This window comes from Sorex araneus, chromosome X, assembly GCF_027595985.1.
Source record: "Sorex araneus isolate mSorAra2 chromosome X, mSorAra2.pri, whole genome shotgun sequence".
Classification (NCBI taxonomy): Eukaryota; Metazoa; Chordata; class Mammalia; order Eulipotyphla; family Soricidae; genus Sorex; species Sorex araneus.
The window spans coordinates 132,782,977-133,359,692 of NC_073313.1; the positions used below are offsets into that span (position 1 = coordinate 132,782,977).

Genomic DNA, 576,716 nt, shown 5'->3' on the forward strand with positions numbered 1-576,716 from the left:
AACAATAGCATAATTAAATGTTAAATTCACAAGTAAATTATCATGGCATAAATAAGTATAAACAAAAAATTCTATTTTATTTGTTTATTTAAGTCACTGTGCTTTAAAGTGATTGTAAATACTGTCAAAAACAGACTGAAATGCAAACATGAAAGTTCATAAGCTTGTAACTGTACCTCACAGTGATTCACTAATAAAAAAATTTAAATAAAATAAATAAAATAAAATAAAATAAAACACTTTAATAATACTGTCCAAGGTAGGGTTATTTGCACACAAAATTCAGACATTGCACCCCCAATAGGATCTTTTCATCAAGCATTGTCTCTGGGTCCCCCCCAGTCAGATTACCCTTCCATCTTAACAACCCTCTTCTCTACCCTTCAGGTCCCAATCACATGGAAATCTCCATTTCATAGACCACTTCTTAGGTTCTGTTGTTTTGGGTGATTTGTTATTCCCTTATTGAACTTTCTATCCCTCATATGAGATAGATCATTCCATTCCTGTCTCTGTCCAGTTTTTTGGATTACAATACTATAAATAAAAGTTTTCATAGACATTATTCCAACACCACATCCATTACCATAGTACCTCTCCTTTCCTTCCCTCTCACCAGTCCCCCAACTCAATTGTGTATGTCAGTCCCCCCGTTACGTTGCCCTTGAATATTTTTCGCTGTCTCATTGTGTATCTTTAAATACCACATATTTGTATCTCTCATTGCTGACTTCACTCAGTATTAAACCCTCCAGTTTCACCCATATAATAGCAAATTGCATGATGTTGGCTTTCGTTATAGCCAAGTAGCAGTCCTGTGTGTATAGATACCAGTTTCTTTATCCAGTCATTTGTTCTTCGACAGTTGGGTTGTTTGCAGTTTGCATAATGTTGCAATGAACAAAGGAGTGAAAATGTCTTTTCTAAATAGAGTTCCTGGGCCCTTGGGACAGATGCCCCAAAATGAATAACCTGGTCATATGGAAGTATAATTCTCAGGTTCTTCAGAAGTGTCTAAATTATTTTACAAAATGTTTGAAACAGTAACATTACCACGAGCAGCGTAGAAGTGTTTCTTTTATCCCCAATCCATGACAGTACTGGTTGTTTCATTCTTTTTTTATTATTAGCAAACCACCGTGAGGTACAGTTACAGATTTATCAACTTTTGTGCTTGGTTCCAGTCATACAATGCTCGAGTACCCATACCTCCACCAATGGCCCATTCTCCACACCTGATGATCCCAGTATCCCTTTTACTCCCCCACCTCTGTGGCAGGGCAATCCCTTTTGTTCTCTCTCTTCTTTAGGTGTTGTGGCTTGCAAGAGAGGTATTTAATGGCCCTAGTGTTTGATCTACAGTCCATTTTCAGTTTGCATCTCCCATCCCAAACGGGTCCTCCAACCACACTTTACCTGGTGTTCACTTCTCTATCTGAACCATCTTTTCCTCCAGCATGTGAGGCCAGTTTCCAAGCCGTGGAGCAAACCTCCTGGTACCTACCTCTACTATTCTTGGGTGCTGAGGGCTGGAGTGATAGCACAGAGGGTAGAGTGTTTGCCTTGTACACAGCCACACCGGGTTTGATTCCTCCGCCCCTCTCAGAGAGCCTTGCAAGCTACTGAGAGTATCTCACCTGCACAGCAGAGCCTGGCAAGCTACCCATGGCATATTCGATATGCCAAAATCAATAACAAGTCTCACAATGGAGATGCTACTGCTGCCCGCTCCAGCAAATCGTTGAGCAACAGGATGACAGTGACAGTGATTCTTGGGTGCTAGTCTCCCATTTTGTTCCTTTATATTCCACAGATGAGTGCAATCTTTCTATGTCTGTCTCTCTCTTTGACTCATTTCACTTAATATTATACTTTCCATGTTGATCCACTTATCTTCAAAGTTTATGACTTTATCTTTTCTAACAGCTGCATGATATTCCACTGCATAGATGTACCAAAGTTTCTTTAACCAGTCTTCTGTTCTTGAGCGCAACGAGGATAAACGAAGGGCATTCCCTCTAAGATCAGGGACATGACAAGGGTTCCCACTCTCACCACTTCTGTTCAATATAGTACTGGAAATACTTGCAATAGCAGTTAAGCAAGAAAAAGACAGAAAGGAAAGGAAGAACTCAAGCTCTCACTATTCGTAGATGATATGATACTATATCTAGAGAATTCTAAAGCCTCTACCAAGAAACTCTTAGAAACAATAAAGTTGTACAGTAAAGTTGCAGGCTATAAAATCAATAGTAAAAAATCCATAGCCTTCCTATACGTGAATAACGATACAGAGGAAAGTGACATGAAAAAAGCAATTCCGTTCACAATCGTGCCCCAGAAAATAAAGTACCTTGGAATCAGCCTAACTAAAGAGGTAAAAGACCTGTACAAAGAAAGCTACAAAACGCTACTCCACGAAATGAGAGGACACGAGGAAATGGAAACATATCCCCTGCTCATAGATAGGAAGAATTAACATTGTCAAAATGCAATACTCTCCAAAGCACTAAACATATTCAATGTGTTCCCTATAAGGATACCCTTGAAATTCTTCAAATAAATGGATCAAGCAATACTGAAATTCATATGTTTTTATTCTATTTAAATCATTCCAGTGTCAGTGATGTGAGGTGGTATCTCATAGTTTTGTTTTGTTTTGTATTTGTCTTTTTGGCTTTGGACCACAGCCAGTGGTGCTAAGGGATTGCTCCTGACTGTGGAGGGATCGTTTCTGGCAGGTCTTGAAGACCATAAGGGTTGCTGGGAATTGAACTTGAGTGGGTCACATTCAAGACATGCTCCTGTACATTATACTATCTTTCTTATTCACCCTTTTCTCATAGTTATTTAACTTATATTTTAAGATGATTACTGAAAGTGTTTTCCTCACCATATCTGTGACTTATTTGAGGAAGTTTCTGTTCATCTCTTCTCTCCACTTTTTGATAGGTTTGGTTTTGTTAAGTTTTAACAGTGTTTTATATATCTTAACTATTACCCCTTTGTCAAATGGCCAATGGAAAATTATTTTTTACCAGTTTTATCTGTATGTTGTCATTTTACTCTTGAAGAATGGTATTTTACAACAGCTTTTTTAAATGACCTTTTTAAAAATTTTACTGAATCACTGTGAGATAGTTAAAAGCATTCATGTTTTGGGTTACAATCACAATGATCAAACACCCATCCCTCCACTGGTGCACATTCCCCACCACCAATATCCCAGGAATACCCCACCTTTCCCACCGTTCCCTGACTACATGGCAGACAATATTCCCCATACTCTCTCTCTACTTTTGGGCATTATGGCTTGCAACACAAACCCTGAGAGATCATCATGTTTGGTTCATTATCTACTTTTGGCACACATCTCCCATCCCGACTGATTTCTCCAGCCATCATTTTCTTAGTAATCCCTTCTCTATTCCATCTGCCTTCTCCCCTCTGTTCATGAGGCAAGCTTCCAGCTTAGATATAAGGGCCAGTAGGATTGCCCCATAAGTGACCATTCTTTTCATCTAGCTTCTATTTTTGAGTCACACTGGTAGTGCTCAGTGGCTGCTCCATGCTTTGTGCTCAGGAGTTACTCCCAATGGTTCTCAAGTGATCATACAGTGCAGAAAATTAAATCCTGCCTTTTTGCATGAAAAATTATGCACTCAACTTACTGAGCTAGCTCTCAATAAGAAACACTAAGCTCTTTCTTTTTTTCTTCCTTTCTTCCTTTCTTTCTTTCTTTCTTTCTTTCTCTTCTTCTCCTTTCTTCTTCTTCTTCTTCTTCTTCTTCTTCTTCTTCTTCTTCTTCTTCTTCTTCTTCTTCTTCTTCCTTCTTCTTCTTCTTCTTCCTTCTTCTTCTCTCTCCTCTCTTCTTCTCCTTCCTCTGAGCATCAGCACTATTCTTACTGGATAATATGTCAAACCATTCCAGCTGATATTAGGTAAAAGAGTGTCCAACTATCTCCACTTTTACTAAGTAATATATCACAAGTCCTATAAATAGCAATCAGAAAAGAAACAGACACTAGTGGAATACAAATTGGAAAGGAAGTAAAATTATCGCTATTTGCAGACATAGAAGACCCTGAAGGGTTCACAATATAGTTCCTGGAAACAATAAATCAACATATATCAAAATGGTCAGCTACAAAGTTAATACACAAAAATAAGTGGCTAAGGAGAGCAATATTACAGGGTGGTTTCCTTGAGCATGTCCAACCTAGGATGGATCCCCAGCACCGCATATGGCCCTCTGAGCACTGCCCGAAGTGATAACTGAGTGCAGGTCCATGTTAGGCCCTAAGCATCACCTGGTGTGATCCAAAAACAAAACCAAAAGTTAAATTGCTTGCGCTCTTATGTAAAAATAATGAGTCAGAGGAAAAACAAGTCAAAGATTCTATCCTATTCAAAATAATGACCAAAGTAATCAAGTATCTAGAATCAATTTAACAAAAGAGGTGGGAACTCTATACTATACGATACTAGATTCTATGAAGACTTTAAATATCTTAAGAGATGAAGACCATAGGAAATGAAAAAATTTTCCATGCTCATCATTGGAATAATAAATAAGAGCATTTTCTTATGCAACAAATAGTCTCTAAACTATTTTACATTTGGGCTTAATGGGGATTTTTAATTAATATTAGATATAAATCTCTACTGATAAAAATTAACTTATCATAGAGAATTAACAAGTAACTACTTCAAAAATTAGCAAAATCTCTTACTCAAGAATTTAAAACAAATATTTATTTACCTTTACAATATTTAAGTCTCTGCTCAGGCTGCAAGTTATAAACCACACTTAACTCTTAAACCCATACTAGTAAATTTATAAAACCTAAAATTATTTGGGCGTTGAAAAGTCTCATATTGGGTATACCATGTGCACTGATAGTAATAATTTCCTGGAGAACATTCATAGGAATAGAGATATATGTTTTCCTAAGTGAATAAGGGAGTTTCTTTAGAAACCAATACTTATACATCCACTTTATGATGCTGTACTCATATATTTCAAGCCATTATAATCAAGTATATTCTATCTAATCTAGGCCATATTAAACAACAATTATTCCTAGTACTATTTTTTTGTTTTGGGTCAAACTCTGTGGTGCTCAGCACTACCTTCTGCCTCTGGATTCAAGGATCAACTCCTAGTTGTGTTCAGGGAACTTTACAGGGTGGCAGGAACGTAGGTCACCCACATTCAAGAAAAATGCTTGACCTGCTCTTGTATCTCTCACAGCCTGATTCCCAGTATTGTTTTCCAAGTTTGAGAGGACCTGTGTAGTCACCATTGGCTCAAGCTCATGAGTGCTCAGCAGCCACCAGCTTGAAATAGTTACACAGACTTAGGTGATGCTAGAGATCCTGTACTACAATTGGTTTACTTTTTTATTTGTCATAGAATTTATGTTTGTTGTTATTTACTTAATTTGAAAAAGCAGTGCTTAGGCTTCTGCTTCCTAACATTATTCAGAGGACCGACCATATGTGGTGCCAGGAATTAAAGTCAGGTTGGGCACTTTCGAGGCAAGTACCTTACCATCTTTATGATCTCTCTAGCTGCAAGTTTCTTTTGTTTTTAATTATTTATTTACTTATTTAATTTTGGACTGGAGCGATAACACAGTGGGCACAGTGTTTGCCTTGCACACAGTCGATCTTGGTTCGATTCCTCTGTCCCTCTTGGAGAGCCTGGCAAGCTTCCGAGAGTATATCTTGCCCGCACAGCAGAGCCTGGCAAGCTACTCGTGGTGTATTCAATATGCCAAAAATAATAACGTCTCACAATGGAGACGTTACGGGTGCCCGCTCAAGCAAATCGATGAACAACGAGAAGACAGTGCTACAGTGCTATTTATTTTTACTTTTTGAGTCACCATAAAGTTACAGAGTTACAAAACTTATCAAGGTCTAGTTTCAGCCATACAGTGTTCCAACACTCATCCCTCTATCTGCGTGCTGAAAACAGATAAAGGAACAAACACGATAACTTATTAGTATCTGTATTGCAAACCATAATGCCCCAAAGGGGAGAGACAGAGACAGAAAAAGAGAAATGGAGACAGAGACAGAGAAAGAAGTAAAGTTTCTGCCCTAGAGACATGCTGGGATGAGGGTGGCAGGAGGGGAACTGGAGACTACAGTGGGTTTACAAGTAGAGTGGGAAGCAGGAGTAATAGTACAGCAGGTAGAGCATTTGTCTTGCGTATAGCCAAACAGGGTTCAATCCCTGGCATCCCATATGGTCCCCCAAACCCTAGCAGTAGTGATTCCTGAACTCAAAGCCTGAACACCATTGAGTGTGCCAATCCAAAAAGAGAATAGGTTTTCAGTCCCAGTTCTTAATAGATGACACTCCTGGACTTAGAGCTACTATATTTGCTAGAATGTCTCTAGAATGACAAGGAAATATATCATGCACTAGTAACCCATGGCTATCTATTGGATGCACAGATTTTTCATTCTGTGTGATGTGTTGCAGCATTCTACAAGAAAGATTTGAACTTACAGAGGCTACTCTTTCTGTCTGCTGATAAATCACTCTTGATAATTGTTTCCCAGACTATTTACTATCAGTTATTTGTTGTAGGTGAAGGGATATTTCTCCATGTATTTACTGTTAGCATCTAATAACTATAGTAGTGAGATACAATGTGGAATTCTCCAGCATGCCTTCCACATTTTTTAGAGGTCCTCAAAGGCCAGGTAGATAACTCAAGATCAGGGACACATGACTTTATGTATAACGATTTGACTTTGATTATTCCTCCCACCCATAACTGCTGGAGTGGTCCTGGTGTTCCCCAGAAACTGAACAGCTCTGTATCATCAAGTCTTTGCATTTTATATAGCCCCATCCAGTTGACTGATTATCAGAGTTAGTGGGCCCAGTTTCCCTCACTACTTCTTGATGCCTAAAATAATTAAGACACTTTAATAAGAGAAAGGCTGACCCCTGTTTATACCAAATAAACGCTTGCTTCCCATCACCATGTTCTAAATTCTGGATTATAGGGTTGGGATGTCAAGCTTTCAGCAAAATGTCTCAACTGATTTTTAAGATAAAGTTCTGTGCCTTAGAAAATGTTTCCCAATTCCGACTTGTTGAATGTGCTTCTCTCATTCCTTTGAATCTCCCTGTCTCAAATATGTTTGGATGCTATTATTTTGTGATTCAGTATATAATATCTATTGGTCAAGAGTTTATATTATGTTTTCATATAATAATTCATATTTTGGTATGTATTTTCTTTGATAACAGGAGGAAATTATTTCATTGATTAACCACCTTCAAAACCCTAAAACATTCACATTCTCCCTTGAAATTTTAGTTCTTTCATGATAACTAGAATAGACAACCCTTGCCCTTACTACTGCTTCAGGTGATTTATGTTTAGTGCATAGAAAGGTTTGGCAGCCTCAGAAGGTTTTTTTGCTTCCTACTCTACAAACCTTTGTCATCTAAGTAATCAATTGATTAGAATCTTCTTTGACAAATCCATGGTACTGACCTTATGCCAGCCCTATGTGGCTGTCTTCAGATTGTACGTGAGTCATACTTGTGTTCTACCTTGCAAGAAGAGTAATCCCTTCCACTAGATTTGTTGGATAGCTGTGGAACTCAGGCTGAAATGAGGAATTGTTTTCTAAAAGGTACTGAATATAAATCCCAATGTTTTTTTCTAGGAAGATCGCCTTCCCTAACAGAAAACAATTTCAGGATGATATTTCTAATAAAGTATAGCTGTTTAATTTAGAGTTTATAAAGAAGCAAAAAATAATTTGTATCAAATGAAATGTGGGCCTCTCCAAGTGGAGAGAGTCCTGAATGGCTTTTGAGATTGCATTATATGTGGATATTCTCCAAATTGTCTACATCTGGAGTTTTCTTAGACATAATAGCTAACCAATGTAGGGATCAAGAGATTAAAAAAACAGTGAGTGGTGTAGTTCCCTTGCACACAACTGACCTGGGTTAAAATCCTGGTACAAATCTCTGATACTCTATTTTGTCCCATAAGCCATCCCAGGAGTTATTTATGAGCACAGAGCCAAGAGTAATCTCTGAAAATCACCAGGCACAGCCTCAAACAGGGTATTTTCATAGAATAAGAGCTATGCAATTTTGAAAGTCTTCTTTCATGTTCTCATCAAAACCTTTTTTCAGTGCTGAAATCTCCATTCTCCATGGGGTCCAAAATTATCCAGGGCAAATGCTGGTGCCAATTGAAGTATTATGGGTCTAAGAGTTTGTGTACATAAAGTGGGTCTGAACATATACATTTGGGATCCTTTAGGTTTGTAAAAATGTAATTTCTTTAAATCACATCTTTTTTTCATTACTTCCTGAGAACCCATTGCCACCTACTCCCAAAGCTATCTACCTATTATTCACTACAACTGAATTTGCCTCAGACTAAGTTGACTTTTTATGAATCAGTAATTGGTTTTTCAGAAAATCATTTTAAAATGCTATAGTAGGGGCTGGAGTGTTAGCATAGCAATTAGGCCGTTTGCCTTGCACGTGGCAGACCCGGGTTCAATTCCCAGCATCCCATATAATCCCCCGAGCATCGCCAGGAGAAATTCCTGAGCTCAGAGCCAGAAGTAACCCCTGTGCATTGCCAGGTGTGACCCAAAAAGCAAATAATATATAAAAGCTATGGTAAATACAAATACCTAGTGTCTAGTATAGATAATAGAAGCAAATTTTAACTACTTCAGACTTTAAGAAGGACTGACTCATTGCATTTCTATGTAAAGGAATACACAGTCTCTCCCCGTCCTTTTTAACACAGACAGTATATAAACAATTATCTGTAACTAGTAATGACACCAACCAATTTATAGGTTTTCACTATAGGACAATATCTGACTGGCTTTCTTATGCTGTGTATAGAAATATTCTCTCATATTTTAGCATCTTCATTCCATTACCTTAGTAGTGACACAATTTGTGGTACACTATTACCTATTCACCTTTTCCCAAGGATATATCTTCAGTCTGTTGTAGCAGTGAAAGACGGATGACTGTTTTTAATTGGAAAAAGAGATCCATTCATTTTAAAGCTTAATTGTGTTATCCAAAAGTTTTTCATAATAGGGGCTGGAGCAATAGCACAGCGGGTAGGGCATTTGCATTACACACAGCCGACCTGAATTCGATTCCCAGCATCCTATACGGTCCCCTGAGCACCGCCAGAAGTGATTCCTGAGTTCAGAGCCAGAAATAACCCCTGTGCATCGCCAGGTGTGACCCAAAAAGCAAAAAAAAATAGTTTTTCATAATAGCATAGCTATTGTTTTACAGAAATTAGTAAAAGCTACTTTGATTTCTTGCTAACCATTCTGCTTGATATGATTTATCATTCAGTGTGACTTCTCAAAATGGTAAATGGTATTTTCCAACATTCTATTGGTATTATTGAGTTTGAGAATTCGTAACATAATAAGAGTAACTGAGAAATATTTAAAACTAAATATTGTTTAATTACCTTTTATCATGGAAAAATTATTTGGCCCAGGTCTAAAATTTAGAAAATAATTAGGATATTCTAGAAAGACAATGAATCTTGTATTCACTATTCTATAATTATTGCAATAAATATTTAAATGTTACACAGTTATTTTGGATTATCACATCCCCTAGTTAGTACCAGATTATTTTCATTTCCCAAATAAAATGTATTTGCAAAGTACATTAGTAGAAAGAAAATGTACAGTATAAATGTGGCCAGAAGATGTATTGATTATAAAAAACACTTTCACATAATCTAAAGGGATGAAGACCTTTATTTTTTATTTATTTTTTAATTGAATCACCATGTGGAAAATTACAAAGCTTTCAGGCTTAAATCTCAGTTACACAATGCTCGAACCTTTAGACTATCACAATATCTAAGCAAATATTGTGGTGAGTACATTCAGCATTCTATATAAACAACTTGAATTGTTGTGGTGGAAATCCTGCAGTGGAGAGGGATAGGCTGTAGATTAATCATATCAGTCTAGTTAATTTAGTTAATCATTTTAAATATTGCTAAATCTAGGTGTAAAGCCATTTAGATATTCAATAGTGGCTTCTTTTTAAAAGAACTATTGAATCACTGTGAGATAGTTACAAGCTTTCATATTTGGGTTACAATCACACAATGATCAAACACCCATCCCTTCACCAGAGCACATATCCATCTGTGTTCCAATCTTGCTCTTCAGATTAGGGAAGTTCTCCCCAACTATCTCTTCTTCTAGTCTTTCTTCTCCTTGCTCAATTAAAGGCCAGCTCAGAGAGAGGCTTTGGTGGAAAGACTCTCTCTGAGCTGGCCGTGAAATAGAGCAAGGTGAACTGAGAGGGTGGCATATATGTTGTTTACTACCTGGGAGTACCTGGAAAATAGGTCCATACGTTTTTTTCCATCCTACTGCCTGCTGAAACAACAAACTATCTTTCTGAGCTAGGCACAGAAAAACTGATCAGCTCTCTGAAAGTTTTTTTTATTATTTTATTTTACTAAAGTATCAGAATTCACAAAGTTATTCACAGTTCAGTTTTAGACATTCAATGTCCCAGCACCAATCGCACCACTAATGTTAACTTTCCTCCATCAGTCCTCCCAAATTCCCTAGCCTACCCATATTCCAGCTTGCCGTACATGTCAAGCCACCATTTAAAATTCAGTTGTTAAAATTTGAGTCTCGTGATTTCAGTGTTGTTGACTCTGAGCTTTGGAAATTTAGTGCTATCATTCCTTAACACCACAGATGTACCTGAATGCTCTTAACCCTTATGCATAAATGTTTCTCATCTGTTTCTTCTCCTCCTCCATTCCACTCCATTTATTTCCTTGTGCTCATATACTCTGCATCCAAGGAAAATCTAGGCATTATCCCACAAAATCATTTTATTCACTCATTAAGTAATTCCAAATGCCATATACAAATAATTTTCTGCGTTTATTTATCCTTCTTCTGGTTTACTTAGATTAACATGGAATCTTTCAATTCCATCTATGTTGCAGCAAATCGCATGATTTCATCATTTTTAGAGCTATGTAATCCATTCTGTACATATACCACATCTTCGTGATATACTTACCTGTCCTTAGATATCTAGGTTGATTCCCAATTTTGACTATTATACTGTGTTGTGGTGAATAGTAAGTGTGCATTGATTTTGAATGAATTTTTTATGTTCTGGGGATACATACCCAAAGGTAGAATTGCTGGGTCATATGGGAGATCAATTCTGAGTTTACTGAGAAACCTCCATATGTTTTCCATTGTGATTGTATCAACGCTATTCCCACCAGCAGTCGTTGATACTTTTTCACCATAAATCCATCAACAAAAATTATTAGCAGCATTTCTGATAAGTGGCATTCTAAGCAATGTGAAATTATAACTCAGTGTCATCTTGATTTGGATTTCTCGAATAATAAAGTATAATGAGCATATTTTCAAGTATGTATTGGCCATGCATTAGGCTTCTTCAGAGAAATGTCTGTGCATTTGTTATCCTCATTTTCACATGAAGTTTTTAGGTCTTTTGGTTGATGTTTTTGAGTACTTTACATATCCTGGACATAAACCCTGTATCTGTTGTGTTGAATGCAAATACTGTTTCCCATTCAGCTAGCTGTATTTTTATTTAGTCCATGCTTATTTTGACATGCAAATCCTTTTTATTTTGTTGTATTACCATTGGTTTTGACTCTGTAAACTTTACCAACAGCATAATATCATTGAAGACTCCTTTGAGGTCTAGGTCTCAGTATAAGCATTTTGCCTATATTTTCCTCAATATACTTTATATATTCTTGTCTTATCTCAAGGTCTTTGATCCACTTTGAGTTGTCTTTTCTGTAAGGTGCAAAATATAGACCCAGATTTAATTACTTCCATGTGTTTATCTAATATTCCTAACAAAAATTGTTAAATGGGTGACTTTTATTCCATTTAATCATATCAAAGTCTTTATAAAAATTACCTGGCCATATATATGGGGGGTTGTCCTTGGATATTCTATTCTGACCCACTGGTCAGTGAGTCTGTTATTCCAATACCATGCTCTTTAGATAACTAGGACTTGATAGTATAAGTATAGTTTAAAGTTAGGTAATGAGATATCTCCCTGTTTTTTATGTATCAGTATGGTTTGGCTAATCAGGGTCTTTTATGATTTCACACATAACTCATTATTGACTGTATGGAGTCCTTTAAGAATGTCTGAATTTGTATAGGGATTGCATTAAATCTATATAGTAATTTAGGTAGGGTGATCACTTCAACAAAATTGATTTTTCCTGTCCATGAACATGAATTTTTTTTCCAATTCCTAAAGTTTGCTTCAGTTTTTTTCTTAAGTGTTTTAAGGTGTTCATGATATAGATCTCTCACCTCTTTATAGAAGTTGATTCCTGGGAACTTGATTTTTTAAAAAATATATTAAATAGGATTGACTCTTTACCTCTTTCTCCTTTGATTCATTTTCATTATTTCTACATAGAAACGGAACCTATTTTTGTGACTGACTGTAGCAGGCCACTTTGCTACATGGTTTTGTTGTTTTTAGAAGTTTTTTTGTGGACACTTGAATGTCTTTAGTTTATATTCTCATGACATCTGTAAATAGAGAAAATTTGGCTTCATCTTTGCAATTTAGATCTATTTGATTTCCTTTACTTGCCTGGTTACTGTTCCTAGGACTCCTAATGTAATATTAAATAATAGTGGAGACAATGAACATTTTTGTCTTGTGTCTGATATCAGCAAGGATGCTTTCATATATTTCACTATTAAGAATAATATTGGTGCCCATTTCAAGGAAATTGGAAAAACAGCAGAGATGGATGCCCTGCTTTTAACTCACTTTTGTTGTGCTGCCCCCCAGTCCAGGATTCCCTTAACCCTCCAGGCTTCATTAGTGAAGATGCCAATATGGAAGACTCAACCAGAAATAATGGGCTATATTAATTCTCTGATATGGAATTTAGAGAGCCATTGTCTAATATAGATTAGGAGAGCAAAGAACTGATGGAACAGACTGCAAATAAAAGTTGAGAGCAGAAATAAGGAAACTATAAATATAAATGACAGGTCTGATAAACTTGGTAGGTGAAATGAAAAACGTAATGGAACTCATCAACAACAGAATAATAGCTGCTGAATACAAAAGTCAGTGAAATCCAAGATGAAGTGCAGAAAATCTCCACAGCAGCAAGAAGATGGAAAAAAACATTAAATAAATGAACATTGACAAGTGAACTATGGGATGAATTCAAGAGAAACAACATAATAATCGTTGGATTTCCATAGAAATAATTAGGAAACCCAGATGACAAAGCAGCAGTCAAAGATATCATTCTAAAATGTTTCCTGAGCTGAAGAGTTCGTGAACCCAGATCCTGGAGGCCTGAAGGGTACCAGTTAAAATATTTCCAAGTAAAAATACTCCAAGACATATTCTAGTCAGAATGACAAAAACATAGGTATATAATACAAAAAAGCAGCAAGAGCAAGGAAGGAAATTAAATACAAACGAGCCTCCTTAAGATTTACAGCACATTTATAAAATGAAAACCATATAGTCCTGAAGATGATGGTGGGATTTAGTGAAAAAAACTAATGAAAATAATACCCCATCAAGATTACTTTACCCAGTCAGATTATCATTTATATTTGAAGGGAAAATGCACAACTTCAAACAAACCCCTAAAAATAGATGCAGGTGGCCATAATATTTTCATAGAACATGGACTTCAGGGTGCAAAGGTTTATAAGAGATATGACCAACACCAGGATGATTCATCTCAGACATGCAAAAATGATTTCACACGTGCAAATCAAACAACTTAATATACCATATTCATAAAAGAATGAAATTATACGATCATATCAATAGATGCAGAGAAAGTATTTGACAAGATCCTACATCTATTCATGATAAAAAAAAACTCAACAAAATTTAAACTGAAGTGAAATTCCTCACCATACTCAAACCCATTAACCACAAGCCCACAGCAACCATCATATTAAATGGGGAAAATTAAAAGCCTTTCCTATAAGATTAGGCACAATACAAGTTTGTCCACTCTTGACACTTGTATTAAAAATATTACTGGAAGTACTTGCCAAGGCAATTTGTGAAGAAAAAATATATCAAAGGCAGCTAGGTCAAAAAGGAAGAATTCAAGCCCTCACTATTTGCAGATTACAGGATACTATATTCAAAAAATCACAAAGCCTCTACATAAAAAGTTCCTAGAAACAATAAATTTCTGGCATAAAGTGGCCGGCTACAAAATTGATATGCAAAAGTCCCTGGTCTTAATATATACAAATAATGTAATATAACAAAGAGATATTCACTGTGTCAGTGTATCATTGTCATCCCGTTGCTCATCAATTTGCTCAAGTGAGCACCAATAACATCTTCATTCGTCCTTGTCATGTTCAGGGTCAGGGGAATGAGGCCCATTATTGTTAATGTTCATGTCATATTGAATACGTTATGGGTAGCTTGCTATGCTATGCCGTGCGAGATTCTGTATCTCTCTCTTCTGTGAGCTTTGTTTTATAGTCTCTAGATCTTGGTCGTTGATGAGATTACATGGTGCCAGGGTCAGTTTGTGGGTGTAACTGCCATGCTACTGGAAAATGGCGGATCTGGGTGGAGGAGGCCCAGTCCCATCCAAGCAGGCCTGGAGATCTCAGCACAGGTCCCGCATACCTGGGTTCCTCTGTCGGTTCCTTCATGTGTGAGGCTCATCTGAGTGTGTGGAGAATGTCCTTGAGCATGGCTGTGGCTGGGTTCTGGAGTTTTTCGGCTGCTGGGGCTCTTGCTTAGGGCGGGGAGGTTAACTCAATGTGCCCCCCTCCAAGGGGGCCCTGGTGAAGACAGCCTGGCATAGGGGCAGGAGGTTCTGCAAGAAAGAGATATTAAAAAGAACAATTGTACCTCGATAAATAAAGTACCTTGGAATCTGCTTAACTAAAGATATGAAAGACCTGTACAAAGAAAACTACAAAACATTACTTCAAGAAATAAGAGAGGATATGAGGAAATGGAAACAAGAGAGAGAGAGAGAGAAAGAGATAGAGATATAGGGAGAAAGAGAGAGAAAGAATAAAAATGTCTGCCACAGAGGCAAGCTGCTGGGGCAGGGGGTTGGGCAGGTGGGAATCTGGGGACATTGGTGGTGAGAAATGTACACTAGTGAAGGGACGGGTGTTAAAAAATTGTACAACAGAAACTTAATCATTAGCAACTCTCTATCTTTGTATTTCATGATGATTCAATTTTAAAAAGTTTTAAAATAATAATATTTGCAAGGAACTTTTATTATTTTTAAAATTTATTATTTTTTATCGGATCACCATTTCACTGTAAGATACAGTTACAAAGCTTTCATGATTTTTTCAGTCATACAATAACCCAACACCCATTTGTCCACCAGTGTCCATTTCCAACAATGTCCCCAATATTCCTCCTTCTCCCCATCCTGCTTCTATGGCAGGTGCTTTTCTTCTCTCTCTCTCTCTCTCTCTCTCTTTCTCTCTCTTTCTCTATTTTCATTGATTGTTTGCATTTTTTTGGTTTCTCTATTGTTGCTTTCTTCTTGATTTTTATTATTTTTCTTCTACTATCTTTGCATTCATTTGTTGTTGGTTCTCCAGATATTTAAGATAATCCTACCCAATTTCCATCATTGCAACACCATATTTGATGGGGTTCAAATATGGTGTAAACCATCTGAACACTTATATGGCGCTTAGAGACCGCCATAAAAGCCTCCATCCCTCTCAGAGAGCCGGGCAAACGACCGAGAGTATCCCGCCCGCACGGCATAGTCTGGCAAGCTAACCATGGTGTATTCAGTATGTCAAAAACAGTAACAACAAAAGGCCTCGTTCCCCTGACCCTGGAAGAGCTCCCAATACAGCAGTATTAAGAAGGTCGAACAGGAGAGGCTGATAAAATTTCAGGGCTGAACTATGCTGCCAAAACAAAGATGGACTAAAATGACTGTTTGCACGTTTAATGCATGTACACTGGCATCGGAAGCATCCATCGAAGACCTGATGGTGCAAGCGTGGAAGATAAAGTACAACGTCATTGGATTGACCAAGACGAGAAGGTATCGAACACACCACACCGTTTTTGGCACTAGAAAAGTACTGTTCCTCAGAACATGCGACAGTAGAGGCGTTGGTGGTGTCGGTGTCCTTGTCAACATAAACTTGGCCATGAACATTGATTTGTTCAAATGCCAAACACCTCGAATTGGATGCTTACATTTGAATACATGTGGGTTGTTGTGGCAATTTCTATCTTCGTCGTCTACGCACCAACATTCAACTATGACAACGAAGAAATTGAGAAGCTCTACATGGATCTCGAGAAGTTCTATAAGGAAGACCACACCTTCTACAAGGTCATTGTCGGTGATTTTAATACGAAGATAGGACCTAGAAGGTCACCCAAACAACTCCACATTGGGACCCACGGCCTAGAATGGACCAAATAGGGAGAGAGACTGTCTAAGTTCATCATACAGATCAAGATCATCCATGATAACTCGCAGTTCCAGAAGGCCGAATTGGACATGCGGGGCTGGAGAGATAGCACAGCGGGTAGGGCATTTGCCTTGCACGCGGCCGACCCGGGTTCAAATCCCAGCATCCCATATGGTCCCCTGAGCACGGCCAGGAGTAATTCCTGAGTGCAGAGCAAGGAGTAACCCCTGTGCATCGCCAGGAGTGAACCAAAAAGCAAAAATAAATAAATAAATAAATAAACGTTGGACATGGGAGTCTCCCGGTGGACAGGTCCACAACAAAATTGACCACATCATATTCAATCAATGATTTTGCCTGATAAATGTCTCTGTTGTCCCAAAATTCCAAATGGGATCAGAACACCGTCTCCTTTGTGCGAAATTCTACTTCATGGAGCAGAGAGAAAGGGCTGCAAAGTTTAAGAAGAGAACTCCCTGAACGACCACCAACTAGGAGCTCTTTGGTACTATTGCAGCAATATGGGAAGATGCGTCATTGACAACATCAACAAGGAATGCAATCAGCTGGTTCAGCACCTCTATGATTGCGTGAAAAATACCAAGAGGGAGAATGCCACAAACAGATGTTTGTCTTCAGAAACTCTCAAGCTCATTCACCAACATGGTTTGGTGCGAGCCTCAATCACAATCTAACATCCGAGCTCACAAAGCTGTGCAGAGAAGCAATGAAGAAAGACCTCAAATAGAGAAGAGCAGCAGTGTCGGCTGATGTGGCATTAGCCAGAAAAAGTATTCACAACACTCACCTGTCTTTTACCAACTACAAAACCAAGGTGACTGAACTCCGACATCCTGATGGATCTATTACATCTTCCAGAAGGACAATGGAGAAGGTTATCCACAATTTCTACTCAGATCTCTTCGATAGCCACGTCCACCTGCCCACATACCAAATTCCACAGGATGTATATGTCGTTCCCAGTGTTCTCCTTTCCAATAACTGACACCCCATTTTGTCGGTAAAGAAGTATATAGCACCCAAACACCTGCAGAATCTGCCGCCAGTACTCATTAATACACTGGCTTGGCTCTTCACATGCTACCTGTCTGAATGCAAGGTTTCATCCCAATGGAAAACCAGCAGGACCATTTTGTTGTACAAGAAAGGAGACATCCACAACATCAGCAAGTATCGCCAATCTACCTGTTGTCCATCATCTACAAGTTATTCACTCGAGTCATCCTGAATAGGATTGGCAGAACACTTGATGAAGGACAACCATGTGAGCAAGCCTGGTTCCGGAAAAATTTCAGCATGATCGACCATATCCACACTGTGACCAAGCAAATTGAGGTTTTACAAGAGTTCAAGATGCCATTCTGTCTAACACTCATCAATTTAAGGAAGGCCTTTGATACTGTTGAGACTGAAGTGGTCATTGAAGCCTTAGCCAAACAAGGCATTCAAACTCAGTATATCAGGATCCTCCTGGAGCTGTATTATGGATTCAATACCAGGATCCCACCATTCTACAAGGAAGTGATCATCGCTGTTAAGAGAGGGGTTTGGCAGGGTGATACCATTTCACCAAAACTCTTCAGTGTCACCCTTGAGAATATTATGAGATGACTGTAATGGGAAGGAATGGGAGTGAAGATAGACGGTCAGCAACTACACCACCTCCGCTTCACTGATGGCATCGTTCTAATAACATCAAACATTAGCCAAGCAGCATGAATGCTGGCTAACTTTGACCCTGAGTGTGGAGAGGCCGGCCTGCAGCTGAATCTTACGAAGACAATCTACATGACAAACGAACTTGTTCTTGATGTTCCATTTGCTCTCAATGGAACAAACATCTCTGAATGCAGCAATTATATGTGCCTGGGTTGAGAACGCAACATGACTAAAGACTTGGCACCAGAACTGCCCAGGAGGAAGAGAGGGGCATGGGACCCTTTTAAGAATGTCAGAGAAGTTAAGAGGATGAAGAATCTCCATCACCAGGCACATCCTTTTGACTCTACAGGTCTTCCTGCACTAACATATGCCTCAGAGACTGGGCCCTACGAAAAGAGGATGAGAATGCTATTCAGGTCTCCCAAAGAGGAATTCAAAGAGCTATGCTTGGAGTATCACATTTCACTCAAGTGAGAGAAGGAATCTAGAATTCGAACCTCTATCAACTATCGAGAATCAGGGATGCTGCCTCGCTTGCCAAGGCGTCGAAAATCAGATGGGCCGGACACTTAATGCAATTTAGAGACGACCGCTGTTACCAACTGGATTCCACGGGATGTCAAAAGAACGCCTGGCCACCCACCTACAGACAGTCAAACTTCTTCAAGACCCTGAATGAACGTTTTTATGCTCTTTCTGTTCCTGGAGCGAGCAGAAGCCATTGGGCTACACTAGCACGTGACAGGTACAAATTGAGACGTTGCTGGTACTCGCTCAAGAAAATCGATGAGCAATGGGATGACAAGTGATACAAGTGATTGTCTGTTATGAAGGACTGCTGAGCATGCTTACAGAAATTGTTCATATAGGAAACAATGTGAAGATTTTTCTATTTTGGCAGGAGCCATTAAGATATTCTATAGGATATCACTAACATGTTGTTAAAGTTTGGGTGATGTGAGCTTTGGTATATATATATATATATATATATATTATATAACTTTATATATAATATATATAATTGTATATATGCATATGTATTTCTCTATGATTTGTTGTCTACTATCTGAACCCCATCAAATGTGGTGGGGTAATTATAAAGAATGGGGAGGGATTGTCTTATGATGTGTCACAGGGCCGCGAGGTCCAGAAATATGTTTACTCATGTGTGAGGCTCAGCCTGATTGTGTGGGAAATTGACCTGGAGCATAGTGGCAGATGGATTCTGGAGTTTTTTGGCTGCCGGAGCTGGGTCCCTTGGGGTGGGGAGAGCTCTCACCCAGCCCCCTCTGGTGCCCCACGTGAAACAGCCTGGTGCAGTCAGTCTGGTTGCATGGTTATGGGGGCCTCATGTTATGCTCGCTTCTGGGAGAAGCAGCTATGGGATCTGGTGGTGGCTGATGATTAGATTATCTGGCGCCGGCAGGAGGTGGTTTTGAGTGTGACTCCTGGGTTGTCAGAGATTGGGGAAGCAGGCAGCTCCTGGTCCTGCTGAGCCCAAGTAAATTGCTTTAAATTTATTAAGGAAAGTTTCTTCACTCCTCATCTTATTGAGACATTTTAAATCTGGAATTGACATTAAATCTTGTCAGAATATTTCTCTACATTCGTTCATATTATCATAGTGTTTTTATTTTTATTTTTATTGATATGGTGCATTACACTGACTTATTATGCCCCCAACCTTCCAATAGAATCTTTTTGATTATGAAGTATGCTCCTTTTAGTGTATTGCTGGATTCACCTTGCAAGTATTTTGTTTCAGATCTTTGCATGTATGTTTATCAGTAAAAATTGTATATAATTTTCATTTTATGTTTTTAGAGTCACGGAAATGTTTCCCTCACAGTAAATATTTTGGATTATTGCCATTTCTTCTACTTTCTAAAAGAATTTGAGGATTGGAGTTAGGTCTACTTTATTTATTTGAAAGAATTTGGTAGTAAAACTATCTAGGATTAGACTTTTCTTTTGGAGATATTTTTAGTAAAATTTTTGTTTTCTATGTTCTGAGCTTCATCATGAGTGATCTCAGAGCACAGAGCCAGGTGCAGCCCTTTGCACAGGTGATTGTGGCCAAAAACCCATAAAAAGATCTTATATTTACTTGCTAGTAATTGGTCTTTGTGGGTGCTGTATTTCCTTCTGATTTAGTTTTGGAAGCTCATAAGAGCCTAAGAATTTGCTTGAGATTCTCTAGTTTTGTGGCATAAAGCTTTCCGTAGTAAAAATCTGAAGTGCTTTGAATTTCTCTGTTGTAAGTTCTCTGTTATATTTCTGATGGTTTATTAGAGTCTTTTCCTTTTCTTCCTTCATGAGTCTAATTAATGCTTTGTTGGTCTTGCTTGAGCTTTAGGAAATTTTTGTTTCTGTTTTGTTAATTTTAGGTCTAAGTTTTATTATTTCCCTCTTTCTTTTGGGTTCCATTTTTAGGTCCTTTTTCTAGGACCTTAATATGTTCCTTTATGTAATTGTGCTAAGCCATTTCCATTTTCCTGCTGTTAGCATGAAAGCTAATTTTCCTGCACTGGTGGGTTCTTGAAAACTGTATGAAATATTGGCATACAAAATTCAGAAGATTAAAAGTTAGAACTTCATTCACAGTATCTTCAGTGATATTTTAAAATTCATTATAAATAAGATCATTCTGCATTGAAGTTGCCTACATTATAAAACATTATGCAAGCAGCCTTAACTTAATTATTTTACCAGTTGAATTTAATATTTATTCTTTGATGTTTTGTAATTTTCAGTATATAGTCCAAGTCACTGATGTCTTTTGAACTACATTTTAAATGCCTTTGCTTGTGAAAATGTTGCATAATTTAATTAATATATTTTAGTTTTATTCATTGAGCAGATAGTTGACTCATACAACTCTTTGATGAAAAATGTTAGAATTTATTATACAGATAAAGTAGATGGGTCCCAATCCCTCCCCAGATATACAGGGTTCACTTTATCCTGCCAATTATGTCATAGTTCCTGTCCCTGGTGCTGCCATATCCCATGCATGACCGCCCTATCACATCACATGCAGTCTACCCTTCTTCTGTGAATTATGACCAGATCCTATCCCTCCATCGCTTTCTATCTTATGAATGCTTTTCTTAGTGCTCTATACCTGTCATTGGGCCTCCCAGCAATTCATGATGTCCTGTCCTGGCTTTCCTAGTCTCCAGCCAGAACCACATGCATGTGGGTGAGAATCCTATGTTCAGCATCACCCAGGTGTCTGAGACCTGCCTGTATCTAAGCTTTTCTGAGTGTCCAAGATGTGCCTGAATCTAAACTTCCCTGGGCATCTGAGCCTTGTGTTTATTCTGTCCCTGTCTGGGCCTAAGTAGCCTGCCTGTTCTAGGTCATCTTTCTGGGCATGCAGCCCTACCTGATCTTGGAAATTCAGCAAAAGAGAGAGATCCCTAAGAGATCCAGCAAGAATGGACTGGAGGCTTACTTTTATTTGCTTCCATATCCCACCGCAAGCTATTCCATTATCTCTTTTGATTGGCTACCTATTCCACGGGTGAGTTTTAAAATGACTGACTAAATTTCCTGGCACTCCACCTTTCTGGTCCTGCTATACACTTGTACTGCTATGAATCTTCCACTGAACACATATTGTTGCTATGATCATCATATTTTAGAAGTTCTGTCTTCATTCTCATTTATTTTTAGAAAAAATATGTATTTTGCTTATCTTTTATATCTTGATCTATAGAACCCTTGATCATTCTTGATTTTTCTGTTTGACCCAGTTTATTCAATAAGTTGCTTAGTTTCCAAGTATCTTAATTTTCCCCAGTTTCTGTTTGTGGTTAAATTCTACTTCCAAAGCATCAGAGTCTGAAAGACAATAGATATGATTTCTGTGCAATTTGTGCTTTCTGAATTTTACAGAGATAAATATTCTCTCCCAGCAGTGATCTCTTTTGGAGAACATTCAATGTGAAGCTTGTATACTGAGCTTTTGAGGGAAAAACATTTCTATACATTGTGCAAGAGAAAAAGTGCAGTGTATAGAGTTCTTGTATTCCACTCAGCCAATCCAGATTCGATTTCTGTCATCCCATATTGTCCCCTGAACACCACTAAGACCACCTGAGCATAGATCCAGGAGTAAGTCTTGAGCACCTCAAGTTGCAACACCAAAAAAGATAAAAAAAAAAATGGAAAGCACTAATTCTAGGACTAAAGCGGTAGTATGCAAGTAAGGCACTTATTTTGCACTCGTTTAACAGAGGTTTAATCCACGGCACCCCATATGGTCCCATGAGCCTTTCCAGGAGTGACCACTAAGTATGGCCTGAGAACCACTGGGTGTGGTTCAAAAACAAAACAAAAAGATATTCACATATGTCTGTTATTACTATCTCTTCCATTTCTTCCTCTAAAACCAGTATTTTTAATTGAGTTTTTGCCTAATTGGTTTATCTAGCAATTGGAAGAATATTAAGTCTCTTATTATTGTTGTTTTGTTGACAATATCTTTCTTCAGCTCTGTTAACATCAGCTTTAAATATCTTGATTGTCCATAATTGGTGCAGACTTGTTTAGAAGTTTAAGTTTTTCTTGATGTATAGAACCTTTGATCCTTAAGTAATGAATATTCATGTTATTTATGTTCTAAATTTGAAATCTCTGTTGTCGGATACATAGTTTATACCATTAACCAAAAAGGAACATAATAAAGGAGCAAAAAATGGTCAAAGGCAAAAGAACTGGAGAGTTAATCTACAAAACTGAACTTACCTGGGAAAGGGCAGGGGGTCTATAGGGAACTTGGTGGATAAATGTAGGCACTCGGATGGTGGGTTTCTGATATAAATATGACCAAAGTATCCTTTTTGCATAATTGTTTGCATGTAATGCTGTTTTCCAGACTTTGACTTTGGACCTGTGTTTACCATAACTATTCCTTTTTCTTCAGAATTTTTCCCATCTTCTGTTGTTCTGTGAAGATTTTCTCACTATATTATGGAGGTCACTGATGAATTCCTTAGTTGCTTCTTCAGTCCCCTGTTTCAAAATCTTTCTACTGGGTCTTTTTTTTTCACCAATCATGTTCTTCAGTTCTTTCTTTTTTATTGAAATCTTCTCATATCCCCTTATGCATTTCCTTGTGATTTATTGAATCCCTATATCATTGTCTCTGGGAAACTTTACCGCCAGTTAATGCTGGTAGAGCATTCTGGATTGTTCTGTGCAATCACTGAGTTTGGAGGTTTCTGTGCTGCCACCCTATTATAAATACTGTGCTCAGAGGACAATGACTGAGACTCAGTTTTTATATTTTCCAATGCCTCACTTTTTTGGGTTTGGCTTACTAGAGTACAGAGACCTCCTCCCGTCCCAAGGGAGATTGGACCTGTATCAGCAGCATGCAAAGCAAGCACCATACTTGCTGTACTATCTCTCTGGCACGCTTTTAATCTTTTTATGGATGGAAGTGATTGGTGAATTTGCCAATTGGGGCTATTTCTCTCTTTCTTGGTCTATAATTTGTCAGTTTGATGTACGTCAACTACACGATACAATTGAATTTTAAAACCATTTTTATTTTTAATTAATCATCTGTTTTTGTCATTGTTTTCATGTAGAATTTGGTCATGGTTGGTAGTCAGGGACATTTTTCCCAAATTTAACACCATGAAATTCATGACTGGGTTTCAGGCATACAATGTTTCAACTCTGATCCCATCACCAGTGTCCACTTCCTTTCAGCAATGCCTCCTCAGGCCCCAACCAGTCTGCTACTAAGAGAGATTCTAGACACATTTAGATATTTTCTTGAGTTTAAGGCTTGGGGAATGTGCTGTTTTTTTGTAGTTGTCTTCTGCCACCTAGTGTCAGAAATCTCAACTTCTGGTGCTTTCCGGATTGTTTCCAGTAGCAGGAACCTATGGCTAATGCTGTTGTTGAGCTGAAAGCCATTGGGAGTAGATGTGAACACCCTTGGGAGTGACTGATACATGTACTTACACCATGTCTTTTGTTTTTGTTTTGTTTTGTTTTTGTTTTTTGAGCCACACAGGAGTGTTCATCACTTACTCCTGACTGCATTCAGGGATCACTCCTGGTGAGGAGCAGGACACAGATCTGCTGCTTGCAAGGCAAGCATTCAACTCGCTGTACTATCTCTTCCACCGGATACACCACTCTTTTTTAAACATCATTGTGGATTTCAGCCACCAGACAGAGAGGCATGTTCAAAGACTCTTTTCAACTCCTTCACCCCTCCAGAAGCACAGTAAAATGAGATTGTTAACTCAACAGCTATTGCTCTAAAGCAGAAATTCTATGGGGCCCTTTCAGTCTTGTACTTACAAAACTGACAGCTGTTTACATCCTGTTCCTTTCTTTTGAGGCCCTTTAGTCCCCTATCTCCATTGCACCTCCAAGGACAAATTCTTGAAATATATCTGGAATAAAAAATAAGCTGTACTGATTAGAGCAGCCGCACACAAAACAGCTCCTCTGATCCTTAAAGATTATGATCCTGGAGGACTACTAATCAATTTGGGCATCCAGCAGCTTCTTATAGAAATGCATCTAGACTGTGAACTGAGCTACAACACCATGCTGCCCTGGGAGGGGAAAGGTTTTCTCTCTTGATCGTTTCCTTCGGCAGGGGTGGCGGCAGCAGTGGTGGCAGCACCTACGTGGTGACCACCATATTCTAGAACCCACTACCCAGAGGTACGAGTTTGCAGTGACGTGGTGCACAGGAGGTCTTGGGATGGGGGTGTTACCGGCACGCTCTCCGCCCAGGCGAGATACAGAGCAGCCACACGCAAAACGGCTCCTCTGCCCCTTAAAGACCATGATCTTGGAGGGCTACTAATCACTTTGAACACCCAGAGTCTTCTTATAGAAATGCATCTAGACTGTGAACTAAGCTACAACCCCATGCCACCCTGGTAGGGGAAAGGTGTAGGGAGCCATTTTACCTTACTGATTTTATCCTGTCACTATTTGTTTATCACTAGCTAACCCCATGCCACACCTAACAAAGGTTGCCACTCCTAATCTTACTGATCTTATCCTATCAGCATTTGTTTATTACTAGCTAAAGCCCATGCCACACCCTGCATTTCTATTGGGGGTCCCAGAGTGCATACTATATCACCTCCTCCCAGCAGGGAGGTATAAATACTGTAACTGCCATAGAATAAAGGCCTTTTCTCCCTCCTCCGGGCTCTGCGTCTGTTCTTTCGGCTGCGCCCCACGAAGGGTTCTCCCTGCTGAACAGAACGAGACCTCCACATCGACTTCCACAGAAAGGTTTTTCTCTTTTGACCATTTCCTTTGGCGGGGGTGACAGCAGCAGCGACGGTAGCACACACGTGGCGACTGCCATCTTCTAGAACTCACTACCCAGAGGTACGAGCTTGCAGTGATGTGGCACGCAGGAGATGTGGGGATGGGGTGTTACCAGCACACTCTCTACTCAGACAAGATCCGGAACAGCTGCACACGAAACTGTGAACTGAGCTATAATATCAGAAATCCAAAACCGTATAATATATGAAGAGCTCATATATTCTTCATTCGCAGCAATGGAAAACAAATTATCAAATGATACCTTTTCAGCAGGTTTGATTGTTGGGAGAAAATTCTAAATAATGAAAGTATTCTGTTGTTACATTGAATGTATTCAAAGTATAGAGAGAATAAACTGAACCTCATTAGCCACAGAGGTGGGGGGATGAGAGGGGATATACTGGGGTTCTTGATGGTGGAACATGTGCACCGGTGAAGGGATGGGGATCTGATCATTGAATGACTGAGACTTGAACCTGAAAGCTTTGTAAATTTTTTCACGGAGATTCAATATTTTTTTAAATGACTCAGTACTTGATCAGCTTTATTCATCTCTTCAATATTTACTTGAGAACACTGAATATAAGAGATTTTGATGAGTCTTGATGATCATAAATTACATAAAATATATGCTATAGATTTATTCTCCTCACAGATATGTCATAATGTCTGTGTTCCTATAAGTATCTTTGGTTTAATCTCTTTGAAATGTTTCCATATTTTTTTAAATTAATTTATTTATTTTTAATTAGTGAATCACCGTGAGGGCACATTTACAGATTTATACACTTTTGTGCTTATGCTTCCCTCATACAAAGTTCGGGAACCCATCCCTTCACTAGTGCCCATTCTCCACCACCAGTAAACCCAGCATCCCTCCCACCCTCCCCGATCCCATCTCCCCCCACCCGCCCTGCCACTGTGGCAGGGCATTCCCTTCTGTTCTCTCTCTCTAATTAGCTGTTGTGGTTTGCAATAAAGGTGTTGAGTGGCCACTGTGCTCAGTCTCTAGCCCTCATTCAGCCCGCAACTCCCTTCCCCCACATGGCCTTCGACTACATTATAGTTGGTGAAGATTCAATATTTTTTTTAAAATAAGCTGTACCGATTAATTCCATTCTTCTGACTAGTGACCTCCACTACACAGCCATGCTCCAGGCCATTTTCCAGACCACGCAGCTGCAAAGTGGCCGCATCACACACCATAGGACACTTAATACTCATTTTCCATAATTTTCGCAACATATTTGATTGGGTTAAAATATTATGTGAACCATGGGAACTCCTGTAAGGGCTATTGGAGGCCACCTTAAAAGCCACCATCCCTCTCAGAGAGCCTGGCAAGCTACCTGTGGCATATCCAATATGCCAAAGACAGTAACAACAATGAGCCTCATTCACCTGATACCGAAAGAACCAACAATACAGCAGTGTTAAGAAGGATGAGCAAGGAGAGGCTGATAAAATCTCAGGGATGAACTAGACTGCCAAAACAGAGAAGGAATAAAATGACTGTCCGTACTTTCAAGGCACATATGCTGGCATCGGAAGCATCCATCGAGAACCCGATGATGCAAGCACAGAAGATCAAGTACGACATCATTGGTCTGACCAAGATGAGAAGGCATTGATCACATCAGGCCATTTTCAACACTGGAGAAAGACGGTTCCTCGGAACATGCAACAACAGAGGCGTTGGTGGCGTTGGTGTCCTTGGCCATGAGCATTAATTCACTGATGGCCTAACAACCCGAATTGGACGATTACACTTGAATAGATGTGGCTCACTGCCACCAGTTTCTATCTTCCTCGTCTATGCACCAACAACCAAATACGATGAAGAAGAAATTGAGAGCTTCTATATGGAGCTGAAGAAGTTCTATAAAGAAGACCACACCTTCTACAAGATCATTGTTGGTGATTTTAATGCCAAGATAGGACCGAGAAGGTTGCCCAAAGATCTCCACATTGGGATCCATGGCTTAGAATGGAACGGACAGGGTGAGAGACTGTCTGAGTTCATCATGTCGACCAAGACCATACATGGTAACTCACAGTTCTGGAAGGCTGAATCAAAACATTGGACATGGGAGTCTCCCGGTGGACAGTTACACAATGAAATTGACCACATCATATTCAATCAAAGGTTTTGCCTGACCGATGTCACTGTTGTCCCAAAATTCCAAACGGGATCAGATCACGGTCTCCTTCATGCAAAATTCTATTTCACAGAACAGGGAGAAAGGACTAGAAAGTTTAAGAAGAGAACTCCCAGAATTACCACCAATTGGGAGATCTTTGGCACTATTGTGGCAACGTAGGAAGATGCCATCATTGAGAAAATCAATGAGGAATACGATCAACTGGTTCAGCTCTTCCATGACTGCGCAAAAAAATATCTGGGAGGGGCTGGAGAGATAGCACAGCGGGTAGGGCATTTGCCTTGCACGCGGCCGACCCGGGTTCGAATCCCAGCATCCCATATGGTCCCCTGAGCACGGTCAGGGGTGATTCCTGAGTGCAGAGCCAGGAGTAACCCCTGTGCATCGCCAGGTGTGACCCAAAAAGCAAAAAAAAAAAATCTGGGAAAGCCACAAACAGTTGCCTGTCTTCAGAAACTCGAGCTCATTCGCCAATGTGGTTTGGCGCAAGCCTCAGGAAATCACAAGATAACATCCGAGCTCGCCAAGATGTGTAGAGAAGCTATAAAAAGTAAGACCTCAAAGAGAGAAGAGCAGCAGTGTTGGCTGATGCGGCAGAAGCCAGGAAAAGTATTCACAATGCTCGCCTGTCCTTTGCCAACTATAGGACCAAGATGACTGCCCTCCAAAATCCTGATGGCTCTATCACATCTTCTAGAAGGGCAATGGAGAGGATTATCCATGACTTCTACTTGGATCTCTTTGATAGCCATGTCCATCTGCCTACGTACCAAATTCCACAGGATGGATATGTCGTTCCCAGCATTCTCCCTTCCGATATCCGACATGCATTTTGTCGGTAAAGACACTTAAAGCACCCGGTCCAGACAAGGTCAGATGCGAACACCTGAAGAATCTGCTGCCAGTACTCGACAATACACTCGCTTGGCTCTTCACACGCTACCTGTACGTATGCAAAGCTCCGTCCCAATGGAAAACCAGCAAGACCGTTATGTTGTACGAGAAGGGAGACACCCATGATATTGGCAACTATCGCACAATCTGCATGTTGTCCATCGTCTACAAGTTGTTCATTCGAGTAATCCTGAATAGAATAGGACAGCCTATTCTAAATGAGGGACAGAATAGTCTAAAATTCTAGACGAAAGACAGCCATGCAAGCAAGCCAAGTTCCAAAAAGGATTCAGCATGATCAAGCATATCCACATAGTGACCAAGCACATTGAAGTTTCGCAAGAGTTCAAGATGCCACTCTGTCTAGTGTTCATTGATTTAAAGAAGGCCTTTGATTCTGTTGAGACTGACTGAAGCGGTCATCGAAGCCCAGCAAAACAGGGAGTTCAAACTCAGTACATCAAGATCCTCTGGAGCAGTATTACAGATTCACCACCAGGATCTCTACATTCTACAAGGAAGTGATTGTTGATGTAAATAGAAGTATTCAGCAGGGTGATACCATTTCACCGAAACTCTTCAGTGCCACCCTTGAGAACATCATGCCAAAACTGGAATGGGGAGGAATGGCAGTGAAGATGGACATTGGCAACTACTTCTCCGCTTCACTGATGACATCTTTCTAATAACACCAAACATTAGCCAAGCAGCACAGATGCTGGCTGACTTCGACAGGAGTGTGGAAAGGTCAGACTGCAGCTGAATCTCACGAAAACAATTCTCATAAAAAATGTACTGGTCCATGACGTTTCATTTGCTATCAATGGAATGAACATCTCCAAATGCAGCAGCTATGTGTACCTGGGTAAGGAATTCAGTATGAGGAATGACTTGGCGCCAGAACTTTGCAGTTGGAAGAGAGTATCGTGGATAGCCTTCAAAAGCGTTGAAGAAATGACTGGAGGAACCAGTCGGGATGGGAGATGCATGCCGAAAGTAGATAATGGACCAAACATGATGACCTCTCAGAGTCTGTGTTGCAAGCTATAATATCCAAAAGTAGAGAGAGAGTATGCGGAATATTGTCTGCCATAGAGGCAGGGGGAGGGTGAGAAGGGGGCGGGTATACCAGGGATATTGGTGGTGGGGAATGTGCACTGGTGGAGTGATGGGTGTTTGATCATTGTGAAATTGTAACCCAAACATGAAAGCTTGTAACTATGTCACGGTGATTCAGTAAAATTTTTTAAAAATTTTACAAAAAGGAAGTGGTTTAGAGAACAAAGAACCTCTGGCTCCAGGCTCATCTTTTTGACTCCACCATTCTTCCTGCAGTAACATACGCCTCAGAGACCTGGGCCCTATGCAAACAGGATGAGAACGCTATTCAGGTATCCCAAAGAGGAATCGAAAGAGCTATGCTTGGAGTATCACATTTCACTCAAGTGAGAGAAGAAATCCAGAGTTCCGACCTCCATCAACCATCAAGAATCAGGGACGCTGTCTTGTTTGCCAAGGTCTCCAAAATCAGATGGGCCAGACATGTAATGTGATTTAGAGATGACCAGTGGGCTAGAGCTCTTACCGACTGGATTCCACGGGTCGTCAAAAGACCGTGTGGCCTCCCACATACGAAATGGTCAGACTTCTTTGTCAAAACCCTGAATGAATGGTTTCAGGCTGCTCATGTTCCTGGAGCGAGCAGATACCATCGGGCTACACTAGCACATGACAGGAATGAATGGAGACATGACTGGTGCCCACTCAAACAAATCAAAGATAAATGGGATGACAAGTGATACATGTGATACTTCTGATTGGTAGAATAATGGAGAAAGTAATGAGTAATCACTACTACATTTGTGACTCATTTTTATTATGTTCTCTCTTTATTCTTATAGTAATAATAGAAAAGGCACCACCTTCAGCCTTAGATTGAAATTTTACTAACTGGTATGTCAATAATTTGTTTTGGGCACTTGATCTCTTGCAGTTAATTAGTTGTGGGATCTTAACTGCTCACAGTTTAGACTTTAGTTTTCTTATCCACAAATGGAGTCATTACTGCTTCATAGAATTCTAAGGATTTTTTTGAATTCTTTTTTTGAATCCTAATGATTTAACGAAGCAAAGTATAAGGCATCTTTTTCATTGGCTAACATGGATATTTTCCCTTCATTTTGCGTTCTATTATTTAAAATTAGGTACTCTTGTCTATAAAATCAAATATTTCATCGTTTTTAGTTATATCAACTGTAGATATTATTGTAAGCTATAAGCTTAATCCAAAATCACAGCTTCTTAAATTTCTTGGTCATATGTAGGATAACGTTGGATTTGTCCTTTCAGCCTTGCCACAGGGAACTTAGTTTACCTTAAAGCGTTGTCCTTGGGGCTGGAGCGAGAGCATACCGGGTAGGTCGTTTGCCTTACACGCTGCCAACCCAGGTTCAATTCCCAGCATCCCATATGGTCTCCTGAGCACTGCCAGGGGTAGTTCCTGAGTTGAGAGCCAGGTGTAATCCCCGTTCATCGCCAGGTGTGACCCAAAAAGCAAAAAAAAAAGAGCAATATCCTTTCTGTATGGACACAGGAATACAGTTAATAGTATGCTTTGTATCTTGGGAGCTGATTCATGCCAATAATATTTACTCCTGGGCATCTTCTTTCTCCACTCAGTTGCCCTCAGTTACTAGAACCCCAAAAGCATTGTCCTGACTAGAGATAAAATGGAACCAGGGAGTGCTGTGAGCTACCCTGGCATCGAAATTGGCCAGGCCAAAGTGCCACAATACTCAACTATAAGTTGAGAGCATGGTCATAGACGAATGCTGTCATGATCCAAAATTAACAACGAGACTAGGACACTCCTGGGATTAGGAAGACTAACCTGGCCTGAGGACTGTGGTCTGGAATATTATAGTGAATGTCCTCAGGAAGAACTAAACTTTAAGTCTGATACATCTCCTACTGTGCTCATACAGAATGACATTGCTAGAAATATTAGAAGTAGATTTACTACAACTGTTTAAGTGGATTACTAGCTGAGGAAGGAATAAAGTGACACACCCTTGTTTGAATCCCACCCTTGAGCAATCTCCTAGTAATCTGGAGTAATCTTCTTAGATGAGATTTTGTTAATCTCCTGGAGAAATGGTCTTACCCTTCTTTTTTGATTTGTTAATGTTCAACCCACCTTTGTGTTACCACCCTATGTGATTGCTCTATAAACTAAGACTGTAACAGAAGCAGAGGTAAGACAGAAGCAAGGCAGAAGGCATAGGAGAAGGGACAGGAGAAGATACAGCAGAGAAGACACAGAAGTGAGAGAGAAGACACAGAAGCAAGAGAGAAGACACAGAAGCAGAGACAGAGAGTGGTTGGAAGAGAACAGAGGAGAGACCACAGAGACAGAGACAGAGATAGAGAGACAGACAGAAGAGAGCACAGCGGCACACACAGAAGCAGAGCACAAGGAGGAGCTATCCCGATCCAGTCCATACACAATGACTCGAGAGCACTGAACACGAGTGGCGAGAGAGAGAGAGAGCCGCCCCAAGAGCCCGCTAACAACACACACATCATCCCTCCTCCCGCACGTGTGCTTTTCTATTTTTTACAGTCACAAATTTAAAATATATTTAAGAGTCATAAAATTGAGCCTAACATATAATGTGAAGAAATATTGTTGTTGTATAATCATATGTTAATCTGAAAATATGATGAATATATTTTCAATTTTTTAATATTTTTATTGATTTACACTGAGATTACATTACAAAGCATTACAAAGCTGTGCATGATTGGGTTTTAGTCATACAATGTTCTAACACCCATCCCTAGACTAGTGTAATTTCCCAGCACCAATAATCTCCAGTTTCTTTCTCACCCCCTCAAACCACCCCACCACACACCCCAGCCTGCCTCTATGTCAGTCTCTCTTGAAGAAACATTTTCAAAGGTTAACTTAAATAATGAGAAGAATGGAGTATATCAGTAATAATATTTTAAGAATCTATTTTTCTATTATATTACAACTATTTCTTAGAGCTCTATTTTTTCAGAATTCATTGATCTATTACATTACATTTATAGAAAAATATTTGGAGAGTGGACACACTAGTTTGATGAAGGATTATTCTGTCAACTATATACTAATTAAAATAAAAAGCTATATTTTCACATAAAAATGCTCCTTGTCACTGATTATAAGGGAAAGAAATATTTAAAAAAAAAACAGGCATAACCTCATAACTTTGAGAAGCCATAAAAATGAGTGCTTTGTGAGTGCAGATAAAAAGATTAATATAAAAGTTCTGGAAATAACTTAACGGCTAAGTAAAAGATGAGTAGCTAAAAATGCGGTATACATAATGCAGCATTAATTGGTTATCAATATGATATCTAGTATTTTGCTACAGTTTTGGAGCTGATGGGTGTTATGCTAAAAGAAATAATTCAAAAAGAATAAGTCAAGAAGAAATAGAAAACAGAGGGCTAATAGATCTATACAGGACTTTACTTCCCCCCAATGAAAGAATGCACATTCTTTTCCAGTACACGTGGAACATTTTCCAGAATAGATCAGGTGCAGTGTCAGGAAACATACCTCAACCTGTCTTCATATAGGAAGATAGATATAGTACCAACTATCTTTTCAGACCACGATGCACTGAAGTTAATCATGTACAAACACCAAAATCAAATCAAACACCTGGAAATTAAACAACTCAATGTTCAACAATGAGTGAGTCTGGAAGGAAATCAGGGAAGAAATCAAAAGATACCTGGAAAGAAATGAGAATGAAGACAGGAGCTACCAGATCATACGGGACACAGCTAAAGCCATGTTTAGGGGAAAATTTATAGCTCTGTAAGCATTTCTCAGGAAAGAAGAAAGATCCCACATAAATAACTTGACTGCACAGCTCAAGATCTTAGAAAAGGTTGAACAAAAGGAGACAAAACAAGTCAGAATGAAAGAGATAATAAAATTTAGAACAGAAATCAACGATGCGGAAACAAAAAAAAAATCAGAAAGATCAATGAAACCAAAAGCTTGTTCTTCAAGAAAATAAGAAAGATTGGTAAACCACTAGCAAGATTCACAAAGAAAGAGACAGAGAGACCCCTAATAAACCAAATCAGAAATGAAAAGGGGGACATCACAACAGAAAACAAAGAAATTAAAAACATCATTAGAGACTACTTTGAAAGTCTATATGCCACGAAACAAGAAAGCCTAGAAGAAATGGATAAATTCCTGGATTCCTATAATCTCCCAAGGCTGAATCAAGAAGATCTGGAGTACCAGAATAGTAATATTCATATCAAGGAAATTGAACTGTAACCAAAAGGCTTCCCAAAAACAAAAGCCCGGGTCTGGATGGATTCACTAGCAAATTCATTCAAACAATTAAAGAGGAACTATTGCCAGTTCTTCTCAAGTTTTTCCAGGAAATTGAAACAAAAGAAATTCTCCCAAACAGTTTATATGAGTCTTATATCTCCCTAATGTCAAAAGCAAACAAAGAAACCAAAAACAAACAAACAAAAAAAAACTACAGGCCGATATCCCTGATGAACAAAGATGCAAAGATTCTCAACAAAATATTGTATAACTTGTATCACTTGTCATCCCATGATCTGCAATTTGCTCGATTGGTAACCAGTAACATCTCCATTCGTCCCTGTCTCGTGCTAGTGTAGCCCAATGGCTTCTGCTCACTCTAGGAACACGAAGAGCCTCAAACCATTTGTTAAGGTTTCTGACGAAGAATTCTTACCATCTCGTAGGTGGGAGGCCACAAGGTCTTCTGAGGTCCCAGGGAATCCACTCGGTAACAGCTCTAGTCCAGCAGTCATCTCTAAATCACATTACGTGTCCGGCCCATCTGATTTTCGATGCCTTGGCAAACAAGATACCATCCCTGATTCTTGATGGTTGATGGAGATCGGAACTCTAGATTCTTTCTCTCACTTGATTGAAACGTGATACTCCAAGCATAGCTCTTCCAATTCCTCTTTGGGATACACAAGTAGTGTTCTCATCCTGTTTGCGTAAGGCCCAGGTCTCTGAGGCGTATGTTACTGCAGGAAGAACGGTGGGGTCAAAAAGATGTGCCCACAGCAGGAGGTTCTTCATCCTCTTAACCACTTCTTTGACACTCTTGAAAGCATTCCACACCACTCTCTTCCTCCTGCACAGTTCAGGTGCCAGGTCATTTGTCATGTTGTGTTCTAGACCTAGGTAAACACAACTGCTGCATTTGGAAGATGTTTGTTCCGGTGAGGGCAAATGAAACATCAGAAACTAGTCTGTTTCTCATGAAGATTATCTTTGTGAGATTTAGCTGCAGTCTGATCTTTCCACACTCACGGTCGAAGTCAGCTAACATTTGTGCCACTTGCCTGACATTTGGTGTGATGAGAACGATGTCATCAGTGAAGCGGAGGTGGTATAGTTGCCGACCTTCTTCACTCCCATTCCTTCCCATTCCGGTCATCAAATGATGTTCTCGAAGGTGGCACTGTAGTTTCGGTGAAATGGTGTCACCCTGCCGAATCCCTCTCTTTACATCAATGAACACTTCTTTGTAGAATGGTGAGATCCTGGTGGTGAATCCGTAATACAGCTAGTGGAGGACCTTGATGTACTGAGTTTGAATTCCCTGTTTGACTAGGGCTTTGATGACTGCTTCAAGTCTCAACAGAATCAAAGGTCTTCTTTAAATCAATGAATGTTAGACAGAGTGACATCTTCAACTCTTGCAAGACCTCAGTGAGCTTGGTCACTGTGTGTATGTGGTCAATTGTGCTGAATCTTTTACGAAACCCAGCTTGCTCACATGGTTGTCCTTCATCTCATGTTCTGCCAATCCTTTTCAGGATGACTATTCAGAGTGAATAACTTGTAAACGATGGACAACAGGCAGATCTGGCAATAGTTGCCAATGTTGTGAATGTCTCCTTTCTTGTACAACAGGAGGGTCCTGCTGGTTTTCCATTGGGATGAACCTTGCATTCAGACAGGTAGCATGTGAAGAGCCAAGCCAGTGTATTGACAAGCACTGGCGGCAGATTCTTCAGGTGTTCGGGTCTGACCTTGCCTGGTCCGGGTGATGTATGCTTCTTTACCAATGAAATGGCTTGTCAGATTTTGGAAGGGAGAATGCTGGGAACAACATATCCATCCTGCGGAATTTGCTATGTGGGCAGGTGGACATGGCTATCAACCCAAAATCCAAGTAGAAGTTGTGGATAATATTTTCCATTGCCCTTCTGGAAGATGTAATGGGTCGACCTTGGAGGGCAGTTGGAGGGCAGTAATCTTGGTCTTATAGTTGCTGAAGGACAGGCGAGCATTGCGAATACTTTTCCCGGCTTCTGCCATTTCAGACAACACTGTTGCTCTTCTCTTTGAGGTTTTTCTTTATCGCTTCTCTACACAGCGTTTCAAACTCAGACATTAGCTTTTGATTGGCTGAGGCTCTCGCGAGACCAAGTTGGCGAATGAGCTCAGAGTTTCCGAAGACAGGCGACTTTTTGTGGCTTTCTCTCTCTCTACATTCCTCACAAAATCATGGAGATGCTGAAACAGTCGATCATATTCCTCCTTGATACTGTCAATGATGGCATCTTTCCATATTGCTGCAATAGTGCAAAAGAGCTCCCAGCTGGTGGTCGTTCTTTGAGTTCTCTTCTTAAACTTTGCAGCTCTTTCTTCTCGCTCTGTGAAGTAGAATTTCAAAGAAGGAGACAGTGTTCCAATCCCATTTGGAATTTTAGAACAACAGCGACATCAGTCAGGCAAAAACTAAGATTGAATATGATGTGGTCAATTTCATTGTGGAACTGTCCACCAGGAGACTCCCATGTGCAACATTTAGATTCAGTCTTCTGGAACTGTGAGTTACCATGAATTGTATTGGTCAACATGATGAACTCAGACAGTCTTTCACCCTGTTCATTCCATTCTATGTCATGGATCCCAATGTGGAGTTATTCGGGTGACCTTCTAGGTCTTATATTGTCGTTGAAATTCACCAACAATGACCTTGTAGAAGGTGTGGTCTTCTTTATAGAACTTCTTCAGCTCCATGTAGAACTTCTCAATTTCTTCTTCGTCGTAGTTGAATATTGGTGCATAGATGACAAAGATAGAAACTGCCAGCAATGAGCGACATCTATTCAACCATAAGCGTCTGATTTGTGTAGTTAGGCATTTGGACGAATCAATGCTCATGGCTAAGTTCATGTTGACAAAGACACCAACACCACCAATGCTTCTACTGTTGCACTTTCTGAGGAACAGTTCTTTTCCAGTGTTGAAAACGGTGTACTGTTTTTGATGTCTTCTCGTCTCGATCAATCCAATGACGTTACTTGATCTTCTGTGCTTGCACCATCAGGTCCTTGATGAATGCTTCCGATGCCAGTATACATGCATTAAAAGTGCAATAATTCATTTTAGTCCTTTTTCGTTTTGGCAGCCTAGTTGGGCCCTGAGGTTTTATGAGCCTCTCCTTGTTTGTCATTCTTAACGCTGCCATATTGAGGGTTCTTCCAGGGTCAGGGGAATGAGTTCCATTGTTTTTACTGGTTTTGACATATCTAATATGCCACAGGTAGCTTGCCAGTCTCTGCCGTGCATCTGGGATACTATCTGTAGCTTGCCAGGCTCTCCAAGAGGGATGGAGGCTTTTAGGGTGGCCTCCATTTGCCATTATATGTTTTCTGATGGTTGAAACCACATTTGATCACAATAAATATGGTGCGGTGATGATGGAAAATGAGCAGGAAGTGTTTATGATGTGTCTGGGAAGTCGCCTGGAGCATGACAGCAGTTGTGTAGTGGATGCCATCCCCTGAGGAATTTATCTGGAGCCGGCAGGGTGAGTCTTATGTCTCTGTCCCATGGGTCACCAGAGATTGGTGGAAGCAGGCAGAGGATCTCTGTTTTTGGATCCTGTTGAACCTATAGTTCAAGGGCACAAAGTTCAGTATTACCTGGTTCTGTGGAACTTTATTCATGCATGGGGCTTGACCTGAGCATCCAGAAAAGTGGCCTGGAGCATGGCGGCACAAAATATTAGAAAATAGAATTCAACAACTCATCAAAAATATCACACACCACGACCAAGTAGGATTCATCCCAAGCACGCAAGGATGGTTTAACATTCAGAAATCAACCAACATAATCCATCATATCAACAAAAGAAAAGATAAAATCCACATAATCATATCAATAGATGTAGATAAAGCCTTTGGCAAGATCCAGCACCCGTTTATGATGAAAACTTTTGCCATCATGGATATAGAAGGAACTTTCCTCAATAAGTCAAAGCCATCTACCACAAGCCTATGGCAAGCATCATCCGCAGTGGGGAAAAATTAAGAGCCTTCCCTTTAAGATCAGGAATGAGACAAGGATGCCCTCTCTCAACACTTCTGTTTAATATAATAATGGAAGTACTTGCAATAGCAGTTAGGCAAGAAAAAGATATTAAGGCCATTCAGATAGGAAAGGAAGAAATCAAGCTCTCACTATTCGCAGATGATGTGATACTATACATAGAGAACCCTAAAACCTCTACCAAAAAAACTTCTAGAAACAATAGACTTGGGTAGTAAAGTTGAAGGCTATAAAATCAACACCCAAAAGTCCATGGCTTTCCTATGTGCAAGTAATGAGAGAGATAAATGTGACATGAAAAAAGCAATCCCGCCACAATCATGGCCCAGAAAAATCAAGTAATTTGGAATAACCTTAACTAAGGAGATAAAGGACCTGCACAAAGAAAGCTACAAAATGCTCCTCCTCAAAATAAGAGGACACGAGGAAATGGAAAGATATCCCCTGCTAATGGATTGGGAGAATTGACATTGTCAAAACGTCAATACTACCGAAAGCATTGTAAAGATTCAATGTAATATCTATAAGGATACCTATGGATTTCTTTAAAGAAATGGAGCAAATACTCCTGAAATTCATATAGAACAATAAGCCCTCATGAATAGCTAAAGCAATTCTTGAGAAAAAGAAGATGTGAGGCATCACCTTCCCCAACCTCAAACTATACTGCAAAGCAGTAATAATTAAAGAAACATGGTACTGTAACAAAGGCAGAGCCACAGACCAATGGAGCAGGGTTGAATATCATGACACATACCATCAAATATATGATCATCTAATCTTTGATAAGGGAGCAAGAAATGTGAAGTGGACCAAGGAAAACCTCTTTAGCAAATAGTGCTGGCAAAACTGGACAGCTACATGCAAAAACATGGATCTCAGATCACTACCTAACACCATGTACAAAAGTTAGATCAAAATGGATTAAAGACCTCAACATCAGACCAGAATCCATCAGGTACATTTAAGACAAGGTTGACAAAACCCTCCAATAAATTGATGCTATCGGTTTCTTCAACGATGACATGCCACTGACCAAGCAAGTGGAAATAGATATAAAGAAATGGGAATATCTTAAACTGAGAAGATTTTGTACCTCAAAAGAAACAGTGACCAAAATACAGAGACAGTCTACAGAATGGGAAAGGATAGTCACCCAATACCCATCTGATAAGGAAACTCATCAAGAATATACAAGGCACTCGTTAAATTCTACAAGAAGAAAACATCCAACCCCATTAGAAAATGGGGCAAGAAAATGAACAGAAACTTTCTTGAAGATATTCGAATGGCTAACAGGCACATGAGAAAATGTTCTACATCACATCTACATACTACATTTAAGTATCAAGTAATCATCAGAGAGATGTAGATCAAAACAACAATGAGATATCATCTCATACCACAGAGACTGGCTAATATCCAAAAGAACAAAAGCAACCAGTGTCCACTCAGATGTGGAGAGAAAGGGACTCTCCACTGCTGGTGGGAATGCCGACTGGTTCAGCCCTTTTGGAAAACAGTATGGACGATTCTCGAAAAATTAGAAATTGAGCTCCATTTGACCCAGTAATACCACTTCCGGAAATATATCCCAAAGAGGCAAAAAAGTATAGTAGAAATGACATCTACACTTGTATGTTCATTGCAGCACTATTTACAATAGCCAAAATCTAGAAAAAAAGCCCGAGTGTCCAAGAACAGATGACTGGTTAAAGAAACTTTGGTACATCAACCCAATGGAATGCTATGCAGCAGTTAGAAAATATGAAGTAATGAAGTAATGAATGGGAGAATTAGTCCCCCAAGAGTAGTAGAGATAAGGACCAGGAGGTCTGCTCCATGGCTTGGAAACTGGCCTCAATTGCTGGGGAAAATGGCAACTCAGATAGAGAAGGAAACACCAGTACAGGATATTGGGAGGACCCATTCAGGTTGAAAATGCTTGCCGAAAGTAGACTATAGACTGAAAATGATGGCCACTGAATACCTGTATTGCAAACTACAACACCCAAAAGGAGAGAACAAAAGGGAATGTCCTGCCACAGAGTCAGGGTGGGGTGGTGGGGGATGGGGTGAGGGTGGTTAGAGGGATACTGGGAACATTGGTGGAGAATGGGTACTGTTGGATGGATGGGTAGACAATCATTTTATGAGTGAAATGCAAACACGAAAGTTCGTAAGTTTGTAACTGTACCTCACGGTGATTCACTAATAAAATAAGGAAAAGTCAAGCAGGCAATCATCTCTCTCCTTTATGGCATATGACAAAGCAAGATAATAGACATTATCCAAAAGCTCAATAACAAAGTGCTTAAAATGTAATATATTTATTTACATTTGTACCAGGGGACTTGAAACATTTATTATCTTTTCCCCAGAAATTTTATTAAAGTGCCATGAATTACAAAGTTATTCGCAGTTGATATACAATGTTCCATCACCAATCCAGCCACCAGCGTCAGCTTCCCTTCACCATTGTTCCCAGGTTTCCTCTCCTAGCCCACCCTTCGCCTAAACCCAGCCTGCCATGTTGACAGGGACATTTTAAATTTGTTTAGAAAAGTTTCGATCTCATGATTTCAGTGTTGTTTGAATCTGTGGTTTGGATATTTAGCTCTATCATACTTTTTATTAGAAAGGAATTTTTGTTATACTATTAAAAACCTTGGTAACATGAAAGAATAAATAGACAAATCTAATGAGAGTAGGGAGGTAACTGGTTAATAAATTCATAGAAATTAATGTAGGTCAGTACCAATATACAATGGGAAAAGACCTCATTTGCAATAGCAGTACTACCACTGCTAATTTATTTAATTTTTTGCATTCCTTTTGTTTTGTTTTGTTAATTCTTTATTTTAATGAATCACCATGAGATACAGTTACAGACCTGCAAACTTGCATGATTACGTTTCAGTCATACAATGTCCGGGTACCCATCCCTCCACCTGTGCCCATTCTCCACCATCAATATTCCCAGTATCCCTCCTGCCACACCCAGTGCCCCCCCACCGCCTCTGTGGCAGGCACATTCCCACTTGCTCTCTCTTTTTCTGGGTGTTATGGTTTGCAATATAGGTACTAAGCAGCCATCATGTTCGGTCCATAGTCTACTTTCTGTACACATCTAACATCCCAAGCAAGCCCTCCAACCATCATTTACTTAGTGGACCCTTCTCTATACCAGCTATCTTTTCCCCCAGCACATGAGATTGGCTTCCAAGCCGTGGAGCAATCCTCCTGGTCCTTATCTGTACAATCCTTAAGTGTTAGTCTCCTATTATGTTACTTTATATTCCACAAATGAGTGCAGTCATTCTATGTCTATTAATCTTTAACACCACCTATGTACATGAATCTTCTTGATCCCTTGCCCCTGTTGCTTCTCATTTCTCTCTTCCCATAAACCTATTTCTTTACTTCTCCCTATATTCTGGGGCTAAGCTTGATCTAGGTAACCACTTCTCTTTTTTTATTTTTTTAATTTTTTTTATTAGAAAATCACTGTGATGTACAGTTACAAACTCATGAATTTTTGTGTTTGAATTTCACTCATACAGTGATTGTTTACCCGTCCCTCCACCAGTGCCCATTCACGGTTTTGATAAAGAAGTCTGACCATCTCCTGGGCAGCCACTCGGTCTTTTGATGTCCTATGGAATCCAGTTGGTAACAGCTTTATCCAGCAGTCGTCTCTGAATCACACTACGTGTCCAGCCCATCTGATTTTTTTTAAATTAATTTATTTATTTTTAATTCGTGAATCACCCTGAGGGCACATTTACAGATTTATACACTTTTGTGCTTATGCTTCCCTCATACAAAGTTCGGGAACCCATCCCTTCACCAGTGCCCATTCTCCACCACCAGAAAACCCAGCATCCCTCCCAACCTCCCCGATCCCATCTCCCCCCACCCCACCCTGCCACTGTGGCAGGGCATTCCCTTCTGTTCTCTCTCTCTAATTAGCTGTTGTGGTTTGCAATAAAGGTGTTGAGTGGCCACTGTGCTCAGTCTCTAGCCCTCATTCAGCCCGCAACTCCCTTCCCCCATAAGGCCTTCGACTACATTATAGTTGGTGATCCCTTCTCTGAGTTGCCCTTTCCCCAGAATGTGAGGCCAGCCTCCAAGCCATGGAGTCAACCTCCTAGTACTTATTTCTACAGTTCTTGGGTGTTAGTCTCCCACTCTGTTATTCTATATACCCTAGATGAGTGCAATCTTTCTATGTCTGTCTCTCTCTTTCTGACTCATTTCACTCAGCATGAAACTTTTCATGCCCATCCACTTAAATACAAAATTCGTGACCTCCTTTTTTCTGACAGCTGCATAGTATTCCATTGTATAGATGTACCAAAGTTTCCTCAGCCAGTCATCCGTTCTAGGGCATTCGGGTTTTTTCCAGATTCTGGCTATTGTAAACAGTGCTGCGATGAACATACATGTGCAGATGTTGTTTCGATTATACTTTTTTGCCTCTCTGGGATATATTCCCAGCAGTGGTATTGCTGGGTCAAATGGGAGCTCAACCTCTAATTTTTTGAGAGTCGTCCATATTGTTTTCCAGAAGGGCTGAACCAGTCGGCATTCCCACCAGCAGTGTAGAAGGGTCCCTTTCTCCCCACATCCTCTCCGACAGCGGTTGCTTTTGTTCTTTTGGGACACGAAAAAAGCAATCCCATTCACAATCGTGCCCCAGAAAATCAAGTACCTCGGAATCAGCTTAACCAAGGATGTAAAAGACCTCTACAAAGAAAACTATAAAACGCTACTCCATGAAATAAAAGAATACATGAGAAAATGGAAACATATACCTTGCTCATGGATAGGGAGAATCAATATTGTCAAAATGACAATACTCCCCAAAGCATTATACAGATTCAACGCGATCCCTATAAGTATACCCATGCCATTCTTCAAAGAAATGGATCAAGCAATCCTAAAATTCATATGGAACATCAAATGCCCACGGATAGCTAAAACAATTCTTGGGAAAAAGATGATGGGAGGCATCACCCTCCCCAACCTCAAACTCTACTACAAAGCAGTAACAATTAAAACAGCATGGTACTGGAACAAAGGCAGAGCCGTAGACCAATGGAACAGGGTGGAATATCCCTACACACAACCCCAAATGTATGATCATCTAATCTTTGATAAGGGAGCAAGAGATGTGAAGTGGAACAAGGAAAGTCTCTTCAACAAATGGTGCTGGAACAACTGGACAACTACATGCAAAAAAATGGGCTTAGACCTTGACCTGACACCATGCACAAAAGTCAGATCAAAATGGATTAAAGACCTCAACATTCGACCACAAACCATAAGGTACATTGAAGACAAGGTCGGCAAAACCCTCCACGATATTGAAGATAAAGGTATCTTCAAAGGTGACACAGAACTAAGCAATCTAGTAAAAACAGAGATCAACAAATGGGACTACATTAAACTAAAAAGCTTCTGCACCGCAAAAGATACAGTGACCAGAATCCAAAGACTATCCACAGAATGGGAAAGGATATTTACACAATACCCATCAGATAAGGGGTTGATATCAATGGTATATAAAGCATTGGTTGAACTCTACAAGAAGAAAACATCCAACCCCATCAAAAAATGGGGCAAAGAAATGAACAGAAACTTTACCAAGGAAGAAATACGAATGGCCAAAAGGCACATGAAAAAGTGCTCTACATCACTAATCATCAGAGAGATGCAGATCAAAACAACCACGAGATACCACCTCACACCACCACTTCTCTTTAAACCATTGTATTTCCTCCGCCAGTGACTCTAATTACCACATAAAAGTTACATCCTGCGTTTGTTCCTCCTTTTTCTGTCTTAGTTCATTTAGCATACCCAATACCCAATATGCACGGGTAGCTTGCCAGGCTCTGCCGCGAGGGCTCGATACTCTCGGTACCTTGCCGGGCTATCCGAGAAAGGCGGAGGAATCGAACTTGGGTCAGCTGCATGAAAGGCGAACGCCCAACCGCTGTGTATGCCAAAAACAGTAACAATGTCTCTCAATGAGAGACGTTACTGGTGCCCGCTCGAACAAATCGATGAGCAACGGAATGACAGTGACAGACAGTGACAGTGACAGTTCATTTAACATGATACCTTACATTTCTATCCATTTTATAACAAATTGCATGACTTAATAATTCCTTAAAGATGTATAGCATTCCTTTTTGTATGTATACCACATCTTCATGATCCACTGATGGGTTATTGAGCATATAGATCAATTCCAAATATTAGCTATTGTACTAAGTCCTGCAATGAACAATGGTATGCATGCATCCTTTTGAATGAATGTTTTTCTGTCCTGGGTGTAGATATGCAAAAGTGGAATTTCCAGGTCATAGTTTCGCTCAATTTTAAGTTTACTGAGAACTCTCCATACTGTTTTCATAGGGGTGAAGCCAGACACCATTTTTACCACCAGTGGATGAGAGGAGAGCTCCTTTTAAACCACATCTGTGCAAACACAGATTGTTCCCATTGTTTTTTATATGTCATTCTACCTGGCAGGAGAACGCATCTCATTGTGCTCTTGATTTGGATTTCCCTAATATTAAGTGATGGTGAGCACTTTTTCATGTGCCTGTTTGTCATCTGTTAGTTTTCCTCAAAAGAAAAACTCTTCATTCCATTTCCCCATCCTTTAATGGGAATTTTGGATTATTTTTTATTGCTGATCTCTGTGAGTATTTTAGTATCCTGGAAATCAATCCGATGTGTTGACTACAAATATTTTCTCTCATTTGATTAGCTATTTTTAAGTTTCTTTTGCCATGAAGAAAGTCTTCAGTTTAATGTAGTCCCATTTTTTAAACTTTTTATTCCATTGCCTTTGCCAGTGTCATTGTATCACTGAAGACCCCTTTGGAGTACAGATATTGGAGCATTCTGCTTATATTCTCCTCAATATATTTTATAGATTCTAGTCCAATCTCAAGGTCTTTGATAGCATTTGAATTGACTTTTGTCTAAGGTTTGAGACACTTATTCAGGTTTATTTTTGTACATGGTTGTCCATTTTTGGCAATGTCTTTACTCAATTTAATGTTTTTACAGCTTTGCCAAAAATTACCTGACTATATATATATGTATATATACATATATATATATATATATATATATATATATATATATATATCTGGGGGTTGTTCTTGGGAATTCTCTTCTGACCTAATATTCAGAGAGTCTTTCCTTATTCCAGCATAATACTATTTTGATCCCTATTGCTTTATAGAATAGTTTCCATCTAAGTAATAAAATACCTCCCAGGTTTCTTAATTTTCAAGTATGGTTTTGGATACTCTGGGACATTTATGACTCCATACAAACTTTATTATGGATTGTTCTATATTTAGTAGGAAAATAGCTTAATATCCAAGACGCTTATAACTTTGAAAAATAAATTATAAATTCACCAAAAAGGTGCTTCAATATATATTGAAGTTTAATGGCATAGTACTTTCAGTGGAATTTACTGTCAATGTTAATTATTCATGTTGTTATTTGTAGCATCTAAATTATGTATAATTAGAGACAAGTACTGGTAGGAAGGACATGGTCAATGGCCTGGAATGTAAGGAAGAGTGTCTATACATGAGGAACAACCAGAAATAGAAATATTAGTAGTATTGAATATCATTAATTTATTTAAAAATAGTACATTAAAATATAAAAAAGAGGAGAAAGGGGAAAGACTATTTTCTCTTTCCCTGACTATAGGATATGTAAGATTTAGACTTTTTAGGAAAGATGATATCTTTCAGCATTTTCGGTATTCTCTTTTCTAATAAAAAATCATGGCCTAAAATTTTACATTATCTTTAAAAACTATTATTTAAATCAATATAAAACTTCATCTGTACCTCTAAAGAAGAAGAATTAAGGAACTATTTCCTATCTCCTACTTCATCCCTAACCCTCCCAATATTATATTGCCTTTTTTCCCAGCTCTGCTACTATTTCATTCTGAATCAGATGTTTGTTTTGTTTGTTTCCCAGCTATACATTTGCAAATAGGAGCCACAGTAGGTGAAAATGAGTCAGAATAGGATACAATATACTTCATTTAATTAGGACTAACTACAAATTCAACATGTACTGTTGCTTCCATTCATTGATCAAAGGTGGCCAGTCAGGTAATTATATCAACAAACAAGACTTTTAATTTATTTCACAGTACTAAGGAGCAGTGGAGTGAAATATATTGAATAGCTTTGTGTTATCACTGGTGATATATAAAACATATGCATTATATTACAGATTTTAACTAAAGAGCTATTTTTCTTTTTAAATATTAAATTTTATGTAGTTTTCTTTAATTTTAAAGGCATTAGTTTAGTTACAGACATTTAACATTCCAACAACAATTCCACTACTGTTGCACCTTCCTACCACCATTATTTTCAACTTTCCCTACCACCCCTTGAGGCTGCCCCAATAGCAGGCCCTATAATAATTTGTTGAAAGGATGATTAAAATTTGTTTCCTTAGAAGAAAATAAGGACTGTTTTATTTCACCATGGAGCCCTTAAGCCCTTGTATAAGAGATCACTAAGATTTTGTTACAGGCTAAGCCTTCTGTATTTATATTTTATTAATCAAGATTGGTTGCTTTCTACATTGCATCCATTCAATCTGGTGTACCACTCCTGGTTTATCATTGTTATAGAGTTTGAGATGTTGAGCAGTCAAAATTGTGGACTCACACTCAGGGTATCCAAAATTTCTAATAGGGTGATACAGCTAGAGTTAAATTCTTAACTGACTGGTGTCTCTGGGGCAACTACATGACTGCTGGGCTTCTGGAAGTACAGGGAGATTGATGTTAGGTGGCCCATTGCTGGAGATTTCAGTCACAAAACTCACATATCTGAATTTCTCAACAAATTAATTTCTGGATGAGGCTCATCCAAGCAATGGGGTCTGTTTAGGATCATGATGGTGATTGTAGAGTGTGAAGGTTTTCTGTGCTGGGGCTCTGATTTGGCTAGTGGGGGATTCACTCGTCCTCCCCCAGGTTGCCCTCGGAAGACTCAGTCGTGTGCAAGATCCAGGAGAAATTCTACTATTTGTGTATCTCTTTCAAGATTTATTTCTGAGTCTCTGGATCATGGCCAGTGAAAGCGCTTACATGGCATCAAAGGTGGTTCACAGGTGTAACTGCCAGTCTTCCAAAGTACAGGGAGATAGGACAAGGTAGTCTATCTGTAACCCCTTGAAAGCTGAAAATTTCAGTCACAAAACCTGCATACCTGAGTGTTTCAGCAAATTAATTTCTGGATATGGCTTGACTGAACAGTGGGGTCAGGCCAGAGACATTTGAGGATTGCCTATCTAATGAACTCTTATAGGTACAGATAATTCTGCCTTAGTAGATATGGAAAATTGAGATAGTGGGATAAGTTTGGAATTCAATTAACACTTATAAACTAAAATTGGAAAAAACGTAAGACAAAAATCTCTCAAATCCTGAGATTAGTGCAAGGTTCCATATTTCTTATTTATAACTATAAACTAAGTATCCTGAGACTGTCAGAGTCAGAAACTTCTGTCATAAAATGTTACATTGATTAAAATCTAAGAATTGTCTCAAATATAAAATTATTGATATATCAATAACATGCATTTGATGACATAATTTTCTTATTATATTCTGAGAAAGCTAGGATTTTTTTTATCATGTCCTTAATGTGTAATAATATATTGTTTCAGTAACTATAGCTTGAGATATGAATAATTAAAGAATAGAGATGAACTAGCCATAATGATTGCTTTGGAAAAAATTATAGTATTGCCCCTGTAAAAGAAATCAAGGTGAATTATGTACTTAAACAAATGTCTTGAAATATGTGAAAGTTATTTGAGGAGTTAAATGGATGGATTAGTACTTTCAACAATGTACTTATGAGTCCAAAGCAAATAAACTTTAATAATAATGGGGCAATTCATAATTGTTTGTGTGTAAACATGTGTTTGTGAGTTAAAATGTGTAAACATTTTTCTCACTCACTAATACTAAAATAGTGGAATTGTTTAAGTTTGAAAAAGATTACTTTTTGATGGAAAGGGCACTGTTGTGTAAGGTTTTTGTTTTGGGGCAGTGTGGTATAAGCTCCCAGAGGTGCTCAGAGCTTCCTTCTGGTACTGTTCTTAGGGATCACTCCTGATAGAAGGCAGAGAGGCCGCATGTGATAATGAAGATTGAACATGGGATGGTCATATGCAAGGCTATCACCCAAATCACTGTATACAATATGTACACAAAAATATTGAACTTTAACAATGATACATATATGAATAGGAGAAGTAGCTAAGTTTATGAAATGTATTGCAGAATGACATTATGACAAAATTGATCTATTCGTAGATTTTGTCATAGACTCTGTTAAATAAGGTTTGTGAAATAAGTTGCCAAAATTATTTTATATAGTTTTTAAGTTTTGGAGCCACATCTGGCTGTGCTCAGGGCTTACTCATGGCTCAGTGCTCAGAGATTAATCCTGGCGGCCTCAGGGGACCATATGTGTTGCCAAGAATAGTCAAGGTCAACCCGCATGCAAAATGTCAACCTGCTCTACCCCACTGCGGTTCAAATATTCAAAGACTAAGTAATGTAATTAAATATCTTCTTTGATTCTCATTTTTATTTTGATAGCATTTCCCCCCCACAGGGGTATTTGTTGATATCAATTTTCAGAAACTGTAATATTACTTGGAGCTCTTTTACTTTTGCAAACATTTAACATCAATTGAATCTTCAGGTGTTAAAGTTCTTATTCATTTGTCATTTATCTTGTCTACCTTAGCTGTGCTCTAGGAATGCAAAATATTTAAAAATATTTAATCAATATATTTTGCTGTGTTCAATTATTATTTATTTAATTTTTATTAAAGAGACATGATTTGCAAAGTTACTGATGGTTGTGTTTTATGCATACAATAATTCAACATCATTCCCTTCACAATTGTCAACTTCCCTCCATCAGTGTTTCCAAATTCCCTCCCAATCTCAAGCCCCACTCAATCTTTGCATGTCAAAATGACAGGCATATTAAATAGTTTCAGTGGTTTCCACTTAGATTTCTTGTTTTTAGTTCTGTTGCTTCTGTGCTTTGGGTATATGGCTATACCCTTCACTCATATCACCGGTGTAGTTGAAGCCTTGATCTTGTCAACCAATTAATTCTTGTTCTCTTCTCCCCTTGACATTTTCCTTCTCTATATGTCTCTTCTTTAAACATTGGCGTTAAGGATTATCTAAGCACTTCCCTTTTACTGCAATACTTTTCCTCATACAGAATTCTATATTCCACAGATAAATGGAATGTGTTTCTATTTCTTTTGGTTTACTTCACTCAACATGATATCTTCTAGTTCTAACCATGTTGCATGAAATTGGACGATTTCTTCATTCCTTGCAGCAGCATATTATTCCATTATGGATATGTACGACATCTTCATAATTCATTCATCCATCATTGGACACCTAGGTGGATTCCATATGTTAACTATTGTACTGAGTGCAGCAGTGTATAATGGTGTGCTTTGTAGAGAGTGCTTTTATGTCCTGGGACTAGATCCCCAAATGTGGAATTGATTTGTCATATTACAGTTGAATTCTAAGTTTGATGAGATCTCTCTGTATGATTTCCACAGAGGTTGTGCAAGATAGCATTCCAGCCAGCAGTCATTGAGACTACATTTTTACATCCACACGAACACAGATTGCGCCTATAATTTTTGATATGTGCCATTCTCACTAGAGTGAGATGGTATCTCATTGTTGTTTTAATTTGGATTTCTCTGATGATAAGTGATGATGAGCATATTTTCATGTGCTTAATATCTTCCTCTGAGAAATGCCACCTGTTTTCCTCTGCGAAATGTTTATTCATTTACTCTCCACATTTAACAGGATTTTTACATTTTTTGTTAATCATTATATGTTATATATCCTGGATGTCAGACCTGAACCTAATGTGATGAATGCACATATTTTCTCCATTCATTCAGTTAACTGTCTTAATTTTAGCCAGTTTTTTGATCTGCCATAACTATATGTTAGCACTGTTAGCACTGTCATCCCGTCGTTCATTGATTTGGTTTAGTGGGCACCAGTAACATCTCCATTGTGAGAATTGTTGATACTGATTTTGGCATATTCAATACGCCACAGGTTGTTTGCCAGGCTCTGCCTTTCTGGTGGAATACTCTCAGTAGATTGCCGGGCTCTCCAAGAGGGACAGAGGAATTGAACCCGAGTCACTCACGTGCAAGTCGGACCACCTACCTGCTGTGCTATCGCTCCAGTCTGTAGTCCCATTTATTTATTTTTAATTTTGTTGTTTTTGACAGTGATATAATATCACTGAAGTCACCTTTGAGGTCTAAAACGTGAAGTGTTCTATCTATATGTCCCCCAATGTACTTTATATATTTTTTATCAGATCGCAAGATTTTTGATTCATTTTGAATTAACTTTTGTGTGAGGTGTAAGATATGGATCCAACTTTACTTTCTACGTGTTATTCAATTTTGCCAGCACCATTATTTGTTGACGAGGGTATCTTTACTCTATTTCATGTTCTCAGCTCCTTTATTGAAAATAAATTGCCCATATATATGGGTTTTGACACATGGTATTCGATTGTGACCCATTGATCAGAGGGTCTATTTTTATTGCAGTACAATGCAGTTTTGATCATTATAGATTTATAATACGATTCAAAAATTAGGTAATGCGGGGCTGGAGTGATAGCACAGGGGGTAGGGCGTTTGTCTTGCACGCGGCCGACCCGGGTTCAATTCCCAGCATCCCATATGGTCTCCTGAGCATGGCAAGGGGTAATTCCTGAGTGCAGAGCCAGGAGTGACCCCTGAACATCGCTGGGTGTGACCCAAAAAGCAAAAAAATATTAGGTAATGAAATTCCTCTCAGTTTCTTATTTATCATATATATCCTGCATGGGCAGAGCCTGGCAAGCTACCCATGGCATATTCGATATGCTAAAAACAGTAACAACAAGTCTCACAATGGAGACATTACTGGTGCCCGCTTGAGCAAATCGATGAGCAATGGGATGATAGTGATACGGTGATACATATATATGGTTCTTATGTATGGTCTTGGGCTGGAGCAATAGCACAGCAGGTAGGGCGTTTGCTTTGCATGCAGCTGACACAGGTTCAATTCCTCCACCCCTCTCAGAGAGCCCGGCAAGCTACCGAGAGTATCCAGACTGCATGGCAGAGCTTGATAAGCTACCTGTGGCATATTCGATATGCCAAAAACAGTAACAACAAATCTCACAATGGAGACGTTACTGGTGCCCGCTTGAGCAAATCGATGAACAACGGGACAACAGAGCAGTGCTATATGTGGTCTTATTTTTCTCATGTATGGTTCTGGCTCTTCGTGGTCTTTTCTGGTTTCATATAAACTATTACTGAGTTTTCTAGATCCTGGAATATTTTGTTTGAATTTGAATAAGGATTGCACTGAATATATAATAGCTCAGGTAGGATAGTCATTTTAATAGTCTGATTCTTGTAACCCATGAGCCTAAGGTGTTTTTCTACTTTATGAGCTCTTCCTGTATTTCTTAAGTGATTTAAAGTTATCATGGTATATGTCTTCCATGTATTTGGCTGGCTCCAAGGTACTTGATGTTTGGGATACTATTTTAAATGGGATAGACAGGAGTCACAAATGAATGTCATAACTGAGCAGCTCACCCAGAGATGTTTTAGACCTTGCATGAGGCCGATTTTACCTGAGTGCCTCAGTCAAAAGCAGGCACTATCCCTCCACTTGCCCCATATGAATCCGGCAGCCATAAACCTCCAGAACCCAATGAAAAACCCAGGTATGTGGGACCAGTGACTAAAAACTCCAGGTCTCAAGATACGGGGTATGGGTCACTCCTTCCTATCACCCTGCCCCTTCTAGGTCCTGTCTGTTATGTCCACAAACTGCCTCGGGGTGCCATTTAAGCGCATTAATGGCCATGATGCAGAATGCAAATAAATGAATCTCATAACTGAGCAGGTTGCTGGAGAAATGTCTCCGGACCCCAATGATTTAAAGTTTTAGAACTCCAGGACCATGCGGCCACTTTAGCAGCCATGTGCATCTCATGCTATTCATAACAAGCAATACATAATTTGCAATAAACAAATTATCTAGCATCTGCCTGTGGGGCAGACTTGAGTGGTGGTAATAAAATTTGAAATAGTGGTGGTGGAAAGGTGTAATGGTAGTGGGATTGATGTTGAAATATTGAATGTAATCAATAATTCTGAACAATTTTATGAAAGATAAAATTTAAAAATATATTTGAACTTAAAAACATTTAAAAATAAAATCAATGAGTATAAAACCTAATTTTAATGTGAAAATTGTTTTATCTGATCACAGGGTTGTTATGTCTTTCTCTAAGAATTTATTAAGCTCTTTGTTGCTAGTTGAAAAAAATTAATGGACCAGACAACTTGATTTCTTTCTTTTCTGCTTCATTCCTTAAACTTTAAGAATGTGCCTGACTTTTGTTTGTTGAATTTGTACCTTCCAGTTTGCTGTATAGGTTTGTTTCTAGGAGCTATTTTTGTAGAAGTTTTAGGATCTTCTATGTTTATTATCATGCCATCTGCAAATAGATAGTCTGAGTTGTTTTTTTCCAATTTGGATCCTTTAATTTGTTCTTATTGCCTGATTTTTGTAGTCAGGAATTCTAATACTATGTTGAATAGAATTGGAGAGTATTGACATTGTTTCCCTGTTCTTGACATCAGATGGAATTCATTCAGTCTTTCACCACTAAGTATAATACTGTCTGTGGACTTAATATAGATGACAATTATTATCTTGATTAAGGTTTCTTCCACCTTTATTTTGTTGAAGGGTTTTTTTGTCATGAATTGATATTAGAGGATTTCTCTGCATCAAATGATATGATCATATGATTTTTATCTTTCCTTTTATTAATGCGGTATATTATGTGAATTGATTTGTGTATGTTGAGCCATTCTTCCATCCCTGGGATGTACTTAACTTAATCAGGGTGCATGTTGTAAGATTCAGTTAGATATGATTTTGTTATGGATTTTTGCATTGTTATTCTTCAGGGAGATTGGTCTGAAATTTACTTTTCTGGAAGTGTCTCTGTTTGCTTTGTGTATTAATGTAATGTTAGCTTGATAGAAAGTGTTAGGAAGAATTCCTTTGTCTTTGATACTTTGAAAGAGCTTAAGAAATATTGTGTGTTCACAAAAGTGGGCAGCGGGGCTCTCTCTCCCACTGCCCAGAATTGGTAGTATCACACTGCTTCCGCCACCCAGGGAGGCTGATGGAGATTGGCAGGCGAAGGAGGAAGGAGTGTCTGGCTGGTGGGTGTCAATTGCAGTTTATTCCAATCTCCTTTCCCCTCCTGCTTCTGTCTTTCAGCCCTTCTACTTTTCTCTCTCCCAAGTCCCTCTCGCTCTCATTTCTTTCGTTTTGTGCTCTGCTTCTGTGTCTTCCCCCTGCTTCTGTGTCTTCTCCCTGTTTCTGTGTCTTCTTCCCCTACCTCTCCTACAGTCTTAGTTTATATAGCAATCACATAGGGTGGTAACAATAAGGTGGGTCAGAACATTAACACATCAACAAAGAGAGATAAGACCACTCCTCAAGGACAAAATCTCATTTAAGGAGATTATTCCAGATTATTAGGAGATCCACTCAAGGGTGGAATCCAAACAAGGATGTGTCGCTTTCTTTCTTCTTTCCTCAGCTAGTAATCCACTTAAAGAATTGTAGCAAATCTACTTATAATATTTCATTAGACTTCTAATATGTCATTCTGTATGAGCACAGTAAGAGATATAAACTTAAAGTTTAGTTCTTCCTGGGGACATCTCACTATACATTGCAGACCACAGTCCTTAGGCCAGGTTAGACTTTCTAATCCCAGAAAGGTCTCAATCTCGTCGTTACTTTTGGATCATGACATCATTTGTCTATGGTCATGCCATCAACTTATACTTGAGTATTGTGGAGCTTTGGCCTGGCCCATTTCGATGACAGGGTAGCTCATTGCTTGCCCTGGGTCCATTCCGTCCTTCGTCGGGACCCTGATTTTGGGGTGCTAGGAACTAAGGGCAACTAAATCGAGAAAGTAGATGTCCAGGAGTGAATATTATTCGGAGTCAATCAACTCCCAAGTTACAAGAGCATAATATTAACTGTCTTCCTGTGTCCATACAGAAAAGACATTGCTTGAAGTTAAACTATGTAAAAGACACTAACTTACAATACAAGTTCAGAGTCCTTAGAAGAATCTGATCTTACAAGTTACCAGAATCTGATTAGGGAACAGGTGATTAACTGGTTGGGAAGGAGGGTGCAGAGAAGAGTTTACAGATAAACAGAGGAACAGGAGTGTCTCCAGAGCGCTTAAACCTAAGCTCCCTGTGGCAAGGGAGGAAGGACAAACCATTGTTATTCTAAAATGTTTAGAGCTATACTACAACAGAGTATGTCACTACCAGTGTCACTGTCATCCCATTGCTCATTGATTTGCTCGAGTAGGCATCAGTAACGTCTCTATTTTGAGACTTGTTGTTACTATTCTTGGCATATCAAATAAGCCACGAGTAGCTTGCCAGGCTCTGCCTTGCGAGTGGGATACTCTAGGTAGCTTGCCGGGCTCTCTGAGAGGGACAAAGAAATTGAACCTGGGTTGGCCACATGCGAGGCAAATGTCCTACCCGCTGTGCTATTGCTCCAGGAGTATAGGTAGTAATTTTTTTTATGGTTTGATAGAACTCACTAGTGAACCAATCTGGACAGGGATTTTTGGTCTTAGAGAGATTCTTAATTACTGTTTCAATTTCATTATTTATAATCATCCTGTTTAGACTTTTTACTTCCTTCTTTTTTAGCTTGGGGAGATTACATGTCTCTAAGAATCTATCCATTTCTTCTAAATTCTGCAGCTTAATAACATAAAGTTGTTCATACTAACCTCTCATAATATTTTTTATTTCTGAAGGATCTTTTGTAATTTCTCCCCCTTCATCACTGATATATTTACTTGAATATTTTCTCTTTTTTTTTCTCATGAATCTAGCTAAAGTTTTGTTTGTTGGTTAGATTTGTTTTGTTTTTTTTGGGGGGTCACACCCAGCGATGTTCAGGGGTTATTCCTGGATCTGCATTCACGAATTACACCTGGCGGTGCTTTGTGGGACCATATGGGATTCCAGGGATTGAACCAAGGTTGGCTGTGTGCGAGGCAAACAGCCTACCTACTGTACTTTAGCTCCAGCTCCTGTCTAGCTAAAGTTTTATCCGTCTTTCTTATTACTTTTGAAGAACCAGTTCCTGGTTTTGTTTATTCTTCAAACTGCTTTATTGGTTTCTATGTTGCTAATTACTGCTCTAGTTTTATTATCCCTTCTTCTACTGTTTGGATCTCTTTTTTGTTCCTTCTGCATATTTTTCAGATGTGTGTTCCAGTTTTTTATTTTAACTTTTCTTTTTCTTAACATATGCCTGCATTGCTATGAAATTCCCCCTTAGTACAGTTTTTGCTGTATCACTTCGATTATGGAATCTTGTATCTTAATTCATTCTCATTTGTCTCAAGGAACGTTCTTATTTCTTCCTTGATTTCCTCTTCAGTCTGGTTATTGTTTAGCAGTTCAGTGTTTTGTTCAGCTTCCAAGTGTTTAAAGCTTTCCCCATCTTCTTTCTGTGATTAATTTCTACTTTCAAGGCATTTTGCTCTGAGAAAGTAGTTTGTAAAATTTCTATGGTTGTAAATATATGTAGGTTCGAGATGTGCCATAATATGCGATCTATCCTGGAAAACGTTCTGTGTGAATTAGAGGAGAATGTGTATTCTTGCGTTGGGAGATGTAGAGCCCTGTATATATCCAACAATCCCAGTTATTTCAGCTCCTTATTTAGGACTCTTGTCTCTTTACTGATGTTTTCTATAGTTGATCTGTCTAGTGGGTAAAGTGTGTGTTGCCACTGCCACTTTGTTTCTGTCAATGTGTTCCTTTAGATTTGTGATCAGAAGCTTTATGAACTTTGCTGAGCCTTCATTTGATGTGTTGATGCTGACGATAGTATTTATTGATCTATTGTTTCCTTTACCAACATGTAGTGTCCATCATTGTCTCTAGTTATTTTCTTTATGTTAAATTGAAATTGATCTGATATAAATAAGACTGTCCACATTTTTGTCTTCATTTCCTTATATATTGGATTTCCATTCTTTCACTCAAAGTATGTATTTACCTTGAGATTTTAGGTATACTTCCTTTAGGTAGCAAAATGAATTTCCTTTCCTTATCCATCCAGCTACTCAATTCCTTTTTATAGGAGAATATAATCCATTGACATCCAAAGAGATCATTGACATAAAGGTTTGTACTGCTATATGTGTGCACACCAGTTGTTTGGGGGCATGATTTAGGTTTAGTTGTTGCAAACGTTGTCAGATCTTGTCTGTCTGAAAAAGTTCTCATCCCTCCCTCAAGTCCAAGTGACAGTTTTTCAGGGTAATAAACTCTAGGCTGGAAGCTTTTTCAGCCCATAATTTGGATATGTCATTCCACTCTTTTCTGGCTTGTAAGATGTTATATGGATGGATCATTTTGATTCTTTATGTTGTTTTCCTTATATTTGAGGGTTTGATTCTCTCTTGCTCCTTTAAGTGGTCTTTGTCTTCTGATTTACCATTATACACATCTTGGTGGTATTTTGTTTGTTTGTTTGAGACTGTTTTCTTTGGAATTCCTTGGACCTCTTGGTTCTGTGTAGGAGTCTCTTTCAAGATGTACCAAAAGTTTTCAATTATTATTTCAAGATGTCAGGAAAATTCTCAGTTATTATTTTTTGTACAGCAGTGTTAGAATAGACATATTTGAGAAGATATATGAAACTCAAGAACACTCGAAGTTGAAGGGATGAAGGGGTGCTGTTGACTTGCACTGAAGTGCTAGCATCCATGCAGTTTGGGGATCCAGAGGGTTCTGGGAGGGGCTTTGTGGGTCCAGGGGACCCAGAACAAGGTGGCAGACAGAGCAGAGTCCATGGGGCAGTATTCAGGTTGGTTCTGTTGACATTTATGGTTTGTATCAAATGACTTTAGTTCTTAGTTTCCCACCTCAACAATTCTCTCCTTGTCTAGAGCTGCTTGTGAATATTGGCTAAAGTGAGTAGTTAAGCTGTCTCTTAAATAATCTTTTATTATGCAGCGGCATAAAATGTCATAGTGCAAGTTTATTCGAAGATACAAAAAAAAGAACCTTTATAAAAGTAAAAATTTTTACTGCAGTACAAAGTCACTGATGTGTTTGATTTAACATTGTGGGAGGCATGCTAAGGATATCCTTTTCTTTATCCCAATTTCACTGTAGCCATATATAAATGCACCGAGTCTAATAACCAAACTTTTTGCAATTTTGGGAAATTAAGTACTTTCTAATTAGGTTTTTTAAATTTTTCTTCAAAGTATATGTTATCGGGGGCTGGAGCAATAGCACAGCAGGTAAGCCATTTGCCTTGCACGCGGCTGACACAGGTTCAATTCCCAGCACCCTACATGGTCCCCTGAGCACCATCAGGAGTGATTCCTGAGTGCAAAGCCAGGAGTAACCCCTGAACATCGCCAGGTGTGACCCAAAAAAGAAAAAAAAAACCAAAATAAAACCAAAAAAACAAAAAAGAGTATATGTTATCATGACACTGCTACAATGTATTAATACTTTGAGAAACTCTTAGTCTGGACAGATTCTTCTAATTTATAAAAAAAATCATGTAAAGCTATGAAAAAGTTTTTAGCGATTCCTGAGTGCAAAGCCAGAAGTAACCCCAGTGAATCACTGAGTGTGACCCAAAAATATAAAAACAAAACTAACAAAAGATCTTTATTCTTTCAAGATAGAAGAGCTATGAAGTGAAAGCTCTATTCATCACATCTCACACTGCACACAATTTTAACTCCTGTACTCAGACTCCACATGTTTTCCTCCTGTCTCTAGTGAGAACTGACAGGGAAGGACAAGATCAGTATTCACCATAATCCCTCATGAAGCTCCCAAAGGAGTGAACAATAAAAGTTGACCACAAGAGGGGCTGGACCGATAGCACAGCGGGTAGGGCATTTGCCTTGCACGCGGCCGACCCAGGTTCGAATCCCAGCATCCCATATGGTCCCCTGAGCACCGCCAGGAGTAATTCCTGAGTGTAGAGCCAGGAATAGCCCCTGTGCATCGCCGGGTGTGACCCAAAAAGCAAAAAAAAAATATTGACCACAAGAGCATAGCATACACAATGGAGAAGCTGCAAAGACACAACAAAAGCTTAATACATTACTATAAGATATAAATATATTAATAAATATAATATAATTTATTGATAGTAATATTACTAACAAGTTTTATACTTCTCATTAATGATTATTGAGAAACCATGACAAGGAGGCTTAAAGAACTCAAACATACAATGGTACATATTGTCAACAACTCACAACAAAGTATAAGAACAAAAATGAGAAGACCATAACCAAAGGTAATAGACCTGAAAATATTTTAGGTGAAATTTAAAAAACAAGACCTCAAGGGAAGGTCTCAACAGCCAGCAACTGAGAAAAAAACTGAGCTCTAAGATCAGGTATACAACAAACAATTAAAAGGAGCCTAAAATGACTTAACAGCACAATAAAAAACCGTTAAATGGGTTGAACAGGAACAGCATAAGAATTACTTGAGTCACTGAAAAACAGGAAGGCAAATTTGACAAAGAAACACTAATTAAAGAAATAATAGTTAAGAATGTCCCAGAACTGAGGAGTACAAGCATTCAGATTCAAGCAACACAAAAAGACCCTGTGATAATAGATCCAAAATGAAGTACTTCGGGGCTGGAGTGATAGCACAGCGGGTAAGGTGTTTGCCTTGCATGCGGAAGACCCAGTTTCGATTCCCAGCACCCCATATGGTCTCCTGAGCACCGCCAGGGGTAATTCCTGAGTGCAGAGCCAGGAGTGATCCTTGTGTATCGCCAGGTGTGGATCCCCCCCCCCCAAAAAAAAAACAAAAAAAATGAAATACTTCAAGGCACATAGCAATTAGAATGATGAATGAAAAAGACAGAGTTACAAATAATGAAAAAGCAAGATCAAAGAAAGGACTCAATACAAAAAAATTCCATAAGATTTATAGCAGATCTCTACAATGAGGTTCTATAGGCCAGAACACAATGGTGGGATATCGTGAAAGAAAAAAGAACTCAGTGGATTGAGTTCCCCACTAAGAATAATCTAGGAATAATACAATGCTTCATAAAAAAGGAACAACTCAGAAAGTTCATGGCATTGAGCCCAGTACAGTACATATCCATAGGCAAAAAACTATGTAGTTTATCTGCAAAATTAAACTTACATTAGGAGAAGAGGAAGAGAGTTCTTGTACATTGGTGGTGAAAGGTGGGCACTCTATGAGTGTGGAGTTGGAACAATGTATGTGTGAAAGTATCATTAACAGTGTTGTAAGTGGGAGTACCTCAATAGAAAAGGGAAAAACAATGAAAGTAAAATATTATCTAAGCGTCATAGAATTTAAAAAGGCATTTGAGTTAATCTACTGGTTAAGAAAGCTTCAAAGGATAAATATTACTCGAATAGAAATAGCTATGACAGAAACTTTAGCATTGTTAGACAATATAAGGAGAAGAAAAAGAGGATGGCACACAAAAGGAGACATTAGGTTAAGTAATGTTATGTACCTATGGAAATATAGTACATAAACAAGGAAAGAAGGAGTTATCAGAATATAAGGCTCAATACTGCTCAAATTGGCTGGAACGATAGCACAGTACAGCAGTGCAATAAAACACGTACAGGTAAATGCAATAGAATTAAGAACACAGATGTAAAATCGTGTACATATGGACATGGACAATTAATTACAATAAAGAAGCCATAAGCATAAATTGAAAAGGAAAGTTCTCGTCAACAAATGGTGTTTGGAGATCTGATTAATCACTTCTAAAAACAAAATATAAAATGAAATCAAACAATTTGAACAACATATTTCAAAGTTAAGTCAAATGGATTTAAGATCTTGATGTTTGGCCTAAGCGCTTACATGCATACAGAAACCAAGTTATTTATTGTAGGTACAGCATTTTGCAAAAGAATAGAGTTTCTGTATCAATTAAGTGATATGAGTCAGAGGTCACTGTCACTGTCATCCCGTTGCTCATCTATTTGTTCGAGCGGGCACCAGTAACGTCTCACATTGTGAGACTTATTGTTACTGTTTTTGGCATATCAAATACGCCACAGGTAGCTTGCCAGGCTCTGCCATGGGGGCGCGATACTCTCGGTAGCTTGCCAGGCTCTCCGAGAGGGGCAGAGGAATCGAACACGGGTTGGCTGTGTGAAAGGTGAACGCACTGCCGCTGTGCTATCGCTCCAGTCCCATGAGTCAGAGGTAAAAGGAGAAATATTTAATGATTTCACTCATATGTGCTTTATAAAGCATGGTAAGGGAATACATAATACCCCATTATACCCCAATATAGCAGACCATTGGACCCTGACTATATAACTAGATCTGTTAAGGTGGGAGGTGGATGATGACAAGAGGCCTAGAGGTAGAGATAGAGGGATGCTAGTGGGTATGATGCAGTGACATTGGATTCTTAACTCATTAATACTAACACTACTATAAATAATGATGTCTAACTTTCTTTTACGTATTAAAATCACAATTATTTACTATTTTGTTTAAGAAAGGAAACAAATGTGATGGTGTTTTAGAAGCCATAAAGTTTTGAAAATGAAATATATGTTTACAGACTGTATTTTAAAATACAGAAATTCGGGGGCTGGAGTGATACCACAACAGGTAGGGTGTTTGCCTTGCAGGCAGCCGACCCGGATTCGATTCCCAGCATCCCATATGGTCCCCTGAGCACCGCCAGGGATAATTCCTGAGTGCAGAGCTAGGAGTGAACCCTGTGCATCGCCAGGTCTGACCTAAAAAAAAAACAAATAAATAAATAAATAAATAAAATACAGAAATTCTACTGTGCCTCTATTGCCATGTTTTCATTGAATCCTTGCACTAACTTTCCATAAGAAAAACAGGAAAAATTTTGGCTAAGATTCACAAGTCTGTGAAAATGTACAAAGTCATTTCACATAGCTCGTAAGTGGATCTCTGCTGTAATAACAAGAACAGAAAGAGATGCAATAAAGTACCTATTAACTGTTTCAAAAATTTGCATACAATGATCTCAATCTTGAAATGGAATCAATATCAGCATCTGACTTACACATAGCCAGGTTTTGTGTAGGTAAGACATAGTAATTAAAGACTTATGATCTCAAGTTACAGAAAGTACCTCCATCTTTATTATACTTTTCAAATATTGTTTTTTTTTATGTTTTAAAATAATTGTCTATAATTATTCAGAGAGTCTCTTGCCCGCATGCCTGGCTGTCTTCCCCGGGGCCCCTCGGAGGGGATGGGCTCCAGCTTCCCTCCCTGCCCCAAGCAGAGCTCCCAGCAGCTGAAGACCACTGGAACCTAGCCACAGCCATGCTCACGGACCCTCTTCACACTTTCCGACAAGCCTCACGCATGAAGGTACCGGCAGAGGAACCCAGGTGTGTGCAATCCCATCAATGGCCAACATCCAGAGACTTAAAAGCAAGCTCCCAGAAGCGATATCTTTTTTTATTTAAATTTTATCGAATCACCATGTGGAGGGTTACATAGTTCTCAGGATTATGTCAGTTATACAATACTCAAACACCCTTCCCTTCACCCGTGCCCATATTCCATCACCAACCACCCAATTATAACTCCCACCCCCTCCCACCCCCCCGTCCCCGCCCTTGTAAGTGATAAGTTTCACTTCGTTTACACTTTATCTTGGTTACATTCCATGTTTCAACACATAACTCACTATTGTTGCTAGGGTTTCCCCCCAAAAAAGAAAAGACAGTCCTACTGTCAAGGAAGCATTTGATAGCTCTCCATTGCTGAGAATGTAGAGATATTAAGTCCCGCTGTTTGTTACATAACTTTTCTATTTTTTCCCCCTCGTCCCGCGCCACCGAGTTCACGCCTGTTTAGTAATCACCACGCTGCCTGACAAAGGGAAAAAAAACGAAAAAGATGGTTATTTCCCGTCATCAGCCGGCGTGGGACTCTGGCTTAGTTGATAGTCTGGTAGAATGTCTGCAAGCAGTTTCTGGAACCAAAAGTAATACGCTGGTATCGGCCCCAGCTCGAGATTCCACCAGCGTCCCGCTGTTCCAAGTACATAATAATTTATTCCCTTGTATCCCATTCCCACGCCACCAGGTGGACATCATACTATGGTTAACGCCACGCCGCGTTTCTTCCCGAGAAAGAAGGATATTTCTTCTCAGCTGGCGTGGGGATATGGCTTAGTTCAGTCTATAGAGATGGCTACCACTTTGGTAGCCTTCAATATTTCAGCAAAAGACTTACTATTCTTGTTAGGATTTCATGAGATCGACCCCGGAGGCAACTGAACTACTTTGGACATGTGCAGCGCCCCCAAAATGCCTCCAAACTGTGTGCTCGGAGCTACTGGCCCAGGCGCTGCCAGCGAGTGATGCAATTACCAAAAGAATTTTCCCTGGACTTCATATAGAAATCCAGAAGCGATATCTTATAACCTACTTCTCCCTCTGGGAGAAACTAGCAAGCTACTGAGAGTTTCCTGCCCACATGGGACAGTCTTGCAAGCCTCCCATGGTGTATTCATATGCTAAAGCCAGTAACAAGCTGGATCTCATTCTCCTGACCCTGAAAGAGCCTCCAATGCGGCATCTTTGGGAAGGCTGAGTGAATAGAGGCTTCTAAAATCTCAGGGATAGGATGAATGGAGAGGTTACTGAGCCTGCTGGAGAAATCGATGATCAATGGGATTTTGCGATTTGTGTGATTCGTGTCTATAACTTAAAGTTGCTGAGAGAAGAGGACTCATCACAGGAAACCCAGGATGGGTCAGAGAAGTATGAGGAAAACTAAAGGACACACTGAGAGTGAATCTAATATTAAATGTATTGAAGTCCAAGCATATTTTATATTTTAGTCTTTAATATAAGATATTAAAATATTAATTGTAGTATCTGTTGTAACTATTGCAGCATAATATTTATAGTACATTTCCCTGGCGAAATATGGATATATCTAGTACAGTATCATCTTTTAAAATAAGTTCAAAAATAAATAAATAAATAAATAAATAAAATAAGTTCAACACACTTTACAATAGCCGCCATGGTCCTGGCTGGATCCCACTGCTCAGACCAGTCTCATTCAGAAATTAATTTGTTGTAAAAATCAGGTATGCAGGTTTTGTGGCTGAAATCTACACCTTTCACGGGGTCAGTGATAGTCTACTTTCCCCACTCTCCCTATAATTCCAGAAGCCCAACAGTCACACATATGCCCCCCAGCTCTAGTCAGTTAAGAATTTAACTCCAGCTGTATCACCTCATTAGAAAATTTGGATACTCTGGGGTGCGTGGCCGCAATTTCAGCTGCTCAACAACTCAAACTTGATAGCACTGATAAACCAAGAGTAGCACACCGGATTGGATGGATGCAATGTAGAAGGAAACCAATCTCAATTAACAAAATATAAACACAAAAGGCTAAACCTGTAACAACATCTTAATAATCTCTTTCACAAGGGCTTAAGGGCTCCGTGGTGAGACACAACAATCTTCACTAAGTTTCTTCTAAAAAACTTTTTTTTAATCATCCTTTTAGCAAATTATTTATAATAAGCAATATAAAATAAACTATTGAGGGACTGCTATTGGGGCACACTCAAGGGTGTTTGGGAAAATTGGAAATAATGGTGGTGGGAAGGTACAATGGTGGTGGAATTTTTGTTGGAATATTAAATGTTTGCAACTAAACTAATGATTTAATAAATTATTAATGTTTTTAATGTTCATTCCAAAGTTAAGTTTTATTAATTGTCTTATGGAAAATCGTCACTAATTCTTGACCAAATAATTCATCTTAATTGAGTACAAAATATTTCTAAGTTCCAAAACTTAACCGTCTGGAATATTGCATGTGAATGGAAAAATGGTGTTAAAGGTGATACACCGAAATAAAATGGTTGCATTGCCAAAATAATTACAATGAAAAGTAGTGATGACATTGTAAAGCTATACTTTTTAGGAACATAAATTATGTACCATACATACAAAAACACAGAGCACACACAATTCATTCTTCAAATAACTGCATTCAGTTCCTACAAAGCAATAGTTTTTTTCATATCTCAGGACTTTTGCACATGTTGTTTATGGTCCTAGAATATCCTATTTCAACTAGTCATTTTCATCTCTTGCTCTCTTATTAACTATTTTCTAAACACAAGCTACATCAAGAAAATTCGCATTTACCCTCAGAGTTATGCCTTAAAAAACTTTCCAGTCTTTCCTTTTTATTTTTTCCTAAATTTAAATAGCTTTAATTTCATTGGTTTTTTATAATTTTGCAACAGATACCCCATGTCCAGAGTTTAATTGTTGCTGAATTGTGCAGACTGAGAAACAGATCAGGTCACCCTGGTCCTGGGTGACCATTCCTAACTACAGAAAATAAGATCTGGTTATGACAGCTCATATAAGCTGGCTCTACAACTTAGCCATCCAGGTCATCATAATTGTCTTCCATGTACATGCTGCCCAACCACTTTCCTGATTTAGGCCAGCTTGACCCTGGTTTCCTGATGGTATTCTGAAGCCATCAATTCCCTGACTCTGCTGAAGAGTCTGAGCAAATTTCTTGCGATTCCTATAGTCATTCTTACTAATAGAATGGCAGGAAAAATACATGGACTCATCAAAGTGATCGTGGTGAATCTCAGAGATTATATCACCTGCTTCTACCTACCCCCAAGGCTAGATGGATTCACGAATGGCACTTGCAAGTATGTTGGCAAATGTCTGTCAAGTCAGCTTCATTGAAGCCATTAGTCATTTTAGCCAAAAACTCCAGATTGACATTCTTGGTTACTGGCTATTTGTGTAGGTTGGCCTTGAGAATGTTTTTTATTATAATTTTTTGATGAATCACCATGAGATGCAGTTATAGATTTGCAAACTTTTGTGAATATGTTTCAGTTATATAATGATCGATCGAGTACCCATCCCTCAACCAGTGCCCATTCTCCACCACCAATGTTCCCAGTATCACTCCCACCACCCCTATCCCCCCACCTCTGTAGCAGACACATTCCCTTTTACTCTCTCTCTCCTTTTGGGTGTTATGGTTCTCAATATGGGTACTAAGTGGTCATCTACTTTGGTCTATATTCGAATTTCAGCATGCATCTCCCATCCTGAGCAAGCCCTCCAAGCATCATTTACTTGGTGCTCTGTTCTCTATCTGAGCTTCCTTTTCCCCCAGCATGTAAGGCTGGATTCCAAGCTATGTAGCGATGTTCCTGGCCCTTATCTCTAATATCCTGGGGTGTTAGTCTCCCATTATGTTACTTTATATTCCAAAAATAAGTGCAGTCATTCTATGTCTGTCCCTCTCTTTCTGACTCATTTAATTTACCGGGATACTCCCCATTGTCATTGGCCTCCCTGGGGTGGGGGAAGCAGCTCGAGATCACCGAACACAGGTGGGAGAGATAGCTGCCACGGCTTTTCGTAATTTATCTTTTGAATACACACCCTTGATCATTACAAAACACTTCACTGTCTCTTATAATCTTCTGAAGCCTGAAGTCTATGCTGTCTCTCTTGGGGGAAGTTGGTCAGAGTCTGTTTGCTTCTTTTTATTCTTACTGAGATCTGAAATTCTTAGTAGTGTGACCACCCCGACTTTTTTGAGGAGGGTTGTTTGCTTGGAGAATTTTATCCCAACCATCGACTTTGAGGCTGTGTTTGCTTTGATTGTTCAGATGTGTTTCTTGTAGGCAGCGGAATGTTGGGTTTAATGTTCTAATCCATCCTGCATCTCTGTGCCTCTTGACGGGTGCATTTTGACTACTGATATTGAGAGATATTATTGTGTTGCGAGTTTGTGTCATATTTATGTAGGAATTTGGTGTACTTGTGGGACTTGACTTATCTTACAGTAGCTCATTTAGTTCCTTTTGTAACAATGTTTTGTGTCTATGAAGTTCCTTTGACTTTTTTTTTAATTTAAATTTTATTGAATCACCATGTGGAGGGTTACATAGTTCTCAGGATTATGTCAGTTATACAATACTCAAACAACCTTCCCTTCACCCGTGCCCATATTCCATCACCAACCACCCCATTATACCTCCCACCCCCTCCCGCCTCCCAGTTCCCGCCCTTTTAAGTGATAAGTTTCACTTCGTTTACGCTTTATCTTGGTTACAGTCCATGTTTCAACACATAACTCACTATTGTTGCTAGGGTTTCCCCCCAAAAAAGAAAAGACAGTCCCACTGTCAAGGAAGCATTTGATGGCTCTCCATTGCTGAGAATGTAGAGATATTAAGTCCCGCTGTTTGTTACATAACTTTCCTTTTTTTTTTCCCCCTCGTCCCGCGCCACCGAGATCACGCCTGTTTAGTAATCACCATGCTGCCTGACAAAGGGAAAACAAACCAAAAAAAGATGGTTATTTCTCGTCATCAGCTGGCGTGGGACTCTGGCTTAGTTGATAGTCTGGTAGAATGTCTGCAAGCAGTTTCTGGAACCAAAAGTAATACGCTGGTATTGGCCCCGGCTCGAGATTCCACCAGCGTCCCGCTGTTCCAAGTACATAATAATTTATTTTCTTGTATCCCATTCCCACGCCACCAGGTCCGTGTCAGCTTAATGGACATCATACTATGGTTAACGCCATGCCGCGTTTCTTCCCGAGAAAGAAGGATATTTCTTCTCAGCCGGCGTGGGGATATGGCTTAGTTCAGTCTATAGAGATGGCTACCACTTTGATTGCCTTCAATATTTCAGCAAAAGACTTACTATTCTTGTTAGGATTTCCCACCAAATACCGACCCGTTAAAAGGGAACCATTTCATATTGGTGATTAAATGACAATAGGTTGTGCGGCCATGGCAGTGGCCTCGCGGCTTTGAATTTCTGTATAAAGTCCAGGGAAAGTACAGCCAGAAATTACACGTCGCTACAAACTTTAACCCTATTATGGTGCCCCCCAAAGTCCAACGCATTACAAAGGAACCATTTCATATTGCTGATGATTAGATGACATTAGGCTGCCGCGGCCGCGCGGTTTTGGGTTTCTATATAAAGTCCAGGGAAAATTCTGCCTAAAATTCTATCGCTACAATCTTTTACCCTTCATCAAAAAACTTATTACTATTGTTTGGAGTTTCCCCCCACGTTAAGCCCTGCCAAAAAGGAACATTTACACGTTGCTGACAATCAAGAGATATTAGGTCTATCGCAGCTATCGCAGCCGCGCGGTTTTGGATTTCTATATGAAATCCAGGGAAAATTCTTTTGGTAATTGCATCACTCGCTGGCAGCACCTGGGCCAGAAGCTCCGAGCACACAGTTTGGAGGCATTTTGGGGGCGCCGCTCGTGTCCAAAGTGGTTCAGTTGCCTCCGGGGTCGATCTCGCACGGGGCTGGAAAGCTCCTTTGACTTTTGATCGTGTTTTCCCTCCTTCTCTTGTTCCTTCAGGTGTTAAGTTAGATAGTTTGAGACAATTCTTTACTGAGCTGTGTTTCATTTTGTATGAATTTCCCTTTCAATAAAGCTCTTGCTACACTCTAATGTGACTGATAGTTTGTGTTTAATTTTTTGTTGGAATCCAGGTAATTTTCTATTTGTCCTTTAGTTTTTCTCATTGGCCCAAGATTAATTTTAAGCATATTTCATAACATCCGCGTTTTTAGGCTTTTCTTATTCTCTTTTTATTGTTAATTTTTAGTCTCAGGTAATTATATAATAAGAACATTAATAAGATTTTGATAATCGCATATTTATAGATTCCTTTGTGTCTTAACATGTAATCTGAGCTATCTTCCACACACACTTGAGAAAATGTGCATGAATTTCATTTTATAATGTAGATATCTGTATGTATCTATAGATCCATCTAACTGATTACTTAATTTAACGACGCTATTTCTATGTATTTTGGGGCCCAACATGGCTGTGCTCAGGGTTTAGTGTTCATTCTGTGCTGAGGGCCAATATGCAGTGTCATTGATTAAACCCAGTCCACTGAAAACAAGGCAAGAACCCTACAAGCTGTCCTATCTCTCCATTGCCTCATAATTTCTATATTTGGATGTTCTGTCCATCTTTATATGTTTTGTTTTGAGATAGCTTACTACTTATGTCCATTAATAAAAAGTAGTGACTTCCTATTGTGTCATAAATATCAATGATTATTGAACTTTCTGATTATTCTGTAATATCCATTTTTTATGTCTTAGTCATAAGTTTAGTTTATCAGAGTAGAAATTCATGTTTTGTTGGATACATTATGGTATTGGAACACCTTGCTCCTAATTTACATCTTGAGCCTATGTTTGACTTTACATTTTATCTTTAAATACGTTATGTGTAATATTTATGGATATTAACATTTTACTCACAGTTATACTTTGTTTTTAGTAGTGAGTTTAAAAATAATATTTATTAGTAATTATTGATGTATATTATTTCATTTTATAGATTTTACTGTTTAATATTTATTTTTTCATTTTATTGACTTAATTATTTATATGTGATTTTTCTGTAGTAGTATTTATATTTGTGTTTTGTTATTCAATTTTTTCTGTACCACAATGACAATAGTACCAATATTCTTCTACCACTATGTTTAGGTGTTTTTATAGTCCTTCTCTCCATTTTTAGCCAGATTAAGATCTATGGAAGAAAATCATGATTTTTTTGGCAAATGTCTTTTTGTTTCTTTTCATTCTTACTCAATTCCAAATCACATAATGCAATGCTTTCCTTTATCTATTTTGACTAATTTCCTTGGCATCATACCTTCCAGTTCCATTCATGTTGCAGAGAACTTGTAATCTTTTCTCATAACTATATAATATTCCATTGTGCGTATATGCCACAGTCTCTTTATCCACCCAGCTTTGATTGGGCATTAAGGTTATTTCCGTATGTTTGCTATTGTAAATAATGCTGCAAGGTTGTGGGGGTACATATATATTTTCAAATGAAGATTTTTGGAATGAGTGTCCATATTGTTTTCCCAAAAAGTTATATCAGTTGACATGCCCACCAGCAGTGAATAAAGGTCACTCTTCCCCCACATTCATGTCAAAACTGGTTGTTTTTATTCTTTCCAATGTGTCCCAGATCCACTAAAATTTTTATTGATAACAAAAACAGAACCAAGTTAAGAAATTGTAATAACAAGATGCTCAATATGATTTCTATATTCTTGATTTTATGTAGACTTGTTTTGTGGCTTTCATGTGATCTATGCTAGATAATGACCCTTGTGCATTAGAAAATAATGAGCAGACAGTTTTTTGTGGATAAAAAACTCTATTAAGCTCAGCCATTCAGTTTCTTCATTTAGTAACTGTTTCCATACTGATTATTGGTCTACTTAACCTATCTAGTTGATAAAATAGTTGATCTATCTAGAATATCCATTGTAATACGGTGATATTTAAATATACTGTCATTGAAGTCAACATTTTTATTCAGTGATGATAGTAGTTGCTTTATATAGTTTGATACTATTGTGTCTATTTTGATGAGTGTTAAATTTTGAGGTATATTTCCTTTGGTTATTATAAAATGACCACCATTATTTTTTATTAGTTTCAGGTGTATTTTTCAGATATAAGTATAGTTGTCCCATCGTTTTTTTTGTTTGTTTGTTTTCCATCCTTTTAATATCAACTGTTTGCATGTAGGATGGTTTTCAAGCTTTTTGTTTGGGACCTATTTTATCATTCTTGTTTAAGTAACACTTGTAAGCAGAAAAATGTTGGATTCATTTGTTTTGGGGGTGGAGGTGGGTCACAACTAGCAGTGTTCAGGGCTTGATCCTGGCTTTACACTCAGGAATAGCACCTGGAGTGCTCTGGAGACCACCAGGAAAGTCAAGAATGGAGCCCAGGTTGTCTTTGTGTAAGGCAAACGCCCTACCCACTCCACCCCCAGGCTTCACTTTCTGTTCCATCTAGATACTCTCTTTTGGTGAACTAATATTATTGACATTAAATAAAATTATTGAAATAAATTAATATGCGATCATATTTTTGCATGGATTAAATATGCTATTGTATGATTTCTTTGGGGGGGAGGGGCTTTTCTTTACCTCCTATAAGTCCTGTCAGTGTCCCTTGTAGTTCTGATTTAGTGTTCAGGAATTTTTTTAGTTGATATTTGTTAGACAATTCTTATGTTGTTCCTTTGAACTTAAATGACAACCTAGCTGGATAAAACATTTTTGTTTGTTCTGTTTGTTTGTTTGTTTGTTTGTTTTATTTGATTTTGTTTGTTCTATTTTTGTTTGATTTTGTTTGTTCTATTTGATTTGTTCTGTTGGATATATCATATAACTACCACCTAATCTTTAATTAGGACTTTGAGAAATAGGCTGTGAGTTAAAGAGGCTCCTTTGTAGGTAATCTTTTTCTTTTTTCTTGATCATAAATTTATCTCTCTATCTCTGGCATTTACCATTTGAAATCCAATCTATCTTGGTACTTTTATGCTTGTATTTTTTTCTCTTGGAACACTTTGGGATTCCTTTAAGTGTATTCCTTTAAGTCAATTCTCAGACTGAGGACATTTTATCTATAATTTCTTCTAACAAAATTTACAACTTATTTTCTCTTTCTGCTCCTTTAGTGACAAATATAATTCAGATATCATTTCTTTTATGGATGCCCCATAGGTATCTGATATTTTCTTTGTTGATTCATATTCTTTTTAAAATCTTCTTTTCTTGAGCACACTACTACATTCCTCTGCTTCTGTAAGTCAGTTGCTTTCTTTGTATTATGTTTTTCTGTTCTCCTGCTATGCTTGTCAGTTCAGTGACTTCTGATTAAAAATTTTATACTTCATATTTCAGTTTTTGAAGCTCTCTTCTACTGTTTATTTCAGTTCAGTGAACAGCCTTAGGCATTGTCAATTTGAATTTTTCATCTGGCAGAGTTCAAAGCTCTTACATGCCTGAGGCCCACTGTGTCTGATGTGTATCAGTAATAATTTTTCTTCTGGTGGCCCATGAGCCATTTTTATCTGCTCTTTTATGCTGGGACTTTTAAAGATGGTGTTGGCACACAAGTGTGGATATGCAGGATTGTAGGTGGGCTTACTGGACTGCTTCTCTCTCATTTTCACCTGCAGAACAAGATCAAGTTGGTGGACTAAACCTCTCCTAGGTCCCAACAAGCTAAAGTCTACCTGGATGACTGTTGTTTAATGATAGTTTCTTTCATGATATACAAGCTTTATGCAATCCCATTTGCTTATATTTTTGTTTTCTATGTTTTTTATGGTTTGAAATACCTAAAGACACCACTAAAGCAAGTATTGTGAAATATTTTTCATGTCTTCTATATATTTTGGTATTTTTCGTTTTACATCCAAGCCTTTTATTAATTGGAGTTTATTGTATTATTTTTATTATTGTATTGTACTGTATTATTTTTGTATGATATGAGATGGTAAGCCCATCTCTTTGTTTTACTCATGGCTATTCAATTTTCTAAATACCTTTTATTGAAGAGACTTCTCTCCCTTTATGCTCTTGGCTCAGTGCTCATATATTAACTGTCCATATGTGTGACAATTTACACTGGACTCTCAATTCTCCGTCATTGGTACTTATGTCTACTTTAGTTTTAATACAACACTTTTAGATTATTATTGAATTTCAGTATAGTTAAAATCAGAAAATGTAGTGCCTCCTATATTCCTATCTCAGGATTGAATCAGACCCCCATTATATGTGGGGGGGAAAGGATGAATAGTAATAGCAAAGATTATTTTTATTTTTATTATTTATTTATTTATTTATTTATTTATTTATTTATTTATTTATTTTTGCTTTTTGGGTCACACCCGGTGATGATCAGGGGTTACTCCTGGCTTTGCACTCAGGAATTACTCCTGGCAGTGCTCGGGGGACCATATGGGATGTTGGGAATCGAACCCGGTTTGGCTACGTGCAAGGCAAATGCCCTACCCGCTGTGCTATCACTCCAGCCCTGCAAAGATTATTTCCAATGCTCTTATTTTGCTTTCTTATATACATTTAAGGTTTTTCCACATATTTTAAAGTTCTGGTAGCTCTTTTATTTTACCACCAAAGTATATTACTGTAGATAACATAGCCTCAGGTAGTTTAGCTTTATTTGGGTTATTCCCATCACAGTGCTCCCTTTCCTCTGTGTTTATTTGTAACTTCTTTCTTTGTGCTCTGTTGACTTGTAAATATTGTTTTTCTCTTCTCCTTGAGTTCTTTTCATAGTTTATTCAGGGCCATGTCCTTTTGTATGGGCACAGGAAGACAGTAGCAAATGCTATGCTTTTGTAACCTGGGAGTCATTAGACTCTACATGATATTTTCCTCCTGGGCATCTGTTCTCTGGACCTAAGCCTCAGCTGCCCTTACTTCCTAGTACCCCCAAAGGCAGGGTCCCAAAGAGAGACGGGATGGCCCCAGGGCAAGTGGTGAGTTATGTGCTACCCTGGCATCCAGATGGGCCTGGCCAAAGTGCCTAATGCTTAACTATAAGTTAAGAGCTTGGTCATGGACAAATGCTGTCATGATCCAAAAAGTAATAACTAGATTCGGACCCTGCTAGGGTTAGGAATGATTAATCTGGCCTGAGTGCTGTAGTCTGAGTCTGTGGCAAGAAGTTCCCTGGAGAGCTGCCCTGCAAGCTTCAATGTATCTTTTATTGTGCCCATAAAAAAATAACTAATATTGAGATGTTAATTAAGATGCTAGGAGGAGGGGAATGCCTCTAGGTGGTGTTTTCCTTTGAACCTGGTGGGCCCTCAGGAAGGGCATTCTTATGTTGATTTTGCTGGGTATAGGACTAGGGCCCAGAGAGACAAGTAAGGGGAGAGAGACTAGTGAAGAAAGAAGAGAAGAATCTAGAGAGCTGGGATGGAGGAATGAGGGGCAGTGTGAGACTAGAATGGGGAGCTCAGAGAGACCGGAACATGCCCATAGAGAGAATGGAATAAAAGGCAACTGATCAATCAACTGGCTTGACCCTCATTTCCTCTTCTGTCTGCCCCAAGGCCTGGGCAGCCCTGACTGGGCAAAAGGCCCAGGACCGCCCCCGCTGCCCTGCCCCCGCAGATATTTTTTACATATTACATTACCGTATATAACACAATTTTTATATTCACTCTCTGAAGAACATCTTGGTTACCTTCAAGTTGTATCAATTATGAATAAAGCAGTCATAAGGTTTCAAGTGCAGATTTTTATGTGGATAGAAATTTTCAATTTCTTTTGGGTAAATAGTGTAATTTCTTTGTCATATGTTAAGTGGATATTTATTTATATAAAAAGTTCCAACCCATCTTCCAAAATCAGTGAGCTGTCTTAATTCATGAAAACAATAAAGGAGATAATCTATTTGCTAGGCATTTTTATACTTTAAAGTAGAATTTTTGTTTAGGGGGTCACACAAACAGTGCCTAGGGAGCCCAGCTGATACTTAGCATGATGATACTTGGGTAATCTCTACTAGATTCAGAGTCAGAGAATGGGAAACTTAGAACCTGAGTTAATGGGGGCCACCAGGGACACCCTGTTTGTGCTTGGGGCATCCCTGGCCACACCAAGTAATGTTTAGGGTTTATGTGCTGCTGGTAATATAATTGGGGTCCTGCATATACAAAGCATACACCCGAGACCCCTGTGCTATTTCATTGGCCATCTTAGTGGAACTCATTTTCCTAGTATAGGAGTACCATGAATATTAATTGGAGAGGTTTAGTTGCGATAAATTCCCTTATTTGTTGTTTTTGTGAAAAGTTCTTTAAACTTCTTACAAAGAGGAAAATCCTAGGTGAAGTATTCTTGGGAACGTCTTTTCCATTCAGCACTTTGCACAAAATGATGCTTCTTTTGGGCAGTATCATGTTTGTGGAGAAAACTGCTGGCAATCTTGAGGGGAGGTCATTATATGAAACTTAGTAATTCTCTCTTGCCACTTTATGATTTTCTGCTTATATTTCATTTTTTTCAGATTTAAATGCAGTCTGCCCTGGTTTGCATATGCTTGGGTTTATTTTGTTTGGAATCCTTTACAATTTCTCAATCTGGGTGGCTAACACTTTTCTTAGTGTAGGGGAGTTGTCAGCTATAACTTCTTCAAATAAAAGAACTGCGTGCTGAAAGTAGGTAAAGGAACAAACATGATAACCTCCCATTAACTCTATTGCAAAGAACAATGCCCAAAGGGTGTGTGTGTGTGTGGGTATGTGAGAGAGAGACAGACAGATAGTATCAGAGACAGAGATAGAGACAGAGAGAGACTGAGAGAAGAAAAGTGCCTGCCATAGAGGTAGTGGGTAGTGGGTGGCAGGAGGGAAACTGGAGACACTGGTGGTGGGAAATGTACACTAGTGAAGGGACAGTTGTTGGAACATTGTATGATGGAAACCCAATCAAGAACAACTTTGTAACTATATCTCATGGAGATTCAATTAAAAAATTAAAAAGATTTCTCTTCCATTCTTCTCTCATTTTCTAGATTTCCTATGATATGTCTATTCTTTGCTGTAGAACTTTTTATTTTTTGCCATAAGGCAGTTTCTCCATAGATTAATTCACATTTTGGTGTAGATATGTTGTAGTCACAATTGTAGATATGTTGTTTTTCTTTTTCTTTTTTTTTTTGTTTCTTACAATTGTAGATATGTTGTAGTCACAATTGGAGTTAACAAAATTTCTTCCTATTTGGCCATTTTTGGCTATATCTTGTGAAGTTTAAACGTATTTTGAAACAAAATCACACTTCCATTGTGAAGATATTTCTTAGTATTGATGATTCGGTGCATTTAATTCATATAACAATTGCATATGTCTGATTTATTTATAATGATTACCTATCCCTTTTATGTTTCAAGCATTATGCTTTATGCTTCAGGGAGTAAATAGATAAATATATAACATGTATTGATGGTGTTATGAAAAATATATCAGGGTGAGTCCATATATTTATGGCAATGGTTTTAGAAAGTAAGATCATTAAAGATATTTTGGGTATAATTGAGAAGCCAACAAGGAGGACTGTGTTGATCACTAATGTGCTGGAGAAGACTAAATACGGAGCAAGCTAATTAAGATCAAAGCATGAATTTGAGTTTTGTATAGTTATCTTTGCGATACCTATTATACCTAGTACAATGTTGATTATGTAAAATTTTTATTTTAAGAAAGAATTTGTGAGTGGAGATAAAATATGAAAATCTGAATACTCACCATATAGCTGGGATCTAAAGTTATGGATCTGGAATTAACATGGGAATATTTAGGCATATTCAGAAATTGGAAGGATGATAAACTATCGATAGAGATGAGATCACAATATTTAAGTAATATATTCTAGTTGGTTATATTAATCAATTTAATCTCAAAAAACATTCTTAAATATTTTCAGTTTATAGTCCCACAAATCTAATTAAAAAGATTTCATTTCTTAGAGTCCTATGAAGTTACAGTTTGTGGGATTGAATCCTGAGCCTTGTTAGGAATGCAATCTGCCACTGAGCTACATTCCTGTTATCTTAAAATCACAATGTTTCAATTTTTACAGATAACCCTGGTGTTGCTCTGGTGCCAGGATCACTCTTGATGCTGGAATATGTGGGTGTGGGGGGGACCAGGGCTATCGTGACAATGTTCTACCAGTGCTCATGGCATGACCCCAAGTTACTGGGGATCTAACTCAAGGCCTGCCAATGTTAGGCATGTGCTCTACCACTTGAGCTATCTTCTCCACCATATATCCTTAAAACTCACTTTTCCTCCTAAGATTGTACTCAGAGATGGTGGGAATGCACTATTCATGGTCCATGTTTTAGGTCACACCCAGCGATGCACAGGGGTCACTCCTGGCATTGCACCCAGGAATTACTCCGGGGACCATATGGGATGCTGGGCTGCAAATGCCCTACTATCTGTGCTATTGCTTCAGCCTCAGGATCAAGACTTTGTCAACCTCTGTGGTTCTCTCCTTTAGTTCACTCTCACTGAACTCCACATGATGAAATAAATGAAGGGCATACACATTTTACTGCTTTTCAGAAGCACAACACAAAAGCCCTAAATGTAGCACTGGTTGTTCTGAGCACTTTTCTGTAGTCTCCTAGAAACCAATTTAAGGTCCTGAGTAAGTTTAGCTGTTTGGGTTAAAGTAGACTCCTACATCTCTTTGAAGTGCCGAGGGTGTTTTAATTATTTTGCCTTGAAAAGTATTCGGTTGAGAAGATTTCTCATGGCTCTTCCATGAGAATGTACTCTATATTTTTCATATCTTGAGGATCCATAGGTGTGGCTTTAAGTACAAAGCAGTAAAGGTTTTTTTTTATTTTTAAAGCTAAGAAAATCAAATGACTGTCATTTTTGGGCCATAATCCTGAAAGTTGGGTGGAGGTCAGATGAGCAATGGGTGCTCGTGCTTCATAGCCACAAGTGGAGTCCATTGTCCTGTGTGTGTGTGTGTGTGTGTGTGTGTGTGTGTGTGTGTGTGTGTGCGCGCGCGCCTTTGTGCGAACAGTGGAAGGAAGGCACGCTATCAAGGAAAATGACAGCCAATAGCAGGAGCATCTTGAAGGGCTAGGAGTGGATTTACATATTTGGAAATCATACTCCTCTATTCTGCAGGCGTTTTCTTCCCGTCACCAGCTCCCAGGAGACTGATGCGTAGGGAAAGAAGCGCACAGGATGATACTCGTTGCTCTGAGAGGGGTATCATTTGCATGGAGGATACCTGCGTCGGCGAGCCCCGCGGGCAGATGCCTAGCATCCTCCCCGTCACGACGCATCCACTGCTCCGGGGGTCCCCTTCTTCCCGGGAACCCTGGCGCTGGCGGGGCGGCCGAGCCCGCGTGAGCAGCAGCGCGCATGCTCTCCGGGCCGGGCCGCGTTCCCGCACCTCTCGCGGCGGCTCTGATTAAAATTCTCCCGCCTCCGGGGTCCGGCACGTCCCTCCTCCTCCCTCGCCCCCTCCACGCACCCCGGGCCCCCCCCACCCCCCGTTCTCCCCTGCACCCGCCGCCTCCGGGCTGGGGGGAACTACTCGGCCCGGGTCCGGTGAGGCGGCCGCGCCTCTCCCGGGGGGCGGGGCGCGGCGGGGCGGGGCGCGTTTCCAGGTCCCGCACAGGTAACGCCGCCGCGGCCGCCATATTGCCGGGGAGCCGCGGGCGGCGGGAGGCAGCGGCTCGCGGGAGTTGGGGAGTCGCCGCGGACGTACCGCGGCGGCGGCGGCGGCGGCGGCGCGGGCGGCGCTGAGCACGCGCCCGGCGGCGGCGGCGGCGGCGGCTGTCGGGGCCCCGCGCCCGAGGTGCCGCCTGGTCTCCGGGGAGCCCAGGGACTCCGCGCTCGGGGCAGCGGCGACTGGGCGCGAAGCCCGGGGAGGGGGGAGCTCAGAAGCGGCGGCCAAAGTCCAAAGTGAGGATGCAAGGCCAAGCCGGCGCTGGGCAGCTCCTGCTCGAGTGCTCCTGAAGGGAAGATGCTCCCCTTCGCCCCGCAGGACGAGCCCTGGGAGCAGGAAATGGAGATAGTCTGCAGCGGCGGCGGCGGCGAGGTTCGTGTGGTGGCCGAGGGGGGACTCGCGCTGGCCCCCCGCCCCCTTCTCGCGGGCCCCGGGCGCGCCGCGAACGGTGTGCCTCGGGCGGCCCCGGGGGCGGCGGGCCTCGGGGGCTCGGGCCGGGAGGTGGGCTGGGACCCCAGGGCCTTTCTGCCGCGGGGAGCGCGGCCCGCCGGAGCTTGGCCTCTGGCCTTTGTCCCACCTCCGGCCCCGCGCCCCCGGCGGACTGGATGCGACTAAGTTTCTGCACTTGGAAAGCTGGAGTGAGTCTGGGGACCGCGTGTCACGCCGGACGCGCGCGTCCCCGCGTCTCCGCCCGACCGGGATGGCCAGCCGGGCACAGCTCGAGGGAAAGCTGATTCCGCCTCTGTCTCTGTCTCTGTCTCTGTCTCTCTTTCTCTCCCCCCCCCAGCGCTTCGGGAACCCAGCGCGACAGAAACACACCTTGGGGACAGGGAGACTGGGAACCTTGGGACTGAGAGCCGGGTGCCCCGTAGTTCCGCAGCTTTCTCCTTGCCGTGCGCCTGGCAGCCCGCGCTCAGGACCCAGGTGGAGTCCAGCTGGGAGCCGGGTCTCTAGCTCCGCTCTCGGACCCGGGTCTCTAGCTCCGCTCTCCGAGCCGAGGTCTCTAGCTCCGCTCCTGTGGCGTTCCACTGCCCCCTCCCCTGTCCTACCGTCGGATTCTTCCCCTTTCTTCCCTCTCAGTGCCGTCTCCGCCGGGTGTGTTGCTGAAGAACATAGACACAAAATCAAGCCGGCTCGTTACGAGGCGGATCTGGGGTAATAATACAGCGACATTGATTTAACCGGAATATGTTGCATCGCCTCTTGTTGCTCTGACTCCTTCTCAAGATGAGTTGCGGGCTGTTCGGTACTGAGACTTGACCTGCGCACCAATACTTTGTTTTCATCGTTACAAATGATTTAAAACCACATGTGTGATGGTTGTTATTGTTCTGTTAAAAGCAGAAGCGTTTAAAGCCTAAACAAGCGACATCCTTTTCTGAGAAGTTAATGATTTGATGTCTTGCCACTGGAGTAGATGACATGCATCTAAAGACATTTTACTACTATCCTTGATTCACAGTAGGGTATTTCGCGATCAGAATACTCATGTTCCTCATTACAAGGGTCAAATTTTTCAATTATGTGGCTCCTCCTTATATAGCTACTTTGCACTGTCTTGTTTAGCGTGTTCTATTTCAATTGTTCGAGTAAACACGGGTTAAATTAATGATAGAATTACATTTAACAAGAAATAGGGTGGAAATAAATTCGTAAGTAGTCTGAGACTGAACTCTCTTTGCTTTTATGGGATATTTTATTATTAAACTTGTCAATTATGAAATTTTAATATTCTGCATCTCTTTTAAGCAAGATAATTGGAGAATGGTTCATTTCTTTCTTGGAATGTAAGAATTTTTCCTACATGCACAAATTTTCTACCAAGATTATTTGAGGCGGAGGAAATTTTTTTAATTTTTTTTTCTTTTTGGGTCACACCTGGCAATGCACAGGGGTTACCTCCTGGCTTTGCACTCAGGAGTCACTCCTGGCGGTGCTCAGGGGACCATATGGGATGCTGGGCATCGAACCCGGGTCGGCCTCGTGCAAGGCAAACGCCCTACCCACTGTGCTTTTGCTCCGGCCCCTGCGGGGGAAATTTTTTTATTTATGTTTGCTATCTATTAACCCATTACAAATCATTCCTGACATATGGTTTATAAAAGTTATTTGGATATAAGAATGGAGTAACTGGTGCAGAACCCTTAAGTGCCTACCATGAAATTATATTTTTGTTACTTTTTAATATATAACTATTAAATTGTAATTACCATATTTTTATTGTTTGCAGTATGTTTTGATATTTCAGAGATTTAATTATGGGTATTTATGTTGGCAACTGGAATAGTTTTCAAGTGGTTGTTGTTAATCCCTATGAAATAAAACTAAATATACAGATAATGTGGAAAAGATAGTATTTCTGCTGTATCAGAAAGCTATGATTGGTTGATTTAACGTTTGTAGTTAAATAAAAGTATAATAATTTTATAACTAAAAATAATAAAATAATATTTTGTAAAATATTACAATATAAAATATTTTGGTGAAAATGGGAAGCTTCAATGTTTCTGGTGTTTTTTTTCCTTAATTTTTAGGAAGCGAGGGTCCCAAGTAGTGCTCTGAAACCTCCAGGCTCTCACCTGGAGGTGCTCCAGGTTTCTAGATATGTACCAAATTATGCTTAGGGGATCATAGTGTTCCTGCAATCAAAATGGGGTAGGCTCCATGCAGGGCATTTGCCTGAATCCCTGTACAATCTTTCTAGCCCCTGTTTTTAATGTTATTCTTTTAATTAAAAAAAATTTCCAGAATTTGTATTATTTTAATTTCATGCTTGTTAATGTTCATTTGAGGACTGTTAACCTTTTTTTCTTCTTGCTTTTTGGGTCAAACTCACTGATGCACAGGGGTTACTCCTGGCTCTGCACTCAGGAATTACTCCTGGCAGTGCTCAGGGGACAATATGGGATGCTGGGAATCGAACCCGGCTTGGCTGCGTGCAAGACAAATGCCATAACTGCTGTGCTATCGCTGCAGCCCCAGAGGACTTTGAGCATCAGCTTTGCAGCCTTTATGATGATAGATTTTAGGATTAAGGTGCTTTCATTTTAAAATGATTTTATTTTGAAAATGTGGTAGAATTCTTCTTGTATTTTTTGTTTTGATTTATACCAGGCAATGCTTGGGGCTTGCTCCTTGTTCTGTACCCAGGCATAACTCTTGGCAGGTTCGAGGTACCATATGTGGTTTTGGGGGATCAACCCCAGATCATCTTTCCTGGAAGGCAAGTACTATCTTACCCACTGTACTATCTCCCCAACCCTGAAAATGTGTTAGAATTTTTAAAGAAAAATGCCAGAAATAAGGTGCTAACTTTAATGTTAACAGCAATTTACATCAAGTTCTGTGTTTGTATAATCCTGGAAAATTAAAGATCATAAACACTATAACATATTCTAGAGCATTTTTGAACAACTTAGTGGAATTATTTCATAGATAGCTGTTAGCATTTAGAAATTATTATTTCTGAGCCATTTTAATTGGTTGTTTGAGACTCTAAGTACTCTAACCGAGATTTTTCATTTTCCCAAAGAGAAATATCATAAGGGGTAGTTTCTTTTTTAGACCATTGCTAGGTATCATGAAGACAATCCTAACCACTGTTCATCAAATTGCCCAGTGGGGGAATGTGTTGGAGATTTTAACAAGAATTAGCTTAGGGATCAGAGAGATAGTACAGTGTGGGGCATTTGCCTTGCACAGGACTGAGCTTGGTTTAATCTCCAGATCCCCTAGATTGTCCATCAAGCATTGCCAGGTGTTATCCCTGAGGGCAGGGCCAGGAGTAAATTCTGAGCACAGTCTGGTATGGTCCTCAAAATAACCCAAACATTTAGAAAATATTAGCTTGACTAAAAGACTTGGAGAATGGGCTTTAGAAAGAGAAACAGGCTCTTTTGGCTCCTAGGAAGAGGGTTCTTGAGAAAGCTTTTTGAGACCTTTACATAGGGAGGTCAATTAATCTGGGTTTCAATATAACATTTAGTTCATACTAGCTTTGTAACTCAGTGCACATTAACTATTCGGAATCTGTTCTTCATCTATAAAATGTGAACAAATCTTCAGAATTTGTATGTAGAGTAAATGTAGTATTGATCTTAAATAGTGAGCAGGATTTTTGCCTGTATCTATCTCTAGTATATAACAATTCTGTTTTCCTACATTCATCATGTTCTTTTTTTCTCCCCTATGAACTACAAATTATTGCTACCTATATTCAAATCTTGGGTTAAGATATCCATGGCCTCATGGGTATGTTTTTTCTAATATAAGAAAGTTTTCTTATGACCTCCTTCGTAGATGAGATCATTCTGTCTTAGTATACAATCACTTCTGTAGTCATAGTGTGATTCAGGAATAAAAGTACAGACACACTTAGAAATATTTTGTGGAATAAGAGACAATTCATTTTTTTGTACTGGCTAATGAGATACTTCACTGGCATTTTATTTTTCATATTTTCCCTGCTGTGAACTCATCGTGGTAGGAATTGGTTCATTTGACTAAGTATTTATTGGGTACAGGGCAGTGAGGTGCACTTTGTATGTAGTATTAAATGTCTGAAAATATACTACCCAGAGTTTTAGCCTACCTTTATGATTTTATGTTCAGATTGAAAAATTAGACAAGTATCTGAGTTGTTATCAAACAAGGCACAATACTATCAACAGTGAGTTAGTGGTGGTTTAAGCATTGGAGTCTTGTGGACGAGGATTTTAGATGTGCATTACAGAATGGTTATTATTTTCAGAGAGAGGAAAGGGATATATTTATATTGTATGTAATCACTATAAATAAAAAATGGAGGTACTTTTGGAGGAGAGTGGACTGATACTGCTAATGTATGTTTATGATGTGAGAATGGGGATATAGTGTGCAATGAGATGGACAGTATCTTAAAGTTAGGCTAGGCACAGACTTTTGAGGGGTTTTAAAGCAAGTTTATTAAGGATTCATTATTCTCTGAATGAGAGGGGGAGGTTTTTGAAGTCCAGTATTAAAGGCAGGTCTGTGCTTTGCAAAATAAATGTATAGGATGAATTTAAGTGGGGAAGAGATAGGAAGGGAGCATATAAGATGGGGAGGATTGTATTAGAAGAAGTAGTAGTGAGGTTTTTGGGGTAGCAATGAGGGTAGCATTGATGAAATTGCTTGCATTAGGGAATGTTTTTGCAGAAACCATATAGTAGTGTGCAAGTGAGTGGATATTTGGGAATAAGAGGAAGTAATAGAGCATTGTGATATAACTTGATTCAGTTTGACATTTTTTAATGCAGCATTGCCTGTTATGTGTCTATGTTAACCATGGTAGAAGTATACATAGACCTTTGCAACAATGGGAGATTGAAAATGTAAGTGAACTTCTCCCTCAGATTCAGCTGAAGAAGAGTGGACTATTGTAAAGAGTTCTGTTATGCTTGGGTTGTATAAGAGCTTTAATTCTAAAGGGGATGCCTGTACTATTAGCAAAGAAGCTTTTCATAATTTATTCATATTATGTTGCTTTCTGTACTTTTTAAAATGGCTCTTGGGCCTGTGTTTTTGTTTTACCAATATTCTTATTATGAGTTACTGGATACAGAGGGCTGTTATGAGAATAGTGATTGGCCCTTCTTTCTGAATCTTTCTGTAAAGTGGAAAAGAGAATTAGAGTATTTTTCTTTTTCTCTTTTTGAGTATTTTTATTTCTTATAGTTTGTATTTGGTTTATTTAGAAGAGAAGAGGGGTCAACAAAGTTCCGCCCCCTTTAATTTAATACATAAAAATACTGCAAACGTTCTAAAGGATTAGTCTCAAAATATAACCTTTGTAATTTATTATTGGTTAAGTGAGGGATAGTGACTCCATTGTGTTTGACAGATATTCCATTAGAGAACAGAAATATCTTTATTTAATTTTTATGGAATTTTATTGAATTTCCATGAGATACGCAGTTACAAAGTTGTTCTCTATTAAGTCATAATAGTGTTCAAACACCCATTCTTTCACCGGTGCACCTTTCTAGTCACCAATGTCCCCAGTTTTTCTCCTGTCTGCCCCTCCTTCCCTCAAACCCTCTTAGCTGCCTCTATACAGGCAATTTTTATTTTTTTTTAATTTTTAAATAACCGTGATTTACAAAATTATTGATTGTTGAATTTTAAGCATATATTTCTTTTTTTATTTTTTATTTTTTTGGTTTTTGGGTCATACCTGGTGATGAACAGGAGTTACTCCTGGCTCATGCACTCAGGAATTACTCCTGGCAGTGCTCGGGAGACCATATGGGATGCTGGGAATTGAACCCGGGTCAGCTGTGTGCAAGGCAAACACCCTACCCGCTGTGCTATTGCTTCAGCCCCTAAGCATATAATATTTCAACACCAGTCCCAACACCATTTTCAAATTCCCTCCACAAGTGTTCCCATATTCTCTCCTTATACCATTTCCCATTCTATCCCTGCTTGTCAGCTTCACAGGCACGTTACAAAGTTTTAGTGGTTGCAGCTTAGATATCGTGTTACTGTTTTTCTGTGGAGTCTATGTTTTGGGTAGATTGCTATATCACTCATTCTTAACACTGGTATAACTGAGGCCTACTGCCTTCTAACAGAAATACCTAAGGTCATGCGTTATTATCCTTACTGTAGGATCCGTATGCCTCTTCTATGACCCTGTCATGGATAGACAATATAAGGAAATATCACTGTCACTGTCATCCTGCTATTTGTTCGAGCGGGCACCAGTAACGTCTCTCATTGAGAGACTTATTGTTACTGTTTTTGGCATATGGATATAAGGAAATATATTAATTTAAAAGACGATTAATATTTTAACTCTAATAATGACACATTTAATTTTTTTAATTTTTCATTGATGAGTCACCATGAGGGTACACTTACAGATTTATGTGCTTGTGTTACAGTCATAATGCTCAGTACCCATCCCTCCACCAGTGCCCATTCTCCTCCACCGATGGCCGCAGCATCCCTCCCCCCCCCCCGTCCTGTCCCACCCCACCCCGCCCCTGTGGCAGGGCATTCCCTTTTGTTCTCTCACTCCTTTTGGGTGCTGTGGTTTGCAATAGAGGTATTAGGTGGCTATCGTGTTCAATCTATAGTTGCTTTCAGCCCGCCTCTCCCATTCCAAGCAGATCCTCCACCACACTTTTGTTGGTGTTCCCTTCACTATCTGAACTGTCTTTCCCCCCAGCATGTGAGGCCGGCTTCCAAATCATGGAGCAAATCTCCTGGTACTTATTTCTACTATTCTTGGGTGTTAGTCTCCCATTCTGTTGTTTTATATTCTGCAGATGAGTGCAATTTTTCTATGTCTGTATCTTTCGGACTCATTTCACTTAGCATGATACTTTCCATGTTGATCCACTTATATGCGAAGGTCATGAATTCATCTTTTCTGACAGCTGCATAGTATTCCATTGTATAGATGTACCAAAATTTCATTAACCAGTCATCTGTTCTTGGGCATTTGGGTTTTTTCCAGATTCTGACTATTGTAAAGAGTGCCTCGATGAACATACAAGTGCAGATGTCATTTCAACTATACTGTTTTGCCTCTCCGGGATAAATTCTCAGAAGTGGTATTGCTGGGTCAAATGGGAACTAAATTTCTAATTTTTTGAGAAGTGACCATATTGTTTTCCAAAAGGGCTGAACCAGTAGGCATTCCCACAAGCAGTGTAGGAGGGTCCCTTTCTCCCCACATCCGCACCAGCAGCGGTTGCTTTTGTTCTTTTGGATGTGTGCCAGTCTCTGTGGTGTGAGGTGTTATCTCATGTTGTTTTGATCTGCATCTCCCTGATGATTAGTGACGAAGAGCATTTTTTCATGTGCCTTTTAGCCATTTGTATTTCTTCCTTGAGAAATTTTCTGTTCATTTCTTCGCCCCATTTTCTGATGGGGTTGGATGTTTTCTTCTTGTTGAGCTCAACCAGTGCCTTATATATACCCTTGATATCAATCCCTTATCAGATAGGTATTCGGTTAATATCCTTTCCCATTCTGTAGATTGTCTTTGTATTCTGGTTGCTGTATCTTTTGTGGTGCAGAAGCTTTTTAGTTTAATATACTCCCATTTGTTTATCTCTGTTTCCACTTGGTTGATCAGTTGCATGTCATCTTTGAAGATAACTTTAGCGTTAATATCATGGAGGGTTTTTCAGACCTTGTCTTTAATGTGCCTTATGGATTGTGGTCTGAGGTTCAGGTCTTTAATCCAATTTGATCTGACTTTTGTGCATGGTGTTAGGTCGAGATCTAAGCCCATTTTTTTGCATGTGGTTGTCCAGTTATACCAGCACCATTTGTTAAAGAGGCTTTCTTTGTTCCACTTCACATTTCTTGCTCCCTTATCAAAGATTAGATGATTATACATTTGAGGTTGTATGTAGGGATATTCCACCCTGTTCCATTGGTCTGTGGCTCTGCCTTTGTTTCAGTACCATGATGTTTTAATTGTTACCGTTTTGTAGTAAAGTTTAAGGTTGGGGAGGGTGATACCTCCCATCATCTTTTCACCAAGAATTGCTTTAGCTATTCATGGGCGTTTATTGTTCCATATGAATTTCAGGAGTATTCGATCCATTTCTATGAAGAATTTCATGGGTATCCATATAGGGATCACATTGAATCTGTTATAGTGCTTAGGGGAGTATTGCCAATTTGACAATGTTAAGTCTTCCTATCCATGAGCAGGGAATATGTTACCATTTCCTCGTGTCCTCTCTTATTTCGTGGAGTAGCATTTTGTAGTTTTCTTTGTAGAGATCCTTTACCTCTTTAGTTAGGCTGATTTTGAGATACTTGATTTTCTGGGGCACAATTGTGAATGGCATTGTTTTTTTATGTCACTTTACTCTGTCTCGCTATTTGCGTATAGGAAGGCCATGGATTTTGGGTATTGATTTTATATCCTGCAACTTTGCTGTACAAGTCTATTGTTTCTAGGAGTTTCTTAGTTGTATTAGCATTTTCTAGGTATAGAATTATGTCGTCTGCGAATAGCAAGAGCTTGATTTCTTCCTTTCCTATATGGATGCCCTTAATGTCTTTTGTTTTTGCCTAATTGCTATTGCAATTATTTCCATTACTATATTGAACAGAAGTGGTGAGAGTGTTCATCCTTGTCTTGTCCCTGATCTTAGACGGAGGGCCCTTAGTGTTTCTCCATTGAGGATAATGATTGCCATGGGTTTGTTAGTTATCATCAACATGGGTTTGTTTGTTATCATCAACATGATAGTTGATGGCCTCGACTATCTTGAGGAAAGTTCCTTTTAAGCCCATTTTGGTTAGAGTTTTCATCATAAATGGTTGTTGGATCTTGTCAAATCCTTTCTCTGCATCTATTGAAATGATCATATGGTTTCTATTTTTACTTTTGTTGATATGATAGATTATGTTGATTGATTTCCGAATTTTAAACCATCCTTGCATCCCCAGGATGAATTGTACTTGGTCGTGATGTATGATCTTTTTGAGGAGTTGTTGGATTCTATTGGCTAATATTTTGTTGAGTATCTTCGCATCCATGTTCATCAGGGATATTGGCCTGTAGTTTTCCTTGTTAGTGGTGTCTTTATTTGCTTTTGGTATTAGGGAGATATGGGCCTCATCTGTTTCTTTGATTTCCTGGAAAAGCTTGAGGACAACTGGCTACACGTTCTCTTTAAATGTTTGGAAGAATTTGCTAGTGAATCCATCCAGACCCGGGCTTTGGTTTTTGGGAAGACGTTTGATTACAGTTTCAATTTCCTTGATATTAATGGGCTTATTCAGGTATTCCATGTCTTCTTGATTCAGTCTTGGGAGATTGTAGGAATCAAGGAATTTATCATTTCTTTAGGTTCTCTTGTTTCATGGCATACAGATTTTCAAAGTAGTCTCTGATGATGTTTTGAATTTCATTGGTTTCTGTTGTGATGTCCCCCTTTTCATTTCTGATTCGGTTTATTAGGGTTCTCTCTTACTTTGTGAGTCTTGCTAATGGCTTATCAATCTTGTTTATTTTCTCAAAGAACCAGCTCTTTGTTTTGTTGATCTTTTGGTTTGTTTTTTGGGTTTCCATGTCATTAATTTCTGCTCTAAGTTTTTGTGGAGAGCCTCCACCGGGCCATGCTTCGTAAACAACACCTGTTTCTTGTTAATTGCACCGTGCTTCGTAAACAACTCCTAATAAGGAAATAGGATGTCTTGCCACGCCCATAAGCTGTAACTAACCTATCAGATGCAGACACGTGGGCGTAAGCAGGCAGCGAGAGGTATATAAGGGGGGAGGTCACCTAGCTAGTCGGTTCTCCCTCATGCGTCCCCCTTTCCTCCTTCCTCCTCGTCCCTGTTCCTGATTTCTTCTCTAACGCATGAGAAAGTTCCTGAATAAATCGCAGCCAAAAGGATCTCCGAGTTGCGTGTTTCTTTGCTGGATGAAGCGACGCGAGACAAGTTTTATTATTTCTTTCCTTCAGTCTGTTTGGGTTCCTTTTGCTGGTCCTTTTCTAAGATCTTGAGTTGTGAAGTCACGCTATCTATGTAGGCCCTTTATTCCTTACTGAGGAATGCTTGCAGATCTATAAAGTTTACCCTTAACACCGCTTTCGCTGCATCCCATATGTTCTGGTAGCTTGTGTCTTCATTATCGTTTGTTTTGAGGTATTTTTTTTATTTCTTCCTTGATTTCCTTCCTGAATCACTCATTATTCAGGGAGTTGAGTTGTTTAATTTCTAGGTGTTCGATTTGGTACTCCAGGTCTGTGAGTGACTATGTTGTATTTTCAGCGCATTGTGTTCTGAAAAGATAGTTGATACAATTTCTATCTTCCCAATAATATTGAGGTATGTTTTGTGACCCACCACGTGATCTATTTTGGAAAATTTTCTGTGTACACTGGAAAAGAATGTGTATTCTTTCTTTCTGGGGCGTAAAACCCTGTATACGTCTACTAGCCCTCTCTCTTCTATTTCTTCCTTCAGAGCCATTGTTTCCTTGCTGAGTTTTGTTCTTGTTGATCTATCCAGAGGTGCTAAGGTGGTGTTGAAGTCTCTTGACTTATACTGTGGTGCTAGCGATGTCCTCTGTAAAGTCTGTTAGGAGTTGTTTTAAATATTTAGCTGGTCACTCATTAGGTGCGTATTTGTTTAAGAGTGTGATTTTTTTCCTGTTGTACATATCCCTCGATGAGTAGAAAATGACCTTTGCTGTCCCTTCTAATCTTTTTCAGCCTGAAGTCTATGTTGTCAGATACTAGTATGGCCAACCCAGCTTTTTTGAGGGAGTTGTTTGCTTGCAGGATTGTTTTCCATCCTTTGACTTTGAGTCTATGTTTACTGTTTGTTCAGGTGTGTTTCTTGTAGGCAGCAGAAAGTTGGGTTTAGTTTCAGAATCCGTTTTGCTACTTTGTGTCTCTTGATTGGTACATTTTGTCCATTGACCTTAGAGAGATTATTTTCATGGGATTTTGTACCATCTTTCTGTAGGACTTGTTCTGTAGGGTTTTTTTTTCTTACAGTAGCCCCTTTATCCCTTCTTTTAAGGTTGATTTTGAGTCTGTGAAGCTCCTGAGCTGTTGTTTTTCTGTGAAGTAGTGTATGGTTCCTTCCAGTTTAAGTGACAGTTTGTCCGGAATTGAGAATTCTTGTTGATATGTTCATTTCATTGAGTTTTTTCACTATATCCCACCATTGTCTTTGGACTTGGAGGGTTTCCTTTGATACGTCTGCTATAATCTAAGGGGTGCTCCTTTGTATGTGATTTCCTTCATTGACCTTGTTGCTTGCAGTATTGTGTCTCTGTCGGCTGAATCCATCATTCTGACTATGATATGCCTTGGAGTTTTTTTAGCTGGTACCCTTTGCGCTCCTTGGATCTGGATGCCCACATTCTCTATCTCTGGGAATTTCTTAGCAACGATGTCTTTCAGTGTGGTATTTTCATTGGGATTAGTTCCCTGTGCTTCTGGTCCTCTAATGATTCTTATGTTATTCCTCTTGAGGTCATCCCCTAGGACTGATTAACTCTAGAGCCATATTGAGGTCTTTTGCCATTATTTTTTGTTGTCTATATGCTTTCTGCTGCTCATCTTCAAGTTCACTGATTCTGTCTTCGACTGTAACCATTCTACTGTTGAGGGCTCCTACTGAGTTTTTTATTTCATCTACCAGCTCCTTTAATTGTGTCACTTCTGTTCGTAGCTTTGAAATTTCTGCTCTCATTTCTTCCTGTATTTTCTTGGTGGTCCGTTCCAATGCTGCATTCATATCCTCCCTTAATTTGCTTTTTTGTCTGTTCCATGGTTTCTTTGAGTTCTTTGAGTTCTTCACGATTTCCTCTCTGAATTCTTTATCTGAGAGGAGGTTGTATTTTGGATGACCCCTGTTGAGACTTCTGAAGTGTCTTCTTCATTTTCTCCTTGTGGTGGGTTTTTTTGCAGTTTCTTCATGTTGTTATAGGAAGATAGAGGTGGCACCTTCCCGTTCTCTATGCCTATTCCCTCTTGCTTCAGGAGGGGATTCTGGGTGAGCTAAGTTGATGATGGTAGCCTTTTTTCCCCTTCTAGAATAGTTCCTTACAATCAGGCACTCTTTCTAGTTTATGTAGGGCCTCTAGTGAAGGCTTGAGGCTATGACCCTTTTATAAAGGGCTTTGTGTACCTTCTTGTGTCCTGACAGTTTTTGTGAATGTTGGATAGACTGATGGTTGGCATATAGTGATTGAGATGGCCAGGGTGTTCTTCAAAGAAATAGGTCATACAGATTGTGACCTAAGTGCTCAGTGTCTGGAAGGGGTAGAATAACTGTGGCCATGTTAGCCCCTGTGGCAGCCCAGGCAGGAGGCCACGCCCCATTTAGGCCACATCCCTGACATAGAGGACATGCCCCTGCCATCCTATTGGCAAAGCTAGGCAGAAACCAGGGCTGTGTGACAGCCAGGCGGGTTTTGGGAAACCCAGGCTGGGGGTGCTGGCGGGAGAGTTGCTTCATGCTGGGTGGGCGGGGCTGAGGGCAGTCCAGGTTACCTCGTTAGGGGAGTGCTTGGTTAGGGAGGCGAGGGGAGGGGCTTGGCGGAATAATGACACAAACTAATTACATCTGAAGTGTTTATAAACCTCAAGGAGAATGAGATATACTCACTCTGTGTTTTCTTTTCAATTTGATTCACTCTTGGAAACAGCTTTGTGTAATAAGTGTATTTTTCAAAAAAGATGTGAAGGACTTAGTAATTCTGAATCACTTTATGTTCATATTTTTCCTTTATGTATTGCAGTTATGCCCACAATATCCCCTAGACTATTAAAGATAAGGAGAGCATATAGAAATTTGTTAGAAACAATACCAGATTAGTAATAATATATAATACTTCAGTGTTTACTTAAAATAAAAGTCAATAAAATACAATATATGTAACTATGCACAAGGGCAGCCAGAAGTATATCCATTCTAAAATTCACATATAAAAGTACAGTACCAAAATATCTAAAACAATTTCAAAGGAAGATTAAAATGTGAAGAACCACTTTATATTGAATGCTAAGAGTTATAGTATTGCTGCAGTAAAGAAGACAGTGAGATATATGTGAGAGAATGGACAAAGATCAATAGCACTGGAGCGAGAGAGATGGTATATTGGGTAAGGCATTTGCCGTCCATGTGGCCCACCTGGGTTCCACCTCCATCAGGCATTATTGTCCTGGGAGTCCTGCTAGGAGTTAAGTCCTGAGCACCACTTGATGTGGCCCAAAATTTTAAAAAAGGAAAAATATCAATAGCACAGAATTGGGAAACCAGAAGTAAATTCATACAAATATACTCAGTTGACTCAATTGATATCTAAAAAAATTTCTTTTTAAATTTAAAAAGAAAAAAATATCAATAGCACAGAATTGGGAAGCCAGAAGTAGATTCATACAAATAAACTCAGTTGACTCAATTGATATCTGAAAATAAAAAGGATTGCCAGGACAAAATAGAAGTTTGCTCTCTCCCTATATATATTTATATATGTATATGAATTTCCATATGCCTATATATGGAAATTAGTGTGTTTCTGATTATTTTTGAAAAGTAAATAAAACCAGTTGTGCTTTTGATGTTTGGCAATTTGGCAAGAATTGTAAAGTTATTGCTTCTTAACAAAATCACTCTAAAATTTAGATATTTTAGATAAAGTAGTTCATTAACCTAATAGCCTGAAGTTTAACTTATTTCTGTTTTACTCAATGGTTATACCTTGCTTTGTGCTCAAGGATCACCCATGGAAGTGGTTGGCAAACCACTTATGGTGCCAGGATCCAATTGGAGTTTAAATTTGTTGCATACAAGACAAGAGCCTAAACCCTGGTGCATGATGGTAAACTAAAATGTTCATATTCATAAGGTGATTTATGGGATACTAAGGTGGGTATTTGGGCTATTCCCAGCCATGCTCTCAGGCTAGCTCTTGCTCTGTGTTCAGGAGTGGCCCTGGGAGTTGCTCAGCGGTGCCAGGGTTGTTACTGCTGACAAATGCAAGACAAAGGCATTTTTTTCCTGTCTTATCTTTGCAGTTTTATCAGGTAATATTTAGAGATTTCATGGAACACATTTCTGAACGGTGAGTAAAGTGAGAAAAATTACTGGAAGAGTTTCATGTGTGCGCATTCTATATATAGATGGGCATTATCTTAACACAATAACATGTCATGAATTTTAGAGAACTTTCAATACATATACTTTTAGTTCATACAATACAGGTATGATTTCAAGTTCATATGAGACAGGTAAGATTTCAAAAATTTAGTGATGGTGACTGGAGTGACAGTACAGCAGGTAGGGTGTTTGCCTTGCATGCGGCTGACCCAGGTTCAATCCTTGGCATCCCATATGGTCCCCCAAGCACCGCCAGAAGTAATTCCTGAGCATAGAGCCAGGAGTAACCCCTGAGCATCGCTGGATGTGACCCCAAAAGCAAAACAGAACAAACTTACTGATAAAATGTATTACTTAAGTGTTTGGCTCTGAGTTCAGCTAAGCAGAGTAAACAAATTCATCCCTAAATAGTAACCAGGAAAGCAATTCTGCCTTTGAAATTTTGAAAAAGTTCAAAATTTTCACAAAACCGTCTAATGTGTAAATAATATTGATTTTCCTTGTTCATCTCAGTAGTAACTTATTTACACAGTATTCCTTTTATGGCATGATACTTGATTGGTTTCAATTATTATTAAATATTTCTGCATATGTTTATGAAGTCCATATTTCTGTGTAAGGTACTGTTTGTTTACTATGAGATATTTAACTAATGATGACAATTTTATCCTTAATAACTGAAAAACTGTTACATATATATATACTTATATATCTCAAAGATGAGTGGATTTAGGCATATATATTTATAAAATTATATGATTAAATGAGAATAAATAAAATCTGAACATTGTTATCTAGGAACACAAAGAAAAAGAAAACCAGGATAAATGGTATCATAAAGGAAATTGAAGAAGTTAAAATACATAACCCAAAATATAAATGTTTATAAGACCATTATTTTCAACTACATCAAATCAAACAAATTATTGTAAGTGGAATAAATTTATTTTTTTCATTTTTGGGCCACACCTAGCAGTGTCTAGAGCATTTTCCTGGCTCTGAGCTCAGGAATCATTTCTGGTGGGGCTCTGAGGTTTATACGGGGTACTGGTAATAGAAGCCTCATCAGTAGCATGCAAAGCGAGTACCCTGATAGTTACTGTGCTATATCTATGGTCGCAAAATGGACAAATATTTATAATTTCATAATATCCCAGGATTTAATCAGGAGGAAATATAAAATTCGAGGCGAGTTATATGAAAATAAATAAAACAGTTATCAAATAGTTCACCCAAACAGAAGCCCAGGTCTGGGTTGGTTCTCTAGTGAGTTACAAAAACCTTTAGAGATAATTCCTTTGATGACTATATCAGTAAGCAAAATTCAAGAATTTTTTTCGAGTTACTTAGAAGCTAACATTACTCTAATATCAAGAAGAAACACCACAAACACGCACAAAACACCAATAGCCTTGATATGTATAAAAATATGCATTATATATATGTGTGTGTATATATGTATATATATATTCTCAAAAAATCTTAATGAGCAAAATTGAGCATTACATAAAACAATCATACATTATCCCTAAGTGAAGCATAAGACAGGTACACAAGGGTCGTTGTTTATATGCAAGTTTACTAATGTGGTAATTCAAAAAACAAAATGAAATATAAAAACAATCAGTAGATGCAGAGACATTCTTTGAGCAGATTCAACAACACCAATTTGCTTTGGCTGTGTGCCACATCCAGAGTGCTTAAGGCTTTTTCTCTATGTTTAAGAATTACTCCTTGTAGTGCTTAGGAGATTCCAGCAATTGAACCAGGCTCAGCAGAATGAAAGTCAAGTGCTTTAACCCTGTACTATCACTCCCACCCCCAATAGCCATTTATGATTAAAAACTCAACAAAATGGAAAAAGAAGGAATGATTCTCAGTGTATTAATATTATATATAAAACCCCTATAGTTCAGTGACAGAAAACCCATATACAAAAAACCCAGAGCTCAGTGACATAGTTCTTACTCAGTGACTAAGAGGTGAAAGTATATTTCTAAGATCAGGCACAAGGCAGCAATGTTCATTTTCACTGTTCTTAAGTAACATGGTATTGCATGTTCTAGATATGGAAATAAAGCATGAAAATGAGATAAAAGATGTTGGAAACTAAATACTCACATCATTGTATATTACATAAGTAGCACTGTTGTCTGTTGTTCATCGATTTGCTCGAGCGGGCACTAGTAATTATTCCATTGTGAGACTTGTTACTGTTTTTTTTGGCATATTGAATATGCCACGGGTAGCTTGACAGGCTCTGCCGTGTGGGTGGGATACTCTCGGTAGCTTGCCGGGCTCTCAGAGGGATGGAGAAGTTGAACCTGGGCTGGCTGTGTGCAAGGCAAATTCCCTACCCGCTCTGCTATTGCTCCATTCCGTATAGCTCCAGAGAGCCCGGCAAGCTACCCAGAGTATCCTGCCCGCACGGCAGAGCCTGGCGAGCTACCTCTGGCATATTCAATATGCCAAAAACAGTAACAATATGTCACACAATGGAGATGTTACTGGTGCCCGCTTGAGCAAATCAATCAACAATGGGATGACACTGCTACAGTGCTACAGTAGTGCTAGTACCAATATTACATAATACACAGAAAAACTTAAGTACTAATAAAATTTATTGGAAGCAGAGAAACGAAAGAATAAAGGTACAGAATCGACAGAAATATGTTCCATTTTTATAGGCAAACAAACTAGAAAGGAGAGACAAAAACCCACATTTTCAGTTGTATCCAAAGATGTCAGTTAATTAGAAGTGAGCAAAGACTAAAGATTTTAGAACATCAAAACTATTCCACTATTAAAATAAATTGAAGATTCAGAAATGGAAGAATTTTTCATGTCCATGGATTAGACGAGTTAGCACTGTTCTGTAAGCATCTTAATGAAATTCAATGCCATACAAAGTCAAAGTTTTAGCGTCCATGTTAAAATCTTGAGGTACCCAATGGGCCTTTTTACTCCAGTCTTTAAGGTACTCTCTACAATACAGAGATGTAGGTCCATATGAGGTACAGGACATTTGGTGATAAGATGGAGGCTGCTGCTTCTCCATCTGGGCTGGGCGATTGGGAGCACGTCCTCCAGACCGCTCATCTGAGCTACTCTCAGACTCAGAATCTGAAGGAGTGGCAGCAGACTCATAATCCACATCACTTTCATCTGATGCACTGCAAGTGGAGTTATATTCACAAGCCTTAGAAATATTTTTACTATGAAAGCCCTTTTGAGACTTAGGTATGGGAGGAGCTGAGACTGTATTATCATTAATATTCTCCTCCTCCTCATTCTCCTCTTCCTCGACTGTATTTTTTCTAAAGAGGAGAATAGAATTAACAATCTCCCATGTAATCCAGAATTTCATGGGGATCTTAGTCCCTTCCTTAGATGCCTTATAGACATTTTTCTTAACTTTTTTTCCAAATCTTGGTTTCTAGAGTCCCTTCATCTGGGAACCATGGGTTTACCTCATAAACTACTTTAAAGCATGACCGGAGTTGGTCTCTGGAAATACAGAGTTCCAGATCCCCTGTTCTGCAGGAGAGATACTAATCAAATCCATAATGGCTTGGCACTTTCAATCTGGCTTGAGGAACTATGAAAGATCTTGGGAAGACCAAGAATCTGTCCCATCTTAGTGGGGGACAGCTGCTAGAATTCTAACTCTGAGCGCCCTAAAAATCATATTCTTCCACTCACTTTCTAGAGTGGGGTACACAGAACGCTATTCTTACCTTTAGTTGGTAGTTTGTACCCGCACCAGGGACATCAGCTGTAAAAAAATACAAATGGCACGTGTGCGCCGAAGGGGGTGATGTGTCTTGCGTTGTCAGCTGGCTCTCAGGGCAGCACTCTCTCTCTCTCATCACTTGCGTTCAGTGCTCTCGAAGTGCAGTGTATGGACTGGATCAGGATGGCTCCTCCTTGTGCTCTGCTTCTGTGTGTGTTGCTGTGCTCTCTTCTGTCTATCTCTGTCTCTCTCTCTCTATAGTCTCTCCTCTGTTCTCTTCCAACCTCTCTCTGTCTTTGCTTCTGTGTCTTTTCTCTGCTTCTGTGTCTTCTCCTGTGACTTCTGTCTTGCCTTCATTTCTTCTCTCCACTTCTGTCTCTTCTTGCTTCTGTCTTACCTCTGCCTTCTTCTCCATCGCTTCTGTGTCTTCTGCTTCTTCTTCTGTTACAGTCTTAGTTTATATAGCAATCACATAGGGTGGTAACACAAAGGTGGGTTGAACATTAACAAATCAACAAAGAGGGGTTGTTGTTGTTAATCTTCTGGAGAAAAGACCATTTCTCCAGGAGATTAACAAAATCTCATCTAAGGAGATTACTCCAGATTACTGGGAGATCTGCTCAAGGATGGGATCCAAACAAGGGTGTGTCACTTTCTTCCTTCCTCAGCTAGTAATCCACTTAAGCAGTTGTAGTAAATCTACTTCTAATATTTCTAGCAATGTCATTCTGTATGAGCACAGTAAGAGATATATCAAATTTAAAGTTTGGTTCTTCCTCAGGACATTCACGATATATTCCAGACCACAGTCCTTAGGCCAGGTTAGTCTTCCTAACCCCAGCAGGTTAGGAAGAATCCTTGTTAATTTTGGATCATGACAGCATTCGTTTATTACCATATTCTCAACTTAGAGTTGAGTATTGTGGCGCTTTGACTTGACCCATTTTGATGCCAGGGTAGCTCATAGCTTGCCCTGGGTCCATTCTGTCCCTCACCAGGACCCTGCTTTGGGGGTGCTAGGATCTAAGGGCAACTGAGTTGAGAAAGCAGATGCCCGGGAGTAAATATTATTGGAGTCAATCAGCTCCCAAGTTACAAAGCATAATATTAACTGTCTTCCTGTGTCCATACAGAAAGGACATTGCTTTAAGGTAAACTAAGTTCCCTGCGGCAAGGCTTAAAGGACAAACCCTATGTTATCCTACACTGCATAGTATTCCATTGTGTAGATGTACAAAAGTTTCTTTAAACAGTCGTCTGTTCTCGGGCTCTCCGGGAGTTTCCAGATTCTGGCTGTTGTGAACAGTGCTAGTGCTGGAAAGAACATACTGGTGCAGATGTCATTTCTACTGTGCTTTTTTGCACCCTCGGGACATATTCCTAGAAGTGGTATTGTGGGGTCATATGGAAACTCAATTTCTAGTTTTTGAAGGAATGTCCACAGTGTTTTCCAAAAACGCTGGACCAGTTGGCATTCCTACCAATAGTGAAAGAGTGTCTTTCTCCCCACATCCCCACCAGCATGGGTTCATTTTGTTCTTTTGAATGTGTGCCAGTCTCTGTGGTATGAGATGTTATCTCATTGTTGTTCTGATTTGTATCTCCCTGATGATTAGTGATGTGGAGCATTTTTTCATGTACCTTTTGGCCATTTGTATTTATTTTTTGAGAAAGCTTCTGTTCCTTTCTTCTCCCCATTTTTGATGGGGTTGAAGGTTTTTTTTTTCTTGTACAGTTCTACTATTGTCTTTCATATCCTGTATATTAATCCCTTATCAGATGGGTATTGGGTAAATATTCTTGTCCATTCCTTGGTCTCTCTGTATTTTTGCCACTGTTGGTTTTGAGGTGCAGAAGTTTCTTAGTTTAATGTAATTCCGTTTGTTTATGTTTGTTTCCACTTGCTTGGTCAGTAGTGTTTCATCTTTAAAGATGCACTTAGGTACAGTGTTATGGAGGGTACTGCCTACATTTTCCTCCATTTACCTTATAGATTCAGGTCAGATATCACAAAATCAAAGTTTAATGATAAATTTTCAAGTCTACAAAATACATACTACTTAATTTGTATGTAATCACAGTATCACCTGGACAGTTAAAGCAGTCCTAAGGGAAAAAAGATGGGTGGCATCATATTTCTCAATTATAAATTATGCAATTAAAAGTATAATAATAAAACAGTTATAATATTTGAATAATAGCAAAAGACTACTTGAGCCAGTGACATAAAATTGAGATCCCAGAAATAAATCCTCTTATGCTTTGTGACAAAGTAGCCAAGAGCATAAAGTAGGAAAATGAAAACCTCCCCAATAAATTGTGTGAGAAAATTAACTATGTGCCAAATGGAAAAAAAAGAAATTGAACAGTCATCAATCTGCATACTTAAGATTTGACTCAAAGTTCATTAAATATTTCTATTAGACCTGAATCTAATATAATTTAAAGTAAGTAGGTAGTATACTTAATGTTGGCTTGATGGCTCTCATATTTTTCCATTTGCTGTTTGGTCACACTCAGAGGTGTTCAAGGTTTACTCCTGGCAGGGCTTATGGTCTATAAAGGGTGCCTGGTATCAAGTTTGGGTTGGCTGTTTGCAAAGACAGTGCCTTACCTGCTGTGCAATCTCTCTGTCTCCTTCTAGTGGTGTATTAAGTAATTAAAGCCCATGGCAAGAGAAGTGAAAGTTAAATATTAAAAATAAACAACTCATATTTAAATGAAAATGCTTCTGCACAGATACAATAACTTTTCTCCTCATCTCCTCATCTCCTCCACTCCTCATTTCACGCCAGTTTGGTAATTTCAGTTCTGCCTTCCAGAGTCCAAATGTGATAACTTCTCAGAATATATGTTGCAAATCATTATGCCCCAAAGTATGGGGTAAATTGTCTGCCATAGAGGCAGGGGGAAGGCTGGGATGTGGGGGCATATTGGGGACATTTAGTGATGGAAAATGTGCCCTGGTGGAAGGACTGGTGTTCTATCATTGTATGACTGAAACTCAAACATGAAAGCTTTGTAACTGTATCTCCTGGTGATTCAGTAGAAAAAAAAGAAAAAAAAGGTGTCCAATTTTTGTCAGTGGATACTTTACATTCCTCACTTCCACTCCCTTATACTTTGGTGAGATTATCTGATTTTCTTAGTCCCTCTGACTCATTTTGCTTATTAACATCTCACCCTCAGTTCCATGCAAGTTATATCAAAAGGCATATTTAATGTTTTCTATATTCTGTTGGATATATAATAATTATTAATTTTCCACTCATGTATTGTCGGACATTTACGTTGTTTCTAGATCTTGACTGCTATAGTGACACATGGAAGATAGATGTGCACATATATTTTTGAATTCATGTTTTTTGTGCTCTTGGCTTAGACACCAAGACATATAATCACTAGTTTGTGTAATAGCTCAAGTTTTCCTTATAGGCAGACAATTTCATGTGGTTTTCCAGAGGATGTACCGGATGACAGTGAATGAGGGTCGGTGTCCCTACTAACATTGGTTGTTTCCTGTCTTTTTTAAAAAAATAAATTTTATTGGATCACCATGAGATACAATTACAAATTTTCATAATTACATTTCAGTCATACAGTGATGGAGCACCCATCCCTCCACCGGTGCACATTTTCCACCACCATTATTCCCAGTGTCCCTCCTGCCACCCTCACACCATCTCACCCCCTGCCTCTGTGGAAAGTGCATTCCTTCTTATTCTCTAATTTTGGGCATTATGGGCATTATGATTTACAATACAGATAATAGGAGGCCATCATATTTGGTCCTTTGTCTACTTTCAGCACGTATCTCCCATCCCCAACAATCCCTCTAATCATCATTTAATTAGTGGTCCCTTTTTATTGAATCATGGTGAGATACAGTTACAAAACTTTCATGTTTGAGTTTCAGTCATACAATGACAATGATCAAACACCCATCCCTCCACCAGTGCACATTCTCCACCACCAATGTCCCCAGTATACCCCCCTTACCTACCCTCCCCTGCCTCTATGGCATACAATTACCCCCATAATCTCTCTCTACTTTGGGGAATTATGGTTTTTAGTATAGATACTGAGAGGCTGTCACATTTGGTCCTTTATCTATTTTCAGCAAACATCTCCCATCCTGAGTGATCCCTCCAACCATCATTAGCTTAGTGATCCTTTCTCTATTCCTGTCTTTTAATGTATGCCATTTTACCAGTGTAAGGTGATATCTAACAATTACTTTGATTTTTATATCCCAGGTAATCAGTGATGAGGAAAATTTTCATATACTTAGTGATCATCTGTATGTACAGTAGTTTATATTTTTAGTGTTTGGTGAATGTTTTACATGTCTTGGCTATTAGCCTTCTTCATATGCGTAGGCAGCAAATATTTTCTTCTATTTGGTCAGATGTGTTCATTTTAGCCAAGTTTCTAGTTTCTTTTTTCTCTTGCTTTTTTGGGTCACACCCGGCGATGCTCAGGGGTTATTCCTGGATCTGCATTCAGGAATTACTCCTGGCAGTGCTTGGGGGACCACATGGGGTGCTGGGAATTGAACCCGGGTCAGCTGTGTGCAAGGCAAATGCCCTGCCCACTGTGCTATTGCTCCAGCCCCTTAGCCACAGTTTCTTTGGCATTGCAGAAACTTTAAATTCAATCTTCCTATGTTTGTTTACTTTTGTTTTCATTTTCTCTAACAATGGGGTTAAATCACTGAAGAAGTTTTTAAGTTGATATCATGGAAATTTCTTCCTCTATTTTCTTCCTTGTATTCCTTGAAATTTTTGGCCTAGTCTGACATGTCGGTCTTACTAAATTTTGAATTAAATTTTGTGTATAGAGTGAAATATAGACTCAGTTTTAGATTTTCTTTTTTTACTGTAGGCTACCAGTTTTCCTAACATTTTTTTTTGGAAAAAACTATTCCTTCTCTCAATTATATGCATCTGGTGCCTCTGTCATTGTCTGATTGCCCATACTTCTGAGAATTTATTTCTGGGCTCTCAATTCTTTTCCATTGGTCTAAGATACTGCTTTGTTTGCAGAAATACACTGTTTCAATTACTGTAGCATTATATTGCAGTTTCAAGTTAGGGAATTCAATGTCTCCTATCTTCTTTCTCCTAGAATAATGTTTTGATTATCAAGAGAACTTTTGGTCCCTGATACAAATTTTAGTAGTGTTTGTTATATGCTATGAAATAATGGATTAGAAATTTGGCATAGGTTCAATTCAATCTCTTTAATGCTTTGTATAACATGGTTATTTAAAGAATGTTAAAACTTTTAAAAATTAACATGAATTATTTTGGTTTTTTTAGGAACAGTCTGAATCACTGAATTTTATTTATTTTTTACTTTTTATTTTTAATATATTTATTTTTTAATTAGTGAATCACTATGAGGTACAATTACAGATTTACACATTTTCATGCTTTTGTTTCCCTCACACAATGTTTGAGAACCCATCCCTCCACCAGTATCCATTCTCCACCAACAATGAGCCCAGTATCCCTCCCACCCCTCAATCCCATCCTCCCCCACCCCACCTCTGTGGCAGGGTATTCCATTTTTGTTCTCTCTCCTTTTGGGTGTTGTGGTTTGCAGTAGGGGTATTGAGTGGCCATCCTCTTCAGTCTTTAGTCTACTTTCAGCACGCATCGCCTTTCCCACTTGGGATTTCCAACCACATTTTATGGTGTTCCCTTCTCTATCTACCTTTTCCCCCAGCATGTGAGGCCAGCTTCCAAGCCATGGAGCCAACCTCCTGGTACTTATTTCTACTATTCTTGGGTATTAGTCTTCTACTCTGTTATTTTATATTCCTCAGATGAGTGCAATCTTTCTATGTCTATCTCTCTCTTTCTGACTCATTTTACTTAGCATGATACTTTCCATGTTGACCCACTTATATGCAAAGTTCATGACTTCATTTTTTCTAACAGCGGCATAGTATTCCATTGTGTAGATGTACCAAAGTTTCTTTAACCAGTCATCTGTTCTCAGGCACTTGTGTTTTTTCCAGATTCTGGCTATTGTAAACAGTGCTGCAATGGACATATACGTGCAGATGTCCTTTCGACTATACTTTTTTGCCTCTCTGGGATATATTCCCAGCAGTGGTATTGCTGGGTAAAATGGGAGCTCAATATCTAATTTTTTGAGAAGTGTCCATATTGTTTTCCAAAAGGGCTGAACCAGTTGGCATTCCCACCAGCAGTGTAGGAGGGTTCCTTTCTCCCCACATCCATTCCAACACCAGTTGCTTTTGTTCTTTTGAATGTGTGCCAGAACATGACATAATTTTAATTTTCTTCTGCTCTTTTCTATTTATTTTAATTGAGTTAATTTTTGTTATTTTTCCCCTAGTACTTAATGGTTTTGATCACTTTTTTAGAGTTTTAAAAAACATTTTAGAATTTTTCCCTGATATATATTTTTAAATTTTTTAATTAAATCACTGTGAGATAAACAGTTACAAAGTTGTCCATGATTGGATTTCAGTCATATAATGTTCCAACACCCATTCCTTCACCATTGTACGTTTCCCAACACATTCTTATTTTGTCCCCAGTTTCCCTCCTTCCATTCCCCACCCCCAGTCTCTCTCTACAGCAGACATTTTTCTTCTCTCTCTCTCTTTGTCTCTGTCTCTCAGTTGCTCTCTTTCAGTCATTGTGGTTTTTGGTACAGCAGGGACTGTAAGTTTATCATATATATCCCTTTACAGTTTTAAGTGTTTAACATTTATTTCTATTCTTATTTTGTTTTGCATGTAGAAATGCTTGGAATTTAAAAAAACATTAAAGCAGTATGATTTACAAAGGTATTCATATTTAGATGTACTGTGTTCTGGCGCCAATTTCCATCACCAGTGTCAACTTCCCTCCACAGTTTTCCCAATTTCCCTCTCTCCCTATCCTCACCCAGCCATCTTCATGGGCATGATGTAAAGTTTGGTTTTTACAATTTGGATGATGTTTTTGTATTTTTGACTTTGTGGTTTGTATATTTAGCTCTGCCATCCTTTACACCACTGATGTATACACCACTGATGCACCTGAGTCGCCTTGAGCCCTGTCCCTGGTTTCTTCCTGTATATCTCCCTCCCCCTTGATTTCTATGTGTTTATTATCTGCTACATTGTTCTACTGGTTTATCATTTTTCTGCATCTTTTCTGTTGGATTCATTAGGACCTTCAAAGTGTAATTTTCCTTCTGTGTATCGCTATAACTTACCCAGTGCAAAAATGCCTTTAATTTCTATTTTTGCCTAATTGCCATGCCAAGGACACAGAATACTGTGTTGCACATACACAATAGTAGTGGAAGTGCTTCTAGAGCTCTGGTGTGATTGTTCGCCCACTGCAGTTGGCTGGGCATGATAAGTCAGTAGGACAGGCAAATAAAATAAGTTTGCTGGGATCTTGTTTATCTGGGCATGATGGTGGCTTGTCTCTTGGATGGTGCCTCCTGAAGCAACAAAACACAGCATTAGCTGGCGACTACTATCAGTTGCAAGTCACTTCTACACTCACTGGACCACACCCTAAAGCTATGTTTCTAGGGCACTCTAAGTCACCCCGCATTCATCTTTTTTATTCTTACTGCAGATGCCCACAACTGAGATATGTTCTCTGTTAGAGGGCCACGTTGTGTGCAATATATATTTAGATGAAGATGTCATTGCACTCTTCCATCCTGTCTCTCCACTGTTGTATTCATTGCCTCCTTGCGATTTCATTTTCAGGTGGACACTGAGGTTCACTGGTTTTCACTACTGGGTTTTAGGTCAGGCTCTGCACCAATTTCATTCTGTGGTCTCCTCTCTTGGAGAGTTTGGGATGAGCTCTCCTTCATTCACCGTTTTGTCCCTTTCCCTGTGCTCTCTTTTGGTAAGAAGATAAAGTTGCATGTCTGAAATTTTCAGAAAGAGTCTAGTTTCTTTCAGTTCTGGAAGAACCTGAAAAGTATAGGCAATAGGTATTTTAAGCTTTGGAAGAACTCACTTGTGCACCCTTATGTGTAAAGAACTAAGGCAAGGCTCCCCGAGGACTGGAATAGGACAGCCGGTGGTCAAGGAAAGACGAGAACCCAGCTGGTTGCTGACTTGTTACTGTTTATTCAATCTTTAAACTTCCATCTCCCGCACTCGCAGCTCCGGCCTCTCTCTGGATCTACTCTGCTCCGCTTTCTTCTCTCGTCTCTCCTTCCCCATGTCTCTCTCTCGGAACCCCTTTTTGCTCTTGGTGCAATACATTGACAGTTACCAAAGGCACCAAAAGATCTTACAGGAAGAACATTGAGGCAACATTATTCTCTTGTATCTGCAGGCCAGTAATCTAGGCCTCCAGAAAGAAGATATAGAACCAAAATTGAAGCCTTCCTTGGGCTGAAAAGCACTTGGATTTACATACCAAAGACTGGGCTGGGCTGCCACATGAAATCTACATTGTCAATTACAAACTAGGCAGCACCTGAAATCTACATCCCAAAGACTAGGCTGGGCCAGAGCCTGGAATCTACAATGTAACAATTCAAGCTTAAAAGGTTCAATAACAATAGCAGAACACCTATTCTCTAGGACAGATACTCTTTCAGCAGGACTCATCAATGATGAAATCCCATGGTTGTGTTTCTCTTCTCCTTGTCCAACAAACATATGAGTTTTGTATGGGCAGAGCAAGAGACGCATTAAACTTTTAGAATTGCTCTTCTGGGGTCATCTCAATCTCAGACTACAGTGCCTAGGCCAGATTAGTCTTTCCTATCCCTAGCAGGGTCCTAGTATCGTCATTACTTTAAGATCATGACAGCACTTGTCCATGATCAGACTCTTAACTTATAGTTAAGAATGAGGCACTTTGGCCAGGCCCATCTCGATGCCAGGGTAGCACATAACTTACCGCTTGCCCTGGGTCCGTCTTGTCCCCCGTTGGGACCCTGCCTCGGGGATGCTAGGAAGTAAGGGCAACCAAGGCTACAGTCAAGAAAGTAGATGCCCGGGAATTAATAATATTCAAAGCCAATTAAATTCCAATTGCAAAGGCATATTAATAAATGTCTTTCTAGGTCCATACAAAAAGGACTTGCTCTGAATAAGCTATGCAAAGGACTCAATGAGAAGAGAAAGACATTATTTACAAGTCAACAGAACACTAAGAAAGAAGCTACAAATAAACACAGAGGAATGGGAGCACTGTGACGGGAGTAACCCAATAAACCTAAACTACCTGAAGCTATGTAATCCTACACTTATGAATGAGGTTTTTGTTAAGGGCAGAGTTTTGATTACTGTTGTATGTGTGGGGTGTGTGTTTGTGTGTGTGAGTGTGTGAAAACAGCTTTTATTGAGACTTACTTTTAAAGATGTGAGAGAAGAGAAAGAAGAAAAAGAGAAGTATGTGTTCACAAGAGAACACGGGCTCCTCCAGAGTGGAAAGACGCAAAGACACAGGGAAAATAAGAGATGTATGTTAAAGGGAGAATGTGGGCTTGAACAGCAAGCTGCATTTTCAGTTTTATGTTAGTAATTAGTCTTTCTAATTGTTGATGATTTTAATGCCAAGATAGGTCCGAGAAGGTCGCCCGAAGAACTCCACATTGGGACACATGGCCTAGAATGGAATGATCAGGGTGAGAGACTGTCTGAATTCATCATGTTGACCAAGACCATCCATGGTAACTCACAGTTCCAGAAGGCCGAATCTAAACGCTGGACATGGGAGTCTCCTGGTGGACAGTTCCACAATGAAATTGACCACATCATATTCAATCGAAGGTTTTGCCTGACCGATGTTGCTGTTGGCCCAAAATTCCAAACGGGATTTGACCACCGTCTCCTTCATGCGAAATTCTCCTTCACAGACCGGGGAGAAAAGTCTGCAAAATTTAAGTCTAAGAAGACAACTCCCAGAATGACCACCAACTGGGAGCTCTTTGGCACTATTGCAGCAATGTGGGAAGATGCCATCCTTGACAACATCGACGAGGAATACGATTGATTGGTTCAGCACCTCCATGTCTGTGCGAAGAATGCTGAGAGTGAGAAAGCCACAAACAGACGCCTGTCTTCAGAAACTCGAGCTCATTCGTCAACGTGGTTTGGCGCGAGCCTCAGGCAACCACAAGCTAACGTCCGAGCTCACAAAGCTGTGCAGAGATGCGATAAAGGAAGACCTCAAAGAGAGAAGAGCAGCAGTGTTGGCCAGTGCAGCAGAAGCCTGGAAAAGTATTCGCAACGCTCGCCTGTCCTTCGACAACTACAAGACCAAGATGACTGCCCTCCGACGCCCCGATGGATCTATTACATCTTCCAGAAAGGCAATGGAGAGGATTATTCACGACTTCTACTCGGATCTCTTTGACAGCCATGTCCACCTTCCCACATACCAAATTCCGCAGGCTGGATATGTCATTCCCAACGTTCTCCCTTCTGAAATCCGACACGCCATTTTGCTGGTAAAGACGCGAACAGCAGCTGGTCCGGATAAGGTCAGACCTGAACACCTGAAGAATCTGCCGTCAGTACTGGTCAATACACTGGCTCAGCTCTTCACACACTACCTGTCTGAATGCAAGGTTCCGTCTCAGTGGAAAACCAGTAGGACTGTTCTGTTGTACAAGAAGGGAGATATCCACGACATCGGCAACTATCGCCCAATCTGCCTGCTGTCTGTCGTCTACAAGTTGTTCACTCGTGTCATCCTCAATAGAATAGGCAGAACACTAGATGAAGGACAACCATGTGAGCAAGCTGGATTCTGAAGAGGATTCAGCACGATTGACCATATCCACACAGTGACCAAACTCATTGAAGTTACGCGAGAGTTCAAGATGCCGCTCTGTCTAACGTTCATTGACTTAAAGAAGGCCTTCGATTCTGTTGAGACTAAGGTGGTCATCAAAGCCCTAGCCAAACAGGGCATTCAAACTCAGTATATCAAAATCCTCCACGAGCTGTATTGTGGATTCACCACCAGGATCTCACCATTCTACAAGGAAGTGATCATTGATGTAAAGAGAATGTAAAAAGAGTGGTGAGGCAAGATGATACCATTTCACCGAAAGTCTTCAGTGCTGTCCTTGAGAACATCATGCGACGATTGGAATGGAAAGGAATGGGAGTGAAGATAGACGGTCGGCAATTACACCACCTCTGCTTCGCTGATGACATCGTTCTCATAACACCAAACATTAGGCGAGCAGCACAAATGCTGGCCGACTTCGACCACAAGTGTGGAAAGGTCAGATTGCAGCTGAATCTCAAAAAAAAACAATGTTCATGAAAAATGAACTGGTCCCTGAAGCTCCATTTGCTGTCAATGGAACAAACATCTCCGAATGCAGCAGCTATGTGTACCTGGGTCGAGAAATCAACATGAGGAATGACTTGGTGCCAGAACTGCTCAGGAGGAAGAGAGCAGTGTGGAATGCATTCAAGAGCGTCGAAGTGGTGGTTAAGAGGATGAAGAACCTCTGACTCTGGGCACATCTTTTTGATTCCACCGTTCTTCCTGCACTAACATATGCCTCAGAGACCTGGGTCCTACACAAACAGGATGAGAATGCTATTTGGGTATCCCAAAGAGGAATCGAAAGAGCTATGCTGGGAATATCATATCTCATTCAAGTGAGAGAAGGAATCTGGAGTTCTGACCTCCTTCGACGGTCAAGGATCAGGGATGCTGTCTTGTTTGCCAAGGCATAAAAAATTAGATGGGCCGGTCATGTAATGTGATTCAGAGACGTTGGACTAGAGCTGTTACAGACTGGATTCCACGGGACGTCAGAAGACCTTGTCGCCGCCCTCCAACTAGATGGTCAGATTTCTTCATCAAATCTTTGAATGAACGATTTGAGGCTCTTCCTGTTCCTGGAGCGAGCAGGTATCATTGGGCTACAGTAGCTCACGACAGGGACAAATGGAGATGTTACTGGCGCCCGCTCGAGCAAATCGAAGATCAACGGGACTACAAGTGATACAAGTGAATTAGTCTTTCTAGGTTTTCTACTCTGGATTCAGTTTTAGGAGGATGTGGAGTTCTGAAAATGCATTTATTTCTTCTACGTTCTTTAATTTAGTGGCATCAAGTTGTTCAAAGTAATCTCTTGATCTTTTTGTTTCTTAAAGTTCTGTTGTAACTTTCCCCATTTCATTTCTTATCCAATTAATCAGTTTTCTCTTTTTCACTTTGTAAGTATAGCTAAGTGTTTGTCACTTCTTAAATTATTCTTTCTCCTCAAATCAGCTTTAGTTTTCGTTGTTCATTTATATTACGTTTGGATTTTTATACGGTAGATTTTTGCTCCATTTTTAATGGTTTCACTTATTATTACTCAGTTTAGGTTTTCTTTGTTGTTCTCTCTAGTTTGTAGAGATGTGAGATTTTTAGGTTATTCATTTGATATTTTTCTTGCTTCCTGATGAAGTCTATATTGTGATGAGCTAGTTTCAGTATAGCTTTTACTGAATCTATATATTCTGGTATCATGTATTTTATTTTCATTAGTTTACAGGAATGTATTAATTACTTTACTTCCTCCTTGACACAGTAGTTGTTATGGTAATACACTAGTTTCTAGGTGTTTTATTTTTCATAGCTTTATTTGTGTAATTTATTTCATCCTTCAATTTATGGTCTGAGACATACTTTATTTATATTTAATTTTTTAATGAAACACCGTGAGATAGAATTACAGACTTAAACACTTTCGTGATTGCATTTCAGTCATACAGTGGTCGAGTACCCATCCCTTAACCATTGCCCATTCTCCACCACCAATGTTCCCAGTATCCCTCCCGCCACCCCCATCCCCTGCCTCTGTGGCAGGCACATTTCCTTTTACTCTCTCTCTTTCTCCTTTTGGGTATTATAGTTTGCTATTCAGATAATATGTGGCCATTATGTTCGGTCTGTAGTCTACTTTCAGCACACATCTCCCATCCTGAGAGAGGCCTCCACGCATCCTTTGCACAGTTGGCCCTTCTCTGAGACACACTTTATATGATTTCTGTCTTGTAGATTTATGTGGCAGCCTCTTTTATGTCTCAGTACTTGGTCTCTCCTGGAAACTTAATAACATACAGTGGAGAATAATTATTATGTTCTTTAAGGATGGAGAGCCCAGTTATAATAAATTAATTCCACATCTTATATTTCTTCCTTTAGGGAAGTATTTCCTTTTTTAAAATCTATTCAACAATGAGAATTTTCTACTAAAATCTCCTGCTATTGTGTTTGTGTGTGTGTGTGTGTGTGTGTGTGCATGTGCACGTGCATGTGTATGTTCATTGATGTTTCATGCTAGCAAGTCTGCAGGAGATGGTTCATGGTCTTTCAAGTTTTTCTACTCACTGAAACACATGAGATATTCTGTGTTTAATTCTTTTTTTTTAATTTATTTTTTATTGAATCACCAAAGTCTTTTCTTTTATTCTGGAGTTTTATGCCCTCCAGTTGTATCCATGTTGCAGCAAACAGCATGGTTTGATCCTTTTTTAAAGGCATATAGTATTCCATTGTGTATATATACCACAATTTCTTTATTCATTTGCTTTTGCGCATTTGGGTTGTTTTCATATCCTCATATGCTGGCTATTGTACTAAATGTTTCAAAAGACAGATTTTTTTCTTTAAATGAATTAACACACTATGATTTAGAGTTTTTAATAATAAAGTTCATTTAAGCATACTGTGTTTCAACATTAATTGCATCACCAGTGTCACTTTCCTTCCACCAGTGTCCCCAGGTTATCCTCTCCCCCTCCTGTCTGCCCATTTGCATATAACTTTTTTATTTCATATTGTTTATCCCAACATAATTTACAGGACTGGCAAATGGAATTATCATAAAGTAAATCAATAAAAGTCAATTTTTGATTCCTCTGACATACTGATCATTTCTTTTAGATGATTTTCTACCTTCATTTGTTATCTAGTGATTTCTTCTGTCTTATCTTGGAGCTCTTGATCTTTTGATTAGGTGCTGTTTATCTGCTCTCCAGAACTTCTTTTTGAGTTTTTTATATTATTTACCATACTCTTCATTTTTGCTTGTAGTTTTCTTGTTTCAGCACTCATACTTTATTATGCTTTGATGTTTTTGCTGACTGCCTGTACCATTGTTAGTTTGAGCTCATGATTGTGTCACTAAAGTCATTGTCTGAGGATTTACTGAACTGGTTGTTGTTTGTGCTTTCTGCATTATTGTTTTAGTTCATTGAACTTAGTAGGCTTTATATGTGTTTCGTATAAGAAAACCAATTGGTTTTCTTGTATTCTTGCTGTGCTGGTGGTGAGTCTTTGTAAATAGATCTCCTGGAAGATGCTGAGTGATTAAGCTGAGGTTTTATCTTTTCTTTCTCTGCCTGTATTCACCCATTTGTAGGAACTGAAACTCAGCAGTATATAACTTGCAGACTAGATCTATCATGTGGCTTTACAGGCTGTGGTGTGGATCTGTTAATATGGTGGAGGTTGGGTTGCTGTGCTGCTGGAACCTAGTCAGAAGAGAGGGTCTATGCCTCTCATTTGGAGTAAGGTCATTAATCTCAACTGAAGATTAATCTAACCTGAAAGGGTGGAGCAGCAAGGAGAACTTAAGGATCTGTGCTGTGGCCTCATTTTTATAGTGAATCTTGGCTTTCAGAAGTGAGGTGTTTTTAATAAATATTTAAAAATTTGAGTACAGTAAAATTCACTCCTTTGTATTTATTTCTGAATTTAGACAAATTCATTTAACATATAACCACTAATAAAATGAAGATGCAGTCCTCCCCCAAAATTCCTATAGCTACTTTGTAGTTCATCTCTCCTTTTAGGCCTAACTTTTGGAAACTAATTAACTGAATTCTTTTTCCTGTAAGTTTGCATTCAGAATGCAATGTGCATGTAGTCTTATAATATTTCCCTTTATTTCTGAATTCGTACAGTTAGAAAAATACATTAAGGTATATCTATATTGTTACAAGTGCCAGTGTTTCTTTAGGCTCTTATATAGATATAGATGAAAATTTTGTATTGTTTATACTTGTACCAGTTAAAAAAATCTTGAATATTTGCATTTTTTTGCAATTTTTATCAAAGATATTTATGTGTAGATTTTTGTGGTAATATAAATATTCATTTATCTAAAATAATCTTTCAATTTTTGTCATTTCCATGATTTCTCATTAGTAATGTGGAGCCATATATCCCTTAAAATAGAAATGTTTTCTGAGAAAATATATCTTTAGGTGATACATTTTGTAAATGTCAGAGTACAATTATCCAAATGTAAATAGTATAGCATACCATATACCTAGCCATTTTTGCATAGCCTTTGAAGCTACCACTGGAGTAAAACATCATTACACAATTTATAGGTTTTCTTATTAAAAGACTATATAGCATGTCATTATTCTCTCTTTTGAGACAGTAATTTTCTCTTGTGTTTAAGCATTTTAATTTATATACATGTAAATATATATGGTATATATTTAATTGTATCCCTTGGGAGAATCACTGGGATTAAAATTTGGAATTTATACTGTCACAAAATTTGAAAAAAATTAAGCAAGTTTCTAAACATAAATGTATTGATATAATTCATAAACCATACAATTCACCCATCTAAAGTACTCAAATAGGCAATTTTCAGCATATTCACATAAGATGTTTCAGCCATCATACAGTTTTAGGATTCTTTTACCAAATAGAAAAGAAGCTTTTTAAAAAATTTTATTGAATCACTGTGAGATAGTTACAGGCTTTCATGTTTGGGTTACAATCACACATTGATCAAACACCCACTCTCCACCATTGCACATTTCCCACCAACAATATATCCAGTATACCCCCCGTTTCCCACCCTCCACCTGCCTCCATGGTAGAAAATATTCCCCATACTATCTACTTTTGGGCATTATGGCTTGCAACACAGACACTGAGAGGTCATCATGTTTGGTCCATTATCTACTTATGGCATGCATCTCCCATCCCGACTGATTCCTGCAGTCATCATTTTCTTAGTTATCCTTTCTCTATTCCAGCTGCCTTCTCCCCCCTGCTCATGAGGCAGGCTTTCAACTATGGAGAAATATTCCTGGCCCTTGTGTCTACTGTACTTGGGTGTCAGTCTCATGTTATGTTCTTTTATACTCCACAAATGAGTGCAGTCCTTCTATGTCTGTCCCTCCTTTCTGACTCATTTCACTTAGCATGATACTCTCCATGTCTATCTATTTTAAGCAAATTTCATGACATCATCTATCCTAAAAGCTGCATAGTATTCAGTTGTGTAGATGTGCCAAAGTTTCTTTAATCAGTCATCTGTTTTAGGGCACTCCGGTTGTTTCTATATTTTGGCTATTGTGAACAGTGCTGCAATGAATATATAGGTACAGATGTCCTTTCTACTGTGATTTTTTTGCATCCTCGGGATATATTTTCAGAAGTAGCATTGCGGGGTCCCATGGAAGCACAATTTCTAGTTTTTGAAGGACTGTCCATATTGTTTTCCAGAAAGACTGGACATTCCCACCAACAGTGAAAGAGTGTCCCTTTTCCACACATCCATGCCAGGACTGGTTGCTATTGTTCTTTTGAAAGTGTGCCAGTCTCTGTGGTGTGAGATGATATCTCATTATTGTTTTGATTTGCATCTCCCTGATGACTAGGGATTTGGAGCATTTTTTCATGTGCCTTTTGGCCATTTGTATTTCTTTTTTGAGGAAACTTCTGTTCATTTCTTCTCCCCGTTTTTTGATGGGGTTGGAGGTTTTTTCTTATACAATTCTACTAGTGTTTCTCCTGGATATTAATCCTGGATATTAATCCCTTGTCAGATGGGTATTGGGTAAATATTCTTTGCTATTCTGTGGGCTCTTTTTGTATTTTGCTCACTGTTTCTTTTGAAGTGCAGAAGCTTCTTAATTTGATGTAGTCCCATTTGTTTATGGTTGCTTCCACTTGCATGGTCAGTTCTGTTTCATCCTTAAAGATGCTTCAATGTCCTGGAGAGTTCTGCCTACATTTTCTTCTGTGTACCTTGTAGATTCATGTCTGATATTGAGGTCTTTAATCTACTTTGATCTAAGTTTTGTGCCTGGCATTAGATAGAAGTCAGAGTTCATTTTTTTACAGGTAGCTATCCAGTTTTCCCAGCACCACTTGTTGAAGAGGCTTTCCTTGTTCTACTTCTCATTTCTTGCTCGTTTGTCAAGGATTAAGTGGCCATATATTTGGTGGTCTATGACAGGATATTTATCTGTTCCATTGGTCTGCAGGTCTGTTTTTATCCCAATACCATGCTGTTTTAATTACTACTGCTTTGTATTAGAGTTTGATGTTGGGGAAGTTGACGCCACCCATCTTTTTTTTTCCAAGGATTGCTTTAGCTATTCTTGGGGGTTTATTGTTCCATATAAATTTCAGGAGTATTTTGTCTATTTCTTTGAAAAATGTCATGGGTATCCTGATAGGGACCACATTAAATTTGTATAGTGCTTTGAGCAGTATTGCCATTTTTATAATGTTAATTCTCCCTATCCATGAGCATGGGATGTGTCTCCATATCCCAGTGTCCTCTTTTATTTCTTGAAGTAGTGCTTTGTAATTTTCCTTGTTTAGGTCCTTTACCTCTTTGATTAATCTGATTTCAAGGTACGTGATTTTTTGAGGTCCTATTGTGAACGGGATTTTTTTAATGTCTCTTTCTTCTCTTTCATTATTTGTATATAAGAAAGTCATGAGGGGCCGGAGTGATAGCACAGTGGGTAGGGCATTTGCCTTGCAAGCGGCAGACCTGAGTTTAATCCCCGGCATCCCATATGGTACCCTAACCACTTCCAGGAGTAATTCCTGAGCAATCTGGGTGTAACCCAAAAATAAAGTAAAATAAAATAAAAAAGAAATTCATGGACATTTGGGAGTTGATTTTGTAGCCTGTCACTTTACTATATCGACCTATTGTTTCTAGGAGCTTTTCTGTAGAGTCTTTAAGGTTTTCCACGTATAGTATCATGTCATCTGCAAAATGTGATAACTTGACTTTCTTTTTTTCCTATCTGTATGCCCTTGATATCTTTTTCTTGTCTAACTGCTATGGCCAGGACTTCCAGTACTATATTGTATAGGAGTGGTGAAAGCGGGCAACCTTACCTTTTGCCTGATCTTAGTGGGAAGACTTTTAGTTTTTCCCCATTGAGAATTATACTTGCCTTGGGCTTTTGGTAGATGGCTTTGACTATATTGAGCAAAGTTCCTTTGATGCTCATTTTATTGAGAGTTTTCATCATAAATGCATGCTCAGTCTTGTCACATGCTTTCTCTGCATCCATTGAAATGATCATTTTTTAAATTTCTTTTATTGATATGATGAATTATGTTGATTGACTTGCAAATGTTAAACCATCCTTGCATCCCTGGGATGAATCCTGCTTGGTCATAGTGTATGATCTTTTTGATGAGTCCTTGGATTCTATTTGCTAATATATTGTTGAGGATCTTTGCGTCGGTGTTCATCAGGGATATCAGTCTGTAATTCTCTTTCTTTGTGGTATCTTTGTCTGGTTTTGGTATCAGAGTGATATTTGCTTCATAGAAACTGTTTGGAAGGGGTTTTGAATAACTTCAGTTTCTTGGAAAAGTTTAAAGAGGATTGGGAGTAAGTCCTCTTTAAAGGTTTGGAGAATTCACTAGTGAATCCATCTCGGCCAGGACTTTGTGCTTAGGAGACTTATTACCTTTTCAATTTCCTTGATGGTGATAGGTCTGTTCAGGTATTCCAGGTCTTTTTGGTTCAGCCCTGGGAGGATCTAGGAATCTAGGAATTTATCCATTTCCTCGAAGTTTTCGTGTTTCATGGCATAAAGATTCTCAAAGTAATCTCTGAGGATCCTTTAAATTTCTGTAATTCCTGTTGTAAGTCCCTCTTTTCATTTGTGATTCAGTTTATTAGGGTTTTCTCTCTCCCTTTTTTGTGAGTCTTGCTAGAGGTTTATTGATCTTGTTTATTTTCTCAAAATAATCAGCTCTTCATTTCATTCATCTTTCGGATTTTTTTTTGTTTCCATCTCATTAATTTCTCCTCTGAGTTTTATTATTTCCTTCCTCCTGTTCGGATTGGGCTCCTTTTGTTGGTCATTCTCCAAGTTCTTAAGCTGTGAGGTTAGGTTACTTATGTGGGCTCGCTCCTCCTTCCTGAGGAATGCTTGTAGAGCTATAAACGTTACTCTTAACACAGCTTTTGCTGTGTCCCATAGGTATTGGAAACTTGTGTCCTCATTTTCATTCATTTCCAGGAATGTTTTGATTTCCTCTTTGATTTCCTTTCTAAGCCACTTGTCCAATAGTGAGCTGTTTAATTTCCAGGTGTTTGATTTTGTTTTCTGTTTGTGTGTGTGATTTATTTCTAATTCCAGCACATCGTGGTCTGAGAAGATTGTTGATACAATCTCTATCTTCTTAATTTTATGGAGGTATATTTTATGGCTCAGCATGTGGTCTGAGAATGTTCCATGTACACTTGAGAAGAATGTGTTTTCAACTTTTTGAGAATGAAGTGTCCTGTGTACAGATACTAAGTCCCTTTCTTCCGTTTATTCTCTCAGATGAAATATGTTAAGTCTGGTTGATCTATCTATCAAGAGGTAATAAAGCATTGTTGAAGTCTCCCACTAGTATTGTGTTGCTATCTATGTCTTTCTTCAAGTCTATGAGTAGTTGTTTTAAGTAGTTTGCTAGTCCTTCATTAGGTGCATATATATTTATTATTGTTAGTTATTCCTGTTGTACCGATCCCTTTATCAATAAGACATGCCCTTCACTGTCTCTTGTGACCTTCTTCAGTCTGAAATCAATGTGCTCTGATACTAAGATGGCTACCCCAGCTTTTTTATGGGCATTGTTCCCCTGTAGGATTGTTTTCCAGCCTTTGACTTTGATCCTGTGTTTGCTCTGACTGTTGAGATGTGTTTCTTGCAGGCAGCAGAATGTTGGGTTCAATTTTCTAATCCATAATGCCACTCTCTCTTTTAATTGTTGCGTTTAATCCATTGACGTTGAGAAAGATTATTGTTATGGGGTTTTGTCCCATTTTTCTGCTGAAATTTGGTGTATTTGAGGGTCCTGTCTTGTCTTAAAGTAGCCCATTCAGTTGTCCTTGTAACCATGGTTTTGAGTCTATGAAGGTCCTAAGCTGTTGTTACTCTGTGGAACGGTGTGCCTCCTGTTATGAATGAGAGTCTAGCCAGGTAAAGTATTTTTGGTGAGGCATTTATTTCATTGAATTTTTTCACTATATCCCACCACTATTTTCGGGCAGTGAGGTTTTCATCAGGCAAGTCGGCTGTGAATATTAAGGATGCTCCTTTATAGGCGATTTCTTTCTTTGATCTTGCTGCTTTCAGGATTTTGTCTCTATCTAAGGTTTTGGTCATTTTGATCAGGATGTGTCTTGGGGTATTTCTATTTGGATTTCTTCTAGCTGGTACCCTTCGGACCTCCTGAATATGGTCGCATGTTTTCTTCAGCTCTGGGAACATCATAGCAATGATGTCTTTCACAGTTTTTTCTTCATCAGGGTTTTCTTCCTGTCCCTCTGGGGCTCTAATAAATTCTTACATTACTCCTCTTGGCTTCATCACGATCTTCCCTTGCCATCTGCTCCTGGATTGTCAGTCTCTTTTCCATTTTCTGTTCATTTCTAGAGAGTCTCTGGACTTCATCTTTGAGCTCACTGATTCTGTCCTCAGCAGCTGTTAATCTGCTGCTGAGGCTGTCCACTGAGTTTTTTTAATTCGCCTAGCAGGTTTTAAAGGTCTGACATTTCCATTTGTAATTTTGTTTGCATTTTCCGCATTTCTACCTTCAAATCCTCTTGTATGTTATTTGTATTGCTATCCATTGTTTCTTTTAGTTCCCTAAGCATCCTCTGTAGCTCCCTCCTAATTTCCTTGTCACGCAGGTTGTATAGCACTTCATTGCTGTTGGGTCCTTCTGGGCTTGCCTCTTCAACAAGTGAGCTTGGTGGGGATCTGCGTTGCTTTACCATAGTGACCTATGTGGCTCAGCCCTTCACACTCACTGTTACTATTCTGCTTATGATGCAATATTGATTGAGCTGGGCAATGAATTACTGGCTAATGTGTTTCTGGTGGTTAAGCAATCCTGGTGAAAGTTCCAGCTAAGAGGTTAACTTAAGGTTCTTGTAAGATACTAGAGGGGGGAGTATAACTCGCGGCCACATTAGCACTTGCGGCTCAGGGAAGGAGCCCTGGCCCAGGCTGATACCTGGATGGAATGGCAGAGGATGCGCCCATTTTGTGGTTCTTTTGGGCCTCACCTGGAGGTGCTTTGGTGCTACTTCCAGTTTTCTGCTGAGAGGGTGTTCTGCTGGTTCTTGAAGAGCCACGTGAGATGGGACTGGATTCTTCCTCATGCAAGGTAACTGCCTTTATCCCTGTACTCTCTGTTCTCACTTTTCTTGTATGGGCCTCATTGATTTTTATGACCAGAATGATGATTTATTTGGTCTTACTTTAGAGACCATAATGAACCAAAAGGAAAAACATAGATTTTGGATAACAAAATGCAATTGTGCTCATGAGCTCAAAAAGTTCAGAAAGTGGTGTTTTTTTTCAGAAAGTGGTGTTTTTTTCCTTGAATATTTTCTTTGACCATATAGATTTCCATGATTTAACACCTTGAGTTAAAATCAACAAATAGATGTATCAGATAAACCCATAAAACATATTAAAGCATTGGTAAGTCTTCAAATTAATATTTACCCAGTCTGCCTGCTATTAATCTGTTTAACTTTCAGAGCCCCCAAGTTTATGTTTGTGTTTGTTTAGCTTTTAGTTCATAATAAATTAATGATACACTTACACAAATTTAGTGTCAACAGAAGTTCTTTTTAATTTACTACTTCTTTTTCTTGTGTTTCTCTCCTCCTGTCCTCTCCCATCTTCTCTGGTCTCATAAATAGGTTGATATCTTAGATGTTTGGTTTGCAACATTTTTCTTTAAAAGTCAAAATAGCATTTTTAATTGCTTTGTGGGGATACATCTGACAATGTTCAGGGATTACTACTGGCTCTGTACTCAGGAATTATTCCTAGCAGTGCTTGGGGGATCAGATGGGATGCTATGGGTTGGACCCAGGTTGGCCACGTGCAAAGCAAAAACCCTACCTGATGTGCTAGTAGTCTGACCCTGAGCAAGTATTTATATTTTTGTGGACTTCCCAGATCTACTTTTACAGAGACAAAGTCATGTTCCAATACATCTTTCTTAAACAAAAAGAGACATATTAGGCACATATTTCATAACTTGCAGACCCTTTTTAAGTACTTTACACTTTTTTTCTTCTTTTTGGGCCACACATGGTGGTGCTTAGAGATTATTCCTAGTTCTCAACTCAGAGATCACTCCTGGAAGGCTTGGGGATGTTATGGCTTGCTGGGGATAGAACTCAGATCCGTCATGTAGAGACAAGCACCCTACCCGCTGTACTATTGCTCAGGCCCCAGAATTTTATATTTTTACTGATGTTGTACTTTGGAAAGAAGAATTATTACCTACTGAGTTTTGTACGTTGAAATCATTTTGTTTTTTTCATGGCAGTGTAAGTCTTTTGTTTTGGTTTCTGGGTCCCACCCAGAGATGTTCAGGGGTTAACTCTGGCTCTGTACTTGGGAATCACTCCTTGTGGTCCTCGGGATTTATATTGGATGTCTAGGATCAAACTCTGTGTAGGCTCATGTAAGGCAAATGCTGTACTGTCGATTCAGCACCAACATGAATTTTTCTACTAGAATTTCTTTTTACTTCTCTATAGCAAATCACATTTTAACTGAACTGAATGGAGAAGAATTAACAACAGTGCAATTTTATAAAAATATTCTGATTTCAGTGCAATTTTATAAAAACATTCTAATTTCTTAATGTTTAACCACAATAAATGTCTTCTGTGGCAGTTTTTATGTCCATAAATGTTTGGATGTGGAAATGTTTGGATGTGGCACAAAAGTCATATTTAGTATATCCTCATCCATCTTAGTAAAAGACTAAATAATATGAAACGTAAAGTTCTGAAATTCAAAGACTATCAAGGGCAATCTGAAATCTACTTAAATATTTTTTCAGCACACTCTGTATCATTTTGTGGTTCAGTAACTATGAAATATGTTAGAGTCCGAAAAGTTAGCCGTTGTGTAATTTTCTTATTATTACTTTAGTTTGAATACTTCTGAACTTACATTTTTAACTGTGTTTTTTTTTTCTTCAGGTAAATGGTCTTAAAATTGTTGATGAGCCAATGGAAGAGGGAGGAACAGAAAATATACATGTAAGTGCTAATGTTAAAATTGCATTTTTATTTTGTATTTTAAATAAGAGTTTTGTAGCTTAGGTATCATGAAATCGTCGCTATCATCACAAGTGAACAAGTACACTCCACCTCCGTCCTGAAGTCACTTCAGGTTGTTTACTTCTTCCTTCACCCCCATACCATTCTCCTATGATTTGGTAATCTCAGTTTTGTTTTTATTTTGGGGACACATAGTTTTATAGTTGAAGACTAATGGTTTGTCATCATTCAGTATTTTTATTGTTTCTTTTTATACCATAGGTGAGTGAGATTATTTGGTACATATATTTCTTTCTCTGACTTCAGTTTAAAATAATGTCCTCCACTTCCATTCAAGGTGCACAAAAGTTCAAGATTTCAATTTTCTTATAGCTATGTAATATTTTTTGCGCTTATATGCCACAGTTTTATCCATTTCTCTTCCATTGATCATTTGGATATTTCTTGTATCTTGTAATTTGACAATGCAATAAATATAGGCATGAATATACATTTTAGTTTTTGTTATTGGGGTAAATACCAAGAAGTGAATCATCGGGTTATATGGAAAACAGTATTTTTTTGTGAGAAGTCTCTATATTGATTTCTGTAGAAGCCAAACAAGACTGCACTCTCACCAACAGTGAATTAATTAGGTTTCCTTTTTTGCCACATTCCTGCAAACAGTGCTGTCCAGTTTTTTTGATGAAGGCCAATCTTTGCAGTGTGCGGTGATACCTCATTGTTGTTTTGGTTTGCATTTCTCTGATAATAAGTGATGATTAACACTTTTTTATGCCCGCAAAGTCTCCTAGTGAGTTTTCTTTGGGGAATTGTCCAACTTTTTCTCTATTTATATGGGTTTATATTTTTGTGGTTGATGAACTTTTTTAGATTATAATTTCTTTATTTTTGCAAAATTATGTTGGTCTAACTCCACAAATCACTGAGGTATGCCATCTAGAAACTCAAAAAGAGGAGAAATAAACTACATTTCTCCTTGTGTAAATACATAGTTGTCTCCTCAAGTTGATTGAGTGAAGTTTTTCTTTATGAAAGAATTTTGCTGTTCTTATCTCTTTTTCATTTTTTTAATTTTATTTTTTGAGTCACTGTGAGATAGAGTTACAAAGCTGATCATGGTCAGGTTTCAGTCATACAGTGTTCCATCACCCATTCCTCCACCAGTGTACATTTCCCACCAACAATGGCCCAAATTTCCCTCTTGCCTTCCTCCCCTCAAGCCTTACTTTATGTCAAGTACTTTTCTTCTTTTTCTCTCTGTTTCTGTCTCTTTCTCTCTCTTTCTGTCTCCCCTTTTGGACACTATGGTTTGCAATATAGGTACCGACAGGTTATCATATTTGTTCCTTTACCTAATTTCAGCATTCAGTTCTTATCCAGAGTGATCATTGTTGAGCTTTTAAAGAGTGTTTTATTTATCTTTCATTTTAGTCCTTTATCTGATGTACTATGTGAAAATATTTTTTACCTTTAGTAGGCTGTGCTTCTATTTTATCCTAATTTTATTTTATGTTGCTAAAGCTTTTTTCTGTTTGATGTCGTCACATTTACCATTGTTTCCTTTCTATTTTCTTGATTAATAGACAGAAATCATTAAAACCATATGTGTTTCATATCCTGCAGTGTTCTGTCTTGGTTTCCCTTAATGTATTTTATGGATTCTAGAATAGTCTTAAAATTATTAATCTAATTTGAACTAAGTTACGTGTATGGTATGAGAAAGCTATGGAGTTTTGGTTTTGCATATGACTATCTAATTTTTCCAGTGCTATTTGTTGAGGAGGTTTTTCTTGTTCCATGCCATGTGCCTAACTCCTTAGTCATAGATTATTTGTTTATACATATGAATGTTCATTTCTGTGCTCTCATTTCCATTCAATTGATTTTAGGTCTACCTTTATACCACTATGACTGTATAGTTATATACACAGAATACTTTTGATTGCTATGGCATTGAAGTATAAATAATATTGGAATGTAATATCTCCTCTGTTCTTTTGCTCCAAGTTCCTTTGCTGGTTAAGAGTTTTATTATTCCATACAACTTTTAGTGGCAATGGTACAAATTTAGTAGTTTTGGTCTAAGTCCTTGAAGAATGTCATGGGAATTTTGGAGGACATTGCATTGAATCTGTATAATGCTTTAGACAGTATGCTCATTTTGACAATGTTTTCCTTCTAGTCCATAAATACTGAATATTTTTCTTTTCCTAGTGTTTATTTTATTGGTGACTTGAGGTTTGAATATATATTTATTTGTATACACTTACATACATGGACATATACATATATATTCTTTGGTTTGGGGGCTACAGCTAGCGGTGCTTATAGGTTACTCCTGGCTCCGTGCTTTGGAGTTGCTTCCTTCTCAGGGCACTACAATGGTGCCAGGCATTCAGCCCAGGATTCTTCATCTAAAGTGTTTGCCCAGACCTTTTAGATCTCTCTTATATCTGTGACTTTGAGTTTTTGATATATAAATCTTTCACATTCTTCATTTGAGTATTAGCTATTTAATGATTCTGGAAACTGTTTCAAATGGATTTTTTTCTCTAATTCACTGTTTGCATATTGATCTGTGGTTTAATCTTTACTGTTCTATTTTATTGTTTCTAAGAGGTTTTTAGTGGAGTCTTTTGGATCATCTACGTAAGAAAATAATATCACCTGCAAATTTTAGTAATTTAACTACTTTTCCGATTGGATTCATTTTATTTCTTTTTATTTTTGCCTAATTGCTATGGTGAGGACTTCCAAAGCTATATTGTATAGTAGTGGGGAAAGTGAACATTTTTTGTTGTCCATGATCTCAGAAGGAATATATTTTTTCAGTCATTGATTATGGGAATTGCTGTAGGATTGTTAGGAATGGCCATTACTAACTTGACGTACATTATATCTACTTTATTGGTAATTAAAATTTTTGTTTGGTTTTGACAGCTTTATTGAAGATAGTTGACATATAATGAAATGTACATATATAAATTGTAAAATTTAACAGAGGCAACATTCATCATCCCCCAAAATATCACCATAGGGGCTGTAGTGGTAGTACAGGGGTAGAGTGTGTTTCTTGTATGTTGCTGACCTGGGTTCAATTCCTGGTACCCCTTATCGTCCTGCCACACTGCCAGAGCATTACTTGAGTGCAGAACCAGCAGTAAACCCTGATCCACACTAGTGATAAAATAAAAACAAGTACCACCTTAGACTAAACTCCCTCCTTCTCATCCATGTTTCTTCTACCCCTTTCCCCATTTTCTGCCCTTATTTGCATTTTCTAAACTTTTATTTCCATAGAATTATGCAATATTTGTTTTCCTGGAGGGTGTAATTCTTCTCAGTCTTCTTTTATTTGGAAATTCATCTATATTTTACATGTATCAATAGTCTGTCATTTTTACTACTGGTTAGTGTTCCAGTGTCTGATATATCAGACTCATTCGTTGATGAAAAGTTAGGTAATTTCCAATTGAAAATTTATATAAAGCTACTATGAACATTCGAGTACAAGTTTAACATATGCTTCCATTGCTTTCAGGTAAAAACCTAGAAGTGAAATGATTGGATCCTTTGGGATGTAGAGATTTATAGTTTTGAGGAACAGCCCAAGAATTTTCCTTTTATATTTCTACTGCATGGAATATACATCTGTTTCATATTCTTCTTACTATATAACAATGCTAGGGGCCAGGAAAATAGTAGAGGAGTTAATGTGATTACCTTGCACGTGGCCCACCCTATTGTATTCCCAGCATCACATATGGTTCCCCAAGAAACTCTAGGAATGAACTCTTGAGTACAGAACAATAAGTTGCTCCTGAGCACAGCCAGGTATGTCCCCTGACCCCCCAAAGAAGTGTTCTAGGTATTCCATGTTATTGTCAGTATTTGGTATGAGAAATCAGTCTACTGAACTTTTAAATTTAATTAAATTTTATTGGTTTGGGTGCAACAATTGCCCATACTCAAGGCTAACTTCTGGCTTTACACTGAGGGATCACTACCTGTGTGGTGGAAGAAACAATATGGAGTGCTAAGAATCAAGCCCAGTTCATCCACATGCAAGGCAAGTGCCCTGCTATTGTCCCCTCTCCATTTCAGGGCCTTTTTAATTTTAAAAATGTTAAAAGATGTGTGGCATTTGTCACTGTGGTTTTAATTTGTATTTCTGTTGTGCATAAATTAATCATCAGTTTAAAAATTTATTATTATTTGATTAGTGAATTACCATGAGGGTACAGTTACAGATTTACATATTTTCATGCGAGTGTTTCACTCATACAATGCTCGAGTACCCATCCCGCCACCAGTGCCCATTCTCCACCACCGATGATTCCAGTATCCCTCCCACCACCCATCCCATCCACCTCACCCCACCTCTGTGGCAGGGCATATCCTTTTGTTCTCTCTCTCCTTTTGGGTGTTGTGGATTTCAATAGAGGTCTTGGGTGGCCATTGTGTTCAACCTATAGTCTACTTTCAGCACACATCTCTCATCCTAAGCGGGCCCTCCATAAATACTTTACTTGGTATTCCCTTATCTATCTGAGCTGCCTTTTCCCCCAGCATGGGAGCCTGGCTTCAAAGCCGTGGAGCAAATCTCCTTGTACATATTTCTACTATTATTGGGTGTTAGTCTCCCACTCTTTTATTTTTTATTCCACAGATGAGTGTGATCTTTCTATGTCTCTTTCTGACTCATTTCAGTTAGAATGATACTTTTCATGTATCCACTTATATGCAAAGTACATGACTTCATCTTTTCTAACAGCTGCATAGTATTCCATTGTGTAGATGTACCAAAGTTTCTTTAACCAGTCATCTGTTCTCGGGCACTCGGGTTTTTTCCCAATTCTGGCTATTGTAAAGAGTACTGCGATGAACAAACAAGTGCAAATGTCATTTCAACTATACTTTTATATCTCTCCAGGATGTATTCCCAGAAGTGGTATTACTGGACCAAATGGGAACTCAATTTCTAATTTTTTGAGAAGTGTCCATATTGTTTTCCAAAAGGGCTGAACCAGTCAGCATGCCCACCAGCAGTGTAGGAGGGTCCCTTTCTTCCCACATCCATGCCAACACTAGTTATTTTTGTTTTTTTCAATGTGTGCCAGTCTCTGTGGTGTGAGGTGGTATCTCATGGTTGTTTTGATCTGCATCTCCCTGATGATCAGTGATTAGTGATGAAGAGCATTTTTTCGTGTGCTTTTGGCCATTAGTATATTTTCCTTGAGAAAGTTTCTGTTTATTTCTTCTCCACATTTTCTGATGGGGTTGGATGTTTTCTTCTTACAGATTTTAACCAGTTCTTTATATACCCTTGATATCAACCCCTTATCAGATGGGTACTGGGTGAATATCCTTTCGCATTCTGTAGGTTGTCTTTATATTCTGGTCACTCTTTCTCTTGTGGTCCAGAAGTTTCTTAGTTTAATATAGTCCCATTTGTTTATCTCTGTTTACACTTGGTTGCTCAGTTGCGTGTCATCTTTGACGATAAACTTTAGCTTCAATATCGGGGAGGGTTTTGCTGACCTTGTCTTCAATGTACCTTATAGATTGTGGTCTGATGTTGAGGTCTTAATACATTTTGATTTGACTATTGTGCAAGGTGTTAGGTCTAGGTCTAAGCCCATTCTTTTGCATGTGGTCGTCTAGTTATGCCAGCACCATTTGTTAAAGAGGCTTTCCTTGCTCCACTTCACATTTCCTGCTCCCTTATCAAAGATTAGATGTTCATACATTTGGGGTTGTGTGTAGGGATATCCCACTCTGTTCCATTGGTCTGCGGCTCTGCCTTTGTTCCAGTACCATGCTGTTTTAATTGTTATCGCTTTGTAGTAGAGTTTAAGATAGGGGAGGGTGATGCCTCTCATAGTCTTTTCCCCAAGACTTGGTTTAGCTATTTATTGACGTTTGATGTTCCATACAAATTTCAGGATTGCTTGATCCATTTCTTTGAAGAATTTCATGGGTATCCTTATAGGGATCGCATTGAATCTGTATAATGCTTTACGGAGTATTGCCATTTTGATAATGTTGATTCTCCCTATATGTGAGCAGGGGATATGTTTCCATTTCCTCATGTCCTCTTTTATTTCATGGAGTAGTGTTTTATAGTTTACTTTGTAGAGGTCCTTTACTTTTTTATTCTGTAGTTAAGCTGATTCCAATGTACTTAATTTTCTGAGGCACGATTGTGAATGGGATTCCTTTTTTCATGTCACTCTCCTCTGTATCATTATTTGCATATAGGAAGGCCATGGACTTTTGGGTATGATTTTATAGCATGTGACTTTACTGTACAAGTCTATTGTTTCTAAGACTTTCTTGGTAGAGGCATTAGGATTCTCTAGATACAGTGTCATATCATCTGCGAATAACAAGAGTTTGATTTCTTCCTTTCCTATCTGGATGCCCTTAATATCTTTCTTTTGCCTAACACTATTGCAAGTACTTCCAGTACTACATTGAACAGAAGTGGTGAGAGTGGGCATCCTTGTCTTGTCCCTGATCTTAGAGGAAAGGCCCTTAGTTTTTCCCCATTGAAGATAATGATTGCCATGGGTTTGTGGTAGAGGTGTTTGACTATCTTTAGGAAGTTTCCTTCAAAACCACTTTGGTGAGAATTTCCATCATAAACTGTTGTTTGATCTTGTTAAATGCTTCCTCTGCATCTATTGATATGATCATATGGTTTTTATCTTTATTTTTGTTGATATGATGGAGTATGTTGATTAATTTCTGAATGTTAAACCATCCTTGCATCCCCGGGATGAATCCCACTTGGTTATGGTGTATGAAGTTTTTGAAGAGTTGTTGGATTCTATTTGCTAATATTTTGTTGAGGATCTCTGCATCAGTATTCATCAGGGATATTGGTCTACAATTTTATTTGTTAGTGGTGGCTTTGTTTGCTTTTGGTATTAGGGAGATATGTGCCTCATGGAAACTGTTTGAGAGAGTTTCTGTTTCTTCAGTTTCGTGAAAAAGCTTGGGAAGAACTGGCAACAGATCCTCTTTAAGTGTTTGGAATATTTCGGTAGTGAATTCATCTGTACCTGAACTTTTGTTTTTGGGGAGATTTTTTATTATAAGTTTCCTTGATATTAATGGGTCTATTCAGATATTCCAAATGTTATTGGTTCAGTTTTGGCAGATTGTAGGAATAAGGAATTCATCCATTTCTTTTAGGTTCTCTTGTTTCGTGGCATACAGACTTTCAAAGTAGTCTCTGATGATCTTTTGAATTTCATTCGTTTCTATTGTGATGTTCCCCCTTTTCATTTCTGATTTGCTTTATTAGAGTTCTCTCTCTCTCTTTGTGAGTCTTGTTAGTGGTTTATTAATCTTGTTTATTTTCTCAAATAACCAGCTCTTGGTTTCATTGACCTCTCAATTGGTTTTTGGGTTTCCATGTCGTTAATTTCTGCTCTAATTTTTATTATTTCTTTCCTTTGGTCTGGTTTGGATTCGTTTTGCTGGTCCTTTTTTGAGACCTTGAGCTGTGAGGTCAAGCTATCTATATAGGCCCTTTCTTCCTTCCTGAGAAATGTTTACAGAGCTCTAAATTTTCCCCTTAGCACGGCTTTAGCTGTGTCCCATAGGTTCTGGTAGCATATGTCTTCATTTTCATTTGTCTCGAGGTATCTTTTGATTTCTTCCTTGATTTCCTTCCTGACCCACACATTGTTCAACATTGATTTATTTAATTTCCAGGTGTTCGATTTGGTGCTGTGCATCTGTGTGTAAATAGCTTCTATCTGCAGCACATCCTGGTTTGAAAAGATAGTTGATACAATTCTATCTTCCTGATTCTGTTGAGGTATGTTTTGTGACCCAGCACATGTTGTAAAATATTCCGTGCGCACTGGAAAAGAATGTGGAATCTTTCTTTTTGGTGTGTAAAGCCCTGTATAGGTCAGATAACCCTCTCTCATCCATTTCTTCCTTCAGAGTCAGTGTTTCCTTGCTGAGTTTTGTTCTTGTTGATCTATCCCGAAGTGATAAAGCGATGTTGAGGTCTCTGACTACTATTGTGTTGCTAGGGATGTTCTCCTTAAGGTCTGTTAGCAGTTTTAAGTAGCTGGTCGCTCATTACGTGCGTATACTTTTAAGAGTGTTTTTTCTTGCTGTTGTATATATCCCTTGATAAATGGAAAATGACTTTCACTGTCTATTTTAGTCTTCTTCAACCTGAAATCTATGTTTGTCTGATAGTACGGCCATGCCAGCTTTTTGGAGGGAATTGTTTAGTTGCAGGATTGTTTTCCATTCTTTGACTTTGAGCCTGTGTTTGCTTTGACTGTTCAGGTATGTTTCTTGTAGGCAGCAGAATTTTGGGTTTAGTTTCTGGTTTCATTTTGCCACTCTGTGTCTCTTGATTGGTTCATTTATACCATTGATATTGTGAGAGATTATTGTCATGGTGTTTTGTGCCATCTTCTATAGGGCTTGTTGTTTTTGTAGGCTTTTTGTTTTACTATAGCCCCTTTAGTCCTTCTTTTAATTTTGGCTTTGACTCTATGAAGTTCCTGAGGTGTTGTTTTTCCACAAAATAGTATATTATTCCTTCGAATTTGAGTTAGAGTTTAGCTGGTTAAAGTATTCTTGGTGAGGTGCTCATTTCATTGAGTCTTTTCCCTATATCCCACCATTGTCTTCAGGCTTGGAGTGTTTCCTCTGATACATCTGCTGTAAATCTAAGGGGTGCTCCTTTGTATGTGATTTTTTCTTTGACCTTGCTTCTTGCAGTATTGTGTCTATATCCTTGGCATCCATCATTCTGATTATGATATGTCTTGGAGTCTTTTTATTAGCATCTCTTTTAGCTGACACACTTCGCGCTCCTTGGATCTCGATGCCTGCATCCTCCAGCTCTGGGAATTTCTTAGCAATGATGTCTTTCACTGTGGTTTTTTCATTGGGATCACTTCACTGTGTTTCTGGTACTCTAATTATTTTTATATTGTTCCTCTTGAGGTCAACCCCTAGGACTCTGATTTGCTCTAGAGCCATTTGGAGGTCTTTTGCCATTATTTGTTGTTGCCTGTAAGCTTTCTGTAGCTCATCTTCACTGATTCTGTCTTCGGCTGTAGCCTTTCTACTGTTGAGGGCACCTACTGAGTTTTTTTATTTCATCTACTGATTACTTTATTTGTGTCACTTCTGTTCATAGCTTTGAAATTTCTGCTCTCATTTTTTTTTGTATTTTCTTGATGGACCGTTCCAATGCTTCTTTCATATCCTCCCATAATTTATTTGATGTCTGTTCCATGGTTGCTTTGAGTTTTTTTTACCATCTTCAAGATTTCCCCTCTGAATTCTTTATCTGAGTGATTGTGTTTCTGGTATCCCCTCTTGAGGCTTCTGGAATATTTTCTTCAGCATGTACTCGTGGAGATTTTTGCTGTTTCTTTATATTGTTATGGAGCTATAGAGGTGCAACCTTCCAGTTCTCTATCCCTATTCCCTCTTGCTGCAAAAGCGGATTTTAGATGAGCTAAGTTGATGATGGTAGCCTTTTTCCCCTTCTAGAGTACTTCCTTACTCTCAGACGCTCCTCCTGGTTTATGTGGGGCCTCTAGTTAAGACGTGATGCTATGCTCTCTTTATTAAAGGCTTGTACAGCTTTTTGTGTTCTCTGACAGCCTTTGTGAAATTTGTATAGGCTAATGGACTATTGGCATGTGGTGATTGAGATGGCCAGGATGTTCTTCAAAGAAATAAGTTCACACAGCAGGGAAGAAGGGAAAATACTTCGGCCCCCACGAGGCCACGCCCCCTGATGTACAGGACATGCCCCCAACAGCCTGTTTGTGGAAGTGGGGCCTGGGGCCAGATATGGGGGTGCTGGGGGTCTGAGGTGGTGCTGCTCTGGTCCGGCAGTACAGCTCCGTCGGGCTGGGCGGGTGGGGCTGAGAGGGTCCCATGCATCTGTTTAGGTAAGGGTGGGGCTAGGGCGGCGAGCAGGTAAGCCTGGGGTCGGAAACTGGGGTGCTGGGGTTTCCAGGGGTGCTGCACTGGTCTAGCGGGATAGCTCCGTTGGGCTGGGAGGGCGGGGCAGAGAGGGTCCCATGCACCTCTTTGGGGAAGGGTGGGGCTAGCGCAGTGAGTAAGGAGGCCTGGGGTCGGAAGCCGGGGTGCAGGGGTGGGGTGGGCTACAGGGGTCCTGCGCTCTTATGGTGTGCAAATATATTTATTTTAACGTAGATAAAAGCCACAACTCTATATAATTATAGAGTTCAAATTGATGAGGTAACAGAGATTCAGTATTAATATCAGTAAGTAGGCAGGAGCAGCTTTGGGGACAGAAGCAGAATTGCAGACTCAGGGCAACTACCTAGGTGGTGACTGAGTGGGATTCAAACCTATCGAACTCTGCTACCACAGCTGCCAGTTATACTTCTTCAGTATAATCCATAAGATCCATTTCCAAAGTAGCTCCAAATAGTTAGAAAGGGCACCAAAAAGACAGGGAATATTCTAGAAGGGTAAAGAAGAGATTATCACCCCTAGACTGCCATAGGCACTATGGGAAGACAGTGCAGAACTCCGGCATTAGGAGAGGAGGAAGGTACAAGCCCTGAAGTCCCAGCAAGGAATATCCACATATAAAATCTCTTGGATAAAGATTCTAGAGACGAAATGGTGTGGATGATCAATGAGCTCAAAAAAACAGTGTAATGGACAGCCAATACAATAAAGGAGGAAATGAGAGCAGAAATAAGAAACAAACAGAAATGTGTCCAATAAAAAACTCGCTATATGAAAGGAAAAACACAGTGGGTACCCTCAACAGTAGAATGACAGCAGCCGAAGATAGAGTCAGTGAGCTTGAAGATGCACTACAGAAAGCATACAGGCAACAAAATAAGATGGAAAAAGACTTCAAAATCGCTCAGGGTTGGATTAGAGGCTTATGGGATGAATTCAAGAGGAACAATATAAGAATCATTAGAATCCCAGAGGGACAGGGAGGCAACTCCAATGAGTTAGTAACAATTAAATAAATCATCACTAAAAAGTTCCTAGAGCTGGAAATTGCAGGCATCCACATCCAAGAAGCCCGAAGGATAACAGCTAAAAGAGATACCAATAAAAAGACACCAAAGCATATCCTAATTAGAACATCTAATATCGTAGATAAAGATACAATACTGAAAGCCTCAAGATCACAGAAGTAAATTACATACAAAGGAACAAGGACCATCTCTTAGATTTACAGGAGACCTATTATTATATGAAACCCTCCAGGCCTGAAGTCAATGATGGGATATAGTTAAAAAATTAAACAAAATTATCTCTTCACCAAGAATACTTTACCTGGCTAGACTCATTCAGATTTGAAGGAATCATACACAAATTCATGGATAAACAACAGCTCAGGAACTTCATAGAATCAAAACCAACCTTAAAAGAAGTACTGAGTGGAGCTACTGTAAGGCAATATAAACCCCACAAACACAACAAATTTCTATAGAATGATGGAACAAAACGCCATGACAATAATCTCTCAGTGTCAATGGACTAAGTGCACGACCTCAGAGACACAGAGTGGCAAAATGAATTAAAACATTGAATCCATCAGACTTAACCCAATATTCTGCTGCCTGCAAGAAACACATCTGAATAGCCAGAACAAACACAGACTTAAAGTCAAAGAATGGAAAATAATCCTGTAAGAAAACAATTCCCTCAAAAAAGCTGGGGTGGCCTTACTAGATTTCAGGTTGAAAAACATTAGAAGGGATAGTGAAGGCAATTTGTTATTAATCAAGGTTTATGTACAGCAGGAAGAAATCACACTCCTAAACGTGTACGCACCCAATGAGGAACCAGCTAAATACCTACAACAACTGCTAACAGACCTTAAGAAGACCATTGCAAGCAACACAGTAGTAGTTGAGACTTCAACACCGCCCTGTCACCTCTGGATAGATCAAGAAGTTTAAAACTCACCAAGGTAATACTGGCTTTGAAGGAAGAATTAGAAGAGAGAGTGCTAATAGATCTATACAGGGCTTTATACCCCCCAAAAAAGAATACACATTCTTTTCCAGTGCACATGGAACATTTTCCAGAATAGACCATGTGCTGGGACACACAACATATCTCAACAGAATCAGGAAGATAGACATGGTATCAGCTATCTTATCAGACCACAATGCACTGAAGATAGAAGTTAATCATTAACAGAGACAGAAAACCAAATCAAACACCTGGGAATTAAACAACTCGATGTTGAACAATGAATGGGTCAGGAAGGAAATCAAGGAAGAAATCAAAAGGCACCTGGAAACAAATGAGAATGAAGACATAAGTTACCAGAACCTGTGGGACACAACTAAAGCTGTGTTAAGGGGAAAATTTATATATCTGCAAGCATTTCTCAGGAAGGAAGAAAGGGCCCACGTGAATACTTTGACTTCACAGCTTAATATTGTAGAAAAGGACCAAAAATAAGGAGCCAAAACCAGGCAGAAGGAAAGAGATAATAAAACTTAGAGCAGAAATAAACGTCACAGAAACCCAAAAGAAAATCCCAAAGATCAATGAATCCAAGACCTGGTTCTTTGAGAAAATAAACAAGATTGATAAACCACTAGCAAGACTCACAAAGAAAGAGAGATAGAACCCCAGTAAACCAATTCAGAAATGAGAAGGAGGACATCACAACAGAAACCAAAGAAATTCAAAAGATCATCAGAGACTACTTTGAAAATCTGTATGCCACGAAACAAGAGAACCTAATAGAAATGGATAAATTCCTGGATTCATATAATCTCCCATGGCTAAATCAAGAAGACCTGGAATACCTGAACAGTTCTATTAATATTAAGGAAATTGAAACTGTAATCAAAAGTATTCCCAAAAAGAAAAGCCCGGGTCCAGATGGATTCACTAGTGAATTCTTGCAAACATTTAAAGGGGACCTATTGCCAGTTCTTCTGAAGCTTTTCCAGGAAATTGAAGAACAGAATCCCTACCAAACAGTTTCTATGAGGCTCATATTTCCCCAATACCAAAAGCAAACAAAGACACCAAAAAAAAAAGAAAACTACAGGCCAATATCCCTGATGAACATGGATGCAAATATTCTCAACAAAATATTAGCAAACAGAATTCAACAACTCATCAAAAAGATCATACACCAGGACTAAGTGGGATTCATCCTGGGGATGCAAGGGTGGTTAACATTCGGAAATCAATCAACAAAATCCATCATATCAATAAAAGTAAATATAAGAACCATATGATGATATCAGTAGATGCAGAGAAAGCATTTGACAAGATGTTTTTCATCATTTTTTTATGATGAAAACTCTTGCCTTAATGGGCATAGAGGGGAATTTCCTCAATATAGTCAAAACCATCTACTACAAGCCTACGCCAAGCATCATCCTCAATGGGGAAAAACTAAGAGTCTTCTTTCTAAGATTAGCGATGAGACAAGGATGCTCACTCTCTCCACTTCTGTTCAATATAGTACTGGAAGTATTTGCATTAACGGTTAGGCAAGAAAAATGTTATTAAGGGCATTCAGATAGGAAAAGAAGAAATCAAGCTCTCACTATTTGCAGATGATATGATATCGTACTTAGAGAACCCTAAATCCTCTACCAAGAAACTCTTAGAAACAATAGACTTGTATAATAAAGTTTCAGGCTATAAAATCAATACCCATAAGTCCATGGCTTTCCTATACGTAAGTAGCAAGAGAGAAGAAAGTGACATGAAAAAAAGCAATTCCATTCACAATTGTGACTCAGAAAATCAAGTACCTCGGCATCAGCTTAACTAAAGAGGTAAAGGACTTGTACAAAGAAAACTACAAAACGCTACTTCAAGAAATAATAGCGGGCATGAGGAAATGGAAAGATATCCCCTGCTCATGGATTGAGAGAACTAACATTGTCAAAATGGTAATACTCCCCAAAGCATTGGACACTTTCAATGTGATCCCTATAAGGATACCCGTGACATTCTTCAAAGATATGGAGCAAACTATCCTGCAATTCATATGGAACAATAAGCCCTCCCGAATAGCTAAAGCAATTCTTGGGAAAAAGAATATGGGAGGAATCACCATCCCCAACCTCAGTCTCTACTATAAAGCGATAATAATTAAAACAGTATGGTACTGGAACAAAGGCAGAGCCACAGACCAATGGGACAGGGTTGAATATCCTGACACACATCCTCAAATATATGATCATCTAATATTTGATCACGAATCATGAATCATGAAATCCCCGTTAATCGTGGATTTCTCGAGTGGTCTCAGTAACCTCTCGATGCGTCCTTTCCCTGAGATCTTAGAAGTCTCTCAGCTTGGCCCTCTCAAGGATGTTGCACTGGAGGCTCTTTCAGGGTCATGGGGATGAGATCCAGCTTGTTACTGGATTTAGCATATGAATACACCATGGGAAGCTTGCAAAGCTGCCCCATGTGGGCCTGAAACTCTCAGAAGCTTGCCAGTTTCTCCCAGAGGGAGAAGTAGGCTACAAGATATCTTCTGGGAGTTTGCTTTTAAGTCTCTGGTGTTGGCAGTTGATGGGATTACACACACCTGGGTTCCTTTGCCGGTACCTTCATGTGTGAGCCCTTTCCGGACCTGTGGGGAGGGGCTCGAGCATGGCTGTGGCTAGGTTCCAGTGGTCTTCAGCCGCTGGGAGCTCTGCTCAGGGTGGGGAGGGAAGCTGGAGCCCATCCCCTCCGAGGGGCCCCGGGGAAGATAGCCAGGCGTGCGGGCAAGAGACTCTCTGCATCACTCTCTTCTGGGAGCTTGCTTTTAAGTCTCTGGGTGCTGACTGTTGATGGAATTACACACACCTGGGTTCCTCTGCCATACCTTCATGCGTGAGGCCTGTCAGAACTGGTGGAGAGGGGCCTCGAGCATGGCTGTAGCTAGGTTTCGGTGGTCTCGGCCGCCGGGTGCTCTGCTTGGGGTGGGGAGGGAAGCTGGAGCCCATTCACTCCGAGGGGCTCCGGGGAAGATAGCCAGCCGTGTGGGCAAGAGACCAATATTTGATAAGGGAGCAAAAAATGTGAATTGTAGCAAGAAAAGCCACTTCAACAAATGGTGCTGGCAAAACTGTATGGCTACATGCAAAAAAATGGGCTCCAATCTCTACCTAAGACCATGTATAAAAGTCATGTCAAAGTGCATTAAAGATCTCAACATCAGACCAGAATCCATAAGGTACATGGTAGACAAGGTTTGCAGAACCCTCCACGACATTGAAGCTAAAGGTATTTTCAAAGATGACACACCACTGGCCAAACAGGGATAAACAAATGGAACTACCTTAAAGTAAGAAGCTTCTGCACCTCAAAAGAAACAGTGACCAAAATACAAAGACAGCATACAGAATGGGAAAGCATATTTACCCAATACCCACCTGAAAAGGGGTTGATATCAAGGATATACAAGGCACTGGTTGAACTTTATAAGAAGAAAACTTCCAACCCCATCAAAAAAATGGGTGATGGAAATGAACAGAAATTTTCCCAAAGAAGAAATCTGAATGGCTAAAAGACACATGAGAAAATGCTGTAAGTCACTAATCATCAGGGAGATGCAGATTAAAACAACAATGAGATTTGATTTCACACCACAGAGACTCGCCCACATCCAAAAGAATAAAAGCAACTGGTGCTGCCATGGATGTGGGGAGAAAGGGACTCTCCTTCACTGCTCGTTAGGAATGCTTATTGGTTCAGCTTTTTAAATTTTTTTTTACAGTGCTACACTTAATTTTTTTTTTAAAATTTTATTGAATCACCGTGAGATAGTTTACAAGATTTCATGTTTGGGTTACAATCTCACAATGATCAAACACCCATCCGTCCACCAGTGCACATCCCCCATCACCAATATCCTGGGTATACCCCCCTTTCCCACCATCCCCCTGCCTCCATGGCAGACAATATTCCTCATACTGTCTCTCTACTTTTGGGCATTATAGCTTTCAACACAGATACTGAGAGGTCATCATGTTTGGTCCATTATCTGCTTTCGGTTCAGCCCTTTTGAAAACACCATGGACTCTTCTCAAAAAATTAGAAATTGAGCTCCCATTTGACCCATAATACCACTCCTGTGAATATATCCCAAAGAGGCAAAAAGGTATGGTAGAAATGACATCTGCATTTGTATGTTCATTGCAGCACTGTTTACAATATCTAAAATCTGGAAAAAAATGAAGTGCCCCAAAACAGATCACTTGATAAAGAAACTTTGGTACATCTACACGATGTAATACTATGTAGCTGTTAGAAAAGATGACTTCATGAATTTTGCATATAAGTGGATCAACATGGAAAGTAACATGTTAAGGGAAATGAGTCCGAAAGAGAGAGACAGACATAGGAAGATTGCACTCAATTTTGGGATATAAGTAACAGAGTGGGAGACTAACACCCAAGAGTAGTAGAGATAAGGACCAGGAGGTCTGCCCCACAGCTTGGAAAGTAGCCTCACATGCTGAGGGAAAAGGCAGCTCAGATAGAGAAGGGAACACCAAGTAGAGGATGTTGGGAGGACCCATTCTGGTTTGAAGATGCGAATTGTAAGTAGACTATAGGCCCAACATGAAGGCCACTCAGTACCTCTATAGCAAACTACAACACCCAAAAGGATAGAGAACAAAAGGGAATTCCCTGTTGCAGAGGCAGGGTGGGGTGGTGGGGGATGGGGTGGGTGTGGTGAGAGGGATACTGGGATGGATCATTGGTGGAGGTGAATGGGCACTGGTGGATGGATGGGTAAACTATCACTGTATGAGTGAAATGCAAGCACAAAAGTTCTTAAGTTTGTAACTGTACATCTCAGTGATTCTCTAATAAAAATTTTTAGAAAACCCGACTCCAACATTCTCTTACTTGCAAGAAACACGAACTATAATGTTTAAAGGAGAGAGTAAAAGAAAAAGAGAAAGGTGCCTGCCATAGAGGCAGGCTGAAGTAAAGGGGGGGCTTGAAGGGGTGGGAGAGATACTGGGGTCACTGTTGCTTGGAAATTACACTAGTGAAGGGATGGGTGTTGTAACATTTTACAACTGAAATGCAATCATGAACAATTGTGTAATGCACTATCTCATGGTGATTCAATAAATAAATATTTGAATAAAACAAACACAGACTCAGTCAAAGGCTGGAAAACATTTTTTTCAAGCAAACAACTCTTTCAAAAAGGCCTAAGTGGCCATATTAGTATTTGACAATATAGATTTCAAGATATAAAGGTTTTGAAGGGACAGCAAAGACCATTTCTTGCTAATTAAGGCATATGTACACCAGGGAGAAATTGCACTCTTAAATATATATGCGCCCTATAAGGGACCAACAAAATACTTAAAATAACTGCCACTTCAAGGAAGACATTGGCAGCAATTCTATAGTAGTTGTAGGCTTCAGCACTGCCTTGTTACCTCTTGATAGATCAACAAGACTAAAACTCAGCAAAAAATACTTGCTTTGAAGGAAGAAATGGAGGAGAAAGGGCTAGTAGGTATGTACAGGACTTTTCATACCCCAAAAGCTGAATACACATTCTTCTCCAGTGCATATGGGACATTCTTCAAGATAGATAGACTGAGTTATATTTTGCTGAGCCACAAAACATGCGTCCATAAAATTAAAGGGATAGAAATTATATAAACTGTATTTCCAGACCATGATGCACTGAAAATAGAAGTGAATCACAGAGAAACTGAGAACCAAATAACACTAGGAGATCAAACAGCTTACTCCTGAACAACCAGTGGATTAGAGAGGAAATTAAAGAAGAAATCAAAAGCTTCCTGGAAACAAAAATTAGGACACAAGGTATAAGAACCTGTGGGACACAGCAAAATCAGTGTAAATGGGGAAGTTTATAGGTCTGCAAGCATGATTAAAGAAAGAAGAAAGGGCACACATAAAGAACCTGACTTTACAGCTTAGAGAATGACAAAAGGAACCCAAACCAAGGAGGTGGAAAGAAATAATAAAAATCAGAGCAGAAATTAATGAGATTGAATCTTCCTCCCAAGAAATCCAAAAATCAATGAAACCAAGAGCTGGTTGTCTGAAAAAAATAAAAATGACAAGCTACTAGTAAGACTCACAAAGAAAGAGAGACAGAGAGGGAGAGAGAGAAGAGAGAGAAACCCTTAAGAAACCGAATCAGAAATGAAAGGGGGAGCATCACAACAGAAACCACAGAAATTCAAAAGATTATCAGAGATTACTTTGAAAATCTTTAAGGCATGAAGTGAGAACTTTGAAGAAATGCATAAATTTATGGGCTCATAACCTCCCAAGGCTGAACCAAGAAGATTTGGAACGCCTAAACAAACCCATCACTGTCAAATAAATTGAAATGGTAATACAAAGTCTTCCAAAAAAAAAAAAGCCAATGTCCATATTGATTCACAAGAGAATTCTTTCAAACCTTTAAAGGGGACCGTCTGCCAGTGCTCTTTAAGATTTTTATAGGAAATTGAAGAAAAAGAAACACTCCCAAACAGTTTCTATGAGGCAAATATCGCCCTGATATCCAAAGCAGACAGAGAAACACACCTCCAACAATGGCAGACTGGTATCCCTGATGAACACAGATGCAGAAGTCCTCAACAAAATACTAGAAAATATAATCCAACAACTCATTAAATATATCATACACCATGACCAATTAGGATTCATCTCAGGGATGCAAGGATGGCTTAACATTCACAGGTCATTATAATACAGCATTATCAATAAATGAAAAGATAAAAGCCATATGATCATATTAATAGATGCAAACAAGCTTTTGACAAGATCCAGCACCCATTTATGATGAAAATTCTCAATAAAATGGGAGTTGAAGGAACTTTCCTCAATATAGTCAAAGCCAGCTCCCTCAAGTCCACAGCAAGCATTATCCTTGATGGGAAAATACAAAAAAACCTTTCTTCTAAGATCAGACACAAGACAAGGTTATCCACTCTCGCCTTTCCTATTCAATATATTAGTGGATGTACTTGCCATAGCAGATAGGCAAGATAAAGATATCAACGACATCCAAATAGGAAAGGAAGAAGTCAAGCTGTCACTATTTGCAGATGACATACTATACTTAAAGAATTCTAAAGAATGTACCAAAAACTCCTAGAAAGAATAGATTTATATAGTAGAGTGGCAGACTACAAAAGCAATTTCCAGAAGTCCATGGATTTTCTATATTCAAATAATGAAAGAGAACATTTAAAAAACAATCTCGTTCACAATTGTTCCTCAGAAAATCAAGTACCTTAGATTGATCTTAACTAAGGAGGTAAAGGACCTGTAGAAAAAAACTACAAAACACTACTCCAAGAAATAAAAGAGAGTACAAGGAAACAGAGACACATGCCCTGCTCATGGATTGGGAGAATTGACATTGTAAAAATATCAATACTCCCCAAATCATTATATAGATTCACTGTCTCTATAAGGATACCCATGACTGTTTTTCCAAAGAAATAGATCACACACTCCTGAAATTTATATGGAACCAATAAATCCCAAGGAACAGTTAAAACAATCCTTGGGAAATAGAAGATGGGAAGCATCACCTTCCCCAATCTCAAACTGTACTTCAAAGCGGTAGTTAATTGAAACAGCATGGTATTGGAATAGAAAAATACCTGTAGATTAATAGAATAGAGTTGAATATTCTGACTTAGACCTTCAAACATACGAACATTTAATCTTTGATAAGGAAGCAAGAAGTATTAAGTGGAACAGGGAAACCCTCTTCATCAAGTGGTGCTGGGGAAAACTGGGTAGCTACGTGTAAAAAAAATGAACTCCGACCTTTTGTCCAATGCCATGCACAAAGGTCAGGTCAAATGGATTAAAGACCTCAATATCAGACCTGAATCCATAATGTACATGGAAGAAAATGTAGGCCAAACCGTCCATGACATTGAAGCTCAAGGCATCTTCAAAGATAAAACATAGCTGACCAAGCAAGTGGAAGCAAATATAAACATATGGGGCTACATGAAACTTAGAAGCTTTTGCATCTCAAAAGAAATTGTGTCTAAGATACAAGACACCCCACGGTGTGGGAAAAATTGTTTACCTAATACTGATAAAGATTAATATCAAAGTTATATAGGACTATAGGACACTGGTAGAACTTTACAAGAAAAAAATATTCAACCCCATTAAAAAAGGGGAGAGGAATTTAATAGAAACTTCCTCAAAGAAGAAATACAAATGGTCAAAAGCACATGAAAAGATGCTCTGCATCACTACTCATCATTTGAGAGATGCAAATAAAAACAACAATGAGTTATCATCTTATACCACAGAGACTGGCACACATCCAAAATAAAAAGAGCAACCAGTGCTGGTTCGAATGCGTGGAGAAAGGGACTCTCTTCCATTGTTGGTGGGAATGCCAACATGGTCAGGATTTTTGAAAACAGTATAGAAATTCCTCAAAAAAAATTAGCTCCCATTTGACCCAGCAATACCACTTCTGGGAATATATCCTGGGAGTCCAAAAACTCACAGCAGAAACATCATCTACACTTCGATGTTTATTGCAGCAATATTCACAATAGCCGGAATATGAAAACAACTCATGTGCCTGAGAGCAGATGACTGGATAAAGAAGCTATGGTGCATGTACACAATGAAATACTATGCATCTGTTTGGAAGTATGAAATTATGAAATTTGCTTATAAATGGATTGACATGGAGAGTGTCATGTTGAGTGAAATGAGTCAGATGTAGAGGAATAAGTAGAGTTATATATATACACATATATATAAACATGTATATTTAATAGTATGAGACTAATATCCAAGGTGACTGTAAGCAGGGGCCAGGAGGACAGGTCGGTTGTTGGAAGCTTGACACAAGAGTGTGTGTGGGGTGAAGGGCACAAGTAAATTGATATTGCCTGATAACATTTCTTTATATGTATTGCAAACCATAAGGCCCAAAATGAAAGAAAGAGGAGAGACAGAGATAGGGAGATAAGTTTTGCCTTTTTTCCATTTGGGGGCCATATCCAGCAATGCTCAGGGTTACTCCTGGCTCTCTGTGCTCAGGAATCACTCCTGATGGTGCTTGGAGGACCTTATGGGATACCAGGGATCAAACCCAAGTCTGCCATATGTAAGGTAGTACCCTACACGCTCTAATATCTCTCCAGCTCCTGTATTTGACTTTTTGGTGGTGGAGAGCACTGTGAAGATGTATCAAGGAGAGATGTTCACTTCTCTTTTAAGGCTATTGTTTCCTTATAGACTTTCTGAATGGTTGATTTGCACACTAGTAAAACTGAGGTGTTAAAGTCCTGTTGCTTTATTTCCTTTCCAAAAATTTAATTTTTTAAAGTACCATGAATTACAAAGTTACTCACAGTTGGCTTTTTTACATACAATTTTCCATCACCAGTCCTACTACCACTGTTAGCTTCCATCCACCTATCTTCCTAGATTCCCTCTCTTACTCCCACTGACCCAGTCTGCCATGTTGACAGGCATGATTTAAATTTGGTTATTAAAGGTTGGGTCTTGATATTTGTATTGTTGATTCTGTGGTTTGGATATTTAACTATCATTCCATAACAACACTGTACTTGAGTCTCCGTGACTTTTGCCCCCGTTGCTTCTCATGTATCTCTTCTCCCCTTTCCCTTCACTCTATTTCTTTTCTTCTCCTCCTTATACTTTTGTTAGTGTCTTTTTTTCTAATCAGTTAGTTGTTTTTTATAAATACCTTTATCCTCATTTGTTACACACATGCTAATGAGAGTTAGGTCATCTTCATTGATTTCTTTATCAGTATATAATGTCCACCTGTATCTTTTATTTACTTTAAAGTTTGAGCGCACTTTTGTCTGATATAAATACAGTTGTCCTGCCATTTTTAGACTACTCTTACATACATGTATTTTTGCAGCCCTTACTTTTAGCCTGTGGTAATCTTTGAAATTTAGGTAATCTCCTGTAAGCAGCAGAAGATTATATTTTGTTTATTGATTATGAAGTGGCCACTGGTGAGTTCATTCAATGATAAGTAAATAAATTAATGTTATGAGAAATTTATTACCATTTTCTATGTGGATTTTGGCTTTTTACAATTCATTGCATATTCTGCTTGTCCCACTAGTAATCTGATATTCTTGTTTTTCAGTTGTCAGTTTTCATTTGTCTTTTCTTGTTTGTTTCTTTTATTATTTTTTTCTTAAAATTACCACATAGTTTACATGTAAAATTTTACATTTATTTCCCATTTTTACTTTAAAGCTACCAAATCTTGAGCTCTTTCTAAAGATCACATTATCACTGTACTTCTTTCCTATATTTTATGATTATTTTTAAAGCGGTACCCCAGATGTACTCAGGAATTGTTCTTGGCTTTGTGCTCAGGAATCCCACTTGGTAATGCTCTGGGGGTCATATATGGTTCTGGTGATAGAATGTGTAAAACAAGCAACTTACACACTGTAATTTCTTTCCTCCCCATTTTTATGATTTTTAAGCATTTTACTATTTTTACTAGATTTTCATTGCCTTTTTTTTGTCTGTGTGGGGCCACATCTGTCGATCTCAGCGGTTACTCCTGGCTCTAGGCTCCGTAATTATTCCTCAAGGCACCATCTGTGGTGCTGGAGATCGTAACTGGGTCAGCAGCATACAAGGCAAATGCTCTACCTGCTGTACTAATGCTTCAGCCCCAATTGTTATTGCCTTTTATAAATAATCATTTGTTACTTCTTGCAATTCTGGTTTAGTGGTAGTGGATTCTTTTAGCTACTGCTTGTTTTGGAACCTTTCACAATTCTTTGAATTTGAGTTTTATCTTAGCTGGATAAAGGATTCTTGGTTGGTGGGGTCTTAATCAATCAGTTCCCTGTATCATAATCCCTTTTTATCTAGAGGTTCAGTTGAGAGATCATCCACTTTGGGGGTGTTGCTTAAATTGGGTCTTTGCTTTTCTCTGCTGGTTTTGGGTTTCTCTCTCTTTGGTGGGGAGGGACAGGGCACACTTGGCAGTCTTCAGTGTTTACTCCTGGCTTTGTGCTCAGGGATCACTTAGGCAGGGCTCAGGGAACCATTGGTGTGCTAGGGATGAAATTCTGGTTGGTCACATGCAAGGCAAGTATCTTAGGAACTGTCCTATCATTCCAACCACTAATGTTTCTTATTATTAGTTTAAATTTATTTTGTTTGTGACTCTGATCTCCCTTTACCTCAGTATGTGTATGTATCCTCAGATTGCAGATGGTCTTGGCCATTATAGTCTTTATCAATAATTCTTCCCCTTTGTTTTCACTCCAACTGGAACCCTTATGATACCAATGTTTTCTCCCCCTCATCATTCTGTCTACATAAACTCTTAATCATATCTTCATTAAATTCTTTTCCTATTTTGATGATGCCTGAGGCCCTGTATTGAGAAGTACTGATTAGGAGATCAATATTGCCAGCTCTTGGGGCTAGAATCATAGTACAGTGAGTAGGACACTTGCCTCGTATGTAGCCAACCCGAATTTGATTCAGGACTCTCCATATGGTCCCCAGAACCCACTAGGAGTAAACACTTGAGCACAGAACAAAAAAATAAGCCTGGAGCACCATCTGGTGTGGTCTAAAAACAAACAAGATTGCTAGCTCATGCCAATCCCTGCCTGCCCTCTATGGTCACACATGTCTATGTTTGGATGTACAAACTGTTTTGGGGAGATGGATATGCTTAAAAAATGCAGGAATCTCAGTCACACTTTTTGCAAATTGGAGTGTCTAGGGTCACCTCTTCTAATTGGATATACTTTGGGAGATGTGGCCTGCTTGCCAGCAGTCAGCTGTGAACTGGGAAGATCTGAATCTAGTAGCTAGACTAATCGAGTTTCTCTTGACTGTTAGCTTGTTTTGTTCTTAGCACTAGAACACCTCACCTCAGAAATGGCATCTTCCAGTCACATAGTGAGGGGACACTGAGAAAATGTCTTTCAGTGACTTCAGTGTCTGTCAGTCTAACTCACAGTTGCTTGTTTTCTTCAAAGCTTCTGAAAATACAATTTCAGAATTTTGACATTGAAAGACTCAACATAATTTTCTTCTCTGTTTCCTAGCAAGACCTTAGAAGCCTTTAGATATTAAGACTTGTTGCCTAGATACTAAGGCTGTTTGATATGTTTCCATCTCTTTCAAAACTGCAATTTGTTTAGTTCATAGACGCTTTCCTGACATGTGCCTCGACTCTGCTACATGTCTGAGGGCTTGTGCAGGTCCCAAGTAATATTACCATAGAAAATAACTTGGTAAATTTGGTAATGCTTGGTAAATTCTTAAAATTGTTTTCATTTAAAATTTAAATAATATAATTATTAAGTATTATTAAGTACTGTTAATAGTAATATTTTCAGGCACACAATGAACCATTCCCGCTCTCTGAGTGTTAGCATTCCTGCACCACTGTTACTTGGTTCCCTCTCTCCCTCCCACGACTATCCCCCTTAGGAAACTAAAATTTTTCCATATTAACAGGAACTTGTTGAATAAGGGATTGTCGCTTAGGCTCTTTTGGCCTTAACTCTGATTTCTATATGTGAAATCAGCATTATATTTCTGGAATTGAATTCACTTTATGATGGTGAATGACTTTTTTTTTTATTTTTGGGTCACACCTGGCGTTACACAGAGGTTACTCCTGGCTCATGTACTCAGGAATTACTCCTGGCAGTGCTCCGGGGACCAAATGGGATGCTGGGATTTGAACCCGGGTCAGCCGTGTACAAGACAAACGCCCTACCCTCTGTGCTCCAGCCCCCAATGAATGGTTCTTTTAATTTATGTTGAACTAAAATGGCTAAGATTTTTCAAAGACTTTTGTGTTGATGTTAATCAAGTAAAGAAATTTGTATCACTCTATCACTGTCATCCCATTGCTCATCCATTTGCTCGAGCGGGCACCAGTAACGTCTCCATTGTGAGACTTGTTTCTGTTTTTTGACATATTGAATACACCGCAGGTAGCTTGTCAGGCTCTGCCATGAGGGTGAGATACTCTCGGTAGCTTTCTGGGCTCTCCGAGAGGGGCGGAGGAATCGAACCTGGGTCAGCTGCATGCAAGGCAAATGCCCTACTGGATGTGCTATTGCTCCAGCCCAAAGAAATCTGTAGTTTTCTTTTTTGTGTGATGTCTTTGAATGGTCTTGGGATTAGGTAACATTGTTTTTGTAACATGTATTTGGGAATCCTCATTCTTTCTTTTTTGATAGAATATTAGAACTTACATGTTAGATCTTTTGAAAGTTTAGTAGATTTCAATGCATCACATAATTGAATTCCCTGGTCTAGATATTTTGTCCTTGGGGAGATTTTGATTATTGTTTTGATTTATATATTTGTGATTGATCTGTTCAAGTTCTCCTTCTTTATGATGTGTTTTTGGAAGGTTTGATTCTAAATATTAGGATCCCTTTCTTCATGTTGTCAGATTTGTTGTATTTATATGTTTCTGTATGTAGATATTTGTATGTAGATTAACATGGTAATATTCAATAGTGCAAGCAACCAAACACCATATAGAGCTGTGGCAATGGATACATAAATATCAATAATTTCCACAAATGTCTGTGTACTGAACTCCCTCATAAAACTACACTGAGTAGCAGGATAGATCAGGAAACCCAACCTTTTGTTGCTTATAAGAGACACACTTAAACTCATACGATAAACAGAGGCTCAGAGTCAATGACAGAAAGACATTTGTACAGGCTAATGGAAGACAGAGAAAGCAGGAACAGCCATACTGGTTTCAGACCAGATAACATTCTAGCGAAATAAAATAATAAAATATAGGGAAGAAAATTACATACATATGATTACATATCAAATTAGAGGGCAGCAGAGTTTATAATAAAGTAACTACTAAGTGACCTGAGGAAATATATCAGTGGAAACACAATAGTGGTGGGAGACTTGAACACTCCATTCTCATTATTGGCTAAATTAACCAGGCAAAGCATTAATAAATAAGAGTTCTAAATGGAGACATGGAATAACTGGATCTAATAGACATATTCAGAACCTACCTCCCCCCAAAATTGTGAACACATTATTCTCCATGGTACAGGAGACACTCTGTAAGATTGATCACATGCTGGAATACAGTATAACCATCCATAAAATAACAAAAACATAACTCGAAACCAAGTGTCTTCTCAGACTACAAGCCACAAAAATTAAAAATCAACAATATAATCAAAGTGACACAAAAGGACAAATTCATGGAAACTAAGCAACTGCTTCTAATTACATGTGAAGAATAGAGGAACTAAATAAATCAAAATATTCCTTGAAACAAGTGAGAAAGAAGATACCAATTATCAGAATTTATGGGATATAGGTGAAAGATTCTTGGGTAAGTAAAGAGACTGAGGCTGAAAAGAAAACAAAAGCGGGTTTATTGGGGTCACTTCCAGGTTATAATCATAGGTCTCTGAAGAGGCCGGTGATGCTTTTTGGGGGTGGATTTATAGTGAAGCAACGAAGGTCTGAGGTTGGGGAGAAGTTCAGTTAGATTGGTATAGATAAAGTAGACTGGCTCCAGTGCTTACTGTTGTCAGTTAGGGGTTAATGAGCAAGATCTAGAAATTCTAACAGTATAAGAATTCCCTGGGGGGTGGTATAAGAAATGGAGGGCTGTCGTTTCACATGCTGCATATGCAGATGCTCAGCAGTGGTTTCAAGGTTTTCTTCCATCCTGAGTCCCCTGGTTGACCCTACATTCCACTCTTTACTTTATAAAAGGAGTGAGGTCTATGGCAATCTCAGGCTACTTCCTGCTGTGTCAGGGGCATTTAGGGAAGGGAAAAGGTCATGGATTAGAGTCAGCAGGGAGAGTTGTGGATGAAGAAACAACTGCTTAACAGTGGTTTGGGGTATTTTCTGAATGTGTGACTGAATACATTTGAGGAGATGTGGGGCAAGAAGTAAAAGAATGATTATTCGCACAAGGGGTCTAAGGAGGAGCAGTAGCCTTCTGTTGATACTGAAAGCAGAGGTACTTCTGAGTTGTAGAATATGTTCTTTCCCATCCCTTGGTACAGGAGTCCCATCCCTGAGTGGTGGTGCACACATCAAATTGGAGATTTATGGCCAAGGAACACCTAGTTGGGGTCAGGCAGAATTGTTCAAGAGGCACAGAGGATCGGAGTCTACTGCATATACTTGAAAAAACCCAGTCATCTTGGGAGTCAGTGATTTAGCTGGGCAATAGATGGCAGATGGATCTCTTAGAAAGATGGATCCGAGTAGGACCAAGATTCTGACATGCATGCTATGGTGGGGGAAGGTTCAGTGCTAGTACCTGTGGAAGGACAGGAGTCATGCACATGTTTAACTCTGGAAGGGTGGTGGCAAATGAGGTATCTTAGTATCTTGACTATAGTTGGAGTGGTATGGATGATCATGTGAGGGCCTGTCCACTGTGGCTTTAGTGGTTTGGGAAGGAGCTATTTCAGTGGTACCATATCACTTGGACTTAGGGGGTTGATGGTGTTGGTGGTCTCATCCTGCTGGGGCTGAGGAAAATATCTCTCAGCTTTTACCTGGACAAGTTGTCTGAGTAGGGGAGATGATCTGCCAGTGGTGACAACTGAATAGGCAGGTTATGATTGCTAACGAATGGTCTCCTGTACATGAGACCATTCAATGGACTTAAAAATAGAGGTCCTCGAGAGGTGGCCCAAATATGGTCCAATACCATAGGGAGACGGTCCACCCATGATGCCTAGAGCTTGAGAGAGTTTATTTAAATGATCTTTAATAAGTCTGTTAGTCCTTTTAAAACTTTATAAAATGTTGAGTTTCCAGGTTATACCAAGGTGGCATAAACCAGTTGGGTTACTTTAAAAATGAAAGCTTGCCTTTTGTCTGGCTGTATGGAGTTGAGGAGGACAAAAATGGAATATAATCTGGGTGATGAGGATTCTGGCGACAGTTTCTGCTGTTTACAGGGTGGTGAGAAAGTTCTCTGCTTAGCTTGTTAGGGTGTCTATCATAGTCAAGAATTACTGCTGGTAGGAATGCCAACTGGTTCAGCCCTTTTGGTAAACAGTATGGACGCTTCTCAAAAGATTAGAAATTGAGCCCCCATTTGACCCAGCAATACCACTTCTGGGAATATATACCGGGGATGCAAAAAAGTATAGTAAAAGTGACATCTGCACCTATATGTTCATTGTAACACTGTTCACAATAGCCAGAATCTGGAAAAAAACCCAAGTGTCCGAGAACAGATAACTGGTTAAAGAAACTTTGGTACATCTACACAATGGAATACTATGCAGCTGTTAGAAAAGATGAAGTCATGAAATTTGCATGTAGGTGTATCAACATGGAAAGTATCATGTTACGTGAAATGAGTCAGAAAGAGAGGGACAGACATAGAATGATTGCACTCATTTGTGGAATATAAGGTAACAGAATGGGAGACTTACGCCCAAGAATAGTAGAGATAAGTACCAAGAGTAGTACTCCACAGCTTGGAAGCTAATATCACATGCTAAGTGAAGAAGCAGTTCTGATAGAGAAGGGATCACCAAGCAAAGGGTGCTAGGTGGGCTCACTAGGGATGGGAGATACGGGCTGAAAATAGACTATAGACTGAACATGATGCATATTTAATACCTCTGTAACAAACCACAACACCCAAAAAGAGAGAGTGAGCAAATGGGAATGCCCTGCCACAGAGGCAGGGTGGGGTGAAGGGGACAGGGTGAGGGTTGTGGGAGGGATGCTGGGACCATGGGCGGTGGAAAATGGGCACTGGTGGAGGGATGGGTACTTGATCATTGTATGACTGAAATGTAAGCATGAAAACCTCTAAGTGTGTAACTTTGTCTCACAGTGATTCACTAATAAAAATTTAAAAAAAACTGCTTAACTTGAGTCACACCCACAATCTACCTCTGGTTGGCACCAGATAATCTCATCAGTGGCCACGATCCAGACACTCATTTTCCTTCTCTCTTAGAAGAGAGCCTAAAAAACTATGCTGCTATAGCCATGCTGCCAGACGCCCCATCAGGCTGTTCCATTCGGGGCACCCTGGAGGTGGGCGGGTGATGCTCCTCCCCACCCCAAGGGACCCAGCCCCAGCAGCCGAAAACCTCCAGAACTCCACCTCTGCCATGTTCACGGCTGCTCTCCATACACTTGGGCCAAGCCTCACCCACAAGTAATTCTGCAGAAAACTCAGGTATGTAGGACTTATGACTGGAAACTCCAGGTTCAGTGGAACCAGGAATGGGTGACTACCACCTGTGTCCCCCATGTTTTTGGTAACTTGGCAGTCACACCACAAGCTACCTCTGGCTGGTGCCAGATAATCTCATTAACTACCACAATTCAGAGACTCATTGTCCTTCTCTCTCAGAAGAAAGCATAAAATGACACTGCCATAGTCATGTTGGTGGACCCCGTGCCAAACTTTTTCATTTGGGGCAACCTGGAGGGGGGCGGGTGAGGGCTCTCCCCTCTTCAAGGGACCAAGCCTTGGCAGCTGAAAACCTCCAGAAATCAACCTCTCCGATTCACACAGTTGCTCTCCATGCAGTTAGGCCAAGCCTCACGCACAAGTAAACCTAAGCACACAAGGTTCAACCCTTAACAACATATTAGTAATCTCTTATAGAAGGGGTTACTGGCCCCTGGGTGAAAGACAACAATCTTTACACACTGTCCTCTAAGGAAAGTTTTTGGAACATTTTCAGCGATTTATTCACAGCAAACAATACAAAATAAATTATTTCGGTTTTGCTTTGGGGTAGGGGTTGGGGTTCAGGATGGAAACATCCAAAGTATGGTGGTAGGAAGGTGTAGTGGTGGTGGGATTGGCGATCAAATATTAAATGTAATAAAATATTGTGAACTACTTTATAAAAATAAAATTAAGAATAGTAATTACTTAACTTTCTTATGGATTGGCATATGAGTAAAATATATTTGCCAATCCTTTCCTGGTTGATGGCCTTGCAGTTGGTCACTCAAGAAGGAAGTCGGGGTGTGTGTACTTCATCCCCCTTTGAGAACAAACTGGAGAGTATATGGAATAGAGAGCACAAGTTGTTTGAACTATGGAAGAAAGACGGCAGTGATAAAAGAGGGGCTCTAGAAAGTGGAGGAGAGCCTTTGATGTAGTATGTAAGGTGATGCTGACCTGCTGAGTTACACTTTTAGGGCCAACTTATCGCAAATGTGGATCCATCCCTCTGTGTCTTGAGTGCCTCTTTTCTTAAGCAGAAGGTCGGTTTCAGACCTGGTATAAGTGGGGGAAATGGAAGGTGATGTGAGACAGAGTATAGGAGCTGCAGCCTGAGTGGGGTTGTCTGTAATACTGTATGCCACCAAGGCAGCCTTTTTCCCTTTGAGGATGAAAGAGCAGTCTGTCTGATGACCCTTGGAATGGATGATGGATGCCTCTGTGAGCTGTTGTGTGGGCCTCTGGCAATTTGAGAATAAGTTTAGGATTGGTATTTGGGATACTTTGTTGGTAAGACAACCCCTTTTTTTTCGAGATGGCTGCATGACCATGAGTAATTAGGTAGTCGTATCTAGAGTCTGGATATAACCTGTGAGAGTCTCTTGCCCGCACTCCTGGCTGTCTTCCCTGAGGCCCCTCAGAGAGGATGGGCTCCAGTTTCCCTCCCCGCCCCAAGCAGAGCTCTCGGCGGCCAAAGACCACTGGAACCTAGCCACAGCCATGCTCAAGGCTCCTCTCCACACGTTTGGACAAGCCTCACGCATGAAGGTACCAGCAGAGGAACCCAGGTGTGTGTAATGCCATCAACAGTCAACATCCAGAGACTTAAAAGCAAGGTCCCAGAAGCGGCCATGCGATATCTTACAACCTACTTCTCCTTCTGGGAGAAACTAGCAAGCTACTGAGAGTTTCCTGCTCCCATGGGACAGCCTTGCAAGCTTCCCATGTTGTATTCATATGCTAATGACAGTAACAAGCTGAATCCAATTCCCCTGACCCTGAAAGAGCCTCCAGTGCAACATCCTTGGGAAGGCCAAGAAGAGAGAGGCTTCTAAAATCTCAGGGATAGGATGAATGTAGAGGTTACTGAAACTGCTCGAACAACTCAGCGATCAACGAGATTTCGTGATCGTGATCGTGATCGTGATAGTGATATAACCTGTATCTTAGAGTCTGTATATTTACCCTGAGTCCTTTGCTTACATGTAAAGCTCTGGTAAGGGCAATGAACTCTGCTTTCTTTGAGGCAGATCTTTCTAGAGTAGGCAGCTGGCTTTCAGGACCTTAGAGATTATAACTACTGCATAGCAGACTTGTCACAGCCCTTGGGGATTTAGGCAGGAGCTGCCATCTACAAAAAGAGTGAGATAAACATCAGCAAGGGAAATGTCCTACTTAGTTGGGTGTGTACCAAAGTTCTGAGAGTTCAGGGCACAAATGGGTGAGTGGGTAGGGAGATTAGAGCCTTCTGGTATGGGCAGTAAGATAGCGGGATGGGATTATGGACCCTGGGAGGCATTAGGGAAACCGAAGAATCTTAAAGAGAAGGTGAAATTCTTGCAACCTGAAAGGAGTGAGCATGGAATGGGAAAAGTGAGAGATCAGATCTTGGAGGTGATGTGTAGAGTGTTCCTGGATGTTTCAACCAGGGTGAGTTTAAGGGATTACTTGGTGAGGATCGAGGAAGATGTCAGAGCATGCAAGCAAGACTTCCAGCCTGGGACCACAGGGTCCATTTGCTTTGATAAATATACTACAGAACAATGGGTGAGTTCCACAGACCGAGTGAGCACACCCATAGCTAGAGCTCTGTGTTCATCAGTGAAAAGGTGATAAGATTTATCAGGATTGGGAAGTGCAGTAACTGGGGCTTTAAGAGGAATGTCCTGTAGGAGTAGGAAAGCTAAGTGGACCTCTCAGGGAAACAAAGGGGGATCCTGAGAGCTTCTTTGACATTCTCGTGTAAAGGTTCAGTTAGAAAGGCAAAATTGGGGACCCAGTGGTGAATGATCCCTACCAGTATCAGGAAAAACACTGTTTAGCCAATGTGGGTGGTAAGAGGCTTTTGAAAGCTTGTTTTCCATCACCCATGATTCTTTTTGATTCCTTAGTGATTTGGAGGCTTAGGAAAATGACCTTTGAGGTGGACAGTTGGGCCTTTGAGGGTGAGAGCCAGTATCCTCTGTGTGCTAGTAAGTTAAGCAGGTATAAACTGTGGGACCCAGACAGCTGTAGGGAAGGGCTGCACAATAGAAGATCATCGACATACTGTAGGAAGATAGAAGGCTGCAGTTTACACAGCTGCAAATCTGTAGCCAGTCTCTGTCCAAACAGGTGAGAGGGCTAGCCCTAAAGCCCTGAGCAAGAACAGTTCATGAAAGATACTGGGGGAACATGATGTTTGGGTCTTTCCAAGTAAAAGTAAAGAGATCATAGCAACGAGGATCCAGGGGGTTAGTGAAGAAGGCATACTTAAGATCTAACACTGAATAGTGAGTCCTGGAGGAAGGGATATGAGACAGAGGGTGTATGGGTTTGGACACTGGGTCCATAGGGATGTTGGCCTCATTATTGAGTCACAGATTTTGAATTAAGTGGTACAAGCCATACAGAATTTTTCACAGGCAAAATGGCAAATTATAGCCCGAATTGGTAGGGATAAGGAGCCTCTGATCTAAGAGGTGCTGAGGTGGTTTAAGTCCCTGCCTATTTGCAATTGAGATAGGGAACTGGGGCCTTTATGGGAACTTGAAGGGATCCTTTTGCTTAATTATGGCTGGCGTGTTATGGGAAGCTACCATGGGATTGGAAATGGCCCTCACTGAGGGGTTAATTTTTTTTTAAGAATTTTATTTTGTTGAATTTTTTCCACCATGTGGAAAATTACAATGCATTCAGGCTTAAGTCTCAGTTACACAATGCTGAAACAACCATCCCTTCACCAGTGCCCATATCCCACCACCAAAACAACAAACAAAAAACACAGTACACCTCCCATCCTGCCCCCCGCTCCCCCCCCCCCCCGGCATTAACTGATAAATTTCACTTTACTTTCTATTTACTTTGGTTACATTCAATATTTCAACACAAACCTCACTATTATTGTTAGGAGTACCCCACTAGTCATACCTGTTGTGAAGAGGTATGAGGTCGCATGGCCGCTACGATTTGGATTTGGATTTCTGTACTTTAGCAACTAAGTCCAGGGAGATTTCTTCCAGGTATTGGATCATTGAAAGCTTCTAAACCTGAGGGGTTAATTTCCTCCAGGTTTGGCAGAGAAGAGGACTTGCATGCTGACTTCAAGGTCCAGCACAGAGGGGGTATGAGAGATATGTTACACTCCATGGCAGTTCTGAGGTCTTCTCACTAGGAGAAAGCAACTCCGAATTTTTCTGGTATGTCTTTACCAAGAAGCGGGATGAGTGATGCGGGAATGACAAAAAATGAGTTCACCAATGGTCTGGTGCCTACCAGGCCGGGGATGAGTTCTGTAGACACAGACTGTGAAGGACATCCATCTTTTGCCATAATTGAGAACTGGGAAGGATATTTGGGAACAGAGAAGAATAGCAGTACTGCAGAGGTAGCCCCTGAGTATTATAAAGGAGGTTGACTTACTCACTACCTTAGGGGTCATCCTAGTCTCCTTGAAGGTGTTGGGAGGGTGGTGAGTTTGGGCCTCTTCAGTTTTCTGCCACCAATCCCAGCATTACTGTGGTCTGGACAGGGTCAGAGGGAACTATTCCTCCATGAATAGGTGCCAAGGGCCAGTCACTTTTCCAGTGACTCTGTTGCCCACATTTGGGGCATGCTCAGGTGGGTGGACCTGGATTAGGGCAGACTCAGGCCCAATGACCCTCCTTTCTACATTTGAAGCTGGCTCTACGTAGCTGGGATTTCTGTCCCTGTCCTTGCAGGTGTGGTTGCCTGTTTTGTGGATCCTAAGGAGTCAGGCGTCATGCTTTGACTAGGGCTCATGCCTGTAATGCTGCCTTTTAGGGACTACAGGCCTCTCTATGTGCCTTATCCTGTTTGTCATGGTTATTAAATAATTTAAAGGTCATATTCACCTGTCAGATTCGGATAGGGGTCTGAAGGCTATCCTTGGCCCTCTTGAGCTTCTTTCTAACATCAGGAACTGACAGAGAGATAAAGTGAGCAGCAAGGACAGTAGCCCCTGCTGGGGATTCAGGGTCAAGCCTAGTATACCTCTGAAGAGCCTCTGTCCAGTGGGCCAACAAGAATGCTGGATTTTAATTAGGATTCTGAGTTATTTCTCTCAGTTTGTCATAATTGATAGTGTTCTGGGCGGCTGCCTGCATGCCTGAGACTGTAAACTAGGTAAAGTGGTGGTAGTGTATAGTGTGCCCACTACACTATAGTGGGCACCCCCCACAACTGTCATCTGTGATACCCTAATAGACCCACCCTACATCATTTCTGGGGTCTCATCAGCTCCTAGGGGCAGGGTATGATCTGTGAGGCGAATTTAGTCAGCGTGTGCTTACGCAGCACGATAAATATGGTCCTGCCCATCTACTGTCAGTGCCAAGTGAGGTCATTTGCCTTTTTTAAATAGCGGTATTCCTTGGCTTATGTTGTGAGAGTCATTCAAAAAAGAAGCTAGGCGTTTTAAGTCTGGGAGAGGTCAGAAAGAGAGAAGGGATCTCCTGGAGCAGCACGAGGAGGAGGTGGTGATGGCACCTTGTGTGACTACCAACAGAGGAGGTCAGGAGGATCAGGGTAGGCTGAGGATGATGGTTCATCATCACAAGGTGGATATGGGTGGTGGAGGGCTTGGGGTATGCAGTAGAGGAGGAATTGGGGATGGGGGAGAGAATAGGTCAGCACTGGAGGGCACCTCTTGGGGAGAGCAAGCTGTGGCAGGCACGGGGTGGGAGAGTATGCCACAGTTACCAGGGTGTGAGAGGAGGTCAGCTCTGGTTAGTATAGATTAGGTGGCAGCCACGTGGGGCCTCTGAGTAGCACAGAGAAGCACCTTCCGGGAAAGGGAGTGGCGTATCTGTAGGTGGGACGGGAGGAGAGGATAGGTCCAGAAGGTCCAAATCAGACTCAGGAGTAGGCAGAGTGTGGGGAGGAATATTATGGATGTCATGAGCAAGAAGAACTTGGAAACCCTGACAGGATTGAGGAGAGAGTGGCATAGCACATAAGAAAGACAATCTGGACCTAAGGGACTTCCATCCATTTATGAATTAAAAAACTCTTAATGGTAAGGTTTAATTCGCAATACATTACAGCCAACCAGTCACCTTCCACGGGAATGTCCTGTTCCCTCTACCATTTGTCTCAATGAATTAGTATAGTGCTTTAGACAAGACTGTCATTTGACAATGTTAATTCACCCACTCCAAAAATAGATGTTTTCATTTCTGTGTCCTCTTTATTTTAATGGTGACTTTTTTGGTCTATATATGCCTTTTGCTTCTCTGTTACGCTGACTCTCAGTTTTGTGATTTTGTTGAGGAACAATTGTAAATAGGATTTTCAAAAAAAAAATTCCCTCTCTTGTATTTCTTTATTTGCATACTGAAAACTCATGTATTTCTCCATGTTGCTTTTATATCCTTCAATTTACAGCAGAAGTCTATTATTTCTAGTCAATTTTTTGTGGTTTTTATTTTCTAATTATAGTATCATGCCATCTGCAAATAGTGAGGGTTTGACTTCTTATCTCATCTTTATGTCCTTAGTATCATTTTTTTGCCTAATTGCTATGGACTTATAATCCTATATTAAATAGTAGTGGTGAAAATGAGTATACAGAATTTGCTTTTGCTTCCTTTAGTATTCTGTTGTTATCTCATATATTTCTTGATTATAATTTTAATTTTTTTCTGATTTTTGTATTACTATTTACCACTTTGCTTAATGTTTTATTTCTTTTTTTTCCTAAGTAGAATAATACTCTTCCCACTTTTTGTTTGGTGAAGAGATACTCACTTAGCTTTTGTTTACCAAATAAAGCCTTTATTCTTTCATCATTATTAGATGATATTTTTCCAGGGCACATTACTCATGCCTAGAAGTTATTAGTTTTTCTATATTGTGAATGCAATTATGTTATTTACCTGCCTGTGTTGTTTCTGCTGAGATGGCAGATGAAGGGATCATTGAGGTACCTTAGTATCCTCTATGCTTTTTATCCATAGCTATCACTGAATTTCAATAATTGTGCACAGATATTTTTTGTTGTACCTCTTTCATATGTATAGTTTTTTTTTTAGCTTCCAGGACTTACACTGCTGTTTTTTATGTTTAGAGATTTCTCAGCTATTATTTCCTTTTTAAAAAGGATTTTTTAATGCATTCACCATGAATTGCAAAGTTTCAGTTATTCATGATTGAGTGTAAGATGTGCAATGTTTCAAAACTAGTCCATTCATCAGTGTCCACTTTCTCTCAGCTTTCATTTCTTTTTTATTAAATTTTTATTAGATAATCACTGTGATGTACAGTTACAGTCTTGCATGCAGCTGACTCCAGTGCAGTCCCCAGCACCACAACAGTCCCTTGAGCACCAAAACAGTCTCTTGAGCACCTACAGGAGCAAACCCTGAGCTCAGAGCGGAAGTAGCTACTGGGTACCACTGAATGACCCCCACCCCAACACAAACAAAAAACACCTTAAAAGCATAAAATTCAGAGGGAAATAAGCATGATGTGACCAGGTGATGTGGATGACCAGATCCAGTGGGAAATAGCTGTCCACCCATCCACTGCCCAACAGTCTGCTACGAGGTTCCCAACTGAAGAGTATTTGAACTGAAGCTAAGAATATGGGGAATTTTTGTTATGATCTGATTCATCTATAATACAGGTATCAATCGCTTCACATAATATCACAGAACAATAAATTTGTGGAATTTAATTTCTTTTTATGCAGAACTATTTAAGCAGAACATTGCAGGCTTTTTGGGGAGAATGCTACTCTGATATGGCTCTTTGTCTAAGAGCAAAATGGAACATTAAATGATAACCAGGGGTGTTCCACTAACTATGTTCAAATATTTATAAAACATTGCCTTTTGTGTGGTGGGATAAAACACAGCGTCTAAATAGGTTAGTTCTACTGCCAAATGCCTTTAAACTTCATTGACTTTTTTTGGAGTTGGTACAAAGGCAGGGGTTAGATCCAAACTTATACAGGATTCTGTGTGGTCCAAAAATGTACAAGTCTTTACTGATCCATATGCACTAAAAACTGAAGGCACTCACTCTCCATCTTTTGGGACGGTGAGCAGGCAAGGTGTCTGAACTGATCAGGGCAAGACCTCTCTCTAATCCATGACCTCTGCTTCTAACAAGGACCGCAGAAAGTTTTTTGAGTTGTTAGAGATGGGGTTTCTTAGTAAGGACAAACACAGTGACTGCGGTATCTGGGAAGTGATGCCCCTACCCCCCACCCCCGAACAGCTGCCCATAGTCGGAGCCAGACTTGCCATTGCTGCTTTGTCAAGGATTCCGAGGTTCTTCAAGCATGAAAAGAAAGGTAGGATATCAAATCCATCCTTTGCTCTATGAGAACGGGTTCTGTATAGAAATTGTGGAGCCGGCTGAGCGGTCAGAGGGTGCGAATTCATACTTGGTGATGGTGGAAATGGAATTCTTGAGTACATTCGCAGAGAACTATTACTGCCATCCAGAAAACTGTGTAAAACCCTGGAATGTAATAGATATCCCGAAGTAATTGTTGCTCTCTTTAAAGGTATGTAATAAATGACCCTTTTAGTGTTTGCGCTTTTCACTTCTTTCTGTCAGGTATGAACATGTGCTGATGATACAGGACACTTAGAAAATGAAAAGGAGAGGAACTTGGCACTTGATGCCATTGTCCAAAAGACACGGCACATTTGTTATCAACGCTGTAATTAAGCTCCAGTATTTTCCTCTTATTTTCAAACTCGTTTCCTGATGTGCTAAAATTGCCTTGTTATGAAATTTCCCCCTTATTCCCCTGGAGCAATAATAATTTCTGCAAGTTTGAATTGAGTGTGGTGCTCTGTAAGAAGTTTCCTGGAGAAGACAGATCAGAGGAAAACCAGATAAAGAACTGTAAAAGACAGATAAAGATTAGTGATGATTGTGGAATATGATTGTGCTGGCAACATAGTATGTGCTGTATCTTTTGGAGATAATTAGCAAACTCTCCTTTGTCAGCTCAGCCAGTAGGAAACACTGTACCTTGAGCCATTTGTGCTGCTTCTGAAAGCTAGGTCTTCGCTGGCATATTTCCCTTCTCCCTTTTCCCATTCCCCTATCTGGGAACAAGCCATCGCTTAACACTGGCACTGCCTAATAGCGATAGATGAGACTCCGAAGTTGACTCCATTGCAATCTATAAATTAGTGATGACCTTGTAATAAAAAAATCCGAAATGTCTCTGCTTCTCGGGGAGCCCCAGATCCCAGGGGTAGCCCATCAATGAAAGATCAAACTGGACTCACCAGCGAAAACACCATTAATTATTTACACACATCAGCATTTGACACCGGTAGCATTTGAATCAGGAGTTCCTTTGTTTGCTACAACATTGACCTGAGTTTTGAAGACTGTATGTTTGGGCTCACTCTTGTTCAGTCTGACAGGAGATGGCTAGACAGAGTGATGAAAAGTGAGATTTGTGTGTCAAACTTTATATCCAGATTGATGTCATACAGAAAGTTGTGTTGGCTATTACAGTGATGTCTTAAGGAGTTTTGAAAACACAATGATTTTGTGCATGTGTGAGAGTAGATAGGATAGAGGTGGGTTAGAGATGCGATGGTAATTCTCTTATCACAGGCCAGTGAAGGCAAATTCGTTAAACCTGAGCTCTCAATATACTGAAATTATTTACTGAAGGCAGTTTGAATGGGAAAAATTTTCAGTTTCATCTAAACCAGTCAGGACACAGGAGAAATCACGCCCATCTTCATGGGTCCCTGTGTTTCTGCCCATTGTACAGTACAGTCTACATAGGCTCATCCAGATAGCTCAGTCCAGCCCCAACAAGTTACAACCTCTCTTCTTAATTTTTTTTTTTGCTTTTTGGGTCACACCTGGTGATGCACAGGGGTTACTCCTTACTTTGCACTCAGGAATTACTCCTGTTGGTGCTCAGGGGGACCATATGGGACGCTGGGAATCGAACCTGGGTCGGCTGTGTGCAAGGCAAACGCCCTACCCGCTGTATTGTCGATCCAGCCCCTCTTCTTAATTTTTTGGAAAAGTTTCCAAACCATTTCCCAAAGAGGTTGAGCCAAAGTAGAGTCCCACTATCCAGAGAATGAGAAGTTCATTTTTTACCACATGTCAACCAGCACTAATTGTTTCCAGACCTTCTGATGTGAATCATATTTGCTGCTATGTGCTAATTGTCATTTTTATTTGCACTTCCCTGATAATCAGTTATGATGAGCATTTTTTCAAATGCTTTTGGCTATCTTTATGTCATTATTGAGAAAGTATCTCTTCGGCTTACCTTTTTTGATGGGGTTGTTTATTTTATTTTGCTGTTGAGTTTTGAGTGTTTTTCCTAGTTCAGTATTGGTACTTTGTTTCTGCTATTATATGAATGTCTAATGCCAATAATATTGGCACCTTTGACTTCCTTTCAGTGAAGGTCAGTGGAGAGAATGACAGAAATAAACATATAAGGAGGAAAACAAACATACATGGACTGTCTAAGCTTTAGGATCACCTGCACAGTTATCCTTGAGCTCACATGCTGGCCATTTATTCAATAGGATATCACTACCCTACTCTGACCAGTCTTCCAACAGGTGGGCCATTGTTGACAGAGCTATTAGGGTCAGTTAGTAAACACTTTCAATGGCATGAAGAGCAGGTACTAATGGAGGAATGGGAATTGGAATACTGTATGACTGAAATCCAATCATGAACAGCTTTGTATGAGTCTCTCACAGTGATTCAATAAAAGGTTTAAAAAAATCACATTTAAATTAAAAAAATAAAAAAGCAAAAAAATTATAGAGTTAAGTCCTAATAGTTTTCTATTTTAGTCCATGCTTCTCCTATAGATGAAAGACCCTACACAATCCTTTTATATGGTTGCCTGGTAAAATGACAGATATTTGTCATCTATTCTATTTTATTTTGCTAATATAGTCTTATCTGGGTGCACATTTGAAAATTCTTTACATTCTGAGACCTAAAAACTGTTTTATCTAGGGACATTTCTCATCCTTAGGGTTTTTCTCCATTAGGTCAATTAATTCACAATGAAATTATTTTCACCTTATCAACAATGCATCTATATTTTAGGTTGCATTTCTTTAATATCACAGAAATATCTCATTAATTTTCTCCCATTTATTTGTTTTTTCTTCTATGGGGACTATTATCTTTGCTGACTATTCTTAGGTCAAGATCTTGGCAAGTTAGATATCTGATATCAAGGTCTTTAGTCCATTTTGAATTAAACGTTGTCTGAATTATGGCCTAATTTTATTTTACTACTTTTTGTTGTTTGTTTGAGGACCATACCTGGTTGTACTCAGGACTTACTTCTGTCTCTGTGCTCAGGGATCACTCCTGTTGAATTTATGGGATGCTTCGGGGTATTGGGGTTGAACCCAGGTCAGCCTCATGAATAGTAAGCACTCTATTCTCTATATTATCTCTTTAACATTTAGTTATTTCAATTTGCTATCCATTTTTTCTCAACAATATTTAATGAAGATTTTCTCATTGCACCACTTGCATTTGCCTATAATTCTGATATTTTTATGTAGGCTCTCAATTATATTCCATTAAATGAATAACTGTCTTTGTTCCCATGCCACATAGTTTTGGTTACTAGTATAAAAAGCTATGTTGGGCTAGAGAGATAAATAAGGTTCTTGCCTTGCATATGGTCAACCTGGGATAAATCCCTGGCATCACATATTGGCCTCTGAGCACCACTGGGGCTAATTCCTGAACACAGATCCAGAAGTGTTCTCTCCCCCAACTAAGTAAATAAACTAGCAAAAACCTTGGTAAAGTCTGGGAATGTAATGACTCCTATTTTTATTTTCTTCTGGATTGTTTTGGATGTTATGGAACTTTTACTCTTCCACACGAATCACAGTAGTTTTCTAAGTTCTTGAACAATGTTATAGGAATTGTGATAGGATTGAATTGCATCTGTAAATTACTTTGGGTTAGTCATTTTTAAATGACCCATGAATAAGGAATATGCTGCTATTTCTTTTATTTTTTCAGAAATGATTTATAATTTTCATTCAGTTTATTTTTTACCTACTTTGTTAATTTGATTCCTAGGTATTTGAGAAGTGTTTTGAACACATTCCTTAATGGAAGTTTTTAAAAAATTTTTATTTTATTAAATCATTGTGACTTACAAAGAAATTCATAGTTGGGTTTTAGTCAGTGTTGATGGTATAAATTGAATAATTTTCATTTTTTTCTACCCTTCTTCAGTTTTACTTGCAAATTAGAACATAACAGATTTCTGTGCATTGATATTATAACCTGCTACTTTATAAATTTGTTTCTAGAAATGTTTAATGGGGTTTAGGGTCCTTTTTGTACAATATCATGTCTTCAGTAAGTAGAGATTACTTGACTCCTTCACCAATTAGAATTTTTTTCATTTCTCTTTCTTTTTTTTTCTTTTCTTTTTTTTTTTGCGTTTTTGGGTCACACCCAGTGATGCTCAGGGGTTACTCCTTGCTTTGCACTCAGGAATTGCTCCTGGCAGTGCTTGGGGGGACCATATGGAATGCTGGGGATCGAACCCGGGTCGGCCGCGTGCAAGGCAAATGCCCCTACCCACTGTGCTATCGCTCCGGCCCCTCATTTCTCTTTCTTACCTAAACCTCTTTTATCTAAACTTCTCTTTCTTATCTAAACTTCCAGTACTGTAGTACTGATGAAAGACAGTATCTTCTGCCTAATTGACATTAAAGGAAAGACTTCCTTTTTTCCTTATTAAAATAATGTTGTTAATTTCTTCTATATCTTCTTTACAACACTGAGATATGTTCCTTCAATCCCCAAAACATTGCATGTATGAGCTCATATGGATTTTATTTAACAGAAAAGCCATTGAGGATTCATTTTCATTTTAAAGACTTGCTAGATTTCGTGAAACTAAACTAAACATGTTTTCTAGCTCTGAACATTTTAGAGTTGATGTCAATTTGAACTATTTTATAATGATGATCAAATATGTCAGAACACAAAGTACTTAACCAGAAAGAAAGACACTGGAGACCCAGGCACTTCTGGTCTGAGCATTGCTTTATTGATGGGTTCAAATATTGAGCCTTCTGGCCTAGTTTGCTGCATATTGCTAGTACTCCTTGGGCTTTCTGAACATTGTTTGGGAGTCCCTCCCAAATAGTGTATTGTGGCTAGTATTTAATAACAGGCCTGAAGTGACCCATATTTACTTTCTGCTCATGTGACAAAACTTAGGTAGTTTATAGTTTGATCAAAACTGTTTTAACGTGTTTGTATCAGAGATATGAGGAAAATATATGGCTTGTTGAGTCTTCGACTAATAATCTTTTTTGTAGGACAAACTTCCAATTAGTTTGTTTTTCTTGTATTCTAACATACCTCATTTATAATATGTGGTGAAAGCTCAGCTAAGATATATATATTTTTCACTTAAAAAGTGGAGAAACTCTTATAACTTAAAAGCTAACATCACCACTGATCTGATAAGGGGTCAATATCAAAAATAAGTGAGTCACTCCTAGAACTTTAAATAAAAATACATCAGTAAATTGGGGGAAGAGATGAACAGAAACTCCCTCAAAGAAGAAATATAAATGACTAAAAGGCATGTGAAAAAATGCTTCGCATCACTAATCATCAGGGAGGCGCAAATCAAAACAACAATAAGATACTATTTCACACCACAGAGACTGACACACATCTAAAAGAACAAGAACAACCAGTGCTGCTGTAGATGTGGGCAAAAGGGATTCTAATTCGCTTTGGTGGTGACTGGTGCAGCCTTTATGGAAAACAGTATGAATATTCCTAAAAATAGACTATCATTTGAGCATCCATTTGGTCCAGCAACTCTACTTCACAGAATATATTCCAAAGGCTGAAAAACAAAATGAAAAACAAAGACAGTTACACCCCTATGTTCTTGCAACATTATCCACAATAGCCAAAATCTGGAGACAATCCAAGTGTCCAAGAATAGATGCATGGATAAAGAAACTATGGTGCATTTCTACAGTGACCATCAAAAAGATAAAGTCAATTTACTGCTTCATGGAGTGGCCTGGAGAGTATCATACTGATTCAAGTTACACAGGGGGAGAGAAACTGACACAGAATGATCTCTCTCATATATGGGATATACATAAATATAATAGTGGGATGACTACCAAAGGACAATGGAAAGAAAATGAGAACTGGTATTCAGAAACAAAATGAGAACTGGCATAGAAGGAACCATGCCACTTAAGAGGGTTGTGGGAATGTGGGGCGCCTGGGGGGGGCAACACCTATATTGGACACCTATGCTCATTTGTCCGTGAGGAGGATATGGTGCTGAAAGGTGGTAAAATGTTATATATGAAATCCTATCAGCAGTGGTACTGTAAACCACAGTATTGTATATGTGTATACTATATATAAGTATATATGTATATATATGTATATATGTGTGTATATGTGTATATATATATATAAACGTGTCTTGTAGAAGTAGACTGGAGAGTATGAGGCAAATAATGGTGAGAGCATTGTTTGGAGGGAAGATGGTGAAGGGATAGGTATTGAAAGGTGTTGAAACATTGTATGCTTTATTTACTTTTTTAATTTTTAAATTTTATTTTCATAAGTTGTTTGCATTAAGTTATTACATCTAATATTTAAGTACCAATCCCACCACCATTACACCTTTCCACAACCATTACTTCGAATTTTCCCACCACCATTCAAGTCTGCCTGCCACAGGCAGATGTTAGATAATTTATTTTCTATTGCTTATTATGAATATCATGAGAGTTCATGTGGCCGTTCCTGGAATTCTAAAATTGTAAATGATTGGAATCCAGAGGCGTATCTGTAGGGACCTAATTCATTTTGATATTCATTTGTGAGTCTCTGGATCAAGGTCCTTGACTCGATTAAATGGTGCCTGGGGAAGTAGTTCGTGGGAGTGACAGTCTGGACCCTGAATGGGCAGGAAGACGGGATGGGATGGCCAATCCCCACCACTGTCATGTGGCCTGTAGTCTTCAGTCCCTGGTCCCGCACACCTGGGGTTTTCTTCTGGAATTTTGTGGCCACTGGGGGTTCATCTGGAGTGGGCAGAGAGAGGACACTTGCTTTGTCTGAGGTGCCCCAGTGAAATTGGCTCGGCACGGGGTCCCGAGAAATCTCTGGCAAGCTGCTGTATTCCAGGATTCATTGCTCACTCTCAAAACATTGTATGCTGTAAACCCAATCATAAATAATTTTATAATCTCATAGTAACTAAATTTTAAAAAAGAAAAAACTCCAAAAAGTATCAGGTGAAATACTATTTTAATATACAATGAGTATGTATCCATGACACATTGTTACACATAATTATTTTCTTTTTATAACTGGTTTGTGGCTATTAGTAATTAAAACTAACAGTTTTCTGCTGAAATATCTTTTGAACAAATGAATATGAGTGCTGTGTTATTTGAAAGTTAAATTAGCTACCGTGAATACTAGTTTCCTTGCGAGTTTGTTGTTCTTCAGCCTGCAACATCACAGATTAAGCAGTTAATTAAAGTGTGAATTAATTGAAATTATTCTGACCATACAGACTAGAATTCATATTGTATAATGAAAAGCTGCCAATACATCAAGATATTGTGCTTAACCAGTTGTGACAGCCGAAACTTTGTGGGTCTCTTTTTCCCTTTATACTGAGTTGGTTAACAAACTCTTTTTTTGGGGGAGGAGGGCGGGCGAGTGTTGCATCCAAGCCATTTTCAGGAAACACAAGAGCCTTTCCTACTGATTCTTGACCAACTGGGGTGATGGTTCAATGCTAGGAGACAGAGGATGTGGTGCTGCTCAGGTCCTGCATTGCTGGGGATCACCACTGTCACCATTAGTGCCTAGGGGCCACTAGGAACAGACTCACTGCTCTAGGGCCTCCAGCTGTATGCTGAGGGGAGTGGGGGTAATACGGTGTGAGGATTTTACCATGGCACAGCTCATGGCCTAAAACCTGCACTATCTTCCTACCCCAGAGGTTCTTGCTATTTTTTTTTATATCTAAAGTTGTTATTCAATCCTTGTTGTACATTTCTTGGGGCTAGAATTGTAGTCCATTTCAACACATTCTTCATAGCTGAAAAGGGTCATATGTTAAGGGGTATAGACACTCTGTGTGTGATTTTCTTTCTGCCTGATCCAGGAAGTTAGAAATTTGGCAGATAATTTATATACAAGGTTAGTTATAGCCTGGGAACATTTGTTTAGGCTTTGCATATGTTTATCAAAAATAATTATTTTTTAGTGATGTCATTTAAGATACTGAAATAACTATGTATAATTGACTACTTAAAGGGAGTATAAGTAAACCAGTTCTATATTTTATTTGACTGGTGTGTCTCCAAAACAGTGTTCAGCTGGCTTAGGGGCTAGTCCTTGTAATACTCTGCCACCCAGGGCCAGCAGTTTATTGTTAGGGCCATGGTACTCAGCTGAGGATCGAACACTTGTCAAGTCCATGTGTTATATAGGCTGTAATTCCTTCACTATGGCCCCTGTGGATTATTTGAACAAAATAGTTCAATATTATGTTGAATATCTTCCCCCAATAAATCAACTTCAGTAGACATTTAATTTATCAAGTCCTATAAATAAGCACCACCATAATATAAGAGGTGCAATCTATATGTCAATAGCTATGTCAGTAGATGAACAAGGCACCAGTTTTATTTTTTTAAAAAAAAACCAGTAATTAGCATCCTTGAAGTTCTGGGAAGTAATACTTAAAATTCAAAGCACCATGAAGTTCCATAAGGATTTCTCCTCTAGAAAAGTCACATTTATTATTACAGTTATCTCAAAGATCAATGGCAGGAGATCATTGAGGTATTTTTTGCCATACCTTACAATATGCAGTATTTATCTCTTTAATTTTCTCTGCATTCACCTGAGAGTCAAATTCCAGTGAGTCTTAATACCCTTAGTTTTTACATTTATTCTTCTATTAGTTGGAAATGAGAGTGAAGTATAGATTTTGCACACAGGTATCTAATAGAAATTATGGTGGGTGGTAGTACTGTGACTTTGTTCTGGCAAACAGGGAAATGGGAATGTTGGGTGCTTTTAAAACTGTTTGATTACAGTGGGTATCATGTAACTCCTGGTATAACTTCTCACTATAAATTTGAGTATTGTCTGGGTTTTCTTACAGGATGAAACAGTTGTTAAAGAAATCCCTATCACACATCATGTTAAGGAAGGATATGAAAAAGCAGATCCTGCACAGTTTGAGTTGCTCAAGGTTCTGGGACAGGGATCTTTTGGAAAGGTAATTTTTCCATATTTTTTTCACCGAAATCTTTATCAAAGAAGTAAAGACATAAACTTGATTCTTTTTTCTTAACCTGTTAGAAAGTTACACATGAATGTGACTCTCTAATTTTATTCATTTAACTTGTTTCACTTTGTAACAAATCTTCATTCTAAATATAATAATCAAAATTTTCAAATACTCAGGACTCATTGAGTATTTGCCAACATATAGCACAGTATCTTTCATCTGACAAAATCAAAGGTAGTTTTCTTGCTCACATGCTGGTGTGATCATTACTTGTTCTGTCTTGATGATGTCATATTAATTGTTTTATTTATCTCAGAACTCAAAATTAATGTTTCAGTTCATGTCTGAATGCAAGTATTCATATGTAATCTGTTTAATCAGTATGTATGGAAAATAGTGTAAATTTATGAACTTGGTTACTTGGATTACCTGAAATATGCAACTTTGAAAGTGTTACATTTCAGGGGGAAAAGGAAATTTGAGAAAAATTAACTCTCGTCTGTCAATGCTAGAATTGTTTATAAAGTGCTTAGACTTAAAACTTAAACCAAATTCTACGATAGCCTTACTCTAGGTCTAGCCCTATCAGTGTCATGGCCCTAGATCATACCAGCCTCAATCTGGATGCTAATCCTAACTTTAACCTAAGTCCCAAATTTAACCTTAACCTAGCCACAATTCCGATGCTAGTGGTAGCCCTAATACTAGTCTTCATCTAATCCTAACTCCAATCCTCACATTAACTTTAGCACTACCACCAATCCGACCAGATACAAGTAACCCTTATCTTAGCCTCAGCCCTAGGCTCAGCAAACAGCAGCCATAATTAGAGCTCCAATATATATCCCAACCCTTGCAACCCCATGTACTAAACCTGAAAGAAAACCACAAGTTACCAAGTAAACATTAAGCCCCAAGCCCCAAATAATTTGTTAACCATACCCTCAACACTGAGTCTCTGGTCCCAGACACCTGCTCCAAGCTCAGTGTTCCTCAATTTGCTACAAATTCCACATGCCTGCCTTCACCTCCACCTTTATGTTGACCTTGACAATGGCTTACTTTGCTCCTGTGCAGTTGGTTTTGCACTTTGGGGTCTACCTAGGGCTCTTGCTCTGCTTGTCATAATTTGTTGAATTGCACATAAACAAATCATCAAAGTTGGAGCCTATCTGATGTTATAGTCCACATGTTATAGGGATTTGCCATGCATTATAATTGGAGTTGGAGTTGAAGCTGATTTCTTCTTCTTTTGCATCTGTGTCAACATTATGATATCTATCTCAACATAGTTATTTTTTTCTCCTTTTCCTTTTTGTTCTGGTTTTATTCTTTCATTCAGGTGCCCTGCAAATTTTTTTTAAAAGTGTGACTGTTTATTTTCAGAGACTTGTGGTGTGTGTGTGTGTGTTTGTGTGTGTGTGTATGTATGAGAGAGAGAGAGAAAGAGAGAGAGGGAGGGAGGAAAGATATACAGAGATAAGAGAGCCAGAGCCATTGCCAGAGCCAGAGTGGGAAAGCGAGTGAGAAACAAAAAAAAGATTATATGTTTGCATATCCATATCACAGTGATATGAGGGCATAGTAGCCTCAGAGCTACATTTTTATGGTTGTCACCACACTTTAAAATATTTTCTACTCATTTGTTCTTGTTCTGTTCCCTTTCTATACACTGTCCCCTATACTTAAACCATTTGCCTGGCTGTCCCAGGAGACCAGCGTACAAGTGTATGTTTGTTTGGGAAACAGAATGTGCCTTTATGTGTGTCTGTGAGAATGTGTGTTTATGACAGAGTCTTGTGTGATAGATAAATAGATAAGATGCTTAGGCATTATGTAGCAAGAAGAAGTTTGGGATAAATGATACAATGATGGGACCCTGTCACTGTATTACTATCATCCTGTTGTTCATTGATTTACTCGAGCAGGTGCCAGTAACGTCTTCATTCATCCCAGCCCTGAGATTTTAGCAGCCTCTTCTTACTTGTCTTTCTCAATGATTGGAGGCTCTTTCAGGGTAAGGGTAAAATGAGACCTGTTATTGTTACTGTTTTTGGCATATTGAATACGCTCTGCCGTGCCGGCAGGATACTCTCGGTAGCTTGCTGGGCTCTCTGAGAGGCATATATATATATATATATATATATATATATATATATACATATATATTTCCCTCTATGATTTTATGGAAAATGAGTAGGGAGTGTCTTATGATGTGTTGAATGTGGCTTTGTGGCCACGCGGTCCAGCAGTATATTCACTCATGTTTGAGGCTTGGCCTGAGCATGTGGAAAGCCGCCTGGGCCATGATGGCAGTTGGGTAGTGGAGGTTGGCTGCTGGGGTTTGGTCCCTTGGGGCGGGGAAGGCTCTTACCCACCCCCCTCAGGGGCGCCCCGAGTGAAAATAGCCTCTGGTGCGGAGTCCGGGGGGATGGTTATGGGAGCCTCAATTTATTCTCCCTTCTGGCAGAAGCAGCTGTGAGTTTTGGAGGTTGCGGATGAGGAGATTATCTGGCACGGGCAGGAGGTGGCTTATGGAACCTAAGGAATGGGAAATATTTAAATGTAATGAGAGTTTATTTGGTGCCACACTTCAATATCAAATTGAGATTATCTTTTTGTTAGGTGAAAAGGGAAATATAAGAAAACCTCTATCCACAAGCTCATATGTTATATTAATGCTTGAATTATTAATTATATTATGTTTTAATTACCATTATCCATTATTTTAGCTTTATTAATATTAACACATAAATGTGATCATGTTATCTGACTATTTGTACATCTTTATATGGTGGGTACTCGTATTTATTAATTTAGTTATTCATCGAAAAATTTCATTTGATAATAACTATACTGACATTCATTAATAACAAATTTACTTTATTGAGACCAATATGCCAAAAATTTGAATACTATTTAATTTACTTTTATATTTATGTACCATATATGCATGCATAATATAGAGTAACTTATAAATATTAATAAATTGTATAATTATCTACATAATATGTACATACATGTTTATAAACATGTGCTATATATATCATATACCCAGGTACAAAATGATAGAAATATGAAAGAAAAGTATGTTGGAGTAATTGCTCACTTATTTTTCTTCTGAACAGTTTCTCAGGATTGGATTTGCCTGACTGAAGAGAAACCTCTCTAAGCAGAATAGATATGGTTTTAGATATACATTACTTTGATGCCATGTAGCTTCTATAGTTGATCATGGGAAGAAAGCAGAGTGAGATGACGTTTTCTTTTGCTTTTTACCCTTTCCCTATTTTTGTTGTCATTGTTGTGTATCTGGGGGCTGCATACTTGGTTTCAGTGCTGGTAGGAGTTGCACACTTGATTTTTTTGTGATCAACATCACAAGATGTTGTGACTGTTGTGACTCTGAGAAATCACAATGACAGTGCTGGTGATCACACTTGAAGATGTGAGGTGGTGTCTTGTCCACGCAAAAGCAAGGCAGGCATTATACCATTGAGCTATGTCAGTGCATGGGTCAGATGATATTTTCATGTGCTAAATTGTAAGACCTGAAAAGAATTGGGCAGGTGACAAAACTATTATTTCTCTATAGTATTAATAATGGTTTCTTTTGTGTGGGGGGGTGTTATCTCAAATTCTTAATATTTTTAAATTAAAGAACTGTGATTTATAGAGTTATTGGTAGTTGAATTTTAGTCATATAATATTTTAATACAAATCTCACTACCTTGTCCACTTTCCTCCACCAGTGTTTTCATATTCCCTCCCAACCTCAACCTCCACCCCATCCCAACCTGTCAAATTGTCAGACACCTTACAACGTTTCAGTGTTTGTGGCTTAAAACTCATAATTTCAGTTTGGTTGAGTCTGTGTTTTTCATGTATCTGTATACCACTCATTCATATAACCAGTGTAACTGAATCCCTAATGCTTATTCACCCATTACTTCCAGTTCTCTTATTGCTCCATTGATTTCATATTGGGATACTAAAAGGATCTTGAAGAGTTAATTAATTAAATGTATTATTTGTGCAAGTGCATTTCTGGTCTATTCTTTTGCTTCTTCTGTCTCTTTTTGCCTCTATGCTTCAGTCTTTTCATTCCTTTTTTTGGGGGGGTCACAACCGGTGATGCTCAGGGGTTACTCTGGGCTCTTTACTCAGAAATTACTGCGGTGCTTGGGGGACCATATGGGATGCTAGGAATCAAACCCTGGTTGGCCGCATGCAAGGCAAATGCTCTCCCTGCTGTGCTATTGCTCCAGCCCTTTTCATTCTTTTAAGGACTATAATCTAGAGTGATAAGTCTAAAATTGTGGCCTGTCCAACCCTGGACTTCCACAAGGCATTTTAGGTACGTCAGGATCCAGGATGTTTCATAAAAACACAAATACTATTTTTGTAATATTTGACGAATTGACACAAAGTTGTACTGTATAAACATACAGTTTAATTATAGAATCATTGAGGAATACGATGATTAACTATTCATTTTGTAGAAATACATGCAGTTAAAATTTTACTTAAGAATATCCTTGATGTAAGACCCAAAAATAAAATGGAGAAAAGACATTTGAACACCTATGTTCCTTGCAGGACAATTCACAATAGCTAAAATCTGGAAACAGTCCAAGTCTCCACGAGTAAATGACTGGATAAACTAAGGTACACATACATAATGAAATATTACTTGAAATATCAGATAAAATCATGCAATTTGTTCCTATATGGAGGGGCCTAGATAGTATCATGCTGAGTGAAGTTAGTCAGAAGGAGAGAGACTGACACAGAATGATTTCTTTTATATGCAGAACATAAACATAATGGTGGAATAATGAATAATCAAAGGCAATGGAGACAAGAATATGTAAACTGTTCATCAGGAAAGGTGCCACCTGAGGGGGTTAGGGAGATAGGACATGGGAAGGACAACATCTGTGATTGAGGGACTCATTCAACCTGGAGGAGGAGGTGCTGCTGAAAAATGGTGAAGTGTTATGTAAGAGATACTATTCTATCAGCAACAGTACTGAAAACCACATTACAACAGAGAGAGAGGAGATAAGAGAAAAGAGAGAGAAAGAAAGAACACGCCTTATAGAAGCAGACTTGTGGTTAGGAGGCAAATGGAAGAGGCATCGTGGAATGAAGTGGACACCAGTGAAGGGATAGGTGTGTAACCTGTGTACCTGAAACCTAATCTTAAATAATTTTGTAATTTGATGTTGACAAAAATTAAATTAAAAAATAAATGTTCTTGATGTATTGGGATTGATAAGTAATACAGTGGGTAAATTGCTTGATTTACAAGTAGTTGATGGGGATTCAGTGCCAGGTATCCTGTATGATACTCCAACTACCATCAGGACAGAGCCAGGAGTAACTCCAGAACATGGCTATGTTTGACCAAAAACAAAACAAAAAGAACATCCTTGGTGTAGAAACTAACAATGAATAAATATATATTAAATTTCAATCTGAATTGAGAAGTATACACAAAACATTTTATCTGCATACTTAGAGAGGATGGTTCTGTAAAGGCAGAGCATTTTTGTTATTTTTGAGTTATGAAATGAACTTTTTTTATGGAAACCCATTTTTACCAGGCAAGAACAATTGACAAATTAAAATTAAATTTGGGCATTTGGTAGATTTTAATTTTCTTCCAAAAATGTATCATTGAAATTCAATCATTAACAGCTTTGTAATGGTCTGTATCACAGTGATTCAATAAAAAAGTTTAAAAAATGAATGCAAGACAGAGTGATAATATGGTGGGTAAGATGTTTGCTTGCAAACAGCTGACCAAAAATTGCTCACAGGCACTTCTTATGGTCCCGAAATACCACTGTGAGTGATCCCTGAGTGTACAACCAGGAGTAAACCCTGAGCACAGGTTGTGGCCAGAAAAGAAAGAACAAAAAATTTTTTATAGTAAGTCTATTATTTCATGGAAATCAATTGACTATATTTTATGAATGATAAAATGTTGGAAGTAAAATATAATAATTAAAAAATTATTATGTGCCATCTACAACTTGATACTTTCTTGATATTCAACATACATTTATGATATTGCTTGCCTCCATATTTGCAATATTTTCATAATTCAATAAACATATTTAAGATGGTCGGTATATATTATTAGGCATATATAATGTAATGCTACTACATCAGACTCCTTTCAAAGTGAATGGTTTATCATTGCTATTATGTAGCAGGATATAAACAATTCATGTGACTTAAAATTTTCAATTGTTGTGTGCCATAGAGGCAGGTGGAGGGGTGGGATCTTGTACAAATGTTCAGTTAGGCAGTCTGAGGCTCTAAGACAAAGAATGGGAGAGAAATTATTTTCCACAGAGGATCATAGGACTCGCTCATATCTTATGACCAAGAGCAGCCTTCTCAGCCTCCTTTTATTTGCTGTCATAATGTAAACACATCCAATGAAATTCAGCCGAGTAGAAAGAATCAAAACAAGGAAATGGAGGTACAGGATGACCATCTATCAGAGTATACATTTGTTTTGCCCTGTTTACAAGGCAAACAGTTATAATATCCAGGAAGGAAAACACAATCAGTTACAATTGCCAGGGAAGTAAACATGGTTGAGCACTAGGCTCCATATGTTATGACTTCCTCACACCTGGGGTCTGTGATAAACAGGAGAGAGTGTTTACATATAAAGGTTAGCTAGGTCTAAGATACATGAGAAGGGGAAGCTGCTGCTTTGTGCTGTGGGGGTTTGCTGCCCACCAAAGGTCGGTTTGGCCTTTTCCATATCAATTAATCAGACTCAAAAGCTTAGGCTTGCCCACTTAGTGCAAAGTGGGGTCCAGGTTCTGCTTCCTGCTTGCCGGCAGTGTCCAAGGATTCCTTCCATGATCTGGTTGGGTACCAGGAGTTGTCTTCCGTAGAGGCAGGTGGAGGGGTGGAACGGGGTTGGGAGGGATACTGGGGACATTGGTCAAAAATGTGCACTAGTGGAAGGGTCAGTATTTGATCATTGTATGACTGAAACTCAAACATGAAAACTCTAAGTTTAGCTCAAGGTGATTCAATAAAAAAGACGAAAATTGTACTTAAGTAGACAAAGAAAAAAACTTTTTCCATTGCAACTAATCTTTAGGAAACTCATTTATTTTTTATTAAAAGAAAACGAAAATTGTATGAAAAGGTTATTAAAATATTCCTTGTTTTCCAAGTACATGTGAGATCTGATTTTCTTACACTTTAAGCAAATTAGTTTTATTGCAATAAATTAATCAACCATGAGAATACAGTTATCTCTGTTAAGTCAGGTATCGGCTATTTACCAATATGTGTATCTGTCATTCTTCTCACTAATTTTTGGAATCTATCTTTATGAAATACTTATGTTTGCCACATAGCTAGTATATTTTTAGTGAGTCAATACAGGTTAATTTATTTCTGCTTTAATTTCTAATGCAGCATATATCATTATATATAACATTAAATATTATATCATGCTGGAGTCTTCAATATGCTTAAGATTGCAAAGGTGTTCTGAGGTCAAAATAATGAAGAAGTGCTTTCCTGGAAAAGATTGACAAGGTGAAGCTGAGTGGAAACCTAAGATAATCTGTTTTGGGAATATGCCGGTTGCTTATCTTGAAGCTTTTTTATATGTTGTGGAAATTAATTTGCTATACTGATTAAAAACTGATTAAAATTTCTTTTAAGTCTCCTTTATAAATATGTAGAGTCCACATGTTGCCTGGCAACTGAAAACTTGTTAAAAATAGGTAAACATTGCGTAGTGGAATACTACTCAGCTCTGAAAATAGACGAAATCATGCAGTTTGCTGCTACATGGATAGAACTAGGGGTATTGTGCCATGTAAAATCAGTCAAGAAAAAGAGGGACAAAAAGAGAATGATTATGTTCATACGTGCTATTATAAAGAAATTTAATAAGGCAATAACAGATTATTAAAGAACCTGAAAATTGACCTACAGAACTGAGTTTACCAATCAGATGTGAGGTATCCATAGATAATCAATAGAGTATAGCTGGCACTCTGGTAATGGGTATGGTGTTAGAACATTGTGTGTATGAAGTTCATTAACAGTATCGTAAATCATTTGATAAAAATTGGGGAGAAACTAAGTAGGATAAGGGAACACACACAACAGCGACAGCAACAACAACAGATGAGTTCCAGTGCAATAGTATAGGGGGTAGGGTGAATTTCTTCTATGCTACCTACTCGGTTGGATCCCTGGAACCGTATATGGTGCACTGAGCCTGCCACTGGTGATCACTGAATGCCACAACAGAAATGCCAGGAGTAAATTCTGACCACTGCTGGGTGTGCGTCCCTCACTCCCCATCAAAACAACAAATTAGCAAACATACATATTTTGTAATAGCTTCTTTAGCATATTATTAGGTTTCATATGATATTTAGAATCTCATTATAATTGAGTTAGTTATGTCTAATCTGGTTTAAATGATGCTTTTCTATAATCAAGAATTCTGAGTTAAGGGGGCGGGAGCAATAGCACAGTGGGTAGGGCGTTTGCCTTGCATACGGCCGACCCGGGTTCGAGTCCCAGCATCCCATATAGTCTCCTGAGCACCACCAGGGGTAATTTCTGAGTGCATGAGCCAGGAGTAATCCCTGTGCATCACCGGGTATGACCGAAAAAGAAAAAAAAAAGAATTCTGAGTTAAAAGTTTGTTTAGATTAATTTACATTCTAGTACTTCTATTTTATAAAAAAACACACACACTACTCAAAATTTCATAATTTTACCAATAAAAAATAAGCCTTTTTGGAAATAATCACTTCCAAATTTTTATTCACTAAAAATTATGAAATAAAAGTCAATGAAATCTTCTCTGTCATGATCTACATTGCAAATTCTTCATTGATGTATATTTAAACATTAATTAAAGAACATTGACTTACAAAGTTATTAATAGTTGGGTTTTAAGCATAAAATATATTGATACCAATACTACCACCAGTGACACTTACAGTTTAGGCTGTATCTTAGACAAGGGAGAGATAGAGAGTAGTGATTTTAATTTATTGGATCATTCAGTACAGATGTATTTGTGGTGATGTGCAAAAATCAATAATTTGATTAATGATCAGACCTATTCCCCTCCAAATATGGTTTATGTTACTGAAATGTAATAATCATTTGTTGACAAGAAATCTTTCTTGTATACTCCTGATGCGGTATGAGTTGTGTGGTATTAGTTCACTGTGATGCATGTTCATAAACCAAGAGTAAGAATTTTGAAATAATTCAGAATGTTTGAGAGTAGTTTTTTTGTGCACAATTATTAGTTTGTAAAGAATTTTTGTATGGCTTACAAGTTTTTTTGAAAATTCTTTTTTATTATATAAAAATATGGTCTCTAATATATTGGATATATTGGAAGGAGGAGACCAGTTTTATCAGAACAAAATATGTTAGAAGCACTACCCTAGATAAGTGGAAACTAAAGCTGAAATTGTCCTTGACTTTCAATCTAATGCTTTCCTCTGGCATACAAGAAAGCAGAGACTCCATGAAATACTATACCCAGAAAGCTGATATATCATGATCACATAGAAAAATTAAGAACTTGATCTATACACTGGGAATAAGAAAATACAATTACACACAAGTTTTCCCATCTGTAATTTTATATGAACAAATTAATTACTTCCTGGTATTTTTGTTCATGCTACATTTGCATAGAACTTGTTTGTGTTTAAGGTGGCAGGTTGAAGTAATTCGTATGATAAACTAATTTTTAAAATGAAAAAGTATTTCTTTGGGGCCAGAGAGATAGTGTAGGGGGTTAGGAGGACTGAACAGATAGTACAGGGATTAGATGCTTGCCTTGCATGGCTGACTGTGATTTAATCCCAGGCACTGCATATGGTCCCCCAGCACAGCCAAGACTAATCCATGGACAGAGGTCAGGTTCAACCCTTTTGGAAAGCAGTATAGACGTTTCTTAAAAAATTAGAAATCAAGCTCCCATTTGACCCAGCAATAGTACTTTTGGGGAACATATTCTGGAGATGCAAAAAAAGTATAGTAGAAATGGCATCTGCACTTTTATGTTCATTGCAGCACTGTTTACAATAGACAGAATCTGGAAAAAAACCAAGTGCCTGAGAACAGATGACTGGTTAAAGAAACTTTGCTACATCTACATAATGGAATACTATGCAGCTGTTAGAAAAGATGAAGTCATAAAATTTGCATCTAAGTGGATCAACATGGATAGTATCATGCTAAGTGAAATGAGTCAGAGAGGGACAGACATAGAAAGACTGCACTCATTTGTGGAATATAAAGTCACAGAATGGGAGACTAACACCCAAGGATAGTAGAGATAAGGACCAGGAGTATGGATCCACGGCTTTGAAGCCAACCTCACATGCTGGGGGACAAGGCAGCTCAGATAGAAAAGGGACCACCAAGTAAAGGATTCTTGGAGAGCCCGCTCGGGATGGGAGATGTCTGCTGAAGATAGACTACACATCGAACATGATGGCCTCTTAATACCTGTATTGCAAACCACAACACTAAAAAGGAGAGAGAGAGAGAGAGTAAAAGGGAGTGAGCCTGCCACAGAGGCAGGGGTGGGGGATGAGGTTGGGGTGGTGGGAGACATACAGGGATTATTGGTAGTGGTGAATGGGCACTGGTGGAGGGATGGGGCCTCGATCATTGTATGACTGAAACATAAGCATGAAAGTTTGTAAGTCTGTAACTGTATCCCATGGTGATTCATTAAACAAACTATGATTAATAATAATTTAATGGTGGAATGAAGAATATAAAATATATATTCATTTAAAAAAATAAAGTAAAAGGCAACAAAAAAAAGGAAAAAGAAATGGCAGGAAATCAGAAGAGATCCAGCACATTCGGGGTGATATGGCCATAGACATGAGATTGGTGTTAGAATATTAAATGTAATCAAATATTGTGAACTACTTTACAAAAATTAAATTTAAATTTAAAAATTAATTAAAATTTAATCCAGAACAGGAAAAAAAGTCAGGTGTAAGAACAGTGCACTGGAGGTGGCCCCCAAATAATCAAAAAGTCCTCTGATGATAATTTTTATAAAATTTCAGTGCATCCATATTACATTCACAGTAGGCTTTTATAAATCTTAGCCTGGTTTGAAAGGTTTGATCTTGGTTTGAAAAATAGGTATTATTCCTTAACTTTCTTCGTAACTTAAAAGTTTTATTTTCATCTAATTTGTTGACATAAAATTCCAAGTAGACTTTTTCTTTTCGCTGGCAGATAATACTTGCCTCTGGTATTATATTATAAAATAAAATTCACAGTTGTTTCCAAAATGTAACAATGTAAAAGTAGATGTGGCAGTTTCAATTTATTGTTCATAGTATTCATTTGCTCCTTATTAAGGTAGTAGAAGTAGCTTTAGTCTAAAATGGTGCTGTTACCGAGCCAGCGGGCACCTCAAGCCGGAGAATGTTCTGGACGCCAGACCAGGCCAACAACACTGGGGTGCCAGACGGAGAAGGTGCAGCCACCCCGCCTTCTCCAGATAGAGTCCCGGCGACACTTCCCGGTGACACTGAGCTTCTACTAACGAGGCTCCAGTATGTGGTACTGGGACTATTTCTCCAAACCGCGTGGGGACACTGGAACTGGGAGGCTCCATCCCAGCCTCCAGCCCGCCCCCGGAAGTCACACCATCAACACGCCCCCAGTACCATCTTGCTGCAGCAGCCAGCAGTGAAGAATCCGGGCCAGCAGGCACCGCAAGCCAAAGAATGCTCCAGACCCCAGACCGGGCCAACAACACTGGGGTGCCAGACAGAGAAGGTGCGGCCACCCCGCCTTCTCCAGATGGAGTCCTGGCGACACTGAGCTTCTACTAACTCGGCTCCGGTATGTGGGACTGGGACATTTTCTCCAAACCCTGCGGCCATTTATGCGGCCACGCGGCCTTTCCTGATACACAAAAAGCCACTCAGGAATGACTCTCCCACCCCTAAACGACCATTATCCCAGAGGCACAGGAACCAGCCTCAGAATGTAGTGGCTGCTGGCAGATAGACTCCTGGATTGTGAACTAAGCTACCGCCCCGTGCAGCCCCAGGAGGGGAAGGGTTTGTTCCTCGGCCTTTTCCCTTTGTGGCAGCATGGCGACCGCCACCTTTCAAAGCCAACTGGACATTGGGGAGGGTGGGAGGGACGCTGGGTTTACGGGTGGTGGAGAATGGGCACTGGTGAAGGGATGGGTTCCCGAACTTTGTATGAGGGAAGTATAAGCACAAAAGTGTATAAATCTGTAACTGTACCCTCACGGTGATTCTCTAATTAAAAATAAATAAATTATAAAAAAAAAACAAAGCCAACTGGACAGAGAGGTAGGAGCTTGCAGTCATGGGACGCACGGGGAATCTCGCGATGGGGGGGAGCAGAACTGGCCCTGTTCCCTGCCCAAATGAGACCCCGAGCGGCCGCCCACGAACACCTCCTCTGCTCCTGAATAGCCATGATCCCAGAGGCACACAAACCAATCTAGGAACGCAGCGGCTGCAGGCAGAAATACCTCTGGATTTAATTACTAAAATACCAGAATCCCAAAACTGGGCGGCCGCTTTTGCGACCATGCAACATCATATGCTCCTTGTTAATCAGCAATAGAAGACATGTTGTAATGATGCCATTTTGACGGGTCTGATTGTTGGGGGGAAAACTCCAAACAATGATTGTGGGTTTTCTGTCGAAAATTGAATGTAATCAAAGTAAAGAGAGAGTAAAGTGAAAATCATCTGCCACACAGGCAGGGGGGAGTGAGAGGGGGCTATGCTGGGGTTCTTGGTGGTGGAAAGTGTGCACTGGTGAACGGGTGGGTGTTTGATCATTGTATGACCGAGATTTGATCCTGAAAGCCCTGTAACTGTTCTCACGGTGATTCAATTAAAAATAAATAAATTTAAAAAATAAATAAAATGGTGCTGTTAGCATAAATTGTTTTTCTTTATATTATTATCTCTTGTTTATCAGATTTATTAAAGTCCATCAACATGCCATAAATCTTTACTCTCTCTGTTATGTGTGATTTACTTAATGAAAAGGAATAATTGAGAATTACTATAGTGTGATTTATAGAGTAAAGTATTATTATAAAGTTTGAGAAATAGCAAGAACATATGTGTGTATTACTATATGTATATAGGAAGCATGATGTGACATGTGAGTTTTATTGCTTTTTAATTTCCCTGTTAGGTTTTTCTTGTTAGAAAAAAAACTGGTCCTGATGCTGGGCAACTCTATGCAATGAAGGTGTTAAAGAAGGCATCTTTAAAAGGTAGATATATAAGAATGTTTATTAAAATATAAATTTGCAAGTTTTGTTATAAGAATTGTTTTGTGTATTGTTTGTATGTAGTTAAATGGATTTTATTTTCTTTTAACATTAGTATTTATTAAAATTTTCTAGCTACTAAGTAATATTTTTAAGTTTAATATTCTTTATGTCAAAATTTAGTGATAGGAATCCTTTGTAAAAAGTTTTGTGATATAAAATAACACTTAAGTAAAAATAAAACAAACTTATTTTAAATGTATAATTTCATTGTCATATTGTATATATATTTTTCTGTGCCAAATTGACATTTCATACAGAGAAAGCAAAACTACCTGTATATGCATATATAACCCAACTTCTAGATTTGTGCTCAGTGTATTTTTGCTCAATAATAAATAACCTCATTTAAATATTTGGAGACAAATAGCGAATGTGTATTAGTCAAATAATTTTTATGTCATTTTAAACCTTCTGTAGAAGGTTTAAAATATTTGTTGGCTGTTTTTCACTATGTTCATTACTACATAGGAATATATATATACTTCAAATTTAGGTGCTTATATAAATATATATTACATACAATATATAATACATATACTATATAAATATAATATAGATTATATTCTTTCATGTATTAGTGGTATTTTTACTGAATTATATATGAATAATGTTCTCTTCTCATTTTTAGTTCGAGACAGGGTTCGAACAAAGATGGAGAGGGATATACTGGTTGAAGTAAATCATCCGTTTATTGTCAAATTGCATTATGGTATGTAGATTTTATTTTTAATCTATGCAATTAGACTATCAAGATTTTCTTATGGAGAACAAAAGGAAATAATATTTCAGGCTATATTTAAATTATATAAAATAGAATTATGCTTTAGTAATTAATAACCTACTTTTACATTTTTTTCCTATTGTTAAATTGACTATTGTAACAAAATAGAATATAATTATTTCTGTAAGACTTTTAATGGATTTTACTTTCAGTAATACTAGTGTATAAACCACTATGATGATTTATTTAAAACAATCATATTTGGATGCACTTTTCTTACATATATAATAATTGCATTAATCATATTTATTGGTTTTATTGAAGAGGGCCATGTCTTTGTGTTTCTTATATTTTTTGGGTGATATATAGTAGTTTGCATACTTATAACAGAAAAACTATGAACTTGTGGTCAGACACTTCTGAGTTCTATCCCTGATTCCACTGAAAACATGGAATTATACTTCCCTGAAAAATTCAAAGTAATATTCATAATTTAATCACTGAGTACTAGGTCACAATTTTTAAGATTTTTGGAGTGGTCCTTCTAAGCACTGCTCAGGAGGTCTTGAGAAAACTCCTTGCTATAGTCAGACAGCTACATTGAATGAGTCAATGCTAGGATCTGAGGATGCAGTCCTTTTGAGATAAAACTTAGCAGTTACTGGTGTTATCATTAGTCTAGTTTTGAGAAAATATTCATTTCATTTTCTACAAATGTTCTCTAAAAAATATCCAAAAGAAAGCCCCACCCACTACTTTTCACTGTTACTCTAATGAAATGAAAGTAATGATAACCCATGTTTAACCTCCACGTTGTCAGTAATCAGTAAACTAATTGTATAGAAAGTATGGTATTTTGTGATGTACATTACAGATATTAAACAGCCTCTTATCTAAAGAAGTTTTTAAACTATATAAAACATAAACATATAAACAAATTAATTGCATAAATGAAAGTGAAATAGCACCATATAATAGAAAAATAAATATGAGGCTGTCAAGAGGCTGTCATCCCATTGCTCATCTATTTGTTTGAGCGGGCACCAGTAACGTCTCTCATTGAGAGACTTATTGTTAGTGTTTTTGGCATATCCAATACGCACGGGTAGCTTGCCAGGCTCTGCCGTGTGGGCTCCATACTCTCAGTAGCTTGCCGGGCTCTCCGAGAGGGGCGGAGGAATTGAACACGGGTCTGCCGTGTGAAAGGCGAACGCCCAACCGCTGTGCTATCGCTCCAGCCCCAACATAAAGAGATGTAAAAAGAAAATTCACTATGGAGAAAAATTTAATAGGTAAAAATTAAAAGTTGAGATGTAATTTGTTTGTAACACTATTGTAGCTTGAGTTATATGACATAATGATTCATTGTTAATATATATATATATAGTGGAATGATGATCATACCAATTTTAGTTAACATTTACCACCATATGTAGTAATACATTTTCTTCTTAGGAGAAAAAATTTTATTGTATACTTAAATTTAAGGATCTGTAGGCAAATTCCAAATACATAGCACAGTGATTCATTATTAACGTAGTTATCATGTTTTATATCACATCTTTGTGGCACATTTATTTCACAACTGAATGTTAGTACCTTTTGACCCCCCTTCTCCTTCTACCCTATTCTGGCAACCTACAATCTGATCTCTATTAGTGAAATAATACGGTATTTGCCTTTCTCTGACTTTTTTCACATAACATATTATCAAAGTTCATTCATGATGTAGCAGATAATAAACTCATCAGTCTGTTACTGTTTTTATTCAGGGCTATGCCTGGTAGTGGTTAGGGGCTATTTCTGACTACTATTTCAGGGTTTCTCCTTGTTGTTTCACAGGGATCTGGGGATCAGTTCCTAGTCTTATTTATGTAAATCATGCTCCTGTTCTCTGGCCCTTTGGATTATGAGACTGTTCCAGAGTTTCATATTTCTATAGCTGAGAAATATTCCATTCATATACATAACACAGATTACTTATTGCTTCACCCATATATGGACACTTAGGTTGTTTTTATGTGTTGACTGTTGTAAGTAATGCCTCAGTTGTACATGGTGATTCTTAAATCTTTTTGAATTAATACTTTCATTTCCTTCAAATAAGCATCTTGAAGCAGAAATTTTCTTTATCTTCCTCTAGTTTAGGTTTTTATTTTTTTGAGGAACTCTATTACTTATTCATAGTTGGAGCTTAAATATACATTCCCATCAACACTACACAAGATTTCCTTTTCTCCTAATTCCCAGCATTCATTATTTTTTTCTATAATAACCATTATGAGAGGTATCAAGGGATATATCAGATATATCAGTGTGGCTTAGATTGGTATTTCCTGATTATTGATGATGTGTGCATCCTTTTATGTACCTATTAGTCTTCTTTATGTATACTTTAGAAAATAATGTGTATTCATATATTCTGATCATTGTAAAATTGCATTTTTATTTTGCTTTTAAGTTGTATGAGTACTTTATAAATTTTGAATATTGCCTTTTACCAAATATGTCATTTTAAAATTATTTTCTAGTTTAGTAGAATCCTATTTCTTTTTACTGCTGATTTCCTTTGCTGTGCAGAAACCTCTTATTTTGTTATAACCCTACTTGTTTATTTTTTGTTTCCATTGTCTTTGTTTTTAGAGGCAAGCCCCCACAAATTGTTGCAAATGTCATTGTCAAGCAGCTTAGTATTTATGTTTTCTTTAGTATTATTATTGTTTCAGGCTTTTTTTGTTAGGAGCTCGGTCACACCTGGAGTTGTTAAAGGGTGACTCCAAGCTCTGTGCTCTGGGTTCACTTTTAGAAGTGCTCAGGGGACCATATGGTTCTGGTGATTGAACCTTGAAGTCTTATATCCAAAGTATGTACTGAGACTTGTGAGCTCTTTTGCTCCTCAAGTTGTGTAGTCTGTTTTTTTACTAATGCATCTTAAATGTTCATATATTGTGTAAGATAGTGCATTTTCATTCTTTTGAAGGTATATGTTCAGTCTTCCCATCAAACACCATTCATAAAACACAACGCCCTTTTCTCATTTTATATTCTTGGGTTATTCTAAATAAACTAGTTGACCTTTATGCATTTATTTATTTCAAGAATTTCCATTATATTTCTTTGATCTTATATGTGTATGGTATTTTTATGGTTGTTAACTTTTACAGAAATATGACTTGTATTTTGAAACACACTATGTCATTAGTACAATAGATACAAGTAAGGTACAAAAGCATGTAAGATTCTCTGTGATTAATGAAACTTTATTGACTGATATAGCTTGCAAATGCTCCAGATATAATAAAGTATGGGTAATTTATATTAAGTGCATGTGTTATAACTTCCTGAAGCAATTTTGAGATAAGTATTCAAATTAATAAAATGTAAAATACAATTTTAGTTATGTGCACAAGTTTTAAGAATGGTATTTTTTTCTTAATCATTACAACATAGAAATAGTATCTAACAATGTATATAGTTTTGTACATTATTTATTTTAGTTTTAGTTTTTTGGGGCCACAGAGCCCTGGTGATGCTCAGGGCTTACTCCTGACTCTGCACTCAGGAAACACTCCTATATTGTTTGGGGTACTATATGGGATGCTGAGTATCAAACCCAGTTCAGCCACATGCAAGGCAAGCGCCGTACCCACTGTACTATCACTCCATATTTTGCATTTTAATGACAAAAATATTGCACACAGCACCCTGAAAAACAAACAGGCACAGAGCACTACCTTCTCTGAAAAGGATGGATTTCTATTTACATTAAATATTACATTAATATTTTAAGCTAATGCTGTTTTTGTAATGCCTTATAACTTGAACTCAGAGTATATGAAGTCTCCAACATTTTTTTTCTCAAGATTGCTTCAATTGTTGAATATGTGGAATTTTTGTTGAGCCTGAAAGAATTACTAGATTTTCAGTAAACTGTAGTAAGATAGAGTTCAGGCAATTTCAGAAGAACATGATACTTCACAAATCATAAAAGTGGTGGTGATAGGAGTTTCCAGATAAAGCCACATGCAGAGTTGATATATTCTAAAAATGGATTTTTAGATATGCCAGTAGTACATTTAATTTTTAATCATTGTTACCCTATACAGACCCATATGATTGCTCATTGTGTTTAGTAATACAATTCTAAAAATATATTAATCAGAGCATTCTAAAAAGCTTAAGCTTTTAATATTGTTCCCTTATCAAACTTTAATTTCTAATTAGCCTTTCAGACGGAAGGAAAGCTGTATTTAATACTGGATTTTCTCAGGGGAGGAGACGTCTTCACAAGATTATCCAAAGAGGTGACTATATATAAATTTTTACCCTATTTTATTGAAACAAGAAACTACTTTTTATTCTTATGCTAATTACCTTTTCTTTAAAATGACTTTTTAGGAAACTTCAAATGATAATTATTTTGTTTCATTTTAGAACATTGGAGGTATCAGTTAATAAGCTTTTCTGACTATCATTAAGATTACAAGAATGTGCTACTCAATGATCTCTTATTTTCTATCATTAAGATTACTTGAATGTGCTACTCAATAATCTCTTCTACACAAGATCAATATAAATAATTTAATGGATAGGTACAAGCCTAGGACTTTGATTACTCAAGCTATCAAAATGATTCTGGGTGTAGTGCGTAATTTATTCGGGTTTGGGCTAGCCTTCTGAGGGGCCAGAGTGACAGTCCAGCAGGTAAAGCACTTGCCTTGCAAGCAACTTCCATGTGTTTTATCCCTTGTACTGCATAAGGTCCCCTGTGCACTGCCAGAAGTGGTCCCTGAGCACAAAGCCAGGACTGAGCCTGAGCACTGCCAAATATAGCCCCAATCCCCTTAAAAGTCTTATGAAGACATAATTAACCTGTAGCACTGTCGTCCCATTGTTCATCAATTTGTGCAAGTGGGCACCAGTGACATTTCCATTGTGAGACTTGTTACTCTTTTTGCATATGGAATACACCACAGGGAGCTTGCCAGGCTCTGCCGTGCAGACAGGATACTTTTGGTGGCTTGCTGCACTTTCTGAGAGGGATCGAACAGAGGAATCGAACCCAGGTTGGCTGCGTGCAAGGCAAACCCCTACCCGCTGTGGTATTGCTGCAATAGTACAGCGGGTACGGTGCTTGACTTGCATGCGGCCGACCCGGGTTCGATCCCCGGCATCCCATATACTACTCTTTATATAATTGGAGTAACGGCGCTATAAAAATTTACATTTGAACATACCTATAGAAAATTTATCACAGTCAAAATAATTAGCTTATGCATTATGTCCCAGCATTTTCTTATGCCCATTTGTAATAAATTCTACCGCACTGTAGAGACTCAGCTCTCTGCCTGCATTTGGTTTACAGTTATTAGAATTTCATATTAATGAAATCTTTGGTATATAATTTATATAACTAGATTATTTAATTTAGCATTATTAATTTGAGATTAATCTGTGTAATTGTGTTGTTATTCATTGTTACTGCTGAGCAGTATTCTATTGTATGGATATGCTGTAGCTTACTATTCCATCAGTTGTAGCTGTATGTTTTCAGGTTTGGGACATTATTAATAAAACTGCTAGAAATATTCAAACATTCCATGTTCATGGATTAGAAGAATTAATATTGTCATAAAAAGCATATGCTACCTCAAACACTATACATATTTATCCAAGTTCCCAAAATTCTGATGATATTTTTCAAGGAATTATAATGAACACTACTAAAATTTGCATGGAAACGTAAAGCCCCATGAATAGCCATCCTGGGAAGAAAAGTTTGAAGGCTTCTCATTACTGACTTTATAACTGTATAGCTAAAGTAATCAAAGTATTGTAGTACTGGAATAAGACAGAAAATTGACAGAACAGTGGATTTAGAATTGAGATTCCTGTAATAGTTCCTCAGAAAATGCACATTTAATCTGTCATGAAGGAGTTGAGTGATTGAAATAGCGCAAGAAAAGCCTCTTCAACAAATGGTGTTGGAAAAACACTATAACCACTTATGAAAGAAAATGAAATTGGACTTATCTCACATTATTGAAAACATAATTCAAATTGGATCAAACATCCAAACTTTAGACCAGAAACCATAAAATTCATTAAGGGAAACATAAGTAGAATTCCTCTAATCTGGACATCAAAGGCATCTCCAGTGACTTTGTTTCACTGACAAAGATGTGAAAAACAAGAATAAGCAAATGAGAATACATGAAATTGAAAAGTTTCTACAAAACTAAAATTAAAGAAAACTTGACTGGCTGGGTAAAGGTATTCTCACACAATAGCATTGTAGCACTGTACTCCCCATTCATCCATTTGCTCGAGCAGACACCAGTAACGTCTCCATTGTGAGAGTTGTTGTTACTATTTTTGGCATATCGAATACGCCACAGGTAGCTTGCCTTTTGCCTGTGGGCGGGATACTCTCAGTAGCTTGCTGGGCTCTCTGAAAGGAATAGAGAAATAGAACCAGGATCGGCCGCATGCAAGGCAAATGCCCTTTCGCTCCAGCCCATTCTCACACAATAATTAAGATAAAGAACTAACAATCCAAAATATATAAAACACTTGTGAAGTTCAAGAACAAATTACCCAATAAAAAGGGGGGAGAAGAGATGGTTAGTTAAATAAGGCATGCAGATGGACTATACACATATGAAAAGGTGCTTATTACCACTTTGCATCAGGAAACTACCAGATGATAATGAAGTATCATGTCACTGTAGTTTAAATGGCATACATGTGTATGAACATATATATGCACATGTATGTCATTTATATATGTGTATATGTGTGTGTATGTGTGTGTGCTCATTCTCATTCACTGCTGGTAGGAATGTCACCTGGTCCAATCTCTGGAAAGCAATATATAGATTTCTAAAAACTTAAGAATGGAGTTCTCAAATGACCCATCTACCTCACCTTCAAAACACAAAATCATAAATTTGAAAAGATAGACACCTATACACCATCGTTGATTGCAACTATTCAGTTAATGAAATAGGATAGGATATGGAAACAACCCAAATTCCCAGTAACATGTGAATGGATAAAGAAGTTTTGATATACATATAGAATGGAATACTATGCAGCTGCAAAAAAAGAATAAAGTAATCCAGTTCACAGTAAGTTAGATAGAACTGGAGGGTATGATGATGAACAAAATAAACCAGAGAGAGAACAAATAAATATAGGATGGCCAAATAAAGTATACAGGCAGTATTAAAGAGTAATAAACTTCGGATACTGCAGTAGAGACCTGAGAGTGCCAGGTTTAGCAGACATGATGAGGATAAAAAAATAGGCTGACTGTAAGTAACATGGAAATGTAGGTGAAAAGCATGGAGCACATGGGTTGTGCTTAGGGAGGTAACAGTATTCAACAAAACCATAATTGTCAATTAACAAATAATGGGTTATGAGTGTACGGAAAAGAATATTGGGCTCTTATTGATTTAGGGATAGTGGTGAAAGGTGCTTTTCATGTGTGATAACTTTGTACATCAATAACATAAACTTAAATACTATTGAAACTGTTACCTAAAATACAAAAAATAAATATGAGCTGGAGAACTATAGACATTATGAAAATTTAATATTATGAGTTTTACCACTTTTTAAAATAAGTGGTAATTAAGCATAATATATTATTTATTTTCATTATTGAACATTGGGTAAGCAGCTTACTTTGCATGCAGCTGACCCAGATTTGATCCCTGATAATGCATATGGTCCCCGTGCCTGCCACGAGTGATCCCTGGATACAGAGTCAGGAGTAAGCCCTGAGAACAGCCTGGTGTGTACCTTCATCCCATTAAAATGTAAGCACAATAAATTAAGAAGCAAAACACTGTCTTCCATTTTCAAATTTGCATCAGCTAAACAAAATAATTAAAGGGCACCTATTAAACACTGTAAACCACATTGATAGAAATAGTAGAATAAAACAAGCAATAGAAAATACTTTGTACTCATTCAATGGAAGAATTAACAGATTTAAAATAAACTTTCTACCCAAAGCATTATCTGTATTCAATAAAATTCTCATTAATATTTTGGTGATATTCTTTAGGACTTATAGCAAACTACTGAGATTTGTAAGAAATTGTACAGCTCCTCAAAAAATCAAAGCTATTTTGAGAAAAAACGATTGAGGGTCTAACAGTTTCTCACCTTATATTATACTCTTAAGCTGCCATAAGTGGGGCGAGAGATAGTAAAAGGGATAAGGTGTTTGCTCTCAGACAGCTCCACTTCAATCTTTTGTACCACATATGATCCCTGAATACTGCCAGGATTGATTGATCCCTGAATGCAGAGCCAGGAATAAGCCCAGATCACAGCTGGATATGTTCCCAATCCCTCTTAAAATAAAGTAATTGATTAACCCACACTTAAAGCTGTCATAATCAAAACCCTGTGATAGAGAATAGAGATAGAATCTCAACCAATGGATAGAATAGAAAGCCCTGAAGTAGCCACTAGCTTTATAGTTACCTTTTTGACAAAGGAGCTGACAGCATAAAGTCAAGAAAGCACAGCCTTTTCAACAAATGGTTCTGGGAAACTCGATAACCACATGCAAAAAAATGAAATATAATCCTAATTTTATACCGTATATAAAAGGTAGTTCAGGGCCAGAGAGAGAGAGAGTATAGTAGGTGAGGAGCTTACTTTGCGCAGGGCTGACATGAGTTTGATCCTTGGAACTGCATAGGTGTCCTGGAGCCCCTCCAGGTGTGACCCAGGAGCACACTCTTAAGTAAATCCTGAACTACTGGATGTGGCTACGTAGAAAAGAAGTTAATTTATATTGTGGATGAATGACCTCTTTTATTAGGTGAGAATCCATAAAATATGTTGAGGAAAATAGGTAGAATTATCCTGAATGTGGACTTCAGAGTTGTCAGTGATTTGGTCCTATTTGCAAAGACAAACATATAAACAAATGTGACTGTCAACTTGAAAAGTTTTAGCATGAAAGAAGAAACTAGTACTAAAATAGAAAGACACACTATGACCCAGGAGGAAAGAGAGAGGAGAGAGACAGAGAGAGGAGAGAGAGAAAAAGAGAGAGACAGAAGAGAGGGCGAGGGCAAGGAGAGACCGAGGACGAGGGCCTGCTATAGACGTAGGCTGAGGCAGGGAGTGGGTGGTGGGAGGGAAACTGGAGATTCTGGTGGTGGGAAATGTATATTGGTGAAGGGACAGTTGCTGGAACATTGTATGATGGAACCCCAATCATGAACAGCTTTGTAACTGCATATCTCATTGTGATTCATTAAAAATTAAATTAAAATAAAGCTACCAAAAATATACACTTCCAAAGCAAAAAAATTCTGAAGGGGTTGGGGGTGTGGAGAATGTGTTTGTTGTGTAGGGGGACTGACACTGCTGGTGGGAGTGGAGATAGAGCATTGTTTACCGGAATCTATTGTTTTGGAGGGACATGGTAAGAAAGAAACCCTCTTTAACTGTTGGTGGGAATATCCCTGATCCAGCCTTTATGGAAAACAAGTGGATATTCTCAAAAATGTACAAATGGGGCCTAACTATCTTTCTTATAGGTTATCTACCCCCCAAAATACAAAAACAAGTCAAAAATGTGTATGGATAATTATGCTCATTATCACACTTAAACACCTTAGTTCAAAACAGAATTTGGACGCATAGCAAACCCCAATGTCCAGCAACAAATGAATGACTAAAGTAAGGGCATGGCAGGAGGCAGGAACCACAGGTATCGAATGATGATGCGCACTGGACATAATTTGAAGTCACTGGTGGGAGGTCTTGAACACTTTGTAGTGGGTGAGGTGAGGTAACTGTTTATGTCGAAACCACAAGCATTAGCACTATTATAAGCATGAGACCAAAACTAAAAAATAAAAAATAAATTATCTTTCAACACCTCTCCCTTCATCAGTGTCCATTTCCCACCACCAGTGTTGGAACATTACATGACTTAAACCCAGTCAAGAACGACATTGTAACTGTATATTTCACTATGATTCAATGAAAATTAAAATAAAACTACAAATATACACATTTCTTATATATATATATATATATTTAATGAATCACTGTGAGATAGCTACAGATTTACAAACTTTTGTGATTAAATTTCAGTCATACAATAATCGAGTACTCATCCCTCCACCAGTGCCCATTCTCCACCACCAGTGTGCCCAGTATCCCTCCCATCCCCCACCCAATCCCTCCCCCTCTCCCCTCCCCCCGCGCGCACCCCCGCCCCCCCCCCGCCTCTTTGGCAGGCACATTCCCTTTTACTCTCTCATTGCATAAAGGTGCTGTGGTCTGCAATGAAAGTATTGAATGGCCATCATGTTCAGTCTATAGTCTACTTTTGGTACGCATCTCCCATCCCATGTGGACCCTTTAAACACCTTGGTGGTCCCTTCTCTGTCTGAGCTGCCTTTTCTCCCAGCATTTGAGGCCGGCTTCCAAGCTGTGGAGCCATCCTCCTGGTCTTTATCTCTACTGTCCTTTTAGTCTTCCATTATGTTACTTTGTATTCCACAGATGAGTTTAGTCCTTCTATGTCTGTCCTTCTCTCTCTGACTCATTTTACTTAGCATGATACTCTCCATGTTTATCTACTTATATGCAAATTTCATGATTTCATCTTTTCTAAAAGCTGCATAGTATTCCATTGTGTAGATGTACCAAAGTTTCTTTAATCAGTTTCTAAACCAAAAAATAGAATTATGAAGGGGGTGGAGGTGTGGAGAATGGTTCGTGGTGTAGAGGAACTGACACTGCTGGTGGGAGTGGAGAAAGAGCATTTATTAAATTTTTTTAAATTGTATTAAATCACCGTGAGATACTTACAAGCTTTCATGTTTGGGTTACAATTTCACAATAATCAAACACCCATCCCTCCACCAGTGCACATTCCCCACCACCAATATCTCAGGTATAACCCCCCTTTCCCACCCTCCCCCTGCCTCCATGGCAGACAATATTCCCCATACTCTCTCTCTACTTTTGGGCATCATGGCTTGCAACACAGACACTGAGAGGTCATCATGTTTGGTCCATTATCTACTTTTGGCACACATCTCCCATCCTGACTGATTCCTCCAGCCATCATGAGAAAGCATTTTTAACCAAATATTATTAACAACAATGTAAATCTTGTTGCATAATTAAGTTTTTTAGAGAACAAAAATGCTAGTAATTTTTATATCTAATTTGCATGTAATAGAGTATGCCTTTTTCCAATTAAAATAATATTTTATTTAAACTATGTTCAGAAAACTTTATTCTTTAATTTCCAAATGATTTGTAGTTCTGTTTGTCTACCTCTATGTCATTACCAGTTTCTTGATTATTGTATATTTAGAAAATATCTTGCAGTCAGGTTATGCAGTTTTGAGGTATGCATTTTCCAAAGTTGTTTTGTCTCTTCTGCGTCCTTTTCTTCTTTATGAGTTTATGATTTTATTTTCCATTGACTTATAAATGGTTTCAATATTTTTAAATTTAGGTGTTTAATGTTATACCTCTTTATATGTAAAACTAACACCAATCCCACCACCAAATTTCCACTGCCATTACACCACAAAGAATCTGTTCCTCTCTATCTTCTCCCCTTTTCATCTGGTAATCACCAAGTTTTCATTGAAGCTATTAGTTAGATATATTTTCCAGTATTTTTGCTTTAGTTATTTCTATTCCACATTACAAAGAAGCCATCTAGTATTCTTTTAGCTTTTCATTTCACATTGCACAGAAACCTAATGATTCACCCATTTTGTTCCAAAAATCACAATTTTATGTTTATTTATTTAGGCTTTGAAACCATCCATGGCAGTATTCAGGCTTTCTGACACTGTGTTCAGAGATCACTCCCATTGGGGCTTGGGGGCCCATATGGAGTCCGGGGAACAGAACTTTTGTCATCCACTTGGAAAGCAAGTACCCTTACCTCTGTGTAGTGTCTCTGACCACAGTTTCACTCATTACAGAAATGTAGTGTTTAATTGAGAATATATTCTGGAACTTATTATGCATTCACTTGTTGATGAATGTTTTGGTTTTGGCTATTGCAAATAATGATTTTATGAAAATAATGTTTCCATATTACTGTATTATGCTGTAATAAATGCTTAGTAATAAGTTTCTCGATCATGTGGAATATCTATTTTTATAATTGAAGAAGTATGTTAACGTTTTCCTTATAGGCTTTACATTTCTACAAAGAGTGCACAAAAATTCTTTCTCCACATTGAAAGAGCTTATTTCTGATCATTTTAACAGAGACCATTCTCACACCATGTCTACCACCCAAGTACCAATATTCCTTTCTTAGTGAGAAAATGGGATGCAGGGACACGTTTTCTGATGGAACTGTATTCTTTATCTTTTTCAGAGTAATAATTCAAGGATGAGGTATTGCAGATTATAGTAGAGAAATTTATAAAAATATAGTACACTCCTGAAGCAAGGGCGCAAAACCCAAACACACCATAGAGCTGAGTTTTAGAATAGGGGTTTTGTTTGAAGGAGTCAGCTAACTAAAGGGAAGACTACGCATATTGGATTGGTATGAATAGCATGATTGCAATGGTCCTAAAGTTGTGAATTAATATAAGGACTACATACTTGCTCATACATTGCTTGTGTTATTAGTCTTTAATTTTATAGCTAAGACGTATGTAAGTTAATGTATGCGTTTGTACTAAGTGAAAAAAGTGAAATAAGTTCAGGTTTGTTTTTACTTAGCATGCACAAGTCGTTTATCAGAAAGCTGGTAGTCATAAGTTTAGGTTTGCCTACAGTGGAGTCCAAGGCCTTTTAATTTTTTCTTTATGCATTTGAACTATGCTTCTTGGTTCTTGTGGTAGTTTCCCTACACCGCCCCACCTGTAACATTATGATTGTAAATTTTCACCCACTTTTTCTAAGTTCTCTAAGTGATACCACCAAATAGAAACAACCATAAGAGACTCTGCCACTAAATTTTCTTTTTCTTTCTGTTGATTTGATACATGGATTACTTGGCTTGTCAATATAAATTACATCATGTTACGAATCTCACTTTGTCATAATGAATGATTCTCTTGATCTGTTGTTGGATTTGACTTACAGAATATCTTATGTTCATCGTGGATATCAGTGCATATTTTTCCTTTTTGTATTGTTTTCTGATTTGGGGAATTAAATTGATACTGGCTTCAGTACATGTGCTTGAATGTATTACTCTGTTTTCAAAAAATCATTTTGTAGGTATTCAGTAACATTTGGTATTAGTTCTTTAAAATTATGTTGAATTTCCTGGTAAAATCATCAGGTCTTGTGAGTTTGTTCTTTAGTGCACATTTAAATTTGTTTGGGGGCCATACTGCGCTGGGTGCTAGCTTTATCCATCAAAGTCAGCCAGAGAATGAGAGAGATGTAGTTAAGGTAGTAAGCTAGCCTCATTTAGCCCCCAAACAAAGCACTGACTTGGCTTTTTATTAGATTAGCAGCCATACCCCCCTAATAATTGTCACACAATTCATTAAGAGTTAGTCCATAGAACAAAGGATAAGCTTTCAGTACAGTTGCAGCTATAGGAGACATGATTGAAAAGCAAGAACCTTGAGTTTATGGGAATGCTGTTCTTAATTAGGCTCTTTGTGACAGACTTTCTATTTTGCAACCCTCATAAGTCTAAGACAGTTTTCCCAAGAAGGATGCTCCCTATTGATGCTTGAACTTTCCCTAGCAGGTCATTTTTTGCTTAGCTACATGTTACCAGCTCATGTGCCCTTGGCCTAAGGTTGCTCTAGCATGTATATTGCCCAGATTTTAGCAGTGCTTTCTCTGGGCAATTTTCCATAACACTTGATGATGTTCAGATAATACTTCTGGCTCTGTGCTCAGGAATCACTACTGCTGCTGCTCAGGGGACTGTGTATGCAGTGCTGGGAATGAAACTTGGGTTGGCTATGTGTCAGGCATGTGCATTAATACCTGCCCCATAAGGAGATTTTTTTTTTGCTTTTTGGGGCACACCTGGCGATGCACAGGGGTTAATCCTGGCTCTGCACTCAGGAATTACCCCTGGCAGTGCTCAGGGGACCATATGGGATGCTGGGAATAGAGCCTAGGTTGGCCATGCAAGGCAAATGCCCTACCTGCTGTGCTATTGATCCAGCCCCAAGAGATTTTTGATTACTGTTTTACTTTCTATACATATGATTTATTTGTTGAAGCTTGCTTTGAAGACATTCCTGGTAGTGCTGCATTCTCGACCCTGAGTCATATTTCCAGGCTTGTCTATGGAAAATTTCTGTGTTTCTGGATCATTCTTGGATAGTTGTGTGATTCTAAAAATTTGTTCTAGGTTGCTCCTTTTTTCTTCTTTTGTTTTTCTTTTTGGATCACACCTGGTGATGCACAGGGGTTACTCCTGGTTTTGCACTCAGGAATTACTCCTGGCAGTGCTCAGGGGACCATGTGGGATACTGGAAATCGAAGCCGGGTCAACCATGTGCAAGGTAGATGCCCTACCCACTGTACTATTGCTCCATCCTCTATTCTTCCCTTTTTTATCTGTAAGTGTTTATGGTAGTCTTTTATGATCGATTATTCATTTTTTCTTCCCATTTTTGATGGGGTTAGGTGTTCTTTTTTAAAGTTCTACCAGTGCCTTATACAACATATATCGTTGATATTAATCTCTTATTATATGGCTACTGGGTGAATAGTTTTTCCAATTCCATTTTTTTTTATGACTTTGGTTCTCTTTTACTCCTTCTATACTTTCCACAGGTATAAAGTTAAATTGTTTGTGACTTTTCTTATTTTTTGGTGTGGACCTTTATAGCGGTGAACATTATATGAAGACACTGATAATGATTCATCTCATAGAATCTGATAACTGATATTTGTCTCACTACCCGAGGAATTTTTTCATTAATTTGGTCACTGACCCAAGAACTATTCAAAAACATGATGTTTACTTATTTATAAGTGTATATCTATGTAAATATAATTTTTTTAGTTTCAGTGATGGTATTTAGAGCCTTACACATACAAGATATCTTCTGTAGCACTGGGGCACGTTCGTAGCACATCCTATTTTCTTATTTTTATTGATCTCCAATATCATACTATTGTGATCTGAAAAGATGTTTGATGTGATTTCACAATGTTTATATTTATTAGTACCTTTTTATGTCTTACTGTATTGTATGTCATTCAAAATATATCATTGACATTTAAGCAGATATATAATGAATTTTGGGGGAATGGAAGTTTCTATAGTTGTCAAGTAATTCCATGTATTTCTTATTTAATTTCATGCCATTATTTTTGTTAATTTTTTTCATTTAAATATGACAGTACTTTTGTGTAGTGTATATCACTGTATCACTGTATCCCTGTCATCCCATTGCTCATCGATTTGCTCGAGCGGGCACCAGTAACGTCTCCATTGTGAGACTTGTTACTGTTTTTGGCTTAGCTTTCCAGGTAACTTTCCAGGCTCTGCCTTGTGGGCGGAATACTCTCAGTAGCTTGCTGTGCTCTCAGAGAGGGACAGAGGAATCGATCCTGGTTGGCCGCATGCAAGGCAAATGCCCTACCCGCTGTGCTATCTCTCCAGCCTAGTAGTGTGTGTGTGTGTGTGTGTATACACATATATATATACATGTATATGTATCGCTCCAGTTGTGTATACATAGAACCTATTTTTAAAAATTTATCCAACCACTCTATGTTGATTGGTTAATTCAGACCATACACATATGATTATTATTAAAATATGAGGCTTATAACGGTCATTTTTTTCAGATTAGTATTTCTGCATTTTCTACTTTATTAATGTGTAAATTTGTCCTCATTATTTCCTTAATGTGTTCTTTTTCTGAATGAATCCACTCCAGAATTTTTCTTTATAGTTACCATTGAGGTTACATCAAACATTCTGTCTAATAAAGTAATATTTTTTTCTGTGTGTGTGTCTGTCTGTGTTTGTGCCATTATCAACTACTTACTTGACTTTTTGAACTTTATTATCTTATTCTTTCTGTGTTTTGTTTTGGTGTAGAAACATGTCATTTTAAAAAATTCTGATACTGCATCCTTTTTCTTGGATTTTGGTGAACTATTTTTTAAATGTAGAATAACTTATTTTAATATGTATTGTACAAAAGGATTGGTTGATGGTAGACTCTCTTAGATTGTGTTCGTGTGAAAAGTATTTTTTCTTCATCATATTTAATATTTTTAGATCTCATTAGTTTGACTGAAAATTTATATTTTTTCATAGTTTAAATATGACATTCTACTTTGTTCTAAACTTTTGGGTTTCTGATAATATGACGGGAAAACTTGATGGAAATGCTTTATTATATAATTTTCCCTAGTGGCCTTTATTATAATATTTTGATATTCAGTGGTATTTATGTATAGGTATCTTTGCATTAAAATATTGGTGTTTGCTCAGTTTTCCTGTACATTTATATTTTGCTCATTGCTTAGGATTTGGAAATTGTCAACGTTTTTTTTGTTATTGTTGGTGTTTGCTTTGGGACCACACCCAGAGGTGCTCAGGTTTACTACTGGTTGTATGCTCAAAATTACTCCTGGAAGGTTTGGGGGAATATCGGCGTGTACGCATTGAAAACAGGTCATATGCATGTCAGGCAAGCACTCTATTGGCTGTACTATATCTCCAGCCCCTCAACTGTTATTTCTTGACCAGGTACTCACCTCTGTATCTCCTCTTTCTTCATCTTGCATTACTATTACCATCATATTTAACCTTCTAGCGCAGTGTGAGATTTATCCTGAGCTTATTCATTTTTTGAAAGCATTCACTTCCTTTATTTCCCATTTTAGTCATTGATTTGATTTTGCATTGGAGTTTTTAATATTCTTCTTTGAGAGTGATACTACTTATTATGATTTCCAGGTTAGATTGTATTTTACTCAGTGTTCCATTTTACTTTTGTCTTATATTAAAATTTACCTCACATTCTATCTAAAGTTAGAGCAGCTATTTGTCATAGGTTCCACCTAATTTTCTATCTGATCTGAAACAACTTTAGTCTTCTTTATTATTGACATTGTGTAATTTGTGTTTGTTGCACTGACATCACCCTCTGGTTAAATAGAATTGTTGAGAACAGATATAATTGGTCACTGTCACTGTCACTGTCATCCTGCTGCTCATCGATTTGTTTGAGTGGGCACCAGTAATGTCTCTCATTGTGACACTTATTGTTACTGTTTTTGGCATATCGACTACGCCAAAGGTAGCTTGCCAGGCTCTGCCGCAGGGGCTCGATACTCTCCGTAGCTTGCTGGGCTCTCCGAGAGGGGCGGAAGAATCAATTACGGGTTGGCCGCATGAAAGGCGAATGCCCTACCACTGTGCTAGCACTGCAGCCCACACAGATATACTTGATTTATTAATAATCACGATCACGAAATCCTGTTGATCGTTGCGTGGCTCAAGCGCTCTCAATAACCTCTATATTCGTTCTATCCCTGAGATTTTAGAAGCTTCTCTCTTCTTGGCCTTCTCAACGGTGCCGCATTGGAGGCTCTTTCAGGATCAGGGGAATGAGATTCAGCTGGTTACTGGCTTTAGTATATGAATACACTATGGGAAGCTTGCGAGGCTGTCCCATGTGGGCAGGAAACTCTCAGAAGCTTGCCAGTTTCTCCCAGAGGGAAAAGTAGGTTATAAGATGTGCTTCTGGGAGCTTGCTTTTAAGTCTCTGGAGGTTGGCCATTATAAGGCAAATGCCATACCTGCTGTACTGTCACTCCAGTCCTGGTAAAAAGTATTGATAAAATTTGGAGAAATTTCTTTTCTATCGAAAAATCTCAAGTTCCTGAAGTATTTCTCTATTTCTGTTTTGTTAGATTAGTTTTGTAAGTTTTAAAACTTTTGTATCGGTTTTTCTGTGGTGTGCACCGTAGCACTGTTGTCCCATTGTTCATCAGTTTGCTCGAGCAGGCACCAGTAACGTCTCCATTGTGAGACTTGTTACTGCTTTTGGCATATCGAATACTCCATGGGTAGCTTACTAGGCTCTGTCGTATATTTGACTAAAATTGTCTGTCTTATGCTGTTTGTCTAATTTTAGTGTCAGTGAAATTCTAATTTTATTATGTCTTTTCTCTTCAGTTGTCTGTCAGAGTTCAGTGTTAAATTGGCATTAAATGATGGGAGAATTATTCAGTGGATCCATATTGGCCTGAGAATTTATTATGCTGTTCAAATTATCTAATCTACTTGGAGTTACTAATTTATGTTTTTCTTGAGTGAGCTGTGTTACATTGTTTTTTTTTTCAGAATTTTTTTATCATCAGTGATACTGAATTTGATGACATAATTCTGTCATTATATTGTATTTTTTATGGTCATGGAATTACTAGTGAGAGTCATCACTCATTCATGATTTTATTACTGTTTTTTTCTTTTGTGCCCACTTAAACTTTATTTTTTTACTGGTGTTTTTTAAAAGCCAAATCAGATTTTGATGCTCCTGATTTTTTATTTTATTTTCAATATTTCATTTTAATACATGCTTTTAGTTTTCTTTTAAAATTTTTATCTTATAGTTTAAGTTCTTAATTTGGGACTTTTTTATATTGTAATTTGTTTTTGAATATTACATTTATCCAGATGCGGTAGGCCTAAGCTATTACACAGAACATACATAAAAAAAAAGTATGGGGGCTGGAGCAATAATATAGCGGGTATGGCGTTTGCCTTGCACATGGCCAACCTGAGTTGATTTCCAGCATCCCATACGGTCCCCTGAGCACTGCCAGGAGTAATTCCTGAATGCAAAGCCAGGAGTAAAAATAAGTAAATAAATAAAAATAAAAATAAAAGTAATTGATTATAACATGTCTATGACCATATCATGATTTCTTTTTTACTAACACAAATGTTTATTGTTTTATTTTTTGCCATTTGTTTTGAAGAATTTTTAAATTGTAAAATTTAGAATTTAATTTTTAATATAGCTCATCAAATAAAACTAAGTTGGTTACAGAAGTGTTAACTTTCATAATTTTGATGAATATAGTTACTGTAATTTCTCTACCATCAAAGTGCTCCAGACCATTTATGCCGGTTTTTGTCACCTCTAGTCAACCTGTTCCTTCCTGCCTTAACACTTTCCACACAACTCAGTACCCAAAGTTTTTCACTCAAAAGGTAGCAGTTTATTCTCCATCATTGTTCTGTATTTCTTTGTTTCATCTCTCTCTATATCTCCAACTAACTACTTAAAATGATGCCCTTCAGTTCCTTCCATGTTGAAGCAAACTGCAAGAGTTCATCTTTTCAGCAGCTACCTAGTATTCCATCCATTGTGTATACACACCATAATTTATTTACCTTATCACCTTTTATTGGACATCTGGTTTTAGAGTGTCTGGATGTAGGCCGTTCATGAGATTACATGGGGTCAGTTTGTGGGTGTGGTAGTCAATGGGTGTGACTGCCTAGCTACTCGAAAATGGGGGATTTGGGTGGAAGAGGCCCAGAGCCGATCCGAGCAGCCTTGGAGATCTCAGCCCTGGGTCCCACACACCTGCTTTCCTCTGAGGGTTCCTTCATGTGTGAGTCTCGTCTGAATATGTGGAGAGGGGCCTGGAGCATGGCTGTGGCTGGACTCCAGAGGTCTTCAGCTGCAAGGACTCTGCTTGGGGCTGGGAGGGAAACTGAAACCTACCCCCTCCATGGGGCCTTGGTAAAGACAGCCAGGTTTGGGGGCAAGAGACTGTCTGTGTCTCTCTCTTCCAGGAACTTGGTTTTATAGTCTCTGGATATTGGTCGTTGGTGGGATTACATAGTGCCAGGGACAGTCCCTGGGTGTGACCGCCTAGCTTCTATAAAACCAAGCTCCCGGGAGCTGACATCTTATGGCCTAGTTCTCCCTCCTGGAGAATCAGGCAAGATACCATAATTTTCCTGCCCACATGGGAGAGCCTGGTAAACTCCCCTTGATATATTCATTTGCAAAAACCAGTGACAATGATGGGTCTCATTCCCCTGACCATGAAAGAGCCTCCAATTTGGCACCATTGGAAAGGACGAGTTAAAGAGAGGCTTCTAAAATCTCAGGAGTAGGACGAATGGAGATGTTACTGAAATCACTCGAGAAATTCAACGATCAACGGGATGATGATGACTCATTATGATGATGATTGAACATCTGGGTTCTTTCCACATTGGGGCTATTGTTTTAAGTCCTATAATGAACATTGATGTGTGTACATCTCTTCAAATTGCTGTTTTGTTGTTCTTGGGTTTGCTGGCAGCAAATGTGATCTCTGAGTCGTATTCTTAGTTTTTCAAGGAAGTCTCCATTCTGTTTTCTATAGTTAGATGACATTATCATGAGCAGTGAATGAGGGTTTTTTCTTTCCTTGCCAAATATCAGTCAAGACTGATTTTTCCCCAGTCTTTCTGACATTTGCCATTCACATGGATTTGAGATGATGGCTCATTGTCATTTTCATTTGCATCTCCATGATAGCAAGTGACCCTATCACTTTTTCACATTGAATTGTCTTTTTATATCTTCTCTCCATATTTTGATGAAGTTATTATTCCTTTTTACATTTATAAGCTTTCTTAGCAATTGTTTTTATGTTATTCAAATAAAGTAGCACATAATTAAAAATAGTTTAAGAATTGTGGTCTATAATAATGTTAATAGTTGGGTTTCATGCATATATCATTCCAGCACCACTAAAGTGTTCATGTCCCTCTAGCATTGTCCCAGTGTACCCTTTCCCACATCCTACCATTCCTACCCCACAACCCAGACATAGTAACCTTCCTTCTAAAGACCAGTTTACAGTTTCTGTTGCCTTTGGCTATTTATTTCCTTACTGTGTTTCTTTATATCCCGCATATGAGTGAGGTCATTCTGTCTCTGTCCCTCTCCCTCTCATTAATTTCACTCAATATAATAGTCTCCAGATGCATCCTTGTAGCAATAGATTGCATGATTTCCTCTTTTCTTATAGCCAAGTAGTACTCCATTGTGACCATATACCATAGTTTCTTTATCCAGTACTTTTTCTATCTTAGATATTAGTCCTTTATCTAATGTATTATGTGCAAATATTTTATTTTTTAAAATGTATTTAATTAAAAACTTTGATTTGCAAATTATTGATAGTTGAGTCTTAGTTATCCAATATTCCAACACCAGTCCAACACCATTGTCAAATTACCTCTGCTATTTATGCCATACTCGCTCCTGCCTTTGTTCCCAGAGCCCCCAACTTGCCACCTTGACCGTCATATTTCAAAGTTTGCTGGATGTAGTTTAGATCTCAGGTTTTTTTGTGTTGTTGAGTCTGTACTTTGGATATACAGTTTCTCCACTTTCCTACATTATACATATACTGGAGACCCTTGAACTCTGTCTCCTCATTTCTTCGCTTTCTCATCTTAATTCAGCCCACACTAAATTTCTGTCAATATTCCTCCACCTTTATGGTGGGCTGAAGGGTAATCAAGGCTGCCACCCATTTACTACATTACATTTCCTCATACAGTTATTCTATATACTACATATAAATGAGATCATCCTGTGTTCTTCTGGCCTACTTCATTCAACATGTATCTTCTAGTTCCAATCACGATGCAGTAAATTGCATTATTTCATTATTATTGTGCAAATGTTTTCCCACTAAATACAATGTCTTGTAATTCCTGCTTATGTTTCTTTTACCCCACAAAACCTTTTTAGTTTGTTAAAATTCTACTTTTTGTTTTATTTTATTTTTTGGTTTTTGTTTTTGTCTTTTTTTTGGATTTTATTTTATTTATTTTTTTTACAGTTACAGATTTATACATTTTTGTGCTCATGTTTCTCCGTTACAAAGTTTGATAACCCATCCCTTCACCAGTGCCCATTCTCCATGTAGTCAAAGCAGTGAAGACATATGTGAGTTCTCTATCCTGGGGATTTTTACCTGGAGATACTTACCTCAATATACTAAGTTTCTGATGTAATTTTGAGATTTTTATCTACTTTTCATTAAAATGTATATAGAGTATTGTATACCAGGATTCTTTTTTTGGTATTTTAATATTTTATTTATTTATGTTTTAAATAATTTATTTATTTTTTAATTAGTGAGTCACAATGAGGGTACTGTTACAGATTCACACATTTTCGTGCTTTTTTTTCCCTCATGCAATGTTCGAGAGCCCATCCCTCCACCAGTGTCCATTCTCCACCACTTATGAACCCAGTATCACTCCCACCTCCCTATCCCATCCCCTCACCCCACTCTGCCTCTGTGGCAGAGCATTCCAATTTGTTCTCTCTCTCTTCTTTTGGATGTTGTGGTTTGCAATAGGGGTATTGAGTGTCCATCATGTACAGTCTCTAGTCTACTTTCAGTGTGCATCTCCCTCCCCACTTGGGATTTCCAATCACATTTTACTTGGTGTTCCCTTCTCTATCTGGGATGACTTTGCCCCATCGTGTGAGGCTAGCTTCCAAGCCATGGAGCCAACCTCCTGTTGTATACCAGGATTCTTTTGGTGTTTTTTTGGCATTTGCCCTTAAGTTTTTTGCCTTTCAGTTTTCCCAATTTGTTGAAGAGGCTTTAATTTGCTCCACTTAACATACCTATCTCTTTTGTCATAGATTAAGTGTCCCTTTATTTGAAGATGTATCTTATCCCTAGGCTCTCATGTCTATTGGTCTGATAATCTATTCTTGTTTCAGTACACAACTTTTTTATTGGCTCACTGTGAGATAGAGTTGCAAAGCTTTCATGATTGAATTTGTTATAACATGACTGAACACTTATCCCTCCACCAGTGCACATTTTCCACCTCCAATGTTCCCAGTATATATATCCCTCCCACCACTCTCACCCCATCCCACCCCCTGCGGCAAGCACCTCCCTTATTTCTCTATTTTTGGGCATCATGATTTGTAATAAAAATACTGAGAGACCACCAGGTTTGATCCTTAGTCTACTTTGAACACACATCATCCATCCTACCTATCCCTCCAACCATCTCTAGTTAGTGCTAGAAATGCTAGTTAGTGCTCCCTTCTCTATCCCATCTGCCTTCTCCTCAGCACATGAGGCAGGGGCAGCACTATTTTGATTACCATAATTTATAGTATACTTTAGAATCAGAGAATGTAATGCTTCCAGTCATTTTTAATCACAATTGTTTTGTTATTCATGGAATTTCACGATTCCACACAACTGTTAATGATTTTTGTTAAAAATGCAATTGGGCAGCTGATGGAGATTTTATTGAACGTGCATAATGGTTTGGGTACAGTGATCATTATGACCATCTTAATTCATCCACTGCATGAACATTGATTATTTTTCCATTTTCTGAATCCTCTTTGATTTCTTTCAAAAGTGTTATTAATTCACTGTATAAAACTTTGACCTCCTTGGTTTAGTTAATTTCTAGATACTATATGTTTTCGGGAACAATTTTAGAGTTTTTATAGGGTAGACTGCAACCAGTAGTGCTCAGGGCATTGTTATGGTTCTGTCCATATGGATCACTCTTTACGATCACTACCTAAAATTACATAAGGGGACCATATGTAATTTTAGGGATTAAAACAGGGTTGACTGTATACAAAGCATGGTGTTTTTGTAATATATCCTGCTACTTTACTGAATTTATTTATTTCTATTAAAAGTTTTTGTGGTATTCTGTGGACTCTTTCTGTATTTTGGTCACTGTTTCTTTTGAAGTGCAGAAGCTTCTTAGTTTGATGTATTCCCATTTGTTTATGTTTGCTTCCACTTGCTCAGTGCTGTTTCATCCTTAAAGGTGCTTTTAACTTCAATGTCATGGCGAGTTCTTCCTACATTTTCTTCTATGTACCTTATAGATTCATGTCTGATATTGAGGTCTTTAATCCACTTTGATCTGACTTTTGTGCCTGGCATTAGACAGAGGTCAGAGTTCATTTTTTTGCAGGTAGCTATCCAGTTTTTCCAGCACCACTTGTTGAAGAGGCTTTCTTTGTTCCACTTTGCATTTCTTGCTCCTTTGTCAAAGATTAAGTAGCCATATATTTAGGGGGTCTGTGACAGGATATTCAACTCTGTTCTGTTGATCTGCAGGTCTGTTTTTATCCCAATACCATACTGGTTTAATTACTACTGTTTTGCAGTAGAGTTTGAAGTTGGGAAAGGTGATGCAACCCATCTTCTTTTTTCTAAGGACTACCCAATACCCATCTGATAAGGGATTAATATCAGGGATATACAAGACACTAGTAGAATTGTATAAGAAAAAAACCTCCAAACCATCAAAAAATGGGGAGAAGAAATGAACAGAAGTTTTCTCAAAAAAGAAATACAAACGGCCAAAAAGCACGTGAAAAAATGCTCCACATCGCTAATCATCAAGGAGATGCAAATAAAAACAACAATGAGATATTATCATACACCACAGAGACTGGCACGCATTCAAAAGAAAAAAAAAGCAACCAGTGCTGGCGTGGATGTGGGGTAAAAGGGACGCTATTTCACTGTTGGTGGGAATGCTGACTGTTCCAGCCTTTCTGGAAAACAATATGGACAGTCCTTCAAAAACTAGAAATTGAGCTTCCATGTGATCCCGCAATACCACTTCTGGGAATATATCCTGAGGATGCAAAAAAGCACAGTAGAAATGACATCTGTACCTATATATTCATCGCAGTACTGTTCACAATAGCCAAATATGGAAACAACCTAAGTGCCCTAAAACAGATGACTGGTTAAAGAAACGTTGGTACATCTACACAATGGAATGCTGTGCAGCTGTTATGAGAGATGGAGTCATGAAATTTACTTATAAATGGATAAACATGCAGAGTATCATACTAAGTGAAATGAGTCAGAAAGAGAGGGACAGACATAGAGGGACTGCACTCATTTGTGGCATATAGAATAACATCACATGAGGCTGACACCCAAGGACAGTAAATACAAGTGCCAGGGGGATTGCCCCATAACTGGAAGTCTGCTTCATGAGCGGAGGGGAGAAGGCAGATGGAATAGGGAAGGTATCACTAAGAAAATGATGGCTGGAGGAATCAGTTGGAATGGGAGATGTGTGCCAAAAGTAGATAATGGACCAAACATGATAACCTCTCAGTGTCTATATTGCAAGCTATAATGCCCCAAATTAGAGAGAGACTGTGGGGAATATTGTCTGCCTTAGAGGCAGGGGGAGGGTGGGAAAGGGGGGTATACCCGGGATATTGGTGGTGGGGAATGTGCACTGGTGGAGGGATGGTTGTTTGATCATTTTGAATTTGTAACCCATACATGAAAGCTTGTACCTATCTCACAGTGATTCAATAAAATTAAAAGAAAAAACCAAAAGTTCACCCTTTGCAAGAATGTATTTAAGTAAACAATATTTAAGTGCAAAAAAAAAAGTTTTTGTGGTATTTCAGGATCTTCTACATTATAAATCTATAGTAGTAAAATAGTATGGTAGTGGATTAAAATATACTCTCAGCAATGAAACATAATTGAGAGCCTAGATATAACACTTCAGAGATATTGACCATTATTTTTGACAGAACAATTAGTTATGTTCAGTGGAGAAAATAAAAAAAAACCTTTTCCACAGCAAATAGTGCCATGAAAGCTGGTTGCCCAATGCAAAAAATTAAATTGTACCCCTGTCTAACTTCATAATACTTAATTATGTATCAAAGAGCTTGATAGTAGACTCAATTCAAAGATAAATATATTGAGGAAAACATAGTAAAATCTTCTACCTTATTGACTTTAGGAGTGTGTTCAGTGACTCAACTGCACTGGCAACTGGAGACTTCTCAGAAATTGCAAAGAGTTACCATATAGTCAAGTGATCATATTTTTTTTAATCACCATGAGATACAGTTACAAAGATTTTATGTTTGAGCTTCAGCCATACAACGATCTAACAAACACCCATCCCTCCACCAGTGCACATTTTCCACTTCCAAGGTAACTGGTTTCCACACCCTCATCCCAGTCCTCACCTTGCCTTTGTGTCAGACAATTTTCTCTATATTCTCTCTCTACTTTTGGGAAATACAGTTTGCTCAAATTTTCCCACTACCACTCAAGCCTGCCCTAGAGACAGACACTAGATAATTTATTTTATGTTGCTCACTTTGAATATCATGGCAGCTTTTTTGTTCGTGTAATCCTGGAATTCTAAAATTGTAAATGGTTGAGGTCCAGAGACCTGTAGGGTGTTAATGCATTTTGGGATTCACTTGGAAGTCTAGACCAAGGCTGTTCGTGCGCTGAGATGCGCTGAGATGGCGCGAGGAGGCAGATTGTGGATGTGATGGCCAGGACCCCAAGCAGGCACGGAGCCAGAGACGGATGGCTCAACTCCTCTGCCACTGTCATGTGGCCTCGAGTCTTAGACCTGGAACCCGAATACCTGGGCCTTGCTTCTGGAAGCTTGTGGTCGCCAGGGTTTCATCTGAAGCAGGTGAGGTGAGCACACCTGTTCCATCTGAGGTGCCCTGGTGGAATTGGCTTGGCAAAGGGTCTGGAGAGATCTGTGGCGACATGGTGTCTTCCGGGACTTGCTGCTTTGTCCAAGTGATTATAGTCACTGACATATATTCCAAAATCACAAAAGCAGTTTTTATTGCTATTAGAATAGCCAAGATCTGAAAGTAGCCCAGATGGTCAGATGAGTGGATATAGAAATTTTGGAATGTTGACACAATGGAATATATAGGAAAAGATGAATTCTACAACTTCAATGCTACTATTATGTTAAGTTAAATATTTCAGAGCAGGAGGACAAAAGCTTTATGATCCTGCTCATATGTGATATAAAAAAGTAAGCTACTGAATGGGTAATATCCAATGAAAACATATCTATGGAGCCTCACAACAGTTGAGGTTACCAATTTTGGGAAGGCTATAGGGGTAATTAAGGAGCAGAAGAGAGAAGTAACTTAAGTATAGTGGCAGAAGAGTCTTGCACTATTATGATGGTGAAGGTGCAAAAATTTTGTACTCCAAAAGCCATAAACATTAGCACTATTGTAAACTTGCGACAGTAGGACACGATAAACTAGTTTAAAAATTATTCTGGTCAAATTTAATCTAAAATAATCAAAGAATTTAGTATTCAAAGACTATTAATATATTTAGCAATAAAATATTTATCACCTGTATCATTATCACTGTATCACTGTCATCTCCTTGATCATTGATTTGCTCGAGCAGGCCCAGTAATGTCTCCATTCATCCTAGCCCTGAGATTTTAGCAGCCTCTCTTTACTCATCCTACCCAATGGTGCCACATTAGAGGCTCTTCAGGGTCAGGGGAATGAGACCCATCTTTGTTACTGTATTTGGCATATGAATAAATAAATAAATGTGACGTATTCATTTATCACCTATGAAAGTAAATATCAGGGGCTAGAGATTACAGTAAGTAGGGTGCTTGTCTTGCATGCCGCCAACCCAGGTTCCATTTCAAGCTTCCCTTATGGTCTGTCCCTCAGGCCCTGCTAGGAGTTGCAAATCCATGAATAAGCTTTGAGCGCTGCAGTCCATCTCCTCAAAGCCAAAAACAAAATAAAAGATAAAGAAAGATGAAAAAGTAGTAATTATGAACTATGAGGAAAGTACCTAAACTAAGTATAGAAACAATCCTATAGATTAAAGGATGAACTCCACAGAGCTTGCAAAGGATCAGGATAGTCCCTTTTCCCAGCAGCGATGAAATAAAATCCTAGTTAACAAAGTTTAGGTTGGAATTCAAATAAGGATCACTGTTTGGTTCTGAGAAAAATTATGCACTTCATTTTACTTTTGTTCAACCTAAGTCCTAAAGGAACAACATAACATGCCAGAATGAATTACAACTTATATGAAAATAGAAATATATAAAGTACATGAAAATAAAATTTACTATTCCTCCCATGCAATAAAATCTGACCATTCCTAAAAGAAGTCAGAAACAATACTTATGACAGTGTTATGACTGTCTCAATAAAACTTTAATTATTTTATTACAGTTTGGGTAATAGTGTTCAAACATCAGTGTTCAAGCTTCTACTACTAATATGCAAATATATTGCATTATCTGTCACTGAGGTTTACATTATTACCCCATCATCTCTGTCACTTCTGTTTCAACATTTCTTCCTTCACAGTCATAACCCATTACTTGGTCATTGACAATTATGATTTTAGTGCTTATTTCTTAGCATCACACATGTGCTTACGGCACTCTATTAGTCTTCCTGTGTTATTTCAGCAAATCTGTTCTTTTTTCTCATCTTTTTCTCCAAAACCAGGCTTCTCAGGTCTCTAGTATATTTAATTGATATCCCCATATACTTGATTTTTAGTGTATATTCCACTCTTGAGTGATAATCATCCTACACTTGTCTTTCTATCCCTGGCTTGTTTTGATATACGTGATAATGGAAAAACTGGAAATAAATGAACATTTAGGCATACTATGGTGAATTTTTATATTGATAGCATGCTCCCATTAAAATTTTATAAAGTTGATATTTCAGAAAGTTTACACTATTAATTGTAGTAAGGGGGTTATATTATATAATATTATAGCGTAGTTTGAATGAAAATATTCATGTTCCTTTTTCATGTTAATAACTAACATTTTTATTCTTGTCAAAATATTAAATGAAAATACTTTTTAGAAGTAAAATAGTTTTAATTGAACAAAATATATGTAGAAAGACTAGAGAAGAGAAATAAAGGAATTTGTGTTAAAGGGAAAACACAGGCTTGAAGGAGTAAGCAAGCAAGGAAAAATACAGAGAAATGTGTTCAAGAGAGACTATGGACGCAAAGAGCAAACCAAAATTATGTTCTTAACATTTCACAGTTATTATATCCAAATAAATTGAAACATGAATAACTTATTTTTCTAAATATTATATTTGGGAGTTAGTGGAATATCATGATTGGATTATCATTTTTTTTTTCCTTTTTGGGTCACACCCAGAGATGCACAGGGATTACTCCCGGCTCATGCACTCAGGAATTACCCCTGGCAGTGCTCAGGGGATCAAATGAGATGCTGGGAATCGAACTTCGGTTGGCTGCATGCAAGGCAAATGCCCTACCTGCTATGCAATTGATTCAACCCTGATTGAATTATCTTTAACTTTTCATTTGTGCTATTTTGCTGTTAACCTGAGTCCCTAGTATTTAATGAGCCATGGTTCCAAATAAACATTCTTGTCACAAAAATTTATGCTATCCTATTCACATTTGAACTCTACAAATAATCCAGAAAATTTTTAAATAAATATAACCAGTGCATTCCTTAAAAGTATCCAGCTTTCTGTATGAGCTAATTCTATCTAATGAATGAGATAGACATAAAATTATAATAATAATAATAATTCATCATTGCACACATAGCATTTTACCAAAGCTTATTTTCACATAAATTAATTTGGTAAATAAAATAGGTATTTTTATTTTACCAGTTTTGGTACTGATGCCCGTAAGATTAGGTTACATGTCATTGTTGCACTGCAAATTCTGATTCCAAATCCAGTTCTTTTTTCACTTTATCATAATTCTATACCCAGATAAAAACAGAATGAGTAATGCAGTGCTGTCAAACTCTGTTTTTAAGTATTTTTAAATAAGATATCTTTTCCAGTCTATTTATTTTTAGAATTCATTGACTTTTATTAAATCACTGTGAATTACAAAGTTACTAAAAGATATTTGTAATTGAGTGTTAGTGTTACTATGTTCCAACACCAGTCTCTGCTGGTGTCCACTATCCTATACCAATAGTTCCAGTTTTCCTCCTGACCCCCAGTGTGCCTTTGTGGCAGGCACATTTTCCCTCTGTGATTCCCCAGGTGTTACTTTCCCTAACTTCTACGCTAAGCCTTGCTCCAGTGGCAAGCTTCCTACTGAAAACCAGTTCTTTTGCTATTGTACTTGGAGACTGGAGAGCTAGTGCAGCAGGTAGACTGTGTGCCTTGCAAGCAGCTGACCTGGGTTTGATCCTTGGCATCCCTTATGTTCCACAGTGCTCTTCAGGAGTGATCCCTGAAAGCAGAGCCAAGAATAATCCCTCAGTATCACCCTAAAAACCAAACCAAAGAGGAAAAGGAGAAAAAAATCTCTTGTACTAAAGAAAAAGAGGCCTGGAACTACCTCTTAAGTCAAATGAGTTTAAGACTGTGTTTAATATAAGGATTTCTAATGTTACAATCTGTGTTAGTATATTACACGTTTTGATTTAGTTTAGCTGCTAAGAACAAGAGACTTGATTGCTTACATTTGATAGTGAAATAGAAAATAGAAAAAATGGTGGAATTACTGATTATAAACTTTTTCTACAAGTATTAGATATCCTGATGGCATGACTATATTTTAGCCTAGTACAGTCATTGTTTAAGGCTGTAGCGATAGTACATCGGGTAAGGCTCTTGCATCATATGTAGCTGATCTGGATCCAATATCTGGCATAACATATGGTTCCCTGAAAATCTCCAGGAATGAGCCCCTGAGTACAGATCCAGGCCCTGAGTACTGAGCCAGGAGTGAAGCTTGAGTACAGAGCGAAGAGTGAGCCCTACTACAGAGCTAGGAGTGAGTCCTGGGTACAGAACCAGGATTAAACCCTGAGCAAAGCCAGACGTGTCAAAAACCAAAAAGTATTGTTAGACAAAACAGTTGTTTTAAGATTAAAGTAATTTATAAAAGCAAATCCAATGCAGTGCATTTAGTGTAAAAGGATATAATGAACTTGATGTTTTGGGGCACAGATATAAAAGGGATGTTTGAAAAAAATAACCTTTCCTGTTTCATTGTTTCTGTGTATGAATTCTATGAATTTCTGTGTGTTGATTTTTGTAACTGACAGATTTTTGTATCGGGTTATTGTTTTTAGGATTTTTTTGTAGAATCTTAGGTTATTCTTAGTATATTATCTGAAAATAGTCATAGTTTGATGTATTATTTTCTAATATGGATTCCTTTAATAATTTTCTTGCCTAATATGATAAGGATTTCCAAAACTATATTGAATAATAATAATAATAATATATTGAATAATGATAAGAGTGAAAATCTTGTGCCTCATCTTAGAGGAAAGGCTTTCAGTTTTTCCCCATTGAATATGATGTTAGCTTTGGCTTATTGGTAAATGACTCTAACCAAATTAACAGATCATCTGTCCCCATATTTGAGAGTTTTAGTCATTAATGGGTACTGGATCTATTGATATTATCATATGTTTTATATTTTTGTTATATTGATATGATTAGCTGGAGCAATAGCACAGCAGGTAGGGCATTTGCCTCCATGTGGCCGACCCAGGTTCGATTCTTCTGCTCCTCTCAGAGAGCCTGGCAAGCTACCGAGAGTATCTCTCCTGCATGGCAGAGCCTGGAAAGTTACCCATGGCGCATTTGATATGCCAAAAACAGTAACAACAAGTCTCACAATGGAGATGTTACTGCTGCCTGCTCGAACAAATCGATGAGCAACAGGATGACAGTGATACAGTGATACAGTGATTGATATAATGTATTTCATAGATTGGCGTGTATGCTAAACTATTCTTGTATCCTTGGGATAAATCCTCCTTGGCCATGACATATGTTCCTTTTGATGTACTGTTGGATTCATTTTGCCTATATATATATATATATATATATATATATATATATATATATATACACTGAGATTTAGGGGGTGGAGTTTTTGGAGTGAGGTGTCACCCAGAGAAAATGTTGGAAGGAAGCAGACAGTCGTGTGGCTGTTCTGTTGGAATTTTGGATGCATAAAACAATACATTTGATTTTATGTAAAATTGTAAAGCACAGCATCTAAAATAATATTATAAAACAAATGTATAGTGTATACTGTATGGTATGATTTAATAAATTATAATTACAGCATTTCTAAAGAGTTTAGTTTCATCTATCCATTATTCTTTGTATTTGTTTAATATTTTGTAAGGTAATACATTTAAAATATAATATTGAAAATGATCAAATGGTAAATTATTATTTTATTTTAGGTTCTGTTTACAGAGGAAGATGTGAAATTCTACCTTGCGGAACTGGCCCTTGCTTTGGATCATCTTCATCAATTAGGAATTGTATATAGAGACCTAAAGCCCGAAAAGTAACGCTATATTTTTCTTATGTATCCCTTTTATCAATATTTCTTTTACAATTTTTGGCATTCTACATTTAATCTTTTAAAGATTACATGAAAATATATGTGAATTATACCAATTTCTGAAACTTATAAAAATATCTTTATAAAATGGCAATTCATATGAATATTTTAAAATGTCCCAGAACCTGTTAGTGATCCATTCCAAATTTATATTTTTGCATAAATTTATTTTTGTATAAATGTTTTATATAAAATATTTTATTTCATGTTGTTGAATGTGAATTTTGATTTACAGCATTTTGCTTGATGACATAGGACATATCAAGTTAACAGGTATGCTAAAAGACTAATTTCTTTTTTAATCTACACCCATTTTATTATGTATACATATATTTTTTGGTTTTATTGTATGTCTAATCCTGTTTCCTTTTATCTCTTTCATGGTTTAATTTTTTTTCTATTCATCTCCTTAGTGAACTAGAGATTATTTCAAGTGTAAATGAATTAATGCCCTAATATTAATACAAAATATTTTGCAGCAGGTAATTCTCCTTATTAAGAAATAAAATTTGATTTTCTTGCTTAAAACACATCATTGTATTTTAAATCTAGATTAAGTCGTTTATTTTGGAATATAGTAAGTTTAAATTCTTAAACCAAGTGCTTCATAGTGAGTGTTTCATTTTTTTCCTTTATACGTAAAATATATTTTACTTTGTTTTGTGTTAGAGTCTCCTTTATTTGATACACTACACTAATCTTTGCAGGACTTGGCATAATGTATTCTTATTACATTATGTAAAATGTTTTATTTTAAAATAGTTTTGGTCTTATAGTGAATTAAAAATTTATATCAACAGGTCTTGTGTAGCCATTACACATTATTGGCTTCCCCCAATAGTAACATCTTTTATATATGACTTTCTGTGTATTATTAATTCAGGAAATTGTTTCAGTACAACCAATTGGATTATATACATTACATGAATTTTACTGATTTTTACATGTATTTTTTGTCTTGTGTATACTTTTATAACATTTTATCATGTGTGTATTTAAATACCACTCTTTGATTTTGCTTAACCAGAGAAGAACTCTGATGCTGTTCATTTATTATCAGTTTTTCCTCTCCTCCTTTTTTAAGTCCTGGCAACTGTTCATCAGTTCTATATATCTACTTTTATTATTTTATTGAGAGCATAGAATCTAGAGTACTCACACCCCTCCTGACATTTATTATAGATAAATCAGAACTTATGTGCACAAAAAACCTATTCCTGAATTTTAATTGAATCTTTACCTGTAATAGTCTAAGACTGGAAATTTCTTAAATATTCTTCAATAGGTAAATGGATAAACTATGCATCTGTAATATAGAATGCTACTCATTAATAAAGGAGAAGTCAGTGTATGCAAGAACTAAGATTGATTCAGGCTCATTATGTTCAGTGAGCCTGCCTCAAAAAGTTATTAGTATTTTAAATAATACATCCTGTATTAATCAGAAAGTCAAAACATAAAATGAAGATGAGGTCTTTACAGAGATTTTGGAACAGTATGCTTTAATGATAGAAGTTTTAAATTTCTAAATGTACCGCTTCAATGTAAAGATGAAGTATGAAGCTTTAAGTTGAAAGTTCAAGCAAATATAATGAGTTCCATTTGAGATTTTACAATATATGATTTTTAATATAGGGCATTCAAAATTTTATTGTAAATTTCTTAAGATATGTCTCATTTTGTTTAATAAATTATGTTTTGTCAAAGGTAAGGAATAGAGTTGGTCGAAGTGTTGAATAAATTTTACCTTAATCTCATTTGCCTTAAAGTTAATTGAATAGTTATGTCATACTGTTTTACGCTTTGTATTATAATATAAATTCTACATTTAAACTTTTGAATTTAAACTTATGAGTGAAGAATAGTTAGAATCTATGTAAACTTATGAGCAAGAAATAAAAGACATGCAATAGAGAGGAAAATATGATTTATATATGTATTTAACAAGTCAGTATAATTTAACCCAGAATCAATAATTCTTAAAATAAATCATGTAATAATGAATATTAAGTAATTCACAGGGTTTTTTTGCTTGTTTTTTTGACCACACCTGGCAATGCTTAGTGGTAACTCCTGGCTCTACACTCAGCAATTACTCCTGAGTGTGCTTGGGGGACCATATGGAATTCCAGGAATAGAACCAGGGTCAGCCACATAGAAAGCATGCACCTTACCTGTTGTACTAGCTCTCCAGTCCCATAACACTGCTTTTGATTATTACCTAATTCAGTTTTCTAATGAGTAATGAACATTTGGATTTAATTTTATAAGACCTCAGTTTCATAAGTTAAAGTGTTCCTTTCATAACAAGTATATTAAGATTTTACTTTTCACTCTCGTTTCTTTTGTTATTATTTAATTATGTATCCCCTTTTTTCTTAAATTCTTGTCTTTCCTTCAGTAAGTTTTTTTCTTATATGTGTCTGCTTGCTCCTCTTGAATTCTTTCTTTCTTTAAGGAGCTAGCTTTATTTAGGGACTATAAGAAGGGAGATTATGGAAGAAAGAAAGTAACATGTTCAACAAAATATGCAGGTTTCTCCAGAGGGAAGAGCATTAAGGGTATCCCATAAAATAATAGAGCCAGTTACACATACCAAGCTGGAATGTGGGTGACAACATAATTGGATGCACCTTGAATTCCTTTTACCTTCAGTTTTTAATGTTTTACATATAAGCATCAAATTAATTTGTATAATTTATTCCAGTGTTTGGACTGATGTTTTGGAATGTCTTCTCTTAATTATGTGAGTTTTCTGGTGTAGAAAAATTTTACTTATTCTATCTCATTAAAATGATAAAATGAACAATTAATTTAATTTGAGCTATCTATGGCTATTATAATGTGTTTATTGAGAGTTGCAGTTTGAGCACATTTTTCTAAAGGGGTGGAAGCAAAAAAAACCTATCAGAAACTTAAGTTACATTGAAATTGAAGTAAGTGTAAAATATATGCTAAATAACTTCAAGTAATATCATTATTTGTATTGACAGTATAATAGTCACAGGGAATAGTTTTGCTTATAACAAATTCTCACGGAACTGCTGTATTGTGGGAACCTTTTAAACATTTAAATCATAGAAAGGAGTAACAAAGTTATAAACATATATATATGCACATATATATATTAACCACCCCTAAGGGAGAAAAAACATAGCAAACGTTACCTACCAATTCTATTTGTTTTGAAAATAACAGTGGTTTAGTAAGTTTTATTTAATCTGTTAGCTAATGCCTCCCATTGTAAATGGTTTTGCCAACTTGTCCTTTAGCAGAACAAACATTTCATTATTCAGAAATTGGTTCAATAAGTTGCTCTCTGGTGATACAAATTGCTGAAATATATAAGACAATTCTGTTGTCTTCCTTTTATATTGGCTGAAGAATTCAGTATTCTCCTCCACAAAGTATGCTTTTTTGTTCAGCTGAAATGGCCTTGTAGCTGTTTCTACGTTACATTTTTTTTGTCTTAGGGCCACACTTGCCAGTGTTCAAGGGTTACTTCTGGCTTTCTGCTCATGGGATTACTACTGGTAACCTGAAGGGACCATATGGGGTGCCAGGGATTAAATGCAGGCTGGCTGCATGCAAGACAAATGCCCTACCCACTGTACTTTTGGTCTGACCCTACTACATTGTGTTTATGACATGAAATATTGTAGTTAAAAGATCAAGATATAGGAAAGAACTCTGTTGTACATTGAAAAATGCATGTTTTGGGTTGGGGTCCATAACATATGGGTTTTTAGGGATTGCTCGTGGAAAGAGAACACTTACTTTACCTTATTGTTGATACTTGAGGGACTATATATGGTGCCAGGGACTGACCTTGGGTCAACTTCATGCAAGGCAAGCCTTAACTCCTTTAATATCTCTATAGCCTGAAAGTGATTTTGAGATATGTGAATAATTATTATTTCAGGTTTTATGCAAAAATGTATTTTTTTAATTTCAGAAAAGAGAAGGGAAAGGAGGAGGGAAAGAAATTGGGAAAACTCCTGATTGATTCATGGCAGGATTTAAATTAAAGGCAGAACCCTTTATTTCTTCAATGAGTTTAAGGCAGGAAAGCTGAAAAAACATGGCTATGATGTTGAGATGATTATCTACTGGGTCAGGTTATTGAAGTTATCCAGGTTAACAGGCACATTCAGTCCTATCTTCATGAAAAATACATATGATTTTTTTTCTCTATCATCTTTCTTCTTTCAGTCTGACCACACCTCACTACCTCTATCCCTGTTTCAGTACATAATTCCTCATTTTTAGCAGGGGACTCATGTTTGGCAGGGGATTTTGGTCAAATGGGTTATCTGGTTACTTCCTGCTGAGAGTGGTTGAAGTTATAGGCTGTAGATGGAGCCCTCTCCAAAAAGAATGTGCCCAGAGGACATTTTTTAAAAAAAATATTTTTTTTATTAATGATTCACCATGAGGGTGCAGGTACAGAATTTCGTGCCTGTGTTACAGTCATACAATACTCGAATACCCATCTCTCCACCAGTGCTCATTCTCCTCTATTGATGGCCCCAGGGTTCCTCCCACTCTTCCCCATGCTGTCTGCCCCCGTCCCCTCACCCCCGTGACAGGGAATTCCTTAATGTTCTCTCTCTCCTTTTAGGTGTTGTGGTTTGAATGGAGATACTGGGTAGCTATCATGTTCAATCTATAGTCTGCTTTCAACCCGCCTCTCCTATCCTGAGTGGATCCTCCACTGCACTTTGGTTGGTGTTCCCTTCTCTTTCTGAGTTCCCTCTCCCCCAGCATGTGAGGTCAGCTTCCAAGCCGTGGAGCAGGCCTCCTGGTATTAATTGCTACTATTCTATTTTATATTCCGCAAATGAGTGCAATTTTTCTGTGTCTGTCTCTTTCTTTCTGACTCATTTCACTTAGCATGATACTTTCCATGTTGATCCACTTATATGCAAAGTTCATGACTTCATCCTTTCTGACAGCTGCATAGTATTCCATTGTGTAGATATACCAAAGTTTCTTTAACCAGTGATCTGTTCTTGAGCATTTGGTTTTTTTCCAGATTCTGGCTATTGTAAACAGTGCTGCGATGAACATACAGGTGCAGATGTCATTTTGATTATATTTTTTGCCTCTCTGGGATATGATACCAAAACTGGTATTGCTGGGTCAAATGGGAGCTTGATTTTTAATTTTTTGAGAAGCGACCATATTGTTTTCCAAAAGGGCTGAACCAGTTGGCATTCCAACCAGCAGTGTAGGAGGGTCACTTTCTACCCACATCCACGCCAGCAGTGGTTGCTTTTTTTTTTAAATTTTTTATTGAGTCACCATGTGGAAAGTTACAAAGTTTTCAGGTTTAAATCTCAGTTATACAATGCTCGAATACCCATCCCTTCACCAGTGCTCATATTCCACCACCAAGAATCCCAGTATAGCTCCTCCCCGCCCCCTCACACCCCAAACCCCCCCACGCCCCTACCCTCCCCACCCTAGGCCCCCCCCCGCCTGTGTAACTAATAAATTTCACTTTACTTTCACTTTGATTGGTTGCTTTTGTTCTTTTGGATGTGAGCCAGTCTCCGTGGTGTGAGGTGGTATCTCATAGTTGTTTTGATCTGCATCTCCCTGATGATTAGTGATGAAGAGCATTTTTTCATGTGCCTTTTAGTCATTCATATTTCTTCCTTGAGAAAGTTTCTGTTCATTTCCTTGCCCCATTTTTTGATGCGGTTGGATGTTTTCTTTTTGTAGAGTTCAACCAGTGCCTTGTATAACCTTGATATCAAACCCTTATCGGATGGGTACTGACTGGGTGGATATCCTTTCCCATTCTGTAGATTGCCTTTGTATTCTGGTCACTGTATCTTTTTCAGTGCAGAAGCTTCTTAGTTTAATATAGTCCTATTTGTTTATCTCTGTTTCCACTTTGTTTCTCAGTTGCTTATCTTTGAAGATACCATTAGATTCAATATCCTGGAGGGTTTTTCCGACCTTAATGTCGATATATCTTATGGATTGTGGTCTGATGTTGAGGTCTTTAATCCATTTTTATCTGAGTCTTGTGCACGGTGTTAGGTCGAGGTCTAAGCCCATTTTTTTGCATGTGGTTGTCCAGTTATGCCAGCACCATTTGTTGAAGAGGCTTTCCTTGTTCCACTTCACATTTCTTGCTCCCTTATAAAGATCAGCTGATCATATATTTGGGGTTGCATATATGGATATTCCACCCTGATCCATTGATTGGTGGCTCTGCCATTGTTCAAGTACCATGCTACTTTAATTGTTACCGCTTTGTAGTAAAGTTTGAAGTTGGGGGAGGGTGATGCTTCCCATCGTCTTTTTCCCAAGAATTGCTTTAGCAATTTGTGGGCGTTTATTGTGCCATATGAATTTCAGGAGTGTTTGATCAATTTCTTTGAAGAATTTAATGGGTATCCTTATAGGGATCACATTGAATCTGTATAGTGCTTTGGGGAGTATTGCCATTTTCACAATGTTATGTCTTCCTATCCAAGAGCAGGGAATATGTTTCCATTTTCTCATGTCCTCTTTTATTTCATTGAGTAGTGTTTTGTAGTTTTCCTTGTAGAGATCCTTTACTTCCTTAGTTAGGCTGATTCCTAGGTACTTGATCTTCTGGGGCACAATTGTGAATGGGATTTTTTTTAAGGTCACTTTCCACTGACTCGCTATTTGCGTATAGGAAGGCCATGGATTTTTGGGTATTGATTTTATAGCCTGCAACTTTGCTGTACAAGTCTATTGTTTCTAGGAGTTTCTTAGTGTAGGTTTTAGGATTCTCTAGGTATATAACCATATCATCTGCAAATAGTGAAAGCTTTATTTCTTCCTTTCTCATCTGAATACCCTTAATGTCTTTTTCTTGCCTAAATGCTATTGCAAGTACCTCCAGTACTATGTTGAACAGAAGTGAGAGTGAGCATCCTTGTCTAGTCCCTGATCTTAGAGGGAAGGCCCTTAGTGTTTCTCCATTGAGGATAATGCTTGCCATGGGTTTGTGGTAGATGGCTTCAACTATCTTGAAGAAAGTTCCTTCTAAGCCTATTTTGATGAGAGTTTTCATCATAAATGGGTGTTGGATCTTGTCAAATGCTTTCTCTGCATCTATTGAAATGATCATATGGTTTTTAGTTTTACTTTTGTTGATATGATGGATTATGTTGATTGATTTCCGAACGTTAAACCATCCTTGCATCCCCCAGACGAATCCTACTTGATCATGATATATGATTTTTTTCATGAGTTGTTGGATTCTATTTGCTAATATTTTGTTGAGAATCTTCGCATCTGTGTACATCAAGGATATTGGGCTGTATTTTTCTTTGTTAGTGGTATCTTTGTTTGCTTTTGATATTAGGGAGATATGAGCTTCATAGAAACTGTTTGGTGGAGTCCCTGTTTCTTCAATTTCCTTGAATAACTTGAAGAAAACTGGCAACAAGTCCTCTTTAAATATTTTGAAGAATTCGCTAGTGAATCCTTCCGGGCCTGGGCTTTTGTTTTTGGGAAGATATTTGATAACAGTTTCAATTTCCTTGATATTAATGGGTCTATTCAGGTATTCCAAGTTATCTTGATTCAGTCTTGGGAGATTGTAGGAATCAAGGAATTTGTCCATTTCTTTTAGGTTCTCTTGTTTCATGGCGTAGAGATTTTCAAAGTACTCTCTGATGATCTTTTGAATTTAATTGTTTTCTGTTTGATATCCCCCTTCTCATTTCTGATTCGGTTCTCTCTCTTTCTTCCTTTGTGAATCTTGCTAGCGGTTTATCAATCTTGTTTATTTTCTCAAAGAACCAGCTCTTTGTTTTATTGATCTTTTGGATTGTTTTTTTGGGTTTCCATATCATTAATTTTTGCTCTAAGTTTTATTATTTCTTTCCTTCTTTCTTGCTTGGATTCCTTTTGCTGGTCTTTTTCTAATATCTTGAGCTGTGAAGTCAAGCTTTCTATGTAGACCCTTTTGACAGAAAGTCCATTTCAAGCTGCTTTAGTATCTGTAACTTAAATAATTTTGAAGGAGAAATTACAAGTTTTATTAAGGTGTTTAAGATGTGTGAGGAAATATTCTAATGTGGGTAAGAAATGAAATGATTTAAAGCTTTATTTAATGTCTCCTCACGTTTAAATAGTTTTTAAAGTCAGTTTGGTCCCTTGGGTGGTATAATTATACCTTGTACTTCAAGTATTCACTCCTAAATATATTTTAATACATATTGTTATTAAGGAACCCTAAAACCAAGTGTTGATATTCTTATGTTAGTGTGGTAATGTTAATTTCATAAGACTATATATTTTAGGGGTAATGCTCACGCCTCTTCAAAATATATATTACCCTATCACAGTTGGCACTAATATACCAATATCCCTACACCATAGTACGTTGGACCCCTTACCTTTTGAGTAGTTTTCCCCTCCATTTTTGGAAACCTATATTCTACATTCTGATTTGAAGATTTCTTTTCTGTGTCTTTTTATTCTGCCTTGCCTTTTTTGATATCCAACATATTAGCAAAATCATCTAATATTCATTTTCTTGCTCTGGAATTATTTTGCTCATGATGACCTAATCCAATTTCATGAGTGTTGCGAAAATCAAAATTTTCTTCTTCCTTGAACCAGGGAGGTAGTGAAGCCAGTAGAATATGTTTCTTGCATGTGGTTGACTTGAATTCAGTCCCTAACACTGTATGTAGTTCTCCTGAACACAGAAGTGATTTCTGCATGCAAAGCCAAGAATAAGACCTGAGCACCTCCAGATGCTAGCCCTCCCCCAATTCCTCCTATTTATAGTTGAATAACATTTCATTGTATATTTCCTATCTTCTTTATCCACTCATTATTAGTAGATACTTAAGTTGTTTCCACTTGTACGTGATGCTGCACTGAACATAGGGGTTTGTTTCTCTTTTGCATTTGTGTTTTTGATAGGTACATTTGGGTAGCTACTTTGGAATCCATTTTTTAAATCTCATGGTAGATCTAAATTTAAAGTTTGGATAAGTGTCCATGCTGTTAGGTTGGACAAATTTGAACTCTCATTACTAATGCTGGAGAACATCCTATTCATTTAGAGATTTAAGTTATTCAGTCTTACTCTATATAATTTACATAGAGTAAGATTCATCTTTAAGATTTTACTTTGATGGGACTGTTCTGTATCTTGACTTCATTATTGTCAAAATATTAGTTATATCATTGTACTATAATCTTGCAAGATGACCCCACAGGAGATACTGGGCAGAGTATAAGGAACATCACTGTAATATTTCATATAGATTCATATGGATATGTAGTTGCTTCAAAGAAAAAAGTTTAATTTTAAAGTAAATAAATTTTTCACATATATTTTTTGACAAAGGCATATAATCATATACCTAACTACCAATATTACAATCACAGTTGAAATATTAAATCTACCACTAATTGCAATTGCAATTATTACCAAAACTACAGTCTTACCATCACTACCAAAATCAAGATATAAAACAGTTCTGTCAATCTCCAAATTTACCCAAAGTGAGTCATTTTTATATTTCCCTCTAGTCAGCCAAATGTTGGCCCCATAGTTTTCCCTTTTCCATAGTGTAATAAAAAGCTGATACATAGTATATAGAAAAAATGGAGTTGGACTATATTCATTTCTAATAGAGATCCATTCATCTTTGTGCACAAGCTATTTATTATTGCTACATAGTATTCAATTTTATTATTGCATTATGTCCTGTTTATTGAGTCACCAATTATTGAATCTTGGATATCCTGTTTGGGGCAGTGATAGGTAAAGTAACCACAGATATTAATATTAAGATTTTTTATGAAATTTGCATTTTATTTTAATTGAGAAAATATTTGTCTGTAGCACTGTCCTTTTGTTGTTCATCGATTTGCTCGAGCAGACACCAGTAACATCTCCATTGTGAGACTTGTTACTGTTTTTGGCATATTGAATACGCCATAGGTAGCTTGCCAGGCTCTGCCATGTGGGCGGGATCCTCTTAGTAGCTTTCCCGGCTCTCTGAGAGGGATGAGGAATCGAACCTGGGTTGGCCGCATGCAAGGCAAATGCCCTACCTGCTCCAGTCCTGTGCTGTTGCTCCAGTCCGAGAAAATATTAGAAGAGTGTTTTTTCTTGTTAATATGACAAATGGATGTTCAATTTAAAGAGAAAAGAAAAACTATTTTCCAAAGTAGTTGTGCTACTTCACTTGTTCACCAACAATCTATGAGAGTATTAGTTGCTCTGTATCTTTTTGTGTGATTTTTTTTGCTCTGATCTTTTTTGTATATTAATTTTTAAAATTTTATTAAAGTACCATGATTTACAATTTTTATGTACATTTGGTACAATTGATTTAAAACAAATCAAATGTGCCAAATCAAATGATTTGGTACATCATGATTTACAACAATATTCATAGTTGTGTTTTAATCATAAACTTTTGCAGCAGCGATTCCCGCCAACCGTGTAAACTTCCTTCCACCAATTTTCCCAGGAACCACCAGCCATTCCATCGTGTCCTCTTGACAGGCATCTTTCTAAGTTTGACTGTTAAAGTTTGGGTCTTTGATTTCAGTGTTGTTGATTATGTGATTTGGATATTTGACTCTATATTCTTTCACATTACTTTCTAATGTATTTTATTTTTAGTTATATACTGGTATATCTCATTAAGAATTTGATGCACATTTTTCTTATAACTAATGGCATTTCATATATGTATTTCTTTGGAGAAATGTCTGTACAGATCTTCTGTCAACAAGAAAGAAACTTAATTGTTTAGTTTCTCACAACTGAGTATTTTTAATATGGTATGATTATTTATTAGACTTGAAAGTGTTTTTCCAAGTCTATAGCTTTTTAGAGTTTTTCTTAATGTTTTAAAAAATGTTTGTTAAAATATGCCTATCACTTTTCATTTTATTATGTTTTTGATATTTTATCTAAATATTCAACTAATATGAAATCAAAGTTATTTTCTTCTCTGTTTCTTTTGAAGTTTTATAATATTAAACTTTACTTTTGTTATTCATTGTGTTATTAGCATAAGGAATGATTTTATATATTGTTTATCTTATTTTTGTGACATTTCTGTGACATTTTTTAAAGAGCTGACCCTTCACCGTGGAATTACTTTAATTTGGGGGGGAGGGGCACAACTGGTGATGCACAGGGTTTACTCCTGACTCATGTGCTCAGGAATTACTCCTGGTGGTGCTCGGGGGACCATATGGGATGCTGCAAATCAAACCCGGGTCGGCTGCATGCAAGGCAAATGCACTACCTGCTGTGCTATCGCTCCAGCCCCTACTTTTACATTTTTAATATATTATTTGACACCATATGCCAGTTCCTTTAGAATGCAACAAAGATGATCTAAAAATTACTGTAGTATACAAGACTGCATAATAAAAATCAGGAGTAATGGGGAAAATAAAGTTACTGATTTAGCTCTAACTCATTTCATCAGTGATAACATTAATGAAAGGAAATTGATGTAATGAATAGAATAATTAACAATATATGAATGCTACAGTAAATACAGAGCCTTATCTGATATATATATAAATGTCATCACAAATATTTTAGCTTTTAAATAAATATAAAATAATAGAAGTAATATTGTCTAGTCATGGTAGGGTTATTGTAACATGACACATTGAATGGAGTGAGTTTTTAGATGATAATAAACTATACTTGGTGTCTGTTTTCAGAGTATGTATGTGTTTCTACTTGATACACTTGAACTGAGGAAATTTTTATTCTCATTTTTCAACTAGAGATTCTTGGTGATAAACTACTAATCCTACCTGAATCTGGTAATTTATGGTTAGATTGCCTCCTAATATAACAGTAACATGGGAACAAAATTGTACTTTTTTAAAAAAGTTTTAGAGTAGAAATGACTGTATGTGTGAGTCTATTCTTTACTATTCCATTCACATTTTTTGTCTAGCTTCTCTCCAGTAACAAACTGTTATGGTTATTGCAGATGATTAGTTTTAATAAGTGTCGTTTTGTTGTAATAAATATTGAAGTAATTGAAGTCTTCTTTCCTTCCCAAAGTTTTCAAACTTGCTAGTTATTCTACTTCATTTGACTTTTTTTACTAATTTCAAATTCAGCTTGATTTATTAGGCATACTGCTCATTTCCATTAAATATCAGCTGAAGCTTTATGTAGTTTAGAGAGGGAATTGACAATTTCAGTAACATTTATTCATTTAAAACATGAATACAGAATTTACATTTATTTGGATATCCTTTGATTTCTTCTATTGGTATTTTTAGTTTTTATGGGTTTGCCAGTATTTGTATATTTATATTGGTGAATTTCATGTCGGATATCTTTTGGTATATAAGTATTTTCTTTTTCTTTTTTTTTCACTTTTCTTGTTTTTTTGGGGGGTCACACCCAGCAGTGCTTAGGATTTATTCCTGGGTATATACTCAGGGATCACTCCTGGGGAACTGAGGGGACCAGATGGGATGCCAGGGATTTAACCAGGGTTCAGTTGAACCAGGGTTGGCTGTGTGCAAGTCAAACACCCCACCCACTATATTGTCTCACTGACCCCCCAGTCGTACTTTATGAGTTTTAACTTTATTTTTTATTTTAACACATATAAATATACGTATTGCTAACTTTAACTTTTTTAGGGCTTTAAGCAAAAATGTAACTTCATCAAAGCCAATATATATGTATATTTTTTTAAAGCCAATATATTTTTGATTTGGACATTGTAAACAATTTAATTTACTCTCTTGTTTTCTCTTAATAGATTTTAAAGTTTAGTTCTTTATTGAAGCTTTGATATAATTGTTGCCCTTTTAAATTTTTGGGTGATTGTATAAGCAAAGCATTTTGGAGATACTTAAATTTGAGGATTTAAATTGTTAAAGGGCATATTCACGAAGTAAAACCTGCTTTATATTATTAGTCTGAAAACAAATTTTTATTAGAGTAATCTAAGTCACCTGTGAAAATTTTAAGATTTAGTACATAACTTATTTATGCTTAGTTAATGCTTATATTTCTTAAACTTCTGAATCTTTTCAGATACATTTTTATAAATTATTGTTATTATAGATTTTGGACTCAGCAAGGAGTCAGTAGATCAAGAAAAGAAGGCCTACTCTTTTTGTGGTACAGTGGAGTATATGGCTCCCGAAGTAGTAAATAGGAGAGGCCATTCTCAGAGTGCTGATTGGTGGTCATATGGTGTACTTATGGTAAGTAGTATTATTTGAAACAGTTATGTAAATAAGAAACAAAATGTTTTATAATTGAATGTAATGTAGAAATGGTTTTAATGAGAACCAGATTATAATAATTATCAATTAAATATTAGGAACCATATGATTGGCTGTTATGAAATTAAAAAACATGTTTAAGTGTTCTGATTTAACATTGTTTGATGAATAAGCAGAAGGCAACAATCTTTATAATACTGTATTTAGCAGTAACATGATACTTTAATTAGCGAGCTAACAATTTTAACACCTTGCGATATACTTTCTAATTATCAACTTGTTTCAAAACTGGAAAGATTGTAAATCTTCTGAGAAGAGAAATGATATCTTATGCTACATTTGGTCATATGGACTAACTGATTTGTAAGTAATAGGGTTGTTAATGAGCAACGATGTTATCAGATATAATCCTAACTGTCATTATCACTAAAGGGCAGCTTCTATGACCCATCAGTATAATTAGTTCCTATGATAAATCTGTCACTGAGGGAGTAGAGTGGGATGGGTACAGACTATAAGTACAGTATTTGGCACTTTGTGTGGCTTATATTGTTGCGCTGTGGTTGCCGAAAAATTGAAATAACTCAGTAAACTATTAGTAATTTAGGAATCCAATCAAACTTTTATATAAGTTGGTATGGGAAAAGTGGTGGAGAATGAACAAAAGTTATTATTTTGGAAGGCTTGGGATCATACTCTGAAGTACTCAGAGTTTATTACTCCTTTGTGCAAAGGGATCCCTTTTGGTGACGCTGAGACCATTTTCAAGACTGAACACATGCAAGACACGTGCTCAACTCCCTGTCCTATGTATCTCTCCAGGTCCTGGATAGATAAAATTTAAATAGCTGCACATGAAAAGAGTAAAGGTGGAAGAAATGAGTTTAAATCTAAAGCAAATTATTTGAATTCTCTGGAAATGGATTATTAAAGCAAACTTAATGGATTATTAATCAAGATGGTAATTTGAGAAAAATTCATTTTAGAAAAAGTTTCCTTGCCATTACTATGTAAATGAGCTTAAAATTAAAAAATAATGAGGTGACCATACATTTTATGACAACTGAAAATTTAAGAATAGAAAAGAAGACATCTTAAAACATTTCAAAGTAAAAATGGCTTAACTTATTAACAGTTTTGAACAAGCAGATGGACGAGTTGAAAATTAAGATAGTGCCCAAATCTATGAACTTTAACATTAATAAAATGATTGTTTAATAGAAGAGAGATAGCTGGGATTTAGAACTAAGGAAATAACTTATTTATAAAATATTGCTTAGCTTGGGCTGGAGCGATAGCACAGCTGGTTGGGCATTTGCCTTGCACTCGGACGACCTGGGTTCGATTCCTCCATCCTGCTTGGAGAGCCCAGCAAGCTACTGAGAGTATCTCGCCCACACGGCAGATCCTCGCATGCTACCTGTGGCGTACTGGAAATGCCAAAAACAGTAACAACAAGTCTCGCAATGGAGGCGTTACTGGTGCCCGCTTGAGCAAATTGATGAGCAACGGAATGGCAGTGACAGTTGCTTAGGTTGTTGCAGCTTGACCACTTAGATATAATCAACTATAAGAGCATTAGAATCATCCTGAGACTTAAAAGAAAATATTTTGAGAGTATTACTATACCGTATAATTAGTTATATTTTATTTCTTCTATGAGTGTGATTCACCTTATCAAACTCGTGTCAGAGAATTGCAAGGCAAACACCCCTCTGTACTATCTTTCCAACACTTGTGTTTATGTTTTTCTTTTCTTTAATAACGAGATTGGTCTGTGTGTGTATGTATGTGTGTATCTGAGAGAGAAAGAGATAGAGATTGAGACCAACAGATTTGGTTTCTGATTATAGGTGAGTGGGGAAAATAAAAATGATAAAATATGATTTTAGCATGCATAATTTCAAAATGGTTTGGTGATTAATTTTTGTTTTCATATCTTGATAAAGTTTTTGGTAAAGGCATATATTTGGTTCCAAAGAAAATGCTTTGTGTTTATTTCCATATTACTTTGGCTTGGAAATAAGGAAAATGAGACAGGACTGAAACAATTGGTTTGTTTCATTTGCTACCTTTCATCGTGGCTATATTGAGTAGGGTACCAGAAGTGTATTTCTTAAGTGATCTAGTTTTCTTTCCCTATTTGATCCTACCATCATATAAATATGCATGATTTGATAATCGTGTATTACAAATCTCAATTATTTTTCTTAAAGAGGTACATTGTGTATTCTAAGTTGTGCTAAATTGACTGTGTTAATTTTTGTTTGTTTGAAGTTTGAAATGCTTACTGGTACTCTGCCATTTCAAGGTAAAGACAGAAATGAGACCATGAATATGATATTAAAGTAAGTGCAAACACTATTTTTGGGGGATGCGGTATGGAATCCTAGCTTATCAGTTTTGACAAACCTTTATGGTTTTAAGTTTACACAAATGAACATTTTTAGTGCCCTCTTATTCCCTTCTCCAACCATATAGAGGACAATTCTTGGCATGGATTAAAAATCTTTTTGAGAATTGTCAATTTATAACTATGCCTAGATTTAAATAACATTTCTAAAATCTTCTTTTCCAGAGCAAAACTTGGAATGCCTCAGTTTCTTAGTGCTGAAGCACAAAGTCTTTTAAGGATGTTATTCAAAAGGAATCCAGCAAATAGATTGGGTATTGTTTGTTTTGCTTTGTTTTTTAAATACTGTGTGTGGGAATTTGTCACCCTTAAAGAAAACGAATGGGATGGGATGTGTCCCTACATAAAGCATTTTAGATATTAGAATGCAAAAGGTTTGCAAAAATGTACCCAGGAAATAGTAAAATAGCAGGGAATATGATATTAGTGACGAATATCTGCCAGCTGCAAATGTACAGCAACAAGCATAGACTAAGACAACTTAGGATCTGTTACATGTAGAATTAGCATGGGCAGAAATTGCATAGGAAAATTTCATGGCTTTACTCTGTATTTAAGGTGCCTTCTGATAGCTATATAAAATACCCCAGCCTCTGCTACTCATGTGCATATTTAATATTGATGTATTTACTAGCTCCCTTTAATATCAACCTTAACAATGGCTCACCTATACAGAGCCCGGGGTAAAGAGATATTGTATTGAGTAATGAATGGCTAGCCTGTGAGACCACTCATGACTTCTTAGGTGACCCTAAAGCTTGCAAAAGTCCATGTGTTTTTGTCTGTCTCCTTATATGTTTGTTTATCTCATTCTCCCCTACTGGAAAGAGATCAAAGGTACTAGTTGGGTTGTCTTTAGACAGTTGAACTGCATACTTTGGTGTGATAATTACACTTTTTTATTTTGGTGTAAATTCATTTGTTGCTTATAAGGCAAAGATTGTAGTAATCTGTTATGTACATAGTTTAAAAAATGGTCTGCTTATTCAAAAATTAAATTTAACACAAACATGAATATCACAATTTATCTCTTGAAATAATTCACTGGACTCTTTCTTGCATAGTTAAATTTTTAGATTTTTGAAGTTAATTATTTTTACTTTCTGATATTCATTTTACTAAAAAAATATTTGGGCCACATCCAGCTGTGCTCATGATTTACTTATGGCTCTGTGCACAAGGATCATACCTAACAGGGCTCAGGGGACCAAAAGCAGTGTTCAGCATTGAACCGTGGTAGGCCACATTAAAGGAAAGCACTCTACCCAATGTACTATTTTCTACCTCCCTATTTTCCATTATTAATTAAGTTAAATACTGTAAATTCATTACTTCTCATTATTCGAGTATGCTCTGTCAGATTTTCACTGGATCAAGATGTGATTCTCATGTTCTATTTATTTTATGTGTTAAAATTTTGCTGCCAATTTTTGCATTATATATTAATTAATTATATTTTAATTTTAATTACAAAGAAAATAAAATATACTTTATAATATTATGTTAAACATGATTTTGACTTTATTTAGAAGGTACTTGAGTATTTTTTCTAACTTTAAGCACTGTGGTTTACAGTGTTGTTCATAATATAGTTATTTCCAGCATTCTGTGTGCCAGACCAGTCTAACCACCTGCATGACATTACCTTAACCTTTGTTCCCAGTTTCCCAACCACCCACCAAAGCCTGCCCCCTTGGCAGGAAAAAAAAAATAATTTATTTTATATTTCCTGTTACAAGAAGATGATAAGTGTAGTTGTCAAAATTTAGTTCAGTAAAAGAAATATGTGAAAACTGATACAACTCACAGTGTTGTTATTAAAGTCATTGTCTGAGGATTTAATGAGCTGATTGTTACTAGTTGAGCCTTCTGTGTCATAATTTTTGCTTATTGAGATTAGTTGGCTTCTTAAGATAGTTTCCTATGTAATTTGCTGTGCTCCTTCTGGGCTGTCAGTATTATAGAATTTGGAGGTGTCATGCAGTCACATGTATGGACATGTGCTCCATGATCTCCAGTATCTATAGAACTGAGACAGTTCTCAGTCCGACCCTCTCCTGGGTAGGATCCAGCGTTTTTAGCCAGAAGATCATCAAACCTGTAAGTTTTATCAACTTAGAATATCTTCCAAGACTAGTCGTAAGCCATGAAGCAAGGTGGATTATATTATTGATGGTTTGGGATGTTGTTATAGCTGTTGGAAATTCCAGCAAAAAGGACTTAAATATTTCATGATACTGTGTTTCATTATAAATGTTCGTTTTATCATATATAGAGCACTGATTATTATAGTTATTAGGAAAATGTAAGCATTTTATTTTAAAAAAACTATGAAATATGTTTATTCCTGATTATAAATAATAATAGATTATATGGAAGTGAAGAAAAATAGGAATATCATACTAATAAAAACTATTTTTGTTTTTATAGGTTCAGAGGGTGTTGAGGAAATCAAAAAACATCATTTTTTTGCAAATATTGACTGGAATGTAAGTTCATCAGAAAGACTGTTATTGAGTGAATGCAGTATAGACAAACACTGAGAATAAATGCTAATATATACTCATGATAAATTAAGTCAATTTTGTTGTATATTTAATATACAATTCATATTGTTAGGTTTGTGACAGCTACCATGAACCAGTAAGTGTGTGGGTATTACTGAGTAATTTTTTTTCTTCTGATTTGTAAAGTATGTTTTCATTCTTGTTTCTTGAATGAGAAATATACAGGAAGAAAACAAGGGGAAAGTGGTTGAATGTAAACATTATTGAAGAAAACTGTTTTAGAAAATAAAAAAATTCAAATGATTGCCTTGTATTCACTGTCACTGTATCACTGTCATCCCATTGCTCATCAATTTGCTCGAGCGGGCACCAGTAATGTCTCCATTGTGAGACTTCTTATTGTTTTTGGCATATCGAATAAGCCACAGGTAGCTTGCCATGCTCTACTGTGCAGGCAGGCGAGATACTCTCAGTAGCTTGCCTTGTATTATTAGAACAAATACAATTTTTAACATGTGAATATATCTGTATGGGTATTGGCTTCAATTTGGAGGATACAAAAATTCATTGTGTCTGCTAAATATAGAATTGTTTCGTTTCAAATTCCAGTCAAATTTTATTAAAAAATCTCATCTTTGGCCTTCGACATGACTTTATATTATATGCCATTACTCATCATAGGAATGTGTAGGATAACATTGGTTTGCCTTTTCTACCTTGCTGCAGGGAGCTTAGGTTTATTGGGTTACCCCCATCACAGTGCTCCCATTCCTTTGTGTTTGTAACTTCTTTATTTGTGTTCTGTTGACTTATTAATATTGGTTTTCTGTTCTCCTAAATTTTTTGCATAGTTAATTCAGAGCAATGTCCGTTTTGTATGAACACAAGAAGACAGTTAATGCTATGCTTTCATAACTTGAGAGTTAATTGACTCTGGATGATATTTACCTCCTAGACATCTGTTCTCTTACCTTAAGCCTCAGTTGCCCTTACTTCCTAGGACCCCAAAAGCAGGATCCCAACTAGGGACTGGATGGACCCAGGGCAAGCAGTAAGCTATGTGCTACCCTGGCATTGAAATGGGGTTCCCCAAAGTACCATAATGTTTAACTATAAGTTAAGGGCATGGTCATGGACAAATGCTGTCATGATCCAAAAAGTAATAACTAGATTCGGACCTGTTTGGGTTAGGAATGACTAGTCTGGCCTGAGTACTGTAGTCTGAGTCCGTGGCAAGATGTTCCCAGGAGAGCCACCCTATCAACACAATGTATCTCTTACTGTGTCCTTACAAAAATAACTAATATTAAGAAGTAGAATTAAGATGTTAATTAAGTTATTGGACTAAGGAGAAGAGGAACACTTCTAGGTGGTATTTCTGCCCCTGAGCCTGATGGGCAGTCAGGAAGAGCTTTGTATGTTGAACTTGCTACCAGACTGGTTGCAAGTCCACCCAGTTCTGGGGGGATAGAGATGAGAGAGTTGGAGAGAGAGGAGAGTTAGGGAGAGGAGAGAGAGAGCAGGGCAGCAAGATGGAGCATTGACAGATAAACAGAAGGAGACTGCAATGAGAAGCAGTGTGAGACTAGAATGGGTGACTCAGAGAGACTCGAACAGGCACGTGGGGAGAATGGAATGGCAACTGATCGACCTCCAACTTGGCCCTTGTTTCCTCCTCTGTCTGCCCCATGGCACAGGCCACGCTTGCTGGGGGAGCGGCCCGAGACCACCCGAATGCAGGCGGCGAGAGGGAGAGCCATTGGGGCTCTCCCGAGCCCCCCAGAGATTAAACAGGGATGCACATTTTATTATCAATTTTTGACACTGATATTGAAAAAACTTCAAAATGAAAGCATTTTCTTATACTTTTAGAATAGAGTTAGAGGGACTTTATTCATTGATGAAATAATCTGATTTGTGGAGCAAAATTTGAAAGCAAAACTTGACCTTTTACAATTTAAATATTGCAACATAATATTAGACAATAGAATAAATTTCCCAAAGGACATTTCAATGAACATCCTCCTAAGATGTCTGCTTTTTATCATATTTGTGTGCAATCTTCCTCTCTTGTATTTGTATCACATTTCATTTTTATGATTAATATAGAAAAAAGAAAATTGTTTTTATTCCATCTTAAATTATGTGTTTGTTGTTCTTAATTTAAATGAAACTGGCACTTAAATAATTTGTTTTTACTATTATTTTTATCTTGAATTTATTTCCCAATTTATTTTTTTATTGAATCACTCTGAGATAGAGCATTGCAAAGCTGTTTATGATTGGGTTTTAGTCATGCAGTGTTACACCTGTTTCCCAACCAGTGTAATTTCCCAGCAACAGTGTCCCCAGTTTCCGTCCCACCACTCCAAGCTACCAGCTATGCCCACCTTCCTCTATGGTAGACACAACTCTTCTCCCTATCTCTTTCACATTCTCTCTCACGTTAGTCTTTATTGTTTTCAATGCAGACACTGAAAGTTTATCAAGTATATCCTATTACCTACTTTCAACACTGAATTCTTGTACAGAGTGATTATTTCCAATTAATGTTGACATAATGGACCCTTCTCTATTGTGACTACCCTCTACCCCCACACTTTTGTAATTTCAGAATCTTGACCAGTCTTCCTGGGCTTTTTCCATGGCCATGGATATTAGTTTAATATTTTTTTACATATCCCACAAATAAATGCAGTCATTTTTTATCTATCCCTCTCCTTCTGACTCATTTTACTCAGCATGATACTCTCCAGGTCCATACACTTATAGGCAAATTTCATAGCCTCATTTTTTTTTAATAACAGGTATGTAGTATTCCATTGTGTAGATGTACCAGAGATTCTTTATCCATTTATCTATTCTCGGGCACTTACATTATTTTCAGATTGTGGCTATTGTGAATACTGCTGCAATGAGCATAGGAGTGCAGATAGTGTTTCTGCTGTATGTTTTTGGATCCCGAGAGCATATTACCGGAATTGGTATTACTGAGTCAAATAGGAGCTCAATGTCTAGTTTTTTGAGGAATGTTCATATTGTTTTCCAAAATCGCTGGACCAGTTGATATTCCCACCAACAATGAATGAGGGTTTCGTTTTTCTCCCATTTGGTGTGAGATGTCAACAGTATCTCATTGTTGTTTTTATTTGCATCTCCTTGGTGATTATTGATGTAGTGCATTTTTTCCTGTTCCTTTTGGCTGTCAGGTTTCTTCTTTGAGGAAGTTTCTGTTCATTTTTTTCTCCCATTTGTTTAGGGGGTTGTGTGTTTTTTCTTTTAGAGTTCTACCAGTGCTTTGTGTATCATTGATAACAACCTCTTATCAGATGGATAACAACCCCTTATCATTGTAGCTGCATACTATTTCATTGTCTTTGTAGACCACACCATTGTAATCCTCTCATCTGTGTTGCACACCCATTGGATATGGTCCTTAATATCCAGCTATTGAACTAAGTGCTTCAATGGGTTACTGTTTACATATGCCCTGTTGAATGAAAGGGTTTTTTTTGTCCTCAGGGTAGATACTCAGAAGTGGAATTGCTTTACTGAGAAATAGTCCTATTATTTTCCATAAAGGTTGAACCAGATGACATTCCATCACTGTTAAAGAATTTCTTTTCACCAAATCCCCGCCAACATAGATGTTTCCTAGTATTTTTGACATGTGTCATTCGCACTAGTATGATATGATATCTCAATTTAGTCTCGATTTAGATACCACTAATAATAAATTAAAATAAACCCTTTATGTGTTTGTTGGCTGTTTATCTGTCTTGTTGAGAAAAGTGCCTTCACTTTCTCGCCCCAAATTTTGATAGGTTTTTTAAAAGTATTTGTAGTAGAGATTTCTAGTTTTCTGTAGAAAGTTTTTAATCTCTTTAATTAAGCTGATTCCCAAAACCTTTATTTTTGAGACAAAATCGTGAATAGGTATTTTAAAAAATTTCTTTCTTTTCTACTTGATTTTTTTATATATAGAAATTCATGTTGCTTTTATAACCTGCCATATTACTATATTAATTGTTTCTTAGAATTTCTTCAGAGACTTTAGTGTTTTCTAAGTATAGCAACATTGAGGGCTGGGAAGAGGTCCTGGATGCGGTTGTTGTTTGGGCCTGAGATACAGGTTCCCAGGGGGTCCAGCTTTCTCCTAACATGAAAGGAACATGACATGGGCAAGGCTAGCTCTCAGAGTATAGGAGGATCTTTTATTGGACAGAGCACAGGTATTTAAGCCCAGGGTGCACTCTGCCAGAGAGAAAAGGCTTCTCCTCACCAGAAAGGGATCTGTGTGTGGGTGGGTGTAGTAAGAAGTGTGCTGCTGATTTATGTCAGAAAGGCCATAATGGTCTCAGGTCTCAAAGAGAATCAAGGTGGCTCCTCACATGAGTGAAGTTTAGCGTTGTTGGCCTAGTGTAGTACATAAGAGACTCCCACTGAAACTGTACTGCCCCCTTCGAAATTCATACATATTGGCAAGTTTTGAGTTATTCTGATGGATTTATATCCTAAACAAAATATATTGTCCATACCTATCTTTTATCATTTCTCTGTTTTTTTTTCATTTTTGGATAAACCCAGAGGCTTGTTCATGGCTTAGTATGCAGAGGTTCTTCCTGGCAGGCTCAGAGTACCTTACTGAGTACTGGGGATTCAACCCGGGTCAGCAGGCAAGCACTCTCACTGTTGGGTACTATCGCTCTGGCCCCAATATCTTTCTTTCATTGGATATATTTTCTGGAATGTAGATATGGCTCTCCCTCTATCTTTCTTTGGCTACCATATGGCAGTATAATTGTTTTTCAGACCAGTATACCAAGCTGTGATTATCATGAAAATGCCAGATGTGTCTCTTGTATGCAGTTGGATTGTATTTTCTTCATTCATCATGTTTCACAGTGTCTTTAGATTGGAAAATTTAATCCATTGACATACAGTTAGATAATATACTGACATGAAGGAACCTGTGACCATCTTATTTTTAAAAACTTTTGGGGGGATTGAGATTCTGTGGTTTACAATGCTGTTAATTATGGTTCCTCTTGCACATAATTCAAACACCACATCTATCACATATGTTCTCCCTCCTACCAAGGTCACAATGACCCCTCTCTCTCCCAGGCATCCCAAGATACCTCCTATCCAAGTCCTTGCCCATTGAATTTTGAGGATCCTTTACCCAAAATTATACTTTTGAACCTTTGTTGTAAGTATGCTGTGTATATTTAATTCCCACAGCTGAGATCATTCTGTATCTTTCCCTTGCCTTATGAAAGCATTCTCTTACCATGTCCTTTTGTTCATCTACGTTGCTGCAAATTATATGATTTTATTCTTTCTTAAATATGTTTAGTATTCCATTGTGTATATATGTCAGAACTTCTTTATCTATTCATCTGCTGTTGAGTATTTGGGTTGCTTTCATACCGTGATTGTTGCATTAAGTGTGATGATGAAAATAGGTGTGCACATACTCTTTTACATTAATGTTTGTTTAAGGTATAGATACCAAGAATGGTACCTCTGGTTCATATGGTAATTGTATTAAATTTTTTTGATATATCTTCGTATGGTTTTCCATAAAAACTGAAACAGATGACATTCCCACTAGCAGTGGATGAAGGTTTCTTTTTCACCACAACCCTAGCAACAATGACTATTTCCATACTTCGGGGTATGTGCCATACTCACAGGGATGGCATGCTATCTTGTTTTGATTTGAATTTTCCTAATCATGAATGAATATAAGCACTTTTACATATGTCTATTGGCTATGCAAGTTTTCTTTTCTATTCTGCTCATCTCCTCACCCCATTATGAATAGAGTCATTGAATTTTTTATTGTTGATATGAATGATGTTTATGTTTATGTTGTAAAAAAAGTTGTTTTCTGTGGCTCTAAGATAATGTGTTCCAGGATGATTGTAAAAAATACAAAGGTGCGCGCGCTCACAGGAGGGTGCGGTGTGATGTGTGTTGTGTTGTTTACGGGCTCTCAGGGCAGCGCTCTCTCTCTCTCTCTCTCTCTCTCTCTCTTGCGTCGCAGTTGGTGCTCTTGAGCCGCTGTGTATGGACCAGATCAGGATGGCTCCTCCTGTGCTCTGCTTCTGTGTGTGCCGCTGTGCTCTCTTCTGTCTCTCTATCCCTGTCTCTTTGTCTGTTGTCTCTCCTCTGGTCTCTTCCAACCTCTGTCCCTTTGCTTCTGTGTTTTCTCTCTGCTTTCGTGTCTTCCCTCTTGCTTCGGTGTCTTCTGTGTCTTCTGTCTTGCCTCTGATCCTTCTCTCCACTTCTGTCTTTTCTCCTTGCTTCTGTCTTACCACTCCCTTTCTCCTTGCTTCTGTGTCTTCTCCTTGCTTTTGTTACAGTCTTAGTTTATATAGCAATCGCATAGGGTGGTAACACAAAGGTGGGTTGAACATTGACAAATCAACAAAGAGGGGTCAGAGTACTTTTCTAGGAGATTAACAAAATCTCATCTAAGGAGATTAGTCCAGATTACTAGGAGATCCACTCAAGGGTGGGATCCAGTGTCACTTTCTTCCTTCCTCAGCTAGTAATCCACTTAGTTAGTTGTAGTAAATCTATTTCTAATATTTCTAGCATTGTCATTCTGTATGAGAACAGTAAGGGATGTATCAAACTTAAAGTTTGGTTCTTCCTGAGAACATCTCACTACATATTCCAGACCACAGTCCTCAGGTTAGCTCAGTCTTCCTAACCCCAGCAGGGTCCTAGTCTCGTTGTTACTTTTGGATCATGACAGCATTCGTCTATGACCATGTTGTCAACTTAGAGTTGAGTATTGTGGTGCTTTGGCTCGGCCCATTTTGATGCCAGGGTAGCTCACAGCTTGTCCTGGGTCCATTCTGTCCCTTGTCGGGACCCTGCTTTTGGGGTGCTAGGAACTAAGGGCAACTGAGTTGAGAAAGCAGATGCCTAGGAGTAAATATTATTGGAGTCAATCAGCTCCCAAGTTAGAAAGCATAATATTAACTGTCTCCCTGTGTCTATACAGAAAGGGCATTGTTTTCAGGTAAACTAAGTTCCCTCTGGCAAGGTTGAAAGGACAAACCCAATGTTATCCTACAGATGATCACTTGGGATATTTGGTAACTTGTACTTAGGTTTGAGTAAGATAAGGCTCTGATCCAGAGTTGCTTATGATTGTCAGTGGTTATGTAACTTATGTTTGGCTGACCTTGAGCATTACTAAGAATTGTGATAATATGTATCTTGAGTTGCTATCAGATTATAAATAACCCTGAGCGGCTAAGCTTTTTTATATTGGGAAATTTCAGGTAGTAATAAGTGATTCTTTATCCACAGTTCTTAGCAGTAAAGCTACCTGCTCTGTGTATACACAGCACTGTGTGTGCATAAGTAACCTGTATGGGCGATGACTTGAGTTAATAGGTCATTTGCATGTAAATCTCACTTTCCCTCTGAATTTGAATGCCCTCACCTAGTTATCTTGCATGAAGTTGACCCTGATTTGATTCCTGCTATGGGGTGAATGTTCCTTGAAGGTACACCTGACAGTGCCGGTAGTAAGCAATGGGAACTGCCCTGTGTGGACCTAATTCCCATCACCCCTAAGATACGTTGGAAATCTTTTGTGATCACTTCTTATAGATTCATATGCTTTTCACCCTTAGTATATTTCAGTTTTCTTCTATTCTGCTACTTATTCCTACTGTGTGTTTGTTTGTGTGTGTGTGTCTAACTTTCAAGTACTGTACTCTTAAATCTGTGGAGTTTTTTTCATGCTTTCTTTAATTCTTCCTCTATGTTAGGATCTTCCCTTTTTCTAATTTATTTTCTTAGAAAATAGTTTCATTAATAGGATTGTTGTTTGGAAGATTTGTCAGAGATAAGCTCTGGAGTGTTTCAGTAATTTGTTAAGTCTTTATTCACGGGGGTGAGTTTCTATGTTATGAATAGTGCTATATGAAGTCTAGCTATATGACAGTCCAAATTTGAATTAACCTGACCAACAGTAGGGGCTTCTCTCTTAAATCAACTCTCTGTCTTTGACTCTATAATTGTGTGCAACTGAAATACCACTAGGAATATGTAGATAGTAGTGCTCTGTACCATCTATAGCATTAGCATTAAGGTCCAGCAGGCCTTGGTTCTGATCCAAATTCCAGTTGATGGTATTAGGCAGCAGATATGTGTCAAGGTCCAACCTTCCTTGAACAACAGCTTAGAGTCATTGTGATGTTTTCCCAATAGCCACAGTTCAGTCAGCTTATGGTAGAGAGCAGGATGTGATAATGTTTTTCCAAACTCCAGGGACCCTAAAGCAATGATTTTATACGATGAGTATAGAATTGGGAAACAAGAAACTACAAAACATAACAGCAGGAGTTAGAGCATTTCTCACAACCTAGCCAATGGTCACAAATTCATTTTAGTGTGACCACAATAATAAAGGAAAGGGGAAATTACTAGGAAGACTTCCCATAACTAGAAAATGCCTAAGCTTGTAGGGGCAGACAAAAATATGATGAGAGCTTCCTTCTCCCACTACCGTAAGATTTCTTACCTTAGATATATATTTCATCCCTATTGTATCAAATTTGTTTTTCTAACCTTTTCAGACGTTGTCCATTAGGTTCATGACTTACGCAGCAAAGTTTGTATTTACTGGTCATTTTTGTATGCTTGTTTTGATTTTTTGTGCTGTACCCAGTGGTGCTTTGGGCTTACTCTTGATTCTGAGCTCAGGGGTTGTTCTTGGTGGGTTTGGGATGATATGGAGTGCCTAGAATTGAACTCTCTTGGGCTGAATGCAAGGCAAGCACCTTATACTCCAGCTCCAGTCATTAGGCTTTTAAATTGATCTCTGTAGAGAGCCAGATTGTGTTGTATATTTTTGAGTATGAAGCACAGTTGTTTTATTTGAAGAAATTTAATTACAGAAATGTGAGGGGGGTGTTCAAGAAGGTACACAGGTTTCTCTGGAGTGCAGTAAAGCCTTGGCTGTAGATTTACTATGATTCCAGGAGAAATCCTAATAAATACTTTTATCTGAAAACAAAATATTTTAGTGATTTAGTGAAGTATGTATTTTTGAATATTATTTCTAATTTAGGAAGACTTTGAATGTTGTTATTCATTTATGCATTATAACCATGTGATATATTCTGTATGATTATTTTACCAGTGAATATTGAAGTTGAATTTTCATCTTCAAAAGTGAATATCATTGCATCTTGGAAGTATAGCTGTTTCCTGGTTTTAAGTCATCTTATATGATCTCTTCTGATTCTGAACTTTGAACAATGTTTTGATTGTTCTTACAAAATATTTTGTAGCATTAATATATTTGTTATATCATGTTTATCACTTAGAAATTATATAAACGAGAAGTTCAACCTCCTTTCAAACCTGCTTCTGGAAAACCTGATGATACGTTTTGTTTTGATCCAGAATTTACTGCAAAAACACCTAAAGGTAATCATGTTAATGTGTGGTACCCAGTTAATGTATGACAATTTTTATTTTCATTTTATAAAAACCCACTGAGACTAGAGAGAAGATTCAAAGGATTGGCACCCTTACTTTGCATGCAGGTGTCACCGTTATAATGATTGGCATCTCTATGCTCCTTTGAGCTCAACATCCCCACCCTGCCCTACCTAAGGAATTGTCTGATGTGTTTCCCTCCCTCTCATATAAAAATACAAACTAGTTTGTTAAGTAAAATAGGGATTTTATGTTTCTAGCAGGTAACTTTGTCATCTCTAGAGGTGTTGATCTTTGTACAATTTTGCTTGGATACGTTTCAATTAAAATATTTAAGTGAGAATACCCAGAGTGATGGTACAATGAATAGGGTCCTTTCCTTCCGTACAGCTGAACCGAGTTCAATTCGCAACACCCAATATGGTCCCCCAGGAGTGATCTCTGATCATAGAACCAAGAGCAAACCCTGAGCACCACCAGTGTGGCCCACAAACAAACAAAAATCCTGATTTAAGTGAGAAATATTTATCCCATTAAGGGAAGTGAGGACTTGGACAAAGAAGGAATTTTTCCTTGTTTTACAAATCTATTGATAAGCTGATGATGAGAGTAAGAAGAGAGAAGATAGATATACCACTTTATTATAGATTAAAAATTAATGAGATTTACTTTTAGCATTTGTTTCACATGGTTATGAAACAAAGATTGGATCCTGTTATGTACTAAGTTGTAAGGATGCAGTATTGAACAGAAAATACAAAATGGTTGATCAACAAGGATCTTATATTGTGGGAATGCAGACAAAACATAATAAATTAAATAAATAATTTAGTATTTGTTAAGGTAGCATTTAATAATTTCCTCTATATTGTAATATATGCTGACTTTTTATATTATATATATTTGTGTTTTTAAATAAATATAACTACTTGGACATTAGATTCTCCTGGTTTGCCAGCCAGTGCTAATGCTCATCAGCTCTTCAAAGGATTCAGCTTTGTTGCAACTTCTATTTCTGAAGAACATAAAATCACGTCTAAGACAAGTGCAAATGTCTTGCCATTCTTTCAGGTAAATTGCATTTTATCAGATTATTCAGTTTAGGGATGATTATTTCTTTCATTTACTGCAATTGGATTTTATCATCTTATTTATTTTTATTATCCCTCCATTCTCCTTCAAGTGGTTTGTTGATGGTTAGTTGTGTTGACTGGAAGTTGCACACATGCCTGGCTGTGGTACTTTGATTTTTTAAATTGTGATCCCCACCTTCTATCACATATCAGGTTGTGGTGCTCGCACATTTGGCCTCAGTGTTCACTGTAGTTTGCACCCCTTAGTCAAGATGTTTGAACACACAGATATTCTCACGATTTTCACACACAAGTTATGTTGATAATGCTTGCCAGAGCTCACTGTAATCAAATATACGTTTACTTGGAGTCACACTTCCTATCCATAGTGTTCACATATCTATTTAGTTGTTGATGTTTCCTGGAGTTCATTCTCCTTTGTAATGCTAACCCATACTTGAATATGGTATGTTCAGGAATTGCTTGTGATGCAGAGGATTGCAAACGGCAAAGCCACTGGGTACAAAGAACAGAGCTGTCAGGATCATTCTGAGCACATGTAGACAGGAGGAATTCGAACTTATGCCTATACACTAGCAAAACTTGTTATTCTAAACCATTGAAGCATTTTTCCACAACCTGTACTCTCAACTATTTTTAGGGGTAAAAAAGGTAGCACAACAGGCAAGGTACTTGTCTTCAAGTCTCCTTACCCATAGTTGATTACCAGCATTCTATATGTTCCCTTGAGCCTGTCAAGAGTTATCCCTGAGCACAGAGCCAGGAGTAAGCCCTGAGAACTGCTGGGTGTGACTAACAAACCAGAAAGATAAAACAAAAAAATATGTATAAACTTTTAACTTGTTCTCTATGTATAATAATCAATGAAAGATGCCTCTATATAGGGGCTGGAGCAATAGTACAGCGGGTAGGCGTTTGCCTTGCACGCGACCGACCTGGGTTCGATTCCCAGCATCCCATATGGTCCCCTGAGCACCGCCAGGTGTGATTCCTGAGTAGTGCAGAGCCAGGAGTAAACCCTGTGCATCGCCAGGTGTGACCCAAAAAGCAAAAAAAAAAAAAAAAAAAGATGCCTCTATATAATAGGGGGAAAAGCAGATAGGAACTTTAATTGCATTTACATAGCATATTTTTGAAAGAAAATGTAAGGTTGGTATATAAGTAATTCATTTTTTGTGTTGGCTTTAGGGATCTAGAAAACTTAGTTTTGACGATCAAAAATTGCTGAACCCATTACTTAATATAAACATATTCTTTTGAATGAATTATTCTTGATTTTTAAAGATTTAGGATGAATGTATTTAATTTTACTTTTTCATACAAAAACGAAGATTAGCGGAAATGCTGCACAATTTGGTGACGTATATGAATTGAAGGAAGATATTGGTGTTGGCTCCTATTCTGTGTGTAAACGGTGCATTCATACAGCTACAAACATGGAATTTGCAGTGAAGGTATTGTTTCAAAACCTAATCTGTTTTTTTTTTAATTTTTTGCAGAGGGGAGGTGGTAAACCCAGTAGTGCTCAGGGGCTACTCCTAGTTCTTTGCTCTTGTGCCTTTCCTGGCAATCCTTGGGGGGGCATATTTGGTGCCAGGGATCAAACCAGTGTCAGCGTGTGCAAGACAACCAAGTGTCTTAATTTCTGTGCTATCATTCTAACTCTTAACCTTTTTTGTCATTATTGCTCTTTCATATGCAAGTTGAATGATAGGTTACATGACAATTTTTTCAGTAGAGCAATTGGAGACAGCAAAGATTATCAGGAAGAAGTACTGAGACTTAATGTTTTTTGTTGTTGTGTTCTTGTTGTTGTGTTTTGTTTTTTTCTTTTTCGTTTTGGCCCTTATCTGGCTGTGCTCAGGGCTTACTCCTGGCTTTGTGCTCAGAGATCATTCCTGGTGGTACTTGGAAGATCACATGTGGTGCTGGGGATCCAATTGGAGGTGGCCATGTGCAAGGCAAGCGCCTAAACCCCTGTACTATGTCTCCGGACCCAAGACTCAATATTTTATGTTCAATTTATTTACAAGAGTTTCTTTTGCAGCAGAAATGTATTTCATAAATTCATGCTTTTGAGTAGTTTTACTTTAATATAGTATATTAAGATTGACCAACTGTGACAATTAGCATCACTTTAGGGTCATATTATCAGTGAAGTACAACTTCAGCTTAGTGGATACAACACTAAAAAAACTGCTTCATTATTAATTATTAAGTGTAAGTTATAGGAAATTTTAAGTAGATAAAAATAATGTAAAACAAATATAACTCGGAATTTTAAAGAATTTGGTTAAAATACAAACAAATTTAAAATCTTTGACACATTTCAGTAAGGACAGTCTTGTTTCCTCTGAGATTCTTCTTTTCTTCTTAGATCATTGAAAAAAGTAAGAGAGACCCCTCAGAAGAAATTGAAATTTTGATGCGCTATGGACAACATCCCAACATTATTACTTTAAAGGATGTAGGTATTTAAAAATATGGGTAGCAGCTAAGCAAATGAGGCTATGACTCTGCACTTAATTTTTTTATTAAAACTTTTCATATGTGTCACTTACCTACTTTCAATACACTAAGTCACAAGATTTTTACCAATTTTCATCCCTTATGATATTATATTTCTCCCCTTCTTGCAGTACTTCAGAAGGGAACTATATTAAATGGCAAATGAGAATGTATTCATTTTTCAAATATATTTAAATAGTTAACTATTATTATTACCAATATCTTTATTCTGTTATATTACTATGGCTATAGAAGATTTAGGAGACTGGAAATTTTTCAAGTGGCTGCAGAATTATAATTCTTGAGGAAAATAAATTAACCTATATAGGGACAGATACAGAATGATATTTCTCATATGTCGAATACAAAGAAATAGTAAGGGAATAACAAATGCCCAAAGGCAACAAAATCTTAGAAGTGGTCTACAGAACTGAGCTTAACATGGTGAGGGTTCACTAAGACAATGGTGGAAAAAACAGCAGTCATTGTGTTGTATGTATGAAACCCTATCATTAACATTTTAAATCACAGTGCCTAAAATTAAGTGACAAAATTAATATATATATAATTTATATTGACAAGTCTCACAATGGAGATGTTACTGGTGCCTGCTCAAGCAAATTGATGAACAATGGCATTACAGTGCTACAGTGCTACATGTTACAGAAAATGAATTCATATAAGAAAATAATGTTCTCTTTAGAGAAAACAAACCTTCACCTTATTTTATTTCTTATGATAACGATGTCAAATGCCAAAAACAGTAACAACAAGTCTCACAGTGGAGACGTTACTGGTGTCCACTCGAGCAAATCGAGCAACGTGATGACAGTGACAGTGATACAGTGATGATACAATGTATGGTGTGATTTATTATCTTTAACCAATATTGTATATTTATGCAAACATATAAATGATTTTGATAGATATAAATGAAGATATGTTTGCTTTAAGGTTTATTTGATGAAAGGAAGCAATCCAGTTGACCATATTCTCAAATAAAAAAATGTTTGTATTCAGAGTTTTTCTCTTTTGTATTTCCTCTTCTTTTAGGGGGGTGGTTTATCTAATGGCCCAGTTGGGCCTATGATTCACTGTGAGTTCCCTGTGGTGTGAGGGAAAAGCCACGCTACTCTGGATATGCTTGGGGGCCTCCATGACCAAATGAAAAAGTGCTGGGGAATGTTGGGTTGCCGGGGATGAAGCCTAGGTTAACCATATGCAAAACATGTATTATCTGTAATATCTGCAATAAATCTCTGATCATATAAATTATTTTGATAATGAAGCATTTTAATATTTTCAGATTCAAGCTAGAATGTACAGTTATATTTTCTTTCAATTTGTGGGTTTATATATGCTATTAGACATGACATCTATGTGTATGGTATCTCTCCTCTCTCTTTCTTTGTGTGTGTATATATATATATATGTATATTATATACCCCAAGTAAAAAGGACATACTGCTTATTTATTCTTCTTGATATAAGAATATGGTATTTGAAATCAACAAGCATTTAGGGTATCATGACAAATAATGGGCTGAATAAGAAATACAATAAAAATAATGCAAAAGTCTGCCTACTATTTTCATGCAAAAAATATATTGGTTATAATGCAATTTAAAGTGAGAATGATGTAATTTGAAACACAGATTTCTGTTTATATCATTTGATAAATACAGTGTGCAACTTTGAAAACTAATAGAATTTTATGCTGAATTTGGTCTCAGAACTGCATAAAATTGCTTAGCCAGTTGTATCTTCATTATATGTTGGATTTTATTAATCGTAAAGCAATAATGTCTTTTTCAACGCTAGAGTTTCACGAGAAAGACAAGTAAATATAATTTAAATGTTTGAAGAGTATAATTATTAATACTTTCAAATATATTCTTTTTTAGGTCTATGATGATGGAAGATACGTTTACCTTGTTACCGATTTGATGAAAGGAGGAGAACTGCTTGACCGTATTATCAAACAAAAATGTTTCTCAGAACAGGAAGCAGGTCATGTTCTGTTTGTAATAACTAAGACAGTTGACTACCTTCATTGTCAAGGAGTAAGTCATAGAGCTATAGTTATATTTTACTCTTAAATTCTGAAAACATATGATATGTGTATGATGTAATATGTTATAGATATTATTTATGTATTATATATAATGTCATCTGAAATGAATTGATTTTTATTACATATTTAAAATTTTTTAGACACTGATTTACAGTAATGTTAACAATAAGATTTCACACAGACAATATTCCAAACACACATGCTCTACCACTGTGCCCTCATATGCATATAAATATGTATATTTATATACACATATACATATATATTATTTTATTATTGGGGACACACCCAGCAGTGCTAAGGGTTAATCTTGGCTCTGTGCTGAGGAATCATTCCTCGTGAGGTCATGGGAACATATAGGATACCAGGGATTGAACATGGGTTGGCTGCGTGCAAGGCAAGCAGCTACTTGCTGTTCTAACTCTCTGGTCCATATTTTATAGAAACTATCTTAAAACTCAATAGTTTAGTAAGGGTTGTAAATTTAGGAAACCGGCTAACACTTTATTAAGTTTATATCAGTCTCTCTGCCTGTTCACCTATATGTAATGGTATGTATATTTTTTTCTAGTTTTTCCCTAGCAGTTCTCATGGCTTATTAATTGGTCTGTTCTCAGTGATTAATCCTGTAAGTGCTCGGGGAGCCATATGGTGTGCTAGGGGTCAACCAGCATGAGCCGAGTACAAGAGGCCAACTCATTGTAGTATTTCTACAGGAGCTGGCATGTTGGTTTGAAAAGTCATTTGAATTGTATATATATATATATATATATATATATATATATGCAATCATTTAAAATATATATATGCAATCATTTTAAAATCTATATATATATACCTTTATTTTAAAATGATTAGACACGATCAAACTTACAAGTTAAACATAAAATTGTTATCCAAGAAAAAATATATATATATAATTCAAATTATCCTGTAGTGAACTTACCATATATCTTCACCTTTCTAACACATTTCCCAAACTAAACAAGAAATTTGGATAGACATTGGAGTATTACTAATTCATTATAATTTTCCATATAAGGGAAAGTTTTTATTTTGCTTCCTGATACTTAATAGCACTGTAGCACTTGTCATCCTGTTGTTTATTGATTGGCTCGAGTGAGCACCAGTAACATCTTCATTGTGAGACTTGTTACTGTTTTTGGCATATTGAAAACGCCATGGGTAGCTTGCCAGGCTTTGCTGTGCAGGAGGGATACTCTTAGTAGCTTGCCAGGCTCTTTGAGAGGGACAGAGGAATCTAACCCGGGTCAGCCGCATGCAAGGCAAACACCCTACCCGCTGTGCTATCGATTCAGCCCCTGATACATCATAAAGAAATAAAACTAGTTGTCAGAAATATGACCTTTATTTATAGTTCTGTGAGAAAACAGAGCTGAAAGTAATTCAAAACTTGCCCTGAGAACATCAGAGTGTGGCCAAATAGCAAAATAAAAAAATTAAATTTGCATCATTGATAATGGTAGAGATACATACTCAGAATAATGCAACTATAAACATTATGTGCAAATTATTTTTAAATGCACAGTTTGGAATTCGCACTAAATTCTCATGTGTTTCTGTTCTTATTGAAATAAAGCAAGCTTGAACTCAGTGTTTTGTAGTTTAATAGACTACATTTTCTGTATTTTGCTGTATGCAATGCTAAAAGAGTCATTCTATTATAGAATCCTTGATTGTGTGTTAAAATCAAAATTAAAGACCAGAATATTTGAACAATAAATGATAAATATCTTTAGTTTATTACTTTAGAAACTATCAGGTTATGACATATATTACATACTGACAAATAAATTTTGAGCATTTTTAAATGCCAACCACTTAAAAGGTGCTACAGATTCAAATAAAAGTAAGGCGTGGTCCTTGTCTTTAAACAGCTTTCAGGATAGTAAGCTGCTGACTAAAGGCAGAACTAGGTTAAATGAAGTATATATCAATAGGAAAATCTCAACCTGGGAGTTAGTACAGGGGTTAAGTGTCTTGCCATGTATGGCATATACCTTGGCTCAAGTTTTGGTTCTGCATATGGTTCCCAGAACACAGGTTGGAGTGATCTCTGAGTTAGTAATTCTAGGTGTGGCCAAAAAGCAGAACAATGAAAACAAAAATCAACAAGAATCTTTAGTTTTCTTGTTATTTTATTATTATTATGCATTTTCCCTTAATATTTATAATATACATTGAAAGCATGTTTCTTTCAGAAATTTTATTAAAGAGAGTTATGATAGTCATGTTAACATTTTTCATTGGGATTGGAGCCATAGTACAGTGGATAGGACATTTGCCTTGCATGTGACCAACTCAGGTTTTATTCCTGGAACCCCTGATGGTTCCATGAGCACTACAAGGAGTGATCTAAAATCCCCCCAAAAGTATTTGTATGCTTATGGATGTTGAATAATACATTGACAGTGAGATATAATTGTTAAGTTACATTGTGTAGATTTAAAATATTAAAGATATTGATTTGATACAGTGATAAAATGTTATATCATTACCACTATTGCTTTAACTTGCACTCTATCACATTATATATAACAACTACTTCCAAATCTTTGATATGCCCAGTGTGGTTCATCTTAGAGTTGGATTTGATGATTTTATTTTTAATTATTGTTTTGCCTTGTTTGGGGGCCACCATTGACAGTGCTCAGAATTTACTCCTGGCTATGCACTCAGAGGTCTCTCCTTGCTAGGCTCAGGGGATCCTATATAGTGCCAGGGGTCAAATCTGGGTAGGCTAGGTGAAAGGCAAATACCCATATGATGTACTTTCTCTCCCATCTTTATTTTGTTCTTTGAACTTGTATTCCATGTTTCTTTGCATATAAGAATATTTTTGCACTGCACACTGCACTTTAGGCATATTAAGTTATATAATTTTGTTTTTTAATATGTTTTCATTCCGGTACATAAATATTTTGTAGAAATTTCACTGAAACTTATGTTTGATGGTAGGAACTCTGGTCTTTGTCCATATTTTTTTGTTTTATGAACATTTTTGGGGGGATTGGATATGTTCAGTGTTACTCAGGACTTGCTCTTGGCTCTGTGTTCAGAGATCATTTAACTAATGTCTCTTGACATTGCTTGTGGGACCATACTCAGTGCCAGGTATCAAATCAGGGCCAGCTGGATACATGCAAGAAAGTTGTCTTAACTTCCATACTATCTCACTGATAAATGTTAATTTCTTTTAGTCATATATATGTATACATATATATGCATACATAGATATATTATTTTTGTTTGCGAATAAGTTCCAGCTGTTGCTATTTCAGTATCCTATATACAGCATTGAAAATTTTGCAGCATCTCTTTTTCTAATCTTCTAGTCCAGAGATAATGCAGTCTTTTTATGTTTTATTTGTTCACCAACCTTTTGTTCACCACTACTGTATACAATAGAGACTACACTTAGGCTGAAAGACACAGATAATGGAGCTCACTCATATAATTGTCCATGTTCTCTTCAACAACTATTTATATTCTTCCATCAGTCTGTATGTTCTGTTCACATTTTTGTCTATTGCATTCAAGTATTTGGATTTAATATCATGTTGAGGTTTTGTAGAATGAACAACTGTAGGGAAGTGTGTTAGTTGTTTATATCCAGAATTTTGTTATTTTTTGTTTTAAGGGGCGCACTTAGCAGTGATAAGGGCTTACATCTGGCTCTGTGCTCAAATATCATTGCAGGTGGATTTTGAGAGACCTTAAGAAGTGCTAGGAATTGAATGAATCATGGTCAGTAGTTTTGAAGACAAGGGCTTTATCACTGTAATATCTCTCTGAATCATACTTATACATAATTGTAACTGATGAATTAGTTTTGAATGTTTGAAAGAGATCTGATTACTTGAAGGAAAATTGGTGGTTTGAATAGGAACTAGAGTATCTGACACTGTCTACTTCAGACTGTCAATCTTATAAAAATTGGAAAAGCATTATTTTCAAAGTTTTATTATTAAGAAAACATATTTTCCTGGAAATATATTTGCTTAAAATGTTTTACTTCACTAACACTTAAATTAAAAAATTCTATTTATTCTTTTGTATTCAAGGTTGTTCATCGTGATCTTAAGCCTAGTAATATTTTATATATGGATGAATCAGCCAATGCAGATTCCATTAAGATCTGTGATTTTGGATTTGCAAAACAACTTCGAGGAGAAAATGGACTTCTTTTAACTCCATGCTATACTGCAAACTTTGTAGCACCAGAGGTATTCATTAAAACTTAATGTAATATAATGATTTTTAAGGTAGGTAGGTAGAAGCATCACCTACTATAAAATTCTTAAATCAGTGAAATCTTGGTAACCTGTACTAGAAATATTTACAGTAGTAACTAGGATCTTAAAGCCAAACTCAAGAGAAATGATAAGATTATTTGAGTCTAATAAGTTATTTATATTAGTTTTTTAGAAGCATACTCTTTTAGACTAGGTGGATTAAGTAGAAGAAACCAAAACTCAACATGCTGTGTTATTTTATATGAGGAAAATAAGGTTCAGCTTGCTTAAATTACTTGTTCAAAACCAGAACTAACTTAAATACAGAGCCAGAATAGATTTCCATATATCTGGTGTTATATTGCTTAGTATTATACAGAACAATTAGGGCTTGTACTGTACTATCAATCTCCCTCTCTCTTATTTTTTTAAAATTGTATCACTGTGAAATAGACCATTACAAGCTATTCATGATTTAGTTTTAGTCATGCAATGTTCCAAGACCCATCCCTTCACCACTGTACATTTCTCACCACCAGTGTATTCAGTTTCCCTCCCAACACATTCCTAACCACACCTGCTCTCTGCCACTATGGCAGGCACCTTTTTCCTTATCTTTCTTTTTTTTGTGCACAATGGTTTGCAGTACAGGTCACTGTTACTGTCACTGTCATCCCGTTGCTCATTGATTTGCTCCAGCAGACACCAGTATCGTCTTCATTGTGAGACTTGTTACTGTTTTTGGCATATTGAATGCACAACAGGTAGCTTGCCAGGCTCTGCTGTTCGGGTGAAATACTCTCAGTAGCTTTCCGGGCTCTCTGAGAGGGGTGGAGGAATCAAACCAGGGTCAGCTGCATGCAAGGCAAATCCTTTACCCGCTGTGTTATTGCTCCAGCCCTGCAATACAGATACTAAGAGATTATCATGTTTGTTCAGGGTGTTCAGTATTTTTATTGGGAGGTATAGCCGGAGTAGCTTTTTTTAATGGGGTGGTGAGTTTGTGGTGTAGATGTGACTCCTGGGGCTTCTGGAAGTATAGGGAGGTGGAGATGGTAGCCCATTCCGACCATGAGAAAGCCTTGAGATTTCAGTCATAAAACCTACAAATCTGAATTTTCAGTAGATTCATATCTCAGTGAAGTCTGTACCAAGACAGTGGAGTCGGCTGGGGGCATGGCAGCAATTTTGGATTGTGGCAACAAGCAGCTACTCGGGCCTCTGTTTGGGTGGGCACTGGGCTAACTTGTCACCCTCCATTGTACCATGGGTTATTCAGCCTTGTGCAGGTTCGAGATTAACTGAGGCTTTTGATCTATTCATGGTTATTCATGGTTATTCATGGGTATCTGAAGCAAGGCTGGTATAAGAGTTTATATGATGCTGCTAGGGTTGGTTCATATGGGTGACAGCCTAGGTTTCCGAAAGTATGGGGAAGTGGGGGAGGTAGTCCATTCTGACTCCAAGAAAATGTGAAGATTTCAGTCACAAAATCTGTATACCCAAATTTTCAGCAGATTAATAACTCGGTGAGGTCCATCCTAAGGTGTTGGTGTCTGGCCAGGGGAGGTAATGGATTATGGGAAGAGCAGCATCCAGGGGTTCTGTTTGGGCAGGCATTGTGCTAACCTGCCTCCTTCTAATTTGTCCTGGGTTGTTCATCCTTGCAGTGATTCCACAGTGGCTTTTGATCTCTTTTACGATTTATGAGACTCTCAAGCAAGGCTGATAAATGAGCTTGTATGGCTGAGCCAGAGGTGGTTTTTTGGCATGGCTCTTATGTCGCTTTTGGCAGTTTAGTTTCTCAGAAAACTTGGTCCTGAGTTTTTGGAGTCTGACCAGATGCATATCGGTGATGTTGGGAGTGTCAGGAAACCCAAGGGCTCAAATAGATTGCCAGTGCACTCGCCCCACAGGCTCAGGTGCTGCACCCGTCAGGCCCCAGTGGAAATGGCAGCAGTGACCCCAATCAGAGACCAGGACCGGAAACAGGGCTGCTACCATTGGCAGCTTGGGTGTTCTAGGCAGGCTGTAACCACCAGTCCAGCAGAACCTGATCAGGGGGCACCTGTCCTAATCTTTTACAGTTGGCACTCAAGGAGATGCTCTTACATAATATGCTGCAGGCAGCATGGGCTGGTAGGAGTAAGAAATGGTAGTGGGGCTTCCCAACCAGCAACTTGCCACTGAGACCCTATGGTTGGAACCTGAGATGGCCCCCAACTTGGGGACACACATTCCATGGTGCTGCCGAGTTGGACCTAAAGAGCTTTATTCAGTAACTTTAAAACTCTGTCACTGTCCCTAGCACCAAGAGGCCTAGAGCAGTGTTAGGTCCACCCTTTGGATGCCACACCGCTATCCTCACAGGTCGCACTCACCACAGGTGCTCTGCTCTGGACAACCCACTGTTTTTCTTTAATGGCACTTTCTCTAAAACAGAATATCCAGGGGGAGCCCACTTTCACCCATGCAGAAATTTTATGACTCCATAAGCTGTTCAGAGAGCTGAGAGCTGCTATACCTCCACCAGCTCTGGTACTTGCCACTGCACCACCGCCATCTTGACTGGCGCTCCTCTCTAAGGTTGTTTAAGGATAAAGACTAGGGATGCAGCTCAGTGGCAAAGATATTTCCAGACATGTTTGGATTCCTGGGACTGTAAAACAAAATACTTTAAACACATTTTCACCCTTCTTTGAAATATATGTTAGCATACTCCAGCCTCAAACAAACACTAATATTTGTAAGCACAATTCACTGGACAATCTCCCTTTTTCAGGGCACCTTCCTTCCTTCATTTTTTTTTAAACTAAACTTTCTGGACAGCATAAATATTTTTCTGTTACGTTGCTATACTTTTTTTTTTTACTACATGGAACTGTACTTCTCTATATCCCTCATACTGGAGAGAGTGTCTAACATTTCTTTCTCTGACTTATTTCATTTATATAGGCCTCCAGTCCAATGTTTTTTAAAAGAACTTACGTTTTATCTTATAGGAGAGAAGTATTCCATTGTGTATATCTGTCAATGTACAGATCAGTAGATACACACCACATTTCCTCTATTTACTGTGTTCTTTTGTACTTTATCTGTTTATGTATCTTCACTAAATAAATGTCATAAAAATAGATGTGTATTTCTTTTTAAATTAGTGATTTTATGTTCTTTGAATTAATATTTAGGAGCTTAAAGGTTCATACTGTAGAGGAATTTCGAATATTTGGAGAAATCTATATAACTGTTTCTAGAGAACTAGAACCTATTTACATATTCACCAATAGTATATGAGAGTACCTTTATCTCCACAACCCATAATGCTTGTCATTTTGATTCCTGGTCATTTTGATGTAGACCTATTTTGTCATGATGTATAATCCTTTTAACATATCTTGAATTTCATAAAATTTTGTGTTGTGGGTGCATCCATGTTCAAATGGGGTATAGTCTATAGCTTTCTTTTCATGTGATGTCTTTGTCCATATTTACTATGGGCTCTGGGCCTCATAAAACATTTTTTGGTTAATTCTCTTCAATGTTTTGAAGAGTTTAAGAGGGAAAGGCAATAAAGTGTCTTTGAAGATAAGGTAGAACTCACTGATGAAACCTCCAGGTTTTGTACTTTGTCTCTGGAGTAACTGTTAACTATTATTTCAGTTTTATTGCCTGTGATAACCATAACCAGGCCCCCATAACCATGCTATCAGACTCCGCACCAGGGGTGCCCCAGAGGGGGGCGGGGGAGATCCCTCCCCACCCCAAGGGACCCAGCTCTGGCAGCCGACCTCCACTACCCAACCCTCACCACGCTCCAGGCTGCTTTCCACACGCTCGCGGCGAGCCTCACACATGAGCAAAGTCCCATGGAAACCAGGTAATGTGGAACTTTGTGATTTTGAACTCTGCCCTCAGTGGGACACAGGAGCAGAGATCCTCTGACTGCTTCCCCCAATCTCTGGCAACCGGGAGTCACACCCAGAGCCACCTCCTGCTGGCACCAGATAATCTCATCGGCCACCCTCCACAACTCACAGCTGCTTCTCCCAGAAGGGAGGAGAAAATTAGGCTCCCATAACCATGCCACCAGATTCTGCGCCAGGGGTGCCCCAGAGGGAGGCAGGTGAGAGCCCTCCCTGCCCCAAGGAACCCAGCCCTGGCAGCTGACCTCCACTACCCCACCACCGCCACGCTCCAGGCCGCTTTCCATTCTCCGGGGCTGAGCCTCACGCATGAATGGACATATTCCTGCACACATCATCATAAAGGGAAATACATGTATTTCTAAACTTCTTGGCGAGCCTGGCAAGCTACTGAGAGCATCCCACCCACACTGAAGAGCATGGCAAGCTCCCCGTGGCATATTCGATATCCCAAATACAGTAACAATAATAGTCTCAGTCTCCTGATCCTGAAAAGAGCCTCCAGTCGTTGGGAAAGACGAGTAAGGAGAGGCTGCTAAAATCTCAAGGCTGGGATGAATGGAGACTTACTGGCGCCCATTCAAGTAAATCGAACAACAGGATGACAGTGACCGTGACTGTGATTGCCTGTGATTACTTTCTTTAGTTTTTTTCTCCTTATACAGTCCTGAGTACTTGAAGGATTCCAAGAAATTGTCCATTTCTTACATGTTTTCCAATGTGGAGTTCATAAAATTGTTTGTAGTACTATCATAACAAATTTGTATTTCTGTAATATCTATTGTAAAATTTTCCCTTTCATTTCTGATCCTAATTATTAGGGTGTTTGTTTTTCATTCAAGCTAAGGGATAGAAACTGGCTTTCATCAGTTTAGTTTATCCTCTCTAGGAAAAGCTCTTTTTTTTCATCAAGTCACTCTTGTTTTCTAAGTCTCTCTTGGGAATAGCTTTGTAAGTATATCAACTTGATTTTTTACTTTTATTTTTTTTGGAGTGGGAGGTTGTGGCCACAGTGGAAGTGCTGTGTATTTATTCCTGGCTTTCTGCTGAGGAATATGCAGTGTCAGGGATCCAAGCCCTGTGAGGTGCGTGCAAGATAAATGCTTTAACCTCCGTACTATCATGACTTACCTAATTTCCCTTTTTTCACTTGCTACTTTTACCATTCTCACCTTACTTCTGATTTTTAACCATTTATATATAATATGTTTCTCTTGGTTTCATATTTATTGGAATTCAGAGCTCACAGTATGAGAGTCTGACACTTTCGCAGCATCGTTAATTTCTCTATTATTTCTTTAAATATTATTTTAGACCCATAATTATGTCTCATATATGGAGCACCATGATGGAAAGAGTTCTTCCTGGTACTGATTCATGAAATTCTTGTAGTAGCTTTATTGGTTTTATTTTTTGCTGATTATTTGTTATCTTTACATCTGTGCTTTAAATACCAGTTGTCTAATTCAATTTTCAGCTTTTTTCATTCTTCTATTGAGTCCTCCTGGTATATATATATATTGCCATTGTATTTTTGTAATAAATTTATCTTTGAGGGACTGGAGAAATAGTATAGTAGAAGTGGATATGATCTTGCTTTATACACAGGTGATCTGGTTTCTATCGCTAGCACCCAGATAGACACCTGAACCCCACCAGAAGGGAACCGTGAATGCAGAGCCAAGAGTAAGCTCTGACTACTATTGGGTGTGGACATTTTTCCCTTTGGGCACAGATACATATAATGCTGTGACAAATAGTTTCAGGCATATGACATTCCAACTCAACCCACCATTAGCATCAGTGTCCCTACATGAATGTACCACATGTTTCTGAACTCCTTAGCAAACTCATTTAAACTTAAATTATTAAAGTTTGTGTCACCTGTTTACAGCAGTATAGGTTCTTGTGGTTTTGGTTTGTGGTTTCTCCACTTTTCACCAGCATATTATCCAGGATACTTGGCTAATTTACCTATGTATCTTAATCCCACCTCCTCTTTCTTCTCCCACCATTCTCCCCTTATATCATTCTAATTTCTGTAATCAACTTTGATACTTTCCATTCTCTTGTCATCTTATTCTGTATACCACAGGTAAGTGAGAACATCTTGCATTTACCTTCTACCTCTGACTTACTTTAATTAATATAAAACTCCTCAGACTGTTCCAACTCACCAACACTAGTGTCAGCTTCCCTCCACCAGTTTTCCTAGCTTCTGTTTCCTTTCCATCTTTCCTCCTTAAAAGGCATACTTTTAATTTTTCAGTTTGAGCCCCATGCTTACAGAATTGTTGGCCATTGGCTCTGTGGTAGATGGGTAGGTAGATAGATAGATAGACACTGCCAGTATGATCAAGGTCACTGACACTTGGTCTCCCAGACAATCTCTTGTACTTAACCCTCCACTTCTCTCCTTTTCTGGCCTTTTCTTGTCTGTGATCAGTAACCAAGGGCTTTCCCATTTTGTTTTCTGTTTACCACAGGTAAGTGGGAACATGTGATATTTGTCGTTCTACTTTTGACTTCTCCAAACGTGATATATTCCAGTTCCATCCATGTTGCAGCAAATTGCATAATTACATCATTCATTGCAATTGGACAGTATTCTATTATCTGTGTATATTATATGTATATGTTGTGTATATACTCCCTCCCTCTGTCCCTCCTACCCCTTACTCCCACTTCTCCCTCTTCAGTTTTTTCAGCATCACTTTTTGAGGAGGCTTTCCTTGCTCCATTTCAATGTGTTTTGCTTCTTTATTGAAGATTAACTGACCTGAGGATCTTTCTTTGAATATTCAATTCTGTTATACAGGTCTGAGAGTTTCTTTTACAGTACCAACACTGTTTTAGTACAGTTTTGTAATGACTACAAAAATGTCATTTGCCCAGTGTTGCTAATAAGCAAGATTGTGAGAAGTCACCAGTATTATAGCACATGCTAATGACTCTAATCTGTTTATACGATATAGTCTGTGGTCTTCAAGTCTCATGCTAAAAGTATAATCATATAGATTTGGTGTGCAGGGATTTTGGAACAAATGCCCTACTTCCCAGTTAATGTTCAGCACCTCACAAATGTTTCCTCTCAGTTTCTTTCCCCTCTTGGGCTTTCTGTTAACATATGTGCCTCTTTTAGTCTCTTTGAATGATATACTTTCAGCTCAGTTGCATATGCTATGTTCCTTCAGCTTTCAGGTTAAGATCTGGTTAGATTGGTCCAATTTTTATATAGTTATGCTCTATTTCTTTGTATAAATAAAGGTTCTATTTGTACATCTTGTTCCTTTGTTCTCTCTTATGCAGATATTTGTATAAATAATAGTATTTCTGATAGTCTAAATTCATGACTTCATTACATTGTATAGGCACCCTCTGTATTGAGATAAAGTAATAATTTTTTAAATTTTTTTAATTTAAAAAAATATTTATTTTTTAATTAGTGAGTCACCGTGAGGGTCCAGTTACAGATTCATACATTTTCGTGCTTGTTTTTTCCTCATGCAATGTTTGAGAGCCCATCCCTCCACCAGTGTCCATTCTCCACCACTAATGAACCCAGTATCCCTCCCACGCCCCCAATCCCACCTGCCCCGCCCTACCCCGCCTCTGTGGCAGGGCATTCCAATTTGAAATCTCTCTTTCCTTTTGCATTTTGTGGTTTGAAATAGGGGTATTGAGTGGTCATCCTGTTCAGTCTCTACTCTACTTTCAGCATGCATCTCCCCACGCGGGATCTCCAATTACATTTTACTTGGTGTTCCCTTCTCAATCTGGGATGATTTTCCCCCAGTGTGTGAGGCCATCTTCCAAGCTATGGAGCCACCCTCCTGGTATTATATTAGCATTAGTCTCCTACTCTGTTCTATATTCCACAGATGAGTGCAATCTTTCTATGTCTGTCCCTCTCTTTCTGGCTCATTTCACTTATCATGATACTTTCCATATTTATCCACTTATATGCAGATTTCATGACTTCATCCTTTCTAACAGCTGCATAGTATTCCATTGTATAGATGTACCAAAGTTTCTTTAACCAGTCATCTGTTCTCGGGCACTTGTTTTTTTTTTCCAGATTATGGCTATTGTAAACAGTGCTGCGATGAACATATAAGTGCAAATGTCATTTCGACTATACTTTTTTGTTTCTCCAGGATATATTCCCAGAAGTGGTATTGCTGGATCAAATGGAAGCTCAATTTCTATTTCTTTGAGAAGCGTCCATATTGTTTTCCAAAGGGGCTGGACCAGTCTGCATTCCCACGAGCAGTGTAGAAGGGCCCCTTTCTCCTCACATCCTCTCCAACAGCGGTTGCTTTTGTTCTTTTGAATGTGTGCCATTCTCTGTGATGTGAGGTGATTTCTCATGGTTGTTTTGATCTGCATCTCCCTGATGATTAGTGATGACAAGCATTTTTTCATGTGCCTTTTGGCCATTCGTATCTCTTCCTCGGAAAAGTTTCTGTTCATTTCTTCGACCAATTTTTTGATGGGGTTGGATGTTTTATTCTTGTAGAGTTCAACCAGTGCTTTATATACCCTTGATATCAACCCTTTATCGGATGGGTACTGGGTGAATATCATTTCCCATTCTGTAGATTGCCTTTGTATTCTGGTCACTGTGCCTTTTGCGGTGCAGAAGCTCTTTAATTTAATATAGTCTCATTTGTTTATCTCTGTTTCTACTTGATTGTTTAGTTTCGTGTCCTCATTGAAGATACCTTTAGCTTCAATATCATGAAGGGTTTTGCCAACCTTGTCTTCGATGTACCTTATTATAAAGTAATAAAATATAAAATTGTTTAGAAAGAAATGTATTCACCCACTTTTATGACTGTATAAGTTTGGTCAAAATCAGATGTCCTTTTCTACTATATTTCAATGTTTCAAGAATTAATAATGTACATAAATGTTTTCTTCAGGAGAGCAAATCTGATGTTATTCAACTTCTATTTAATGAGTTTTGAGGTCTAAGCATTATTACTAATTAAAGGAAATTGTAATAAATTGATAGCTGCTGTGTCTGCAGGTATTTGTAAAGTGGTTGTGGAATTTTTTTCTGATTTGGGGATGTCATGTGTTTTCTTTAAAATACAAATTAATTGGAACTTTAAAGTCAGGGGACTTATTATATCACTAAGGTAGCACTATGCTGATTTGAGATGCCAAATGAGTTAAAAGATTATGGCACTAGCTACTTTACTGGTTTTTAGTTTTATTTATTTATTAATTAATTTATTTATTTATTTATTTATTGCTTTTTGGGTCACACCCAGTGATGCTCAGGGGTTACTTCTGGCTCTGCACTCAGGAATTACCCCAGGCAGTGCTCGGGGGACCATATGGGATGCTGGGAATCGAATCCGGGTCAGCTTGTGCAAGGCAAATGCCCTACCCGCTGTGCTATCGCTCCAGCCCCTACTTTACTGATTTTTAAATTGTTTATATTTCACTTGATGTAAATAAATTTTCAAACAAATTTTCTGCACTGTAAGATTTCATTCAGCCCATTGTTTTCCCTTCTTTCTTTCATAACTGCATGTTCTTGATATTATAGGTTATCAGGCCTAATCTAAAAGAACAGTTTATTTCCTATTCTTTACTCATCCAAATTACATTTAAGTGTGTGTTAAAATAAGTTTTTGTTTGTAGTTGATCCTAATTAGATTAAACAGTATAATTCCTACTGTGCTTTACTTTTTTGTAAACTAGGAAATTATGGGTATATGAAATCCCAAAGCTGACTCAGTTATTATCCCTTGTGTGTCCAACTAATAATCCTGAGAAGTCCCTCAATCTTACTTGCACAATGTATCATCTGGGGAGCTTTTAAAAAAAAATCTGTCCTGTGGGAGCCAGCAAAACACACTGATTCTCAGAACTTTAAGAGTTAATAAAGGGAAAGACATGGGGGTGAGAGAAAGAGACTTTTATGTTTTACTTAAAGGATACTAAGTTACCAAATTTATCACTGTTTATTAAGAAGCTGTCTCATCATTTGTGTTAATAAATAAAATATTCTGATAGCCTCTTTTGTGTCTAAATTTTGTGCATTATAATATGTACTTTGAAATGTAATTATGAACTAGGATATTTCAAATTTATTGCATATTCATTATTTATGTCTTGTAATTTCCCAAACCAAACATTGTTTCAGCCATCTATATACTAAGTTATCCATGGTAGTAGTTATGCACTATTCAGTGTTAATGCATTAATAATTTCTAAATGCTTTAGCTATTATTTGGATAGGGGGTTGGGCCAAAACCTCTAGTGCTCAGAACTTACTCCTGGTTCTATGCTCAGGGCCCACTCCTGGCAATGCTCATGGGACAATATGTGATGCTTGGCATTGAACCTGGATCAGCTATGTGCAAGGCATGTGCCATATCCACTGTACTAGCTCTCTGGTCCTAGCAGTAGGCATTTTTCTAAAAGAGACCACATTTTTTTTTTCTGAAAAGAGGTCTCATTCCTTTCCTTTTTCCTGCTGAATTGTATTAACATCATAGATAAAACTGAAATGAATATACATTTTCCCCCAAAGCAAACGCAGCTATCTAAATTATTGTATCAAAAAAATAGGCAAATCAGATTATCACATAAGTGTTTCTGATGTACTAATGTACTTTTTTAAAGACATGTACCACTGGTGGAGGGATAAGAGTTCGATCATTGTATGACTGAAATTTAAATATGAAAGCTTTGCAACTGTATCTCACGGTGATTCAATAAAAAAGACATGTACCTTTTATTTAGAATAAAAATTAATATTTATTTCATAAGTTTATATATAATATTACTATCTTGTATAGTAAGTCAGTTATAATAGGCATAAAAGACATACTCTAGAGCAAAATATATATTCTAATTTGATGATATTGGGCAAATTTATTAATATTTACCAGAATTTACTGATCTTCAAGATAAAAAATGATAGTGCTGGGAAAAATACAGTTGTAAGTAGTATAAAATAAGCTCTGTATATATTTCAAGTTGATATCTGTGTCTGTTTTGCGTAGAGTAAGAGTAAGATTATTAGAAGCATAACAACTTTCTTTGAGGTAACAAAACTGAATTTATCTTGACTAATACTAGATTGTTATTTCTTTATCAGGTTCTTACACAACAAGGTTATGATGCTGCTTGTGACATATGGAGTTTGGGAGTTCTTTTTTACACCATGTTGGCAGGGTAAGAAAACATCCCAAAATTCATATCACTCCAAAAATTTTCACTTGAATATTTTCATCAACAAACTAATCAAATGTAAATTTGTTTAACTAAAATGCTTTAATACTCAACATTCCCGAGTATTATATATTATTTAATAATACATTTTAAACAATGATAAATTAAGTCCTTTTATTATTTATAATTAAGTTTTAAACCAAAGCTAAAATATTTAAAAATAAAACATTTTAAATTTAGACATTTTATATTGAATATGTTTCCTCAAACATAAAATTATTTCTTCACTCAACTGATATTTGCCCACTCATTTTATCAATAAACTGAGTAATTTTAATGTGCTAGAATAATGATTTCCCTGGCATTGAAACTTGATAAATTAAGCTTTATAATAGAACATTAAACTACAAAATTAGACACATTGCATTTCCTTCAAAGGATAAGGAATTACCAATAATGTGTAACACTGGATTATGTTAATGTTAATAATATTTATATTTGATATTTAATTGTATTATCCGAGTCTAATTATACATGTGCTCTTTGACATGACAAGAGCTTTATAAACAGATCATAATAAATGTCACATGTTCTTTTGGCATGTTGTGTTAACATGCATGTATTATGTTAACATGTTGAAAACACAGTTCTAACTCTAAAATTTAGCGGTAAAGCTAAATTTTACAAATGAACATCATTTTTACGAACACTCTTGGTTTATTTCCATTACATGCAATTAGTTTTATTACTTTCAAATACTTCCTTTGTGACTAAACAAAACATAGTGTGTGAGTATATATAACTGCTTAATTATCTTTACTTCTTATATGTGGGAATTTGGATATTAACATATTAAGACCTCTCCCTCATACTCATTACCTTTAACTCTTCTCATTCCCAAATTTGACACCATTTTCACTTGACTCTATTAAATCACATAAAACTGATTACTTTTGCCATTCCATTATTAACTTTCATATTTTTAACAATGCAATGTATATTCTTCTATGATTTTGATTCAGATTACAGTTTTTAAATGTTTGAAGATTTTTTTCCTATATTGAGATGATTAAGTAATCCATTTTCCACAAATATTAATTAAAATACTGTTAGTGTTCTTACGTTGATAATCCTGAGAAAATGCTAATGAATAAATTTGACCCAATGCAATGACTATAATATGAATAACTTAACTAAATCTAACAATTCCTTTATAGTAGGCACATTTAATTTGACTTGCATCAGTAGGATACAAAATTTGTGTTTTTCTGTTCTTCTTTTTACTGTTACTTTACATGTAAAGACGACTTTATTTTATTTTTTATTGACAAAAATCATCAAAACAAAAGTAACTATTGATATTGGCAAGATTGTCTAATGTACTGAATAATTCATTAATATTAATTTGATTTTTATGTATAAAATTGATATTGATAGAATTTCATGGTATATATTTTGGGGTACATAGTTTAAAGTCATCTTCTGCTTATCCCATTTCATTACTTTTGATATATATTATTTGTGTTTATTAATAATGATTTTCTTACTAGCTATACTCCATTTGCTAATGGACCCAATGATACTCCTGAAGAGATTCTGCTACGTATAGGCAGTGGAAAGTTTTCATTGAGTGGTGGAAACTGGGACAATATTTCAGATGGAGCAAAGGTATAAACTATAAATACTTCTGTTGCACTCATGCTGAATTGTTGAAATCTTTAAATTATAGCCTATTGGAGAATATCTGATGGTATTATATGTCAGTATTATATCCTCATTAAATAGTTTGACAAATATGTAATGGTTGGACAAGAGATTTCATACTTTCTGCAATATTTCTAGTGTAAACTCTTCCCTTGTCAGTTCATAGGTATCCAGGGAATAATATTATAGTTTAATTATTAACCAAAATTAAAAATGTAAATGTATTGAAGGAAAGTACATATTTCAGTCCATATTTAAATCAGACAACATTATGGCGAGACTGTACCAAGATGGTTGAACAGGGAAAAATCTCTTCTCCTGGAATCATTGCAAAATCGATACACATATTCAAGTAATCCTGCTCACGGCTTCTTAAAAAGGACACTGTGCTAAAAAACACAATTGTGCTTAATTGTGCAGAAAAACACAATCACCATCCGTAGGAAAGGAATTGTATTGTGGCATATTTATTATGCAGCCATCTAGGAAATAAAATAAACAAGAGTGTGGGTATGCAAGATTACACAGTGGAAACAAACTTCATGTCTAATGTTCTAAGGTACTAGGAAGCAGAATAGGGATAAACTGAGCTCCCAGCCTCCCCAAATATGTGCCTGTGTTTTCATATTAACTGAATGAAAGTCAATTTGATTCTTGCTTCTGAGCAAGCAGTAGTAATATCTTTACTGCTGCTGGTGACCTTGCTGGGTTCAAGTATGCTGAGGTGAACTTGGCCCATGCTAGGCCGAGAGCAGAGCAAACTGGAAGCTGGAAATTGATAGTAATAATTGGGTCTCCAAGAATGAAGTTCACAATTACTTGTTTAAATATTAAGGGAAAATTGGCCTAAGACTTTAGATATGAATTACATGGTAACTTCAAGACAAAAATACTTAATTGAAATAAACTAGAAGAGGTAAATTGAAGCTGGTCACTTCACAAAAGGTTGATTTCGAAGTATAAACAGTCACAGTAGGGAAAGGCCACAGAGACAAATGTAAACTTCAAAAACACCCAACATTAATGCAGAAAAATCCCTTCAATTATTCCTTTAGTAATTTCTCTGAATTATTTCTCTAATCAAAAATCAGAGTGTCTGTATAGATCAGAAATAAAATTCAACTTTCACTACTTACAAGAGATGCAGGTGAACTTCAGTAGTGAGCACAGACTAAATGTGAAACCCAATAAAATTCAACTTTCACTACTTACAAGAGATGCAGGTGAACTTCAGTAGTGAGCACAGACTAAATGTGAAACCCCTAAAAATAATCATTCATACAAACGACTGTCTAAAAAGTACAGGTGTGGGCAGGACAAAGTTACAGCAGGTAGGACATTTGACTTGCATGTGGCTAATCTAACTTTGATCCCCGGCCTCCATATGGTTCCCAGAGCATGACCAGGAGTAATACCTGAGTGCAGAGCCAGGAGTCATTCCTGAGAATCACCTGGTATGACCCCAAAAGCCAAAATAAATAAAAATCCTGTGGGAACTATACTTGCATCAGACAAAATGAACTTTAAACTACCACCCTCCAAAAAAACCCTACAATACCAAAAGATACAGAGATATACTTTGTATCATAACTCAGGTATCAGTATATTAATAGCATATTATTAACTGATATCAACATACATATACCAAATTAATGAGCATAGGTATTCTTAAAGTAATTACTTAAGAGATGTTAGGAAAGGCATCAACAATAGTAACAGTAGACTTTACATTCCCTTTCATTATTGGGCCAATTATCCAGATAAAATAGGGGAACAGTAACCATATATGACTTAAAAGACTATGTCTAATACATATGTCTAATAAATATAGACGTAGAAATATTCACTGAAGACCAAATAGACATTCTTCAATGCACCTGGATATTATATAGGATATGTATGCTGGATATTGGAGCAAGTGTGTATAAAGTCATGGAGATAGAATCATATCGAGTATTTTATCAAATCAAACTAGCCTAAATAGAAAACTAAGAAAAACTCAAGAATATGGAGACTAAACAACATAGTACTGAGGTAATGATTGTTTCTGAAATAAATCAACAAAATGATCAATGATTTCTGGGATTAAATGAGAATAAAGTCACAACGTATTGTAATTTCTGGAACACAGCAAAAGTGGTAAAATGAGGTAAATACATGATAATACAAACATCACTGTATCACTGTTATCCCGTTGCTCATCAATTTGCTTGAGAGGGCACCAGTAACATCTCCATTGTGAGACTTGTTGCTGTTTTTGGCATATTGAATACGCCACGGGTAGCTTGCCAGGCTCTGCCGGGCAGGCGGGATACTCTCTGTAGCTTGCTGGGCTCTTCGGGAGGGACGGAGAAATCGAACCTGGGTTGGCCGTGTGCAAGGCAAACGCCCTACCTTCTGTGCTATCGCTCCAGCCACCAAAATAAATTAACTTCACAAATAAAAGTACTTGAAGAATAACAACAAGTGAAATTCATAGGCACTAGTAGTTAAACAATAAAAAAGTGCTCTACATCACTAATCATCAGAGAGATGCAGATCAAAACAACCATGAGATACCACCTCACACCAAAGAGACTAGCACACATCCAAAAGAACAAAAGCAACCACTGTTGGAGAGGGTATGAGGAGAAAGGGACCCTTCTACACTGCTGGTGGGAATGCCGACTGGTTCAGCCCTTTTGGAAAACAATATGGACGATTCTCAAAAAATTAGATATTGAGCTCCCATTTTACCCAGCAATACCACTGCTGGGAATATATCCCAGAGAGGCAAAAAAGTATAGTCGAAACGACATCGGCACTTAGATGTTCATTGCAGCACTGTTTACAATAGCCAGAATCTGGAAAAAATCTGAATGCCCTAGAATGGATGACTGGTTGAAGAAACTTTTGTACATCTATACAGTGGAATACTATGCAGCTGTTAGAAAAAAGGAGATCATGAATTTTGCATATAAGTGGATCGGCATGGAAAGTTTCATGCTGAGTGAAATGAGTCAGAAAGAGAGAGACAGACATAGAAAGATTGCACTCATCTGTGCTATATAGAATAACAGAGTGGGAGACTAACACCCAAGAATTGTAGAAATAAGTACCAGGAGGTTGACTCCATGGTTTGGAGGCTGGCCTCACATTCTGGGGAAAGGGCAACTCAGAGAAGGGATCACCAACTATAATGTGGTTGAAGGCCTTGCAGGGGAAGGGTGTTGCAGGCTGAATGTGGGCTAGAGACTGAGCATAGTGGCCACTCAACACCTTTATTGCAAACCACAACAGCTAATTAGAGAGAGAACAGAAGGGAATGCCCTGCCACAGTGGCAGGGTGGGGTGGGGTGAGATGGGATTGGGGAGGGTGGGAGGGATGCTGGGTTTACTGGTGGTGGAGAATGAGCACTGGTGCAGGGATGGGTTCCCGAACTTTGTATGAGGGAAACATGAGCACAAAAGTCTATAAATCTGTAACTGTACCCTCATGGTGATTCACTAATTAAAAATTAATTAAAAAAATTTTTAAAATGTATGTAGAAAACAAATAGAAATAAAGTTTGTGAAAGCTCAAGAAATTAGATGATGGAGGAAACTTGTCATTAGTAGCCGGATTGGTGCTGGAAAATAAGTGTTTAAAACCCAACTATGAAATACTTTGTAAGTCATGGTGCTTTAATAAAGCAAGTTTTAAAAAATGAATTGATTCTTACAAAAAATAAACAATATTGGAAAACAACCTAAAAAACTAAAAATAATGGAGAACTAATAAATCACATCAAACATGACAAGAGAAAAGTTGCAATAGATAAGTAAAAGTAAGCTCATTATTATGAACTTTCCGTCACTATGTTGGAAAATCTTGAAAAACGGAATGTTTTGAATTGTATAACCTCATAAAGCTTAGTCATGATGAAATTAAAAAAAACATGAACATATAATTTCCTAGGACAGAAACTGAGCAGTAATGAATGGTCTCCCCAAAAACAAAAGCCCAGAAAATTGAAAAAGCAATTTTTACAAAAGTTTCTATGAGACCGTTATCCTGAGACCAGAAGAAGAGATCATCACTAAAAGAATGGCGATAGCCAATTAGATTGCATGTAGCTACAAAGTCTTTAACAAATACGTTTCAAAAATTTTAACTCAACCGTATTTAAATAATATTAAACACCATGATCAAGTCAGTTTTATTAAAAACTGTATCACTGTATCACGGCCATCCCATTGCTCATCAGTTTGCTTGAGCAGGTACCAGTAATGTCTCCATTGTGAGACTTGTTACTGTTTTTGGCATATCGAATATGCCACGGGGAGCTTGCAAGGCTCTGCCTTGTGGGCGAGATACTCTCAGTAGCTTGCCAGCCTCTCCGAGAGGGGTGGAGGAATTGAACTCGGGTCGGCTGTGTGCAAGGCACACGCCCTACCCACTCTGCAATGTAAGAATGGTTAATATATGCAGATCATTTAATGCCATACAACACATCAAGCAAAAGGAAACGCAAAAATCATATATTCATATATGTAGAGAAAGGCTCTAACACTAGTAAGCTCCCACATATATGTAGAGAAAGGCTCTAACACTAGTAAGCTCCCACTTATTATTAAAAGTGCAGCAAATGGTAGCAGAGTCACCTTTACCTCAGAATAGCAAAGGCCACATCAAATAACTCACCTGGACTTAATTAATACTAAGTGACATTAGCAAAATGAACAAGCAAGATACATTATAAAGCCTTTACTCAAGTATCAGCACAAGGCCAGCAGATCCTCTCATATTCATAATATTATTGGAAGTTTTTTTCAAATTGATTTACAGTCTTTTATTTACAGTAATGATAATGATTTTTTACCACACAAGTAATTTCTACTCACATCTATTACCAGTATATCAAACTCCATCCCTCAAGGATTCCAAAGCCTCCTCCATTCAAAACCCCCCACCCACCACTAGCACTACTCAACTTTGTGGAGCATTTCTCATGTTCTGCTGCCTTTGGCCATTTTTTGGTACCATGTTTTCTATTTTCACATCCCAAATATGAGAGTGATAATTCTGTATTTATTTCTTTATTTCTGGAAATAGCCATTGTTGGTGGGGGTGTGGTGAGAAAAGAAACTTTATGCACTGTTGGTGGGAGTGTCATCTGGTTCAGCCTCTGTAGAAAAGTATATGAAATCGATCCAACAAATAGAAACACCATGTATACAGAATAGAAACACCATGTATCCAGTGATACCACGTTTTGGCAACTCACCCAAAATCACAAAATGTTATTATAAGTTTATTCATTGAAATTAGAGAAAAAGCATTGAATGGTTGCAGATAAAAATGGACATAAACACTGGGGCATACATACGTATTTATATGATGTAGATAATATATTGCATATGTACGTGTTAGTAACACTGAAAAGTGTACAAAATGTTAGCAGATATTTACCTTTGTACTGCTATAGCATGTTACCAAATAAATACACAAAATATTAATTTCTACATGCAATTATGTAAAGATGAAAACAGAAGTCATATTTGTAATAACATCATTTAAATTAAGTACTCAGGAATAAACTTTAAAAAGTAAACTTTAAAAAGTAGGCCAATGACTTTTACATCTAAACCTTTAAGTGACTATGAAAAGACATAGATGACAAAGGAAATGGAAAAGTATTCCATATGCAAACTCTGGAATAATTCTTGTTAAAATCTCACCCTAAAAGATATGGATTCAGTAAAATATGTATCAAAATTCCAGTGGCTTTCCACAGGAACATAGAACTGATACTATAAAAAGTAGTATGTAACCATCAAACTACTCAAGTAGCAAAAAAAAAGTCTTGAAAGTAAAAAGTAGGCATCACGATATTCTTTGGCATTCAGCAATAACTCAAAACAATAGTAATCAGAACACCATAGAATTAAAAGAAAAGGACTCTCAGACCAATAAGATAGTATTGAGAGCAGAAAAGTAAATCCTCAGATAAGTAAACAGCCAATTTATGACAGAGCAGCAAAAATGCCATCTGCACTTCAATGTTCATTGCAGCACTATTCACAATAGCTGGAATCTGGAAAGAACCCAAGTGCCCAAGAACAGATGAGTGGATAAAGAAACTATGGTACATCTACACAATGGAATATTATGCAGCCTCCAAGAAATAAAGTCATAAAATTCGCATATAAATGGATAATCATGGGGGGTATCATGCTGAGTGAAATGAGACAGGGGGACAGGGACAGACAGATAATGATTGTATTCATTTGTGGGATATAAATAACATAGTTTGGTACTAATACCCTAGGACAGTAAAAATGAGGGCCAGAAGGACTGGTCCATGGTTGGAAGCTTTCCAGTTGCTTCTCGTCTGTCTCTTCCCCTTCGCTATATTTTCTCCTCCCCATATTCTGTGGCCAAAAGTGATCTAGCATAACCTCTTTAAACCATTTAATTCTCTCATCCATTTATTCTAAATACCACATATAATTGATATTATACTGTGTTTATCCTTCTTCTTCTTGCATACTTCATTTAACAAGGTATCCCCAGTTCCATCCATATCGTCAGTACTTGTATAATTCCATCATTCCCTACAGCTTTGTAGTGTTTCATTGTGTATATACTACATCTTCATTATCTGCTTAGCTATCTTTGCACTTGTAGGTTGATTGCAAACCTTTGCTATTTTACTGAGTGTTGCAATGAAATATGATGTTCATAGGTCTTTTTGAATAAATGTTTTTCTGTCCTGGGGATAGATATCCAAGAGTGGAATCGTCAGGCTTTATGACAGCTCAGTTCTGATTTTACTGAGATCCCTCCATAATGTTTTCCATAGGGGTTGGGCCAGACAATATTCCCATGAACAACAGATTAAAATTCATTTTCAACACATCCCTGCCAACATAGATTGTCCCCAGTATTTTTAAATGATTTTTAGCAAAATTAGCAAACAGATAGAGAACTGGCACATACCTCAAGTGTTAGTGCATATGTCTAACATTTATGACACACTAAATTTATTTCTTTTAACTTCATGGTCCACAAGCACTCCATATCTAAAGTAACTCTGGGAGTGTTCTTGGTAACACAGACAACAAAAATCATTCTCAGTCATTTACATACCTCTTTATATACCTGTTTACTCATTACAGCATAATAATGCTGTATACAGTATATTTATACTTCAAAAATAACTCAAATACAGGTTATTTGATAAAAAATTATGATGTATATTTTATGTGCACACAGGAATAATATACAGCTGTAAGAAAAGTCAAAATTGTGCAATATTAAGTTTTGTGGCAACCTGTATGAAACTAACTAGAGGGTGTCATATAAAGAAAAATGAAGTAGAGGGAGAAGAATAAATTCCTAATATCCCACTTATCTGTGGTATATAAAATAGAAAACAGGAATAGAAAGTATTAAATGAAAACATTACCCTTTACAAAAATGTTATTATCAGCTCTGAGGGGTAAGGGACAAGGAAAGTTTGAGTTTGCAGTAACATAAGGATAGTCTTAGACATTTGATGGTAATGAAGTTGCAAAATTTAGTGTATCAAACTGAAAGTTAGTGATCTTATAGTCATTCTATCTACATACCTTACAATAAAACATGTGAAATTAATGTTTTAATATATTTTATTAAATATGTCAAAACATTTTAGATATTCAATATTAAGATAGTGATATTTTACATTTTTTTCACACTAAATCTTGAAAATATCTTGATATATTTATAATGCATACGATTTTCTACTAACGTTTTAAGCGTACAGATCATATAACTGGCTTCACATAATTTAGGGAAAATTAAAAATCTGGAATTTCTTGGATGTTTAATTTGTCTAATTCATAAAATTGAAAAATTGTAATTTTAAAGCTTTTTTTACTTCTTTTACTTTTTCGAGTCAGACCCGGTGATACTCAGGGAATATTCCAGGGTTTGTGCTCAGGAATACTCCTGGTGAATTTAGGGGACCCCATTGGGATGCCAGGGGTGGCATCAGCCACCTTCAAGTCAGCCACGTGAATGCAAATGCCCTATCAAATTTGCCTTATGCAAATGCCAGTACTATTGCTCTGGACCCCCAAATTATTTTAAAAAAATTTTTAGTGAATCACCGTGAGGTACAGTTACAGACTTACAACTTTTTGTGCTTGTGTTTCACTCATACAATGCTCGAGTATCCATCCGTCCACCAGTGCCCAAATTCTTTTTTCAAAAAATATTTTCAACAATCTTTATTACCAATTCCTGGCCAGCAGGCTGCGAACCCATAAGTTTCTCTGGGATGGAGGGTGGAACACAGAATAAAGATTCTCTTCATTGACTAAAAACAGTTATGTACACCTGCCTAGGTTTATCAAAAGTAAAATTCTCCAGGGCAGGAGGGGATTCCAAAACACACCACCAAAAACCCAAAGTGTCTTTAGTCCATAAAAAATGACCAATGGCAGTTCAAAATACCTTAAAGATACCAGCTCAGATAAACCTAGAGGTGCCTTTCCCCTGGAAGGGAGCACGCCTCTCTCCTTCTGATCCAGCGAACACTGCATGACTTGACGCCCCTGCTTCTCCCGTGCCTCTGCCGGCTCTCAGGCCCTGGCAAAAGCCTCACTGCAGGGCTGGCTTCTGGGATTTTGCATAAGCCCTCGGGCTCCCTCCACACGGGGGGGGGGGGTGAGGGCTCAGTATAGACCCTGCAGGCAGCAGAGCAGGCCGGCCACAGACTCCTTATATACCCAAGCACCTGTGGACTGAGCCTGAGCGCCTGGCTCCTAGCAGCACCTCCTTTACCTTTTGCCATGAGGCTGCGATGGGAAAGGATGCCATCTCATCTCCAGCCCTGGTGCAAACAGAAGTGGTTGCAAGAAACAGTTTCATTTTTCTCTGATCGGCGAAAGATCACCAGGCCTGTGCAGCTGGGCTCATGGCTGCTTTCCCGATTCTTCTCAGCAGCCGAGTGCTTAAGCACGACTGGAGAAATTATTTTTCCCTTTAATCCAGCTTCCTAAGAGACAAATACTTGAACACCAGCTTTGAAAGAAACCCCACGGTGACCCCCCTGCTCCAGTCACAGAGCTTTCCAGTCGACTGATTCCTTGACAGATTACACAGCATCTCGTTGGCTTTGGAGGAATGTCTACACCCTAAGAAACCCTGTACACTCAGAACTGGGATGGGAGAACTGTCTACAGCATGTGGTGCTACTTTTATCAATAACGCTGCCCATTTTCTGGGCATAGGAGCCATGGAGCAAGAAGATGAGACCACTGGAGTTTTGACTCGGTCAGGACACAGCTGCTTCGATGAACTGCTCCCACCCTCTCTCCTTGTAGGAATTTGCTTGGGGGCGCGAACAGTGAGGAAGGCATTGAGGAGAACACCTTGCCTGGCCCACCCAGATAAATATCCATGACCAGGATGTACAAAACCATCTGTGTCTGTAGACTTGCTCTTTATAAGTGTTTTCCAAGCTGGTGCAGGAGGAACAGGTCTTTGAACGCTAAAGCAAAGCTAGTGAGCTCGATAGGGTCCATAATGATCCTGTCCCGGGATGACAACCTTCATACCTCTTATGTCACACATCTATGCCCAGGTTCAGTCTTGGCTGGAGGGGTACACCATGTGATTTTTTTTTCTCAGCCACAAATCCCATGTGTTTGATGAAGTAGGGCTTCCCCAGCTCAGTGCTCAGGAATTCTTGTCCAGGCCTGCCAGCAGATTCTAGGCTGAGAGCCTGAGCAGTGCGACCCCTTGTTCCTCTGGATGCAGACCAGCTGCTCCAGGCTCAGAGGCATCCCGGCCGAGGTGCAGGGCTCCCAGGACCTCTGTGGGCTGTGGGCCTTCTTGGACAAGTAGCCCTGCAAGTGGTGGCTACACAGGCATGTCAGGAGCTGCAGTGGGCCGTGTGCCCACATGCTGCGCCCAAAGAGCCAGTGCCTGAAAATGCCCATCCCTGGGCACTATAACCCATGGAGTGCAATGGTGTGATCACACAGAGCCAGAACTGCAACTGTACTGTGTTGGGCCCCCACATTCTGAGCTCCGTGTGAAACAGCAGCCAGAGTAACCACAGCCACAGTACTAGGCTTGAGCGACCCCCCCACTCCATTCTTATGTTTTAGAATAAAGGATCAATGTTTGATAGTAGTTGACTAGTAAGGTACTGAAACTCCCAAGCTATGATTTGAAGTGAGAATATTTGAAGACAAAAGGAATTGATATTCATTTATTGAGAGGGGGTTGTAATCAGGCTGTGCTCAGAAATTTCTTCTGGCTTTGTATTCAGGAATCACTCTTAGTGGGGCTCTGGGAACCAAATAGAATGCCAGAAGACTAAACCTAGGTCAGCTGCCTTCAAGGCAAAGCTCCCTTGCCCTGTCTTATCTCTGATGCCGGTAATATATGTTTAATATCTGCTAATGCTAAATGTATTGCTCTTGACACTACCTTATGTTTTAGTTTATATCATGAAGTAAAATAAGTCAGAAGTTTGTCATCGTTTAAACTTAAAAAATACAATAAATAATTTGGGATGTTATAATGTACAATAGAAAAAATACCTGATTAAAAGAAAAATAACATCATAACATCATGATTTTAAAAATTAGCTGTCAAAATTGTCTTAATTGTAGAAGTTGGGGACTAAATTCACCTTTTGATTTCTTCTAACTTCATTTTATCATATGCAGTTTATTTTATTTAACATTTTTCATTTCTCCTTGAAAAATTGATTGAAATTGATAGTATTTTATATTTTGTATCCAGTTCGTGAATCAAAAAAATGCATATCCCCATAGGTAATATGGGGATTAAGTTCTTTCTTTGCACATGGCTTACCAGGTTAAATCCCCAGCACTGTACCTGGCCCCATGAGTAACTGCTGGTGTGAACCCTGAATTCGGGGCCTGAGCACTGCTGTGTGTGTTCTTCAAAAAAGAAAATGCATTTCCTTACAGATAAATTTCAATGTTGAAAACTTTACATATAATTATCCTGTATTCCCTTAAAAATAATTAGCCACAGTGAGATTGATGCTGAATAGAGAGGATAATACATGTTAAAGTTCAGTTACTTTCTTACCTCCTGTTTTATTCTTACAGATTATGGAAATAAATATATATAGATATTTGAGCAATATTGAAATGTTTCGCAATCATTATTCTCTTTAGTGAATTAAGTCAGCATTATTCAGCCTTGTACATCTTCAGCTTGTCATCTGTGGTCCATACCAGTCCATGGACCACCACTTATAACCAAGAAGTAAACTAGTGTTTTTCAGTCTTTCTTCACCTACTGAATATGGGCTGATATTTGAAGACCGCTTGATTAAACAACTTTAGTTCTGCCTTAAAAACATTTCCATAAACGTCAGCAGGCTACCTGAGCAAATTTGCCATATGAATCTTTTTTTTTAAGAATGATATTTGAGAGATGCTTCCAGACCCCGCACCAGGCTGAACCTCATATTCAGGGCAGCCTGGATAGGGATGGGTGGTGCAAACTCACCTGCCCCAACAGAGTCCCAGCAGCTAAAAACCTCCAGAACTCAATCACCACCATGATCACGGCTGATCTCCACAGGCTTGGAAGAGCCTCATCCATGAGGGAATCTGCTGAAAAATTCAAGTATGCGGATTTTGTGATCAAAATCTCCAGGCTCTCACAGATTCAGGAATGGGTGACCACCCCCAATCTCCCTGTTCTTCAGGGAGCCTGGCAGTCACACCATTAACTGCCACCTGCTCCATATAAGCTCATTAATGGCCATGATCCAGAGACTCAAATAAGTATCAGAAGAGAGCAACAAGCTGCAGAGATGCCTTCAGAATCCAAAGTCACCATCCAGTTAAAAGTTTAACTCCATCTGTATCACTCTATTTAAAATGTTAGAATTCCTGGAGCGACATTTCATAGTCCACACCACTGATATACCAGGAGTAGCACACCACATTGGATGGGGTGTAAAAGAGAAGGCAACTGATACTGATGTAAAAATATATTAGCACACAAGGTTCAACCTATAACAGCATGTTAATAGATCTCTTATGCAATGACTTAATGGTTCCAGGCTGAGATACAACAATGTTCACACACTTTCTTCAAAGGAAACTTTTGATCCTTTTTGGCAAATTATTCATAACAAGCAATACATAATAAATTATCAGGGCAGGCTTGGGTGGTGGTTGGGAAATTTGAAATATTGGTGGTGGTTAAGTGTAATGGTGGTGGGATTGCTGTTGGAATATTTAATGTAGTAAATTAGTATGAAATTTATAAAAATAAAATTAAAAAAATAAAAGAATGCTATTTGAGGCATTATCATTCATGATACCATTAGTGATATGTTTCATGCATAACACATTTCAAAACCACTCCCATCACCAAAGTGTACACTACCCTGTACCATTATCTTAATTCCCCCACTCTCAAACCCTGCCAGCCCAGCAAGATAGGCTCAATTATGCAGACTAGTTACCATGTTATATAGATTAGTTCTCTTGGCCTTTGGTCATTTGCTATTCAATTACTATGTGCTTATTAATTGAATCACAGTGTACGCAGTTGCAAAGTTGTTCATGATTGGATTTCAGTCATATATTTTGGTGTTTTTTTTTTTTTTTTTTGCTTTTCTGGTCACACCCAGCGATGCACAGGGGTTACTCCTGGCTCTGCACTCAGGAATTACTCCTGGCGGTGCTGGGGGACCATATAGGATGCTGGGAATCGAACCCAGGTCAGCTACGTGCAAGGCAAACACCCTACCCGCTGTGCTATCACTCCAGCCCCAGTCATATCATATTTGAGAGGGGTATTTTAAAGACATTATCTGTGTTATATGAATGTTTTGAATAAGTGTCATTTGAACACTTTAACCCTTCAATTGTATTCTTAAAATGACACAAATAAAATATTGTTTAGTTTTCCATAACCTCTTAAACTATTTCTACCTAATTGTAAGAACTGTGCAATTTTCTCACTTCCACATGTCCTTTCTTAGATTTTTTAACATATTTCTTGAGTACCACCCCTAGAAGCTTGAACAAGGTCATTCTCTTTGCCTCCTGTCCATGTAGAGTCCCTAGACATTGTTCATTTAGTTACATATTTATGAGGGTGATAGTGTGAATCATAGTAGCTTTGGGTGTCTTTTTGCTATTATAATTTAGCTTTTTATCTACAAATCAAAGGCTGTCAGAACATATACATTTCTGCTTCTATTTTGTAAAATGGGGAAGGAGGAAAAATTTGTGATAGAAAAACAAAAATCGAAAAGGAAAGTGAGGAAAGACTATTTCATGGAGTCACTCCATACTAAAAATGATCCCAAATGCCATATTAATTAGAAATGATTTATCTGAAGTTTAGAATACTCTACGTTTTAATGATGCCCTTTCCATTTTATTCAACTTTCATTTGGAGCAGTTATTAAAATTGAGATGACCTTTACATGGATTTACATGTCTTAGGGTTGAATTTTATGCCTCTTCAGAGTAGGTTAACTTTCATATAGAACATGAAATCTTGTTATTATATGAAATAAAACATGAAATCCACAACCACTTTCATGTAGAACAGCCTTCCACTGTAGAAAATTGCATTACTTAATTTTTGTTTGTCTTGGGGTCACATCCAGTGTGTTTAGTGCTTATTCATTATTCTGCGCACATAGATCACTTTTAGCAGGGTTCATGGGACCATATGTGGTGCCAGGGATCAAACTGCATGCATGAGAGTAGGTGCATGCAAGGCAGATTCCTTACTGTACTATCTCTCTGCTGCCTAATTTGAGTATTTTAAATAAAATATTACTTATTTCAATGAAATATAAACCTTGCCAACAACGTTTTGCTCAGTTTAAGTTCATAGGACTCTTTCATTGCCGTTTTGTTTCTTTTTGGGACCACACCTGGCAGTGTTTAGAATTTGCTCCTTGCTCTTTACTCAGGGATCACTCATAACTGGCGTGGGGAAACATATGGGGTGCCAGGGGTTGAACTGGATGCACTGTGGGCAAATCCTGTCTACTGTACTCTCGCTATCCATTGCCTTCTTGAGATAGCAACTTCTACTTTTCTCTACTGAGTTATTATGCTGCATCTGCTTTATTAGGGTAGTTACGATATTCTCTCCTGATATTTATTCTTGCATATATTTATATTCTTCTCACTTGGGAAGCCTTAAATTTTATTCTTTATGAATTTATATCACACTTAATATAAAAATTAATTGAATACATTTTATAAGCTTTTTACTGTTTTCTTTAGGTGTCCCTTGCATTATTGCTTTATACAGTAACAATATTTTATCCATAAGTCAAAGCAATTATTAACACTTTGTGAATAACTATACAATTTACATAGCATCAGTTATTCTTTTAATCACCATTAAATCACAAAGTTATTCATGATGGGGTTTCAGGCATATAATGTCAATGTTTCAACACCGATGCCTTCACCAATCTTCACATAAGTCCACCAGTGCCCACCCACGCCCTTTTGCCCCCACCTACCAGTTGGCTTCTATGAGAGGGGCTTTTTAAAGAAAAAGGTTTTGCACTGTAGTCTATAGTGGTGTACAGTACTATTTATGGTGTACTATTACTTGTGTACAGTACTGTTTCTTTTTTAATTAACTAATTTTTATTGAATAATTATGAGATCCATAGTTTTAAAGTTGTTTATGATTGGGTTTCAGTCATACAGTGTTCCAATAACTATCCTTCCACCACTGTACATTTTCCACCACCAATGTTCAGTTTCCCTCTATGCCCCCCACAAAGCCTGTCTTTATGGCAGACACTTTTCTTCTCTCTCTATCTGTCTGTCTATCTATCTATCTATCTATCTATCTATCTATCTATCTATCTTTCTTTCTTTCTTTCTCTCTCTCTCCCCCTCCTTCCCTCCCATTCTCTTTCCTTTTGGGATTCATGGCTTGCAATACAGGTACTAAAAGGCTATGTGTATAACCTTTTCTTCACTGATAGGGTTTCATACACAACACTTTTCTATCTTTCAGCATCACCACCTCTTCCCTGTTGAGTGCTTTATGTGTAATATATGTTGCACTCTCCCTGTCCTAGCCTCCAGCCCTAACAAGCAGTATAGTTCCTACTGAATATGATGAGATTTTGTATTCTTTGTTTCTATTCTTTTTGGGTATTTATTATTCCACCATTATGTTTCTTTATATCGACATATGAGAGATATTCTTTATCGGTCCTTCTGCCTCTGACTAACTTCACCAAGTATGATATTATCCAAATCCCTCTATATAGGAACAAATTGCATAATAGTTTATAGTTTTTGATGGCTGAGTAGTATTCCATTATATATGTGTATATGTATATATATATTCTATTATGTATATGCTTTTTTATTCATCATCTATTTTTGGATACTTAGGCTGTTTGGGGATATTGTAGGTAGTGCTGCAAAGAACACAGATGTGTAAATGTATTTTGTCCAGTTTGTATTTGCCCCTTGTAGTATATTCCTGGAAATGGAGTTGCTGGGTAAAATGGAATATCAATACCTAGTTTTGTTTTTTTTTAAGGAATGTCCATATTGTTTTCCAGAAAGGCTTTATCAGTTGATGTTACCACCAGAAGTGAATGAGTTCCTTTCTCCCCTCATCCTAGGCAGCACTGGTTGTTCTTGTTCTGTTTGATGTGTACCAGTCTCTGTGGCATGAAGTAATATCTCCTTGTTATTTTGATTTGCATATCTTTCATGATTAGTGATATATAGTATTTTTTCATGTGTCATTTGGCCATTTGTATTTTTTGAGTAAATTTCTATTCATCTCTCCCATTTTTTATATGGTTGGATTTCTTTTCTTGTAAGCTTCTAACAATGTATCTCACCCTTTTGATATTAATGCTTTATCAGATACAGTGTACCACTGTCTTCCCACCGTTCATCAATTTGCTCATGTGGGCACCAGTAACATCTCCATTTGAGACTTGTTACTGTTTTTGGCATATCAGATACTCCACGGGTAGCTTGCCAGGCTCTGCTGTGCGGGTGGGATCCTATCAGTAGCTTGCCAGGCTCTCGGAGAGGGATGGCAGAATCGAATCCGGGTTGGCCACGTGCAAGACAAACACTCTACCCTCTGTACTATTGCTCCAGTCCTTTATCAGATGAGTGTTCCATAAATAATTTCTTCCATTCCTTCGTATCCTGGTCTCCATTTCCTTTGAGGTACAGAAGCTTCTTAATTTAATGCAATCACGGTTGGTTATCTTTGCTTCCACTTACTTAGTCAAGAGGTATTTCAACATTGAAGTTTTCTTTAGCTTCAGGGTCACAGTGTAGTTTACCTACATTTTCCCCTATGTAACTCATAAGATTTAGATTGGATATCAAGGTCTTTGAATCACTTTGATTTGATTTTTGTGCATGGATTTAGAGTTCTGACTTCATCTTTGTGCTTGAGGCTGGCCAGTTTTTCCAGCACCACTTATGAAAGTAACTTTCTTTGTTCCACTTCAGATTCTCCTCCTTTATCAGAAATTAACCAATAACTTACCTGAGGTTCTGTTTTAGAATATTCAGCTCTATTGATTTTAGGGTATGTCTTTATTTCAGTAACATGCTGTTTCACTTACTACCACTTTGTAGTACAGTTTGAGACTGGGAAAAGTGAGGCCTCTCATACTCTTTTTTTTTCCAAGGAATTTTTAGCTGTTTGGATTAAATTTCCATATGAATTTCAATAGTGTTTGATCTTTGAAAAATGCCCTGGGTATTCTAAAAAGGACTGCATCTCTACAATGCTTTGTAGAATATTGCCATTTTGATTATATTAAACTCCCAGTCCATGAGCATGGTATATTTCCATTTTCTCATAACCTTTTTATTTATTGAAGCAGTGTTTTGTATTTTGTATGGATCTTTCACCTCTTTTGTTAAGCTGATTTATAGGTACTTGGTTTTCTAATAAATAATTGTGAATAGGATTTTTAAAAATAATTTCTCATTCATTATATGCAAAATAAAGGAAAGCCAAGGGCTTTTGCATAGTAATTTGTAACCTGCCACTTTACAGATCTATTGTTTCTTCTAGTGTCTTTGTAGAATCTTTATGATTTTCTTTTCCATTTTTTGTTTTGTTTTAGGGCCACATTCAGCAATGCTCAGGGATCACTTCTGTATCTGTACTCATTAAATACTCCTGGCAGTGCTCTAAGGACCATATGGGTTGCTATGGAATGAAACTGGGTCAACCACATGAAATCAAGTATCCTACCCACTGTACTGTTGCTCCAGCCCCAAGAATTTTTTTCAATATAATAGCATGTCATCCTTAAATAGTGAAAGCTTGATTTCTTCCTTTCCTATCTGGTTCCCATAATACATTTGTCTAGCCTGCCTGCTGTGAAGTATTTGTACTTCTATTACTATTTTATTTTTTTATTTTTTTATTAGTGAATCACCATGAGTTACAGTTACAAACTTGTGAACTTTCATGTTTGCATTTTGTTTATATCCCTCCACCAGTGCCCAGTCCCCTCCACCAATGTTCCCAGTATCCCTCCCACCCTCCCATCCCATCTCCCGCACCCCACCCCACCTCTGTGGCAGGGCATTCCCCCTCATTCTCTCTCTCTCCTTTTGGATGTTGTGGTTTGCAACAGAGGCACTACGTGGCCATCATGTTTGGTCTATATTCTATTTTCAGAGTGCATCTCCCATCTCGTACAGGTCCTCATACCACACTTTACCTGATGTTCCCTTCTCTATGCAAGCTGCCCCTTCCTCCAGCATGAGGGGCCAGCTTCCAAGGCTTGGAGCCAACCTCCTGGTACTTATCTCTACTATTATTGGGTGTTAGTTTCCTATTCTGTTATTTAATTTTATAAAGATGAGTGCAGTCTTTCTATGTCTGTCTCTCTTTCTGACTCATTTCACTTAGCATGATACTTTCCATGTTGATCCACTTATATGCACATTTCATGACTTCATCTTTTCTTTTTTTAATTTATTTTATTGAATAACCATGTGGAAAGTTACAAAGTTCTCAGGCTTATGTATCAGTTATACAATACTCAAATACCCATCCCTTCACCCGTGCCCATATTCCACCAACAAAGACCCCAGTATACCTCCCAACTGCGTTTCTCCCAGAAAAGGGAAAAAGAACCGAGAAAGGAGGATATTTCCTCTCCTCGGCCAGTGTGGGGCTATGGCTTAGTTCACAGTCTAGAGAAGTGACTGCTACTTTGATTACCTTCAATATTTCAACAAAAAACTCAATATTATTGTTTGGAGTTTCCCCCCACAGTCAGACCTGCTAAAAAGGAACCATTTCACATTGCTGACAATTAAGAGATATTAGGTCGCGTGGCCGTGCGGTTTTGGCTTTTTTGTATGAAGTCCAGGGAAAATTCTGCCAGTAATTGCATCCCTGCAAGCTTTTACTTCCCTTTTGTGATGCTCATATGATGGAGAAGCCTGGAGAGCATGGGCCAGGGGCTTCCATCACAGCCTGGAGGCCTCTCTGGGAGCTGCTCATGTCCAAATTAGTTCAATTGCCTCCGGGGTGGAGCTCATGCAGCCGCAGAAAGGACTGTGCCCGCGTGGCGCTGTGCTTAAATATCGTCAATGGGTGGGACCGGCGAACCTGCCCCCTCGGATCTCCTGGGCATCCCACGGGGGGTACCTGCATTCTGTGTTCTAAAAACCATCTGTCGCCTTGCTGCGCCCAATAAGGAAGAGTTGAGAGGAAAAACCTGCCCTGCTGGTGGAGCATGGGCCAGGGGCTCCCATCACAGCCTGGAGGCCTCTCCAGGAGCTGCTCGTGTCCAAATTAGTTCAATTGCCTCCGGGGTCGAGTACGTGCAGCCACAGAAAGGGACTTCATCTTTTTTAACAGCAGTATAGTATTCCATTGTGTAGATATACCAAAGTTTATTTTACCAGTCATCCGTTCTCGGGCACTCAAGTTTTTTTCAAATTCTGGCTATTGTAAACAGTGCTGCAATGAACATTTGAGTGCAGATGTCATTTTGACTGTACTTTTTTGCCTCTCCAGGATATATTCCCAGGAGTGGTATTGCTGGGTCGAATAGGAGCTCAATTTCTAATTTTTTGAGGAGCGACCATACTGTTTTCCAAAAGGGCTGAACCAGTAGGCATTCCCACCAGCAGTATAGGAGAGTCCCTTTTTCCCCACATCCACTCCAACACCGGTTGCTTTTGTTCTTTTGTATGTGTGCCATTCTCTGTGGTGTGAGGTGGTACCTCATAGTTGTTTTGATCTGCATCTCCCTGATGATTAGTGATGAAGAGCATTTTTTCATGTGCCTTTTTGCCATTCGTATTTCTTCCTTGCGAAAGTTTCTGTTCATTTCCATCCCCCATTTTTTTATGGGGTTGGGAGTTTTCTTCTTGTAGATTCCAACCAGTGCCTTGTATATCCTTGATATCAGCCCCTTATCTGATGGGTATTGGGTGAATATCCTTTCCTGTTTGGTAGATTGCCTTTGTATTTTGGTCACTGTATCTTTTGCAGTGTAGAAGCTTCTTAGTTTAATATAGTCCCATTTGTTTATTTCTGTTTGTTTCTACTTGATTGCTTAGTTCCATGTCATCTTTGAAGATACCTATGGCTTCAATATCATGGAGGGTATTTCCAACCTTGTCTTCAATGTACCTTACGGATTGTGATCTGATCTTGAGGTCTTTAATCCATTTTGATCTGACTTTTGTGCATGGTGTTAGGTCGAGGTATAAGCCCATTTTTTTGCATGTGGTTGTCCTGTTATGCCAGCACCATTTGTTGAAGAGGCTTTCCTTGCTCCACTTCACATTTCTTGCTCCCTTATCAAAGATCATAAAAAAACAATCCCATTCACTTCTAGTAGTATTTTAAATAGAAGTGCTGATAGGGGCCAACCTTGTTATGTACTTCATCTTAAAGGTAAGGCTTTAAATTTTTCCCCTTTGAGCCTTAAGTATATGTAAGCTTATGGTTCATGGTTTGACTAAATCTTTAGGAAGATTCCTTCAATTTACATTTTTTGAGAATTTTTATCATTAATAGTTGCTGAGTTTGGGGCTGGAGCGATAGCACAGCGGGTAGGGCGTTTGCCTTGCACGCGGCTGACCCAGGTTCTAATCCCAGCATCCCATATGGTCCCCTGAGCACCGCCAGGAGTAATTCCTGAGTGAAGAGCCAGGAGTAACCCCTGTGCATTGCCAGGTGTGACCCAAAAACCAAAAAAAAAAAAATAGTTGCTGAGTTTGTTAAATGCTTCTGGTGCATCTATTGACATAATCATATAATTTTAATTTTTGTTGTTATGGTTTATTATGTTGATTGTCTCGCATATGTGTAACCATCCTTGAATCTCTGTGATGAATCCCACTTGGTCATGGTGTATGGTCTTTTGATGAATTATTGGAGTCTATTTCCTAGTATTTTGTTGAGGATCTTTGTCTCTGTGCTAGTCAGGGATATTTGGCCTGTGATTATTTTTGTTGTCGTGTTTCTGTTTTTGGAATCAGCATAATGTTTGCTTCAGGAAAATTGTTTGGGGGTGTTTCTATTCAGTTTTCTAGAAGAGCTTGAAAAGGATTGGCACTAGGTTTTCCTTAAAGTTTTGAAATAAGTCACTAGTGAATACATCTGGGCCTGCTCTTTGGTTTGGGGGGAGAATTTCTTATATTATTACCGTTTCTAGTTCTTGGAAAGTGAAAGGTCTGTTGGTGTTCCATAACTTTTGACTCAGCTTTGGGCAATTATAAGAATTCACAAATTTATCTTCTTGTTTTCTGGCATAAAGATTCTCAGAATAATGTCTAAGGATCCTTTGAATTTCTGTGACATCAGTTGTGATGCCCCCTTTTCCCTTCTCACTTGTATATTTTGGGTTCTCTATATTTCTTTGTGAGTCTTGCTAGTGATTTATCAATCTTGCTTATTTTTTCAAAGAACCAGGTCTTAGTTTAACTGATCTTTTGGATTGTTTTTATGGATCCCAGTTCATTAATTACAGCTCTAACTTTTATTCTTTACCTCCTCTCGCCTGCCTTGGGCTCCATTTGTTGGTCATTTTCCAATTTCTTAACTTGTGCAGTCAAATTATTTATGTGGGCCATTTCTTCATCCCTAATAAATGCTTCTAAAGATATGGATTTTTCTCTTAACACTGTATTTTGCTATGTCAAACCAGTTTTATGGGTTGTGTCCTCATTTTGTTTCCAGAAATCTTTTAATTTTCTCTTCAATTTCATCTCTCACTTATTCCGTATCAATTTAATTTTCAGGTGATTGAGTTGTTTTCAATTTCTGTTCTAATTAACTTGCATTTTAGTACATCATGGTCTGAGAAGAGAGTTGATTTGACTTATATCCTCTTGAATTTGCGGATTCAGGTTTTTTGTCTCAACATGTATTGGAGAAGAATGTTTATACAGCTTTTTGAGGATGTAAATACATATACACACATACTAAACCCCTGTCTTACATTTCTTTCTTCAAAGCAAGTATTTTCTTACTGATCTTGAGTGTAGTTGAGCTATTTAGAGGTGACAGAGCAGTGTTGAAATCTCTAATTACTATTGTGTTACTATCAGTATCTTTCTTCAAATCTGTTATGAGTTAACAGTAACAGTTAACTTTTATGAGTTAACAGTAACAGTTAACAGTTATGAGTTAACAGTTAAGTATTCTTCTGTTCCCTCATTAGGTTATATGTTTAGGAGTGTGTGTGAATTCTTTCTTATGTGCACATACCCTGGTTATTAGAAACTGATCTTCTCTGTCCATTATCACCTTTTTAAGCCTGAAGTCTGTATTGTCTGAAAGTAGTATGGACATCTCAGCCTTATTAAGGGGATTGTTGACTTGAAGAATTATCTTCCAGTTTTTGACTTGAGTCTGTTTTCTTTGACTATTCAGAAATATTTAGTTCAGACATCCTAATGTTTTGTTTAATGTTCTCATCCATCCTGCCAATCTGTCTTTTAATTGGTATGTTTAGCCCATTTATAGTAAGAGAGATTATTATCATGGAGTTTCTTCCCATCTTTCTGCAGGAATTTTGCCTGTTTATGGGATTTGTCTGGTCTTAAATTTTTCATATGTTTTTTAAAGTTGTATTTAAGTCCTGCGGACATTGGTGGTGGGAAATCTACTTGGTGAAGGGATGGATGTTGAAACATTGTATGACTGCAATCCAATCATGAACAACTTTGTTACTGAATATCTCATGGTTATACAATAAAAAAAAGATGGTTTTGAGTCTATGAACTTTTTTAGCTATTGTTTTCCAGTGCATATATGTATTGTTTTTCAAATCTTAGTGAGATTCTAGCTTGATAAAGTTCTGTTGGTGAGCCATTCATTTCATTATGTGTTTTGGGGGACTTTGGTTTTGGTTTCGATTTTGATTACATCCTACCAGTGTCCTTGGGCCTAGAACATTTTATTTTTTAAATCTGCTGTAAATCTTAAGGATGCTCCTTTGTTTGGGATTTCCTTTCTTGATCTTGCTCTTTTCAATATTCTGTCTCTATTGATAGTTTTCATCGTTCTGATTAGGATGTTTCTTGGAGTATTTTTGTTTGGTAGCTTCAGACTTCCTCTATCTGCATGCACTCTCTAACTCTGGGAACTTCTCAGAAAAGATGTACTTTTCTGTTTCTTCTTCATCAGGGTTGGCTGGAACACTGATGAGTCTTAATTTATTCCCTCTTAAATTCATCTAAAAGTTCTGTTTTCAGATCTTCAAATATTTTTGAGGCTTGAGGCTTTTTTCCATCTTCTACTGTCTGGAGGTTTTCTGCATCTCATCTTGGAGTCACTGATTCTGTCCTTAGAAGCTGTTACTCTAATGCTTAGAACTTCCAGGGAGTTTTTGTTTTAGCTACCAAGTTTTGAAGATCTTTAATTTCTTTTATGTTTTCCTCATTTCTACTCTAATATCCTGTTGCTTTGCCTACCAGGTGTTTCAGTTATGTCATTATTGTTCAAAGTTTTCTCATTTTTGGTCTCATATCCACTTGTTTTTTACTGGATGATAGTTTTATTGATTTTTTAGTTCATTAGACACACTAAATATTTCTACTCCGAAGTCCTTTTTAACTGATCATACATGGAGTTATTACTGATTGAACCCTCAGGATTACAGTCTTCATCCACTATCCTTGGTGGAGATCTGCATTTCTTTACCATGGTTACTTTTTTGTTGTTTGTTTGTTTGTTTTGTTTTGTTTGTTTTTAAAATTTTTCACTCCGTTATTTTATTTTATTTATTTTTTAATTTATTTTTTTAATTGAATCACCATGAAAAAGTTACAAAGCTTTCAGGTTTGAGTCTCAGTCTTACAGTGATCAAACACCCATCCCTTCACCAGTGCACATGTTCCACTGCCAAGAGCCCCAGTATACCTCTCATCTCCCCCAGCTCCCCTGCCTGTGTGGCTGATGATTTTCACTTTAATCTCTCTTTACTGTGATTACATTTAATATTACAACAGAAAACTCACTATTATTTGGAATTTTACCCCAACAATCAGACCTGCTGAAAAGTCATCATTTGATAATATGTTTTACATTGCTGAGAATAAAGAGCATATAAGGTCGTGCGGTTGCAACACGATTTTGGATTTCTGGTATTTTAGTAATTAAGTCCAGAGAAATTTCTGTGAGAATTTGCATCACTGCAAGCTTGTACTTCTGGTTAGTGGGCTCTATAAGATGATGGTTGCCACACGGCTGCCGCCTCCACCTTGGCCACTGCCACTGCCAAAAGGAAAGGCTGAGAGAGAAAAACCTTCCCCCTCCCATAGTGGCATGGGGCTGTAGCTCAATTCACAGTCTAGAGTCATTTCTGTAAGAAGTAGGTGCCGCAAGTAGTTAGTAGGCCTCTGGGATCATGGTCTTTTAGGAGCGGAGGGGCTGTTCGTGTGCGACCATGGTTCCTTTTGTTGTCTGTGGTAGCATCTTTTCCACTTCACTCTCAGTTTTCCCATTGCCACAAAGATGTTTGGGAAACCTCTTTTGAGAGGAGGTATTTTAGAGGCCACTGATTTAGGAAAAGACATAGACTATTAACTTTTGGGCAGAACCAGGATTGGTGGCAAATCTTCTTCATTTTTGGCTGGCCTGTTGTCCTCTCCTGGCTTGTGGTAGGGAGTGGCATAGGGCATGATTATGGACTCACTTTGAAAAATGTCCATCTTTCCTACATTGGCATTAATTTTTATATGAGAACTTTTTCAACTGTCTTCAATTGTCTTAAAGTTGTTTTAAACAGAAGGGTCTTTTTTCATGTATTTTCTTGTCATAAATTTCAGCATCTATAAATGTCAAATTTATCATTTTGCAGATACTTAAAACAAAGAGTACTGAAGTAATTTTGTCTATGGTCAATTATTTTAAGTTAGAATTTATTTTTATCCAGTACATTTTCAGTCTGCAACATGGTAGCTTCTGAAGAAAGAAAAATTATTTATTAGTTTGATCTATCTGGATTAAATACAGGTAAAGGAAGTTGTAACCTTATAATGATAGAAATCCCAGTTATTCTACTGCTTAATTTATGTAATATTGAAATTTAACATGGAACATGTTGAATTTAATGTTGTCCTTATACAATCAATGTTGCAAATATTTCTGTACTGATAATATTATTTTAAAATTCTTTCAGAAATTCCAGTACCATAGTTTCAAATTCCTTAAGCCAAATTACTATAGAGAAGGACTGAAGTGTCCAAATAAAGCTGGAAGATACACTGAAAATTAGAATTCTGATCTTGTTTTTTTCTGTTATGGTAGTTTATTTTTATTACCTGTAATAGAGTTAGAAAGTTATATATATATGTATATATAACTTCCTCTATTATACATATAGAGGCATATACAATATATAATATATAAATATATATTACTTAATGCCTCTATATAAACATACATATGAAACAAACATACAAGCAAACATACATACATACATACTGTCTTTTATAATAAAGAGATAAAATTTTTATATTTGGTCAACATATTTGGTTAAACTGAAACACTCATAGTATAATTTATAAATGAATGTGACCAAAAGACTTATATCAGTCATGTGATTAAAATTGAAATAGGACCCTAGCTGCTAAAAACCTCCATTCTCCACAATCACCACTGGGCTCCCGGCTGGACCCCACTGCTCAGAAGAGCCTCGTCCAGAAATTAATTGGTTAAAAAACTCAGCTATGAGATAGACTTTAGGGGGGAGAAACTCCAAATCAATGATAGTGATTTTTTTTGTTTAAATATTGAATGTAATCAAGGTAAAGTGAAAGTAAAGTGAAATTTGCCAGTTACACATGCGGGGTGGGGGGCTGGGGAGGTGGGGTGAAGGGGAGAGGTATATCGTGATTCTTAGTGGTAGAATATGTGCACTGGTGATGGGGCCGGAGCGATAGCACAGCGGGCAGGGTGTCTGCCTTGCACGCGGCCAACCTGGGTTCGATCCCCGGCATCCCATATGGTCCCCCAAGCACCGCCAGTAGTAATTCCTGAGTGTAAAACCAGGAGTAACCCCTGAGCATAGCTGGGTGTGACCCAAAAAGCAAAAAAAAAATATGTGCACTGGTGAAGGGATGGGTGTTTGAGCATTGTATAACTGAGACTTAAACCTAAAAGCTTTGTAATTTTCCACATGGTGAATCAATAAAAGAATTTAAAATAAAATAAAATATTAAGAAAAACAATGAAAGTAAACACAGTAATATTACCCCCCCCAAAAAAAAAAAAACTCAGCTATGACTGTTTTGTGACTGAAATCACCAGCTTTCATGGGTTCAGGGATAAGCTACCCCCTCCCATTTCCCTGTACTTCTGGAATCCTGACAGTCATGCGTACAAACCTCTGCCAGTTAGCTCCATGTGAACTCTCCCACCCTTCATGATACAGAGACTCAGAAATAAGCCTCAACAGAGATAAACAAGTGGCAGAATTTCTCCCAGATCTTGCACAAAACTGAGTTGTTAAGGGGCAACTCAGAGGGGGCAGGTGAGTCTCCCTGCCCACCCAAACAGAGCCCAAGCAGCCATAAACCTCCACACTCCACAGTCGCTGCCATGCTCATGGCCAGACTTCACTGCTCAGAAAGTGAGCTTCATCCAGAAATTAATTGGTTCAAAAACTCAGGTATTTTTTTTGGGAACAAGTCTCCAACATTCACAGGGTTGAGGATTGGCTACCTTCCCCCATCTTCCTGTACTCCAGAAGCCAGTCAATCAGCACACAACCCAGAGCCACCTCTCAGTTAAGAATTTAACTCCAACTGTATCACCCCGTTGCAAACTTTGACACCCTGCAGCATACAGCAGCAATTTCAGCCACCCATCTCAAACTCTGTGACACTGATAAACCAGGAGTAACACACAAAATAGAATTAAATGTAATGTAGAAAGCAACTAGCCTCATTTAATAAAATATAAACACAGAAGTCTTAACCTGTACTGTCATTTTAGTAATCTCTTCTACAAGGACTTAAGGGCTCCATGGTGAGATACAACGATTTTACTCACTTTCTTATAAGGAAACATCTTTAACATCTTTATGTTAAAGGAAATCTTTTAGCAAATTGTTTATAACAAGCAATGTAAAATTTTTGAGGGACTGCTATGGGGGCAGGCTCAACGGGGTCGTTGGGAAAATTGGAAATAATGGTGATGGAAAGGTCCAATGGTTGTGATATTGGTGATGGAGTATTGAATGTTTGTAACTAAATTAATGACTTAGTAAGGTTATTTTCTAAGTAAAATAAAAATTGGAAAAAGGGACCTTCTCCCTTTCACTACAGCCATCCTCCATCGTAGAATGCTTCACCCTTGGGATCCTTTGGCCTTTTTCCTCAAGTATCCCAGCCAGTAGACCAGGGAGTCTCCCCATCTAACATCAGCTCCAATTCTTCAAACCCAGGACTGTTTTTCTAGGCACCAGGAATCTACCCATTTGTTCCCTCTAACCACAGCCAGGCTCTTACATAGAACATCTTGCATCTGGTACCCTGTAGGCTTCTTCTTCATGGACTCAAGCCCATACATCAGGGAGTTGCCCTGTTTGACATTACCTTAAGTTCTCCAAATCCCAAAATGCAGCACTCAAACAAGATTATTACTGAACATACTCTTCAGATTGAAGCCAATGGATGCAACAACCATACTTCTCTGACCTTATACAGGCATATATCTTAGTTAACTAAACAGAGTGACTAATTCGAAAGCCTCTTGTCATCTTATAGTAGTAATACATGGAAGAAGGAAAAATCTGAATAGCAGAGGTATTATCTTTAGCTCTCTGGTCTAAAAAACTGAATATACCATTTCTAAAGTAACTGGAAATCTAAACCTCCAAAATTGATCCATACAAAACTTAAAATTGAAATAAGAATGCTAATATATTAGTCAGTGATTTCCAAACATCAATGAATTCGATACCTGTTTAAAAAAAGCAGAGAATTTGCTATATATGTACATGTAGCATTTCTTAAAAATTGACTTTTCCAAATTATATCAATGTATATGTTGTTTGCTTACTGGAAATACTGGTGAAGTGAGGTTGACACTGATGGTGGGATCGGTGCTGGAACATTATCTCAAACTTAACTAAGAATACTTTTTGAATAACATAATAAATAAAATAGTATATAATATATACTATTTATTATTTATAATATAAAATAATAGTACAACAATAAATATGCAGTAAATGTGAACAATAAGAGATCTTTGAAGTTAAGCTAAATTATTAGCAATCATTTGATTAGGTATCTGATTTTCTATATATTCATCCAAGTAATTATAAATAATAAGTCTTGCTATCTCAGGGTTTTTTTTAAATATTCTGGTACATAGAGTTACACTGTATTGAATTAGTTTGTTTTCTAAATAGGCCCTTTTTAATTAATCATAATGGGATACAGTTACAGATTTGCAAATGTGCGTGCTTATGTTTCAGTTATACAATGGATTGAGTGGCCATCCCTCCAACATTGCCCATTCTCCACCATCAATGTTCCCAGTATCCCTCCCATCCCCCCCATTCCCTCACGCCCTCCCCAACTCTGCCTCTGTGACAGGCACATTTCCTTTTACTCTCTCTCTCCTTGAGGGTTTTGTGCTCTGCAATGCAAGTATTGAGTGGCCATCATGTTTGGTCTATAGTCAACTTTTGACATGCATCTCCCATCCCATGCAGGCCCTCTAAACACTGTTTACTTGCTAGTCCTTTATCTATCTGAGTTGTCTTTTCCCAGAGCATGTGAGGCCGGCTTCCAAGCCATGGTGCAAACCATCTAGTACTTATCTCTACTATCCTTGGGTTTTAGTCTCCCATTCTGTTACTTTATAGTCCCCAAATGAGTGCAATCTTTCTATATCTGTCCCTCTCCCTCTCTTTCTGACTCATTTCACTTAACATACTTTCCATGTTGATCTACTTATGTGCAAATTTCATGACTTCATCTTTTCTAACAGCTGCATAGTTTTCCATTGTGTAGATGTGCCAAAGTTTCTTTAACTAGTCATCTATTCTTGGGCATTCAGGCTTTTTTCCAGATTCTGGCTGTTTTAAACAGTGCTGCATTGAATATACAAGTACAGATGTCATTTCTACTATACGTTTTTGTATCTCCGGGATATATTCCCAGAAGTGGTAATGCTGGGTCAAATGGGAGCTCAATTTATAGTTTTTTGAAAAACGTCCATATTGTTTTCCAAAAGGACTGAACCAGTGGGCATTCCCACCAGCAGTGAAAGAAAGTCCCTTTCTCCACACATTCACACCAACACCGGTTGCTTGTGTTTTTTTAGATGTGGTCCAGTCTCTGGGCTTTTAGATGATATCTCATTGTTGTTTTGATCTGCATCTCTGTGATGATTAGTGAAGAAGAGCATTTGTTCATGTGCCTTTTAGGCCATTCATTTGGAGTTCTTCTTTGATAAAGTTAATGTTCATTTCAATGCCCCATTTTATTATTTGGCTGGATGTTTTCTTATGATACAGTTCAACCAGTGTCTTGTATATCCTTGATATCAACCCCGTATCAGATGGGTATTGGGTGAATATTATATCACATTCTGTAGACTGTCTTTGTACTTTGGTCACTGTTTTTTTGAGACGCAGAAGCTTCTTAGTTTAAGATAGTCCCATTTGCTTATCTCTGGTTCCACTTGCTTGGTCAGTGGCATGTCATCTTTGAAGGTACCTTTCGCTTCAATGTCATGGAGGGTTTTGCCAAACTTGTCTTTAATGTACCTTATGGATTCTGGTCTGATGTTGAGATCTTTAATAAATTTTTCCCAAGGGTCTTATTGTATTTTTATTTGTAGTTCTGAGCACCTCTGTATTTTCTTTTTTAAAATTTTTTATTGAATCACCATGTGGAAAGTTACAAAGCTTTGAGGCTTAAGTCTCAGTTACATAATGCTCGAACACCCATCCCTTCGCCAGTGTATATATTCCACCTCGAAGAACCATGGTAAACTTCCCCCCCTCCCCCCAAGCCCACCACCCCTTCTGTGTAGTTGATAAATCAAATGCTTCCTTTCCAGCAGGTCTGACTCTGGGGGGCGGAAACTCCAAACAATAATAGTGAGTTTTTTTTTGTTTGTATGTAATCAAAGTAAAGAGAAAGTAAAGTGAAATTTATCAGCTTTAATACATTTTTATCTCACTTTTGTGCATGGTGTTAGGTAGAGTTTTGAGCCCATTTTTTGCATGTAGCCATTCAGTTTTGCCAGCGCTATTTGTTAAAGAGGCTTTCCTTGCTCCACTTCACATTTCTTGCTCCCTTATCAAAGATTGGATGATTGTATATTTGAGGGTATGTATAAGGATATTCCACCCTGTTCCATTGGTCTATAGCTCTTCCTTTGTTACTGTGCCATGATGTTTTAATTATTACTGCTTTGTAGTAGAGTTGAGGTTGGGGAAGGTGATACCTACCATCTTCTTTTTCCCAAAAATTGCTTTATCTATTTGTGAGGGTTTTTTGTTCCTTATGAATTTCAGGAGTGTTTGATTCATTTCCTTGAAGTATTGCATGGGTATTCTTATAGGGATCATATTGAATCTGTATAATGATTTGGGGATAATTGCCATTTTCATAATCCATGAGCAAGGATATGTTTCTACTTCTTAATGTTTTCTGAGGCATGATTGTGAACAGGATTGCTTTTTTCTCATGTCACTTTCTTTTCTCTCTCTATTTGTGTATAGGAAAGCCATGGACTTTTGGGTGGGTATTGATTTTATAGTCTGAAACATTACTATACAAATCTATTGTTTCTAACAGTTTCTTGGTAGAGACTTTAGGATTCTCTAAATATAGTAACATCACTTGATCACTTGACATACCATTACTCATGGATTTGCTTAAGTGTGCGCCAGTAACATCTTTATTCATCTCTGTCGTGTGCTAGTATAGCACAATGGAGTGTGCTCGCTCCAGGAACAGAAAGAGCCTCAAACCATTCGTTCAGAGTCTAGACAAAGAAGTTTGACTGTCTCGTAGGTGGGTGGCCACATGTTCTTTTGGCTTCCCGTGGAATCCAGTCAGGTCTAGTCCAGCAATCATCTTTAAATAGCATTATGTGTCTGGTCCATCTGATTTCTAACGTCATGGCAAACGAAATGGCATCCCTGATTCAGATCATCAATGGAGGTCGGAACTCTGGATTCCTTCTCTCACTTGAGTGAAGCATGATACTCCAAGCAGAGCTCTTTCAATTTCTCTTTGGGGAGACTCGAATAGCGTTATCATCCTGTTTTTCTAGGCCCCAGGTCTCTGAGGTGTATGTTAGTACAGGAAGAATGGTGGAGTCCAAGAGATGTTCCTGGAGCCAGAGATTCTTCATCTTCTTAGCTGTTTCTTTGACACTCTTGAAGGTGTTCCATGCTGCTTTATTCCTCCTGCGTAGCTCAGGTACCAGGTTGTTCGTTATGTTGAGTTCTAGACCTATGTACACATCACTGCTGGATTTGGAAGTGTTCATTCCGTTGAGAGCAAATGAAACATCAGGAACTAGTCCATTTCTCATGAGCACTCTCTTCGTGAGATTCAGCTGCAGTCTGAACTTTCTACATAACACAGTCGAAGGATTCGTGCCACTTGGCTAATGTTTGGTGTTATGAGAACGATGTTATCAGTGAAGCATATGTGGTGTAATTGCTGACTATCTTCACGTCCATTCCTTCACATTCCATTCATCGCATGACATTCTCGAGGGTGGCACTGAAGATTTTCCGTGAAATTGTATCACCCTGCCGAACCCCTCTCTTTACATCAATGATCACTTCCTTGTAGAGTGGTGAGATTCTGGTGGTGAATCCGTAATACAGCTCATGGAGGATCCTGATATACTGAGTTTGAACGCCCTGTTTGGCTAGGGCTTGGATGACCGCTTCAGTCTCAACAGAATCAAAGCCCTTCTTTAAATCAATGACTGTTAGACAGAGCAGCATCTTGAACTCCCGAGAAATCTGAATAAGGTTGGTCACTGTGCGGATATGGTCAATCGTGCTGAATCCTTTTCTGAACCTTGCTTGCTCGCATGGCTGTCCTTCATCTAGTGTTCTGCCTGTCCTATTCAGGATGATACAAGTGAACACCTTGTAGACGACGGACAACAGGCAGATCGCACGATAGTTGCTGATGTCGTGGATGTCTCCCTTCTTGTACAGCAGAACAGTCCTGCTGGTTTTCCATTGGGATGGAACCTTGAATTCAGACAGGTAGCATGTGAAGAGCCAAGCCAGTGTATTGATGAGTGCTGGTGACAGATTCTTCAGGTGTTCGGGTCCGACCTTGTCTGGGCCGGGTGCTGTTCTCTTCTTTACAGACGAAATGGTGTGTCAGATTTCAGAAGGGAGAACGTAGCGGATGACATATCCATCCTGCAGAATTTGGTATGTGGGCAGGTGGACGTGGCTATCGAAGAGATTAGAATAGAAGTCATGGATAATCTTCTCCAATGTGCTTCTGGAAGATGTGATAGATCCATCAGGACATTGCAGGGCAGTCATCTTGGTCTTGTAGTTGGCAAAGGACAGGCGGGCATTGTGAATGCTTTTCCCAGCTTCTGCCATATCAGCCAGCACTGCTGCTCTACTGTCTTTGAGGTCTTCCTTTATCGTTTCTCTGCACTGCTTTGCAAGCTTGAACATTAGCTTGTGATTGCCTGAGGCTCGTGCCAAGCTATGTTGGCGAATGAGATCGAGAGTTACCGAAGACAGGCATCTTCTTGTGGCTATCTCCCTCTCTTGACAAAGCAGATGATACTGTATATATATCTGCAAATATTGAGAGCTTGATTTCTTCTTTTCCTATCTGGATGCCCTTAATATCTTTTTCCTGCGTAACCGCTATTGCTAGTACTTCCAGTACCATTTTTTTAAAAGAAGTGGTGAGAGTGGGCAACCTGTCTTGTCCCTGATCTTAGATGGAAGGCTCTTATTTTTCCCCTTTGAGGATAATGCTTGCCATAGGCTTGTGGTACATGGCTTTGACTGTATTGAGGAAAGTTCCTTTTAAGCCCATTTTGGTGAGAGTTTTCATCATAAACAGGTGGGTGCTATATTCTGTCAGATGCTTTATCTGCATCTATTGCTGTGATCATATGGTTTTTATCTTGTCTTTTGTTGATCTGATGGATTATTTTGATTGATTTCTGAATGTTAAACCATCCTTGCATCCCTGGGATGAATCTCACTTGGTCATGGTGTATGATTTTTTTGATGAGTTGTTGGATTCTGTTTGGTAATATTTTGTTCAGGATCCTCACATCCATGTTCATCATGGATATCGGCTGGTAGTTTTCTTTTTGTGTGTGGTTTCTTTATTTGTTTTTGGTATTAGGGAGAATTGTGGCTCATCAAAACTGTTTGGGAGAGTTTCTCTTTCTTCAATTTCCTGGAAAAGCTTGAGAAGAACTGCCAATGGGTCCTCTTTGAATGTTTGGAAGAATTTACTAGTCAGTCCATCTGGACCTGGGACTTTGCTTTTGGTAAGCTTTTGATTACAGTTTCAATTTCTTTGATAGTAATAGGTCTGTTCAGGTATTTAAAATCTTCTTGGTTCAGTCTGGTAGATTATAGGAATCCAGGAATTTATCCATTTCTTCTGGGTTCTCTTGTTTCGTGGCATACAGACTTTTAAAGTAGTCTCTGATTTTCTTTTGGATTTCTTTGATTTCTGTTGTGATGTCCCCCTTTTCATTTCTGATTCGGTTTATTAGGGTACTCTCTTTTTTATGAGTATTTCTAGTAGTTTATCAATCTTGTTTATTTTCTCAAAGAACCTGCTCTTGCTTTCATTGACCTTTTGGATTATTTTTTGTGTTTCCATGTTGTTAATTTCTGCTCTAAGTTTTATTCTTTCTTTCCTTCTACACTTGGGTTCCTTTTGTTGGTACTTTTCTAAGATCTTGAGCTGTGAAGTCAGGTTATCTATATAGGCCCTTTCTTCCTTCCTGAGGAATGCTTGAAGAGCTATAAATTTTCCCCTTATATGACTGTAGCTGTGTCCCATAGGTTCTGGTAGCTCGTATCTTCATTCTCAATTATTTCCAGGTATCTTTCGATTTATTTCTTGATTTCCTTCCTGACCCACTTATTGTTCAACAGTGAACTAATTTCCAGGTGTTTGATTTGGTTCTCCAAGTATGTATGTGATTAGCTTCTATCTTTCTGAAAAGATAGTTAATATAAGTTTTATGTTCCCGATTCTATTGAGGTATGTTTTGTGACGTGGTCTATTTTGGAACATGTTCCGTGTGCATTGGAAAAGAATATCTATTCTTTCTTTTTGATGTGTAAGGCCCTGTATAGGTCTATTATCCCTCTCCCTTCTATTTCTTCTTCAAAGCCAGACTTTCTTTGCTGAGTTTTATTCTTGTTGATCTATCTACTGGTGATAAGGCAGTGTTGAAGTCTCCAACTACTATTGTGTTGCTAGCAATGCCGTCCTTAAAATCTGTTAGCAGTTGTTTTAAGTATTTATCTGGTCCCTCATCGGGTGTGTATATGTTTAGGAGTGTGATTTCTTCCTTATGTGCATATCCTTTGATTAATAAAAAATAGCCTTCACTGTCCCGTCTAATCTTTTTCAACCTAAAGTCTATGTTGTCGTGTACTAGAAAGGCCAACCCAGCTTTTTTGAGGGAGTTGTTTGCTTGCAGGTTTGTTTTACATATTTTGACTTTGAGTCTGTTTGCTCTGACTGCTGAGATGTGTTTCTTGTAGGCAGCAGAATGTTTTGTTCAGTTTCTGAATCCATTTTACCACACTGTGTCTCTTAATTGGTGCATTTTGACCATTGGCATTGAGAGAGAGTATTGTCATAGGGTTTTGTGCCATCTTTCTGTATGTTTTCTTTGTGCTTGTAGGGGTTTTCCTTGTCTTACAGCAGCCTTTTTTTGTCCTTTTAAGTTTGGCTTTGAGTTTATGAAGTTCCTAAGCTGTTGTTTATCCACAAAAAAAGTGTATCGTTCCTTCAAGTTTGAGTGAGAATTTAGCCGGATTAAGTATTTTCAGTGAAGCGTTCATTTCATTGAGTTTTTTTGTTTGTTTACTATATCCCACCATTGTCTTCGGGCTTGGAGGGTTTCCTCTGATTGGTCTGCTATAAATCTAAGGGGTGCTTCTTTTTTTATGTGATTTAACCTCTTTGACCTTGCTGTTTGCAGTATTGTTTCTCTATCTATGGCATCCATCTTTCTGAATATGATATGTCTTGTAGCCTTTTCATTTGGATTTCTTTTAGCTTACAGCCTTCAGGATCCTAGGATCTGGATGCCCACATTCTCCAGCTCTGGGAACTTGTCAGCAATAATTTCTTTAACAGTGGCTTTTTCATTGTGGTTGCCTCCCTGTCCTTCTGGTACTCCCATGATTCTTATGTCGTTCCTCTTGGAATCATCCCCTAGGTCTCTGATTTGCCCTAGAGCTCTTTTGAGGTCTTATACCAATGTTTGTTGTTGCCTGTAATCTTCCTGCAGCTCATCTTCAAGCTCACTAATTCTGTCTTCAGCTCTAACCATTCTGCCTTGGAGGAAACCTACTGAGTTTTTTATTTCATCTACAGAAACCATTATTAGTGACACTTCTGTTTGTAACTCTATTATTTCTGCTCTCATTCCTCTCTATATTTTGTTGGATGTCCATTCCACTGTTTCTGTCATGTCCTCCTTTAATTCAATGGATGTCTGTTCCATTGTTTCTTTGAGTTCATTGAACATCCTCAATATTTCATCTCTGAATTCTTTGAGAGATTATATTTGTGCGAATTTTCTGATGAGGTCTCAGGGCTCTTTTCTTTATCCACTCCTCGTGGGGTGGGGGGATCTGCACTGTTACTTAATGTTGCTGTGGCAGTATGGAGGTGGGTTCTTTCAGTTCATTATCAGTGACCAACTCTCGCTTCAAGGGAGGGTTCTAGATGGGGTTGTTAGTGATGGACATTTATTCTGCCTTTAAGTATACTATCTCTTCGGTGCTCCTCTGTGCCTTCTGTTGGGTCACTAGTGTGGCTTCAGGAGATGTGTTTTTTTTCTTTGGGATTGTTCTGTTCTTTGTATTAATTTTTAATTTGGTGATTTCTGGGAGTATTTTGATTGAAATAGGCTAGTGGACTATTGGTCTAATGTGATTAGTGTAGCAATGATGGCCTCTTCAGAATTAGATAATGGTGGCTGGCTGAGCTCTGAGTCCAAAATGCTGGGAGAGGGAGAAATGACATTGGCCGCCCCAGTGGCCATGCCCACTGGCCGCTTTACCTGTGCAGGAAGTGGTGGGTGCCCCAGTGCCAGCATGGGGGTTAGTGCTCACTTCTGATGTTTCTGGGGCTGGCGGGAGTTTCTCTCAGGCAGGCTCTTGGGGCCTCAGCAGGGTAGGGGGCTATCTTATGATTCTTTATAATCTAATCAGTACTTCTAAATTTACTTCCTTAAAAAACGGAACAGTATTCCTTTGTGACAGTTTTTCGTCAAGTAAAGATAAGCATGGCTATCAAGAAAAGTCAGTGAATATTAAGAAAATGACACTGATTATCATCCATTCTCTAACATTTCATCAACAATATTCTATAACATTTCTGATGGAGATTTAAAGAAACTATATTAATCAAATTACATTAAAACAACTTCAAACTCTCTAAATTTTTTAAAGTATGATCTTCTAGGATACAACTTGCTAGGATAAAATAGTCATCACTGTGTTTATATCTTTCCAAGAAAACTAATTATAACGTTTCATAAAAATTTAGAATATAGATGTACAGTATATAGAAGTTTGCTTTGCGGTTTGCCAACCTGATTTTAACCCCTGGCACCACATATGGTTCCCTTACCCTGCATGAGTGATCCTGATCACAGAGACAAGAGTTAGCCCTGAAAACCACTGGGTATAGCCCAAACAAAATAATTTGGGATATGGCCATTTTACTGCATTTTTATTTCAGGACAATATGCCACAGTTTTTGGAAATCATTCTTTGTTTTCAAATACAAACTGGCCATTGTGTATGTTTGGTTAAATATGGAACATTTATTAGTATCCTAATTTGTATTTTTAGCTGAATTTAGCAAAAGGGTAATTATATATCTTTTGCTTCAAATATAATACATTAAAGTGGATTAACATGGAGAGTATCATGTTAAGTGGAATGAATCAGAAAGAGAGGGACAGATATAGAAAGATTGCACTCATTTGTGGAATATAAAGTAACAGAATGGGAGACTAACACCCAAGAACAGTAAGTACTAAGAGGATTACTCCAAAGCTTAGAAGCCGGCCTCACATGCTGGGGAAAAGGCAGCTCAGATAGAGAAGGGACCACCAAGTAAAGGGTGCTAGGAGGGCCTGCTTGGGATGAGAGATGTGGGCTGAAAATAGACTATAGACCGAAAATGATGGCCACTTAATACATCTACTGCAAACCACAACACCCAAAAGGAGAGAGAAAGCAAACTGGAATGCCCTGCCACAGAGGCGGGGTGGGGTGGAGGGGACAGGTTGGGAGTGGTGGGAGGGATGCTGGGAGGTGGTGGGAAACGGGCACTGGTGGAGGGATGGGCACTTGGTCATTGTATAACTGAAATGCAAGCATGAAAGTTTGTAAGTCTGTAGCTGTACCTCACAGTGGTTCACTAATAAAAAATTTTTAAAAATATATAATACATTATTTTGCCTGGGAGAATCCTCGTTTATTTCTTTCATTTTCAAATGTTCTGTTTTAGAAAACAAATTTATGGACAGCCTAGTTTTAACTTTTCTTACTTTGAGTTATTATTTTAAATGATTGTATAATTAAACTTATGATACTCATTGTTAAAACTGACATTCATTTTATAAGAATTTTTATTTTTTCCATTAGTGTTTATGTAATTATATAGACATTGAGCACTTACTGTGTATATGTTGTAATTGTATAGTCAGGGATAATTCCTAACTTCAGAATGAGGAGTAAGCCCTAAGTACCACACAGTGTGTCCGTGTCCCCCCCAAAATATTACAGCATAAGTAAATTAAATTAAAACTATGAGAAAATGAAGCCTTAGTCTTTGAAATAAATGATTGTACAAATTGTTAGATCCATCTTTTGGATCATCAATATTAAAAATGAAAACCCATATTAAAATAACCATAAATGACAGAAATGAAAGTTACAGCTATTATCAAAGAAATACAATGACTAACACATGATCACTTTTTAGTCAAATTGAACGACCTAAAAGAAATGAACAGAAACAGGTAGACATAAAGTCTTCAATAGACCAAAAACAATTACTGAAACCGAAACAGTAATAAGAATAGAACAGAAAGAGAACAAAAGTCCAGAACTGATGGCTTCTTCAGTGAACTCTACAATTTTTTCAGAAAACCGATAGCTTATCAAACTCTGACAAAAAGTAGACGAAGTCTGAACAAATTCAAATCATTATATGAGATCATTTTTATTATTATTAACAAGCCAGAAAAGGAAAGAGGAAAACACAGAAATTGGTTACAAATATTTCTGATGAGGCTAGTTAATAAAGTCCTAAGAAAAATCTTGAATAGGAAATCCAGCAGTTTATGAAAAGAAGCATTCATCATGACTAAATGGGCTTCATCCCAAGATGCACGGATGATTTTGTATACACAAGTCTATACATAGACCATTTTAATGTATACCATTTTAATATACACCATATACACTATTTTAATAAAGTGATGATGAAAACATGATCATTTTAAAAGACTACTAAGTGTCAAAATTTTGCTACTATTTTAAATAGAGTGGACGAATTGGGATTAGACAGAATGTACAACAGCAGAAGAAAGACTGCACTTGGCAGTTCCACAGAAAACATACTTAATGGAATGAACTAAAATCATTTTCCTTAAGATGCATCACAAGGGCTAGAGAGATAGTATAGCAGGTTTGGTAGTTGCCTTGCATGCTGCTAGCCTGGATTGGATCCTTGAAACCTAAATGGTCCCCCGAGAACTCTCAGTAGTGTTCCCTGAGCTCAAAGCCAGAAGCAAGCTTTGAGCACATCCAGGTGTGGACCCCAAACAAAAACAGTGTGGAACAACATAAGGGATATACTATTACCTCTGTTCTTAAACAGAGTTTTGGAATTCCTAACTGGTACAATTAGGTATGTAATGAGAAATATTCTATAAAAGCCATTAATACCGGAAGAGAATGAACACAATCTCTATTAGTGAAGAAGACGACAATATATAGAAAACATTAAGTATACTGTGCCAAAACTAGAAATAGTGTGTTCATTAAAGTGCACAATATGGGAGCTGGAGCGTTCGCATAGTGGGTTGGTTATGTTCGTTGCATGTGGCCTGCTCAAGTTTTATCCCTGAGACTGCATATAGACCCATGAGGCTGCCAGGAGTGATTCCTAAGCTCAGAGCAGGAGAAAATGCTTAGCTCCACGGGGTGTGCTACCCCCTAACAATTAAGTGCAGAATATTAAATCTAAGTAAATCAGTTGCATTTCTATTTACAGTTAATTAATTTAAGGCCAAGGAAATTATTAAAACAATCCCGCTAACAATTCACCCCAGAAAGTAAAATACTAGAGAGTAAACCCAACAAAAGATTTAAAACACATATATAATGAAATATGGTATGGAAACAAATGTGTGCATCAAATTGTGATATATTGAATCCCAAAGATAAATCTGTACATGTATAGGCATCTAATTTGAACAAAACAAAACCATGAAATTGAGAAAAGAACGCCTCTTCAACAAATAGTTTCGTGGAACATTGTTGGCCAAACGTTGAAACTGGAATTAAGCCATCCAGTAGTGGTCCGTCCGTCCTTCCTTCCTTCCTTCCTTCCTTCCTCCCTTCCTTCCTTCCTTCCTTCCTTCCTTCCTTCCTTCCTTCCTTCCTTCCTTCCTTCCTTCCTTCCTTCCTTCCTTCCTTCCTTCCTTCCTTCCTTTCTCCCTTCCTCCCTCCCTCCCTCCTTCCCTTCTTTCCTCCCTCCCTTTCTCCCTCCCTCACTTTCTTTGCTTTTCTCATTCCATTTTTCCCTTCCTTTTTTCTTTTTTGTTCCTTAGCATATTCACCTGTTTCTTCAGGTTGTAGCAAAAGGTGTTATTCCAACTTTTGTTTACTAAGTAATATTCCCATGAGTGCTGCAACATATCACACATTGATGGAATTTAGCATTTTTATATGTCTTGGCTATTGTGAATAATACTACTACGAATAGAAGGTTGCCTATATCTGTGGAAGTTAGTTGTTTAGTCTTCTTTGCCTAAATGTCTAGTAGTATAATTAGTGGATCATATGATATTTCTAGAATTAGTTGTTTTTAAGAATTGTCATACCATTTTCTGTGACGGTGCTCTCATTCAAACAGTAGCATATATGCAATGGTTTTCAAATTGGACACTATTTTTAATTAAATTACCATGAAAAACAGTTACAAAACTTTCATTCATACAATGATAGATCATCAATCCCTCCACCAGTGTACATTTTCCACCACCAATGTCCCCAGTATAGCTCCCCCAAATCCTCCCGCTGACTCAATGGCAGACAATTTCCCTTATTCTCTATACTTTGGGACATTATGGTTTGCAATACAGTTATTTCCTTTCTGGAAAACAATATTGGCATTCATTTAAAAAAAACTAGAAATTGAGCTTCCACATGACTCAGTAATACCACTTCTAGGAATATATCCCGGGGGTGCAAAAAAGGAAAGTAGAAATGACATCTGCACCTGTATGTTCATCGTAACACTGTTCACAATAGCCAGAATCTAAAAAGCTGTAACTTTTGTTTTTGTTCGAGTTCAATGTACCTCAGTTTTTTTTTTCATGAAAACTTTTGACTTTTCTGGATGGTTTTTGGTTACACACTACTTTTATAACTGTTTTCTTCTCTTTCCTTCAAAAAATTCCATTGGATTTTTGCTAGGGATTGCACTAATTCTGTTAATTGCTTTTCATAAAAAGGCTGTTTTAGAAAACAGGGGTTCATTCACTTTTTTTTAATTTTTTCATTGTTTTAATAATTTAATTATTTCTTATAGTTTTCCACCTACCGATCAATCGCATCCTTGTTAAATTTATTTCAGGGTATTATTTTTTATGAGATTGCAAGTGGTCTCATTTTTGTCCTTTTTCCATAATTTATTGTTAATATGTAGAAATCAAACTGATTTTTGTATATTGATTGTGTGTCCTGTCATTTTATTTTTATTTATAATATATTATTTTTCTTGTAAACTTTTTGAAAGCTTTCTATGTATTGCAAATAGTGACAGTTTTATGTATTCTTTTCTAATTTAAATGTTTTATACACTTATTACTTGCCAAATTGCTTCAATTAGGACATCTAAAATTATTTTGGGCAGTAATGGTGAGTGGATATTTCTGTCTAATAATGGTGAGTGGATATTTCTGTCTAATTCTATTTTTTAGGCAAAATATTTTAAGATTTTCACCACCTGATGCTAGCTGTGACTTTTTTTATTTTATTGAATCCCTGTGAGATAGTTACAAGCTTTCATGTTTGGGTTTATGTGATTGTCATCACATAATGATCAAACACCCATCCCTCCACCAGTGCACATACCTCACCACCAATATCCCCGGTATACCCCCACTTTCACACCCTCCCCCTGCCTCCATGATAGACAACATTCCCCATACTCTCTCTCTACTTTTGGGCATTATGGCTTGCAACACAGACAATGAGAGGTCATCATGTTTGGTCCAATATCTACTTTCGGCACACATTTCCCATCCCGACTGATTCCTCCAGCCATAATTTTCTTAGTGATCCGTTCTCTATTCCATCTTCCTTCTCCCCTCCTCTTATGAAGCAGGCTTCCAGCTTTAGGTCAATCCTGCTGGCCCTTGTATCTACTGTCCTTGGGTGTCAGCCTCATACTATACTCCACAAATGAGTGCAGTCCTTCTATGTCTGTCCCTCTATTTCTGACTCATTTCACTGAGCATGATACTCTCCATGCCTATCAATTTATAAGCAAATTTCATGACTTCATCTCTCCTAACAAGTGCATAGTATTCTGTTGTGTAGATGTGCCAAAGTTTCTTTTTTAATTAATTAATTTATTTATTGAATCACCGTGTGGGAAGTTACAGAGCATTCAGGCTTAAGTCTCAGTTATACAGTGATCGAACACCCATCCCTTCACCAGTGCCCATATTCCACCACCAAGAACCCCAGTATACCCCCTCCCAACCACGCTCACCTGTGTAGCTGATAATTTACACTTTACTTTCTCGTTACTTTGATGACATTCAATATGTCCACAAACTACTCACTATTATTGTTTGGAGTGTCGCCCCCAAAGTCAGACCTGCTGAAAAGGAATCATTTGATAATTTGTTTTCCATTGCTGAGAATAAAGAGATATGAGGTCTCGTGGGCAATATTGCGGCTGCACGGTTTTGGATTTCTGTGTTTTAGTATTTTAGTAACTAAGTCCAGGGAAAACTCTTGTCAGAAATTGCATCATTGCAAGCTTGTAACTCTCTTTAGTGGTCCTTATAAGATGGTGGTCGCCACACCTTCCCACCCAGAAAGGAAAAGCTGAGAGAGAAAAACCTTTGCGCTCCTGGGGCGGCATGAGGCCATGACTTAGTTCACAGTCTATAGACATTTCTGCAAGAAGCTACTAGTACCAAAAGTAGTTTAGCTGGGCTCCGGAATCATGGTCATCCAGCAACAGAGAGGCCGCACACGTGCGGTCACTCGGGTTACATCCCGGCGGGGAGCAGGGCCGGTACTGCCCCTGCCCGGAGATCTCACACGCATCCCTCTGCTGCAAGCATACCAAAGTTTCTTTAACCAGTCATCTGTTCTAGGGCACTTGGGTTGTTTCCAGATTTTGGCTATTGTGAACAGTGCTGCAATGAACATATAGGTACAGATGTTATTTTGACTGTGCTTTTTTGCATCATCGGGATATGTTCCCAAAAGTGGTATTGCAGGGTCATATGGAAGTTCAATTTCTAGTTTTTGAAGGACTGTCCATATTGTTTTCCAGAAAGGCTGGGCCAGTCAGCATTCCCACCAACAGTGAAAGAGCTTCCCTTTTTCCCCACATCCACGCCAGCACTGGTTGCTTTTGTTCTTTTGAATGTGTACCAGTCTCTGTGGTGTGAGTTGATATCTCATTGTTGTTCTGATTTGCGTCTCTCTGATGACTAGTGATGTGTAGCATTTTTTCATGTGCCTTTGGCTATTTGTATTTCTTTTTTGAGAAAACTTCTGTTCATTTCTTCTCCCCATCTTTTGATATGATTAGAGGTTTTTTCTTATACAATTCTACTACTGTCTTTTATATCCTGGATATCAGTCACTTATCAAGATAGGTCACTGTCACTGTCACTAACTATCATCCCATTGCTCATTGATTTGCTCAAGCAGACACCAGTCACGTCTCATTGTGAGACTGGTGGTTACTGTTTTTGGCATATCTAATATGCCACTGTTAGCTTGCCAGGCTCTGCTGTGCGGGCAATATACTCTTGATAGGTTGCTGGGCTCTCCGAGAGGGGCAAAGGAATCGAACCCAGGTCGGCCACGTGAAAGGCGAACACCCTACCTCACTGTGCTATTACTTCAGCCCATCAGATGGGTTTTGGGTAAATATTCTTTCCCATTCTGTGGGGTCTTTCTGTATTTTGCTCACTTTCTTTTGAAGTGCAGAAACTTCTTAATTAATGTAGTCCCATTTGTTTATGGTTGCTTCCACTTGCATTTTCAGTGCTCTTCCATCCTTAAAGATGCTTTTAGCTTCAATGTCATGATGTTATACTTAGAAAACCCTAAAGACTCTACAGAAAAGCTCCTAGATACAATAGGTCGATATAGTAAGGTGGCAGGCTACAAATTCAACAACCAAAAGTCCATGGCTTTCTTATATACAAATAATGAAAGAGAAGAAATAGACATTTAAAAAAAATCCCGTTCACAATAGTACCTCAGAAAATCAAGTACCTTGGAATCAGCTTAATCAAAAAGGTGAAGGACCTATACAGGGAATATTATAAAACACTACTTCAATAAATAAAAGAGGACACTAGGAAATGGAGATACATCCCTTGCTCATGGATGGGGAGAATTAACATTATCAAAACAGCAATACTGCCCAAAGCACTATACAAATTTAATGCGGTCCCTATCAGGATACCCATGACATTTTTCAAAGAAATAGACAAAGCACTCCTGAAATTCATATGGAACAATAAACCCCCACGAATAGTTAAAGCAATTTTTGTGGAAAAGAAGATGGGTGGCATCACCTTCCCCAATTTCAAACTCTATTACCAAGCAGTAGCAATTAAAACAGCATGGTATTGGGCTAGAAACAGACCTGCAGACCAATAGAATAGAGTTGAATATTCTGTCACAGACCCCCAAATATATGGCCACTTAATCTTTGACAAAGGAGCAAGAAATGAAGTGGAACAAGCAAAGCCTCTTCAACAAGTGGTGCTGGGAAAACTGGATAGCTACCTGCAAAAAAAATGAACTCTGACCTCTGTCTAATGCCAGGCACAAAAGTCAGATCAAAGTGGATTAAAGACCTCAATATCGTACATGAATCTATAAGATACATAGAGGAAAAGCTAGCTGTGATTTTTAAGTTTATTGTCTTAATGATGTTGGTGTGTTTGCCTTCTCTTTCCAATTTTTGGAGTTATAATTATTTTGGTATATCCTGTTGTTGATATGAGTATTGCATTGTTTTTCTTATTTCAAACTCTCCTTGCATCCTTGGAAGAATAAACCTTGGTAATGATAAATGGTTTGATTAATGGCTTTTATTGTTCATTCTGTCAGGAATTTTGTATGTATTATCAAGGTATTATTATCTTTCAGCTCTCCTTGTTTTGTGAATAAGATAACTTATATGTCTTAAAATTTACTTGATAACATTCTTTTTTTTTTTTGGTTTTTGGGTCACACCCGGTGATACACAGGGGTACTCCTGGCTCTTCACTCAGGAATAATCCCTGGCGGTGCTCAGGGGACTATATGGAATGCTGGGATTAGAACCGGGGTCGGCCGCGTGCAAGGCAAACGCCCTACCCGCTGTGCTATCGCTCCAGCCCCAACTTGATAACATTCTATGCTCTTACTTAATTTGATTAATACAGGTAGTAATATATATTTCTGAAAGTTTTGTAGAATTTGTTAAAGTCGTGATTTTATGCATTTGTTCTTAAGAAGTCTTTCTGTAGGCAGATGGAATAGAGAAGGGATCACTAAGAAAATGATGGCTGGAGGAACCAGTTGGGATGGGAGATGCATGCCAAAAGTAGGATAATGGACCAAACATGATGACCTCTCAGTGTCTGTATTGCAAGCTATAATGTCCAAAAGTCGAGAGTATGGGGAATATTGTCTGCCATAGAGGCAAGGGGAGGGTGGAAAAGAGGCAGTATACCGGGGATATTAGTGGCGGGGAATGTGCACTAGTGGAGGGATGGGTGTTTGATCATTGTGAGATTGTAACCCAAACATGAAAGCTTGTAACTATCTCAGTGATTCAATAAATTTTTTAAAAACATTTAAAAAGAAGTCTTTCTGTTACTGTTTCCATTTCTGTATGTGTCAATGATCAATTCAAAATTATTTTTCCTGCATCAGAGTTGAAAAGTTGTAAACTATTTCACATATCATTTTCTTCTAGGTTGTCCAATTTCTTACAGATGTTCATTAGATGATGTGCATTTTTGTGGTATATATTGTAGCTTGATTTCTTTAATTTGTGATTCTTTTATAAGAATTTCATTTTTTCTTTAAGTTTATCTAACAGTATTTGAACTATGTTTTTCATTACTCAAAAAATAGCACTTCATTTGCTTGATATTTTGTGTCATTTTGGGGGTTTCAAATGTTTTATTTCTGCTGATTTTCATTTTCTTTTTTTCTACTATTTTCATATATACTTGCTTTAGATAAAATACTTGAGAATTTTAAATTTATGCATGTGGTATTATTGTTATGAACTTTCTTCTTTAAAGTGTTTTTGCTGTGTTTCATAGGTTCTATTGGGTCATCTCTTAATTTTTGTTAGCTTTAAGATTTCTGTTTCTTCTTTGATTGCCCAACAGTTACTCATCGCATGTTAAAATCTGACATGTTCAGTATTTTAATTTTATTTTTGTGGATGTTTCTTGCTTCAAATCACTGTCATTGGAAAATAGGCTGTATTTATCTTCTTAGATTTGTTTTATGCAAATATATTCATTTTTGAGAATATACCTATGTGTTTTTGTATGTGTGTGTGTGTTTGGCCACACCCAGTGATGCTCAGGGATTACTCCTTGCTTTACACTCAGGAATCATTTCTAGCAGTGCTCAAAGGATTATATAGGGTGCTGTGGATCAAACCCATACCAGCTGCATGCACAACAGATACCTTACTTGTGGTACTATCTGTTGGCCCCAGAATAGATATTTTTTGAGATAGCAATTGCTTTAGCATGTATAACTCCATCTGATTTTTACATAAATTTTGGTACTGTTTCTGTATTGATTTTGACTCATTCATTTATTAACTCATTAATGCTGTGCTGAGATTACCTTGCTATTATATAATAGAACTAATATCTCTCTTTAGGTCTTTGGATAGCTTTATATATTTAAGTGCTCCTGTTTATGTACATTAATATTAATGAAAGTTATATCTTCTTGGTAAATGGATTTATTGATTATTAAATAATGTGTGTGTTTCTTCTTATATTTGGGATATGGGCTGGAAGTCTAACTAATAAGATATAAGAATAAGACATGAGAATAACAATCCCTTGGTTTTGTGTTTTATATTATTGTTTCAAGTTCTGTATTGCTTCAGTTACTGATTTTTGCTTCTGTGTGTGTGAGTATGGTTGTGTGTATTTGTTGAACAGCACTTTTTATTATTTCTTATATAGGTCTATTGATAATATACTTTCCTGGCTTTTCCTTTTAAAGGAATTATCTCTTCATATTTGAACAATAATTCTGAAGCATAAATTTTTCTTTGCAATTCAAAAAAAATAAGTTGATAAAAATCTTGATTTTACCCAGTTTTTAAAATTATTTTTATTTGTAAATTCACACTTCTGTCTTCCCTTACCCTGTGGTTTCACCTGAGATATCAAACAAGGGCTAATGTGCTATCGTTCTACTTTTTTGCTATTTTCTCCAATAGTCTTTAATATATATTTGTTATTTTTGAGTTTGAATAATTTAACAAGGCTTTGCCTTCATATAGGTCCTTTTGCATTTAGAAATTTGGGTGTTTGATCTGCATGTTGGACTTCTATGTTCAGTTCTTTCTTTAGGTTTGAAAATATATTTCCTATTACTACTTTTCATAGACTGTTTACTTCTTATCAATTTACCCCCCTTTTTCTATCATTTGTCTTCTTATGATGCGTTATATTTCATGTATTGTGACATTATTTTAAACAGTATTTCTAAGTTTTTCCATTTTTATTATTCTGAAATTTTATATTTAGTTTTGTGGGTTAATCTAGGGTAAAATGTAGTCTGTTCACTTTGATTACATCGCCACACATGGCAATACTCCGGGGTTATTCCTTGAAATGCTCAGGGGACCATGCAGGATGCTGGACATCGAACCTGTGTTGGCTGCATGCAAGGCAAGCACCCTACCCCTTGTACTGATTTTTCAGTCATATATTTTGGATTTTTAATAGTTATTTAACCTTTATTTATTTGATGAATGATTTTTTTATATAATTAGGTTTTGGAGTGCCATGTAGATATTAGCTTTCCTATCACTTGTATCACTTGTCATCCCATTGGTTTTCAATTTGCTCAGCCGGGTACCAGTCAAGTCTCCATTGGTCCCTGTCGCATGCTAGTGTAGCCCAATGGTATCTACTCGCTCCATGAACAGAGACAGGCTCAAACCATTCATTCAGGGATTTGATGAAGAAGTCAGAACATCTCGTAGATGGGTGGCCACACTGTCTTTTCACGTCCCGTTGAATCCAGTTCGTAACAGCTCTAGTCCAGCTATGAATTGATTTACATGTCCGGCCCATGTGATTTTTGACACCTTGGCAAATGAGACAGCATCCCTGAATCTTGATCATAGACAGAGAACGGAACTCCAGATTCCTTCTCACACTTGAGTGAAATGTGATACTCCAAGCATAGCTCTTTCCATTCCTCTTTGGGATACCCAAATAGCATTCTCATCCTGTTTTCATAGGACCCAGGTCTCTGAGGCATATGTTAGTGCAGGAAGAATGGTGGAGTTGAAAACATGTTCCCGGAGCTGGAGATTCTTTGTCCTCTTAACCACTTTGTCGATGCTCTTGGAGGTGCTCCACACTGCTCTCTTCCTCCTGCGCAGTTCTGGTGCCAAGTCATTCCTCACATTGAGTTCTCGACCCAGGTGCACATACCTGCTGCATTTGGAGATGTTCATTCCATTGAGAGCAAATGGAAAGTCAGGGACTAGTTCATTTTTCATGAACATTGTTTTGGTGAGATTCAGCTGCAGTCTGACGTTTTAACACTTGAGGTTGAAGTCCGCCAGCGTTTATGCTGCTTGGCTAATTTTTGGTGTTATTAGAATGATGTCATCAGCGAAGCGGAGGTGGTGTAGTTGCCGACCATCAATCTTCACTCCCATACCTTCCCATTCCAGTCATTGCATAACATTCTCCAGGGTGGCACTGAAAAGTTTTTGTGAAATTGTATCGCCCTGCCAAACCCCTCTCTTTACATCAATGATGACTTTTTTTGTAGAGTGGTGAGATTCTGGTGGTGAATACATAATACAGTTTGTGAAGGAACTTGAAATACTGAGTTTGAACACCCTGTTAGGCTAGGGCTTGGATGACCGCTTCAGTCTCAGCAGAATCAAAGGCCTTCTTTAAATCAGTGAACGTTAGACAGAGCCGCATCTTGAACTCTCACGAAAATTCAATGATCTTGGTCACTTGGTCAATTGTGCTGAATCTTTTTTAGGAACCCCCTGGCTAGCTTGCATGGTTGTCCTTTATTTAGTGTTCTGCCTATTCTATTCAGGATGACTTGAGTGAATAACTTGTAGATGATGGATAACACAGATTGGGCAACAGTTGCTGATGTCGTGAATGTCTCCCTTCTTGTACAACAGTCCTGCTGTTTTTCCATTGGGACAGAACCTTGTATTCGGACAGGTAGCATGTGAAGACCAAGCCAGTGTATTGACGAGTACTGGTGGCAGATTCTTCAGGTGTTCGGGTCTGACCTTGTCTGGACTGGGTGTTGTACGCATCTTTACCAACGAAATGGCGTGTCGGGTTTCAGAAGGGAGGATGTTGGGAATGACCTATCCATCCTGCAGAATTTGGTATGTGGGCAGGTGTACGTGGCTGTCCAAGAGATCCGAGTAGAAGTCGTGAATAATCCTCTCCATTGCCCTTCTGGAAGATGTGATAGATCCATCAGGACATCGCGGGGCAGTCATCTTGGTCTTGTAGTTGGCGAAGGACAGGCAAGTGTTGCGAATACTTTTCCCTGCTTCTGCCGCATCGGCCAACACTGCTGCTCTTCTCTCTTTGAGGTCTTCCGTTATTGCTTCTCTGCACAGTTTTTCGAACTTGGATGTTAGCTTTGGTTGCCTGAGGCTCATGCCAAACCATGTTGGCGAATGAGCTTGAGAGTTTTTGAAGACAGGCATCTGTTTGTGCTTTTCTCATTCTTGGCATTTTTCGTGCAATCACAGAGGTGCTGAACCAGTAGATTTTATTCCTCGTCGATAGTATGCCACGTCAATGATGGCATGTTCCCATGTTGCCACAATAGTGCCAAAGAACTCCTAGTTGGTGGTCATTCTGGGAGTTCTCTTCTGAAACTTACACTTTGAAGACCTTTCTCCCCAGTCTATGAAGTAGAATTTTGCACGAAAAAGATGCTGGTTTGATCCCATTTGGAATTTTGGGACAACAGCGATATAGTCAGGCAAAACCTTCGATTGAATATGATGTGGTCAGTTGTTTTTTTTTTTTTTTTTTTGTGGAACTGTCCACCAGGAGACTCCCATGTCCAATGTTTAGATTAGGCCTTCTGGATCTGTGAGTTACCATGAATGGTCTTGGTTGACATGATGAACACAGACAGTCTCTCACTCTGTTCATTCCATTCTAGGCCATGGGTCCCATTGTGGAGTTTTTTGTGTCACCTTTGTCCTATTTGTTATTAAAATCACCGACAATGATTTTGTAGAAGGTGTGGTCTTCTTTATAAAACTTATCCAGCTCCATGTTGAACTTCTCAATTTCTTCATCATAGTTGGATGTTGGTGCATCAACTATGAATATTGAAACTGCCAGCAGTGAGCCACATCTATTTACGCGTAATCGTCCGATTTGGGTTGTGAGACATTCGAATGAATCAATGCTCATGGCCAAGTTCGTGTTTACAAGGACACTGACACCTCCGTTGTCGCATGTTCCGAGGAACAGTTCTTCTCCAGTGTCGAAAATGGCGTGATGTGATTGATGCCTTCTCATTTCGGTCAGACAAATGATGTCGTACTTGATCTTCTGCGCTTGTACCATCAGGTCTTCGATGGATCTTCTGATGCCAGCATACGTGCAATGAAAGTACAGACAGTTAATTTAGTCTTTCTTTGCTTTGGCAGTCTAGTTCGTCCCTGAGATTTTGCCAGCCTCTCCTTGCTCATCCTTATCACTGCCCAATTGGGGGCTCTTTCAGTGCCAGGCGAATGAGGCCCATTGTTGTTATTGTTTTTGGCATATCAAATACGCCACGGGAATCTTGCCAGTCTCTGCCATTCGGGTGGGGTACTCTCGGTAGCTTGCCAGGGTCTCCAAGAGGGATGGAGGCTTTTAGGGCGGCCTCCAATCGCCCTTACAGGTGTTCCCATGGTTCACACCATATTTGAACCCCATCAGATATGGTGCATAAATTATGGAAAATGGGTATTAAGTGTCTTATGATGTGTCTTATGGTCCGGAAAGCGGCCTGGAACATGGCAGTGGCTGGGTAGTAGAGGTATTGGAGGTCGGCCGGTGAGGTATTTACTTTCCTATAACGGACCTCATTCTCTCACTGGACTTACAGAGATTTGACTGTCCCCAGAATCCTGACCCTTCCCTTCTTGGGCCATAGTTTCTTGCCACAGCTGTTAATTGTGCCATGATTGTGTCTGCAGCTTTATGGTGCCTGTATCTTTCTTACCAAATTAAGCAAACCCCATGAACTTTTGTTCCTCCAGCTCCAATTTTGTACTTTTAACTAGTTTATAAACTGATAGAAGTCATATATTTAGTTGTTTTCACGTTTTATGCAAACATATATGTATATGTATATGAATATACACCTATATATACCTATCATATTTTATCCATCTATGTTTACATAAAATGTGAAATAAGTTTGTATATCTAGAACAATGTTAAAAATTCTGTAATGAACATAATGATGTGTATATTTCATTCTCTTGAACATACATGTAGAACTAGGATTTTTGGATTATATGATAGCTGTTTTTTAGGAACCTCCATTCTTCCTCTATAGTGATTGTAATAATTTGCATTACTATTGGCAGTTCTTAACGATTCACCTTTCTCAACACTCATACCTACACTTATTATTTTTTTGTATTTTTATAAAGGCTATTCCAACATATGTAAGAAGATAACATATTATAGCTTTGAATTATAAATCATAGATTAGTGATGTTTCAATCTTTCCATGTACCATTTATATGTGTATGCTGAACAGGCCTTTTGCATCTTTTGCTCACTCTTCCACTTTTTATATTTGGACCTGAGAGCACCAAAGCAGTGCTCACAAATCCCAGAGGTCACTCCAGTGTTACTTGGCTCTGATTAATCAACTAGAAAATTAGATGATTGTGTCCAGAAGTGTATGGGTCACTAAGCCCACTCTAGTGATATTTTTGAGCAACCAGGCCTATAACATGTTATAACTGGAAATCATGTGGTGCCACTGAATAAACTGGGACATCTGCTACAAGTGTTTTATCAAGCCATTTGAGCCATCACCGCAGCCAACTTTATGCAATTTTTTGAGATTTATTTATATGTTTGTAATATTACCAACATTCCTGTTTTATAATGGTAGTTCTGAATGATTTTTGCTACCAGGTTGCCACAGCCAGCACTGTTGTCTCAAGGTCCCTTCCGTCATATGCCCCAGAACCCACAGGTCATAGGTATCTTGACCATATTTTAGGGGGGATTTATTGTGGATTGTCCAAACCCATATTTTTATCTTTTTATTTTCCACATAAAAGTACCATCATCTTGTGTCTTTATTTTTATTTTTGACTCAATCCAATTAACATGACTACCTCCAGTTCCATGGATATTTCAATGAAGTGAAATATATGAATATGTATGTATGCCACCATTTTTATCCACTAATACATCATGGGGTACTTGAATTTTAAAAAATATATGCATATCTTTGTTCATTACTGCATTATTAAGAATATCCAAAATATGGAAGCAACTTAAATACTCAGCAATAGATGAGTAGATAAGAAACTTTTTTTTTACAGAGATATCAGTGAGATTTATTTCTTTGTACAACAGATAGGAAATTACTTTTTCTACCTCATCTACAGTAGAGGCACTCAGACAATTTTTTTATTCACCCTTTTTCAGAACAAAATATTTCTCAGCACTCTTGGAATCCACCTTCTCCAGGGGAGCAGACAGAACCTGCTGGAGAGGGCGCTGCTCCTCCTGGGTCCTGAGTCATGCCCAGTGCTGGGGGAGCGGTACAGAGGGGTGGGAGTGTGGAGGGCCTAACCAAACAAATTAGTTAAAAAAAGAAAGAATAGATAAGCAAAGGATGTTGAATATGTTAAGGAGTGTTTGTATCTAAAATGGTCAACATTATCAGCTAAAAGCTGATGTATGGCTAGCTAGCTAACCAGCTATAAATATATATGTTTTGGGGTCGCACCTGGCAGTGCTCAGGGGTTGGCCATGTGCAAGGTAAGCACGCCACTGCTGTACTGTTACTCCAGCCCCTCACTTGAGAAACTTCTATAGAGACCCACATATATATGCAAATCAAACATTTATTGATACTAAATCACAGAGACTTCTTTTAGAACAAATCCCACATTCAGTTCAATTATGTGGCCATACATAAAGTTTAAGAAGCTAAGCAGGGGCTGGAGTGATATCACAGTGGGTAGGGTGTTTGCCTTGCACTCGGCTTACCTGGTTCAATTCCCAGCATCCCATATGGTCCCGCACGCACCACCAGGGGTAATTCCTGAGTGCAGAGCCAAGAGTAACCCCTGAGCATAGCTGAGTGTGACAAAAAAAGAAAAAATAAGCAAAATTAATAGAAGCTATGCAATTGGCTCAGAAGGCTTGCCTCTTGTTTCTCTGCTTAGAAGCTGATAAGAAACTCATATATATATATATATATATATATATAATGAAACACTCAGTTATGAGACAGAACACATTCTGCCTACCTTTTAATCAGATCTTTTTAGTTCTCAGTGGTCTGAAGTTTTTAAAATATTTTTCAATTAACCAAATATATTTTATGCCTGAAAACATTTTCTCTCTTCCCCTTGTTTGCCTTTGTTTTTTTCTGTTTATTTGTTTTGATATGCAGAGATAGAAAAATATTTAATATTTACATCATGTGTGTTATGTAAAAAGAATTGTAATGGTCAGTGGGTGAGCAGGAGCTACTGCTCTAGGATGTCTATTCTTTCAATTCTTACATATAAATCTTTTTCCATTTAAAGTTAAACTAGGTAGTGAATCTTTTTCTATGAAATTATATGATATTTACATTATGTTATTATAACAGGGAAAGTAAATTTATACACAGTAATTCTCATGAAAAGCCTGATATGGACCACTACTGTTTTAACAGTAAAGTTAATCATGAATTTATTGGGAGGAGGATGAATTGTACTAATTCATGGAATAAATTCCCAGATTTTGAATGCAATATCAATATAGAACCCTCCCTTTTCATCAGCTCATCATTATGAATCGATAACTTTTATCCTTTCTAACCAATTACCATATTCCAGAATGTCTTTTCCTTTTATATCCTCTTCCTAACCACATTTTACATCCACAGATTTGGTACTCCCTGATTTTAAATTTTAAAGAAAGATACATATTTGAAAAGATATATATTGTAAAGAAAGACATACAATTTAAAATGAGAATTTCTTACAGTTCACTCTCTTTTCATGGTTAACTGTATGAAATACAGATTTTGTTTCCCATAGATAAGTGAAATGAAATAGTTCTTAGTTACTGATATTTACATATTTTGAGAAAATGTGAATCTATATAGTCTGTAAAACCTTCACTAGTACACAAATTCATATGTATATACATATAAACATCTGCCTATATTCATGTACACCTCTTTTTTATTTGAGTTTAGGATTTGCTTTCCCATATGCTACATGTGGATCCACATCAGCGGTACACTACAGAACAAATATTAAAACATTCATGGATAACCCACAGAGAGCATGTGTCAAATTATCAATCAAAGAAGAATGATACTTCACATGTTATTAAGGTAAAACAAACATGCTTTCATACATCATACCTGAATGCTTGATACCTGAATAAAATCCTTGTATGCCATCCACTTATGATACTTAAGTAGTTATGTTAAAGTATTCTAAGGTGGATTTCTAGACTTATTTAGTTTTTGATTTTTAATTTTTTTTATTGAGGAGGCTGGTAAGATAGTACAATGGGTTTTATGCTTGCCTTGCATATGGCCAGCTGTGTTCAATTTCCATAACCGCATGTGGTCACCTGAGCTTTGCCAGAGTGAACACTGAGTTAAAAGTCAGAAGTATGCCCTTAGCACCATTAGGAGTGACCCCCAAACCAAAGAATATACATATATGTAAATATATGTATATATTTGAGACATCACTTTTTTAAGAAAAATGCTTATGTTTATCAGCTTGGTTTCAGAATTCACAACTATGAACTCTTACTAATCATCTTTATCTACTGCTATTCTTATAATAAAAATGTCTTGATTGTATTTGATTTGCTCTTAAGAGATTCTGTGTTGGAATCCACTAAATGCAATTCTCCTAGAATAGCCAAAAATGCTATTGATTACTAAGTGAATAATCACAGTAAAAGTTCCCATATCAACAATAAACTTGATTTTTTAATATTTGGTGTTTTATGGATTAATTCACTAATGAATACTTTGATCATTTCTATATCTTGGCTATTACAAATATGGCAATGAACAGGAGAATGAAGATATTTCTTGTGTACATATATGTAATTATATATAACCTGTATATATAGTGAAGTACTGTTTTTGAAAAGAAAGAGGTACTGCCACTTGAAGCCAATAGAGACTAATCTTGAAGATACTTTGGTGAGTGAAATAAGCCTGACAGAGAGAAGCAAAAAAGCACTACAATATATTGGTAATGTGTAGTATCAACAAATGAAATGTATGTAGAAACAGTGGAGAATACTGGTTACCAATGTCAGGAGGGGGAAATGTGAAGATGTCTAAAGAACTGAAGTTAAGTTTGATGATCATGGCCAATAATATTGTACTAGATGATGAAAATTTGATAAAGGCAGATACATGTGAAATATTCACAAAAATGACAACTGTGTAGCTGTATGCTAGTTTGATTGCATTAGTTATTTATCACCTTGATGTAATTACCAAAATCTGTAGGCCTGAGGGAGAGGAAGCACAGAAGGTAAGGTGCTTTCCTTGTACAAAACAGACCCACATTTGATTCCTTTCACCTTGTATGGTCCTTCAAGCACTGTCAGGACTACTCCCAGAGCACGGAACTAGCTATAAGGACTGCTATGTGTGACCTCCAAACAAAATATATATATATATATAGATAGATAGATATATAGAGATGTAGATATTATATGTATGTATAATATATATTTTATTTAAAATTATTTGTATATATACAATTAAGCACGGATTCACCTTAAATATGTATTTCATTTGTAGTTAAGTAATTATTTATTAAGTAATATATTTACAGCAACTTAAATATACATAAATTATATACATTTCCATTGCAAATAAAGTTTAAAATATTTAAAAGAAAGTTGGATTAAGAATAAAAGACTGAAAAGTGATGTGTGATAGATATTCAAGGTGCATAGGTTTAACAGTAATTATTAACTATGAGAGTACCATAACAGAAATCAGGTGCTAATTATGAGAGCATCAGTTGGGGATTTTTGTTTTTCGTTTCGGTTTGGAGGGCCATACCTTGCTGGGGTTGGGGAACCATATGAGATGCCAAGGAACAAGCCCAGGTCAGCTGCATACAAAGCAAGTACCCTACCCGCTGTATTATCATTATCGCGTTGGCACAGTATTCAATTTTTTTGAGGGGAGACACTTGTATTTAAGATTAATCTCATAAGTTAAAGTATAATTTTTACCTCCAAAGATTGCTATTCACTTTCTAATTTCCCTCATTATTTTAGGGAGCTGTGGTTGCCGCATATTCTGCACTTACTCAAAAGACCTCTCAGCCAATTCTAGAGCCTGTTGCTGCTTCAAGCTTAGCTCAGCGACGAAGCATGAAAAAGCAAGCATCAACTGGCCTATAAGAGTTTCAGAACCCCTCAGCCAAACTGTATGAAGATAAAATTAAACGTGTGGTTCATCGCCTAATATTTCATCAGTTACTTTATTATTTGGATGTTCTATTTAATCCTCCTTTTTAAGGAGGAATTACATAAATTTAAACTTGCACAGGTCTACAATATTCATACTATATAAATTTGTGGTAATGCTGAAGTTTTTATTTAAGTATGTTATTTGTGTCCATGAAGCACTAACATATTTGCACAATATCTTTTATTATTCCTTTCAAAGTTACTTTACTATTTTTTCTGGTTTAATAAAATAGTAGTTTGGGGAATCATCATACACATTTAAAAAGCAAACGTAATGGTGTAATGTCAAACAATGCCAGTATTTTTTAAAACGAAAGTGTGAAAAAATAGGTTTTTTAAAGAGAAATAAATAAAAGATAATGTAGAACTTTATTGTTTACAACTAAATGACTCCATTCATTTGACTCTCTGTTGTTTCTAAAGTATAGATATATAAGTTTGGTGCCAGAGCATAACATCTGTGCTAATATGTGAATTTCTGACATGGTTGGTGCCAGTTTTTTATGGAAAACAGAGTCATAGGTAACACTTGTAGACAGACCTGTAATTTTATTCCTTAAGTGGCCTCATTTAAAAGCAAAGGTGTAGGCTTCTATAAACTTAATTTCTAATGGATTTGTAGTAAAAGTGGAGAATTTTTCAGCCAAAGGCTTTGCATTGGATCTGTATACTACTCAATAAGTCATTTTTAAGCCTTTGAAAATAAAAGTACATGGTTTTAACACTACCTTGGTGTATGTAAACTGACTTTTAATCTAGTCAGTTAAATTTATTCATTATTGGTTGCCTTTAAAATAAACTACACTGTTGGCTTTTGGACTTCCCTGTACTTTGAATGATAGTGCAGCATACTAATTAATCTACATTGAATCTCATGTTGGTACCGTTAATATTTTGCTGTAGTGGATATGTGAGTTTAGCACACATTATGTAGTATCATAATGTATTTTAGGAAAATTTAAGTAATGCTGTGTAATAGCTGTGCTACAAAAACTTAAAATTGACATACTAAATAGAAAGTATTAGTGAGTTACATCAAATTTGAGTACCTACCAGATCACATTTATAAAGAAAATATCTGCCAATTTGGTATAATTGCATTTATTCTTTAGAACCATTGCACATTATTACTGTTTTCTTTAAATGATGTGAATTTTAAAGAATATATTTTTGTTTCTGAATAAAAATGCTATTACTACCTATTACTATTACTACTGTTATTTCTGATATCACTGCCACCGCTACTAGTCACAGAAAGAATTTATGAATGTAAACTGGAAAATATTACAGTTTTGCTTATTGAATATAACTGAATTTCTTGTGAGTCTAGGTACACTTTTTGCTGTGTATTTTATTTTACCTAGGTGAAAGGAAAAGAGTTGTTTACTGGATGTTGAATTATACAATTTGGGCTACAGGACTTGCAACTTTGGTATTTAGTAAAAGAAACTATACATATTCTCTTTATAATGTAAGTGATATATGTACATACATGTTTTTTGGCTGTGATGTATAAAAGTATGCATACCATTTTGTGGTGTCTTTTTTAAGTCATTGACAGACATTAAAGAACAACTAATGAATCCTGGGAAAATACTACTTAGAAGTAGACCAATAAGATTGAATAGAACACAAGTGGACTGAGCTCGTGCTTTGGACACAGAAGGCCTGGGTTTTTGAATTGTCACAAATATACCCAAATTCCTCTAGGAGTATCCCTGAGCAAAAAATAGGTAAAGCTCCCAAGAACTTCTGGATTTGACTTGAAAGCCAAAGAGGAAAACAGAAGTATAACATTATATGTTATAGAATTTTATGTCCAAATTTAGCCTTTATCTTTCCTCATTTTATTATAAGAATTACTTGAATGTAATTTATATGTCTTACATTCTGGCTACTTTTCTTATTACCCTGTTTATGCTTATATTCTTTTTTGACAAGTACTTTTATACTGTACTTTCAAAAATAAAGATACCTACATATATGTCTTTATAGCAGTATAATTCAGGAAAGTGAAATTGAAAAATAATCTCAAATAACTTTCCTTTTTCCATAATAAATAGATTTTTAATGAGATTATCTAAATTTTTTGAAAATTTTCTTAGAAGTGCCATTTCCCACAGCTTCTTTATGAAAGGAACATGACCAGAATAAAACAATGGACAGCATCATTAGTGATCACTGTAATGTGAGAATTGACAATACATAAAAGAAAGAAAGATAAATGTACTCAGTTACTGCATTTTTTTCCTTTTTTTATTTGGGGCACTGTAAAAACTAAAGCAAGCCATGTGCACTCACGGGCTCTCTGGGGGACTCTGTCTCACTGCCCGCATTCAGTGCTCTGGAACTACTGTGTGTGGCGTTGGTCAAGGGCAGGCGACGGAAGGAAGAAGGCCAAACTGGTTGCTCGATCAGTTTATTTCATTCTCTCGGCTTCTCTCCCAGTTCTAGATCTCTCCCTGTATCTGTGGATCTGCCCCCCAACCCACTCTTACAGCCTAGTTAAATCCCCCCAGCATGAGGGGGTTGGGGCGTACACATAGGTGTGGTCACAATCAATAGGGGTAAGGTTCCTTTCCCTCTGGGGATGCTTCTCCTAGGACTGATTTTCTTTCAGCAGGAGGATCCACCCAAGGGCGGAGTCCCATAACTGTGTTTCTCCTCTCCTCATCCAACAAACATAAGCATTCGTAATATTAATCATTTTGTATGGACACAATAAGAAATGCATTAAAGCTTATAGAATTGCTCTCCTGGGGCCATTTCGATCTCAGACTACAGTGCTCAGGCCAGATCAGTCTTTCCTATCCCTAGCAGGGTCCTAGTCTTGACATTACTTTTGGATCATGACATCTTTTCTCTATGATCAAGCTCTTAACTTATAGTTTAGAATTAGGCACTTTGGCCAGGCCCATCTCAATGCCAGGGTAGCACATAACTCACTGCTTGCCCTGGATCCGTCCCGTCCCTTGATGGGACCCTGATTTTGGGGTGCTAGGAACTGAGGGCAACTGAGGCTTAAGTGGAGAAAGCAGATGCCTGGGAGGGAATAATATTTGAGGACAATTAAGTCCCAAGTTACAAAAGCATAATATTGTCTTCTTGTGTCTACACAAAAAGGACATAGCTTTGAATAAACTATGCAAAGGACTCAAGGAGAAGAGAAAAACAATATATACAAGTCAACAGAACATTAAGAAAGAAGCTACAAATAAACAGGAATGGGAGCACTGTGGTGGGAGTAACCCAATAAACCTAAATTACCTGAGGCTATGTTATCCTACAGGGCACAACTGTCTTTTTTTCAGGTCAGGGTTTACTTCTAATGCTGTGTTCAGGGATTACTCCTGGCAGGAATACTCTGGAATTTTATGAGGCACCAGGGATAGAACCCAGGTCAGCCTCAGGTAAGTCTAGAAAATTCAAGTACTATTAACTGCATTAGGGGACAACTGAATTATTTGGAAATACTTCAAATTATATCATTATTTTTGTAGAAGTAACCCAGAAAGGATTATGTTTATTTTGTCCAAATCCATCTAGAGCAACAAATAGAGATATGAATGTGATTTTTTATGCGACTTCTATCAATGCTTAACCAGCAAGCAAAAGTCTTTCTATAAGACCGTTAAAAAACTGTAGCTTCTAAGGAATTCATGTGCAGTTATTTCGCATCACTTTATAACTGATGGTTCTTGGTGATACTGAACAATAGTAGATCTGGGGATAAAATGAATATTGTACTATTATTTTATTAAATAGAAAACAGGTTTGTCCATCAGACAAATTGTATGAAACAAATCACATGTTATCACGAAAATTCTCAGGAATTCATTTGCAAGTAAATTTTGGGATAGAGCAATAGTACAGCAGGTAGGGCTCTTACCTTCTATATAGCCAACACAACTTCAGCCCCTGGCATTTCACATGGTGACACGAGAATTGCGAGAAGTAATTCCCGAGTGCAAAACCAGGAGTACCTCTGAGTATCACCAGGTGTGGACCAAAAACGAAAAAAAAAAGATTCAAATGTAATAATGTTGATACTGTATGAAAAAAATCAAGCAATGAGTTTAGTTATTTCATGAAAATTAAGATTTACTATTTTTGCTATACTCATAAATAGTTAAAATAATTTTATACTTAACTACCATTGATAATTAAACAGTAATTAAAGCATTTTGATAGCACTCTGGTTAATCCAAGAGAATTTCATATTCATAGGCAATTAAGAAACTTAAAAATAGATGCTACTGGTATATAATGTCTCTTGATAAAACATGAAAATTTTGGTGGCAACAGAAATTTTTCATACTGATTGAATAATAGTTTCCTGTAATTGAGAGAGACTTACTATACAATGATGATAATGAACCATACATCGACGTCCGGGTCAACTAGAAAACCGACTTTAAATTAGCTGAGCTTTATCATTATCTAAGGTTTTCACCTGGCTTTGTAGTCCCATCATGTTATAAAGATTCAATGATTAATACTCCAGATGTATTCTGTTCCCTATGAGAACCTTAATTCTTTCCTTTTCCCCAAATCGGACCTTGAATTCTCACAGAGCAACTGTTTTTGGCTAAGTGTAAAAAGAGAGATGTGTCATGAATTGCGTTTTTCTGTCAGTGACTAATACAAGATTGATATGTTTCAAGGGAGTTCTACATTAACAAATGAGTTTCTAGATACTAGAGCTCTGGACAATTTAACCAGAAGAGCACAATTTCAAATTCAGATATTTGTAAGAATAGATACTTGGGAGCAAGGAAATGCTCCCAAATGACCCTGCGTGTTCCACAATTAAATTTCCAATAAATAACTTTTTTATACAACTTCCTTTCTATTTCTCAGTCTAAAATTTCTCTGTCTGGGGGGTATGGTGACACCAGCAGGTAAACCTGTACCTGTGGGGTGAGTGCATCAGCAGCTTGATTATGCCTTTAGACTTCCAGATATCCAAAACTGCTGCTGTGCCTTTCACAGACCCCAACAAATTGGGGCCAAGTTTACCAAGAATTAAAAGGCCAAAAGCTAGGTATGTGGGAGACACACCAACAAACAACCTCCGGCTCAGCTATATAAGCTCATTTATGGGCCTTATTTTAGAGACCCATAAATCTCGAAAGATCAAAAGATGCAGTTAGGGCCTGTAGTGCAGAGGTAGGTAGGAACCCGTGACAGAGATCTCCAAGCCTGCTTGGATCGGGACTGGGCCTCCTACCACCAGGTCCCCAGTTTTCCAGTAGCTTGGCAATCACAACCACAAACTGCCCCTGGTGCCATGTAATCTCATCAATGGCCAAGACCCAGACACTAAACTCCAAGAAGAGAGCACCGCAGAATGCCCTGACCCTGTGCTAGGCTGTCTTCACCAGGGCACCTCGGAGGGGGTCGGGTTGAGTTTCCCTCCCTACCACAAGAAGAACCCCAGCAGCCAAAAATCTCCAGAACCCAACCACCACCATGTCCAAGGCTCCACATGCTCGGACAAACCTAAACCAAGAGGGCATGAGCCTCACCCAAAACAGGATGAACCTCACCAGAGAGTGGACCAGCAGGAAAACCCAGATATGCAAGAACCCATGACTGAGATCTCCAAGACTGCTTGGATTGGGACTTTGCCTCCTCCTCTCAGGTCCCCAGTTTTCCAGTAGGTTGGCAGTCACACCCACAAACTGCCCCTGGCGCCATGTAATCTCATCAATGGCCAAGACCCAGAGACTATAAACTAAAGATCCCGGAAGAGAATGACACAAAATTTCCTGGACATTATATTCTATCCATAACAAGCAATACAGAACAAATAATCTGACACTGCCATTTTGTAAGGTTTGAGTGGTGAGACTGGTGTCGAAATATCGAAAGTAGAGAGAGAATATGGGGGCAATTGTCTGCCAAACAAGCAGGGGAAGTGTTGGAACAGGGGAGGTGGAAAATACTGGGGATTTTGGTGGTGGAAATTGTGCACTGGTGAAGGGATGGGTGTTTGATGATTATATGACTGAACTCAAACATAAAAGCTTTGTAGCTGTATCTTATGGTGAATCAAAAAATAAGGGGGAAATAATAAAATGAAGTTAACATTCAGAATAAATTTAAACTTAATGTGGAGTTCATGCCCAATTCAATCAGCTTAATCAGTCACGAATCACAAATCATGAAATACCATTAATTGTCGATTTCTCGAGCCGGCTCAGTAACCTCTCCATCCTATCCCTGAGCTTTTAGAAGCCTCCCTCCACTCGGACTTCCCAACAATGCCGCATTGGAGGCTCTTTCAGGGTCAGGGGAATGAGATCCAGCTTGTTACTGGCTTTAGCATATGAATACACCATGGGAAGCTTCCGAGGCTGTCTCATGTGGGCAGCAAACTCTCAGTAGCTTGCTACTTTCTCCCAGAGCGCGAAGTAGGTTATAAGATATCACGCAGCCGCAAAGTGGCCACTCTCTTCTGGGAGTTTGCTTTTAAGTCTCTGGATGTTGGCCGTTGATGGGATTGCACAACCTGGGTTTCTCTGCCGGTACCTTCATGCACGAAGCTTGTCCGAACTTGAGAGGGGCCTTGAGTATGGCTGTGGCTAGATTCCCGTGGTCTTCAGCCACTGGCTCTGCTCTGGGCAGGGAGGGAAGCTGGAGCACATCCCCTCCGAGAGGCCCTGGGGAATACAGCCAGGCGTTCGGGCAAGAGACTCTCTGCCCAGCTTAATCAATGAATGAATAAATAGCAGTACTCCTACATTCACTGTATTACTGTATCACTGTCATCCCATTGCTCATCGATTTGCTCGGGCACCAGTAACGTCTCCATTATGAGACTTGTTACTGTTTTTGGCATATAGAATATGCCACAGGTAGCTTGCAAGGTTCTGCCGTGCAGTCTCGTCTGACTCCTACATTATTTAAAAAAATTCTCTGTCTGAATGTTTTAATAATAATGAACTGTCTGATAAACTTTTATTATAGAATTGTGTAGAAAAGAGGAAGTATGTTTTTGTTAAGCTTGTACTTGTTTCTCATAGCACATAACCTAAACAATTTGTGTTCTGTTGGTAGAAAGATAAGAGCACAGAAAGATTGAATGACAAAAATCGGTAGAGTCCAAGTCTCCAAAGAAATGCTACTTATTTTTCAATGAAAATGCAAGTCATGGAAATAGAGATGGGTCAGCCACTGAGCTAGTATTGAAAAATTACTGACATCGCAAAGTATATTTGGTGGTTTGGACATAATTCTTAAATATTGCCAAAGTTAAAACAAATTAGCACTATGTACTATTCTTTCCTATGAAAGATTGTAGTAGCTCTAGTAGTGATTATTCACACAAATATTATACCATAGATGTGCTATTTCTGGTTTAGTCCTACTGTATAGTGAAATCTATCACATAATTTACATAAAAATAATGTTTCCTCAGCTACTATGAAATTTGTTTGCTAGTATTTAATGTATGTTTTTAATTATAATTATACTTATTGAATATATAATGAAGGCATATGATAATTGATTTTTAGAATACATAAATTCAAACCTGTTTGCAATTATACTTCACAAATGTGTACCGTTATGTTCATTAATAAGCAAGATATATTAGTTACATAATTGCAAATACATAATTGCAAAGTTGGGATTTGTTTTGTACTTATACTTAAAAATCATGGAAAGTAGATAACTTTAGATGACTATTCTCTTTTATTTATAATTTTATGAATAGACTAAATTGCTTTGTCATTTTCAGACTTATATTATTTTAACATCAATTCCTTCACCAGTGGCCACTTCTCTCAACCAATGTCCTCAGTCTTCCTCCAGCCCTCCACCCTACCTCTGTAGTAGGCATTTCCCCCTTCTCCATAGTCCTATTTTTCCCTTCCCTAACATATGGCCCCAAACCTGCCCCAATGGCGAGCTTTTATCTGCAGACCAGTTCTCCTGCTCATCATTTCTATTGCTATTGGACATTTGATATTCCCCTATAAAGCCTCTTTATATCGCATATATGAGCGAGATCATTGAGTTTTCCTCTCTCTATTTTCATTCAACAGGATACTCTCAATATTCATCCTCATTGTAACAAATTGCATGAGATGATCTCTTATGACCACGTACTATTCAATTGGGTATATGCACAATAGTTTCTTTATCTGGCCATCTGTGGGACTGTGGATTATTTTCATATTTTGGCTATAGTGTTGCTGCAATGAACATAGAGGTGTAAATATCTTTTCTGTTGTGCTTTTGGACCTTTGGGTGTATTCTAAGAGTGAAATTGCTGGGTGATGTGGAAGCTCAATCTTAGTTTTTGAGGAATATCCATATTGTCTTCCAAGAAGGCTGGACCAGTCAACATTCCCACCTAAAGTGAGTGAGGGTTCTTTTTGTTCCACATCCATGCCAGCACTTGTTGTTCTTTTTGATAAGTGCCCACCACTCATCTGACAAAGGGTTAATATCCAAGCTATATAAAGCACTGGTAGAACTCTACAAAACAGAACATCCACCCTTATCTGAAAATGGGAAAAAGAGATGACAGAAACTTTTTCAGTGAAGAAATACAAATAATAGGAAAAAACATGAAAATTGCTCTTTATTACTAATGATCAAGCAAATGCAAATCAAAATGATGAGATAATACCTCACGTTATAATTTTTTATTAAGCATATAACTTTATCTGGACGTTTCTGAGCATGTTCTTAGGAATTGGTTTTTAATAGCTCTCTTCTTTCCAGTTATCATTGTGGAGATCACAGTTTAATTCCATTGTACTTATTTTAGTGCAAAACTCGCTCATGAAATTGACTTTCAGTGTAATGGATCTATTTTAACATTATGAAAGAAATTATCAGGAAAGGACCTTTATAAAGGTGGAAGTGAAATAAAAGTTACACATGAAACATTCATTAAATTGGAAGTACCAACATGGTTTGAAAATAAGAGTTTATCTTACATTAAATCCCACAATACATTTTTTTTCTTTTAATTGAAAACATGAGTACTATATTTGTTTTTGTTTTTGTTTTTTGCTTTTTGGGTCACACCCAGCGATGTTCAGGGGTTACTCCTGGCTTTGCACTCAGGAATTACTCCTGGCGGTGCTTGGGGGACCATATGGGATGCCGGGGATCGAACCCGGGTCAGCCGCATGCAAGGCAAACGCCCTACCCGCTGTGCTATTGCTCCGGCTCAGTACTATATTTGTACATAATTGATTAAATGGTCGGTAAAATTATGTTTTTAAAAAAATGAGAATCTTTTCTTCCAATTTCATGTTTAACATTTACAAGTACAGGTTACAGAGCTCAAAGGAATAAATAGTACACATTCCTGGCAAGCAAAGGACCCTGACTTCAATTCCTGATTTGTAATTTTCTCCCTTATTTCTACAAGTGTAAAAAATATAAACGCATGCATGAAAGGGGTGCGATGATGTGTGTTCATGGGCTCTCGGGGTGGCTCTCTCTCTCTCTTGACGCTCTCACGTTCATTGCTCTTGAGCCGCCATGTTTGGACCAGATCAGGATGGCTCCTCCTTTGTGCTCTGCTTCTGTGTGTGCTGCTGTGCTCTCTTCTATTTCTCTATCTCTGTCTCTGTAGTGTCTCCTCTGGTCTCTTCCGACCTCTCTCTGTTTCTGTCGTCTCTCCTCTGGTCTTTTCTGATCTCTCTATCCAGAGCTCTTCTGCTTCTCTCCCTGGAGCCCTTCTGCTTCTCTCCCTGGAGCCCTTCTGCTTCTCTCTCTGGAGCTCTTCTCGCTCTCACCTCTGACTCTTACTTCTGACAATGATCCGGATTCTCTCTTGCTTTCACTTCTGACTCTGTCTCCATCCGCTCTTACAGTCTTAGTTTATATAGCAATCATATAGGGTGGTGATACAAAGGTGGGTTGAACATTACAAATCAACAAAGAGGGATAAGGCCACTCCTCCAGGAGATTAACTCAAGTATAAAATCTCATCTAAGGAGATTACTCCAGATTACTAGGAGATCTGCTTAAGGGTGGGAGCCCATCCAGCGTGTGTTGTTTTCTTCTTTCCTCAGCAAGTAATCTACTTAATTAGTTGTAGTAAATCTACTTCTAACATTTTTAGCAATGTCATTCTGTATGAGCACAGTAAGAGATATATCAAACTTAAAGTTTGGTTCTTCCTGAGGACATCTCACTATACCAGACCTCAGTTCAGGTTAGTCTTCCTAACCCCAGCATGATCCTAGTCTCGTCGTTACTTTTGGATCATGACAAAATTTGTCTATGACCATGCTCTTAACTTATAGTTGAGTATTGTGGCACTTAATGTATAATGTATAAATTTTAGATCTTTGAGGGATTTATGCTTTGTTTTAGTAAATTGCTACTGTATTTTATCTCCTCTGATTATTCTGACAAAAACGTATTGCACTGTAGCACTGTCATCCCTTAATCATCAATTTACTTAAGCGGGCGCCAGTAGCATCTTCATTTGTTCCAGCCCTGAGATTTTAGCATCGTAAACTTTATTAGACAAAGACATATTGTTTTTGTTAATGGATGCATTTTCTACTAATAGACAAGCTCTATGTTTCTTTGCCAGACACTGACACTAAATTTATGTTTTTCTAGAAGAGATCCAAGGATGTTTATATAAACAGACATGCATACAAAATAATGTGATATATTAAAACAAAACCATAAAAATGAGATGGCCTGCAGCGAGGGCTAAAACAATGTATCTGTGTCTGTGTGTATGCATGTAATTTTGGGGGATTACAGATGAGGGCTTTAGACAATGACAGAAAGAGCTGCATTGGGTGTAAGAGTCCTGTGATTTTAATAGAAATACCATGGCAAATGGAGCACCTATCATCCAAGAATATAAAACAAAGCCATTGACAAAATATTGCAGACAGGTACTCCATAGGATTCAAGGGAGCTACTTCACGAAAAGGACATGATTTAATTGCGCAGCCATTAGCTGGATGTTTATCAGGCACTGAACTCCAGTAATTATATCTGGCAAAACTTGGCAGGTTGAGCTCTCTCCCTTTGGAACTCAAGTAAGTCTATTACCAGGGTAAGCAAAAAATGGCAACATAAATGCAGTTAGATATTAGAGGAGGGAACCGAGACCACAGATACTAAACTTAACTGAAGAAAGATCTCAAATAGAATAAATAGGCTAGTCTTCTGCATCCAGAACAATAACTGAAGGAAACCCCCCAAAAGATTGACCTACCAATCATAGAAGTATGAAAATTGCTAGTCAAATAGATATAAGTTTAAAGTAATTATGCTGGCATCATAAACTTCAGGAAAAGTGAAAGGATATGGTTTACTGGAGTGTTACCACGGAAAAGTTGGCTGGATTACACTAATAGGCCCCCCAGCCTATCATATTCTGAGTTTGCTCTCCAGATTGCATCTTCAGGACAAAGGAAAACAGTATATCGATTTTCCTCCCCACTGGAATAATTAGTTGGTCAGGTATCCCTATTTCGCCTCTGCACCTTGAGCTGAACATATATACATGCATGCTTCCCACTACTCCTGACTATGAGAAGGAGAACAAGACAACAGTGCCTCATAATGCCCAAAAGATCATCCTGAGCTTTTAAATCAGCAAATCCCTAGCAACAATATCATTCTTGGTGTGAAGAATGAATGATCAAAAGGTTTCCTCCTGTTGTCACTTGGGCCAGCATAAAATTGTACCCTTATCACTACCATCCAAATAGCACCAGGCTCAGGGAAGAAGTGCAACAACTCACCTTCACTGATAAATAATGTTGGGAAAAGCCAAAGAATGTCTTCAAATCCACCAGAGATCTCAATTCTCTCTGATGACGAATTCAAAGTGTCTGTAGTTATGGTGTTCTCTACTTTAAGAAATCCGTGTGGAACTCCAATAAGGAACAAGAATGCGTAAGATTTTAATCAGGAGGCACTAACTGAAGGACCTAGTAGGGGAACCAAAGGACAAGAGGGGATAAACAAGATATTTACTGAAGAGGAAGATAAAATCAGTGTTCTCTAGTACAAGAAGCAAGAAATGCAGAAAATGAAAACAATTTAAAGCAATGAAGAAAACTTTAGATATCTATGGCATATCCTTAATAGAAACCATATATAAATGTGAAATACAAGGATCCAATAAGGTGATAAAAGAAAAAACGAGGAAGAAATTTCTTTGGGAGAAACTATAACTATGAATACTCCCAATCAAGGTGTATGACCTATACCCCTAGATATAGGAAGCTCAGAGTTACAAACAAAATAAATTCAAACAGATAAATGAAGAGACACAATATAATTAAAATGGAAAGAGCTAAAGATAGAGATACATTTCTAAGAACAGAACAAAAAGTTGAACTATAAAAATTAACTACAGCTGCGGAGGCTAGCCCAGAAAGTCAACCCAGGGAATTGCAAAACACCGCCCTAAACCAAGGTCACCCCAAACACCCAGGACAGAGGGGATCCCTGGAATGTTTTCAGACTGCTTCAGAAGTGGGACTTTAATCAACCTCAGGCACAGACGCGGCCAACTCCCCCATTTTAGCTACAATGGCAGTGGGGTCATGTACTCCAGAGCAGCAGACACTCACAGGACCGCAGTTATTTTCCCCTTTCGTAGCACTTTGGCCTTACATCTCAATCTCCATCACCAAATTCTGGAAAGGACAGCCTGGCTATCCCTAACACATTAGGCCAATAGTCCATTAAACCATTCTACTCTCTCCAAAATAATGGTGAACACAAGAATCTGAACAAGCTTGATGTAAAAGAACATACACTGAAGCTGCACTAGAGGCCTCACACAAGTCCCAGAGGAACAACAAATAGATAAGTATTCTTAAAGGGGATAAATGAGACCACCATCAACTGAGACCATCTAGAATCCTCCATTGCAGTGAGAGGCGGGTCACTGTGTTAGGGTTGGCAGATCTCTGCCCGGGGGAGGCTCGGAGAGATAAAAGAACAAAACCAAGACAACTCTTTCTGCAAATGCATGGGGTTTATTTAAGCCAATATAGCTATATTGGGACCTTCAATTGTGCCTCAATAGCGTGGCATAACCAAAGGCCCCAAACTCAAAAAGCTAGCTGTTTTTATACCCTTTTGGGGGAGAAATGAAAATCTCACATATCAAAGGGAATCACATAGGTCACTTAATTTGCATATCTAAACATTTGTTGACAAATGAAAATCTCACATATCAAAGGGAATCACATCAATATATCAAAGGGGATCACACATAGGTCACTTGATTTGCATATCTAAACATTTGATGACTGTTAACTATTTCCCTGCAAATGTTTGCCTATAGTTCCTAGGGCAGTTTGTTGGCCCATTTGGTGACAGAGTCCTGCCCAGCGGTAGGTCCTGAAGACATCTTTCAAAGCAGTCAAGTAGTTACAAAGGGCAACTTCAGCGGTTAACCCTTAACCTGCCCTTCAGTTCTTGACTCTTAACTTGCCCTCCTCTTCAATTGGTAGTGAACTGGAGGGACCCAACTCCATACTACCACAGGAACTTGAAGAAACAGCTCAGATCCCCACCTCGGGATAGATTAATATGATTAAAACTCAGCAAGGAAGTACTGGCTTTGAAGGAAGAAGTGGAAGAGAGAGTGCTAATAGATGTATACAGGGATTTTCATACCTCAGAAACTGAATAAATATTCTTTTCCAGTGCAGACGGAATACTTACCAAGATAGACAAGGTTCTGGGCCACAAAGGAGACCTCAGTAGAATCAGGAAGATAGAAATTGTACTATTTTTCAGACCATGATTCACTGATGATAGAAGTTAATCACACACAGAGGTGGAGAGTCAAATCAAAACCCTTGAAAGTAAACAACCCAATGCTGAACAACTATGGGTTAGGGAAGAAATCAAGGAAGAAATAAAAAAATATCTGGAAAAAAATGAGAATGAAGACATGAGATACCAGATTTGTGGGAAACAGCTAAAGGAGTGTTAAAGGGAAACTTTATACCTCTGCAAGCATTTCTCAGGAAGGACAATAGGGCCCACATAAATAACCTGACTTCACACCTCAAGATCTTAGAAAAGGACCAACAAAAGGAGCCCAAACTAGGCAGAGGGAAAGAAATAATAAAACTTAGTGCAGAAATTAATGACTTGGAAACCCAAAAAAAATCTAAGATATCAATGAAACCAAGAGCTGATTCTTTGAGAAAATAAATAAGATTGATAAATCACTAGCAAGACTCAGAAAGAAAGAGAGAGACCCCTAATAAACCAAATCAGAAATGAAAAGGGGCATCACATCATAAACCAAACAAATTCAAAAAATCATCAAAGATTATTTTGAATGTCTGTATGCCACGAAACAAGAGAACCTAGAAGAAATGGATAAATTCCTGGATTCTTTTAACCTCCCAAGGCTAGTCCAAGAAGATTTTGAGTACCCAAATAGACCTATTACTATCAAGGACATTGAAACGGTAATCAAAAGTCTCCCCCCAAACATAAGCCCAGGTCCAGACGGATTCACTAGTGAATTCTTCCGAACATTTAAAGAGTCCTTTTCAAGCGTTTCCAGGAAATACTCTTATGATATATCAAGAATATACAAGGCACTGGTTGAAATATACAAGAAGAAAATATCCAATCCCATCAGAAAATGGGTCGATGAAACGAACAGAAGATTTCTCAAGGAAGAAATCTGAATGGCCAGAAGTCATATGAAAAATGTTCTTTATTACTAATCATCAGGGAGATGCAGAACAAAACAACAATGATATATCATCTCACACCACAGAGACTGGCACACTTCTAAAAAAATCCCAAAAGCAACCAGTGTTGGCATGGAGATGAGGAGAAGGGGACTTTCCTTCACTTTTGGTGGGAATGCCAACTGGTTGAGCCTTATTGGAAAACAATATGGACGTTTCTTTAAAAGCTAGAAGTTGAGCTCCCATTTGACTGAGCAATAACACTTCTCAGAATATATCCCAGAGATGCAAAAAAAAGTAGAAATGACATCATCTGCAATTGTGTCATTATTGCAGCACTATTTACAATAGCCAAAGTTTTTTAACATCCCTGAAAAACCCGAGTACCAAAGTTTCTTTAACCAGTCATCTGTTCTAGGGCAATCATGTTTTTTCCAGATTCTGGGAATTGTAAACAGTGCTGCAATAAACATTCGAGTGCAGCTGTCATTTCGACTGTACGTTTTTTGCCTCCATACTGTTTTCCAGAAGGACTGAACCAGTCGGCATTCCCACCAGCAGTGTAAGAGGGTTTCTTTCTCCCCACATCCACGCCAACAGCGGTTGCTTTTTTTCTTTTGGATGTGTGCCAGTCTCTGTGATGTGAGATGGTATCTCATGGTTGTTTTGATCTGCATCTCTCTGATGATTAGTGATGAAGAGCATTTTTTCATGTGCCTTTTTGCCATTCATATTTCTTCCTTGAGAAAATTTCTGTTCATTTCATTGCCCCAATTTTGATGGGGTTAGATGTTTTCTTATAGTAGATTCCAACCAGTGCCTTGTATATCCTTGATATCAACCCCTTATCTGATGGGTATTGGGTTTCCAAAGTAGACCACGTGCTGGGTCACAAAACATACCTCAGTAGAATCAAGAAGATAGAAATTGTATAAAATATTTTTTTTCGGACCACGATGCACTGAAGATAGAAGCTAATCACATAAAGACGCAGAGAACAAAATCAAACAAATGGAAATTAAACAACTCAATGTTGAACAATGAATGGGCCAGGAAGGAAGTCAAGTATGAAATCAAAAGATACCTGGAAACAAATGAGAATGAATACATAAGCTACCAAAACCTACAGGACGCAGCTAAGCTGTGTTAAGAGGAAAATTTATAGCTTTGCAAACATTCCCCAGGAAGGAATAAAGGGCCTACATGGATAACCTATCTTCACAGCTTAAGACCTTAGGAAAAGATCAACAAAGGGAACCCCAACCCAGCCGAAGGAAAGAAATAATAAAACTTAGAGCAGAAATAAACGACATGGAAACCCAAAAAAAATCCGAAAGGTCAATGAAACCAAGAGCTGGTTCTTTGAGAAAATAAACAAGATTGATAAAGCACTAGCAAGACTCACAAAGAAAGAGAAAGAGAGAACCCTAATAAACCGAATCAGAAATGAAAAAGGGGTCATCACAACAGAAATTACTGAAATTCAAGATCATCAGAGACTACTTTGAGAGTCTGTATGCCACGAAACAAGAGAACCCAGAAGAAATGGATAAATTCCTAGATTCCTATCAACGCGCAAGACTTAACCAAGAAAACTTGGAATACCGAAATAGACCCATTAATATCAAGGAAATTGAAACTGTAATCAAGTCTCCCCCTAAAAAATATCCAGGCCCAGATGGATTCACTAGCGAATTCTTCCAAACATTTAAGGAGGACCTGCCACCGGTTCTCCTCAAGCTTTTCCAGGAAATTGAAGAAATATTTACCCTCCCAAACAGTTTCTATGAGGCACATATGTCCCTAATACAAAAAGCAAGCAAAGACACCACTAACAAGGAAAACTACAGACCAATATCCCTAATGAACACGGATGCAAAGATCCTCAACAAAATAATACCAAATAGAATCCAACAACTCATCAAAAAGATCATACACCATGACCAAGTGGGATTCATCCAGGGGATGCAAGGATGGTTTAACATTCGGAAATCAATCAACATAATCCAGCATATCAACAAAAGCAAAGATACAAACCATATGATCATTTCAATATATGCAGAGAAAACATTTGACAAGATCCAACACCCATTTATGATGAAAACTTTCACCAAAATGGGCTTAAAAAGAACATTCCTCAAGATCTACCACAAATCTATGGCAAGCATTATCCTCAATGGAGAAAAACTTTGGGTCTTCCCTCTAAGATCAGGGAAAAGACAAGGATGTCCACTCTCACCACTTCTGTTTAACATAGTACTGGAAGTACTTGCAATAGCAATAAGGCAAGAAAAAAAACATTAAGGGCATACAGATAGGGAAGGAAGAAATCAAGCTCTCACTATTTGCAGACGATATGATACTATACCTAGAGAAATTATATGGTACTATACCTAGAAACGGTATGATACTATACCTAGAGAAACCTAAAACCTCTACCAAGAAACTCTTAGAAACAATAGAATTGTACAGTAAAGTCGCAGGTTATAAAATAAATGCCCCAAAATCCATGGCCTTCCTATATGCAAATAATGAGACAGAGGAAAGTGACATAAAAACTAAAAACAATCCCATTCACAATCGTGCCCCAGAAATCAGCCTAACATAGGAGGTCAAGGATCTCTACAAAGAAAAGTACAAAATGCTAATCAATGAAATAAAAGGGGATACGAGGAAATGGAAACATATTCCCTGCTTATGTATAGGAAAAATGAACATTGTCAAAATGGCAATACTCCCCAAAGCACTGTACAGATTCAATGCGATCCCTATAAGGATACCCATGAAAAACTTCAAAGAAATTTATCAAATAATCCTGAAATTCATATGGAACAATAAACGCCCAGGAATAGTTAAAAAAATTCTTGGGAAAAAGGACAATGGGAGGCATCAACCTCCCCACCTTCAAATTCTACTATAAAGAGGTAATAATTAAAACAGCATGGTACTGTTTCAAAGGCAGATCTACAGACCAATAGAACAGGGTGGAATATCCCTACACACAACCCCAATTGTATGAACATCTATTCTTTGATAAGGGAGCGATAAGTGTCAAGTGGAGCAAATAAAGCCTCTTCAACAAATGGTGCTGGCATAACTGGAGAACCACTTGTAAAATATGGGTTTAGATCCCGACCTATCACCATGCACAAAATTCAGATCAAAATGAATTAAAGACCTCAACATCAGCCCAGAATCCATAAGGTACATTGAAGATAAGGTTGGCAAAACTCTCCACAACATTGAAGCTAACGGTATATTCAAAGATGACATGCCACTGACAAACCAAGTGGAAACAGATATAAACAAATGTGACTATATTAAACTAAGAAGCTTCTGCACCGCAAAAGATACAGTGACCAAAATACAAAAATATTATTTTTATAATAGATTCATAAACGTATTTAACTGAATTCAGTACCCATTTAACAAAACACTCAGAAAAATGGCGGAAAAAGAATTTATTTCGAATTAAAGGTATTTTAAACAATGAACATTGTAATTAATGGTTAAATTCTTAAAGTCTTTCCTTTGAAGATTAAGCACAAGGAGAGGCCATCAAATCTTATTATTCACCTAGTGATGGAAGTCTTAGCACAGCTAAAAAAAAAAAACGAAAAAAATAATGATAGGGAAACACTTTGTTAAAGAAAAATGAAATTCACTATTCATAGACAGTATTGTCTTGTAAATTCAAAACCTTTAAGATGCTACCAAAACCCTGTAACCAATAAATGTTTATAGTAAAGTCGTCACTTGTCATTCCATTGATCTTCAATTTGCTTGAGCGGGTGTCAATAACGTCTCCATTTGTTCCTGTTGACTGCTAGTGTAGTCCAATGTCACTGTCGCGTGCTAGTGTATTTCAATGGTATCTATTTGCTCCAGGAACAGGAAGAGCCTCAAACTGTTTATTCAGGGTTTTGACAAAGAAGACTGACCATCTCGTAGGTGGGAGGCCACGCGATCTTTTCACGTCCCATGGAATCCAGTCGAAAATGGCTCTAGTCCAGCGGTCATCTCTGAATCGCATTACATGTCCAGCCCATCTGAATTTTGACACCTTGGCAGATGAGACAGCGTCACTGATTCTTGATCGTAGTCATCAGAGGTTGGAACTCCAGATTCCTTCTCTCACTTGAATGAAACGTGATACTCCAAGCATAGCTCTTTCCATTCCTCTTTGGGATACACAAATAGCATTCTCATCCTGTTTTCGTAGGGCCCAGGTCTCTGAGGTCTATGTTAGTGCAGGAAGAATGGTGGACTCGAAAAGATGTGCTGGAGCTGGAGGTTTCTTGTCCTCTTAACCACTCCTTTTATGCTCTTGAAGGCATCCCGCACTGCTCTTTTCCTCCTGCACAGTTCTGGCGCCAAGTCTTTCCTCATATTGAGTTCTTGACCCAGGTACACATACCTGCTGCATTTGGAGATGTTCATTCCATTGAGAGCAAATGGAACATCAGAAACGAGTTCGTTTTTAATGAACATTGTTTAGGTGAGATTCAGATGCAGTCTGACCTTTCCACACTCACTGTCGAAGTCAGCCAGCATTAGTGCTGCTTGGCTAATGTTTGGTGTTATTAGAATGACATCATTAGCGAAGCAGAGGTTGTGTAGTTGCCAACCATCTATCTTCACTCCCATTTCTTCCCATTCCAGTCATCACATGATGTTCTCAAGGGTGGCACTGAAGAGTTTTGGTGAAATGGTATCACCCTGCCAAACCCCTCTCTTTACGTCAATGATCATTTCCTTGTAGAATGGTGAAATCCAGGTGGTAAATCGATAATACAGATCATGGAGGATCTTGATGTACTGAATTTGAATGTCCTGTTTAGCTAGGGCTTTCGTGACCTCTTCAGTCTCAATAGAATCAAAGTTGTTCTTTAAATCGATGAACGTTAGGCAGAGCGGCATCTTGAACTCTCATGAAAATTCAATGAGCTTGGTCACTGTGTGGATATGGTCGATCGTTCTGAATCCTTTTCCGAACCCCCCAGCTTGCTCGCATGTTGGTCCTTTGTTTAGTGTTGTGCCTATTGTATTAAGGATGACTTGAGTGAATAATTTGTAGATGATGGACAATAGGCAGATTGGGAAATAGTTGCTGATATCGTGGATATCTACATTCTTGTACAAAAGAATGGTTTTCCTGCTGGTTTTCCATTGGGATGGAACCTTGCATTCAGACAGGTAGCATGTGAAGAGCTGAGCCAGTGTATTGATGAGTACTGGTGGCAGATTCTTCAGGTGTTCGGGTCTGACCTTTTCTGGACCGGGTGCTGTACGAGTATTTACCGACGAAATGGCATGTCGGAATTTGGAAGGGAGAATGTTGGGAATAACATATCCATCCTGCAGAATTTGGTATTTGGGCAGGTGTATGTGGCTGTCGAAGATATCCGAGTAGAAGTCGTGAATAATCATCTCCGTTGCCCTTCTGGAAGATTTGATAGATCCATCAAGATGTTGGAGGGCAGTCATCTTGGTCTTATAGTTGGTGAAGGACAGGTGAGCATTGTGAAAAATTTTCCCTGCTTCTGCCGCATTGGCCAATCCTGTTGCTCTTCTCTCTTTGAGGTCTTCCTTTATCACTTCTCTGCACAGCTTTGTGATCTCTAAAGTTAGCTTGTGGTTGCCTGAGGCTCTTGCCAAACAATGTTGGTGAATCTGCTTGAGAGATTTCAAAGACAGGTGTCTGCTTGTGGCTTTCCCAATCTCGCCATTCTTCATGCAGTCATGGAGCTGTTGAACCAGTCAATCATATTCCTCGTCAATGTTGCCAATGACGGATCTTCCCACGTTGCCGCAATAGTGCTAAAGAACCCCTAGTTGGTGGTTATTCTGGGAGTTCTCTTTTGAAACTTACACTTTGCAGACCTTTCTCCCCACTCTGTGAAGTAGAATTTTGCACAAAGCAGACAGTAGTCTGATCGCATTTGGAATTTTGGGACAACAATGACATCGGTCAGGCAAAACCATCAATTGAATATGATGTGGTCAGTGTTGTTGTGGAACTACCCAGGAGACTCCCATGTCCAATGTTTAGATTCGGCCTTCTGGAACTGTGTGTTACCATGGATGGTCTTGGTCGACATGATGAATTCAGAAGTCTCTCACACTGTTCATTCCATTCTATGCCATGTGTCCCAATGTGGCGTTTTTCGGGTGACCCTCTCATTCTCTTATCATGGCATTAAAATCACCAACAATGATCTTGTAGAACGTGTGGTCTTCTTTATAGAATTTCTACAGCTCCATGTAGAACTTCTCAATTTCTTCTTCATAGTAGCTGGATGTTGGTGCATAGACGATGAAGATAAAAACTGCTGGCAGTGAGCCACATCTATTCAAGCGTAATCCTCCGATTTGTGTTGTTAGACATTCAAATGAGTCAATACTCATGGCCAAGTTCGTGTTTACAAGGACACCAACGTCACCAACGCCTCTGTTGTCGCATGTTCTGAGGATAAATTCTTCTCTAGTGTTGAGATTGGCGTGATGTGATCGATGCCTTCTCATTTCGGTCAGACAAATGATGTCATACTTGATCTTCTGCGCTTGCACCATCAGGTTTTCGATGGATCCTTCGATGCCAGCATACGTGCGTTGAAAGTACAGGCAGATATTTTGATTTTTCTTTGTTTTGGCAGTATAGTTCATCCCTGAGATTTTATCAGCCTCTCCTTGCTCATCCTTCTTTACACCCCCATATTGGGCTCTCTTTCAGTGTCAGGCGGATGAAGCCCATTGTCGTTACTGTTTTTCGCATATCGAATACACCACGAGTAGTTTGCCAGGCTTTGCTGTGTAGGCAGGGTACTCTTGGTAGCTTGCCAGGCTCTCCTAGAGGGATGGAGGCTTTTAGGGTGGCCTCCAATCAACCTTACAGGTGTTCCCATAGTACACACCATATTTGAACCCCATCAAATATGGTGCGGAAATTATGGAAAATGGGTATTAAGTGTCTTATCATGTGTCAGAATGTGGTCCGGTGCTATAGTACAGGAGTAGGGTGTTTGCCTTGCATGCAGCAGACCCGGGTTCGATTCCTCCGCGCCTCTCAGAGAGCCTGGCAAGCTACTGAGAGTATCTTGACTGCAAGGCAGAGCCTGGCAAGCTACCCATGGCATATTAGATATGCTAGAAACAGTAACAAGTCTCACAATGGAGACATTACTGGTGCCCGCTCGAGCAAATTGATGAGCAATGGGATGACAGTGACAGTGACAGTGACATGGTGTATCGGAAAGTGATCCGGAAAGCGGCCCAGAGTGTGGTGGTGGCTGGGTAGTGGAGGTAGTGGAGGTCTGCCAGTGAGGCATTTATCTGGCTCCAGTAGGGTGGGTCGTCTGTGTTTGATCCCTGGAGCACTGAAGATTGGAGGGCGCAGACAGAGGATCTTGTATCCAGGTCTCGTTGAGCCTGGAGTCCAAGGTCGAAAAGTTCTGTTTACCTGGTTCTGTGGGGCTTCACTCATGCGTGAGGTTTGGCCCGAGTGTCCAGAAAGCGGCCTGGAACATGGTGGTGGCTGGGTAGCGGAGGTAGTGGAGGTCTGCCAGTGAGGTATTTATCTGGCTCCGGTAGGGTGGAGCATCTGGGTTTGATCCCTGGAGTAAAGTTACAGCGTAAAAAACTAATGCATAGCAATCTTATATGTTTTCAAGGTTGTAGAAGAAAAAAATCAGAAAAAAAATCTATTTAGGACCATGTCAAAACTCTCAGGTACCTAGATATCCATTTAGCAAACGGGGTAAGCTACTTTAATGAAAAATATAAAGAAAACATACAAGGGAATGGAATTATTTTTTCTTCTTCTTTTTTAATTTCTTTTCTTTTTTTATTAATGAGTCACCGTGAGGGTGCAGTTACCGAGTTTCATGCCCATGTTACAGTTATACAACACTCGAGTACCCATCCCTCCACCAGTGCCCTTTTTCCTCCACCGATGGCCCCAGGGTCCCTCTCCCCCCATTTTTATTTTGCGATTGAAAGAATATCATTAAAATTATCAACATAGTTAATGCTATTTACATATTCAATGAAATCCCAACTAAACTGGCATGAGATTGTTCAGAAATAAAGAACATCAATTGTAAGATTTGTATGGAAATACAAAATTAAAATAGCCAAATAATGCTGAGGAAAAAATAATTAAAGGAATTGTCTTCTTGAATTTATTTTTTCCATTTATATTTTTAATTGAATCACATTTACAAAGTTGTTCATGATTGGATTTCAGTCATATAAAGTTCCAACACTTATCCTTTCACTAGTGTACTTTTTTGGATTCTTAAAAAAATATTTTTAAAGCATAACAAAGCTGTTCATGATTGAATTTCAGTCATACAGTATTCCAACACCTATCCCTCCACCAGTGTACATTTCCCAGCCCCACACACACTTGTGGTTAGTTCCAACCATTGACCAGTCCTCCTAACCCCTGTTTACTCTGGCCATGGATATTATTCCTCAAATTATATATATATATATGCATATACATATACACACATATATATCAATTTGCTCGAGCGGGCACCAGTAACGTCGCCATTGTGAGACGTTACTGTTTTTGGCATATCGAATACACCACGGGTAGCTTGCCAGGCTCTGCCATGCAGGCTGGATACTCTAGGTAGCTTTCCGGGCTCTCCAAGAGGGATGGAGGAATCGAACCCAGGTTGGCTGTGTGCAAGGCAAATGTCCTACTCACTGTACTATCACTCTGGCTGAACAAGGCCTCTTTTTCATCTATTTTTAATAGCAGTAAGTAAACTATTATTGTGAATCAAATGAAACTTTTATTTTTTCTTTTTCTGAAAACTTGTGTCTGCTAACTAAAATGTTAATTTTCTCCCTCAGAGCTAGAGTGGCTGAAAATGATGTTTGTTTGGTAATAATTTAACTTGACTGCTTCGGAACAATAATAAAGCTCCTTTTTTACTTGCTTTCATAAGAAGCAGACTAGAAGCAGGGTGAGGTTTGAAAACATTAAATTATCTCAACTGGCCAACAGAGCACAATTTACCCTGGAGAGAGTCTTTTTGTACCCATCTTGGCTACCCTCACCTGTGTTTACAAAAATAGAAAATTAATTTATTGGTCATATGTGAATGTGTTAGCATGTGTGGCTACTGCTATGGTGTAGTTAATTCCACTTTCTGTCCATGTGTATGTATGTGGGATATTGTTAAAACCAAGATGGAATAGATGTAAAAATCTCTATGCGGGGGTATGGTGCTACCAACAGGTCAACCTGCACCTGTGGGGCGAGTGCATCAGCAGCCTGATGGTGCCTTCAGGCTTACTGACACCCCAAAATCGCCACTGTGTGTTTGGCAGACCCCAACAACTTGGGACCAAGTTCACTTAGAAATTAAATGGGCAAAAGTTAGGTATGTGGGAACCATGGCAACAAACCACCTCCTGCTCAGTTACACGAGCTCATTTATTGGCCTTATTTAAGAGACCCATAGATAAATCCTGAAAGAGATCAAAAGCCACAGTTAATCTCGGACCCGCGCATGGCTGAACAGACTGGGATAAATTGGAGGGGGGCAGGTTGGTCTGCGCATGCCCAAGCAGAGCACCCAGCAACCACTTGCTTCCACAATCCAAAATTGCCGCTATACCGCTGGCCTGTCTCTAGCATCTCAAGACGAACCTCACCAAAATATAATCTGCTGAAAATTTGGGTATGCGGGTTTTGTGACTGAAATCCCCAGGCTTTCAAGGAGTTGGAGTGAGCTACCTTCCCCTATTTTCCAGTACACATGGAAGCACTGGGAGTCATCTCCACAAACCAACTCCATAACCATCCTGTAAACTCTACTACTGGCCTTGCTTCACAGACCCCTAAATAAATCTCGAAAGAGATCAAAAGCCAGAAACACAGCAGCGAGTCCCAGAAGACATCACAGAGCCAGAGATCTCACAGGGCCACATACAGAACCAATTTCACTGGGCACTCCAGATGGAGCAATTGCACTCTCTCCGCCTATCCAGATTACATCACAGTGACCAAGACCTTCCATAAGCAAGGCCCAGGTATGCGGGTTCCAGGACTAAATCTCCATACCACATGGCAGCAGAGATGCTGGACTGCCAATCCCTGATTCTCACCCACTCATTGGCCTGGCTGTCACACCCACAATATGCCTCTAGGTGACGTCTTAGTGCATCAACATCCCTTGTCCAGCGACTCCAAATTGAATCCAAAATGAATTAGTGCCTTAGAGAAATGTCTCTGGAACCCAATATTTACAATCTCGGACACCAGAAGCACACAGCCGCTGTACCCACAATATTCAAAATGATCAATGGACAATAAATGATCTGGCATCTGCCCCTGGCAGGCAGGCTTGAATGATGTTGGGAAAATTCGAGTAAAACACAATGCCCCAAAGTAGAGACAGAGTATTAGGGAAATTGTCTGCCATGGAGGCAGGGTAACGACTAGGATGGGGTGGGCCTCTTCTGCCCAAATTTCCCATTTTCCAGTAGCTAGGCAGTCACATCCAAGGACTGCCCCCCCCCCCCGGCGAGCCCTGAATCACATCAATAACCAACATCCAGAGACTTAAAAGCAAGCTCCTAGAAGAGAGCTATGCAGAGAGTCTCTGGCCTGAGCATCTGGCTGTCTTCCCCGAGGCTCCTCAGAGGGGATGGGCTCCAGCTTCCCTCCCTGCCCCGAGCAGAGCTCCCTCGGCCGAAGACCTCTGGAGCCTTAGCCACAGCCATGCTAAAAAATAATAAATTAAAAAAATAAAATACATAAAGCAGAATGTAACACACTAGAAGAATAATAGCAACAGTAGCAAACTAGTAGTAGAATACAACACCCTAGTCACATTGCTGAATACATCAAAGAAGTGGAAAACCAATAAGGAAATTGCATATTTAAATGAGGAGTCAGAAAAAAAACAGTCTTACTACTCACAGAACTCTCTTCTCCCTAAATCCCAAGTCCACGTTATTCTCAAGTACACATGAAACCATCCTCCAGGAAGTATCCATATGCTTTGACTTAAAATCAGAGTAAACAATACTGAAAATATGAAGTATCTATTTAAATCACCATAGAGGTAAGGATTAACCATAAAGAGAAACCTGGGTAAAATGGAGCCATCTAGAAACCAAACAATATGATATTAAAAAACTATTGAGGTGCTCGAGCAATAGCACAGCAGGTAGGGCATTTGCCTTATACGCGGCCGACCCGGGTTCGATTCCCAGCATCCCATATGGTCCCCTGAGCACCGCCAGGGGTAATTCCTGAGTGCAGAGCCAGGAGTAATCCTTGAGCATTGCCAGGTGTGACCCAAAAAAGAAAAAAGAAAAAACAAGACAAAAGAAAAGGCTCAAATAAATAGTGCAATTCCATACATTATAAAATGGGAAAAATAATGCCAAATAAAATTCAGTGAAGTGCAAACGAAAATAATGAGGTATACCATGCCAGTGTGAATGACACATATCAAAAATAGTGGGTGTGTGATGAAAAAAGAACCTTTATTCAATGTTGGTAGGAATGTAACAGATTACATTACATGTATACTCTATAGAAAACACTTTGGGGATTTCTCATAAACATAAGAATAGAGCTTCCACATCACCCATTGATTCCCTTTCTTGGTATCTACCCTCAAACACAAAAACAGTAATTCACCCCGAACACAAAAACACTAATGCACACACATATGTATATATTATATATTATATATGCACACATATTTGTATTCCTTATAGCACTTAGTATAATAATCAAAATATGGAAAATCTAGATGGACAATTATAGATGAGTGCATAAAATAATTGCACACAAGTACAAAATAGAATATTATGCAGATCTAAGAAAAGATGATATAATATGGTATGTTGCAACATGGATGGAAATGGAAGAGATCATGCTGAGTGAAGTAAGTAAGAAGGAGGACAAATATGAGATCATCTAAGTCATCTGTGGAATACAGTGAGATAAAATAAAAGACTATCAAACAAAGAAGATCATCACCTTAGATTTCAGTACTCATTACCATACTCTCAGAGGGTTGAGTAGGAATAACAACTGGACTAGGGTTGACAAAGGGATAGTAGTAGTGTGATGAAGTATCCTGGGCATTTATGGTGGTGGGAGTGCTATGACTTTACCAATGATATATACTTTGACAATAATGCAACCATCTACTCAAAACTGTAATAAAAATATGAAAATAGGTGAAGCTAAAATACTTCATTTGTTTGTGATTACTTGAAATTTTAGTTCTGTGTAATTAAAGAAAAAATAAACAGAAATACTTTTGTTATGGGAAAAGAAGCAACTTTATTCTTAAGTGAATCCAGTTGTAAAATAGAATAATGGAAAAAATATCGGATAGAATGTGAATTTAAAAGTAATTTAAATAAAGCTGTAAACTGTTTAGAATGTGTCTTTTGGGACAGGAGAGATAATATGGCAGGTAAGGTGCTGTCCTTGAACACAAGTCTAGCTGTAAAATAGAATGATGGAAAACTAAATGATAGAATGTGAAGTTAAAAGTAAATTTAAATGTTCAGTCCCCTGAGCACCACTAGAAGTAATTACTGAGTGCAGAGTCAGAAGTATCTCCTGATCATCATTGGGTGTGCTCCTCAAGCCCCCCAAAAAGTGTGTCATTTTGTGAGGAAAATAGTTTATTTATTTTTGGGTCTGGAGCTGCACCCAGCAGTATTCAGGGCTTACTATTGGCTCTGTACTCAGAGTTTTGGGCATATAATCTTTCGTTTTTTTTGTTTTTTTTTTTTTTGCTTTTTTGGTCACACCTGGCGATGCACAGGGGTTACTCCTGGCTCTGCACGCAGGAATTACCCCTGGCCATGCTCAGGGGACCATATGGGATGCTGGGATTTGAACCCGGGTCGGCCGCCCCTGGGCATATAATCTTTCAACACCAATCCCACCACCATTCTCAACTTCCCTCCACCACTGTTCTCATATTTCCTCCCCATGGCAATCCCCACCCTAACTCTGCCTGCCAACATGATTTGTGGTATGTAAAATACTAGGTATTGAAATGTACTGTAATTGAAGTGTGATGCCTAGATCACTCGACCCCAGTGATCACTCGACCCCAGTGAGAGGAGAAAGACAGAGAAGGAAAGAAATTTAGGGGGAAAGAAGAGAATGGAAAATAGTCGGTGAACAGGTATTAGGGCTTCAGTTATACTGATGATAATGTGTGAGTAGTATAGTCATATATCATTTCTCAAATTCTTATCATCCTTGATTTATTGCTATCAGCAGCTCAATTCTAAGTTTAATGAGAACTTTCTATACTTCTTTCACAAGGGTTAAACCAGAGTTGTTCATACTGAGTCTCCAGAAATTCTTCTACTAGAATTCTCAATTTCCTGTCTCAAGCACTGGATTGGTCCTGAGTGTCTGCTCATAAATCTCTGCTCTGCTCAGTTGTTTTCCTCTGGGTTAGCCTTTAGATATCTCCTTTCAAGAGAGCAGAAGTTTGCCCTGGGTTCTTCAAATCTAACATATCCTAGAATAGCCACTGAATCTTTACATGGTAGAGGGAGTGATGTTGTTTTCTTTGCTCCTTAAAGCCAGTACTCAGTGACACCTCAGCTTAATGGCAGGAATGGGGTTTAGTATATTTTAGAGACTGATTTGCATTTGTGACTTTTTAATGCTTAAGATGCTGTATTGCACTTGGTAAAATGATCTGACTTAGGTCTTAAAGGCAGGAAAAATATAAATTAGGTTTTTAAAACCTACTTTTTAAATAATAAGGAAAATAGCAGAAAATTGTTAAGAAAATTGTAACAAAAGGTAGATAATAAAACTATGCTCTTTGAGGATTTTATAGGCGTGGTTTTCTGCATTAATAGGAAGATTTTGACAGCCTACATTTCTCTCACTTTCTCTTACTGAGATTCAAAGTTTTATTTTGTTCAGACTTTTTAAAATTTCTATTTTAATTGAATCACTGTGAGGTTGACCCTTAAAAAGCTGTTCATGATTGGATTTCAATCATACAGTATTCCAACACCCATGCGTCCAGTGTACATTTCTCAGCACCAGTGTCCCCAGGTTCCCTCCTATCACCTCCCACTGTCACCACTCAGACTGCCTCTATGGCAGGTGTTTATCTACTCTCTTTGTCTCTGTCTCTCTCTCCATCTCTGTTTATGTCTCTCTCTATCACACTCTTATGTTTATAACTCTTATGACTCTTATGTTTACTCCTAAGTTGCACTTGTTCCTATGAAGTACAGTCAAATCTAGCAGTTATGGATGAGTGAATAAGCATGTACACTGTCAGTCGATTTACAAGAATACATTTCCATTATTACTGATAAAGCATGTCATATCAGAACAGTATAATCAATTTCAAAATGCTTTCTAGATTAAATATGTATTTTGTTAAACAATTAAATTTTTTTTTTGCTTTTTGGGTCACACCTGGCAATGCACAGGGGTTACTCCTGGCTCTGCACTCAGGAATTACTCCTGGTGGTGCTCAGGGGACCATATGGGATGCTGGGATTCGAACCCGGGTCTGCCGCATGCAAGGCAGACGCCCTACCTGCTGTGCTATCACTCCAGCCCCAACAATTAAAATTTTTAACTGATCTAACAATTCAGTTAGTTTGCTTTTGTTAGTAAGTGGCCCAAGATGTACATTTTTAAATTGGAAAATAATGAAACACAGATAGACAGGAATACTTGCAAAATATTTCTCAGTTTGAAAATAAGTCCCGGGTTAATCTCTAAGTAAAATGAATTAACATGTTTTGATGATCCACATTGTCTGAGGAAATCTAAAGAAACTTGATTCTTGCCACCTGAAAGCATTTGTTGTAGGAGAACAAACACACAACACCGAAAGTTTTAGACCATTCCATACTCAAAAATTTTGGTTGTCCTTTTATGTTGGGTTGTAAGAGGTCTCAACAAATCCTTTCTGTATTGTAATTATATATATATATATATAGTTACCTTGGCAAAGAGTATATATAAAGATCACTATATCACTGTCACTGTCATTCTGTTGCTCATCGATTTGCTCGAGCGGGCACCAGTAACGTCTCCATTGTGAGACTTGTTACTGTTTTTGGCATATTGAATATTCCACAGGTAGCTTGCCAGGCTCTGCTGTGCAGGCGAGATACTCTCGGTAGCTTGCCGGGCTCTCCGAGAGGGGTGTAGGAATCGAACCCAGGTCAGCTGCATGCAAGGCAAACGCTCTACCCGCTGTGCTATCGCTCCAGCCCATATATAAAGATTATACATAAATTGTTTCACAAATATAGATATTAAATTAACTTGAAGAAATTAATAGTCTAATAAGTGATCTTATTTGAAGGAATCTGTTTCTTTTGATAGCAGTTTTTATTTTGTGGATTTTTAAAATTATTTATTTAATTTTTAAAAAGATTTTATTAGTATATCACTGTGGAGTACAGTTACAAATTTATGAACTTTCATGTTTGTATTTGGTTTACATCTCTCCAACAGTGCCCATTCTCCTCCATCAATTTTCCCACTATCCCTCCCACCACTCGCACCCGAACCCCCAACACCCCACCCTGCCTCTGTGGCAGGGCATTCCCTTTTGTTCTCTCTCCTGTTGGATGTTGTAGTTTGCAATAGAGGTATTGTGTGGCCATTATGTTCGGTCTATAGTCCACTTTTGGTACACGGCTTTCACCCGAGTATGTCCTCCCAATATTCACTACTAGGTCTTTCCTTCGGTCTCTGCTGCTTTTCCCCCAGCATGTGAGGCCAGTTTCCAAGTTGTGGGGCAGACATCCTGGTTCTAATCTCTACTACTCTTGGGTGTTAGTGTCTCATCCTGCTACTTTATATTACACATATGAGTGCGATCTTTCTATGTCTGTCTCTTTTTTCTGACTCATTTCACTCAACATGGCACTCTCCATATTGATCCACTTATAGGCAAATTTCATGACTTCATCTTTTCTAACAGCAGAGTAGTATTCCATTGTGTAGCTGTACAAAAGTTTCTTTAACCAGTCATCTTTTTTTGGGCACTCTGATTGTTCCAGATTTTGGCTATTGTAAATAGTGCTGCAGTGAACATAGAAATGCAGGTGTCATTTCTACTATACCGTTTTTGCCCCTCTGGCGTATATTCCCAGGAGTGATATTGCTGGGTCAAATGGGAGCTCAGTTTCTAGTTTTGTGAGAATCGTCAATACTGTTTTAAAAAACGGCTAAACCAGTCGGCATTCCCACCAGCAGGGAAGGAGAGTCCCTTTCTCCCCACATCCACACCAACACCGGCTGTTTTTGTTTTTTTGGATGTGGGCCAGTCTCTGTGGTGTGAGATGATATCTTATTGTTGCTTTGATCTGCATCTCCCTAATGATTAGTGATGTAGAGCATTTTCTCATGTGCCTCTCAGCCATTCGGATTTCTAATTTGGGAAAGTTTCTGTTCATTTCATCACCCCATTTTTTGATCGGGTTGGCAGTTTTCTTCTTCTGGAGTTCAACCAATGTCTTGTATATCCTTGATATCAACCCCTTATCAGATGGGTATTGGGTAAATATCTATTCCCATTCTGTAGGCTGTCTTTGTACTTTGGTCACTATTTCTTTTGAGGTGCAGAAGCTTCTTCGTTTAAGATAGTCCCATTTATTTATCTCTGTTTTCACTTGCTTGGCCTGTCGCAAAGGAGTGTCATCTTTGAAGATACCGTTGACTTCAATGTAGAGGAGGGTTTTGCCGACCTTGTCTTAAATGTACCTTATGGATTGTGGTCTGAGGTTGAGGTCTTTAATCCATTTAGATCTGACTTTTGTACATGGTGCTAGGTGGAGATCTGAGCCTATTTTTTGCATGTGGCTGTCCACTTTTGCCGCACCATTTGTTAAAGAGGCTTCCCTTGCTCCACTTCACATTTCTTGCTCCCTTATCAAAGATTAGATGTTCAAACAATTGCGGTGGTGTGTAGGGATATTCCACCCTGTTCCATTGGTCTGTGGCTCTGCTTTTTTTCCAGTACCATGCTGTTTTAATTATTACTGCGTTGTAGTAGAGTTTGAGGTTGGGGAGGGTGATGCCTCCCATTATCCTTTTCCCAAGAATTGCTTTAGCTTTTCATGGGCGTTTGTTGTTTCATATGAATTTCAGGATTGCTTGATCCGTTTCTTTGAAGAATTTCATGGGTATCCTTACAGGGATCGCATTGAATCTGAATAGTGCTTTAAGGAGTATTGCCATTTTGACAATGTTATGTCTTCTACCCATGAGCAGGGAACAAGCTTCCATTTCCTTGTGTCTTCTTTTATTTCATGGAGTAGGCTTTTCTTTTATTTCATGGAGTAGGCTTTTCTTTGTAGAGATCCTTAACCTCTTTAGTTAGGCTGATTCCGAGGTACTTGATTTTCTGGAGCACAATTGTGAATGGCATTTTTTTATGTCTCTTTCCACTGTCTATTTGCGTAGAAGAAGGCCATGGATTTTTGGGTATTGGTATTATGGCCTGCAACTTACTGTACATGTCTATTGTTTCTATGAGTTTCCTAGTAGAGATTTTAGGATTATTCAAGTATAGAATCATGTCATCTGTGAATAGTGAGAGCTTGATTACTTCCTTTCCTATCTGGATGCACTGACTGCCTTTTTCTTGCCTAATTGCTATTGCAAGTACTTCCAATACTATGTTGAACAGAAGTGGTGAGAGTGGGCATCTTTGTCTTGTCCCTGATCTTAAATTTTCTCCATTGAGTATAATGCTTGCCTCAGATTTGTTGTAGATGGCTTTGACTATCTTAAAGAACGTTCCTTCTAACCAATTTTGGTGAGAGTTTTCATCTTAAATGGATGTTGGATCTTGTCAAATGTTTTCTCTGCATCTATTTTAATAATCCTGTGGTTTTTATTTTTACTTTTATTGATGTGATGGTTTATGTTGATTGATTTCCGAATGTTAAACCATCCTTGCATTCCAGGGATGAATCCAGCTTGGTAGTGATGTGTGATCTTTTTGATAAGTTGTTGGATTTTATTTGCTAGTATTTTGTTGAGGATCTTTGCATCCGTGTCCATCAGGGATATTGGCCTGTAGATTTCTTTGTTCGCAGTGTCTTTATTTGCTTTTAGTATTAGGCAGATATGTGCCTCATAGAAACCGTTTGGGAGGGGTCCTGTTTTTTCAATTTCCCAGAAAAGCTTGAGGAGAACTGGCAACAGGTCCTCTTTATATGTTTGGAAGAATTCTCCAGTGAAATCATCTGGGCCTGGGCTTTTGTTTTTGGGAAGACTTTTGATTACAGTATCAATTTCCTTTATATTAATGGGTCTGTTCAGGTATTCCAGGTCTTCTTGGTTCAGACTTGGGAGATTGTAGGAATCCAGGAACTTATCAATTTCTTTTAGGTTTTCCTGTTTCGTGGCATACATACTTTCAAAGTAGTCTCTGATGATTTTTTCAATTTCATTGGTTTCTGTTGTGATGTCCCCCTTTTCATTTCTGATTCGGTTTAGCAGGGTTCTATCTCTCTCTTTCTTTGCGAATCTTGCTAGTGATTTATCAATCTAATTAATTTTCTAGAAGAACAAGCTCTTTGTTTCATTGATCTTTCGGTTTGTTTTTTGGGTTTCCTTGTCGTTAATTTCTGATCTAAGTTTTATTATTTTTTTCCTTCGATCTGGTTTGGGTTACTTTTGCTGATCCTTTTCGAAGATCTTGAGCTGTGAAGTCAAGCTATCTATGTAGGCCCTTTCTTCCTTCCTGAGGAATGCTTGCAGAGCTATAAATTTTCTCCTTAACACAGATTTAGCTGCGTCCCATAGGTTCTGGTAGCTTGTGTCTTCATCCTCATTTGTTTCAAGGTATCTTTTGATTTAATCCTTGACTTCCTTCATGACACACTCATCGTTCAACAGTGAGTTGTTTAATTTACAGGTGTTTGATTTGCCTCTCCATGTCTGTGTGTGATTAACTTCTATCTTCAGTGCATCATTGTCTGAAAAGATAGTTGATAAAATTTCTATCTTCCCGATTCTATTAAGGTATGATTTGTGACCCAGAACATGGTCTATTTTGGAAAATGTTCCGTTTGCGCTGGAAAATAATGTGTGTTCTTTCTTTTTGTGATGTATAGTCCTTATAGCTTTATTAGCCCTCTCTACCCAATTTCTTCCTTCAGAGCCATTCTTTCCTTGCTGAGTGTTGGTCTTCTTGATCTATCCAGAGGTGATAAGGCAGTGGTGAAGTCTCCAACTACTATCGTGGTGCTGGTGATGTCCCTCTTAAATTCTGATAGGAGTTCTTGTAAATATTTAGCTGGTTAGCATTAGGTGCATATACGTTTAAGAGTGTGATTTCTTCCTGTTGTACATGTCCCTTAATGAATAGAAAATGACCTTCGCTGTCCCTCCTTATCTTTTTCAGCCTGTAATCTATGTTGTCGGATACTAGTATGGCCACACCAGCTTTTTGGAAGGAGTTGTTTGCTTGCAGGATTGTTTTCCATCCTTTGATTTTGAGTCTGTGTTTGTTCTGGCTATACAGATGTGTTTCTTGTAGGCACCAGAAAGTTAGATTTAGTTTCCGAATCCATTTTGCCATTCTGTGCCTCTTGATTGGTGAATTTAGACCGTTGATATTAAGAGAAATTATTGTCTTGGGATTTTTTTGCCATCTTTCTGTAGGGTTAGTTGTTCTTGTAGGGTTTTTCCTAGTCTTAGAGTAGCCCTTTTAGTCCTTTTTAAAAGTTTGTCTTGAGTCTATGAAGTTCCTGAGTTGTTGTTTCTCCATGAAATAGTGTATGGTTCCTTCAAGTTTAACTGAGAGTTTAGCCGGGTAAAGTATTTTTGGTGAGACGTTAATTTCATTGAGTTTTTTTCACTATATCCCACCATTGTCTTTGAGCTTGGAGGGTTTCCTCTGATAGGTTTGCTGTGAATCTAAGGCGTGCTTCTTTGTATGTGATTTCCTTCTTTGATCTTACTGCTTGTAGACTATGATATGCCTTGTGGATTTTTTATTTGGGTCCATTTTATCTGGCACCATTCGGGCTCCTTGGATCTGGATGCCCGCATTCTCTAGCTCTGGCAATTTCTTAACAATGATATCTTTAACTGTGCTTTTTTTCATTGGGATTGGTTCCCTGTGCTTCTGGTACTCCAATGATTCTTATGTTATTTCTCTTGAGGTCATCCCCTAGGACTCTAATTGGCTCTAGAGCCATTTTGAGGTCTTTTGCCATTATTTGTTGTTGTCTGTATACTTTCTGCAGCTCATCTTCAAGCTCACTGATTCTGTCTTCGGCTGTAGCCATTCTACTATTGAGGGCTCCTACTGAGTTTAGAGTTTTTAATTTCATCTACTGATTCCTTTAGTTGTGTAACTTCTGTTCATATCTTTGAAATTTCTGCTCTAATTTCTTCCTGTATTATCTTGGTGGACCGTTCCAATGTTGCATCCATATCCTCCCTTAATTTATTGGATGTTCATTCCATAGTTGCTTTGAGTTCGTCAACCATCTTCACGATTTCCTCTCTGATCTTTATCTGAGAGGAGGTTGTATTTCTGGGTAGTCTCTGTTGAGGTTTCTGAGATCCTCACCTCACTCTCTCCTGGTGGTGGGGATTTTCACTGTTTCTTCATGTTGTTATGGGCCTTACTCTCAGGTGCTCTTCTTTACCTTGTGTGGGGCCTCTATTGAATATGTGAGGCTATGATCTCTTTAGAAAGGACTTTTGTGCAGCTTGTTGTGTTCACTGACAGTTTTTGTGAAATTAAGATAGGATAGGCTAGTTGACAATCAGCATATAGTGACTAAGATGGCCAGGGTATTCTTCAGAGGAATAGGTTATACCGATTGTGACCAAAGCGCAATGCAGGGAACGGGAGAAATAACTGTGGCCGCATGAGCAGCCACCGCTACAGAAGGAGGCCACGCCCCCTTTTGAGACCATGCCCCCTGATGTGAGGACACGCCCCCAACCATCTGGGCAAGAGGAGGTGGTCAGGGCAGCGCAGAGAGGTGACTGAGAGCAGCAATGCAGGCCTGGGGGCTTCAGAGCCCCAGACCTCGGGCGGGTGATGGAAGGGCTCCTCCCCGCTGGGCAGGGGTCGCAAAAGGGAAGTCCCAATTACCTGGGCAAGAAGAGGGGGTCAGGGTGACCTTAATAATTTTTTTTATTGAATCACCTTGAGATAGACCACCACAAAGTTATTCATGATTTGGTTTCAGTTATACAATATTCCAACACCATCCTTGTACCAGTGCACATTTCCTTCCACCAATGTCCCTAGTTTCCTTTCCCTGCCCCCCAACTGTCGGCCTGTGTGACAAGCAAGTTTCTCTCTCTCTCTCTCTCTCTCTCTCTCTCTCACTCACTCTGTCCCTTCCAGCTTCAAAACTTCCAAATAAAACCTGTTTTACCTTCACTGCTCATCTCCTCCTAAAATTATTTTCTGTGTCAGAAAGGTAAGAATCTGAAAGGGCCTGGGCAAAGTTAAGGACTAAGTTTCCTTTCCTGCAAGGAGCAAGGCTCATATCCCTAGATTTCTAGATTTCCCATCTGCTTCACGGGTATGACTACCGGTGATAGAGAGAAAGCATCAGATTCCCTTCTTGAGGCTGCCACCTGTCTTCTCCCCAAGTCTTTCACATAATCTATAGATTGTAAGATAATATCTGATAAAGGATGTTTGTCCATGTGACACGGTTCCTGTACTTTCTAGTCTTGGTCTAAAGAGGGCAGCATTCTCTAATACATTGCAGTGAAGTACCAGAATTATATTGCCCTGTACAATTAAATTGAAAAACAGAATGAGTGGTTAAAGTTTCTTGCCTTTCCTTTGTTAAATTGGGAAAACAGAGAGCTTTGGGATCTGGATAAACTTGGATAGTTTCTTTCTGAAGATACTCATAGATAAAGAATAAAGTTGTAAATTTAGTCTGAGCTTTTCCTTGAGATAAAGATGTTTCCTCTCAGAACTATTTCTTATCAGACATATCAAATCTGTTATATTAGAATCCAGGCCTTTTTGCTACCATAAAAACTTAATTACCCACCATTTGTCATTAATGTGCATAATTAATTCAAAGTGAACTAATGGCTAATTCCAATACTAACATTTCAGGGATAATGGCATTTTTCACATATATGAAGGTAAGAATAAGTTCATTTAGCACATTTTTTGACACCTATAACTTCCTAGGTGAGTTTATTTGTTAGTCATGTGAAGTTTCTCTTTTGGGGGAATTGTCCTTTTGTTTCTGTTTTTAATTTTTGGTCACACTGAGCAGTACTCAAGTTTAACTCCTGGCTCTGTACTTAATGATTACTCCTGGCAGTTTTCAGGGAAGTATATATGTTGCTGAGGATTGAGGCTAGCTCTACTATGTATAAAGAAAGTGCCTTACCTGCTGTAATATCTCCCTAGCCCTCATATAACATTTCGAAATCCAGTTTTCAATCAACAATAAACTGATTTTAGAAGTAACATTTTTCTTTAGTATAATATTATGAAATAAAATAATGCTTTATTTAAATTTTTTATTTTATAAGGTAGTTCACAATGTTTGATTACATTTAATATTCAAACACAAATTCCACAATCGCCTTCCCATCACCATAATTGGGATGTTTCCATCCCAAGCCCCAAGCCCAGTCCCAAAGCACAGCTCAAAATAATTTATTTTGTATTGTCCGTTATGGAAAACTACTGAAATGCTAAAAAAAGTATCCATAGGGAAAAAAGTGTGAAGATTGTTCTATTTTGGCAGGGACAATTATGATATTCTTTAGGATATCACTAATCTGTTATTAAAAGTTGAGTGATGAGAGTTTTTGTATGTGTATCAGAAAATATGTATATATGCATATATGTATTTCCCTCTATGATTGTTTGTCTATTATTTGAACCCCAACAATTGTGGTGCGGTACTCTTAGAGAATGGGTAGGGAATGTCTTATGATGTGTCGCAGGGACGCATTTTCAGCCAAATACGCGGTCCAGGAATATGTTCACTTTTGCATGAGGCTCGGCCCAAGCATGTGGGGAGCAGTCTTGAGCATGGCTGCAGTTGGGTTGTGGCGGTTTTTGGCTACATTAACAAGGGTGGGTCCTTTGGGATGGGGGAGGATCTCACCTGCCCCCCTCTAGGGCACCCTGAGTGAAACAGACAGATCTAAGTTCTCTAAATACAGGCGTGCATACTAGTGTATTTCACTGTCACTGTCTTCCCGTTGCTCATCGATTTGCTTGAGCGGGCACCAGTAATGTCTCCATTGTGAGACTTGTTACTGTTTCTGGCATATTGAATACGCCACGGGTAGCTTGCTAGGCTCTGCTGTGCGGGGGGATATTCTCAATAGCTTGCCAGGCTCTCTGAGAGGGGCAGAGGAATTGAACCTTGGTTGGCAGCGTGCAAGGCAAACACCTTACCCGCTATGCTATCTCTCAAACCCTACCAGTGTATTTAGCTGAAGTAATTAATTTTATAATTCACTATCAATTTTTGAGAAATGTTCCATGAACTAATTTTTTAATATTCAAAAAACTAGAAATTGAACTCACATTTGACCCAGCTTTACCACTGTCCCAGAGATATTTTTAAAAATACAGTAGAAACGACATCTGCACTTGTATGTTTACTGCAGCACTATTTACAATATTCAGAATCTGGAAAAAACAACTGTCTAAGAACAGATGACTGGCTAAAGAAACTTTGGTAGATATACACAATGGAATACTATGCAGCTGTTAGAAAAGATGAAATCGGGGGCCGGAGTGATAACACAGCGGGTAGGGCATTTGCCTTGCATGCAGCCGACCTGGGTTCGATCCCCGGCATCCCATATGTCCCCCAAGCATGGCCAGGAGCAATTCCTGAGTTCAAATCCAGGAATAACCCCTGAGCATCGCTGGGTGTGACCAAAAAAGAAAAAAAAAGGATGAAATCATGAAATTTGCATACAAGTGGATCAACATGGGGAGTATCATGCTAAGTGAAATGAGTCAGAGAGCGGTATAGACAGAATTACTGCACTCATTTGTGGAATATAAAGTAACAGAATGGGAGACTAACATCCAAGGATAGTAGAGATAAGGGCGAGGAGGATCACTCCACGGTAAGGAAGCTGGCCTCACATGCTGGGGGATAAGGCAGCTGGTATAGGAAAAGGGACAACTAAGTGAATGATGATTGGAGGGCTTGCTCAAAATGGGAAATGCGTGCTGAAAGTTGACTATAGACCAAACATGATGGCCACTTACTACCTATATTGCAAACCATAATATACAAAAGGAGAGAGAGTAAAAGGAAATATGCCTGCCAAAGAGGCAGGGGTTGGGGTAGCTCGAGGCATACTGGGAATGTTGGTGTTGGATAATGGGCACTGGTGGATGGATTGGTACTCGATCATTTTATGACTAAAACGTTATCACAAAAGTTTGTAAGTCTGTAACTGCATCTCAGGGTGATTCATTAAATTATATATATTTAATGAATATATATTTAATGAATATATATACATATATACACACACATACACACACATGTGTAAAAATAAAAAGAAAAGGCGCGGGCGAGGAAAGAGATACCTCACCACACCGAGCCAGGCACAGGGCCTAGGGCAGCAGCTGTCTCTCCCGCCACCCGAGTTCGGCAGCCTCCAGCCGCTTCCCCCACCCCGGGGAGGTTGATGGCGAAGATGTGGCAGGCGAAGGAAGGAACGGAGCCAAGATGGTTGGTCTCACTTGCAGTTTATTCCAATCTTCCCTCTATACACTCTCCTCTGGAACTCTCCCCCTGCCCCCTCATACAGCTACCTTAAATCTCCCCGTCCCCCAGCAGCCTGGGGCTTATCTAAAGGTGTGGTTACAATCCATAGGGGGTATAGTTCTATCTCTTAGGGGAATGCCTTCACTAGGACAGAATCTCTCTTTCAGCAGGAGGACCCACCCAAGGGCAGAGTCCCATGAATGTGTTTCTCTTCTCCTCAGCCAGCAAACATATAAGAATTCATAATATTAATCATTTTGTATAGACACAATAAGAGATGCATTAAAGCTTATAGAATTGCTCTCCTGGGGCCATCTCAATCTCAGACTACAGTGCTCAGGCCAGATCAGTCTTTCCTATCCCTGGCAGGGTCCCAGTCTCATAATTACTATTGGATCATGACAGCATTTGTCTATGATCAAGCTCTTAACTTATAGTTAAGAATTAGGCACTTTGGCCAGGCCCATCTCGATGCCAGGGTAGCACATAACTCACCGCTTGCCCTGGATCCTTCCCATCCCACGTCGGGGACCCTACTTTGGGGTGCTAGGAACTGAGGGCAACTGAGGCTTAAGTGGAGAAAGCAGATGCCCAGGAGGGAATATCGAGGCCAATTAAGTCTTAAGTTATAAAAACATAATATTGTCTTCTTGTGTCTATACAAAAAAGACATAGCTTTAAAGTAAATTATTCAAAAGGCATAAAGAGGAGAGAAAGGCAGTGTTATAATATTCAGTGTCCTAGGAAGTTCTGACCTTACCAATTAACAGAGTTTGATTAAGGGAAGAGCAGATAAACTGGTAGAATTGGTTACAGATAAACAAAAGAATGGGAGTGACTCGGGAACACTTTGATGGGTGTGACTGATAAACCTAAGCTCCTTGGGCAAGGGGAGCAAGGACGAACCAAAGTCAGGCCTAACATATTTAGAGCTATATTCCAACACACACACACACACACACACACACACACACACACACACACACACACACACACACACATATATATATATATATATATATATATATATATAAAACATGCGACTCAGCACACCAGGCATGGAACTATGGAACTCTTTGTGTGATCCCTGCTGGAACTCTATGCATGATTCCTGATGAACATCGCCGGCTGTTTTGCAAGATTTGGACAAAATGGCATTGGCAGGGCATGGAGAAACCGCGGCGGTGGCTGCAGTGTTGCCGCCTGCAGTCAGGCCAAGTTGTAGTGCCTTCAGACATAGAGCCATGGTGGCAGTGCACACAGTGGCTCATCCACTGTGGGGTGCTGTCAGCCAATCACTGGGTGAACTGGGAGTCGGCACAGTTGTTTGACCTGGCACAGATCCTCTGTGATAGGGCACTGCTCTGCAGCTGTTCAACAACCTCCGGGTGCACTTCATTAACCACAAGGAGTTCAACCTGAGGCCGCAGTTGTCCCAGGTGCTGCCCAGAGACTCAGGCAGATGCGTGTTTGTTAGTGTGCAGATCATTACAACATGCCAGTCGGCCAAAAGCTTACATTCAGTAGACTGTGAACACCTATAAAAGCAATTACATATACATATATATATATGTATATACATATATATATATAATTCTAGTGGAAATGCTGACTGATTCAGCTTTTTTTATAGAAAACAATGTGGGTGTTCCTCCTAAAACTAGAAGATGAACTCCCATATGTTTCAGCAATACCACTCCTGGGAATAAACTCTAGGGACCAAATATGTATGTGTGTGTGTGTGTGTGTGTGTAAAGGCCATACGCATTACTAAGTTCATTGCAGCACTACTAACCATAGCCAGAATCTGAAAAAAAAAGTGCCCGAGAACAAATGACTAGATAAAGAAGAAACAATGGCACAGCTACTCAGTGGAATACTACACAGCTTTTAGGAAAAACGAGGTCATGAAATTTGCCTATAAATGGATGGACACGGGGAGTATCATACTGAATGAAATGAGTCAGAGGGAGAGAGACAAAATAAGTATATATATTTTCAGGATTAAATTTATATAAAAATGAGAATAATATTCAAAGACAGTTAAATGAATCCCAGGAGAACTGGTCCATGATATAAAGCTTGCCACAAACTGTGGTGGAGCACAGTAAGGACAGAGCAGGGACCACTATGACAATGATAATTGGAAATGATAACTCTGGATAAGAACTGAGTGCTAAAAATAAAGTGATATACATAAAATTTCAGTACCTGTATTGTAAACCGCAAGACCAAAAAGAAAAGAGAGAGAGAAAGAGAAAAGTGTCTGCTATAAAGGCACTCTGAGGACACAGGAGAAAACCTGGGAAAATTGATGGTGGGAAATATACACTGTTGAATATATTGGTGTTGGAGCATTGTATGACTGAAACCCAAACGCGAACATTATGACTTTGTATTTCACAGTGATTTAATGAAACTGATGCTTCTGTAATTGTAGTTGCAATTATTTTAAGATCATCTGCTTTTCCTTTATGAAATGACCTATAGAGTTCTCAATTATTTTCTTGTCTAAATAGATTTTAGGCATTTTTCTGAATAAATTGTGTGTTTATTTATTTTTGGTTACCATATGATCATTATTTATAATGACTGTAGATTTTAATAGTACATAGTATGAACTTGCTGGAAGCAATATAGGAAGCAGAAACTGCTCCAAAGTTTATGAAAGATAACAATTGAAAGCTGTAGTAGGGCAGAAATGCAAAACCTGAAGAGTATGTAATGGATATCAGAAATATCAGTTAAGTTCAAAAAGAGGTGACAAAGCAATCCCATCTGTCAACCTAAGGAAAAATAATAGCATTGTAATCAACTTCTCACTATTCACGGTCATTCGTTTGGAATTTTTGATCTCTGTGTTTAACTTTAAATTTTATTTGTAAGTGCCTTTCATGAACTTCCCCCCCTGCCTCCCCCGCCCTGCCGTAGACCAGAGAAGCCCTGCTTCCTACCATCACTCTAGGATCCGCACTACTCGTGCTAGCCCTGATTTCATAATCGTCACTCTATATTTTTGTTGGTAGTTTAGTGAGGGACTGAAGCAGTAGCACAGCGGGGTAGGGTGTTTGCCTTGCACACCCTGGTTCAATTCTTCTGTCCCTCTCAGAGATCCCTGCAAGCTACCGAGAATATCCCGCCCACATGGCAGAGCCAGGCTAGCTACCCGTGGCATATTGGATACGCTAAAAACAGTAACAACGAGTCTCAGAATGGAGATGTTACTGGTGCCCGCTCTAGCAAACCGATGAACAACAGGACGATGGTGCTAAAGTGCTACAGTTTTGTGAGTACTTTATAGATCTAAAATTAAACCTTATAAGGAGTATTGCGAATAAATACTTCCTCTCATTTAGTAGCGTGTCATTTCATTAGAGCTTGAGTTTCTGTTCCTGTGCTGAAGGGTTTTCTTACTGCTATCATTTATCCTATTATTTAATTTTTAAATTTTGTATTTTATTAAATCACCAAGTGATACGGCATTACAAAGCTGTTAATGATTGAGTTTTAGTCATACAGCGTTCTAACACCCATCCCTCCACTAGTATACCATTTCCCATCGCCATCATTGCCTGTTTCCTTCCTATACCTTGAACCACCTCCACATTCACCTGCTTCTATGGTAGATACCTCTCTCCTCTCTCTATCTTTCACTCTATCTCATTATAGGCATTAAAGTTTGCAATACAGATTCTGGAACATTATCATGTGCCTTTACCTACTTTAAGCACTCAGTTCTTGTCCAGTGATATCATTTCCAACTAATGTTGTCATAATGAATTCTCCTCTATCTTGACTAACCTCCACGCCCCAACATATCCTTTTGAAAATTTCAAGCCATTAACCAATCCTTCTGGACCATCTTTCCTGGCCTTGGATATTAGTTTCATACTTTTAAATTTTATATATCCTACAAAAGAATGCTGTCATTCTATAGCTGTGCCTCTCCTTCTGGATCATTTCACACAACATCGTCTCCAAGTCCATCGATTTATAGGAAAATTTCATTACCCGATTTTTCCCAACAGCTGTGTTGATGTCCATTATGTAGATGTACCATACTTTCTAGTTTCTTTATTCAGTTGTCTGTTCTTGGACACTCAGGTTGTTTCCAGGTTCTGGCTATTATTAATAGTGCTGCAATGAACATTGAAATACAGATGGTGTTTCTGTTCTGTGTTTTTGGAACTCAAGGCAATATTCCCAAATGTAGTAATGCTGGGTCAAATGGGAGCTCTACTTACAGTTTTTGAGGAATGTCCATATTGTTTTCCCAAAAGTCTGGACCAGTTGGCATTACCAACAATATTGAATGAGGGTACCTTTCCCCCCACATCTGTGCTAACACTGGTTTTTTTTTTTTTTTTTTTTTGCTTTTTGGGTCACACCTGGCAATGCACAGGGGTTACTCCTGGCTCTGTACTCAGGAATTACTCCTGGCGGCGCTCAGGGGACCATATGGGATGCTGGGAATAGAACCTGGGTTGGCCGTGTGCAAGGCAAACGCCCTACCCGCTGTGCTATCGCTCCAGCCCCAAAACTGGTTGCTCTTATTCATTTGATTGTGTGCTAGTATCTGTAATGTGAGTTGTCGACAATATATTTCATTGTTTTTATTTGCATCTCTCTGATGATTAGTGATGTTGAGAAGTTTTTAATGTGCCTTTGACCATTAAAACTTATTTGAGGAAATTCCTATTAATTTATTCTTCCCCGTTTTTGATGGGGTTGGATGTTTTTTCTTGTAAAGTTCGACCAGTGCCTGTATTTCATTGATATTAACCCAGTATCAGACAGGTATTGGTATATTATTTTTCTAGTTCCATGGAATGTCTTTATATCTTAGTCGCTGTTTCATTTGAGATGCAGAAACTTCTTTATTCAATTGTAGTCCAATTTGTGAATCTTTGCATCCACTTGCTTGATCAGCAATGCTTCGTCTCTGAAGATGCCTTGGGCTTCAATGTCATGGAGGTTTTGCCAATGTTTACTTCCATGTATCTTATATACATGGTTTGATGTTGAGGTCTTTAACCGATTTTGATCTGACTTTTGTGAATAGCTTAAAGTAGAGATCAGAGCTCTTTTTTCCATGTAGTTTCCATGTTTTCCCAACACCACTTGTTAAAGAGGCATTCCTTGCTTCACTTCATATTTTTTGATCCCTTATCAAATATTAGGTTATCATATATTTGAGGATATATGCCAGGATATTCAACTTTATTTCATTGGTGTGCTGATTTGCCTTTATTCCAATGCCATGCTGTTTTAATTACTACCGCTTTGTAGTACAGTTTCAGGATTGGGAAGGTGGTGCTTCCCATATTTTTTCCCCAAGGATTTCTTTAGCTTTTCGCAGAGAGTTGTTGTTCCATATTAATTTCAGGAATGATTGATCTATCTCTTTGAAAATGTTATGGATATTCTTATAGGAGCTTCATTGAATCTGTATAATACTTTGAGGAGTACTGTCATTTTGACAATGTTGATTGTCAAACATATCCCAACCAATGAGCAGGGGATATGTTTCTATTTCCTAATGTCCTCTTATTTCATGAAGTAGCATTTTGTAGTTTTCTTTGTACAGATCCTTTATCTCCTAGTTAAACTGATTCATAGGTAATTGATTTTCTGAGGCATGGTTGTGAATGTAATCGTTTTGTTAATATTACTCTCTTCTGTTTCATTATTTGCATGTAAGAAAGTCATGGACTTTTGGGTGTTGTTTTTGTAACCTGCCACTCTACTATACAAGTCTATTATTTCTTGGAGGTTTTTGGTAGAGACTTTAGGGTTCTCTAAGTATAGTAACATGCCATTTGCAAATAGTGAGAACTTGACTTATTCCTTTCCTCTCTGGACGCACTTAATATCTTTCTCTTCCTTAACAGCTATGGCTAGTAATTCCAATACAGTATTGAGTAGAAGTGTAAAGAGTGAGCAACCTTGTCTTAACCTTGATTTTAAAGCGACAGTTTTTTGTTTTTCTCCATTGAGAATAATGTTTGCTGTGAGTTTGTGGTAGATGGCATTGACTATTTTGAGGAAGGTTCTTTTTACTTCCATTTTGTTCGAGTGTTTTTATCATGAATGGGTGCTGGATCTTTTCAAAAGTTTTTTCTGTATCATTTGATATAATTGATCATATTTTTATCTTTTCTTTTATTGATGTGGTGTGTTACGTTGATTGACTTGTAAATTTTAAGCCATCTTTTCAACCTCATGGTGTATCCTACTTGGTCATGGTGTATGATCTTTTTGAGTCTTCGGATTCTACTTGCTAGTTCTTTCTTGAGGATATTTGCGTATATATGTTCATCAGGCATATCAGTGTGTAATTTTCATCTGATTTTTTGTGATGTCCTTGTCTGCTTCGGGTATCATGGAGATATTTGCTTCAGAGAAACTGTTTGGGAGTTTTTATGTTTCTTAAGTTTCCTTGAAATGCTTAAAAAAGATTGGCCATAGGTCCTCTTTAAAGGTTTGAAAGAATTCACTAACAGATTCATCTGGGACTGGGCTTTTGTTTTGGGAAAGACTTGATCAGCATTTCAATTTTCTCAATGGTGATAAGTTTGTTCAGATATTCCAAATTTTTTGGTTCAGCTCAAGAATTTACAAGAGTCCAAAATATATAGATTTCTTCAAGGTTTCATTCCATAATGATTTTCAAAGTAATTTCTGATGATCCTACAGATGTCTGCAGTTTCTTTTGTGATGTCCCCATTGATTTCTGCTCTAAGTTTTATTACTCTTTTCTTCCTGCCTGGCTTGGGCTCCATTTGTTGTTCATTTTCAAAGTTCTTAAGCTGTGAGATTAAGTTATTGATGTGGGCTCTCTCCTCTTTACTGATGAATACTTGCAGAGCTATAAACTTTCCTCTTAATACTGCTTTTGCTGTGTCCCACAATTTATGGTAGCTCGTGTCCTCCTTCTATTTTGTTTCAAGGAATCTTTTGATTTCCTCTTTCACTCACTAACCCACCTGTTGTTCACTAGTGAGCCATCTAATTTCCAGGTGTTTGATTTGGTTCTCTGTTTCTGTGTATGATTCACTTCTATTTTCAGTGAAACATGGTCAGAAAAGATAGTTGACATAATTTCTATCCTTTTAAACATATGTAGGTATGTTTTGTGGCCCATCCTGTGGACAAACTTAGAAAATGTCCCCTGTGCATTGGCAAAGAATGTGTACTAGCTTTGGGGGAATTAAAACTCCTGTGTATATCTACTACCACATGTCTTCTATTTTTCCACTCAAATAAAGTGTCTTCTTGCTGAGCTTCAGTCTGGTTGATATATTAAGGGGTTATAAATCTGTGTTGAAGTCTCCAATTGCTATCGTGTCGCTATTAATATCTTTCTTCAAGTCTATTATTAGTTTTTTCAAGTATTTTGGTGCTCCCTCATTAGGTGCATATACATTTAGGAGTGTGACTTCTTCCTGGTGTACTGATCACTTGATCATTAAGAAATGACCTTCACTGTCTCTTATAACCTTCTTCAGCATGAAGTCTATATAGTATGATAATAGTATGAACCTTCCGGATTTTTTGATATGGTTGTTTGTTTAAAGAATTATTTTCCAGCCTTTAACTTTGAGCCTGTGTTTGCTTTGGTTGTTCACATTTATTTTTTTGTAGGCAGCAGAATTTTGGGTTCAATTTTCTAATCCATCCTGCTACTTTGTGCCTCTTGATTGGTGCATTTAGCCCATTGACATTGAGAGAGATTGTTGTGATGGGGATTTGTGCCATCTTTATGAACAAGTTTGATGTATTCATGGGACTTGTTTTATCTTAAAGTAACCCATTTAATTATTCTTCTAACAATGGTTTTGAGCCCATGAAGTGCCTGAGATATTCTTTATTTGTGAAACCATGTATTGTTTCTTTAAATCTAAATAAAAATCTGCTGGGTAATGTATTCTTGGTGAGACATTCATTTCATTGAGTTTGTCCACTATAACTGACCACTCTCTTTGTGCCCAGAGGGTTTCATCTGAGAAGTCGCCAGTTAGTCCTAGGGATGCTCCATTATAAGCAATTTCCTTTTTTGATCTTGCTGATTTTAGTATTCTATCTCTATCTATGGCTTTCACTATTCTTATTAGTATGTGTCCTGGGGTATATTTATTCGGATTCATTTTAATTGGTACACTTCATGCCTCCTGTATTCAGCCGCATGCACACTTCAGCTCTAAGAACTTCTCAGAAATTATGGTTTTACAGACATAGAAGGACTACACTCATTGTAACCCAAACATGAAAGCTTGTAATTATCTCACAGTGATTCAATAAAATTTAAAAAAATAAATTATGGCTTTGAGGTTGCTTCTTTTTTAAAATTTTATTTTATTGAATCACCATGAGATAGTTACTAGTTACATATTTAGGTTACAATCTCACAATGATCAAACACCCAGCTCTCCACCAGTGCATATTCCCCACCACTGTTATCCTGGGTATACCCTCCTATTCCCACCCTCCCTCTGTCTCTGTGGCAGACAGTATTCCCTATAGTCTCTCTACTTTTGGGCATTATGGCTTGCAACACAAACACTGAGAGGTCATCATGTTTGGTCCATTATCTACTTTCCACATGCATCTCCCATCACAACTGGTTCCTCCAGCCATCATTTTCTTAGTGATTCCTTCTCTATTCCACCTGACTACTCCCCTCCACTCATGAAGCAGTCTTCCAGCTATGGGAAATCCTCATGGCCCTTGTATATACTGTCCTTGGGTGTCAGCCTCATGTGATATTATTCTATACGCCACAAATGAGTGCAGTCCTTCTATGTCTGTCTTTCTCTTTCTGACTCATTTCACTTAGCATGATACTCTCCATGTCTATCCATTTATAAGAAAATTTCATAACTTCATCTCTCCTAACAGCCGCATCGTATTCCATTGTGTAGATGTAACAAAGTTTTATTTTAACCAGTCATCTGTTTTAGGGCACTCGGGTTGTTTCCAGATTTTGGCTATTGTGAACAATGCTGCAATGAGTATATAGGTACAGATAATATTTCTACTGTGCTTTTTATGTATCCTCGGGATATATTCCCAGAAGTAGGATTGTGAGGTCATATTCAAGTTCAATTTCTAGTTTTTGAAAGACTGTCCATATTGTTATCCAGAAGGCTGGACCAGTCGGAATTCCCACCAACAGAGAAAGAGCGTCTCTTTTTCCCCACATTCATTCCAGTACTGGTTGCTTTTGTTCTTTTAAATATGTGCCAGTCTCTGTGGTGTGAGATAATATCTCATTGTTGTTTTGCATCTCTCTGATGACTAGCGATGTGGAACATTTTTTTCATGTGCCTTTTGGCCATTTGTATTTCTGTTTTGAGAAAATTTCTCTTCAATTGCTGTTCATTTCTTCTCCCCATTTTTTGATGGGGTTGGGTTTTTTTTTCTTGTACAATTCTACTAGTGTCTTGTATATCCTGGATAATAATCCCTTATAAGACGGATATTGGTTAAATATTATTTCCCGTTCTGTGGCCTCTTTCTGTATCTTAGTCACTATTTCTTTGGAAATGCAGAAACTTCTTAATTTGATGTAGTCCCATTTGTTTATGTTTGCTTCCAGTTGCATGGTCAGTGCTGTTTCATCCTTAAAGATGCTTTTAGCTTCAATGTCATGGAGAGTCCTGCCTACATTTTCTTCTCTGTACCTTATAGAATATCAGATATTCTATATCAATATCAGAATATCATGTCTGATATTGAGGTCTTTAATCCACTTTGATCTGACTTTTGTGCCTGGCACACTACACAGAGGCTAGAGTTAATTTTTTCCAGGTAGCTATCCAGTTTTCCCAGCACCACTTTGTTGAAGAGTATTTCCTTGTTCCACTTTGCATTTCTTGCTCCTTTGTCAAAGATTAAGTGGCCATATATTTGGGGGTCTATGACAGGATATTCAACTCTGTTACATTGGTCTACAAGACTGTTTCTAGCCCAATACCATGCTGTTTTAATAACTACTGCTTTGTGGTAGAGTTTGAAGTTGGGGAATGTGATGCTAACCATCTTCTTTTTTCCAAGGATTGCTTTAGCTATTCGTGGGGTTTTATTGTTCCATATAAATTTCAGGAGTGTCTTGTCTATTTCTTTGAAAAATCTCATGGGTATCCTTATGTGGACCGCATTAAATTTGTAGAGTGCTATGGGCAGTCTTGCCATTTTGATAACATTAATTCTCCCTATCCATGAGCAGGGGGTGTGTCTCCATTTCCTAGCGTCCTCTTTTATTTCTTGACGTAGTGTTTTGTAATTTTCTTTTTATAGGACCACCCTCTCCTTCATGCAAATTTCTACTTCACAGAACAGGGATAAAGGTATGCAAAATTTAAGTTTTAGAAGGGAACTCCCAGAATGACCACTAGCTGGGAGCTCTTCAGCACTATTGCAGCAATGTGGGAAGATGTGGTCCTTGACAACATCGACAAGAAATATGATCGACTGGTTCAGCACCTCCATGACTGCGTGAAGAATGTCGAGAGTGAAAAAGCCACAAACAGACGCCTGTCTTTGGAAACTCTCGAGCTCATTCGTCAACGTGTTGGATTTTGGAAGGGAGGATGTTGGAAACAATATATCTATCTCAAGTGTGCATGGAACATTCTCCAAGAGAGACCACCTGCTAAGACACAGAACATACCTCCATAAAATTAAGAAGATATAGATTGTATCAACGACCTTCTAAGAGCACAATGTGCTGAAATTAGAAATAAATCACACACACAAATGGAAAAGAAATCATACACCTGGAAATTAAACAGCTCCCTATTGGACAATGAGTGTCTTAGAAAGGACGCATACAGCACTTAGTCCGAATATGGTCATACCCAAACACCTGAATAATCTGCATCAATACACTGGCTTGGGTCTTCACACACTACCTGTCTGAATGCAAGGTCCTGTCCCAGTGGAAAACAGGCAGGACCGTTCTGTTGTACAAGGGAAACATCCATGACATCAGCAACTCTCGCCCAATCTGCCTGCTGTTTGTTGTCTACAAGTTGTTCACTTGTGTCATCCTGAAGAGAATAGGCAGAACACTAGATGAAGGACAATCATGTGAGCAAACTGGGTTCTGAAAAGGATTCAGGATGATCAACCATATCCACACGGTGACCAAACTCATTGAAGTTTCATCAGAGTTCAAGATGCCGCTCTGTCTAATGTTCATTGAATTAAAGAAGGCCTTTGATTCTGTTTAGACTGAAGAAGTCATTGAAGCCCTAGCCAAACAGGGTGTTCTAACTCAGAACATCAAGATCCTTCATGAGCTGTATAGCAGATTCACCACCAGGATCACCATGCTACAAGGAAATGATCATTGACGTAAAGAGAGGAGTTCGGCAGGAAGATATTTCACCGAAACTCTTCAGTGCCACCCTCGAGAACATCATGCGACAACTGGAATTGGAAGGAATGGGAGTGAAGATAGACATTAGACAACTATACCACTTCTGCTTCGCTGATGACGTCGTTCTCATAACGCCAAACATTAGCCAAGAGGGACAAATGCTGGCCGACTTCAACCCCGAGTGTGGAAATGTCAGACTGCAGCTGAATCTCAACGAGACAATGCTCCTGATAAAAGAACTAGTCCCTGAAGCTTCATTTGCTCTCAATGGAAGGAACATTTCCGAATGCAGCAGCTAAGTGTACCTGGGTCGAGAACTCAACATGAGGAATGACTTGGCACCAGAACTGTGCAGGAGGAAGAGAGCAGCGTGGAATGCCTTTAAGAGCGTCGAAGAAGTGGTTAAGAGGATGAAGAACCTCGACTCCAGGCACATCTTTTTGATTCCACCACCATTCTTCCTGCACTAACATACGCCTCAGAGACCTGGACCCTATGCAAACAGGAATGGAACGCTATTTAGTTATCCCAAAGAGAAATCGAAAGAGCTATGCTAGGTGTATCACGTCTCACTCTAGTGAGAGAAGGAATCCTGAGTTCTGACCTCTGTCATTGGTCAAGAATCAGGGAAGCTGTCGCGTTTGCCAAGGCATCAAAAATCAGATGGGTTTGTCACATAATGCGATTCAGAGACGACCGCTGGACTAGAGCTGTTACATACTGGATTCCACGGTACGTCAGAAAACCGCGTGGCCGCCCACCAACTAGATGGTCAGATTTCTTCAGCAAATCCCTGAATGAATGATTTGAGGCTCTTCCTGATCCTGGAGCAAGCAGATATCATTGGGCTGCAGTAGCACGCGACAGGGACAAATGGAAATGTTACTGGCGCCCACTCAAGCAAATCGAAGATCAACGGGACGACAAGTGATAGAAGTGATGGTACTATACTTAGAAAACCCTAAGGACTCTACAGAAACGTTCCTAGAAACAATAGTTTGATACATTAAAATGGCAGGCTACAAAATCAGCACCCAAAGTCCATGGCTTTCTTATGTACACATAATGAAAGAGAAGAAAGAGACATTAAAAAACAATACCGTTCACAATAGTACCTTAGAAAGTCAAGTACCTTGGAATCAGCTTAACCAAAGAGGTGAAAGATCTATACAAGGAAAATTACAAAACATTACTTCAAGAAATAAAAGAGGACCCTAGGAAATGGAGAAACATCCCCTGCTCATGGATAGGGAGAATTAACATTATCTAAATGGCAATACTGCCCATACCACTATACAAATTTAATACGGTCTCTATCAGGACACCAATGACATTTTTCAAAAACTAGACAAAACACTCCTGAAATTCATATGGAACAATAAAACCCCACGAATAGCTAAAGCAATCCTTGTGAAAAAGAAGATGGTTAGCATCACCTTCCCCAACTTCAAACTCTACCACAAAACAGTAGTAATTAAAATGGCATTATATTGGGCTAAAAACAGACCTGCAGACCAACGGAACAAAGTTGAACATCCTGTCACAGACCCCCAAATATATGACCACTTAATCTTTGACAAAGGAGCAAGAAATGTGAAGTGGAACAAGGAAATGCTCTTCAACAAGTAGTGCTGGGAAAACTGGATAGCTACCTGCAAAAATTGAACTCTGACCTCATTCTAATGCCAGGCACAAAAGTAAAATCAAAGTGGATTAAAGACCTCAATATCAGACCTGAATCTATAATGTACATAGAGGGAAATGTAGGCAGAACTCTCTATGACATTGAAGCTTAAAGCATATTTAAGGATGAATCAGCACTGACCATGCAAGTGGAAGCAAACATAATCAAATGGGACTACATCAAATTAAGAAGCTTCTGCACTTCAAAATAAACAGTGATCAAAATACAGAAAGAGCCCAGAGAATGAGAAAAAATATTTACTCAATATCTTAATATTCAGGATATACAAGACACTAGTAGAATTTTACAAGAAAAAACCTTCAACCCAATCAAAAAATGGGGAGAAGAAATGAACAGAAGTTTCCTCAAAAAAGAAATACAAGTGGCCAAAAGGCACATGAAAAAATGCTCCATGTTGCTAGTCATCAGGGAGATGCAAATCAAAACAACAATGAGATAGAGACGGGCACACATTCAAAAGAACCAAAACAACCAATGCTGATGTGCATGTGGGGAGAAAGGGACGCTCTTTCACTGTTAGTGGGAATGCCGACTGGTCCAGCATTTCTGGAAAACAATATAGACAGTCCTTCAAAAACTAGAAATTGGGCTTGCATATGACCCGCAATACCACTTCTGGGAATATATCCCAAGAACGCAAAAAATCACAGTAGAAATGACACCTGTACCTATATGTTCATTGCAGCACTGTTCACAATAGCCAAAATCTGGAAAAAAAACCAAATGCCCTAGAACAGATGACTGGTTAAAGTAACTTTGGTACATCTACACAATGGAATACAATGCAGCTATTAGAAGAGATGAATTTATGAAATTTGCTTATAAATGGATAGACATGGAGAGTATCATGCTCAGTGAAATGAGTCAGAAAGAGAGAGACAGACATAGAAGGACTTCACTCATTTGTGAAGTATACTATAACATCACATGAGGCTGACACCCAAGGACAGTAGATACAAAGGCCAGGGGAATTGCCCTATAGCTGGAAGACTGCTTCATGAGTGGAGATGAGAAGGCAGATGGTATAGAGAATGGATTACTAAGAAAATAATGGTTGGAGAATCAGTCAGGATGGGAGATTTGTGCAAAAAGTAGATAATGGGCCAAACATCATGACCTCTCAGTGTGTGTGGCGAGCCATAGTGTCGAAAAGAGAGAGAGAGTATGAGGAATATTGTCTTCCATGGAGTCATGGGGAGGGTGGGATAGGGGGTTATACTGGGGATTCTGGCGGTGGGGAATGTACACTGGTGGAGCTATGGTTGTTTGAACATGGTGTAATTGTAACCCAAACATGAAAGCTTGTAACTATCTCACAGGGATTCAATAAAATTAAAAAATATCACAGCTAGCATCAGGTGGTGAAAAAACTTGTAAAGTCAAACCATTTGATGGTTCTGGATTTTGTATATGTAAGTTAAATATTGATTTTCTCTTTCCTTTATGTCCTTTGTGTAGTCTATTTTAGAGCAATGTACTTTTTGTATAGACAAGGGAAGATAGGTAATGCTATACTTTTGTAATATGGGAGTTAGTTGACTCAGAATAATGTTTACTCCTGTACATCCATCAAATTTATTTAAGCCTTAGTTGCCCCTAGATTAACCTTAGTTCCTAACACCCTGAAAGGTGGGTCCCATCAAGGAACTTGGATGGACCCAGGGCAAGCTATATGCTACCCTGGCTTCTAAAGGTCTAGTCTAAGCACCAATTAAATGTCTGATAAATTAAGAGCATGGTCATGGAATAAACTCTGATATAACCCCAAAAGAATTAGCTGAATAAGGACCCAGTAGGAGTTAGGAAAAACTAACTTGGCCTGAGGACTGTCGTTTTGGAAATACAGTGAGATGTCCCCAGTAAAAGCCACCATTTACCATGAGTTCAGAGAGACCATTTAAGCTTAATTTAAGATATAGATACAAACCTATATTACTTACTGTGTTCATTCAAAATAACTAGAAATGCTACTAAGTATTAAATTTAATATGATTGTTTAAATGTATTACCAGCAAAGGAAAGGGGGAAGCAATATGCCTTTAGATGGAATTCCACCCTTGGGGAGGTCTCATAGTAGGAATCTAGAGTGCTAGAGCAGCTAGATGATATTCTGTCCTTGGGTGGATCTCCTAGAAGAACTTCTCTTGAAGAAAGGACATTACATCTGCTAATTGTTTATATTAATGTTCAACCATACCTGTGTGTAATTGCTGCTTCCAACCCTTTATGATTTCTATATGATAATACGGATTGGTTTTAATAAACAGCCAGTGATTACCAATCACTACTTACCAGCTTGTGGTCCCCATTCCTTTATTTATCAGCCAGTGCGGGGGATGGTTATCAGCCCCGAAAGCACCATAAGACCCTTGGTTACCATGGGACCAGGATGATGACACTACTTTGCACCTAAAATTGTTTTCTAACTTCATTTATTAAATGACCCTAAGGCTACCCATATTTCATTGGAATCTAGGAAAAGCAAAAGGCCTAGAAACTAGTCCAAATTGGAATGTATCTCTAATTCTTGTGCCATATAATCATAAAAAGATTGTGATTTTGGAGGTGTCAGTAATGGAAACTATGCAAGGTGTAACTTATGAAATATATCAGTATGATAATTGCATGGTTTTCTTAGGGATTCTGGATAAATGATGTTCCATGTATAGAAAAAATTATATTCTCTTTTAGACAAACCTTAGTCAGCTATTGTGTTATAACTGAGACAAAATGCTATACCAGTACTCTATCAAGGGAAACACTTGACCATGAATATAGCATTGGTAATTAAAAACCTGTTATTATGAACCTTAAAAGCCTGGTTATTATGAACCTACAAAGTCAAAAATAGGCCAAATATCAATTATAAAATGGATGTGATCATGAGGCTGACACCCAAGGATGGTAGATACAAGGGCCAGGGGGATTGCCCCATAGCTGGAAGCCTGCTTCATGAGCAGAGGGGAGAAGACAGATGGAATAGAGAAGGTATCACTAAGCAAATGATGGCTGGAGAAACCAGTTGGGATGGGAGATGCATGCCGAAAGTAGATAATGGGCCAAACATGATGACCTCTCAGTGTCTGTGTTGAAAAGTGTAATGCCCAAAAGTAGAGAGAGAGTATGGGGAATATTGTCTGCCTTAGAGACAGGGGGAGGGTGGGAAAGTGGAGGTATACCGGGGATATTGGTGGTGGGGAATGTGCACTGGTGGAGGGAATGGGTATTTGATCATTGTGTGATTGTAATCCACACATGAAAGCTTGCAACTATCTCACAGTGATTCAATAAAATTTAAAAGATTTTAAAAAATGTAGTATGAATTCACAGTTGAATACTAAAAAAAATGGATGTGATCATTCTAAGGTAGATGATATGTTATATTAATAGGTATCACAGAACTTTGTATCATCCAACATGCACCAAAATCTTCCATTAGCTTGAACTTATAGATATATGAATGAAAATAGAAAACTTGATTTTATCTTATAAATAGGTTGGCTCAATAAAATATATTCATATTGAATGTTGATTATATGTATGCAACATGACAATTAGGGTGGTTTTAAAGTAATTTATTATATGAACAGGAATCCACTTAAAATGAAGTAGGTCAATTAGAGGGCTTCTGACAATGAGATTTACTAATCATATTATGTTCTGCTTTTTAGAAGCCATCAGCCTCATAGAGAACTTAAATGGTCCACTTAAGGAAAGCACATTGAAATGTTACCTTGGATAGGATGCTCTGGGATGACATACATGAAGATCCAGCATGTCTTTGATTTCTTAAAAAGAAACTTTTACAAGGTTGTGTTAAATAGGTATAATATATATGAAGAAATCAATGGATATGCTTAGAAGTGCCCTCACATCCAATGCCTCATTGGGGACTTGTTTTATTATTTTGTCATTTCTGTCTGCAACATAGGTACTGATCTAAAAAGAGAGAATATTTCCAGCTAATACAATTCAATTCCGTATATTTCAATTACATTGAAATAATAGTTGCAAATGCTGTGAAGGATTTTAGATATTTAATGCCTAAAGGCTAGTTGTTAGAAACAGTTACAGGGGGCTGGAGCAATAGGACGGCGGGTAGGGTGTTTGCCTGGGAGGAGGCCGACCCAGGTTCAATTTTCAGCATCCCATGTGGTCCCCTGAGCACCGCCAGGGGTAATTCCTGAGTGCAGAGCTAGGAGTAACCTCTGTGCATTGCCGGGTGTGACCCAAACACCAAAAAAAAAAAAGAAACAGTTACAGATTTTTGTTATTTCAATTTTTTAAATTTTATTTTTATACTAGTTCACAATAAGTTATTACATTCAATATTCCAATATCAATCGTTCCACCTTTACACCTTCCCACCACCATTATTGTGAATATTCCTACAACCCTTAATGCCTGCTCCCAAAGCAGGAACTAAATTTTTTATTCCTTGTTACGAATTATTCGCTAAAGTTATCTAAAAATTTTTCTTAGAAGAAAGTGTATGAAGATTTTTGTATCTCACCCTGGCATGATTAAACCCTTGTACAAGAGATTACTAACATTGTGTTTCAGGTTGAGCCTCTGTGGAAAAAATATATGATCGAGCCCCCGCTTCCCGCCACCGTCTGCGTCCCCCGAGTTTCTAAAGCCGCTCCCCGCCCCGTGCACCCCGTCTCCCGAACCAGCTTTGTAACTGCGCACGTCCATAAGGTACGAGGACCATCCCTCAGCCACGCTCTCCTGTCCCCCCTCAACAGGAAGACACTGGGGGCGTGGCCTGTGTCTTAGTGGGCGTGGTCTCAAAGTGGGCGTGGCCTACTGTCGGAGCGGATGCAGTTATTCTTTGCTACCTCAGCTCAATCCGTACTGGGTATTTCTTTGAAAATTCACTTTTGCGATCTCAAACACTTACGCAAAATAGCCATTAGCTTAGTCTGACACTATAAAAGCTGTCAGTTAATAAGGGAAGTTTAGCACAATCGGAGCCCCTTCTTCCCACAAGAAGGAAAAGGAATAAATAACTACAAAGTTCCAACTCTATACTTCCGTAACAATATGAAGAAGCAGCGAAAATCCCCTCCGCGAAGAGAGGGGGAAGAAAAGATACCAGAAACCTCAACAGGGGCTACTCACATCTACGACCTCTCAGATAAACAATTCAGAGAGGAAATCTGGAGGAGAGTCGACCTACTCCAAGCAAATATGGAACAGACATCCAATAAATTAAGGGAGGAGATGAATGAAGCACTGGAACGGTCTACCAAGAAAATCCAGGAAGAAAGGAGAGCAGAAATTTCAAACCTACGAATGGAAGTCTCAAAAATAAAGGAATCGGTAGATGAAATAAAAATCTCACTAGATGCCCTCAACAGTAGAATGACTACAGCCAAAGACAGAATCAGCGACCTGGAAGATGAGCTGCAGAAAGCTTATAGACAACAACAAATCATGGCCAAAGACCTCAAAATGGCTATAGAGCGAATCAGAGCCCTGGGGGATGACTTCAAGAGGAAGAACATAAGAATCATTGGAGTACCAGAACCACAGGGAAGTAACCCAAATGAAAAAACACAGTCAAAGACATCATTGCTAAGAAATTCCCAGAGCTGGAGAAGGCAGGCATCCAGATACAAGGAGTCTGAAGAGTACCAGCAAAAAGAGACCCAAATAAAAAGACTCCAAGGCATATCATAGTCAGAATGACGGATACCATGGACAGAGACACAATTCTTCAAGCAGCAAGGTCAAAGAAGGAAATCACATACAAAGGAGCACCCCTCAGATTTACAGCCGATCTGTCAGAGAAACCTTGCGAGCCCGAAGACAATGGTGGGACATAGTGAAAAAACTCAACGAAATGAATGCCTCACCAAGAATACTTTATCCGGCTAAACTCTCATTCAAACTCGAAGGAACCATACACTATTTCTCAGATAAACAACAGCTCAGGAACTTCATAGACTCAAAACCAATCTTGAAAGAAGGTCTAAAGGGGCTACTGTAAGACAAGGAGGAGCCCCATAAGAACAGCAAATCCCACAGAAAGATGACACAAAACCCATTCACAATAATGTCGCTCAATGTCAATGACCTAAATACACCTATCAAGAGACACAGAGTGGCTAAATGGATCCGGAAATTAAACCCAACATTCTGTTGCCTGCAAGAAACACACCTGAACAAACAGAGTAAACATAGACTCAAAGTCAAAGGATGGAAAACAATCCTGCAAGCAAACAACCCCCTGAAAAAAGCTGGAGTGGCCATCCTGGTATCCGACAACATAGATTTCAGGATGAAAAAGATCAAAAGGGACAGCGAAGGTCATTTTCTGTTTATCAAGGGATATGTACAAAAGGAAGAAATCACACTCTTAAACGTATACGCTCCTAACGAACGACCGGTTAAATATTTAAATCAACTCCTAACAGACTTCAAAGAGGACATCAATAACAGCACAATTGTAGTCGGAGACTTCAATACGGCCTTATCGCCTCTAGATAGATCAACAAGAACAAAACTAAACAAGGAAACACTGACTCTGAAAGAAGAAATTGAAGAGAGAGGCCTAATAGACCTATGCAGGGCCTTACACCCCAAAAAGAAAGAATACACATTCTTTTCCAGTGCACACGGCACATTTTCTAAAATAGACCATGTACTGGGCCACAAAACATACCTCAATAGAAACGTAAAAATAGAAATTTTATCAACCATCTTTTCAGACCACGATGCGCTGAAGATAGAAGCTAACCACTCACAAATACGGAAAATCAAATCAAACACCTGGAAATTAAACAATTCAATGTTGAACAATGAGTGGTTCAGGAAGGAAATCAAGGAAGAAATAAAAAAAATACTTAGAAACAAATGAGAATGAAGACACGAGCTACCAAAACCTATGGGACGCAGCTAAAGCCGTGTTAAGGGGATAATTTATAGCTCTCCAAGCATTGCCCAGGAAGGAAGAAAGGGCCCACATAGATAGCTTGACTTCAAGACTCAAGACCTTAGAAAAGGACCAGGAAAAGGAACCCAAAACAGACCGAAGGAAAGAAACAATAAAAATTAGAGCAGAAATTAATGACATCGAAACCAAAAAAACAATCCGAAAGATCAATGAAACAAGAGTTGGTTCTTTGAGAAAATAAATAAGATTGATAAACCGCTAGCAAGACTCACAAAGAAATAAAGAGAGAAAACTCTAATAAATCGAATCAGAAATGAAAAGGGGGACATCATAACAGAAACCAGTGAGATTCAAAAGATCATTAGAGACTACTTTGAAGGTCTTTACGCCACAAAAAGGAGAACCTAAAAGAAATGGATGGATTCTTTGATTCCTTCAATCTCCCAAGACTGAAGAAAGAAGACATGGAATACCTGAATAGACCCATCAATGTTAAGGAAATTGAAACTGTAATCAAAAACCTCCCCAAAAACAAAAGCCCAGGCCCAGATGGTTTCACTGGCGAATTCTTCCAAACATTTAAGGAAGACCTATTGCCTGTTTTTCTCAAACTTTTCCAGGAAATTGAAAAAAACAGGAACTCACCCAAACAGTTTCTATGAAGCACATATCTCCCTAATACCAAAAGCAAACAAAGACACCACTAAGAAAGAAAATTACAGACCAATATCCCTGATGAACACCGATGCGAAGATCCTCAACAAAATACTGGCAAATAGGATCCAACAACTCATCAAAAAGATCATACATCACGACCAAGTGGGATTCATCCCGGGATGCAAGGATGTTTTAACATTCAGAAATCAATCAACATAATCCAACATATCAACAAAAGTAAAGATAAAAACCATATGTTCATATCAATAGATTCAGAGAAAGCATTTGATAAGATCCAACATACTTTTATGATGAAAACCCTCACCAAAATGGGGTTTGGAGGAACTTTCTTCAAGACAGTCGAAGCCATCTATCACAAGCCCTCGGCAAGCATTATCCTCAATGGGAAAAAACTAACGGCCTTTCCTCTAAGATGAGGCACAAGACAAGGATGCCCACTTTCACCACTCCTCTTCAATATAGTACTGGAAGTACTTGCGATAGCTATTAGACAAGAAAAAGAGATTAAGGGCATCCAGATAGGAAAGGAAGAAATCAAACTCTAACTATTTGCAGACGATATGATACTATATCTAGAGAAGCCTAAAGCCTCTACTAAGAAACTCTTAGAAACAATAGAATTATACAGTAAAGTTTCAGGCTACAAAATCAATACCCAAAATTTCATTGCCTTCATATATGCAAACAATGAGGCAGAGTAAAGGGACATGAAAAAAGCAATCCCATTCACAATCGTGCCCCAGAAAATCAAGTACCTCGGAATCAGCTTAACCAAGGAAGTAAAAGACCTCTACAAAGAAAACTGTAAAACGCTACTCCATGGAATCAAAGAGGACATGAGGAAATGGAAACATATACCGTGCTCGTGGATAGGGAGAATCAATGTTGTCAAAATGGCAATACTCCTCAAAGCATTATACAGATTCAACGCGATCCCTATAAGGATACCCATGACATTTTTCAAAGAAATGGATCAAGCAATCCTAAAATTCATATGGAATAACAAACGTCCAAGGATAGCTAAAACAATTCTTGGGAAAAAGACAATGGGAGTCATCACCCTCCCCAACCTCAAACTTTACTACAAAGCAGTAACAATTAAAACCGCATGGTACTGGAACAAAGGCAGAGCTGTAGACCAACGGAACAGTGTGGAATATCCCTACACACAACCCCAAATTTATGATCATCTAATCTTTGTTAAGGGAGCAAGAGATGTGAAGTGGAGCAAGGAAAGCCTCTTTAACAAATGGTGCTGGCACAACTGGAAAACCAAATGCAAAAAATGGGTTTAGACCTTGACCTGACACCATGCACAAAACTCAGATCAAAATGGATTAAAGACCTCAACATTAGACCACAAACCATAAGGTACATTGAAGACAAGGTCGGCAAAACCCTTCACGATATTGAAGATAAAGGTATCTTCAAAGGTGACACGGAACTAAGCAATCTAGTAAAAACAGAGTTCAACAAATGGGACTACATTAAACTAAAAAGCTTCTGCACCGCAAAAGATACAGTGACCAGAATACAAAGACTATCCACAGAATGGGAAAGGATATTTACACAATGCCCATCAGATAATGGGTTGATATCAATGGTATATAAAGCACTGGTTGAACTCTACAAGAAGAAAATATCCAACCCCATCAAAAAATGGGGCGAAGAAATGAACAGAAACTTTACCAAGGAAGAAATACGAATGGCCAAAAGGCACATGAAAAAGTGCTCTACATCACTAATCATCAGAGAGATGCAGATCAAAACAACCACGAGATACCACCTCACACCACAGAGACTAGCACACATCCAAAAGAACAAAAGCAACCGCTGTTGGAGAGGATGTGGGGAGAAAGGGACCCTTTTACACTGCTGGTGGGAATGCCGACTGGTTCAGCCCTTTTGGAAAACAATATGGACGATTCTCAAAAAATTAGATATTGAACTCCCATTTGACCCAGCAATACCACTGCTGGGAATATATCCCAGAGAGGCAAAAAAGTATAATCGAAACAACATCTGCACATGTATGTTCATCGCAGCACTGTTTACAATAGCCAGAATCTGGAAAAAAACCCGAATGCTCCAGAACGGATGACTGGTTGAGGAAACTTTGGTACATCTATACAATGGAATACTATGCAGCTGTTAAAAAAAGGAGGTCATGAATTTTGTAGTTAAGTGGATTGGCATGAAAAGTTTCATTCTGAGTGAAATGAGTCAGAAAGAGAGAGACAGACATAGAAGATTGCACTCATCTATGGTATATAGAATAATAGAGTGGGAGACTAACACCCAAGAACTATAGAAATAAATACCAGGAGGTTGACTCCATGGCTTGGAGGCTGGCCTCACATTTTGGGGAAAGGGCAACTCAGAGAAGGGATCACCAACTATAATGTAGTCGAAGGCCATGCGGGGGAAGGGCGTTGCGCGCTGAATGAGGGCTAGAGACTGAGCACAGTGGCCACCCAACACCTTTATTGCAAACCACACAGCTAATTAGAGAGAGAGAACAGAAGGGAATGCACTCCCACAGTGGCAGGGTGGGTTGGGGGGGAGATGGGATTGGGGAGGGTGGGAGGGATGCCGGGTTTACGGGTGGTGGAGAATGGGCACTGGTGAAGGGATGGGTTCCCGAACTTTGTATGAGGGAAGTATAAGCACAAAAGTGTATAAATCTGTTACTGTACCCTCACGGTGATTCTCTAATTAAAAATAAATAAAATAAAAATAAATAAAAAAATCAAACAAGAAAAAAAAATATATTATCGAGGTCGGTTGCCTTCTACTTTACACCCAATCAAGTATGGTGTGCTACTCTTGGTACATCAGTGGTGTAGTGTATGAGATGTTCTGTGGCTGACAATGCCACCACGAGCCCAAGGAATTCTAAAATTATAAATAGGGTGATACAGCTGCGTTAATTTTTTAACTGAATGGTGACTTTGGGGTCCAGAGTAATCTTTGCAGCTTGTGACTCTCTTCTGAAGTTTATTTGTTAGTGTCTGGATTATGGCTGTTTATGAAATTATATAGCACCAGAGGCAGTACGTGGGTATTACTGCGAGGCTCCCTGAAAAAACAGGGAGATGTGGGGAGGTCACCCATCTTGGGCTCCGAGCATGGAGATTTTGGTCACAAAACCCACATACCTGTGTTTTTCAGCAGACTTCCTCATGGGTGAGAGTCATCCATGCCTTTGGAGATCGACTATTAGCATGGCAGCGATAGAGTTTTACTCACAGCCCCCCTCTGGCTTGCCCCAGATGACACTCAGTCTGGCATGAGGCTGGAGGCATCTTTGTAGCTTGTGGCTCTCTTATGAGATTGATTTGTGAATCACAGTTACAGTTTGGCCTAAATAATTTAACTGGATAACCCAGAGGAGGTAGAGTTGTTTCTCACAATGTAAGAGGAAATATATACAGTGCAACATAATCAAGTTGAACATTTCTTTGTTCTTTAAAGTGAATGAAGTTTGTGAAGGGCAACATTATTCAAAGCCCAGACATTTAAGGAATAAATGTTTGGAGCATAAGTACAGGGAATCTATCAAGAGTTATAGAAGCAATATCTGAGACTGAGGGATATTTAGAATGGACAATGTAGGAGGACATACAATTTTGGTCCTATGGTCAACTGCTATGTTTTTCCATTATGGCCTTTATTAAACACCCCCCCCCAAGATCTTGAAACTTTGGGTAAGAGAACATGGGATACAGGCAGTGAAAGTCATGGGACATTGCTATTCTGTAATATCTGAGTACTCAATGTTAAGTCACCTAATATCTCCCAAGTGCAATAGTTTTAAAATCCCAAAGTATTCAATCTGGAGCAATATTCACTTCTAGGAAATGATTGAGCACCATTGGGGTACTAAAGGTAGGATATTTCTTATCAATGTAGAGTTTTCTAAAAGCCAGTCTTTGCTGTGGTCCCTTCATTGTTTGATTGAGACTTTCTATAAAGTGCAATATATTTTTAGCCTTTTGTTACCAGCTATCATTTCTTTGATTTCTGTTTTCACTGGAGTCAGAGTTTCATGATAGTCTGAAGGTTCTCTCCAAATATTCTATTTCCTTTTTCTTTTAACATTTACCAATATTTCTCTTATTTCTTAGGTCTCATTATGTCTTTGATGATTTATGAATACTCTCAGATGATCCAGGGGAGGTAGTCAGAACAGGACTTAAGGTAGAGGGTGAAAATTTAGTTTTTACTTGTTAATTGGGGGAGAATACTGACTGAATTTCTTCCCTGATCCACATCTATTTTCTCCCCAAACAAACTCTCACTAATATGTAATTATATTAATATATTTTGGTATCCTAGAGTTACTTTATACAGACACTGGCACATATATGTTACAAAATGTATGTATGCAAATATTAACACATATACATTTACATATAATAATTTAAAATAAAATTATTTTATTTTAAGAGAGTCTCTTGCCCGCACGCCTGGCTGTCTTCCCCGGGGCCCCTCGGAAGGGATTGGCTCCAGCTTCCCTCCCCACCTCGAGCAGAGCTCCGGCAACCGAAGACCACCGGAACCTAGCTACAGCCATGCTCGAGGCCCCTCTCCACACGTTCAGACAGGCCTCATGCATGAAGGTACAGGCAGAGGAACCCAGGTGTGTGTAATACCATCAACAGCCAACATCCAGAGAGAGACTTAAAAGCAAGCTCTCAGAAGACAGTGATGCAGAGAGTCTCTTGCCCGCATGCCTGGCTGTCTTCCCCAGGCCCCTTGGAGGGCATGGGCTCCAGCTTCCCTCCCCACCCCAAGCAGAGCTCCCGTCGGCCGAAGACCACTGGAACCCAGCTACAGCCATGCTCAAGGCCCCTCTCCACATGTTCGGACAGGCCTCACGCTTGAAGGTACCGGCAGAGGAACCCAGGTGTGTGTAATTCCATCAACGGCCAACATCCACAGACTTAAAAGCAAGCTCCCAGAAGCAATATCTTGCAGCCTACTTCTCTCTCTGGGAGAAACTGGCAAGCTTCTGAGAGTTTCCTGCCCACATGGGACAGCCTTGCAAACTTCCCATGGTGTATTCATATGCTAAATCCAGTAACAAGCTGGATCTCATTCCGACCCTAAAAGAGCCCCCAGCGCGACATCGTTGGGAGGGCCCAGTCGAGATAGACTTCTAAGATCTCAGGGAAAGAAGAAATGAGAGGTTACTGAGCCCACCCGAGAAATCGGTGATTAATGGGATTTCGTGATTCGTGATTCGTGATAATAATTTATATATTTTATCTCACTACATATTTATTCTTCATATTTGTTCTTTATTCACATCGCTTTCCACAATCAGTAAAATGCTATCTATTAAACCAATTACATATTTAACGGTGTGTTAATTTTTGGTTCTATTAATTTGGCATAAGATGAAGAAATGTGAACTTCCATGCTCCTTGCTCAGGCCAGATATGAATACCCTGAGTATCTCATTGTTCTAAACTAATCCCATGCAGGAGGATTCTCCTACAGGAAAAAAGAAAGCAATTGTAAATTTGATGTGATTCAATGTTTTTTCAACATAATAATTGTGGCATATAATATCAAATTTGTACTTTCACAAAAACACACATAAGAGATTTTCTCATATCTTTTTATGATATTTTTAGTGTAAGACCCCTCTAAGCAGTGTTTAGGAAGCCTGAGAAACACTTCACATGGTTCCTAGGGAACCATTTGGATGGTAAAATGCTAAGGTTTAAGGATGTTGTGCTAAAAAAAAAAGGATGTTGTGCTGCTATGGTAGTGAGGAACACAAGGGCCACCCCCAGGCAGAAAAATTTTAGTATTACATGTTGCAATGCTCACTGTGCCAGAGATTAGAGGATCGGATGTACGTACCCTATGCACAACAAAATTAATTTTATTATGGTTTTCTGAACTCAAAGAGCTACAGTGATCAGCAAGTACCTTATATATGTATGTTACAGATGACAAATATCACATTCGTAGAAACCACTATTGTGATAATTAATTGATAAAGTGAAGGTTTCACTTTTTCCCAATATCTCCACAAAATGAAGATGCAGTCACATAGAGAAACTGGATGCACTAAACAGATTATGAAGACGGAGAAAAAGAGCCAGATTTCTAGTTAGAATATTTGTTAAAAGTAATAACTATTACTGAATATTTTGTTTAATGTAATAATTCTGACAAAATTTTGCTAAAAGTAAGAATGATTACTGAAATAGTGAAAACATTCCTCATTTATCATGGAAACATCTTTTACTCATTCATATTTTCACTGAAAATTATTTTTACAATACCTTTAAATATTCTTCTTACTTAAATGACTGTAAAATAATGCAGAACAGTATTTTTAGTTGCAAGGAATAGACTCAACACAATATGTGGCAGAAAAATAGACTGCAGTGTTAAGTCAAACAAGTTCTGTTTAATTCAGGAAAAATATAGTACCAAGACAATTTTTATTTCCATGTTTTTCTCTAGTGTAATAGACCTGTTATATTAGTAACTAATGTAGAATATCAGGAAAATTAATGGCAAAATACCAAAGGCATTCTAATAAAGTGAATACAATTATTTTGGGGGATGGGGATTGAGCTACCCCAAGTTGTTTTAGGACTTACTTCCTAGTATGTTCTCAGGCATTACACCTAACAATGCTTAGAAGAACATACATGGAAACAGGATTGAGCTCTGGTTGGCCACATGGAAAGCAATCACCCTGAACACTATGCTGTAGCCTCTGATTGTGAATCTTACCCATGTTAAACCAGAAGAAGCTTACTTGTTTTATCAAGGCGTGAAGCATTTTAAAACATACTTAAATTATTTTAAGACAGTTCTCTGTTTCTGTTGTAAGTTCATCAACAATCATTACTAAGTTCTGAGATTCAAGTTAGAATAGAAAACATAGGAATCCTAGAACTGCCCACAGTAGATTTATTAAATTCAGACAAAAATTTCCCTATATTCCAGCACCATCCAATACCTGTGCCAACTTTCCTTCACCAGTGTCCCGAGACATACACACCATACTTTAATATGTCACTTAATGCATAAATAAAATTGTCAAGTGGTTTAGTAAGCAATGAAATTTCTATAACTGAATTCGAAATATAGTAATTTACGATATCTGGAAGTAAAAAATTTAACCCAAAGTCATAGTAAACTTGGTAAAATGAAGGTGATATCCGTGATTATATTTACCTGTAACAATTTGTATATCTGTCATTGCTATATATTGAATTTTGTGTGCCTCTAAAATCTAAAATCTATGTGTTGAAATCTGAATGTTTAGCATAATGCCATGGGAATGTTGTAGGCCTAATAACCAAAGGTCAAAGTTTTTGGGGAAGTGAATTGGAATTTTGGGGACCTCATTCATGGGATTAGTGATTTTTTTTGCTTCTTGGGTCACACCCGGCGATGCACAGGGGTTACTCCTGGCTCTGCACTCAGGAATCACTCTTGGAGATGCTCAGGGGACCATATGGGATGCTTGGAATCAAACTCAAATAGGCTGTGTAAGGCAAACGCCTACTCGCTGTGCTATCACTCCAGCCCCAGGGATTAGTGATTTTATGAAAGATATATCACAGAACTCCTCAATTTCCTTTAATCAAATGAAGACACAGTATTAACAGCCAGTTATAAGCCAAGAAAGTGCAACATCACTTGAAAATATTTTTTTTTGCGTTTTGGGTCACACCCAGCGATGCACAGGGGCTATTTCTGGTTCTATGCTCAGAGATCCATATGGCATGCTGGGATTTGAGCCCGGGTTGACTGCGTGCAAGGAAAACACCCTACTAGCTGTGCTATCACTCCAGCCCCCTTGAAAAGAATTTTTTTGCACTCCTCTGGACCTATAAATGAGAAAAATATATCTGTATTTTTATCAACTAGATTATTGTTTTTGCTATCGTAGTCAACACAACCCAATACAGTGCATATCTATCATATGTGTTTATCAATCTAATTTTCCTAATATTTCTTTACATATATATACCCTACCCTTAGGATATAATGTGACAAGCATATTCAAAAATGTATTTAAAATAATCGATAAATATATATTGATCTTCCAGGACACATAAATTTTATCACCAAATAATACACTAAAGTGGGAAAAAGTCTAAAGGCAAACAACTTATTTAGACCTCTCTGTATATGTATGTGTGAGGTAGAAAGTACTATCTACACATAGTTACTCTATTGTAAATATAGTTAATCTGTTTTAAAGATATAAAGTTCTCTGTTTTTCAATCGATTGATGTATTAATTTATTAATTAAAGTTCTACTTCATTTAAATTTCCATTTACATTTGTATCATTAAAATAACTAGAGCTGTTACAATAACAGCTCTAGTTACAGTAGAGAAGGATGTTGAGAAGGACATTGAGAAATAAAATATATTTTGCAAAATATAAGAGCATCATCCAAAGAAAAACTGCTATGTTTCAACCTAAATTAAGAAGTGGCTTCTAAATTAAAACTTCAGAACAGAGGGCAAAATGCTACAATATTTTTATCTTATTAGTCTAAGAATTTAATAAATTAGATTATATCCACAAAAACAATTTGTACAAAAAAGTCAGCTACTTGTTTTCATGTAAGACGTGTTTTATTACAGTTCCACAGAAGGAGAAATGCTTATTTGAGAGTAGCCAGTGCTTACAGTGGTAAGGCTGTTCTGTGAAACCAAGTGCTCGTTGGTTTCTTACTCCTTAAAGCAGCTTATGAATCCATTTTGCTTCAGGCTGAAGGATAAAATAAAAAGCAAAAAATTTATTAATTAATTTTGGATATTTCCTAGTGTCTTATAGACCACATCACAAACAATAATGTGCTAGATGGAAGGTAAGAGGAATATAATTTTCACTATTTATATTTAAAATGAACATTCTTACAGTCTATCCCAGACCTACCAAGTCCAAATATGAGATGGAGTCAGCAAAGTGCAGGTTTAGAGATTTTCCAGGGTGACCCTAATTACCTCTGAAAGACAAGAATTACTGAATCCTAGTTCAACTACCATAATTATAGGAATAAAGTTTAACTGATGTCATATTGTGGTTCTAAGGTCTAAGAACTATTTTAATTGATTGAACTTTTAGTGTAATATAAAAAGGAAAGTATTAAAAATTATTTCATCATTCCAATTCCACCATCAATACAAAGGTCCTCACATTTATATTTTAATACCCACTTTAACAAACATGCAGTTTTGTATAATTTTATTCCTAGCTTTCTCTTAATATATAATTTTCCTCTAATTATCTAGGTCCCATAATTACTTTTAAAATAACACATATTCTTCTACATTTTATACTAAATGACATACATTTACCCTTCAATTAATTTTGTACAAATTAGTTTAATTGTCCTCTGTCCCTCTCGGAGAGCCCAACATGCAGACGAGAGTATCCCACTCGCATGGCAGAGCCTGGCAAGCTTCCCGTGGCATATTTGATATGTCAAAAACAGAAACAACAAGTCTCACAATGGAGATGTTACTGAACAAATCGATAAACAATGGGATGACAGTGCTACAGTGCAGTTTAATTGTAAGATGTCTCTGCTAGAGAAAATCTCAATCATTTTTAATAATATACTCATTCTCCATCATATGATGCAATTCCATATATTGATTTTGCTATTAGCTACATAGGTGTTCCATGGATAGAAACTTGCACAATTTTTCTATAAAAATCTTGCTCATCCTTGATAACTCAGCTGAAATATTGCTTCTGTACCTTTGCTGAATGAATCAGTTGATGTAATAATAAAAACAATGATATATTAAAAAGATATGCTATTCACCAGAATCTGGAAAAAACCAGAGTCCCCCAAAACAGATAACTGGTTAAAGAAACTCTGGTACATCTAAACAATGGAATACTAAGTAGCTGTCAGAAAACATGAAGTCATGAAATTTGCATATAAATGGATCAACATGGAAAGTATCATGTTGAGTGAAATGAGTCAGAAAGAAAGAGCAGACATAGAAAGATTGCACTCATATGTGGAATATAATGTAACTGAAAAGTACAAGTTGGCAATGATGCAACTTCTGGCAGATATCTCTCTGGACTTAGTTACTAAAATACTAAAATACAGAAACCCAAAACCATGAGGCCGCTAAGTGTGGTCACTCGACCTCATACCTCTTCATTCTCAGCAATGGAAAACAAATTATCTAATGCTTCCTTTTCAGCAGGTCCGACTTTAGAGAAAGACTCTAAACAATAATAGTGAGTTTTGTTGAAATATTGAATGCAATCAAAGTGAAAGTAAAGTGAAATTTATTAGTTACACAGGTGGGGGGGTAAGGGGGGCTAGGGGCGTGGGGGGCTAGGGGCGTGGGGGTGCGGGGTGGAACTATACTGTGATTCTTGGTGGTGGAACATGTGCACTGGTAAAGGGATGGGTGTTTGAGCATTGTATAACTGAGACTTAAACCTGAAAACTTTGTAACTTTCCACATGGTGACTCAATAAAAAATATTTTTAAAAAAGGTATGCTATTAAATATCTACCTGCTCCTTAAGTTTTGTATTTGTTATAGTTTAAGTAGCTACAATAGTGCTAGCATTTATGGTATTAATGTACAAAATTACTTCACTCCAACATCGCCAATATGCCCATGACCCAAAAAATTTTTAGTAGCCATTTTAAATCTTGCTAATTATTAAATATATTACATGTTGTTAAATATTAGCTGATAGCAAGAATATTCATAAAACAAAGAACTTTATCTTCACTGAAATTGTTTTACCAGAGGATATACAAAATGAGTTACATGCTGGAAGGTAGGAAATTCTATGGAAAAGAAGTTGGTGGGATGAGGATTGATGTCAAATTACTATGGGACTTTGAAATTTTTATGGTTGTATTAGTATCCTAGAAATTGACATTTTAGGAGATATTTTAAACAACCAAATAAATTCAATCAGAGATGAAAGTGGACAGTTTACAACATATACCTCAGAAATACAAAGGATCATAAGAGGTTATAGTTAACAAGTTTATGCCATGAAGCTAGAGAATGTAAAATATGAATATTAGATTATAGCCGCTAGATTAAATCAAGAGAAAATAGAAAGCCTAAACAGACCAGTAACAAGGAAAATGAAGCAGTAATTTAAAAATCTTCTCCACCAAAGAAGACATATGAATGGCCAATCACTGTTATCACTGTATCACTGTAATACAGTGTTCATTGATTTGCTCGAGTTGGTGCCAGTAACGTCTCCATTCGTCCCTGTCACGTGCTAGTGTAGCCCCATGGTGTACTGGGGGCTCTTTCAGGATCAGGGGATTGAGGACTGTCGTTACAGTGTACGGCATATCAAGTACGCCATGGATAGCTTGCCAGGCTCTGAGATACTCTTGGTAGCTTGCCGGACTCTCCAAGAGGGACAGAGGCTTTTGGGGCAGCCTCTAATAGCCTTTACAGGTGTTCCAAACCTACCAAATGTAAGCTTTTGGTCGACTGGCATGTTGTAAGGATCTGCACACTGGCAAACACACACCTGACTGCATCTCTGGGCATTACCTGAGAAATCTGCCGCCTCAGGTTGATCTTCTTGAGGTTGATGGAGTGTGCCCGGAGGTTGTTGAGCAGCTGGCAGAGCTGGACCCTATCAACTAGTATAAGTTCTTAAATTTTATTTTTCAGTCTAAGTTAAGTTTTGGGGAACAGCCAGGGATAGCTCAGCGATAAAACATCTACCTTGCAGGACCGAGGCCAAAAGTCTCCCTGGCTTAGTCTAGGAACCAAGTGCAATCCTGTCTGCACTGGAGTTTGTGACCACCAGTGCCACACGGAATGCAGGACTTGCGGAGTATCAAGCCAGGGTGCAACCCCCAGTTGGTACCACTATCAAGTGTGCAAACTCCACCACTGTGTGTGTGATCCCTAGTCACCATAGAAGCAGCAGAGCAACACTAGTAATAAAGGGAAGGGGAAAATCAAAGATTAATAAATATTAATAAAAAATTCTTTATATAGTGGTGCTGGAGATTAAGCAACCTTACGGGTTTGAGACTGAGTCGCATTCACTTGCCAAATACTTTTTTCTTTTAATAATGAGCAATATCCTAATTTTTACACCCTCTTCTCTCACCTCCCTTCAGGTCTTTCTGTCTCCTTCGTGCTGCATTATCAAAGTAATCACTATGTATAGATGTCCCCATTTTGGGAGAAAAGAGAAAATTTTTTCTGGAATATTACGGTTTAGTAGTCTGAAAGAGCCATTATTTCCTTCCTGCTTTTGATATTGTCTGTCTATAGTATGTATGTGGTAGCTAAATATAACCCATTAATCTTCTCTATATTGTGGAATATATCTGTCCTACTAATATATCTGTCATATCTCTATATAGCATATTTAGTGCCTTGTTAGTAATAAGAATTTATGGATGGCCAATAGGCATATGAAATGTTCATCATCACTCAGAATTAGGGAAATACAAATAAAAAATTGAGATAACTCATTCCAGTGAAAATGGGTACTTATCAAAAAACATTAAATAGCAAGTGTGGATAGGATTGTGGTGATAAAGGAACGTTCACCCAATGTTGGGAGTGACATCTGGTTCAGCCTTTATGAATAGCAACATGGACATTTCTCATAAAATATAGGAATAGAAATTCCATATGAAGCAGCAATATCACAATTTTTGCAACTATACACAATACACAAAAATTTAATGCAAAAGATATAGTTTTACTTAGCACATAGACATATTATGATAACAGCTCAAATCCTCAAATACAGATAAATGGATCAATAAGTGTGGTTCATATACATGATGAACCTTATAGCTTATACCCAAGATGAATTTATTTTGTAGAGCCTTATAGCTCTACAAAATGCAATTGCACCATCAAATATGAGAAAGAGGATTTGAAGAGACTTTCCAAAGAAGATAGCAGGATATGTAGCATGCATATGAAAACTGCTCACAGTCACTTTTATTGGGTAAATATAAACCAAAACTAGAAAGCATCTCATGCCGGTGACAATGAAATATATTATAAAGACTGGAAACAGTATTGATGAGATTTTCAGAGAATGATGCTATCATCCACTGTTGGTGACAATGTTGTATATTTCAGCCTTTCTACAAAAATACATGGGTATTCCTCCAAAATGTAAGAGCAGAAATCCCACAGGACACAGTGATTCTGCATCATCATGTCTACTTCCCTTCCCATGCCAAAATATTATCTTGAAAATGTTGATACACACCTATGTTCATTAAAGTGTCCAATATAATAGCCAGTATATAGAAACAATCAAATATATAACCCAAGATGAATTTAAAAATAAGCAATCTAAAGGTCATGATGATAATATGAAAGGACTATCAAGAGTGCAAGGCTTTGAGGGTACAGTTACATATTTACATATCTTCCAGCTTGTCTTTCAGTCATACAATACTTGAGTAACCATCCCTCCACCAGTGCCCATTCTCCACCACCTATGATCCCAGTTATCACTAAATGTTCAAATTCATAAATATGCCACACAAAAGTTTTATTCAATTTAAATGTTTGTTATTTCTTATGCATATAAATGTTAAACAATTTTAATGTGATTCACTTTGCAGATAATTTTACTGCTTTCTTAAATGCAAGATAATTCTCACTTCTTCAGCCTAAGTGCTATACCCACCTTTTTTAAATTAATTTTTTATTGAAGTAGAATGACATATACAGTTCCAAAGTTGTTCATGATTAAGTTTCAGTCATATAATATCCTCAACTTTTTGACATTTATTTTAAAACTCTTTTGAAGTACTTTTTTACACAAGTGAGTAAAATTTTATTAGTATTAAACAAATGAAAAATTCCTTACATAAAATATATAATTGAACATTTAAAACATGTCATCATCAATCTACTTTTCTCAAAACACAAGAAGAGTATACATACCAGAGGAGCATATCTTGGTTTGGTCGGTGGAGGCATCTTACAGGGGCAGAGACGTTTGACCTTAGGTACTGGTTGGAAAGGCTCACAAGGAGGTCTTTCTCTGAATAAAGGAATCATACATGGAACCATAGCTTTTTCACTTGTGTCGGAAGATGTACTTAGAGCTACCGTTTCGGAGTCTTTCTTTAGTTCTTGCGATTCCTTTGAACCTGTAGATGTGTCTGATTCAGCTTGTATTTTAGAGGCAGGTGTATAAAGAAATGCGTCTAATTCAACATCTAAACTTTTGACCATGTCAGACCTTTTTGGAGAGGTCTTGGGAACCTGATCAGATTTGGCACCCATAGATGCTGAAACCTTGCTTTCATCCTGCTTAGTTGTCTTCTTTAAACCCTTATCTTTCTTTGCCTCCTGATCAGATTCAGTTTCAGTAGTTGCTTCACTCTTCATTGGAGATTTCTCACCTTTCTTTGGTTCTATTTTCTCCATCTTTTCATCCTTTTTTTCTTTTTTCAAATTCCATTCAGATTCAGAATCAGCATCTATAGATGCAGTGTCCTTCTTAGTATCCTTTTTCTCATCTTTCTTCTGGTCTGTCTTAATTATCTTTGGCTCTATCTTACTTTTTTTCCCCTCCAAGTCAGACTGAGATTCAGCATCAGTAGAAGTGGCATCCTTCTTTGTATCCTTACTTTTCATGGGAGGTTTCTTATCTTTCTTTGCATCTTTTGAATCTAGAGATTCAGCATCAGTAGATCCAGTGTCCTTCTTTGCATCCGTTTTCTTGTTCTCTTTCTTGGAAAGTTTCTTACTTTTCTTTGCATCTTTCTTCTCATCTTTTGATTCTGCAGATTCTGCATCAGCGGATCCAGTGTCCTTTGCAATCTTTTTCTTGCTCTCTTTCTTGGTAACTTTCTTATCTTTCTTTGCATCTTTCTTTGCATCCTTTGAATCTACAGATTCAGCATCAGTAGATCCAGTGTCCTTTGCATTCTTCTTTTTGCTCTCTTTTTTGGTAAGTTTCTTATCTTTCTTTGCATCATTTTTTGCATCCTTTGAAGTTCCAGACTCAGCATCAGAGCTCTTATTTTCATTCTTCTTTGCATCTTTCTTTGAAGTTTTCTTTGAATTATTCTGTGAGCAATTCTTTAAGCATAAGTCAACAATCATGGACTTAGCACAATGATCGTCAACATTTATCAAATTTAAGTTCAAACTACATTTTGAGCAATTATTTGATTGGGCATCAGCATTGTTCTTCGAGCTTTTAGAATCCTTTGTACACATTAATTCAGTATCCATTTCCTTGGGATTTTTGGGGTCTTCCTGATAGTTTTTGAGATCCTTTGTTGATACTACATCCAATTCTTTGAATTCTGAATTTGTTTCTGATTTGGATTTTATTTTCTTGGATTGTTCAATTTCAAGTGTTGCTATTGATGGAGATTTATCTGATTTATTTTGTATTTTTGGTTTTTCGTCATTTACTGATTTTATAGGTTCTGGAGTTGACTCAAGAAGGCTTATACTCTTATTGAAATCTTTCTTCAAAGTAACTTTATTGTTACCTTTGAACTTTTTTGACTGGTTCTTTTCAGCATGAACTTTGAGAGTTCTAATATTTTTAAACAGGGCCTGTCTCCTAACAATTAAGTAAAATGGTGGTCTTTGGATTGTTTTTCTTAAAACATGCCTTATCCATATTTGAGCTGGCTTCCGAATTTCTTCTAATTTGATTTTTTCATTTCTCTAAAAAGATGTTTAGAATTATGTAAACCTTATCAATGAGTTATATACATTAATATTGAGTCATGAAAGTAGTATAGCTAATATTTAATATCTAAATATCTAAATGTTTAATATTTAAATAGTGGATGATTTAAATTTTCCACTAGAATGTTTAAATTTTAAACACTTTTATTAATTTTCAATGTTTTGTGTATGTATAATTCAGCTCCATGTTGGAAACAAGATGACTTTAGAATAAGCCTGAGGGCTTTCAAATTATTGATAATGAAATTCACCTTCAACAATCCATGATACTTAACGGCTATCCTCTTAATTGAAAGTGATTTCCCATTAGATTCTAATATGTAGATATTTGGGGGAAGATTTTTCACACCATTTACACATAAATGGATAAAGAAGAAAAATCTTCTCAAGTAGTATTATAACAATTCTTGTAATATCTTAGACCATAATGCATTCAACTCACACATTCACAGTATCTGATCAAATCAAGAGACTGCAAATCTGATTATTATGCACTACAAGATACAGAGACATAAAATGAAACAAACATTTGATCTACTGCAATTTGTATTAGTATGATTTTTAAGTATAACACAGGTTTTCAAATTTGCATAGACTGAGTTTCCATTTGTTTTTCACATTTCTTCAACTATTCAGTGGTGTATTTCCAATTCATTGAATAGTTATGTAGAATTACAAGAGTATTAAGAAAAGCAGGAACATTGGGTCAATACGATGTAACAAATGGCCTTTGAATAAATAGTTTTTATACTTTTAAAATATTTTTCTTTTTACCTCTGTAACAAGACTTATGTAGGTAGATTTGATAGTCAATTGCATAAGACATAACTGCACTTTACTAAAACAGTAGAACAAAAGTGTCATACTATCTCATGACTTTCTAAGGAAATTTTATTCAATAAAACTATCTTGCTTCACACAAAAAATGAAAAATAGCAAAGCTCTGAGCCTCATCAATATTGATTGGTTCTTACTCTAAGTTTAAAGTACATTTGTTTTTAATTTTTATTATTATTTTAGTGTCGCTTAGGTAATATGGTTCAAACTTTTAAATGTTTTGCAGCTAGTAAATATTTTCTGAGAGATTACATCAGTTGCACTATTAGGTTTTTCATTTTTAATAACTTATTGCATACATAGTACCTATGAAAAGGTGGACTCAATAATTTGAAACTGAGTTCTGTCATGGAAATCTAGAATGCAGGAAACTACAAATATACAAATTTTGCTTCCAAACAAGGAAATAAGCAGTATCAAATGGTAACAAACTTTTGACTTTGATTGCAAAACTCAGATTGATAAGCAGTGTGAAAAGGTGGGGGAAATTAAGAGAAAGACTAGAAGCAGCATAAGAGGTGTTATGTAGTGTCTTGGGAACTTTGATTGGGGTGAGGGTGAGTAACTTTTTATAATAAAATCATAAATTAAAAAACTATTTAACCAAATATACTAGACTGTAATAGTGAAACATTTGCTTCTACTAATTAGTAAGATTCTAATTTAGTCTGGCTATTTTATGCCTTTTATAGCTTAATCTTACATTTATTTATTTACAAATGACATTTTCAGTACTTACAGGAACTGTGTTTTCTAATTCTGTAGGTCTTGATCTTTTTATTATACCTGGCTGAGATGATTTGGGAAATGTCAAAGCACAGTATACTTGATTCCACAATTTTCTCCTTGATTCACTGACTAAAAAGAGAAAGGACAACAACCAATATTGTATTAATATTTTTCAACAGCTCTGAAACATTGAGTAAATGTATATTTTCAAATAAAACTAAATTATACCTCAAAATATTGCATTTCCTCTGGATTTTGACATTTATTTTTATAGAAAGAAAGAAAACACTAATTTCCTTTTTAGTGCTGAATTGTGTTTAAATTAATATTGCTTAAGTCAGAGAAACAGTACAGGGTTTATGGCATTTGCCTTGCATGTGGCCAGCACTGGTTAGATTCCTGGAACCACATACAGTCCCCATGCACCATCAGCATTGACCCGTGAGGTATCGAATTTTACATTGGTAATTTTATTGTCAAAATTGAACCAATTTTTTTTTGCTTTTTTTTTGGGTCACACCCAGCGATGCTCAGGGGTTATTCCTGGCTTTGCACTCAGGAATTGCTCCTGGCAGTGCTTGGGGGACCATATGGGATGCCGGGAATCGACCCCAGGTCAGCCGCGTGCAAGGCAAACGCCCTACCCGCTGTGCTATTGCTCCGGCCCCTGAACCAATTTTTATGGATAGTAACTTAATGGATAAATAACTACATGTATATCTTTTGTTACTGTCTATTTTAGATTTGGACAAAATAAATTTTTCTTTTAGAGACTCTGTTTAATAAAGAAAGATACAAAAACATTTGAGGACATCCAAAATAGAGTGACCAGAGTAAGAAAACTTTATATAAGTTATATCAAAATTAAAGCTTGTGTGGTAATTCAGGGTATTTCTCTGATTCTTGTGGATTAGAAGATTAATAAAAGGTGTGATAACAATATTAAAACATTTAAAGAGTTTTATATGAAAGAGTAGCAGTAATGGTAATGGGATAACTACAATTGCTAATACATATTGTGACGAATATGTGTCATATTATTTAAATATATAATACTTATATGTATATAGAATTGCCTTTATATAAAGTTATGCAATCCTTAAAACAACCTTTGAATTAGATAGTGTATTTAATAATTGCCTTTATTTTACATATGTAGAAATGTGAAGCAATATGGGAAATAAGGAATTTGTTCAAATCATTAAGTACCACAAGTGAAATTCAGGTCCAGATAATTGGCACCAGAGTAAATACACTTAATCAAATGTTAGTGACATCTTTTATATTTCTTGAGGAATGAAACGGAACCAAGGTGTAAAAGTTATACTTCTATAAGAAGATTACAGTCTAATATATGAAGGATAACTTTCTTTAAGTCGCAACTGCTCAATAAATTAACTGTCTGCTTTAATCTTCCTATCGGGTATATATTTTCCTATTTAAATATTTGAAGTTGTGGGTTTTATTATTTATTTATTTATATCATTTTTAGTATATCAAAAGTAGTTATATTAAAAGAGTGCATGTGACCAACCTGGGTTTGATCCCTGCAATACAGGGGGTTGTCATATAAAATGCCAGGGATCAAACCCAGGTTGGTCACATGCAAGGCAAGCACCCGATCTGCTGTACTATTGCTCTGGCCCCAGTAAGCACAATTTTAAAAGAAAATTAACTCCATTGGTTGTTAATTAACCTTACTCCCTTTATTCCCTTTCAATACTAACTTTCAACATTAGTGAAATTTATATAAGTATTTTATCTTAAGGAGAAAATCTGAAATATTTCCCTTAAAGATGGCTAGTTCAAATCCTTTTCAAAACAAATATTTTGGTGGTTCTTCATATTTCTTTATTTTTATTTAGTGTGTGATTTTGGCCTAGAATAGTGCAAATATAAGTGCCAGAGCGATAGTATATTGGGTAGGACACTTGTTTTGCAAGCAGACCTGGGGTCAATATCCAGCACCCTATATAGTTTCCTCCCTAAGCCCTGCCAAGACTCATTGCTAAGTTCAGAGCCAGGCTTAAGACCCTTGAAGAGTCACGTGTTAAACAAAAACAAAAAAGAATAAATATCAGTGTTTTAGGATTCAAAGATACGACAGCACAATTGTGAACAAAGTGCCAGCATACTTTCACTACTGTCCATAGGACACACATGTACCAACATAGATATATACACAAGTACTTATTTCTCAATTAAAAATAAAGGACATTTATATTTAAGGTTTTGTAAAATTTAATGGAACATTCTAGACATTTCTTCTTAAAATGTTTTTAAGTATAACTTATTTAATATTTCAATGCAGATATTAAGTTCTTACTTGGCATGGAATTGTCATATTTTCTGATGTCTACATTTTGTCTGTTAAAAAAGAAAATTATTTAACTTAGTTTTCACTACATATAAATAACAATGACACTAATGATAATAAGCTAACAATTTATTCTCTACAAAAACACTGTGAAATGTTCCCTTTTTGAACTCTATTATGTAAGAATGTTTAATTATAATTCACAGAAATCCTTTTCCTAATCAAGTTATAGATGAAGAACGTCTATTTTTATAATAAATCTAAAAAAGTGAACCAATGCATGAAATAAAACCAACAGATAAATTTTAAGTCATATAAAATCACTGTTATCACTGTCATCCCATTGCTCATTGATTTGCTCGAGTGGGCACCAGTAACATCTCCGTTGTGACAGTTGTTGTTACTGTTTTTGGCTATCAAATACTTCACAGGGAGCTTGCCTGTCTCTGCTCTGCGGGGAAGATCTCTTGGTAGCTTGCCAGGCTCTCCAAAAGGGGTGGAGGAACCAAACCCGGGTTGGCCACATGCAAGGAAAATGCCCTAACACAGTGCTATCTCTCCAGCCCACTTCTGAAGTTATATAAAATATCTTAATTATATAAGAAAATAACTTAAACCACTATCTCATAAACCTTCTGGTGAAAAAGTTTAAACACATAATAACCCCATATTTCTTCTAAATTCATTTAAAAAACACCCACAACATTTTCTTAATATGAATCAGGACACTAAATATGTCTGGGCTATGTAGAAAAATATTTATAGGATTTTTAACTGTTCCTACAAACAGCGGAATTTAGTTTGTAATATTTTTATTAGGAATAGGTATTTAATTTTGCGATATTAATAGTATCTACTGCTGGTTCACAGATTATTTTGTTTTAAAAGTCCTGCTTCCTCTGTTAAGTGAAACTATTCCTATTAATGCACTACTCTCTGTGATTTAGTTATCATGGTTGTACTTATATACACATATACTGTAAAGTTTAAGTTTTTACCTTTTGAAACAAAATTTTATTGATTTGTCATCATTTCACAGTACTATTTAAATTTTTGAATTGCAATTTTGCAGTTTCCTATGTGTATCTTCCTCACCGAAGTCCTGGAGTTTGATTTTTTGAATGGCATAAGACATCAGTTTAATAAATAATATCCAAGGTCAATATTGTTAAATCTTTTTATATTGTTGTTAATTTTTATTTCCTATGTAAAGTTATATAATCAAAAATATTTCACTGATATTAACATTTAAATAACTACTGAAGAACTAGGGCAATAATTTGGAGGCAATGAGTAGTTTTCAACTGAAGTAAATATCAGACTTAATTTGGAAAATTTAAAAATATAAAGATGTCTGAAAACTACTCCTAGACCCATGTATCAAAATTGGTTTTACTTACCAATTATGTTAAAGTTTTGAGTAATTTGCACACTCAATCTCAATTCTGGTTAAAAAGCACTTATCTGAATGAAATTAAACAAGACAAAAAATCTTCATAGATTTCTGAAATTGTGCTTTTTTTTCTCAAAGTGAACTTATCAATACTATATTGGTTACTATTAGTTGCAAGTCACAATCATCAATGGTATAACTAGAAGATATTATGTAGTCCGACAGTGTGAAAGTTTGAAAAGCTTAGTAGATCTCTACTTTCCTGCTTTGGGAAAGTGACTACAAATTCATTATTTTGGGCTTCATTCCTACTGGCTAATTTTTATTTTCAATCTTCCTTTAGAGCACATATTACTATGCCAAAGTGTAACTAATATTACACTGTCACTGTCATCCCATTGCTCATCGATTTGCTCCATCGGCAGCAGGCACCAGTAACGTCTCCATTGTGAGACTTCTTGTTACTGTCTTTGGCATATTGAATATGCCATGGGGAGCTTGCCAGGCTCTGCAGTGCGGGCGAGATACTCTCCCTAGCTTGCTGGGCTCTCCAAGAGGGGTGGAGGAATCAAACCCAGGTCAGCCACGTCCAAGGCAAACGCACTACCCGCTGTGCTATTGCTCCAGCCCAATATTACACTGAAATAATATAATTTCTAAATAATAAATTAGGGTAGAGTAATTTGAAATATAAACACAGAATATGTTTATTCCAACATCCCAATGTATTACACCTCACTTTCATGAATACTGGACTAAGCTTTCAATAAACAGTGAGAAAGGCCCAAATAGCCAAGTATCTTAAAATATCAACTCATAATAAATGTGGCTTCCCTCTGAAATTATTGGTAGTTCAAAAAAGTTACCTATTTGAGTAGTTTTCACTATTTTACAGCACATTTTAAACTTCAATTTATATTTTAGATAACTGCAATGATCTTTTATTGGCATGCTGTTGATTTTAATTTCTATCTTTATATAAACGGGTGAAAGTGATTAAAAACCAGACAACAATGTGAATATAAGCATTTAAATTCTGAAGAAAAAAGAATAATATAATTTATTAATTCAACAGAAAAATATTTTTTCAAAAGTGAATCTATAAAAACATATTTATACATACAAATGGAAAAAAATTTCATAGTTATATAAAGCACTAAGAAATTTGTGAATATAGACGTAGAACAAATAATAGTAATATATTTAAATTAAAATACATGTGGAACAGATTGTACTGAGAAACAGGGATCAACCTGTGTTTGATCCTTGCCACCACATATGGTCCCTGCTCCCACCATGAGTGATTCCTGAGCTCAGAGGAATAAGCTCAGAGCACTGCCAAATGTGCACTCCCCAACTAAAATGCATGAAACAAAAGACACTAAATTTTAAGGGGATTAAATTGTATATGATATGCTAAAATATTAATTCTTCCTAAAATTTAGCAAAATGTCTACTAAAGTAAAATAATCTATGAGTAATGAGGTCAAGAGGACAAGTGTAATAAAACATTTGCTAGCGAAAAATCAAATAGAAAAGAGGAAATACTAAAACATGGGGCAAAGAAAGCATAAAATATTGTATTTAAAACCAAATATAATACTGCTTCACTAATACTCTCTATAGTTATCGAACTGCAAAATATTTCAGGTACCCTAATGTCCAGGCCTCAAAGTCTGGGGCTAGGAAGTTTCTTTACACTCTCCCATACATCCTGGAACCCTAGCAGCCATGCCTATAACCCAATGTTGCCACTATATCAATTTATTTATCCATATCATAGTTCCTGATGTCTCCTGACTGTGCAGTCACATACACGGCTATGGAACACCTACAAATTCCTCAATATTGAAATTTCAGTGGGAATACATCAAATTAGATGGGAAAGTAATGTAATAGAAGCCAACTAAACTAAGCATACAAAATCAGTAACACAGAAGCAAATAGCAACAAACAGCCTATTTAACAATCCTGTGTGGTGTGACTTAACAATTTTCACACATTTTCTTTTACTGAAGTATTTTTGATAGTTCCTTTAGCCATTTAGTTGTTACAAGCAGTATAAAATAAGTTATTGTGCACCTACTAAGGAGGCAGGCTTGGGGGGCGGTTTGGAAAATGGAAACAGAGGTGGAGGGAATTTCAATTTGGTGACTCTAGTCTTTGGACATCAAAACCTCATAACAACTGTATTATGAACAGCTTTGCAAACCACATTGTTTTAATAAAGTATTTTATTAATAAAAGTAAATAAACAAAATATGAAAATGTTAGTTGTAACTGAAATAAAATACATTCTAAAAGCTGTTATATAATTTAACGCCTAATATATTTAGAGTTAACATATTCTTAAATACAACTAAAAAATTAAGATTCTCAATCTATATTGAATTTTAGTTTAGAAAATAAAATATGAATTAGATATAACATTTAGAAGTCAACAGTTGATAACATTGGATTATAATTCAAAACTTGGCACATAAAATCATGTGTCACACACTTTCAATTCAGAGAGGCACAACATATTTTAATAAAAATGGTAACTGCATAAATACTTATGATTGACATGGTAATGATGGTATAAAAATGTCAGATTACCTAGCTAAAATAAGTCTGGGACAAATTATAATGATGAATATTCTAACATAATAATATATAACAATGAAGTGTATATATATATATACATGTTTACTGCAAAATCTTTAAACTACCTAAAACAAAAGATTATAAAATTCAAAGTAGTAATACTCAAAATCACAATTGCTGTTGAATTTTATTAGTTATCTAAATCAAAAATAAAACAAAGAATAAATTTTTTCCAGCAGTGATATAGAAATTTTGATTAACATGATTATAAAACAGAAAAACTAATATATAATTTATACAAAATGTTACACAGTGCACAATCTTTTGAAGTATACATAATCATAGACTATATAAATCAAGTGTCCATTATTACTACAATATTGAAATTATATGAATTATATTTGCTGACTACAGTGGAATTAACCTAGAATTCAAAAGTAGAAATACTGAGAAATACTGAAAGCTACCTAAATGTTTATAAATAAAGAATATATGTGGTGCATAAAAAATAAAGAGCAGGAGAGGTAAAACAGGAATTAAGGTATTTCCCTTACATGCACCTGAACCTGGCTTAATTCTCAGCACTGTATATAGTTCCTCAGCACCAGCATGAATGAACCCTGAGCAATAAGGTAGGGTTAGCCCCTGAGTATCACCAGGGTTCCAAATCTTCCCTCCCAAATGAATCTCAATGAAAATTTAAAAATACATTGGACAATATAATAAATACCATAAGAAAATTTCAATGTACAAATATTTAGGGGATAAAAATACAAATTTTAAATGTATGGCCTATTATTAAAATCCTATATTAAAAATCTGAGTCAATATATCTACTTCAAGAAGAAAATTAATTGAGCAGCAAATTAAAACCAATTTATGTACACTAAAATATATATTCATTCTATGTTGAAAGAAAAAACAACTGTTGATACCAAAGGAAGAAGAAAAAAGTCAATTGATTTGACAATTTAACTGGAAAACTACTTACAAGGAACACATTTTATAATTAAGCACTTACCGACTTAGGGAAAGCAAGGCCCAGATGTTTTCATTATTTACTTCCTCTATACACCTAAGAGATAATAATTATTTAAATAGTCTTCCAAATAATAAAATAAGGTAATAATATAATACAGCATAATCAATATAATAAAATCTAAACCAAAACCTAATAGAAAATAAAATTATATATAAATTTATTTGAAAATAGAAACAAAATTCTTAGTTGAATTTTTTACTAAATTCAATATAGATTTAATAATACTATAATAGAACAATTAGAGAGTAATATTGATTTGACATTTGAAATTGACCACAACAACACATAAAAATAGGGATCATGGGGCCGGAGCGATAGCACAGCGGGTAGGGCGTTTGCCTTGCACGCGGCCGACCCGGGTTCGATCCCCGGCATCCCATATGGTCCCCCAAGCACCGCCAGGAGTAATTCCTGAGTGCAAAGCCAGGAGTAACCCCTGAGCATCGCTGGGTGTGACCCAAAAAAAAAAAAAAAAGCAAAAAATAGGGATCATAAGGCTGAAGTCATAGTACAGTGTGTATTATGTGAAGGTACACTTTTTCAGTGAAAACTTAATATGTAGTCTGTATACTTTTGAGCATTGCACAAAAGTTGACCATTATTTTTTGTGAACAATAATATGACAAAAGTGAAAATATTAAAGAATAAAGAAATAGAACTTAAATTTATATTATTATCACATTGTGCAGATATTAAAAGGTACAAAATTTGGGGGGCTGGAGCTATAGTACAACAGGGAGGGCATTTGCTTTGCAAGCGGCCAACCCTGATTTGATTCCCAGCATCCCATATGGTCCCCTGAGCACCTCCAGGAGTTATTCCTGAGTGCAGAGCCGGGAATAACCTCTGTGCATTGCTGGGTGTGACCCAAAAAAGTAAAAAGAAATTTGGAGCCTCACTGGTTATAGTGTGACTGGAAGGAAATGAACAAGAATGTGACTGGAAAAAGTTTTCGTACTGAAGAAGAGGATAGGTATATGACAGAAACTTACTCATCTGTCTCAACAGAATTTGGGAATATTGAAGAACTTCTACAAAAGATATGCTAGAATCTGTTAGAGGAGTAAATCTTCATAATATACTGGTGTATAATATGCTGGTGTATAATATTCTGGTGTATATCTTCATAATATACACCAGACGCCTATATGATGTATGAGAATATTATGCAATATTATGAGAATAGTATGCAATATTATGAGAATATTGCATACTATTCTCATACATAATATTCCAATACATAATATTCTCATAATCTTTGAGATTATTATGCAAGCAATAAACATCCTGCTTGAGATAGGAAAAATAGAGGGTAATTAAACATCCAAAATTCTATGGGCATAAAATAATGTAACAGAGAAGTTACAAATATGTGCTATTCATTAAAAAAGATCAATCTGTTATCTGAATTATTTTTGATAATTAAGCAAATAGCTTTTCAAGTGATTTAAGTCAATCATTTTATAAGAGTTTACAATTCTGAGCACATGATATTTATGGAAGAATTTAAATTCCCTGGGACCTGTGTGCCCATCCACTACCCCTTAACATCAGCAAATGAGAAAGGGGTACCATGAATAACTCTGGCCTATCCCTAGTCTTTCACTTTCAGCCCCAACACCCTCATATCAACAATCATTTCCTCCAAAATTTTATTTTGTTAAAGAACTGTCAGTTACAAAATTATTCATAGTTGGGTTTTTGACAATGTTCTATCACTGATCCTTCCACCAGTGTCAACTTTCTTCCAGCAGTATTCCCAGGTTTCCTCTCTTACTCACTTCCCCTCCACTCTCCTCCCCTGTTCCAGCCCCAGTGTGCCATCTTGAAAGCATCTTTTATGTTTGTTCATTAAAATTTGGGTTTTGTGATTTTAGTGTTGTCAACTCTGTGGTTTGATGATTTAGCTTTACTATTGCTTGTCACCGTTGATGCAACTAAATGGCCTTGATCCTGCCCTCATTGCTTGTCATATAGACAATCTTAAAAGTAGTACTCCAATTCCACCAGGAGAGCCTATAGCGACTCACTGTAGCGATTCTGGTCCCAGATCTTGCCTGGTTAGAAATCCTGTACTCTACCTATTGGTTCTGATGATAAATCACCACATAGCAATTATTGCTGCCAGAAAACTGTCATAAAAACTATCCAGGTAATGTGAACGAACATTCATGCATGCAGGATCACTATTCATGCATGCTAAAACATGTAGCTCCATTGTTAGCATCCATGAAACACCAAGAATAATAAAAATTGAAGAAATCAAGCTGTTTCAATGCATCAATGGATGCAGACAGAAACCCAGTAAATCTTCAACTGCATCATGATTTTCAACACTTCCCGAATAAGAGTTCAGTGGAACAATGATATAAATTTTGGCTAAGTTGAAGAAACCATTGGTAGAGACAATCAATAAAATAAAATAAAGAAAAATAGGAATAGTTATTATAAAAATAAAGGAACTAAAGTATATAATATTAGGACTCTGTAACTATACTGAATATATTAAAATTTAATCAGTGACCTTGAACAATGCACAAACCATCATTAATAAAGAAGAGGGAGTACTAAATGTTTTTTAAAAATAAAAACTTAAATTTCTAATAGATGATAAATAGAACCACGTGGAAATATAGTAATTGAAATAGTAGAGAAAATAGAGATAAGGAAAGAAAGACAAAGAAGAGACAATAGAAGGCTTGGAGGGTGGTTGGGAAAATGAGGAAAATGGTGGCATTGATATTGGAATATTCAACTCCCAAAACAACTGTATTATGAACAACATTGTAAACTACAGTGTTTTAATAAAGAAAAATATCACTGAGCTGGAGAGAGAGTACAGCAGGTAGGTGCTTTCCTTACAAGTGGCTGATCCAGGTTCAATAACCAGCAACTCATATAGTCCCCTGAGTCTACCAGGCGTGATCCCTGAGCACCACCAGATGTGGCCCAAAATACTAAAAACACAAAACAAAACAAAAACAAAAACAAAAGCCTTAAAACATTCCCAAGAGCAAAAAAAATATTCCACGTAAAGATGGGTTCATCGGTGAGTTCCACCAGATCTTCAAAGTAGACTTACCACCTATACTCCAAATCAATATGACTGAAACCTGATCATGAAAGCTTTGTAACTGTGAATCTCATACTGATTCAACTAAAAAATTTAAAAATAAAATAAGTGTCTATAATAGAAATTAAAAAAGAAAAAAGAAAAGCACATAAATGTTTGATCACTGTTGCTGCAAAGTGATTACAATTAATGAGGAAAAATAGATTAGATTTTAGCAGTCAAATAATGACATCATTTGCCATAAACTTCCAGAAGTTACACAAATCATGTAAATTTTCTTTTACAAACTCCAAAGTCACCTTTTCTGCTGATTTCTGTTTTTTTTTTATTTTTAATTATGATTATTTTTTGATTTTGGGGGGTCACACTCAGCGATGCTCAGAGGTTACTCCTGGCTCTGCACTGAGGAATTACTTCTGCCAGTGCCTGAGGGACAATATGGGATATCAGGGATCTAACCCGGTTCTCCTGCGTGCAAGGCAAATGCTCTACCTATTGTACTATAGCTCTGGCCCGATTTCTGGATTTGGGATTGCCCCCTTTAGACTTATGAGAAAATCTTATGAGAATCCCAATAAGGGGAATTAGACTCATTTGTACATAGGAAAATATGGTCTGTAATAATAGAAGTGGAAAATAGTTGTGCTGAAAGATGTCAGACTAGTTTGTTCAGTTCTCCCTACTGTGGTGAAGGCATTATACATTTGAGAATGAGGGCAACTATTAAATTATCATCTTTAGTAGAAGCAAAATGTTGTACAGAGGAGGGAAGTTTAATTTCATTGCCAGGTAACATTAAAAGTTGCTTCAAATTGATATAATTAATTTGATAAAATCTAATTACTGTGATTATATTATTCAAGTATGTACCATTTGCAAAGTGCCAGTGTAGAGTAATAGGGGATTTGGGCTTTAACTGCTTAAAGGACATTGGGGAGGGTATGAGCAATGCAGATAGTTAAGTATTTGTGCTGTTTTATCAAGAGCTTTTATAACCCCAATATAGATATGCTTATACTAAGTAATGTTATAAGGAAACCAGCTAAGTTTACAAGAATTTTGTACTGGCTTGAACCATAAAATTTTTCTGCATTTGTTAGTTAAAATGGTTTAATAAAAACATTCCTATATGGACCAACCTATTGGAAATGGATATCTGCTGCTACCTATAAGAAAACATTGTTTAATTTTAAAGAAACTATGGTACATACACAATAGAATACTACTCAGCAATAAGAAAAGGAGTCATGAAATTTTCTGATGCATGGATAGTTCTGGAAGGTATCATGCTGATTGAATTCAGTAAGAGGGAGAGGGACAGACACAGAGTGACTTCTTTCATATGCAACATACAAAGAAACAGTAGTCCTATAACATAATCAAAAGCAGTAGAAACTAACTGGTCTTCAGCAGGAAGCCATCATGATGGAAGGAAGATTGGGGATTAAGATGCTTGTGTGGGATGAACACTGGGGCAATGGTGGAGGGAGTTAGGAAAGGGTGTGGTGAGGGACTGCATGATGCATGAGACTCTTACATTAACAGTATTATAAACCACAGTGCCTACAATTAAAAAAATAAAGATACATTGTTTAGATTATCTTATTTTTTCTATCACTTTCAGCAATATTTATCAAAAAAGACTGAATTTCTACTGATTCATACTGAAAGATATAGCTATGAAATAGCTATATCTATTTAGAAATTGATATAGCTATTTCATAGCAGAAATAGCTATATCTATTTAGCTATTGAAATAGATAATCAACTTTTGATTATCTATTTCAATAATCAACTTTATTGAAATCAACTTTTGATTTATTCCATGAAGACAATTTTATCATTTTATTGCACTATAAAGATAAAGCCATTTCAATTACATTCATCAGAAATAATGCTAAACCTTCATTATTATCAGAGCAATAGTCTGCTCTAATTTTCCTTACTACAAAATTAGGCACAATTCCACAAAAATATAATTAAGTGTTGTTAAATTGTATCTTGTTTCACAGGGTAAAGTGCCTTAACACACTGGGGTTCTTTTCTTACTAAAAATTTGATCATTGTGAGATTGTAACGCAAACATGAAAGCATGTAACTATCTCACGGTGATTCAATAAAATTTAAAAAAAAATTAAAAATGTGGTTGTAAGTAACCAAGGATCACAGAGACAAATCAATCCAGGCCACACTATTACTTTTTTTAAGTTTGAACATGCTGAATTTCAAAGCTAAACACCCAAAATATCAATGGAAATTAAATGATAATTAAATACAGTTTTAATCTTTAAATAGTTATCTTAACATAAATATTATTTAAACTAATATAATATGTACAATTCTAAATAGAACATGCTAATCATTAAACCAGTAACATCAAATTAAAAAGAGGACTTACATTCTTGGGAAAGACATTTCCCCTACCTATATGTTGCCAGGATTTCAACACTGTAGGTTTACACTGATTATGTTGAGTCACGACATCATAAAGAGGCTGTAAACATCAGGGGAGTTAAAGGGGTAAAGACAGTGATTACATTTGATGATGTATAAGTGCTTTCTTCATGATGATTAACAGCTTGAATTGGTTCAATCTATATAGTTTTATAATAAAACTTTCATTGTTATCAGAAAAAATTAAAATAAAGTGTTTTTTACTAAAATTTAGACTGTGTGCACATAAATGCACATGTACGTCTTTGTGTATAAAAATAGTGTGGATTGAGTGTAAAATAGAACAATATAAACATTATAAACAGAAAGTTATCCTATACATTTTATTCATGTAAAATTCATGTAAAAACCCCTAAAGAGCTTTCACCCTAATAATAATGCATATGACCACAGTGACTTCTCCTCCAATTTTAATAGTTTATATTTATAAATGTGAATTTAAAGCAAAACATCTGTTAAAATGCTAATACCCAAGTTCAGGCATACCCTCATTAACCACTTGCAACATTGCAGGAAGATGTTAACTTAGATCCATTTTATAAACAGAAAAAAGTCCTGAGATACAATTTTTGAGTTGAGTTTTAACTATGCCAAACTAAGGACTGAACACTAGGGAACTGAGTCTCTCTTAAGTTCAGTCAACTGATTCAGCTTCACCCATTCTTCATCCAAATGCTGGAAAGAAGTTCCAAAGAAATCCTAGAGTCAAAAATCCCCTCAGATATCTGAAAAATAAGTCAGTTAGCATGGGGCACCCATTACTAACTGTTTCTACTGGAACATTCCACAGCATATTTCTAGGCCTGACCATCCCAGAGATTAGTCACTTGCAAGTTTGTGTAAACACTGGATAAAATCTTGGTATTTACCAGCAAAGGCAGTGTTACATACCTGTAATTTGGAACTTTGGTACAGCCTAGACCTCAATAAAACCTGGTACCTTAGGCCTTCTTAAAAACTGCAAAAATGCACCATAGGATATTGCCAGGTAACCTTGACTCTGGCACAGCAGTTTACGCCAGATATTGGCAAAATCAAATGTTTTGGGAGTAATGCAAGTGACCTAGGGCTACAGTCGCTCTTGGCCACTCATATCTGCAAACCACAAGATACTGCTCAGTCCTGCTGACATTAATACCACAGCCACTGTCAGGCAGCATCTTGTAACTGTGAATACCGTGTCAGAGTCCTGGTCAGGTAGACTATGGTGTTTTTTATTGCTGCAGGGCATTCGTAACTGCAAAATCTCAGCAGACAACCAGTAAGTAAAACCTGAGGGGCTGGAGCGATAGCACAGCCAGTAGGGCGTTTGCCTTGCATGCGGCCAACCCGGGTTTGATTCCCAGCATCCCATATGGTCCCCCTGAGCACCGGCAGGGGTTATTCCTGAGTGCAGAGCCAGGAGTAACCCCTGTGCATAGCTGGGTGTGACACAAAAAGAAAAAAAAGAAAAAAAAACCTGAGAGCCATGATTTTGAGCCTCCATTCACTATCACATAAAACTAGAATTCAGACCTTTATCTTCACTTACACACAGTACTACACACAATAAAAAGGAAGGATTCGCTTGCAACAGTGTATAAAGACAAAAGTCTGAGAAGCACCCAAACAATTTAGTCCTTTTCACACACAGTAGTGAAGATTTTGAAGACACAAAAGTAAAGCTTGCTTAAAAAAGGAAAGATCAAAGTTTCTTTAACCAGTCATCTGTTCTAGGGCACTTGAGTTGTTTCCAGATTTTGGCTATTGTGGACAGTGCTGCAATGAACTTATAGGATCAGATGTCATTTCTACTGTGCTATTTTGCATCCTCAGGATATATTCCCAGAAGTGGTATTGTGGGGTCATATGAAAGCTCAATTTCTAGTTTTGAAGGACTGTCCATATTGTTTTCCAGAATGGCTGGACCAGTCGGCATTCCCACCAACAGTGAAAGAGCTTCCCTTTTTCACCAGACCCACGCCAGCACTGGTTGCTTTTGTTTTTTTGAATATGTGCCAAGCTCTGTGGTGTGAGATGATCTACACAATGGTATAGTATGCAGCTGTTAGGAGAGATGAAGTCATGAAATTTGCTTACAAATGGATAGACATGGAGAGTATCATGCTAAGTGAAATGAGTCAGAAAGAGAGGGACAGACATAGAAGGACTGCACTCATTTGTGGAGTGTAGGGTAACATCACATGAGGCTGACACCCAAGGACGGTAGATACAAGGGCCAGGGGGATTGCCCCATGGCTGGAAGCCTGCTTCATGAGCAGAGGGGAGAAGGCAGATGGAATAGAGAAGGGATCACTATCAAATGATGGCTGGAGGAAGCATTTGGGATGGGAGATGTGTGCCGAAAGTAGATAATGGGCCAAAAATGATGAACTCTCAGGGTCTGTGTTGCAAGCTGTAATGCCCAAAAATAGAGACAGAATATGGGGAATATTGTCTGCCATAGAGGCAGGGGGATGGTGAGAAAGGGCGGGTATACCCGGGATATTGGTGGTGGGGAATGTGCACTGGTGGAGGGATAGGTGTTTGATCATTGTGTGATTGTAACCAAACATGAAAGTTTGTAACTATCTAACGGTGATTCAATAAAATTAAACAAAACAAATAAATGGAAAAAAAACTTTAATATCGGCAACTATTGATAACAAATCATTAGGCATATAGCAATTTGAATTCAAAATGCATTAGTGGAGAACAAGAGCAAAATGATAGAAACCAAATGTCAAATATATTAGTTTAAAGAGAAAGTAGATAAAAGTTTAAGAAAATGAACTTATATAAGGTGTTTATGAAACTTCACTAAGAGCAAAAACTTTTGCATGATAGATGTTCCAGAAGGGGATAGAAAAAATAGGAAAGAGTATTTGTTTAAAAAAATTAAGAATTTCTCCATCAGAGATAGAGGAATTCTCCAATCAGTGATAGTACATGTAACTAGAAATATTAGAGTTTCAAATACAATAACCACAAACAGATGAATACCAGAATATATATTTAAGATAACTAAAATCAAAGGAGGAGATAGAATCACAAAATAAGCAAATGAATAGCAAAGACTCAGATATAAAGGGATATTATATCATTCACAGTTAATTCATCAAGTGAAAATCTATAGAGCAGAGTAGAACTTTGTGATACATATATAATGTTAAATAAAATGAACCTCTGACCAAAAATATTTTATCTTGCTAATTTATCATTTAGATTTGAAGGTCTTTATTTTTCCCCAGAAAATTAACAGGCAAAGAAATCACATAGAGTCACTTTTAATAACTTGTCAACCAGAATATTAAGAACTTTTCCACCCAGAATATTCAATAAGTAAAAGAATAAATTCCCAGGACACAGACTTTCTGAAAAATAATATATTTTCTTATATAAAAGACAAAAACACACTGCATGATCATAGGAATGTGCTTAAAATATGATATGGAGAATAAGGCGAGTGATAAGTTTCTTAAAATTAATTTAATATATATTTTATTTAAATTTGTTTATTTTATAGCATAAGTAAATGGCATTTCTTTTTGTCTTACATCTTAAATATTTTATTTATTTTATTATTTTATTTATTTATAGTTTTGTTTAAAATACTACTATTAATGGTTACTCATGGAAATAATTACAAAAATACACCCATCACCAGTGTACCTATCTTCTTTCCCCCATTACCCAAATACCCTTCCCTCATCCCCAACACCAAATTTAATTGTGTAAATTATTTCTCCCACAATTTTGCCTTTTGAAAATTGAATCACTATAGAATAATACAGTTATAAAGTAGTTCATGATTGATTTTCAGTCAGACAATGTTCCTACACCCATCCCTTCACTCATGTACATTTCCCACCACAGTGTACAGTGCACATTTATTTATAGTTTTGATGATATATTCAATTTACTGCCACTGTCACTGTCACTGTCATCCCGTTCCTCATCGATTTGTTCAAGTGGGCAACAGTAACGTCTCTCATTGAGAGACTTATTGTTACTGTTTTTGGCATATCCAATACACACGGGTAGCTTGCCAGGCTCTTTATTTATTGATTTATCTATTGATCCATTTATTTTGTACTATATTACAGCATCATCATGAGATCCAGAGTGTCTCATTTAGTGAAATCTGCTGTAAACCTATGGATGTTCCTTTGTATGTAGTTTACCTATTTGTTTTTGCTGCTCTCAGTACTTTATGATTTTTCACCAGACTAAATAAAATGTGTCTTAGATTAGTTTTACTTGGATCTCTTTTAGCTGGTACTCTTCAGACCTCCTTGACTTGGATGCACGTACTCTTAAGCTCTTGGAATCTCTGCTAAGATACTTTATCATCTGGGTTGCCTTTCTGGCCCTCTGGAACCCCAACAATTCTTATATTGTTCCTCCTGAATTCATTCCAAGGTTTTCTCTTCATCTGTTTGTTTACTTTGAGGCCTCTGACCTATCTTCTGATGCTATCTGGAGATTTTCTTTACCTCATCTTGGAGTTCACTGATCCTCTCTTAGCAGCTGTTACTCTGCTGCTGAGACCTTTCCATGAGTTCTTTAGTACATTTAGAAAAGTTTTCAGTTCTGTCATTTCTGTTAATAGTTTTCTCATTTCTTATGTAACATTCTCTTATGTTTTATTGACTGTACATTTTATTGTTTCTTTGAATTCATTAACATTGTAAGCATTTACATTCTGAAATATTTTTCAGAGAGATTACATTAGAAATAATGTAATCTCTCTGAAATGTAATGCAATTTAAGTCTGATTGAGTCTTTAGTATTACAGTCTATGCCAACTACCAGAGGTGTGGTTCTGTCCTATTTTACCACAGTTTTTCTTGTAGTCTGGAGGCTGTCTTTCTACTTAATTCATAGTGTTTTCTTCATTGTCATTGAGATATCTAAGGCAGTTTTATTGAGGTAGGGATATTTTCTTGTGGACATATTAGTGGCAGCTACTTTGTACACAGGGATTACCTTCTGACCTGTATGTGGTGCTAGGTTTTGTGCACCAAATATGGTCTTTGATAGTGGTTTTTCTTCTATTATTTTTGCATATCTGAGAATTCTATTGTGATTTCCCCCTTTCATCTATAATCTTATTTATTTGGATTTGTCATTTTTTTAGTGAATCTCACTATTGATTCACAAACCTTGTTTACATTTTTGAAGAACCAGATCCTGGTTTCTGTCACCTTTTGTATTGCCTTCATATATGTATATCAAAATATATATATACACACATATATAGAAATATAGTTGTGTATATATGTATACAAAATATGTATACACATATATTTTTGATTTTCCCTCTATTTTTAATTTTTTCCTTTATTTTTTATTATGACACCATGATTTACAAAGTTGTTCATAATACAGTGGTTTCAGACACACAATATTCCAACACCAATCCCGCCAACAGTATTTCCACACCTTCACCAAGATCTCCATGTTTCCTTCAATCCCCTAGTCTCCTCCGTTGGCAGGCATATAACAAATTTTATTTCATGTTACTTGCTCCAACAAAACATAAAAGAATAAAAGATGAAATGATCAGAAAACAAATCAATAAAAGTCAATTTGTGATAATTGATGCCTAATTGACTTTAACCAATATAAAAATACATTAATTATTATTATTGAAAATTGAAGAAATACATTAGCAAGCTAAGAATAAAAATGCATTTCTTAATCTATTAGAGGTCAACTATATGCACCTTTAGTTAATGCCATATTTAATACTATATATTGGGAAGTTTGTCCTGTCCTTTAGAAAATTTCTTTTAATAGAACTTGCAAAACTGGTTTCAGAGCTACAAAATCTCTAAATTGTTGCCTGTCTATAAAGTTCTGTACTATTCCTTCAAATCTAATTGATAATTAGGCTGGATAAAATATTCTTTGTGACGTGTTCATTTTGTTGAGTTTTTGTACTATATCCCTCTGTACTCTCTGGCTCACAGGGTTTTTATTTGATTGACTTAGGCATTGACTTAGGTACTACTTAGGCATTTTCCTTTGTGTGTAAATTCCACATTTGATCTTGCCGCTTTCAGTATTCTGTCTTTATCTCCAAATTCTGTCATTTGGAGAACAATTTTTCTTGGAGTTTTCCTAGTTGAGTCTATTTTCATTGAGATTCTTCAGACCTTTGGAATATAGTGAGTATAATCATCAGCTCTGGGAAATTATTATTTATGTTTTCTTTAAAAAAATTTGTTTGGAGACCCTCCACTCCTAAAGACTTTGATCCTGAGGTCTCCTAACCCATTTTGGCACCAGAGCGGCTTCTTGCAGACATGCATTTTGACTGTGAACTGAGGTAAAACATCAGAAACCCAAAATCCAAGACTCAGAGTCTTCACTCTCAGCAATGAAGAGAAATTATTAGATGATGCCTATTCAGCAGGCCTGATTGTTGGGGAAAATTTCCAAACAATAATAGTGAGTTCTGTATGGAAATATGGAATGTACTCAAAGTATATAGAGAATAAAGGGAATATCATTAAGCACTTGGGGGTGTGGGGTGGGAGGGAGGTGTATTAGGGTTCTTGGTGGTGGAACATGTGCACTGGTGAAGGGATAGGGGTTTAATCAGTATATGACTGTGACTTAAACCTGAAAGGTTTGTAATTTTTTTCACGGTGATTCAATAAAATATTTTTTATCAAAAAAATAAATAAATAAATTGTTTGTTTTTGTGCCATGACTAGTGGTGCTCCAGGTTCTGCACTCTGGGATCACTTTTGCAGTGCTCACAGGACATATGTGGTATTGGAGATTGAATATGGATTGGCCATATGAAAGTCAAATGCCTTACCTGCTGTACTATTGCGTTGGTCAACCAATGACTTCTTTAACTATTGTTTCTTCATCACATTTACCTTCCTGTTCTTCTGAGACTCTTATAATTCTTATATTATTCCTCTGAACTCACCCTACAGTTCTCTCATACGATGTTCATTTATTTTCAGATTATTTTCCACCTCCACTATTTCTTAGCTGTTTCTTTCTAATCTCAGAGATCCTTTGTAATCTTTTATCCTGTTATTCAGATCTTCTATTGAAATTTTTAATACCACCCACCATATAATTTTTGATTGGAGGAGATTTTTGAATTTTGACTCATAGTTTATTGTGTTCTGCTGACTACTCGTGCTATCATGTATTTGAGTTTGTTGAACATCCTCATAATATCACTAGACATAAGTGCCGCTTAAAGACACTGATGATTTATTGGTGTTGATGATGTCTTCAGCGATGTTTTTACTCATTGAGTTTGGTGCTTTACTACATATTTACCCCATTGTTTTTCAAGTGTTCTTAATGTGCTGAGAGTGAGTGTTTACAGTTAGAACTGAGGATTAGACCAAGGTTGTTCTCTTTCTTCTCTGCTAGTCTTCACAAATGACAGGAAGAATGACTGTAAACAGCACACAATTTGTTAAGTAGTTCTGTTGTGCACCCTCATAAGCAGCAATACACTGCAGGAACTCTAGTTTGGGGTTGTTTATATGATATTTGTGGGGTATGGAGGCTGCTGGGACCTAGCAGTAAGGGTGGAGTTCTACTTCCACTCTGAATTGTTTCTAGTGATGTAAGCTTGAGACAGGCTACACCTGGAGTGCTGGAATAGCAGTCAGAAGGTACTTTAATATTTTTAAATTAAAGAACCATGATTTTCAAAGTTATTGACAGTTTTCTTAGACATACAATAGTCCAACACCAATCCCACTACCAGTGTCAATTTCTCTCCACCAGTATTCTCATACTCCCTCCCAAAGCTGCAACTTGGATAGACACATTCTTGCATTTGAATTGTTGTAAATTTCCTTCTCAGTACTTCTTTTCCAGTGTCCCACAGATTTTGATAGTTGGTGTCTGTTCTCATTTGTTTTGAGAAATATTTTGACTTTTAAAAATTTCTACTAGTGATAGCACAGCGGATAGACGTTTGTTTTGTACGCGGCCGACCAGGGTTCGATTCCCAGCATCCCATATGGTCCCCTGAGTACTGCCCTGGGGTAATTCCTGAGTGCAGAACCAGGAGCAACCCCTGAGCATAACCAGGAGTGACCTAAAAAGCAAAAAATAAATGAATAAATAAATAAATAAAAATAAAAATTTCTACTTTGATGAAATAAGCCTTTTATCAATATGTTTTTTCCCAGTTTAGTATTTTTGCCCTTTTCTTTTTATAGTTGATTTCTCCTTTTGTTTCTCGTGGTCTGAAAAATAACTTGGTGTCGTTTATATTTTGTAATTTTATGGGTGATCATATTGTGTTTTAGTAAAGAGTATCCCATGTGCTTTCTAGAATCTGTATTCATTTTGGGGGAGAAGGGTCCTGAATATGTCGATTTAAACCAGTTTTTCCAATTCCTTATTTAGAGCTCTTGTTTCCTTAATAATATTTTATCTGGTTGATCTGCCCAATGATGATAATGGAGAATTGACATTACTACTGTGCTGTCATCAATGTGTTTCCTCAGGTTGCGAAGTAATTGCTTTATAGACCTGCTATTTCTTCATTTGGTGCATTTTTCTCATGATCTATTGAGCCTTTCATCATTATGTAATATCCTTTCCTATCTTTTATTATCTTTTTAGTTTGAATGTTATTTGATCTGAAACCAGCATGGCTGTCCCTGCATTTCATAATTGTCTTTAGGATCGGCCTAACTTATTATCAGTATATTCGAATCAAACTAAAAAAGATATCACCTCACACAAGTGAAACTCACACACATTATAAAGTACTAAGACAACCAGTGTTGAAGTGTCTATGGAGGAAAAAGAACCCTGAATCACTGATGGTGGGAATAATGATATCTCAACCTTTTTGAAAAATTATATGAACATTACCCCAAAAATTAATAATTAAGCTTTAATATGATTCAGAAATTCCACTTCTTGGTATCTATGGCAAGAGTCCAAAAAGTTCTATTCAGGAAAGAAATTTGTATTCCTATATTCATTGCAGCCTCCAGTCCGAGGTTGCAATGAATATGGGAATACAAATGCGGGTAGGGTGTTTGCCTTGCACTCAGCCGACCCGTGTTCAATTCCTCCATCCCTCTCAGAGAGCACGGCAAGCTACTGAGAGTATCTCATCCACACGGAAGAGCCTGGCAAGCTACCTGTGGCGTATTCGATATGCCAAAAACAGTAACAACAAGCCTCACAATGAAGATGTTACTGGTGCCCACTCAAGCAAATCGATGAACAACAGGATGACAGTGCTACAGTGCATATTCATTGCAGCATTATTCATTATAGTCAAAATCTGGAAACAACACAAGTGTCCAAGAACAGATGATTGGATAAAAAAATTATGATACATATATACAATTGACTACTACTCATCTATAAGAAAAAAGATGAGAGAATGCAACTTGATGCTACATGGTTGGACTGGAGGGTATGATGCTAAGAGATGCTAGAGCGAGAGAGGCAGAATCAAAAAGAGTGCTCTCATATGAGGAATAGAAAGAGACATAGTATGGTATAAAATGCTCAAAGGCAACAGAAATTGAAAACTGGTACTCAGTAGAAAGTTGACACAGGGAAGGGAAGTAGAGGGGACTAAGGAGGAAACTGGGACAATGGTGGATGGAAGTGGCCACTCTGAAGGTTGGTAAGATGTGATGCAGCATTGTGTTATGAATGAAACCCTATCATTACCAGTATTGTAAACCAGGTTTCCTTGAAAGAAAAAAATATAAAAGGAAAGAAAGAAAAGCCTGTAAAAAAGCCAAAGTCTTGTTAAAAGTCCTCAGCCTTCTTGGGGAAAGTATTATTAAAAGTTGATCTTTTAATAATACTTTAGCCATGCTCTTGCTAAAGAAAGGATAATAGGACTTCAAAGCAGCCCTTACATCAATGGAATAGAATAAAAATCTATGGTACATGTACACAATGGAATATTACTGGGCTGTGAGGAAAAATAAAGCCATGCAATTTCCTGCTATATGGATTGATCTGACTTCATTCTTGTGGAATGAAGCCAATAAAAGGGAAATTAACAAATTCAGTGATTTATTTCATATGTGGGATATAAATAAACTTTGTAGGGGACTATTAAATGCCCAAAGACCATAGAAACAAAGAGCAGAACTGCTCAACAGTTGAAAGTGTGCCGCTATGGTTAGGTTGGGTATGTTGTGTTAGGGAAAGAAACACTCAGACAATGGTAAAGGGGAAAAGTATCCACCACAGAGGTAGGGGGCATGGGAAGAAGGAAAGTGGACATTGAAGGGACTGGTGTTCAAATACCTGAAACTCAATCATGAATATCTTTGTAACTTTTGGGGTTTTTTTTGTTTGTTTGTTTGTTTTTGCTTTTTGGGTCACACCCAGTGATGCACAGGGGTTACTCCTGTCTTTGCACTAAGGAATTATTCCTGGCGGTGTTCAGGGGACCATATGGGATGCTGGGAATCGAACCCGGGTTGACCACGTACAAGGCAAACGCCCTACCCGCTGTGCTATTGCTCCAAGCCCTATTTGTAACTTTGTAATTCGCAGTGATTCAATTAAAAAATTTCTGCTTACTGAGATTCCTTGATTGGACCTGTATATGAGTTAAGGCAGAATAAAAAATAAGTGAAATTCATAGAAAAGGGAGTGTCACATATAAAATACATGGAATTTTTTAGCGGAATAAGAAAAATAAATTTCAAAGAAAATACCGAAGAGAAAATATGTTTAAAAAGTAAGTTATCAGAATAATTGAACAATATTAAAAATACACTCATACAAGATGTGTTCCAGAAGTATAAGAGAGAAGTAAAGGGGACAAATGCTTCATCTGAAGGAATACTATTCAAGAACTTCTCTAAAAAGCAGAAGGCTTTGACACCCAATTCCAAGAATCATAGAGTTCTAAATAAAACAAGTCTGACTAGCAGGCAGCAAGACATAGGGAAAATAAAAAATAGGAAAAATAAGAGGTAATTCTAAGAATAGCAAGAGAAAATGAGTCATGTATGAGAACACAGATAATACTATTAGATTTCAATAGATATCAACAGGCCAGAGGATATTAAGCATATAAGGTTGTGTTTTATGATTTTTTATTTTTTAATAATTGTTAATGTTTTTACAAAATTTTATTGGATTACCGTGAGATAGTTACAAGCTTTCATGTTTGGATTGCAATCTCACAATGATCAAACACCCGTCCCTCCACCAGTGCACATCCTCACCACCAATATCCCGGGTATACATCCCCTTTCCCACCCTCCCCCTGCCTCTATGGCAGGCAATATTACCTATACTCTCTCTCTACTATTGGGCATTATAGCCTGCAACACAGACACTGAGAGGTCATCATGTTGGGTCCATTACCTACTTTCGGTATGCATCTCCAATACCAACTGGTTCCTCCAGTCATCATTTTCTCAGTGATCCCTTCTCGATTCTATCTGCCTTCTCCCCTCTGCTCATGTAGCAGGCTTCCAGCTATGGAGCAATCCTTCTGGCCCTTGTATCTACTATCTTTGGGTGTCAGCCTCATGTGATGTTATTCTATACTCCATAAATGAGTGCAGTCCTTCTAGGTCTGTCGCTCTCTTTCTGACTCATTTCACGTAGCATGATACTCTGCATGTTCATCCATTTATAAGCAAATTTGATGACTTCATCTCTCCTAACAGCTGCATAGTATTTCACTGTGTAGATGTACCAAAGTTTTTTTAACTGGTCATCTGTTTTAGGGCACTCGTGTTGTTTCCATATTTTGGCTATTGTGAAGAGTGCTGCAATGAATATATAGGTACAGATTTGCATCTCCCTGATGACTAGCGATGTGGAGCATTTTTTCATGTGCCTTTTGGCCACTTGTATTTCTGTTTTGAGGAAACTTTTGTTCATTTCTTGTCCCCATTTTTTCATGGGGTTGGAGGTATTTTTCTTGAACAATTGTACTAGTGTCTTGTATATCCTGGATATTAATCCCTTATCAGATGGGTATTGGGTAAATATTCTCTCCCATTCTGTGGGCTCTCTCTGCATTTTAGTCACTGTTTCTTTTGAAGTGCAGAAGCTTCTTAGTTTAATGTAGTCCCATTTGTTTATGTTTATTTCCACTTGCTTGGTCAGTGGTGTTTCATTCTTAAAGATGATTTTACCTTCAATGTCATAGAGGGTTCTGCCTACATTTTCCTCCATGTACCTTATTGATTCATTTCTGATACTGAGGTCTTTATTCCACTTTGATCTGATTTTGTGTCTGGCATTATACAGAGGTCAGAGTTTATTTTTTTTTGCAGGTAGCTATCCATTTTTCCCAGCAACACTTGTTGAGGAGGTTTTCCTTGTTCCACTTCACATTTCTTGGTCCTTTGTCAAGGATTAAGTGGTCATGTATTTGAGAGTCTGTGACAGAATATTCAAATCTGTTCCACTGGTCTATGGATCTGTTTCTAGCCCAATACCTTGCTGTTTTACTACTGCTTTGTAGTACAGTTTGAAGTTGGGGAAGTTGATGCCACCAATCTTCATTTTCCCAAGAATTCCTTTAGCTATTCATAAGATTTTTTGTTCCTTATGAATTTCAGGAGTGCATATTTATTTGAAATATGTCGTGGGTATCCTGATAGGAACCACATTATATTTGTATAGTAGTTTGGGGAGTACCGCCGTTTTAATAATGTTAATCTTCCCTATCCATGAGCAGGGGATATGTCTCCATTTTCTAGTGTTCTCTTTTATTTCTTAAAATAGCATTTTGTAATTTCCCTTGTATAGGTCCTTCACTTCTTTAGTTAAGCTGATTCCGAGGTACAATTTTTCTGAGTCATTATTATGAATGGGATTGTTTATTGATGTCTCTTTCTTCTCTTTCATTATTTGTACATAGGAAAGCCATGGACATTTGGGTGTTGATTTTGTAGGCTGCCACTTTACTATACAAACCTATTCTTTTTAGGAGCTTTTCTGTAGAGTCTTTAGGGATTTCTAAGTATAGTTTCATATAGTCTGCAAATAGTGGTAGTTTGACCTCTTCCTTTCCTATCTGTATTCCCTTGATACCTTTTTCTTGCCTAACTGCTATGACCAGTACTTCCTGTACTATATTGTACAGGAGTGGTGAGAGCGGGCAACCTTGTCTTGTGCCCAATCTTATAGGGAAGGCTTTTAGTTTCTTCCCATAGGTAAAGATGCTTGCCATGGGCTTGTGATAGATAGCTTTGACTATATTGAGAATAGTTCCTTCGATGCCCATTTTGCAGAGTTTTCTGTTGGTGTACATCATCTCAGATATCTCAGGCCTAGCTAGGCTTGGATGTAAAAATTGTTTCCGTTACTGTAACTGACTATGTTTCTGTTTATGTAACTGACTTTGATTCTGTTTCTGTTGACTAAATTAATTTACATATTCTGCCTATGTGACTGGATATTATTGTTTATAATATTAAGCTAGTTAATACAGGGAGGCTGAACAGGTTGCTCTGGGCCACAATACCAGAGATAGTCTGTGATCCTCTGTAAATCATTTCTTTCGCGGGTATATCTCAGTGCCTCAGACTGCCTAACCAAACCTTAGCGCAACATCTGGCCCCAACGTGAGGCTCGAAGATAAAGGCCTGGTACGGAAGAAACCAAGATGGAAAATGATGCACTAGGCTTGAATAGCCTCTCGGCAGATCAGAAAAATGGAAAAGAAGAAAAAGAGAAAGAAAGATAAGCATATAAGTAGAAAGAAAGAGATAAAGAAAGAGAGAAAGGGAAAAGAAGAAAAAGAGAAAGAAAGAAAGAAAGAAAGAAAGAAGAAAAAAGAAAGAGAGAAAAAGAAAGAAAGAAAGAAAGAAAGAAAGAGAGAAAGAGAGAAAGAGAAAGAAAAACAGAAAGAAAGGGATAAAGAAATAAACGAAGAAAGAGAGAAAGGGAAAAGAGGATAAAGAGAAAGAAAGAAAGGGAGAATAAGAAAGAAGAAAAAGAAAGAAAGAAAGAAAGAAAGAAAGGAAGAAAGAAAGAAAGAAAGAAAGAAAGAAAGAAAGAAAGAAAGAAAGAAAGAAAGAAAGAAAGAAAGAAAGAAAGAAAGAAAGAAAGAAAGAAAGAGAAAAGAAAAAGGATAAATAAAGAAAGGGAGAATAAGAAAAAGAAAGAAAGGGAGAAAGAAAGATAGAAATAGAGAAAAGGAAATGAAGAAAAAGAAAGAAAGGAAGAAGAGGAATAAAGAGAAAGAGAGAAATAGAGAAAGAAAAAAATAGGACAAAAGAGTGAAAGGGAGAATAAGAAAAAGAGAAAGGGAGAAATAAAAAAGAAAGAAAGGCAAAAGAAGAAAAGGAAAAAGAAAGGGAGAATAAAAAAATAAAGGGAGAAATAAATAAAGAAAGATAGAAAGAAAGAAATGGAAAACAAGAAAAGGATAAAGAAAGAAAGGAAGAAAAAGAAAAAAGGGTAATGGGTAATTCTGTAATGTCGCAGCAGGATGCCTATGTTGACATCCTGAATTCTCTAACAAAAGCAGCTGGTCTGCCTTTGAAGGAACAGATAAAAAGATACCTCCTTGAGAGGGTAAAAAGGTATTGTCATTGATTTAAACAAAAAAATAGAAAACAGTTTAATTTGAAACTATGAACAAAAGTTGGGAAAAAGTTGCATCATGCCCAAGTTTTCCATACAATTTACAGAGAAACACCTGTGTTAGGGGAAGAATCTTTGATTCAGCCAAAATTTTGTGCTAAGCCAACAGCATCTATATTATCTGATGATTCATATCAAATTGATGATTCACCCTTGGCCGGTCTGAGTCTGACAGCTTCGAGTCAGACACAGAGAATTCGGTTTTAAAAGAGGTTGTAAACACACAAGAGTTGAGAGCAGTTAATAAAAAATTGTCATCATCACTGTCATTACTGTCATCCCATTGCTCATTGATTTGCTCAAGCGGGCACCAGTAATGTCTCCAATAAAATTTGATAAGTTAATTAATAGATAAATAAAAAAGAATTAGATACATTAGACAAATGAAGTACCTTGAGGTGTGCTGCCCTTCTGAAAATATGATAATGTCTGCTTTACAGGATATCACTGATACTGACCCTTTGGCAGTTCTTCTCCTCAATTATATAAGCATAGGGAAGAAGAATTTCTGTGTTGCCGTTTTAAGTTTACTCCTGGGTTGCATTATCTGATGTAAAATTCTGAAACTCCTTTATATAAGGCAACAGCCTGCTCAGTTTATGGCTTTTCCAGTCATTTGTAATCCTGATGTGTGAAGAGAAAGATAGGCGGGGGAATATGAGCCTGTTCCTTTTAAGTTTCTTTCCTCGCATAAGCAAGCTGTGACTACCTATGGTGTTACTTCTAACTATGTGCTAGCCCTTCTCGAAAATTTTGCAGAAGCTAATACTCTAAATTCCGCTTGATTGGCAGATTCTTTCAATGGCAATGTTAGAAAATTCTCAATATGTTCAATTTAAATCTTGGTGGAGAGAAGAGGCTGAGAAATTTGCTAGAAAGAAGACACCAAAACATGTTATTATCTTTGTGAACCAGATTTTAGGCACTGGCAAGTGATCTTTAGCAGAAGAACAAGTCCGTTTGGGTGCAAACATTTTAGAAGTCTTTAATACGACCTGTCTAAAGGCGTGGTGTTATCTTGTGACCTCTGCAAAATGTACTGTGTCATTCACAAAAATCTTTCATGAAGTAAATGAACTTTACAAAGATTTTGTCGCCAGATTCCGGGACTCCCTTGAAAAGGCTATATCTGATGAATACCTTTGTGAAATACTTCTGTTAACTTTAGCGGTGGAAAATGCTACAGCAGATTGCCAAAAGGCAATTAAGACTGCTAAATTAATGGGTAAAAACTCTCTGGATGATTTTATTAAACTGTGTAGGGAAGTGGGAACATTAACCCATTAGGCGCAAATAATAGCCACTGCTTTTAAAAAGGTGAATCAGGTGAAGTGTTACGGCGGCGGTGGCGGAGCTGCTGGACATTTCAAACTTATGCTAAATCTGGGATAAGGAAAGAACCAGGCATTTGTAGACGATGTGGGAAGGGGAAGCACTGGTCTAGGGAATGTCGCTATAAAAAAGAAAAATTTAGTAATTTCATAGATGAACCATCGGGAAACAGGAGTGGGGGCTCGACCTGGGGCACCTTAAACAATACTGCAAATTGTCAGTAAAACCTCAAGTTAAATTCAAGAGTTTTCCATCCCCTACGATGATAATAATTAATAAACCCAAGAACATTGACAAAAAAACGGTCTTATATTGACCGTATGGGAGCAACAGCAGGAAGTATAGCTGCTGATATTTCAGTTTTACAGGATTTGTTTCTGACTCCTAATAAAATTTATAAAATCCCAACTAATGTTTATAGCACCTTTCCTAAAGGAACAGCAGGATTGTTCTGAGGGAGTAGCAGTATGACTTTTCAAGGTGTTAATGTAAAAGTAGGACTCGTTGACAGTGATTTTGTGAATGAAATCTCAATTATCATCACTGTTCAAGCGGATATCAGAATATTTAAAAGGGAACATATTGCTCAAATGCTTTTGTTTTCGTACATGCTAGGAAAAAATACAGGCATGAAAAGAAAAGGTGATTTTGGGAGCACTAATGCAGAAATATTTTGGGCAAAAAAGATTACTGATGATAAGCCTACTTTAGTTATGACCTTTGAGGATGGGACAAAACTGGAAGTATGTTAGATTCAGGTGCTGATGTTACTGTTGTCGCCTCTCATCATTGGCCTATGGTTTGGCAAAAGCGTTGTGTGGGCGTTGCATTTTCTGGTATGGGTGTGGTCACTGATTTTCAACAAAGGGTGCAACCTCTTCATTGTAGTGATCCTGATGGAGACACAGCAGCCATCCGTATATTGCTCCAATAGCTATCACCCTATGGGGATGAGATTTGTTGCAAAAACTTGGTGTGAAATATATTAAAGAAAAAGAGGTGTCTCAGCAATCACCTTTTTAATTTGGGCCGCTGTTCGAAGAACTGCTATCCCAATAGTCTGGAAGAAGGTTCAGCCTGTTTGGGTTGAGCAGTGGCCTTTAACAAAAGAAAAAAACTTAAGACTTCATATGAATTAGGTACAGAACTGTTTGAATTAGGACCTATTGTTTTTAACTCTAGTCCCTGAAATTCGCCTGTATTTGTTATCAAGAAAAAGACTGGTAAATGGCAAATGTTAACTGATCTAAGAAAAATTAATGACTTCATGGAACCAATGAGCCCTTTGCAAATGGGTCTGCCTAGTTTTGCCATTATTCCAAAAATGTGGAATATTATTATAATTGATCTAAAAGATTGTTTCTATACCATCCCTTTGAGAGAAGAGGATAGAGAAAAATTTGCTTTTACTGTACCTTCCTTAAATAGTGAAACTCCTGCTAAAAGATATCACTGGACTGATTTGCCTCAAGGGATGATGATTCAATATTTTGTTTCAATATTTTGTTAATCAACCATTTGATATAATTAGAGCACAGTATCCTGAAGTCAAAATTATTCACTATGTGGATGATATTCTAATCACTGCTCCACCTCAAATAAATTTACAGAAAGTTTATGAAGCTATGACTTATGAACTATAGTCATGGGTTTAAAAATTGCACAGGACAAAATTCAAGGTCAGTTTCCTTGGGATTTTGGGGACAAATAATATGGGAGAGTAAAATTAGCCTCCAAAGGTCCAAATTCGTAGAGATAAATTAAAAAATTTAAATGACTTTCAAAAACTATTAGGAAATATATGTTGGCTATGGCCTTCTCTGGGCATTCCAACCTATGCCCTACAAAATTTGTTTCAAACATTGGAAGGTAATCCCTCTTTAAGTAGTCCAAGGCAACTTAGCTCAGCAGCTGAAAAAGAATTAGAAATAATTGAGGAAATTGTTAATAAGGCTCAGCTGGATTGAATTGATTCTTCAGAAAGCTTAAATCTGATGTTGCGTACTTCACTTTTTCCTATTGGGATTTTGGTGCAAGGAACTAATATTGTGGAATGGAGTTTTTTATGTAACAAGTCTAGTAAAACATTGGTTACTTATGTAAATAAAATATCTCAAATAATTTCCTATGGAAGAAGAAGAACTAGACAGTTAACAGGGAGTAATCCTACTGAAATTATTGTACCATTGACTAGTGAACAAATTCAAGCACTATGGGAAATTGATGAAGATTGGCACATTGCTTGCACTAATTATTTGGGCGAAATTCATAACAACTTTCCAATGGAAAAGATATTTCAATTTCTTAAATTTGCGAATTGGATTTGGCCTAACTTTATAAAAGCTGAACCTGTTGAATCCTCCATTACATTTTTCACAGATGCTAGCAAAGAAGGAAAGGCTACTTATACTGATATGCAAAATGATAAGGTTTTACAAACTCCACATAAATCAGTTCAGAAGAATGGTTTGCAGTTATTTCTCCTTTACAAAATTATTCTGAGCCAGTAAACATTGTAACAGACTCTCAGTATGCAACTTGGACTGTCAATCATATACTTACTGTTGCTTTGCCTTTGAGTGACAATGATCTTATTTCTTTATTAAAAAATTTGCAGCAAGTTTTGAGAGACCGTAAACATCCTTTAAACATTATTCATATGTGAGCTCATATGGGTTTTCCTGGTCTGTTAGTTCAAGGCAATGATGAAGCTGATAAGTTGGTTGCTTTAGTAATAAATGCAGAAAAAATCTCATGCTTTACATCATTGGAATGCTCGTGTGTTGAAAATTAAGTATGCCCTTACTTGGAGGTAAAGCTAAAGACATTATTAGGCAATGTCCTACTTGCCAGGCAATCAATATGCCTCATATGCCTTTGAAAGCTAATCCTCGTGGTCTAAAGACAAATTAAATTAGCAAATTTATGTAACTATTGTCCTAGCTTTTGGTAAACAAAAATATGTTCATCAATCAATTGATACCTATTCACATTTTTGATGGGCTTCTGCGTTACCTTCAGAAAAGGCAGGTGCTGTGATTAATCATTTGTTAGAAGCATTTTCTGTTATGGGCATTCCTAAGACAATGAAAACTGATAATGCGCTTGCTTATACCTCTGCAAAAATGCGTGATTTTTTTCTCTGCTTATGGTATCAATCATATTACGAGAATTTCTTATAATAGTATAATAATACAGGACAAGCCATTATTGAATGAGCAAATCGTTCACATAAAGATATGTTACTTAGACTAAAAAGGGGAATATATACGGATTCTCCCAGATAGCAAATATCCAGTTCACCTTGAATTTTTTCACCTTGAATTTTTTTAATTGCTCTGATGAAATGACATCTGTGGAAAAAAACTGGGAGATTCAGGATAGCTCAGAAGAATTAAGTTCAAATAGAATAAAAAATAATTTAGATAAAATTATTCAGAGACGTAAAGTCCTTTATAGGGACCCAGTCTCTGGGAATTGGATATCAGGCCAGATAGAAAGGTGGGGACAAGATTTTGCTTTTATTTCAACAAACAAAGATCATTTTTGGTGTCCTACCAAAAGACTGAAACTTCTCAGTGATAAAGGGATGGCAAATGAAAAAACTGCAGTATGGATTCCTTCTTTAAAAATTTTTGCCGGCTTTGTAAAAACAAAAGCGCTTCTTTTTTGACTGAATTTTAACAAGCAGGAGACAAGCTAGTTAGACTGTGAAACGGGCATTATCCCAATCGGCCGACAGGGAATTTTTACCCTAGGGACTGCCCTTCCTTTCTCTGTCCATAAGTTTTTTCCCCTGGTTCTAGGAGTGTCAGATCTATCGATCAGGTATGTATGAATGCACATGTACATGTGATTTTTGTTGTCCTTATGTCTGTCTGTCTGTGTTAAGTGTTTAAATGTTGAAGTCAGATTGAAATCAGAAGTGGAAATCCTTAAAACTGGGCAAACAGCCCCATCACAAAGTTTAGTAATATGTAATCCAATAATTTTAAAGTTTGGGTGTTTTTGGCCTTATTACACAAAGATTTAAACAAAGATTAGATCACAGCACTTACAGAAAAATTGATATTCTCAATCTAAAATATCTTGTTGAAATATGCTGCTACGAAGGAAGCATTGTAAAATTAGAGCATGAAACTAAGGTGAAAATTGTTAAATATTGATGTAGAAGTTCATGATTTGAAATACCTAAGTTATAAGAACTATTAAAATTAAGTAAAAAGACGTTTCCTCATGCTTTGTAAAAGTGGTACAAGTTTTTATTAAGCTAGTACATTTTTCTCTCTAAGTATTTATATTATATTTTTGTTTGTATCTGTATTGTATTGAGTTGTTAAAAAGAGAATTTAAATAATTGTGTATAAAATCCGGTTCAAAAGTTACTGGTTTTGGTTCAAAACATAAGTTTTAAGAGATAACAGGTTTATTGTATAAGATTGGATAATATTCCACGAATATTTTATTGGACCATCTATGAAGTTTGAGAAGGAGGAAGTTTCTATTTTCACTTATGGATGCTGGCCATGAGAGAAGAATCTGATAACCGGAGTACTTCGGCAGTTACTGATTGTGGAAAAACCTGTGGAGTTCATCCAGAAATGGCATGAAAGTGTTTTTGTTTAGAGAATAATTGGTTTTCATTGACAAATATCTCTGAACTAGGACTGGAACTGGAATATTACTTAATATGTGTAAACTCTGAATATGTAAACTCTGTATTGTATAATGAAAAAGAATTTCTGTAAAAACGTTAGATTTTCTTAAAACAAAATTGAGGTATTGCTGGAAAGATTTGTGAGAATGTTTGTCTTGTTTGTTACTGGTCATTTTAAACAAACGAGGGGGAAATGTTGGTATACAACATCTCACATATCTCAGGTCTAGCTATTCTTGGATGTAAAAATTGTTTCCGTTACTGTAACTGACTATGTTTTTCCGTTACTGTAACTATGTTTCTGTTTATGTAACTGACTTTGATTCTGTTTCTGTTGACTATGTTAATTTACATATCTGCCTGTGTGGCTGAATATTATTGCTAGTCTCTGGGTCACAATACCAGAGATAGTTTGTGATCCTCCGTAAATCATTTCTTTCGTGTGTATATCTCAGTGCCTCAGGCCACCTAACCAAATCTTAGCATAACAGTTTTCATCATAAATGGGTGCTGGATTTTGTCAAATGCTTTCTCTGCATCTATTGATTTGATCATATGATTTTTATTAATTTTTATTGATATGATGGTTTATGTTGATTGACTTGTGAATGTCGAACCATCCTTGCATCCCTGGGATGAATCCTATTTAGTCATGGTGTATGATCACTTTGATGAGTCCTTGGATTGTGTTTGCTAGGATTTTGTTTAGGATCTTTGTGTCTGTGTTCCTCAGGGATATTGGCCTCTAATTATCTTTCTTTGTGGTATCTCTGCCTGCTTTTGGTATCAGGGTGATAGTTGCTTCATAGAAACAGTTTGGAAGTGTTTCTGATTCTTCAATTTCCTGGAAAAGCTTGAAAACTATTGGGAGTAGGTCCTCTTTAAATATTTGGAAGAAATCACTGGTGAAATCTTGTTGCCCAGGACTTTGTGTTTGGGGAGACTTTTAATATAATTTCAATATAATTGATGGTACTAGGTCTGTTCAGGTATTCCAGATCTTCTTGGTTCCGCCTTGGCAGTCTGTAGCAATACAGGAATTTATCCATTTCCTCAAGGTTTAATTATTTCGTGGCATAAAGATTCTCAAAGTAATCTCTGAGGATACTTTGAATTTCTGTAGTTTCTGTTGTGATTTCCCCCTTTTCATTTCTGATTTGGTGAATTAAGGTTTTCTCTCTCCCTTTCTTTGTAAGTTTTGCTAGAGTTTTATCAATCTTGTTTATTTTCTCAAAGAAACTTCTGGTTTCATTAATCTTTAGGATTTTTTTTTGCATTTCCATCGTGTTAATTTGTGCTCTGAGTTTTATAATTTCCTTCCTCCTGGCTGTGTTGGGTTCCTTTTGTTGCTCATTCTCCAAGCTCTTAAACTGTGAGGCTTAGGTTTCCTATGTAGTCTCACTCTTCCTTCCTGAGGAATGCTTGGAGAGCTATAAGCTTCCATCTTAACACAGCTAGAGCTAGAGCTGTGTCTCATGAGTTCTGATAACTCTGTATCTTATGATGACACAAAAAGTAAAAGTTAAAAAATAAAAACTTCCAAAATATAGGCCCCACATGGACCTTCCGCTTCTTCCGACCAACCCTCTCTGGGCCCAGTGCTCCCAGGCAGCCCAAGACGGGCGTGGCAGCTGGATGGGTCAGCGGAAGCCGGTGTCCATTCATCCCTGTCCTAGAGCTCCCTGTGTCCACGCTGGGGCCTTGAAGCTGCATGGGCAGCACTGCCCGTGGCCTCCTCCCACCAGAGCCCAACGCCCCTTCCACGCAGAGGGCGGTCAGCACCAGAGGGCCTCAGGGACCTCCAGGAGGGGACAGGCCAACACCACAGGTCCTTTTGAAAGGGCCCCTACTGCCCCGTCCGTCAGGGTTCCGCAGACGGACAGGCGTTCCTAGTGCTTCTCTACATTTTGCAAGGACATATATACTGCAACTAAGCCTACTTTCAAGTATCAACAAGTGACACTATGAATAGTGTTCTCTTGTTTCATGGCATACAGACTTTCAAAGTAGTCTCTGATGATGTTTTGTCCAGTTTGGCATAACTGGACAACCACATGCAAAAGAATGGGCTTAGACCTCGCCCTGACACAATGCACAAAAGTCAGATCAAAATGGATTAAAGATCTCAACATCAGACCACAATCCATAAGGTACATTGAAAGCAAGATCGGCAAAACCCTCTACGATACTGAAGCTAAAGGTATCTTCGAAGATGACACGAAACTGATCAACCAAATGGAAACAGAGATAAACAAATGGGACTATATTAAACTAAGAAGCTTCTGCACTGAAAAGGATACAGTTATCAGAACACAAAGACAATCTTCAGAATGGGAAAGGATATTCACCCAATATCCATCTGATAAAGGGTTAATATCAAGAGTATATAAGGCACTGGTTCAACTCTACAAGAAGAAAACATCCAACCCCATGAGAAAATGGATCGAAGAAATGAACAGAACGTTTTCTAAGGAAGAGATATGAATGGCCAAAAGGCACATGAAAAAATACACTTCACCACTAATCATCAGGGAGATGAGATCAGAACAACTATGAGATAACACCTCACACCACAGAGACTGGCACACATCCAAAAGATCAAAAGCAACCACTGTTGGTGAGGATGTGGGGAGAAAGGGACCCTTCTACACTGCTGATGGGAATGCTGACTGGTTCAGCCCTTTGGAAAACAATATGGACACATCTCAAAAAATTAGAAATTGAGCTCCCATTTGACCCAGCAATACCACTGCTGGGAATATATCCCAGAGAAGCAAAAAAGTATAGTCGAAATGACATCTGCACTTATATGTACATTGCAGCAGTATTTACAATAGCCAGAATCTGGAAAAAAACTGAGTGCCCAAGAACAGACGACTGGATAAAGAAACTTTGGTACATCTATACAATGGAATATTATTCAAGTGTTAGAAAAAATAAAGTCACAAACTTTGCATATAAGTGGATCAACATGGAAAGTGTCATACTAAGCAAAATGAGTCAGAAAGAGAGACACATAGAAAGATTGCTCTCATCTTTGGAATATAGAATAACAGAGTAGGAGACTAACACCGAAGAATGGTAGAAATAAGTTCCAGGAGATTGGTTCCATGGGTTTGAAGCCGACCTCACATGCTGGGGGAAAAGGCAGCTCAGATAGAGAAGGGAACACCAAGTAATATGGAGGACCAGGTCGGGAAGGGAGATGTGTGCTGAAAGTAGACTATAGATTGAACACGATGGTCACTCAATACCCCTATTGCAAACCACAACACCCAAAGGTAGAGAGAGAACAGAATGGAATGCCCTTCCATAGAGGTGGGATGGGGTGAGGGGTATAGGATTGGGGATGGGAGGAATGCTGAGTTCATTGGTGGTGGAGAATGGGCACTGGTGGAGTGATGAGTTCTCGAACATTGTATGAGGGAAACAGAAGCACGAAATTGTGTAAATCTGTAACTGTACCCTCATGGTGATTCACCAATTAAAAACTAGTTAATTAAAAATATATATAGAATAGTGTTTTCATACATACTACCATTTTGACTATAGTCTTGTATGTGTGCCCTTGACCACATGTACAGAGTTGGCCATGAGGGGCCTGATTATGTGCAGAATAATAAATTATTTGACAGTAACTGTTTAGGATGTGAGTTTTAAAGTCCAGACAAAACCATTGGTTGATAAATACTCCAAATGCTCATTCCAACATCAGGTGATACACTCATAGTCTCAAGTAGGGTCTTTTCTGTGATAGTTCCTTGTCCACACCAATCCCATCTGGAAACCTGTTGGAAATGCCAATACTGGGGGACTCTATATTTGAGGTCCAAAAACTTGTATCTTGACAAATCCTCTAGGTGATGTTAGATGCACACTAAAATTTGAAATTTTCTGAATGATAAGTGGACACTTTAAGAAACAAAGAAAACAGAATTAAAAAAAAACACTTGTTATATTATCTGTGACACACCAAGGTACCAAGTAATGTAAAATGCCAATGATTTTATTTTAAAGTGCTTGCTCAATTGTCCTTTTTATCATTAAGTTTATTCTCATCAAAAATGTTTGCATAGATTGCAGTTAATGAGACAGACACCCAAGAACACATACTTTCACACATGCCACATATGTATACTTTATGCCAATCTTTGTGCATGAGGAAGATTTCAGTTCAACAATTCCACCAGGGAAATAACAGTCTCACCAACGGGTTTCTAAAACTCAAGGCTTTCATTTAATGTCTATTACTCTTACTAGGTTTGAATTCTGGGTTTAATTGGACACGAATTTTCATCAGCTGTGACCAATCCTGGTTGAAGTTAACCGAAGGGGAAAAAACCTAACATATTCAGATGTTTGTTAAAAATAAAAACAATAAAAAGTAATGGGTGATCCAGTCATTGAAAGATAGCGACCTGCATTACACAGGAATATGTAACTTGGATCTAGAAGGGAGGGAGAGGTTTTCTCGTGGGTGGCTTCATTGAGAAAAATAGGGAATTGCAGCTTATTAGAAAATAGTAAGGGAAACAATTACTGTAGCTCAGAAACCATAAGCTAAACTTCTACTAAACTCGGTTATGTGCATGTGTGTGTTTAAGGCAAGGAGCAAAATTGGACATATCAAAATTGGAGTTATATCTTCCAGTCCTGAACTGTTTCCCACTGCATTGGATAAAGCCGCACCATGGAGTTTTCCCTTAATGCAGTGTTCCATGATATTTAATACTGTTGCCTTATTCCAGCTTAAAGGAAGTAGCTAGTGCCAGCTCCTGCTGCCATGGCAAAGCAGAGGCATTGGAATTCATGAATATGAGTATCAGGAAGTACCTGATGACAACCTGAGTGATCTGCAAGAGGTGAGGGAAGTTCAGCATCTGCTGTCCAATGGTTTTGTGTACCTCAGTCAGGATGGTTCTAATTGGTCTGGGGTCAGGAATGGAATTATAGTGGATGCTGACCTGAGAGTTGAGCTTCAGTCTCTCTTTGTCTATCTTGAGTCCCTCATAGTACATTGCGAGTGGAAAAACTGCAACAGAAGTGCCAACCATTTTCCCAGTCCTATTTAGTCACCAAACTAGAAACAACTCTTTCCACATTCCATAGCAAAAGTAGAAGCTCAGAGGCATCATCATATGTCCTCCGCCATGGTGTGAGGATGAGATGGTTGAGTGATAGTGAGAAGGTGGTGTGATGCTATTCTGGTCCATGAAGGCATATGGTGGGAATGATAAACCGTTTTCCTAGCTGAGTCAGCAAAAGAGTCTTGTAAAGACTGACTGTCTCCCTGAGATTCTGCCCCTCAAATCCTTAAGCCTCAAATCCTTAAGAGACTGACACAAGTCTCTTCAGATCTCCCTAGACTTTGCCAAACTCAACGTGTACACCAATTCTGACAGTAGGATTTTTATATAAATGGCAATAGGTTTTAGCATATTCATAATAAAATATCTTATTATAACAGAATTAGCCAGGGAACATTCTCAATTGTATAGCAATTTCCTAAAATACTCATAAATAAATAGAAAATATGAGTCAGAGTTCAATCAAATTTCATAATGGCCATATTATTATACAAATATATTAAGAATTTTAAATGTCTCTTTGTGGTCCCATGAAACTTTAGGATACCAAATATGTCTAATGTGTCTTACTAATCCTAACATGAGAGACAGTAATAACTATGGAATACCTTAGAAGCTCTTATAAGACCTTTTAAACCATTGTATTTTCTCATTCAGTTATTATAAATACTGCATGTAAGTAATATTATTCTGTTTTTCTTTTTTTCTCACTTATTTAACTTAATATAATACCCTCCATTTCCACCCAATTAGCAGCAAACGGCATGATTTCATTGATACTTACAGCTGCATAATATTCTATTATGTATATATACCACATTTTTATAATTCATTCATATACATTTATACAACTAGGTTGATTTCATATCTTAGCCTTTGAACTAAGTGCTGCAGTGTATAATGATGTGAATATGCGTTTTTGAATAAATGCTTTGTGTGTCTTGAGGGTACATATCCAGAAGTGTAATCTCTGTGCTCTCTGACAGTTCAATTCTTTTTTTAATTTTATTTTTTAATTACTGAGTCACCGTGAGGGTATAGTTACAGATTTACACATTTTCGTGCTTGTGTTTCCCTCATACAATGTTCGAGAACCCATCGCTCCACCAGTGTCGATTCTCCACCACCAATGAATCCAGTATCCCTCCCACCCTCCAATCCTATCCCCCCACCCCACCCCACCTCTGTGCTAGGGTATTCCATTTTGTTCTCTCTCACCTTTTGGGTGTTGTAGTTTGAGATAGGGGTATTGAGTGGCCATTGTGTTTGTGTTCAGTCTCTAGTCTACTTTCAGCACGCATCTCACTTCCCACGCGGGATCTCCAACCACATTTTACTAGGTGTCCCTTTCTCTATCCGGACTGCCTTTCTCCCAGCATGTGAGGCCAGATTTCAAGCCACAGAGCCAACCTCCTTGTATTATATACTCCTATTCTTGGGTGTTAGTCTCCTACTCTGTTATTTTTATATTCTACAGATGAGTGCAATCTTTGTATGTCTGTCCCTCACTTTCTGACTCATTTCACTTACCATGATACTTTCCTTGTTGATCCATTTATATGCAAAGTTCATGACTTCATCTTTTCTAACAGCTGCATAGTATTCCATTGTATAGCTGTACCAAATTTTCTTTAACCAGTCATCTATTCTCGGGCACTCAGGTTTTTTCTAGATTCTGGCTATTGTAAACAGTGCTGCGATGAACAAATAAGTGCAAATGTCATTTCGACTATACTTTTTGATTCTCTGGGATATACTCCCAGAAGTGGTATTTCTGGATCAAATGGAAGCTCAATTTCTAATTTTTTGAGGAGCGTCCATATTGTTTTCCAAAAGGGATGAACCAGTCGGCATTCGCACCAGAAGTGTAGAAGGGTCTCTTTCTTCCCACATCCTCACCAACAGTGGTTGCTTTGTTCTTTTGGATGTGGGCCAGTCTCTGTGGTGTGAGGTGGTATCTCATAGTTGTTTTGATCTGCATCTCCCTGATGATTAGTGATGCAGACCATTTTTTTCTTGTGCCTTTAGGCCATTCATATCTCTTCCTTACAAAGTTTTCTGTTCATTTCTTTGTCCCATTTACTGATGGGCTTGGATGTTTTCTTCTTGTAGATTTCAACCAGTGCTTTATATACCCTTGATATCAACCCCTTATTGGATGGGGATTGGGTGAATATACTTTCCCATTTTGTAGATTGTCTTTGTATTCTGGTCACTGTATATTTTGCGGTGCAGAAGCTTCTTAGTTTAATATAGTCCCATTTGTTTATCTCTGTTTCCACTTGGTTGGTCAGTTGCATGTCATCTTTGAAGATAACTTTAGCGTTAATATCATGGAGGGTTTTTCACACCTTCTCTTCGATGTACCTTATAGATTGTTGTCTGAGGTAGAGGTCTTTAATCCATTTTGATCTGACTTGTGTGCATGGTGTCAGGTCGAGGTCTAAGCCCATTATTTTGCATGTGGTTGTCCAGTTATGCCAGCACCATTTGTTGAAGAGGCTTTTCTTATTCCACTTCACATTTCTTGCTCCCTTATCAAATATTAGATGATAATAAATTTGAGGTTGTGTGTAGGGATATTCCACCCATTTCCACTGGTCTGCGGGTCTGCCTTTTTTCCAGTACCATGCTGTTTTAATTGTTACCGCTTTGTAGTAAAGTTTAATGTAGGAGAGGGTGATGCCTCCCATAATCTTTTACCCAAGAATTGTTTTGGCTATCCGTGGGTGTTTTTTGTTCCATATGAACTTCAGGATTGCTTGATCCATTTCTTTGAAGAATTTCATGGCTATTTTTATAGGGATAGTGTTGAATTTGTTTAATGCTTTGGGGAATATTACCATTTTGATAATATTGATTCTCCCTATCCATGAGCAGGGATTTTCCATTTCCTCATGTCCTCTTTTATTTCATGGAGTAATGTTTTATAGTTTTCTTTGTAGAGGTCCTTTACTTCTTTAATTAAGCTAATTCCGAGGTACTTGATTTTCTGGGGCATGATTGTGAATGGGATTGCTTTTTTCATGTCCCTTTCCTCTGTCTTATTATTTGCAAATAGGAAGGCCATAGATGTTGGGGTTTGATTTTATAGCCTGCGATTTACTGTACAAGTCTATTGTTTCCAAGAATTACTTAGTAGAGGTTTTAGGCTTCTCTACATATATTATCATATCGTCTGCAAATACTGAGAGTTTGATTTCTTCTTTTCCAACCTGGATGAACTTAATATCTTTTTATTGCCTAAATGCTATTGCAAGTGCTTCCAATATTATATTGAACAGCAGTGTTGAGAGGGGGCATCCTTGTCTTTTCCCTGATCTTAGAGGTAAGGCCCTTAGCTTTTCCCCATTGAGGATAATACTTGCCATAGGTTTGTGGTAGATGGATTTGACTATCTTGAGGAACATTCCTCCAAAACCGATTTTGGTGAGAGTTTTCATCATGAACGTATGTTGGATCTTGTCAAATGCTTTCTCTGCATCTATTGATATGATCATATGTTTTTTATCTTTACTTTTGTTGATATGATGAGTTATATTGATTGATTTCCGAATGTTAAACCATCCTTGCATCTCTGGGATGAATCCCACTTGATCATTGTGTATGATCTTTTTGATGAGCAGTTGGATTGTATTTGCTAATATTTTGTTGAGGATCTTCGCATTGCTATTCTTCAGCGATATTGGTCTATAGGTTTTTTTGTGGTGTCTTTGTTTGCTTTTGATATTGGGGAGATATGTGTCTTATAGAAACTGTTTGGGAGGGTTCTTGTGTTTTCAATTTCCTGGAAAAGCTTGAGGAGAATTTACAACAGGTCCTCTTTAAATGTTTGGAAGAATTCGCCAGTGAATCTATCTGGACCCGGTCTTTTGTTTTTGGGAAGATTTTGATTACAGTTTCAATTTCCTTGATATTAATGGGTCTATGCAGGTATTCCAAGTCTTCTTGGTTCAGTCTTGGGAGATTGTAGGAATCAAGGAATATATCCATTTCTTTTAGATTTTCTTGTTTTGTGGCATACAGACTTTCAAAGTAGTATCTGATGATCTTTTGGATCTCCTTGGTTTCTGTTGTGATGTCCCCCTTTTCATTTCTGATTCGCTTTATTAGGGTTCTCTCTCTTTCTTTGTGAATCTTGTTAGCGGTTTATCAATCTTGTTTATTTTCTCAAAGAACCAGCTCTTGGTTTCATTGATCTTTCGGATTGTTTTTTGGGTTTCCATGTGGTTAATTTCTGCTCTAATTTTTATTATTTATTTCCTTCAGTCAGGTTTGGGTTCCTTTTGCTGGTCCTTTTCTAAGATTGTGAGCTGTGAAATCAAGCTATCTATGTAGACCCTTTCTTCCTTCCTAAGGAATCCTTGCAGAGCTATAAATTTTCCCCTTAACATGGCTTTAGCTGCGTCCCATAGGTTTTGGTAGCTCGTGTCTTCATTCTCGTTTGTTTCGAGGTATCTGTTTTTTCCTTGATTTCCTTCCTGATCCACTCATTGTTCAACACCGAGCTGTTTAATTTCCACGTGTTTGCTTTGGTTCTTCGTGTCTGCGTGTGATTAATTTCTATCTTCAGCGCATCGTGGTCTGAAAAGATAGTTGATAGAATTTCTATTTTTTCGATTCTATTGAGGTATGTTTTGTGGCCCAGTACATGGTCTATTTTGGAAAATGTTTTGTTTGCACTGGAAAAGAATGTGCATTCTTTCTTTTTGGTGTGTAAAGCCCTGTATATATTAGGCCTCTCTCTTCCATTTCTTCTTTCAGAGTCAGTGTTTCCGTGCTGAGTTTTGTTCTTGTTGATCTATCCAGAGGTGATAAGGCAGTGTTGAAGTGTCCAACTATTATTGTGCTGCTAGCGATGTCCTCTTTAATGTCTGTTAGGAGTTGTTTTAAGTATTTAACTGGTCATTCATTAGGTGCGTATACGTTTAAGTGTGTGATTTCTTCCTGTTTTACATATCCTTTGATGAACAGAAAATGACCTTTGCTGTCCTTTCTAATCTTTTTCAACCTGAAATCTTTGTTGTCGGATACTAGTATGGATACCCCAGCTTTTTTTGAGGGAATTATTTACTTGCAGGATTGTTTTCTATCCTTTAAATTTGAGTCTGTTTGTTCTGACTGTTCACGTGTGTTTTTTGCAGGCAGCAAAATGTTGGATTTCGTTTCCGGATCCATTTTGCCACTCTGTGTCTCTTATTGGTGCATTTAGGCCATTGACATTGAGAGAGATTATTGTCATGGGGTTTTGTGTCATCTTCCTCTGGGGTTTGTTGTTCTTGTGGGGTTCTTCCTTGTCTTGCAATAGCCCCTTTAGTCCTTCTTTTAAGTTTGGTTTTGAGTCTATGAAGTTCCTGAGCTGTTTTTTATCTCCGAGAAATAGTGTATAGTTCCTTCGAGTTTGAGTGAGAGTTTAGCCGGAAAAAGTATTTTTGGTGATGCGTTCATTTCATTGAGTTTTTTCACTATGTGTCACCATTGTCTTCGGTCTTGGAGGGTTTCCTCTGATAGGTCTTCTATAAATCAAAGGGGTCCTCCTTTGCATGTGATTTCCATTTTTGACGTTGCTGCTTACAGTATTGTGTCTCTATCCACAGCATCCATCATTCTGACTATGATGTGCCTTGGAATCTTCTTATTCGGGTCTCTTTTTGCTGGTAGTCTTTAGGCTCCTTGGATCTGGATGCCTCCCTTCTCCAGCTCTGGGAATTTCTTAGCAATGATGTCTTTAACTGTGTTTTTTTCATTGGAGTTACTTCCCTGTGCTTCTGGTACTCCAACGATTTTTATATTGTTGCTCTTGGGGTCATCCCCTAGGACTCTGATTCACTCTAGAGCCATTTTGAGGTCTTTTGCCATTATTCGTTGTTGTCTGTAAGCTTTGTGCAGCTTATCTTCAAGCTTGCTGATTCTGTCTTCGGCTGTAGCCATTCTATTGTTGAGGGCTCTACTGAGATTTTTAATTCATCTACTTATTCCTTTATTTGTGTGACTTCCGTTCGTAGCTTTGAAATTTATGTTCTCATTTTTTCCTGCATTTTCTTGGTGGACCGATCCAATGCTTCGTTTATATTCTGCCTTAATTTATTGGATGTCTGTTCAATGGGTGCTTGGAGTACATGGATTCTCCTCAAGATTTCCTCTCTGAATTCTTTTTCTGAAAGGTCATATATGTGGGTAGCCCCTGTTGAGTTTTCTGGAATCTTTTCTTCATCCTCTCTTCGTGGAAGGGACTTTCACTGTTTCTTCATATTGGTATGGAAGTGTAGAGTTGTAATGTTCTAGTTGTCTATCCCTATTCCCTCTTGCTGTGGGAGGAGAGGCTCTGGTTTTGCTAAATTGATAATGGTAGCCTTGTTCCTGTTCTAGAATTCGTCCTTACTCTCAGGTATTCATCCGCATTTATGTGGGGCCTCTAGTGAAGGTTTAAAGCTATGCTCTCCTTGCAAAGTTTCTATTGTTCATTGATAGTTTTTTTAAAGTTATAATAAGCTAATAGACTATTAACATGGAGTGATTGAGATGGCCAGGGTATTTTTCAAAGAAACAGGTTATACAGATTATGCCAGAAAATTAATAATAACTGCGACCGCTGCTTGAGCAGGAGGCAATGTCCCTTTGAGACCACTCCCCCTGAAATACAGACCACGCTCCCAGCAACCACTTGGGACACTGCAGTGCTCAGGGGGGGTGATTACTTGCAGGACAGGGGAAGTGCTATTGGGGAGCGAGCAGAAAGTCGTCGCAGAAAGAGCAGAAAGAGCCCCTATACACACTGCAGCATTAGGCATGAAAGTACACATCTCAAGAGGGAAGATGCGGGGCACATATGTGCTCAGCCATGTGGGCACAAACAGCACATGGGCTAGGGCAGCATATGTGCGCACTTCCTTTGTTCAAGGTGGGTTTTATAGGGTTTTACAACATGTCCCCATGTTGGGCTTCTAGAGCAGTTTCCAGGGAGCTGAGTTGGGAGCGGTCCATGGTCTTCCTTGAAATTCCTTTCCTGGCATTTTGTTCTTGTAGCAACTTCTCTCAGAGGACCCGCCTGCTCTGTGCCTGTTACTGGCACCAGGTGAAAGTCTATCAGGTCTGTGGCCAGAGCTATTAGGGTGTTTGCCTTGCATGCAGCTGACTTGGGTTCAATCCCCAGCATCCCATATGGTCCCTCAAGCACCACCAGGAGTAATTCCTGAGTAAAGAGCCAGGAGTAAGCCCTGAGCATTGCTGGGCATGACACAAAAAAGAAAAGAAAGAAAGAAAGAAAGAAAGAAAGAAAGAAAGAAAGAAAGAAAGAAAGAAAGAAAGAAAGAAAGAAAGAAAGAAAGAAAGAAAGAAGAAAGAAAGAAATAAAGAAAGAAGAAAGAAAGAAAGAAGGAAAGAAAGAAAGAAAGAAAGAAAGAAGAAAGAAAGAAAGAAAGAAGGAAGAAAGAAAAAAAGAAAGAAAGAAAGAAAGAAAGAAAGAAAGAAAGAAAGAAAGAAAGAAAGAAAGAAAGAAAGAAAGAAAGAAAGAAAGAAAGAAAGAAAGAAAGAAAGAAAGAAAGAAAGAAAGAAAGAAAGAAAGAAGTCTATCAGGCCTTAGTTCCTGTGCTCTCAAGGTGGGCCCTCATGGCCTTAAGGCTAGGTGGTTTTATCACACCCTAGCAATTCCATTGCCATGGAGGCCCTTCCTTGTCTACTTGCCTGTATCACAACAGTTAGTCTTAGGTTTTCTTCTGAGTAACTTGCTAAGGATGTTTCCTTCTTGGAAAATTGCTTAGGATATTGCTCCCTTTTATTTTCTTATGTTGCATTTTTATAATCCTTTATGATCTCCCTTGTTTCTAATCCGTATTCTATATCATTTTCACAATATACAAGTGAAATTTATCCTTTTATGATAATGTGTTCAATACATTATTTTTTAAATTATTTCAGCCACTGATAGACTTTCAAAATTATTGCCTTCATTTGAATTTTGTTGATGTCATAGATTTTCTTTCTTCTTATTTTTAGCTTTTGCCATTTCATATAATTTGTCTACATATGGGTTTGATATATTTTATTTAACAGTTGCTTTAAATATAAAAATAAAAAAACACTGATATTCTAGTCTTGGCCCTATCTACTCTATATCTCTGAGGTCTTTGTCAGGTCACTTGACTTCAATTCTACTTAATTGAGAATATTGCCTTCATACCTTTTTTTATTCATAATTATTGGGATTATTGAGAGAGATTACTGGTAATTTGTTTTTACAAAATTATATTAATAATTAAGCGGTAGCTTGATAAAACAAGAACTTACATTGATATAGCACTGTATAATGGGAAAAATATGGTCTTTAGAAAATATATTTCCAAATTCCAACACCAACTGCAACATTTATTAGATTGTTGTAGGGATAAAGTATCCACATTCTAAAGTGGTGGATATTAAAAATTTTATATAACAAGTGGAAATCCAGGAACATAACAAAGGTTCCATAATTGTGCTATCACTTTTTCTTCCCTACGAAGCCTAGGATTTTTGGTTATACATCAAAGCCTTATGACAAATCTACTTGTTATTATCCTTTAGGGAGTAGGACATATCAAAAGGTCATTACATCTTGAAATCCAATGAACAGTACACTATGAAAGGTCCAGCTAATTTTCTCAATAAAAACTGACTGAGAAGTATCAAAATGTAAAACTTCATTAAGTAAATACACTGCCATTTGGATGGATTTTAATGACCAACTGGTTGCAAACAATTAAATTCAACTTAACTTCATCTACAGTAATATAAATAGATCATAGGACAAGTCATCACAAAGCTTGGATTTATAGTTTCTATTTTTCCTTTAACAATTGTGTTACCATGAAAGTCACGGAAACTTTATCAACCTTAGTTTCTTTAATGAGAAATTATGAGACAGTTTTCAACTTTTTCCTTGAAAAATTACTATGTAGAAAGTATAAAGGATACTTTATACTTTCTACAAAGTAGAAAGTATAAAGGATAGGTATAAATATTTTAAAACTTATAAAATGTCATAATGTGAAAATGTCTTATTATTCAGGGCCTTTATAGTGGTTTTGAATTTTTTTAAGTCTGAGGATATAAGTGATCTTGATTCTTCGAGGACCATATTTCAAAAATTCCCTGGGTAAGAGTAGAATATTATACAATGAAAAATTGTGAAGTATGTTAGATTAAGGTACTCAAATTACAGGTTTTGACTACCACATATTCTCATCTTCTCTTTGCTTCTACAAATAGTTCCCCAGGGTTATTCACCACACATATGCATTATAGGACCTCGTAGTTTGTCAATGATATCAATAAAAGTTATTGAGCACTATCTCCTTTACTTTGCAAGGTGGTGAGTATAGTTTGAATATATATCATAAACTTTTTAGGTCTTTCCATTGCTTAAGTTGCTCTCAATAAAATACATATATAGTTACTGGAAATTATTACAAGGACAATTGTATATTCTTGATAATACCAACATGGCCTATCAGACTTTATTATGAATATATTATATTATACATGAATATATAAACCATTGTTCTGATGTGATATCTCATACTTTTAGAGGGAAAAGCACCCATGGTTGTTGCACGACTGAAACAGCTTCAGGCAGAAATGGAAATCATTGTAAATATATTTGAAGATCTCAAAAATACAAGGCAATTTTTATCGATTAGGGATGTTATATTGTTAATTGACTAGCTATAAGATAAACATAATTTAAGTAAGAGCATTTTGATACATTATACAAGTATATAAAATTTAATCATTAATGTATAATTTACCTGAGATATGCAAAATATCTTTGTTTCTTTTTTTTAACTTTTTATTAAATCACCATGTGGAAAGTTACAAAGTTCTCAGGTTTATATGTCAGTTATACAATATTCAAACACCCATCACTTCACCAGTGCCCATATTCCACCACCAAAAACCCCAGTATACCCCCTACCCCCACCCCCTACCCCCTACTGTATAACTAATGAATTTCACTTCATTTTTTCTTTACCTTGATTACATTCCATAATTCAACACAAAACTCACTATAGTTGTTAGAGTTTCCACCCAAGAGAGACAGACCTACTACATTTGATAATTAGTTTTTCATTGCTGGAAATGAAGAGATATGTAGCCCCACTGCTACAAGTACATAACTCTCTCTCTTTATAACTCTCTCTTTTTTTTTCCTTTTTCCTTTTCCCTTTTTTTTTCTTTTTCCCCCTCATCCCCCTTCCCGCGCCTCATAGTATGGTGTACGCCACGCCGCGTCGGCCAGCGTGGGGCTTTTGCTTAGTTCACAGTCCAGAGAGGTGGCTGCTTCATTAATAACCTTCAATATTTCAACAAAAACTTACTGTTATTATTTGGAGTTTCCCCCCCAAGTCAGACCTGTTCAAAAGGAATGGTTTCACATTGCTGACAATTATAAATGTTAAGTCGCGCAGACGCGGCCGCGTGCGCGCGGTTTTGGATTTCTCTATAAAGTCTAGGGAAAATTCTGCCAGAAATTACATAGCCCAGCTCACAGCCCCAGTGCATTGCTGTAAGAAGTCTCTGGATTCAAAGTCTTTAGGCGCAGAGGGTCCGATTCGCGCCCAGCGGCTCCGGATTTATCTGGGCTGAGGGCGTGCCGGTTACGCCCCCTTCCCATGAGTTCCTGGGAGCCCCAAAAGTAAAAACCGAATACCTCTGGGTTTGGAGTCATAGAAGATGGCGCCTGCCACGTGGGTGCCACCAGCCCGCCGCTTTCCGTGCAGGAAGACGGGGTGGGGAGGAAGAAAATCCACCCCTGGCAGTACAGAGTTCTAGCCCAGTTTGCAGTCCCAGTGCATTGCTATTGGATGCTGCGCTGGATGCCCGAATGTGTTACATCTCTGGAATCAAAGTCTTTAGGCGCAGAGGGTCCCTGTTTCTTTAGATTCTTGGTTCTAGTATCACTGTATCACTATCATCCCATTGCTCATCGATTTGTTCGAGCAGGCACCAGTAATGTCTCCATTGTGTGAGACTTGTTGTTACTGTTTTTGGCATATCGAATAGGCCACGGGTAACTTGCGAGGCTCTGCTGTGCGGGCGAGATACTTTCTGTAGCTTGCTGGGCTCTTTGAGAGGGATGGAGAAACCGAACCCAGGTCGGCAGCGTGCAAGGCAAATGCTCTACCCACTGTACTATCGCTCCAGCCCTTTGCTTCCAATAATATATAGAAATGTTTTTAATTCACTCAGGATCTAATCTACTCGGCAATATTATAGCAGAATTGGAATGCAGCCATGGGAGAATTTACATAATTGAAAGAGACTATAGATAATAATGATATGATTTATTGTGGGCGAGATAAATAGTACAAAGGGTAAGGTAATTGTTTTTTATGTGACTGATCCTGGTTAGATCATAGAATTGCATATTACTGATCATTACCAAGAGGAATTTCTGAGCACACCGCCAGAACTAAGTCCTTAGCTGGATGTGTACAACTCAAATAATTTACATTTTCTATTTAAGTTTCTATAGGACAAAATATGACCCATTAACTGGTATATTTTTGTTTTCTTCAACCACCTGAAAGGCAGCAATGATACAAACTTCTGGGTTCTTGTGGAAAGATTATAAGATTAGTACATAGACCACCAGCTATCTTCAGTGTTACAGCACTTTCATTTAACAGTCTTTATTTAACGCTTAATCAGGTACTCTTCTGTGCTGCGCAACAGTCATAGAAATAGGAACTTCCACATCTAGAAAGTCAACCCTGATTGCAGCTCCTCTAATATGGTCATTTCTATCATATCAGTTGCTTTGCTCAGTGTCTTTGTCCACACAATTGGGTATGTTGACATTTACTTTTTTCTTTTAGTGAAGGAAAAGTACTTTAGTTTAAATAAATTTACTTAGAAAAATGTGAGAAGAAAAAGAGAGAGAGTGGAAGAGAGAGAGGGTTGCTTAAGAGAGAACAAGACCCTGTCCAGAAAAAGAAAAGCCTCGTTGTTGTCTATTTGCACTGTATGATCTAACGAAAACTGGTATCTAGTTTCTCTTTAATTATCTGTCCTGTTAATTATATACACATAACTAAATATTCACTGTCACTGTCACTGTCATCCCGTTGCTCATCAATTTGCTAGAGCAGGCACCAGTAACGTCTCCATTGTGAGACTTGTTGTTACTGTTTGTGGCATATCCAGTACGGCATGGGTAAATTGCCAGGCTCTGCCGTGTGGGCGAGATACTCTCGGTAGTTTGCCGTGCTCTTCGAAAGGGGCGGAGGAATGGAACCCGGGTCAGCTGCATGCAAAGCAAATGCCCTACCCTCTGTGCTATCACTCCAGCCCAACTAAATATTATCCAGATTTTTTCTTTTATCAGTTTCCAAATTAATGTCACATTTTCCACCAAAACTCAAATACATAGGCAGAATTAATAAATTTTATATTTGACCAGTAAGCTTCTAAGACATAGTATTTACAGTAAAAATGAAATAGATAATTACTGAAAGAAACTTTCATATTTTTTCATTTTTTAAATTTAATTAGTATTATTTAGGCTATATGTTTACAATCACGTTTACAATAATAGTTTTAGCTGCCCAGTTGCCTTACCTTGCAAACACCAAAATACTCAAGACCCTTTACCAATGCCATTGCATTTACTTCTAGTCCAACTCATCATTCTTTTTCCCTCCTCACCTCCTCCCGCCCAAACTTCTTATTCTCAGTTCTTCAACTCAGTGAAAAGAGTTTGTTATCTACTGATATTGTCCTTGCCCTCGTTTTATTTCTCTATGCACCACAGGTAAGCGAGGTCATCATGTTCTTTCCCTTATCTCTCTGCTTATTTACTCAGCCTTATACTTTCCAATTCCATGCAAGTTGCATTGAACTGAATTGATCCCATTTTTTTTTTTGGCAGATGCATAACATTCTATTTTGGATATATACCAAACTTCTTAAACACGTCTGATCTTATACTAGATGGCTTATTTAAACTTATAATTTTTTGTTAATTAAATATCTTATTGTTTATGTCAATTTAGAGGCAACAATTTGGAATAATTTGAACTTATCTAACAAATTATTTTTAGATTTGGGATGATTACTTCTCCCTCTAGGAGAAAAAATAATTATACTGAAAGAAAATTTTCCTTATAAAACTTGTAGTCTATTTTCCCCAAAACATCACTTCACGAAACTTGGCTTATACTTGTTATGATCTCATTCTTCCTTACCTAAGTTCAGGAAAATATGTGTTTCGTGGAATCCTATAAAAGTATTGTGGAGATTAGAGCTCAAGAAACCAGAAAAATTTAACTTGAGAACTCTCCCTAGTCTCCTCAAAAAAAAACCAAAAAAAACAAAATCCAACAACAAAACAAACAAACAAACAAACAAACAAAAAACCATGGGAAGGCAGAGATTATATAGGGTTAAGGTACTTGCCTTGTATGTAGCATTTTCAATCAGATCCTCAGTACCACATGATTTCCCTAGCATTGTAGAGTGTATCTTTGGAGTCTGCTGAATATCACCAGGATGAACGGGTAAATAACAGCACTACGATACCTAGGTAGCACTATATTTTTAGGCCCTCAGATTGATCAATTGTCTTGATTTTCAGTGGAAGGGACCCTGAACCTTGTGTGCATGTTTGGGAGAACCCCAGAATAAATTAAAATGTTTCATTAGAAATCAAAGGGACACAGAATCAAAATTTCATCTGGAGGCAAGAACTATGCCAGAAAATATATCCATTCCTTACACAGATGACTCACTGAAAAACAATAGGGAGTTTTGAGCCCACTGTGAATGGAAAATATCCTACCAGAAAGTTTACCATTGAAATCAGAGTGGCTTAACAGTGTATCTGAGTGACAACTGCTGCCTTAGGTAAAACAAACTGCCCTCTCTAAATCATATCTGACGACTGTGTACATGGATATACAATTGAACCTTTATCTAGAGTCTAGGACTTACAAATTGGGGTTGGATAACTGCATATTTCTCAGTTTAGCCTGTGCATGACAAAGATTCAGGTCCAAAGAAATATAAATATGCTGGTTGATAGCAGATCTCCTAATAGGTTTAGGGCTATTGAATACTGCTGAGTACCAGTCTTCATTTGATGCCCAAATCACGGAAATCAATAATGCAGTCAGAGTCAAGCACTGGAAACTTCAAACACTGGTTGCTATAGGTAATATAATAAACGTACAGTGACTATATCCCATTATTCTGAGCAACACAAATATAACATCAGTGTCTATGGGTGCAATTTATGAGTGGGAATGATACATTACTACCGAAGCCTAGACAAAGCCAGATCCTTATCCTTAGTCCTCATATCACCTCAAATATAATAAAGTTGCAGAGAAAATCACCTGCCCTTATGGGTAAAAAAAGTAGGAAGAAAGACAAGAGATATACAAAAACTCTGTAAATTCTCTGATGAAAACTTGAATGTAATGTTGTTAAGGATTTTCACTGAATTGAGGAAAACAATAGAAGAGGACGCCAACAAGTAAAGGGAATGCATGAGAAAACATCAATGAGAAATAACCAAACTTAGAAATATAAATTAGGACCTAAAGAAACCCACAATACCTCAGAATAATGAGGAACAAATCTGTGTGTTTTATTGTAAGGTACAAGAAACCATCAAAAATATATATTAATGGGAACCAGAGCGATAGCACAGTGGTGAGGGCATTTGCCTTGCAAGCAACCAACCCAGCTTCAATCTCCAGCATCCCATATAGTCCTGTGAGCACCTCCAGAAGTAATTTCTGAGTGCAGAGCCAGGAGTGACCCCTGAGCATTGCTGGACCCCAACAAGGCGTATATATCTGTCTCTGTGTTTGATATCCCTTATATTCCCATTTTTTCATTCATACCTGTCTATGCATCTATCAATATGAATAAAAATGGAAATATAAGGCATTAATGAGACAGATTCAATAGGTAAATTTTTTTTAAATTAAAAATAAATTTCAAAAGTCAAACCTAGTTGCTTCCAGATTCTGGCTATCATGAATAGTGCTGCAATAAACATAGAGGTACAGATGGCATTTCTGCTGTGTTTTGGGGTCCCCAAGGACCACTTTTCAAAGTGCTGTATTATTTAGCTCTATATTTTGTATTTTGATAATGGTTGCTGCCTTGGGCTACAGACAGCAATTAATTAAATTATTATTATTGTGCAATAACATGAAATTTGAATAATTTGTCCCAAGCAATTGATTTTATTAAGGTATGATGAAAACGTAAGACTATGTTTATTTGCTTTTAGAAGCAATGGAAAGAAACATTTTAACGTAATTTTGTTTCCGTGATATATTCAAATATATTTATATTTTTAAAAATATACAAAATCAATACCCAAAAATCCATGGCCTTCATATATGCAAACAATGAGGCAGAGGAAAGGGACATAAAAAAAGCAATCCCATTCACAATCGTGCCCCAGAAAATCAAGTACCTCGGAATCAGCTTAACCAAGGAAGTAAAAGACCTCTACAAAGAAAACTACAAAACGCTACTCCATGAAATCAAAGAGGACATGAGGAAATGGAAACATATACCCTGCTCGTGGATAGGGAGAATCAATGTTGTCCAAATGGCAATACTCCCCAAAGCATTATACAGATTCAACGCGATCCCTATAAGTATGCCCATGACATTCTTCAAAGAAATGGATCAAGCAATCTTAAAATTCATATGGAACAACAAACGTCCAAGGATAGCTAAAACAATTCTTGGAAAAAGACGATGGGAGGCATCACCCTCCCCAACCTCAATCTTTACTACAAAGCAGTAACAATTAAAACAGCATGGTACTGGAACAAAGGCAGAGCCGTAGACCAATGGAACAGGGTGGAATATCCCTACACACAACCCCAAATGTATGATCATCTAATCTTTGATAAGGGAGCAAGAGATGTGAAGTGGAGCAAGGAAAGCCTCTTTAACAAATGGTGCTGGCACAACTGGACAACCACATGCAAAAAAATGGGCGTAGACCTTGACCTGACACCATGCACAAAAGTCAGATCAAAATGGATTAAAGACCTCAACTTTAGACCACAAACCATAAGGTACATTGAAGACAAGGTTGGCAAAACCCTCCACGATATTGAAGATAAAGGTATCTTCAAAGGTGGCACGGAACTAAGCAATCCAGTAAAAACAGAGATCAACAAATGGGACTACATTAAACTAAAAAGCTTCTGCACCGCAAAAGATACAGTGACCAGAATCCAAAGGCTATCCACAGAATGGGAAAGGATATTTACACAATACCCATCAGATAAGGGGTTGATATCAATGGTATATAAAGCACTGGTTGAACTCTACAAGAAGAAAACATCCAACCCCATCAAAAAATGGGGCGAAGAAATGAACAGAAACTTTACCAAAGAAGAAATACGAATGGCCAAAAGGCACATGAAAAAGTGCTCTACATCACTAATCATCAGAGAGATGCAGATCAAAACAACCACAAGATACCACCTCACACCACAGAGACTAGCGCACATCCAAAAGAACAAAAGCAACCGCTGTTGCAGAGGATGTGGGGAGAAAGGGACCCTTCTACACTGCTGGTGGGAATGCCGACTGGTTCAGCCCTTCTGGAAAACAATATGGACACATCTCAAAAAATTAGAAATTGAGCTCCCATTTGACCCAGCAATACCACTGCTGGGAATATATCCCAGAGAGGCAAAAAAGTATAATCGAAATGGCATCTGCACATGTATGTTCATCGCAGCACTGTTTACAATAGCCAGAATCTGGAAAAAACCCGAATGCCCTAGAACGGATGACTGGTTGAGGAAACTTTGGTACATCTATACAATGGAATACTATGCACCTGTTAGAAAAAAGGAGGTCACGAATTTTTTATTTAAGTGGATCGGCATGAAAAGTTTCATGCTAAGTGAAATGAGTCAGAAAGAGAGAGACAGACATAGAAAGATTGCACTCATCTATGGCATATAAAATAACAGAGTGGGAGACTAACACCCAAGAATTGTAGAAATAAGTACTAGGAGGTTGACTCCATGGATTGGAGGCTGGCCTCACATTCTGGGGAAAGGGCAACTCAGAGAAGGGATTACCAACTATAATGTAGTCGAAGGCCATGTGGGAGAAGGGAGTTGCGGGCTGAATGAGGGCTAGAGACTGAGCACAGTGGCCACTCAACACCTTTATTGCAAACCACAACAGCTAATTAGAGGGAGAGAACAGAAGGGAATGCCCTGCCACAGTGACAGGGTGGGGTGGGGGGAGATGGGATTGGGGAGGATGTGAGGGATGCTGGGTTTACTGGTGGTGGAGTATGGGCACTGGTGAAGGGATGGGTTCCCGAACTTTGTATGGGGGAAGCATAAGCACAGATGTGTATAAATCCGTAACTGTACCCTCATGGTGATTCATTAATTAAAAATAAATAAATTTATTATTAAATAAAAAAAAAGCTCTGCATGATGGGCCAGAGAGTTACTACTATGGGCAAGGTGCTTGCCTTGCTCTCATAAAGCAGACCTAGTTTATTTCCTTGGCACCACCTACAATGCTTAAATATCACCAATAATCCTTCAGCAGAGATCTGGTATAATCAAGGTGTGGCCACCGGAACATTAAAACAAGAGACAAAAACACTGTATTGAAAAGAAATGTAAAACAGCCTGGCAAGACAGCAAAACAATTTCTTTGTGCTTAAAAAATAATGGATGCACCTGTATACTTTTTACTTCTAAAATCAATTTGAAATTGATTTTATTAAAAAAATAACAGAATTTATATATGGTTAGCAATGATTAAACGAACTTATTCTTATAACTTCAGAGATCAAAGTAATAGTAATAATAATAGCAATTCTTGGTTAATTTTAAATATATTCAACAGAAGAAAAACATAAACATATATCTACCATTTTATAATTATAGATACTCCTGTGGTTTTATTAATTGGACATTGTCATAAGTCTACTAATCTCTATAAGTATTAAATTTGCCACATTGTCTTCAAACAGAGCATTCAGCTTATTTTGGTATATGCAAATTTATGAAACTTTTTTCTCCAGTCATAATTTTATTTCTTAAGAAATTCTTTAAAAAGGTGGAGCATTATTACAAAGTGTTCTCCAAAATTTAAATTTAAATTGCAAAGTACACATTTATGATTGAATTCATTCAAATACCTTTGCAGGCTTCTTATAAAGAGGTTTTTAAAACTCCAATTCTAATTTGACGCTTTATTTTTTAAATCTGTATGTGATGGATGTTAAAAGAGCATGTTTTGATGTGAAACTAATTCTACGTTTCTAAACACTTCATTTAAGAAATAAACTTTCAAACAATCTTGTTTTAAAAAATCATATAATCATCAAGAACCATCAATTTTTACTGAAGCACCAAGCATATCTCATCTGTTTTAGAAAATGTACCAAGTACATGATATGTAGCATTTTTCATAAACTAAATGAATTCAAAACTGTCTCTATTAACCTATCTTTCCTGTCTCAGGAAGGACAAAATGAACAGATCACAATAAAATGAGAAAGACAATAAAAAAATTTTTTTCTCACTTTACATCTTTAATTGAAAATACTTTTAGATTATGCATATGTAAGGAATGTTTTTGTATGTTTATAGAAATGACTTTTTAAACAGTGATTCTAACCTCCATGATAAGTTATCTATTTTTTTACATTGGAGTATCAAATACTCTGTATTACAGGTAGTCTAAAATTAGTGAAACAGGCTTTAAAACACTTAATCTTGTTCATATTATAAACTCATGTCAGTATTTTCAGATATTCCAAGAGAAGAAGAGTTAGTACAGTGTGCAAGGATCTTTTATTGCATGTGACAAATCCAAGTACAACTCTTGGCACCGTAGATGGTCACCTGAGCACCAAGAGAAGTGATCCCTGAGCATAGAGCCAGAATTAAGCACAGCCAGGTGAGGCCCCCCAAGCAAAAACAGATATTTGAAGAGAATTTTCACAGTCCCTCAAAGAATATAAATGCAGTTTTTTTTAAAACACTAGATGTCCATCTCTTATCTTTCCAGTTTATATGTACTCTTTTTAAAATGTGGTTCAACATCCAATAGTTAATATCAACTCTATTAATCTAAGATGCAAAGAGGGGGAGGACCTGATATGACATTGTTTATATAATTTGTTATCTGAAATTTATATATTAACATAAATAAGTAGGTTTCCATTTCATTAAATTATGCCTCATTTTTACCTCTATACTAATGTTTATTATACATGAAAACTCTCTGTAAAGGAGATTCAATAAACTTAAACTGGGGCCAGATATATGAACTATGCTACCTATAAGTTTTCATTAAAAATACTAAATTCTAGCATAGTGCAAAATTAATCATATACATATCATTTATAAGTTATTGGTGTGATTGTGTCCCAGTAAAATTAAAAAAAGAGTGAATAACATTTGACCTAGAGGCATTGATTTGCAATCTAAATATCCCCTTAAATGTTCATATAAATTTCTCATGAAATATTGTTTTCATCTATTTGTGAAGTTCAATAGCTTTTCCTATTTTATAAGCATGTGCACTGGAGACAAAATTATGTTCTTGTTAGTTTTAAAGTAATTTACATGCTGTGTGGCACTTCCAGTTTACGCCTACTATCTCAGTGTTCCCTCTTATTAGTGCCCATTTTCATTGTGACAAATCAACTAGTTTGATTAGGGACTATACGTTTATTCTATTCAGATGCCAAATAAATCTGTTCTCTCTTAGATAAACAGTTTTCTTAAATTTAAATGTACCTAACTATTCACAAAGTAAATTTCCAAATACAATAACCCTGCAATTTTTCTTGTTCTCTAGTTTTTAAATAACTGATTAAAGGAGGAGAGACAAAGGGCTATTTTATAGACCCAAAAGATGTTTTAAATTATCTCTGCATTGAGAAGAATTTAGAAGCAAACAATAGCACCATAAGGAGAAAAAGAGAAACTCTTGTCAGAAAAACAGTATTGATGCATAAATAAAAAGAAGCACACACATATGGTCTGTCTTTTGGAACACTACCACAAACTTCATGGTATTTTAGTTTACTAGTTGTGTGTAGAAAAGAAGACAAGTAATATTGTAGAGACCCTCCCAAGGAATTGAAATATTCAAAGCACATTACTAAAGTTTGAGGTGCAGTTGTGGTAGTGGGATGGGTAGCTAGGCCCTTGCATTCCTTTTAAAATTATAATTTCAAGGGATGGGTGTTTGAGCATTGTGTAACTGAGACTTAAGACTGAAAGCTTTGTAATTTTCCACATGGTGATTCAATAAAAATAAATAAATAAATAAATAAATAAAATTATAATTTCATACTTTATAAAATGCTTTTAAATAGAGTTTGAAATCAGTCTACTTTCAAAGTCAGTAGGATTCTAGATTTTTTTTCACTAACTAGTTCTGATGATTTTGGCATGTAATTTTCTCCTTCTGGAATTTACTCAATTAATGATCTGCTTTCAACCAACAGAAAATTTTAGAAAATAAAGCAATTAAATAATTTTGGTGATAGTTTTAAATTAAGGAATGTATATGTATTATAGAATTATTTTAAAATAACATGTTTCCTAAATTTCAGGGGAAATAGCCCTCACTCTGGTCTATGCACTTTGCTACATATATGAAGCAGTTAATGAACATTATTCTATGTTATCAGTCTCCTAGAAGTGATGGTCAGTGTCTGGGAGTTCCTCGTTTACTTCAAATTGTAGAAAATTCTGGCCCTCGAACTCAGGGAGTAGTTATTAGTAGACAATTGTTTATATTTAATTGTTGTAACTTAGTCCTATGCTTATGGTGGCATTAGATATAGTGGTTTATCTACAGACACATTGCCTGAACACTATGAAAGGGTTCAAAGTTCGAGACCCAAGTCACTATGTTACTTCTCAAGACCTTGTACTCTTGTTTCACCCTCCATTTATCTCTTTGATTGACATTTTTGTTTCTATAATTCAGAGCAAGTGTGTTCCCAATTTTGCTACCAGTCATTCCCTAGACCGTTATTCTACAAACCACAGAATAATGAGAACATCTAGTGTTTGACTTTGTCATTTTTACTTAACATAAGATCATTCAATTAAATTTATTTTTTTAATTTTTTAAATTTTATTGAATCACCATGTGATAGTTACAAGCTTTCATGTTTGGGTCGCAATCTCACAATGATCAAACACCCATCCCTCCACCAGTGCACATTCCCCACCACCAATATCCTGGGTATAACCTCCCTTTCCCATTCAATTAAATTTCAAATTGTAACAGTCAAGGAGTCGGGTTGTAGTGGTATGAAGGAATATTGTGTGAGTCATGGAGGAAACTGATGGATAGACATGGTGGTGGTTTTAGAGTTGGGAACATTATATACCTGGAAAACCATAGCTAACAATTACATAAGTCACAGTGTCTAAAAAGAAGAAAAAATTAGACATCTTCTTATGATTCAGGAACATATTATGGATTTTATTATATGTCCTACGATCCTTTACAGATGGAAATAGATACAATGGATCATAAGATTATAAGAAGTCATAACCACTTTATTTTTCTTTACCAGATATTCGCATCTATAATTTCAATATCAGCAGCAGCTTCCACTGCATGGAAACTTGACATTCCAACATAACTATTTTTATTTGATGTTACCAGAGTATACCATAATTGCTACAGAATAATACAATTTCAGTACCACAGTCCTACATGTGAATAACAAATACAAACCTTTAGATTGATTCCCAGGCTGGCATAAAATCAGACCCTCACCAGTAGCTTTCACGTGGCATCAAGGACAATGAAGAAACCGAATTTCACTAGCATTAATACATGAAGACAAATATTCTGACAGGTATCCAAGCACACTAATGCTTTGTAAAAACTGTAAAGACAATTTAGAACAATAGTTTCCTGAATCTAACTGAATTCAGGAAATCAGTAGAAGAGAACCCCAACAAGGAAATAGAAAGCGTAAGAGATAAAACATGAGAAAATCTTACCCATAAATCATTGAACTAAAGAATATAGTAGTTGAACTTAAATAGGCAAATAGGGGCTCAGCAGCAGAGTGACATAAGCAGAGGAATTAATCACTGTGCTAGAGGATAAGGATGATGAAACCATAAAAGAACTAGAAGAGGAAAATATTAATGCAATGTATAGAGAAAACATGAGTTTTATGAGATAAAATCAAGAATAATGACAACATCATATAAATATTTGAGAAAGAAAGGAATGACAGAAAGTTATTTATTAAACAAATCATAGTTGAGAATGCCCCCAATTTGAAGAAGAAAACAAATAACCAGGTCCAGAAAGCTCACAGTTTTTTAAAAAATTAAACTTAAATAGAAGTGTATCAAAGAACATTACAATTAAGGTGAAGAAAGCAAATGTTAGAAATAGAATACTGAAAACGACAGGTCTCAGGAGTTAACTCCCTTAAGACTTATAGTAAAATTGTTAAAATACTAAGTTTCAGAGGGATATGCTATAGTGAGTATATTGAATGACAATAGGTTTCAAAACAATTTATCTAGCTAAACTGTCATACAAATTCATAAAATAAACATCAAGACTTTCAGATGCGTAACAGTTAAAGGGCAACTCTAAAATGGTATTCCAATATATCAGGAAGAAACTCACTTGAAGTAGTAATATACTAGTAAATAACTTGTGATAGAGCATGATTGGAACCTCATGATTTGGAAGAATAATTTTTAAGCTTAACAGGGATATAAACTTATAAACACAGATGTAAATTTTCTGGTAATATCAAACAAGTATATGTAAGAGACAAAAGGAGATGGAGGGGCTGGAGTGCTAGCACAGCGGGTAGGGCGTTTGCCTTGCACTTGGCCGACCCGGGATTGAATCCCAGCATCCCATATGGTCCCCTGAGCACTGCCCGGGGTGATTCCTGAGTGCATGAGCCAGGAGTGACCCCTGTGCATCGCCGGGTGTGACCCAAAAAGCAAAAAAATAAAAAGAGGAGATGGAAATGAAAACTGGTCACTGTACAATAGGAATATATCAAAGTAAAAGGGGAAGATAAAAAAAGAAGTACAAAGAAACAAATAAAGTTCGTCTTCAGAAATACTGAGCATTATATAAATCATTTTTGTAAATTGTTTTATTATACATTATGTTAAATATCTGAAATCTGAACTCACCAGAGAGTTGCTAGTTGTAGCAAAATAAATGAAATGTAACCTTTTGCAGTACATAAGAGATGCTTTAACTTTCATTATATACTAAGGCTCAAAGGAAAAATTTGGAGACAGGCATATGGTAGCCTAAAACATTAGAAAAAGAAATAAATAAAATAGACTTCAAATTGAAGAAGGCAAGAAAAGATCAAGAAGCAAATTATAAAATAATTAAGAAACACATATGTCAAGAAATATCATTAGCATATACACACCAAATGAAGGAGCATGAAAACATATGAAAGAGCTACTAAGAGACCTTTACAGATATCAATAGCAACAAAACGGTAATGAATATTTATGTACCCTCTCTCAACATTAAATATAACAATTATACAAATTTTCGTAAGAAAGTTATACTCATTGTTCAATATTAATTTAGTAACTGTGATTCACAAATCTTTTAATTCACAAGTCTTTTAATTATATGTTTCAGGCTTAAAATATTAACTTTATTAACATTAACACTAACTTTAGTATTCCTACACTAGTGTCCCCAAGTTTCCTTCTATCACTCAGTCAGCATTCTTAGATAATTCACATTTTTAATTTTTGTGTCATAACTGGTGCTGTGCAGGGCTTATTCCTGGTTCTTATCTCGAGCATCTCTTATGGGGGACTCCGGATCATAGACAGTATTAGCCATGTTGGTTGTATCCAGGCAAGTACCATACCCAGTGTACTATCTCTCTGGTCCTATCAAATATATTTGAAGTTCAATTATTATAATTTAGGTCACATGAGTACAGCAGTGTTGGTTCATAGTTTTGATACATAACATCATGTCACCTATGCACTACCAAAGTTTCAAGGACCTTCAAAATTATCCTTATGTTATGTCCCGTTGGCCTCATCAATACCCATCATTTTCTTCTTACTTGACATTCTCAATCTAATAGTACAAAACTAAAGTTTTTCCATTATTTGATGACTTCCATTCTCTTGTCTTTATATGCCTCATATGTGTGGCAATAGCTGGCATCTGTCCTTTTTCCTCTGATTTACTGTACTTAACATGATACCAACCCTTTCATTCAAGTTGCAGCAAATGTGTGATTTTTTCTTTTCTTGCAGCTACATAATTTTCCATTGTGCAATAATGTGAAATTGCTGAAGCTCTGTGATCTCTTAATTAATCTACATATGTATTTGTGATAAATCTCATATGGATTTCCATATGGGCAGAAACAGACAATGTTCCCACAAGCATGAATGTGAGTTTCATTATTATCACATCTCTGTCATTATTATCACATGTCTGTGTCACTTTGTGCCACAGAGCGATAGAACAGAAGGTAGGGCATTTGCCTGGCACGAGGCTGACTCGAGTTCAATTCCTCTGTCCCTTTCAGAGAGCCCAGCAGTCTACCGAAAGTATCCCACCCACAAGGCAGAGCCTGTCAAGCTACCTGTGGGGTATTTGATATGCCAAAAACAGTAACAACAAGTCTCACAATGGAGACATTATTGATGCCCGCTCAAACGAATTGATGAAAAACGGGACGACAGTGCTGTAGTACTACACATCTCTGTCAACACAGACTGATTCCCATCTTTTTGATATGTGCCATTCTCACTAATGGAAGATACATCATTACTGTCTTGATTTTCATTTTCGATATACTAGATGGTGATTTGTCATATACTCACTGGTCAACTTTATGTCTGATTTGGAGGAAAGTCTGATCATTTTTGTCTTGCTTATTTATTAATTTTTTTAAATAACTGTGATTTACAAAGTTATTGAGTTGAGTTTTACGCATAGAAAATTTCAACACCAATCCCATCTCCAGTGTTAACTTACTTCTACTAGTTTTCCTAGATACCGTTCCCACTCCCACTCCAACTCCCACCCCATTCACACACTTGTCAACAGTTAGGCACATTACAAATTTCAGTTGTTGAAGTTTAGATCTTGTGTTGTCTGTGTTTGGGCTATGTGGTTATACTGCTCATCCCTATAACTAGTATAACTAAAGCCCTGATACCTGTTCACCCATTACTTTTTGTTCCCTTTATTTCTTTCCTTCTTAGTTTTTCTCCTGTCTTAATATGGGATCAACGGTGATCTTTTAAAAACAATACAATTCATCATCCAGTATTCTATATACTATATTCTATATTAGTCAGGTTATCCTGTGTTTGTATTTCTTCTTCCATCTGACTTCACTCAACATGCTACAGTTCCAAACATGTTACAGAAAATTGCATGATTTCATCATTCCTTGCAGCTGCATGTTATTCCATTGTGTATATATACCACCTCCTCATAATTCATTCAGCTGTCATTGAACACCTAGGTTAATTTCATATATTAGATATTGTACTGAATGCAGCAATGAATACTGGTGTGTATATGTCCTTCTGAGAGTGTTTTTATATTCTGGGGATAAATGCCTCAAAGTGAAATTGCTGGGTCATATGGCAGTTCAATTCTAAGTTGACTGAGAACTCTCCATACCTTTTTTCATAGGGGTTGTACCAGAAAACATTCCCACCAGCAGGGATGAGACTTCCCTTTTCACCAGATCCCCACCAACACATTGTTCCTACAATATTTAATATGTGCCATTATCACAGGTATGAGATGATATCTCATTGTTGTCTTGATATGGAATTCTCTGATGATAAGTGATGCTGTGTATTTTTTCATGTGCTTACTGACTATATCAATGTCTTCTTCTAAGAAAAGAGAAAGTAAAGTGGAATTTATCAGCTACACAGGCAGGGTGTGGGGTTGGGGGGATGGGGGTTGGGGGGGAGTTTTACTGTGGTTCTTGGTGGTGGAATATGTGCACCGGTGAAGGGATGGGTGTTTGAGCATTGTATAACTGAGACTTAAGCCTGAAAGCTTTGTAACTTTCCACATGGTGATTCAATAAAAAAATAAATAATGAAAAAAGAAAAAGAAATGCCTATTCATTTCCTCCCTTTAGTTTTTATAGGGATTTCAAATGTTTGCTTGATCATTGTGAGTACTTACTATATCCTAGATGTCAAATCTTTATCTGATGTGTTGAATGCATTATTTTCCCCATTCAGGTAACTGTCTTTCAGTTGTTGCCCATGTTTCCTTTGCCATGTAGAAGCCCTTTAATTTTATGTAGTACCATTTGTTTATTTTTTTATGTGCTGCCTTTGTCAGTGGTATTAGATTATTGAAGACACACCTTTGAGTCCCAAATATTGAAGTGTTCTGTACAAATATTTCTAGATATATTTTGTAGTTTCTCAAGGTCTTTGATACACATTGGATTGACTTTTGTGTGAGATGTAAGATATGATCAAGCTTTAATTACTTACACGTAGTTATTCAACTTTCCCAGTACCATTTGTAGTAAAACAGCACTTCATGTTCCCAGTTACTGCATAAAAATTAACTACCCATGTATATGGGGCTTTGTCATAGAGTATTTGATTCCAACTAATTGATAAAAGAGTCTATATTTAGTCCAGTACCATGCAGTTTTGATCACTATAGCCTTATAACACAGTTCCAAATTAGGTAATGAAATGCCTCCCATTTTCTTGTTTTTCAGTATGATTTTGGCTATTCGTAGTCTTTTCTGATTCCATATAAACATTATATTGATAGATTCTGGAAAAATGTCATCTGAATTTGGGTGAGGATTGCATTGAAACTATACAATAGCTTAGGTAGGACAATCATTTTAATAATACTGATTCTTGAAATCCATGAACTTGGGATATTTTTCTATTTCCTAAGATCTTCATATCTTTCTTAACTTAATTTCATCATGATATACATGCCCCACTTCTTTTTATTAGTCAGATTCCTAGATACTTAATGTTTCTGATACTATTTTAATGGGATAGACTCCTTTATCACTTTCTCTACCGATTCAATCTTTGTATATAAGAATGCAGCCAAGGGGCTGGAGCGATAGCACAGCGGATAGGGCATTTGCCTTGTGTGCAGCCGACCCGGGTTTGATCCCCACCATCCCATATGGTCATGTGAGCACCGCCAGAAGTAATTCCCGAATGCAGAATCAGGAGCAACCCCTCTGCATTGCTGTGTGTTACCCAAAAAGAAAAATATGCAGCTGATTTTTGTGTACTGACTTTGAAACTGGCCACTTTTCTTTACTATTTTATTATTTCTAGGAGCTTTTATGTAGACTATTGTTTTCTATGCATATCATCATGTCATCAGCAAAGAGTGAGTGATAATTTGAGTTCTTCTTTATAGATCCCTTTGATTTGCTTTTCTTTCTGTACCCAGGACTTATAATACTATGCTGATTGGAAGTGGAGTGAGTCAACGTACTTGTAATGTATCTGAACTCAGAGGAAAAGCTTTGAATTTTCCACCATTAAGGTTAATACTTGCTGTGGGCTTATTATACATAGTCATAATTATTTTGAGAAAGGTTCCTTCCACCCCTATTTATTTGAGGCGTTTTTAATCCTGAATGGACGTTGGATATTTTCAAAGGCTTTGTCTGAATCAATTGATACAACCTTATAATTTTTATCTTTTATTTTATTATGTGGTATAGTATGTAAATTGCTTTGCATATGTTGAAGCATTGTAGCACCCCTGGGATGAACAATACTTGATCATGGTTTATAATTTTTGATATGTTATTGAATTCAGTTAGCTGAGACTTTGTTATGGATTTTTGCATCTATATTTATCAGAAAGATTGGTCTGAAATGTTCTCTTCTGGGTGTGTCTCTGTTTGCTTTGGGTATTAGTGTAACGTTAGTTTCATAGGAGGTTTTAGAAATTTCCTGGAGTTCTTAATATTTTGGAAGTATACTTCCAAAGTTTACATAGGGAGTATAGGCAGTAAACCCTTGAAGGTTTGATAGAACTCAACAGTAAACTTATCTATACTGGGAGTTTTGTCCTTGGGGAGACTCTTAGTCACTGTTTCAATTTCCTTACTTGTAGTTTTGCCTGTTTAAGATTGATAATTTCTTGATGTGTTTTGGTTACTTTTAAGATTTTTGAGCGTTTTATATCTTGGACACGTCACATTTAGTTAATGTATCGTGTGAAAATATATTCTCCAATTGAGTAGGTGTCATTTATTTAACCAAGGTTACTATCACTATAGTAAAACTTGCTTATTTTTGTAGGCCATTTGTTTTGTTTTGCTTTTGTTTTCCTTTTCTGTGGAGTCAAGTCACTGAAGAGTCCTTTGAGGTTCTTATTCTGGAGATTTTTACCTGTTTTACTCAATTTAGTTTATGCATTTTATCTAACTGCTCTTGAAACAACTTTGATGTAACTTCTGTGAATGGTTTAAAAAAACTGTTTTAATTTTTAAGTTTTGTATGTGGATATGCAATCACCATTTGTTGAAGTGACTATTTTTTCCACTTTATGCACTCAAATCCCTCAGCATATTTTAAGTCTGCCTAAATATGAGTTTATATCTCTGCTCCCCATTTTGTCAAATTGGTTTGAGATTCTATATTTGTTACTGTGACACATGGCTTTAATTTCTATTATAATACTGTAGTATAATCTTAAGTCAGCAAGGGCAATACCTCAAAACCTCTTTTTCCTAGAATTTCTTTGGCTAATCAAAATCGTAGGGTGGCATGAAAATTTTAGTAGTGTTTTCAAAGTCCTTAACAGGTGTCTTTATAATTTCGATGGGGATTGCTTTCACACTATATAATACCTTGGGTAAGACGGTCATTTGAACAATATCAATTTCTTCAGTGTATGCACATGGAACATGTTTTCTGTTATTTACTATTCTTTTTCTTTAAATATTTACACTTAATATTTCCAGTATAAGCCCTTCACATTCTTTGCAAATTCAATTTATAGGTGTTCAATGTTTTGGGACTTTTATAGCTGGTTTGTTCATTACTGCATATAGAAATGCAACACATTTTGGGTTCTTTTTTGTCAGGAGATCACACCCGGCAATGCTCAGGAATTACTCCTGGTTCTGCACTTAAGAATTACTCCTGGAGGTTGGCTCCATAGCTTGGAAGCTGGCCTCACATGCTGGGGGAAAGTCATCCCAGATAGAGAGGGGAACACCAAGTAATATGTGATTGGAGATCCTGTGCGGGAAGGGAGATGCATACTGAAAGTAGACTAGAGACTGAACAGGATGACCACTCAATACCCCTATTTGGAACCACAACACCCAAAAGGAAAGAGATATATCAAATTGGAATACCCTGCTATAGAGGCGGAGTGGGGTGGGGGGGATGTGACTGGGGGGGGTGGGAGTGATACTGGGTTCCTGGGTGGTGGAGAATGAACACTGGTGGAAGGATGGGCTCTTAAACATTGCATGAGGGAAAAAACAAGCACGAAAATGTGTGAATCTGTAACTGTACCCTCACTGTGACTCACTAATTAAAAATAAATAAATTAAAATAAAAAAAGAATTACTCCTGGAAGTGCTCCAGTGACCATATGAGGTGGCAGGGATCAAACACAGGTTAGCCATGTGCAAGGCAAATGCCCTACCTATTGTACTATCACTCCATTTCCACAATAGATTTCTGTGTGTTGACTTGGCAATATTGCTGCATTTTGAGAAACTTTAGTGAGGGGCTGGAGTGATAGCACAATGAGTAGGGTGCTTGCCTTGCACGTGGCCGACCCGGGTTCAAATCCCAGCATCCCATATGGTCCCCTGAGCACCAGCAGGGGTGACTTTTAAGTGCATGAGCCAGGAGTGACCCCTGTGCATGGCCGGGTGTGATCCAAAAAGAAAAAAAAAACTTTAGCGAGCTTTAGGTTTGTATGTGTGTATTTATATATATACATATACCCAAATATAAATAATATTTTTCTATACATATTATAACGTCTTCTAAAAATAGTGGTAGCACTGTAGCACTGTTGTCCTGTTTTTCATCGATTTGCTCAAGTGAGCACCAGTAATGTCTCCATTGTGAGACTTGTTACTGTTTTTGGCATATCAAATATGACACGGGTAGCTTGCCAGGCTCTGCCGTGCGGGCAGGATACTTTTGGTAGCTTGCTGGGCTATCCGAGAGGGATGGAGGAATCGAATCTGGATATGCTGCGCACAAGGCAAATGACCTACCCACTGTGCTATCACTTCAGTCCAAAAATAGTGATGAATGAACATTTTTTTTTCAATTTGGACATATTTGCTTTATTTTTTCTATGTAACTGGTGTGATGAGAACTTCCATCCATTTTTTAACTTATATCTTATAAGGTAATTCACAATATTTGATTACACTTAATATTCAAATACCAATCCCACCACCATTACACCTTCCCACCACCAAATTTGGGATGGTTCCATCTAAAGCCTAGATCCCTGTCACAAAGTACAACCGAAATAATACATTTTGTATTGTCTGTTATGAAGAACTGTTGAAAATGCTTACAAAAAAGTATTCATATAGGAGACAGTGTGAAGATTGCTCTATTTTGGCAGGGGCCGTTAAGACATTCTTTAGGATATCACTAACGTTATTAAAGGTTGAGTGATGTGAGCTTTCATATATATGTACATATATATATGAAAACATGTATACATGAATATATATTTCCTTCTATGATTTGTTGCCTACTATCTGAACACCATCAAATTTGGTGTGGTACTTATGGAGAATGGGTAGAGAGTGTCTTATTATGTGTTGTGTGGCCGTATTTAAGCTTTGTGGTTCAAGACTATTTTCACTCATGCATGAGGCTCCGACTTAGAATGGGGGAGCGGCCTTGAGCAGGGTGGGGGTTGAGTTCTGGAGGTTTTTGGCTGCCGGGGCTGGGTCCACTGGGGTGCAAAGGGTTCTCACCCACACCCCTCTGGGGCGCCCTGAGTGAAACAGCCTGGCGCTGAGTCTGGTGGCATGGCTATGGCAGGCTTCGTGTTATATGGAGAAAACATCCAAGACTGTATTTAATTGAAGTGGAGAAATCAAAAATAATTACTTTGTCACTGATCTCAGTGGGAACGCTTTCTATTTTTTTGTCATTAAGTACAACGTTGCCTGTGGGTTTGGTTGTAAATGACAACTAAGATCTTGAATTATGTTCCTTATATCCTTATTTTGTGTGGCTTTTCATAATTAAAGGCATTGGATATTATCAAAAATTTTCTCTATGTTAGATACATGTAAATAATACTAAACATATTATCCTATTATTTTTAGGGACTAAAAACACCGCGAAAATGGTTCTTGAAAAACAAATGTAACGAAATACTTAAATGTAAAATAAATTTTACATTTGTACAATTATGTTGAAGAAAAATGAAATCATATATTTATAGTTTTTTAAATGCAGTAGCCAAACCTTAACAAAGTATATGAATGACTTATAAGTATTTTTAATTCACTATTAAGTAGAAGAGAAGAAAAAAATCAAGATATATAAAAATATTCCAAGTTCATGTGTTGGAAGAAGTAATACTGCTATATTTACCATACTATCCAGAAGCACTATATTGATTCAATAGAATTCTTATTAAAATTTCAAAGTAGTTATTCAAGAACTATAAAAGTGCTATTAAGATTTCTGTGGGAGGCATTCTGGTGAGCAACGCAGTCAGACAATGCTCCGGACCCGAATCGGGGCCAGCAACACCGGGGATCCGGACGGAGGAGGTGCAGCCACCACACCTTCTCTAGATTGAGCCCTGGCGACACTGAGCAGCAACTAACACGGCTCCGGGATGTGGGCCTGGGACACATCCGAGCCTCGGAGGGGGCACTGGAGTGGGGCGGCACCAACCCAGCCTCCAAGTGGTCCCGGCCGCAGGAAGTCACGCCCTCGACCCACCCTCGGCACCATCTTGCCACATTCAACAGAGAAGCAGCCAGGCATTCTGGTGAGCAACGTGGCCAGACAATGCTCCAGACCCGAATCAGGGCCAGCAACACCGGGGACCTTTTCTAAAAATTGAAAACATACAATCTTTTAATGGAAAACTAATTATCAAATGCTTCCTTAGTAGGGCTGTCTCTTTTGGGGGGAAACTCCCACAACAATAGTGAGTTTTGTGTTGAAATATGGAACATAATGAAGGTAAAGAGAAAATGAAGTGAAATTCATCAATTATACAGTTGGGTGTGGGGGCGGGGTATGGGGGTATACTGGGGATTTTGGTGATGGAATATGGGCACTGGTGAAGGGATGGGTGTTTGAATATTGTATAACTGAGACATAAACCTGAGAACTTTGTAACTTTCCACATGGTGACAAAATAAAAATTAAAAAAAAAGATTTCTATGGACCCACTAATGTCTATATAGCAAAAGCAATTATGAGTAGCACTGTCTTCCCATTGTTCATCAATTTGCTCCAGCGGGCACCAGTAATGTCTCAATTGTGAGACTTGTCCTTACTGTTTTTGGCATATTGAACATGACACGTGTAGCTTTCCAGACTCTCTGAGAGGGATAAGAACAATTCAATGAAAATTGTATCCCACTCATGCAGTTTCACATTTGTCTTGATTCTGCTTCAACCTGTCTAAAATTGCATGACTTTTATGATCCGTTTTGTCACAAGGAAATTGCAGTCTTAGATTAAAACCTAGTTCCTACTCCGGAACCTTCCATTTCCTCTGATCACTTCTATAGAGGCTGCATTTTAAATATCATTAGCTTTATTATTTTTTTTTAGTGAACACTGAAAAGCAATCCTAACAGTCTGTTCAGAAACACATTCTTTTTTTTTTTAGTTTGTACGATTCTACTGATATGCAGAAAGCTTCTTTGAAAAGTTGAATCATTTATGGTCTAGCTTAAAAACCCACAGCAGGAGACTGGGACCAAAGTATAGCGGGTAGGGCATTTGCCTTGCACACGGCCAACCAGATTTCAATTCACGGCATCCCACAGGGTCCCCCAAGAACCACCAGGAGTTACTCCTGAGTGCAGAGCCAAGAGTTACCCCGTGTAGCGCCAACTGTGACCCAAAAAGGGGGGGGGACAACAGCAAGGCAATAAAAAATACTGTCAGCAGCTGAAGTCAGTGCCTCTGGGTAACCATCTGAAGGCCCTTCCCAGGGGCTCGACCTGCAGGCCAGCAGGCCAGCTTGACCCTTGTTTAGACTGTGCACGATCTCTGAACCGATATAGTGCTGAGTGGTAGGTTCTTAGCTACTGTGGTCACCATCTACCTTAGCACTGCATTATCTCTCCAGTCCCTTTAATCCGTTTAGAAATTTAGGTTGGAGAGAGAGCACAGTGGGGAGGGTGTTTGCCTTGCACGTGGCCTACCCGGGTTCCAACCCTGGCATCCCAAATCGTCCTCCGGGGACCACTGGGAGTGATTCTTTTTTTTTCTTTTTTAAAAAAAATATTGAATCATCGTGGGGTGGGTGCAGTTACAAACTTATGAACTTTCATGTTTGTATTTTGTTTACATCCCTCCACCAGTGCCCATTCTCCTCCACCAATGATCCCAGTATCCCTCTCACCACCCCCATTCCAACCTCCACCACCCCATCCTGCCTCTGAGGCAGGGCATTCCCTTTTGTTCTCTCTCCTGTTGGATGTTGTAGTTTGCAATAGAGGTATTGAGTGACCATTATGTTTGGTCTATAGTCTACCTTTGGTACACAGCTTTCAACCCGAATGTGTCCTCCCAACATTCTCTACTAAGTGTTCCCTTCTCTGTATCTGCTGCCTTTTCCCCCAGCATGTGAGGCCAGTTTCCAAGCTGTGGGGCAGTCCTCCTGGTTTTTATCTCTACTACTCTTGGGTGTTAGTGTCCCACTCTACTACTTTATAATCCACATATGAGTATGACCTTTTTATATCTGTCTCTTTCTTTCTGACTCATCTCACTCAACATGATACTTTCCATGTTGATTCACTTATATGCAAATTTTATGACTTCATTTTTTCTAACAGCTGCATAGTATTCCATTGTGTAGATATACCAAAGTTTCTTTGACCAGTCATCTGTTTTGGGCACTCATATCAACCCTTTATCAGATGGGTATTGGGTAAATATCCTTTTCCATTCTGTAGACTGTCTTTGTACTTTGGTCACTGTTTCTTTTGAGGTGCAGAAGCTTCTTAGTTTAAGATAGTCCCATTTGTTTATCTCTGTTTTCACTTGTTTGGGAATGATTTCCTAGTGCAGAGCTGGGAAGAAATCCTGAACATCACTGGGTGTGACCCCAAACCCGCCCCCAACCCCATTTTTAAAACATTTGTCCATCTTGGCAGGGCCGTGGCTGGAGGGGGAGCGAGGGACCGTTTCAATCCCAGCACCATCAGCGCTGTTGGACAGAATTCAGCCGCAGCAGCAAAGCCAGAAATATTTTTTTTAAATCCAGGGACCAAAAGGTATTTCAGTGGATAAGGCGACTGTCTTGCATGCAGCCAAGCCTGGTTTGATCCTGGCATGACATTTGGTCCCCTGAGCATCACCAGGAGTGATCCCTGAGCACGGAGCTAGGAGTAAGCCCTGAGCACTGCTGTGTGACCCAAACTCTAGTACCCTGAATGTTTATCAACTGTCCACCAGAGGCTTTATATCACTGTGGCATAATTAAGAAATGTGGCAAAGGTAAGAAATCATGCCTGTACTCCAACAGCGCCTAAAGAAGACCTGGATGGACTCCTCCTACACGCTTCAAGGAGCACTCCTGCAACAGTCAACATCACCCAAAAACTCGGAACAACCAGACTTACCCAAATTTCTTAACCCAAATTCTGAGTAAAAATATAAAAAATAACAGTTAATTGTTTGTTACTCTATAAAGATATAACACAGACCAGTGTGGTGCTGGTAGATAGAATTTAATAGAATTGATAAACCCTCAGACATATGACAACTTATATACAACGAAGGAGCCACAATGATAAAGTGGAAGAAGAAGAGCAAATTATTTTGGGAAAACTGATTAGTTCAATATTAAAGTTTTAAATTTTGATCATTATTTCACACCATATGCAATGTTAATTGAAAATACACTAAAGACCTCTAGACTAAATTCTTAAAAATTATGAAGAATAATATAAGATTTCTTAATGAAATTGACTTCAGAAATATCTTCAATGATTCAGCCCTGTATTAAAGAAAACAAAGTAACAAGTAACAAGAAACAGATGGCTATACCTCAAACAAAAAATGCTCTGCACTGTAACCCAACTAATAAATCACTCCTAGAAATATCAGAAAATATTCACAATCCACTGATATGCCAAAGCATTAGTATACAATATGTATAAAGAACTTTCAAATTCGACAAGAGAAAGAACAAAAAATACAAAAAGTAAGAGACGTCTGGTCCAAAGAAGACACAAAAATGACCACCAGACACATGAAAAATAGTTTATCATCACTAATTATTAGAAACATACAAGTTTAAAAACAATATCACTCACTCACTGATGATGTGATATATTTCATTTATTTCTTGTTTATTTCTATTTTTACTGGATCATTGTGAGGTACACAGTTACAGAGCTGTTTATGATCAGTTTTCAGTCATATGATGCTCCAACACGCATCCCTCTTCCAGTATATATTTTTCACCACCAATGTCCCCAGTTTCCTTCTCATCAGCCCCTGCTCCCACCCAAGCCTACTCCTATGACAGGCATTTTTCTTCGTTCTTCCTCTCTTTCCATTTGGACATTATGATTTACAGTACAGGTGTGAGAGGTGAGTATGCAGTTCTTATTCAGAGTGATCATTTCCAACTACCATTGTCATAGTGTTCGCTTCTCTATCCCAACTGCCTTCTCTTAGCAATTGAGTCAGGCTCCCAACGATGGACCAATCTTCCTGACCCTTATTTCTACTGTCCTTGGTTATTAGTCTTGTACTTTTTTGTAAATATTCCAAAAATGAGTCCAATCATTCTCTGTGCGTATCTCTGCTTCTGACTCATTTCAGTCAGCATGATACATATTTATAAGTGAAGCTCATGGTTTCATTTTTCCTAGTAACTGCGTGATATTTCATAGTGTAGATGTATCATAATTTATTTATCCACTCATATGTTCTTGGGTATTTGGGTTGTTTACAGACTCTGGCTATTGTGAACATAGCCTTTTTTGAGGCGTCGGGACTTCGATTTTCATTCACTTCCTCTGGGGAAGGGTTCTGTGCTGTTTTCCCATGATACCCGTGGTGGTATAGAAGTGTTTTCCTCCAATATACTATCAGTGCCCCATCCTCAAAGCCAAAGAATACTTTGGGGAAGCAAAGTGGGTGGTGGTCTATTCTTTCCCCTTCAAAATTTAATGATTTGATGGTCCTGTCTATCTTGTGTGGGGTTTCCTGCATTGATTCAGTGACCATGTTCTTTGTCCAAAACTGTTATTTTTAGATTAGGATTTATTATTTCTTGTGCTCACCATTATTTATGTGAGTTTTCAGGTAATATTCATTGAAGTAGGGGCTAACAGGCTTGATTTGTTAGCTGTAGCCAGGCTGCCCTGTTGAGAGTTCAGTATAAGAGTCTGAAATGACATTGTGGGTCTTTTGTATATGGAAGGGGAGATTAACTGATGGCTGCTGCCTACACCAAAAGCCATGCTCACTTCTATACTGACCTGGATTTGGTAGGGACTGGGCATTAGTGTTTTGGGTTTTATGGGATTTTTGTCTCACCCAACGATGCTCAGGGGTTACTCCTGGCTCTGCGCTCAGGAATTACTCCTGACGGTGCTCGGGGGACCATGTGGGATGCTGGGAATTGAACCTGGGTCAGCCGCGTGCAAGGCAAATGCCTTACCTGCTGTACTACAACTCCAGACCCTGGGCATTAGTTTTCAAAATCTTTCCTGCTGTGCCATGAACACGGCCATCAAGGGTCTTCCATTAGAGGAGGGGCACCCACGCTCCCTGGTATTATTATTATTATTATTAATAAACACATCCACCATTAGACAACCTAATATTTGTTTAATAGGCACTTGCATGTCAGATTCAGTGCAACAATCATTAAAAAAGGCAAGTAAAAGATCAACCGAATGACAAGAAATTCCCTCAGGTATAACATATTACATTGGAGAAAAATAGATCAGGTTGTCTTTCACACAATCAAGCACCTCAATGGCCCTAAGTGTTACTGCTGACTACTAAAACCTCATATCTTAAGAGATGCTGAAAGCTTAGTCAATGTTGACCTAATCTCAAGTACCTTGATAGAGAGGACACTACTGAAAATTTCTATAAATAAAATCAGTATAAGACTCAGATAGCATACTTGTAGCCACTACTATTAAAAAAGTTGTTTTCTCATCATAAAGAGTCTATAAATTCTGGAATATCATCACATACTCGAATATCAATACAAAACCAAAAACTATGGAACATCAACAAATCATAATGTAATCATGAAAAAACAATTATTTAATAGGATTCAATCCCAAAGGAAGTGAATTCTTATAACGTTCTGGCAATTGACACAAAATATTTATTGCAAAGATATTTAGTGAGATAAAAGGCAACATAGATAGACAAAGCAGTCAAATAATGAAACCAATACATAAAATAATTTAGTAGTTTAACAACGGGTCAGACTATAAAAATAATTGTTTTGAATCAAGAAGCTTAAAGATATAGGAAATTAAATTTAAAAATGCTTTAGAGACCATCAACATCAAACTTAACAAATCAGAAGAACCTGTGGATTTAAAGACAATTCATTTGAAGTTATTCAATTAGAAAATAGTGAAAATAGAAAAGTCCAGTTGAATTATATATATGTATATATACAATTTTTATAGTTAGACTTCATATATAAGTATGTATATGTATATATATATGGATTCTATCTCGAAAAAGAGAAGCAGAAGATTTGTTTTAAACACTAATGACTGATGCATTCCAACTGAATCTGACAGGAAAAAAGGAATATCCAGATAAATAAAGCTTATTGATTGGATCTAAGGAATTCTTCTCCTAGAGACACTCTCACTGCCACTGTCATCCCGTTGCTCATCCATTTGCTCGAGCGGGCACCAGTAATGTCTCCATTGTGAGACTTATTACTGTTTTTGGCATATCAAATACACCACGGGTAGCTTGCCAGGCTCTGCCGTGTGGGCGAGATACTCTCGGAGCTTGCCGGGCTTTCCGATAGGGGCGAAGGAATAGAACCTGGGTCAGCCGCGTGCAAGGCAAATGCTCTACAGCTGTGCTATCGCTCCAGCCCTACCTAGAGACACAAAAAGAAAAATTTCAAAAGTCAAATACAAAAAATAAAATTAGTGAGTTAAAAGAAATATCATTTAATAAAAGGAACATGGTATAAACCTAATACATTTTATAGCTAAATGCTTTAAGTTGTCTTCTCAACAGAAACTTGAAAGGCTATGAGAAATTGGTATCATACATTGTAGGTGCTGATACGAAAACAGTGATCACCAACAATACTTTAATTTATAGGCTATCTTTAGGAAATGAAGACATACATTTTTATTGCTTCTTTCCATAATATCTCTTCCCTTTTGCTAGCATGATTATTCCCTTTTTCTCTACCATCCATCTGTGATAAGAAATACTTTTATAAATTGTTAGCCTAAATTATTTCTCTGATATAAAAATGAGCAATTGTTACTCAAATCTCTGGCATTGTATTTAAAACTATAAATATGAACCTACTTTACATATAAATATGGACTTACTTTAATTATTGGTGTCCATTTGTTACAGACAGAAGGTTGTATATCTCCAAATTCATACAGTAAATGTATAAAATGAACATTAGGAATGGTAATTTGATAATGTTGTGCATATGACTTTGAAATGAATCAGTCATATGAGAATCCAATAATAAAGATGGGTTATACCAACAAACACTGCCACTTTGATGCAAATAGGACTTAAAAGAATGAGATAATAAAAAGGTAAACCAAAGATCAAGACACTGCCACTCCTATAACAGGTAATTGTTAGGGAACTATTTTCTTATTCATATCAAAATATGAAACCAATTCTGTTTCACTGGTCAGGATAAATCATCCTATCTTTAAAAGATGGGGACTCTATAGAAGGTGTCCAAGTAGACAAGGCTCATGCAGAAAACCAAAGGAAGAAACCTTTCCTAATAAACCATTGCCAATTGTGCTACTGTCCCAAAGGGCATAAAGTGAAAACTATCAAACCAAAGATAATTATTTGGCCTTAAGGTCTAATGAAATTTTTCTTGACAGCTTTGGGCCCCATTATCACACTCTTCCCTTTAATTTAACTCTTTTGAAGTGAGAATGTTTGTATAATGCCTAGCAACCACTGTATTATGAAAATACATAACATCTGGTTTTCACACACTTACAGTTGAAGTGTTTAATCTAAGGATGAAGCATATCTCTTATATGATCCCTATCTTGTTAAAATACTGTTTGAATTACACCCTGAACTTCATAATTTATGTTGGAATGAGTTAAGCCTTTTAATGTGTACTGAAATTTAAAAAGTATATTGCATGTGAAAAAGAAGAGCATAAATATTGGAGAACCTCAAGCTGTCAGATGGTTATTTAAAAGAGGCTTAACACATGCTTTGCATGTTTGAGTACTGGCTCAGGTCCTCAGCTGCTCAGATACTCCTCTGGCCAATAGCTCTGGAGTTGTCACAATGTATAGGACAGGAATAGCCCAAAACACTTTTAAAAATAGGGAATATGTTGGTGATCCCTTCTCTGAGTTGCCCTTTCCCCAGAATGCAGTCGAAGGCCATGTGGGGGAAGGGAATTGCGGGCTGAATGAGGGTTAGAGACTGAGCACAGTGGCCACTCAACACCTTTATTGCAAACCACAACAGCTAATTAGAGAGAGAGAACAGAAGGGAATGCCTTCTGTCACAGTGGCAGGGTGGGGTGGGGGGAGATGGGATTGGGGAGGGTGGGAGGGATGCTGGGTTTACTGGTGGTGGAGAATGGGCACTGGTGAAGGGATGGGTTCCCGAACTTTGTATGAAGGAAGCATAAGCACAAAAGTGTATACATCTGTAACTGTACCCTCACGGTGATTCACTAATTAAAAATAAATAAATTTAAATAAAAAAATTAAAAGTAGGGAATATGAATGGAACTTTATGGTATGGGTATGATGAGTCAATTTAAAAAGATTAGGCATCTGATCTGGGGATCATTAAAAGCTGATTTATTTCTCTAGGACAAGAAAAAAAGCATTAAATTGGGAAAAACAGAACCACGAGATCAACAAGGAAGGCTCTCAAAATGGCAATATTTCATGCAGGCATTTTTATAAGTTTTTGATTTCAGGACTTCCTCTAGCTTGTGATCTGACCCCCAGTGTGGTACATTTTTCCCTTTTAAAGCAAACTGGTGTGAGAAAACTTTCATTTAATTCTGTTCAATTTCTTGCTATGTGGGGATGGGGAAAAACTGTTAGAGCTTGAAATATGTTTATTCAGTTTTTCTTGCCCAAGAGGTATGGGAGGAAATGGATAAGGTTGAAGTCTTTGTTCATTACCCCACATCCACCTCACCCTGAAACTTTCTAGCAGATGCATTTTGGAATTGTAAGACAAAAACCAAGCCTTGCCCAGAAAAGTATTTTTTGCAACAATTCTCCATGTATAGCAAGGGGTATTTTAAAAATAGTAACACTAATAGATGTGCTCCTCAAAACATCTTATGTTAAAGTTCTCTTTCCAAACAAGTCAATGTCTATATATGTAGTCTTTATGAAGTAACAGGGTTAAGAGTTGCCATGAAGCTGTGGCTGTGATAGTGGAATTAGGTTCCATATAAGAGTATACACCAGAAAAACTTTCTTTCTGTCAGTGCAATGTGAGGCACAGCAAGATAGATCTATATATTGATCTGGAACACAGCTTTCACCAGAAACTTGATTTACTGGCACATTTATAGGGACTTCAAAACTATGAGAAAATATTTTAAGCTATTCTAATATCATATTTTGTTAACATCAGAGCAAACTAATTTACTCCAATATTCTTAACCTTGAGTCACATGGCTTGAAGTTCCTTCCTACAAAATTTGTCATAATATCCATGCTCTTCTATCTACCTCAAATGACTTCATTTGATAAAGTTTACATTCATATGTTCTATATTGTTTAACCCTACCTACAAATTCCACTTACTTTTCTCTGAATCTGTCTAATTTGGAAATGTATAATAGTTTTTGTTAAATTTAAGTGATCTATATCTCAAGAATAATAATCACTGTTGTATTTTATATGCAAGATGCTTTAAAGAGCCTTTTCTGTTCCATTAAGATGGCAGTACACTGAGGAAACAGACAAGGACCCATGTCAACCAATAATTTGCAGCATATAACATACAAAATATATGCATATGTTTTCAGAGTTGGCCATATTATTCTCAGAATTTGAATACTAGTGTGTATTTGTCTGTAAATTTTGTTTGCTGTGGTACCTTTTATCCATTATAGAAATTATGATCCAAAATAATAAAGCCTCAAAGAGTTTTAATATTTCTTTTTTGTTTTGTTTTGGGGCAGACCTGGAAATACTCATGGATCACTTCTGGCTCTGTGCTCACGAATTACTCCTGCGGTACTCGGAGGACCTTATGGGATTATAGAAATTTAACCCATCAGCAACATGCAAAGCAAATGTCCTTCCCACTCTATTGTTTCTTGGGTCACTAATTATTTTACAAAAATTATTTTCTCATAATTTTACACATATGCACAGGATAAGAATCATGGATGAATAATCTATGTAGATCAAAGCACCCCATTCACTAAAGTCTTGGATTCATTTAATCTTTACAGTCAGTGTCTTGGAATTATTAATAATTTTTTCATTCAATTGTACTTTCCATATTAATTATTGTGCAACAAAGTAACCTGCTAGTGTACTGAGTAAATAATGCACAGTATGCATGTTTACTCTGCATATTGAAAATTTTGCTGTGCATATGTTATTGTCTCACCTTTTTATATAGCATCTATGAATATAGAAAAATTGTAAATAATTTGAAAAGATAAACTCATCCCAATGTTAACTATAGCATTATACTATAATATTATGTGGATACACCTGTAGCATCTTTATATGGATAAAAATGTAAATACACACATACATATATATATGCAAAGTAGACTACTATATAGCTACAAAGGTAAGATGAAATTCTATCATCCACAATGCTAATGGATATTGAGTGTATTATACTGAGTAAAAAATAAATCAAATTGATTATGGAAAACTGTGATTTTTGCATAATTTCAAGATAGAAAGAAAACAAATTCACAAAACACAATCAAACAGATTCTGACAATTGAGTAGTATTTACCAAAGCTGGAAGGAGCTAGAGAGTAGATATATGGGAAAAGCTGTCACTTGTACAGTTGTGGATAGAAACTAGATTTTAGATGGTAATCACAATAAAACATGAACATATGTGAAATTATAAGACTGCAAATCCGAATTACAGAAAATGCTATGAACACATGTTACTTAATTAAGGATTATTAAGGGAGCTTGACACTCTTGTTTACTTGTGTTACTCTCTGATATCATCTAAACACTTTGTAGAGTTTTTCTAAGTTCTTTTTTAATTGAATCACTGTGCAATACACAAATTTGTTCATGATTGCGTTTCAGTCATACAACGTTCCAACACCCTTTCCTTCACCAGTGTACATTTTCTACCACCAGTGTCCTCAGTTTCCCTCCCACCACCACCCCTTTCTTTCTCTCTGTGTGTTGTGTGTGTCTCTTCCTGTTTGTCTCTCTCAGTCTCTTTCCTTGGGCATTATGGTTATGTTTATCCCTTTACCTACTTTCAACAGTAAGTTCTTGTCCAGAATAATAATTTCCAAAAATCATTGTCTTAGTGGACTTCTCTCTCCTAACTGCCCTTCCCATCCCACTGCTTTTAGTAAGCTTTCAACTCTGGGGCAGTCATCCTGGCCCTTGCTTCTAGTATTAGTCACACACTATGTTTTTTTAAATATCCAAGAAAGGAGTGAAAACATTCTATGTATATTCCTCTCCTTCTGACTCACCTCTGTATCACTGTGTCACTGTCATTCTTTATCCAGTAATAGGTTTTTGGGCCCTTGGGTTATTTTCAAATTTTGTCTATTATGAATGCTGCTTCAATCAACAAACACATACAGATTACATTTCTGCTGTGTGCTTTTTGGTCCACAGGGTACATACCAAGCTGTGATATTGCTGGGTCTTATTGAAGCACAATTTCTAGTTTTTTGAGGGATGCTCATGCTGTTTTCCAAAAGGATTGGACCAGTTGGTCCAAAAAATGATATCCCCTTTATCCCTTCATTTGTGCAAGCACTGGTTGTTCTTGTTATTTTTACTGAGTACCAGTCTCCGCAGTGTGAGATGATATCAAGACCATACTAATGAAAATAAAATGGAATTGGAATAAAGACAAACTGCAGACCAGTGGAATAGAATTGAATATCCCGACACCAACTTCAACTATATGATCACTTCATCTTTGATAAAGAAGCAAGAAATATAAAGTGGAGCAAGGAAAGCCTCTTTAGAAGTGATTCGGGGAAATCTGGAGAGTTACATGCAAAAAGATTTCTCCATGACACTGAAGGTAAAAGCATCTTCAAATATGAAACATCACTGATAAAGTAAGTGGAAGAAAAGATAAACAATGGGACTACATTATACTAAGAAGCTTCTGCAAGTCAAAAAAAGTGACTAAGATATAAAGACAGCCCATGGACTGGGAAAAATAATTAAACACAACCATCTAATAAGGGTTTAATATCCAAGATATCTTAGGCACTGGTAGAACTTTATTTTAAAAAATCTTTCCCCATCAAAAAATGGGGAGAAGAAATGAACAGAAACTTAGAAGAAGAAACACAAATGGTCAAAAGGCACATGAAAAAAATGTTCTTTGTAGCTAATCATCAGCGAGATAAAAATTATCTTGTAGATTTTTACACGGAATAACAGTGTGTAAGATAATACAATTCATAGTCCATTTTTCCTTTCATTATCTTCTTTCTCACCAGGAGGCCTAAAGTGGAGAATACTGTCTGAAAATTCAACTGTCTTCAGGAGTAAAACCATATCAGTTTATTTAGATTTTTAGCATTTCTACATCTCATATAAGAATTTGTATATATGGATATATAGGTTCTGAAATAAAAATTGAGTATTATAGATTACTTGAAAATTTATATTTAAATTTATTTATATTTACATTTAAACTGTCAATGAAAAAAATTAACCAAGATATTTTGAATAATATTTTAATATTTTAAAGAAACATTATTCAAATGTATATATCAATATATTATATTATTATTTTTAATGAATTTGATAGAAATACTGTTGAATGGATGTAGAACACAAAAGGCATTTTTGCATGTGTAGTAATAGGAGATTAATGATGTGTAGTTCATTTTGGTCTGTCAGTTACCTTTTAAGGTGAAAAGTCCAACATTAATAAAATTAATTAAATTAATATTCCCCTGGAAATCCCAACGTTACAAAATCCCTGGGGGCACTGCTGAAGAACTTTGAAAACAAAACTGGTGTGCGGTGGTGGTGGGTGGGAAAAGTTATCAAAATAAAAATGCGGTGTTGGGCAGATATTTCAGTTAACCAGAGAATTGTGTTAAGAAAACTAATGTGCATAAAAGGCTTAATAGTAAGGTGTGTATGTATATTGCAATTTCAGCAAAGGTTCTTGAGACAGAAAGTATGTTGGTGGGCTTTTATTTATTTTTAATTGTTTTAAATTTTATTATTTTGTTGAATCACCATGTAGAAAGTTACAAAGCTTTCAGGTTTAAGTCTCAGTTATACAATGCTCAAACACCCATCCCTTCACCAGTGCACATATTCCACCACCAAGAATCACATATTCCACCACCAAGAATCATGGTATACATCCCCCTTCCCCCCCACCTCCCCAACCCCCCACCCCGCATGTGTAACTGGTAAATTTCACTTTACTTTGATTACATTCAATATTTCAACAAAAAATTCACTATTATTGATTTGGAGTTTCTCCCCCCTAAAGGGGACCTGCTGAAAAGACAGCATTTGATAATTTGTTTTCCATTGCTGAGAATGAAGAGATATGAGGTCAGGAGGCCGCACTAGCAGCCACACGGTTTTGGATTTCTGCAATTTAGTATTTTAGTAACTAAGTCCAGAGAAATATCTGCCAGAAATTGCAACATTGTAAGCTTGTACCTCTCAGCTACTTTATATTCCACATATGACTGCAATCTTTCTATGTCTGTCTCTTTCTTTCTGACTCATTTCACTCAGCATGATACTTTCCATGTTGATCCACTTCTATGCAAATTTCATGACTTCATGTTTTCTGACAGCTACATAGTATTCCATTGTGTAGATATACCAGAGTTTCTTTAGCTAATCATCTGTTTTCGGGCACTCTGTTTTTTCCATATTGTGGCTATTGTAAACAGAGCAGCAATGAACATGGAAATGCAGATGTCATCTCTACTATACCATTTTGCCTTTCCGTGATATATTCCCAGGAGTGGTATTGCTGGGTCAAATGGGAGCTCAATTTCTAACTTTTTGAGAATCGTCCATATTGTTTTCCAAAAGGGCTGAACCAGTCGGCGTTCGTTGGTGGGCTTTTAATGATACTTCCTTGACATGTTGTGGCGCAGATGTGATTGCTGCATAACTTAAGGAACACTGAAATAGAAGGTGAAATATGAAATTGTGCCTATTGTTCTTTAAAGTTTGTTTTATTATTATGTTTATAAAAATTAACTAATGCTAAATAATGTTTATTCTATACTTTCTAATCCAAAGTAGAGCCATGGCTTTGTAAAGCTATTTTTCAGTACAAAATTCTTGTTCCAGTTTATCATGTTCTGCTTGCTACTCTATTGATTTCTGAGTTACTTTGTTTCTTGACAGTTGTATGCTATAGTCGGGAGATGAGAGCAGCTCAAAATAAGCGCTCCATGCTTCCACCCCCACCACATCACTATTAATAAAGGTTTCTCATGGACATAATTCTTACAGAACGACCATCTCCATCACAGAATTGGGAATGTAACTGAGATAGGATGCCTTCAACAATATCCTCAACTGTAAATTGCCATTTAATTCTGTTCCAATGACAGGCTCTCTGCAAAGAGGAAAATGTTGATATAGAAAACTTGTGGGTATTCTAAAAGGTAAAAAGGGAATGTTGCATAAATTGTTTTGCTTTCAGTATTTACTTTTCAATCAATGTACATTAAACTGCCAGTGACTGTAACACATTGGTTAAAAGAAAGGTTAGAATATCTGAGCAATAGTAAATTCTTTATAATTCAAACTGTATCCAATTTTTTCTTGGTATTTTCTAGGGGTGGGGTAGTAAAAGAGAGATAGTGATATGAATTGAAGAAAAATTCCTCCTTTTATCTTGAAATCCCTGACGGAAAAGAAATGGAATTCCTATACAAGCCTGGCTTAAACAATAATGAGTTTAGAGAAAACCCATTCTATAATCTACTCTATCTTGTTAATGAACTTTTTTTCTCATAACCACTATTTTTCTTACTTTGTTTTTATGTGATTTTTGTTGTTTAGGGCACACATAAAGAAGTGCTTAATTCTTAGACCTGTCTCTGTGCGCATGAGAATAAACCCAGTCGGCAACCAGTAAGTCAATCACCCTAACTACTGTATTGTGTCTTTACTCAATTTCAGCACTATGTTTTACTGTTTTCCAGTTCACTGATATTTGTTGCTGCTGTAGGTATGGTAGTAAAGCACTGAAATTATATAGTAAAAGTGATCAAATACAGGATACACTTTACCAGTATTTCTAGCCCCTCTATGTACATTTTGTATTTTATTTCTCTTATCATTTCTTAGAATACCAATGTACTTCTGAAATGCCTTCTAGATAACCCGCGGATTATCTCTCAAAAGTCATCTTCAATTTTTAGAATACCTACAAAAAATAAAACAGTGAAAAATTTGTAAAATTGTTAATATAATAAAGGGGCTATCAATAAGACAAATTTGATATATGTTAAATAGCAGAAATGAGAAGGCCTGCTGCTTTTGTAAGATTCAAGATAAATATTTGGCTCTGAAGGAAGAAATGGAAGAGAGAGGGCTAATAGACATATACAGGGCTTTATACCCCCAAAAGAAAGAATACATATTCTTTTCCAGTGCACACAGAACATGTTCCAAAATACACCATGTACTGAGTAACAAAACATACATCAACAGAATCGGGAAAATAGAAATGGTATCAACTATCTTTTCAAACCAATGGACTGATGAGGAGCACGAAATAGAACACCTGGAAATTAAACAACTCAATGTTGAACAATGAGTGGGTCAGGAAGGAAATCAAGGAAGAAATCAAGAGATACCTTGAAACAAATGATAATGAAGACACTAGCTACCAGAACCTATGGGACACAGCTAAAGCCATGTAAAGGAGAAAATTTATAGCTCTGCAAGCATTCCTCAGGAAGGAAGAAAGGGCCTACATAGATAGCTTGACTTCACAGCTCAAGATCTTAGAAAAGAACCAGCAAAACAGAACCTAACCAGACAGAAGGAAAGAAATAATAAAAATTAGAGCAGCAATTTATGAAGTAGAAGCCCCCAAAACAATCCGAAAGGTCAATGAAACCAAGAGCTGGTTTTTTGAGAAAATAAACAAGACTCACAAAAAAGAGAAAGGGGAATCCTAATAAAGTGAATCAAAATTGAAAAGGGGGACATCACAACAGAAACCAATGAAATTTAAAACATCATCAGAGACTACTTTGAAAGTCTGTATGCCACGAAACAAGAGAACCTAAAAGAAATGGATGAATTCCTTGATTCCTAAAATCTCCCGAGACTGAACCAAGAAGAATACCAGAACAGACCCATTAATATTAAGGAAATTGAAATTGTAATTAAAATTCTTCCCAAATACAAAAGCCCAGGTCTAGATGGATTCATTAGCGAATTTTTCCAAACATTTAAAGAAGACCAGTTGCCAGTTCTTCTCAAGTTTTTCTAGGAAATTGAAGAAACAGGAACTCTCCAAAAGAGTTTCTATGAGGAACATTTCTCCCTAGTACAAAAAGCAAACAAAGATGCCACTAACAAAGAAAATTATAAACCAATATACCTGAGGAACACTGATGCGAAGATCCTCAACAAAATATTAGCAAATAGAATCCAACAACTCATCAAAAAGATCATACACCATGACCAATTGGGATTAATCATGGGGATGCAAGGATGGTTTAATACTTGGAAATCAATAAACAAAATCCATCATATCAATAAAAGTAAAGATAAAAACCACATGATCATATCAATAGATGCAAATGATGCATTTGACAAGATCCAACATCTGGTTATGATGAAAACTCTCACCAAAAAAGGTTTTGGAAGTAAGTTCCTCAAGATAGTGAAAGCCATCTACCACAAATCCACGGCAAGCATTATCATCAATAGAAAAAAACTTAGGGCCTTTCCTCTTAGATCAGGTACAAGAAGGGATGCCCATTCTCATCACTTCTGTTCAATATAGTACTGGAAGTACATGCACTAGCAGTTAGGGAAGAAAAAGATATTAAGGTCATCCAGATAGGAAAGGAAGAAATCAAACTCTCACTTCACAGATGATATGATACTATATCTAGGGAATCCTAAAGCCTCAACCAAGAAAGTCCTATAAACAACAGACTTGTACAGTAAAGTTGCAGGCTATAAAATCAATACCCAAATATCCATAGCCTTCCTATACACAAATAATGAGACAGAGGAAAGCGACATGAATAAAGCAATCCCACACACAATCGTGCCCCAGAAAATCAAATACCTTGGAATCAACTTAACTATAGAAGTAAAGGACCTCTACAAAAAAAACTATAAAACACTACTCCATGAAATAAAAGAGGACATGAGGAAATGGAACCATATTCCCTGCTCATGGACAGGGAGAATCAACATAGTCAAAATGGCAATACTCCCTAAAGCATTATACAGATTCAATGTGATCCCTATGAGGATACCCATGAAATTCTTCAAAGAAATGAATCAAGAAATCCTGAAATTCATATGGAACAATAAAAGCCCACAAATAGCTAAAACAATTTTCGGGGAAAAAGACGATGGGAAGCATCACCCTCCCCAACCTTAAACTCTACCACAAAGCGGTAACAATTAAAACAGCATGGTACGGGAACAAAGCAGAGCTGCAGACCAATGGAACAGGGTGGAATATCTATACAAAGAACCCCAAATGTAATATCATCTAATATTTGATAAGGGAGCAAGAAATGTGAAGTGGAGCAAGGAAAGCCTCTTTATCAAATGGTACTGTCACAACTGGACAACCACATTCAAAATAATGGGCTTAGACCTCAACCTAACACCATGCAAATCAGTCAGATCAAAATGGTTTTAAGACCCCAACATCAGACCAGAATCCATAAGGTATACTGAAGACAAGTTCGGCAAAACCCTCCACGATATTGAAGCTAAAGGTATCTTCAAAGATGACATGCAACTGATCAACCAAGTGGAAACTGAGATAAAAAAAAATGGGACTATCTTAAACTAAGAAACTTCTGTGCCACAAAGGATACAGTGGCCAGAATACAAAGACAACCTACAGAATGGGAAAGGATATTCACCCAATACTCATCTGATAAGGGGTTCATCATCATCATCATCATCATCATCATCATCATCATCATCCCGTTGATCATCAAATTTCTTGAGCAGTCTCAGTAACATCTCCATTCATACAAGCCCTCAGATTTTAGAAGCCTCTCTCTACTCGTCCTTCCAACGATGCCATACTGGAGGCTCTTTCAGGGTCATATCAAGAGGTTGATATCAAGGTTATATAAGACACTGGCTAAACTCTACAAGAAGAACACAGACATGGGGCGAAGAAATGAACAGAAACTTTCTCAAGGAAGAGATACGAATGGCCAAAATGCCCATGAAAAAATGCACTTCACCACTAATCATCAGTGAGATGCAGATAAAAAGAACTATGAGAAACCACCTCACACCACAGAGACTGGCACACATCCAAAAGAACAAAGCAACTGTTCTTGGTGTGGGTGTGGGGAGAAAGGGACCCTTCTGCACTGCGGATGGGAATGATGACTGGTTTAGCCCTTTTGGAAAACAATATGGACGCTCCTCAAAAAATTCGAAATGAGCTCCCATTTGAGCCAGCAATACCACTCCTGAGAATATATCCCTGAGAGGCACAATAGTATAGTCAAAATGACATCTGTACTTATATGTTCATCGCAGCACTGTTTAAATAGCCAGAATTTGGAAGAAAAATTAGTGGCCAAGAATAGATGACTGGTTAAAGAATCTTTGGAACATCTACACAATGGAATACTATACAACTGTTAGAAAAGCTTAAGTCATGAACTTTGCATAGAAGTGGATCAACATGCAAAGCATCATGCTTAGTGAAATGAGTCAGAAAGAGAGAGATGCATAGAAAGATTACACTCATCTGTGGAATATAAAACAACAGAATGGGAGACTAACACCCAAGAATAGTAGAAATAAGTACCGGGAGGTCTGCTCAGTGGCTTGGAAGCCAGCCTCACATGCTGGAGAAAAAGGCAGCTCAGACAGAGAAGGGAACACCAAATAAAGTGTGGTTGGAGAACCCTCTGAGGATGAGAGATGCGTGCTGAAAGTATATTGAAAGTATATTGAAAGTATATTGAACACGATGATCACCCAATACCTGTTTTGCAAACCAAAAGACCCGAAAGGAGAGAAATAACAAAAGGGAATGCCCTGTCACATAGGCAGGATGGGGGGTGGGAAGGGATGAGGTGGTGGTGGGGATACTGGGATCATCATTGGTATAGAATGGGCACTGGTCGAGGGATGGGTACTCAAGCATTGTATGACGGAAACACAAGCACGAAAATAAGTCAATCTGTAACTGTACCCTCATGGTGATTCACTAATAAAAACATAATATTTTTAAAAAATAATAAAAATAAAATAAAAAATTAATAAATGCCCTACATCACTATTCATCCGGTAGATGAAAATCAAAACAACAATGAGATATTAGACCATATTTAGAAAAAATAAGCGTCCAAAAATAAACGACTGACTAAAGAAATCATGGTACATATACACAATGAAATATTTCTCAGCCATAGAAAAGATAAAGTCACACAATTTGCTACTACATGGAGGGAACTGGAGAGTATAATGATGAGTAAAGTTTGCCTGAGGGAGAGAGACTGACACAGAAAGATCTCTCTCATATGCAGGATATAAGGAAACATAAAGCTCAAATAATGAATTCCCAAAGGGAATGGAAACCTAGAACGTGAGAACTTATATTGTGTAGGAAACATGCCACATGAAAGAAATCGATAATATGACAGTGAGGGGGCAATGTCTATGGTGGACGGAAGCATTATAATGACAATTCAAAATTAAAAATAATTACCTTGGAGAGAACCCTATTTGAGAGAAAGTAGCTAAAATAATAATAATAGCAGCCTTTAAAATAGATGACATCATGAAATTTGCATATAAGTGGATCAATATGGAAAGTATCATGAATGATATGAATGAAATGAGTCAGAAAGAAAGAGGCAGACATAGAAAGAAAGAGGCAGACATAGAAAGAAAGAGGCAGACATAGAAAGAAAGAGGCAGACATAGAAAGACTGCACATATATATGGCTTATAAAGTAGCAGAATGGGACACTAACACCCAAGAGTAGTAAAGATAAAAACCAGGAGATCTGCCCCACAGCTTGGAAACTGGCCTCACATGCTGGTAGAAAAGGCAGCAGAGACAGAGAAGGGAACACTTAGTAGAGAATGTTGGGAGGACACACTCAGGTTGAAAGCTGTGTACCAAAAGCAGACTATAGAACAAACATAATAGCCACTCAATATCTCTACTGCAAACTACAACATCCAACAGGAGAGAGACATTCTCTCTCCTGTTGGATGTTGTAGTTTGCAATAGAGGATGTTGTAGTTTGCAAAAGGGAATGTCCTGCCACAAAGGCAGGATGGGGTAGTGGAGATTGGGATGGGGGTGGTGAGAGGGATACTGGGATCGTTGGTGGAGGAGAATGGGCATTGGTGGAGGGATGTAAACAAAATATAAACATGAAAGTTCATAAGTTTGTGACTGTACCCCACAGTGATTCTAATATTTTTCTTAAAACATAGATATTTCACTCTAAAAGAAAGCCAAAAACACTTGGGTAAATTCACATAACAAATGCCAGTTAAAATCTAAACATAGTCAATATATATAGCCTTAGAGTCCATGAAATTAACCATTGCATTAGATTCAGTGCAATTTTTTTCTCTCTTTTGTTTTTTGGCTACACCTAGTTATGCTCAGGATTTACTCTTTTTTAATTTTTTTAAATTTTTTTCTCTTTTATTTATTTATTTTTTTAATGAATCACCATGAGGTACAGTTACAAACTTATGAATTTTCATGTTTGCATTTGGTTTACATCCCTCCACCAGTGCCCTTTCTTCCCCACCAACATTCCCAGTATCCCTCCCACCACCCCCACCCTAACCGCTCCGCACCCCAAACTGCCTCTGCAGCAGAGACTGGCCCACATCTAAAAAAACAAAAGCAACCGGTATTGGCGCGGATGTGGGGAGAAATGAACTCTTTCACTGCTTATGGGAATGCTGACTGGTTCAGCCCTTTTGGAAAACAATATGGATGATTCTCAAAAAATTAGAAATTGAGCTCCCATTTGACCCAGCAATACCACTGCTGGGAATATATCCCAGAGAAGCAAAAAAGTATAGTCGAAATGACATCTGCACTTATACGTTCATTGCAGCACTGTTTACAATAGCCAAAATCTGGAAAAAAACGGAGTGCCCAAAAACAGATGACTGGTTAATGAAACTTTGTTACATCTACACAATGGAATACTATGCAGCTGTTAGAAAAGAGGGAGTCATGAAATTTTCATATAAATGGATCAACATGGAAAGTATCATGGTGAGTGAAATGAGTCAGAATGAAAGAGACAGACATAGAAAGATTGCACTCATATGTGGAATATAAAGTAGCAGAATGTGACACTAACACACAGGAGTAGTAGAGAGAGAACCAGGAGGTCTGCCTCACAGCTTGGAAATTGTCCTCACATGCTAAGGGAAAAGGCAGCAGAGATTGAAAAGGGAACACCTAGCAGGACTTGATTTGGTTCTTAGTGGAAATTAGTGGTGGTGCTTGGGGAATCATCCTGACAATGATTTTTAATAGTGGTTGGAAAAAAACAAATATTTCTTTACTCTTATATAGAAATAATAAAATGAAGTTTAGGGAAGCCCTCAGGAGTTACACCAAGAGTTACTTTGGTGAGGTTCTGGAGATAGAATTAAGGACTTTGCATGCATGGCACTCACGTACTTCATTCCTTTGAGAAGTATATTGGGTCCACAAAGTGTGTCATAATAAAATATGAAAAATGTCACATCAAATAGAAAATATTTATAAACCTTCTCCATACAAGGTTTGAACGTTTATAAAATGTCTAGCTATTGGGCTGGAGAGATAGCACAGCGGGTAGGGCGTTTGCCTTGCACGCGGCCGACGCAGGTTCAAATCCCAGCATCCCATATGGTCCCCTGAGCACGGCCAGGGTTGATTCCTGAGTGCAGAGCCAGGAGTAGCCCCTGTGCATTGCCGGGTGTGACCCAAAAAGCAAAAATAAATAAATAAATAAAAATAAAATGTCTAGCTATTTATCTATTTCTGCTTTGCCTTTCTTTTTCTAAGTTGATAAGAACACATCATGAAACTTGTTTTTGTTTTCTATTTGTAAATTGACCATAACAGAAAAGAGTAGATTCACAGTAGACTGGATTTCACGGGGCCTATTCTATCCAACCATTTGCAAATAGCCACATTATATGTATGAGAGATTTACATTTTTGACATGATTAATCTTCCTACCTGAAATTGAAATCCTGTCTAAAATAGGTCATAACATTATTATGTGCAATGTATAAATGCCACCCAAGTTTACCACTTATTATAAACTTCTTCTCATTTTTCATAACAGAAAGAGACACTTTAAATTAGTTTGAATCTCTTCAATAAAGGAAATTAAAAAGCTTTCTTGCTCTCTTATACTTTGGCAAATCCAAATCTTGATGTTTCATTTTGACTACAGGTTAAATTGCTTAATTTTAAGTGATTTGCACCCACCCACACAATTCAGACACTGTTTTACCATTTTATACTACTTTTGGAGATACTTGAAGGGTATGTAGGTTTCTTTACCTCCACCAAATTGCCGTTAGGTTAACATTAACTGATAACTGTATTAGAAGGAATAACATCAGGTTAAGGTCAATTAATGATAATTATAAATACTCTTGTTTGCTAAGTCTATACAGATACAATGAAGCATATAATTGAGACAACTATCAAGATAATTTAAACCATTTTGCAGATACAGTCCTGGGTACTAACAACTCCCTCCAGTCCCCAGTCTCAGTTTGAACTTAGACAGGAGCCCTTAACCCACCTAAGGACTACTCTCCAGTGCTTCCAGACCAATTCCCCCCGAGACCACCCTCCAGACATACCCCAGTTGCTAGAAGTGGCCCCACTGGCTGCAAGGCACCTCAAGCTCTGTGAACAACTTCTTACCCTCAATTTCATTAACATCCAGACTGATGGGAAATGGAAATTTCACGAATCAGTCCTGGAATACTTCCCAAATGCTGGAATTTAAGCAGGAGAAACAAACACCTACTTGTCCTGAAAAACTGTCTCAAGGTCTCGCAAAAATTTAGAAAAAGAGATCACAAAGAGTATTCACTAAAACAGCAAACCATATCAGTGCAAAAAATAGTTAACATACTAACATACTAGGAATTTAAAGCTGAACGACAGCACCTACAAAATATAATAACAATGGGTAGATAAAAGAATTCATCTGCAATGACAGGAAAGGACAGATGTTTAAGCAAATCGTTGAGCTTAACCAAAATCTTAAGCCTTATAGAGGAGGCCCTCAAATCAACACGCTATTCAATGTCAATGAAAATCAAACAAATTCTGACGGAGAAATTCAATAAGCTCAAAGAAGAAGAGATTCAGAATATCAAAGAATTTATACAAGTGGAATTGATGGAGTTAAGGAATACTATATAGCATGCTACAGCAGCAGAATTCAGCAAGCTGAGAATCTCAGCAGTGACAGTGTGGACAAGATACTAGCCATAAACAAAATGAAGTAGCAAAAGAAAAGGTAAACAAATGAATAGAGGAAAAGATAAGATTTTTTAATTATTAAATTTGTTCTGTCATTTTATTTCTTTGATTAAAATTTTTGTGATATTTTGTACCTTGTTTATTAAAAGCAACCACTCTATAATCTTTCGATTTGTTGTTCGTCCAAACTTTATCAGTTAACATATTTATCACACCTATCACCATAAAGATAGGATTCTTGATGGATAACTGCAAGAGGGATAATCTCCAAATTAGAAGAATTCCAGGAGAAGAAAAAGAAAAAAATGAAAGAACCATTGATGGAAAAAATAATAACTTAGAGCTTCTCCAGTTTATGGAGGTAATTTTTTTTTTTGCTTTTTGGGTCACACCTGGAGATGCACGTGGGTTCCTCCTTGTTCATGCACTCAGGAATAGCCTGGAAGTGCTCAGGGGATGATATAGGATGCTGGGAATCAAACGTGGGTCAGCCGCATGCAAGGCAAACGTCCTACCTGCTGTGCTCCAGCCCCTATGGAGGTAATCTTATGCACAATTTCAAGTGGCCCAAAAAGCACCAAACAAATAGTCACATAATAATCAAAATGGTAAAAATGAAAGATAGACCAGTCGGCATTCTCACCAACACCAAAAGTAGAGAAAGAGTACTGGGGATATTTTGTCTGCCATGGAGGCAGGGGGAATGTGGGAAAGGGGGGGTATACCGGGGATATTGGTGGTGGGAAATGTGCACTTGTGGAGGGATGGGTGTTTGATCATTGTGTGATTGTAACCTAAATATGAAAGCATGTAACTATCTTACAGTGATTCAATAAAATTTAAAAAAAAATAAAAAGAGATAGATAGAAACACACTATTTAAAGCAGTAGGAGAGAAAAAAACCTGAAGTACAAGGGAAATAATATAAGAAACATCAAAAATCTCCCAAGCGATATCATACAAGCAAGAGAATAGTGGAATGACATATTCAAAATACTGAATGAAAGAACCTTTTAACCTAGAATGCATTACCATGAGAGTTCTCATTTAGATTTGAGGGAGAGATAAATATATATATTCAGAATAAGCTGGATTTTTTTTCAATATCAAAATAATTCTGCTACCTGTATTGCAAACCATAATGTCCTGAAGGAGAGAGAGAAGGAGAAAGAGAATAGAGAAGGAGAGGGAAAAGAGAAGAGAGGCAAGGTGGAAGAGGGAGAGAGAGAGAAAGAGAGAGAGAGAGAGAAGTAAAGTGCCTACTGTAAAAGGTAGGCTGTGGGGGGAGGGGTAGTGGAGGGAGAGAAACTGGGGACTTTGGTGGTAGGAAATATACACTAGTGATGAGATTGATGGACATTGTGTGATTGAAATCCAATCATGAATAACTTCATAACTACATATATCATGGTGATTCAATTAAAAAATAAAAAATAATAATTCTGCAAGAACTAGTGAAATGTCACCTATGAAAATGCAAATGAACATTTGCAAACCCCATTTACATAAAATGGCAACACAGTCCTTCATAGCAACATCAACAGACTAAACTCTCCTATCAAAAGGCATATAGTAGCTGGATGGATCACAAAAATAAAAAAGATCCATTCGCTGCTTACAGGAAACAGATATAAACTCATAGGAAAAATACAGACTCAGAGTGAAAGAATGGAAAACAATCATACAGACGATGGTAAATGGAAAAATCTGGAACAATCATAATTATATCAGACTAAATAGCATTCAACCTAATGAAAGTAATTAGAAACAGAGACCAAAAATACTACTATCAATATCAATGCACCAAACAAAACATCAGCAAACTTCACAAAGCTTCTGCTCACAAACCTAAGGAAACACATTGACAAAAACGCAATAGTTTTTTAGACAAAAACACAATAGGTGGAAAATATGAACACTAAACTTTTGCCACTAGAAATATCAGCCAGACAAAACATCAGCAAAGATGCAAGTTAGAAGAACAAAAATAAATGGGCATATACAGAGATATTAACACCCCATAAAAGCTGAGTAAACATTTTCTCTAATGCACCTGGAATGTATACTCCAGAATAGATAAAATGCTAGGGTAAAATTCAAACATACATAAACTTACAAATATAGAAATCATACAAACTATTCTCTCAGACCACAATACCATAAATGCGAAATCACAAAAAGAAGGGAAAAGTTCCAACAATTAGAAGTTGAAATACTTACTACATAATAGTGTGCCAAAAGTAGATAATGGACCAAACATGATGACCTCTCAGTGTCTGTGTTGCAAGCCATAATTCCCAAAAGTAGAGAGAGACTATGGGGAATATTGTCTGCTATAGAGGCAGGGGGAGGGTGGGAAAGGGGGATATACTGGGGATATTGGTGGTGGGAAATGTGCACTGGTGGAGGGATGGGTGTTTGATCATTGTGTGATTGTAACCCAAACATGAAAGCTTGTAACTATATCATGGTGATTCAATAAAATTTTAAAAAATAACAATTGGATCAAAGAGGACATAATGGAAGAAATAAGAGGATTTCTTGAGAGAGATGGGAAGAAATGTGTAAGTCATAAGAATCTATAGGATAAAGCAAAAACTGTTCTAAGGAGGGAACAATGCTATTAAGATTTAAGAATACATTAAGAAAGAAAAAAGTCCAAGTAAACAATCTAGACACATCAAAAAATCTGGAGAGAAGACAACAATGAGCCAAAAAGGTAATAGAAGGAAGTAAAGTAATTAAAACCAGAGCAGTAATCTATTATACAGAAAACGAAAACACAGCAAAAATAATCAATGACATGACACTCTGCTTCTTTGAAAGAATAAATAAGATAGACATATCTTTTAGTTGGACTCAAGAGGAAAATGAGGATATGCAAATTAGTTCAGAGAATAAAGGGAAGAAATCATAACAAAGACTTCAGAAATCCAAGAAATCATGGGTTCCTTTAAACAACTTTATGATATGAAAGTGGAGAACCTAGAAGAAATAGACATATTCTAAGAATCACGTGACCTTCAAAAACAGAATAAGGAGGAAAGCCTGAAGGCCAATGGCAAGCAAGGGAATTAAAAGAGTTTCAAGAAGTTAATAATATCCATACCAAAAGTTTTTGCTCAGATGTTTTTACTGGTGAGTTCTGTCAAATCTTTGAGGAAGAAATAGTGCCAATAGTCCTTCACTTATTCCAAAATATTTAAGAAATAAATTTTCTTCCTAACACTCTACGCAGATAATATACTAATACCCAAAGTATATAGGAACACTTCAAGAAAAGAAAATTTTAAACCAATTTCCTTGATTATCATTGATGCACATGTCCTCAAGAAAACCTTGGTCAACTGAATCCAACAGCACATCAAAAGAATTATACACTATGACCAAGTGACATTTATCCCAATGAGAAAACAATGGTTTAACATATGCGTATGAACGAATGTAACAGATTATGTCAATAAAAAGAAACACAAAAAGCATATAACAATCTATGTAGAGAAAGATTTCAATAACATCCAACAACACATCATGCTAAAAATCTAAAAAAATATATTGGAAGGAGATTACCTCAAACAAGTAATAGCTATCTATATAGCAAACTCATGGCAAATAAATTCTAAGGTGAAAAATTGAAAATTGTTCCCTCTGAAAAAAGATAAAGATGTCCACTGTCTTCAATTTTATTCAATATATCATTTGCCGTCTTAGCAACATAAATCATAAAATAAAAACAGGTCAAAAAAATCAAAGTTGGAAAATAAGTCAAAATATCACTGCTTGAATGACTTGATAATACACACATCCAGAACCCCAAACAATCCATCAAAATTTTCCTAGAAATAATAAATCAATACAGAAAAGTGGCTTGCTACTAAGTCAACACACAAAATTGGTTTCAATCCTATAAACTAATAGAGGAGAATGGAATAAGAGGATAAATATGTTTAAGAATGTATCTTATTGAATATAGTTTCTAAAAATTAAGTATCTAGCACTCAAACTATTAAAAGTGATGAGAGAGCTGTATCATGAAAACTTTAAATAATTCAAGAAAGAGATAGAAGAACTGAAGAGATGGAAAATATTCCATGTTTATAAGTCAAAATAATAATTATTGTTAAATACCATCCTATGTCCTTTAAGAATAAACTACTACGTAGACACAATGCACTTCTCAGAAGCATTCAGTCTACATTTTTAACATTCAAGAAAAGTCAGTAATAAAGTTTGTATGGAATCAGAAGACATCGGAAAGCCAAAGCACCTCAGAAAGACATGAAATTTGGATATATTTCATTATTTAACTTGTTTATGTTTTTGTTATGGGGCCACATCCGGCGATTTCCAGAGGTTATTCCTGGATCTGCACTCAGGAATTACTCCTGGCCGTGCTCTGGGAACCATATTGGATGCTGGGGATTGAACTAGGTCAGGTGCATGTAAGGTCTACCCTCTCTACTATCTCTCCGGCAATTCATTAACTAATTTGGAACTATTCTATGAAGCTATACTGATAAAAATTGTATGGTACTGAAATAAAATCAGACTTTCTGAACAATGGGTCATAATTGAATATCCAAGGACAAAATTCCATATTTATGGCCAGTTAACTTTCAATAAAGGAGTTGAGAACATGAAATAGAGTAGAAAATAACACAAATCAACAAGTTTTTCTTGGAAAACTGGATAACCACATGTAAACTATAAACCAAGGTCTGTACCTCACTACCTAACAAAATTAAAGACCTTGAGATCTGACAAGATACTATAAATGGCATAGAGGAAAATATAGGTAGAATATGAAATGATTTGGACCCCAAAGTCATTTTCAATGATATGCATACTACTAGCATATGTAAATGAATCAAAAACAGACTAGCAGGCCTACATCAAATTAAAGAGTTTAGGCATGGCAAAAGAAACACGGGCTAAAACTCAAGAAGAGATAATTGATTGGGAAAAAATATTGCAATCAACATATCAAATAAAAGGTTGATATTCAGTATATATAAAATACTTGTAAAAATGGTCATCATCATTTATCATTATTGTTTCGTGAACGTTCGTGCGGTTGGAGGCACTGAGATAAGGAACACGGAAGAAATATGTCTCATGGAGGACAAGGCTCGCTCTGCTCTGGCTCTTGGCAAAAGCAGAGGGCCTCATGGACCTCCTTTTATTAAACATGGTAGCTCTAAAGGGCACAATACAGTGATGTCACCAAAGGCATCAAAAGATGTTACAGGAAGAACATTGAGGCAGCATTATTTTCTTGTATCTGCAGGCCAGTAATCTAGGCCTCTGGAAAGAATCAAAACCAAAACCAAAACCTTTCTTGGGCTAAAAGCACTGGGATTTACATCCCAAAGACAAGGCTGGACTGCCACAAGAAATCTACATGTCAAATACAAACTAGGCAGCACTTGAAATCTCCATCCCCAAAGACTAGGCTGGGCCAGAGCCTACAATTTACAATATCAAAGGTCAGGCCTGGCTAACACCATCTGCATGTCAAAGACTAGCAAGGCTTCTGTGAGAGAAGGAAAACTGCTCTTTTCAGTAGACTGAAATTATATTTCTGAAGGCAGCTTGAAGGGGGAAAATGTTCAGCTTATTCCAAACCAGTCAGGACACACGAGAAATCTCGCCCATTTTCATGGGTCCCTATGTTCCTGTCCATAGTACGGTACAGTATACATGGGCTCGCCCTGATAGCTCAGTCCAGCCCCAACACATTATAAAAGCCAAATGAAGATTACAATAAAATATCTCAAACCAGTGATAAAAGAACATATAAAAATAGTAGAAACTGTTTATGTTGGTGGGGATGTGGTAAATAAGATCTCTTATACATTGCTGGTGGGGATGTTGTCTGATTTAACCCCTGTGGAGAACAATATGGAAAATCCTCAGTATACTTAGTATTGAGCTGCCTTAAGACTCAGCAATTCCATTTTTGTGCATCTACCGCCTGGACCAAAATCATCAAGTGGACATATGAAAACCATTATTTATTGTAGCTCTTAATACAATAGCTAAGATGTGGAATCAACATGCTGCCGCACAACAGATGAACATATCATAAAGCTTTGGTATATATACACAATATACAGCTGCAAGAAATGATGAAATCATGCAATTTGATGCAACGTGCTTGGAAATAGGAGATATAATATTGGGTGAAATAAGAAAGAAGGACAAACACTGTATTTGACTTATCTGGGGTATAAAGAACATCTAAACAAGAGGATTCAATGTAGTAGGGGGCATAACTAGATCGCCCTTGATCCCAGGCTGTGTAGAGAACATGGAGAGAAAAGGAAGAAATTAAGTCAGGTAGGAAAATAATAAATGGTAGTAATGGTGGACTGGGACTGGAGCGATAGCACAGTGGTAGGGCATTTTTGCCTTGCACGTGGCCGACCCAGGTTCGAGTCCTCCGCCCCTCTCAGAAAGCCCAGCAAGCTACCGAGAGTAGCTCGTCCCCATGGCAGAGCCGCCAAGCTATCGTGACATATACAATATGCCAAAAACAGTAACAACAATGAACACGCAAGTGTAGATGTCATTTCGACTATACCTTTTTGCTTCTCCGGGATATATTCCCAGAAATGGATTTGCTGGGTCAAATGGGAGCTCAATTTCTAATTTTTTGAGGAGTGACCATATTGTTTTCCAGAAGGGTTGAACCAGTCGGCATTCCAACCAGCAGTGTAGGAGTGTCCCTTTCTCCCCACATTCAAGCCAACACTGGTTGCTTCTGCTCTTTTGGATGTGTGCCAGCCTCTGTGGTGTGAGGTGGTATCTCATAGTTGTTTTGATCAGCATCTCCCTGATGATAGCCAAAATCTAGAAAAAAACTGAGTGCCCGAGAACAGATGAGTGGTTAAAGAAACTTTGGTACATCTACACAATGGAATACTATGCAGCTGTCAGAAAAGGCAAAGTCATGAACTTTGCATACAAGTGGATCAACATGGAAAGTATCATGCTAAGTGAAATGAGCCAGAAAGAGAGAGACAGACATAGAAGAATTGCACTCATCTGCGGAATATAAAACAACAGAATGGGAGACTAACACCCAAGAATAGCAGAAATAAGTACCAGATTTGTTCCATGGCTTGGAAGCCAGCCTCACATGCTAGAGGAAAAAACAGTTCAGATAGAGAAGGGAACACCAAGTAAAATGTGGTGGTAGAACCTGCTCCAGATAGGAGAAACATGCTCAAAGCAGACTATAGACCATACACGATGGCCACCCAATACCTCCATTGCTGACCACAACACCCAAAATGAGAGAGACAACAAAAGGGAGAGAGAGAACAAAAGGAGAGAGAACAAAAGGGAGAATGGGTTGGTGGGGTGGAAGGGATGATGGAGTCATCAGTGGAGAACGGGCACTGGTGGAGTGATGGGTACTCAAGCTGTGTATGAATGAAACACAAGCATGAGAATATGTAAATCTGTATCTATACCCTCACGGTGATTCATTAATAAAAATTTTTTTTTAAAAACCTGAAAAAAATAGTAACAACAAGTCTCAAAATTGAGACAATACTAGTGCCCGATATAGCAAATCGATGATCAATGGGATGACAGTGACAGTGACAATGGTGGACTGGAGTGATAGCACAGTGGGTAGGGCATTTGCCTTGCACGCGGCCGACCTGGATTCGATTCCTCTGTCCCTCTTGGAGAGTCCGGCAAGGTACCTAGAGTATCTCGCCCCCATGGCAGAGCCTGGCAAGCTACCCGTGGCATATTCTATATGCCAAAAACAGTAACAAGTCTCACAATGGAGACGTTACTGGTGCCAGTTCGAGCAAATTGATGAACAACAGAACGAGAGTGCAACAAAAGTGCTACAGTAATGGTGGAACATGGATCATAGGTCTCTATTATACCACTGACATGGGAGAGTAATATAGCTGTACGTCCAAGGCATGGATTGAGCAACACAGAAAACATGAGATCTAAACTGCAATCACTGAACTTTGAAGTCTGCCTCTCAAGTTGGGGTTGGGAGTCTGGAGGGAGCACTGGTGGGGGGGAGTTGACTGGTGGTAGAGTTGGTATCAAAATATTATGTGCCTAAAACTCAGCTACCAATAACTTTGCAAATGATGTCTTTTAAAAATTTAAAAGATCATCTAAAGCAAAAAGAGAAAATTATTGCTTCTTATATCTAGCAAATTAAAATGAGTTTTTCTTTAAGTAATATTGTAACTTTGGGATGCAGCAAGTACAGCAGGTAGAGCAGGTAGGGTGTACTTACCTTGAACGTGGCCAACCTGGGTTCAATTCCCAGCATTCTGTATTGTCCCCTGAGCACTGCCAGGAGTAATTCCTGAGTTCAGAGTCAGGAGCAACCCCTGAACATCGCTGGGTGAAACAACCCCAAAGCCAAAAATATTAGAGAATGTATATATATATATATATATATATATATACTCACATATATATGTATTACTAAATATACAATAACAGTACTTGAAATATTGAAATGATTAAAATATTTACAATTTAGTTAAAATTGTAACAATAGCTTTACTATTTGTGGTTTTAATGTACAAAGTTACTTAGTCATCAACACAAAGTACCAAAAACTCTAGAGTTCTTTTATGTCAAGTCTAGTTCACCTCTTTTAGCCTCCTCCACTCCATTGCTTGAAAATATCAGTCATGTATAAAAATCCAAGGGGTTGCCATCATTTGACTATGATGTATGTTTTGATATGAGCTTTTTTGGTTTTCATTATCTTTTGGGTTTTGGGTAATACTGGGTATTTGTTGGGGGTTATTTCTGGCTCTGCACTTGGGATTCAATTCCAGTGGGATGCAGGGAGAATATATTAGGTGCCAAGGATCTGCAAATTAAACCCACGTTGGCCACATGCAAAGCATGTCCTACCCACTGCACTATGCTCCAGCCCTTGTATTTTGTGATATGAATTACCTCCCAATTGTTCATTTTCACAATTCACTTTGTGCGTGGTAACTTCCAATTTCCTGCTGTGCTGAGAGAATAAATATAATTCATCAGATCTATTTTGTATTCTCCTTTGTTTACAAATTTTTATATTAGTCTGCTCTTCAAAAAACATAAATTTCTTAGGAGAAACTGTTGTTTTAGATTTAGAGTTTTGAATATAAAATCTCTGATTTCGAGCAGTTAATGGTATACCTTAGGATTCTGTAAAGTTCAATAATATTATAGCAGTCTTCCAGTTATGACTATCTGTGAATTATTTCTTTCACAGTATAGGTTTAGAGTAGTCTGGAAATACAATAAAGTTTAAGGCTATGCCATTTATATACATATATTTAGCCTACAGGCTAGTAATTCTGGATACTGACAGGTTGTGTCTGTATCCTCATCTCTAGAACTGCAGTCCCAGGAAAAAATATTTTCATTTTTAAAGAGATCTCTTTTTTTTGCTTTTTGAGTCACATCTGACTATGCACAGGGGTTACTCCTGGCTCTGCACTCAGGAATTACTCCTGGCGGTGCTTGGGAGACCATATGGGATATTGAGAATCAAACCTGTGTTGGCCTCATACAAAACAAACGCCCTACCAGCTGTGCTATCACTCCAGCCCCTAAAGAGATCTTATATTGTATATCATGCTCAAAAAATATGGTGAAAAAAGCAACGCGTTTTCAAGAGAAAGAAATTCCCTCTTTGTACACAGATACATTAATGGGTCTGCTCCTGAAACAATATGATTACTCTTAAGCAGTCACCACTAACAAGGTTGTCACTATTACTTGCTATAAGAAATAATATGAATAGTAAAACTTTAATGGGGCTGTGTGAAAGTATCAAATACTTATTATTGCAAATTTCATGATGATTTTCAAAAGACTCTGTTTCAGAAGCGTGGTGATGGTTAAATTAGTTTTTCATGGTAATTATTTGGAGTTAGTTTCAGTAGTAGATTCCTGTTTGTATTCAACATAAACATAACAACAACTGTTTACATAGCTCTTCTTATGAATAAAAGCAAATACAATTACTGATACAGATTTCACATGCAAAACTGTATTGGCAGATTGTTCATTCTTACATCGGAAAGGCTATGATCAAATGTATTCTGTCTCACTATGTTCAACTTGTCCAGATATTAAGCAAATAAATTTGATAAGGTATAAGCATACTGTTAAAATTTTCTTAACTCAGTTTAGGGCCATTCTTCTATTAACTACAGTCTTAACCATATTAGAAACATTTTAATGTAGAAGGGAAATTGCTGAAATATTCCCATACTATATTAGAAAGATTTGCAGTGCTCTCTGGACTGCAAATGGAGAACTGCATTTTTCATAAAAATTCAGAGTTTAAGTAACAAAAATACAGCTTAGATAATAACCTACCCTTTGCTCTCATTACGAGATGAAAATTTGAACATAAATTTCTTTTTTTAATTAATTTTTAATTAGTGATTCACTGTGAGGTTACAGTTATAGATTTACACATTTTCGTGCTCGTGTTTCCCTCATACAATGTTCGAGAACCCATCCTTCCACAAGTTCTCATTCTCCACCACCACTGAACCAAGAATCGCTCCCACCCCCAATCCCATCCCCCCACCCGACCCCGCCTCTATGTAGAGCAATTCCTTTTGTTCTCTTTCTCCTTTTGGGTGTTGTGGTACTAGGGGTATAGAGTGGACATCGTGTTCAATCTATAAATTACTTTCAGCACGCATCTCCTTTCCCAAGTTGGTTCTCCAACATTTTACTTGGAGTTCCCTTCTCTATCTGAGCTGCCTATTGCCCCAGCATGTGAGGCCGGCTTCCAAACCATGGAGTCAATCTTCTGGTACTTATTTCTACTATTCTTGGGTGTAGTCTCGTACTCTGTTGTTCTATATTCACAGATAAGCGCAATCATTCTATGTCTGTCTCTCCCTTTCTTCTTATTTCACTGAGCATGACACTTTCCATGTTCATCCACTTATATGCAAAGTTAATGACTTCATCTTTTCTAACAGCTGCATAGTAGTCCATTGTACACATGTGCCAAAGTTTCTTTAACCAGTCATATGTTCTCGGGTGCTCAGGTTTTTTGCAGATTCTGGCTATTGTAAACAGTGCTGTGATGTACATATAAGTGCAGATGTCATTTCGGCTATATTTTTTTGCTTCTCCAGGATATATTCCCAGATGTGGTATTGATGGTTCGAATGGGAGCTCAATTTCAAATTTCTTGAGAAGCGACCATATTTTTTTCCAAAAGGGCTGACCCAGTCAGCATTCTCACGAGCAGTGTAGAAGGGTCCCTTTCTCCCCATATCCTCACCAACAGCGGTTGCTTTTGTTCTTTTGGATGTGTGCCAGTCTCTGTGGTGTGAGGTGGTATCTCATAGTTGTTTTGATCTGATTCTCCCTGATGATTAGTGGTGCAGAGCATTTTTTCATGTGCCTTTTGACCATTCATATATCTTTCTTGGGAAATTTTCTGTTCATTTCTTCTCCCCATTTTCTGATGAGGTTGAATGTTTTCTTCTTGTAGAGTTCAACCAGTGCCTTATATATGCTTGGTGTCAACCCCTTATAAGATGGGTATTGGGGGAATATCATTTCCCATTCTATAGGTTTTCTTTGTATTCTGCTCACTGTATCTTTTGAGGTGCAGAAAATTTTTAGTTTAATATAGTCCCACTTGTTTATCTCTGTTTCCATTTGGTTGGTTAGTTGTGTGTCATCTTTGAAGATAACTTTAGCTTCAATATTGTGGGGGGGTTTTGCCGACCTTGTCTTCAGTGTAACTTATGGACTGCGGTCTGATGTTGAGGTCTTTAATCCATTTTGATCTGACTTTTGTGCATGGTGTCAAGTTGAGGTCTAAGCCCATTATTTTGCATGTGGTTGTCCAGTTATGCCAGCAACATTTGTTAAAGAGGCTTTCCTTGCTCCACTTCACATTTCTTGCTCCCTTATCAAAGATTAGATAATATTACATTTGGGGTTGTGTGTAGGGATATTTCACCCTGTTCCATTGGTCTACGGCTCTACCTTTGTTCCCGTACCATGATGTTTCAATTGTCATGGCTTTGTAGTAAAGTTTAAGGTTGGGGAGGGTGATGCCTCCCATCATCTTTTTCCCAAGAATTGTTTAAGCTGTCCGCAGGCATTTGTTGATCCATATAAATTTCAGGATTGCTTGATACATTTCTTTGAAGAAATTCATGGGTATTTTTATAGGGATCGCATTGAATCTTTATAATGCTTTGGTGAGTATTGCCATTTTGACCATGTTGATTCTCCCTATCCATGAGCAGGGGATATGTTTCCATTTACTCATGTTCTCTTTTATTTGATAGAGTAGCATTTTATAGTTTTCTTTGTAGAGGTCCTTTACTTCCTGAGTTAAGCTGATTTCAAGGTACTTGATTTTCTGGGGCACAATGGTGAATGGGATTGCTTTTTTTTTTTTTTTTTTTTTTTTTTTTTGCTTTTTGGGTCACACCCAGCGATGCTCAGGGGTTACTCCTGGCTTTGCACTCAGGAATTACTCCTGGCAGTGCTTGGGGGACCATATGGGATGCCGGGGATCGAACCCGGGTCGGCCGCGTGCAAGGCAAACGCCCTACCCGCTGTGCTATCGCTCCGGCCCCAGGGATTGCTTTTTTTCCATGTCCCTTTCCTCTGTCTCATTGTTTACGTATAGGAAGGCCATGGACTACTGGATATTGATTTTATAACCTGCGACTTTACTGTACAAGTATATTGTTTTTAAGAGTTTCTTGGTAGAGGCTTTAGGCTTCTCTAGATATAGAATCATATCGTCTGCCAATAGTGAGAGTTTGATTTCTTCCTTTACTATCTGGATGTTCTCATTTTTTTTTCTTGCCTAACAGCTATTGCAAGTACTTTCCAGTACTATATTGAACAGAAGTTGTGAGAGTGGGAATCCTTGTCTTGTTCCTGATCTTAGAGGAAAGGCCCTTAGTTTATCCTCATTGAGGTTAATGCTTGCCATAGATTTGTGTAGATGGCTTTTACTATATTGAAGAACGTTCTTCCGAAACCCATTTTGGTGAGAGTTTTCATCATGAATGGATGTTGGATCTTGTCAAATGCTTTTTCTGCATCTATTGATATGATCATATGGTTTTTATCTTTACTTTTGTTGATATGATGAATTTTGTTGATTGATTTCTGAATATTAAACCATCATTGCATCCCCGGGATGAATCCCACTTGGTCATGGTGTATGATCTTTTATAATGAGTTGTTGCATTCTATTTGCTAATATTTTGTTGAGGATATTTGCATCGATATTTATCAGGAATATTGGCATATAATTTTGTTAGTGGTGTCTTTATTTGCTTTTGCTATCAGGGAGATATGTGCCTCATAGAAACTGTATTGGAGAATTCCTGTTTCTTCAATTTCTTGGAAAATCTTGAGGAGAACTGGCAACATGTCCTCTTTAAATGTTTGGAAGAATTCGCTAATGAATCCATCTGGACCTTGGCTTTTGTTTTTGGGAAGAATTTTGATTACAATTTCAATTTCTTTGATATTCATTGGTCTATTCAGGTATTCCAAGTCTTCTTGGTTCAGTCTTGGGAGATTGTAGGAATCAAGGAATTCTTCCATTTTTTTTAGGTTCTCTTGTTTCGTGACATGCAGACTTTCAAAGTAGTCTTTGATGATGTTTTAAATTTCATTGGTTCTGTTGTAATGTCCCCTGACATTGAAAAACAAATGAATTTCATTTCTGATTCAGTTTATTAGGGTTCTCTCTCTCTTTCTTTGTGAGTCTTGCTAGTGGTTTATAAATCTTCTTTATTTTCTCAAAGAACCAGCTCTTGTTTCATTGACCTTTGTATTCTTTTCTGGGTTTCCATGTCATTAATTTCTGCTCTAATTTTTATTATTTCTTTCCTTTGGTCAGGTTTGGTTTTCTTTTTGCTGGTCCTTTACTAAGATCTTGAGCTGTGAAGTCAAGCTATCTACGTAGGTCCTTTCTTGCTTCCTGAGGAATGCTTGCGGATCTATAAATTTTCCCCTTAACACGACTTTTGCTGTGTCCCATAGGTTTTGGTAGCTCATGTCTTTATTATCATTTGTTTCGAGGTATCCTTTGATTTATTTCTTGATTTCCTTTATGACCCACTCATTGTTGAACATAAATTTCTTTGTTAAAATTTTTGAGAATGTGAAGAGTGTATTTTCTCCTGAATGCACATAAAACATCCATACTTTTTGTTGGCTTTTCCTTTATGTTGGCATTTTTGGATACTTTTAATATATCCAGATATATTAAAATTTAATAACTAATTATTCATTCAAAGCATAGTACAATAGGTTTGTTTATTTTAATGCCTGAAAAAACCCAAATAACTGAAAATTGGATGATGATCTGAAAGTTACAATGATTATTATATTTATTATAATACTATGCTGTGAATTTTCTTTTTTATTATTTTCACATTTTCCCACTTATTAAATAACTGTTATTTACAAAGTTTTTGATACTAGAGTTTTAGGAATACAATATTTTAACTTTACTCCCACTGCCAGTGTCAAATTCCCTCTACCAGTGTTCCCATATTACTTCCCTAATATAAACATTGCTCCATCCCCACCAGTCAATTTGACAGACACGTTATAAAGTTTCAGCATATATTTCATGTTTTCAGTATTGTTGAGTCTGTGTTTTGGATTTATGGCTATACCACTCACGCATATATCATTAGTATAACTGGAGCCTTGATGCATATTCACCCATTATTTACCATTTCTTGCTACCTCAGTTAGAATTGTCTTTTTAAAGAGTTATGAACTGATACATACACGTTTCCCTGCTTTGATATTTTACACTTCCCTCACCTTGTATCTTCCTAACTTTTGTCCTCAGATAACTAATTTTTTTTGTGAAAGATCCACAAATGTTTCTTTCAATTTTGCTTTTTTGGTTTATCAGATAAATACTTATATTTTCCACATGGGCAAAGTGTCTTTTTTCTTTTGACTTGTTGCACTGTTGTAATTTTTCCCAGTTAGTATCCTCTAATTAATATAGCAGTATTTAATCTTTTAGATATTTTTAAATAGCAATGTTTAATCTTTTAAATATCAAAGTTTTGGAATGGTTTCCACAGTACCGTATTTTCTTTATCACTCGATGGACATTTTGGTTAATTCCATACTTTAGCTATGCAAATAATGTTACAATAAGCATTGGGTTTATATTTCTTTGTGTTTGTGTCTTTGTATTCTTCAAGTAGATAAGCAAGAGTGAGAAAAAACCATAAGATTGTTGCAAAAGAAACTAGCTGTAGGGCTTTTCTTGTGTTCCAGTTTGGTTGAAGCACAAAATTTGCATGCCATAGCCTGAACTTTTATCCTTGACACCACTTACAAGATGGAGACCACAGAACCAACTGTGTCCCCTAGGCACTTTTCCATGTTAATTACCTTTAGTCTTTTTTAAAATTTTTATTAGTGAATCAATTTAATGAGTGATTCACTAATAAAAATTTAAAAAAAGACTAAAGATAGTTAACATGGGAAAATGCCCAGGGGACACAGTTGATTCTGTGCTCACCATCTTGTAAGTGGTGTCAAGGATAAAAGTTCAGGCTACCGCATGCCTATGGCAGAAACTGCCCCTGGCACCATGTAATCCCATTAATGGCCAACATCCAGAGACTATAAAATTAAGCTCCTGGAAGACCTCTTATTGTCTGGTTCTCCCTCTTGGAGAACCTGGAAAGCTACCAAGAGTTTCCTGTCCACATGGGAGAGCCTGGCAAACTCCCTGTGGTGTATTCATATGCCAAAACCAGTAACAATGATGGGTATCATTCCCCTGACCCTGAAAGAGCCTCCAATGCGGCACCATTGGGAAGGACAAGTAAAATCTAAAATCTAAAATTCTAAAATTCTAAGATCTCAGGGCTAGGACGAATGGAGACGTTGCTGAGATCGCTCGAGAAAATCGACAATGAATGGGATAATGATGAAGTGATGATGATGATAATGATGATGATGATGGTTAGTGAATCACCATGAGGTACAGTTACAGACTTACAACTTTTCTTGTGTTTCAGTCATACAATGCTCGTGTACCCATCCCTCCACCAGTACCCATTCTCCAACACCAATGATCCCAGTATCCCTCCTACCGCCCATTCCATCCCAAACCACACCACCCCACCTCTGTGGCAGGGCATTCCCTTTTGTTCTTTCTCTCCTTTTGGGTGTTGTGGATTGCAATAGAGGTATTAAGTGACCATTCTGTTTGAACTATATTCTACTTTCAGCGCACATATCCCATCCCCAGCTGGTCCTTGAACCACACCTTACCTGGTGTTCCCTTCTCTATCTGAGGTACCTTTTACTCCAGCATCTGATGTCAGCTTCCAAGTTGTGGAACAACCCTCCTAGTACTTATCTCGAATATTCTTGGGTGCTAGTCTCCCATTATTTTATTTTATATTCTACAGATGAGTGCAATCTTTCTCTGTCTGTCTCTCTCTTTCTGACTCATTTCACGTAGCATGATACTTTCCATGTTGATCCACTTATATGCAAAGGTCATGACTTCATCTTATCTAAGAGCTGCATAGTATTCCATTGTGTAGATGTACCAAAGTTTCTTTAACCAGTCATCTGTTCTTAGGCACTCTGTTTTTTTTTCCATATTCTGACTATTGTAAACAGCGCTGAATGAATATTTGAGTGCAGATGTCATTTTTACTATACTTTTTTTCCTCTTGGGGATATATTTTCAGGAGTAGTATTGCTGAGTCAAATGGGAGCTCAATTTCTAATTTTTTGAGAAGTGTCCATACTGTTTTCCAGAAGCTCTGAACCAATCAACATTCCCACTAGCAGTATAGAAGAGTCCCTTTCTCCCCACATCCATGCCAAGACAGGTTGCTTTTGTTCTTTTGAAGACAAGATTGGCAAAACCCTCCACGATATTGAGGCTAACGGTATCTTCAAAGATGATACATCACTGACCAACCAAGTGGAAAGAGAGATAAACTAATGGGACTATATTAAACTAAGAAGCTTCTGCACTGCTAAAGATACAGTGACCAAAATACAAATATAATCTACAGTACGAGTAAGAAGATTCACCCAATACCAATCATTTGGGCGAGCCGAATAATCCCACCAATGGCCAATATAATCCCACCAATGGCCAACATCCAGAGACTATAAGACCAAACTCCCGGAAGAGAGCAACGCAGAGTCTCTTGCCCCCCACGCCTAGCTGTCTTCACCGGGGCCCCTCAGAGGGAACAGTTTGTCTTTCCCTCCCTGGCCCAAGCAGAGCCTTGACAGTTGAAGACGCCCGGAACCCAGCCATAGCCATGCTCAAGGCCACTCTCCACACGTTCAGATGAGCCTCACGCATGAAGGGAACGGAAGAGGAACCCAGGTGTGCGGGACCTGGGGCTGAGATCTTCAAGCCTGCTTGGATTGGGACTGGGCCTTCTCAACCCAGACCCCCCATTTTCCAGTAGCTTGGCAGCCACACCCACAAACTGCCCTGGCACTGTGTAATCCCACCAATGGTCAATATCCAGATACTATAAGACCAAGCTCCCGGAAGCACACAGCTGCTTTGCAGCCACGCGACATCGAATAGCCTTTTTCTCCCTCGTGGAGAACCTGACAAGCTACCAAGAGTCTATTGCCCCCATGGGAGAGCCTTGCATTCTCCCCATGGCGTGTTCATATCTCAAATACAGTAAAGGGTATATACGTGCCTCCCAGAGAGCCTGGTAAACTACCGATATTATCCCACCTGCACAGCAGAACCTAGCAAGCTACCAGTGGCATATTTGATATGCCAAAAACAGTTACTATGGGTCTCATTCCCCTGACCCAGAAAGAGGCTCCAATCATTGGGAAAAACGAGTAAGGAGAGGCTGCTAAAATCTCAGTGCTGAGTGTAATAGAGGCATTATTGGTGCCTGCTCAAATAAATTAACGAACAACGGGATGGCAGTGATACAGTGATACCCATCTGATAAGGGGTTAATATCAAGGATATACAAGGCACTGGTTGGAATCTGCAAGAAAAAAACATCCAACACCACCAAAAATGGGGGGATGAAATTAACAGAAACTTTCTCAAGGAAGAAATACGAATGGCAAAAAGGCACATGAAAAAGTGCTCTTCATCACTAATCATCAGAGAGATGCAGGTCAAAACAACCATGAGATACCACAGAGACTGGCACACATCCAAAAGAAAACCTTTAGTTTTTTTCAGGAAGCTCTATTCTATAACTTTTTCTAAAAATAAATACAGCACAATTTTTATCCTCAGAAGCAGTAAAAGAATTTATTTTCTCCACACACTTTCCACCCAGAACGCCCCAACACCCTTGCCCCCCAACCCAGACTGCGGCCCTGGCCTGCAGCAAGCCATTCTCCAGCAACACAGACATTTTCTCTTCCGGCAATGGTATGTGACCTCCCATGACCCGCCCTTCCTGAGTCCCAGCCAGCATCTCAGACCTAGCTACAGTGCAGCAGAAGGTGTGGCCTATTCTTCAGGGGACGTGGCCTCTGCTGAGGTGGGCGTGGCCTATTTTGGAGCTGGCCACAGTTCTGTATCACTGTATCACTGTCATCCCATTGATCATCTATTTGCTCGAGCGGGCACCAGTAACATCTCCATTGTGAGACTTGTTACTGGCTTTGGCATATCGAATACGCCATGAGTACCTTGCCAGGCTCTGCCATGCGTGTGAGATACTCTCAGTAGCTTGCTGATATCTCCGAGAGCGACTGAGGAATCGATCCCGGGTCAGCTGCGTGCAAGGCAAACACACTTCCCACTGTGCTATCACTCCAGCCTGCAGTCATTTTTCTCAAACCCAGCTATCTGTTGCTCCATGTCAGTCTTTATTACATATGTCCGTGAGTAACATACTAGCTATCCCAAAATCAGTAGGCCAATAGGCCACTAGTCTATTCCAATTTCACTAAAATACCAATGAATACAGGCAGCTGTACATGCCCAATGTAAAAGAGCACATTCGCCAAAAACATCGCTTAAGGCCTCATGTCAGGACTAGAGGAGCATCTGAGAGGAAGGATATATTCTAGAAGGGGAAAATAAAAAAGGTGAACACCATTGACTATGCCCATCCAGAAACCGTTTTCGCAACAAGAAGGTAACTTGAAGGTACCTCCTCCAAACCACTACAACAACATTAAGAGACAGCGCAAATCCCCACCACAAGGAGAGGACAATGAAAGGAGTCCAGAAGCCTCAATAGGCGTTTCCTACAAACTTGAGCTCTTCGATAAAGAATTCTGAGATAAAATACTGGATATGTTCAATGAACTCAATGTAAAGATGGGACAGGTATCCTTAAATTAAAGGAGGACCTGAAATAAACAATGGAACGGATAGCTGAGAAAATACAGGAAGAAATGAGAGCAGAAATTTAAAAAGCTACAAAAAGAAATGTCATGAATAAAGGACTCGGCAGATGAAATAAAAAACTCAGTGGGTGCCCTCAACAATAGAATAGTTACAGCGGAAGACAGAATCACTGACCTTGGAAATGAGCTGTAGGAAGCATACAGGCAACAACAAACAATGGGAAGAGACCTCAAAATAGCTCTAAGGAGAATCAAAGTCCTAGGGGATAATTTCAAAAGGAACAAGATTAGAATCATCCGAGTACCAAAAGGACAGGGAAGCATCCCCAATGAAAGAGCCACAGTCAAATAAATCATTGCTGAAAAGTTCCCAGAACTGGAGAATGCAGGCATCCAGATTCAAGGAGCTGGAAGGGTGCCAGCTAAATGGTACCTTAACAAAAAAACCCTCCAAGAGATATAATAGAATGACAGACATCATTGATAGAGACACAATACTGCAAGCACAAGGTCAAAGAAGAAAATCACACACAAAGGAGCACCTCTTACAGCAGACTTATCAGAGGAAACAGTCCAAGCCCGAAGACAATGGTGGGACACAGTGAAAAAACTCAATGAAATTATACCTTACCAAGAATACTTTATCCGGCTAAACTCTCACTCAAACTCAAAGGAACGATTCACTGTTTCACAGATAAACAACAGCTCAGGAGCTTGGTAGACTCCAAACCGAACCTAAAAGGACTAAAAGGGCTATTGTAAGACAAGAAAAACCCCTACAAGCACAACAAACCCTTAAAGAAAGATGAGAAAAAACCATTAACAATAATCTCTCTCAAGGTCAATGGACTACATTCACCAATTAAGATATACAAAGTGGCAAAATGGATTCAGAGACTGAACCCAACTTCTTCTGCGTACAAAATCCACATCTGAACAGCCATAACAAACACAGACTCAAAGTCAAAGGATGGAAAACAATGCTCGAAGCAAACAACTCCCTCAAAAAAGCTGGGATGGCCTTATTAGTATCGAACAACATCTATTTCAGGTTGTAAACGATTAGAAGGGACAGTGAAGCCCATTTTTCATTAATCAATGGATATGTACAACAGGAAGAAATCACACTAAACGTGTACGTACCCAATGAGGGACCAGCTAAATACCTACAACAACAGATAAAAAACCTTAAAAAGGACATTGAGAGCAACACAATAGTAATTGGAGACTTCAACACCACCCTATCACATCTGGATAGACAGAGAAGATTAAAACTCACCAAGAAATATTGTCTTTGAAGGAAGAAATAGATGAGAGAGGGCTAATAGATCTCTACAGGAATTTATATACTCCCAATAGAATACACATTATTTTCCAGTGCACATGTAACATTTACCAGAATAGACGATGTGCTGGGCAACACAACATACATCAACAGAATCAGGTAGATAGACACTGTATCAGGTACCTTTTCAGATCATGATGCAATAAGATAGAAGTTAATCATGTAGAGACAGAGAAAACCAAATCAAATACCTGGAAATTAAACAACTCGATTTTGAACAATGAGTGGGTCAGGAAGGAAATCAAGGAAGAAATCAAAAGGTATCTGAAAACAAATGAGAATGAAGACACGAGCTACAGAACCTGTATTACGCAGCTAAAGTCGTGTTAAGGGGGATATTTATAGTCGTGTATGCACTCCTCACAAGGAAGAAAGGGCCCACATAAATAACTTGACTTCACAGCTCAAGATTTTAGAAAAGAACCAACAAAAAGAGCCCAAACCAGGCAGAAGGAAAGATATAGTAAAACTTAGAGCAGAAATTAACGACATGGAAACCCAAAAAATAATCCAAAAGATCAATGAAACCAAGAGCTGGTTCGTTGAGAAAATAAACAAGATTGATAAACCACTAGCAAGAGTCACAAAGAAAGAGAGAAAGAACCCTAATAAACCAAATCAGAAATGAAAAAGGGGTCATCACAACAGAAACCAAAGAAATTCAAAAGATCATCAGAAACTACTTTGAAAATCTGTATGCTACCAAACAAGAGAACCTAGAAGAAATGGATAAATTCCTGGATTCCTATAATCTCCCAAGGCTGAATCAAGAAGACCTGGAATATGTGAACAGTTCTATTAATATCAAGGAAGTTGAAACTGTAATCAAAAGTCTCCCCAAAAACAAAAGCCCAGGTGCAGATGGATTCACTAGTGAATTCTTCCAAACAGTTAAAGAAGACCTATTGCCAGTTCTTTTCAAGCTTTTCCAGGAAATTGAAGAAACAGAATCCCTCCTAAAGAGTTTACATGAGGCACTTATCTCCCTAATACCAAAAGCGAACAAAGACACCACAAAAAAGAAAACTACAGGACAATATCTGTGATTAACATGGATGTAAAGATTCTCAACAAAACATTAGCAAATAGAATTCAATAACTCATCAAAAAGATTGTAAACCACAACCAAGTGGCATTCATCCCAGGGATGCAAGGATGGTTCAACATTCATAAATCAATCAACATAATCTATCATATCAACAATAGAAAAGATAAGAACTATATGATCATATAAGTAGATGCAGAGAAAGCATTTGACAAGATCCAGCACCCATTTATGATGAAAACTCTCACAGAAATGGGTATATAAGGGACATACCTCAATATAGTCAAAGCCATTTACTACAAGCCTATGGCATGCATCATCTTCAATGGGGGAAAACAAATTGCCTTCACTCCATGATCAGGGACAAGACAAGGATGCCCACTCTAGTCACTTCTGTTCAATATAGTACTGGAAGTACTTGTAACAGCCTTTAGGCAAGTAAAAGATATTAAAGGCATTCAGGTACAAAAGGAAGAAATCAAGCTCTCACTATTTGCAGATGATATTATACTATACTTCGAGAACCCTAGAGGCTCTGCCACGAAACTCCTAGAAATAATAGATTTGTATAGTAAATATGAAGGCTTTAAAATTAATACCCCAAAGTCCATGGCTTTCCTATATGCAAATAATGAGAGAAAAGAGAGTGACATGAAAAAAGGAATTCCGGGCTCTCCTTGCATCCAGCCCAGCCTCCCCACAGCCCACTGCCTGGGGCTTCCCAGCAGCAGACATTGCCATCATCATCTGCGTCATCATCAGCGGTGCCCTCCAACAGGCACCAGGCCCAGATGGATTCATTAGCGAATTACTTCAAACATTTAAGGAGAAAATGTTGCCAGTTCTCCTCAAGCTTTTCCAGGAAATGGAAGAAACAGGAACTCTCCCAAACAGATCCTATAAGGCGCATATCTCCCTAATACCAAGCAAAGAAAGACACCACTAACAAGGAAAACTACAGGCCAATCTCCCTAATGAACACAGATGTGAAGATCTTCAACCAAATATTACCAAATAGAATCCAACAACTAATCGAAAATATCATACACTATGACCAAGTGGGACTCATCCCGGGGATGCAAGGATGGTTTAATATTCGGAAATCAATCAACATAATCCACCATATCAAAAAAGCAAAGATAAAAACTATATGATCATTTCAATAGATGCAGAGAAAGCATTTGACAAGATCCAGCATCCATTTAGGATAAAAACTTACAGCAAAATGGGTTTAGAAGGAACTTTCCTCAAGATAGTCAAAGCCATTTACCACAAACGTACGGCAAGCATCATCCTCAATGGAGAAAAAGTTAGGGGCTTCCCTCTAAGATCAGGGAAAAGACAAGGATGTCTACTCTCACCACTTCTGTTTAACATAGTACTGGAAGTTCTTGCAATAGCAATTAAGCAAGAAAAAGACATTAAGGGCATACAGAGAGGGAAGGAAGAAATCAAACTCTCACTATTGCAGATGATATTATACTATACCTAGAGAAACCCAAAACCTCTACCAAGAAACTCTTAGAAACAAAAGACTTGTACAGTAAAGTCGCAGGTTATAAAATCAATACCCAAAAATTCATGGCCTTCCTATACACAAACAATGAAACAGAGGGAAGTGACATAAAAAAAACAATCCCCTTCACAATCGTGTCCCAGAAAATCAAGTACCTCGGAATTAGCCTAATTAAGGAGGTCAAGGATCTCTACAAGAAAACTACAAAATGCTAATCAATGAAATCAATGAGGACAGGAGGAAATGGAAACATATTTCTTGCTCGTGAATAGGAAGAATGAACAATGTTAAAATGGCAATATTTCCCAAAGCACTGTACAGATTCAATGCGATCCCTATAAGAATACCCATTAAAAACTTCAAAGAAATGGAGCAAAACACTTTTGAAATTCATATGGAACAGTAAACGCCCACGAATAAGCAATTCTTGGGAAAAAGACGATGGGAGGCATCACCCTCCCCAACCTCAAACTCTACTATAAAGCGGTAATAATCAAAACAGCATGGTAATGGAGCAAAGGCAGATCCGCAGACCAATGGAACAGGGTGGAATATCCCTACACACAACCCCAATTGTATGAACATCTAATCTTTGATGAAGGAGCAAGAAATGTGAAGTGGAGCAAGGAAAGCCTCTTCAACAAATGATGCTGGCATAACTGGACAACCACTTGTAAAAATTGGGTTTAGATCTCGACCTATCACCATGCACAAAAATCAGATCAAAATGGATTAAAGACCTCAACATCAGACCAGAATCCATAATGCACATTGAAGACAAGGTTGGCAAAACTCTCCACGACATTGAAGCTATTGGTACATTCAAAGATGGCATGCCACTGACCAACCAAGTGGAAACAGAGATAAACAAATGGGACTATATTAAACTAAGAAGCTTCTGCACTGCAAAAGATACAGTGACAAAAATACAAAGACATTCTACAGAATGGGAAAGAATATTCACCCAATACCCATCAATACAAGGGACTGATATCAAGGATATACAAGGCACTGGTTGGAATCTACAAGAAGAAAACTCCCAACCCCATCAAAAAATGGGGGATGAAAATGAACAGAAATTTTCTCAAGAAAGAAATACGAATGTCAAAAAGGCACATGATAAAATGCTCTTCATCACTAATCATCAGAGAGATGCAGATCAAAACAACCATGAGATTCCACCTCACACCACAGACTGAGACATATCCAAAAGAACATAAGCAGCCGCTGTTGGCGTGGATGTGGGGAGAAAGGGACCCTCCTACACTGCTGGTGGGAATGCTGACCGGTTCAGCTGTTTATGGTCGCTTCTCAAAAAATTAAAAATTGAGCTACCATTTGACCCAGCAATGTCACTGCTGGGAATATATCCCGGTGGGGCAAAAAAGTATAGTCGAAATGACATCTGCACTCGAATGTTAATTGCAGCACTGTTTACAATAGCTAGAATATGGAAAAAAACCCGAGTGCCTAAGAACAGATGACTGGTGGGGCTGGAGCAATAGCACAGCGGGTAGGGTGTTTGCCTTGCACGGGGCCGACCCAGTTTCGATTCCCAGCATCCCATATGGTCCCCTGAGCACCGCCAGGGATGATTCCTGAGTGCAGAGCCAGGAGTAACACCTGTGCATCGCCGGGTGTGACCCAAAAAGAAAAAAAAAGAACAGATGACTGGTTAAAGAAACTTTGGTACATCTACACAATGGAATACTATACTGCTGTTAGAAAAGATGAAGTCATGACCTTTGCATATAAGTGGATCAACATGGAAAGTATCATGCTAAATGAAATGAGTCAGAGAGAGGCAGACATAGAAAGATTGCACTCATCTGTTGAATATAAAATAAAATAACGGAATAGGAGACTTACACCCAAGAATAGTAGAGATTAGTACCAGGAGGTTGGCTCTAAGTCTTGGATGCTGGCCCCACATGCTGAAGGAAGGGGCAGCTCACATAGAGAAGGGAACACCAGGTAAACTGTGGTTTGAGGACCCGAATGGGATGGGAGATGCATGCTGAAAATAGAATATAGACCAAACACGATGGCTACACACTGCCTCTTTTGCAAATCACAACACCCAAAAGGATAGAGAGAACAAAAGGGAATGCCCTGCCACAGAGGAGGGGTGGGGTTGGGGGGGTGGGGAAGGTGGGGTAGATGGGGTGGGAGCATGAGAGGGATACTGGGAACATTGAGGGAGGGGACTGGGCACTGGTGGACGGATATAAACAAAATGCAAGCATGAAAGTTCATAAGTTTGTAACTGTAACTCATGGTGATTCACTAATAAAAAAAAGAACTGACAGATCTGTAAAAAATAAACAAAAAAAACCAAAAAGAGGCTGAAATATAAAAAAAGAAAAGAAAAAAGGAATTCCGTACACATTCGTGCCTCAGAAAATCAAGTACCATGGAATCTGCTTAACTAAGGAGGTAAAGGACTTGTACAAAGAAAACTACAAAATGCTACCTCAAGAAATGAAAGAGGACATGAGGAAATGGAAAGATATCCCTTGATCATGGATTGTGAGAGTTAACATTGTCAAAGTGGCAATATTACCCAAAGCATTTTACACATCCAATGTGATACCTATAATGATACCCATGACATTCTTCAAAGAAATGGAGCAAACCCTCCTGCAATTCATATGGAAGAGTAAGCCCCCAAGAATAGCTAAAGCAACTCTTGGGGAAAAGAATATGGGATGAATTACATTCCCCAACCTCTATCTCTACTACACAGTCTTAATAATTTAAACAGCATGGTACTAGAACAAAAGCAGAGCCGCAGACCAATGGAACATGGTTGAAAATACTGACACACACACACCTCAAATATATAATCACCTAATCTTTTATAAGGGAGCAAGAAATGTAAAGTGCGCAAGGAAAGCCTCTTCAACAAATGGTGCTGGCAAAACTGGACAGGTATATGCAAAAACATGGGCTCAGATCTGTACCTAACACCATGTACAAAGTTAGGTCAAGGTAGATTAAAGATCTCAACATCAGACCAGAATCCATAGGTACATGGAAGACAAGGTTGGCAAAACCCTCCACGATATTGATGCTCAAGGTATTTTCAAAGATGACAAGCTAATGGCCAAGGAAGTGAAAAGAGAGATAAACAAATGTGATTATCTTAAACTAAGAAGTTTCTGCACCTGAAAAGAAATACAGTGATCAAAATATAAAGACAGTCAACAGACTGCAAAAGGATATTCACCCAATACCCATCTATTAAGAGATTGATATCAAGGCTATACAAGGCACTGGTTGAACTCTACAAGAAGAAAACATCCGATCCATCATAAAATGGGTGGTGGAAATGAAGAGAAATTTTCTCAAAGAAGAAATCTGAATGGATAAAAGACACATGAGAAAATGCTCTACATCACAAATCATCAAGGATATGCAGATTAAAACAACAATTAAGTATCTTTTCACAACACAGAGACTAGCTCACATCCAAAAGAACAAAAACAACCAGTGTTCATGCAGATGTGGGGAGAAAGGGACTCTCCTTCACTGCTGGTGGGAATGCCAACTGGTTCTGCCCTTTTGGAAAACAATATGGACTATTGTCAAAAAATTAGTAATTGAGCTCCCATTTGACCCAGCAATACCACTCTTTGGAATATATCCCAGAGAGGGAAAAAGGTACAGTAGAAATGACATCTGCATTTGCATGTTCATTGCAGCACTATTTACAATAGCCAAAATGTGTAAAAAAAACAGGGTGCCCCAAAACAGATGACTGGTTAAAGAAACATTGCTACATCTACACAATGTACCAATACAGCTGTTAGGAGAGATGAAGTCATGAAATTTGCTTATAAAGTATAGAATAACATCACATGAGGCTGACACCCAAGAACAGTAGATACAAGCGCTAGGAGGATTGACCCGTAGCTGGAAGACTGCTTCTTGAGCGGAGGAAAGAAGGCAGATGGAATAGAGAAGGGATCACTAAGAAAATGATGGCTGGAGGAACCAGCTGGGATGGGAGATACATGCTGAAAGTAAATAATGGAACAAACATGATGACCTCTCCGTGTCTGTGTTGCAAGCCTGCAACCCATAATGCCCAAAAGTAGAGAGAGATTTTGGAGAATATTGTCTGCCATGGATGCTGGGTGAGCATGGGAAAGGTGTGTTATACCTGGGTGGTGGGGAATGTGCACTGGTGGAGAGATCAGTGTTTGATCATTGTGATATTGTAACGCAAACATGAAAGCTTGCAATTATCTTATGATGATTCAATATTTTTTAAAAAACTATGGTATTATGCAGCTATTAGTAATGGAGTTATGAAATTTGCACATAAGTGGATCAACATGGAAAGTATAATTAATGTTAAGTGAAATGAGTCAGAAAGAGACAGACAGACAGAAAGATCACACTCATCTGTGGAATATAAAGTAAAAGAGTGGGAGACTAATACCTTACCGTGGTTTAGATAAGGACCAGGAGGTCTGCCCCACAGCTTGGAACCTGGCCTCATATTCTGGGGGAAAAGGAAGCTGAGATAGAGAAGGGAACACCAATTAGAGGATGTTGGGAGGACCCATTCGGGTTGAAAGTTGCACATGGAAAGTAGACCATAGACCAGAACATGAAGGCCACTCAATACCTCTTGCAAACTACAACATCCAAAATTAGAGACAACAAAAGGGAATGCCCTGGCAAAGAGGCAAGGCAGGCTGGTGGGGGGTTGGGTAGGGGTCGTGGGAGGAATACCTCGAACATCGGTGGAGGAGAGTGGGCACTGGTGGAGGGATGGGTAAAAACTCACTGTATGACTGAAATGCAAACATGAAAGTTCATACGTTTGTAACTGTACCTCACGGTGATTCACCAATAAAAAATTAAAAAAATAAAGTACTCTCATTACAAAGTTATTCATAGTTTTGACATACAATATTCCATCACCAATTTCATCGCTTGTGTCAACTTCCCTCCACCAGTGCTTCCAGATTTGGTCTCCTACCCACCCACCCCACCCCTGGTCTGCCATCTTGTCAGGTACCTTTTAAATTTGATGAATACAGTTTGGATCTTTCAATTTAGGACTTGCTGACTCTGTGATTTGTATATTTAGCTCTATCATTCCTTAACATCACTGATTTACCTAAGACTCCTTGACTTTTAATCCCTTTGTTTCTTATCTCCTTCTACTAGCTTTCCCCTTTACTCTATTTCCTTCTCCTCACTATACTGTGGGACCAAGGATGATCTAGGTATCCCACCCTTAAACCATTGCATTTCCTTATCCAGTTACTTTAAATACCACATATATGCGACACCACCCTGTGTTTGCCATTCTTCTCCTGGCTTATTTCATTTGAAATACTATGTTTCAGTTTCATCCATGTTGCAGCAAATTTCATGATTTCATTATTTCATAAAGCTGAGTTGTATTCCATTGTGTGTATACCACATCTTCATTTTTTTTGCTTTTGTTGTAAGTTAATCTAATACATATGACTTGGTATCTGATTGTAGTTTTGATTTACTTTTCTCTGATACCTAGTGATGCTGAACATATTCATATATCCATCAACTATTTGCAAGTATTTTCAATTCTACTATTTTCTTGATGATTTTAGGCAGTATGAGATGACTTTTTTTGAGGGGTGGCACACCCCTTCATGCTCAGGGCTTACTCCTGACTCTATGCTCAGGAGTTACTTCTGGTGGTGCTATCTGGGATAGAATATGGAACGCTGGTTAATAAACCCTGGTCAGCTGCGTGCAGGGCAAGTGATATTGCTCTGCATGCAAGGCCATGTGCTGTTGCTCTGTCCCCTATGTGAGTATGTTAAGTACCTTGGATATCAATATTTTATCAAATGTATGATGTAATTCTCTTCTCAAATACAGTAATCTTTTTAATTCTCCTTATAATTTTGTTTTTTCATTGAAAGAAAAAATTTCAATTTTATGTAATCTCAATGGCTTATGTTTACTCTCGTTTTCCTAATTCACTATTGGGGTCAAGTACCAAAAGAAATCTCAAACCCTAATGTTATCTAACATTTCTTCTTTGAACTTTATTCTTTGAGGTCTTGCATCTAGGTCTTTTGTGATTTTTATCTATTTCTATGTAAAGGGTTATAGAGCAGTCCAATTTCATTCTTTTGCATGTAGATGTACTGTATTCCAAGCATATTTTTAATTTTATTTATTATTTTATTGAATCCCTATATTGTTCATGACTGCGTTTCAGTCATACACTATCCCAACAGCCATCCTTTCACCATTATACATTTCCTACCAACAGTATTCCCAGTTTCTTTCTGACCACCACCATTCCTTGACCCATCCTCACTATTTTCAGATGATACAATACTATGCTTAGAAAATCCTAAGGACTCAACAAAAAACCTACTAGATACAATAAATTTGTATAATAAATCGGCAGTATACAAAATGAATATGTATAAGTCCATGGCTTTACTAAATACAAATCATGAAATAGAAGATTCATTATAAAACAACCTTGTTCATGATTCATTACAATTCTTATTTGAATTCAGACAATCTTCAAGGACTTAGAACAGTTAATAATAATAATGATAATAATAATAATAATAATAATAATAATAATAATGTGTGAACTTAAAAAAGATTGCTTAATATCCAAAATTATATTGAAAAAAACTGTGTGGTAAATCACTACCTAACTTGAGGCTATACCAGGAAGCCATAATGATCAATACGGGATGGTACTGTAATAGTTTCTCTGACAAATGGGGTCTGAACAGAATATCCAAGGCCAAACTGCTGTATAAATAATCAGCTAATTCTTAATACTATCACACACCAGTGAGAATGGCACATATAAAAGATAGTGGGAACAATCTGTATTTTTGGAAATGTGAGAAAGGATCCCTCATCCCCTGCTGATGGGAAAGCTGTCTGCTTAAACCCCTATGGAAAGCAGTATGGAGACTATTGAATAAACTTAGAATTGAGCTTCCATATGACCCAGACATTCCACTTTTATTCATCTACATCAAGAACATGAAAACATTTTCTCAAAAAGACATATTCACTTAGTATGATAGCTAAGATGTGGAATCAGCCTAGGAGTCCAATGACAGACAAATGTATTATGAAGTTGTGGTATATATAAACATAGAATACTATGCAGGTGCAAGGAATGATGAAATAATGTAATTTGCAGCAAGTTAATGGGAATTATAAGATATGTTCAGTGAAATAAGCCAGAAAAATAAAGACAAACACAGAACAACCTCCCTTATCTGTGGCATACAGAATTACTGGATTATGAAATGCATTATAACAAAGGGGGATGTCTAAGTCAATCTTGACCACAAAGTTTAGAGAGGAAAAGGACAGATAATAAAAGAAGTTGTGATGGGGAAAGAAGAAGAAAGGAATAGGAAGCAATGAATAGTGGTTTGGCTTCAGTTTTATTGCTGATGTGGAGGAATAGTGTTGCTAGATATCCAAAACAAGACTCAACAACACTGAAAACACTAGATCTAAGCTGAAACCACTGTAACTTTGAAATGTGCCTGTCATGGTGACAGGCAGGGGATAGGGTTTAGGGACTAGGGGTGGGGGTGCAATATGGGAACACTGGAAGATGGACATCAATACTGGTGGAGGACTTGGAGTTAAAAGGGATATACCTAAAACTCAACTGACAATAACTTTGTAAACCATGGTTCATTAATTAAGTAAAATTAGGTAGATAAAAATAACCAAATTAGGTGTTGGTAAGTAAAGACTGTCCATTGTATTGCTATGGATATAAAATAAACCTTGATAGTGGTCTAGTGATAATTATCTGTACAATTATTGTACTTATTTATAAGAATTATAACCTGAATGATAAACCAGTGTTACTTCAGTTCACTGTATCACTGTAATCCCGTTGTTCATCAATTTGCACGAGCAGGCACCAGTAACATCTCCATCTGTCCCTGTCACGTGCTAGTCTAGCCTGGTGGCATATTGGGGGGCTCTTTCAGGATCAGAGGAATGAGGACCGTCGTTGTTACTGTTTTTGGCATTTCGAGTGCAACACGGGTAGCTTGCCAGACTCTGTCATGCGGGCGGGTTACTCTCGGTAGCTTGCCCGGCTCTCCAAGCGAGACAGGGGCTTTTGGATAGGCCTCTAATCGCCTTTACAGGTGTTCCCAGTCTATGAAATGTAAGCTTTTGGTCAACTGGCATGTTGTAATTATCTGCATACTGACAACCATGCACCTGCCTGCATCTCTGGGCAGCACCTGGGACATCTGCGGCCTCAGGTTGAACTCCTTGTGGTTGATGGAGTGCACCCGGAGGTTTTTGAGCAGCTGGCAGAACAGGACCCTATCTCGGAGGGTCTGTGCCAAATCGAACACTTGTGCAAAGTCCCAGGTCATCCGGCGTTTGGCTGACAGCAAAAAATTTTACTTCAGTTAAAAAATAAAAATAAGTTCATCTGTAAAAGTTCTTCAATAAACAACCAAAGAAATACATTTCCCAAGTTCATCTGTAATTGGGAAATGTATTTCTTTGGTTGTTGATTGAGTTATTTGATTTTCTTATACAGGTTGAATATAAAACCTTTATCAGATGGTTTGAAAATATTTTTTACCATTTTATATTTTGTCTTTTTACTTTTACTATAGTTCCCTTTGCTGTGTAGAAAACTTTTAGCTTATGCAACCTTACATTCTAGTTTTGTTTTTGCTGCCTGTGCTTTGAGAGTCATGTTCAAGAAAAGTGCCAAGATCAATATTGAAAACAATTGTTACTGTTTTTTTCCACAGTGTCTATCACTTTGTATTTATTTTTTCTTATGTCATAAAATTCATGTCGAAGTTTTTTGTAAGGTCATAACTGGTCTTCATTAAGTTCACTTATTGATCAGACTTCCCTTTCCCTGTTTTTTTATTATTGCTATATTCTCAAATATTTGACTATAAATCTGTGGATTTATTTCTGAGTTTTATTTTGTTTCATTAGTCATTATAGCTTTTTTATACCAGTACTATAATGTTTTGTGTTCTACAACTACATACTATTTCAAATATGGTTTTCTTGTTCAATGTTAATTTAGCTATGTGAACTCTCCTTTATAAACCAATGTTAAGATATGTTTATTAATAAAATGTATTCAATTTTATAAGTTATTTATTTTTTATATTTTTTATTATTTTATTTTAATGAATCATTGTGAGGTACATTTACAGACTTACAGACTTTCATGATTGCGTTTCAGTAAAACAATGTTCAAGCATCCATCCCTCCACCAGTGTCCATTCTCCACCCCAATGTTCCCAGTATCCCTTCCCCCACCCCCACCCCTTCCCACCTCCTGCCTCTGTGGCAGGCACAATCCCTGTTTCCCTCTTACTTTCTCTGTCTTTTTGGGTGTTATGGTTTGCAATACAGGTAACAAGAAGCCATTATGTTTGGTCCATAGTCTACTTTCAACATGCATCTACCATCCCGAGCAACCCCTCCAGACATCATTTATTTAGTGCTCCACTCTCCGCCTCAGCTAGCTTTACCTCCAGCACAGGATATAGACTATCAAGCCATAGGACAGTACTCCTGACCCTCATTTTAACTCTCCTTACATGTTAGTCTTCTATTATGTTACTTTATATTCCACAAATGAGTGCAGTCTTTTTATGTCTGTCCCTCTCTTTCTGACTCATTTCACTTAACATGATACTCTCCTTGTTGGTCCACTTATGTGCAAATTTCATGACTTCATTTTCTCTAATATCTGCATAGTATTCCATTGTGTAGGTATATCAGTATCTTTAATCAGTCAAATTTGATAATTTATTTCAATAAGGTTTAATAATTTTAAGAGTGCAAGTCTTTTATCCCCTGGATTAAGTTTATTTTTATTTTTGTTTGGTTTTTAGGTCACACTGGGCGATGCACAGGGGTTACTCCTGCATCTGCACTCAAGAATCACTCCTGGCGGTGCTCAAGGGACCAAATGGGATGCTGGGAATCGAATCTGGGCCAGCCATGTGCAAGGCAAACACCCTACCTGCTGTGCTATTGCTCCAGCCCCTTAAGTATTCTAAAAGCTTAAAGAACCTGAATATACATTTCCCTAAGTGACAAATATCAAAGGCCAATAAGAATATGAAAATATCCTCAACATCATTAATTACCAAGGAAATTCTAATAAAAACCACAATGAGGACTCTTCTCACATTGATTGCTATTACATAAAAATAAGAATATACAGCAAATGTAGGTAAGCTAGCAAGAAAGAGTACCCTTGTATATATTGCTGGTAAAAATATTGTCACAATTACAAAAAGCAGTACGTGTGTTCCTCAAAAAACTAAAATTAGATGCCTGGTACATCTAATTGCATGTGACTCAATTGGGTTTATTTTGGCGCCCCACATAGTCCCCTGAGCACCACCACCAGTAATCTATGAGTTTAGAGCCAGGAGTAAAACCGGAGTAACATCAATTGTACTATCCCCCTCTAAAGAAACCCCCCCAAAAAAAACTAATTGTAGAAGAATAGTAATCCCGTTTCTAGACTAAAAGAATTTACTACTAAAGTGAAATAAATAAAATCAGTAAACTACACTCACATATCTTCTGCACTACTTAAAAAAGTTGTAATATGCCTCAACATTTTTTGTAAAATGTTTTAAAGACATTCAACAATGCTTTTTTAAAAAAATAGTTTTACTGTTATCTTGCCATATACCACTACTGGTCTCAATAATTTTTTATCTAAATTGTAATTATCTTTGTTTACCATACAAAACATGAAGCTAATCCTGTGATATTTTTTCACTCATTATTTATTGTTGAGCTCCATTAATTATATTCCCTGTGGTAATTAATGATCATTAATTTCATTATTAATGCACATTTGGGCTTAAATTTGCCTGGAGATAGAATGGTCAATGGTAACTCTTGGTTAGGTAAGAAATGAAATTTAATTAATTTCCATTGGGATTGACATACCCAGCTGTGTTCAAGGTTGTTCCTGCATCCATTCCTAGGGTTCAGTCTTTGAAGAGCTCTAGAGACCGTGCAGGGTGTTGGAAATTTAATTTGGGTTCACTGCATGCAAGACAAGGAACATACCTACTATACTATCTCCCCAGCCCTGAAATGGAATGTATTAACCTATTGACTTATGCTGGAGAGATAACACCCAGGAGCTAAGGCATTTTTCCTTCTTGAGTCCTACCCTGATTGGATTCCTAGCACTACATGGTTTCTTGAGCACAGCCATGAATGATCCCTGATAACAGCCAGAATTAATGCCTGAATACGTATAGGTGTTGACCAAACTCTAATTCCTGCCTGAAAATCAAATAGCTTTAAGTGAGTATGTAAATATATAGAAAAATTGTGTATAAAAGTGTTTAAGAGGCCACACATCTGTTGGTATACAACATCCCATAATCTCAGGTCTAGCTCTAGCTAGGCCTGGATGTAAACGGTTGAAATCTCAGGCCTGGATGTAAACGGTTTATGTTTTGGTTACTGTAACTTGAAATGGCGGTTACTGTTTCCGTTGGTTGATTTGCATATTTGCCTATGTGGCTGAATGTGATTGGTTTGTATGTTAATTTTATAAATAAAAGGAGGTTGAACAGGCTGCTCTCAGGCAGGCCATAACACAAAACCTCCGGAGGCAGTCCTGTGATAATACTCCACAAAAGATATATTTATTCTCTGAGTAAAGTGCCTCTGACTCTCCGGTAAAATCGCAACATTGTTGCAACATACATCATCATATAAATATTTATGAGATGTTTATAAGTTTCTTCAAAAAAAAAAAAACAAGACGACCAAATTTTATTTTCAGGCTAGAAATGAAGTTTCTTATATCCTTCCTGTCAAAAAATATGCTACGCAAAAACATTCCTTTTTTTTCTGCCAGAGAGTAGTTCTGATAAGTTGCCATTTCTTTATTGATAATAATAAAGATATGTAACTAACTTAAATATGGGTGAATAAAATACGTAGACATACAATGGAAAATTATGCAGACGTAATAAATAGGTCCTACCATTTGTGATAACATGGAAAATTATCTTTAACTCCATCATAATTTGAATATTAAGCATGCACATACCTTGTGTATTCCTGAGACCTCTGTAAAAGTGAACTCTATTATTTAGATGTCTCTAATATTTAAGTATAAATAAAATTATTGAAGAAACCTAGACTATGTCATTCCTGGATTTTGGGCAACTGTAGATATTCTTACTATTCAAATATACAACCTAATGTTTATTGATTCATTGATACTACATGATCAAACACCACATCAGTAAATTAGAAAACAAGCTTTATATTTTTCACCTGAGTATGGTACTTATTTGACAAGCTTCTCAGATTTTGGATTGGTAATGCACATTTGAGTGATCTCAGTTTCTACTTGTTTTCATTAAGTTTTTGACCAGTAGCTTCTAATGACATAAACTTCTGATGCATCATGATAATGGATAATCTGAAATACTTTAAAGGTACTTGTTTCTAATTCTACTGAAACATGAACCAGTGGTAAATGATTAGAATTAAATCCTAGGCATTGAGGTTCATAAACTTTGACATTAATGACAATAGCTACCATTAACTGAGCGTCAGTTTTATACCTGAAATATTCCAGATGTCATACATATAAAATTTTATTCAAATAATTACCTATCCTATATGCATTTACAGTCATGGCTTCTTGGGCTGCAATAATAAATACATGCAATTACAAAAACCCTAGGTACGGAATTTTCTGCCAAAGTTCAAACTAGTTTAGAATATTTTTACTTGAAATTCAAATAATCTTCAAGAGTGAACATGTACCACACTGTTCTCATATTTTATTCATTGAATGACCTTTCATTATCTTGAAGTGTGTGTTCAGTGACTTAGTATGCGGTGACAACTTTTTTCTTAGAAATTAATAATATTATTAAATTGTATATTTGAGATCATTAAAGTTCAGAGTTAAGGCCAATAGTGATTTATTTCAAAAGAATTTCTGTGATCACATTCATTAGCTAAGTTATAGAATTGAATTCATATATTGGAATCCATATATATTTGGAATAGTGATATTTACTGAACACTAGTTAAGTAAGGTATACTCAAGATATTTAATATACATCACTCATTATATTATGATAAAATCCTTCAACAGGTGTTATTATTTATCATCATAATCATTTTATATAAGAAAATTAAAAGAGAAATGTTAATTTTTTTAAGTACACACGTCAAGAAAAGAGAGAATGTTGGCTGGGCCATTTAATTCTAGAATCTACACTCAAAATTACTATGCTATGACATTTTGGAGAGGTTATATAATAGGTACTAACATACGTATTATATCTCATGTTAACAATGTTTTTTCTTAGATTATTTATTTGAGATAGTTAGACTACAAAAACACATATTGTCCCCTTGTTAGTCAGTTTTGAACAACAAAAACTCTTTTTGACTGCATATTACATCTCTAAGAAATACTGGCTATGTAATTTTAGTGCTCGATGCAAAATAATATTCAGTACCCCCTTTTCCAAAGGTAGAAGAAAACTTATTAGGGATACTAAAATAAGGGTTTTTTTCCATAAGTCTATTTCAGAAATCAACATGGTGTTTTCAATTGCTATTGGCTATCATACTCCATCCTAGGAAGAGATTGAAGCAGATGAACCCTGGATAACACATAAGGCAAGACTAAAATCTCACTCCACTAATTTATTGAATGTTCTCTGTAAAGCATGACTTCAAACAGGTTATATTATCAATACAGTGAACACAGAACATTTAACTCCAATCACAGGATTCTTCTGAGAATTTGATATTGTAATACTGTATGTGTAATGGAATTACACACACCTGAGTTCCTCTGCCAGTACCTTCATGCGTGAGGCCTGTCTGAACGTGTTGAGAGGGGCCTCGAGCATGGCTGTAGCTATGTTCTGGTGGTCAGCACCCAGAGACTTAAAAGCAAGCTCCCAGAAGAGAGCGATGCAGAGAGTCTCTTGCCCGAATGCCTGGCTGTCTTCTCCCAGGCCCCTCGGAGGGGATGGGCTCCAGCTTCCCTCCCCAACCCGAGCAGAGCTCCCAGCGGCCGAAGACCACTGGAACTTAGCTACAGCCATGCTGGAGGCCCCTCTCCACACATTTGGACAGGCCTCACGCATGAAGGTACCGGCAGAGGAACCCAGGTTTGTGTAATTCCATCAACGGTCAGCACCCAGAGACTTAAAAGCAAGCTCCCAGAAGCACGTGGCCGCTTCGCAGCTGCACGATATCTTGTAGCCTACTTCTCCCTCTGGGAGAAACTGGCAGGCTTCTGACAGTTTCCTGCCCACATGGGACAGACTTGCAAGCTTCCCATGATGTATTCATATGCAAAATCCAGTAACAAGCTGGATCTCATTCCCCTGACCCTGAAAGAGTCTCCAGTGGGACATTATTGAGAGGGCTGAGCCGAGAGAGCCTTCTAAGATCTCAGAGAAAGGACGAATGGAGAGGTTACTGAACCCGCTCGAGAAATCGACGATTAACAGGGATTTTGTGAATATTGTATGTGTCATATGTTCACAAAATAAGATAGTATAAATGAATACATATATTTTAGGCAGTAATTTGTAGTCATTTCCTCAATGATATATGTCTGAATTATGGATCTCTAAGTTACCATAATTGTATTACTTTAACCGAGATTTTTACCTTTATTTCGTGGAAAGTCTTTCAAGTAATGCTTAGGGGTAACCAGGCCACTCCCACCTACTCTAGACCCACTTCAGCTGCTGGTGGCTCAATAGTCAGGTGAATTACATATTGACGCTGGATTCCTCCCTCATAAGGGTCATAACAGTGGTTCTCAGGAGTCACCAGAGTCATAACTAGTGTTATTCAGGATACCATCACTATGCCTAGCTCTGTGCGGAAAGAACACATAGTGCTGTGGATTGAAATATGGTCCTCACACATGCAAGTCATAAACTTCTTCCAGGGCCCCAACTCATTCATTACTTTTTTTTTTAAAATTTAAATTTTATTGAATCACCATGTGGAGGGTTACATAGTTCTCAGGATTATGTCAGTTATACAATACTCAAACACCCTTCCCTTCACCCGTGCCCATATTCCATCACCAACCACCCCATTAAACCTCCCGCCCTCTCCCAACCCCCCAGTCCCCGCCCTTGTAAATGATAAGTTTCACTTCGTTTACGCTTTATCTTGGTTACAGTCCATGTTTCAACACATAACTCACTATTGTTGCTAGGGTTTCCCCCAAAAAAGAAAAGACAGTCCCACTGTCAAGGAAGCATTTGATGGCTCTCCATTGCTGAGAATGTAGAGAAATTAAGTTTCCGCTGTTTGTTACATAACTTTTCTATTTTTCCCCCCTTGTCCCGCGCCACCGAGATCACGCCTGTTTAGTAATCACCACGCTGCCTGACAAAGGGAAAACAAACCAAAAAAGATGGTTATTTCCCGTCATCAGCAGGCGTGGGGCTCTGGCTTAGTTGATAGCCTGGTAGAATGTCTGCAAGCAGTTTCTGGAATCAAAGGTAATACGATGGTATCGGCCCCGGCTCGAGATTCCACCAGTGTCCCGCAGTTCCAAGTACTTAATAATTTATTCCCTTGTATCCCATTCCCACGCCACCAGGTCCGTGTCAGCTTAATGGACATCATACTATGGTTAACGCCACACCGCGTTTCTTCCCGAGAAAGAAGGATATTTCTTCTCAGCCGGCGTGGGGATATGGCTTAGTTCAGTCTATAGAGATGGCTACCACTTTGGTAGCCTTCAATATTTAAGCAAAAGACTTACTATTCTTGTTAGGATTTCCCACCAAAGTCCGACCCGTTAAGAAGGAACCATTTCATATTGGTGATGATTAAATGACAATAGGTTGCGTGGCCATGGCAGCGGCCTCGCGGCTTTGAATTTCTGTATAAAGTCCAGGGAAAGTACAGCCAGAAATTACACGTCGCTACAAACTTTAACCCTATTATGGTCCCCCCAAAGTCCAATCCATTACAAAGGAACCATTTCATATTGCTGATGATTAGATGACATTAGGCTGCCGAGGCCGCGCGGTTTTGGGTTTCTATATAAAGTCCAGGGAAAATTCTGCCTAAAATTCTATCGTTACAATCTTTTACCCTTCAACAAAAAACTCAGTACTATTGTTTGGAGTATCCCCCCACGGTATGCCCTGCCAAAAAGGAACATTTACACGTTGCTGACAATCAAAAGATATTAGGTTAGATTTCTATATGAAGTCCGGGGAAAATTCTTTTGGTAATTGCATCACTCGCTGGCAGCGCCTGGGCCAGAAGCTCCGAGCACACCAGTTTGGAGGCATTTTGGGGGCGCCGCTCGTGTCCAAAGTGGTTCAGTTGCCTCCGGGGTCGATCTCGCGCAGGGCCGGAAAGGCTCATTCATTACTTTTAAGATGAACTATATACATACATAAATATCATGGTAAAATGAGTATTTTCACAATACAACTCTCTTTAAGCAGCAACAGAGAAGCAAAGCTTTTCATTCAAGGGATAAAACATAAGATATAGAAGATTTCTCTAAAGAAAATACATGCAAGAAGAAATTCAACTTTCTATTGCTTACAAGACATATACTTGAACTCTCATGACTCATAGTAACATAGGCTCATAGTAAAACAATAAAGAACAATTATATAGTGCAATTGAAGACTAAAAAATGAAGGGGTGACCATACTTGCATCAGATCAAATATCCAAAGAAAGCAACAAGATATAGGGATGGACATTTTATACTGGTTGAGGAATTGATAAAGCAAGAGAACATAACACTCATTGCCATATACGTAATGAAAGAAGAGTCATCAAATTTTATACAGCAAATGCTGATAGACCTGAGGAGATATATTGATATCAACACAATAGTAATGGGACACTTTAATACTCCATTCTTATCATTGAACAATTCAGACAGAAAACCAATAAAAGAACAAGAGCCTCAAATGAGGAATTGGAAGACCTGGAAATAACAGAGGTTTAAAGGAGCTGCCACAGCCTATTTCCCACCCCCAAAGCCAAATATTATTTCTACTCTAGTGTAAATGAAAAATCGCACATTTTTACAGATAAATCACAGATTAGAACACAATTCACACATTCAAAATGTTTCAAAAATAGAAGTAATTTAATGCATTGTTTCAGACTTCAATGACAGGTAAGTAGAAATCAATCATAAAAATAAAGTGATAAAGACAGAATTTTCAATACTCTTATCACAATGCTTCTGCATTTCGTAGACTATAATATATGAAGATAAATGTCCTTATTGTATTTTAATATTTACTGAAATAACTATGCAGATAGATGAACACTTCCCTAAAGTATGTAGTCCAATACCTTCTCAGATGAAGCACCTGAAAATATTTACAAAATGAGAAAAAAATTGTTTATTCAAATAATAAAAAATTTGGGTGACTTTTTCATCCCCTCCATTTTTGCTTATGCTTAAGTAATTGGGTTCAAGATTCTTATACTATGCTCCATAAGCAAATGCTGTCAGTAAACACAATTTGTTAATCCAATATGTAGTTTGAACTCTCTTTTATAAAATTTTTTGAGAAGTAGCACAAACTTTCCATATAATCTGTTAATTGCTATTTCTTACTGTCTAATGACTAACATATTACTCCCTTAAGTTATTTGCATTAGTCTAAATACATTTGGGTGTTGAGTCCGAGTTATATTTATTTGACTAAAGTCCATCACGAACACTTTTGTGTCTATTTCAGCTTTTTGCTCCAGAATTATTATATATCTTCTACCTTCTCTTTGCTCAAAATATTTTCTCTTGGCCACGCATCTAAATAGAACCAAGAGCAGCCGATTTTCATTCTTGATCTGCAGGGATGGGTACTGAGGCACATAGCACGCACCCAAAGCAACAACGTTCCGGGCACCCTCTCTCCTCATCCCAACCAGATACCCGCCCAGTATCCAGGGCTCCTTTTGGAGCTGCTTGCCTACGTAGACCCTAGCCGAGCCAGTTTTCATTTTTGATCTGTGGGGGACGGGAACTGAGGCACACAGCGCAAACCCAAAGCTTCAGACTTCCGGGCCTCTCAATCCTCATCCCAACCAGATACCCTCTTGGAATCCAGGGCTCCTTCTGGAGCCACAGCCGCTAATGCAGATTCGAGTTGTTCTCCGCCCCCTCCCCGTCCATATCCCATACGAACCGTAAGTTACCTTCTTAGGTGGAACTTTCACTAGGTTAGCTTAAACACCAGAAACACATTAGCCAATAGTTCATTAAGCCCACCTGAATTAATACTGCACCAAAAGTAGAATAGTAACAGTGAGCATGAAGGTCTAAACCACACAGGTCACAATGGTAAAACAGCACTGAAGCCCACCAAGCTTACTTATTAAAGAGACTAGTCATAACTAGACCCCAACAGTAGTGAAGTGCTAGACAACCTCTCTGACAAAGAATTTAGAAGGGAGTTACAGAGGATGCATAGGGAGCTAAAAGAAGCAATGGAAAACACCACTAATAAAGTACAAGAGGATTTAAAAGTAGGAATGCGGAAAAAGGAAACAAAATTAAAAACAGGAATGTCATATCTGAAAAACCTGGTAGGTGAATTGAAAACCTCAGTGGAAGGTCTCAGCATCAGAGTAACAGCTGCTGAGGACAGAATCAGTGAGCTAGAAGGTGAAGTGCAGAGACTTTCCAAAAAAGAGCGGAAAATAGAAAAGAGATTCACAATCCAGGAACAGATGTCAAAAAAAGATCAGGATGAAGCCAAGAGGAGTAATATAAGAATTATTGGAGTCCCAGAGGGACAGGAAGAAAACCCTGATGAAGAAGAAACCGTCAAAGACATCATTGCTACGACATTCCCAGAGCTGAAGAAAATATGTGACCACATTCAGGAGGCCTGAACGGTACCAGCTAGAAGAAACCCAAATAAAAGCACCCCAAGACAAATCCTGATCAAAATTACCAAAACCTCAGACATAGATAAAATCCTGAAATCAACAAGATAAAAAAAATAAATTACCTATAAAGGAGCATCCTTAAGTTTAACAGCAGACTTATCTGATGAAACCCTCACGGGCCGAAAACAGTGGGGAATATAATGAAAAAACTCAACGAAATAAATGCCTCACCAAAAATACTTTGCTTCACCAAAAACATTTTACTAGACTCTCATTCATAACAGAAGGAATATGCCAAATTTCATCATAAAGATGGGGAAAACCTCCATAGCAAAAATCTCTCTCAAAATCAATGGGCTAAACACACCAATTAAAACACAGAGTGGCAGAATGGATCAGAAAATGAAACCCAACATTCTGCTGCCTGCAAGAAACACATCTCAACACTCAGAGCAAACACAGACTCAAAGTCAAAGGTTGGAAAACAATTCTACAGGCAAACAACTCCCATAAAAAGCTGGGGTAGCCATCCTGGTATCAGACCACATTGATTTCAGACTGAAGAAGGTCACAAGAGACAGATCCCTTGATCTATAAAACAGGAAGAACTTACAATACTAAGTGTATATGCACCTAATGAGGGACCAGCAATGTACTTAAAACAACTAGTCATAGACTCAAAGAAAGACACTGATAGCAACACAATACTAGTTGGAGACTTCAACACTGCCTTATCACCTCTCAATAGATCAAGTAGACACAAGCTTAGCAAGGACATACTTCATCTGAGGGAAGAAATAGAAGAAAGGGGCTTAATAGATATATACAGGACACTTCATTCACAAAACTCTGAATACACATTCTTCTCATGTGTGCATGTAATATTCTCCAAGATATACCACATGCTGAGCCACAAAACATGCCTTCATAAAATTAAGAAGATAGAGATTATATCAACGACCTTCTCAGACATTGATGCACTGAAATTAGAAGTAAATCACATACACAAACATAAAACTAATTCAAACACATGGAAGTTAAACAGCTCAATATTGAACAATGAGTGGGTTAGAAAAGAAATCCAAGAGGAAATCAGAAGATTCCTGAAAATGAATGAAAATGAGGACACGAGTTACCAAACTTATGGGGCATGGCAAAAGCTGTGTTAAAAAAAAGTTTGTAGCTTTGCAAGCATTCCTTAGGAAGGAAGAGATAGCCCACATAAGTAACCTACCCTCACTACTTAAGAGCTTGGAGAATGACCAATAAAAGGAGCCCAATCCTAATAGGAGGAAGAAAATAATAAAACTCAGAGCAGAAATTAACAAGATGGAAACCCCCAAAAAATCCAAAAGACCAATGAAACCAAGAGCTGTTTCTTTGAGAAAATAAACAAGATCGATAAGCCTCTAGAAAGACTCACAAAGAAAGGGAGAGAGAAAACCCTAATAAACCGAATCAGAAATGAATAGGGGGACATCACAACAGAAACTACAGAAAAGGGATCCTCCTGGATTACTTTGAGAAGCTTTATGCTACGAAACAAGAAAACCTTGAGGAAATGGATAAATTCCTGGATTCCTATAGCTTCTTAAGGCTGAAACAAAAGACCTGGAATACTTAAACAGACCTATCACCATCAAGGAAATTGAAGTGGTAATAAAAAGTCTCCCCAAGCGAAAATGTCCTGGCCCATATATATTCACTAGTGAATTTTTCCAAATCTTTAAAGAGGACTTACTCCCAATCTTCTTTAAGCTTTTCTAGGAAATTGAAAACTTCCTAGTTTTCTAGGAAGTTTCTAGGAAACTTCCAAGCAGTTTTTATAAAACAAATATCACCCTGATACAAAAAGCAGATAGAGATGCCACAAAGAAAGAATTACAGATCGATATCCCTAATGAACACAGATGCAAAGATCCTCAGCAAAATATTAACAAATAGAATCCTACGACTCATCAAAAAGATCATACCCCATGATGTTAGCTACAGATGTTTATGAACATCATTTCACTTCTTCCTATTTTGATTATAGGGATTTTTAACAGTATCGCGAATGTATATTGGATTTTATCAAATGCTTATTCTGTCTTGGTTATTCTGATCATAAGATTTTTCTCTATCAACCTATTAATATGATGGTTTACAATGATTTATTTTAAAATACTGAGCCAGGTGTACATTCCTAGAATAAATTCCAGGTGGCCTCTTCAGTTTTGTTCACTGCCATCCTAGTTAAAAATATCATTTATTAGTGTATCCAGAATAAAATATAATACAATTGTGAAATAAATTCTTATTTATACCATGTATCATGCCATGTGGTAAGATATATTATAATGAATAAATTACAATTACTCATCCTGAGATAACACACAATACATTTATTAATAATGAAAAGTAAATTACACAGTTAAGAAGATGGAACATTTATAAGTTCATATAAGAGGATGGAACATTAAATAGTCCATTATATGGACCACAACATGAATAGAATTATAGATAATGTAATATAGGGATATATGTATATATACAAATTTTCTTTTTTTAATTTTTCATTAACAATATATCTTATTTTTACCATTTTTCCCGTCTTTTTGCAATGAAAAACTGTTCTGAGAGCCAAAGCAATATTAAAGTGGGTAGGGTGTTTGCTTTGCAAGGGGCTGACCCAAATTCAATTCTCAGTTTCCAATATGATCCCTTGAGTAGCTCTAGGAATGGTCCCTAAGTGCAGAAAGATGAGTAAACCCTGCATTATGCCACTTGTGGTCTCCAAACAAACAAAGGAAAAAGATCCACTCAGAATTGAGATGACAATATAGGTCAGAAGTTTTGAATATTGGGGCCGGAGAGATAGTATAGCTGGTAAGGTACTGGCCTTGCATGGGGCTGACCTGGATTTGATTCCCGGCATCACATATATCCCCTAGAGTACTGACAGGAGTGATCCTTAGTGTACAGCAAGGAATAACTTCTGAACATTGCTGCTTGTGTCCCAATACTCCCCCCCAAAATTTTTTGAGTGTCCAGATTGAAGGAAAATTGATCACATATCTACCTATTCATTCGCCTTTGAAAAACGTATTCAAGAGAAACACAAAGACTTTTGAATATAATATGAGCTTGAGTAGTAGATATTTGTTGATATTTTAATAACAAATAGTTTATACAAAAGAAATAAACTCTTAGCTTCACTTCTATATTTTTTAAAAAGAAGATAGCATTGCTCATTTTTAAAAAAAAATTATTTGTGAGTCACCGTGAGGTACAGTTACAAACGTATGAACTATCATGTTTGCATTTTGTTTACATCCCTCCACCAGTGCCCATTCTCTTCCACCAATTTTCCCAGTATCCATTTCACCCTCCCACCCCATCCCCCCCACCCCAGCCCACTTCTGTGGCAGGGTATTCCCTTTTGTTTTCTCTCTCTGTTTGGATGTTGTGGTTTGCAATAGAGTCACTGAGTGGCATCGTGTTTGGTCAATAGTCTATTTTCAGTCCGCATATCCTATCTGTACGGGTCCTCAAACCACACTTTACCTGGTGTTCCGTTCTCCATCTGAGCTTCCCCTTCCTGCAGCATGTGAGGCCAGCTTCTAAGCCTTGGAGCCAACCTCCTGGTACTTATCTCTACTATACTTGAGTGTTAGTCTCCTATTCTGTTATTTTATATTCCACAGTTGAGTGCAATCTTTCTAAGTCTGTCTCTTTCTGACTCATTTCACTTAGCATGATACCTTCCATGTTGATCCATTTATATGCAAAGGATATGACTTCATCTTTTCTAACAGCAGCATAGTATTCCACTGTGTAGATGTACCGAAGTTTCTTTAATAAGTCATCTGCTCTTGGGCACTCGGGTTTTTTCCAGATTCTGGCTATGGGAAACAGTGCTGCAATGAAAATATAAGTGCAAATGTCATTTAGACTATACTTTTTTGCATCTCCAAGATATATTCCCAGGAGTGGTATCGCTGGGTCAAATGGGAGCTCAATTTCTAATTTTTTGAGAAGCGACCATACTGTTTTCCAAAAGGGCTGAACCAGTCAACATTCCCACCAGCAGTGAAAGAGGGTTCCTTTCTCCCCACATCCAAGCCAACAGTGGTTGCTTTTGTTCTTTTGGATGTGTGCCATTCTCTGTGGTGTGAGGTGGTTTCTCATGGTTGTTTTGATCTGCATCTCCCTGGTGATTAGTGATAGAGAGCATTTTTTTCATGCGCATTTTTGCCATTCGTATTTCTTCCTTGTGAAAATTTCTTTTCATTTCATTGCCCCATTTTTTGATGGTGTTAGATAGTTTCTTCTTGTAGATTCCAACCAGTGCATTGTATATCCTTGATATCAGCCCCTTATCTGATGGGTATTGGGTAAATATTCTTTCCCATTCCGTATATTGTCTTTGTATTCTGGTCACTGTATCTTTTGAGGCGCAGAAGCTTCTTAGTTTAATATAGTCCCATTTATTTATCTCTGTTTCCACTTGTTTGGTCAGTGGCATGTCATCTTTGAAGATACCGTTAGAGTCAATGTCGTGGAGTGTTTTACCAACCATGTCTTTGATGTACCTTATGTATTCTCGTCTGATGTTGAGGTATTTAATTCATTTTGATCTGAATTTTGTGCATGGTGATATGTAGAGATCTAAACTCATTTTTTGCAAGTGGTTGTCCAGTTATGCCAGCACCATTTGTTAAAGAAGCTTTCTTTGCTCCACTTCATATTTCTTGCTCCTTTATCAAAGATTAGAAGTCCATTCAATTGGGTTTGTGTGTAGGGATATTCCACCCTGTTCCATGGTCTGCAATTCTGCCTTTGTTCCAGTACCATGTTGTTTTGATTATTAATGCTTTATAATAGAGTTTGAGGTTGGGGAGGGTGATGCCTCCCATCATCTTTTTCCAAGAATTGCTTTAGCTATTGGTGGACATTTATTGTTCAATATGAATTTCAGGAGTGTTTGATCCATTTCTTTGAAGTTTTTCATGGGTATCCTTATAAGGATCTCATTGAATCTGTACAGTACTTTGGGGAGTACTGCCATTTTGACAATGTTAATTCTCCCTATCCATGAGCAGGGAATATGTTTCCATTTCCTCCTGTCCTCTTTTATTTCGTGGATTAGCGTTTTGTAGTTTTCTTTGTAGAGATACTTGACCTCCTTAGTTAGGCTGATTCTGAGGTACTTGATTCTCTGGGGCATGTTGTGCATGGGATTTTTTTTTAATGTAACTTTCCTCTATCTTGTTTTTTGCATAGAGGAAGGTCATAGATTTTTGGACATTGATTTTTAGAACCTGTGACTTTACCGTACAAGTATATTGTTTCTAGGAATTTCTTGGTAGAGGTTTTAGGTTTCTCTAGGCATAGTATCCTATAATCTGCGAATAGTGAGAGATTGTTTTCTCCTTCCCTATCTGTATGCCTTTAATGTCTTTTTATTGAGTAATTGCTATTGCATGTACTTCCAGTACTATGTTAAACAGAAGTGGTGAGATTGGACATCCTTGTCTTTTATCTGATCTTATAGTGAAGGCCCTAAATTTTTCTCCATTGAGGATAATGCTTGACATGTGTTTGTGGTAGATGGCTTTGATATCTTGAGGAAAGTTCCTCCTTAGCCCATTTTGGTGTGAGTTTTCATCATAAATGGGTATTGGATCTTTTGAAATGCTTCCTCTGCATCTATTGAAATGATCATATGGTATTTATCTTTGCTTTTTTTGATATGATGGATTTTGTTGATTGATTTCCGAATGTTAAACTATCCTTGCATGCCCAGGATGAATCCTACTTGGTCGTAGTGTATGACCTTTTTGATGAGTTGTTGGACTCTATTGGTAATATTTTGTTGAGGATCTTCGCATCCTTGTTCATTAGGGTATTGGCCTGTAGTTTTCCTTGTTAGTGGTGTCTTTGTTTGTTTTTGGTATTAGGGAGATATATGCCTCATAGAAACTGTTTGGGAGAGTTCCTGTTTTTTCAATTTCCTGGAAAAGCTTGAGGAGAACTGGTAACAGGTCCTGTTTAAATGTTTGGAAGAATTCTCTTGTGAGTCCATCTGGGCCTGGCCTTTTTTTTTCGGGAGACTTTTGACTACAGTTTCTATTTCCTTGATATTAATGGGTCTATTCAGTTATTCCAAGTCTTCTTGGTTCAGTCTTGGGAGGTGATAGGAATCCAGGAATTGATCCATTTCTTCTAGGTTCTCTTTTTTCATGGCATACAGACTCTCAAAGTAGTCTCTGATGATCTTTTGAATTTCAGTAGTTTCTGTTGTAATGACCCCTTTTTAAAAATTTATTTATTTTTTAATTAGTGAGTCACAGTTAGGGTACAGTTACAGATTCACACTTTTTCATGCTTGTTTTTCCCTCATGCAATGTTTGATAGCCCATCCCTCCACCAGTGTCTATTCTCCACCACCAATTAACCCAGTATCTCTCCCACACACCCCCAATCCCACCCCCCACCCCACCCCGCCTCTGTGGTGGGGCATTCCAATTTAATATCTCTCTCTCCTTTTGGGTGTTGTGGTTTGCAATAGGGGTATTGAATGGTCATCCTGTTCAGTCTCTAGTCTACTTTCAGCACGCATCTCCCTTCCCGACCTGCTCCTCCATGTTACTTGGTGTTCCCTTCTCTATCTGGGATGTCTTTCCCCCAGCGTGTGAGGCCAGCTTCCAAGTTATGGAGCCAACCTCCTGGTATTATATACTATTATTCTTGGGTATTAATCTCCTACTCTGTTACTTTATATTCCACAAATGAGTGCAATCTTTCTATGTCTGTCACTCTTTTTCTGGCTTATTTCACTTAGCATGATACTTTCCATGTTGATCCACTTATATGCAAAGTTCATGACTTCAGCCTTTCTTACTACTGCATAGCATTCCATTGTATAGATGTACCAAAGTTTCTTTAACCAGTCATCTGTTCTCGGGCACTCGGTTTTTTTCCAGATTCTGGCTATTGTAAACAGTGCTGAGATGAATATATAAGTGCAGATGGTTATGACCCCTTTTTCATATCTGATTCAGTTTATTAGGGTTCCCTCTTTCTCTTTCTTTGTGAGTTTTGCTAGTTGTTTATTAATCTTGTTTATTTTCTCAAATAAACAGCTCTTGGTTTCATTGACCTTTCCGATTGTTTTTGGGTTTCCTTGTCGTTAATTTCTGCTCTAAGGTTTATTATTTTTTCCTTCGGCCTTTGTTCATCTTTTTCTAAGGTCTTGAGCTATGAAGTCAAGTTATCCACGTAGGCCCTTTCTTCCTTCCTGAGGAATGCTTGAAAAGCTATAAATTTTCCTCTTAACACAGCTTTAGCTGAGTCCCATAGATTTTAGTAGCTTGTGTCTACATTCTCTTTTGTTTCCAGATATCTTTTGATATCATCCTTGACTTCCTTCCTGAACCAATCATTGTTCAACATTGAGTAGTTTAATTTCCATTTGTTTGATTTGGTTCTCCACGTCTGTATGTGATTAGCTTCTATCTTCAGTGCATCGTGGTCTGAAAAAATAGTTGATACAATTTCTATCTTCTTGATTCTATATAGGTATGTTTTGTGACCCAGCATGTCATCTATTTTAGAAAATGTTCAGTGTGCACTGGAAAACAATGAGTATTCTTTCTTTTTGGGGTATAAATCCTTGTACAGGTCTGTTAGTCCTCTCTCTTCTATTTCTTCCTTCAGAGCCTGTGTTCCTTGCTGAGTTTTATTCTTGTTGATCTATCCAGAGGTGACAAGGCAGTGTTGAAGTCTCCAACTACTATTGTATTGCTGTCAATGTTCTCCTAAAAATCTGTTGGCAGTTTTTTTAAGTATTTAGCTGGTCCCTTGTTAGGTGCCTATATATTTAAGAGTGTGATTTCTTCCTGTTACATAACCTTAAATAAGTATAAAATGGCCTTCTCTGTCCTTTCTGATCTTTTTCAACCTGAAATCTATGTTGTTGGATACTATTATGGCCACCCCAGCTTTTGTGAGGGAGTTGTTTGTTTGCAAGGTTTTTTTCTATCCTTTAACTTTAAGTCTGTGTTTGTTCTGATTATTCAGATGTGTTTCTTGTAGGCAGCAGAACGTTGGTTTCAGTTTCCCCACCCACTTTGCCACTCTGTGTCTCTTGATAGGTGTATTTAGACCATTGATATTGGGAGAGATTATTGCCATGGGGTTTTGTGCCATCTTACTATAAGGGTTTGTTGCGCTTATGGGTGTTTTTTTCTTGTCTTATAGGAGCCCTATTAGTCATTCTTTCAAATTTGTTTTTGAGTCTATGAAGTTCCTGAGCTGTTGTTTATCTATAAAATTGTGTATTGTTCCATCGAGTGTGAGTGAGAGTTTAGCGGGATAAAGCATTCTTGGTGAGGCATTCATTTCATTGAGTTTTTTCACTATATCCCACCACTGTCTTTGGTCTTGGAGGGTATCCTCTGATAAGTGTGCTGTAAATCTAAGGATGCTTCTTTCCATGTGATTTCTTTCTTTAATCTTGCTGCTTGCAGTTGCGTTTCTATCTGTGGCATCCATCATCCTAACTATGATTTGCCTTGGAGTGTTTTTATTAGGATTTCTTTTAGCTGGCACCCTTCTGGCTTCTTGGATCTGGATGCTTGCATTCTCTAACACTGGGAACTTTTCAGCAATGATTTCTTTAACTGTGTTTTTTTTCATTGGGGTTGGTTCCCTGTCCTTTCAATACTCCGATGATTCTAATGTTGTTCTTCTTGGAATCATCTCCTAGGTCTCTGATTTGCCTTAGAACTATTTTGAGGTCTTTTCCCATTGTTTGTTTTTGCCTGTACGATTTCTGCTGCTCATCTTCAAGTTCGCTGATTCTGTCTTTGGCCATAGACATTCTACTGTTGAGGGCACATACTTAGTTTTTAAGTTCATCTATGGAATCCTTCATTTGTGACATTTCTTTTAGTAGTTTTCTTATTTCTTCTCTCATTCCTTCCTGTATTTTCTCAGCTATCCGTTCCCCTTTTTCTTTCACTTCTTTCTTTAATTTTCTGTATGACTGTTCCATTGGTTCTTTAAGTTCCTTGAACATCCTCAGCATTTTATCTTGGGATTTTTTGTCGGAGAGATCATATTTGTGGGTACCTCCTGTTGAGAATTCGGAACTATTTTCTTCCTCCTCCACTCGTAGTGATTTGCATTGCTCCTTCATGTTGTTCTGGATCTATAGAGGTTCACCTTTATGTTCACTGGCACTGTTCCCTCTTAATGCCGGAAATAATTCTGAATAAGCTTGATCAATGGTGGTCAACCTTCTCCTTGTTTAGAGTACATCTTTTCTCTTGATCATTATTCTGTGCCTTATAATAGGGATCTAGTGCAGCATGGAGGAGATGTTGTTTCCTATTGTGTTTTATGCAGCTTCTTGTATACACTTGTTTTTTGGTGGAATTGGAGTAGGCCAGAAGATTATTGCCGTATTGTGTTTGAGGTAGCCAGAACGCTTTCCACAGAATTAGATAATAAAGGTTGGGATGAGACTGGAGAATGCTGGAAGTGGAAAATATAACTGTGGCCACAAGAAAGCCACGCCCACTTTTGATGAGGCCACGCCCTTCAGTGGAGGACACACCTGCAGCCAGTCCTGTTTTTAATGTCTGATCCACAGAAACAGATACCCGCTACCAGGCTGGTCCTGGCAGTAGGTGTTGGGGAGCGCAGGGCTGGACGGGGAAAGAAGAGTGCAGCGATTCACAGACCTGTTGAAAGGACTGGCGATGGTGGCTCAGGCGCAGAGGGCACTGGTGGGGGCAGGTGTCTGCTGCCAGGCTGGTCCTGGCAGCAGCCGTAGAGGAGCCAGGGCTGGACGGGAAGGGAGCCACATTGCTCATTTTTATGTGGGTAAATAAAGAGATCAATCCCTCCCAAGAAAGTTAAATGGCTCCTAATGCTTAGTAAGTGATTATTACTAATTCACTCATTCAATATCAGAGTATTGTGGTAAGAATCATTTTCTGAAGCAAAATACATAATCTTTAACTTAAAAATCTAATGAGTCTTTAATCAAAGACAGATACCTGAAACAAGTGTAAGCACAATTGTTCACAAGATAAAAACAATTCTGTAACAAAATAGCAACAAATTTCAGTTTGTTTTATATAAATAAAGTTATGTTTTAATGGCTACAAACTATTTTCAAGGTCAACTAATTCAAGCAGAAGTCTTACTTTTTTATAATTTGCAAAATCAACAATTAAAAATAATTCTTAAGATACAACCATTTTTTAAATTTTATTGTATCACCATGAGATAGTTAGAAGCTTTCATGTTTGGGTTACAATCTCACAATGATCAAACACCCAGCCCTCCACCAGTGCACATTCCCTACAGCCAATATCCCGGGTATACCACCCCTTTCCCAACCTCCCCCTGCCTCTATGGCAGACAATATTCCCCATACTCTCTCTCTACTTTTGGGCATTATGGCCTGAAACACGGACACTGAGAGCTCATCATATTTGTTCCATTATCTACTTTCAGCATGCATCTCCCATCCCAACTGGTTCCTCCAGCCATCATTTTCTTAGCTATCCCTTCTCTATTCCATCTGCCTTCTCCCCTCTGCTCATGAAGCAGTCTTCCAGCAATGGGGCAATCCCCCTGGCCCTTGTATCTACCGTCCTTGTATGTCCGCCTCATGTGATGCTACCCTACACTCCACAAATGAGTGCAGTCCCTCTATATCTATCCCTCTCTTTCTGACTCATTTCACTTAGCATGATACTCTCCATGTCTATCCATTTATAAGCAAATTTCATGACTTTATCTCTCCTAACAGCTGCATATGTACCAAAGTTTCTTTAAGCAGTCATCTGTTTTAGGGAACTAGGGTTGTTTCCATATTTTGGCTATTGTGAACAGTGCTGCAATGAATATATAGGTACAGATGTCATTTCTACTCTGCTTTTTTTAATTCTTGTGATATATTCCCAGAAGTGGTATTGCAGGTTCATATGGAAGCTCAATTTCTAGTTTTCAAAGGACTGTTCATTTTGTTTTCCATAAAGGCTGGAACCGTTGGCATTCCCACCAACAATGAAGGAGCATCCTTTTTTCCCCACATCCATGCCAGCACTGGTTGCTTTTCTTCTTTTGAATGTGTGCCACTCTCTGTGGTTTGAGATGATATCTCATTGTTATTTTGATTTTCATCTCCCTGATGACTCGCAATGTGCAGCATTTTTTCATCTGCCTTTTGGCCATTTGTATTTCTTTTTTGAGAAAACTTCTGTTCATTTTCTTCTCCCCATTTTGATGGGGTTGGAGGTTTTTTTCTTATACAATTCTACTAGTGTCTTGAGGATACAACCATTTTTTAAGCATTTTATCATCTGGGATACCCTCACATTTTAGACTTTGATTGTTATCATCCTCTTTCTGCATTAAAGTGCCTCCTTATTTTAATTCATCACCACATTTTTCAAATCTGAAAAATTGTTACACCTAATATGGACACATGAAATTCATATATATTAAATATTTTTTATAAAGTTTATTACTGAATCGCAATCCTTATAAGAATTCCCATGACATTCTTCAGAAAACTGGAGCAAACACTCCTGAAAAATCATATATTTTTCAGGGCTGGAATGATAGCACTGCAGGTAGGAAATTTGCCTTGTGCACGGTCTACCGGGGTTGGATTCCTCCGTCCATCTCAGAGAGCCCGGCAAGGTACCGAGAGTATCTTGCCCGCATTGCAGAGCCTGGACAGCTACCCGTGGCGTATTTGATATGCTAAAAACAGTAACAACAAGGCTCATAATGGAGATGTTACTGGTACCCGCTCAAGCAAATCAATGAACAACAGGACGACAGTGCTACAGTGCTACTCATAAGAGCTAACACCAATAAAGGAAAAAAAAACAGACAATTTAACATCAAAATCCCACTAGAGTATTTTATTATGGTTATATTTGTTACAGAGAGGCTATTTAGTACAAAATTTATAGCATATACTATAGAGCAAATGCCTAAGTTTGAAGATTACTTCCACATCTATTAGTTATGAACTTAGAAAATCTATACAAAATTTATCATTTAAGTAATTCTCATCTAATCAATGAGACTGAAAATAGTATAAAATGAGAATAATGATATATAATTTAAGATTATTATACAGATCAAACAGGCTAAGATATATCTATTTTTGTGTATGTGTACATAAATTGCTTAGAGTAATGGAACATAATGCAAGGTATTGATGGCTTTATACAATATTAGATGTGAGTTCTTTAATGCATCATTTTTCTGATTAACTTATCATTTAAAATCTTCAAAATGTAGAAAATAGAAAACTTCATAATTATAAAGTATGTTGACTTGTGTGGCAGGAATAAAAAGATAAAAGTCACAAGAAACACAATCACAGGATGATCTCACTCATTTGTGTAATAGAATACTGGTTGAGAAAATGTATAGCAGTAAAGGGGAAATGCAATAGATCATCCTTTACCCCAGTGTTAGAGAGAGAGAAGGACAGAGAATGAAAGTTATCAATGGAGGTGGGGGAGAAAATCATGGGAAATAATACGTAAACAGGGATCAGGGCTTCAGTTATACTGGTGATATGGGTGAGAGATATAGTCATATATCCAAAACACAGACTCAACAAAACTGAAAGCATGAGATGTAAGCTACAGCAACTAGAATTTTGTAATGTGCATATCAAATTGATAAGCAGGGGATGGGATGGATTTTGGGGTGAAGCAGGAATATGGGAACACTGGTGGAGGGAAGTTGACACTGGTGATGGTGTTGAAATATCATATCGTCAAAAATAAAATATCAATAACTTTGTAAATCACAGTTATTTAATTAAATTTTTTTCAGCATAGGATAGCCCCTCTCGAAGAGCCCGGCAAGGTACTGAGAGTATCCCACCCTCACGGCAGAGCCTGACAAGCTACCCATTGCGTATTCGATATGTCAAAAACAGTAACAAGTCTCACAGTGGAGATGTTACTGATGCCCGCTTGAGCAAATCAATGAACAACAGGACGACAGTGTGCAGTGCTACAGTGAAAGGACAGTGAGTTTATTAGAAGCTCAGTGCTGAGGACCCCAAGTCAGAAGAAAAAGATATTTGGAGCTCTGTTTCCTGAGAGATTCTCTCTTTTATCCTCTAAAGCTGGGCTACAATCTACATACATTATTTTTTTCAAGTTTCTTTTATTATTTATTTTTATTTTGTTAAATCACTGTGAGATAGTTATAGACTTACATATTTGCATGATTAGGTTTAGGTCATACAATGTTCAAGTACCCAACACTCCACCTGTGCCCATTCTCTATCACCAATGTTTCCAAGATCCCTCCCGCCACCCTCACTCCTTCTCCCTTCACCACTGTGGGAGGCAAATTCCCTCTTTCTCTCTCCTTTTCAGTGTTATGGTCTGCAATACAGGCACTAAGCGGTGTTTATGCTCGGTCCATAGTCTACTTTCAGCATGTATTTACGTACATTCATTAAAAAATTATAGAGGGGCCGGAGCGATAGCACAGCGGGTAGGGCGTTTGCCTTGCATGCGTCCTACCCGGGTTCGATCCCCGGCATCCCATATGGTCCCCCAAGCACCGCCAGGAGTAATTCCTGAGTGCAAAGCCAGGAGTAACCCCTGAACATCGCTGGGTATGACCCAAAAAGCAAAAAAAAAAAAACAAAAACAAAAAAATTATTGAATCACCGTGAGAATACTTACAATGCTTTCAGACTTAAGTCTCAGTCCTACAATGATCAAGCACCCATCCCTTCACCAGTGCACATATCCCACCATCAAGAACCCCAGTATACCCCACATCCCACCCCCCACCCTGCCTGTGTGACAGACGATTTTCACTTTACTCTCTCTTTACTTTGATTACATTCAATGTTTGGACAGAAAACCCACTATTATTACTTGGAATTTTCACCCAACAATCAGACCGGTTGAACAAACATCATTTGATAAATTATTTTCTATTGCTGGTAATGAAGAATATATGATTTTGGATTTTTGGCATTTTAGTAATTAAGTCCAAAGTGATTTCTGCCAGAAGCCACTAGGTTCTGAAATTGGTTTGCGTGCCTCCGGGATCATGGCTGTTCAGGAGCAGAAGAGCCGCTTGTGGGCGGCCACTCGGGGTCTTGTCTGGGCGGGGAGCAGTGCCGGTACTACCCCCCATCCCTAGATTTCCCGTGAGCCCCATCACTGCAAACTTGTACCTCTGTCCAATGGGCTCTAAAAGATGGCGGTAGCCATGCTGCCACCACCAAAAGGAAAGGCCAAGGGACAAAAACCTTTCCCCTCCTGAGGCGACACGGGGCCGTAGCATATTTCACAGTCTAGAGGCATTTCTGCAAGATGCTGCTGGTTTCTGAATTTGGTTTCTGTGCCTCTGGGGCTCTCTCTATAGTATTGGGCATTATATTTTGCTTGGATATGCAACACCACCATTGAAGTCTGCTTTCTAGGGGCAGATGCTAGATCACCTATTTTCCATTGCTCACTTTTTATATCAAGAAAGGCCGTGAGGCCACTTATGTGGCCACGGGGTTTAGAGAAATAATCCTCGTCCCCACATACTGGAGTCATGTTTGTAGAAGCTCAGTGCCGCCGGGATTCCATCTGGAAAATGCGGGGAGGTTGCATCTCCTCCATCTGGGGCACTTCGATGTTATTGGCTCGGTTTGGGGCCTGGAGTATTCTCCAGTGTTGCGTTGCCCACTGACCAGGATTCTTCACTGCTCATATCTACGTACATTCTTATCAGTGAAACCGGATACAAAGAGAATAAGTGAAAGAAAAATAATCAATGCATAGTTCTCACATGGCACGACCTTCAGGTGCTCAAAAGGAAAACAGTCACTGTCAGTATAGCTCACCCATTTTTGGTTTGGCTTCAGGTACCATCTCCCGTGCACTCCCATAAATCTGTTGGGCCTGGTGTGTTCCATCAGTCTGGTGAGTGGTGAGAACTTGATGCAGTTGGTTAGGATCATAAAAGGAAATGCTTATTCCTCCCTTTTCTTGTTTAACTTAGGGGGTCAGTTTCAGTTTCCCAGTCCCAATTACATTTTTTAATTTTCATTACAGTTCATAAAGCTCATTACATACAGCTTCTTTTTAATGTTTTAATTTTTGTCCAGGCTGGAGCGGTAGCACAGCTGTAAGGCGTTCACCTTTCATGCGGCAGACCTGTGTTTGATTGATTCCTCCGCCCCTTTCAGAGAGCCCAGCAAGCTACGAGAGTATCGCGCCCGCATGGCAGAGCCTGGAAAGCTACCCGTGGCGTATTGGATATGCCAAAAACAGTAACAATAAGTCTCACAATGAGAGACCTTACTGGTGCCCGCTCGAACGAATAGATGAGCAACGGATGACAGTGAATTGCAGAGACGATTCAGTTCTCTCTGTTCTCTTTCTCTCCCTCTCTTCCTTTTAGGCAATGTGGTTTGCAATACAGGTTATCAGGAACATCCCTTTGCCTACTTTTAACACTCAGTTCTTATTCAATGTGATCGAAATGAGTCAGAAGCAGAGGGACAGACAGAGAATGACTGCATTCATTTGTGGTACATATATCCACAGTCAGAGAAAACAGGGGCCAGGCGACTGGTCAGTGGTTGAAATCAACCACAAGTGTGTGGTGTCGGGGGCAGAAAGTAAGTAAAAATAATTCTTTTATACTGAAAATAATTCTAAAAGGATTCATTAGCAAAAGATGATGAATCGGTTTAGAATTTTATTTTAGGGATAAACTGAATAAGTTTTAACCTATTTTAAGCAAATAAAAGTAAATAGATTCTTTCAGAACTTTAGCAGACCCTAAGGTGATTAGATCTAATATGGAAATTGTCTTCATAGTGATAGTTAGGTGCTAGTTAGGCCTAAGATACACAATTAACTGGGATAATATGTGACTAATATTCACAGCTAAACACAGTTGTTCATGCCTGGGTTTCAGTCATACAATTTTCCATTACCTATCCCTTCACCAGAGTACATTTCCACCGCCGGTGCCCCCAGTTTCCTTCACACCATCCCCCATCCCAACAACTCCCACCCCCCACCACCAACCCCAGTCCCATCCTGCCTCCATGGCAGGCACTTTACTTCTTTCTCTCTCTCTCTCTGTTTCCTTCTTGGCATTATGGTTTGCAATACAGGTACTAACAGGTTATCATATATAAATGATAAATATAAATATACATATACATATACATATATGATAACACCGTTACACTCCAGGCCACTTTCCGAATGCTTGGGGTGAGCTTCATGCATGAGTGAGGTCCCACAGAACCGGGTAATGTGGAACTTTGTGACCTTGGACTCTAGGCTCAACAGGACCTGGGAATAGAGATCCTCTGCCTGCTTCCCCCAATCTTCAGCAACCCAGGGGTCACACCCATAACACCCACCCTGCTGGTGCCAGATAAATTTCTCATAGGATGACCTCCACTAGCCAACCACTGCCACGATCCAAGTCACTTTCTGGACACATGATAAACACTTCCATTTTCAATTATTACCGCACCATATTTGATGGGGTTCAAATATGGTGTGAACCATAGAAACAACTGTAATGGTTATTAGAGGCTGCCCTAAAAGCCTCCATCCCTCTCGGAGAGCCTGGAAAGCTATCGAAAGTATGCCGCCTGCATGGCAAAGCCTGGCAAGCTACCTGTGGAGTATTCAATATGCCAAAAACAGTAACAACAATGGGCCTCATTCCCCTGAACCTGGAAAAGCCCCCAGTACAGCAGCATTAAGGACAAACAAGGAGAGGCTGACAAAATCTCAGGGCCTAACTAGGCTGCCAAGACGAAGAAGGACTGAAATGATGTTTGTACTTTTAATGCATGTACGCTGGCATCAGAAGCATCCATCGAGGACCTGATGGTGCAAGTGCAAAAGATCAAGTACGATGTCATTGGATTGACCTAAATGAGGAGGCATTGAACACATCAAGTCATTTTCGACACTGGAGAAGAACTTTTCCTCAGAACATAAGACAGTAGAGGCATCAGTGGTGTTGTCAACATGAACTTGACCAAGAGCATTGATTCATTCGAATGCCTAACAACGTGAATCGGACACTTATGTTTGAATAGATGTGGCTCATTGCCGGCAGTTTCTGTCTTCATCATCTATGCACCAACACCCAACTACGACGAAAAAAAATTGAGAAGTTCTACATGGAGCTGGAAAAGTTCTATAAAGAAGACCACACCTTCTCAGAGGTCATTGTTGGTCACCCGAAGAACTCCACATCAGGAGCTACAGCCTAGAATGGAACGAACAGGGTGAGAGACTGAGTTCATCATGTTAACCAAGACCATTTATGGTAATTTGCAGTTCCAGAAAGCTGAATGTAAACATTGGACATGGGAGTCTCCTGGTGGACAGTCCCACGTCATATTGAATCGACAGTTTTGCTTAACTGATGTTGCTGTTTTTCCAAAATTCCAAATGGGATCAGACTACCTTCTTCGTGAGAAATTCTACTTCATGGAGCGGGGAGAAAAGGATGCAAACTTTAAGAAGAAAACTCCCAGGACGACCACCAACTGGGAGCTCTTTGGCACTTTTGCAGCAATATGGGAAGATACCTTCATTGACAAGATCGACGAGGAATATGATCAACTGCTTCAGCACCACCCTGATTTTGCGAGGAATGCAGAGAGAAAGCCAGAAAAAGTCGCCTGTCTTTGGAAACTCTCGAGCTTATTCACCAACATGTTCTGGCACGAGCCTCAGGCAATCATAAGCAAACATCTGAGCTCACAAAACTGTGCAGAAAAGTGATAAAGGAAGAAATCAAAGAGAGAAGAGTAGCAGTGTTGGCCCATGCGGCAGAAGCCAGGAAAAGAATTTGCAACACCCGCCTGTCCTTCACCAACTATACAAACAAGATGACTGCCCACCGACGTTCTGATGGATCTAGCACATCTTCCAGAAGGGCAATGGAAAAGGTTATCTATGACTTCTACTCTGATCTCTTTGATAGCCATCTCCACCTGCCCACATATCAAATTCCGCAGGATGGATATGTTGTTCGCAGCATTATCCCTTCTGAAATCCGACACGCTATTTCATCGGTAAAGAAGCATACAGCACTCGGTCCAGACAAGGTCAGACCCGAACACCTGAAGAATATGCCGCCAGTACTCATCACTGCACGCTTCCTGTCTGAGTGCAAGGTTCCATTCCAATGGAAAACCAGCAGGACCATCCTGCTGTACAAGAAGGGAGACATCCACAACTTCAGCAACTATCACCCAATCTCCCTGTTGTCTGTCGTCTACAAGTTATTCACTCCAGTCATTCAGAATAGGATTGGCAGAACACTAGATGAAGGACAACCATGTGAGCAAGCCAGGTTCTGAAAAGGATTCAGCATGATAGACCATAACCACACAGTGACCAAGCTCATTGAGGTTTCACGAGAGTTCAAGATGATGCTCTGCCTAGCGTTCATTAATTTAAAGAAGGCCCTAGTTTCTATTGAGACTGAAGCGGTCATCAAAGCTTGAGCCAAACAGGGCATTCAAACTTAGTATATCAGGATATACTGAGTAAAGAGAAGTAAAGAGAAGGGTTCTGCAGGGCAACACCATTTCACTGAAACTCTTCAGTGCCACCCTCGAGAACATCATGCAATGACAGGAATGGGAAGAAATGGGAGTGAAGATAGATGGCTGGAAACTACATCATCTCTGATTCGCTGATGATATTGTTCTAATTGCACTAAATATCAGCCAAACGGCATGAATGCTTGCTGAATTTGACAGTGAGTGTGGAAAGGTCAGACTGCACCTGAATCTCATTTCAACAACATTCATAAGAAATGGACTAGTTTCTGATTTCCATTTGCCCTCAATGGAACAAATATCTCTGAATGTAGCAGTTATGTGTACCTAGGTTGAGAACTCAACATACAAATCCTGAACTGCGCAGGAGGAAGAGAGCAGAGTGGAACTCCTTCAAGAGAGTCGAAGAAGTGGCTAAGAGGACAAAGAAACTCCGGCTCCGGGGACATGTTTTCGACTCCACCATTCTTCCTGCACTAACATATGCCTCAGAGACCTGGGCCCTATGAAAACAGGACGAGAATGCTACTCGTGTATCCCAAAGAGGAATTGAAAGCTATACTTGGAATATCACAATTCTCTCAAGTGAGAGAAGGAATCTGGAGTTCCAACCTCCATCAAAGATCTAGGATCAGGGACGCTGCCTCTTTGCCAAGTCGTCGAAAGTCAGATGGGCCGGACACGTAATGCGATTTAGAGAGGAACACTGGACTAGAGCTGTTACGGACTGGGACAAATGGAGATGTTACTGGTGCTTGCTTGAGAAAATTGATGAACAACGGGATGAGAAGTAAGACACTTGCCTACACTTAGCACTTAGCTCTTCTCCAGAATGATCATTTCCAACTATCATTGTCATAGATATCACTTCTAAAATTTGCACATTATTATTCTATTAGAATAAAGTGCCTTGATATAGATTGATTTTACAAAACCATGCTGCATTAATATTAGGCCATTATGACTGACATTTTTATTTTCTTTAGACAGAAAATAAGCTTAGCATAGATGGCTCTTAAAGAAGCTGTCTTGGTTCAGTACTCTGCACCACACACAGTAGCAGAGAACCTAAATTGTCCTTTGAGTCTTTTAAGAGAAGAAACCTTGCCTTGTAATATGAGTGTTCTATAGATATTTTTCTTGGATTTATAATAATTTTATAACATTTTGCTAATTAATTTAAAAAATATCAATTAATGTAGCATATTTATGATGGACATGCCTGATGTCTAGAAGTTGTTTGATTCCACCAAAATATTTTACTATTCTTGAATAATAAATTACATCAATAAAGTTAGTTTGGATGAGTATAATACATAGATTTTTCTTTACATATAAGAACAAGTGTTTTACCTAAATTTGAAAAAATATTTTGTTATATTTATTTTGATTAATCTTTGGGAGAAATAGTCAGGAGGCCAGGAATAACCTCAGGCATTACACAGCCCACTAAGTTCAATGTTATGGCCCCAGGATGCAAGGTGGTGCTGGGGCTCTGCTATGCCAGGGACTACTAGGGACATCCTGAAAGTTCCCAGAGGCCATATGCAGCAATTGTTAGAATTTGAGGTTGCACATGCAAAGTTTGTGCCTCTGACTGCTGAAATATATCCCTGATCTGAGAAAACATTTTATTTATTGGTGATGAGGTTTTTTCCTTGAAATCTTTGAAAGTGATTAATTTGCTCATGGTTGTGTATGTATGGAAGTGCAGATGTCCTTATTTCTCCGAATTATCAAATGTAGGTTGTCGTTTTAAGAACTAGTGTCTTTCAGTTTATTGAAACTTAATAATCCTTGAATTCAACTAATAAGTGGTCAAATTTCCACTGATTTCTTCATCTTTTTTCTTGTTATTTTATAGGGACAAATTTGTTTGTGAACCTGTTTTTGCCCACTTCTTTCTTGTTTCAGCATTTATTTTCAGAAATGAGGCATCAGAGTAAATATGACCATGCAGTCAATATATATGCATATCTAATGAAAGATAATAAAAAATTAATAGCTCAAACATGATAGTTAATCTTTTCAATGTTCTGCCTTTTGATCCGTTGCCCATGCTCTATTATACCAACAGATTACTGAGATTTGAAACTGGAAGAACAGAAAGCGATAGCAAATCATAATACACGAAGCCTAAAAAGATCAAAATTAAAGTTACAAAGTTTCGTTCTTCCCTAAAATTTATAAATGTTACACAATTTCATTAAAACTTTCTTGAATGTAAGTTAGAAAGTAGTGTATAAATAGGTTGATGTGAATTTTTAATTTAGTAATGGTGAACACAAGCGATATTTAACTTTCTCTTAAGGAATCCTTATATTGTTGTAGTGGAGTTACCTTTATACTAGTTCCTTAATGGGATTATGACATATTAATAGTTAAAATATTTAGACTAAGAAAACAGAAGTATTAGTTATCTATATCTTAGGCTAAACATCCAACTGATATATCTATATACCATCAATTTTCAAAATTAGTGCACCAAATTAGTATTGTATTTCAATGCGTTTAGATGTGTGTTAAAAAAGAATGTATTATTAATATCAAAAAGAGTGAAACAGTTTGTCTTTTAAAAAATAAATCAGCAGATGCTAAGGTTTTTTTTTCTTTCTCTTTTTTTTTTTTTTTTTTTGCTTTTTGGGTCACACCCAGCAATGCACAGGGGTCAATCCTGGCTCATGCACTCAGGAATCACCCCTGGTGGTACTCAGGGGACCATATGGGATGCTGGGATATGAACCCAGGTTGGCTGCGTGCAAGGCAAACGCCCTACCCGCTGTGCTATCACTCCAGCCCCAGATATTTTGATGATACAATGTTTAAGTTTCTATGTTAAAACTATGTCCAGGAAGTTGCACGTTAACCACTGGGAAAAACAGCCAGTCTGCTGCTCATACCAAAGTTAATTATCAGGAGTATTGCAGTGGTGAATAACATATTTTGAAGTATTGCAGAGATCAGTAATAAAAAGAAAACTTCACTTATACTTTGTTTAGATTTTTAAACCATACTTTTTGTTTTCTATAATACAAAACATAGAAAAGGAAGATAATCAAAGTGATAAGAAATAATTTCATGTATCAAACATTATGTGGTATCAAATATTAAGTTAAGAAATTTGCACACACATATACTCACACACATACATACATATATACACATGTTTTTTCACATATATACATGCATATTTGGCATATTTTATATATGTATATATGTGTATATATGTTCCATACGCAAGGCTTACTCAAGGCTTACTCCTGACTCTACTCAGAATCAGTGAGGCTCAGGGGAACCACATGTGGTAATTGGGATAGAACCCAGATCAGGTGTGTGCAAGTCAAGCACCTTATACACTGTACTAGGTCTCTAGCCTTGGATATATTTTTTAATGTTTCCAGCAATCTTATGATACAGGAACAATGTTTCTCATTTTGATAATGGGAAAGTTAGACATAGAAATAAATGCACTTGCTTAATGACCAACAACTATTTAAGTTTTATTTTATTTATTTATTTGCTTTTTGGGTCACATCTGGCGATACACATGGGTTGCTCCTGGCTCATGCACTCAGGAATTACTCCTGGTGGTGCTTGGGGGACCATATGGGATGCTGAGAATGGAACCTGGGTCGGCCACATGCAAGACAAATGCCCTACCTGCTGTGCTCCAGCCCCCATCTATTTAAGCTTTAGACCTAGAATTCTAAACCAGGTGAATTTCTGAGTTCAGGAAAAAAATCTCCAAAATCATACTGTTTCTAAAATTCTGCTCTTCAATTATTGTCTGTTGAATTAGTAAATGATTCTTGGTTCATTCCAAAGAAGTTAGTACCTAATTTCTGAGGAATTGCTTAGGTACCCATTAAATGGTTGGCCTTTCACTCACGTTGAACTGTCTTATTAGGTTATCAGTCCTGTCAGCTAGGAACAGACTTTAGATGAACCAAGAAGCACTCCAGGTAGATATCCAGGATCTCCAGAAATGGTTTGTGGATTTTGGTAACTTTATATATGCCAGAAACAGGAGCCAGAATTAAGAATACAAAATAGTTCAAAGTAAACTTGGAACAGGTTGGTTATTTTCAGAAACTGCTTCACCCCTTTTCCTGCTCCCTCTAAAAAGAAAAATTCACAACACTTAAAAACCAACATTTAGACTCATGAAAATTACTGTATGCAGGAAAAAATGTTCCAAGTCATTTGTTAATTGTTTAAATTACAACCGGGCTTTAAAAATGAAAAAAATTTGGAGATGATTGAAGACATATATGAGTTTTAAGGAATAACAGGAATGTAAGAGTCTTTAATATGGTTCTCCCAATAGAATATGGTCTTGCAAAACTGTATCACAATATCACAACCTAGATACTAACATGAATTTATGTATCTCTTGATATTATTAGTGTGTTATTTTTTGACAAACTCAAATTGCATTTATTAAGTTCATTAGGATTTCATTCGCCTTTCATTAATGCAATATTTCTTCTTGCATTAATATGACTTTCCCAAAGGGTCAACTCTGTTCCCTAAAGATCATGAGTGAGAAGCAGTGGCAATCTGTGTTAGAAAGTTTAGTGAAGTAAACAGTGCAGTCATAAACTAAATATATTCCTACTGCCCATTACTCTGTTTATTTAAAAGTGCAAATGTAGGCCCACTAAGGATGAGTTTTTTTATGCCTCTAACTATTTTATTAGTGCTAGAGAAACTATTTCTTTTAAAACTGGACTTTTAAAATCCAGATAACATTAGTTTATATTGCTATATGTATTTTAGAATTACAATTTTATGCTTCATTAGAGTTTATATCACCACATCACAAGCACTGCTAAAGTACCAACATTGCTCCATCACAGTCACTTGGACCGTTTCCCTACTTTGAGCCTCACTTTCCCAACTCCCCTAGTAAATACAGCTCTGAGGTTTAAGTTTATGGGTTTGTTTTCTTTTCATTTTGCCTGTCCCGGGTTTTGCTTCTCTATGCTTTACAAGAGTGAGATCTTATGATATTTGTATATCTTCTGACATTGTTCACTTAATATAATCCCCTCCAGTCACATTCATATTGAAAAATGCACTATTTCTTTTTTTATTTAAAGCTGTATAGCACTATAATTCTAGATTTGAAAGTACTGCTGCAAGCCTTACTCTTTAAAATGAATTTGTAAAAAAGGCAAGACATAAACAAAATTAAAACAAAGCTATAATGTATTCCATGTTTAATGAGTTTTGTTGGAGATTCAGATTTCTTCAAATCCCCAAAACCACTTATAAAGCAAATAAATAGTTGCTCTTTAATCCTCAGTGCTATTTCCCCACAGGTTTTTATACTCATAGAAATAAATTCACCAATTGTTAGTCAAGGAAAGAATACTGCAGAAAATCGAAATGAGAACAGTATTTATCTGGGAACACTTTTATTTCAAAATGGTTTTTCCAGGTTTTCAGGCTTTTTTTCTTTATTTTTAAAATCACAATACTCCTATATTTTCCAACAGAAATTTCTAATATCTGTATGCATTTTCATGTGCTTTTCGCCTAATATCTTTACCATGTCATAAATGACGTGCATTGGAATACTTTGTGGGAGCAGAACAATCACAGAATCTTCCTTTGTTTTGGAGTATGATTCCTTACATTTGCTTGTGAGTTCACCCCTTTACTAAAGCAAAATTACTAGTTGCAGAACTAGGACAAACTAAGCCTCTACTTAGTAAAGAGCTGCAAAATGAGGAAGGAAAATAAGAGGCATTGCTGTTGCTACCTGCTTTTTTAAAAAAAAATTATTGAATCGCTGTGAGATAATTACAAGCTTTCATGTTTGGGTTACAATCACACAATAATCAAACACCCATCCCTCCATCAGTGCACATTCCCCACCACCAATATCCCTGGTATACCTCCGTTTCCCACCCTCTCCCTGCCTCCATGGCAGACAATATTCCCCATACTCTCTCTCTACTTTGGGGCATTATGGCTTGCAACACAGACACTGAGAGGTCATCATGTTTGGTCCATTATCTACTTTTGGCACACATCTCCCAAATGTTCAAGGAAGGGGAGGGTAGGAGCGTGTAAGGGGTAATTTGAGATGCTTGTGATACTTCTACACCTTAAAGACACCCAAGTTTTTAATGAAGGTATCTCAATTTACTAAGTTAATTATAGCTGAGTTCAGGCATACAGTATGCCACACTTTATGCATTAAAATGACTTTAGAAAAATAATTCAAGCTTGTCAGAGCTGAATTCAGATATAAAATTGAGCATTTAATGATTTAACTTTTATTTTTGTATATGTGTCATCTAACAATTATATACCTGATGTTCAATGAAGATTCATAGCATTACCAAAATAGTACAAAGAAGCGTTGCATTTGAGTATGAAAATATAATTGTAAAAATAATTAAAATACATATTTGTGATCCCTTTTTGGCAAAGTCCACATTTTATGCATTCACAAACTCATTTAATTGCAAGTTATGTGCATTTTATTTTACTTATGTTTTCCCTAGGAAATGTTAGATCCTCAATCAAAATTCATATTTTGCTCCACCCATCATACCCCAGAGGCACAATGCCTGGAAAATAGCAGGTATATGACAAGCATGTTTGTTAAATTGATGAATGCTCCTATTTTTTATCCAGCTAACTCACATACAATATCTATACACATTTATTCTTCCTGAAAATTAAAACCTTTGAAAATTTGTATGTTTGTATGTGTATAGAATAGATTTAATATATTATTACTGTACAAGAAATCATTTACAATATTGTAAATCACAGAAACTCAACCAATAAAAAAGCCAAGGAAAAAGAACTTATAGATTGGTATCATATTTTATTTTTAATTAAATAAAGCCAATTTAAATATAAAAATATATTTTTAAGTTGAACTGATTTTGCCATTTAAAAAAATTGACATTGTATTTTGAGGAAGTTCTACACAATTCTGACACCAGCAGCATGGAACAGAGTAAGGGCAAGAACAAAGCGTTTATAGTAAAAATATTTTCTAGTAAATACTGAATATTACTGAAGAAAGTTTGATTTTGTGTGTATTTTCAGGAAATATTTTAAATCTTTCATAGTATCAGAAAATAATAATAGTAATTTTCCACTGTTTTAGATCCAGAGTAGTCACCATTTTTTCACATATATCGTTGTCGAAAGAGTTATTAAAAGCATAGTAGAAAATACAATAGCTTTTTATTAAAGTGTTAGGGATTTTTTCCCTGAGATTCCTCTTTTAACAGTGATATAATTAAAGCCAAATACATTCTCTTTCATATTAGTAACCTGGTCATTTTCACTAAAATCAGGGGAAAATGTGGGTAATGAGGTGGGGATGTGCTGAGGGTAGTTAATGGCCTGGTGATTATTAGTTTAAGAATAGTTTCAATGGTTACTTCAGGTAATAATTCAGAAATTTCTTGTAAATCTGTATAAGGTATGTGCATGAAATTAATAGCAACGCAGAGACTATTATTAAAATAGCCTGTTTTTCTGTTTAAGCCTTTGAAACAAGTTAAATATGTAATATATTTTAAATTAAAAAATACTGTTGAGCCCATCTGGTCTTTCAATTATCAAAATAGCTATTTTTCTCTAAAAGGCTAAAATATTAACTGAAACAATGATCAAATTTGCGTATATTCATTTTGCCTCTTTTCCTCATAAATGGAATGAGTTTAAGAGGTGCGACTTTATTCCTTTGTAATCTGACTCAATGTACTTTCATATTCTCACATAGCAGTGAATGAGAACCATGGCATATATTGCTCTCAATTGTGCACAGCACTCCTATTAATATTAATGAGTTTTTGCCTGGATTGAGTGTGATCACTTTGTGTGGCTTGAAGTGGTCATATTGATGTGATTTGCATATTGTTTCTTGCAGAGTATATTGTACACATCATTTCCAGAGAAATGCCAAGGGATCTACAGATAAAGGCAGTATATAAATTGAAAATGTTTATTATTTTCTTTATTTTAAATTCTTATTTTTTCAAGTTATAGAAAACACACATAAATACATAACAAAGTACAAATTAGTGGTGTACATGAAGCTCCAGAAAAATAAAATTATTTCAAATTAGCATTTTAAAAAATATTTTAAATATTTGAGGATTTTTATTTTGGGGGGGCCACATTCAAGGGCGCTCAGAAACTATTTCTGATTCTGTGCTCAGAATTGACTGTTGGCGCAGGGGCCGGGAAGAGCACAGTGGGTAGGGCCCTTGCCTTGCACAAGGCCGACCCCTGTTCAATCCCTGGCATCTCAGCAGTAATCCCTGAAATCAGAACCAGAAGTAACCACTGAACACTGTCAGGGGAGGCCCAAAAATGAAAAAAAAGTGACCCCATTTTTAGACCTCAGGGGTTTAAAAATGACCTTCCAGCTGCAAAGGAAGGACCTTAAGTCCAATACTATACTATCTCTCTGGCCATTGTGGATGCATTTGAATCCATTGAAAAAATGTCATGAGTTTTTAAATACAGCATCAAACTGGGATGTGCAGATGGCAGCGTACATCAGAGCATTGTGTTACAGAAGGACATAGAAGTTCAACTCCCACTGTAGATGAAAGCTGGAGCTCTCAGCGTGGGCAGCAATGACTTTGCCCTGAAATCCTTTCCTTTGAATTTCTTAGAGCTGCCTTCTGAAATGACAATTAGAAGAACCTTTAGAGCCAACAGGACAGTGATGGAGAGAGTATGAAAAAGAACTAGTTAAAAATATCACTTTAGTTTCACTTTTGGTGTAAACTTTGGAGAAGCCTGGTTTTCTCTTCCAGGATGTAACAGAAAATTAAGATGAATAAAGAAAATAAGAACCATGTTAGTCTGGAATTTCAATTGCTCTTACTTCAGAAGCTTAGAATTTAGAATTTTGAGCAGAAGATATATGGCTCCTCTTCCTATTATAAAAGAAATTACTATAGAAAATAATTGTTTGGAGAAGAGCAAAACCCTATTACTACACTATTCTGATCACAAATTCATAGTCCCTGATTAGGGCAATAGAGTTCACAACTAATTTTTCCTCTGTTTCCATGATAGTTTTAAGAAAGACAGTTATTCCTACATTTTTATACACAGGTACATATTCTTCTGTGTCATTGAAGAACATGCATCAAAAGCAATTCTAAACAACAAATGCTGATTAAATATGAAAACTTTACCTCAATACAGAGACTGAAAATAAAAATATTAAGAAAAATAATATAAAAAGAGACCCAGGTAGTTTTTTATGCAGTTTGGAATCATCTTCCCTTTGAAATCCATTAAACTGCTGTTTGGTCCAAACCCTTCTATTTCCTGTGCATTAACATATATCAATCAGTGATATTAAAAAAGGTATAGATATGTATGTGATTTTCTATGCTCAATCAGAAATATTATAGAAATAAGGTTCTTTTACACTAAATTTGTCTTAGTGAACATTTTTAAAATACTGTTGTGTTTGTGTGTGTTAGAGTAGTTATTTACACCCATTTTATAAATTTATATTTTCCCTATGTCTATCGGAATAGGGCAAAGCAAAGGCTGGTCTCAGATATGATCAAACTGGATGATAATTAACAGCATTATAATGTGAATGTGATTTAGTATGAGAAAAATAATTGGGAAATATGATAAAATTCAGTATTTTAATTCAATTTAATTTTTTCTTCTAATAATTGGCATTATATAATAAACATTGTTACAGGGTTGCAATGCAACCTGTCAACTCAGTAAGTATACACCAGAGTTTGGCAGAAGATGATATAAAACTAGATTTTAAAAATTACATAAAGTGTTTTATAGTGATTTTTCTCTTTTCAATTGGCTCTGTTAGAATAGTGTGAATATTGTGGAGCTGGAGAGATAAAAACACATAACTAAAGAATTTGATCACTGAGTTGATCTCTTTTCTTTTGTACTTAATGGGAAGTCTGCTTTTTGTTAATTCACCTTGGTTATGTGTAAACGTTGCATAGCAAGAGGAGAAAGGGAGAAGGAGCACTTTTACATTAATGGGTAGTAACGTATCTATACACATTATATTAATGGTCTTAGTGTCAATTTATTAATACTATATTTGCATTAATATTGTATTCATATCAATAATGTAGGATTTCACTCTTAAACAAGATGTACCATAGTTCTCACCCTTAGATTGTGTGGCAACCTCATCATAATATTTTCTTCCATTTCCTTTTACATTTCTTTTACTAAATCACCATGAGAGACAAATGTACAAAGTTGTTTATGATTGGATTTCTGTCATACAACATTCCCACAGCCGTCCCAAATTTTATGTTGATTTTATTGATAATAAATAAATAGTACTAAAAAGAAAACCAAATATTCTAACTAGTAACATAATGTGAATAAGAAAATATTTACAGGAGAAACAGCAAGGTAACATATTTTCCATGGATAAACATAAGGTTTAATTTTTTGGATTCTGTTTAGTCTGGGTCCCTTGTATATTATCTCATCCCCTATTTCCACACCATTTCAGAAATATCAGAAATTAACTGTATTTGTTTTTGATTCTATATTCTTTTAAATGATACCTAATTTTAGAAATGTTCTAAAATATATTTTCTTATGGTATAATTCAAAAATCTTATTATTATAAAATATGTAAGCATCACACAATATGAGATGTATTCTTAAGAAAATGGACTTTTATTCCACCTAATAAAACAACTTTTTGTGGTGGGGGTGATACATCTGATGGTACTTAGGGCTTATTCCTGTTTTGTGCTCAAAGATCTCTTCTGGTGGGGTTCAGGAGATATCACTGGGTGATGGGGACTGAACTTCAGCCAGTTGCATGTGAAGCAAGCCTCCTATATGCTGGTAAAAACTCCATAACTTGAATTTTTATGTTCAGGTTTATTTTTAATTTAATATAATTTTAGGCACCATGTGGTTTATAAAACTGTTAGTGGCAATATTTCATTCATAAAAAATCTTGCAACTAAGTAAGATGGGGATAGCTATTTTTAAAACTATTATCTGATGGTATGTATAAAGAACGTTCTGTGATTTTAAATCACAGAATGAAAACATGTGACTATAGCAATTCACATGATATTTTAGTATGGTCACCTTTCCTTCCTTTTGATACATTTTTGAAATGTCATATATTTGGATTTTTAAATTAAAAATCATAGAGATGATTTTCACAACTATTAAAGTTCAAATGTCTTTCAAAATATTTGACAAATGTGGTCTGAGATACAGTTCAACAGGTAAAGTGCTTGTCTTGCAGCTGGCCCTATACATGGCTCCAGGGTCCTTCGAGAAGTGATGCCTGGGTGTGGAGGCAGCAGTAAGCACTGAGCACAGTTGGGTGTGGATCCAAAAACCAAACAAAAATTTGATGAATGGAAAAATATGTTTGAAAATTTTAAACTTTTAATTATCTGCTAATTTTCCATTCTTTCACTTATTCACCTATCCTATATCCCCTTTACTAAAAATATACTTTAAATAAAGGTAGAAATGTGTTTCTATTTATCGCCTACACAAATAGCAGAAGTCTGATTTGGATGCAAGTAAAATATCTAAATGTGATATAATTCAAGTGTTTTATTTTTTAAAGACAAATGCAATTAAACTGTTTATATAGCAATATTTTCCCTGTTTTCTTCTTTTATTAATAAGTAATGGAATTCATTCCCAGGAATAATATTATGATTATTTATTATTGGAAAAGCCTTTTTGTTTGAGTCATTTTAATTTTATATATTGTTTTAATTTTATAGTTTTGTTATACTTTCTTTTTTGCTATCATGCAGGTATCATGGTAGATTCTCCATAAAAAACACTTTGCATATATATATGTACTTAAATAGAAATTTGGCTGTTCAAATTATCTATATTACCTGAATATTTATTCATCCCACAGTCCCGCGCCCCCACATATTTCCTTAAATTCTCTTATTTATATCAGAATATGGTGATGAAATATTTTTGCTTTCATTTTATTAAATATAGTTAATTACTATTCTTTCTTTTCAACCCACTACTAGTTATTATGGGAGACAGCGCTATAGCTGTGAAAACCAGAAAGAAACTGAGGCTATATATATATTAATATATATATATATATATATATATATATATATATATAAACAAGGCTCCTATTGAGAATAGTAATCTCAATACAAAGAAAGTCCTAGGTAGAGGTACCAACATACACCTAATTTCAATGAAAATGTTATGTTAATGATAAAAGGCATTCAATTAGGAAGTTAGTATAAAAGTCAACTATGCCTTGGTTGTGTTTTAAGAGAAAGGAAAGGGATATTTAGTGAAACAAACCTTAATTAAAATATGCATGTAGCAGCAATACATAGTAAAATACTAGTATTTATCATGCTGTATCAATATATTCACATAAGTACTTCTTCAGATATATGCTTTTGTTCCATTAGTTTATCAAAATATACTGATATAAAGCATCTGAGTAAATTAATATGAAAAGCTGTAACATGTAGTTTTTAAATCAAGTCAATGTTTAAATACTGTTTATTAAAGGAAGAAATCATTTTTATAACAATGGAAAGAGAACCAACAGGTTTAAGCTTTGTGCTTGTTGATATATCTCCATAAAGTCAACATTACTTATAAAAATCTTTATGTTATTTATATATATATAATATAGTATATTTCATAAATAGCACATATTATAGTGTACTATGCAGATGTAAAAGAATAAACAATGTGAAAAATATGAGAAATTGCATGTAATGTAATAATTAACTCCTAAAATGATTAAATAATTTTGCTTTGTTAAATAAAACTGCTTCAGAGCATAAATTGAAGAGGGATGTACAGTTGGATAATTACAGTTTAAAATGTCTGTTGCTTGTTATACAGTTACCAAAGAAAAATGAAAAGGACATGGTTTTACATGTAAAATCCTTTAAAAACCCCAATTCTGATGTACTAATTCCTCCCCAAATAATACAGATAACCATTATTTTATGGAGGGTTTATGATGAAATAAATGTGATGCTGTTATATACAAGTTGAAGGGTCTAACTAATAGGATGTTTTTGTCCTAAAGCTTTGGTATATTTTTTCCCAAAAAATTCAGTTTTAACTACAGATTTTAGTCTTAGTGTGAAATACTAAATGAACAAAACTTTATTAGACTTTCTGGGTCCATGAAAGTTCTTAAAAAAAGACAGCACAATTCCTTACATAAAGTTATCTTCCATCCCCATTAAGAAAATGGGGCTCAGCTAAGAGAAGGGATCATGGTGGGAATGAAGGAGAAGATAAGTGGTTTCATCAAGAAAAACTTTAGTGAAGGTCTAGGTTGAGTTTTAAGAGAGACAGGTTAAAAGAAGTGTTTCTCTTCAGGAATAGAAAGGCAGAATCCTTTGAAGGACTATGGTAATACCATACCTTCTGAAATTAACCCCCCACTTTCCTTTCCCTTTTTCACCATTTAGGACATAGTTTGCATGATTATAGGCATGTACATAATACTCTGTGTGTCTGTACTCTATGTGTAAGTGTATGAAAGTCAGAGAGGAAGTATTAATAATCAAATCTATGACAAATGATTTCTAGCCTAAAAGAAAGCAGATACTTTTTTTTACCCAAAATGTTCCTATATTTTCACACATTACTTTATAAAAAAATCAATACAGCCAAAAAAAGAAAAGAAAAATTTTGCAAAAATGTTTTATTTAAACCTTTAAAGTCCATTACAACAATAAAATATTACATCAATATAAACCCTTGACTAAAATTGTTCACATCAAACATTACAATAAATTGGTTTTCTTTGATACCTAACTCAACTTTGAAAGTTTCCTTTTAAAACCAATGCAGAATTTATTGAAAATAAATAAATGTTGGCAACTGCAATATAAGCAAATTGAATAAAATAGTTGAAAAGCAACTCTTAATGAATATAGTGTCTATTATAAATCAGTTACTAAATGAATAAACTAAATGATCTTTTTTAAATTAATAACTTCAAAAAAGTTTAATATACAAAACTGTACAATTCTAAAGTCGGTAAAAATATTTGGATTAACTCAGGTTTGTTCCATAGCACTTAACGGCAAAGAAAATAAAATTGAACCAAACAAAAACCCTAACAGTTGTAAATATAAACTCAATGTGAACAAAACAGACAACAATAAAAGAATCCTCAGGAACTAAAATCCAACCACCAATAGAATTCAGGGTCAAATATTTAACAACAGGAAAGAAACAATCAGAAAGACTAAGATTTGAATTAATATGTGCACTTCCACCTGCAGCTGGAGGAGACAGAGTTGTAAACCAGAGGTTTGGCAGCCCATACCATTTGCTCAACAAGGAGCCCAGGCTTTCTGGTCCTTAGATAGTTTTGAATCTTTGTCTTGGTACCGTTGCCTCCTAGCTTGACCATGATGCTAACTGGTACATATGGAGCCCACAGTCAGATTCTGCGAGCATTGGCTATTATTGTTAGCTGCTTGGCTGACCAGGCACATGTGTATTCATTGGGAATGAGATGAACTTGTGGAACTGCTATGTGAACATGAGAGCTAGCAATAAAGCCACAGCAACTGCACATTTTGAGAATCTCTACACAGTCTAGCAAGATATTGCAGTAGTTGCCTTATGTAAATAGTAATACAATGAACACACCTATCTAATCATGTTTCCCTGTCCAAGCACGTGGACATACACAGAGATCAAAGAAAAGAAGAATGGAAGGGAAAGGAATAAACATAGGAAAGAAAGGAATAGAAAATGTAAAGGGAAAAGGAACGAAGGATAGGGAGAGGGGATGAGAAGCTGAGGAAAGGAGCCAGAAGAGAAAAGAAGTAACCCAGCCACCAAGGAGTTTTCTAGCTACCACTGTTGTCCTCCTGGGTTTCTACCAGGTCTGCTTGTTGGAAGAGCTGATACTATTTGCCTTGAGCCCACATAGAAACAGCACAGCAGAATAGATACTAGATAGGATCCATCATAAAATCTATAAGCTTTTCCCATCATTTCATTGTCATTTTGCACCAGGTAGAGAGTGCCTGTCCAACACCCCTTACCATCTTCCGAATGTTTTGTTACTCTCGAAGCAGCAATGAAGTGGTAGTAAATAAAACTGTTTAGTATTCCCTGTCACTATTGTCTCTAAGTTGTGGTCTCTAGAGAAAATCATTATGCCTAGGAGGTCAGATACGAGGTAGCGCTGGTGATATGGGGTCAGTGAGAACTCCTTGGGCAGGCATTTCTGAACCTTCTGGGTGTCTCAAAAATGCCCTTTTCCCCCACCTGGCACCGCAACTGATTCATTCTTGAACACTTTAATCTGTGCTGTATAAACCAGCAGGACTCCCTAGTTCCAAATTGAGGGCAGAAAGCATCAAATTACCTCTCTTACTTTGAGCTTGTTTGCAAACTCAATAAACTTGATTATTCTGCCTATCCTAGGCACTCTGCCCCTGGGAAATCAAAACAAAACTCCTATATGATCCACAACTACTTGTTATATTCTTTCTCATCCATACAGATTTGGGATGCTCAGTGGATGCACAGGCATCTTTTGAATTCCTCCTCTCATTATCCCTTCCATTTACAGTCAAATAAAAAACACCAGGAATAATAATCATTATAGGAACGAAAAAAGCAAAGTGGTATATTAGAAACAATTTATCTCACAAATATTGTGTACAACTTGTAGAAAAACACTCAGATATACAGAAATGCTAGAGAAGTACAGTTCTTAGAAATGCAAAACTAGTCTACTGTAAAACAGATTTCACCTGAAATACTGCTGCTATTACCAAGGCGCTGAAAGGTTATTCTGAGGCACACATCTGTCATTCTCTCTCCTTTATCCCACCCCCATCCCCAAGTTACTCCACTCACTTTACTTTCTAGCTGGAGCAACCAAAGGAACCTCTAAGTAAACAATTTGTATCATATCAGGGCAGCGAAGAGTTTGGAGAAAACTGTTGCCTGCGCAGGAGGTCTGGACTGTTGGATGCAACTGAAAGCCCGTGTGAGTGCTTAGTTTTTTAGGTAAGTTAGAATTCCGTTTTTTAAAACGTTAAATTTGGAAGAAAAATGAAATGGGCCAGGGAGGGAAGAAGAGGAGGAGAGAAGGGGGAGGTGGGAGAGGGCGGAGGGAGCCAGAGAGGGAGGGAGAGAGCGCGCAAAACAAACAAACAAAAAGCTGGAGGGAAAGAAAAAGATCGAGAAAGGGAAATCTGCGCTGCGTCTAAAGCGGAGAGGCAGCCACTTCCTCTCCCAGGTGCAGTCAGAGATCTTGGCAGGACGTGTCTGTTTTTAAGGTGTGCGAATAAACCTCTTGTGGCTGCTGATCCCCGGGTGGAGTCATTCTTTTCTCTTTCTGTCTTCGATTACAGAACCAGACACGCACCACTTCTTTCTCCAATTGTAGACTGTCTGCCAGCGAGGAAATTTCCTGCGCGGCAGGTTTGGGACACTTGAGGAAATGAGTCTCCAGTACGCCCTTGACACTCACCTCAATTGAGGTTCGCTTCTTGCGCTTGCGGCCCTGTGCTGCGATCTTGTCAATGCTGGTCGGGCTTCCTGTGGATGAATCGGCCTCCTCCAGCCACTTGTTCAGCAGGGGTTTCAGCTTACACATGTTCTTGAAACTCAGTTGCAAGGCTTCGAACCTGCAGATGGTGGTCTGGGAGAACACATTGCCATACAGCGTGCCCAGGGCCAGCCCCACGTCCGCCTGAGTGAAGCCCAACTTGATTCTTCTTTGTTTAAACTGTTTGGCGAACTGTTCCAACTCGTCGGAGGTCGGTGTTTCCTCGTCGGAGTGGTCCTGGCAGTGGTGCAAGTTCAAATCACCGTGGTCTGGGGGCTCCCGGAGCACGGGCTGCAGGCTCGGTGTGGGAGCTGAGGCCGGCGGTGGGGTAAGACCCCCGTGTTCCAGCATGCCGCTCACCGTGAAGCCTGGCTGCGAGTACACGTTGAGGGGTTGGCTGCTAGACGTGATGGACGTGTTGGGAACGGGGCTCGTCCCCCAGGCGTTTGGGTGGTTAGGGTGCGGAGAGTGGTGAGCGACGTGCGGGGAGCGATGATGCACCATCGAGCCCAGCTGCAGGTCTTCGCGCCCGGGTTTCACGTCCTGCTGGTCCATAGGGCTCGTAGCCAGGGTGGAGGACCACGGCCCTCCTTCGTTCAGATTGGTCACCCAGTGATGTCCCAGGGGATGTCCATTGCTAGGAACTCCCTGCAAATAGTCACTTTGGAGAAGTTTCTGAGGATTCCGGAAAGGACTCCCTTGTTGCATAGTCACAGAATCCGCATGGACTAGGGCGCTGGAACTGAGCAGGCTGTAGGGATTCGAGGCAGCTGTGGCCATGGTCTGTGTGGATCCCCCTAGTAGTTATAATCTGGCGAAGGGAGCAGCTTCAGCCTTTGACATCTACAGCGCCGGGGGGAGGGGGGCCGGTCAAAGCCGCGCTAACGAATGACGGGCAGTCACTGTGGCCAATCGCAGAGCGAGTGTGCAAGGCCGGCTCAGGCTTCAACCAGTGCCGGACTGGAGGGCGGAATCGCTTTCCAAATTAGGCTGGTCGAGCTCCGGAGTTTCGGTGAGACCCTAGCAGGAAGTGAATCAATTTTTGGGTTCCTTTGGTTTGCTTCACCCCAGTGACTGTCGTTTATTTTGTTAATCCTCAAGCCCCCATCGTCACCTCCTCCCGGATAGCTGGGGTGTTTGTAGTGGGAGAGGAAAGGATGAGAGAAGCATGTTTGTTCCGGGCTGCTGAGGGGCGGGGGAGACTTCAGAAAAGGGGATGGAGTGGAGATGGGGAAGGGAGAGGCAGCAAACAGCTTCAGATTATATAAGGAAAACGCATTAAGAAAATAATAGGAGCAGTTTAAATATCATCTAGGGATTTTTCTCAGATTAATTAGACACTCTGAATTGTGTGTCAACAGCTGCAAAACAAAATTTCATTACCAGTTCTGAGTATGGGATCCCCTTCTACAGGACCTTAAATCTCTAAGATTGAAGTTCGGGATTCCAAAAGAGCGATTTCGGGTAACTTTATTATTTCATCTATAAGAAACTCGATAACAAGTTCACAATGCATCTAAAAAGGGGTAATGAAGAACAGCAATATTTGGGGAAAGTAAAACCTAATCTAATGTGATAGTGTAAAAATGTAATTATTTAAAAATTTGTCCAATTCAGTAGGTGAATTGTAAGACTTCTGTTTTATTACTGTCTCATGTCAGCATGTCAGCTTCGATCAGCTGCCCCACAATTTATATCAGAGACTGTATTCCCCAAGTGGGGAGACAACATACCACAACCCCAGTTTCAATAGGTATACAAGAGAAAGTTTAATGAGTCCTATGCTTTCACCTAGGGAAAATGCTGTTTTACACGAGTGACTCCCCAAATCCTAAAGTTGGGTACTCCTCCAAATTGAGGTAAATGGGAATGAATTGTTTAGTGGCCCTGAAAATTTAGAAAGAGGGTGAGTATGAGAGAGAGAGTGAGAGAGGAGGGAGGGAAAGAAAGAGTTGGAAATTGAGTATTCCCGATTTCCATCAAGTTTGAATTTTCTTTTAATTTAGGAAGAAAGGACCATGTTTATGTTTTTGATTAGAGAGATAGAGAGGATAAACATGTATTCCTCCTAAGCTTTTATAATTTAGTGAAGTAAAGTCTGTGTGCCTCCCAGCTCCCAGCAAAGGTATTGGTAGTAAGCAGAGTGAAATGAAATGTAAAGATTACATATTTTATCTAGCTGGAAAGAGGCAGTGTAGTATGCCTAACAAAATTTCTGAAGTTAAAAAATTGACCTTTCGTTGAATTATTTTGGAGGTAACTTAGTTGTGTAATTATATTTGCACTTATAGAAGACAGCACTAGAGTTTCCTTATTGGTTTGAAATTCCATTAAATATATTGCAAGAGCTTCTAGGTTAAGCTTGATTTAAATTTGCATACATTTTCATATATTTAGCAGAAATAAAAGAAGGCTTGCAGCTACCAGAAAGTCATTAAGGCAATAGTTTCTCTAAGAAGACAGATCTGAAGAAAATGCGCGAAAATAAGAAAAAGAACAAGGTGAGCTTATTCTCCCATTCCTTTATGCAGCTAGAGAGAACGTATTTCCTCAGAAAAAGTGATTTCTTTTGAGAGCACAAAGAAAGAGGAGATTATATTGGTAAATGTAAATTGTGTCTATTAGGCAGGGAAATTTGACATCTGGTTGCAATCTTTTCCTATCTTAAAAAAAGGTTAAGCACTAGTAATTATTGATGGAAAAGAACATTTGCCACCTGAACCCCCTACCCTTTCTCTCATCAAATTGGGGTTTCATTTCTTGGTGTCCTATCATAAAGGTTTATCTGTTTTAAATCTAGAAATTACTTTTTCTCTATTTTCTACATGAAATATGGTTGCTTTATCGCAAGCCATCTTCATCTTCTTTGGCAATAATTTAATCTCATTTATGCCTGAACTTTTGTTTCCTGAAGAAAATATAACTTGCTAAAATAAAACAAAACCAAAGAAAGAAGTAGATACTTTGTTTTGGGTTCCTGTTATAGGGTACTATTACAAATCTGTTTTCATCATTTTATAGGCCAGAGTTGAACACATTAAATTAAATCATAAAATTGGGGGCGGGTGGGAGAAGAAAACTGATAACCATTGTCATGTTGTTCATAGAGCTTTTCACATCCTTACTACCTTCACAGCAGTGAATGAAAGAGTTGCCAATCTTCCTCTGACCATTCAGGAGGTTAAGGGAATTACCAATTAATAAGACTTTTTTACGTGAAGAAAAGGGGGTGGTTCTTTTCCAATTTTGACTTGACTGAGTTCTGACAATTAACCTTCCTCTTGCTTATGGCCTCTGCTCTTGGGTTTGGCCAGTTTTACAAAAGTGGCTCAAATTATTTACCCCCAGGCTTAGGGGGTGGAGAGTAGTGAAAAGCTAGCAGAACTCTGTACTCATTTAGGTTTGTCATGCTTTTTGCTTTCCATTCAGTGTTTTATAGTAAGGATAACTTATATGAGGAGCCAAAACTAACAGTCATCTTTTTCATCTCCCTTCCTTCTTCTTTTCCTTTCTTCAGTTTTAATTATTTTCCAATGAAAATAGATACCACCTATTGAATTCAGGTACAATTACATACTCTAGCACTAAATTAATGTCTTCTCTTAAACTGCTGTGGTGTTTTTTGAAGAAAATATCTGCATAGACTCCAATCTTCTCGCTCTTTCTGACTAATCTAATGGTTAGGTTTCTTTAGCCCTCTCCTGTCAGTCTAACTTCCCAAGTGTAACAGATGCCGCTCTCAAGCTCTCCTTTCTGTGGATTCTCTTTATTCAGCCTTGAATATTTCTCCCCATGATCTGGGTTTCCATAGAGAGAGGAATAAAAGGGGGGACCATGGTCACAAATCCCCTGCCCCATACAAAATAAAAGAGGCTGATTCAATAGACGACCTCGTCTGGACATGGGAGAAAATGAAATCTATTAGAAGCTACAGTTGCAAAAACTTGGCAAGTAATTTTTCATAGACTTCATTTTGTTTTAAATACAAATTTATCTCTTATAAAATTATTCTCATAGATAACTGGGAAATATACACAATTTAGTGTATCCTCACTGAGATTTTAAATTTCACTGTTGGTTCTCAAACTGGATTTATACCACCCCCTCTAGAGCTATAGTTTGAATATAATAATAGCTGTTAAACTATGTGGACAGGGGTAGCTAGAAGTTGCTTTGGAGAGAAGCTCATAGAGAAGTAAATAAACTATATTTTAGATAATATGTACATCTCTATATATCTAGGCATCAGTGGTTTTAATTTTATATCAAGCTACCACAGTGCATATGATTTGTTTTTTCTTGAATCACCTTCACACAAAAATTTTGCACCTCATCTTGCAAACTTTGGTTTCCATAGGATAATTCAGTTAATTTCTTCTATCACCATGCCAGATTGACTTTTTTACTTCTATGTTCGTCCGTTTATTTTTAATCTTGGAATTTGCAGTGCTTCCCCTACCAAATAAGATTTAAGGATGCATATCATTTCCTGAGCGACAGTTCCCTGAACAATTTCATAGAGCAGAAGGAATCGGAAAATAAATTAAATCCATTGATGTCGTCCTAAGCTAGCTTCTGTGGAAGCTTGGTGCCAGCTGGGTAGGCCATCCAGTCTCCTTCAGAAAGTTACTCCAGCCATGGATATTATGCTTTATGTAAATTTCATATTTGAGTATAGATTGTGAGGTATTCTCATTTTTCATAAAATTTGGGGAACAAGGGAACAGTCTGGACTCTGGTGGTGGGAGATTGGAGCTGCAGGTCTGGAAAGCAATGTAAAAGAATTAATTTAAATATGTGCTTTATAGTTGAAACTCTTGACGTAGGGGTGACTCAGAAATTGAAATCCTTCATCTTCACCACAATTTAATTTAGAAGCAGAACAAATTAGGTTGGGGTTCATAGCAACATTTTTAATAATTATTTTTATTTTAGTTTAAGTAACATGGTTACCATAGTATAAACATTTATAGCACTGATGTACAGTAGCAACATGTATATTTAAAAAAATTAACTGAGAGTATGTGTTGAGGGTAGCCACAAGCGAAGAGAAGCAGTTTCTGAAAGCAGCAGTGATGAGGCCTTTTTTCTGGTACATATACATTAATCTCTTTACTCATTCTCTGTGTGAGACATCCATGCCCTTCAGAGCATCAACCCACAACTAACTCCTCTTATAGTCTTCCTCCTCCTGTTCCTCTTAGAAAATTGTGTGGGGCGGGGGGAGGGAAGTAAGGGGTTTGTAATATTCTGGGGGAGAATTAAAAAAAAGCAGATGGCATTAACATGGAATTAACAGAGACTAACCAATACCGATTTGAACTTAATTCATTTTATTTGTTAGATCTCTTCAGTTTTCCTTGGATGTGAAGAAAATGATTTTTAGAGAAAAGGTAATGGAACAGAGAGGAGTAAAAGCATTAGTGTACACTGAATGTTCCAGCAAATACTGGATAATTAAATAAAATGTTCATCATAAACCTTTTATTTAAATACCCCAGTCTGCAAGAACAACAGTCATGCTAATGAAATCCAATGTCAGTGTGAAAGTGCTGAGGCTTTGTGTAGCTGGGGTGTTGCTGGTTAGAGGGTAGAAGACAATAGAGACCCTCACTACAGAGGGAAAGGATGCTTGTTCCCACCATTGCACTGGCAAGGTCACATTGATCCAGTCTCAGTTTCTCTTCTGAGGTCACTTCTTCCTTTGCATTGCTTTTGTCAGCGCTTGAACACTGATCTTATAGGGTCCCAGGAAAAGAGCTCTATAGAGACTGAGCTATTGTGCAGTTCTCTGCATGGCTATCATTTTCCCAACACCGTAATTTAGGGTGTCTAGGAATCATCATACGTATTTTCCAGTCACTTGTTTTTGTGCTGCAAACCGAGCCCTGTTTTGAGGAATCCAGTGGATGACATAATATAGTCCTCATGTGGAATTACTAATTTTTTAATATAGTCATGGAATGTTTGTGAATATAAATTGCTGTGATGTTTCTTTATTTTCTAAGTCAGAGTGGATTGGGTATTTAACACACAAAAAGGAAAATACAGTTCTATTTGCATGATCTGTCAAAGGGTGCATTGGGATGTTTTACTAAAATTCTCTAGGTCTAGGCATTTTCTAGGCATCAGAAAGCCATCTAGTTAAACATTTTATGTCACTTTCATAATTAAAAGAGCTACTCTAAATTAAAATTTGTCTCCTTTTTATGGAAGCATTAACATTTTGATTTTGAAATTATTAGAAGGTTCCACTTTTGTTCTTAACTGAGACAGTGTTTTTCTTATATGCCCATTGTTCTTCCTTAGGATCCTAGTATTGCACATTTGAAAATTGGTTGCCAGCAGATTTCTTATGCTATGTTTGGAAATGTAGATTATTTCCAAGGTACTTAATCATTTTTCTCTATCATAATTCCCACTCCTTGTCAATCTATGTGGGGAAAATGTGAGATAAAAGTATTAGGAAAAATTCACTTTGTAAGGAAATTTTTGGAACCTATTTAAAAATTTATTTTGGCATTTATTGTAACTATTAATTTTGGATAATGGGGAATTTGGTCATTAGTGACCTTAAAATCTCCATTTCTTGCCATATTTCTTTGGGTCAACATCCCATGAACTTTTATTTTAGAAAAGAAGTTTAGCTTTCCTGCTTTGAGAAAAAAATTTACTCAATTTATTTCACTTTTTGTGTCTTTTTGGGAATATGTCTGGGTGTTTCTGTGTATTTTAGCTATACTCAAGAAAAAAATTAAGTTTTTCTTAGTATAATAAGTACTCAGGGTGACAGAATAACAGTTAGCCTCACTATGTTTATATATTTGATTGGCCCATGCCACTGACCACAACTGAATGGGTAGTCTAGTAAGCTAAGTAGTTAATCTTTGATAACTATTTAAGAGCCATTTGTTATCTGATGGTTATATTTTACTTAAACACTATTATGTTTATATAGAAATAGTATAAGTTAATATTTGCAATCAACATTGTTTTATATCAAAAATATTTGCAGAACTAACATTAAACAGTTCATGCTTGTTCCAAACTATATATGCTTGTTCCAAACTGCAGAGAGTTAAAACTAGCAGGAACCAAGGATTTCCTCTAGACCAAATCTTCTGCCTGATCTGTGCATGAGAAGGCATATTTGAGCAATAGCTGAACTACTTCTTTTTAGGGTAGACTATCTAAAATGCTAAGATGAAGCTTAGCTGCTGAACTTGGCTTTAGTTTTCCAAATGCTTCTTGAACATTGGTGGTTAGCCAGGAGACTTTGGGGTCTTAAACAGAGTTTCTCTTTTAAGATAACTCTTTAGATGGCAATTCGTTTAGCCAAATTGGTTCTATTCTGGGACCAGAGTAAGAGTTTGTGGGTAGGGCACCTGCTTGCTGAAGACCAACCCTGACTCGATCTCCTACATAGTTCCCTGAGCTCCAGCAAGAGTGACCCCTGAGCATAGAACCAGGACTCAGTCCTGAGCAATGCCAGGTTTGGTCCAGAAACTAAAAAGGATGGTCTACTCTTACAACAGGGTAGTTGACAAGGGACTTATTTTGATAGTTTACCTCACTGTTTTATCTTCCTCAATTTGTCATACATTGTCAGAAACAGGATCCACAGATTAGAAGCCAAACCCATTTACAAGGGTTAGAGGTTAAGAGAGGGAGTCAGGATATCAAAGAGCTGATATCAAATTAACTGTGTGAGTTCCATGAGTTTGGGGGTGGTTTGTGTTTGTCTCTTTTGCAGTTCTCAGCACTTGAGCCATTTAATTGACCATCCTTGTTGCTGGACAGTTTCTTAATAACTTCTGGTGGATCCTTTCAACATTCCTAAGCACAATGCTCCCCTATCAAAGTCTGCACAAAGGTTACGTGCTCATGGTAATTTTCTCTCAGGAGGTAAGGCCCAACACTTTGACTACCAAATTCTGTATGTTACTTAGCTTATAATGTTATTTAGTTCACATAATGAGTTCAAATAATAATTTTTCCTGATCCTCCATAAAAGGAAAGTATTTTAAGGTTTTTAAAGATTTTAATAATTGACAAGATCAAGAGAGAATTAGGGCTCCTAAGGGAAAGATGTCTTGTATTGTGTCCAAGAGATAAAGCATGGATTAAGGTGTTGACCTTGCATGGGACCCACCCCAGTTTGATCTCTCCACAACATATGATCCAGCAGAAACTAGGAGTAAGCCTTGAGAACAGGAATGATCCTTTAGTCAAGACTGGAGTAACCCCTGAGCACTGCTCGCTATGGCCCTAAGAACAAAACAATGGCAATAAAAAAGGATACCTAATCTAAATATACACATGTTTTTTGTCCCTCCGAGGTATTCATTTCAATTTTATCAAATAATAGAATGAGGTTGCTCCCCACTTACACCACTTACACTCTTCTTACTACTGAGACAGATTGAAGTTTCTGTTTCAGTGGAACTATACTTGAATCACAGATTTTTCCCCAGGCATTTGATACAAACATATATGCCCACCTTGAACAAATCTGTCACACAAGCATTTGTGTTTGCATGTGTGTGCATGGGTGTGTGCGTGTATATGTGTGTGTGAGAGACAGAGAGAAAGAGGGAGAAGAGAAGGAGGGGAAGAGGGAAGAGGAAAAGGAGGATAAGGAAGAGGTGAAAGAAGAAAAGTTTACATGACTGCAGCTGGAGAGATAGTACAGCATTTACCTTGCATCAATCTAATTAAGGTTTGAGCCTCTGTGCTAGGTCAAGTCCTGGAGCCCAGCCAGGATTAATCTCTGAGCTGAAAGCCAGTAGTAAATTCTGAGAACCAGTGGGTGTGGCCACAAACAAACAAAACTAATTACATGACTGAAACTTTGTGTACTAAAGAACAAACTAATTTGAATATAAAGAAAGATGTGGATTCTGTTATGGATCAGAGACCTGCAGGATCTGAAGAAGTTTGATTTTATTTTAATATATATTTGACAGTTTTGTAAAGATGCAATTTTTCTCGACAACAGGCATATTAGGGATGGAGAGAAGCAATGAGTCCTGAGCCCTTTCTTTACTCCACAGTGTAGGATAGCTCCACTTTCAAGCATTTTCAAATATACTTTCTGGTTGATATGAACATGAAAAGTTTTCTAAAATTTTCTAAACTGGGGGAAGTTTACAGAGTTTTCTGAGATGAAGGAAAAAGAAGTCACAGAAAAAGAAATGCTTTGGGGGAAAAAGAGAATATTTTGAAATAAAACTTATAAAACATTTTTAGTGTTAAGATCACTCACATTATAAATACATTTACTCTTTGT

The 576,716-nt window shown here is 37.7% G+C and overlaps 3 protein-coding genes, 1 long non-coding RNA gene and 2 pseudogenes across 7 annotated transcripts in view; 2 read left to right on the forward strand and 4 right to left on the reverse strand.

The window, feature by feature from the left end:
• Positions 1-77,520: 77,520 nt before the first annotated feature.
• RPS6KA6 (ribosomal protein S6 kinase A6) lies at positions 77,521-319,904 on the forward strand. Of its 4 annotated transcripts, XM_055122992.1 has the most exons (22): positions 77,521-77,834; positions 119,089-119,148; positions 165,612-165,728; positions 179,001-179,082; positions 179,771-179,851; positions 184,088-184,167; positions 211,917-212,023; positions 212,316-212,353; positions 225,168-225,310; positions 227,609-227,679; positions 227,910-227,998; positions 230,175-230,233; positions 239,614-239,716; positions 240,669-240,799; positions 242,154-242,276; positions 243,200-243,289; positions 245,235-245,393; positions 249,490-249,651; positions 260,704-260,780; positions 262,328-262,445; positions 316,430-316,570; positions 318,505-319,904. In XM_055122992.1, exons 1-22 carry the CDS (start codon positions 77,760-77,762, stop codon positions 318,628-318,630), a joined length of 2,232 nt encoding a protein of 743 aa, XP_054978967.1. In that variant the 5' UTR covers positions 77,521-77,759; the 3' UTR covers positions 318,631-319,904. The 4 variants fall into 4 exon arrangements, with proteins under 4 accessions (XP_054978967.1, XP_054978968.1, XP_054978969.1 ...); XM_055122993.1 differs by lacking the exon at positions 243,200-243,289; XM_055122994.1 differs by lacking the exon at positions 242,154-242,276.
• LOC105943111 (uracil-DNA glycosylase-like) lies at positions 271,474-272,396 on the reverse strand (annotated as a pseudogene).
• Positions 319,905-387,545: 67,641 nt separating the features above from the next.
• On the reverse strand, positions 387,546-431,249 carry CYLC1 (cylicin 1). The gene is made up of 5 exons (XM_012933446.1): positions 431,074-431,249; positions 398,426-398,466; positions 396,110-396,228; positions 392,761-394,509; positions 387,546-387,578 (listed from the first exon to the last, which is right to left on the reverse strand). The coding sequence occupies exons 1-5, from the start codon at positions 431,247-431,249 to the stop codon at positions 387,546-387,548; spliced, it is 2,118 nt and encodes a 705-aa protein (XP_012788900.1).
• Positions 431,250-434,082: 2,833 nt separating this feature from the next.
• LOC101543225 (high affinity copper uptake protein 1-like) lies at positions 434,083-441,607 on the reverse strand (annotated as a pseudogene).
• Positions 441,608-564,538: 122,931 nt separating this feature from the next.
• On the reverse strand, positions 564,539-568,241 carry POU3F4 (POU class 3 homeobox 4). Its single transcript, XM_055123498.1, has one exon. The coding sequence runs from the start codon at positions 568,205-568,207 to the stop codon at positions 567,122-567,124; it is 1,086 nt and encodes a 361-aa protein (XP_054979473.1). The 5' UTR covers positions 568,208-568,241; the 3' UTR covers positions 564,539-567,121.
• A 546-nt stretch (positions 568,242-568,787) lies between these two features.
• LOC129400140 (uncharacterized) overlaps positions 568,788-576,716 on the forward strand; it is an 11,070-nt gene continuing 3,141 nt past the window's right edge. Inside the window, exons 1-3 of the long non-coding RNA XR_008627460.1 lie at positions 568,788-568,891; positions 569,825-569,928; positions 575,181-575,332. This is a non-coding gene — a long non-coding RNA (uncharacterized LOC129400140). The remainder of the gene's footprint in view (positions 568,892-569,824; positions 569,929-575,180; positions 575,333-576,716) is intronic.

Bases quoted from the DNA above. Each gene is read 5' to 3' on its own strand.
- CYLC1 (XM_012933446.1), bottom strand. From the start codon at position 431,249: ATGCAGCTTCAAGGCCCCAGCGTGGACACAGGGAGCTCTAGGACAGGG. The intron at 396,229-398,425 runs GTAAGAACTTAA...TTCTCTTTTTAG, and splicing joins ATATGACAATTCCATGCCAA to TCAGTGAATCAAGGAGAAAA. The intron at 394,510-396,109 runs GTAAGTACTGAA...ACATCTTTTTAG, and splicing joins AATTAGAAAACACAGTTCCT to AGAAATGAAAAAATCAAATT.
- POU3F4 (XM_055123498.1), bottom strand. From the start codon at position 568,207: ATGGCCACAGCTGCCTCGAATCCCTACAGCCTGCTCAGTTCCAGCGCC.
- RPS6KA6 (XM_055122992.1), top strand. From the start codon at position 77,760: ATGCTCCCCTTCGCCCCGCAGGACGAGCCCTGGGAGCAGGAAATGGAG. The intron at 165,729-179,000 runs GTAATTTTTCCA...TTTCCCTGTTAG, and splicing joins GACAGGGATCTTTTGGAAAG to GTTTTTCTTGTTAGAAAAAA. The intron at 179,852-184,087 runs GTATGTAGATTT...ATTTCTAATTAG, and splicing joins TATTGTCAAATTGCATTATG to CCTTTCAGACGGAAGGAAAG.